This window comes from Leptopilina heterotoma, unplaced genomic scaffold (assembly GCF_015476425.1).
Source record: "Leptopilina heterotoma isolate Lh14 unplaced genomic scaffold, ASM1547642v1 Lhet_44, whole genome shotgun sequence".
In the NCBI taxonomy this organism is placed as follows: Eukaryota; Metazoa; Arthropoda; class Insecta; order Hymenoptera; family Figitidae; genus Leptopilina; species Leptopilina heterotoma.
The window spans coordinates 1,138,594-1,557,977 of record NW_025111084.1 but is presented as its reverse complement, the minus strand read 5'-3'; the positions used below and the strand labels follow the sequence as shown (position 1 = coordinate 1,557,977).

Sequence of the window (419,384 nt, the reverse complement as noted above, 5' to 3'; positions counted from 1 at the left end):
AAAAAAGACGCCCGGAAGCTATTTAACTTTTCTTTTTTTTTTGAAAATTTTTGCATATTTTCAATTTAATTTTTTTTTGTCGTTTTTTTTTTGTTGGCATTGTATTTGGTACCATTTAAAAAAAGAAAAAAAACTACGTAGGTACCTCAAAGGTATACTTTACTATACCACTGGCTGTTGAACATAGAAACTATTAAATAGGATTAATTATTGTACACAGAAAAAAATAGAGCACTATCATGTTTTCCCTTAATTTAACATCTTTTTGACTATATTATATTATGAATAATATATTTGTGATTGTAAGAATCTGCAACCAAAATGTGACAAAGAATACTTGTTGTTGTTAATATGATTATAATAACGATTATTACTATTATTTTATTGACATCATCATTATCATTATTATTACCAATATTATTGTTACAACTACAATATTATTATAATAGTAAGGTTTATTATTTTATTATTATTATTATATTATTATTATTATATTATTATTATATTATTATTATTATATTATATTATTATATTATATTATATTAATTATTATATTACTATTAATATTGTGAAACACTTGGCGTATGCATATTTCTATTCGATAGTAAGGGTACCAGGGTAGTTTAAAAAATTTGCGTAATTTTTTCTCCTTTTTCATTAAAAAAAAAAAAAAGAAACAAAGCGGCATAATTCTTAGGGAGCAAAACGGACAAAGAAAGAAAAATATTTCAATTGGCCGCCTTTTTACGGAAAAAATTTCTTTACGTCGGTTTACGGTTTTGCATGTGGCTGTGTTTCGATGGTCGAAAAAGCTTTTAAAGATAGTGTTTGCGTTCGTAAGGATAGATTTTTTTTTGTAGACATATCGACCATCGTTCTTCTTTCTTTTTTTACCATTTTTTTTTTTTTTTTTGAAGAAGCCCCAAGGGCTCCGATTGTCTCGGATTTTCATGAGAGAGCCGACGCTCGCTAAAAAGTTTATTATCTTTCCTAAAAAGAAAAGAAAAGAAAAATTGAGGGGAAAAAGTAGTAAAACGTCTATTTTTTGGACAACCCTGAGCAAAAAAAAAAAAACAAAACAAAATGTATATATTCGTGTATGGAAGAAAAAGAAATCGACCTTCTATTTTGCATAGCTCGGTAATTCTCTTTTTCAGATCTTAGATGCACACTAAATTACTTCTAAACGACAAAAGTTGTTAAACACAAATGATAAAAAAAAGAAAAGAAAAAATTGAAATTTTTAATTATAGAGATGTTCATAATTATAATAATTATTAAAAAAAAGGTGTTTTGGATTCACCTAGAAACAGAAAAATTTATAGAGAAATAGTGGATTAGTTTTTTTAATCTTTTTTTTTAAATGACATTGGCTTTTATCCGAGATTGGATGAAAATGCACATCGGTTTACTGAGAGTTTTGTGTTTTTGTATAAGACAAAAGGAATCGTGTTCCTCGAAGCACTGTAAATTTATTTTTTCCGAAAAAAAGAGAAGAATTAGTTTGAAATTGTAATTTTTCTCTTCAAACGTTTCTAATTTATTTGAATTGTTTTTTTTTGTAATTTATTCAAAAATCGGACAAATTTCTATTTTTATTTTTTGTCAGAATGTTAGGTATTTTAATTTAGTAACAAAAATTTAATGTTTCTATTTCTTTACAAAAGAAATTTATTTTTTTTTCTATTCAAATTCTCTAGTAGTATTTTTCTATATTTCTTTTTATTAAAATTTACTTTATTAGAATTTTTTCTTTAAATTTTCTATTAAAATTCTCATTACAATTTTTACTCTAATTTTTTTTATTTCATAAACTTTTTTTTCCAACTTTGATATAAAAATTCTTTTTCTGGAAATTTTTTTCTAATTTTTCTATTAACAATTTGTTAACTTTCTTTATTAAATTTTTTTCATTCAAAATTCTCGTTGTTAAAATTTTTTTTGTAATTTTTTTATTAAAATTCTCTTTATTATAATTTTATCTGTAATTTATCTCTATTTTTTTATTGAAATTCTCTTTGTTAAAATTTTTTTAATTTTTTTAATAAAATTTTCTTTATTATAACTTTATCTCTAATTTATCTCTAATTTTTTTATTAAAATTTTTTCTTCAAATTTTTCGATTAAATTTCTCTTTATTAATATTCTCTCTTTACTTTTTTTAATCAAAATTCTCATTATTAAATTTCTTTATTTTTTCTATCAAAATTTTCATTATTAACATTATTTCTCTAATTTTTTCGATTAAAATTCTCTTCATTAATTTTTTCTCTCTAATTTTTGTATTAAATCTATTTTTTTAATTTTCTTTGTCAAAAACATATTTCAACTTTCTTTAATTATTTCTTTATAAAAATTTGTATAAAAATTTGTTTAGAAATTTGTTTAGAAATTTGTTCAAAAATTTGTTTAAAAATTTGTTCAAAAATTGGTTTAGAAATTTGTTTAGAAATTTGTTTAAAAATTGGTTTAGAAATTTTAGAAATTTGTTTAAAAATTTGTTTATAAAAATTTCTTTCCTTAAAATATAATTTCACTAGAAAAAAAATTTATTCTAATCTCAATTTCGCTGAATATTTCAAAAATATTTGCCAGATTGTTAAAAATTATGTTTACTCGCTTATCGAGAATTTAACTTTCTTTTTTTCTAAATATAATATTAATGTAACTACTCTTTATTTCTACTGTTTATGAAAAAAAAAATTATTATTAATCAAAGAAAACTATTATTATCTTTGTGATAAATGTAAATTACGTCTTTAATTATTCTTCTAAGTTTTGTTGTTAATATGGCAGTAGAAATTGTCTTTAATTGAAAAAAAGAATATTTTTGCAATAACGTAATTATGTGTTTTTTTTTCTTTTTTTTTTTGTTTTTTGTTGTAAATCTTTGTAAAACTATTTAAGGTGCTTTGAATATTGCTTTCGTTAATCCAAGCAATTAAAAATTTCATGTTATGCAAAATTTGTGCAATACAAATTTTTTTTAAGAATCTAATTTAAATATTTGGACTATATAATAATTATTATAATGAATTGAAAATTTTTTAAATTTAATTATGTTTGGAATTTTTTTATTTGATAAGAATTGATTAATGATTAATTATTGAAATTGTTGGATTAGTTAATGATTCCGATTTTTAATCAATTAATTAAACACGATTACTTGAATACATTATATTTTTTTATATGATAATTACGAATTAATTACGAAAAATTTCGAGACGAAGGAATAATTGTAAAAGAAAAATTCCTAGACGAATAATTGTAAAAGAAATTAAACAAAAAAGGTAAAAAAATTCCCATAAGAAGAAATAGTTGTAAACAAAATTTTGATGTAAAAAAAGGGAAGAAGATAAAAAATAATTACAAAAAATTATCTGTCGGAAAGTATGATTACTAATATTACTATATAAAAGTATAATAAAATGGGTAATAATTATTTATTAATAATATTTATTACAAATTGAAATCACGATAAATTGTGTTTAATTAATTGATGGAAATGTTTACAATCTGTGTTGTCATTCTTCGTGTAATATTTCGAAATTTTTTTTCTAAAATTGTAGATGAACCTAGAAATTAGAGAATTGAAAAAGAAAACTGTTCTTCGCCTTAAAGATACGAATTTTTGAAACTTGAAACACAATATTATGTAATAAGTAAAGCTTTGCACAATAAAATAGAGTATTGTTAAAAAGAAAAAAAGTTCTCGAGGCTTCGAATTTTAGAATTTAGAATTTGTGACAATTTTAAAATAAAGCAGAGAAATAAATAATAACGACATAAAAAAAAGAAAATTTGGAATATTAAACGAAGAAAAAGAGAGAAAGGAGAAAAAAAGAAGTTTTCGAGTGAACACGAAACGCTAGTAGTTTTGATCTCTTGTCTGTGATTTTCAAAGTGTAGGAAGAGCACCGAAGACTACTTTCAAGTTACGTTTTTAAAACTTAAAAAAAAATGTATATAGTTTTTTTCTCGCCTGTTTTTACCGCTCAGCTGCATTTTCCTCCACTTATAAAAAAAATAGAGAATTTTGTCTCTATTTAAAAAGTGAGAGTTGGGACAAAAGAAAATGAAAATTTAAGGAAATAAAAACAATTCCTTTGAGAGATGTACGTGTACATACAAACATATGTACATTTGCATACATTATTGCGTATAATTTGATACGTAGATATGTGTGTGTGTGTGTGTGTGTGTGTGTAAGTAGATTAATAGGAGTCGGAAGTGTGTGTGTGTTTGTATGCGCGTGCGTGTATATATTAGTGAGTTATGTCATATAGATAGATGATATGTGCTTTCTAATGATGAATAATTTTATAAATATAAATATAATACCGATGTTTCAAGTGTATGTTCAATTCTTTTTTTTTCTCTTTCTCTCTATCTCTCTCTATCTCTCTTTCTCATTCTCTGTCTCTATCTCTATAATCTCTGTCTGTCTTTTTCTCTTAATCTCTTAATCTCTCATTAATAAATAATGTGCATCCGACGAAGATATATATATAATAATATATATATTATTATATTCGACGTTTATCGGGCCGAAAAAATTATTCCTAGTTGTGAGAAGTAATTTATTGGTCGTGCATCGATTTGCGTTGATCGCTGTTAATATATATATATGAAAATATATACATATATTTTTTAGCTGGGCGATCGAATAAAAGTGTAATAAAATGTGAAAAAACGTTTATATGCAATTTTTTGGTGATTTTTTTTTTAAATTCCATTTCTCCCCCAATTATTTGGTTTTTAGTTTAGGTGAAAGAAGAAAAATTTGTGAAATGAAATTAAATTAAAATTTCATTTTAAGAGAAACGGAAAATTTCATTTTTTTAGATTTTGTGGAAGAAAAATTTTTAATTAAAGAAATTAAATAAAATGAAAATTTCCTTTCAAGAGAAACTGAAAATTTAATTATATTTCATTTTTCCTTGTATTTTCTTAGATTTATATTTTTATTAGAGAAGAAAAATTTTTAATGAAAGAAAATTAAATAAGAATTTCATTTAAAAAGAAAATGAAAAAAAATGAAATTTGCACTCGATTAATTTAAAAAAAATCGGGCAAGTGCGAGTTGCACTCGCATTAAGATCGAGGGTTCCGTACACCAAAATAAAACTCATTTTTTATAAAAAAAAATATATATAAGAAATATAATTGATTAATATTAACATATAAAAACCTATTGAGCTGAAATTCGGTACACATATGTATTTTTATTACATATAGATTAAGATTCTTAAAAGTTCAAAAGGGGGAGAGAAAAGTGTCATTTTTTGCAATTTTTTCGTAAAAATTAAATTTCTTTCCCTCCTAGTTCGCAAATATGTCCGTCAATCGAGTTCGCTATATTTTTCCTGTAATCTGCATTTGAAACTGAAGATCTCTACCGAATTTCAGCTCACTAGGTTGAGATTTGTAAAAGTTAACCGCAGGAACAGGGTCATTTTTTGCAATTTTTTCGAAAAAATTGAATTTCTTTCCCTCCTAGTTCGCAAATATGTCCGTCAATCGAGTTCGCTATATTTTTCCTGTAATCTACACTTAAAACTGAAGATCCCTACCGAATTTCAACTCATAAGGTTAAGATTTGTAAAAGTTAAGGGGGGGGGACAGGGTCATTTTTTGCAATTTTTTCGAAAAAATTCAATTTCTTTCCCTTCTAGTTTCCAAATATCTCCACCAATCAGGTTCGCTATATTTTTCCTGTAATCTACACTTGAAACTTAATATCCCTACCGAATTTCAGCTCACTAGGTTGAGATTTGTAAAAGTTAAGGGGGGGGGACAGGGTCATTTTTTGCAATTTTTTCAAAAAAATTCAATTTCTTTCCCTTCTAGTTCCCAAATATCTCCACCAATCAGGTTCGCTATATTTTTCCTGTAATCTACACTTGAAACTTAATATCCCTACCGAATTTCAGCTCACTAGGTTGAGATTTGTAAAAGTTAAGGGGGGGGACAGGGTCATTTTTTGCAATTTTTTCGAAAAAATTCAATTTCTTTCCCTTCTAGTTCCCAAATATCTCCACCAATCAGGTTCGCTATATTTTTCCTGTAATCTGCACTTAAAACTGATGATCCTTACCGAATTTCAGCTCACCAGGTTGAGATTTGTAAAAGTTAAAGGGGGGGGACAGGGTCATTTTTTGTAATTTTTTCTGAAAAATTCAATTTCTTTCCCTCCTAGTTCGCAAATATGTCCGCCAATTGGGTTCGCTATATTTTTCCTGTAATCTGCATTTAAAACTGAAGATCCCTACCGAATTTCAGCTCACTAGGTTGAGATTTGTAAAAGTTAAGGGGGGGGGGACAGCCCATTTTGCGTAGCTGGGACGGACACACGAGTGATTTCATAAGGGTTCCGTCAGTACACCTATGGTGTACGGAACCCTAAAAAGCAGCAGAAATTAAAATTATACGAAAGAAAGGAATTAAATTAACATTTAATTTCAAGAGAAACTGAAAATTTCATATTTTTTTTTAGATTTGTGAAAGAAAAATTATTAATGAAAGAAATTAAATAAAATGAAAAGTTGACTTCAAGAGATACTGGAAATTTCATTAATTTTCATTTCTTCTTGTATTTTCTTAGATTTATGTATTTTTATTATAGAAGAAAAATTGTAATGAAAGAAATGAAATGAGAAATTCATTTGAAAAGAAAATGAAAAGAAAAATGAATTTTGCACTTGCACTCGATTAATTTTTAAAAAAGCAGCAGAAATTCAATTAATTATCAAAATTTCACTTAGAATATTCTTCCAAAAATACGATTATATTTAAAAATTATTTTTAAAAGTAAAAAAATTAAATTTTGTAAAACATAAAATTTAATTTAATGAAATTAGTCAAAATTTTCAATTGTTTCAATTTTTTTAAAACTGTTTTCGGAAATTCAAACTAAATTCAAAAAAAGTTTAATTACAATTTTTCAAAAACTTCATTTTTTTTAAAATTTCCAAATTTAAATTACTCAAAAATTTAGTAATTTTTGTTAGATGAATATTTAAATACTTTTCTATATTCATTTTTTTTGTCAGGAATTAAAATTTTTGATAATTTTAATATTTTTTACATTATTAAAATGAAATTTATTGAATATAAAAAATTGAAATTTTAATTTCTTTGGAAATGTATGTAATTATTTCTAAAAAATACAATTGAAATTCTTCCAAAATTAAATTATTTTTTAGAATTTTTTAGTAAAATTTTCTAAAACTAAAATTATAAATTAAACTAAACGATAATTTTTTAATAAAATAATTAAATTAATAATGTTTAAATAGAAATATTTAAGAATTGAGAACATGAAAAATAATTGAATTATTGACGAATTTCAGTTCTGATTTTTAGAAATAATTAAATTTCAAATGATTTTTAAATCCAAATCTTTTGAAATTAAATTATTTTTAAAAATTACAAGTGGAATTTTTCAAAAATTTTTACTATAACTCTTTAAATATTCAATTAATTTCCAAATTTTTTCCTAAAATTCTTTTCTGAATCAATTATTAATTATTTTTAAAAATAATTTTAAATTGAAAATATTTGCATTTGAATTTAATTTAAATGTAAATTAAATTTTAAAAAATAATAATTGAAATTTAAAAAATTACGATAAAAAATTCTATTGAATTAGGTTATTAAAATTTTTTTGAAGAATTTTTATAAAAAATTTATAAATGATGGTTTAAATTCAAAAAATTTAATTTAAAACTTTTTGAAATTTAATTCTTTTCAATAATTAAATTATTTTAATTTAAAAATTTTAATTCTAAGGGGAAAGTATCCAAATAATAACAAATTGAAAAAAAAGTAATAAATTGATTTTAGTAGATGAGTCCGAAGCCAAAATAAATGAAATAAAAATTAGTTTAAAATAAAAGTAAAGAATATTTATTTTTTGTGAAAAACGTTTTTTTTAAATAATTTTGTAATGATAAATAATTTTAATTTTATAATAATTTCTAATTATTAAAAAATAAAATATAGTTTAAATCATTAAGATATTGAATTGAAATATAAAAATATTGAAGAGTTTGTAGATTTAAAAAAAATGTTAATTACAGATTATATAAAAGTAATTTATTTGACTTTGCCTTATAATTAGGATTAGCGTTACAATATATAAAGTTAATTTAAATATTTTCTCTTGTTTTATATAAATGATAAATTGTAAAATCGCACAAGGCACTATATTATTTATATCGAAGTAATATTTGGCAGTCGTAGATGTTAATATAAGATAATTCATTTATGGCACAGCGCGATATTGCTCTTCCATTGTAATTTCTTTCTTTGTTTTAATAACAATTATATATTACGAAGTATGAAACACGCAAGATGAAAGATATTTTTGACACAATCTGACATCAGTAGATATAACTTAATTACTTTCAAGTAAATTTCTAAATTATTTTATATACATACTTGTGACTATCACGAAAATTATTCGAAAATGTTTGAATCCTTTTTTATTTTTGATTTTATAGTAGAAAAAATATTTTTAACTTAGTTTAGCAAAAAAAATGTCTAGCTCTATTTCTTACATTTGTAACTTTTTTAATAATAAGAAGAAGCAAAATTTTTTTTATCAACAATTCTCTTTTTGCTATAAGAGAATTGTTCTCAAAGAATCTTTTTGCTAAAAGAAAATTCTTCCTTCGAAGAATGAGACGAAAGAAAAAGAAAATTTTAGTTACCTTTCTTCGATTTGATTCATAACACTTGGATAAAAAACGTGATTATCTAGTAAAAATTTCTCATGTAGATTGTGAATCATTTTCAGAATAAACGCGATTTCTCCTTGGATTTTGATGATGAACACGTCTATAAGGATGTCTTTGCTGTTGTGCTGGTCTTTGATTTCGTTGCCACTCGTAGGGACGATTTTGATTGCGTGGCGAGACAAATGTTCGATCTTGTTCCTCGCGACTCTCTGGATGATAACTACTGTGATGATAACGATTATCCCTTAGTGAATTCAAAGGATATGTGTTTGTATTGTCCTCGTTGACGAGTCGTCGTCGACAAACAGAGCAACGACTAACTCTCGATGTGTGATCAGCTTTGAGTGTTTGCTGTAGAGGTTTTCTAAATTGCTCGTAATCCTTCACTGTTGCCAGCCAATAGGAAATTGCAGTTCCAAAGTAATTGCAAGTACCAAGACCACGACACTCAATGAATGGCCGTGTTCGGAATTCCTCGAGACAAGAACCCGGTGAGACTAACGATTGTCCTCCGCCCGCTGCTCCAGAATCTCGATGCTGAAAGAAAAGGAAAATTATTTTACGGTTCTTTTTTTAATTTAGAAGTCCTAAATTATCAGGGCTCGGAAAAGTGAAAGTATTTTTCAAAATACGGACTTTAGGGATCAAAAATGAAGAATTACGGACCATTTACAGAATAATTATTACTGACAAAAATTAAAAAATATAATCAGTCCGAGTCAAAGTAAAAAAACATTTTACTTAAATTTAGTTTGGGGAAATTTTAGTTTACCATTAGGAAACTGTAGCCGACCCAGGCCTCTTCCCAACCGCCGGGACATTGAGGAATGTCCATGGTTTGACTGTGAATGGCAATTAATCTTGTTGGAGCTTCGCAGACGGAGCATCTTGAAATATATCGACCGACTTCAGTCGCGGGAATCGGTGTCATCATCATTGGCATCGGCTCCGTTGAACTCAGCCAATAACTGTAATCGTTTCTTTGGGCGTAATCACAAACGTCGTTCAAATTGCAAACCGAGAACGGCATCGTGGAGAACTTTCGGAGGCAACTTCCGGCTTGACCTGCACGAAAATTAAATCTCATTCCAAATTCATCAACAAAAGCAATTTAGTAATTTCTAATTAGTATAAAAATCAACTACTACAGAATTTAATTAATCAATCATTTCTTCGATTAACAATGAACTGAAAAGAAAAAGCCTTACCTAAGTCCTGAGCCCATGGATGACCATTGCCCATGATGTGCAAAAGAGAGAATCCGTCCCACAATTTGACAGTGTTTCTCGGACAAGTGGGAATCATTTCGGACTGCGAATGCCTGGCGAAGAAAAATCCTCGATTTGGAGGACCTCGAGACCTTGGCGCCGGTTCTCCAACCTGACCAGGATGTCCTTTTTTCATAGACAGAAAATTCCAAATGAGAATTGGCAAAAACAGAATTTTTTTCGAGAGAGAGAAAAGGTAAAAATTACCAGGAACTCCAGGACGTCCGTTCGTTCCAGGTGGACCTTGGAAACCATTGGGTCCATCTCTTCCTGACAAACCAGGTGGACCAACTGGACCATCCATTCCCCTATCTCCGAAGCGACCCGGCAAACCGTCCTCACCCGGTTCTCCTGACTCTCCCTTTCTTCCTGGTAAACCTGCAGAATCAATGAAAATTTCCCTTAATTTTATCATTCGATTCTTCAGTAACATTTGAGAAATTCTTCCAAAGATAAATTTTGTACCTGGTAATCCGGGTGGTCCATCATCTCCAGGTAATCCTGGTCTAGGTACTGAAGGGAATGGAATCACACCACGATGTCCTTTCGGTCCCTAAAACATCGAAAAAAATTTAGTTTCAAGCTAAAACTGAAAATTACGAAAAACTGATTAGGAAAAAATTTACTGATGAAGAAAATTCAGAAACAATTTTATACCTGAGGACCAGGAGGTCCAGGTGCTCCATGAACGCCAGCATATCCATCAATTCCCCTTTCGCCCTTAGCGCCAGGAATTCCCGGTCTTCCTTGAGTTCCACTGTCACCTCTCGCGCCCTTTGGACCATGCAGACCATCGAGTCCTAATAAACCAGCATCTCCCCTCTCTCCTTTGTGACTGAACTCGGAAGTTCCTGGCTCACCTCTATAGCCCTTTGGACCAACCGGTCCCGGGAAACCCGGTTGACCTGGAAGACCTGGTTCCCCAGGATATCCGACATATCCTCTATGACCTATTCAAAGTTATAAAATACTTAATCACTCCGTTTCTGATTTTATTTTTTAAATTAAAACCAATTATCTTCACTAACCAATGTCGCCTTTCATTCCCTTAGGACCGGGAATAATTTCACCTTCATCGCCATGAATTCCCTTAGGTCCATTAGGACCATACTCTCCAGGTGCTCCCTTTTGTCCCGGCCGTCCTGGTATTCCCACTCGTCCGTCCAATCCATCGCGACCAGATTCTCCAGGTTCGGCAAATTGACCGGGTAGACCTGATAGAAATTCATTTTTAAACTTATGAAACAATCCGAAAAAAACCCTATTCTCTAATTATTAATCTATTTCTCTTTTTTGTATTTTCTAGTTAAAATATTCGTTTAATTATTTTTATTACTAGTAACAATAAAGTTTATAGCTAATTGTATTTTACCTGGCATTCCAGGCATTCCTCGATCTCCGGGAAGACCTGGAAGTCCTTCGAGTCCAGGAAAACCGTCTGCTCCTCTGAATCCAATATCTCCCTCCATTCCCTAAAGAGAGAAGATAATTAAACATTTCTTTTAAATACAAATATAAAATTTAGTCCTGGTTTTATTTTTTTTATTTTAAATGAAATGAATTTTATCAAAATGAAATGAAGACTTTTGGAAATTCTCAATTACCTTTAGTCCAGCGAAACCAGGGTATCCAGCTTCTCCTCTTTCTCCCTTCCTTCCGGGAAATCCGTGCATTCCAGGAATGCCAAAGTCGCCCTTGGTGCCTATCAAATATGGAGAGTGTCCTGGTTCACCAACTTGACCTTTTCGGCCCCGAGAACCTAGAGCGCCGGGATATCCCACGAAACCTACATCTCCGGGCATTCCTACAAAATTCGGAAAGTTAAATCCACTTCTTCTGATTAATGAATTATTTAAGTTGTGATTATAGCCATGAAATTAGAATTTAATTTAGTAGTTAATTTAAAATTATTCAATCTCTCAATTTTAATTATTTTTTATTTTAGGCATAAAGTAATAGGAATAAAGTTTATAGGTATTTAGAAACTTACCAGGTCGTCCCATTTGACCTGGATCTCCTTCCATGCCGTGTTGACCTTTTAGACCTTCGAAACCAGCAGGTCCCATTGGTCCCCGTTTACCTTTCTCGCCATGCCTTCCATGCAATCCAGGCTTTCCGGGCCAACCTTTGTATCCTTCTTCACCTCTTTCTCCCTTCTCACCATCCAAACCCATGTCTCCAATTTCCCCCTAAAAATTAACCCGAATATTAATTGTTCGATTCTGCAAAATTAATTCTGCAAATTTTGCACCTACCTTGAGACCTCTAAGTCCATCGATGCCGTCAAAACCGGCGTCTCCTTGCTCACCTTTCAAGCCGTCGAAGCCATCTTTCGCCATTCCAGGCTCTCCTGGAAGACCAGGTCGACCGTCAATTCCCGGCCTACCTGGAGATCCCACTTCACCCATGAATCCTGGTTCACCCTTAACACCCTGAGGGCCGCTGAATGAATTTTCTCCTCGTGGTCCGTCTGGTCCGTCAGGTCCAATGTCACCAATAACACCTGAAATTTCCAAATTTTTTCTTTTATTTCTCCTTTCTCCCTCCTTTCACACTTCGCGCTCCATAATTAATTTTAAAAAAGTAGCTTTTAAACTTATCCTTAGGGGAAAATATATTTAACAATTGTTACTATTTTTCTTCTTTTTGTAAAATAGACAAAAAAGAGGAACGAACCCTTAAATCCGGGTGGACCATCCGGTCCCATAAGTCCTTCGGCTCCAATGTCACCACGTTCCCCTTTGAGTCCCACTTCCCCATCGGTGCCGTCTAAACCTGGTCTTCCTTCTGTTCCAGGTTCACCGCGCATTCCAACATCGCCCTCCATTCCCGGAAGACCCGGTAGACCTGGAGCACCATTCATTCCTCTAAATCCAATAATTCCCGTTGCTCCATCCTCGCCACGACGTCCCGGAAAGCCCGTATCTCCCTTCAATCCTTTCATTCCACCAAATCCAGGAGCTCCATCAGGTCCTAAATAAGAAAATTTCGGAAGTAACATTTAATTACTCACGTCTTTTAAATTATTTTTCTATTTATTATTTTTTCCAATTATTTCCAATTCTTCCAATTAATTATTTTGCTGATAACAAAAATCAGCAGAAATGAGTAAAATTAAAATAAAAATGTTTACACTTGCCTTTAAAACCCATGTCACCGGGAACTCCTCTAAATCCAGGTGAACCTGGAATTCCAGGCATTCCTCTTGATCCTTGGATACTGTCACCTCGTGAGCCTTTCGATCCCTAAAAAATCGCAAATTAAAATTTTATTTTATAAAGACATGGGGTATAATTTTTTTTCTGTATTTTTCTAAGTACTTGTAAACCGCTGAGTCCAGTGAAACCTGGAGCTCCTTTGGCACCTTTCATTCCCTTCGGTCCGTCATAACCACCTCTTCCTGGATATCCTCGTGGACCAGCTTCACCATATTCTCCCTTTTCTCCATGAAGACCCATCTCTCCAGTATCACCATATATTAAATTAGTTCCTGGATCACCACGTTCTCCCTTCTGTGCCGGGAAACCCTAAAAACAAATCCCAATCTCGCTACAGTTTATTTGTAATAATTAATTAATTATTTATTTATAAATTATTTTTATTTATTTATTATTTTTTTAATTAATTAATTAGTGGGAAAAATCCATAATAATTAAATTGAAACTATCAACAATTTGTGCGGCAAACTTCATACTGCCTTTTTTAAATAAAATTATCAATTTTAAAAATAATAGAATTTAAAAATTTTCTAATTTAAATTTTTGTTGAAAACACTAAAAAAAATTCAATTTTGGAGAATATTTAATTTTCAATTATCAACAAAAACGATTATTTTAAAAACTTAAAAGAAATTCTTTATAAAATTCAATTACTTTCAAACTTTATTTTCAATTAAAATTATTGAAAAAAAACTCCATTATTTAAAAAGAAATTCATAGAAACTCTTCAAAAGAATAGGAAATTAAATAAAATCGAAAATGGATCTTTATAATAATTTTTCAGAGAGAAAAAAAATCAAAAAGAGAAAAAATTTTGAAAAAATAAATATGAGAGCTAAAAAATAATATTGTACGTACTGGGAAACCTTCAGGACCCATAAGACCCGGTTGTCCCGGAGTTCCTCGAGGTCCTTCTTCACCTGGCATTCCCGGATAGCCTTTAAGACCAGGCGGTCCTTGGAATGAACGACCTGGTGGTCCTGCAGGTCCTGGCAATCCTATAAATCCTACGTCGCCCATTCGTCCCTTAAAACCTTTGTAGCCATCGAATCCTGAAAAAATTTCTCTATTATAAGTATAGATTTTCTTCTTTCAAAAATATTTGCAAAAAATTGAAAATTGTTTTCAATTTTTTTTTTTTCAATATATAAATATGAAAAACGTACCGGCTTCTCCATCTTCTCCTTTATAACCTCTCAAGCCTTTAATATTTTCGAAATACGCCGACGCTGAATTTCCCCGTTCACCTTTAACGCCAACAATACCGCGTTCACCTTTTGGACCAGGTAAACCAGGAATACCTGCCTCACCACGCAGGAGATAAATTTCAACTGAAGCATCGTCTCCTTTTTCACCAATGCGACCATATTTTCCGGGCACTCCGTCTCTGCCGGACAGTCCGGGCAATCCATGTTCACCCTAGAAATTAATTATAATTATTGAACCAATATTAAACCATAATAAACTGACTAGCAACAATTCTGACTTCTCACTCACTTTTTAAAATAAAATTAGCAATTTTAAAAATAATAGAATGTAAAAATTTTTATTAAAAGTACTAAAAAAATTAAATTTTTAGAATTGATTAATTTAAAAAAGGTTTTTTTCAATAAAATTTTTGATCCTCTATTTTTGAAAAGAAAAACAAATCAATTTACCTTGGCGCCTTTGGGTCCTTGCATACCTTCGTCGCCGGGTAAACCGGGACGACCTCTGGGACCAATTAATCCCTCCGGGCCAGGAAGACCCTTATCACCTTTTTCACCGATTGCGTCAAGAAATTCTGTTTGATTTTGCGGAGGCCAAACAATTCTTCCCGGCTCTCCTTTGGGACCGGTAACACCAGCGATTCCAGTTCGCCCACTGGTACCTTCCAAACCCGGTGGACCAACGACTCCAGCTTTTCCTCGAATACCTTTCTGTCCCCTTGGTCCCGGAAATCCTGGATAACCTGGAGTTCCCGCAAATCCTTGCCTTCCACTTTCTCCCCGCTCACCCTTGAGTCCCGGTAATCCTGAAATTCAAAAATTTCAATAAAATTCTATCAAAAAATTCAATTATTTACAAAAATTCAAATAAATTCTCCAAAACAATTTAATTATTTTTAATGAATTTTTATAAAATTCTTCTCCTACGAATTACATTATTTTTTAAATAAGAGAAATCTTTTTTTTAAATACCTGGTGTACAAACGCCGCAGTCGTCACCATGAATTCCTTTGTCGCCCTTAAATCCTGGAAGTCCTGAAAATCCGGGTACTCCTGCAGTACCTGGAATTCCTGGAAGACCATTTTCTCCAGGCGGTCCTCGAATTCTCACACCTTTCCCTGGGAAACCCTTCTCACCTATTTTTCAATTTTTAAATAATTAATTTCCAATTCTCAATTATTATCAGAAAAAAAATTATTTAGTAGAAAATCAAATTTAACCAATAAATATTTTTTCAATTTAAATATTTATTAAAAATCCACGCTTTTTGTCAATTAAGTTTATTATTAATTAATTATTTAATTACGAATTTAATTACTTTAATAATTAATTAATTAAAATAAATAAATTAAAAATAAATTAAATTACCAGGTGGTCCAGGATCACCGCGATCTCCATGGAGTCCAGGATAGCCATCAAAACCTCTTTTTCCTTCTTGTCCCGGTGGACCAACGATCGCCAGACCAGGAAAACCTTTATCTCCAACAATACCAGGAAGACCTGGAAAACCTGGAGGACCGATCGGACCCCTTGGTCCCGCTGGAGCTAATTTTTGGGAAAGAAGAAAAAGAATTTAATATTGAAAAATTTGGAAGTGAAGAAAGAAACGAAGAATTTCAATGAGTGGAAAAAATTATTTACCATCGTCTCCTCGTTCTCCTTTTTCGGATGTTCCTTTTTTGCCAGATAATCCGGGAATTCCTGGAGGACCCGGAGGACCTGCTGGTCCAATATATCCCACATTTCCCGCAAGTCCTGGCGTTCCGGATTCTCCTTGATCGCCAGGTGGTCCTGTTAAAAAAAATTTAGTTTTTAAATTTTAATTTAAATTATCTTTTTAAATTTTGTTTTTAAATTTTAGTTTAAATTTAGTTTTTAAATTTTAGCTAAGAAAAATTTTTGAATCACGTTTCTTAATGTTATTTTTATTTACCTAAATCTCCTTGAGGTCCAATGCTTCCAGGCACCATTTCATCGAGTTCCGGAATATAACTGCCCTTCTCACCCTCAGCACCTTGTCTTCCAGGTGGTCCAGCATTGCCATCTTCTCCCGGTTCTCCCTGTCAGTGGAAAATAATTTTTTACTCCACAAAAATTATTTTTTTCCTTTCTTCAAAAATTAATACTAATTAATTTATTTTTGTTTCATGACACTAAGCGCGCGCCTTACGTCAAAACCGTCGGATCCTGGTCGTCCTTCAAAACCCGGAGCTCCTTTCTCGCCCTTTTCACCAGCCGGACCATCTGGACCTGTAACTCCTTGTTTGCCTCTCGGTCCATCGTCTCCTTGCTCACCCTTTACTCCTTTGAAACCCGGTAGACCCAAACGACCCTGATCAAATTTAAAGCCAGAAAAATTAACATAATAATAAAAGACAAATGAAAATGTGTCAAATATTTATAACGAATAAAAAAACTAAATTAAAAAAAATATTTTCTTTTTCAAATTAAAAAACTTGTAATAATAAAATATTATCCAAATTATTGTTCTTCGATTTAATTTCGATTCATTTCACTTAAAAAAAATATTTATCAATTTACTTTTTAATTAGTTATAGAAAAATTGTGTTATTATTTTCGATTCAGTTCGCATCAAAATGAGAATGTAAAAAATTATTTTTATCAATTTAGTTTTTTATATTTGTTATAAAAAAAATAATTGTAAAATTATTTTCACCTGCGGTCCTTTGACACCAGGTACACCAGGTCGACCATAACTTCCGGTGTCACCTTTTGGTCCCGGTGGTCCTCGTTTACCTTGCAATACTGTTTGGTTAATAATTGTCCAAGGCAAAAAATCTTGTCCAGGCTCTCCGATATCTCCCATGTCACCCGGAAATCCCTGTATTCCAATTCCTGGTTCACCAGGTTCACCGATCGGTCCCTGTTGACCCGGAAATCCATCGACACCCTACAAAATTAAATTAACAAGAGTTAATTATCTAAATATTAAAAAAAAGGTTAAAAAAATAAATAAAATAAAATTTGACTCATATTATTTAAAAAAAAAATATTTATCAATTTACTTTATATTTATTTATTTACATTTTATTTAGTAGAATAATATAACGATTTATAATAAATATAAATAACAATATAAATATAATAATAACGAAAAAGCTTTTTTTGTAAGCCCGTTAATAATAAATAAATAAATAAATAGTGATAATAAAAATAATGTAATTAAATAACTGTATTGTCTCGTAATTTTAATTTCCAATTCCAACACGTGTATTTTTTAAACTCCAGAGAAATAATTTAAGATATTAATTAATCAGTAATAAATCAGCAATAAATTAGTAAAAAAAATTAGTAATAATTTAGAAATTAACTAGTAATAAATTTTAATAAATTAGTAAAAAAATTAGCAATAAATTAGTAATGAACTAGTAATAAATTTTAATAAATTAATAATAAAAATAATAAAAGTAATAAAAATAAAAAAAAAGAAATTAATTTTTAATAACAATTTATTCCAAGCGGGACATAATAAATAGTATTCTCCTTTATTTTTGTGCACGTGTGTCAGCGAATAGCACAGTGTGAGTGTATAAAAATAAAAAATAATGTTCAGTGTTGTCTTTTGGGTTCAGATTTCAGCAAGGTTTTTTTTCGTCACCACGAGATGATCAAGTGACCATCAAGGATCTGACGCTGCTAATCTTTTATCCACAAGAAGCGTGAAACTAATCACACACTAGACTAATTGTTGGAAAATTCTTCACCCACTTAATCATCAAACTGCATTTTTTTCATTTTTAGCAAAATAAAATTTTAATATTCTCTTCATTCATTTTTTTTTTACTTTTTTTATTTAAATATTATTTTTCAATTTTTATTTCCAGGATTAAATTTTTATTTTTATTCACAGGAATTCAATTATTTATAACAGAATTTTCCTAATATTTTTCGAAAAAAAATCAATTATTTAAATTTAAATAGATTTTCATAAAATTCTTCACAAGAATTCAATTATTTTTAGAAATAATAAAAAATAAGTAATAAAAATTGATTTAGAATTGAATAAAATAAAATGATTAAAGTTTTGAATAATTTTATTTATAAATTTTAAACAGAAAAATGATTGAATTTTGAAAGAATTACTTTTGTAATTTTTAAAAATAGTTGAATTTCCAAAATGCGTTACATTGAAATCATTTGAAATATTTTAATTCCTGTAGATAAAATAAATAGGTATTTAATTATTTATTTAAAAAAATTATTCTATTTTTGAATGTAATTAAAAAATTATAAGAAAATTGAATCGTCAAGTTTAATTTTTCGATAGAGTAATTATATACAATTCTAATAGAAATTCTTCTCATGAAAAATAAATAATTAAAAATCAATTCAAAGATGAGATAAAATTTTCAAATAAAAGATAAAATTATGTAAAAAAAAAAAAATAAAATGTAAAAAATTGTAAAAGAAAGAATGACGAAAGAATATTAAATTTAAGGAGAATAAAATTTGCTTAGAATAAGACAATGGTTATCTGAAATCGTCTCTAATTGCAGTATCAGATTGATCATTTCAAATTTCGTCAAGAATTGCTTTACAAAGTAGTTCACGACTATTTCAAACGAGACATTTATATATCTTTCTCTCTCTCTTACTATATATATTAGGTCATTTTTACAATTAGACTGGAATTTCGAATCTGTTTTTCTAAATTGAAAAAGTGGCTATTAAGCGAAAAATTATCATTATATAATTGTGAAATTGTAAAATGTAAAGTGTGTTGAAATTATTTTCAAAATTATTTTCTTTAGAGAAAAAAAAATTCTTTTTTCTATTTTTTGCAAATAATTTAACGTAGTTTATAAATTTCACTGAATTTTTGAAGACAATATTTATGATTATTGTAAAGATTCACTTCCTCTAGGAACACTTACCGGATCTCCTCTGTCTCCTGGAAGTCCCATATCACCGGTATAACCCACTTGTCCCGGAAAACCCTGGAAAATTACATTTCGAAAATTAGTTGTCATTCGAATTTTATTTATTCACAAGAGTAGAAAAATAAATGAAAATTATTTTTTATTTTTTCATTCTTAATTTGGTATTACGAGTGAAAATATTGGATTAAATTTATATTATCTAATTTCGTTGGCAAATTAATTATTTAATTCTTCATTCATTCCTTTATTACTAAAATTAAATATAGAGTAGAAAAATTGCAAGAAATTATTTATATATTGCAATAATTGTGTTGCAAATAAAAATTAGAAAATTATCAAAATAAAAAGAAAAAAATTAAATAAGAAAAGTTTTTTATTTAATTTTTTTCTTTTCATTTTGATAATTTTCTAATTAAAAGTAAAAAGGTAATAAAAAAAAATAAAAAAAGATAGTGAATAACAAAAAAATTAATAAGTTATAAAAATAAAATGTGTGATAAAATAAATAACAAAAATGAATTAATATTGAAAGTAAGAAACAAAGAATTAATAAAGTACTAAAATCGAAATAAATAACAAAAGAATTAATTAGGATTTTTTAAATAAAATTGGAATTATTATTTATAAAATAAATTTAGAAAATAAATAATAAATAAAAAAATAGTAAATTATTTAATAGTAAAAAAATTACCTCAAGACCATCAATTCCAAATTCTCCTCTGATTCCCTTGCTCCCCTTTGAATTGACACCGCCTTCTCCGGGTTCACCACGTGGTCCATAACTTCCTGGCCCACCAGGAAGACCTCGTTCACCATAATGACCCGATCTTCCGGGTCCACCCATTGTTCCATCGGTTCCATTACAACCTTCCAAACCATCTGGACCTCTCAAACCAGCAGTGCCCATCATTCCCTAGAAAAAAAATTATTTCTCACAATTTTTGATTCCTTAAATAATAAAAATAATTAAAAGAATAATTCAAAAATAATAAAAAATAAAAAAAATAGTTGCAAAACAAAATTTTTTGTTTTCATAATTAATAAAAATAATTAAAAGAATAATTAAAAGATAATTAAAAAGTAAAAAAAATAGTTGCAAAAATATGAAAATAATAAAATACTCAAAAATAGAAAAAATAAAAAACAACTCTAAAATAGAAAAATAAAGAACAACTCAAAAATACAGAAAATAAAAAATAACTCAAAAATGGAAAAAATAAAAAAAAAACTCAAAAATAGAAAAAATAAAAACAACTCAAAAAAAAAGAAAAAATAGTAAAACTCAAAAATAGGAGAAATAGAAAAATAATTGAAAAGTAGAAAAAATGTAAAATTAATAAAAAAAATACGAATATAATAAGTAAAAAAAATAAGTAAAATAAAAAATAAAATGGTAGGTGGTCACTTTTTTCTAAAAAAATATTTTCTAATCCTTTTTTAAAAAAAATCGATTTCTAATAAAGTCTGATTTCTTAAAAAATAAAATAAGAGAAGAATAATAATAAAAATATAAAAGTAAAAAATAATGAAAAGTTTATTTTAAATAAATAAATAAATGTATATTAAATAAATAAATAAATAAATAATATAATAATATAATTATGTACTAAAATGTGTAAATAAATAAATGACAAACAAATAAAAAAGAGTTATATAATTAAATAAATAATTAAAAAAACATATTCCAAAATTAATTTAAATTACAAGAAGTAGCAAATTATTTTACTTACAGGTCTTCCGGCATCACCGACAAATCCTCTTGCCCCGGCATCTCCCTAAAAGAAAAAAACAATTTTTTTAAAATACATTTTTTACACAATATTTAATTTCTGATCGGGTGTAAAAAAGAGTTTTTTTCGAGGAGCAAAATTTTTATTTCCCAGTCCAGCGGTTATTTTTTGGAGCAAGAGTTTTTTTCTCAATTCAAAAGTTTTTTTGTGGCGCAAAATATTTATTTCAGAGTCTAAGGGTTTTTTTTTTGGTGGATTAAGAGTTTTTTTTCGCAGTCCAAGGTTTTTAATGGCGCAACAGTTTTTTCTCAGTCCCAGGTTTTTTTTGGTACAAGAAATTTTCTTTGTAGTCAAAAGGGTTTTTTTTGTGATGCAAGATATTTTTTTCGCACTTCAAGAGTTTCTTTGGTGGCGCAAAATATTTATTTCTGAGTCTAAGGGTTTTTTTTGTGGAACAAGAGTTTTTTTTCGCAGTACAAGTTTCTTTTGTGGCGCAAGAAGTTTTTTTTTTGCAGTCAAAAAGGTTTTTTTTGTTGCGCAAAATTGTTATTTCGTTGTCCAAGAGTTTTTTTCTTGTGGCGCAAGAGTTTTTTCAGGAAGAAAGAATTTTTCTTTGCAGTTCAAGTATTCTCTTGTGGTGCAAGATTTTTTTTCTGAGTTCAAGAGTTTTTTTGTGGCGCAAAATATTTATTTCGGAGTCTAAGGGTTTTTTTGAGGACCAAGTTTTTTTTTTGCAGTCCAAGATTTTTATTTGTGTCGTAAGAGTTTTCTTTGCATTCGAAAAGGGTTTTTTTGTTGCGCAAAATTTTTATTTCTTTGTCCAAGAGTTTTTTTTTTGTGGCGCAAGAGTTTTTTCAAGAAGAAAGACTTTTTTCGCAGTCCAAGGGTTTTTTTCATGGCCCAAAATATTTATTTCACATTCCAAGGTTTTTCTTTTTATGGCGCAAGAGTTTTTTTTCGCAGTCCGTCAGTTTTTGTGTCGCAAGAATTTTTCTTTGCAGTCAAAAGGGTTTTTTTTGTTGCGCAAAATTTTTATTTCGTTGTCTAAGGTTTTTTTTTGTGGCGCAAGAGTTTTTTTTCTGAACGGAAGGGTTTTTTTTCAAGATTCTAGAGTTATATTATTATATTGCTTATTGATTAATAATTAATAAAAAAATATATTAAAGAATTCTAATATTTACAACGAAAATATAATTACAATAATATAATATAATAAATAATAATATAATTACAATCGCAAATAATTAAATTACGAAAATATTTAAATTAAAAAGAAAATAAATTGTAAAATTATGCATTCGGAAGCATTAGCAATTGAATAAGATATCAGACGAAAAAAATGATAAAATGAACTCAAAGTGAAAAGAAATGAAGCGAAAAAAAAGAAATTATTCCCTACAATCATCAATCGCGATTTAATTAAGAAATTTGATAAATTAACGATAACTTTCACGAAACAGACATTATTATTTTTAATCAATATTCTTTTTTTTAATCAAGATAAAAATTCTTCTTCTTTTTTTTTAAATTAATTTCAACCAAGGCAAAAATTCATCGGCAAAAGGTTTTTTTTCCTTTTTTTAAACTTCGTTTACCTTCCTTTGCAAGTGAACACATTTAATTACGCATGTAAGGTGGAGATGATGATTCACGGGTGGAAAAAAATATCGAAAAAAAAAATTGTTGGAACCGGACTATCAGGTGAACCCAAAAAATGGCCCTGACACGCTGCCTGGATGCAGAGAAACTCTCTCTCCGTAAATGGCATGTCCTGTTAATAATTTCGCGTCATTTTTTTTTCATTTTCTTTTTTTTTGCTTCTTCCTTTTTTTTAAATATAATTTCTCTCACCATTTGAAGTCGCACAAGGAGCAAAATTGTTTATTACATTTTTTTGCAGACCCGAAAAAATGAATTTACATCTTTGAAAAAATTGCAAAAAAAAACAAATGTATACACAGAGGCCACTTGATAATTTGGAATGGTGTGTGCTTATTCGACACGACTGAAGGGAAAATAAATAGGCGGACATTGAACCTTCGACACAGAAACTCTAACTCGCCAATAAGATATATACATATAAATCTATTGGAAAAAAAATTTATTGCTATTAGAAATGAAGCATACAAATTTATGCCGAAGATTCCCGATCAAAATATTTATAAACTTTTTTTAAAAGAAATTTTATAAAAGTTACAACACTGGGAAAATGATTTGCAATTCAATATAAATTCCCAAGTATGTAAACTTGTGTATGAGAATAGAAAAAGGGAATTTTATTCGATTTACTTCAATTTCGATTGTAGAATAAAAATTATTTTTTTATTTATGTCAAAAAGTTTGACACTTTAGAAAATAGTAAAAGAAAAAGTGACTTGAAGAAGGACTCTTTTGCCCTAAAAAAATCTTGCTCCACAATAATTAATTAATTAAATTAATTAAATAAATTAAATAAATAAAATTAAATTTATAATTCAATAATTATTTTAAATTTAAAAAAAATGGTAAATTCTTACTATTTCAATGAAAAAATAAATTCACCTCTAAACGATTTTCGAACATTTTACAAATGTCTCTTTCATTTTAAATTTAAAATTAGACGAATAGATTTGTATAAAAGATATTTTCTTTTTCAACATCTGGCAGATTGTTATGATTCATGAAACTATTGGAATAGAAAAAAAATTTTAAAATGTCAAGTAATTAATTTTAAATATATTTTCAATTATAAATTTTTAATTGAAATTGAAATTAAATTTTTGAATTTATAAATCTAAAATTCTTCTAAACAAATTAATTATTTTAAAAATTTTTAATAAAATTCATCGGAGGAATTCAAATATTTTCAATACAATTTAAATAAAATTACTTGAAGTAATTCAATTATTTTTTAAACTCTTAGTAAATTTTTTTGAAAATATTTTCAATTATTTTCAAAATTTTTTTAAAAATTTGTCGCGAAAATTGAATTTCAATTATTTTCATTTTTCAAATAAAATTTTAATAAAATTTCTTGATCGAATTGAATTATTTTTAAAACTTTTAGTAAATTTTCCTAAAAGCGTTTTTAATTATTTTGAAAAATTTTAATAAAATTCGTCGCAAAAATTAAATTGTTTTCAAAAGATATAAAAATTTTTCACAAGAATTCAATTATGTATTTTCATTTTTCAAATACAATTTTAATCAAATTTCTTAATCAAATTCAATTATTTTTAAAACTTTTAGTAAATTTTTTTGAAAACATTTTCAATTATTTTCAAAATTTTTTTAAAAATTTGTCGCGAAAATTGAATTTTAATTATTTTTATTTTTCAAATACAATTTTAATCAAATTTCTTAATCAAATTCAATTATTTTTAAAACTTTTAATAAATATTCTTGAAAGCATTCAATTATATTTTTAAAACTTTTACTAAAATTCGACGCAAAAATTAAATTGATTTCACGAGTTATAAAATTCTTTACAAGAATTCAATTATTTTTTATTTATTTTAAAAATTTTAATAAATTTTCTTGAAAGCATTCAATTATATTTTCGAAACTTTTACTAAAATTCGACTTAAAAATTAAATTGTTTTCACTAGTTATAAAATTCTTCACAGGAATTCAATTATTTATAATTTTAATAAAATTTCTTGATGGAATTCAATTATTTTCAAAACTTTTAGTAAATTTTCTTGAAAGCATTTTCAATTATTTTCGAAAATTTTAATAAAATTCTTCACAAAAATTAAATTGTTTCTAAAATGATATAAAATGATTCGCAGGAATTCAATTATTTTAAATTTTCAAATACAATTTTAATAAAATTTCTCGAAGGAATTCAAGTACATTAAAATTTTTTTAATAAAATTCCTTGATAGAATTCAATTATTATTTGAAAAATTTAAATAAAATTCTTTAGTAAATTTAATAAATAAATAATAGTAAATTTAATAAATTTCAGTAACAATCTCAATTAAATTCCTGGAAAGAATTTAATTATTTTCACAAGTTTTAAATAAAATTCCTCGAAAATCCACATTTTGTCTATCAAATATTTATTATGCCTAGAATTTTTTTTTCTTTTTCTCCATATAAAAAAGAAATCTAGATAATCAAATATAAAACAGACTTTGAATTGAAAACAAATGTCCAAAAATGTTGAGTGAAAATTTTCGTAACGTTTATACAAAACTATTTCCTCATGTGTGTTCTTTATGGGATTTTGTTATAGAATAAACAAATAAATGAGAAAATTCTTGCTTTTAGGGTCTAAACTTTTTCCTGTATTTATTTTTCATTCTCTTCCCTCCCTCTTTCTCTCGCTTTGCCTATCTACAAAAAAAAGAGGAGCAAAAAAGAAAAAAAAAAAAAATTTCTAAATCCCCGCGGAAATAGTATTTCAAGATCGTCTTACAAAGATATTTTCCGAGTAAACGAACATTTATAAACAGGCAGCAACGCGATAGAAGTCTTAAAAAAATATGAAGCGAATCAGTGAGGATTACTTCGTTTCGTTTCAAAAAGAAGAAAAAAAAAATCCCCGCATACACAATCCATGAGAACTTATATGTATATATGATGTAAACGACCTAATTTTAACTTAGATTTAATAGCCTCGTAAAAACTGGTACAAATCGTTTTATTTCTTTCCTTTTTTTTTTTGATTTTTTAAACGAAAATTTTGTCTTCATGAATTTTACAGTAAAAAAGTTATTTTTAATTGAATTTTTATACGTGTATATTTTTATTATTAATTTGATCATCAATCAGAAATTTTGTTTACAGAAAAAAGCACAACGAAAATTAATAGAAATTAACAAATAACGAAAATTAATAAAAATATAAAAATATTTTAATTTAAATATAAATATAATAAAAATTACAAATTAATTAAAATTAAATTTTTCTTTATTAAAAAGGAAGAATTATCAAGTTTCAATACTTCTCTAATTCATAATATTTAATAAAATTTAAAATCAATAATTTAATTTTTCCTTGAACATAATTTTCCATTTTCTTTTTTTGCAAATACAATTTAATTGAATGAAATTAAAATTTTGATTCATTGTAACTTAAATTGAATAAAATTTAAATTAAAATTGAATTTTCGATTCAAATTAGGATAATTTTTATTTGCTGTCGATTCAAATTTCGATAAATGATAATTTGAATAGAATTGAATCACTTATAAAATCAATTATTTTTGAGAAAAATTCTAGAATTGAATAAATTATTTTTTTAAATAGATAAAAATGTACATTATATAATTGAAGTTTGGATAGAAATGAATTTGGGATAAATTGTAATTTGGATAGAATTAAAATTTGGATAAATTATATTTTTTTAATTTTAACTTTCAATTTTTAAATTATATAGACTGCATTAAAATTAAATCATTCAAATTTTAATTCTATTCAATTTCAAATATAATTTATAGAAATTTTTTTATATAATTAATTTTATTTATTAAATTTCAATTTTTAATTTCCAAACAATTTTAATCTTTTAAAAATAAAATTCCTCTAAATTGCAATTCTATCCAAATAAAATTTTCCATATTTCAATTATTCTATTGCAAATATAATTTATAAAAATTTTAATTTACTAAAAATAGATTTCATCATAATTTCCATTCCATAAAAATTTCATTTTAATTGAAATTTTGTTCATTTTTTTTTATTTTTCTTTAAATTTCTTTTCATTCAATTTAAAATTTTGAAATATCAATCTATTGAAAATAAATTCTTTTTAAATTTCATTTCTATCTAAATATTTAATCTATCTAAATTTCATTTTAATTGAAATTTTATTAGGTTAATTTTTTCTTTCAATTTCAAATTTTCAAATTTCAATAATTCTCCATTTTTTTAAAACATTTAATTTTTCTATATAGTTTTTTAAAATTGTAGTATAGATTGAAATTATTGATTCAAATAAAATTTATTTGATATAAATAAAAATTATTTGATTCAAGTAAATAATTGTTTGATTATAGACAAGTAATTGGTTATTTCAATAAAAAAAATTTTTTTTTGTGTATTATTAGTGACTATTGTTAAAAATTAATTATTTATTATTATTAATAGGATAATTAATATTTACTAGTTATAATAATTTATCTATTTAATATTATCCATTATTCTTCTTAGTATTTAAATTGCAAATTCTGTCAATTTATTATTTTAGTTATTTTAATACACAATTATTTATTATTTCATTATTTTTTAAAATTATTTTATTATTTATTTATTGTTTTTTTATTATTTTATTATTTATTTATTCTTTTTTTGTTATTTTATTATTTCTAATTATTATTTTATTCATATCATTCAATTTATTGAATATAATTGTTAATTAAACTTATTGCTTAATTATTGTTTTTATGTTTTATAAAAAAATAGAATCAATAAACTTTTATCTGAAATTTCTCGCTGATTTTCTTTCCGTTTTCAATTAAAAAAAACACTTTTTCTTTCTTTCGTTTTATTAATTCTTTTACTGTTTCTTTTTTTCTTTCAATTTCTAATTCTTTTTCATTTTCTTTTTTTGGGGGGGGGGGGAGAAGAGATGAAAATTTTTTTGTATTTTGACATGTGAACCAGTCAGAGAAGGCAGGAAATGCGTCGCATGAATCGCCTACTCTTCCTCGCAACGATAACAGAATTCTGGAATTTAGATCGGTGTTCGGAATACAGCTTAACACGTTTAGTTACGATTTTTCACTTTCGATTTACTTTCAATTATTTACTTACCTAATATTTTTCGTTTAAAGAAGTTAATTTTTTCCTTTTATTTATTTTATTCATTCAATTTAATTATTTAATTTAATCCTATTATAAATCTAGATTTTTTATACGGATTAGGAAAAAAATTTTAGTCATAATAAATATTTGAAACACAATAAGATTAGGGTATCCAATAATCCTAATTTATTAACAATTTTCCACAATTTTTTAATAGAAGAAAAGAAAATAAACCTGAAGAATTTAAATTTTTTTGTAGAAAAGAAAAATTAAAAATAAATTCTTTCAGAAATTATTATGAAGATTATTATTCTGTTTCGAATAAAAAATCTAGATTGAATTAGATTAAATCAGATTAGTTTTGATTAAATTAAATGATTAAATATTAAATGAAAGAAAAAAAATAAATTTATTTATTTGTCGAAAAAAAATAATAATAACATTATTATTGTTATTATTATTATTTTTTTTTATTATTATTGCTATTATTATATATTATTATAAAAATCACCATTAAGAAAAATCAAAAACATTGACTTCTATTTTTCTGATAAAATATAGTAAATGGCTTAAAAGTTTTGTGACTCTTGGCCGGAAATGCAGTTATAACTTCCGGAGAATGAGATACACAGAATGAGAGAGAAAATGTTCGAAAGCTCACTCGTATCCGTTTAGATTCACATTCTTATCAGTCGTAAAATGGTGAATGTCCAAATATATATTAAGAATTTTCGTTGATTCAGGATCATCCTCTGCTTTTGAGTTAAAGATCTATCTCACACTCTCTTCGGAGAATTTTATTTATTATTGTTAAATCACGAATATAAAATCCGCGATGTATGTGCGTCGACGAAAATCAATATAAATTCAGTGTACATATAGATATATCGAATTTCATAAGATCAAAGAGAAAGTTTCTTAAAAGGAACCTGTATTATTTATAATTCTTATCAGAAAATACAAATTTTTTTTTCCACTCAAACACAATTTTTAGTATAGAATTTATTTTAATTTATAAATTTTAAATTCATTTCAAATATATAAAAACAAAATTAATTTAAATACATTTCAATTCTATCCAAATAAAATTTTCCATATTTCAATTCTATTGCAAATATAATTTATAAAAATTTTAATTTACTAAAAATTAATTTTATGACAATTTCAATTCCATCCAAATTTCATTTTAATTGAAATTTTATTCAATTTTTTAAATTTTCCTTTCAATTTCTTTTCTTTTAATTTCAAATTTTCGAATTTCAATCTATTGAGAATTAAATCTATAAATGACTTCAAAAATTTTCACTAGAGTTTTTATTGAATAATTAAATTCTTTTGACGAGTTTCTTTAAATTTTTTGAAAACAATGCTTTTTTAATAATTTTAATTAAAAAGTTGGAAAATAATTGAATTCAACAAAGAATTTTTTTTCAATTTTTTAAAATAATCTTGTCTGCTCATAATTATAATTGAAAATTTAATTAATTCAATTTTATTAAAATGTATTTATACTAATTGAATTTATGCAAAGAATTTTACTATTTATAAAAGTAACTGAATTCTTCCAAAGAATGTTATTATTTATGAAAATAATTGAATGGTTGTGTAGAATTTTATTAAAATTTTTGAAAATAATTGAATTGTGAAGAACAATTTAATTATTTATAAAAATAATTGAAATTTTGGGGAGAATTTAAAAAATTTTTTAAACATAATTAAATTTCTCCGAAGAATTTTATTACTTTTGAATATAGTTGAATTGTTATTTTAGAATTTTATGAAAATTTTAAACATAATTGAATATTTGTGAAGAATTTTTTTTAAAAATAATATTCAAAAAAAATTTAGGAAATCTGAAAAATTGTGCTATTTATGGAAATAATTGAATTCTTTCGACGAATTTTAATAAAATTTTCAAGAATAATTACATTTTTCGAGGAATTTGATTAAAATATTGTATTAAAAATAATTGAAATTCTGCAATGAGTTTTACTATTTATGAAAATAATTGAATATATTGCGAAGAAAATTTTAAAAATAAAATTATAATTACGGTGACTAACTTCCTTTGACTATTTTCAAAAAATTTAAATAAAATTCTTTAAAAGAATTCAATTATTTTTAATAGAATGTAAAAAAATTTCAATTATTTCAAAAACTTTCAATTATTTGTTTATAAAAATTCAATTATCTCGAAACAATAGAATAGAAAAATTTCAAAAATCTTATTTTTTAGAATTTTCAAAAAGACTTTGAGAAAATTCAATTTTATTAAAAAATTTTAAGTGTGGTATTTTTTTTAAATTAATTAATAAAAATTATAATTATTAATCTTCGCACTAAGAAACATGAATACAATAGAATGTGACTCTTTATAAAATTCAATTAATTATCAATTATTAAATTAAAATACTTTGAAAATTCGATTTGTTAAAAAGTTTTTAATGAAATTTTACTTAAAGTAAAGTCCGAGTCGAAGACTCAGAGTTATCGATATCTTCATGTTTTATAATAATTATAAAAAATTATATCATTTTACTGAAATTTATTATATTAAAAAATTTTATAACAATTTTTGAAAATAATTGAAAACTCTTTGAAGAATTTTATTAATTATTAATTATTATTAATAATAATTATTATTATTTTTATTAAAATACTTGAATTCCTGAGAAGAATTTAAATAATAATTTATGAAAATAATTGAATTCATGTGAAGAATTTTATTAAATAATTGAAATTTTGCCAAGAATTTTATTAAAATTTTTGACAATAATTTAATTCTTGAGAAGAATTTCGCTATCTATTTATAAAGATAATTTAATTCTTGGGAATTTTTAAAAAATTTTGAAAATTGTTTAATTTCTGCAAAGTATTTTATTATTTTTCTAAAGAATTGAATTCTTCCGATGAATATAAATATTTATCAAAAAAATTGAATTTAGAAAAATTTTTTATTATAATTCCTTAAAATAATTGATTTTGTGGGAAGAATTTGGTTGTTTATCAAAATAATTGAATATAAAGATTTTTGAAAATAATTAATTTTCTGCGACGAATTAAAAATTATTTATGAAAATAATTGAATTATTGCAACTAATTTCATTATTTTATAGAATAATTAAATATTTCTTAAAATTAAATTCTTTCATCAATTATTTTTAATAAAATTTTTAAGATTAATTGCATTTTTCGAGGAATTTATTTGAAATTGTATTAAAAATATTTAAAATTCTGCCGTAAAAATAATTGAATTAAATGAAATTTTAATATTTATGAAAATAATTGAATTTTTTTTCAATATTAAATTTTTTGATAAATTTTATGAAAATAGTAGATATTGAAAATGATTGAATTCAGGAAAATCTTTGAAAATAATTGAAATTTTGCAAAGAATTTCATTTAAATTTTTGAAAATAATTGAATTTTTGTCAAAAAATTATTATTATTATTTTAAAAAATAATAATTCACCTTTCTCCTATTTCAAAACAAAAAAAAAGTACCGTGCAAAAAGTTGTTCTTTTTTCTCTTAGAAAAGGAGCAAAAAAAAAAAAAAAAAAAAAAAAAAAAAAAAAAAAATTCCAAGAGAAAAACCGGCGAGTTTCCTCTGAAAATGCACGATTAGAATCGACCCAGTTTATATATAAGAGACGCGTCATCTAACCCTCATCAACCTTCCGGTCAGATACTTAGGTCATATATATACTCACACACAAGTAGAAAAATCGTCTCTCAGATAGAGATCAATGCCAAATGCAAGATAGCGCAATTTATCATCACCGCCCACAATAAATTGTTAACCCAAAGAGCCTAGAAATTGTGCCATTCTCACATGTGCACTCCTACGGCAATTTGCGCACATACACACAAGTCCCATAATATAATTATTATGCACCGGTTTTATATTTAATATTTAGTGCATTGTCTGCCCTTTGCACTTCAAGAGATTATATTTTGTTTTGTGTGTACAAAGTTTCAATTTTTCAGGCTCGCATATCATTCAGAAAGGATAAATGACGTCATTTCAGTGTACAGACTTTATAAAGTTTAAACATGAGGCGAAACGGGAGAAACGGTAGTCGTAAACTTGTTTGCCACCCGCGCGAACTGATGAACGTTAATTAAGGGACTTTGCGCATACGATTCGTCATAATGTTGCTTATTGTTAATTTGCATTATTTTCGATAGAGTCAAAGCAATTTTTTCCCATTTCTCGGATTACTTTATTTTTTTACTCATTCTTTTATGCTTCGTGTCTTATAGTTTTCATTTTTTTCTGTTTCCGCATAGGCTAAAATTTAATTTAAATTAAATTTGTCATAAATACAATTTTTATTTACAAAAAAAAAAGAAAATTTTTTTCGGCTCTAAAATTTTTCTTTAAACCAATCAAATTTTTATTCGAAACAAATAAAAATTCTAGTATAGATTCTGGGAAAAATAATTACTAAAGAGTAAAAATAGTAAATAATAAAAACACTAAAGAGTAAAAATAGTATATTTAATAAAAATAATAAAGAGTAAAAATAGTGAAGAGTAAAAATACTAAAGAGCAAAAATATAGTGAAGAGTCAAAATTGTGAAGAGTAGTAATACAAAGAAGTAAAAATACTAAAGAGTGAAATTACTAAAAATTTTAAAAATACTGAAGAGTAAAAATAGTAAAGAGTAAAAATAGTAAAGAGTAAAAATAGTAAAGAGTAAAAATATTAAAAAGAAAAAAATACTAGAGTAAAAATAGTAAGAAGTGAAAATATTAAAGAGTAAAAATACTAAACTGGAATTACTAAAAATAAAAAAATACTAAAGTACTAAATAGTATTTTAGAATTTAGTACTAAAGTACTAAATTCTAAATAGTAAAAATAGTGATAAGTAAAAATACTAAAAAGAAAAAAATACTAAAGTGTAAAAATAGTAAAGGGTAAAAAATAGTAAAGAGTAAAAATACTAAAGAGTAAAAATAGTAAGAAGTGAAAATACTAAAAATACTAAAAAAATTCTAAAGAGTAAAAATACTAAACTAGAATTACTAAAAATAAAAATACTAAAGAGTAAAAATAATAAAGAGTAAAAATACTAATTAGTAAAAATACTAAAAAAAGCTAAAAAGTAAAAATACTAAACTAGAAATACTATAAATAAAAAAATACCAAGGTGTAGAAAGACTAAAGTGTAAAAATAATAAAGAGTAAAAATACTAAACTGGAATTAATAAAAATAAAAAAATACTAAAGTCTAAATAAAAAAATAGTGAAAAGTAAAAATACTGAGAATTGAAAATACTAAAAAGAAAAAAATACTAAAGTGTAAAAATAGTAAAAAATAGTAAGGAGTAAAAATACTAATTAGTGAAAATACTAAAGAGTGAAAATAGTAAAGAATAAAAATACTATTTTGTCCAAATATTAAAAATAATCAAAATACTAAGGAGTAAAATAATAAAGATTACAAATAGTGAAAATACTAAAAAATTCTAAAGAGTAAAAATACTAAAATAGAAATACTTCAAATAAAAAAATACTACGGAGTACGAAGACTAAAGAGTAAAAATACTAAAGAATTGAAAATACTAAAGAGAAAAAAAATACTAAAGAGTAAAAATAATAAAGAGTAAAAATAGTAAGGAGTAGAAATACTAAAAAATACAAATAATAAAGAATAAAAATACTAAACTGTAATTACTAAAAATAAAAAAATACTAAAGTCTATAAAGTCTAAATAGTAAAAATAGTGGAAACTAAAAATACTAAGAATTGAAAATGCTAAAAAGAAAAAAATACTAAAGAGTAAAAATAGTAAAAATATTAAAGAGTAAAAATAATAAAGAATCCAAATCCGATTTAGTGAAAATACTAAAAAGAAAAAATACTAAGAGTAAATATACTAAAAAGTAAAAATGCTAGAGTGTAAAAATAGTAAAGAATAAAAGGAAAAAATATTTTTGAAAACTGAAATAAGTCACATGATGAACTATATCCGAAAAATAAATTAAGATAAAGTTTTTTTTTTATGGAGAGGATTTCCTCTAAAATAAAGAATCCTTTTATTTCCATATTGTTTTCGGTGAAGATTCAGTTGAAACAGGGGGAAAAACCTAGTTTTTATCTAGCGCGTTGACAATCTTAAATTATACATTTCACTTCCGTTTTTCTCCTACGCGTTTTTCCTAGCAAGTAGGGTATCGAAAAATGTAATTCGATAAAGGAATTTCTAGAGTGAAGAACAACGCATTTGTTCATGATTAGAATTATGAATCTCAACGGTGCCAATGACCTGGTTTTTTCTAATCTAACAAGAAATCGTATTATTATTTTTTCCCATTTATTAATTTTATTCATTTTTATTTATTACTTATTTATTTTTGATATTTTTTATTTTTATTCTTTTTTTTATATTTATTCTTTATTAATTTTTATTTATTTTTATATTTATTTTTTATTAATTTTTATTAATTTTTATTTATTTTTATTTATTTTTATATTTATTCTTTATTATCGAACATAATAAAGATTGTAAAAACAAAATGTCAAGCATAAATGTAGTCAAAAAAAAATAAATCCAGAAAGTAGAAAAAAAATCAGTCGCCGGAAAGTATAACCACACATAAAATTCTAACCGCCGCACAAGTAAGAATTTTGTATGTGGTTATACTTTCCGGCAGTTACGCTTGCATAGTGTTTGGAGTAAAAATTAAAAACCGAGTATTAACAAAGATAATAAAAAAAAATTTATATTTATTTTCTATTAATAAAATATTAATAAAATTAATAATAATTTTTATTGAAAAATTAACTTATTTATTATTGTATAGTTAAAATATTATTACGCCCAAAAAAAATATACATTTGACTCAGAGCCAACTAGACTTTTTATTTGTTTCAAAATAAATTTTATTTGGTTGAAATAAAAATTTATTTGAAATTTTTTTTGAATTTTTTATTCAAAACAAATAAATAGTTGTAACAAATAAATAAAGTTGGCTCTGAGTCAAATATACTTTTATTTAACTCAAATAAATTATATTTGGTATAAATAAAATTTTTCTCTGAGTGCAAGTAATAAATTTATTAAACATTTATTAATAATAAATAAATAAATAATAAATTTATTAAAAATTTATTAATAATAAAGTTATTAAAAATTCATTAATTTTTTTTTTATTGTAATTACTATTTATTGAAATAAATAATAATAATATTGATGTCAACAGAAAGCAATTAAGAAACAAAAATCTTGAAACACGAAAAGAACAAGTTTCTATAAAAAAAAAGTCCATTATCTGACTAATTGACCAGTGAAAAAGTAATTTCACTCTGTTTGCGAGCGCAGTAAATAGTGATTCAATTTTATTAACAGCTGGGTCATCCTCATGCACTTTCTTTGCGGTGACGCAATTGTAATGTCTCACACAATTCTTTTTTTGGTCTCCCTCAAACGCATCTTCATCATCAATAAAAAAAGAAGAAAAAAAAAAATTTTTAATTTTACGTTCGACATAACTCGACACATTAATTATATAATCATAATTTTATATTCTATTTTTTCGAATTGAAAAATTCACGTTACTAAAAAAGAAAAATAGTCTACAACACATGTGGGCAGTTTTTCATTGAATCTTTGACTTTCATATATATCTCATTTGGAATTCATACGATGCGACATTTACGATTGTGCATTTTTTTTTCTCTATTCTATTCTTTACATGCGATTCCTGGAAGTCAGCAATGACAATATTCTTAATGACTTTTTACCAACTCGGTCTTTTATTGAGGCATCAGTGTCAGTTAATAAATATTAAAATGAAAAAGAAAAATGAAAAAAAAAATGATGTATGCAGGCCACTCGAGACTTAAACTTTACATAAGTATCACTTTCAATTTTCTCATCATGAGGATCTTAATATTGATTCGAATCAATTTAAAACACATCGATTTAAATTTTTCATTGTTTCAAAGTGTTGATAAAATAATTGTTTTTCTCTATTTAATTTTTTTTTATTTGGTTTTAGTTTTGAATTTATTAATATAATAACAATAAATAATATTAAAGAAATAATAAATATTTATTACAAATAAAATTTATTCAAATTTCAATTCTATTGCAAATATAATTTATGCAAATTTTAATTTATTAAAAATTAATTTTATCGCAATTTCAATTCTATTTCAGTTTAATTTTTATTAAAATTTGATTGAATTTATTTTATTTTTTTTCGATTTCAATTTTTAATTTTCAAATTTCAATCTATTGAGAATTAAATTTTTAATTTCTTTATACTATTGTTCTTCTATATTAGTTTATCCTTAAGTTTTTTATATTCTCAAAAAATTAGCATTCAAAAATTATTGATTCGAAATAATTATGAATTTATTTTCTAGTGAGTGACACATATGTAAATTAAGTTTTACTAATTTACACGGAAGCAATAAAGTCACTTTTTGATTTTTTTTATCCAACTAACTGTTTAACTCTATAAATATAATTTTCATTTTGTTTATAAACAATTTTTTTCTAAACGAATGGAAATTTTCTCACCGAATTACAAATTAAGAAAAATTATAAAAAATTATAAGAAATTCTAAGGGTAAAAATTGAAAATGTGTAAAGTTTGCTTTTTTGTTTCTTAACTTTTTTAATAATTTTTCTTTTTAAATATTTTCAATTTTAAAATTAATTTATTGAAAATCATCGAATTGTTGCAGAGAATTTTATCAAAAAATTTGATAATAATAGAATTACTTCGAAGAATTTTATTATTTAGGAAAATAATTGAATTCATTCGAAGAATTTCGATAAAATGTTTGAAAATTTTAATTAATTTTTTTTTTTGAAGAATTTCTATGAATTTTTTAAAAATAATCGAGTTTTTTTTAATAATTTGAAATGAAAATTTGGAATGTAATTGAATTTTATAGACAATTTTCTACAATTTTTTTAAAACAATCGTTTTTGTTATAATTGAAATTAAACATTTAATTATTGAATTTTACTAAAATTTTGGAAAATAATTGAATTCTTTTAAAAAATATCCTAACTAGACTAATTTTTAAATAATTGAATTTTTGCAAAGAATTTTACTATTTTTAAACATAATTGAATTGTTTTGAAGAATTTATCAAACTTTTAAAAAATAATTTGAATTTTTTCGAAAAATATGATTAAAAATTGAATTCTTTCATGAAATGTTATTAAAATTGTATTAAAAATAATTAAATTTTTGCAAAAAATTTTACTATATAAATAATATTGAATTGTTGCGAAGAAATTTATTAAAATTTAAAAAAATAACTGAATTCTTTTGAAATATTTTATAACAAATTAAAAAAAAAAATTGAATTTTTTCATGAAATTTTTTTTTGAAAATACATTGAATTTTTGCAAAGATTTTATAACAAATTAAGAAAAAAAAATTGAAATCTTTCGTGAAATTTTTGTTTGAAAATAATTGAATTTTTGCAAATATTTCACTATTTAAAAAAATAATTCAATTGTTTTGAAGGATTTATTAAAATTTTAGAAAAAAATTGTATTCGTTCGTGAAATTTTATTAAAATTTTGTTTAAAAGTAATTGAATTTTTGCAAAAAATTTTACTATTTAATATTGAATTCTTCAGAAGAATATTATTATTATTTAGAAAAATAATTGCATTCTTGTGAAGAATTTAATTAAAATATTTCAAATTAATTTAAATTTTTTCGAAAAATATTATTAAAATTTTTTGAAAAATTGAATTTTTGCAAAGAATTTTACTATAAAAATAAAATTGAATTATTGCGAAGAAATTTATTAGAATTTAAAAAAATAATTGAATTCTTTTGAAATATTTTAGTACAAATTAAAAAAAAATTGAATTCTTTCATGAAATTTTTTTTTGAAAATACATTGAATTTTTGCAAAGATCTTATAACAAATTAAGAAAAAAAATGGAAATCATTCATGAATTTTTTTTTGAAAATAATTGAATTTTTGCAAATATTTCACTATTTAAAAAAATAATTAAATTGTTTCGAAGGATTTACTAAAAGTAAAAAAAAATTGTATTCGTTCGTGCAATTTAATTAAAATTTTGTTTAAAAGTAATTGAATTTTTGCAAAAAATTTTACTATTTAATATTTAATTCTTCAGAAGAATGTTATTATTTATGAAAATAATTGAATTCCTGCGAAGAATTTTATTAAAAATTTTTAAATTAATAAACAAGAATAATTAATTAGTAAATTAGTAAATAATTGAATTTTTTTAAAGTTTGAATCTGAAATTAGTCAAAAATTCATATTTCAAAATAGAAAATTTTTTAATTTTGCATAATAATGACAAATTGAACATCACGTTGCTGGTAAATAATAAAATAATAACAATAAATAAATAAAAATTCTGTGTATAAAATTTACGAAGTCAATAAATATTGCCAAAAATTATTTTTTTCTTTCTCAACAACTTTATTTATTAATTTATTTTTATTAATTAGTTTATTTATTAATTTATTAATTAATTTATTAATTCATTAATTCTAAATTTATTAATATTATTAATATTGTCAAAAATTATTTTTTTCTTTCTCAAAAAATTTATTTATTAATTTATTAATTAATTTTTTAATTAATTCATTAATTCTAAATTTATTAATTAATTTAATTTTATCGAAATTTTCCGAAATTCAAGATTAACAATAATGTTTTTGTCATCATCATCATCATCATCGTCTCGTAGACAAATGGCTTTTTCTAATCAAATCAGGAAATTAATGGTTTATTTGTAATAATGTGTGTTAACTGTAGATAATTAAATTTCTATTAAATTCGAAAAAAAATTATAATATTTGAGATAAAGTATTCTTGAAATTAGAGCATTTTGTTTTGAAGGTCATGGGTGTGTAGAAATACTGAAGAGGTCAGTAGGGGAATCACGTGATTCTTTTTTAAAGGGTCATCATAAATGTCTTCGAGGTTGAGAAAGAAAAGAACAAACAAGTTCAGATATAGAAAAAAAAAGAAAAAGAAAAAATGATTCTACTTACTCGGTAACCCTTTTCTCCTGTGCTGCCATGTTCTCCAGCAGCTCCTTTTTCGCCTTTCGGTCCCACTGGTCCATCTGGACCAACTTCTCCCGGTATTCCTTGGGCTCCACTTCCTCCTGGAATTCCAAGATGTCCAGGCTCTCCTTTTATACCCGTGCAGTTACATTTCTCACTGTCGTTGCATATCTAACGAAAAACAAACAGAAAGAGAAAAATAATTAAAATTATTAAATTAAATAATTAAATTAAATAATTAAATTAAATATTAAATTAAATATTAAATTAAATATTAAATTAAATATTAAATTAAATATTAAATTAAATATTAAATTAAATATTAAATTAATTATTAAATTAAAAAACTAAATATTAAATTAAATTAAAAATAAAATTTAATTATTAAATTATTAAAATTATAATTTTGTCTATTTTATCAAAAAAAAAATATTTGCTTGAATAAAATAATTTGTATTTAAATGAAATAAATTTTAATCAATAAATATTTAAATTTTAAACCAATAATTTCAGTATTTAAAGCAAATACAATTTAACTGACTTCAATAAAAATTATTTGTTTCAAGTAAATATTTATTTGAATCAAATTTTCCTTCAGTGTAGTTAGTTTTTACTTTTTTAGTTTTTTATTTTTCCATTTTAGTTTAGTGAAGAATAAAAAAGAATTTTTTAAATTCTTCACCGAAAAATCATTTCTTTTGTATAATATATAAATACTCATATAATAAATACCGAAATTCAACAAAGTTTCCGAAAAAGCAGTAGTTGGGAATTTTATTTAAGTTGGTTTCGTTTTTTGTTTTTTTTGTTCTTTTTTTTTTGTTTAAAACAGATAATCGACAGTACCCTCGAGAGCGTGGGATGCAAAGATGTTCCGAAGGACGGGTGCTTTGTTTAGATAAAGCAAGAAGAAGAAGAATAAAAAAAAAGAAGAAATATTCTGAGCCAACCATTTGCTGTCGACGCAGAAATTTCTTATGGTATTATACTATACAAACTCGAGAGTCGGCACTTTGCTTCTAACTCTTCCAGGAACACCAGATTCATAGACTTTCGCATCATTTATTTACAATTTATCAATCTAATTGACGTTTTATTTACTTCTCCTCGATTCAAATTGTCTCTTAATCCAGATTCATCAGTGGTTCTTCTTCTTTTTGAATACAATTTTTATTTTTTTGTTCATTTAATTTTTTTTTTTTTTTTTTTTGAAAATGTATTTAACAATTCAATTATCTTCAATTAATTTTTTGCTCATTAATGAAAATTATCAATTAATTTATTTAAAAATTACCGTCAATAGAAACTACAAATAATAAAAATCACCGCCAATGGAAACTACAATTAAAAAAATTACCGTCAATGGAAACTAATAATAATAAAATCTACCGTCAGAGAAAACTATTACCAAAAAAAAAAAAAATACTTTCCATTGAAAATACAAATAATAAAAACTACCTTCCATTAAAAATACAAAAAATAATCATAAAATAATAAAATAATACATAAAATAATAAAAAATACAAACAATAAAAAACTACCGCCAATAAAACTAATAACTACCTACTTAACGATAGTTTTTTTATTAATTGTATTTTCAATTTTGGTGGTTAAAATAAAATAAATAAAAATAAAATAAAACTGACGGTAATTTTTATTATTTGTAGTTTCCAAGTTTCCAAAAATGAAAAAAATTTGCTAAAAAAAACGAAATTATTTTTTCTTTGATAAACATTTTTCTGTAAAAATAATATTCTTATGTGACTTTTGCGAGAAAGTGATACAGATTATTTTTTTTGAGTCACGCTCGAATAAAGTCACGTGCCATGGGGAATAAGTTATTTGATATTCCTTTAACTCTTTTCCTTTCATTCATCTCTAGTTTCTTTATGTACCGTCAATTAGATCTCTGTTTTGCGGGTCTGGATCTTTGTGACCACATCCTCTTTTATAAAACATACATGAATTTAAAAGAAAAAAAAATAAAGTTAAATTTTTCCTGTTTTTTTTTCTCTATTTAAAATTTTTATTTTTATTTTTTATTTTTTTGTCTTTTGGACAGTGAGAGATTTTTCACATGAATTAAAAGCGATGACGCGAGATAAATGTGTAATTAGATAATATTGTTTCATGTATAAATGACATAATTTCGCGGTTAAATTCTGTACACATGAAAGACTTTGAATTCCATTGACTTACGCGTCTCTATAATTAGAATTGTCTACAGTCGTCAATTAATTGTTATTTCTTTTAAATTTTATGTCTATTCTAAAGTTGGCCTAATTTTTTTTTACGTTTATTATTAGAAAATTAATTTTTTTACTAAAAAAATTATCATGACATTTTGTAATTAAAATTTTAATATTATTTTAACATTTCTATTATGATTAGAATCTAATAATAAGCTTTGTTGCAATTTTTTTTGCAAAACTTGAATGAAATATGCGTTTTGCAAAAAAATACTTCAAAGCTTATTATTAAATTCTAAAAATAATTAGACACTCAAAAAACTGTTGTATTATATTTAATTACGAATTTTTTTAATTGTAAAATTATTCCAAAACACTAAAAAATTCTTTTTTAAATAAATATTTAATCATTATTATTATTCCATAGGAATTAAGATTTTCAAAAAATTTCAAATTCAAATCTTTATGAAATTCAACAAATTATAAGAATATAATTACAAAACATAAAGATATCGATCACTCCGAGTCGAAGACTCGGAGTTATTGATGTTTTCATGTTTTGTATAAATTCCCATAAAATTTTTCAAAAATATATTAAACTATTTACAAAATTTTTAATAAAATCCTTCCCAACAATTCAATTATTTTTACAAGTAATAAGATTTTTCACATGAATTCAATTATTTTCATAAATAATAAAATTTTTGACAGGATTTCAATTATTTTTAATACAATTTTAAATAAATTCCCCAAAAAAATTAATTATTATCAAAAATTTTTTGCAAAAATTTAATTACATTTTACAAATAATGAAATTCTTCGATGAAATTTAAATATTTTCAAAATCTACTATTTTAATAAAATTTCTTAAATGAATTCAATTATTTTAAAAAAGTGTAATAAAATGCATTGCAAGAATTCAATTATTTTCATAAATAATAAAATTCTTCACAAGACTTCAATTATTTAAAAAAAATGTAATAAAAATTCTCTACAAGAATTTAATTATTTTCGATAAATTTTAAATATTTATACAAATAATTTAATTTTTGAGAAGAATTTTATTAAAATTTTGAAAGTAATTGAATTTCTCAGAGGAATTTTATTTATTTATACAAATAATTGAATTTCTGAAAAGAATTTTTTTATTTATAAAAATAAATAAATTATTAAGAAGAATTTTATTAAAATTTTGAAGATAATTGAATTGTTTTTAAGAATTTTAATATTTATACAAATAATTGAATTTTTATCAAGAATTCTATTTAAATTTTGAAAATAATTCAATTCTTGCTATTATTTTTTGAATTCATCAAAATAATAATTGTATTTTTGCGAAGGATTTTGTTAAAATTTCGAAAATAATTTAATTTTTCTCGAAGAATTTTATTGTTTATACAAATAATAAAATTTTTGTGAAGAATTCTATTAAAATTTTGAAAATAATTTGGAATCTTTTTAAAATTCAATTATTTCTATTAATTCATTCTATAATGCTGTTAATTTTCAATTATTATTTAAAATTTTAACTGAAATTCATTTTTAAATCAATTTTTATTCAAAAATTCTACTAGATTTCAATTATTTAAATAAAAAAAAAAACAATTTATTTAATTTTCTTAAAGTTTCTTAAATTTGAATTCTCATAAAGAATTTTATCAACAAATTTTTAAATAATTGGATTCAAAATTTTTTTGCAAAAATTCAATTACGTTTCACAAATAATGAAATTCTTTAATGAAATTCAAATATTTTCAAAATCTACTATTTTAATAAAATTTCTTAAATGAATTCAATTATTTTTAAAAAAAAGTGTAATAAAATGCATTGCAAGAATTCAATTATTTTTATAAATAATACAATTCTTGGCAGGATTTCAATTATTTTTATAAAGAATACAATTTTTGACAGGATTTCAATTATTTTCATAAAGAATACAATTTTTGACAGGATTTCAATTATTTTCATAAAGAATAGGGGAACATAGTCTAGGTCGGCCACCTTTTTGACTTTTGTTTATAACTTTTTTTTAAAAATGAATTTGGACAATTGAAGTATATGGTTGGAAAGTCCTGTTTAATAGGAACATTTTTTCTGTACAAAGTAAATTGACAGGTTTAAAAATGAAAAAGTTATAAAGATTTAAAAAAAAAAAAATTTGTAGTCCAGGTTGGCCATTACAGTCAAGGTCGGCCATGTTTAAAATTCAAAGGGCATTAATCGTTAAAAAATAAAATGACATGTTTAGAGTTACGGAAAATTGATTCTTTATTGTTTACAGTTTGTAACTTAATGAAATAACAAAATAATAACAATAAACAATATAAAAAAATAAATATAAATAAAAAAAATTTTTGCACTAAAATATTAATAAAATTAAATAAAAATATTAATAAGATGATCAATTATATTATGAGTTATACAGAATTGCAGTTTTTGCAAATGAAGTAGCTCGTCCTCAACTTTGCGCATTTTAAACACATAGTGGCCGACCTTGACAGTAAGTAACATTACCGAATTGTTGTAACCATAAAGAAATACGTTTCGGGATTCGATTTTTTACTTTGTTTTCCTTTCAACCATGAGTCCCACAAATTTTCTGCATACTTGCCTTGACGATTCAATTTGTTTTTTATCTTTTATTAATGGTTTTTCACATTATGCACAAAACTTTTTTTGAGCTTTTTTTGTACCGACGTCACAGAAAACACAATTTTCGATTTTCCGAAAATGTAATTGAACAAAAAGTTAGGTTTCACTAAGACAAGCTTCGACAAAAATGCGCGTAGGTGGCGCTAGTGAACTTGACAAAAAAACGCGAGTGGCCTACCTAGACAGTAGGCCAACCTTGACTACATTCCCCTACAATTCTTGACAGGATTTCAATTATTTAAAAAAATGTAATAAAAATTCTTTACAAGATTTCAATTATTTTCAATACAATTTTAAATAAATTCCTCAAAAAATTTATTTATTTTCAAAAATAATACAATTCTTGACAGGATTTCAATTATTTAAAAAAAATTTAATAAAAATTCGTTTGCAAGAATTCAATTATTTTCATAAATAATAAAATTCTTCACAAGACTTCAATTATTTAAAAAAAATGAAATAAAAATTCTTTACTATAATTCAATTATTTTCCTAAATAATAAAATTCTTCATAGAATTTCAATTATTTTTAATACAATTTTAAGTAAATTCTTTGAAAAATGTAATTATTTTCAAAAATATTCAAAATTCAATTATTTTTGAAAATTCATGCTTTAATGCTTTTAATATTTAATTATTATCTAAAATTTCGAATGAACTTCATTTTTAAATAAATTTTTATTTGATAAATCTACAAGAATTCAATTATTTAAATTAAAAAAAACAATTTATTGAGTAATTTGAATGTTTCTGAAAATTGAATCCTCATAAAGAATTTTATCAACAAATTTTTAAATAATTCAATTATTTTTCGACAAATAATAAAATCTTTAAGAATAACTACATTTTTCGGTGGAATTCGATTAAAATCATATTAAAAATAATTGAAATTCTATGATAAGTTTTATTATTCATGAAAATAATTGAAAAAAATTTTATTATTTTCGAAAATAATGTATCTAATGTTTGCTTTAAATTTTATCAACACTTTTTTTAAATAATTGAAATCTTTTGAAAAATTTTACTATAAAATAATAGACATTGAAAATGATTGAATTGAGGAAAATTTTGGACAAAATAATTGAAATTTTGTCAAGAATTTTATTAAAATTTTTGTAAATTCAATTTTTTTCAGTACTTTAATAAAAATCCCTGACTTTTCCTGACCTATGACAAAACCTGGAAATGTTAAAATATTTTTAAAATAAAAAACTTAAAACTTTTTTAATTAATTAATTTTCCATGGAAACTCAACGGAAATTCAATGGAATTTTTCCACGTGGGGTATGAAAATAGTGAAAATTAAAATGTAAATTTTGAAATGACGGAAAAAATAAGACAATTGCCAGTATTTCTGCGTGTGTGTATGGAGGTAAAAAAGAAGAAATTTTTCTGCAAGCTTTATCAGAGAAACAGTAACTGTGCGACCAGCAATGCGGAATTGAGTTATTGTATTAAAGCAGGACCACTTGAAAAGGCGCCATATTATTCTTATCGCTTCAGCATTGTGAGGAGGTCGATATGGGTGAATGCCAATTGTTCTCAAAGGGTTACACACGAGAGAGTGCGTTTATTGTTTCGTAAAGTCAAGGAACACATATATTATTTCAATAATCTAAGATAAAATTAAAAAAAGAAGTAATTTATCATAAAATTTTATTAAATTTCCACCATAGTTTCTCCTTTTCTCCATATCTTCTCTTATCGTTTCATATTTCCTTCTTTTTTTTTTAATTTTTAACCCTTTTAAACGACTAATTAAAAAAAAGTCAAAGTCAAATTATCAAAATAATTTTTCAAACTTTTTGTAATTTTTTTTTAATTCCTTTTTGAATTGTAGATTTTTTTTATATTTTCTTCTTTGCTATTTGAATTATCGAGAAGAAATTGATAAAAAAAAAATAATTCCTTTTATACCGTTATGTTAGTGGAGAAAAAAAAATTTATAATCTTATAAATACATTTCATTTTTTATTTAATTCTATATGAATAAGCAAAATGAAAATGATCAATGCGCTCGTTGAATGAAAGAATTCCTAAAGGAAGGGGTGTGAGGCGGTTTGCCTTTGCTCTTCGGTAACTGCATAATGTGCCGTAATATTAAGCGTCCTCGAGCGAATGACGCAAGCTAAACGGAACTGTGGGTAGGCTGTAGGTAGATAATTCGCGAGAGATCATCTCAAACATTTTACCTGATATTTGGAGCAAAGAGCAAACGACATTTACCAATTTTACCCAATTTCAGTTATTTAAAAACATTTTCCATTCCATTTCCTCTTTTATTTTCCATTTTTTTTTAAAAAATTGTTATCAAAGAAAAAAAAATACGGCGAAGAATTTTATTACTTTTGAAAATAATTGAATTGTTTTTTTAGAATGTTATGTAAATTTATAAAAATAATTGAATTCTTGTGAAGAATTTTTTTTAAATCTATTTACACACTTTTTTGAATCAGTGACTGATTTTTTACTATCAAATTAATTATTTTTAATTTTAACTAATTGAAATTTAGAGGACAGTATAAATAAATATCTATAAAAATTGAAATAAAAAGAGATTTTTTAAAAACAAATTAAAATAATAAAAAATTTTTTAATTTGGTGAAAAAATTTCTGACAAAATAATTTGAGACAATCGCCACATGACACAAAAGTGAAGATGAAGAGAAGAAGAAGAAGAAGAAGAGCAAACATCGAAAAGTAACGAGTTTTTATTAAATGGTGAATTTTTGCAAAGTGTTTGTTAAAAATGAAGGAAAAAAGTGTGTTTTCAGTGTGTTTCTATACATTTGAGCAGTTGTGGAATGAGAGAAAAAGTAGACAGCACGTAGACAGAAACTTGTAGACACGTGTAATCATGCGTTTCACTCTGCACATGCGGCGAAACCATTGACACCCACGGACAGCTGCAGTTTACGTGCTTTTAACCAACACTATCTTGATTTGTCAACAAGGAAATGAAAATAATTTCCAATCGTTTAGCGATGAGAAAAAAGGACATTCAAAAGAAAATAAATGTTTCTAATTATTTTCTATTTTGTTTATTATTAGAAAATTTAGTAATTTTTTTTCTAATTAAATTAAATTATTCATTTAATTATACAATTAAAGAAAAATCTTTTGTATTATTTATTCAAAAAAATCTTTTGTATTTATAATTACAACTATTCTTAAAAAAAAAAAAAATTAATAAAAAAAGAAAAAATTCTCAAAATTGAAATTTACAAAAGTTTTTATTTGAACCCTTTGTGAATTATTTTCAAGAAATTTCTACTAATAACACTATTACAATTCAATTATTTCCTTAAATTTTTAATTAAAATTCTTTTCTAAATCATTTTTTAAAAAATAATTTTGAGAGAATTCTTTGAAAATTATCAATTATTCAATTTATTTATTATTTCATTTGAAAAAAGAACATTTATTTTAAACTGTTCAAAACTTTATTTGTTTTCAATCCAATTTATCAAATTATTTTATTTACAAAAAGAAAATTTATTTTAAAATATCCAAGACTTTAAACTGTTTTCTATTACATTTTTTTTTATAATTTAACTAATTTAAAAAAAAATGAATAAAATTTTTTAAAAAAGCTAACCTTATGAAAATTAATTATTTATAAAAAGTGTAAATCCAATTTTTCAAAATTTAATTATTTTTCGGACATTTTAAGCAAATATTGTTAGCTATTGAATTAGAAAATTTTACTAACCGACTTTTTGCTTCTGAATTCGTAAATTTTACTAATAAATTAGTAGAGATTAATATTTAGTAGTAAAATATTATATAATTATATTATTTTTCGCATTTGATTTAGTAAATTTTACTAATAAATTAGTAGAGATTAATATTTATTAGTAAAATATTATATAATTATATTATTTTTCGCATTTGATTTAGTAAATTTTACTAATAAATTAGTAGAGATTAATATTTATTAGTAAAATATTATATAATTATATTATTTTTCGCATTTGATTTAGTAAATTTTACTAATAAATTAGTAGAGATTAATATTTATTAGTAAAATATTATATAATTATATTATTTTTCGCATTTGATTTAGTAAATTTTACTAATAAATTAGTAGAGATTAATATTTATTAGTAAAATATTATATAATTATATTATTTTTTGCATTTGATTTAGCAAATTTTACTGATAAATTAGTAGAAATTATTATTTATTAGTAAAATTTACTAATTCAAAAGAAAAGAAGTCAGACACTTATATCAGTGCTGCCAGACGATTAAAACGACAAATCTTCAAATTTTTCTTGTTTATCTTCAGAAATCTTTAAACTAATCAAAAAAAATTTTTTCAGATTTTGGTTATAATTTTTTCTAAAATATGACAAATGAAATTAAATTTCACAAACAATTTCAGAGAAATAAATTAATATCCTTGTGTTTGAATCTGTTCGCAGTTTGAAGTTACTTTTTGTTTGCTTCTCAACTTTTTTTAATAAATTTTATTTTTCAATGTTTTAAATTTTAAAAATTAATGCACTGAAAATTACTAAATTCTTGCAAAGTTTTTATCCAAAAATTTTGAAAATAATTAGTCATTTCACGAATTTTATTAAAATTTTTTTCTAATAATTTTCTTTCGAGAAAATTTAATTAAAATTGTATTGAATTCTCGCAAAAAATATTATTTGTTTATAAAAAAGAATCGAATTCTTCCAAAGAATGTTATTAAAATTATTGATAATAATTTAATTCTTAACAAGAATTTTATTAAAATTTTTTTTTAAAATAATTGAATCTTTTCGTGAAATTTTATTAAAATTGTATTGAAAATAATATTGAATTCTAGCAAAAAATATTATTTGTTTCTAAAAAGAATCGAATTCTTCCAAAGAATGTTATTAAAATTATTGAAAATACATAATTTAATTCTTAACAAGAATTTTAATAAAAATTTTTTTTAAATAATTGAATCTTTTCGTGAAATTTTATTAAAATTGTTTTGAAAATAATTGAATCCCTGCGATGAATTTTACTGTTTATAAAAATAATTGAATTCTTCCAAAGAAAGTTTTATTAAAATTTTTAAAAATAACCTAATTCTTATAATTAAAAATTCTTTTAACTAATTTAATTCTTGCGAAAAATGTTATTAACATTTTTGAAAATAATAAACATGAATTATTATGTAGTTAATAGGTGAATTTTTTAAATTTTCAATCTGAAATTATTCAAAAATTAATGTTTATATTTGAAAATATAAAATTTTTTAATTTACAAAATAATAAATGGAACAGTAACATTTACTATAGTAATTAATAATTATTACATTTATTATTATAATCATAAGAATGTAAGGAACAAAAATTAAAAATTGTTTATTAATATTATTTAATTATAAATATTTTCCTAATTGATCAATAATGTGACTATTATTGCCCTAGGGTAATAATGAGTACTGTGAGTAAAGTGCTCATTATTACTCTAGAGTAATAATGGATGTTTTATTGTCCTAGGGCAATAATTGATACTTTATTACCCTAGGTCAATAATGGGCATTTTATTGTCCTTGTTAAGGTCAATAAACTACTTATTATTTCCCTAGGGCATTAATAGTCACTTTATTGACTTTATTTATTTATTATTGAATTATTTATTTATTTTTATTTATTTTTATTTTTTTACTATTGAAAATTGTTCTAATAAAAGCTAGAATAATAATATTGACACTTTATGTAAATGCGGCGCTACTAACACAAAACAATGTTTATATCTTGAGAAAAAAATATAATACGCGTGGGAGCTTTTTCTTTATTTTTTCGATTGAAAAATAGTGTATAAAATATATTATTTAAAAGGGGAACGACGTCTTTAATATTGTCTATACGTATATTTGATTGATAATAAATACAATCACATGTCTTGTAAGCAGTATAAATTGTATTTTTAGCGCTTTGCTATCATTTCAAAGAAATGAGTCGTTGACAAGATATTATTTAACAAGAATATTGTTCATATCAGAAATTGAAATCGTCAATAATAATTCATTAATGTATTATAAACATTTGTTTTCCTGTAAAGAATGAATATTAATTTTTCTCTTCATATCTTTTTACCTTTTTTCTCAATTTTCCTTATTTCACTCTCTAAATTTGAATTTGTAAAAATATTTACTAATTCGAATTAGTGACTGATTTTTTTCTTTTGAATTAGTAAATTTTACTAATAAATTAGTAGAAATTACTGTTTATTAGTAAAACTCACTAATTCTATAATTTCTTTTGAATTGGTAAAATTTTCCTAAAATAAATTATAAATTTTACCAAATGAATAGTAAATTTTACCAAATGAATAGTAAATTTTACTAAATGAATAGTAATTTCTACTAAATAAATAATAATTCCTACTAATTTATTAGTAAAATTTACTAATTCATAAGCAAAAAATCAGTTACTAATTCAAATTAATAAACATTTTTCCTATTTCGAAATTAGAGAGTAGTTTCATTTTTTTAAATTTCTCTGTACAATTTAATTTTAATTTTTTTTTTGGTGAAAGAAAGAAGAAGAAAAATATATCATGTCCCAGAGAATAACGATAATTGTGTAAATATGTAACGTGCTTTTTTTCACGATTCTTATGTCAATGTGCAGAAGATGATTTGAATGTGCAAGATGACGCTTGGATTAAGGGTAAACGCAATCTCTTACGAAATAAACTGCTTGATATTAAAATTATCGACTTTGAACATTTGACATTAAAATTACAACGAATCGAAATCCTTTTTTTTCTCTCTTAGACAATGATTGCGAAATGTAGAATATGATATATTTTATGTGTGAGTTAAATAAATTTTCAGATATTTTTAAAAAACAAAAATTGCTGAGAAATGGTTTTATTGGTTCTATATAATAAACAAACTTGGTTTTTTTTTCTTTTACAAATCAATGCTTTGATTATGCGTTACTATTTTTGCTTTTTTCAAGGACAATCTATTGAGTTGCATTGAAATAATTGACAGATATACTTGTGCAAATGAAGAACAAAAATTTATTAATGTTAGAATTGAACTTGTCAGCTTTGGTTCGTTACGTAAGGAAAAAAAATTGAAACTATTTCCTTTGATTTATTAAAATAAATTACATTTTTCTATTTTTTGTTATTTATATTTTAATTAAAAATTTTATTTTTATTTTTTTGTTTTTAAAAAATATATTTTGAATATAAATTAAATAAATTATATTTTATATACACCATTTTTCAGTTGAAAGAATAAAGAAAAAACTCCCACGCGTATTATATTTTTTCTAAAGATATAAACTTCTGTATTTTTTGTAGAATTTCCACTACTTTAAATTCGCTAATACTAGAAATCAAAAAACTATTTTCAAAAATTATAATCAAATTCTTTAAAACGATTAAATTATTTTCAAAAATATTTGAAATTCAATTATTTTCAATATTTGCACAAAATTTTGTAAAAGAATTCAATTATTTTCATAAATAATAAAATTTCCACATGAATCTTCATATTTTATAACAATCCTTTTATAAGTTCTTTTCTTCTTTTTCTAAAACAAAATAATAATTTTGTTAAAAAAATTGTGATTCATAAAGAAAAATAATGCAAAATAAATAAATTTTCTATTTCTTAATCACAGTTGTTTAACAATTTTCTAATTTTCTTTAGCAGTAAAGAACAAAAATAATTTCAATTTGACAAAACACAATATTTAACAAAATTTTAGTCTTTCAATGAAAAGAAGTGAAAAAAATTCTTATAATTTTTATTTGTCATTACAATTTTGAATTAATTAATGTTATAATTATTGTTATTTTATAATTAAAATAAAAATAATTATAATAACATTAATTAATAATAATAAAGTACATGTTCCGGTAATCTGTTCGCAGTTTTAAGTTAGTTGCTGTTTACTTTTTTGTTTCTTAACTTTTTTATAATTTTTCTTTTCAAATATTTTCAATTTTAAAATTAACGTATTGAAAATCATCAAATTGTTGCAAAGAATTTTATCAAAAAATGTGATAATAATAGAATTCCTTCAAAGAATTTTATTATTTAGTAAAATAACTGAATTCTCGCAAAGAATTTTATTAATTTTTAAAAATCCTAATTAAATTCTTTTGCAGAATTTCTTTGAATTCTTTTTTTAAACTAATGAAGTTTCTTTAATAATTTTAATTGACAATTTTGAAAGAAATTGAATTTTATGATGAAGAACTTTATTAAAAGTGAATTGAAAATAATTCAATTCTTGTAAAGAATTTTACTATTTTTAAAAATAGTTGAATTGTTTCGAAGAATTTATTAAAATTTTCGGACATAATTGAAATTTGTGGAAATATTTCAAAATATTTGAATTCATCCGAGGAATTCAATTAAAATTGTTTTGAAAATAATTGAATTCCTCCAAAGGATTTTACTATATATAAAAATAATTGAATTTTTTCCTAGGATTTATTAAAATTTTAGAAAAAAATTGAATTTTTTCGAAATGTGTTAAAATTTTTTTCAAAATATTAAATTCTTCCGAGGAATTCAATTAAAATTGTTTTGAAAATCATTGAATTTTCGTAAAGATTTTACTATTTAAAGAAATAATTGAATTGTTTAAAAGGATTTATTAAAATTTTAGAAAATAATTGAATTTTTTCGTGAAATTTTTAAAAATACGAACAGTAATAATTAATTTTTTTACTTAATAAGTGAATTTTTAAAATTTTGATTATGAAATTAATTAAAAAATTTATATTTGAAAATAAAAAATTTTGTAATTTGCATAACAATAATAAATTGAATGAAGAAATTGTTAATAATAATATAATATACAATCTATCTAAAGATAACAAAAAAGAAAAGTATAAACAAAAGACGACTTCAGAGGGTGAGGGACAGAAAAAGTGAATAAATGAAAGAATGAAAGAACATTCAAATTATTATAGTTAATTAAAATTTTTCTAAATTTTCCCCCTCATATTTCATTATTTATATCAAGATGGAGATATTTCTTTTTTAAAAAATATACCATCTAATTGGATAGATGAAAGAAAAATTGTCAAAAAAAAAGGAGAAATTTCTCATATAACCAAGCTGTCAGTTTTTCCTCGTTAATAGAAAAAAAAAGAAGTGACAGTTTACAAGTGGCAAAAAAAGAGAAGAAAAAGAGGAAAAAAAAAATTAGTTAACAAAATATGCAGGCACACTGCGGTTTCCATGATGCTTCTCTCTTCAATTCTCCAGTGGCTAATTATAGATTATAACACAATTTCACGAGAATGTTCGAAGCGATCCCTTTTTCCCTCCCTATTCTTGGACAAGTTATATAGTTCCTATTTTTGAGCGGCGAAACCGATTGTAAATGTGTTGCACTGTAAAATATTTTCTCGAACATGTGTATTTTTTTTTTGTCTTTGTATGTGTTTTTGTGTGTGAGTGTAAAAACCATGAGACACACTGGGAACGTGCCTCCACCAATCTTCAAGTCTCTCATTCGTTTTCGAATCGATTGTGGCTCGCGGCCAAGCAATTAGGCAAGGGGGGAAGGGGGGGGGGAGGTGGTTGAATTGCAGCACCATTTTCACGTTTTACCTCCGAACTTAACCCAACGTTAAAATTTCAGTTCTTCACGGCTATATAATGTCAAAATAACAGAGTTTATTGTTTATTAGGGTTAAGTATATAATTTTAGTGCTAGCCAGATTCTTTAATAGTTCTATTCAGAATTTGTATTTTTGGTTAAAGGAAAACTTCTTCCCCCTTCACCTATTTAGGTTTATGAATTCGGTTTTGGAGTGAGGAAGAGAAAAAACTAAATTGAATTATAATTATACAAGTTATTATCTGAACGTTACACATTTATTTTTCCTTCAATTGATGATAGTTGCAATTAAATAAAAGAATAGTAGTTAAATAATCCACTTCCTAGGGGAATAATGAGTTAAAAATGCAATAAAAAGCAAAAAAAGCCAAATTAATGAGACTATTATTGCCCTAGGTCAATAATGAGTTAAAAATGCAATAAAAAGCAAAAAATGCAAAATAATGTGACTATTATTGCCCTAGGGTAATAATGTGAGTACTGTGAGGAAAGTGACCATTATTACCCTAGAGCAATAATCGATGTTTTATTGTCTTAGGTCAATAATGAATACTTTATTACCCTAGAGAAATAATGGGCACTTTATTGTCCTTGTTAAGGTCAATAAACTACTTATTGTTTCCCTAGGGCAATAATAGTCACTTTACTGATCAACCAAGTTTTTTTTTTTTTCTTTTTTTAATATTGCAGACTTCGCACTCGATAATTAATTTTAAAAAAGTAGCAAAAAGTAGCTTTCAAACTAAAAAAGTAGTAAAGAAAAGTAGTTATCGAAAAATTAAACTTGACATTAAAAAAAATTTGTTTTAGACACTTTACAAAACTGACAAAAATTCCCTTTAATATATTTTATTTTCCTGACTATTTCCTAATTTTCATAAAAAATATTTAGTTCTTTCTTATTCTGCTAATAAATTGAATTCTTGCAACGAATTTTATTATTCATAAAAGAATTTAAATATTTACAAAAATAATTTTTCTATAAATAATTGATTTAATTATTGTCAATTTCGACTAATTTTATGCAAATTCTAATTTAAATAATTTAATTCCTGAGAAATTTTTATTATTCATGGAAACAATTAAATTATTACGAAGATTTTTATAAAAAAAATTTTTAAATTCTTTTGACGAAATCAAATTAAATTTTTAAGAATAATTACATTTTTCGAAGAAATTGGATTAAAATTTTATTAAAAAGTAATTGAAATTCTGTGATGAGTTTTATTTATGGAAATAATTAAATTCCTAAAAAGCATTTTATTATTTATGAAAATAATTGAATACTTGTCAACGATTTTATTAGAATTTTGTAAAATAATTGAATTTCCAAGAAAAAATTTATTACTTTTAATAATAATCGAATTTTTGTGATGAATATTATTATTTATGAAATTAATTGATTTTCGCGAAGAATTTTATTAAAATGCCTCAAAATAATTGAATTTTTGGGAATAATTTTGTTATTTATCGACATAATTGAATTCTTTCGAAGAATTATTTATGTAAATAATTGAATTATTGTGAAGAATTTTATTAAACTCTACAAGAATAATTGAATTATTTCAAAAAAATTTAATAAAAATTATATTTAAAATAATTGAATTTTTTCGAAAAATTTTATAAAAATATTTGAAAATAATTGAATTCTTGTGAAAAATTCTAATATTATTGTAATTCCTGTAAAATTGTATTCAAAATAATTGAAATTCTGTGATTAATTTTATAAATTAAGAAAATAATTGAAAAGTTACTTAAGAATTTTATTCAAATTTTCAAAAACTATTTTGTTAATTATTTGAAACTATAAATTAAAAATAATTTTTTATCAATAATTGGAAATTTGTAGTAAATAATAATTATTAATAAATATTTTTTAATTAATAATTAAGAATAATTTTCAACGAATAATTGAAAATCATTAATAAAAAATATTTAGTTAGTGAATAAAAGACTATTTAGTTTATTATTCTTTATTATTTAGTTAATAAAATTATTGAAAAGTATTAATAAAAATAGCATTTAACAAATAATTGAAAATTTATAATTAAAAATTATTATTAATTTAGTTATCAATTTAGTTATTAATTTATTTAATAATAAGAATAATATCTAATGAATAATTGAAAATTTTTAATTAAAATTTTTAGTTAATTATTAAAAAATATTAATTAAAAATAATATTTAACGAATAAATGAAAATTTATAATTGAAAATAATTATTAATGAATATTTGAAAATGAATAATTAAGAATACTATTTAATGAATAATTGAAAATATTTAGTTTATTCATTAACTAAATATTAGTTCATAATAATTCAGTTATTAATTAAAAATTATTTTTAATTTATAGTTTAAAATTAACAAATAAATAGTTTTCCATCATTTTCAATTATTAACTAAATATTAACTATATATTTTAAATAATAATTTTTCAGTACTTAATAGTTCAATATTAATAGTTTTCAATTACTGCGACTATAAAAATGAATTTTAATGAGAAATTAGTTGTGATTCAATTTCTATATATATATAATTATAATATTAAAATTCTCTAAAGTGCGTGTAATGAATTTATAATATACATATACATATATATGAGTTATCGAATTGAGTTGTATGTGCGATAAACTCTGCGAGGTTCAATAAATTTATTACACTCATTTTTTTCTCCTTCAAGATTCCAAGAAACTGGAATGAGATCAAACGGGATGGGTTATCATCGAATGAGCCTATAAACGAACTTCCTAACCCAATAGCATTTTCAAAAAAAGGTCTTATCATTTATTACAGGGACACTGAAAAGCTTCATTCATGTTCAAGTTGACAATAATTATTATTATTCTTATTCAGAAAACACATTCCCTTCTTGATCGAGATTTATATTTTATGAAATTAGTCAACTTCAATTGTTCACCACATTATTATTTTTATTATTATTATTATTATTTTTTTAAAATTATTTTATTATTATTATTATTATTATTTACAGTCCATAGAATTAGGAATTGATTGTACCTACTGTTGACTTGAAGTATTTTTTTATCCTTTATTGTACTACCGTCGATTGAAGAAATAATTAATTGTAACTACCGTCTAGTGACTATAAATACCGTCAATTGAAGATATAATTTAATATAAATACCGTCGATTGAAGAAATAATTAATTGTAACTACCGTCGAGTGACTATAAATACCGTCAATTGAAGATATAATTTAATATAAATACCGTCGATTGAAGAAATAATTAATTGTAACTACCGTCGAGTGACTATAAATACCGTCAATTGAAGATATAATTAATTGTAACTACCGTCGATTGAAGCTATAATTTATTGTAACTACCGTCGAGTGACTATAAATACCGTCAATTGAAGATATAATTTAATATAAATACCGTCGATTGAAGAAATAATTAATTGTAACTACCGTCGAGTGACTATAAATACCGTCAATTGAAGATATAATTAATTGTAACTACCGTCGATTGAAGATATAATTAATTGTAACTACCGTCAATTGAAGATATAATTTTAAATAAATACCGTCGATTGAAGCTATAATTTATTGTAACTACCGTCGGTTATGACTGATTATAAATACCGTCGATTGATGTTATGAGTGATTATATAAATTCTAACTACCATCGACAGAAAACGGTACCGTCGATAATAGACGAGATCTCTCAAAGTTTCAAAATTCTGAAATAGTATTCAAAATTCTAAAAATACCGTCAATAAAATTTTTTTTAATTGTTAACAAATTATTATTAAATTTATAAATTTACTTTTTAATTAACTACCGTCGATTCAAGCTTTAATCCGGACTGATGTGCGTATATCTTCTGTCGATTCACCCCAGAACTATGGAGTAAATTAAACTGAAATTTTCTTAGAATAATTCAATACTTCAATCTGTGTAAAATTTATTGTCGAATTACCATCGACAATGCATTTACCCCCTATTCCTATAAATATATTATTAAACGTGAACGAACTTTGGTTCAAGTTTTAATACTCAAAATAGATTTTCGCCTGTAGTGAATTATCGCACGATTCTACTTTTCCCGTCAAAGCAATGTTTGCAACTATTTCTCAAATGTGAATTTATTATTAGAAATGACAAAATTACAAAATTCTATTTTTATCAGCTACACAAAAATAGAATCGTAATCTTGTATTAAAAAAAAAAAAAAGATAAAAATTGAGACAATATTTTTGTCATTTTTTTTTCAACATTTCGATTTTAATAGGAAAATTTGTATCTTTTCTTTGAAATAATTTTTTACTGTATTTTTTAGTCTTTTTCTTTCTACTTCTATACTTCTGGTCTATTTTCTTAATTTCCTCTTTTTTTCTATTATTTTTCATTCACAAAAAAAAATAATTTCATCGGAACCTAATAAAAAGTCGCGTTTTTATTCCGGGACGAAATTTTTAATTTCTTCATTATTTCCTTTATATTGTTTTATTTTTTAATGATAAAATAAATAATAGGTAAATTAATAAATTTTTATAATAAAAAAAATATTTTCGAAATCTAAGAAAAATCGTGTCTCCTTTTTCAAGTAGGTACGAAATTTTTAAATTTCTTCTTTTCCTTTTATCTTTTATTAATAAAATAAATAATAAGTAAATAAATAAATTTTTATAATTAAAAAAAATATCTTCGAAACCTAAGAAAAATCATGTTTCTTTTTTCAAGCACGAAATTTTTAATTTCTTCTTTTCTTTTTATTTTTATTGATAAAATTTAGAAAAAAGACAATTCCTTAGAATCTTGAACAAAATCGGTTTTCTTTTTTCCAGTACGAAATTTTTAATTTCTTCTTTTCGTTTTATTTTTTACTGATAAAATTTACATAGAAAAAAAATTTATTTGATTCAAATAACCAATTACTCGACTATTATTAAATAAATATTTACTTGAATCAAATAATTGTTAATTGAATCAGTTAAATGATATTTACTTCAAATACTGAAATAATTTATTCAAATAGAATTTATTTGATTCAAGCAAAAATTATTAAACCACAACCAATAATAATGTTCAAATAAATAAATAAATAAATAATTTTTGACAATGGTCAAGTAATCGGTTATTTGAATCAAATAAATTTTTTTTTCCCAGTGTATAAAAAAGATAATTCCTTCGAAACCCAGTAAAAATCGCGTTTCTTTTTTCCAAAACAAAAAATAAATCTTTTTCTTTTACTTTTTTGTTTTTTAAATTTAGAAAAAAAATCCCTTCTCAACTTAATAAAAATTGCGTTTTTTTCCAGAAATGAAAAATGAAATTTTTAATTTCCTCTTTTCCTTTTTATTCTTCTTATTTTTTATTGATAAAAAATTCCTTCGAAATTTAATAAAAATCTTGTCTTTCAAGAACATAAATTTTTAATTTCTTCTTTTTCTTTTTCTGTAAATTAAGAAAAAAAATTTCTTCGAAACTTAATAAAAATCGCGTTTCTTTTTTCCAGAACAAAAAAAATTAATTATTTAATTTCTTCTTTTTTTATGCTTTAAATTTAGAAAAAAGAATTCCTTCGAAACAATAAAAATCTCGTTTTTTTCCAGAAATGAAAAATGAAATTTTTAATTTCCTCTTTTCCTTTTTATTCTTCTTTTTTTTTATTGATAAAATTTAGGGAAAAAAAATTCCTTCGGAACTTAATATAAGTCGTGTTTTTTTTCAAGAACGTAAATTTTTAATTTCTTCTTTTCCTTTTTTTATTTTTTTATGATAAAATTTAATTTATCCATCGAAATTTAATAAAAATCACGTTTGCTTCTTTTTTTCCAGTACGAAATTTAAAAATTTCTTTTTTCATCTTATTTTGCAAAAAAAGAGAAAATGGGGGACAAAAATGAATTCCATCAAAGCTTAATGATAATGATAATAATAATAATAATAATAATAATAATGAGAGTGAATATAATGTCATTTAGTATTCCAGTATCGCGTGCCATGGATTTATTCGAGGAATTTGAGCCGGCCTTTTAATTCTTGATTCGAGTTCATGAAATCACGTGAGTGTTAGTTGTGAGTTGCTATAAAAGGGCCGATACATCGTATATATAAGTTGTTCGCTTCTGCTTTAAGTGTATCATCGTTGAAGCAGCAGCAGTCTCCCAATCGGGCGTCGAAGTCGCCCACCGGAACAACCTGCCGGGTGACTTCAACGAGCCGTCATGCGAAAAATCCCAGGAACAGATTTATTTTCATTAAAAAATTTCATTAAAACACACATTCAACATTTATTTTTCGTCAACATTTATACATTTGTTTTTGCTTTTTTTTCTCTTTTTGAATCCCGCGATTGTTTTCTTTTTATTAAACAAAAAAAAAAAAATTCAAAACGTTCTGATTTAAAAAAAATAATACATAATTTATTTATTTTATTTATTAATAAATAAATAAAATAAATAAAAAAAAATAAATAAATAATAATTTATTTCATAGAAACGAATATTTAAATTAAAAAATAATAAATAAAATACAATTTATTTAATAAAAAAAAAAAAGAATTTTGTTCAATTTTGAAAATAGCAAAAATAAAATAATAACGAATTTATTTATTTTATTTTTTAATGAAGACGAATATTTAATATATTATAAAATAAATATTGTTTAGTATTATGAAACAATAAAAATAAATAATATATTTAATATTTATTTAATAATAATAATTTAAATTAAATTTAAATAATTAAAAAATTTCATGTTAATTTATTAATAATAAATTAGCATAAAACTAATTATTATTTAAATATTATTATTATTATTATTACTTTCTTTTTTTTTATTTATTTATTCCTGTAAGTAAAATAAAATTCACGAGTCGAAAAAAAAGAAAAATGCGCAGGAAAATTGAAATTTTCCTCCAAAAAAACAAAAAATTGAAAACGAAGGACTGATGTTTCGCAAATTATTCGTTAATTTAAAAGAATCATTACAACTGTACCAATGATGATTGATGAAAATTATCATTGTGAAATGTACCTAAATAATTGTCAATTTAATCCCGACATATATAAGTATAGGGTAGTGATGAGCGATAATAATTTTCATCTGCTGATTATCATTATGTCGAATATAAATTTAAAGTACTATTCGCGAAGTGACAATAAGCAGCATCCACATCTTGCTCTTAATAAGCAATATATGTAGCATATACATATATGTATGACAAAGAACAAAAAGCGAGACATACTTATTAAAATTTGTCTTATCACATAATACCATATAGGCATAAAGTACTTCACTAATTATTAGATTCTATAACGAGAAAAATGACCCACTATTAAAATTTTTATATATAAATTAATTAATTACTCGAAAAGAATGAATAGGAGTAATTAAATTTTTTTTATTAAATATTTTCTATTGTAATAATGATAACATTATAATTTTATAAATAAGTGTAATAAAATACTGAAAAAATGTATTAATTCAAATACTGAAATTTTTGGCTCAAATAATTATTGATTTAAATTTATTTCATTTAAATAAATATTGTTTGTTTCAAGTAAATATTATTTGTTTCAAGTAAATATTATTTGTTTCAAGTAAATATTTATTAATTAATAGAAAAGTAATCATTTATTTCAATCAAATAGAAAATAATTGAATTCCATCGAAAAATTTTATTATTTATAAAAATAATTACATTTTTTCTGAAGAATTTTATTAAAATTTTAATTTAATTATTTAATTATTTAATTTAACAATGGAGTTTCCTTAATAATTTTAATTACATATTTTTGAAGTAATTGAATTTTGTGAAGAATTTCTTTCAAGTATTCTTTAGAAATTTTTAATTATTATAATTAAAATTTTAATTAAAAATTGTATTTCATTGATTATTGAATTTTATTAAAATTGTATTTGAAAATAATTGAATTCTTCCGAAGAATGTTATTATTCATGAAAATAATTTAATTCTCCCAAAGAATTTTATTAAAATTTTTGAAAATCCTAATTAAATTCTTTTGAAGAATTTCTTTGAAATTTTTTATGAAATAGCAGAGTTTTTTTTTAAATATTTTTGAATGAAAATTTTGAAAGTAATAATAATTAAAAAAATTGATTATTGAATTTTATTAAAATATTGTATTAATAATAATTGAATTCGATCGAAAAATTTTATAAAAAACTTTAAAAGCAATTGAATCCTTTCGCGAAATTAAATACAATTATATTAAAATTGTATTGAAAATAATTGAATTTCCGCAATAAATTTTACTATTTATAAAAATAATTGAATTCTTCCGAAGAATGTTATTATTTACATATGAAAATGATTGAATTCTTGCGAAGAATTTTATAAAAATTGTTGAAAACAATAAACAAGTACAATTAATTATCTAAGAACATAAGAAGTAAATTTTTAAAATTTTGAATTTGAAATTAATCGCAACAATTGAAATTTATATTCGAAAATAAAAAATATTGTTAATTTGGAAAAAAATAATAAATTTCAATATCATGTTTCGCGCGCTATAATATTGTATTAATTATATTTTAATTTTAATAATTTTTTTTTATTTTATTATTTATTTTCATTTTATTTATTAATTTATTTTATTATTTATTTTTCTTTTATTCATTAATTTATTTTTTAATTAATTTATTTATTACTTGATAAATAATAAAAATCTTCATATTACATAATAAAATATTCATTAAAAAAAAAAAACAAAAAGAAAAACAGAAGTTACTTGTTTCTTTTTCATTTTCTCCTTTTTCTCACTAGAAGAATCTGTGATGCAAATAAACGATTCTGAAAATCTTTTCATTTAAATGTATATATTATATTATATACGAAACATATGTAAAATATTATTTATCTCCATCAAAGTTGATGATATGCAATTTTTCAATCTTGGTGGTGCGTGTAACTCGACTCGAGCATAATATTATAAATTTATAATATAGCAAAGATAGTTTTTGTATACATATTTTGCATTTGATTCTTAGCTGCAAGCATCACATCCGGGGTAAATGTATGTATATTCATTTGCAGAGTGCTCTTATGAATTGTCCGATTATCACCAATTATAATTTTCAAAGAAAAACCAACAAGAACTTCTTATACAGATTCCTTAAATGCTCATTCCCTCCCTCCCACTCTTCGAAAACCTTTTTCACTCGCCTTGCTTCATTAGCAATTCAATTAACTGTTTAATGTATTTTACAAGAGTCGCTTGAAAATTAACGTGCTTTTTTAACTAACATTGTTTGCGGTTTTACTAATTTTTTTCAAACTGCCAAGTTTTGTAATTGCCAATTTTTGTAAATACTAGTATTTTCATTTTTCATTGTTTGCAATTAGTGTTTTTTGGAACTACTAGTGTTTGAAATTACAACTACTAGAGACTACTAGTAAATGCAACTATTATTATTTGCAACTACTATTATTTAAAACTACTAGTGTTTTGCAACGACTAGTAAATGCAACTATTATTTTTGCAAATACTAGTAAACACAACTATTATTATTTGTAACTACTAGTGTTTGCAACTACCAATATTTGCAATTACTATTATTTAAAACTACTAGTGTTTACTATTACCTACTATATTTTTATACAACTATTATTATTTTTAACTACTAGTGAATGTAGCTATTATTTTTGCAACTACCAGTAAATACAACTATTACTTGCAACGACTAGTAAATTCAACAATTATTTTTAGCAACTACTAGTAAATACAACTATTATTATTTGCAACTACAAATTAATTGTCCCAATGATAATTTGTAAAATATTTTTAAATTTTATGTTCGAAAATAACAAGAAATTTGTTCTTAAATTAAAAAAAAAGCCACAAAATATTAAATTTAATTTACGAAATTGACAAAAATGTATAAAAATTATTTTTAATTATTACATCACATAATATAGACTTTACAGTTATGAAAAGTGACCGGCAAATAATGTTTAAACGCAAATCCTCAATTCCTGCTGCATAACCAATCAAGGTTCCTTTATCCAGATGACATCTGAAGATAAAGTACCATAAAATTTATAATAACCATCCGGTGTGCCTTTAATCTTTTCTTTATCAATAATAAATCAATTCAGTGAAAAAAGAAAATATGAATTTTTAAAAATTGATTCAAATGGATTCGACAAATTTAATTTGTATTGTAATAAGTTTGTTTCTTTACCAACAACAAACTAGGATTAATTAAAATATTCAATTATTAAAAGTGTACTAAAAATGCAACGGTTTGAATAAATAGAGAAATTGCAAAATAAATAAATAAATAAATAACTATAAATAAAATAAACGGTGAAATTTCGAAATAAATAATTTTAATGATAAATAAATAAATGATTTTAATAATAAATAAATAAAACAAGATTTTTTACCAGCAAAAATGAATTGAAAAATTATAAAATAGAACAAAACTGGACCAAAAATTCAAATGAAAATTAACCAAAATTGCAAAAAATTAAATAATAAAAAAGTTGTAAAATAAAAATAAAAATTAATTTAACAAAAGTAGAAACATTTAATAGTAGGTAAATAATTGTAGTAAATAGTAAATAAATAATTGTAATATTTAATAGATGAATAATTTTAATAATTTTTAAATGAATAATTTTAATAACAAATAAATAAATAATTTTAATAACAAATAAATGAATTAATTAATAAACTACAAATACATGTAGTTTGTATAAATTCGTAGAATTCTAAAACAAAATAAATCTACAAGATAGCAAATAAATAGAAAAATTGAAAAATAGAATAAAAATGAACCAAAAATCAAAAAAATAAATTAAGTAGAACATTTTTTAAATAAAAGGAAATTTAACAAAAAATGCAACAAATTAAATAAATAGAAAAGTTGTAAAATAAAAATTATTACAACAAATATAAAAACATTTGTAATCAAATAATTTTAATAATTATAGTAAACAGATAATTCTAATAGTTAATAAATGAATAATTTAAATAATAAGTAATTTTAATAATAAATAAATTAAGATAATAAATAAAAAATACAAGAAACCAAAAAAAAAAAAAAAAATACAAGAAAACAATAGGAAATTTGTAAAATAAATATAAACAAAAAATTTAAACAATGTAAATATATAAAAAGAAATTAAACATTTATTATTAAAATTATTTATAAATAAAAATTATTAAAATCATTTATAAATAAAAATTATTAAAATCATTTATAAATAAAAATTATTAAAATTATTAATAAATAAAAATTATTAAAATCATTTATAAATAAAAATTAATAAAATAAAATAATAAATAATAACATTAAAATAACAATAATAATAAAAATAATAAATGAATAATTTAACAGGATTTAAATAAACAAAAACTAAAACAAAGAAAATAAATATAAAAACTGTATTAAAAAAAATTGGTTCAAGAAAAATAAATCCGTCATGAAACAGAAGTCGCGAAGCGAAATAATACCTAATAAGAATATAAAATTAATCGACAATTGATCAACGCACAAACACCCAATAAATCTAAAAGCAAAATCTCCCATTCAAATTCACAGCATCCTCTTCACGCAAATTATTACACATCTCTATACATACATATATATATATACAATAATCTAATCTCGAACACTCATTTCAAATCATTTTTCCCTCTCAAAAAAAAAAATCTTGCGACACATCATACAGTGGTTCTCATTCATTTCCCACCCCAAAAAATAATTTTTACTATTCCGACTCAAAAATCATAACAAGAAAAAGGAAAAAAATACTACTCACCACACTCTCAACACCTGTAATCCATCCAGTGAAAAGAAAGACAATCCATAAAAGTTCCGCAACTTTGAATATTAAGATGCGACCCTTCGGCCGCATCTTGTCTCTTCTTTCGCGGTCAAAAAATTAAAGAAGAAAAAAATCCCGATTGGAAAAAATTTTGGAGGGGGGTAGGGACAAGTGATGAAGAGAGAGAGAGAGGGGTGGGGGGAGGGATGATACTACCGCGATTCTCGACCAAAACTACACGTCATGTCGTTTTCTTTCTTTTTAAAGGTGGAAAAAAAATCACGAGGGAGAAAAAGAAATTTTTTTTTGTTTTTTGTTTTTAAAGTTTGGTCCACCACCGCGTCGAGAGTCTCGGAGGATATCGTCTCGCCGTGCCTTGTTTCGTTCTGTCGTGTCGGGAGTTTCTAGTCTCCCCTATCTCTTCCTTCTCTCTCTCGCTCTCTTTTTTTCTTTCTCTCTCTCTCTCTCTCTGAACAAGATGAAGAAGAAGAAGATGATGATGATGATGATGACGATTTTTCACCAGTGTCCCTTCGCTCTCCTCAACACACACTCCACGTCTCACGCTTCATTCGAGTGAGTGGTGGAATCTTTTTTCCTCAAAAGCCAAACGCTTTCGTCGCTCTTCTTCCGCCCTTTTATTTTTCTTTTGTATCCTTGCGCGTTTCGCTGCTGTCGCGCGGTCCGATATTCGTACAACTATAACACATTTCAACCGATCACACACTCGCCTTGCCCGCGAGTCGAGGAGCGAGCGAGTGAGTGAGAGAGAGAGAAAGAGAGGGGAAACAAGAGAGTAAAAGAGAGAGAAAACGAGAGAGGAAAAGAGAGAGAAAGAGAGAGAAAACGAGAGAGGAAAAGAGAGAGGAAACAGGGGGGTAAAAGAGAGATAAGGAGAGAGAGTGTGTGTCCACCAAGAGTTGGAGGAGTAGAGAGCCAATCAAAGAGAGAAAGAGAGAGAGGGAGTTGGAACCGCGCAACAGTCACGGGGAGATGCGCGATCTGTTCTCTCAGCCTCTTGGGTTCATTGGTGAACTGTTCGCGGTTGCTAGTCTGGACCGAGAGCGCTGAGTCTGGAGTCTGTTTAGTCACGAGAATAAGAAGCTTATAATCACTCAGGAGAACGAGGGAAGCGCCGAGAGGCGAAACGAAACGAACAGGAAAAGCCGAAAGAAGGATAAAAAAGCCAAAAGAGGAGGGAAAACCCAGGAAAAAGGATAAAAAAAATCCAAAAGAGAGAGGAAACCCCAAGAAAAGGATAAAAAACCCAAAAGAGAAGAGGAAACCCCAAAGAAGGGGAAAAACCTCAAAAAGAGGTGGAAAACACAAAAAAGAGGAGGAAAACCCCAAAAATAAGTGGAAAACTACAAAAAGAAGAGGAAAACTCCAAAGAGAGGTGGAAAACTCCAAAGAGAAAAGGAAAAACCCCCAAGAAGGAGAGGAAAATAAAAAAAAGGAGGAGAACAAGAGAGGAAAATGGAGACGAGAAGAAGAGATTTCCCATTTCCTTCATAAAAGAAAAAAGCAAAAATTAGCCGAAGAGGAAGGAAGGGGAATCCCCCACCCCCACCCCCTGGGGTGTGAAAGGAGAGGAAACTAATAATCGAAAAAGGAGGAGAAGTGACGAAGGAGAGGAAAATTAATTTCGAATAATAAGAGAAAACGAGGCAAAGAAGAGGAAAATAAATTCTGAAAAGAAGGCAAAGAGACGAAGAAAAAGAAAATAAATTTCGAAAAGAAGTCAAAGAACACACGACTAAATTAATAAGAAGGAAAAAGAAAGAAGAAGAACAAGAGAAAGACTAAAGAAAGAAGGCGATGCTTGAGAAGCAAACGAAGTAAAAAGAGAATAAAGGAAATAGAGAAAAGAAGAAAAAAAGAAGAAGAGAATTAAAAGAGAAGCAAAAGAAAAAAGGGTACCAAAGAAGCAAGAGAAGAAAAAGAAGAAAAAAGAAAAGTGAAGCAAAGAAAGAGTGCTAAAGAAGAAGCATAAGAATAAAAAGAGAAAAGAAGCAAAACAGGAGAAGAAAGAAGCGAAAGAGGAAAAAAGGACAGAAGAAGCAAAAAACGGAGAGTGATAAAGAAGCGAAAGAAGAAAAAAGCAGAAGGTGCTAAAGAAGAGAAAGAAGAAAAAAAGAAAGAAGAAGAAAAAACAGAGAGTGTTAAAGAAGAGAAAGAAGAAAAAAAGAAAGAAGAAGAAAAAACAAAGGGTGCTAAAAAGGAGAAAGAAGAAAACAGAGGGAAAAAGAGAAAGAAGAAATAAAGAAAAAAGAAGAGTAAGAGAAAATAAAGAAAAAAGCAGAGGGTGCTAAAGAAGGAAAAAAGGGGTTGGAAAAAAGAAAAAGAAGAAGAAGAAGTTGCACCACCACCACCGGCGGCAGCAACCTCCTCGCCGCGGAGGAATCCTAGCTGGCGTGGCTCGTGTCCACCGCCTCCACCTTCCTTCCCTCCTCAGTTCATTCAGAGTCCTCCCTGGATGGGACGACTCCGCACACGTCTCCTCACCACGGTGCCACTGCTGCCCGAGATTATTTGCCCGACAGTCCATCCGTAAACGGACTTAATAAGGCTCCTGCCAAAGTCGACTCCCTAGACCTCACAGGAATAGGGGGGTCGAGATGATCCGGCCGGGATTGCGGTGAGTTCTCATTTCTCAACCCTTATTTTTAACACATCTCTTCAATATTGTTATCAATTTTCATCAATTCCATTTTCTTCAATGTTAATTTACATCTATCCGAACGATTCATTAGACATTCATTCAAATTCTTTTTTCCTGTTTTCGTATCTTTTCGATATTTTTTATTTTTTTTTTTTAATCTTCTTTTTTCATAATTTTTTTTTTGTCTACTAGCTTTTTACTAGTGTTTATTTTCCGCCCTAGTGTTTTTCTTCTCTATTATACTGTTTCTTAAATTTTCCTTTTCTTTTCATAAAATTTTGAACGTTCAAAATGAAGGAAATATTTTTTTCTCGATATTTTAAAAAATTACTTTCGTTTAATTTGCCTTAATTTAAAAATTACTAAACTGAAATAAATGAATATTGCAAATGAATATTTAGTTCAAAATTATTTTTTAATTATTAAACAAAATTTTCTAAATAAAATTCAAGTTCAAAGAATGAATAAAAATATTAACTTTTGAAACTTTTGGGGAAATTCTTTTTTTTTTAAATTGTTCACTATTTTTACACACATCAATTTACGATTATTCGGGGAAATTTAATATTTCTTAATTTACTTATTTATTTAACTATTTTAATGATGAACAATTTTAATGATTAATTTAATTTTTATGATAATAATTAGTTTAACCCTCAACTATTTTAATGATTAATTTAATTCTAAACTTATTTAATAATTAATTAATTTCTTGGTTTAATAATTAATTGTTTTAATTTTTTATACATTATTTCCATTCTATAATATTAAAAAAAAATTTTTCCGTTTCTTATATTATTCGAGTATTTGTATACAATATTCTCATTTTCTTTATTCTTTTATCATTCTTGATATTCGTATTCTTTAACATTTGTCATTTTTTAATATTCTTCATTAATTTTATTTCTCTATTTTTCTCTTCTTTCTTTATCTTCGTTGAATTTTTTCTATATTAAACTTGTTTTATTTTATTTTCTTTTATTCTAAATTAAAATTTTTTTATTCTTATTATTTATTTATTTAAGATTATTATTATTATCATCATCATCATCATCATCATCATCATTATTATTATAATTATTATTATTTTTAATATTATTTTTATTATTATTAATTTCATTTTTTCTTCTTCTTCTTTTTGTTCTTTATCTTATTATTATTAAAAATAATCTTCTTTTATTATTTCTTTTATTCTTATCCACATTTCGCGTCTTCTTTAATGTTTCTTCTATTAATATTGAATCACTCTTTTCTGTGATTGAGAATCTTTGATTCTATTCATTTTCCTCAATTTTTTTTGTTTCTCTTCTTTTTCTCTAATTCGAAATCTTTTCTCAAGTTTCTTTTATTTACATTTCGATTCTTTTCAATTTTGCTTCCTCACATGGAAAACTTTGTTATTTTATGGTTCTTTTGGTCATCCTCAATTTTCATCATTTTTCTTTATTCTCTTTATTTTCCTCAATTTTCTTTAATTTTCATTTATTCAAATTCTTTAATTCTTTATTTTTTAAAATTTTCTTTAATTCTTTTTATTTCTTTAATTTCTTTAATTTAATTTAATTAATTTCTTTAATTCGACATTTTTCAATTTTCTTTTATTTACTTTCGTTTCTTTTCATTTGTTTTAAATGATTCTCTTGATTTTCCTCAATTTTCATCATTTTTCTTCGCTTTCTTCATTTTAATAAATTTTCTAAATTTGTTATTTATTGATTTTTATTTCTTTTAATTTCCTTTCAAATTTACTCTTCTTGTTTCTCTTCGTTTTCTTCGATATTTATTCTTCTCGTTTCTATTCATTTTCTTCTATATTTATTCTTCTCGTTTTTCCTCATTTTCTCTTATATTATTTCTTCTCGTTTCCCTTCATTTTCTGTGATATTAATTCATCTTTTTTCTGCATTTTTTCTTACTTTCTATTTTTCTCCATTTTCTCCATATTTTTCGTTTTTAATTTTTCCTCCTTTTCATTTTCTTTGAAATTAAATTTTTCTGTTTTTCTTCATTTTCTTCTCATTTATCTTCATTTTCTTCTTCACCTTTTTTTTCTCAGCGAAAGGAAATACGGAAGAAAAAAATCATCAGTTCAAAAAATTAATCGCGATTGTTAATTTCTAATATGTTCCGATTTCAAAAAAAAAAAAATAATTTTTTCTTTCGTAATTATTTCATTTCTTCTCTTTCCATTCGACAAACTTAAATTTCCATCGGTTGATCACCACTGACATACTCTCACTTTCATCTACTTCCTCTTCCTCTCTCATTCTTCATATCTCTCAATGCTGAAGAATCATCTCTTTTTTCTCTTATCACTTCATTTTCATTCATTAAAATTTTTTCTCACAATTGTTTAATCTTTTTTTTCGTTTTTTCTTATTTTCTTTAATACCAAATAATCCCTTTATTTTATTCCGTTTTCCATAATTTGTTCCGTCAGAATTTGCATCTAAGTCTTCTTCTTCTTCTGCTTAACAAGAAAATATTCAAAACTTTTCATTTATGATAAAAATAATAAATTCTTTTTTCTCTAATTTAAGACTTTTTTTTTAATTTCTCAAGAAAATACCAAAAAGAAAACACAGAAAAAATTTTATCAGTCTAAATGTGAATCATTTTGACCCACTTTTTTCCGGACTAAATTTATTTAAAACACATGTTGAACATGTGTTTTGAATGTATTCAAAAATAATTAAAATACTTTTCAAGAATTATACATTTAAAGAAAGAAAAAGAAAATAATTATATTTTAATTTAATTAGTTTAATTTTAATTATTTATCAGTGAATATTTACGAAAAGAAAAATTTTTTTTCCTCACTTTAATAATCAATTCCGTTTGAAGACAATATGTTATTTGTATTTGCTTCATTTCTGGTTATCTCATTAAACACTTTTTTTCTATTTCTTCTTATATTTTCGATTATTAATTTTTTTCTTTCTCTTCATAATTCGGAATTATCAGTTCAATTCCTAGTATAATTCATTCTCATGTAATCATTTTGTATTTTCTCTTATTTTTTTTCTTGCTATTTAATTATTAATTTAATTAATTATTAAAACTAATAAATTAATTTTTCTTTTTATATTTTTTCTATTTATTTATTACACTTGTAATTCCTTTTTTATATTATTCATTTATAATTATTATATTTATCAAATTTCTATTATTTATTTCTTATTATTTATAATATTTATAGAAATAAATAAAAATTTGTTTATTTTTTTTATTTTTCATTTACAATTATTATATTTTACACCTTTTATTAATTAATTATTAATTAATTATTTATTATTATTTATTATTATTTATTATTATTAGTATTATTTTTGTTATTATTATTATTTTTGTTGTTTCTATTATTCACAATATTTAGTTAATTTAATTACTTAATTATAATTAATTACTTTCATACTTATTAATTATTATTAAATTTAATTATCTAATTGTTTAATTATTTAATTAATTAACAATTTCAGTTTTATTATTTATTTGCTACGATTATTTATTAATTTATATTTATTTATTACATTAACTTTTTTCGCTTTATAATTTTCCGTTTCTTTCTCTGTAATTGGTTGATGTTTTTTTTTAAAAAAGAATCAAAAGAGAAAAAAAAATTTTTTTCTTGCAAATTCAGACATTTTTAAAATTCTCCCGACATTATGTCTTCAGCATTTTCTCACACTTCTCAACTTCTAAAAATTGTAAGTTTATATCTGTAATTTTCTCATCTCTATATTACAAGGATCTTTGCTTTCAATAATTTCAACGATGATCTTCATTTGTTTCCTTCAAATTTTACAACATCCCTTACAGTCTTCATTTCTTTTTTCAAAAATTTTTTTTCCATTTCTTCAATTTTTTCACTTCTATTCCTCTTTTTCCTTAAAAATTTTTCTTTTAATTTACTGTTTAATGTAAAACAGATTTCTTTCCAAAGTAAATTTTTTTCCAAAGTAAAATTTGTTTCCCAAGGAAACGAAAACATTTTTTCGAGTAAAAAAGATTTCCTTCAAAAGTAAATTTTTTCTCTAAAGTAAAAATTTTTTTTCAAAGTAAACAAATAATTTTTTTTCGAGAAAAACAAATAATTTTTTTTCGAGAAAAACAGATTTTTATTCAAAAGTAAATTTTTCTTCGAGTAAAAAATATTTTTTTCAAAAGTTAATTTCTTTTCCAAATAAAAATTTGTTTCCCAAAGAAAAAAAAACATTTTCTTCGAGTAAAAATGACTTTTTTCAATAGTAAATTTTTATTCCAAAGTAAAATTTATTTCGTAAGTAAACAAAGGGATTTTTTTTTTTGAGTAAAAAATATTTTTTTCAGTGAAAAATATTTTTTACAAAAGTAAATTTTTTTTCTGAAATAAAAATTTTGTTTCCAAGTAAACAAAACGATTTTTGACCAGCAAAAAATTTTTTTTTCATAAGTAAATTTTTGTTCAAAGTAAACAAAAGATTTTTTCGTACAAAAAAGATTTTTATTCAAAAGTAAATTTTTCTTCAAGAGAAAAACATTTTTTTCAGAAGTAATTTTTTTCCAAAGTAAAATTTGTTTCCCAAAGAAACAAAAACCTTTTTTTTTCGAGAAAAAAAGACTTTTTTTAAAAGTAAATTTTTATTCGAAAGTAAAATTTGTTTCTTAAGTAAACAAAGGGACTTTTTTCGAGTAAAATAGATTTTTTTTAGTATATAACATTTTTTTAAAAGTAAATTTTCTTTATGAAATAAAAATTTTGTTTCCGAGTAAACAAAACGATTTTTGCCCAGTAAACAATTTTTTTCTCTTAAGTAAATTTTTTTTCCAAGTAAAATTTGTTTCCCATGTAAATAAAGGGATTTTTTTCGAGTAAGAAAGATTTTTTCAAAAGAGAATATTTTTTTTTTAGTATAAACGATTTTTTTCAAAAGTAAAAAGATTTTCTTCTAAAGTCAAAAAAAAGGATTACCACCAAAAAAAGAGCAACGAATTGATCTACATTTTTTTGTCTCACGATCAGTTCATAAATTCAAAAAAGAAAAAAGAAAGAAAAGAAAAAAAATTCCGATAACGGTCCGATTGGCAAAGTATACTCATCATATACTCTTCATCATCATTATCGTTATTATCCGTCTTTTTCTTCGTCTCATTCTTTTTTCCTCTTCCTCGATCGATGTCTGATCTCGTGAATACAGTGTGCTTCCGAGACACCGAAAATTCCTTTTTTGATCATCGCATAAACATTGCGGGGATGGAAGACGAGCCTTCTTGTTATCCTGGAATCTTTCTCTTCTGCTACATGATATGTTTCTTCACCCACATGCTCATCCACCTGATCCTTGTTCCTTTCACGTGCGATCCCCCCACTATTCTCAGCAACCTTTCCACCCTTTGACTCTCGACTATAAACTCGTGAAACAGACTCTCTCAGGCCAGACTTTACATATACACCATTTGCCTCACGATCATCCGCCATTATCCAACGGGATATTTTTGTACCCCTGCGTTTAGTTGGCCCCCATACCGGAAATATTCCAATCGAGTTAACAAGTTGAGGCGTTTTATTTAGAACACCCACTGTTTACATACTAACACATATATAAATATCCACAATTCTATTACGATTCTCATTCCAATTTCAATTTTTTTTCTCTCATTTAGAGACTCAGGAGATGAAATTTATTTCAAGTAATTTCAATTTCAATTTTTTTTCTTATTTATAGACTCAGGAAGAGAAATTTATTTGAAATAACCAAACTTTGGTTGAATCGAGCAACTAAATTTTTATTTGAACCAATAATTTTATCTGAACCAAGGAAAATTTATTTAGTTCAACTAAATATTTTATTCGCATGTGGAGAGAAATTTTTAATTAATTTATTTAATTTTTAATTTTAACGAAATATTATTTATTTGAGGTAAATAAAAGTATTTTTTTCATGGAGACTAATAAATCATTTGGGTATTTGTTTAAAAGCAAAATTTTATTTAGTGCAATTAAAATTTTTATTTGGACCAACAAAAAATTATTTAAATCAAAGAAAATCTATTTGAATCAAAGAAAATCTATTTAAATCAAAGAAAATCCATTTGAATCAAACAAAATTTATTTGAACAAACAAAAAATTTATTTGTATAAATAAAAAAAATATTTAAATCAAAGAAAATCTATTTGAATTAAACAAAATTTATTTCAACCAACGTAAATTTTATTTATCACAAATAAAATTTTCATTTGAACAAAATGAAATTTAATTAGAACCAAATAAACTAGAATTTATTTAAATCAAGCAAAATATTAATCAACACGAATAAAATTGTTATTTTTGAACCAACAAAAATTTATTTAAACTTTTAAAATTAAAAAAAAATCCACTTGATTTAAACAAAATTTATTTGAATCAAGGAAAATTCTATTTAACACAAATAAATTTTTATTTGAAACAAAGAAAAGTTATCTAAACAAAGGAATATTTTCTACAACAGAAATAAAATTTTTATTTGAACCTACAGAAATTTTTATTTGAACCAAACAGAATTTATTAAAACCCACAAAAATTTATTTAAATCAAATAGAATTTACTTAAACCAACAAAAATTTATCTGAATCAAAATTTTTTTCAGCAACAAAAATTTTAAACGAAAAAAAATTTATTTGAAACAACCAAAATTTAATTGAACCAAAGAAAATTCTATTCAACACAAATAAAATTTTTATTTTAACCAAGATAAAATTATTTAAACAACAGAAAATTTATTTAAACAAAGAAAAAATTTATTTAAACCAAAAAACAATCTATTTGAATCAAATAAAATTTAGTTGAACCAAGAAAAATTCCATTCAACACAAATAAAACTTTTACTTCAATGAAATGAAATTTAAATTGAATCAAATACATTAGAATTTATTTAAATCAAGCAAACTTTTATTTATCAGGAATAAAATGTTTATTTGAACCAGTAACAAAAATCTATTTAAACTTATAAACTAAAAAAATTTATTTGATTCAAACAAAATTTATTTAAACCAAGGAAAATTTATTTAAACCAATAAAAATTTTATTCAACACAAATAAAATTTGTATTTGAACCACAAAAATGGCTTCGAATCAAATAAAATTTTTTTGAACCAAACAGAATTTATTGAAAACTATAAAAATTTATTTAAATCAAATAGAATTTATTTAAACCACCAAAAATTTATCTGAACCAACATTTTTTTTCAAGATTTTTAACCAAAAATTTTAAACGAAAAAAAATGTATTTGAAACAACAAAAATTGAACCAAAGAAAATTCTATTAAACACTAATCAAATTTTTATTTCAACCAAGATAAAATTATTTTAATTAAAAGAAGATTTATTTGAACCAAAGAAAATTTATTTAAACCAAGGAAAATTTTATTCAATGAAAATAAAATTTGTCTTTGAAGCATAAAAATGTTTTTGAATCAAATAAAATTTCTTCGAACCTAATAGAATTTATTTAAAACAAGTTTTATTCGACACAAATAAAATTTGCATTTGAACCAACAAAATTTATTTGAATCAAATAAAATTTTCGTGAACCAAGAAAATTTCTTTGAACCGATAATTTATTTAAATCAAATAAAAATTATTTAAAGCAATGATTCGATTCCGGTTCTGATTTGATTTAAATACATTTTATTTTCTTCAAATTAAATTTTCTTTTTTGATCAAACTAAATTTTATTTGATTCAAATAAAAAAATTCTTTCTTTGTCGAATAAATGTTATATACAGAAGAAATAATAAATTTTCTGAGTTCTGACAAAAATACTCTTTTATTTAACAGAACTAAATTATATTTGATTCACATAAAATATTTCTCTGTGTGTATCAATATTTAATATAAAGAAAATTTTATCATTAATCAGTAAAAATTGAGAGAATCTTTTTTTTCATCCAATTAATTATGAATATAGAGGAATAAAATAAAAGTGTTGATAATAAAAATACTATTTTTATGTAATCTATTTTAAAATAAAAATCTATACTGAATGCTTCTAAATCATTCTGATTTACTGCTTTGGATTTGTGGCTTTTTATAGAAAACGATTCTTTTTTTTTTAGATAAACTCTGTGCTTGCTAAGAGTGTAAATAATTTAAATCTAATAATAATAATTGTCACTACTGTAACAGTAAACAAAAAAAATACTTAAAATTAGTAAAAGTACTAAAAAAATTTTCCTATCTATATTTCAATATATAAAAAATTTTTGTAGCAAACAAAAGTAATAAAAATACAAAAAAGTACTATAGTATTTTCGTAGTACTTTTTCGTATTGTTTTAGTATTTTTTCTGTATATAATAGTATTTTAGTAGCACTTTTTTGTATAGTGCTTTTTGTATTGTAAACAATACAAAAAGTACTACAAAAATACTGTTATGTACAGAAAAAATACTAAAACAATACAAAAAAGTACTACGAAAATACTATAGTATACAAATAAATACTAAAACTATACAAAAAAATACCATAGTATTTTTGTAGTACTTTTTTGTATTGTTTTAGTATTTTGTCTGTATATAATAGTATTTTTGTAGTACTTTATTGTATTGTTTTTTTGTATTGTAAACAATACAAAAAAATACTATCATATACAGAAAAAATACCAAAACAATATAAAAAATACTATCGTATACAAAAAAATACTATAGTATTTTTATAGTACTTTTTTGTATTGTTTATAATACTAAAAAGTACTACAAAATACTATCGTATACAAAAATACTAAAATAATACAAAAAAGTACTACAAAAGTATTATCATATACAAAAAAAAATACCAAAAAAATACAAAAAACTACTACAAAAATTATTATTAATAATATACTAAAAAATACCAAAATAAATACTTTAATAAAAGTTCTCTATTTTTACAGATGGCTCGCGACCCTGGCTTGCCTCGCCACTTTAGTAAAAGGGGTAAGTTTATTTTCAATATTTTTCACGAAAAATAAATTTCGAGAATGTTTTTCACGTTTTAAATACAATATTTATAGTTGGAAAATATAATACCAAATAACTATAAGGACAATAATATTTTTTATCATATTTATACTCATTCATTCATCACGAATATTGTGAGTCACACGCATGTCTGTTGAGATTATATGTATGCGCGTAATTATATGCGGCATAATATATAAATTTGCACTTTATCCCTATGCATGAATTCGAAACTGTTTTAGTATTAAACAAATACTACACTTCTCAATAGTTCCCTTGATAAATATTCAAGCTGTTTATCCATCGAGAGCATTTCATTTCCGCTTCTCTGCGATTAATAAATTAATTTACATATTTTACATATATTTCAATTGTAACAGTTATAAATTTTTTTCTCAATTTTCATTAACAATCAATCATCGTATTATTTTCCCGAATTAGAATGGAATTAATTTTCAAAATTTTGTTTAGGAAATTTTTTTGTTTTTTTCACATTATATACGTTTTCTGTTCACTAAAAATTTTCTCTAGTACTTTCCTCATTTTTTAAAAAATTGTTTTGTTAATTTAATTTATTATAATTTAATTTATTATAATTTAATTATTATTTCAATTAAAATTATTAATTAACTATAAAATGTTCGGAGCGTTTGTGCGCTGAACACTTTATTTAATTTATTAATATAAGGCAAATTTCAAAAAATTTTTCAAATTAATTAATTAATAATTTTTAAATATCAAGTTCAATTTTTAACTAATTTAAGATTCAGAATTTTAAAAAATTAAATTTTTAACTAATTATTATTGTTATTATTATTATTATTATTATTTTTGAAATATTAATAAAATTCTTTGCAAATATTCAATTATTTTCTTAAATAATAAAATTCTTTGGGGGAATTAAATTATTTTTAATATAAGTAGAATTTTTAATAAAAGTAGAATTCAATTTATCAAAAACTTTGATACAATTCTTTATAAAAATTCAATTATTTCCAATACAATTTTAATTAAATTCCTTAAAAAGAATTTTAATTTTCTTCGACACAATTCAATTATTTTACAAACTTTTAATGAAATTCATCCAAACAATTAAATTATTTTCGAAAATTTTAATAAAATTCGTCACAAGAATAATTGAATGTTTTTTTCATTAATTTTTCAAATTATTCAGACGAATTCAATTATTTTTAATACAATTTTAACTAAATTCCTTAAAAAAAAATTTTAATTTTCTTCGACACAAATCAATTATTTTCCAAACGTTTAATGAAATTCTTTAAAACAATTCAATTATTTTCAAACATTTTAATAAAATTCATCTCAAGAATTGAATTTTTTTCATAAATTAAAAAATTATTCAGACAAATTCAATTACTTTCCAAACAATAATTTTAACTAAATTTCCGAAAAAAGAATATTAACTTTCATCCAAAACAATTCAATTATTTTCGAAAATTTTAATTAAATTCATCGCAAGAATTGAAATGTTCTCATAAATTATAAAATTAATCAGAAGAATTCAATTATTTTCAATAAAATTCTAACTAAATTGCTTAAAAAAAATTTTATTTTCTTCGACACAAATAAATTATTTTCCGAACTTTTAATGAAATTCTTTAAAACAATTCAATTATTTTCAAAAAATTTAATAAAATTCGTCACAAGAATTGAATTTTTTCCATTAATTTTTAAAATTATGCAGACTAATTTAATTATTTTAAATGCAATTTTTAAATAATTCATTTGAGAGAATTCAATTATTTTCAAAAGTTTTAATGAAATTCTTTCAAAACAATTCAATTATTTTCGAAAATTTTTAAAAAATTCGTCTCAAGAATTGAATTGTTTTCATAAATTATAAAATGATTCAGACGAATTCAACTATTTTTAATCCAATTTTAATAAAATTCCATTTGAGAGAATTCAATCATTTTCAAAATTTTTAATGAAATTCTTCCAAACAATTCAATTATTTCCGAAAATTTTAATAAAATTTGTCTTAAGAATTAAATTGTTTTCATAAATTAGAAAATTATTCAGACGAATTCAATTACTTTCAATATAATTTTAACTGAATTTCCCAAAAAAGAATTTCAATTTTCTTCCAAACAATTCAATTATTTTCGAAAATTTTAATAAAATTCATCGCAACAATTTTAATTGTTTTTATAAAGTATAAAATTATTCTGACAAATTTAATTATTTTCAATACAATTTCAATAAAATTTCTTTTCCCAAAATTCAATTATTTCCTAAACGTTTAATAAAATTCCTTGAAAATGAATTAAATTAAATTCAAAAAATTTAATCAAATTCTTTGGAAGAATTCAATTAATTTCAGAACAATTTTAATTCCATATTCCTGAAAAGAATTTAATTATTTTCAAAAGTTTTAAATAAATTTCCTCGAAATAATTGAATTGTTTTCAAAAACTTTAATAAAATTCTATACAAGAAATAAATTATTTCAAATTCAAAATTATGAAAGTAAAAAAAAATTTAGGATAACATTTTTTTAACAAAAATATCGTCTTTTATTATTGTTATTAATATGATAATAATTATGGTAATATTATTATGCTAATAATAATGGCAATAATAGTAAAGAATTACTAATTACAAAATACGAAATAAAAATCGTTTCACTAATATTAAAATTGATTATAAAAATTCCTCGAACTTATAATGGGATATTCTTATACCTTTTTCGTATGGGGGGAAAAAATGCTAAGGTGTCTTTAACCGACGGGAAGATTTATGCCAAGTACTTTTTACCTTATCTGCATATACGGTTCTGAAGCCATAAACAATGCTAGTGCCTTTTTTGTGCGTTGCTAAAAAATATATATTATGTATATAAACAGAGGGTATGAAAATACACATTCCCATAAACTATTTTCTTCCTCCCAGTTGTTCTATTCCTACTTTTCGAATTTTAATGTTTAAAAAACTTGGCAAAAATTGAAAAATCAAATTAATTTTACGCCTTTATCCAACTCAGTCAAATTTTTTACCTTTTCTATACCCTTTCTATTTTTTCAAAAAAAAAAATTTTAAAGTTAAAGAAGAAATTCAAATTTACTAATAATTAACAAAAATAAATAATAATAATAAATAATAATAATATAAATAATATTATATTATTTATAATATTTTATATTACTAATATTGTATATTATTAATATTAATAATAAATTTTACAAATAATAATAATATAAATAATTCTATTATTATATAAGATAAAATAATAATACGATTATAATACAATGATACAATTAAAATAATTATATTTTGACAGCGACAAAAAGTTTTATACTTAGAGAATTTTTTTTTTACTTATTTTAATCTAGTTTTCTCCTGAATGATGACAACCGTTCTTACCCCACTGTCAGAGAGAGAATCCGTATCAAATAAAAAATAAAAATTACCAATTTATAAAAAATTAATTTTTCCAATAGCCGAAAAAATTGTAAATTTTACAATATTTACAAATTATTTCAATTAGAATAATAAAAATAAAAAATAGTAATAAATAATAATTTATTTATTCGTATGAGCAATTATAATATTATTGTATTACTTGTTTCTAATGCTAATATTATTAATAAATAATCTACTACAAATTTTTTTGTATAACAATAATTAATGGCTAATAATTTATTGTTATTGTTATTACTACATTGTTATTATTAGGTTATTATTATTTATTTTTTCGAAAAATATTTTGTTTTTTATAGAAAAATAGGGCGTCTTTGTAAATGAGAAAATAAATTCGTTCAGAAACTATAGAAATTGAAATAGGTAATTCGTGTATATAAAGACATTTAGTAACAAGAAGTGGACCTAGATTTGTGATATTTAAAGAGTTAGGGTGCAGTTGGTGAAAATCCTGTTCGCCTACGATTGGTCTCCCTCAATAAATTCTCATTTCTGGATGTATAATAATCATCGTACTCGTGTATATTTCACTTACTCATTTACTTAAAATAGTTTCACTTATTTCAATATTATTCGTTAATAAACATAATATAGGATTATACAACTACAAACACTATTGTTTTACATCTGAGGCAAAGGCCACCAATGGAGGTCATGAAATTATTTTTCTCTCTACGCAAATAACAATTCAATCACTATTTTTTTACTTACAATTTCATTTCGTATTTTTTTGATAATTTTACTTCAAAAAAAAAAAAAAGAAAAATAAATTTTTTATATTAGAATTTTATTTCAATAAAAATAAATGATTGTTTATTAATTTTACTATTATTTATTGCTATCAGTATTAATTTTATTATTATTTAATGCTATCAGTATTATTTATTATTATTTATTACTATTATTATTATTATTATTATTATTATTTATTACTATTATTATTATTCATTGATTATTTCGTTATTGAATATTCAAGAAAACCTATAGCAAGTAAGTAGGTAATTGTTATTAATTTTATTATGATTTATTACTATTGTTTATCATTATTATTATATTTGGTTATGGAATTTTTTAAAAATAGATAACAAAAAAGTATAATTTGTTAATTAATTATATTATTATTTATTGGTAAAAGATTTCAACTAGCAATAAGTATAAATTGTTTACTAATTAGTAACTAATTATTACTTTCTTATTATTTATTTTTTGAAAGTTCATTACCTTTATAAATAAAAATAAAATTATTAAATTAATTATTTAATACTATAGTTATAATTATAATTATAACTAATTAATTATTAAGTAAATTAAATTTAATTAATAATACCATTAAATAATTACTATTTTATTACTTTTTTGGTTATTTATTTAAGCAGTTGATTTAAAAAATGAATAACAAGTATTAACTGTTCACTAATTAGTTAACAATTAATTAATAAACAAATAAGAAGCAAATATTAATTGTTTACTAATTAGAAAATAATTAATACTTGCTTGTTATTCATTTTTGGAAAATTGAATAACTGTTTAAATTATAAAATTAATAAACAATTTAGACTTGTTTGTTACTTATTTTTGGACAATTAATTAACTGTTCAAATAATAAAATTAATAAACAATTTAGACTTATTTGTTATTTATTTTTGGAAAATTGAGTAACTCTTCAAATAATAAAATTAATAAATAATTTCGACTTGTTTGTTATTTATTTGTTAAAAATTCAAAAACAAAATAAATTATGAATAATAATAATAATAATAATAAAAAAATAATAATAATAATAATAATAATAATAATAAAAGAAATTATTTATTTATTTATATTAATTATTTATAATAAATAATTACAAACGTATATAAATAAATTACAAATTGTTAATTTACTTTCAATTCTCTTTTCTTTTTTTTTTGTGTAAAAAAATAAAATTAATCTGTCGTTGATTCTGCAATGACGTTGGAATATTACGGTTTATAAATGTATTAATATTCATTACGTGTGCTTAATGGGCATCACATAAGTGATAGGAAAAAGTAGAAAAAGTCAAAGATTGGTGAGACTTGAGAAAGGGATAAAGAGAGAGTGAGAGAGTGAGAGAGAGGATGGGAGAAGAGAGAAAAGTGACTTTGAGATGAAGATGCAAAGGAAGCTGGAGAATAATACAAGAGTGTGTGAGTATCATGCGAGAAGAAGGTATGTAGTGGAGAACGTCTTGTCACAATACACTTGTCTCGACGCATATATTGCATTGCGTAATCTTGGTTTCATGAAGGCGGTCAGAAAAACGATAAAAAGGAACAATTGTTGAACCGGCACGACGAGATATCTTCTATCTGAGAAAATTGGGTTATAGCTTCGTTGCACGAATTGTCGCTTGCTAATCTAGTTTATGAATTTTTACACACCAAAAAATGGAAAAAAAATTTTTAATAATGATATTTCAAATTTTTTTTTTTGCAAAATGATTCTTTTTCTTGGGGTTTCTTTTTTCGTTTTTGATTGAGATCTTGGGTAATTTTTCCCGAAACTGGTCAATGTTTTTGTAACAACCATTGTTTGTGACTATAACTATTTGTAATAATTGTTATTTGTAACAATTGTTATTTGTAACAATTGCTATTTGTAACAATTGCTATTTGTAACAATTATTATTTGTAACAATTGTTATTTGTAACCATTTTTATTTGTAACCATTTTTATTTGTAAGAATTGTTATTATTTGTAAGAATTGTTAATATTTGTAACAATTGTTATTATTTGTAACAATTGTTATTATTTGTAATAATGGTTATTAGTTACAATGGTTATTTGCAACAATTGTTATTATTTGTAACAATGGTTATTTATAACAATTAATATTTGCAACAATTGTTATTGTTTGTAACAATCGTTATTTATAACAATTGTTATTTGCAACAATTATTATTTGGAACAATCGTTATTTATAACAATTGTTATTTGCAACAATTGTTATTATTTGTAACAATCGTTATTTATAACAATCGTTATTTATAACAACTGTTATTTGCAACAATTTATTGTTATTATTTGCAACAATTGTTATTGTTTGTAACAATCGTTATTTATAACAATTGTTATTTGTAACAATTGTTATGTATTATAATCGTTATTTATAACAATTGTTATTTTTAACAATTGTTATTTATAACAATTGTAACAAGTAAAAATTGTTACAAATAATAAGAATAAATTGTTGCAAATAACAGTTATTATAAATAACGATTGTTACAAATAATAACAATTGTTGCAAATAACAATTGTAACAAATGAAAATTGTTACAAATAACAATTGTAACAAATGAAAATTGTTACAAATAACAATTATTACAAATAACAATTGTTACAAATTACAATTATTACAAATATTCATTGTTACAAATAACAATTGTTGCAAATAATAACAATTGTCTTGTCACAAAAGTTACAAGTAACGGTAGAAATTAGAAACAGTATTCAAATAGCAATAAATTATTACTAGGAACCAAAAAACAACCAGAATCCAAAATACGACCAAAATCAAAGAAAAAAAATGAAAATAACACCAAAAAAACTCAAGGCAAAAGTATAAAACATAAATTTTTTTGAAAAAACGGAAAGGAATAACTGAACGAAATTTTGCAATATAAGATTCTGGGAATTGAATCCAATTATTTTCAATCTCGTTGTCGCACAGAGCACGAGGTCATCGGTGAGTTGAGAATAATTGGGCTTAGCTTGATTAGGGATTAGAAGTGAACATTCGCAAATGAATGAAATCCTGTCAAATAAGGAACGTGACAAAAAAAAAATAATAATTTCATTCAATAGCATATTTTTCTCCATCTTAAGTTGTTATTGAAAACAAAAATTGTCAAAAAAAGACGCGTTGAGTGTGTAAGTTATCAAAAAAAAAAGAAAGAAATTTTTTTTTCTCTTTTTTGATTTTAAATTCTCATAATTTTAATATCACAGACAATATTTTTCTTACGTCATTTGATATTCATGTTGCGTAATAAGTTTGCGATGATTTTCAATGTTAAATACTAACCTCATTTCCCAACGTCATTGCCAAAGGAGTATTTGAATAAATCGATTTTTAAAAATTACGAAATAACGAAATTAAAGTAATTTTTCTTTTGTTTTCTTTTTTATTATTCATTTGATTCTGCCACGAGAAATAGTAGAAAAAAATATTTGGATATTGTTAATTTTTTTATTGTTTTCTTTTTTTTAGTCGATTTTATTTTTGTTTATCAGGTGAATTTTATACTTTTTGTTTGCTTTTAATTATTTTGATGAATTTTTTTTCTATTGTCTTCGACTTTTTCACATTCATGTAAAATTTAATTTTTAATTACAATTCGGTTTATATTTACAATTATTATATCATAATTGTATTATATTATATTATAATTTTATTTTTATTATATTCACAACATTTTACACAGAAATAATTAAATTATAATTATTTTTATTTCTTTTTTTTATTTTATTTTTGTTTATTTATTTAATTTTATTTTTTAACGTATTAATTATAAATTACACTGAAAAAAATTTATTTAATTCAAATAAATTATTACTTGTCCGTTATTAAATAAATATTTATTTGTATTAAGAATAGTTTATTTAATTAGAATATATTATTATTATTATTTATTATTATTTATATATTTTACAAATTTTTCTTTAAACTGTATTTTAATCTTAATTTAGATTACGATCGATAATTTTCCCATATTTATAGAATTTTTTATTTTATTTATTTAAACAAACTTTTATATTCTTATAAATAGGAGCGATAAACAATTATTAAATTGTAGTTATTAAATAATGCCGAGTACATCATTTCATTGTGTGTATGACATCATTTTTCAATGTATATATATATTTACATGTTTATATAAATATATATTTAAAGAAACGAACTCGTTTTGTACTGAGATTATTTATACGCAGGGTCGATCAAGTTCATAGGTCATCGTTTTAGATTTGTCATTTACATTTTATCTACAACATGTGCTTGAAATTTGTTCTTTTTATTCCTCGTTTCCATTATACAAATAAGTGTAGATTAATTTCTAGAAAAAATTTTCCCCTCTTTAGTATAGAAGAACAAAAAAAAAAAAAAATGAATAAAAAAATTTCCGTTATCACTAATATAATTTCTTTGTGTATTTTTATTTATTTTGTATTCTATTTTCTCTTAACTTAAGAAGAAAAAAAAAATATTAACAGAAAAAAATTATTTTTCAGCAAAATTTATCGGATCGACAAAGGTTTCAACACAGAGGTGACATTGAGAAACTTCCGAATGCGGATGAAGATGATACATATCGGCCTTATGAAGAAGAACAACCCGACGATTATGATGGTTATTATTTATCATTATAAATAAATAAACAATAATTTTTTTTATAGCTATTAGGAAAATTATCAATGGAAATTTGTTTGACAGTAATAAATATAAATTACATTGATCGGAAATTCCAAATAATTAGTCAAAAAATAATTATTAATGACAACCTTAAATTATTAAGGTTAATTAATTAATTTCACAATTGTTTAATAAAAAAAAAATTAAAAATAAAGAAATAAAAAAAGATAAAAAATTAAGTAATAGAAAATTATAAACATAAATTTAATTGGCCAGAAATTTCAAACAATTAGTCAAATAATAATTATTAATGACAATTGCTATTAATTATAATTATAATAATTTCATAATTTGTAATTAAATAAAAAAATTAATAAAAAATTAAAAAAAAGGATTAAAAATTCAGTAATAAACAATTGGAAATATAAATTTAATTTAATAATAATTTTTAAAATACTTGAAAATATTAATTATTTAAATAAATACTGAAAAATTAAATTGCCTACAGATGGAAACGACAGGAACTACGAAACATCATACAATAGCGGTTCCTCATGGAATCAAACGTACTACAATAACAATAGAGAAGGATATGGAGACTCGAGAAATTATGGCGAAACTTATGACCGAAATTTTCATCGAGGTCAACAAGGCTCTTCGCAATATGATCGAGATCGTTACTCACCATCGGGAGCGGAAAGAGAAGACGGCGGCGGAAGATACGCGGTCTATCCGCATCCCGGAGGTGCAAAAAATTGTACAGGAGGTGGAAATTGCGCTCCGAAATGCTACGCCGAAAAGGGATCACGAGTAAGATGACAGAAATTATTTAGAAAAAAAAGAAAATAAAAAAAAATTTTTTTCAATAATTTTAGATAATTGTGTAAACAATTAATAATTAAAATAATCGTTGAATAATTGTTAAATAATAATTAATTACATTTTAATTAATATTTAATTACAATATAATTATTAATTAATTACAATATAATTAATATTTCATTACATTAGAATTAATAATTAATTAAATTATAATTAATTATTAATTACAATATAATTAATATTCAATTAAATTAGAATTTCTAATTAATTATAACTAACTATTAATTATTAATTACAATGTAATTAATAATTAATTACACTACAATTAATTATAAATAAATAATTGCATTATAATTAAAAATAATTAATTTTAGGGTCCTCCTGGTACCTCTGGAATTCAAGGACCTCGGGGTCAAACCGGATTTCCTGGAATAGAAGGTCTCGTTGGTCAGAAAGGTGATAAAGGTGATCCCGGCCCTCAAGGACCAAGAGGATATAAGGGTGATCGAGTAAGGCACAGAATTACGAAGTCCTTTAATAAATTGAGAAAATTTTTTCTCTCTTTGAAAAGTCGGAAACGGTTTTTTAGAGTTAGGAAAAATTTTTTTCAGTCATCAACAATTTTTTTTAACCGAAAAATATATTTTTCAGTAGATAAATGATAATTTTGGTCGGAAAATATAATCTTCAGCAGACAGATGATTATTTCGGTCGGAAAATATATTTTACATGAGGGAAATTATTATTTCAATGAGACCAATTTTTTTCAGTAAAGTAATATTAATTTTATCGGAAAATTATTTTTTACAGTAAACAAATTTTTTTTTTGGTCGGAAAATTTATTTACTAGATAAAAGAAATATTTTATAAGTAAAAAAAAATAATTGTTCGTTGAAAAATTTATTTATTAGTTAAAAAAAACTATTTTTAGACTGAAAAATAAATTTTCTGTTGTCAAATATTTCCATTAAGTCAGAAAATGTATTTTTCGGTCGTAAAATATTTTCTTTAAGTCAGAAAATGTATTTTTCAGTCGTAAAATATTTTCTTTAAGTCAGAAAATATATCATTTAACTTAAATAAATATTGTCCGACTGGAAAATAATTATTTTCTAAACGGAATAAATATTTGTTGACGGAAAAATTTATGAACAGGTTGGAAAAAAATTTTTTCAGTCGTGAAATATTGTCTTTAAGTTAGAAAATAGATTTTCCAATCAATAATTTTTTTTCCGTTGAAAAAATAATTAAATAAACCAGATAATATCCAAGTTTTAAAAAATTGCTAAAAAGTTTACAAAGAGTGATTAATAACAAAAATAATTAATCCTTAGGGTATGACTGGAGTTCCTGGATACCCTGGAATCGACGGTGTTCCAGGAGTTCAAGGACCACCAGGAAATTCAGGTTTACCTGGTCGCGATGGTTGCAATGGAACTGATGTAAGATTTTATTATTTTTCTAAAATTTAAATTTCTTACTACTTAATTTATTTAATTAAAAAATTAACCTCTCCATTTTGTGTTTTAATTGGAATTTTTAGGGACTACCGGGTATTGATGGTCGTCATGGAGAACCGGGTCCGCGAGGTTTACCCGGAATTTCAGGACCAAAAGGAGAAAAGGGAACGCCAGCTTACGTAGGACCATTTCCGGTGGGAGAAAAGGGTGAACCAGGTCTCGACGGGGTCCGCGGTCCACCTGGAAATCCAGGACCAGAAGGACTCCGTGGTCCTTCTGGACCGAAAGGAGAACGTGGACAATACGTGCGTACATTATAATTCCTAAATTAATTAATTAATTTCAAATTAATTAATTACTTAATTTCAAATTAATAAAAATTAAATTAGAAATTGAAAAAAAAAATTAATTTCAAATTAATTAATTACTTAATCTCAAATTAATAAAAATTAAATTCGAAATTGAAAAAAAAATTAATTTCAAATTAACAGTTGCTATATAAACTTCAGCAACGATTCCAAAAAATAAAGATTAACAGCAAATATTTGTAAAAAAAAATATTGAGTTCCTATTTTGATAATTTATTGATAATAAAATGTTATACAGGGTTTACCAGGAAGTCTTGGGCAAAAAGGTGAAAAAGGTCACATGGGTCTTGGCTTCGAGGGACCAAAGGGAGATAAAGGTCTAAGAGGACCGCCGGGACCTCCAGGAAAATTGGAGACATCAACCGGAACGAAAACAACAGTCGGATCACCAGGCGAACCGGGACCAAAAGGAGACCGAGTAATTAAACCTTTTTCGTAATTAAAATCATTCCATTCATTACAATCATGCTCCATAAATTTCTCCATATAGTCCAGCTTGTCAATAAAGTACCCATTATTGCCCTAGGGTAATAATGAGTACTTTATTGACCCACAAGCAAGGTAAATTTCGCCCATTATTACCTTAGGGTAATAATGCGTACTGTATTGCCCTAGGGCAATAATTGCCACTTTATCAGGGTTGCCACAAAAATTTAACTTTGTTTTTCTCTGACTTTTTCCTGAATTCACTGATTTCCGGAATGTAAAGCAAACATTTATTATTTACAGGGTGATAGAGGTACAGAGGGACCAAGAGGAGAAGCAGGTCCTCCAGGTGATTACGGTCTTTCAGGAGCTGCCGGAATGAAGGGTGAAAAAGGTCTACCTGGAGTTCCAGGAGTTCGGGTGAGTTTCCCCTTGAAAATCAAATTTTTTCCTTCCTTTAAATTTTAATTTTACCAACTAATCAATTTTTATTTATTCACCAGGGCAGAGATGGATTTTCGGGTCCTCCAGGACCCCTTGGCTTAAAGGGTGACAGAGGTTACGATGGTCTTCCAGGTCTTGATGGACGTCCGGGAGCTAAAGGTCATCCCGGAAATGATGGTCCAATGGGTATTTCCGGTATTCGCGGACCTCCAGGACCACCTGGAGTGAGTACTATCATCACTAATTTTCAAAAAATCTTACGAAAGAAATAATAGTTTCACTGTAAAGAATCAAGAATTTCGAAGAGGAGTCAAAGAATCATGGAAAGGGCTGATCGAAAAATAAAAAATCGAAGAAAATGTAAAAAGTAAAGTGTATAAATTATTTTTTAGGGTGGCAAAGGACGACCCGGTCCCCCGGGAGAAAAGGGACCAAGAGGTTTCCCTGGTCCAGTGGGACCCAGAGGATCCGATGGTTTCCCTGGCGAACCTGGAGTGAGAGGACCAATTGGTTTACAAGGCGGACCTGGGCTCTCTGGAATTCCGGGACCCGAAGGACTCCCAGGTGAAAAGGGACACAAAGGAGAGTCTGGTCTACCTGGATTTCCAGGTGAAATCGGATCACGTGGATTTGACGGAGCTCCTGGTCCAGCCGGACTCCGAGGTCCTCCAGGAGAAAAAGGACTATCAATCATAGTAAGTTTCCTCGCCCCCTAAACTTGTTCAATAAAAAGGAAGCAAAAATTGAGTGAGTCAAAAATTTTTAATTGATTCTTCACCCAATTTTCGTTTTCTTTTGATTAACCCACCTAAGAATCAACAAAACATTTCCAAACAAGAAATATTTATTTAATCACTTCCTCCTAATGGAACAAATAATTAGGGACCCAAAGGATTGGACGGTCTACCCGGCAACGACGGTGGAAAGGGCCAAAAGGGAGAGAGGGGTTATCAGGGTGTAAGAGGTCGTCCAGGCGATTCATTGGAAGGAATTCCAGGTTCGCCAGGAGCGCCTGGACAGCCCGGCGAAGTTGGAACATCGGGAAAAGACGGTATGCCCGGATTTCCGGGACTTCCTGGCGAGAAGGGTGACATTGGCGGAAGATGCATAGACTGTACACCTGGACATCCGGGTCTCAAGGGAGAGAGAGGATTTGATGGAGCGCCAGGTATTCCGGGACTTCGAGGACCACCTGGTGAACTTGGACCATTTGGTGAACCCGGAATAGACGGAAATCCTGGACTTCAAGGACCACCTGGTTTTCCCGTGAGTTTCATTGGAATAGATGTCCTCCATTATCAAATGACATTTTTTTGCAATGATAGAATTGATTTTAGGGAAAAGATGGCTTGCCTGGAGCACCTGGAGGACAAGGACAGCCTGGAACACCTGCATTTATTTCCAGAGATGCATTGAAACCAATTAAGGGCGACAAGGGCGTTCGAGGAGATGCGGGACGTGTGGGACCCTTTGGTCCCGAAGGACCTATTGGCGAGAAAGGAAGACAAGGATACGAAGGATTCCCTGGTCTTAAGGGAGAACCTGTACGTATTCGAATGAAGTCTTCTTCTAGACTAATTTAGTCCACTCTAGACTACTCGACTACTCTGGACTAATCTAGACTAATCTAGTCTACTCCAGACTAATCTAGACTACTCTAGACTAATCTGGACTACTTTTAGTATTTCTAATGTAATCCGTCTTCCAATTTCACTATAAAAGAGAATTTGATCCATTTAGGGAGATCGCGGTTTTCCTGGTCAGGATGGAGTCGCTGGAAGACCAGGTGCTCCTGGGTGGAAGGGAGAGAGAGGTTTGAGCATAAAGGGAGAACCTGGAGAACCAGGTCGGGATGGCTATTTCGGAATGAAAGGTGACCCAGGTTTTCCTGGCGACAAAGGACAAGCTGGTACGTTACGGCGGCAATTGAGCGCTCCAATGCAACAATTCGTTCAACGCTTGGAAAATTTTCGAGCGTCGAACGAGTTGTTGCATTGAAGCGTAGGGGTTTGGCTGGACGGACGATTAATTATAATTTATTTTCAAGGTGAGTGTGCACCGTGCAACATTACGGAAGGTCTGAAAGGTGATCGAGGAGAGCAAGGTACGAAAGGTGAACCCGGACCACCGGGAAGAGATGGACCATCGGGAGATAAGGGAGATATGGGTCTCGAAGGACTTATCGGTGCTACCGGATCAATTGGACCACCAGGACCACCTGGTCCCAGAGGAGAACCAGGACCCAGGGGAGACAAGGGTAACATGGGACCCTTTGGTTTCCCTGGTGAACCAGGAAAAGAGGGAGCTAGAGGATTTCCTGGTCAGGCTGCACCCAAAGGTGTTAAAGGAGAACCCGGAGTGTCTGTCAAGGGAAGCATTGGATTCCCAGGACCGCAGGGAATAAAGGGCGAGAGAGGACTTCCAGGACCACCTGGAAAAGAAGGGCCGGATGGACCACCCGGTTTGCCAGGTTTCACTGGCGAGAAGGGGGATGGCGGCGTACCCGGATTGGACGGTCTACCAGGAGCACCTGGAGACAAGGGCGATACTGGGCCGGTTGGAGCTGTTGGACCACCTGGAGTACCGGGAATGCCCGGCAGTGATGGAGTTAAAGGTAATATAGTCGTTTTAGCTTTAGCTCGCAATCACGGTGGTTAAGCATCGTACTTTGGGTGACCCCCGTGGAATGCTGTAGCCTAGGATGGTCTCTAGACATTTTATTCAAATAAATTCATTTTTCTTCCAGGTGAACCTGGTCTCACTGGAGAATCGGGTAGAGAAGGTTTACCCGGATTCCCCGGAGCGAAGGGCGAAAGAGGCGAACTCGGTAGTGACGGACTGAAGGGCTATCCAGGACGAAGAGGATCTCCTGGTCTTCCAGGAACTCCAGGCGAAGAGGGTCGTCCAGGTTTGAAGGGTGAGACCGGACCGAAAGGAGATTACGGATTTCCTGGACTGCCAGGAATTGAGGGAAAAGTCGGAAGACCTGGACTGCCTGGACTAAAAGGAGATGTTGGATATCCAGGACCTCCGGGTCCACACGGTCCTCACGGATTCGAAGGAATGAAAGGAGATCATGGTCCTCCTGGTTTCCCTGTAAGTATTTTGCTCTAAAAACTGATATCATTCTCAACAATGAAGGTATTTAAATTATATCGGAAAATAATAAAAAATTCTGTAAATAGGGAAGAAAAGGAGAACCAGGTCAAGTTTCTGAGAAGGGCCAAAAGGGAGAAGTTGGTATGCCTGGAATTCGTGGTCCTATGGGTCCACCTGGTAGAGATGGACTAGATGGAGTGAAGGGCGAAAGGGGATTGGTGATATTTGGACGAGATGGCGTGCCGGGTGTGAAAGGTGATGCCGGATTACCTGGTCGTCCAGGATTAATTGGACTTCAGGGAGAGAAGGGCGATGCTGGCGTTCGTGGTTTCGTTGGTCAAAAGGGAGACACTGTCAGTAATAGAATTCCTAATTTACTAATTTTCATTGTTGGAACGTTTTAGTAAAAATGTTTCGATTTAGGGATATGGGGGTCTTCCTGGAGAACCTGGAACACCTGGAATTGATGGTTTGCCTGGCGATAATGGAGAGATTGGACCGATGGGTCCACCTGGTTTCCCGGGACTGGTGGGAGATGTTGGTCTTCCTGGAGAACCTGGTTTAGATGGCATCAAAGGAGACAGAGGACCATTAGGTAGTTTCAAGAGACAGCATATATGCACTTGACTGTATATACAGTCAAACGCATATATGTCCTTTTGGTTTGACGGCATTTTCAAAAGTAAATTCATGACGTAAGAGTAAGTCACGAATTTTGAAAGATTCCGTCGTCAAAGCGGAAGGACAGCATATATGCATTTGCCTGTACAGTAAAAAATACAGAGTACATCGTTTCCTTATTTTCGGGAAGGTAATTTTTAATTGGTAATATTAAGGTCCACCTGGAGCATTTGGAGATATGGGACCAGAGGGAGAGAAGGGTGATCGAGGACCACCGGGACTGACACTAAACACCAAGGGAATGAAAGGCGAACCCGGTCTTCCGGGTCTTCCGGGTGACTTTGGACAGAAGGGTGACAGAGGTTTTGACGGAGTTGCCGGATTCGTGGGCGAAAAGGGAGACAGAGGAGAAGTCGGTCTTATAGGAAATCCAGGACCTCCGGGTCCGTTGGGACCGAAAGGAGATCACGGTCCAGAGGGACTTCCTGGTCTTACAGGTGTCACCGTAAAGGGAGAAAAGGGTCTTCCTGGTCGTTTGGGCAAGCACGGAAAGGACGGTTTCCCGGGAATCCCTGGCGAGAAGGGAGAGTCAGGTTTGCCTGGATTGCCCGGTCATAAGGGAGATCGTGGATCATACGGTCCAGTGGGTCCTCAGGGTGAGAAGGGTGATTTGGGATTATCCGGTGCGCCTGGTTTACCCGGTCGGGATGGTGCTCCTGGAATTGAGGGAATGCCTGGACTTTCTGGCGATAGGGGACCTAAGGGAGATCAAGGACCACCGGGACCTTTCGGTGTTCCTGGCCAAAAGGGTGATCAAGGAGTGGCTGGTGAGTTTAGAACTCCAATTGAGATTTTACAGTGGTATTTCAGAATTGAATAAATGGAATTTCTGTTTTCCAGGATTGAACGGTTTGGACGGTTTACCCGGCGAGAAGGGAGATCGAGGCTGGAATGGTCCTGACGGAATTCCAGGCTTCCCGGGTGAAAAGGGTGATGCTGGATATCCGGGTTCACCTGGACTGATGGGAGCTGTCGGTTTCGCTGGTATCAAGGGAGATAAGGGAGACGACTGCGAAACAATGCCACCTGGACCAAAGGGAGATCGAGGCTATCCGGGTAAAAACAATAATAAAAAAATTGACAATCACTATCAGTAATTAATAGGTAAAATAAATCGAACATTACTAATTAATAATAAAAAATCAGGATCCCCTGGAATGCCCGGACTGGCAGGTGAGAAGGGAATGTCTGGACCACCAGGTTTCCCTGGCAGAGATGGGGCGAAGGGAGACACTGGATTTGTTGGTCCGCCAGGATCGCCTGGTTTGCCCGGACAACCCGGATTAGATGGACCCCCTGGACAAGCTGGACTTTCGGGTTCGCCTGGATTCCCCGGTTCTAAGGGCGAAGCAGGAGCACCTTGTGAAATTACTCCAGATTATTTGACTGGAATTTTATTAGTCAAACACAGTCAGAGTCAAACTGTTCCAACTTGCGAACGTGAACATATCAAATTATGGGATGGATACAGTCTCTTATTTACTGATGGGGACGAAAGGGCGCATTCTCAAGATTTAGGCAAGTCTTCTTTAATTTTTTTTATATTATTCTCAATTCGTTTTTAAAGTTTGTCTTTTCTTTAATTGGAATAGTGAAGGGAAATCTTTCTAAAAAATCAAATTGAAAATTATTCCTTCTAAATGAAACTTGTCGATATACTTTTTGTTTTTTTTTCAAAACAAATTACTTTTGAAAATCTATCATTTCAAAAACGAGTTTCACCATCGGGTGGTGGAGAATTCTCAGAATCCTGATAAATTATTTATTGAATATATTATATTCTCTCGTAAAATGAAAAGATCACTTTGCGGAAATTTGCATTCCTGAATATTTTTCTATTTTCAATTTCAATGGTTTCTTTTTGTTTGTTGGCAAAAATTAACATTCAACTAATTTTAGTTCAATTTAATTATTTCTTAAATTTTCCACTAAAATTTTAAAAAGGAACCAGAATTTTCAAGATTGAAAATATTTTGATAACAAAAATGAATCAAAAAAAGAGAAAAAAATAAAAATAAATCAAGGATTATTAGTTTCGATTTTTTTGCTGAAAGGATTTCCATTGCACGCGCTTTAAAGAGACGATAGAGAGTGATACTGGTATTAGTGGAGAGAATCACGGGGTCTTTGGTTCCTATATAAAACTAACTTGTCCTATAAATTTCTTTGGAACAGGTTATGCTGGCTCGTGTGTGAGAAAGTTCTCGACGATGCCGTTCTTGTTCTGCGACGTCAATGACGTCTGTCACTATGCAAGTCGAAATGATCGTTCTTATTGGCTCTCCACCAATAGTCCAATACCAATGATGCCTGTTGAAGAATCAGGCATTGAAGAATATATTTCCAGGTATGTAAACAACATTCTTGTTATTGAGACCTGATTGTCAAGTATTTCACATGATGAAAAATGACAGAATTGCATTTTTTTTCTTTTTCTTTAATTCTTATCATCATATTAAATTGCACATTCAATAATTAAATAATTATTCATTGTTTATTTCTACTTTTAAGAGTTTTTTCAAGATCCTGCTATGCTGATGAATCAATTATCAATTACAGGAATTAATGAATTAATTATGATTTTAATTATCATTCACATAATAATATTAACAATAATAGTTAACTTTTGGTTCATGAAGAATTGTTTTCTTCAATTTAAAAATAATGGAAATAATAAATTATTATTACTATTAATAAAAATAATAATAATAATAATTAAAAAAAATAATAAATTATTGTTACTATTATTCTTATTATTTTTTATTATTATTTCTATGTTTTGCAGTATTATCGAGAAAAAATGACAATAATTGAAAAAACTACTTCAGCTGAATTTCATAACAGTAAATTTTTTTGTTTTTTACAGATGTGTCGTATGTGAAGTGCCAGCAAGTGTCTTAGCGGTCCACAGTCAATCAACTGCCATTCCAGATTGTCCAAATGGCTGGTCCAATCTCTGGATTGGATACAGTTTCATAATGGCAAGTGTCAAAATTTTTTTAAACCAATCATACACTTTTTTTCGAAATAAAATAAAAAAATATAATAAAAAATAAGCGAAGAATTCAAATAACAAATAATTCAAATATTAAAGAAGAAAAAATATATAATAAAAATACTAAAGATAACAAAAATAAATATTAAAATAAAAAAATAATAAATAAATAAACAAAAGGATTAAACTAGCAAAAAATTAATAAAAAAATCAAAAATAAAAATATTAGGAGTATCTACGAAATAAATAATAAAATAATTCAAATATTGAAGAAACCAAAAATTATTAATATAATATTTTAAATATTGAATTAACAAAAAAAAAATTGTTTGAGGAATGAAAAAATAAATAAAATATTAAAAAGGATAAAAACTATAAAAAAAAAATAATAGAACATTAAAGAAATAAACAAGAAAATAATTCAAATATTAAAATAACAAAAAAATAAATAAAATAATAAAAATATTAAAAAAGATAAAAAGTAACAAAAAAATTAAAGAACCTAAGAAACGAACAATAAAATAAAAAATTACAGTTCTACCAAAAAATGAACATTGAGATAGTATAAAAATATTAAAATAGAAAAAAAAACAAAAAAAGTCTGCAAATATAAAGAAAAATACAAAAATATTGAAAGAACAAAAAAAGTAATGATTGATTTATTTTCAGCACACGGGCGCTGGAGCGCAGGGTGGAGGACAATCTTTATCTAGTCCTGGATCCTGTCTAGAGGACTTCCGAGCAGTTCCATTTATCGAATGTAACGGTGCCAAAGGACACTGCCATTATTATACCAACGAGTACAGTTTTTGGATGGCAACAATCCAAGACAATCAACAATTCCAGAAGCCTCAAAAGGAGACAATAAAAGCTGGAAATCTACGAAATCGAATAAGTCGATGTGCCGTGTGTATAAGAAACACATGAGAAATTGTAAACAATTTTTTTTTATTCTAATTAATTCATTAAAAAAAAGAAATTTATAATTAATTAAATTCAGAGAAAAAAAAACATTTATTAAGAAAAATAATAATTTGCCCGCCAAAATGGAGGGCAAAGGGAAATGAGAATTTTTAAGGAGAGAAATAATAAAGCAGATTCTAATTAGTCATTTGTAATTTATAATTTCAGTTGATATTGATAATAATAAAAATTTGTATTATAAATATAAATCAAATGATTAAATTTTCTTGAAATAGTAAAAAAAAGTATAAATAGTAAAAAAAGTATAAATAGTAAAAAAAAGTATAAATAGTAAAAAAAGTATAAATAGTAAAAAAAAAGTATAAATAGTAAAAAAAAGTATAAATGGTAAAAAAATATAAATAGTAAAACGTTCAGTAAACGAAATAATTTTTCTCTTAATATCGGAAATAATATACAAGTCCTTAAAAAAAATTGACTCATTCTCTTTTCCCTCCCAAATTCGCTGCCATTTTTCCTCGATTCTCATTCTATTTTTTAATTAATAATTTGTACCAATAAGTGCCTAGAATATTACTTAACATGTAAAATAATATATATATATATATACATATTTATATCATAAAAAAAAGTCGTATTAAGAGATCAAAGATCATTTATATCGTACTACCACAGACACTGCCCATATTCAATATGGCACATTTACATATTGTATATTAATGTAAACGATCTTAGTCTGGTAATTGCGTGACGCCAAATATTTAAATAAATAGGTATTTTGCTACATAGTCAATAAAATTATATTTTGACATTTTAGCAATTCGAAATTCTTTATTCGTCCCTTTCTTGTTTTTTTTTCAATTTTCAATCATTCTAAATATTTTATTTCCAAAAATTAATTTTTATTAGGAAATTAATTTGAATTCCAAAATCTGTTATTTGAGAAAATTTATTCTTTATATTATATCAAAATTTAATTCAATTGAATAAAATTTATTTAAATCAGATAAAAGTTTCCTCGCATTTTATTTGAAAAATATTTATTCGAAATTTATTTTGATTAAAATAAAACAAATTTTGTTTCAATTTTATTTTTTAAACAAACTTTATTTTGATTAAAATTTATTTCAATTAAAAAAATTTTAATTCAATAAAGTGGCATTTTAATATAAATTAACAATTAATTTCCTTGATAACTTTGCTTAGAATTTAATTTTATTAAATAAAAAAAATCTGTTTACTTTATTATAATAATTTTATATAGCAAAACGAATTTCTTTGTTTGTCCCTTTCTTGTTTTTGCAATTTTAAATAATAAATATTTTCATACAAAAATCTTTTATTTCAAAATAAAATTGTTTACAATTTTATTCTTTATTTTAAATCGAAATTTATTTTAATTAAATAAAACTTATTTGCATCTGACAAAAATTTCTTTGATTAATCAAAATTAATTTTAATTTCAAAACAAGTCTTTTTAATTAAACAAACTTCATTTTAATTAAAATTTATTTCAATTAAAAAAATTTTATTTCATTTAAATAACATTTTAATTTAAATTGACAATATTATTTTTTAACGTTTTTCTAATAACTTTTGTTTAATATTTAAATTAGTTTTATTAAATTAAAGAAAAATATCTGCTTGATTGAAATTAATGTTATTTAATAAAAATAAATTTTACTTGATATACAAACAATTTTATTGTATTTAAATAAATGTTATTTGAATAAAATAAAGATTTATTTTTTGATTTAATAAAATTAATTTAAATTAAACAAAAGTTAACAAGAAATTGAAAATTAATTAAAATATATTTGAAATTGAATCAAGAAAAATTTATTTCAATTACATAAAATTGTTTTAATTAAATTGAAATTTCTTCGGAACAAAATGATATTTATTTGAATCGAGTTTGTATTTAACAGTGAATTTTTCGATAATAAAATCAAAAATTGAAATAAAGTTTCATTGAGTCAAATAAAATTAAACTTATGCATTTGAATAAAATATTTATTTTCACTTAAATAATATTTAGTCGAATTAAATTTATTAAATGAATTTAATCGAATTAAATTAATTAAATTAATTTCTTAATAAATTTTTTGATAAACCAAAAATTTGAATAATATTTGAGTCAAATAAAATATTTTTAATTGAAATAATATTCATTTGAATCAAATAAAAATATTTCAATAACGTACAAATTAATTGAATTAAATTTTAATTAAAAATGTTATTAAATAATACAATTGATTTAAATTAATTTAACATGATTAATAAAATTTATTTGATTGAAACTTATTTAAATAAAATTTATTGTACAATTAAAATAAAATTGATTCAAGTACAATTTATATAAAATTTATTTAAACAAAATTTGAATAAAGTTTTGGTAAATAAAATTTAAAATAAATTTAAATAAAATTCAGATCAAATGAAATTTGTAATTATTAATAAAAATATATTTTCTCTAGAGGATAAAAATAATATTTATCTCACCAAGAGAATGGAATATTAAATTGTAATGTTTTTGTTTTCCTAAACTCGTAAATTTTTTTTATTCAATATTTGCACATGTAAAATGAGAAATAATTAATTTCTCCATTTTTCATTAAAAAACACTATATTGTTTTTTGAAAAAGAAAAAAATATTGTTTGTTATTTTACAAGGAAACATTGTTTGCATCTATTTGTGATGCTGGTATTGCCTGGACGACGCCAGTCAGTTTGTCACTGCTGGTATGCAAATGTGAATTGTCAATGAGAGAACACGACTAGAAATTCGAGTGAATTCAATGTTTACGTCGTGTCCATTGGTGACGCTACCACTCATCAATCAAGATTGAATTTTTTTAATTAGCGCATTTCTATGGTGTATTCAAAATATTTTTTTCGCATAAAAATTTAAAATTGAAAGCGGTGACAAAAAAAATTTTGTAAACTTATTTGCTATAAATTATTTATATATTAATATTATTGGCCTAAGGAAATAAAATTTACTTTAGTTTTTATTTTTTATACAACTAAATAAATTATTGACATTTCCACGATTGTTCTGAATTAAAAAAATATTTTTTATATCAAACAAAAAATTAATTTTCGAAATTAAATTTTAAAAAAGTTTATTTAGTTTCACGAATTCTAATTCAAAATTAGATGCAATAAATTAAAAATCAGTAAAACCAGTTTTATTTGCGTCTCATCAGCAGAAACTGTTTATGTTAAATTTTTTTTTTTTGCGAAACAGTTGAAAATACTTTAAAATTTAAATTCCCAAATATTATTCCTTCTTTACAATAATCTTACTATTATATTACATATTTTTATTCACATCTAATACTCTGAAAAAAACAAAAACTCGTTTATTATATTGTTTTCAAAATTCCTGTCAATAAATGGAAATCTTGCCTCATACCTACTTATTTATTCTTTTTATCAGAGAGAAAAATATTTCTCCAATCACGATTTTCATGAGTGCACTTACATCATTGATTCCTATTTTAAAAAGGTACGAATAAAAAAAATTTTACAAATTAAAAAAACATTTAATGTGTCATTTAATGTAAAATGACAAAGGAAATATTACAAATAGCATAATAAAAAGTGATGGTAATAAAATTCTAATTAAAAAAATATATTAAGAAACCATTAAATTACTTTAGAGAAAACACAAGAAAAAAAACTAAAAGTTTTCAAAAAAAAAAAAAAAAAAAAAAAAGGAAAAACCGCTCTGTAACTTTTATTTGTTATCATAAAAATATTTATTAGTTATTGCATTAATACAATTCATGAAAATTTCAATTAAATAATTCTTTCATCTGGAAATTCCAATAGAGCGGAAATTAAATTTTCATTTTCACATTTATTTTAAAAATAATTAAACAAAAATTAAAATGCGTTTGACATCATGAAATCAAGAATAAATAAATGTTTATAAAGTTGTAATTATTTTTTTGCATTGAGATTTATATTTATAGTTATTTATTATTTATATTATATAACAAGAACAACAATAACAATAAAAATAATAATTAATAAAAAAATGAAATAATAATAATAATAGAAACAAATTTTAGTAAAAAAATATTTCTTTACAGAGCTTTTTTTTTTTTTTTTTTTTATTTATTAACTTTTCTGTTTTTATTTTCAAAAAAATTTACCATTAATTAAAACTACTTTTATTATTTATTTTTAAATGAACATTTAGATAAATATAATCAATAAAAAAAATACCTATAATTAAAAAGTTAATTCAATAAACAGCAAAATAAAAATAAGAAAAGTTCAATGACCGCATATTTTGAAATAAATAAATAATAACAAATAAACGTAATAAACAAATGAATAGAAATTAAATAAATATACAATTAATTAGATTATTAACAATGATTGTTATTATTATTATTTGTGTTATTTATTTGTTAATAAACGAGACTAGTAATTTATTTATTAATTATTTATTTTGAAAGAAATATGAATATAAAAACAAAGTAAATATGTTAATAACAAAATATAATAAATAAAAATTAAAAATAATATAATAAACAAATAAATAAAAATAAAATAAAGAAATAACAATAAAATAAATCTGATTACGAATAGCTGATGAATTGCATATTTTCAAATAAATATATATATATAGTAAACAAATAAATAAATATTAATAGAGAAATAAAAAATTATTTATTTACTAAATTTTGAAAAAATATTCCAAGATTCAATTTATTGCAATTTTAATAATTTCATTCTCTTGGTTCGAAGGGGGGAAAGGGGGGGAAGAGGGTAATTACAAGAAAATGAGGGAGGAAAGGACATCAAAGAAATACAAAATAACAGGTAAATTATGACATCTGAAAAAATTACTAGTCATCCATGGACGATAAGTGTAAAAAAAAAGAAAGGCAAGAGACAATGGGTGGGGGATTCAACATTCCAAAGAAATTTTTGATTTTTATTACAAGGAATCTGATTGGTTGAAACTGGAGGCTTGAACCTACTTAACATTATCACACCTCTTTTCTGCGTCATGCGTAATGTTTGTTTTTTTCCTTTATACCAGAACACAGAATTTATCGTTTAAAATTCAGTATGTAATTAATTATTAAGAGAAAAAAAAGCGAAGGTGTGGAACCCACCGACCAATCAAAATCTTCCCCTCATTCTTTCCTTCTAGCATCCAGTATTTCAAGATCTCGCTCATCTAGACTTTTAGTTTAGTATTCAGAAAGCAACCTTCCTATATATATTTACACTAATTTTTTTTCGATTGTGTTTATTTGTTTTTTTAATATTAAAATTCACAAAATATTTTTTGAATTTCGATTATCAACAATTTATTTTTGTGACAATTTTTTTTTCTCTTCGATTTTTTAATAGAGAAAAAAAAATTTTTTTGAACAAGTTTATTTTGTATTGCAAACGGGGGCTTCTATTACAAAAAATTGTAAAAAGTGCGAAAGCAAAAAAGAGAAAAGGTTTTTAAATTCTTCTATTTAAGAGAATTGGAATAAATATTTCAAAATTAGGAATAATTTTGAAAATTTCATTTTTATTCCAAGATGTCTAATAATTTTGGTAGTTCGCGAGAAAAATGGCGCGTACTGGCGTCGAATATTGCAAAGAGAACTCACAATCCAATAAGATCTATTGTGGAAAATATTGTTGTCGATCCTAATCCCAATAAAAAAATGATTGCACTTTCTATTGGTAAGCTACAAGAAAATTACTATTCTTTAAATGATTTATTTAATAATTGCATTATTTTTACTATAATTATTTTTATTTTTCTTAATTTTATTTTTATTCCTATAATTATTTTCATTATTAATTTTTATTATTTTCATTATCATATACATTGAAAAAGAAATTTATTTTATTCAAAAAACGATTAGTTTATTATTAAATAAATATTTCTTTGCAGTGAATAATATTTATTTAAATTACTTAAAATGTACTTGCTTCAAATACTGAAATTATTGGTTCAAATATATAATTTATTTGATTTAAACAAAAATTATTTGATGCGAGCAAAAATTTATTGATTCAAGTAAAAATTACTTAATTCAAGTAAAATCTATTATTTATTTTAGGTAAAAATTATTTGTTTAAAGAAAAAAAATTTTTGATTCAAATATTGAAATTATTTAATGCAAATATTTATTTACGAAATTCCTTATTCATTGTAAAATTATTCAAAAACACGAATAACTTCTTTTTCAAATAAATATTTAATTAGGTTATTATTTTTCCATAGGAATTATGATTATTACTTTCTACAATTTTTAAATAAAATTCTTCTTTAAATCAATTATTTTTATAACTTTTTAATAAAGTTCTGATGAGAATTTTCAAATCATTTGTTTACAATTCAATTTTACGTGAAATTTTAATTCTTTGGAAATTCTTCAATTAAATGTACATTAGAAAATAAAAAGTGGAAATAATTTTAAAAAATTTCGATTAAGCTTTTTGAAAAAAATTAGTTTTATAGAATTTTTAATTAAATGTATGAAAAATTCAAATTTTTAAAGATTTTAATTTGAAACTTTTATAAAATTCAATTATTTCTCAAAAATGAAATCATTAGTAACTTCTCTCAAATGCAATTATTATCTAAAACTTTTACTGAAATTAATTTTTAAATCAATTTTTATTAAAAAATTCTACGAGAATTAAATTATTTAAATAAAAACAGATAATTTATTGCTTTTAAATAATTGAATTCTTTTAGGAAATTTTATTAAAATAATAGATATATACAAATTATTGAATTAAGAAAATTTTTTGAAAATAATTGTTGCAATGAATTTTATTACTTTTGAAAATAATTGAATTCTTGTAATGAATATTGTTGTGTATGATAAATAAATCCCTGAAAAGAATTTAAAAATTTTATTAAAATAGTAGAACATTGAAAATCATTGAATTAATAAATGTTTTTGAAATTAATTGAATTTTGCAATGAATTTTATTAAAATTCCTAAAAATAATTGAATTTTGTCGAAAAATTTTGCTACTCATTTATAAAGATAATTGAAATATTGACGACAATTTTTTATGATTTTTTGAAAGTAATTAAATTTCTGCGATGAATTTTATTAATTTTGAAAATAATTGAATTCTTGTGATGAATATTGTTATTTATGAAAATAATTGAATTTTATAATGAATTTTATTAAAATTCCTGAATAAAATTCAAGATTGGCGAAGAATTTTGATATTTATAAAGATAATTGAAATGCTGACGAGAACTTTTTAAAAATTTTTGAAAATAATTGAATTTCTGGGAAGAATTTTAAAATTATTGTCAGAGATGGAAAAAATTTAATGTTTTGTGAAATTTATTTGATTTAATTAAGACTTATTTGATTCAAGTAAAAATTATTATTCGATTCAAGTAAATATTATTATTCCATTCAAGTAAATATTTATTTGACAACAAACAAGTAATCTACTTTAATTAAATAAATTTTGTTTCAGTGTATTTTTATTTTAATTATTTTTATTAATTGTAAAAACAAATTTCAAGTTGAGAGCACACGTTATTTAAAGAGTGAATATTTTTCTTTTATTTGTTCGAATGCGAATAAAATTAAAAATAAAACAAAAACAATATTGTTAAATTTGGAAGAAATCGATTTATAAAGCGCTTTAGGGGGATTTTCGAATTAAACTTTGAACTTTGAGAGCTTTCATTAGCATCAGGCTTTCTCGATGCAAGAAAATGAGAAATGAATTTTCGATTAGCCGTTGGATGGATTTGAGAGGAAAATCTAGGTTTGGATTAGTGGCTGATAGACCTTCTTGAATTCAATTTCAGAACATATATTCTTCAAAATTTGGTGCATGTTAACTCGATGTTTGTGAATAGAAACTAGCACTCAATTCGTTTTAAAACTTAATTCAATTTTATAATGAAAAATCAATCATTCATTCTTATGATTGCACTAAAAGTTCAAAGTTTTCTATTTTTCCTTTACAATTCATATTTTTATTTCTCTTATTTTTTTTTCATATAAACTTTTATTATTTACTTTATCAAATTTATTATTCTAATTATTATTATTGTTGCAAATATTTTTATTCCTATTATTATTAATATTTTTGTAAATATTATTATTATTATTACTTAGTAAATATTTTTATTATTATTAATAAAACTCTCAAAAAATTCACTAGCTAATTAAATTTGGCAAAACTTTCTACTAACTTTAGTCATTTTTTTCTGAAACTATAGAAAGAAAAAGAAAAAAAAACTACAAAACGAAAAAATTCTACTACAAACTTTAGAAGAAAAAAATTTTAAACAACGAATAAAATAGTAAAATTTCAATACTAAAAATTAGTAAAAATTCCCACTTATTCGAATTAGTCCAAATAATTATTAATTAGTAAATTAAAAAGTTGTCCACTAATTAAAACCTAATTTACAAAAACTGTTTAAACTATTATTTAAATTATATTCTCTAATGAAACAAATTTCACACAAATTGATTTTTCTTAAGTTACTAATTAGAAATACGCTAACAGGTGATCCAACGACGTTTGGGAATTTAAAACCCGCAAAAGAGGTCATTGAGGCAGTTCAAGAAAGTGTTAGCTCGCAATTATATAATGGATATGCGCCCTGTACAGGTAATTTTATTTTTAAATTCAATAAAATTTTAACGATAAAAGATAACCAACAAACAAAAAACAAAAACACTAATTTCCTGGAATTTTCCACTTTTGAAAAATATAAAAAAAAAACTGTAAACATTACACGTTGTTTATATGTAAAATTGTTGTTTTCCAAGGCTATCAAGAAGCTCGAGAGGCGGTTGCTCATTACAGTTCAAATGAATTTTTAAAAGTGGATCCTCAGGTATGTTAAAACTAATTTTACGTAATAAATTTGATAATTGTTTCTCTAATTCAATTTTTTCCATAAACTGTTTACGTACAACAAAAACAGAAAAAACCACTTTTTTTGTTTTTGTATTTTATATTAGGAAAAATAATTTACTATTAATAATAGTAATAGTAAATATTATTAATTAATAAAATTTTATTATTAATTAATAATATTTTATTATTAATAATTTATTAGTTAATAAATATTATATTATTAGAATAAAAGTAAATAATAAAAATGTCCAAACATTGAAATTAAATGTCGATTACAAACTAAAAAAAAATTTGATTCAAATAAAAAATAGTTGAAAAAAAAATTATTTGATTCAAGTAAATATTTAGTTGATTCAAGCAAAATTATTTGATTCAGGTAAAAACTATTTGATTCAAATAAAAAATAATTGATTCAAGCAAAAATTATTTGATTCAAGTAAATATTTAGTTGGTTTAAGCAAAAACAATTTTTTTAAAGTAAAAAAATAATTGATTCAAGCAAAATTATTTGAATCAAGTAAATAAAATTTGATTTAAACAAAAATTATTTGATTTAAGTAAATATTTTTTGCATTCAAGCAAAAATTAATTAATTTTAGTAAAATTATTTGATTCAAGGAAATAATAGTTGATTCAAGCAAAAATTATTTGATTTAAATAAAAAAGTTCAAATAAAATAGTTCAAACAAAAATTAACTGATTCAAGTAAATATTTAGTTGATTCAAACAAAATCTATTTTATTAAAGTAAAAAACAGTTGATTCAGGCAAAACTTTTTTATTCAAGCAAAAATTATTTGATTGCAGTAAAAACTATTAGATTCCAGTAAAAAATAGTTGATTCAAGCAAAAATTATTTGATTCAAGAAAATACTATTTTATTAAAGTACAAAATAATTGAATCAATCAACATTTATTTGATTCAAGCAAAATTTTTTTATTTAAGCAAAAATCGTTTGATTCAAGTAAAAACTATTTGATTCAAATAAAAATTAGTTGAATCAAGCAAAAATTATTTTATTAAAGTAAAAAAATAGTTGAATCATGCAAAAATTATTTGATTCAAGAAGAATTATTGGTTTCAAGTAAAAACTATTTGATTCAAGTAAAAATTATTTGATTCAAGTAAATATTTATTTGATGCAAGACAATTAGTCGTTTATTCGACTCAAATAAATTTTTTCTCGCTGTTTTTATAGGATGACAATAAATTCAGTCAAATTTTCTCAAGCTAGTTCTAAAATTAACAGAACTACTGAAAAAATACAATAAATAAATTAATCATCATACGATAAATTAATTAGTGACTTAATAAAGTGTAATTTCTAAAGAGAATAGTCTCTCACTAAAGGAAAGGTGATTTTTTCCCTTTCTTCAGTTTTTTCTACTCTTTTCCTTTCTTTTTATTTTTTTTTTTTTTGTAGATTTTAAGGAGATTTATTCTACTTACAGTGGAAGTATATAGTTTGTGAGCTTATCTCAAGTCCTCATTTTCGACTCTCCCTGAATTATAACTACTCTATAACGTCTCATTCTCTCTTTCTTTATTCCCTTTTCTCTCTCTCTCATCTATACGTTTACATTGGTGTGAATAGAAAGTCGGTTAAGCTATTAATCCTTTGAAAATGAAATTTGATGAGAAAATCGTTTTCTGCCGCGAACCTTGTTACTTTCAGTGACACAAACCGAAACGTGCTTTTTCATTTTATAAAATCTGAATCGAGTTGAAATTTTAATTAAACTTCCGAATTTCATTTTCTGATTTTTAATTAAGATTAAACGCATACAACTCGCAATTATGTAATTATAACAACAACCACTATTATTAACATCATTATTATTACTATTATTATTATTACTATTATTTTTATTATTATTAATTATTTTTATTATTATTATTTATTTTTATTTATTTTTTTAACAATTTATACGGGCTCACAAAAAAGAAAAACACCCTTTTATTAAATCTAAATTAAATTTAGAATTAGAATTAGAATTCTTTTATTTGTTCAAAGAAACCATGAGAACAATTCTTACAAAATTTAATAATAATAAGAAGAAAAATCTAAAGATTAATAATAATAATAATTCAGTCATCTCTTAACAATTAAACATTCGATAAATTAAAGTTGATTTTGGATCCTTAGAAAAAATTTGCATACTAAAAATATTCGATAAATAAAATCTTCGCTAATTAACTAATCAAACTATTTTATTTCCCTTGAGATTCTTGAGAGTCTTTTTTTTTTGCTTACTGTTTACAATAACAATAATAGATATTTTTTGTTTTTGTTTTTGAACAGTTGAAATTTTGTAAAATTTAATTGAAACCAATTAATTTATTTCAAGTATTTTGTTACAATTTTTGAAAATCAACTTTTGAAGAATTTCAATTGCAAATTTTGAAAATAATTGAATTATCAAAAATTTTAATGAAAAATCTTTAAAGGTAAATTTAAAAATGAAAATTAGCTACTAATTTTTTAAAATTCAATATTTTTCATATTTTCAATTACATATTTCCAAAAATAATAACATTTTATAATTATTTTTAACATTTTGGGAGAAAACAATAATGTTCGAAATTTTTAATTAAAATTCATTAGTTTTTTTTAAATTATATAAAAATTCTTTGGACTTATTAAAATTTTTAAGAAATCATGGTCCTGTTTATAATTAAAATTCTTCAAAAATTTCATCATTTTTATTTATACTTTTCAAAAATTCAATTATTTTTAAAAGATTTTACCAAATTTTAATAATTTGGAAATTCTTCAAAATTGAAATACTATTATCGTTCAAAAATTATTTTTAAATATTTAAAAAAAATTAATTTGTAGAAACCCTGTTTATTAATTAGTTTAATAAACTAATTATGTAGGGTAGGGTGGGGCATTACTATTCGCGGGGCGTAACTATTCTTTGTCCTGGAGAGAAAACTATTCATCCGATTAAAGTTTTTTTTACACTGTATACTTGTCATGTGAAATGAACATTGTACGCCACATTTGAGCTTCTGGCGCCATCTATCATTGGAGTTCGGTACCCAAATGTGATTTTGATATACTCGCTTACTTGTTTTCACTCATTTAGTCTGCCATTGTAAATAGTGATAAACGGTCGGAAAAATTATCGGAAAAATTATTTCTAAAGTCAAATTTAGTGCTGAACACGAATATCATAATGGATTTTTGATATTCTATTGTTCAAAAATTTTACAAGTGTTTTTTCAAAAAATGGGCGGATGGGGCGTAACTATTCTTCCACTGATGACAGCAAAAACTACAAAACAGTGTATTTTTTTGTGTGTGCTTGTTTCTAGGTTAGAATTGTAAGAAATTGGAAGAAAAAAACCAGAAAAAATCCTCCAATTAACAAATTAATTTATATATTTTTTTAGTATTATATCATTAATAGCTGCAAGAATAGTTACGCCCCTCGTTTTTTTCGACATCAAAAAAATTTTTTTTTCGTAAAATCGCTGTAGTTCGGAACAGAATCGAGTTACAGCAAAATGATACATGGCAAAATTGTAGCTAAGAAGTCAAGCTTTCAAACGGTTCTACTCATTTTTTTATTTTTTTTTATATACATTTTATAGACTCAAAAATCCAAACAAGAATAGTAATGCCCCACCCTACCCTACTTAATTAATTTTTTTTAAATTTTGATAAAAAAAATTTCTTTTTCTGAATAATAATTTTTTAAAAAAAACTAGAATTATTATTATAATAAGAATAAAAAAGAATGAAGTGAAATTAAAATAGGAAAATGTTTATAGGATGTAATCCTTTGTAGTGGATGTTCGTGCGCTCTGGATCTCTGTATTACAGCAGTGGCACGTGAAGGACAAAATATACTAATTCCAAAACCGGGTTTCTCGATATATCGAACACTCGCCGAGGGTCTTGGAATTACAGTGAGATCCTATAATCTAAGGGTGAGCATTTCTATATATACATATATATATGTATGTCGTCAAATTACTACATTCACTATTATTCTCGCACAATATATATGTATATCTGAACGGGAAATCTCATTACATTAACAATTGATGCTAGAACCATTTTGGGGTATTGTATTTTTCTTTTCAAACATTATACATGTAAATGACCAAAATTTAATTGTCAATAGCCTTCTGTTGCTAATTAAATTGATAATTAAATTAAACTAGCAAGCGTGCGGCTGAGTTCTCACTCGGTTTTTTTAAATAAAATTAGCAATTTTAAAAATAATAGAACATAAAAATTTTATATTTTAAATTATAATTAATTAATTAATTTTAAATTATAATTTTTAATTTTTAATTCAAATTTTTTTTCTATAAAAATAAAATATGAATTCGAATATATTTAATATTATTATAATTATAATAATCACATATTCTGACATTGGGAATTCAGGGAAAAGTCAAGAATATTTATTAAAAGTAGTGAAAAAATTTAATTTTTAGAATTCATAAGAAAATTCTAAATTTTTGTCTTTTTTGTTTGACTCAAAGTATAAAATTACCACGAATTCTAATCGAAAACCTTCAATTTTTTCAAATTTCTGACAAAATTTCTTTATAAATAACTTAATTCTTGAACAACTATCTAAAAATAAATAAATTTTAATGAATAATTTTACTCAAATTTTTCAAAATAAATTCAATTCTAAAAGAGTTGCGTTTACAATTTTTATAAATAAATCAACTTCAAATGGTTTCAATTTGAAATTTTATAAAATTTCAATGTTGAATGAATTTAATTAGAAATTTTAATGAACTTAGATTTTTGAAAAATTTTAATAATTCAAAATCTTCTAAAATTGGTTAAATTTGTCAATATTTAATTAATTATTAAAAATAATGGATTTACAGAAGAATTTTAGTTAATAACACTAAAAAAAAGTTGAATTTTGAAGAAGTAACAAATGATTGGAGAAATTCAATTATATTCAATTATATTCAAAAGTGATAAAATTCTTATCACAAAATTCAATTATGTTCAAAATTTACAAAAAAATCTCGACAAAATTTCAATTATTTTCTTTATAAATAAAAAATTCTTCAAAATTCAATTATTTTCATAAACAATTATTCTTAATATTATAATATATTAATATTATTCTTAATATTAAATTCTATAATTATTATACTTCATGACATAATTATTATCATTATTAATTTTTTTATTATTATTTTTATTATTATTATTATTATTTTTATCATTTATTATTATTCTAATTTTAGCCCGATCGTGCCTGGGAAATTGATCTCGACGATTTAGAATCGCAAATCGATGAATCGACTGCTGCAATTATTGTAAATAATCCCTCGAATCCCTGTGGCTCAGTTTTTAGTAAAAATCATCTTCTCGATATTCTTGACATTGCTGCCAAATATTATGTGCCAATTATTGCCGATGAAATATACGAACACATGGTACTATTTCTTTCTTACTTTATTTTTAATTAATTAATTAATTAATTAATTAATTAATTAATTATAATTATTACTCTACTTAAATTCATTTTCTTAAAAGAGAAATAAAATTATCATTTAAAGCAATTCGATAATTGACCAATGTTAATTAAATAATTCAATAAATAAATAATTTATTATTCAATTAATCAAATAATTAATTAATTGATAATTAGGTAATTAATAAATGACAATTTTTCAAATTAGTTAATGCCAATTTTTATTTATTTGTATTTATAAATAGAAATAAATTTATAAATAAATAAAATAATACCATTTGAAGCAATTTAGGAATTCAAATTAGATAATCAATTAAAGCCAATTAGACAAATAACGAATTTTAATTAGACAGTTATACATTAACAGATATTATTTTGCTTGAATCAACTGTTTTTCACTTGAATAAAATAATTTTCCTTAAATCAAATAATTTTTGTTTGAATCGAAAAAATATTTACTTAAATCAAATAATTAATTCCACTCTGATTAATAATTAGCGACAATTAGAAAATGATTTAATAACAAGAATTTATCAGTAATTGGCAATTAGACAACTAATTACTCATAATTAGACAACCAATTATGTCACTAAGTTTTTAGTTAATTATTGACACTTATTTAAGTGTCAAAAAATTATTTCATTTACATTAACTTTATTTACACTCTCCGCTTTTTAATTATTGACACTAAATAATTATTTAAATAGAATTCATTATTTAAATGTCATTATTTAATTATATTATTTGTCATAAATAACATTTTAATTAATTAATTATAATTTGTTGTCTAATTAACTTTTTGTTATTATTATTTGTTAATTGTCAACTAATAAGTGTCAATTATTTATTTATTTAATTAGATAATTAAATAATGTTAATTAAATAATCATTTAATGACAACTGAATAAATAATTATTTAAAATTATATTTATTTCAATTTAAATTATTTATTTAAAATGGGACATAAATTTCTTAATGGCAAGTAACTAATTAATCAATAATAATTTATTAATAAATGAAAAGGCAATTACTGGTAAATTAATAATTGCTGAATAATGAATAAATTAACAACTACATAATTATTAATTAATTAATAAATAGTTAACTACTAGTAAATAAATAATTACTGAATAGTTAATAAATTATCAATTACTCAATTATTTATTAATCAATAAATAATTAACTACTAAAAATTAACAATTGCTGAGTAATTAATAATTACTAAATTATTAACAATTTAGTAATTGATGAATAATTAATAATTACTAAATTATTAACAATTTAGTAATTGATGAGTAATTAATAATTACTAAATTATTGACAATTTAGTAATTGCTGAATAACTGTTAAATAAATGTTAACTCAATTATTTATTAATTAATAAATACTTAACGACAAATAAATTAATAATTTATTCTTCATTAATTATTTAAGAACGAATAACTAAAAATGCTTAATAATTTCTTAATCCTTGACATTAATATTTTTCTTTTAAAAAATTTGTCAATTTTTAATCTATAAGTCGCTGTTTATAAAACTAAGAAAATGTATTGAGAAAAATACAACAAAAAACTCTTATTTAATTAACTTCGTTTCCCGGCAGGTTTTTCCCGGACGAAAATACTATTCTTTGGCATCGTTATCAACGGAAGTTCCGATATTATCCTGCAGTGGCTTGACCAAAAGGTAATTAAAGTTCTATCGATTAAAAAAAAAGGTAAAATCCAAACGAAAATAATTAATTTTTATGAATTTGAAGAATACACATAACAATAATAAAAATAAAAAATTGCAATATTTCAAAAAAGAGAATTGTAGACAAGTTTTTTTTTTTAATTACTTTCTCTTTGGCCCCAGAGACTATGGGGTCAACGTAGGCAATAACATAAATTTTTCTCGCATATTTACAATTTTTCTTTTTATTTCCCTCTTTTTTTCTGTGTAGGTTTCTCGTACCTGGCTGGCGAATGGGTTGGATTATTATCAACGACCGGCAGAATATTTTAGGAAAAGAGGTGTGTACATTTGTTTTTTAATGAAACATGGGGCAAAAGTTACAAACTTTCATACTGTATATACAAACTATTACTATAAATTGGGAGGAAAGGGAGAAAAGAAATAAATTTTTGATAATAAAGTCTAAACGAGCATGTTTTTTGTCGAGTAAAGACGAAGGGGATTTTTCTTTTCTTTTTTTAAAAGAAAAAAAAAGCTTCCGCGATTATAGAGTTCAGTTGCGCTTAAAGATTAATTTCACGATTAAAATTCACCTCCGGCCAAGACTCAGACGCTTTCAATGTAATTCACTTTCCACAATGTGGATTAAAAGAAATTGGCGAGAATTAAATGGAACTTTTACTCCTGACGAATTGTTCGACTCTCTTATAACCTTCGCGGAGAATTTTAATCCTGAGAGGATTTTTTTTCAATTCTCCTCCTTCAATTGGGTTTTCCCCACATTTATAATTTTCCAGCTTTTTTCTCGATTTTAAATATTATTTCTATCAATTACAATAATATTGCTACTGAAAAGTAAAACGAGAGCCAAATAACATAATTTTCTTTTCTTTTTTTCAAAAAGAGAAATAAAAATTTAAACTTGATGAATGTTTCAAAAATTGTTCATATATGCATACGAATAATTATTGAACAAAATGTGATAATTTTTTAATCTAAAAATTTTTTGGAAAATTTATTAGTTCTGAAATCACAATAAAAAAATTATTTTTAATATAATAAAAGTAATTTTTAATACAAAAAATAAAAATAATTTGTCATAAAAAAATAATAAAAATATATTTTTAACAAAAAAAAAATACTACAAATAATTTCTAATAAAAAATACAAAATTTTTTAACAAAAACATTTTGAAAGCAGAATTATTTTTTGTGAACTTTCGGTAATGATATCAAAACTATTATCAAAACTCATAGAGAAATATTTGAATTTCTAGATTCGAAAAGGACTGAATTGCTTAAGTCAGCGAATAATTGGCAGTAATACGTTAATTCAAGGAGCGCTTCCACGAATTTTGAGCGAAACGCCGCAGAATTATTTCGAGGAGATTATACAAACTTTATATGTAAGTAAATAAGTTCAAAGCAATCGACAATAATTATCATGTAATGGAAATAAATTCCCTAGAAACTAAAACAGAAGAAATTATTTTTCTTTTCTCCAAAAAGAATAGAATTCTTAATTTACATGATAGAAAAATTATTATTTGTAATTGATTTTTTATTTTGAATTTAGTTATTAGTTACTTAGTGTATGAAGTAAAAAAAAAGTAACTAAATAAATATTATTTCTCCATTCAGTAATTAAATTAATATTCAATAACGAAATTTAAATTTAGTTATATTTACTATTTAAAACAGAATTATTATTTAAAAACTAAAATAATATTTAGTTACGTAATTACGTAATTTAATTACTCACGTATAATATCTATAAAAATTGAAATAAAAAGCGACCAACAAATATTTTTTTTAACTAATAAATAGTAAAATGCAGAATTTTTTTGTCAACGTTATAATAAAAAAAATTTTTTATTTCGTTTTTTGCTATTTTTCTAATTAATAAATAAGCGATATCAATAATCATAAAAAGTAGTTTGCATGGGGAATGAATAGGAAAAACTGTGTCGAGTTTGTTTTCAAGAATATCATGATTCGAATCCATAAAAATTTTCATTGTGTGGTGGTGTATCTATAACAGTAGAAAGCAATTCCGGGATATCCGCTTTAGACACAAGAACTTGTTATTACACACGTAGAACCACGATCGAGCAGCCAGACGTGCTACAATAGTTTCAAAGTAACTAAGCATCAAATAACTACATCCACTTGATAGAATGGACAATTGCAACAAGTTAATGGAACTTGTCTGTCTCATTCGATAATAGTAATAATAATATAATAATAATTATTACTACATTTCTAAATATATAATCAATTTTCGAAATAATAATTCAGACCAATCGAGACAAAAACCTTTAAAGAGGAAAATTTACCATTTTTCTTCTCAGTATATATAATAATTAATTATTATTAACTAATTATTAATTTTTCATTTCCGTTCTATTTTGCAACACTAAAAAAAATTTGTTTGATTCAAATAAACGATTACTTGACTATTATCAATTAAATATTCACTAAATAATTTTTATTTGAGTCAATATTTTGGTTCAAATACTGAAATTATTGATTTAAATAGGTACAATTTAATTGATTCAAATAAAAATGATTTCATTCAAGTAAATATTTAATTTATAATAGTCAAGTATGTGGTTATTCTTATTTGAATCAAATAAATTCTTTTCCAGTGTATATTTTTATTGTTAAAAAAACAATTTAAAAAATTAAAAAAGAAAAAGAAAAAGAAAAGCAATTAAAAAAATAAAAAATTAAAAAACAATTTTTAAAAGAAAAATGAAAAAAAGGAACAAGAAAATAAAAAAACAATATGAAAATGAAAAAAAGTAATTAAACAGAAAAAGAAAGAAAAGCAATTTCTAAATAAAAAATCAGAAATATGTTAAACACAACATGTTTAATATGAACACAAATTAGAACAGCGAATATGAAAATCAGGACAATTGCTCGTACTTGTTTATTGATTTTTGTTATAGTTGTGATGCAATGGAAATGAGAGGTGTTTCATGAATAAACACAAATCATGATAATTGAAGTTAAAACATAACTATAGAAATACGCACAAAAACGTCATAACTAAAACGAACACTAAATTTACATTTTAATTTTCTACATTTTTTTCTTTTTTACTTTGCAGAATCACTCCAAGTTGATGTTTAATTACATCGTAAATATTCCCGGACTTAAACCAATCATGCCAGACGGCGCAATGTACATGATGGTAAAAATCTTTTACTCTTCTCTTTATTTTTTTTTTACATTAATAATTAAAACCCACAAATTTTTCTTTTTGCTCATTAATTAATTAAATTTTAAATAAATTTGTTTCAAATATAAACTTATACCAAAAATACTAAAATAGTGAATGTATAATATAATTAACTTGTTCTAGTTGCTTTCAACCTAATTAAAAGTGAACTAATTAGTTAGCTACAATAAAATTTTAATTTTAATTAAGAATTAATTATTACTAATATTTATATTATACATAATAGTATCATAATACAATAATAATGTATAATTATTATTATATATAATTGTAATAATAGTAATATTTATTTTTCATCATATCCATTATTAAAATTATAATTATTATCAATAAATAAATAATACTTTTTCTTGACAATTCATTTTTTTTGTCGCTTTTGTACCTTAATCAATATTCTAATATTATCATAGTAATAATATAATAGTAATAAATTACTATCAATGAATTTTTAATATTTCACTTTAATTAAAACTAGTGTACTTTGAAAACTCACTAATTTTGTAAATGAATATTTCAGGTACAAATAGATCTGGATTCATTTCCGGAATTTCAATCAGATCTTGAATTCGTGCAACGATTGTTAGCAGAGGAATCAGTGTTTTGCCTTCCTGGAAAGGTGAGAATCAATCATTTTCCTTTCTTTACTCAAAAAGTTTTATGAAATAAAAATCTATATCTGATTTTCACATTGCTATTGAATTAAAATAATTAATTCAGTTAATCAATAACTAAAAAATTAATAATAAAAGAATTAAAATAATAATAATTAAAAGTAAATCTTAATAATAAAAAGCAAATCTTAATAATAAAAAAAAAATAATCTAATCAACTAACTCTTATTAATACAGTTAATTAATTATTTTTTTTAATGTTTCAGTGTTTCGATTATCCTTCGTACATAAGACTGGTAATATCTCCACCTATAGACATGTTGGAAGAGGCATGCAACAGAATTGAACAATTTTGCGTGAGGCATCACATCAAAACTTCTCACTCGACAAATTCTCTAGACGAAATTGTTATTCCATATTAAGACTCAAAATTAAGCTATTTTCATCGAACTAAATAAATTCTATTATTTAAGTTTGTAAATAGTTTGTAAACAATTTTAAATAGTCGTACGATTAAAGATAAGACTGTTTTATTCTACATAAAATATGTTCTACCATTTTTTCATTCTCTCCACCAAACAAAAACTATTTTCAAGAACAATATAATTTATCATTTTTAACAGAAAGCGTGAGAATATTCTCAAAAGATAAATTATTATTCTCCGACTCTAAAGACAGAAAGAATGAAAACGAACCCACAAAAAGAAAAAATACAAATTCAAAGAGATGCAAAAACGCAAAAAAAAGTAATTTAAACAAAATAAATTCGAATAAGAATAAATTATTAAATTTATTCTTAAAATTTCGGATTTTAATTATAATTTTAATTAATTAATTAATTAAACTTAATTTTTTATTTATAAAATAAAATAAAAAAAAATTTTATAATCATTTATAATTATAATTTTTTTTAATTTTAATAAAATAAAACATAATAATTATATAAATATAATTGAATAAAATTATAAATAATCATTAGTATAAAATTTCTACAAAAAAAATCAAATTAATCATTGTGAAATAATTTTCGTGTTAAAAAGGAAGATAAATTGTGAAAATCTATTGCTTTTTTTGTGTGTATACAGGGGAGGTAAAAAATGAATAGAGGATCGTCTAACTTTTCAAGAGAGACAGATACACGGAAGTGCACATTATACACGGTGAATAATGTACACAAAACTACGTTGCAGTGCAAGCTCATTTGTGCACGCAAAATGATGAGTTCAGTCCATAAGCCAATTATAAAGTACACGAACATAATAATAAGCCACAGCGCAGTGTATCTATGAAACTTTCGCAGACCACAATGCCTCTATAAGGTGGTAGTATACCACAAATAATATATTCTAGACATAATTTAAATCCTACAACTTTTTCAACCATTCAATTTCGAATTTAACTTTATCATCAATTTATACAAATTATCATTAAAACAAATCCATTCTATTCACATCTAATCATAACTATTCGAATATCTATAACGAGAGTGCACCTAATTAATTAAACAGAAAATATTAATTCAACTTTATTTAAGTTGTATTAATTTATCTGGAAACTTTTTCATGTATTTAATAAAGAAAAAAAACTTTTGTATTATAAATATATATAATTATAATAAATTTAAAATGCAAAAAATATAAATAAATTGATTAAATCGAAGAAATATATAAGTAGAAGAAAAAAATTAAAATAGGGTGACCACCAAATATTTTGAAAATTAAATTCAAGCCTATTTTGCGATTTTCTTAAAGATTTTAATAAAAAGTCAAAGCTTTAAAAATAACTATTCTATTACAAAAAAAAGTCCTAACTACAATAATCAAGCATGTGATCTAAATGATTGAACACCCAAAGATCCTAATTAAAAAAAAAAATACAAGCATATTGACCAGTGGGATTAAACACCCAAAGATCCTAACTAAAAAGCAAGCATATTGACCAGTGGGATTAAACACCCAAAGATCCTAACTAAGAAAAAAATACAAGCATATTGACCAGTGGGATTAAACACCCAAAGATCCTAACTAAGAAAAAAATACAAGCATATTGACCAGTGGGATTAAACACCCAAAGATCCTAACTAATAAAAAAAGCAAGCAAGCATTGACCAGTGGGATTAAACACCCAAAGATCCTAACTAAAAAGCAAGCATATTGACCAGTGGGATTAAACACCCAAAGATCCTAACTAATAAAAAAAGCAAGCATATTGACCAGTGGGATTAAACACCCAAAGATCCTAACTAAAAAGCAAGCATATTGACCAGTGGGATTAAACACCCAAAGATCCTAACTAATAAAAAAAGCAAGCAAGCATTGACCAGTGGGATTAAACACTCAAAGATCCTAACTAAGAAAAAAGCAAGCAAGCATTGACCAGTGGGATTAAACACCCAAAGGCCCTGATTACAATAACAAAGCATTGAATAATAAGTTAATTCTTAAAGTTTTTAATTACTAAAATAATAATACTTGGACTGTGTTGACGTAAACTTGTTATCAGTTGTGATATGGCCATTTTTGAGAAAAAAATTATGTCTAGTTTTTAACAAAAAAGTTGAGAACTACTTATTAAATTATTGCGAGTGATCATAAACTTTTTCTTTTTTTTTAATTGTTGTAAAAATGTAATTGTCGATAATGTATAAAACTTTTTTAGTTATTCTTTATAGTTTATATCTTTCTAAAAATGATTATTTTGCGCAAGTGATTGTAAATATATTTACATAATGGTTTATCTAAGGCTTAGCAGAATTTGCATTTCTTCCCCGATTTTTAAAGTTTCAAAGTTTGATGGTCACCCTTAGTGGATCTGTATGTATAATTAAGTTTAAATATTTATGAATAAAAAAGAAGTAATTGCATTAAAATAGTAGCATAAATAAATTAATTTTAACCAAGTCGTACTTTTAGTTTTAACTTGAAGTACTTGAATACTTCAGTACTTACTATGATCCATAAAAATTCACTGGTACTGGTAATTTTTACCAGATATTGTGACTCTAATTATGAGCCGAAGAATCCATTTTGTACTGGTAACTCCAGTACTTTGTGACTCAAATTATTATGAGCCGTAAATATTCCTGATTTTTTCTGCCTACCCGATTTCTACCTTCCCGAATATTTTATTGCGATTAGAAGCGTCTATTTAATGCAAAACTATTTATAAATCACGATAGACATGTAAAAAAAGCTAGCCTACTTTCCCGATTATTTTCCACTTGTTCAAATCGTCTATTTAATTTCAAACCTATGTTTAATTCAACTAACGGCGCACACAAAAAGCTAGCCTACCTGACCGATTTTTTTTTTATCTAATCGATTATTTAATGCAAAAACCCCAGATTAGGGATATAAGCAAAACCACACAACTTTAGCATGTGGAATCACGAGAACGTCAAGAAAATAATACAATACAAGAAAAACAATACAAATAAGACACAAATTTGTAAATTGGAACCTCGATCGAGTCCAATTTCTCGAGACAAATGTCTTCTTGAACGAAAACTAAACAGTTGCATAAAACTTGAATAACATTTTTTACCTCTAATTATTTTTTAAGTTTCTAATTATTTATATTTCTTGTTTTCAATAAGTAGAGAAATTATAAAAAATTAGAATTAGAAAGGGATACAAAAACTTTAATGCACTCGCTTTGAGAGAGCCTTTCCTTTTTTTAAAGCAACACTGAAGAAAACAGAAATGACACTCGATCAAGGTACCAATGTTGTTAAAATACCTTCCCTGTTTCAACAAAATTTCTAAATAATTAAATTAAATTTATTTTAATTTAATTCAATTTATTTTAATGCAATGTAGTTAAATGCTTAAAATCCATCAATATCAAATTTTAATTCACTTTTTAAAAAGAAAAGAAAACATTTGAAAAGTATACAACTTAAAAACGATATATTATAACAATTTTCAATTCTCAAATTGTATAAAAATAAATTAAAAATAAAAAAATATAAAAATAAATTGTATAATATAAAATAAAATTAATAATTTTAAATCAAGAAAAAAGCTCAAAAATTGCGTTAAACAGAGAAGGATAAATAACAAATGTGAAATTTCTAAATATTTATCCGATTATTTAATCGACTCACTTAGTGGCTTCACAGTTTGTGATAGTCCACATTGTGTATCCAACGGTGGATGATCCCACGTTGTGGCAATGGGATCCTTCACAGGGTGGTTGCAAAAAATCTCATTTTCAAAAACTCCCTAATTTCTACTTTCCCTGATATAATCAGCTAAACTAAAAGCTAAAAATAACTAAATTTTGACAAAATATTATTATTATAGCAAAGTTTTTTAATTTATGGTTCCCTTCAATTAAAATTCCTTGACTTTTGAATAACTTTTATACAAATTCCCTGAATTTCTCCTAAATTGAAACCACCCTGCCTGCAGCATCACCTCTTCTTGGGCCACCCTCGAAGATCCCTGGTTCTTGAATTGCACTTCTGCACCAGATCGAGAGCCACACGGAACCGTGAAATTAAAATAAAAAAAAATTAAAAAACAGACTAAATAAACTACTAAAAAAACAAAAAAAAAAAAAAAATACGGCAGTGTGCAGGGGCCACTTTTCTTCTCCACATTATTGCTGTCCTTCAGATTGTCCAATTAGTCCAGCCTGAAAAATAAATTTCATTAGAAGATTAAATTATACAATTATTATTATTCAAAAGGTTTTTAATATTGTTCAAATATTAAAATTTATAAATAATATTTAGAACAATTCCAATAATTTATTCTTTTTTAAATAAATATTTAGTCATTATAATTTTTCCATAAGAATTAAGATTTTCAAAAATGTCGAATTCAAAACTTTTTTGAAATTAAAAAACTTATAAAAAATTGTTATAAAACATGAAGAAATCGATCACTCCGATTGCTTCGACTCGAAGCAATCGATGTCTTCACGTTTTATAATAATTATAAAAATGACCAACCGATAAAATCATTATTTTATATTATAAGAATATTTTTACTGTAACTTTATAAAAATTTTCATTTCAATTCAATTATTTTCTAAAATTTCTAACTGAAATTCTTCTTTAAATTAATTATTTTTAATAATTTTTGAAAAATTTCTTTGAAAATTTTCAAATTCATTTGCTTACAATTCAATTTTATGAAATTTCATCGATTATTCGCAAATTTTTCCATCAAACATATATTAGAAAATAAAAACTTCAAATAATTTCAAAAAATAAACGAAAAAATATAATTTTTCAAAAAACTTAAATCTACACAGTTTTCAATTAAAACTATAAAAAATTCAAACATTCAAAGATTATAATTTGAAACCTTTTCATCAAAGTTCAATTATTTCTAAAAATTCAAATTTAAATCAATATTTATTAGAAAATTCTACGAGAATTCAATTATGTAAATACAAAAATAAATAATTTATTGAATCTTTTTTAAAATTGAATTCTCATTTAAAGAATTTTATTAAAAAATTTTTAAATAGGTAATTAAAATTCTTTTGACAAATTTCAATAAATTTTTTAAGAATAATTTCATTTTTCGAGTAATTAGATTAAAATTGTATTAAAAATAATTGAATCTCTCTGTAAAAAAATTTGATTGAATTGCGAAGAGTTTTTGAAAATAATTGAAATTTTTCCAAGAATTTTAATAAAATTTTTGAAAATAATTGAATTTTGGAGAAAAATTCTATTATTTATAAAGAAAATTGATATTTTGACTATAATTTTTTTAAATAAAATTTTTAAGAATAATTTCATTTTTCGAGAAATTAGATTAAAATTGTATTAAAAATATTTAAATCTCTGTAAAAAATTTGATTGAATTGCGAAAAGTTTTTGAAATTAATTGAAATTTTGCCAATAATTTTATGAAAAATTTTGAAAAGAATTGAATTTTAAAGATGAATTTTACTACTTTTACTAAAAACTAACTAACTTTTTAATAAAATTTTTAAAAATAATTGAATTTTGGAGAAAAATTCTATTATTTATAAAGAAAATTAAAATTTTGACTACAATTCTTTTAAATATAATTTTCAAGAATTATTTCAATTTTTCCAGAAATTAGATTAAAATTGTATTAAAAATAATTAAATCTCTGTAAAAAATTTCATTAAATTGCGAAAAGTTTTTGAAAATAATTAAAATTTTGCCAAGAATTTTATTAAAAATTTTGAAAAGAATTGAATTTTAAAGAAGAATTTTACAACTTTGAAAATAATTGAAATTTTGACAAGAATTTTTTAAAATTTATAACCAGAATTGAATTTCTACGAAGAATTTTATTACTTTTGAAAATAATTGCATTCTTGAGACGAATTTTATTAAAATTTCTTTTTAAATAATTGAATTCTTTTGTGAAATTTTATTGAAATAGTAGATATTAAAAATAATTGAATTTTGATAAATTATTGAAATTAATTAAATTTGTACGAAGAATTTTATTCGAATCATTTTGAAAAAAAAATTGAATTTTTCAAAAGAATTTCATTAAAATTGTTGAAAATAATTAAATTCTTTTAAGGAATGTGATTAAAAATGTATTGACAATAATACTTAAATTCTAATCAATAAATTAAAGGAAGGCTTTTTAAAATATAATTGAATTTCTTTGATGAATTTTAATAAAATTATCAGCAATGGCGAAATTATTTAGATTATAAAAATAGATAATATAATAATTAATTATTATAATTATAATATTTTTCATATTACAAGGCAATGTTGCTTCAAATATTGTCAGGTAATATCAGAAATATTGCCACAATATTAATCTCAAAAGTTTTTCCAGTTAAGTCATTATGAAACAGAAAACACCGAGATTGAGTGACACACACTAGTGTTTATATGAAAAATATTATTTTTATAATACGTGTATGCACTTTTGTTCTCACGTAAAGAACACCTGTTCAACTCAACTCGTGTCAGTTAAAATGAGCGATAGAGGCGTGGTAAAATGCAATTTTTCTTGTTTTAATACATTTTTATTGTTTCTGTTAAACTCTCCAAGACACTGTAAGTGAGTTAAATTGTAGTTTGCGCTTTATGACCCATATATAAATTCTTTTCACTTTGACCTACGATTTAAATGCGAGATATCCCTTAATGAAAAAAGATTACATTTTTTTAATCCTCAGTTCAATCATTTTTCACATCATATAATATTCTCATACTCATTTAAAAAAATGTTTATTTATACTTACAAAAAAAAAAAAATAATTATGTGAAAGGAAAATATTTATTATCCTGTATTTTTTCCTTTAAATATTTTTTTTCAATTGCAAAAAAATTACTCTTTTTGCATTGCAAAAGGAAAAATTATTTTTTTTTCAATGCAATGAAAAAAAAATCCATTCAAAGGATGTATATTGTCACATGTATATAGCCTGTGAAAGAGAATATTTCAATTTATCTTCATCTGTACCCGAGAGTTGATAACCTATTGTTTAATTTTTTTTACCAGAGAATTTCTTTTTTTATATATAACAATTTTCACGTTTTTATAGAATTAAATTTTTAGCATTCACTTTAAAGAATTGATATTCACAAATTGAGGAATTGTGTTTGCATTTGTTTAAAATATATCAATCAAATGAATTTTTTTCTCTCAAATTTTTACCAAATTTTTCCTCAACTACTCCAATTAATTTCTTTTCAATCGTATTATTAATTTTTTAAAAATATTGTTTATTAGATAATTTATACTATTTTTAGGTTTATTGAAACATCAGAATTTTCGCAAAACATATTATTTAAATTTAGAATTTTATCATTCAACGTTATCAATTAATAAATTATTATTATTATTTTTTTTGTTATTAACGTTATTAATATTAATAAATTATTAGGTATATAGTCTAAAATTTATTGACTGAATAAATATTATTTAATTATTAACAGACCTAAGAGCTTGCGGTGATAAAATTATTCTTCGAAGATGAGCTCAACGTAAACCCTGAATTTTAGAGTGAAAACGGACTTTGCAACTTATGAATTATTAATTTTCTTAGAGTGTGTTTCTTCAATAAACAATACTCTTAAAATTCAGAATACATTTACAAAAATGTAAATAAAATCTGACGAACTATTATTATAACAATTATTATTCTTTCATTAAGGCAAAAAATACAAAAAAGATAAAAATGCATGAAAATCCTGCAAAAGAAAAATTAATTTCAACGAAATTGTTTATCTAATTGAATTTTTATTTAACTAGATTTCAATTAAATTAATTAATTTTAGAGAAGAAAAATTTTTGTTTCATCGAATTTTCTTTAACATAAAAATATCCAACTGAATTATCATGTAACTGTAACCAAACTGACAAAAATTTCATTCTATATTTTATTTTACTGACTTTTCCATAATTTTCATAAAAAAATATTTACATCTTTCTTATCCTGCTAAAAAAATTGAATTCCTGCAACGAATTTTATTATTCATGAAAGAATTTAAATAGTTATAAAAATAATTTAATTATTGCGAAGAATTTTATAAAAAAAATTTTAAATAATTCATTTCTTTCGACTAATTTTATGCAATTTCTAATTTAAATAATTGAATTCCTAATAAATTTTTATTATTCATGAAAAGAATTGAATTCTTACAAAGATTTTTACAAAAATTTTTTTTTTAAATAATTAAATTTTGCAAAGAATTTTAATATAAAATTTTTGAGAATAATTGAATGTCTGTGTCATTTTATTTAATTTTTTTTTTAAATAATTGGATTCCTAAAAAGCATTTTATTATTTATGAAAATATTGAAATTTTCCAAGAATAAATTTATTACTTTTAAAAATAATTGAATTTTCGGGAATAATTTTGTTATTTATTTTTAATAATTGAATTCTTTCAAAGAATTATTTATGTAAATAATTGAATTCTTGGAAAGAATTTTATTAAAATCGAAAAGAATAATTGAATTATTTCAAACAAATTTAATTAGAATTGTATTTAAAATAAATGATTTCTTTTGAACAATTTTATTTAAATATTTGAAAATAATTGAATTCCTGTAAAAAATTTTAATATTTTTTGTAAATAATTCAATTCTTCCAAAGAATTTTGAAAGACATTTTTTTAAATAATTGATTTTTTCGAAGAATTGAAATTAAATTTTTTTAAAATAATTACATTTTTTGAGAATTTTGGAGAAGAATTTTATTATTTATAAAGATACTCGAAATTTTGAGAAGAACTTTTTTTTAATTTTTGAACATAATTGAATTTCTGTGAAGAATTTTATTATTTATGTAAATAATTGAATTCTTGCAACGAATTTTATTCAAGTTTACAAAAATAATTGAATTCTTGAAACGAACTTTGTTAAATTTTTTTAAATAATTGAATTCTTGCGACGAATTTTAAAAAAAAATCTTTTTAAATAATTGATATTTTTGTAAAAATTTTATGAAATTTTGTATTTTAAATAATTGAATTCCTGTAAAAATTTTATTACTTATGAAAATAATTGAATTATTTCGAAGAAATTTATTAAAAATTTTGTAAATAAATGAATTCCTGTGAAATTTTGCCAAGAATTTTATTAAAATTTTTCTAAAATAATTGAATTTCGATGAAAAATTTTATTATTTATAAAGATACTTGAAATTTTGACAAGAATTTTTTATAAAATTTCTGAACATAATTGAAATTCTGCGAAGAAGTTTTATAACTTTTCAAAATAACTGAATTTCTGGAATCATTTGTAACTTTTTCAAAATTCAATTTTTTTTTAGTATTTTTATCCAAAATCCTTCTATCAATCTAGTATTCACGAAAATTGTAAAAATTAGTCATTAAATAATTTATAAGTAATAATTTTATGATAGTTCTTCAAGAATTAAGTTATTTAAAAAGAAATTATTGACAGAAATAGAAAAATTGAAGGTTTTGCATTAAAATTCGTGGTAATTTCATAGTTTACGAGGAAAACAAAAAAAAACATCAAAATTCAATTTTTTACAGTACTTTTACTAAAAATCCCTGACTTTTCCCTGACTTCCCTGACATGTGGCAACCCTGCACTGAAAAAAAAATTTATTTGATTCAAATAACCGATTAATTGACTATTATCAACTAAATATTTACTTGAATCAAATAATATTAATTCCAGTCAATTAAATGGTATTTGAACCAATAATTTCAGTATTTGAAGCAAATATGAATTGAACCATTTAATTGACTCCAATAAATATTATTTGATTCAATTAAATATTTAATTGATGATAGTTTAATTGATGAATATCAATTAATCGGCTATTTGAATCAAATAAATTTTTTTTCAGTGTAAAATAGTCGGTTTTAGTAGATGAGTGCGAAGGCTGCATAACCTTAACAGAGATGATATTTTAATTTTAATTTTTGAAAATCGTCGGTATTGAGAAACTTTTTTTCATTAAAACTATAAATATTTTGAACAATAGTATATCAAAAATTACTTTTATTTAATTTAAAAAAAAGTGCTAAACGCTCATCGTAAATTTTCCCTGAAAGAAAAAATGTTCCTTAAAATAATTCACGTGAGGAATTTCACGTTTCGATATATACTATATATTTAGCCGCACGTAAATGTAAATTCGCACGTGTGTACCGAAGCACCCATGTTCAGAAATGCTAAACAGTTACTCCCTGAGATGTGACGTATGTTGTATATAAAACTTATTATTATTATTATTATTATTTATTTTTTTTTCTGAGTGACTGGCACAAAGTGGTCGTTTCCTGTTTCGTAGGTGTACAAATGCCACCCCCTTACTCACAGAAGGGGTGTGGGGGGGGGGGTGTGAAACTAAAAGGCTATATTGGGGGTTGGTGAAACGCTCTCTAGGCGTTGAATTACGCCAGAAAATAAGGGCACAGCTCTCTCATATAATGACGCCAATTTTGTCGAGTTTCAACTGATCGCGCGACACGTAACCGTGAACTCTCAAGTTTAAGGAAGCTTTATACCCGACGGGAGAATTTCACTCCCCCATTCCTCTAAATGGGGTGGAAAATAGCAGTTTGACATCGTTCATATAGTATAAGGCGTCGCGACGCTTACATAAGGATTTATCTAAGTGGCAATAGATCGTGTCATTTTTCAAAAAAAAAAAAAAAAAAAAAAATTACAAGTATTAAAAAAAAGGTTCAAAATTTAAGAAAAAAAAAAAACACTAAATTTTATTTTTCCCCAAGTACAATTTTTCTTTTAACGGAAAATTTATTGCGTCAAGAAAGACAAATTTAAGTAAGAGAATCGATCGTGACATTTTTATTTAAGGTAGCTGGAGTTTAAGAGGCTTCTCGAAAAAGCACCGCGAGAAATAAAAGGAAGATAAAACGTGTAATTTATATTACTCTTTTTTTTATGTTACATTTGATTTATAGGCTCAACAATTTATTTAATATTTTGATGATAAAAAATTTAATTCATTCTCTCTTTTTCTCTAAAGGTCAAGGAGTTTTTTTTAGTTTCTAAATTTTCATGTTTTGCATTATAATTATTTTTTATTTATTTTATTTATTATTTATCATTTATTAATTAATTTATTTTGTTTTTAATTATAATAAATAAATATACTATTTTATTCAAATTCATAGTTTTTCAAAGAATATCAAAATTGAGACAAAAAATGTATCAAAAGCGTTGCTCTTAATAATTTTAATAGAATAAAAATATACTTTTCTATTCGAATTGATATTACGTTACTATTCCTTAACAATATTATTACTCTCGTTAGCTGTAATTTATACAGTTACTATTCCTTCGACAGAATTCATTCGATATTTACGGATTGAATATTATTTTTGTTTTTAAATAGATGAAAGGAAATATTGTTCATAAAATGAGGTCGAAGAGATTGAATATAGTCCGGCGGAAAGAAAAAGTATATTTCAGGAATCAGTGGCATGCAGAATTGAAATCGAAGGGAAAAACTATTTTAAAAACATGAAATTACCTTAAATGGAAAATTATTATAAAACTCACCCATTTTTTTTCTTTTCTTTTTTTTTTTTTTTTTTTTTTTTGATTGAATGAACCAAGAAGTAAAGAAAGTTCTTCTACTCTCCCCATCGTTCAGTGGTTTCCTTTTTTTATTCACTTTCCTGCAAAAAGAAAAACAGAAAAAACTAGATCAGCAAATGAAAAAGTCACTTTCAATTAATTAACAATTCTATCGAATAAAAAATTTTAATTACTAAAAATTAACTTTCAATTGAGTAAAATATATATTAAAGAAGGGATTTTTTAATTAGAATATGTATTCCTGGGGTAAGTTAATTTTTCTCGTTATTCAATAAATGAAAAAAAAATTAAAGTTTCAATTCAGTAAATTTTTGGTTGGTACTAATTATTAGTACACTTTTGTAGTATTTTTGACTATTTTTCCTACAAATTAATCCTACTTTACTATCAAAAAATAATATTCCACTAATAGTAAATTCTTTTGACGACTTTCTTTAAATTTTTTGAAAATAATGTTCGTTTAATAATTTTAAATTAAAATTTGGAAAATAATTGACCTAAACAAAGAATTTTTTCAATTCTTAAAAATAATCTTGTCTGTTTATAATTATAATTGAAAATTTGATTAATTCAATTTTATTAAAAATTTTTGATATTAATTGGATTTCTGCAAAGAATTTTACTATTTATAAAAGTAATTGAATCCTTCAAAAGAATGTTCTTATTTATGGAAATAATTAAATGTTTGCGTAGAATATTATTAAAATTTTTGAAAATAATTGAATTGCGAAGAACAATTTAATTATTTATAAAAATAATTGAAATTTTGAGGAAAATTTAAAAAAATTTTTAAACATAATTGAATTTCTGCGAAGAATTTTATTGCTTTTGAAAATAATTAAATTGTTTTTTTAGAATTTTATGGAAATTTATGAAAATAATTGAATTCTTGAGAAGAATTTTTTTCACAGTTTCTAGAAATAATTGAATTCTTTCTTTCGACAAATTATAATAAATTTTTTAAGAATAATTACATTTTTCGAGGAATTCGATTAAAATTGGATTAAAAATAATTGAAATTCTACAATGAGTTTTACTATTTAATATTTATGAAAATAATTGAATATATTACGAAGAAATTATTAAAAAGAAAATCATAATTACGGTGACTAACTTCGATTGATTATTTTCGAATAATTTAAATAAAATTCTTTAAAAGAATTTAATTATTTCTAATAGAATGTAAAGAAATTTCAGTTATTTCAAAAATTTTCAATTATTTGTTTATAAAAATTGAATTATCTTGAAACAATAGAATTGAAAAATTTCAAAAATCTTATTTTTCAGAATTTTCAAGAAAAACGTTTGCGAAAATTCAATTTTATTAAAAAATTTTAAGTGTGTATCTTTTTTTAAATTAATTAATAAAAATTTTAATTAATCTTCGCACTAAGAAACATGAATACATTAAAATGTGACTGTTTATAAAATTCAATTATTTATCAATTATTAAATTAAAATACTTTGAAAATTCGATTTGTTAAAAAGTTTCTAATGAAATTCTTTAACTACTATTAATACTGGTAAACTAAAGACCTTAAATTCCGAGTATTCACCAAGTTCAGTTCGGAATTTTCAACTACTGAGGGTAATTTCCACTACCAATTAGTACTTTTCTACTAGCAGTTAGTAATTTTCCACTATTAACTGTAATCTTTCACTTTTAATAGTAATTTTCTACTTTTAATAGTAACTTCTTACTTCTAATAATAATTTCTTTTATCATTTAGTTGTTTTCTACTATTAATATAGTAATTTTTCCACAGTAATAGTAATTTCTATTACCATTTAGCAGTTTTCTACTATTAATAGTAATTTTCCACTTTTAATAGTAATTTTCTACTTATAATGGTAATTTTTTACTTCTAATAGTAATTTCTTTTACCAGTTAGTAGTTTTCTACTATTAATAGTATAATTTTTCCACAGTAATAGTAATTTCTATTACCATTTAGCAGTTTTTTACTATTAATATAGTAATTTTCCACTGTAATAGGAATTTTCTACTTTTAGTAGTAACCATAATAATAGTTTTACCATTTAGTAGTTTTCTATTATTAAAATAGTAATTTTTCCACTGTAATAGTAATTTATATTACCATTTAGGAGTTTTCTACTGTTAATAGTAATTTTCCACTGTAATAGGAATTTTCTACATCTAATAGTAATTTCTTTTACCATTTAGCAGTTTTCCACTATTAATAGGAATTTTCTACTTCTAATAGTAATTTCTTACTTCTAATAGTAATTTCTTTTACCAGTTAGTAGTTTTCTACTATTAATAGTATAATTTTTCCACAGTAATAGTTATTTCTATTACCATTTAGCAGTTTTTTACTATTAATATAATAATTTTCCACTGTAATAGGAATTTTCTACTTTAGAAGTAACCATAATAATAGTTTTACCATTTAGTAGTTTTCTATTATTAAAAAAGTAATTTTTCCACTGTAATAGGAATTTTCTACATCTAATAGTAATTTCTTTTACCATTTAGCAGTTTTCCACTATTAATAGGAATTTTCTACTTCTAATAGTAATTTCTTACTTCTAATAGGAATTTTTATTATCATTGACTATATAGTTTTCTACATCCAATAGTAATTTTTACTATATACTATTAGTACCGCTAACTTAAAAGTTAAATTCAGAACATCCACAAGTTAATTACACTATTCTAACGAGAAAATTGTACAGTAAACTACCTCCAAGTTAATTCCCCTTCGAACCTATATTATTAAAATTTCACAAATCGCATAAGCGAAATACCCTAAAATTCAAATTTACATAGACGCATATCCAAGACGCTTTGAAATTAGCATTTAAACTCAAAAATTCAAACTCAAAAACACATGATTAAACACCAATGCACATTGGTGTAATCATAACAAGTGTTACACACTTTTTGAGCACAATTTAAAAGCGTACTCGTAAATTTTCTCTCTCTCTCTCTCTTTCTACACAGACACAAGGATAAAAATCCCCTTAGGCAGACAAAACCCTCATTACTTACATTTACATGGGGGGAGAAATTGCATACTCCCGCATGTCTCTACACTTGCATAGTACACATTTTTGCAAGGAAGAAGACTCTTTCTCTCTCTGTCTCACATTGTAAGCCTCAACCCCTCACGTGTGCACGAGCCAACAAGGGAAGAGAGTGAGAGAGAGTGAGGGGGGGGGGCCGTCGACTCGGGCACGGGTCGCGCTAACAGAGGGTGAGGGGTGACGACGCGACGGGTATCGGCTTTGCTGTCGGGTTGGGCTGAGGGGGGAGGAAGGGGGGAACGATAGATTGGGGGGCCGACTACCTCAGGAGGGGGTCGTTGGGCTAAAATCTACCATAGCAAGGTGGGGTAGGTAGAGGGGTGGGGGGAGAAAGACACAAAGAGCGTCGTACGCGCAGCCAGCGCAGAGGGGTGAACCCATAGAGAGAGGGAGCTGGCACGCTCGACGGAACAGCTCTTCACTACGAGTTTTATACAACGATCTGGGATGCCCGTTTAGGTAGTGGTCCGCGCCCCACAGCCGCGACAACTTGGACCGTCGTAAAGTGTGTGTCCGCGAGAGAACATAGCGAGAGAAAATCATAAGAGAACGACGACGCCCCCTATATCTCTCCCTCCCTTATCGACCCTCTCTCGCCAAAAAAAAAAAATTTTTTTTTTTTTTTTAAATACACACCTGTACATACATATATTTATAAAAGTCGAAAAGACTCAAAGTCACTAGAAAGTTATTGAATTAAAAAAAAAAGTGCAAAAACCCTGTGTGCGGTCAACCACGCGTACAAGCGAGTGTCAAGTGTTTTAACCCCCAAAAAGAGCAGAAAAAAAAACCAAAAAGGATTTTTATCATCACAAGGGTGTCTTATCATCGGATAACCGGCGTGAGCTTCAGGTATGCCCTCAAAATTATATTCCCAAAAATGTCTCTTCAAAAATATCTCTATTTTTATAAATTGAAATTTTTTATCTTATTTTTTATCCAAAAATTAGTGATTTTTCGCGGCCATTGAAACGCAAAGGCAAAGCGCGCTATTTTCGTGGTGAAAATGATGAATAGCGCGCCGGTAACCCGGCGCACAAATCCAGGGACGGATATTGTCTCTTCTCATGACGTGAAAATTGAATTCCTTTTCGGGGGTGGAAAGAGAAAAAAAAAAAATGTGTAGGGAATTGTGCTCAAAAAGCACACGTGTGCGAAAAAAAAACATGCCATTTATTTTCGCTTCGAATATAACCAAATGCTATGGGGTTTGACAATATAATTAGTGACGAAGGGGAAAAACCCATGCTTTGTTGGTCTATTTGAATCCCAGTGTCAGTGACTCGTTACAAACATTTTTTTTCTTCTTCACATTTTACCTTCTGCACACATAAATGGGACAACAGAATCAATACGGAAATTATAGTGAGAGAGGTATTCCTCGAATAGTGATAAGAAAACTGAAAATCGAGAATACTAATGGGAAATACGAATATATTGACAGGAACGTCGATAGGAATAGAAATACGAATATTGACAGGAACGTCTACACGAATATTTACAAGAATACTAATAATTCGAATATTGAAAAGAATACTAATAATAATTCGAATATTGACAAGAATACTAATCATATTTCGAATATTGACAAGAATGCTAACAATAATTCGAATATTGACAAGAATACTGCAAATAGGAATACTAATCCGAATAATTAAAGAGATTGTGACACGAATACTAATACAAATAGAAATTCTAATGCAAATAGGAATACTAATCCGAATTGTGACACTGGGAATTCAATTTTTCGTCTCAATTTGACATCCTTTGAAAAACTATGGAATACTAATGCTAATATTGACCGAAATTTCGATAGAAACACGAATTTTGACAGAAATACCAACAAGAATACTAAATACGGAATAAAAATACGAAATACTAATAAGAATACTAAAAGGGGAATGATAATACAAAATGCGGAATACTAATGTCAAATTTCAGAAACGGATTCAAAGTGAAATCGATACAGAATGGAATTGACTTTAATTACTCGATTCTAAAGGGTTAATGCTTCCGAGAGTGTAAAGACCTACCCGCCTTGTGATAGAATCTATATTTTCAAGAGTATTATCCTCTGAAGGTTCGCTACATAGACAACAATGGCATATATCTCTATGTATATGACGCAACTCTTAGTGGATGAGAAATCTGCATAGTACACAATATGTATTCAAAGATCAAGGTGCATTTGAAGAAGAAATATTTTCTAGAAAATAAAGAACTAGCATCAAAGAACTATGTAAATTTTGCTAAAAGTGAAGAATTGTATACATGTAAAAGGTATATAAATTTATGAAGATGAACTTTTCAGATATAATGCTCCATATACAAAAGATGCCTTATCAATTTTCAAATAATAATTTTCGAGATATTTCAAGAAAAAAGCTGTATTATTTGTTGCTTGTAATTCACAATTCAATTTTTGTTGCAATTTAATCTTTATTGCAATTCAATTTTTATTACAATTCAATTTTTATTGCAATTCAATTTTTATTGCAATTCAATTGTTATTTCAATTCAACTAAATTGTTATTGTGATTCAATTTTAAATTGTTAGTGCATTTCAATTGGATTTTAATAAAATAGATAAAAAAAAAGTAAATGAAAAATAATAAATAAAAGAAAAAAAAGTAAACGAAAAAATAATAAATAAAAGAAAAAAAAGTAAATAAAAATATAAATAATAGAATAAAAAAGTAAATGAAAGAATAAATAATTAATAAAATGGAAAAAATAGGTAGAAGTAAATAAAAAGCAATACATATAAAATACGAAAAGTAATTGAAAATATAACAAATAAGTAAAATACAGAAGTATATGAAAAAATAAATAATAAATAAAACAAAAAAGGTAAATGAAAAAAATAATTAATAAAATAAAAGAAGTAATTAAAATAGAAATAATAAAATAAAAAATAAATAAAATACAAAAGTAAACATAAAAATAAAATAATAAATTAAATACAAAATTAAATGAAAAAATAAATAAAATAAAAAATAAATAAAATACAAAATTAAATAAAAATCAAAAAATTACAAAATAAAAGAAGAAAATAAATAATAATAGAAATAATAAAATAAAAAATAAAATAAAGAACCAAATGAAAATTTAAAAATTATAAAAATACAAAAGAAAACAAAATAAAAAATAAATTAAATGAAAAAATAAAAAATAAATAAAATAAAAAACTAAATAAAAAAATAAAAAATGAAGTTACAAATGATAAACGAAACAATAAATAATAAAATCAAAAAAGTAAATAAAAAAATAATACCTACATAAAGTACAAAAAGTAAATGAAAAAAACAAATAATAAACAGAATAAACAAATAAAAATGAATAAAACAAAATAAAAAATAAGGCATAATGCAAATAATGTTCCACTAATGTTGAACATTAGTTCTATCGCATGTCGTACAAATGGTACATGTTAATGCACGATGATGATAACAGTCGAGAAAAATATCCTGACAAATCAATAATTCAGCGAAAAGCAAAAGAGAAAAAAACTACCGCATCCTTGGGAAAATATTGCAAAATTTTAAAAATACCATAAAAATAGTATTTAAAATTTATTATAAATTCCGCTACACTTTAAAATCAATAAATTCTTTATCGATTTCTGTTAAAAATGTATAGTATTGATTCAATATTTTGTCCTAAAATTATTTCTATCTTACTATGAAAAAAGAATTTAAATTTAACAACTATTTGAAGTTCAATAATACTGAATAATTATTTTTTCTTATTCTTCTATTTTTTTATAAAACAATAAGGAAAAATAATACTATAATAAAAATAGTACAAAATACTACTAAAACAATTCTTTAAAAAAGAAAATAAAACAAAACATAAACAAATAAAAACAAAAAAAAAACAATTACAACAATAATACTATAGTGGAGAAAAAATTAACTTGATTCTAATAACCGATTACTTGTTTGTTATAAAATAAATATTTATTTGAATCAAATATAGTTTTTATTCAGATCAATTAAACGGTACTTGCCCTTCAAATATTAAAATTGTAGTTTCGAATAAAGTTTAAGTAATTCTAGTAAATATTTATTTGATTTAAGCTAAAATTATTTGATTTAATTGAGAATTATTTAATTCATACAGAAATTATTTGGTTCAAACAAAAATTATTTGGTTCAAACAAAAATTATTTGATTCAACAAAAATTATTTGATTCAAACAAAAATTATTTGATTCAAACAAAAATTATTTGATTCAAACAAAATTATTTCTTTCAAGAAACATTATTTGATTCAAGCAAAATTATTATTTAATTTAGGTAAAAACTATTTGTTTCTATTATAAAAATATTTGATTCAAGCAAAAAATATTTGATACAAACAAAGAATACTTGATTCAAACAAAATTATCATTTCTAATAAAAACCATATAATTTGATTCAAGCAAAAATTAATTGATTCAAACAAAAATTATTTGATTCAAGAAACATTATTTTATTCAAGCAAAATTATTCAATTTTGCTAAAAACTATTTGCTTCTATTATAAAAATATTTAATTCAAGCAAAAAATATTTGATACAAACAAAATTATCTTTTCTAATATAAAAACAATTTAATTTGATTCAAGCAAAAAATAATTTATTCAAACAAAAATTATGTGTTTCAAGAAACATTATTATTGATTCAATCAAAAATTATTTGATACAACCAAAAAATACTTGATACAAACAAAATTATCTTTTCTAATATAAAAACAATTTAATTTGATTCAAGCAAAAATTAATTTATTCAAACAAAAATTATGTGTTTCAAGAAACATTATTATTGATTCAAACAAAAATTATTTGATTCAAACAAAAATATTTGTTTCAAGAAACATTATTATACTGATTCAAAGAAGAATTATTTGTTTCAAATAAAAATATTTGTTTCAAGAAAAAATCTTTTCTAATAAAAACAATTTAATTTAAGCAAGAACTATTTGGAGTCTATTAAAAAATAGTTGGTTTAAGCAAAAATAATTTGATTCAAGAAAATATTTACTTGATAATAGACAAGCAATCGGTTTTTTTTAAATCAAATACATTTTTTCAGTGTAATACTAATAATACTAATAATAACAAAAAATAATAATATAATTTCAATACTACTGAAATTTTACTACTAAAAATCAGAGTAGAATGGAAAAACTGCAGAAAATAATTGAAAATAAATAAATAACAAGTAGAACATTGTCGACAAGGAGCCAAAATTTTAAAAGTTCAAGTGAGAAGCAGTTAAAATCTAAAAACATTTTTAAATTCTAATTGTTAATTCACTATTGCTAATAATAATTAACAACCAATTAATAATTAACTACCAACAACTAAGACTTTTATTAATAGATCAAATGGATTGAAAAATCAGAACTAAAAAAGTGAAAAAAAAAGAAAAAGTATTGTCCCACTCTTGTCAGTGATGATAAAACAAAAAAAATTATTTAAACGAGACAACATTGATAGTGTGTCAAGTGTCAAGCGTTCATTTTGATGAATTTGATAACGAGGGTGCTTTTGTTGGTTAAAGTTTTACAACCAGTTTTAGTTGAAGGGGGTTTATGGGGTTGACAGGAGGCGCCGCCAGGGTGTAGTGACTTTACCTCTCTATCTCTCTCAGGTAACGACAGGTGCAGCACGTAGAGCCATTTGGAAAGTCGTGATGCATTAAACCGCAAATTCAACAGAGAGAGATACAAATATAGAATAGAAATTGTCTATATGTACATAGAGAAGAGAGGAAGCTGTGAGATATATATAGTGTTTCTACAATTTTGTTTCATTTTCTTTTCACCTGTGCGTTATTCCACCTGCGCCAATGGCGGTGTCGCAGAACCTTCTTAGGTTCTCTTACACACCCCCTCAAACAGGATTATTGATTTTACCGAAGGAGCAACGAATTCAACATAGCACGCCCTTCGGGACACTCTTTCTTTCTTGTCCTTGATCCACTGGGGGAAAAAGGGATTCGCTTTCTATAATTTCCCGATGAGGTGGGGGGAAGGGGTGAAAACACTAATATTTTTACTATCGATCGATGAAAAAAAAAATTACGCCTAGTACCAAATTTGCTATTTTTACTTTTAAAGCCTCTTTTCGACGATTTTTACGTCCGGCCTGAATTTTGCTGTTTTCGAACTAAATTTTAGTACAAAAGTTAGTCAAATTTACTCTGTAAAACTGAATCTGTCTACTATTTTCGTTCAACAAAATTCCCGGCTTTGTCCTAATTTTTCCGGGGTTTTTTTTTCATCAAATTTAAATTCATTTGATTTCAAACATAAATAAATCTACAAATGGCTTCAAAAATTTCTCTTAGATTTTTTATGAATAATTAAATTCTTTTGACGAGTTTCTTCAAATTTTTTGAAAATAATATTTTTTAAAATAATTTTAATTAAAAATTTGAAAAATAATTGAATTAAACAAAGAATTTTGTCAATTTTTTAAAATAATCTTGTCTGTTCATAATTATAATTGAAAATTTGATTGATTCAATTTTATTAAAATGTATTGATATGAATTGAATTTCTGTAAAGAATTTTACTATTTATAAAAGTAATATGAAAATAATTAAATGATTGCGTAGAATTTTATTAAAATTTTTTAAAATAATTGAATTCTGGAGAACAATTTAATTATTTATAAAAATAATTGAAAATTTGAGGAGAATTTAAAAAAATTTTTAAACATAATTGACAGGCTTCCTACAGAATCTGGAAATCATGAAAATCATGGTAATTATGGAAATGGCCTGAAATTTTTAAAAGTTTCTAAATTTTTCCGGTTTTCCATTTTTTCGCTAGAATAGAAATTCAAATAATAAAAAAGCTAAATGGCATTAAAGAGAAGAAAAAATGTTGAATTTTAAGAAATTCGGTTTTTTGAATTTTTGATAATTTTCGATAATTTTAGATTTTTTACCAAAGAGTCGAGACTATTAAATAAGTAAAGTATTTTCCAAAAGCACAAAAATAATAAAGCTAAATCCCATAAAAGAGAGGAAAAAATGTTGAATTTTAAGAAATTCGGATTTTTGAATTTTTTATAATTTTCTCTAATTCTAGATTTTTTACCAAAGAGTCGAGACTATTAAATGAGTAAAGTATTTTCCAAAAGCACAAAAATAATAAAGCTAAATCCCATAAAAGAGAGGAAAAAATGTTGAATTTTAAGAAATTCGGATTTTTGAATTTTTTATAATTTTCTCTAATTCTAGATTTTTTACCAAAGAGTCGAGACTATTAAATAAGTAAAGCATTTTCCAAAAGCACAAAAATAATAAAGCTAAATCCCATAAAAGAGAGGAAAAAATGTTGAATTTTAAGAAATTCGGATTTTTGAATTTTTGATAATTTTCTCTAATTTTAGATTTTTTACCAAAGAGTCGAGACTATTAAATAAGTAAAGTATTTTCCAAAAGCACAAAAATAATAAAGCTAAATCTTATAAAAAAGAAGAAAAAATGTTGAATTTTAAGAAATTCGGTTTTTCGAATTTTTGATAATTTTTGATAATTTCAAATTTTTTTCCAAAGAGTGGAGACTATTAAATAAGTAAAGTATTTTCTAAAAGCACAAAAATAATGAAGCTAAATCTTATAAAAAAGAAGAAAAAATGTTGAATTTTAAGAAATTCGGATTTTCGAATTTTTGGTAATTTTCTCTAATTCTAGATTTTTTACCAAAGAGTCGAGACTATTAAATAAGTAAAGTGTTTTTAAAGAGCCCAAAAATAATGAAATTAGATTTAAAATTCGACTGGAATTTCGTATTTTTTTTAAATTAACTAATAAAAATCTTTATAAAACTCAATTATTTATCAATTATTAAATTAAAATACTTTGAAAATTCTATTTGTTAAAAAGTTTCTAATGAAATTCTTTAACTTTAATTATTTTCAGTTGAATTTTATTAATTATTAAATTTTTTTACTGAAAAGTGTTTAGTGAAAAATTAATTGGAATTTGTAGAAATTTTTATTAATCTAAATTAGTGGAGGTTTTTAATAATTTAAATTAGTAGAAAGTAAATTAATATTTATTGAAAATTCACAATTTTTAGTCTCTGTGTCGATTTTTACTAATTCCGGGGTGAATTTTACTATTTCCGAAATCAATTTTAGTACAAAAGTTAAAATAAAGTGAAATTTACCGTGTAAATTGAGAAAACAATTCTCAAAAGAATAAAAGTTAACTTGTTAGTAGTAAAATGTTCACTATAATTTTTAGTAAATTCTATAATTTTGTAATTTTTACACCAATTTTTACTCTTTTTGAAAAAATTTGACTATTTTTAAAGTAAAGTTTGGTATGCAAATTAGAAAAATTTAGTTTAGTAAAATTTAATTAAATTTACTTTTAAATTTTACTACTTTTAAAGTAGTCAAAATTGCTCTGGAAAAATTTCAAAATAGTCAAAGTTTCTTTGAAAATGGTAAAATTTTTACTATAATTGTAAATTCTAAAATTTTTGAAGTCTCTCTCTTGATTTTTACTATTTCTAAAGTAAAGTTCAGTATAAAAATTAGTAAAGTTTACCTCAGACGTATAGTAAAAATTACTCACAAAATAGTCAAAGTTACTCTGGAAATAGTCAAAATTGTACTATTTTCTTAGTAAATTATATTCTATTTGTAGTTCCCCCATCAATTTTTACTATATTATCTGAAGTAAATTTTAATATAAAAATTAGTAAAATTTACTTCAGACACAATATAGTAAAACTTACTGTCTAAGTAAGTAAAAGTTACTCTTGAAATAGTAGAAATTTACTTCAATATAGTAAAAATTACTCACAAAAATTTTATTATTAAAATCAGTAAAAATTACTTCTCACTTGCGAGTAAATTTTCCTTCGTAAATTAAAATGTAAAATCAATGTTAAATTAAAAGTTTTCCTGGAATTTTTTTTTCGCTGAAGCGAAAAGTCAATATAAATACAAGTTTTAAAATTGTCTTTGATGAATTTCATTATTTATAAACGAGAATTCGCAAGGAATATATATGAGAGAAAGAAATAATGGATTTTATGGAAGTCTATACACAGCGCAATCCATTTCGCGAGTGTATTTCCATTTCGAGAAATCAATTATTGCTTTTATTTTAATAGCACAGGTCAAAATTCGCGGTAATAACTGACAATCGATCTCTAAAATCTGAACTGTGCAGTAGTTCATTCCCCGAATATATAAAAATACACAGATGCTCCAAATTATTTTTTATTTCTTCCATTCTCAATTTTCCTTTTAAATCTCAAATTGATAAAATATATTTTATTTCAATACATAGAAATTCTATCAAAAAAATACAATTCTCAATTTTTTAATTGAAAATTTAATTTATAAAAATTGTTTCTTTTTTTTCCAATCAATTCGTAAAATTGATATCTATTTGGAAAAAAATTCTCGCAGTCAAAAATAATTATTTTCTTCAGATCGATCTATTTTTTTTTTTTTTTTTTGAGTTTGTAGAAAAGGAGAATGAGGGGAAAAAATAAATATTAGTAAACTATTGAGTGTATATTGCTAACGATGATTTTAATTCGATTCGAGGATGGATGAAAATTGTGGCTGGAGATATTGCACACACATGTCAGTTTCGATTCATAACTCTCTCGATTCTCTAACTCTAACCGCACATATATGCAGTAGTAAAATTACATTTCCTTGTGAATTTGAAATCGATCTAAAGTTACATCATCAAATTTGTAATTGGAAACGTACACACATGTCAAAAGTCAAATGTCATATCATGTCAAAATAAAATTGACGAGGGTTCTACTTTCAAGAATAGAATAGTTTTGAATTTCCCAACACAGAATTATGCATTTTCAAATATTTTCCCAAATCTTTATTTAAAGATTACTTTAAATCTGTATTTTACTTGAGTGCCATGTATTATTTATCATTTACTAATCAAAATTAGTAAATTCCACTAATTTTTAGTCAAATTTAACTTTGGAAAATAATAATATGTAGAAATATTTCACTATTTACAGATTAACTTTGATTATTTCTGTAACTACATTTCCAAAGTAATTTTTACTACATTTCGTGTGTAACTTTTACTAAATGTCTCAAAAAAATTTATACTAATTTTTATAATATAAAATATCAAAGAATTTTAAAAAAAATTTCAATAACCGGAAGGGGAAATTTATTGTCTTTTTGCGCAAGGCAATCGAATTTTTGCTTGATTGATTTGCATTATATTGAACTCCATTGGGAGTCGCTTGCACCTGTCTGACTAAATTACTCATCTTCTACTGCGGTGCGTTTGAGCCAACTGGCCCTGAACGTGAAATAAACCGGTTATTTGTCCCTACCGGACTTCCGCTTTGTATCCGTTGACACGCTATTTTAAATACTGGAACGAGATTCATGTCTATATTTACCTTAGTGATTCTAACAAAGTCACGAGTTCAATAATCTACATCACACAAAAAGATCTCTCAATTTAACTTTCTCATTTCGCACACTTGTCACTTCAACTAATTTCTAATCAATTGCAAAAAAATTCTCACTTAAGTAAATAAAGAAAACAATTTTTCGACTTCTTAAATCAAGAACAAATTTTTTGAGTAAATAAATAATCCTCATTATCATCATCATCTTCTGTTTAAAAATTTTCAAAAAATTAAAAATCGACTTTAAATTTTAAAAAAATATTTGCATAAAGATTTACAACCTTTCTCGGCATTTTCGTATTCATGGTGGAAATTTTCTCTCTATTGGGAAAAAAAACAGGCAGTGAAAAGGCGAATATGTTGCTGGTATATGTTGCATATACTCGAATCTTCATAAAAAATAGAGTAAGAGCGTGAAAAATTTGAGAGGGTGGATCGATATAGGAAAAAGGAGGTTAATAGATTTTGACTTTGAGATACTCTTTCCTCTTGCATTTCCGACTTTTAGTGGACGACCATATGCATTATAGATGAAGCTTGTGAAAATGGGGCATGAAATTGAAAAGAATTAATAATTATCATTTCGTTTTACAAGATGAACAAGAAATATGTTATTCTCTTTTTCGCATTTCCAAATAACTCAAATAAATCACTAATTATTCCCCAATGATTCTTTCTCTTTCATAATTTCGAGTTTAAATTTATAGTCACCCATGTGGAAAAATTACTTGAAAGTACTCCTGAAAATTCAATGGAATTTCCGTGGAGTTTCCATGGAAATTCTGCAAGTTTTTTATTTTAAAAATATTTCAACATTTCCAGGTTTGTCATAGGTCAGGAAAATCAGGGAAAAGTTAGAGATTTTTATTAAAGTACTGGAAAAAATTGAATTTTCAAAAATTTTAATAAAGTTCTTGGCAAAATTCCAATTATTTTCAAAAATTTTCCTCAATTCAATCATTTTCAATATCTACTATTTTATAATAAAATTTTTCAAAAGATTTCAATTATTTAAAAAAAGTGTTGATCAAAATTTAAAGCAAACATTACATTATTTTCAAAAATAATAAAAAATTTTACCGTGATTCAATTATTTTCATGAATAATAAAACTAATCATAGAATTTCAATTATTCTTAATACGATTTTAATCGAATTCCTTGAAAAATGTAATTATTCTTGAAGATTTTATTAAAATTCGTCGAAAAATAATTAAATTACTTAAAAATTTATTAATAAAATTCTTTATGAGGATTCAATTTTGAAAAACAATCATTTATTCAATAAATTATTTATTTGCATTTTATTTCTATTTAAATAATTGAATTCTCGTTGAATTTTCTAATAAAAATTGATTTAAAAATGAATTTCAGTTACAATTTTACATAATAATTGAATATTAAAAGCATTATAGCATGAATTTTCAAAAATAATCGAATTTTGAATATTTTTGAAAATAATTACATTTTTTGAAGAATTTACTTAAAATTGTATTAAAAATAATTAAAATCCTGTGAAGAATTTTTTTATTTAGGAAAATAATTGAATTATTGTAAAGAATTTTTATTACATTTTTTGTTAAATAATTGAAGTCTTGTGAAGAATTTTATTATTTATGAAAATAGTTCAATTCTTGCAACGAATTTATATTAATTTTTTTACAATAATTGAAATCCTGTCAAGAAATGTATTATTTATGAAAATAATTGAATTCTTGCAATGCATTTTATTACATTTTTTTGTAAATAATTGAATTCATTTAAGAAATTTTATTAAAATAGTAGATTTTGAAAATATTTGAATTTCATCGAAGAATTTCATTATTTGTGAAATGTAATTGAATTCTTGTAAAAAAATTTTGAATTTAATTATTTAAAAATTTGTTGATTTAATTCTTTATAAGAATTCAAATTTAAGAAACTTTAAGAAAATTCAACAAATTGTTTTTTTTGTATTTAAATAATTGAAATCTAGTAGAATTTTTGAACAAAAATTGATTTAAAAATGAATTTCAGTTAAAATTTTAAATAATAATTGAAAATTAACAGCATTATAGAATGAATTAATAGAAATAATTGAATTTTTAAAAGATTCCAAATTATTTTCAAAATTTTAATAGAATTCTTCACAAAAATTTAATTATTTGCATAAATAATAAAATTCTTCGAGAAAAATTGAATTATTTTCGAAATTTTAACAAAATTCTTCGCAAAAATACAATTATTTTGATGAATTAAAAAAATATTAGCAAGAATTGAATTATTTTTAAAATTTATATAGAATTCTTGACAAAAATTAAATTATTTGTATAAATATTAACATTCATAAAAACAATTCAATTATTTTCAAAATTTCAGTAAAATTCTTCTTAAAAATTTATTTATTTTTATAAATAAAAAAATTCTTTTCAGAAATTCAATTATTTGTATAAATAATAAAATTCCTCTCAGATATTCAATTACTTTCAAAATTTTAATAAAATTCTTCTCAAAAATTAAATTATTTGTATAAATATTAAAATTCATCGAAAATAATTGAATTCTTGTAAAGAATTTTTAAAACATTTTTTTTAAATAATTGAAGCCTTGTGAAGAATTTTATTATTTATGAAAATAATTGAATTCTTGCAATGCATTTTATTCCATTTTTTTGAAATAATTGAATTCATTTAAGAAATTTTATTAAAATAGTAGATTTTGAAAATATTTGAATTTCATCGAAGAATTTCATTATTTGTGAAATGTAATTGAATTCTTGCAAAAAATTTTTGATAATAATTAATTTTTTTGAGGAATTTATTTAAAATTGTATTAAAAATAATTAAAATCCTTACGAAAAATTTTATTATTTATTTATGAAAATAATTGAATTCATTTGAAAAATTTTATTTTACTTGTAAAAATGATTGAATTCTTAGGAAGGATTTTATTAAAATTTTTGTAAATAGTTTAATATTTTTTTGAAAAATTTTATGAAAATTTAAATTATTACAAAACATGAAGACATCAATAACTCCGAGTCTTCGACTCGGAGTGATTGATATCTTCATGTTTTGTGATGATATTCTTATAATTTGTTGAATTTCATAATGGTTTACATTTTAAATTTTTTGAAAATCTTAATTCCTATGGAAGAACAATAATGATTAAATATTTATTTAAAAAAGAATTTTCTGGTGTTTTGGAATAATTTTACAATTAAAAAAATTCGTAATTAAATGTAATAGAACACTTTTTTGAGTGTCTAATCATTTTTAGAATCTAATAATAAGCTTTTTTGGAATTTTTCTGCAAAATGCGTATTTTATTCAAGTTTTGCAAAAAAATTGCAACAAAGCTTATTATTAGACTCTTATAATAGAAATGTTAAAAATAATATTAAAATATAAAACTAATTTCCAACTATCTATTCTCTACAAAACAAAAACATCTAAATTGAAAAGAAACACGAATCTGTAAAATTTAGATAAAATCATGCATTACAATTTTTGTAATAAAACATTTTTATAAACTTTCCAAACCAAATTCTACAACGAATTTTTCTCACAGATAGAGAAAACAGTCACGTTATTTTTCCCCATAAATAAATAAAAATTTCTTTCAAAAACAGTAAATTCGATTAATAACAAGAGAAACCTTTATTCAAAAAAATGCAGCATCTCTTCAAGTGCAGACTACACAATCAAGCCAAATATATGTATAGAAAAATATATCTCTATATAAATATATATATATACACGGTGATGAAAAATTTTCCAATGACAAAGTTCGAGACAAACAAGAAATAAAAAATAAAATGCAAAACATACCGCGCTAAAGGTAGCAAATCATGCATACCAAATCAAGGAATATTGAAGCAAACTAGAGGAAATTGTTGTGCTCGGAAAATCAGCAACCTCATACTACAAAACACGAGTTCATATATATATACACCTACTGTATTCCATGGAGTACAATGCAATTGCACTACTATAGCTTACTTCGTGGTTCGTCGAACGTTGTGTCATACAGAAGTCGACCTACTGTGGCTTCTTTTTGATCGAAAAAGACTTTTTGATTTCAACAATCACAATTCAGATATATACATCTGTTTGGAAAAAGCTGCAGTGAAGAACGTATTTCAAGTTTTAAAAAACCCCCTTTTGACCGAAATCGTTTTATATGCTCATACCTATTTTTCATCCAAAACAAATAAATTGTTGTTTCAAAATTTCGGAACCCCTCTGAAAATTAGTTGATTAAATTTCAAAAGATTTCAGTTAATTCCGTACCAACCGTTCAAGTACTCGTACGGTTTATATAATTTGTATACAAAAATATTTATATGATTTTAAACTAGTTAAAAATTTTACTATTACCAGGATAACTTTATAGTTATATTCTCAGAGTGACTTTTACTATTAAAATGTTAAAAATTGTTCCAATTTTCAACTCTCCAAAGAAACACTTTTTGAACTAATTTAAATAATAAATTCCCACAAATGGCAAAAATTCGATGTAATGCATAAATAATAAATTTTTAATTAATCCACAAAACGAATGTATACATTTCATGTTAAATTGCGTGTATTCTTCTTTTTTTTTGCTTCTTTCCAATGAATGTTTAAAAGAAAAAGTGGCTTCGAGCGCAAAGAAAAGTAAGGAAAATGCACCTGGACGTAAAATAAGGTCAAATTATTAGGTCAAAGTTCACGCTTGGTTTATACTTGAATAATAAAAGATGAGAATTCAGCCTCAGGTGAAATTTTAATTAAAAATTCAAAACGCCATTATATATATATAGAGATATAGCCCCCGCCATCCGCCACATAATGTAAAATGTTCAATTTTTGAGATAAGCGATTTCACGGTTAAAACATCAACTCTAATCACGTTTCTTTATTCTTCTCTTTCTCTCTCTTTTTTTTAAGGTCGACACGGTAAGGAATAACTTTTAACTACCACTCGTGCGCGGCAAAAGTAACTCGCGATAAGTGCGTTTTAAGTATTTTTCACCTTCTCAAAGCTTTGCGTGCTTCTAAGTGGCTAAACGCTTTTTTCCTGAGCTTGACTTGCAAATTTCTTCATATTCAAAATAAGAAATTCTATCTTTCATTTCAAAAAAATGTGTTTAAATTTTAGGTTGACCACTAAATTTCTAAAATGAAATTCAACTTTTTTTCACAATTTATTTTTCATGGTTTGAAATTAAATTTAATTTCAAATTAAAATTCTAATGCTATTCTTAATTAAGATTTACTTTTTGAATTCGGAAATTCAAATTCAATTTGGAAATGTCGTTAAATTAAAATTTAAATTATAAAAATTTCAAGGTTTTTTTAAAATAAAATTTATTTTTACAATTTCAAATTTCAAATTCAATTTGAAAATATCGTGTTCAAAAAATATCACTGAATTTAAAAAAAAGAAAACTAATTCCAAGTTGCAGAAGAGTGAAATTTTTTTTTTTATGTCCTCAACCTACTTTTCTAAAATCAACATACTTTTCGGAGCGTAAGAAAAATCTTGAAAAAAAATTAAGGCAGTTTTCGAGTTGAAGGTCGTTTTTACAAAGTAATAAAAGCGAGTGAAGTGAAGACGTTCTACAGTTGAATAACGTGCTCGTACAGAGAAGTTAAATTTAATATAGAAAAAAAATTATTTTTCAAAAATATTTAATTCATCTTGAATCTTATTGCTTTTTATTTGAATGCTTTTAGGGTTGCCACAAATAATTAATAATTGAAATTTTTACTAGAATTTTTTTTTAATATTTGAACATAATTGAAATTTTGCGAAGAATTTTTATTTATTTATTTTTATTTTATTTTAATTTCCTGGCCAATTTTACTTTCCCTGACTTTTCCCTGAATTCCCTGACTTCCCTAACCTGTGGCAACCCTGGCTTTGCAATTTTCTTTAAAACGCATTAGAATTATAATTAGGAAAATATAATAAGAATTTAAGTTAGAAATTGAATTAAAATTAGAAAAAGAATTCGACTTATAGAAAAAGAATCAGAATTATAAGAGAAATTGAAAATATATTTAAGAAAAATATAGGAATTAGGAAAGGAATTAGAATTAGAAAAATAAATTAGAATTACATTTAGGAAAAGTATTTGAAAGAATAAAAGAATTATAATTAGGAAAAGGATTAGAAATAGGAGTGGAGTTAGAACTTTTATAATTATAATAATAATTATAATTGAAAGGGTAAAAAATTAGAATTGAAATTAGGAAAAGAAGTAGAATTAGAATTAGGAAAAAAATTAGAATCAGAATTAGGAAAAAAAAGGAAATTAGAATTAAAATTAGAAGTAAAATTAGAATGTGAAAATAATAATAATAATAAAAATAATAATAATAAATAAAAATAAACATTTTTTATTTATAATTAGATAAATTGCATTAAATATTTGAGAACCATAAATTTTCTCCGTTTCATTGTGTACTGCTTTCTTTCTGATATTCATAAAAAATAAAACAAAAAATAAAGACACGAAAGAAATTTAAAAAAAAAAAAAAAAAATTGGAACGGATTCAAAATTGAAAGACACTTGGAAAATAAAAGAAAATTCAAACTTGGAAGGAATTCCGAATTGGAAGAAATCCAACAATGGGAAACAAAAGTTACAGTCGGTTTACGGTATTTGTTTTCCCAAGAACTTTCTGTTAGGGAATTGCTATTTTTAATACCAATGAAATTTATTGTTTAAAACGTTTTTTTGCATTTCATATTTTACATTAAAAAAATTTTCAATCAAAAATCAGAAATCTAAATTCTAATTCCAATTCTTTTTCCCAATTCCAATTCTAATTATTCTCCTAATTGTAATTTTCATTCTTTTTCTAATTCTATTTTTCCAATTCTCTAATTCTTTTAATAAATTCTTAAATTTAGAATAAAATCTGCAATTAAAAATATTTTTATATAAAAAAATAAGAATCTTGCATTTACAAAAAATTGATTAATTAATGGTTCGAAAGATGCCAAAGTTGTTTCGATAATTCTATTGAGCTTAAAAATGGAAAATCCGTAACGACTTTGACTCGTTAAGAAAATTCTAAACTTGGAACTATACTTCCTTGTTTTGATAAAAAGATAAAAATATATTAATTTTTAAATATGGAAATAAAAAAAAAAGGGAAAAAAGTGTTACGCAAGTTTCAAGCAATTAAAATATTAATAAACAATTTTAAATTTAGACAAGATTAATGATTGCAACTATATAAGTAATCGCGAGAACGAGAAAATAAATTGTAAATGCGTATACATCGAAAATGTTTGTTTAGAAAGGAATGTAAAATTAATAACGTGGAAAAAGAGGGAGCGAAAATTAATTACGGTATGATGATAAATTATTCAAAATTATCCGTGACCTTTATCATTTTGTATACATATATATGTGTATACAGAGAGCTTATAAGATTTTAATGTTGTGGGAGCTCGTGCCACCGACTATAATCCATAATAATAGGCGGTTCAGAATACCAAGGCTCCTTGGGTCTCAGGTAATATAATGGTGGGATGATTATGTGTTACTAACTACCTGATGATAAGTTACGAGATGAGAAATTTCCGGGAGACGTATCCATTTCGATCATAAAGAAACCCGGGGATTTTTTTTTCTCTTCTTTCTTTTTATTTGTGGTTTGTGTCCACAAACGTTGAAAAGGTTTCAACTTTATGTCTTCTTTTCTTCTTTTCAATATAAATATATACATGTTTATTATACCGCATTCCATTTTTGATGGAAGAAAATGTCCCCTGACACTTGAAAACTTGGCGGTTTTTTTTTTCTATTTTCTGGGAAAAATAAATTCTCTCTCTAAATTATTAGGATTTTTAATCTCGTTACGCCTTTTGCGGTTTTCTTTCTTTTTGAAATTAAATTTTTTATTATTTTGTATTTTTTTGTTTTTCTTTCGTTGAATTTCTCTTCTTTTTCAGAATTCTTTGGAAAATAGTTTTCGAGAATTTTTCAGTTATTGAAAATTATAATATTTTTGAATATTACGCAGGCCTTGGTCTAACGCAACTGTTGATACTTTTTAACAAATTTTCACCTCGTAACTATTTAGCCACTATTTTTATTTATGGTACTTATTTCGTTAAAAAAGCCCTTAATTTTTTAAACCAAGATTTTAAATATAAATTTTAAGGTGAAGAAATTAATTCAGACTCTAAAAAAATTGAAGGGGAAGAAGAACTAAAATTATACAATTAGGAAAATAATTAGAATTCGAATTAAGAAGAAGAATTGGAATTAGAAACAGAATTTATAATTAGAAATAGAGAATTACAATTATAATTCTAATTCCGATTCTATTTCTAAAAAAAAATTGCAATTAGGGAAAGAATGAGCATTGGAATTCGGGAGAAGAATTGGAATTTGAAACAGAATTATAAATAGAATCGGAATTGAAATTATATTTACAAAAAAAATTGGAATTAGAATAATAATAGAAATTAGAATTAAAATTCTGAAGAAATAGAAACAGAATTAGAAATAGAGGCAGAATTAAAATTATAATTACGAAAAAAATTAGAATTAGAAAAAGAATCGAAATTTGAATTACAATTAAAAAAATTAGGAAAAGAATGTAAATTCGAATTAGAGAATTGGAATTAGAGAATTGGAATTAGAATTATAAAAAAAAATTAAAATTGGAAAAAGAATCAAAAGTAGAATTACAATATTAGAAACAAAGATTGAAATTAAAAACAGAATAAGAATAGAATATAAGAAAAAAGAATTAGAATTAGGAAAAGAAACGAAATGTATACTACATTTAAATGAAAATTCGAATTAGAAAAATTATTCGAATTAGAATTAGGAAAAGAATGAGAATTCGAATTAGAGAGAATAATTGGAACTATAGAAACAGATTTAGAAGTAGAATCAGAATTAGAATTACGAAAAAAATAGAATTGGAAGAAAAATCAAAAGTAGAATTAGAAAAAGAGTTAAAACTTTAATTAAAAAAGAATTAAAATAAATTAAGATTAGTTTAGAGAATAATTGGAATTTGAACAATTAGGAAAATGATTAGAATTCGAATTGGAAGAATTTGGAAGATGGATTTTGAATTAGAAATACACTTCGAAATAGATTTGGAATTATAAACAGAATTAGAAATAGAATCGGAAATATAATTACCTAAAAAATTAGAATTAGAATAAGAATAGAAATTAAAATTAAAAATCGGAAAAAGATTAGAATTAGAAATATAATTAGAATTCAAATAAGGCAGACGAATTGGAATTAGAAACAGAATAAAAAATAAAGTCAGAATTAGATTTATAATTACGAAAAAAATTAGAATTAGAAAAATAATCGAAATTTAAATTAAATTAAAAAAAAAAAATAAAATTTGAATTAGAAAAATAATTCGAATTGGAATTAGGAAAAGAATAAGAATTTAAAATTAGTGAAAAAAATTGAAATTAGAAACAGATTTAGAAATAGAATCAGAATTGTAATTATAATTACCAAAAAAACTTAGAATTGGAAAAAGAATCGAAAGTAGTATTACAATTAGAATTAAAATCACAATTAGGAAAATGATTAAAATTAGAAATGGATGGATTTGGAAGAAGAATTTGAATTAGAAACACAATTAGAAATAGAATTGGAATTAGAATTATAATCGGAAAGAAAAATTAGAATTAGCCTAAGAATTGGAATTAGAAACAGAATTAGAAATAGAATCGGAATTATAATTACGAAAAAAATTAGAATTCGAATAAAAATCGAAATTCGGAAAAAAATGAGAATTAGGAAGAATAAGAGTTTGAATTACAATTAGGAAAAGAATTAGAATTAGAAAAATAATTCAAGTTTGAATTAGGAAAAGAATTAGTATTAGAAAAATAATTCGATTTAGAATAAGGAAAAGAATTAGAATTAGAAAAATAATTGGATTTAGAATTAGGAAAAGAATTAAAGTTAGTATAAATAAGAATTGAATAAGAAAAAATTTTCGAAACCTCCTCGTGAAAAACCCCCTCATTGACCAGTTTCTAATTCCTCGAAAATGATCGAGATAATTTCGCGAGCTTTCTTTTTTATGTTCTCGACCGATAAAATTCACACAGTAATTTCGCCTCGTAAGTTTATATTCATTAAAAAATAATTTATCCTCATCCAAGCGATTTCAATGAAAGATTCGTTTTAATAAAGTATAAAACTCCCGACACAAGATAGAAAGAGTGAGAGAGAGAGAAGGAAAAAAAATTTTTTTTTTTCACATCTTGTTTGATGTTCCCGGAACATTGGCCTTGGCTCATCTCGCTCTCTCGCATGAACTCACGCTTGTAATTAGGGTTCTCTCGTCAGTTTCCCTTGCAGATTCTTTTCTCTCCTTCACTCGCACTCTTTCATTTCAATAAACTTTTGAAGAAAAGACTCGAAAAAGGACTCGAAAAAGGACTCGAAAAAAGACTCGTAAAAAGACTCGCTTTTTAAAGCGATTTGCGGTAGAAGATTAGATGAAGAATTATACGACCTAATATATTATATAGAAGAGCATAATATTATTTGAATGGAAGCCGATAGGATTGAAGCATAAATCGTTAATCGTATCATCTGGAGGCACTTGAGATGAAGGACCATGTAAATCTCGCTCTCTCGCTCTCAAGAGAATTTAGAGTGTGGTCGTGTAAAGTACAAGTGATGGTACAAGCGCAAATAATAATGATGGTGGTGGTGGTGTGGATGCTGCTGCTTTGGAAATTTCGAGAAGCAACGAAAAGAGATCGACCGACCCTTTACGCCCTGGCGATGCCATATGGCATTAGGGCCTCTCAACAATACACGCCCGGGAATGTAAAAATGGTTAAATGCTAAATTGCTCATGAGTGTGCGCCATTAAAAAAAAGAGGCAAGTTTCTTTATGAAAAATCATTTTCAAATAGCACAATTGTCATTCCACTCGACATTGGCATTGTTCCTCGTTCAACTATTCTATAGATATATACCTTCCAATTGTTGGTGCACGATTTCTCTATATGCTCCAACAAGAAATGGTACTCGAGTAGCGGAAATTAAAAGACTCGGGAAAATTCGAGAGAAAGAGAGAGACGAATAAAGAAGACATTTTTCATTCGCATTATTATAATATTCTATATGTTAATTACAATTTCCTACTTTTTTTTCTTTTCTATTCAAAATTAATTTAATCTGTATGTATAAAAATCTTTGGAAACCAGCACCTGGAGATCGATACATTTGAATTTGTTTATTGTTTTTGAATTTGTTTATTGAATTTGTTTATCGTGTTTGGAAACTTGTTTATTTCAATTTGAATTTGTTTATTGTGTTTGGAATTTGTTTATATCATTTTGAATTTGCTTATTTCAATTTAAATTTGTCTATCGCTTTTGGAATTTGTTTATTGAATTTGTTTATTTCATTTGGAATTTGCTTATTTGAATCAGAATTTGTTTATTTCAATTTAAATTAGCTTTTATTTCAATTTAAATTTATTTCACTTTCGATTTTTTCTTGCATTCTTCAAAAAGAAAGTCAATTTAAAATAAAATTTATAAATGTTGATTATAAATTGATAAAATATTGATCAAAAATTAATCAAATAGATAGAAAACAATTTGAATCGTATATTAATTATTTCAAAAATTATAAATTAATAAAAATTATTAATACCTAAATTTATTAATAAATAAAAAAAAATAATAAAAATTAATAAATTTTCAAAAATTTTCAAAAATTTAAACATTTTTAATATCTACTATTTTATAATAAAATTTTCAAACGATTTCAATTATTTAAAAAAAGTGTTGATAAAATTTAAAGCAATCGTTAAATTATTTTCAAAAATAATACATTTTTTACCGTGATTCAATTATATTCATGAATAGTAAAACTTATCATAGAATTTCAATTATTTTTAATATAATTTTAATCGAATTCCTCGAAAAATGTACTTATTTTTGAAGATTTTATTAAAATTCGTCAAAAAATAATTGAATTATTTAAAAATTTGTTGATAAAATTCTTTATGAGGATTCAATTTTGAAAAACATTCATTTATTCAATAAATTATTTATTTGCATTTTATTTATATTTAAATAATTGAATTCTCGTTGAATTTTCTAATAAAAATTGATTTAAAAATGAATTTTGAATATTTTTGAAAATAATTACATTTTTCGAAGAATTTACTTAAAATTGTATTAAAAATAATTGAAATCCTGTGAAGAATTTTATTATTTAGGAAAATAATTGAATTCTTGTAAAGAATTTTTATTACATTTTTTTCAAATAATTGAAGTCTTGTGAAGAATTTTATTATTTATGAAAATAGTCCAATTCTTGCAAAAAATTTTTATTAATTTTTTTTTAAATAATAATTGAAATCCTGTCAAGAATTGTCTTATTTATGAAAATAATTGAATTCTTGCAATGCATTTTATTTCATTTTTTTCAAATAATTAAATTTATTTAAGAAATTTTATTAAAATATTATATTTTGAAGATACTTGAATCTCACCGAAGAATTTCACTATTTGTGAAATTTAATTAAATTCTTGTAAAAAATTTTTGATAATAATTAAATTTTTTGAGGAATTTATTTAAAATTGTATTAAAAATAATTGAAATCCTATGAAAAATTTTATTATTTATGAAATTAATTTAATTCATGTGAAAAATTTTATTAATTGTAAAAATAATTGAATTCTTGGTATAAGGATTTTATTAAAATTTTTGTAAATAGTTTAATATTTTTTTGAAAAATTTTATGTAAATTTAAATTATTACAAAACATGAAGACATCAATAACTCCGAGTCTTCGACTATTATATTCTTATAATATATAATATTATATTTATAAGATTATAAATATAATATAATTATAATATTATTATAATATATAATATAATTATTTATAAGACTATTATATTCTTATAATTTGTTGAATTTCATAATGGTTTACATTTTAAATTTTTTGAAAATCTTAATTCCTATGGAAGAACAATAATGATTAAATATTTATTTAAAAAAGAATTTTCTGGTGTTTTGGAATAATTTTACTATTAAAAAAATTCGTAATTAAATGTAATAGAACAGCTTTTTGAGTGTCTAATCATTTTTAGAATCTAATAATAAGCTTTTTTGGAATTTTTTTGCAAAATGCGTATTTCATTCAAGTTTTGCAAAAAAAAAAATGTAACAAAGCTTATTATTAGACTCTTATCATAATAGAAATGTTAAAATAATATTAAAATATAAATCTTGCAGAATTTCCACGGAGTCTCCACGGAAATTCCATGGAATTTTTGGACGTGGGATTATTAAAAAAGAATGTAATTTCCAAGCGTTGACATTTTGAAAATGTGAAATTTTTATACAAGTACATTTTGGAACTTGTACAAGTTTTTTTTACGATTTGAGAGAGATATATATGTATAATAAACTCAGAAACGTGAAGAGTTATATCTTTTATTGCATGTCACACATATATATATCTCATTCATAAAAAACAAAATTTGAAATACGAATTCAGTGTATCGATGAAAAATATACTAAATAACAAATATATAAAAAAATGTTTGAAGACATAAATAAAGAATAATAAATATCCGATTTTTTGATCTTTTTTTTATTCAAAAATTTATAAATAATGTTACATTTCGTAGTATTTTTTTTTTTATTTATAAGGAAATAGTCAGTTGTTGCATATTAGTTTAATCGAGACAGATGAGAGCAGAGTTAGGGCAGATGTGTCCAAAATTAGATGAGTCGACACTACTCTAATTATTCGGGTGTTGAGCCTCTTCGGCATTTATACTCTCTGTAAAGTGGAACATTCGAATTGGAGAACACTCAGAGTCAATTTCCAATTAAAACAAACTTTTTATCATGATTCATCATAGGAATTTCAATCATCCATTTTATGCTTTCATAGAAAGGTTTTTTTTATTTTATCATTTTCCTTTTTTTACCGTTTTCTTTTTTAAAAACCAATCCGCAATTTTTTATTTGCTTCTTCTATTAAAAATTTTACATGGTCACTTTTAACGATATTTTTATTTTTAAACTGCGCTTGATTTCTTTAGAAAGCAAAAAGTATTTTATAAAATTGTAGACAATTTTTTCAACTGTTTTATAGTTTTTAAACAAATTCCAAAAAACGATAAACAAATTCAAATTGAAATAAACAAATTCAAAATGAAATAAACAAATTCGAACTGAAATGAACAATTCCAAAAATATTGAAAATTTGAATGAATAAATAACAAAAAATCAACTACGCATGCGGATAATTTCTTTTTAAGTACACGTTTTTTAATTAGCGATGTTTTGAGAATGATTGATTTGCACATGACTTGAAAATACAGTATTTAAGTTGGCGTGCTATTCGTGCGTTTGTACGTGTACGAAGTGTGGTATTTCTGTTGTTATAATAGCATAGAAGCCACGCTCGCAATTATGAAATGGTATGAAAATTTTGTTAATTTTCCCCACGTCTACACTCAACAGACTGTTTCAAATTCCACTGCGAATCACGGAATTTATTAAAAGTGTCTTACACGATAATTTAATATAATCATTCAACAAACTTCATTTTAAACGAAAAAAATATTTCTCCACACTGTCTTATACAAAAAAAAAAAAAAATCAATAAAAAATTTATCCAGTTTTTAATTGACAACTATTTTTATTTATATAAAATATTGTTTATTTGAATCAAAGCGTTTTCACTTAAGCAAAAAATAAAAGAAAAAAGAAAAAGAAGGAAGAAAAGAAAAGAAAATGTAGAAAAAATAGAAATAAAAAATAAAAAGAAAAAGGAGAAATATTGGAGAAAAAAGTGAGACCTGAAAAAAAAGAGGGAAATCGTAAAAGAATTTAGTAAAGTAGAAAAAAAACCGAAATATAAACAAATGGGGGAGCGTAATGAAAAATAAATAGGGGATTATAAAAAGTTTATTCATTTTTAGAAGAGGCCACTTTCTAATTAGCCTAATAAAAATGCTATGGAAACCCCTATTTCCTAATAAAATTTGTTTTGGCTAGTCGAGTTTCTCTAATTAAGCCCGCATGAGGGTTAACCGGAAACCCATAGGAATTTCAAATTGACTTCCTAGGAATTTCCAATATGGCTAATAGCGTCAAAGAAATATCGTCTCATTGAACAGAGAAACAACTTTTTTTAAAAGCGGAAGTTGTTTGTTAAATTATTTCTTTTAAAAACTATTAGACTTGAAAAACAATTATTTGGTTCAAATAATCAATTACTTTAGTAAATATTATAATAATATAATAACATAAATAATTAAATAATTACTTATCAAATTTTTTTTACTCGAAATAGTTTTTATTTAAATCGCAAATAAAACTCTTCGAACCAATAACGTTATCTCGAATAATTTTTAATAAATAATATAAAAAGATAATAAAATATTAATAAAAATATGAATAAACAATTACCAATTTCGCCAATTTAGTGAAATTTGTGGCTGCGCCAGGAAAATATTTTTTTTAAATTAAAAAAGGTTTTATATTTAAACAAAAATTATTCGATTTTAATAAAAAGTATTTTCTATAAATAAAAATTGTTTGTCAAAAATAAAAATTGATTTCTGTAAATAAAATTATTAAGTACATTTTTCATTCCTTTTTCTCAAAATCGCCTGACGTTTATTAAACAAAGCATAAGAATATTTAATTTTCCTTCCTAATTATTTCTATTATTTATTTTTCACTTAAGAGTAAAACAAACTTTCATCAAAATTATTCAATTAAATTCAATTGTTTTCATAATGTTTGCGATTATTTTACAATTCAGTGCTTTATGGACATTTAATTAGAGTTCTTTTGTGCAATGAATGTCACAGTTTACTCAATATGTATATATAAATGATTGGAAAGTACACGAGAGTGTTGTAAAACGAGAAAAAAAAATTCTTGCTTTCTCGAGCTAAAATGTTAACAACTCTATTGACAAAACGAATAAATATTTTTTTCAATTTTACCTTTAAATTCTTGCGTCAACATTTCAGATATTTATATACACCAAATACTTCAAAACGAAATTGATAGAGATTGCAGCTAAACCGAAAACAACAACAACAACAACAACAACAACAAAATACCTAAATTCGAATATAATGCGATTTGTATATATACACACGAAGAATAAATTTTTTATCGCCTATAACAATTTTTAAAAATACAGAAAATTATATTTTTAACAGCTCTCAAGGGGTAAAAATATAATTCTATATTCAGTTTATTATTCTAAATATGCTGATTACAATCATTAAGTTACGATTCTAAAAAAAAATAAAAGAATAATTATAATGAATGAATAATTTGAATCAATAATTTGAATGAAATAATAAAAACTAAAAAAAAAATAATTAAACAGTTGTAGAATTTATCACTCGGTAAAAGATAATAGAAAATGTCAAGAAAATAATTTTAAAAAATATAAAAAAACTCAAAAATAGAAAACAGAAAAATAAAAAGCTGAAAAAGTCAAAAATAATTAAAAAGCAGAAAAAATGGAAAATAGTAAAAAATAGAAAAAAAAAATAATAAAAATATAATAAATAAAAAAATGACAGCATTTCACTCTGCTCAAATATTTAATATCCCTTATAAATTCAATAATAAATTAATATTAACATTTTTGTTACCAAATTAAATAATAATAATAATAAATTATAAAAATAAATTTATAATAATAAATTAAATTAATAATTAATAAATAATAATTCGGATTTAATATTATTCTCTTACAAAAGAACATTAATAAATATTAACCAAATTAATTATATAATGAAACTGAATACAGAATTAAGTAAAAATCGAATCCTAACGAAAATTTGTCCCCTTATGTATAAAGTCTCAAGTCTTTTTTTTCGAATTTCATAAGGATTAGAAGTGAAGAAAATTTCCATAAATGTATCGTCGTCATTATTGGATTTTTAATTATAGCGTAAAAAGGATTTAGAAAGGGGAGGTCAGTGAACCCTTAGAAAGGTTCTCGACATTGGGTAAACATCCCTTGTGTCTCTCTTTCTCACTCTCTCTCTCTCTCTCTCTCTCTCTCTCTCTCTCTCTCTCTCTCTCTCTCTCTCTCTCTCTCTCTCTCTCTCTCTCTCTCTCTCTCTCTCTCTCTCTCTCTCTCTCTCTCTCTCTCTCTCTCTCTCTCTCTCTCTCTCTGCCCTTGTGAGCATTAATAAAAGAAATATCATTCTCAACGAGAGATGTACTTGTTTCACAGAGAGAAAAGATAAAATTGTATGAAATTGAGTGAAAATTTGTAACTGAGAAATTCGAGTATTACTGCGAAGAAAAAAAAAGGAGAAAAAAAGGGAAAAAAAAGAAAAAGCAATAGTAGTAACGTAATGGTAAGAGTTGATGGTAGTGAGGGTGGTTTTTCGGCGCATGCAACCGCTATCGATTGACGACCCCGTAGCAGGCAGGGCCGCCAACTCTGCCGCCTCTTGGCTTTTCTCTCAATCAATCCAAACTAGTCTCCTTTCCTTTTTTTTTATTTACAGGGACGGGAATATCAAAAAATTTCCATCTACTGACAAATTTTGATTTTTTTCAAAAAGAAAAAAGAAATTAAGAAAAAATCAAACTTCACTGAATTTTTTTTTAATTTTATAGACTTTTTTGCTTCCATTCCTTTTTTTTGTCAATTTTTGCGTTTATTTCGAAATTTCAGAACTTTTTTCCCCTTCTTTTCCTTTTTTTTAAACTTTATTTCCAAAGTTTAAATTTCTAAAAATTTCGTAATTCTTTTCCTCTTGATAAAATTATTTTCTATGATATCTGGGCGTTGGGGATCGAACCACTAACCCTACGTGCCATTCACTAATTCATGTGCCTTAACAACCACGGCCATCACCCATTTCCAAAATTTTTTTCTGTTTCTCTTTTTTGTCGAGTTTATTTCCTAATTTTAGAATTTTCGAAACTATTTCTGAATTTCTTTTGCTTCCCTACTTCGAAATTTAACACTTTTTTGGAATTTTTGCCCTTTTTTCTAAAATGAATATTTAAGTTGTCCGATTTTTTTTTTCTTTCAGTTTTGCTTCACAACTCCTTTACTTTTTTTCCATTCCTCTCGACTTACTCTTACCGTCCTCTTCAGTTTTCTCTCCCTCTCTTGCTTCTATTTCCTCCCTTTGAGAGATTCCTTTTTTCTCTCTACTCGCACCCTTAATTCTCCCTCTCTCTCTCGTTAAATATTTTTCTCACTCTCTCGCATTAGCGCCTTCTCTCCATTTCCTTTTTTCTCTCGCTTCTCTTGTAGGATTTCGTTCCCTCTCTCGTGAAAGATTCCGCTTCTCTCCCTCTATCCTCTCAAGATTTCGTTTCGTTCTTTCATCTCCCTCATGAGATTTCCTGTCTCTCTCGTTTCGTACTCGTAGAAATTCATTCTCCCTCTCTCTTCCTCTGCTCCCGCTCCTAGAATTTCTTTTTTCCTTTTTTATAGGATTTCCCGTCTCTGCTTCTTCCCTTTGCTCCTGCGTTTCTCTTGTAAGATTTCACATCTCTGTTTCTCGAATTTCTGTCTGTCGCCCACTCTCTCTCTCTTTCTCCCCATTTAGTTTCCTGTCCTTCTCCCTTCCACTCGAGTTTTCACTTCGTCTATCTCTGTTTGGAACCTTCTCTGCGGGGGTTTCATGTGGAACCCCAAGTCTCGCAGCCCAAGCTGGATTTCCCCCCTTACATATCAAAAGACACGGCGTGAATGTAGCCCGACGTTCGAACGAAATATTTTACGAGCTAAACTGTCATTGCCAGAATGCCACACTATAAAACTCAATACCGAGTGTCGCTCTAAAGTTTATTAAGTCGAGTACCTCTTTATTTAAATGAGACTCAAAAGTTAGTAACGCTTGAGAAACGAAAAATTTACATTATTTCCCCACTACCATCACTTTTTACTATTATTGTCTTTCTTTTCAAAGCAAAACAAAAATTCACGCCCTTATTTCAATTTCTCTTAATTACAAATAATTTATGGTCAGTTCAATTTACTATCGGGATGTGTCAAAGAAATTTAAATTTTTGTCAACTAATTTAGTTACCGACGTCGAAAAATGCCATAGAATTTCCGTGGAGATTCCGTGAAAATTCTGCAAGTTTTATATTTTAATATAAATATTTTAACATTTCTATTATGATTAGAATCTAATAATAAGCTTTGTTGCAATTTTTTTTGCAAAACTTGAATGAAATACGCATTTTGCAAAAAAATTCCAACAAAGCTTATTATTATAAAAATGATTAGATACTCAAAAAACTGTTCTATTACATTTAATTACGAATTTTTTTTAATTGTAAAATTATTCTACACCCAGAGAAAAAAGTTATTTATTTTAACTAAAAGTGTATATTTAAGAAAAATTTATTTGTTGCAAATAAATATTTTATTTAAAATAAATAAACTAATATTTATTTCAAATAAATGCACTAATTAATCTAAAATAAAGAAATATATTTGCAATTTATGAAATAGTATATTTGTAGCAAATAAAAAATATATTTGATTCAAATAAATGTTTGTTTGACTTATAAGTAGACGCCTGCGCATATTGCATTGCTATAGTAAAACAATAAGATGTTTTGCTTTTAACAGTTTAACGCGTACAATTATAAGAGGTTTATTCATCATGAATAGTTAACAAATTTAATTGATTTAAGTACAGAATTTTTCTTTTTAAGTGAAAATTTTAATTAGTACAAAGTAACAGATTTGTATGTGATTTCATTTACATTTTAGTGTCTTATTTGAGATTTTGTGAGAAAAATGTGACAGTGGACTTTTACATATGAAGTGAAAAAGTAAAGTAAAATGACTAACAATAAAAAAACCTGACTTTATTTAACAAATATTCTTATAAAAATAAACATTTATTTTAATGAATATTAAAAGTTCCATTAGTGATTGTGATTGTTAAATTTATTTGAAGGTTATAAGTGAATTTTAATATTTTAGAATGCTTACAGGATTTATTAAAATGAAAAGTGTTTTTTATTTGTTCTAAATATAAAATATATTTAAAGAAAATATAAAATTTTTTTCATTTAAATAAAAATGGATATTTAAACGAAATATATTAATTCAAATAAAAAATATTATTTGAGCTAAATAAAAGTTTAGTTGGTTCTGTGACAAATATCCTTTTTTATTTGTTTGAAATAAATTTTATTTAATTCAAATAAATCATTTCTCTAGGTGTAAAACACCAAAAAATTCTTTTTTAAATAAATTTATGAAATTCAACAAATTATAAGAATATTATTACAAAACATGAAGATATCGATCACTCCGAGTCGAAGACTCGGAGTTATTGATGTCTTCATGTTTTGTAATAATTTAAATTTCCATAAAATTTTTCAAAAAAATATTAAACTATTTTCAAAAATTTGAATAAAATCCTTATACCAAGAATTTAATTATTTTTACGAATAATAAAATTTTTCACATGAATTCAATTATTTTCATAAATAAAATAATAATAAAATTTTTTAATAGGATTACAATTATTATTTTTAATACAATTTAAAATAAATTCCTCAAAAAGTTTAATTATTTTCAAAAACTTTTGCAAGAATTCAATAACATTTCAAAAATAATGAAAAATCATCGATGAAATTTAAATATTTTCAAAATCAACTATTTTAATAAAATTTCTCAAAAGAATTCAATTATTTTAAAAAAATGTAATAATATTCATTGCAAGAATTCAATTATTTTCATAAATAATACAATTCTTGACAGGATTTCAATTATTTAAAAAAAAAATTAATAAAAATTCTTTGCAAGAATTGAACTATTATCATAAATAATAAAATTCTTCACAAGACTCCAATTATTTAAAAAAAAATGTAATAAAAATTCTTTACAAGAATTCAATTATTTTCCTAAATAATAAAATTCTTCACAGGATTTCAATTATTTTTAATACAATTTTAAGTAAATTCTTCGAAAAATGTAATTATTTTCAAAAATATTCAAAGTTCATTTTTAAATCAATTTTTATTAGAAAATTCTACGAGAATTCAATGATTTAAATATACAAATAAAATGCAAATAAATAATTTATTGAATAAATGAATGTTTTTCAAAATTGAATCCTCACAAAGAATTTTATCAACAAATTTTTAAATAATTCAATTATTTTTCGACGAATTTTAATAAAATCTTCAAGAATAATTACATTTTTCGAGGAATTCGATTAAAAATTGTATGAAAAATAATTTAAATTTTATGATAAGTTTTATTATTCATGAAAATAATTGAATCACGGTAAAAAAATTTATTATTTTTGAAAATAATGTAATGCTTGCTTTAAATTTTAATCAACACTTTTTTTAAATAATTAAAATCTATTGAAAAATTTTATTACAAATTAGTAGATATTGAAAATGATTAAATTAAGGAATATTTTTGAAAATAATTGGAATTTTGACAAGAATTTTATTAAAAATTTTTGAAAATTCAATTTTTTACAGTACTGTAATAAAAAATCCCTTTAAATTTTGAATTCATTTGTCAATAATAATTACAATCATATTATTAAAAAATAATTGACTTTTTAACAAAGAATTTTTGAACAATTTAAAAAACTTACGAATTTTTTTTTGATAATTTTAATGAAAAGTTTGGAAAATAATTATTTTCTTTGAAATTTTAACAATAATTCAAAAAATTTAGATTTTTAAGAAAGTTATTCAATTATTTTTTGAAGATACTTGAATTTTCGGAGATATGTAATTATTGACAATATTAAAAATAAAATCTCTCGAAATTTGATTTTCAAAAATTTTAATGAAATACTGAAAATAAATTAATTATTTTCAAATCAAAAATAAATTTTGAAATTTTTTTATTATCTGTTACAGTATAAAAATCAAAGTAAATTAAATTTTATACCAAAAAAAGTAGTATTGTTGCAATATTTTGAAAAAAAGTAGAAAAAATCGTATTTTTACATTTTTACAAACTTAGATTAAGAGATGACAAAATAAAATTTATTCTGATCTAGAAACTATTAATTAAAAAACTAAATCGAATTCGCCAATATTTATTCCAACTCCACTTTGAGAAAAAAAAAATTGCAAAAACAGAAAAAAATGTTTAAATATACGCTTGTTTTTTTTATCCCAGGGATTTAAGAATCTTTTCATCTGACATGACACAAGTTTAGTTTAACAGCCATTTAAACTTTTAAAGCCGCACTTTGAAAATTTCCAAGTTTCATCTTTTAAGATAAAATGTCAACTTTATTCTTGATAAGCGAGAGAGGGTCGTTGAGTTTCGAATCATTCAGAATTTTCGGGAAAAAGACATGAAAACGCGCATTAAAAACTTTTGCTATTATCTTTTTTCTTTTTTTGAAAGTATGGAATAAAAACAAAAAAAAAAAATTGCTACTTCAAAAGGCGCTAAGCATGAAAAAAAAGAAGAAAAAATGAATTAAAAACTAGCTTTTCACAATTTTACTATTTTAAAAACTTATTCCATAATTAAAGCACAACATTCGCAATTTAATGAACTTTTTTTTCCTAAATTGGTTAAATGAAAAAATTTTTATGTATTTTAATAATTAAATTAGTAAACTTTTACTATCAATCAGTAATATTTTACTAATTACCAGATTTTTTTACCATTTTTACTATTTTTGATAAAAAATAAAAAATATTTTATTCTTATTTTACTATTTTTACTATTTTCGATAAAAAATAAAAAATATTTTATTCTTATTTTACTATGTTTAAAACTAATTCAGATTTAGAGAGTTGAGAAAATTTTTTTCTCTGCATTTTCCAGTTGTTTCAATTTTTTACTGCAGTTTCTTTTATTTTTGTTTCTTTCTTTTCTCGTATTTGAAAAAAAGAGTATTTTCTTTTAGTGATATTTTATGTTTTCCACAATCGAACATTATTTTGTTTCTTCCCAATACAACACCTGAGAAATGGATGAAAATCGGCTTAAAATTTTCAAATATTTATATCCATAGGGTATGATTAATTTTTTTTGTTATATATTTTTGAGAAAGACGAAAAATAGAATCGATTTCAAGAGGATTTCTTCTTCTATTTCGATTGATGTGGAACTTTTGTATAAAAGTCTTTCGATATATCGCATGATATTGAATGGGTATATATTTAAGCGGGTATTATGTGCAGGTCAGATCTATTGAATCGCGGCGTGAAAATCGGCTGAACCACAGATTGTATGGGAAGTATGGATCGTTCTTTTTTTTTATTATACATATATATAATAAGAACCTCACGCCAAAGTATCTGCTGAGGGAGAGGACAGAAGGTCGATGAACACGGGGCTAGAATAGACAGTTTAAAGAAGGGGGATATAAGCGATTTTTTTTGGATATGGCACAAACAGACGTTCTTCTATATATTATAGCATCTGGAAGTGTTTTTCCTTTGGAATCTTCTTTTCTTCCCCCCCTCCCCATAATATAAGCGGTGCTCTCATTTTCAGAATCCAGAATGTTTGTTATCTGTGGATTTACGCACACTTTTCGATAAAAAAAAAAAAAAATTGGTGTAGATAGAATCTTTTTTTGGATCATTACAATAATCGTGGCTTTTGAAATGTGAGTCAGGGCGGAAATGGTTAGAATGACTTATCCTTTCTATCAAATTTGGGATTTCTTCCTGTTTAGGAATATTTAAAAAAATTCATTTAAATTTAGAGAGTAATAATAGAATAATAATGTCAAATAGTTTAGACAAAAACAAAATTTAAGTGTTTCTAAATGTTATAGGAGCTCTCTCATAGAAAATTGTTCCGACATAAGTGTCAATTTGTCTCTTACTTTAAGTTCCGAATTCTCGGCTTTTGAAACTTTCGAGATTTTCTAGACGGAAGTGTAAAGTTTGCTGCTTATGAAATTCCAAGTTAGATGCTCTTAAACTACTCAATGAAATGTCTCCAACTAGAATTCTTAAAAATACAAAATGGAGATGATGAATTTTTCAAGCACTATAATTAATTTAAAAACTTTTTAAAAAATTTTCTAAACTTCGAAATTCTTCAATTGAAAGTCTTCTAAATATGAAAATTTAATTTAGACCAAAAAAAAAATCTTGCAAAAATCTTAAACATTCAAATGTATTCAAAATTTGGAAATATCTCTTCAATTTGCAAAAATATCATCAACTTTAAAATAACTTTAATGCAAAAATATCCTTTAATTTAGAATTGATAAAATTTGCTTCCAGCAAAAATATATTTTTGCATTAAACTTATTTTCAAGTTGAAAGTATTTTCTAAATTTAATTTAATTTAAGCTAATTTAATTTAATTTACTAGTTTAATTTAATTTACTAATTTAATTTAATTTACTAATTTAATTTAATTTTCTAATTTATGAATATATTCATAAACTTTGAAATATTTTAATCTAGGAAATGTCTTCAACTTGAAAATAACTTCGAATTTAAAATAAGTTTTAAGCAAAAATATTCTAAACTTCGAAATATTTTTAACTTGAAAATAACTCCAACATTAAAATAACTTTATTGCAAAAATATTCCTAATCTAAAAATGTCCCAAAATTGGAAGTGCCCCAAACTTAGAAACTTTCTTTACTTTAATAATTCTTAACTTGATTTCTTTTAAATAAAAATTTTATTCGACAAAAATAAAATCTTTGTTTGAATCAAATAAAATTAATTTAAACAAAAAAAATTTATTTGAATAAAATAGAATTTCTTCGAACCAAATAAAATTGAATCGAATAAAATAAAATCTATTATTTTGAATCAAATGAAATTAATTTGAACCAAATAGAAATTTAAATGTAGACTAAGTGAAACGCTTTTTCCTGGGTGTAGGAAAATTAATTTCCCAATTTTTCCTAAACATTTGCTTTGAAGAGACATCTCATGGATATATATGGTAAAGGGCAAAATTGAGGGACGACGTAAACTTATGACGAGTTCATTCTCGAGGTAATCGATCGGACTCTCCTCTTTGACTGTCGGTTGTCACGACTCATGGAAACGTGCTCATCCAAGTAACCCCTCATTAACCCCTTTCAAACGCAGACAATGTCCGGCTTCTCGCCTTTCTGAACTGCATCCTTATATCAAAAAGTTACAATTCACAATTTCACCCCAACTCATATATTTTGTATACTATAACTCTTTTCAGACAAATTCACCCTCTATTGTCTCAAAAAAAAAAAAAAAAAAAAATTATTTCAGCCAAAAACTATTTTACTTGAACCAAAAAAAAAATTTGTCTCAAAATATTTTTCGGCTTAAATACCGAATAGTTTTAGTCATAAAAATATATTTTATTTCAGCCAAAATAAAATATTTTGAGTCAAACTACAATATTTTTAAATCAAAAAAATATTTAAATAAAATATTTTCAGACAAACTACAATATTTTATTTCAGCCAAAATATTTTATTTGAACAAAAATATTTTTTATTTCAGCAAAAATATTTTTTATTTGAACAAAAATATTTTTTATTTGAGCCAAAATATTTTATTTGAGCCAGAATATATTTTATTTAAGCCAAAATATATTTTAAGCAAAAATACACTTTACTTGTGTCAAAAAATATTTTATTTCAGCCCAGAAAAAACATTTCGCTTGAGCTAAAAAAATGTAATTCGAATAAATAAAAAAGCTTCTACTTAAGCCAAGTAAAATTTAACTTCTGCCAAATAAATTTTCCCCTTAAAACAATTAAAAAGATTACAGTATTCTCTCAGAGAAATATCCATTTACTTAACTCAAATGAAACACTTCCTTGGTTGTATTTTAAAAAAAGAAAAGAAAAACATAACCGAATATTCAAAAATTGAAAAAAAATTTTTAGTTTCACAATTATTCTATTTATTTTACTCGTTGGAAATTAAATTCTTTGCGGATATATCGTCCAACTAAAAAAAAGTCTATTTACAAATGTAAATCTTGTAAAGCTCGGCTCCGCTTAAAAGCAGATGTGAAATAAGAGTATTTGCAAGGGGCCACAGAGGAAAATGGATTTTAAACTTTGGATTATAAAAGTCTAGATTATACAAGAAAGTATAAAATGTAAATATTAAATAAACGGGCACAGAATTTTATACTTTTCCTTTAATATAATAAAATAAAACTTTTAAGCAAAAATAAGAAAACTTTCATTTAAATACATCCAGAGTATTTTATTTGAACCGAATAAACGTTATTTGAACCAATTAATTTTTATTTTTTCAACATAAAAACTTTAATTGAACAAGCTAAAATTTATTTGAGGCTGGGTGAAACTAGCGACCCGCCGGCCGCCAGCCATCAGAAAAATCCATAGGCGCCGACACACATAGTAGCGCGGTGGCCCTACACGGTTCAATCAACGCAAAAACAACATACTCTAGCTATTACAGTTTATAGAAAAAAATGCAATAGTCACATTTTAAAGAGCAATAATCCCCCTTTAATTTGTGACAAAGAAATAAAAATTTGGTCGAAAATTGATCGAATTTTTGATAGCCAACATCCCCACCCGCCCGTATCAGAAAAACAAAAATTGGGAAAAAATCGGAAAAAATTCATAACTCGAATAATTTAAGACCAAATGCTTATTTCTTGGTCAAAAATTAAAGGAGGATTATTGCTCTTCAAAATGTGACAAATGAAAATATTTTTAATAAACTTTTGATAGCCAGCGTCCCCACCCGCCCGTATCAGAAAAACGAAAATTGGGAAAAAAATCGGAAAAAATTCATAACTCGAATAATTTTTGACCAATTCTTTGTTTCTTGGTCGCAAATTAAAGGGGGATTATTGCTCTTCAAAATGTGACAATTGAAAATATTTTTAATAATCTTTTGATAGCCAGCGTCCCCACCCGCCCGTATCAGAAAAACGAAAATTGGAAAAAAAATCGGAAAAAAATTCATAACTCGAATAATTTTTGACCAATTCTTTGTTTCTTGGTCGCAAATTAAAGGGGGATTATTGCTCTTCAAAATGTAACAATTGAAAATATTTTTAATAATCTTTTGATAGCCAGCGTCCCCACCCGCCCGTATCAGAAAAACGAAAATTGGAAAAAAAATCGGAAAAAATTCATAACTCGAATAATTTTAGACCAAATGCTTATTTCTTGGTCGCAAATTAAAGGGGGATTATTGCTCTTCAATATGTGACAATTGAAAATATTTTTAATAAACTTTTGATAGCCAGCGTCCCCACCCGCCCGTATCAGAAAAACGAAAATTGGGAAAAAAATCGGAAAAAATTCATAACTCGAATAATTTTAGACCAAATGCTTATTTCTTGGTCAGAAATTAAAGGAGGATTATTGCTCTTCAAAATGTGACAATTGAAAATATTTTTAATAAACTTTTGATAGCCAGCGTCCCCACCCGCCCGTATCAGAAAAACGAAAATTGGGAAAAAAATCGGAAAAAAATTCATAACTCGAATAATTTTTGACCAATTCTTTGTTTCTTGGTCGCAAATTAAAGGGGGATTATTGCTCTTCAAAATGTGACAATTGAAAATATTTTTAATAAACTTTTGATAGCCAGCGTCCCCACCCGCCCGTATCAGAAAAACGAAAATTGGGAAAAAAATCGGAAAAAATTCATAACTCGAATAATTTAAGACCAAATGCTTATTTCTTGGTCAAAAATTAAAGGAGGATTATTGCTCTTCAAAATGTGACAATTGAAAATATTTTTAATAAACTTTTGATAGCCAGCGTCCCCACCCGCCCGTATCAGAAAAACGAAAATTGGAAAAAAAATCGGAAAAAATTCATAACTCGAATAATTTTAGACCAAATGCTTATTTCTTGGTCAGAAATTAAAGGAGGATTATTGCTCTTCAAAATGTGACAATTGAAAATATTTTTAATAATCTTTTGATAGCCAGCGTCCCCACCCGCCCGTATCAGAAAAACGAAAATTGGGAAAAAAATCGGAAAAAAATTCATAACTCGAATAATTTTTGACCAATTCTTTGTTTCTTGGTCGCAAATTAAAGGGGGATTATTGCTCTTCAAAATGTAACAATTGAAAATATTTTTAATAATCTTTTGATAGCCAGCGTCCCCACCCGCCCGTATCAGAAAAACGAAAATTGGAAAAAAAATCGGAAAAAATTCATAACTCGAATAATTTTAGACCAAATGCTTATTTCTTGGTCGCAAATTAAAGGGGGATTATTGCTCTTCAATATGTGACAATTGAAAATATTTTTAATAAACTTTTGATAGCCAGCGTCCCCACCCGCCCGTATCAGAAAAACGAAAATTGGGAAAAAAATCGGAAAAAAATTCATAACTCGAATAATTTTTGACCAATTCTTTGTTTCTTGGTCGCAAATTAAAGGGGGATTATTGCTCTTCAAAATGTAACAATTGAAAATATTTTTAATAATCTTTTGATAGCCAGCGTCCCCACCCGCCCGTATCAGAAAAACGAAAATTGGAAAAAAAATCGGAAAAAATTCATAACTCGAATAATTTTTGACCAATTCTTTGTTTCTTGGTCGCAAATTAAAGGGGGATTATTGCTCTTCAAAATGTGACAATTGAAAATATTTTTAATAAACTTTTGATAGCCAGCGTCCCCACCCGCCCGTATCAGAAAAACGAAAATTGGAAAAAAAATCGGAAAAAATTCATAACTCGAATAATTTTTGACCAATTCTTTGTTTCTTGGTCGCAAATTAAAGGGGGATTATTGCTTTTCAAAATGTGACAATTGAAAATATTTTTAATAAACTTTTGATAGCCAGCGTCCCCACCCGCCCGTATCAGAAAAACGAAAATTGGGAAAAAAATCGGAAAAAAATTCATAACTCGAATAATTTTTGACCAATTCTTTGTTTCTTGGTCGCAAATTAAAGGGGGATTATTGCTCTTCAAAATGTAACAATTGAAAATATTTTTAATAATCTTTTGATAGCCAGCGTCCCCACCCGCCCGTATCAGAAAAACGAAAATTGGAAAAAAAATCGGAAAAAATTCATAACTCGAATAATTTTAGACCAAATGCTTATTTCTTGGTCAAAAATTAAAGGAGGATTATTGCTCTTCAAAATGTGACAATTGAAAATATTTTTAATAAACTTTTGATAGCCAGCGTCCCCACCCGCCCGTATCAGAAAAACGAAAATTGGGAAAAAAATCGGAAAAAAATTCATAACTCGAATAATTTTTGACCAATTCTTTGTTTCTTGGTCGCAAATTAAAGGGGGATTATTGCTCTTCAAAATGTGACAATTGAAAATATTTTTAATAAACTTTTGATAGCCAGCGTCCCCACCCGCCCGTATCAGAAAAACGAAAATTGGGAAAAAAATCGGAAAAAATTCATAACTCGAATAATTTTAGACCAAATGCTTATTTCTTGGTCAGAAATTAAAGGAGGATTATTGCTCTTCAAAATGTGACAATTGAAAATATTTTTAATAAACTTTTGATAGCCAGCGTCCCCACCCGCCCGTATCAGAAAAACGAAAATTGGGGAAAAAATCGGAAAAAAATTCATAACTCGAATAATTTTTGACCAATTCTTTGTTTCTTGGTCGCAAATTAAAGGGGGATTATTGCTCTTCAAAATGTGACAATTGAAAATATTTTTAATAAACTTTTGATAGCCAGCGTCCCCACCCGCCCGTATCAGAAAAACGAAAATTGGGAAAAAAATCGGAAAAAATTCATAACTCGAATAATTTTAGACCAAATGCTTATTTCTTGGTCAGAAATTAAAGGAGGATTATTGCTCTTCAAAATGTGACAATTGAAAATATTTTTAATAAACTTTTGATAGCCAGCGTCCCCACCCGCCCGTATCAGAAAAACGAAAATTGGGAAAAAAATCGGAAAAAAATTCATAACTCGAATAATTTTTGACCAATTCTTTGTTTCTTGGTCGCAAATTAAAGGGGGATTATTGCTCTTCAAAATGTGACAATTGAAAATATTTTTAATAAACTTTTGATAGCCAGCGTCCCTACCCGCCCGTATCAGAAAAACGAAAATTGGGAAAAAAATCGGAAAAAATTCATAACTCGAATAATTTAAGACCAAATGCTTATTTCTTGGTCAAAAATTAAAGGAGGATTATTGCTCTTCAAAATGTGACAATTGAAAATATTTTTAATAAACTTTTGATAGCCAGCGTCCCCACCCGCCCGTATCAGAAAAACGAAAATTGGGAAAAAAATCGGAAAAAATTCATAACTCGAATAATTTTAGACCAAATGCTTATTTCTTGGTCAGAAATTAAAGGAGGATTATTGCTCTTCAAAATGTGACAATTGAAAATATTTTTAATAAACTTTTGATAGCCAGCGTCCCCACCCGCCCGTATCAGAAAAACGAAAATTGGGAAAAAAATCGGAAAAAAATTCATAACTCGAATAATTTTTGACCAATTCTTTGTTTCTTGGTCGCAAATTAAAGGGGGATTATTGCTCTTCAAAATGTGACAATTGAAAATATTTTTAATAAACTTTTGATAGCCAGCGTCCCCACCCGCCCGTATCAGAAAAACGAAAATTGGGAAAAAAATCGGAAAAAATTCATAACTCGAATAATTTTAGACCAAATGCTTATTTCTTGGTCAGAAATTAAAGGGGGATTATTGCTCTTCAAAATGTGACAATTGAAAATATTTTTAATAAACTGTAATAGCTAGCGTACGTTTTTTTTGCGTTAATTGAACCGTATAGGGCCACCGCGCTACTATGTGTGTCGGCGCCTATGGATTCTTCTGATGGGTGGCGGCCGGCAGGTCGCTAGTTTAACGGAGCCTTTATTTGAACCAACGAAAATTTACTTCAACCAACTAAAATTTATTTGAACCAAACAAAGTTCAGTTGAACCAAATAAACTTTATTTGAATCAACTAAACTTTATTTAAACTACAATTTATTCGAACCCAATCAACTTTATATAAAACAAATAAACTTTATTTAAACCAATTATACTTTATTTTATTTTACTTTTAAACCTTTATTTGAACCAAATAAACTTTAATGAAACCGACTAATCTTTATTTGAACCAATTAAACTAAATTTGAACGACAAATAAACTTTATCTGAACCAATTAAACTTTATTTAAACCAAAAAAACTTTATTTGTGCCAACTACATTTTATTTGAATTAAATAAACTTTATTTGAACCAAACACAATTTAGTTGAACCAAATAAACTTTATTCGAACTAACTAAACTGTATTTGAATCAATAAAAATTTATTTGAATCAAATAAACTTTATCTGAACCAATTAAACTTAAATTGAACCAAAAAAAGGTTTATTTGAACCAAATAAAATTTATTTGAACCAAATAAAATTTATTTAAACGAAATAAAATTTATTTAAACTGAATAAACCTTATTTGGATCAACTACAATTTAGTTGTACCAAATAAACTTTATTTGAACCAACTACAATTTAGTTGAACCAAACAAACTTTATTAAAACAAACTAAACCTTAATAGAACCAACTAAACTTTATTTGAACCAAACACAATTCGGTTGAACCAAATAAACTTTATCTGAATCAACTACATTTTATTTGAACCAAATAAACTATATTTGAACCAAATAAATAATTTTCTAGTCGCTGAGTCAAATAAAAAATTTTTAGTGTTGGTAATACTTTCTAATCTTTCTAAAATATTCTAAACTTAAAAAACGTTTTCAATTTTAAAGAATTATTAGCAATGCATCTTGTTATCTTCCACAATAAGAAAAACTAAAAAATTTAAAAATACCAAAGATGAAAAGAAATGTAATTAAATTTTTTATTTTTAACCCGATAGCATTGGCAACGTTAATCAAGATTCGCTCTTTAACCTTTTCGACTTGACCTTAAGGCCACAAAATCGTTTGACGTTTATATTACCCATTAAAATTATAAAACGAGCGTAGGTGTTTGTTTCAACGAGATGTCATTTTTCAAGAGCATTATGCACGTTAAGTCTGATTGTGACAATTGGCATTCGCACTCCTTCATTTATCTCTTCCACCTTGTTTCTTTTCCGGGGCTAAAAAAATTTCTCCTCCTCTCTCTCTCACTTTCGCAAACCATTTCTTAAGTAGACAATAAAAAACAAAAAGACGCACACACATACACATAGAAAAACTTTGACATTATTAAATGTGTTGAAATGGAAAGATAAAAATTCACTGTGGCATAATAGCTGGGCCAGCACTTTTCACGAGAAAACACGACTTAAATTGATGATTCTGTTAAAATTGCTCATCCCATTTGCCGCACCAGCAATTCCATTTTCACCACGAGATGAACTTTTTACAGTTTTCAGAGACGTTGCCCGGCACTGTACATATATAGGTTCACTCTAGAAAGAAACCTTGGCATCGAGACACGTGTGATATGAAACTTTTTTCTACAATCTTTTCCTTTTCTTTATTATTAAATTCTATAAGTCTTTTTGCCTTTAATTGTTGGGACACGAATTTCATAAGCAATGAGTGTCAATGACTCATCCTTAATTAGCCTCTTTGTATGTTTTCACAAACTATTAAGTAGTCAAAAATATTTTTTTACCTTCCCTCAACTTAAATTTTAAAAAAATTTTATTTATTCTAAACTGAAACTTATTTAATTCAAACTAAATTTTTATTTATTCTCAACTGAAACTTATTTAATTCAAACTAAATTTTTATTTATTCTAAACCGAAACTTATTTATTTCAAAATAAATTATCAATTATCAAAATAAATTATAAATAAATAATCCTTTGAAAAATGCATAAAAAACGTCACTTCAAATGAATAAAAAAATTACCTACATAAATATCGTGTGGAGTAAATTTTTCTTCAGCCGTTATTTTATAAATGAATTTTTCTGTTTCGCGAAAATTAAATTAGCATTAAAAAAATGCTTTCGCTGGTGGATCTTTAAATTACGCAAATTGTTGTGCTACAATTTGATTAACCATGGAAATGCGACACTACAATTAGAAATTTCTCATCCTGTTTTCTGTTGAATTCCCCATTGCTTATTTCATATATCCACACGTAAATTCTAGTTTATTTTAACGAATATTAACTTCGTGTGAATGTCGCTCGAATGTCCATTTATTCAACTTAACATCCGGATTAAATTCATTGTACGGAAAATAATTCTACAACTATTTATATTTATTTCAAAAGGGACATACTATTTTTCAAGAAACTTCCAATTATTTTTTCCCCACATACAAACAACTGTAAATCTCAATTCTAAACTTTATCAATATCCCATACGATTCAAATTCTTATTCATTTTCTTATTTATTTTTTTACATTTTATTTAATTAATTATGGTTATTAATAAAATAAAATTAATAATTGTACTATTTCTAATTTTATTTCTGGGACAGCAATTTTTTTTTACATAAAAAGAGAATTATAATTATTATTTATTATTTTTATAAATTATTAAATAATAAATAAACAAATAATAAACAATAAAATATATTTTTGGTTCAAGTAAATTATTTATTGTTCAAATAATTTATTTTTAGTTCAAATAAATTATTTCTGGTTCAAATAAATTGTATTAGCTTTCAAAAAAAGATTTTTGGTTCAAATGTTTAAATAATTTATTTTTAGTTCAAATAAATTACTTTTGGTTTAAATAATTCATTTTGGGCTCAAATAAATTATTTTTGGTTCAATTAAACTATTTTTGTTTCAAATAAATTATTTTTAATTCAAATAAACTTATTTTGTTTTAAATAAACTATTTTTGTTTCAAATGAACTGTTTTTGTTTCAAATAAATTATTTTTGTAATTTAAATAAATTTAGTAATTTAAATAAATTACTTTCGTTCCAAATAAATTGTTTTCCTTCAAATATCAATTTTATTTGTAGTAAATAAAATTTTTATTCAAATCAAACAAATAATTTAATAAATTAAAGAAACATACATATAATTTGTTTCTTTCTGAGAAAAGTATACTTTCATTTTATTTAATTCAAATAAAATTTTTACTCGAAACAAATTTTTATTTAAATCACAAAAACTATTTAGTAAATCAAATAAAAAAATAAATAATTTATTTGCCTCTGAGACAAATATTACTTTTATTCAAACTCAAATTTTATTTGGTTCAATTTAAATTATTCCCTGGATGAAAAGAAAAAAAATGTTTAACAATTTTTCATCCTTATTTCTTTCCCAGAAGAATTTAATTATTTACCAGAGCATATTTAATTCAATTACAAATAGACAAACATAAATTTCACAAATAATTGAAAATCTGAAGAAGCATTTCTAATTTATAATTCTACTGTATAAAAGTAAAAATTTATTCACATTTTTTATATTTATCTGTTTTTATCCCAGATGACATTAAAATTTAACGAATGATAAAAAGAGAGTCTTTTCTCTCAGTTATTTCTTTTTCAAAATTTAATTTCATAAAATGCAAAGTTCGTAAACCTTTGCTTTCTCTCTCTCTCTCAGAAGAATACAATTGCAATATATTTGAATACTAAGCCATTTTCTTGCAAATGTAATGACCGTAGTGCACGATGTTTCTTTTTGTTTTCAATTTTTTTTTTCCCTCCTTTTTTTCTCAAAAGCCAATATTTTTTCTCAAAGAAATATTTATAAGAGTGAGATGTGAAAAAAAATCTAATTATAGAAATCTATAATTATATTATAGAATTATATTTGAATAATAAAAAAAAGAAATCGAGCATCTTGTTGGGAAAAACATAGAATTAGGATAAAAAAATTGTTAAAAATTATTTTTTTTTTCTTTTTTCTTAAAAATGTTCATAATTTTCAAATAATAAGAGAATTTAACTAATATAAATAACGTTTATATATTATGATATGATATTTTCTTTTCGTGTTGATGTATCACTTTGTTAAGGGAAAATAACGAGGGTGGTTTGAAATATCGATTTATCCCCTTCTATGTCTGAGAACCAGACACAGTGATCCCATTTACTTAATGCATGATTCGCATGCTTTAACAAATTCCTAGTCGACAATTCCATTCTTCAAATAATCATTATTCTTTCTTACATATAAGAAAAAATATTTTTCCCCTTCTCTCAATTTTACTATTATTATTATAACTCTTGGAATTGTTCCCGTTCTCGCCAAGATTATTATAATAAAAAACGTTTCTATTTATATTTATAATAAATACGAAAAAAATAAATTATTATAATAATTATTATAATTATAATAATAATAATTTTAATTATAATAATAATAATGATAATAATATAAAAACATTTTTATATAATCAGGGTTGCCACAAAAATTTGATTTTATCTTTCCCTCATTTCCAGATAGAATTTTTAATTTTTTCCTAATTCTTATAAACAGAACATTCAAGTGGAGTTCAATTATTAAAAAAACAGATAATTTTTCGAAGCGAAAATTTAATTAAAAACTTTGAGTGCCTACCTATTCTAAAAATAGAATTAATTTTATTAACTTCCATCGACTATTTTCAAAAGTTTGAATAAAATTCTTTAAAAAAAAAGTACATTTATTTTTTTAATACAATTTTATAAAATTTCCCAACTTCAAAAATTTTTATTTTTCACTTCATAAAATTTATTTATAAAAATTTAATTATCAAAATAGAATGAAAATAATTTTAAAACCTAATTTTTCATAATTTTAAACAAAACTGTTCGATATTTCAATTTTGAAAAAAGTATTTTAATTTAAATCTTTTTAAAATTAACTAATTAATAAAAATTGTTATTGTAGCTCTTGCGATTCTTTGTAAAATTCAATCATTTAATAATTTTTAGATTTAAAATTGATGAAAAATCGATTTTTACTCAATCTCTAATGAAATTCTTTAACTTTAATTCCATTCGATTCAATCAAAATATTAATTATAAATTAAAAAATCATATTTTAATTCAATTTCGCAAAAATTTCTCTTGTATTAATTCTATAAGTATTTTAAACAAATTTTTAGAAACTTTAATTAGCTTCAAAAAAAACTTAATTAAAATTTATCAGAAACATAATTTTTCAGAATTGTAAATAAAATATTTAAATAAGTTAAATAATTTTATAGATAAATATTTAGTTATTATAATAATTCCTGACAACAATTAATTTTTTTTTAAATTTTAGTTTAAATTCTAGTGAAATTTGATATTTTTCAGTTTCTTTTAATAAATTCCCTGACATTTTCCTAATTTTTAAAACGTGTAGCAACCCTGATAATGTTTTTATAAAATAATAAATAAATAATATATTTTCTAACCTTAAAATGACCAACCTGTTTCCAATATTTTCATCTTGAAGGTACTGAATATATCCTGGACTTATTCTTGACAAATGACGTCTGATGACGTCTGTACCATTCGTGGCATCTGTAAAAGTAAAAAAAAATAAATTCAATTAGAAATTTTTCAAGATATTCGAAAAAAAATTTTGTTTTTTGACTTAAAATAATCTAAAGGAAAAATTATTTCAAATAAATAAACAATGGCACGTGCGACTTATATTTTTGCTTTAAATAAATTTTATTTGGTCCAAATACAATATTTTTGTTTCAAATGCATTTTATTTAGTTCAAATATAAACTACTTTTTTTTAATATTTTGTTTTATAATAAATTATAGTTCTGAAGAGGACAGCTGTACTGTCGAAACGTAAAAAGAATTGAATTTCTTTTATTTTTATTTTCCTTGACTCGGAGTAATCGTTAAATTTCACTATTTAATAAACTACTTTTGTTTAAAATAATGTTATTGGTTCAAATAAATGTTACTTGTTTCAAATTAACTATTTTTGTTTCAAATAAATTGTTTTTGGTTGAAATAATTTATTTTTGGTTCAAATAAATTAGTTTTATTCCAAATAAATTATTTTTGCTTCAAATAAAGTATTTTTGTTTCAAAAAATTTATATTTCTTTCAAATAAATAATTTAGTACACTCTAAGACAGTTAAACTTTTATTTGAATTAAGTAAATAATTTTTTATTTACGCATAAAACATTTTATTCTGGGAGCAAAAAAAAACTTTTCAATAGTATTATCCATAAAATAACCGTTTGCTAATTTCGACAAATTAAACGTAAAATTTTAGATTCTGCTTAATTGTCTAGAATTGAAATTAACAGCGTGGAAAAAGTCGATTTTAAGCTGAGCTAATATTAAAAGTCACTGCTTGAACGACATCTCGTTAAGATCTCAAGTTCCCTCAAAAGAAGAAGAAGGAGAAGAAGAAAAAGAAGAAGAATGAAGAAAACTAAATTGAAGATTATCGTGAAAAATTGTCACACTTGTGATTAATAAAAAGAAGGCAAATCTAGAATCAAGTGTTCTCGATTTTATTACAATTTTATTATGATTACAAATTTTTGTTTTAGTGAAATAAATTTTCAAGAAATTCTTAAATTAAAAATACATTCATATAAAAAATATTATATTTAACTCAGAGCCAACTAAACTTTTTATTTGTTGCAATTAAATTATAAATTATTTAAATTAAATTATTTTTAATACAATTTTAAATAAATTCCACAAAAAATTTAATTATTTTCAAAAATCAATTTTCACAATCAAAAAACAGTATTTGACAAAAATTAAGGTCCTAAAAAAATACCAATTATTAAAATTTTTGAAAATTCAATTTTTTCCAGTACTTTTATAAAAATCCCTGACTTTTCCCTGATTTTCCTGACCTATGACAAATCTGGAAATGTTAAAATATTTTTAAAATAAAAAACTTGCAGAATTTCCATGGAAACTCCACAGAAATTCCATGGAATTTCCAGGGGGTACTTCCAAGAAATTTTTTGACTAAAGAAAAATTAATTAATCAATTTGAATTAATAATAAAAATTTCACAGTTATAACAATTTTTATCAATCGCCAGGTAAAATTCTACAGAAGTAAAAATTATGACTTTGTACAATAGGGACTTTAAAAAAAAAGTAAGTGTATAAATTCAGTTTACCCTTTTTTTTGCTCGTCTAGGGGCTTTTCAAAGATATTGTCAGTCATTTGATAGTAGGGGATTTTTTTTTTGTGATCATGGGTGCACGTTTGGGCAGCATAAAAGCCCTGACATAAGCCTATTAACGCGCAAGATTTATTTTCATCCTGCATCGCGGTAGATTTGCACCTGTATGTGCATAGTCACCATTTGTCGCTGACGCAAGCATCACATTTTTTGATGAATATATATAGTAAATTTATATACATACATATATTATATTCATAAAATGTATAAATTGATAAGCTTATAAATTGGATAATAGGTTAATCTTCGAGACAAAACATTTGTTGACATGTCACTATTAATGATGGATATTGACAAACGTGTCAAACGTCAACAGAAATTCGCTCGAATAGCAAAAGAAATAAAATTGGGGGAGAAATTCAGAAACAAACAAAAGTTTGTTAGAGAAAAAACCATAAAAAGTTCTTGTCGATAAATTGAAACCGCCCTATTGATTCTAAACTAACTACACACAGAAAAGTTTTTGTCGATTTAAAGAAATCATTTGCTCTGACTTGCGTTTTTTCGATTCAAATTAATTTTTCTCTGATTCAAAGAAAATTACTTTGATTAAAAAAATAAAATTTAATTCAAAAAAAAAAAAAAATTTATTTGAAACAAAATAATTTATTAAATTCTAAGTCAAATACACCCAGAGAAAAATTTTATTCATACCAAATGTATATTTTTTATTTCAGTTAAAAAATATATCTCAGAGACTACTAAATTATTTACTTGTTTTAAATATTTACTTGTTTATTATTTGGCATAAATAAAATTTCTTTGAAGCAAATAAACTGTCTACTTGGCTCTCAGTGAAATATATCTTTTCTCTGGGTGTACATCTGGGTGCACCTAGCAAAAATGTCTCTTCTGCTTGTGTTACTATAAATATACCCGGGGAAAAATTTCTTTAAACCAAATATAATTTAAGTCAAATAAAAATAGGTTTAGAACACACAGGAAAAAATGTTATTTAAACCAAATAAAATAATTTAATAAAAAATAATTTGAGTTACATAAAAGTATATTAAAATATTTCAATATTGAAATAGAAGTCTATTAAATTATTTACATTGGTTTTAAATTACAATTTTATCCAACACAAATAAAATTTTCATTTTGAACCAAACAAAATTTATTATCAAATAAATAAAAAGTTTAGTAGCCTTAGAGTCAAATATACATTTTCCTTGGGTGTAGGCTCTATGTCAAATTTACCATTTTTCTGGTTGTTAACTTCAGCAACAATAGATATGAAAACAAACATATAAATAAAAAGTGAAAAATTCACCACACATCATAAAGATAAAATGATTTTTCTTTCCAAGAGTGAATTTATTTTTTCTCTGACAAAGACGATTTCTCTCTAAAAGAAGAGGATGTGCTCGCCGAAATGGCGTAAAAGAAACAGGAATGGACGTAATGCAGATGTTTTCGTTTAAATTTTTGCCCGTCGAAAAGATGTGAGCTTATGGCTTACAGTCCATGACGTTAAGTTCTAAAAACATTCGTAGAGAAAAATCCCAAAAAGATTTTTGGAAAATGTTTTCATTCTTTCAGTTTAGTTTCTAGTTTTCAACTTTCTTTCACTTCAGATTTTATTTTCAACTTTTAAATTTAAAAAAAAAACCATTCGCTCCTAATTAACTTCTTTAATTTAAGATTAAAACTATCAAAATTTTTGCAATTATTGTTTTTTACAAATTTTTTTACCGAATATTAAGTTAAGTTAAGTTGTTAAATTGTTGTTAAATTTAATTGTCAGCTGTTCAATTCAAATTACTGTCAGAAAAATTCAATAAATAAAAATAAAACCGTAGCAATAAAAATTACCTCAATAACTAAACGATTACTAAACAATGACTAAAATTAGTCTTTATTGCTTCTCGTAATTATTATCCCCTAAAATTTTTCCACCCAATTCAGAATTTAAAAGCTGGATCAAAATCACGAATTTCTTTCCATTATAAAAATAACAACGACTTTTATACTATACACCTTTAATATATTGAGGCGTGATCACGTGACCGAATGTAAAATTGACAAATGATTGAAAAAATAAGAGAAGAAAAAAAAACTTTACGTGAATGAATGTAACCATGGTAATGATGTGTGTGGTTAGGGACACGAGGACTACTGTACATACCGGAACCATGTGTGAAATATCCCTGAAATGTCAAGAGATTAAAGAAAGGGAGTGACGAATGAAAACTATATGGTAGGGCACGAGAGGATGTGGAGAAAAAAAAATTTTTTTCGAGCATCTGCTTCAAAGGTCTGGGGGTCCAACATTAAGTCCTGAAATGCGACACCTAATCCTCCGCTTTTGAAACGTATTAAATGACTTCTTTCTGTGTCGGCGTTATAAACCAGTGACTTGTAACGAGCAAGTAACTAGAGAAAGTATCGTAGGTACACCATACACGTCATATCCGATGAAAATAAAGAAAAGCAAATAAAAAATGGAAAAAACGAATGAAAAACAAAGCAAAATGTTAAAAGAACGTAAAAAAAAGAACAAAATAATCGAAAAAAACAGAAAAACAAAGTTAACAGGGTTGACACAAAAATTTAATTTTGTTTTTCCCTGAATATCATTTAAATTTATATAAATTTCTTTTTTTTTAAACTTAACTTATTTGCTAAAATTTTAATAAAATCCTTCGCAAGAATCCAATTATTTTTATATGTATATTACAATTTTTCACATCAAATCAATTATTTAAAAATTTTAATAAAATTCTTTGAAAAGATTCAATTATTATCATAAATATCATAAAATTTTTCCTAGGATTTAAATTATTTTTAATACAATTTAAATAAAAATTCTTCTTTAAATCAATTATTTTTAAACATTTTTAATAAAGTTCCGTTGAGAATTTTCAAATTCATTCGTTTACAATATTCAATTTTACATGAAATTTTAATTATTTGGAAATTCTTCAATTAACTGTACATTAGAAAATAGAAAGTGGAAATAATTTAAAAAAATTTCGATTGAGCTTTTGAAAAAAATTAGTTCCATAGAATTTTTAATTAAGAAAAATTCAAATTTTCAAAGATTTCAATTTAAAACTTTTACAAAATTCAATTACTACTAAAAATTGCACAATTATTAGCAACTTCTCTCAAATTCAATTATTATCTAAAACTTTTACTGAAATCAATTTTTAAATCAATTTTTAATAGAAAATTCTACGAGAATTCAATTATTTAAATAAAAACAGATAAATTATTGAATAATTGAATATTTCTTGAAATTGAAATTTTATACATTAGTTTATCAACAAATTTTTAAAAAATTAAATTCTTTCGACGAATTTTAATAACACTTTTAACAATAATTACATTTTTCGAGGAATTCGATAAAAATTGTTTTTCGAATTTTTGATAATTTTTGATAATTTCAAATTTTTTTCCAAAGGGTGGAGACTATTAAATAAGTAAAGTGTTTTTGAAGAGCAAAAAAATAATGAAGCTAAATCCCATAAAAGAGAGGAAAAAATGTTGAATTTTAAGAAATTCGGATTTTTGAATTTTTGATAATTTTCTATAATTTTTTATTTTTTACCAAAGAGTCGAGACTATTAAATAAGTAAAGTATTTTCCAAAAGCACAAAAATAATGAAGCTAAATCCCATAAAAGAGAAGAAAAAATGTTGAATTTTAAGAAATTCGGATTTTTGAATTTTTGATAATTTTCTCTAATTTTAGATTTTTTACCAAAGAGTCGAGACTATTAAATAAGTAAAGTATTTTCCAAAAGCACAAAAATAATGAAGCTAAATCCCATAAAAGAGAAGAAAAAATGTTGAATTTTAAGAAATTCGGATTTTTGAATTTTTGATAATTTTAGATTTTTTACCAAAGCGTCGAGACTATTTAATAAGTAAAGTATTTTCCAAGAGCACAAAAATAATGAAGCTAAATCCCATAAAAGAGAAAAAAAAATGTTGAATTTTAAGAAATTCGGATTTTTGAATTTTTGATAATTTTCGAAAATTTTAGATTTTTTACCAAAGAGTCGAGACTATTAAATAAGTAAAGTATTTTCCAAAAGCACAAAAATAATGAAGCTAAATCCCATAAAAGAGAAGAAAAAATGTTGAATTTTAAGAAATTCGGATTTTTGAATTTTTGATAATTTTCTCTAATTTTAGATTTTTTACCAAAGAGTCGAGACTATTAAATAAGTAAAGTATTTTCCAAAAGCACAAAAATAATAAAGCTAAATCCCATAAAAGAGAAGAAAAAATGTTGAATTTTAAGAAATTCGGATTTTTGAATTTTTGATAATTTTCGAAAATTTTTGATTTTTTACCAAAGAGTCGAGACTATTAAATAAGTAAAGTATTTTCTAAAAGCACAAAAATAATAAAGCTAAATCCCATAAAAGAGAGGAAAAAATGTTGAATTTTAAGAAATTCGGATTTTTGAATTTTTGATAATTTTAGATTTTTTACCAAAGCGTCGAGACTATTTAATAAGTAAAGTATTTTCCAAGAGCACAAAAATAATGAAGCTAAATCCCATAAAAGAGAAGAAAAAATGTTGAATTTTAAGAAATTCGGATTTTTGAATTTTTGATAATTTTCGAAAATTTTAGATTTTTTACCAAAGAGTCGAGACTATTAAATAAGTAAAGTATTTTCCAAAAGCACAAAAATAATGAAGCTAAATCCCATAAAAGAGTAGAAAAAATGTTGAATTTTAAGAAATTCGGATTTTTGAATTTTTGATAATTTTCTCTAATTTTAGATTTTTTACCAAAGAGTCGAGACTATTAAATAAGTAAAGTATTTTCCAAAAGCACAAAAATAATGAAGCTAAATCCCATAAAAGAGAAGAAAAAATGTTGAATTTTAAGAAATTCGGATTTTTGAATTTTTGATAATTTTCGATAATTTTAGATTTTTTACCAAAGAGTCGAGACTATTAAATAAGTAAAGTATTTTCCAAAAGCACAAAAATAATGAAGCTAAATCCCATAAAAGAGAAGAAAAAATGTTGAATTTTAAGAAATTCGGATTTTTGAATTTTTGATAATTTTCTCTAATTTTAGATTTTTTACCAAAGAGTCGAGACTATTAAATAAGTAAAGCATTTTCCAAAAGCACAAAAATAATAAAGCTAAATCCCATAAAAGATAAGAAAAAATGTTGAATTTTAAGAAATTCGGATTTTTGAATTTTTGATAATTTTCGATAATTTTAGATTTTTTACCAAAGAGTCGAGACTATTAAATAAGTAAAGTATTTTCCAAAAGCACAAAAATAATAAAGCTAAATCCCATAAAAGAGAGGAAAAAATGTTGAATTTTAAGAAATTCGGATTTTTGAATTTTTGATAATTTTCTATAATTTTTTATTTTTTACCAAAGAGTCGAGACTATTAAATAAGTAAAGTATTTTCCAAAAGCACAAAAATAATGAAGCTAAATCCCATAAAAGAGAAGAAAAAATGTTGAATTTTAAGAAATTCGGATTTTTGAATTTTTGATAATTTTAGATTTTTTACCAAAGCGTCGAGACTATTTAATAAGTAAAGTATTTTCCAAGAGCACAAAAATAATGAAGCTAAATCCCATAAAAGAGAAAAAAAAATGTTGAATTTTAAGAAATTCGGATTTTTGAATTTTTGATAATTTTCGAAAATTTTAGATTTTTTACCAAAGAGTCGAGACTATTAAATAAGTAAAGTATTTTCCAAAAGCACAAAAATAATGAAGCTAAATCCCATAAAAGAGAAGAAAAAATGTTGAATTTTAAGAAATTCGGATTTTTGAATTTTTGATAATTTTCGAAAATTTTAGATTTTTTACCAAAGAGTCGAGACTATTAAATAAGTAAAGTATTTTCCAAAAGCACAAAAATAATGAAGCTAAATCCCATAAAAGAGAAGAAAAAATGTTGAATTTTAAGAAATTCGGATTTTTGAATTTTTGATAATTTTCTCTAATTTTAGATTTTTTACCAAAGAGTCGAGACTATTAAATAAGTAAAGTATTTTCCAAAAGCACAAAAATAATGAAGCTAAATCCCATAAAAGAGAAGAAAAAATGTTGAATTTTAAGAAATTCGGTTTTTTAAATTTTTGATAATTTTTGATAATTTCAAATTTTTTTCCAAAGGTTGGAGACTATTAAATAAGTAAAGTTTTTTTGAAGAGCACAAAAATAATGAAGCTAAATGCCATAAAAAAGAAGAAAAAATGTTGAATTTTAAGAAATTCGGTTTTTCAAATTTTTGATAATTTTCAACAATTTTTGATTTTTTACCTTTTTTACCAAAGGGAGGAGACTGTCAAATAAGTAAAGTGTTTTTGAAGAGCCCAAAAATAATGAAGCTATAAATGCCATAGAAAAGAATAAATGTTTAACTAAATGTTTAATTTACATTATTTTCCATTTGAGTATAATAATTGTTGAAAATTATTTCTTGTAATAAAAAGCCTAAAAATTCGATTTGAAAATATTCATAAATAAAAAACATGTCATTTTTTTGATCGTTCGAAACTTTAGGGAAATAATTTTCAATATTTTTAACTTCGCAATTAAAAAAAATCCAAGACTTTCTCACTTTTGATGAGAATGTAATTAAAAATAAAACTTAATTTTAATAAGTAACAAACATTACTTTTTAATGTGTTATTTTTTTAATTATATAAATTAATTAATTAATTCTAAATATATACTTTTTTCAAAATAAAGAATATTTTTTTTCTTTTCAAAATTCTAGATCAAAAACGTGAATATAATTTGTTCACAAACATTATATAAAATGTAATAACAGAAAGCGGATATTGTATTTGGAAGAAAAATTAAAAAGGAAACAATTAACATAATTGAAATTGCGACATTAATAAGGTTGTAAAATTGAAAAAAAAGTGTAGGGAAATCATAAAAATGAATAGTCGCATAAAAATGTAAAGTAATGTAAAATTGAAGAGGAGCGGTTATAAAAGTAATAGCCGACATATAAGAGAACCATAAACTAAGAAAATAGAAAGCAAATTTCCCGAGGAAAGAGCAGAAGAAAGAATAATATCCAAATAAATAAATAAACAAACATTATAATTACAAAAAAATTACAAAAGTAATTCTTCATTAAAGAAAAGAAATTCATAATTCTTTCTTCTTTCTTTTGTTTAATAAATAAATTCTTTCGAGAAATTTTATTAAAATAATAGAATATTGAAAACCATCGAAGTAAGAAAAATTTTTGGAAATAATTGAAATTTTGCAATGAATTTTATAAAAATTCCTTAAAATAATTGAACTTTGTCGAAGATTATTGTTTGTTTATTTATAAAGATGATTGAATTCTTGACCACAATTTTTAAACATTTTTTGAAAACATGTAATTGAATTTTTGCGAAAAATTTAATTAATTTTGAAAATAATTAAATTCTTGTGGTGAATATTGTTATTTATGAAAATAATTATATTTTGCATTGAATTTTATAAAAGTTCCTCAATATAATTGAATTTCGGCGAAGAATTTTTATATTTATAAAGACAATTGAAATATTGCCGAAAATTCAACTTAAAACGTCAAGGAAAAATTCTCATTTTTAAGAATTTTAATTTTTTCAAGGTTTTGTCATAAAATTCAAGGTGTTTTCAAGGAGAAAAAAAATTCAAGTACTTTTCAAGGTTTTTAAGATTTTCAAGGTAGCTGGACCCCCCAGCATGACTTGTAGAAATTAAAATTAGCAACATTAAAATTGTAGGATTAAAATTAGCAAAAAAAGACAAAAATTAATAAAAAAAAGAAAGACGAAAACAGCGCTCGAGCATTGTTCGATAAAAACAAGGAGGGAAAATTTGATATGAAAAGTTTTTGTGTCTTCAATAAATTTAATCGTGAAATGTAACACTCGAGCCTTTCATACATAAGAAACAAGAGACTAGTTGAAGCCTCATTGCTCGGTTTATAAGCCGTGTGTGTTTTTTAACTCGTGTCTAAGTGGCAATGCGCCCAAGGCGTCAGTAATTAATAAAGTATCCATTTTCCTTCCGCTCCCCCCTTTCGTCGTAGTTGGGTTCTCGCTCAATTCCCTTCCCGTCTGATAATTCTCAAGTTCGCTCCCTCCCTCTTTTCTCTTTTTTTTCTCTCTTTCCCTCGTCTGCAATCTTCAAGTCACATATATAGTCGCAGACTCCGTGTTTTCTCCCCTCAAAAACCAATGATGAGATTCTTTTATGAGTTGTATTATTATTATTATTATTGTCAGTTTGTTTTGCCATCTCTCTCTCTTTGCTATATATTCTCCCCCTTGGCACGGTTCTCGCTCGAGGCTCAGGACTTAAACGAGCCGCGGCTGACCTCACGTCCGGTCTCTCGACTGACGAGAATGGAATAAAACGGAACGAAGGGTTACTAAATAACAATAGTAAATTCGTACGCGCTGGTTCTTATTTCCGGTGCGTTCGTGTACCGATATAAAACCATTGTAAACGTCACACTGGGAGCGCAACTATTCGACACTTGATTGCAATGCGTCTATATTTATATATATATTGCTGAATAAGCTCGTGCGGAGGTAGCAATTTGTAATTTTGTATAATTATGTACACGCTCGCAATAATTCGTTCATGTGGTTTTACATACCCCGTTTATATACATCTATAGTTCCTGTATGTGAAATTTGAATAAAATCATTTTCATTGTCATTTGAATACTTCCATTACATTTCAAAATTATCAACAAAATTCTAATTGCAATGAAAAAAAAAGTTAAATCTACAAAAAAATTAAGTAATTATTTTTTAGGAACTAACAATTATTTCTTTAAATAATCATTTTATTCATTATTTTTATAAACTATTTATTTCTTTGCTTATTATTCTTTTATTCACCTTTTTTTTATTTAATTCTTTTACAAGCATAACCTAGTAAAATGATTTGCTCCATCTCTATTACATTATAATAAACTGAACCGAATTGAATTATTTTTTTAAACTAATAACCTTTTTTAAAAACAGTTATTTAATTCTTTTCTTTAAACTTCTATTTTTTAAATTAATAATAATTTTTTTTACATTTTTTTCACTAGTAATTATTTTTTTAATTAGTAATTATTTTCTTAATCAATCAATTATTTATTCAGGGTGGTCACAAGTTTCAGTAATGTAATTTTTCGAAAATAATTGAATTTCTTAAAGGAATTTTTGTATAATTTAAAAATACAAATTAATTTTCTGATGAATTTTAATTAAATATTTTGAACAATATTATTTTGAAAAATTAGAAACTAATTTTCATTAATTTTCATTTTTAAATTTACCTTTAAAGATTTTTCATCAAAATTTTTAATATTTCAATTATTTTCAAAATTTACAATTCAAATTTTTCAAAAATTGATTTTCAAAAATTGTAAATAAATACTTGAAATATATTAATGATTTTCAATTAAATTTTACAAAATTTCAACTATTCAAAAAGGTTTTAATTATAGATATATTTGAAAAGTTTGTTTATTTTCTTAATTACCCTGAAAAAAATTTTTTTTCCTGACATTTCCCTGACTTTACTGACAAAAAATTGGTTTCCCTAATTTTTATCTGACCAAACTGTGATCCTTAATTATTTTTTAATAATTATTTAATTATTTTTCTGAACTAATAATTATTCTTTTAACAATTATAATTTATAATCAATCATTATTTAAACTAACAATTATTATTTAAAATGAATAAAAGAATTTTTTTTAAACCAATAATACAGCTTCAGCATAAAGTTAAAATATTTCCATTAATTTAAATTTAGAGAGCAAAAGAGTAGAGAATTAACGAAAAAAGGTTTTCACTGTATACTTGTTTACCGCGAATGAAAACTTCATCAACACGCGTTTAATTGGACTTTTTATCAAATCCATTGTCCACCGAAAATTGACTTATTGCACCCTGATGGTTTTTTATTTATCTTGAAAAACAGTGAATAAATTATAAATCAACATTTTATTTCCCAAGTGAAATGAATTTCAAACAAAATGAAAATAATTAAATCCATTATTTATGTGTATGCGAGAGTGTGAGAAAGAGAAAAAAAGAGTGAGAGAGAGAGATATCTGCGTGTGTAAATGACACAATTAATATATTATGTAAATTTAGCACTTTTTTTGTCAATTATTTACATTGCAATGCTTTTTGAAATTACGACTGAAATTATACCATCAATCTTTCTCTGTGAGAGAAAAATTAAACAAAATAGACAAAAAATTATTGTGAGAATAACAAGAAAATTTTCACATGTATCATAATTGTGATAACATTCAAGTTGTCTATTTTGCAAGAGAAAGAGAAAAAGGGGGGAGTCATTTAAAGCCGATTATGTTGTACGTTATGTAATATTCATGTGTAAACATTCTACCAACATTATATGTTTATGAATCTTATAGCTTATGTTCTATTCATGATACCCGCATCGTTTACATTATATGAGATGATCTTTCTACACACATATTTGAATAGTCAAGTTTGGAAAAAATTTTCCAAAATAAAAATTTATGAAATATAAATATTTATTATTTTTTTTATATTATTATTCGATTTATTTTACTATTATTCATTATATAACTTAATTTTTTATTAAAATTTCAAAATACTGTTAGTTATAATTAAAAATAATAATTGTTATTAATAATAATTATTAATAATAATTGTTTTTAATAATTATTGTTAACAATAATTAATATCAGCAAATACTATTTTCAATAATTATAATCAATTACCAAGAACTATTTATAACAATTGTTAACAATAAATGTTGTAAACAATAATTATTATTAATCCAACAAATTTTTAAAGAATACATTAAAAAAAATTTTTTAACAAGTCAAAAATATTAAATGAATTGATTTTACCTCTAACTTTTCAACGATGTTGTTCGTAAACAATGATTCCAACTCCAAAATGCAACAATGAAAAAACGCTTTGCTCGCGACATTGACATTTTGAGGTTAGGTTGCAAAATGAGTATTAAAATAAAAACTTTTCTTCCAAAAACACAAATACAGTTAGATGCATTCGTATTTATCACTAAATAATCAACAAATAGATAAATAACTGCCGGATTTCTTTGTAAACTGCAGATTTAGTTGGATTTTCAATTTTCACTAACATTGCAGTTTCCCACAAAAAATTTCACGAATTTTGGATTAAACTGATTATTATTCATTGAAATTCACAAAAAGATGACAAAACTAGCAAACTGATTGCATTTTTAAAGGGAAAATAGAACAAAATCACTAGGAAATGGATTGTGAGCAGCAACTTTGCTGGCAAAATGCGTGCATGACGGGAAATGTCAGCCATTTTGTCTACTAGTCACGTGATATCTAGGAGAGCGCTCTCATTGGTTGCTCAAATAGAGCGCAAAAAGCATTCAAATTCAAATAATAATGTTGCATAAAACTTATTTAACACAATAAAATCATAAAATATAATTAATATTAATAAATAATATTTATAATGAAACAATAATTAAATTATTAGCTATTTTTTTAATAGTTGTTATTAATTTAAAATAAAATAGCTAATATTTTCAACAATTATTGTTGTCAGTTTTATAATAAACTAGAGAAATAAATAAAAAGTTATTATTGTAAATTATTATTAACAATTATTATCAATAATTATCAACAATTATTTTCAATAATTATCAACAATTATTTTCAATAATTATTGACGGTAAACAATGATTTACACTCCAAAATGCAACAATGAAAAAATGCTTTTCTGGCGACAATGACATTTTGAGGTTAGGTTGCAAAATGAATATTAAATTAATTACTTTTCTTTCAAAAACACAAATACAGTTAAATGTATTCGTATTTATCACTAAATAATCAACAAATAGAGAAATAATTGCCGGATTTCTTTGTAAAATGCTGATTTAGTTGGATTTTTAATTTTTACATACCTTACAATTTTTCACAAAAAATTTCACTTATTTTATATTAAACTGATTATTATTCATTGAAATTCACAAAAAGATGACAAAACTAGCAAACTGATTGCATTTTTAAAGGGAAAATAGAACAAAATCACTTGGAAATGGATTGTGAGCAGCAACTTTGCTGGCAAAATGCTTGCATGACGGGAAATGTCGGCCATTTTGTCTACTAGTCACGTGATATCTTGGAGTGCGCTCTCATTGGTTGCTCAAAAAGAGCGGAAAAAGCATTCAAATTCAAATAATAATATTGTGTTGAATAAGTTTTAACTTATTTAAAACAGAAAAATTATAAAATATAATTAATAAATATTAATAATGTAACAATACTGAAATTATTAGCAATTTTTTTTAATAGTTGTTATTAATTTAAAAGAAAATAATTTATATTTGCAATAATTATTGTTGTCAGTTTTGGAATAAAAATAATAAACAAGGGAAATAAATAATTATTATTATAAATAATTATTTATTACTGAAAATTATTGTACAACTATTATTTTAATTAACTTTGATTAACTGAATAATTCAATTAAGGTATTTGTCGCGTAAATTCGTTTTCGACAGAATTTTTTTAAATTTCACATAATTATTCTTTGGATATTTATCTACAAAATAAGGCCTATTAAAATAAAATTGACCGTCTGTAAGTCTCAAAAAATGAAATCAAAGTTTCGATTTTTAACATGTACGGTATAGGAAAACCATATGAAAACCACAGATTTTTAATTTTTGCACTTATACTAATCGACAGATTTTTTAGAAAAACTAAAGTTTTATTTATTGAACCAAAATGAACTTTTATAAAAAAAAATGAAAATTTTTCACCGTCTTAATTAAAAGATATTTAACATCAAACTTGAAAAATTATTTTAACATTTACTGTAAATGACAGGTGAATTTGTAAACGTGGCAATAGCGCTTGTTAAATACTACAGCTTGTCTGCTACTTTTGGAGCGAAATTTTAAAGACGGCCATATGCCAAACTTGCGACGTTGCCACGATCGTTTTTCATGCGAGAGGTTATGAATATACATTTAGAACATCTGTGTGTCAAACTGTACGTCCGCAAAAGTTTTTCGGAAACTCGCATTCATAATCGTTTCATAAGTACAGTCAACGGATACAAACTTTTGACAGTGACCAGTCGCGCGACAAATACCTTAACAACTACTATTTTCAATAATTATTTACAATTATTAACAATAAACAATAATTAGCATTATCGACAATTATTATTGTCAGTTTTGTAATAAACAAGTAAATATTATTGTTAATTAATATTATCAATAATTATTATTGTCAATTATTATTACTATTAAAAATGAACAATAATTATTATCAATAATTATTTACAATAATTATTAACAATAATTATTTACAATAATGTTTAACAATAATTATTTACAATAATTATTAACAATAATTAATGTAAATAATTATTAACAATAATTATTTACAATAATTATTAACAATAATTATTTACATTAATTATTAACAATAAACATTAACAATAATATTATCGACAATTATTATTATTAGCTTTGTAATAAACAAGTGAAATAAAGAAATAATTATTTCTGTCAATTATTATTATTAATGATTATTAACAATAATAATAATTATTATTATTATTATTATTATTTACAATAATTATTATTATTAAAGATTATTAACAATAATAATAATTATTATTATTATTATTATTATTTACAATAATTATTATTATTAAAGATTATTAACAACAATTATTATTGTCAATTATTATTGTCAATTATTATTATCAATAATTATTATTAACAATTATTATTGAAAATTATTATACAACTATTGTTTTAATTAACAACTATTATTTTCATTAATAATTTAAAATTAAGACAATTATTATTTACAATAAACAATAACAAGAATTAATATATGGACAATTATTATTGTCAGTTTTGTAATAAATAAGTGTAATAAACAAGTAAATATTATTGTTAATAAACAAGTAAATAATATTGTTAATAAACAAGTAAATATTATTGTTAATTATTATTGATTATTAACAATAATTATTGTCAATTATTATTAATAATACTAATTAACAGTAATTGTTATCAATAATTATTAACAATTAATATTATCGACAATTATTATTGTCAGTTTTCTAATAAATAAATGTAATCAATAAATAATTATTTTTGTTAATTTGTATTATCAAAAATTAATTATTATTAGTATTATCAATAATTACTTATAATAATTATTAACAATAACTAGACTCAAGTTATCGCAGACTGAATTTTCCATAAATTATCGACGACCTTAATTACTGAAAACCTTCGACCTAATCACGAGAGACTAAAGTTATCAACGATTTAAGTTACTAAAATCCAAAAGTTAACAAAGACTAAATTTACTAAACTATAAAATTAACAGTGACAAAGTTACCAATTACTAAAGATAACAAAAGACTGAAATTAACAAAAACTGAAATCAACAAAGACTAAAGTTAAGGAAAATGAAAATTATCAAAGACTAAAGTTAGCAAAGATGAAAATTAACAAAGACTGAAGTTATCAAAGTCTAGAGTTAACAAAGACTAAAGCCAACAAAGACTGAATTAAAAAAATAATTAATCATCCAACGAGTGATATTGAATTGAAAAGAATAAAAAAGAATGAAATTCGAAAACTTGACTAAACTCGATTTCTATTTTCTTTTTTTTCAGAAGAGGTCATCACTCATGATCTAGTAAAGGCTCCTGAACCCAGGATGTGGTGCATAGCTGTCACCGTAGTTCTACTGGCGTCCCTCGCCAGTGCCAAGGTGGCCGTCCTGCCCCACGATGTCTACCCTGGATTCGAGGTGACACATTTTCAGAATGGCAAACACAATTCCAATTATCGATTACTGGAGACTGGATTCTCCAAATATTTCACCGTCCTTGACAATGGAATTGTCATGACAACATCCGATCTCAGTCCACTAGTCAATAGGCCCGTGAATCTTGTTGTACTCGAGGAACTCGCCAATAAAACAGAAACGCACGATCTTCATCTTTACGTGATAAATCGAAGAAATATGCTCACCTTCACTCACGATCAACTTGGCGATGGTGAAATACTCGAAAATTCCCTCCCCGGAATGATGGTCGAGGGTTTTCCCGTTTTAAGAGCACGTGGCAAATTTCCGGTTCACTATACAATTCTCCCCGAGGACGATGGCGATCGACCATTTGTTCTCAGCGACACAATTACCAAAGAAGTTGGCTACAATCTCACACTCAGAAGTCATAAACAAGGCGTTAGAGTTGTCTCGACACGACCTCTGGATCGTGAGAGGAAGAAATTTCACAAAATTGTCATTCACGCGTCAGACAATGATTTCATAAGTTCATCAAAGATCAGTGGAATTGTTCAGGTACTCGATGAGAATGACAATAATCCTATTTTTGAAAATGTCCTTTACACATTTGAAATTTCGCCGACAAATTTGAAAACATTAACCAAAGATATTGTGCCACAATGGAAGAGATTTTCAACAATTGGAAAAGTTGTTGCTACTGACGCTGATGGTGATAAGTTGGCTTACAAGTTGCTCACGCCAAATAATATGGTTATCATTGTTCCGCAAACTGGTGAATTGCTATTGGCTGGCGAACCGGAAATTGCCGCTGATGAAGATGAGGAATGGCAACTATTGGTTGAGGCGCACGATCTTCGACTTCCAAGTCGAGTATCCGAGGCACCTGCCAGAGTTGTTGTTAGATTGTTGACTTCGCCGCCAATTGAGCCTGAGGTACACAAGATTCAAAAGAGGCGTGTCACGAGGGCTGTTAGGCCAACCAAGAAGATTGAATTTACCGAGGCCGATGGCGATATTGAGGGAAAAATTGCATTTTACCTCGAAAAAGAAACGGAACGAGAGACATACAAAATTCGTGATGAAAATAAATGGGTGACCGTTGGATCAAATGGTTCCGTTCGAGTTCAACAAAAATGGGACTACGAGGAACTTGGTCCCGAGAAAACAATTGATTTTTGGGTCACAATTCACAATGCAGGTAAATTTTACAAAAATTATTTAGTCAACAATTTTTTCCCTTTAGAATTATTCCCCCTAAAGTTTCGAAAGTTCAAACGAACGAAAAAAAAATGTTTGTCTTCCAATTTAAAAATAAAACAAAAAACATTAATTTATTCAATTGAACGTTAATTATAAATACAATATTTTGAAATAAGATTCGAATTCAAAAGGAAAATATAAGATTTGAAAAAAATAAGTAATAAAATTCGAATAAAAAAAATAAATAAAATTCCAATTACAGGGTTGCCATAAAAAATTAATTTTGTTTTTCCCTGATTTCCAGCCAAAATTTTCCAAAAAATATCGTCGATTACTTGAACTTTCGAAACTTTAAAATTATTTAAAATCCTGCAAAAAAAATTTTCCCTGTCCATTTTTTTTTTTTTTTTTGAAGTAATAAATCGCAACTTTAATAAATTTTCCTCAAAACTAATAATTTTTTCAATTTGAAAAAAAAAATTCAATTTTATATTCTAAGGGAGTGGGAATGGTGGATGCCATAAAAACCTTGTAAAACACCACTTTTAAAATGAAAGCAATAAAATATAAATTTCAATTATAACAGTCAATAAATAAAACAATCAAAATTCACTCACCACTTTATCGATGAAGTCAAAAAATCCATTAGTTTTCTATTTCCATATTTTTGAATTTGACAATCAGAAAGACAGGCGGGCTTTGAAAATAATGTTTCTCCAGAGAAGTAAAAATTTATCCACTATTTGTATATTTCCATCATTTTTCATTTCTAACTGATTGACACACTGGCTTTAAAAATTTTCTCTCCGGAAAGAACCTGAAAAGTATTGATAAAAAAATTAGAATCCGCAATAATTATAAAGTAAATATAATAATTATTTAATATGAAGCAAATTAAATTTTGTAAACAAAGTTAAAAATTCCCTATAATGAAAACATTCGTAAATGAAAACATTTTATTTTACTATTTATAAATTTATAAATAAAAAGTAAATAATTTCAAAGAATGTATAAAAATAAATATAAGAATACAAAATTTAAATTTTTATTTAGAAATTAGTATCTTTATTATTATTATTCATGAAAATTTTAATCATAGTCAATAGATAATTTATGCCACTTATATATTTAAGTAAGAAAATTAAATTTTATAAGTGTTCCAAAATTAATAATAATATTAATAATAAATATAGAACAAAATCGGCAAAAAATAAAATTGATGAATTATTTTACTGCGATTACTAATTTTTGTGTAGGGTAGATAATAAATATAATTGTTTAATAAATAAAGGTTCAAAATTAACTGCAATAACAGTTAATTACTACTGTTTTTCTGTAGGAAAATTATGTGCGACAAAAAAAAACAAATTAGGTACATATTTCGCAAGGCGAAAGACGGTCACAATGTAAACCGATACATTTTTCAACAAAATAGGAAAATATTTTTTTTACTAGACAAAACTATTAAAAGAATTAATTTTTACCTCCAACTTTTCATTGATAGTGACGGTAAACAATGATTACAACTCCAAAATGCAACAACGAAAATACGTTTTGCTCGCGACATTGACATTTTGAGGTTAGGTTGCAAAATGAGTAATTAAAATTTAAAATAAAGACTTTTCTTCCAAAAACACAAATACAGTTAAATGTATTCGTATTTATCAATAAATAATCAACAAATAGAGACAAAACTGCCGAATTTCTTAGTAAACAGCAGATTTAATTGGATTTTCAATTTTCACAAACATTGCAGTTTTCCACAAAAAATTTCACGAATTTTACATTAAACTGATTATTATTCATCGAAATTATCAAAAAATTGACAAAACTTGATAACTGATTGCATTTTTAAAGGGAAAATAGAACAAAATCACTTGTAAATAGACTGTGAGCAGCAACAATGCTGGCAAAGTGCGTGCATGACGGGAAATGTCGGCCATTTTGTCTACTAATCACGTGATATCTAGGAAGGCGCTCTCATTGGTTGCTCAAAAAAAAGCGGAAAAAGCTTTGAAATTCAAATAATAATGATAATTAAAACTTAACTTACTAAAATTATAAATTATTAATAATTACTATAAATTTATAAATATTAATAATAATTATAAATAGTAAAATAATTATTAAAGAACAATTCAGTAAATAAATTATAAAAATTGATATTTTATTTTACTATTATTATTTATTATAAAAACAAATAAAAATATATATATACTAATAATATTAATAAACAATATTAATAATACAATAATTGCTAAATGCCTAAATGTAAAAAATAATAGGAATGTAATAAACTAAAAAATAATTTCACAATTGCGGGAGAAAATCGGAAAAACTTTTTCAAATTTTTCATTAAATACGAAAAAAATTTGTTTTAAATTAACAAAACTGCAAAACCTTTTTTTTACCTGAAATTTGTTCACTGAGCACGTCAACATTGATTCCATTCCCATTTAACAGCAATAAAATAATCGTTTTGCTCGTGGATTGACATTTTGAGGTTAGGTTACAAAGATGAATATTGATCATTATTTTATCGACTTTATCTCTTCAAAATCGATATTATAGTTAAATTTCTCTATGTCTATCAATTAATTCACAAATAATATTAGAAAAAGCATCGGATATCTTTAGAATCTTTACAGAATGTGTATTTTCTCCGATTATTAATTTTCTCAATCACTATTTTAGAAACGTCAGATTTACATAAAAAATTTCGCGTATTTTACATTAAATTGATAATTATTGTCTTTGTAATTTAAATCTTAGCGAAATTTGTAAAAAGATTATATTTTTAATGCGACAATTGAATAAAAATCAGTGAAAAACAATAACAATACGCAGTGACATCTGGCCGGTTTGCGTAATTGACGGCCATTTTGTCTTCTAATCACGTGATACCGAATATTGCGCTCCTATTGGTTGCTCGAAACGAGCGGTAAAAACTTTTGAATTCAAAACTAAAAACTTATTGAGCACCAAAAACAAAATGTTATTGTTAAAAATGTTATTTATTATTAATGTTAATAGTAGTAAATGTTATACTGTATTTAATTACAATAAAAACTATATTATAATTAATTATAACAAATATTAATTATAATATGGTAATAAATACTATATTAAAATTAACAATAATATAATTAATAATAATAATAATTAATAATAATATTGTAATTTATAATAAATATATCACTGTTAATAATAAAATAACCATAAAAAGCATAAAATTACATTATCGAAAATTAAATTAGGACCGAAATAAATAAATTTAATTAACTTTTAACCGATAATAATCAGTTTAAATAAAAATCGTGTAAATAAATACAAAATATCAAAGAAAATAAAAAATTCATTAATATAATTTGAAACCGCAGTCTACTGAGGATATTACATTATAGATTAATTACAATTATCCAAAATTTTGACAAATATATTTTTCCCTACGTAATGAAAATATTAATTTAATTAAACGTTTTATTCGTTTTTCTCATTATAATTATCTATATTGGCATGCAATTAAAATTGGAAAATTTAATTACAAAATATTGCTATGAGAAAATCAATGTATCACTGATTATATAGAGATTGAAATATTAACTGCAAACAAAATTTACGATTAATATAATAATTAATTTACTGTCAGGATTTGTTGTAAATTTTCCATTTTCTCTTTTTCTACTTTACTGCGATGGACATTTTGTAAATATATATTTTCTTTCTCTTCAAAAGAGACGAATTTTTTTTAATTTCAATCGATTTTTGATCATTATATTATAATAATAATAAAAATAATAATTAATAATATTTTTGTATTCTTGTTTATTGTTTATTATATTAATTATATGAATAATGAAAATAATAATTAATTATCTAAATTTTAATTAGGAAAAATCTTTAATTTTTGATTTTTTGTTTGTTAATTATTATTATTATTTGTTTATATGAAGTGATTATTATTTGAATTTTATTTTCCCTCATATTTTTATTTTCCGATTTTATTGGACGATTTAACAATTGGCAGCCCGCTGTTCTATTTACCCGGGCGATGTCCCGTGTCAATTTCACGACAGTACAACTTTGATTTAAGAATTAAAAAACTCTTTATTATTCTTTACCTCAAAAGCCACGGATATAAAATGATTTTTTCCCCTCAAAGGTGGTCGGCTATTTTTTAAATGCACAGACGTCAATTTTTTTTCTATATCTCTCTTTTCACATTCCCTTATAGGTATATAGACACTTTTGAAAATATTGTCATTCACTATTTTTTTTTTTTTTTAATATAAAGCCGTTTGTTACTTTTACACAATCGGTTTATATAGTTTTTTTTGGGAAAGGTATATTATCCTTTGCACCCTCATACATTATTTATCAATGCAAAAAAGTAGAATATTCATTCGAAACAATTTTGCCAAATATAGCAAAGCACATTTTATATACGCTAACAATCACTAATATTGATTTTTTTCCCTGCTTTTTCCATTCATGGCTTTCAAAAGGACTACAATGTAAGTAAATCTGTTTTCTTCATTATAATATGGTTGCATGTTATTCATAAAAAATAATATTTTCACATTGTTAACAATTTGCAATTTTTTATTTACATTAACAAAAAAATTTAATCCTTCATTTGTATTTCTATTTTATTTCTTTGCTTTTGCGGATCATTGGAGGTTTTGCAATATTTTATACCTTAAATATTTAAATATCAATTACAATAATATTACAATAAATTAATTTATTAAAAAATTTATTGTTATCGTGTAAACTTATAATATTTCCTTTAAATTTAATTTAATTAATTTGATTAAAATGTCCTTTAAAAATTCTTAAATCAGAATTCAAAATTCGCTACAAATGTGGTATATTCATAATTAAAGAACAATAATGTCGAGAGAGAAAAAAAATCTTCATAAAAATGTATTTTTCGAGGATTCAAATTAAAAAAAAAAAATTTTTTTTTTGTTAATTAATTCTATAGACACTGACAATCAACGAGTGATCATCAATGTGAAAGATGTCAACGATGAGCCTCCATACTTCATTAACAGGCCATTGCCCATGCAAGCAGTCGTGCAATTGAACGCACCACCCAACACGCACGTGTTTACACTCCAGGCTCGAGATCCTGACACCGATCACAATATTCATTATTTTATTGTCAGAGATCGCAGTAAGTAAAATATATCAAAAATAATTCAATAATAATAACAATAAAAATTTATCAATAAAAAAAATGAAAAATGATAACAGAAAAAAATTTCCTAAAATTACCGCTTTCAGTAATATTAGCGATCAATACCCCAGCACCATTTACCACTGGGCGTGCGCGACTAACACTCGCGGGAATTGAAAATAAGGGTATTTTTTTGATTCTGAGAGTAATATTAGAGAAATACGAAAAAAAAAATTTTTTATTTCCCACGTCGAAAAATTCCATGGATATTCCATGGAATTTCCGTGGAGATTCCGTGTAAATTCTGCAAGTTTTATATTTTAATATTTCAACATTTCTATTATAAGAGTCTAATAATAATCTTTGTTGGAATTTTTTTGCAAAACTTGAATGAAATACGCATTTTGCAAAAAAATTCCAACAAAGCTTATTATTAGATTCTAAAAATGATTAGATACTCAAAAAACTGTTCTATTACATTAATTTTAAAAAATAAAATATTTCCCATGAATTCAATTATTATTTTCATAAATAATAAAATTTCCCATGAATTCAATTATTATTTTCATAAATAATAAAATTTTTCATAGGATTTCAATTATTTTTAATACAATTTTAAATAAATTCCACAATAAATTTAATTATTGTGACAAAATTTTTTATTTATAAAGTCAAATAAATTTTTAAGAAGAATTTTATTAAAATTTTGAAAATAATTCAATTCTTGCTAATATTTTTTTAATTCATTAAAATAATTGTATTTTTTCGAAGGATTTTGTTAATATTTCGAGAGTAATTCAATTTTTCTCGAAGAATTTAATTATTTATACAAATAACTTAATTTTTGTAAAGAATTCTATTAAAATTTTGAAAATAATTTGTAATCTTTTCAAAATTCAATTATTTCTATTAATTAATTCTTTAATGGTGTTAATTTTCAATTATTATTTAAAGTTTTAACTGAACTTCATTTTTAAATCAATTTTTATTCAAAAATTTTACTAGATTTCAATTATTTAAATACAAAAAAAAACAATTTATTGAATTTTCTTAAAGTTTCTTAAATTTGAATTATCATAAAGATTTTTATCAACAAATTTTTAAATAATTGAATTCACAAATTTTTTTACAAGAATTTAATTACATTTTACAAATAATAAAATTCTTCGATGAAATTTAAATATTTTCAAAATTACTATTTTAATAAAATTTCTTAAATAAATTCAATTATTTAAAAAAAATTTATTAAAAATTCGTTGCAAGAATTGAACTATTTTCATAAATAATAAAATTCTTCACAAGACTTCAATTATTTATTTAAAAAATAATGTAATAAAAATTCTTTACAATAATTCAATTATTTTCCTAAATAATAAAATTCTTCACAGGATTTCAATTATTTTTAATACAATTTTATGTAAATTCTTCGAAAAATGTAATTGTTTTCAAAAATATTCAAAATTCAAATATTTTTGAAAATTATGCTATAATGCTTCTAATATTCAATTATTATGTAAAATTTTAACTGAAATTCATTTTTAAATAAATTTTTATTAGAAAATTCAACGAGAATTCAATTATTTAAATATAAATAAAATGCAAATAAATAATTTATTGAATAAATGATTGTTTTTCAAAATTGAATCCTCATAAAGAATTTTATCAACAAACTTTTAAATAATTCAATTTTTCTACGAATTTTAATAAAATCTTCAAAAATAATTACATTTTTCAAGGAATTCGATGAAAATCGTATTAAGAATAATTGAAATTCTATGATTAGTTTTATTATTCATGAAAATAATTGAATCTCGGTAAAAATTTTTATTATTTTTGAAAATAATGTAATGTTTGCTTTAAATTTTATCAACACTTTTTTAAAATAATTAAAATCTTTTGAAAAATTTTATTATAAATTTGTAGATATTAGAAATGATTGAATTGAGGAAAATTTTTGAAAATAATTGAAATTTTGTCAAGAATTTTATTAAAAATTTTGAATATTCAATTTTTTTCAGTACTTTAATAAAAATCCCTGACTTTTCCCTGATTTTCCTGACCAATGACAAACCTGGAAATGTTAAAATATTTTGAAAATAAAAAATTTGCAGAATTACAACATTGCTTTTTTAATTTTTAAAAAATTTTTAATTTAATTTTAAATTTTATAATTAGACAATATATATGAATTACTAAAATTTTATAATAATTACTAATACTTTTTATTTCAATCAAAAATTGTTATTACATCACTGCTTATTATTTTTAATTTAATTTTACTGTTCGAGAGGAAAATTTCACCACAATTTTCAATTGAATTTCAAATTTTGTAGTTAGTTAATTTATAAATTAATTCATATTTTAATTGTAATCAGAATTTAATTTAATTCTCTGAAACTTTTCCCAACCAAGCGAAAACATTTTTTTCAAATTATATTTGAGGAAAAAAGGGACATAACTGTAATCCCTGGTATTTATGTTATAAAATTAAACACTACAATTGTTAAACAGAATTTATTTAGTTTTTAGAATTTTTTAGAGAAAAATCTAAATAAAAGAGCAATTTTTCTATTTTAAACTACTAAACAGAATTTACGTTGTTTTAGAATTTTTAGAGAAAAATCGAAATAAAAGAACAATTTTTCTATTTTAAACTATTAAACAGAATTTATTTTGTTTCTAGAATTTTTTAGAGAAAAATCGAAATAAAAGAACAATTTTTCTATTTTAAACTGTTAAACAGAATTTATTTTGTTTTTAGAATTTTTTTTAGATAAAAATCGAGATAAAAAAACAATTTCTCTATTTTCTAGCTGGTGGTCGCTTTGAGGTTGACGAAAGATCGGGTGTCGTAAGAACAAGAGGCACGGATATGTTTCAATTGGATATGGAGTATGTGCTCTATGTGAAAGCCGAGGATCAAAATGGTCGCATTGATGAAAGAAAATTTCAATCTACACCTGAAGAAAGATTGTCAATTGTCGGTGGTAAACGAGCACCACAGTTTTATATGACTGCCTATGATGCTGAGATTCCAGAGAATCAGAAAAAGGACTCTGAGTATGTTAATTATAATTATATTTTTATTTCCTTACTTATTATATTTATAACTTCTAATTTGTACATTGAAAAATAATTTATTTCATCCAAATAAAATTTGTTTGAACCAACTGCAATTTATTTGGACCAAATAAAATTAATTTAAACCAAAAAAAAAAATTATTTGAACTAACTAAACTTTATTTGAACCAACTATAAAATTTGTTTAAACCAAATAATCTTTATTTAAAATAAATATACTTTATTTGAATCAACTAAAATTTGTTGAAACCAAATAATCTTTATTTAAACCAAATAAATTTTATTTGAACCAAAAAAAAGTTTGTTTGAACCAAATAAACTTTATTTTTACCAGCGAAAATTTATTTGCTGCAAATAAACTTTATTTGAGCCAACTAAACTTTTTTTGGTTCAAACAAATTTTATTTGAACCAACTAAAATTTATTTGAACCAAATAAAATTTTTTTTAAAACAAGTAAAATTTATTCAAAACAAATAAAATTTATTTGAAACAAATAAAGAATTCAGTCGACTCTTTTTGAATATTTCTTCCTCTTCGAGATGCTTATGCATTTTGTTTCTAAGTATAAAATTTTGTGTTGTAAATTTTTCAGCATAATATCGGTGAAGGCAAAATCGTTTGCCGATCGTGAGATAAGATATACGTTAAAAGCTCAAGGACAGGGTGCGGCAGGAACATTTAATATTGGACCAACTTCGGGAGTTGTGAAACTAGCAAAGGATCTGGATTTTGAAGATCTTCGACAACCGCATATTTATACTCTTGTTATCACAGCGACCGAAGATTCTGGTGGCTTTTCCACTTCAGTTGAGGTGAATTCAAATAAAAATTGTTTTCCAATTTTCCATTCTCTTCTTCTTCTTCTTTTTCTTCTTCGTCTTCAAATAATAAATTTATTGTCCTGGAGTAATGCTCCAAAAAACTCTTTTTATTCTATTTATTTTATTTTTTTACAAATCTATTTTTCATCTTTTCTAGCGTAAGTAATGCTTTTCAGATAATAATAGTAGGGAAATTTGTTTAGATAAATATTTTTCGAGTGCGTCGTTCAATTGGTTAAATTCTGAGAATTGTATTTAACTAGGTACTAATAGTTTGAATAAATATTGCAATTATTTTTTTTTTGGATGATAATTACTTAATTGTATTATACAATTAGAAAAATGAAGTAATCAATAATTTGTTTACTGATACGGAATCTATACCAACAGCTTACGATAAGAGTATCGGATGTCAACGATAATGCGCCAAAGTTCGAATTACCGGATTATCAAGCCCATAATGTGGATGAAGATATTGCACTAGGAACCAATATACTCAAAGTTAAAGCAACAGATGCTGATTCTGGAGAAAATGCTGAAATCGAGTATTTAGTTTCTGACGATCATTTCAGCGTGGATTCGAATGGTATCATTGTCAACAATAAGCAGTTGGATGCTGACAACAATAATGCCTATTATGAATTTATCGTCACTGCCAAGGATAAAGGTGAGAAGGATAGAAATTTATACAATTCCTTATTTTTAAATGTATGTTTTCCTTAAAACAAAATTTTCGTATTTTCATCCACGTCGAAAAATTCCATGGAAATACCCCCTGGAAATTCCGTGGAAATTCTGCAAGTTTTCTATTTTAATATTATTTTAACATTTCTATTATGATTAGAGTCTGATAATAAGCTTCGTTGCAATTTTTTTGCAAAACTTGAATGAAAAACGCATTTTGCAAAAAAATTGCAACAAAGTTTATTATTAGATTCTAAAAATGATTAGACACTCAAAAAACTGTTCTATTACATTTAATTACGAATTTTTTTAATTGTAAAATTATTCCAAAACACCAAAAAATTATTTTTTTAAATAAATACTTAATCATTATTATTATTCCTTAGGAATTAAAATTTTCAAAAAATTACAAATTCCAACCTTTATGAAATTCAACAAATTATAAGAATATCATTACAAAACGTGAAGATATCGATCACTCCGAGTCGAAGACTCGGAGTTATTGATGTCTTCATGTTTTGTAATACTTTAAATTTCCATAAAATTTTTCAAAAAAATATTAAACTATTTACAAAAATTTTAATAAAATCCTTCCCAAGAATTCAATTATTTTTACGAATAATAAAATTTTTCACATGAATTCAATTATTTTCATAAATAAAATAATAATAAAATTTTTCATAGGATTTCAATTATTTTTAATACAATTTCAAATAAATTCGTCAAAAAATTTAATTATTTTGACAACATTTTTTTGCAAAAATTCAATTACGTTTCACAAATAATGAAATTCTTTAATGAAATTCAAATATTTTCAAAATCTACTGTTTTAATAAAATTTTTTAAATGAATTCAATTATTTAAATAAAATGTAATAAAATGCATTGCAAGAATTCAATTATTTTCATAAATAATACAATTCTTGACAGGATTTCAATTATTTATAGAAAATTAAAGAAGAAGTTGCAAGAATTGAACTATTTTTATAAATAATAAAATTCTTCACAAGACTTCAATTATTTAAAAAAAATTTTTTAAAAATTCTTTACAAAAATTCAATTAATTTCCTAAATAATAAAATTCTTCACAGGATTTCAATTATTTTTAATAAAATTTTAAGTAAATTCTTCGAATAATGTAATTATTTTCAAAAATATTCAAAATTCAATTATTTTAAAAAATTAATGCTATAATGCTTTTAATATTTAATTATTATCTAAAATTTCGAATGAACTTCATTTTTAAATAAATTTTTATTTGATAAATCTACAAGAATTCAATTATTTAAATTAAAAAAAACAATTTATTTAGTAATTTGAATGTTTCTGAAAATTGAATTTTCATAAAGAATTTTATCAAGTAATTTTTAAATAATTGAATTCTTTCGACGATCTTTAATAAAATTTTAAGAATAATTATACATTATTCGAGAAAATTAATTAAAATTAAATCAACAGTAATTTAAATACTGAGATGAGTTTTATTATTTTTGAAAATAATTGAATCCCTGTAAAAAATTTTATTATTTATGTAAATAATTGAATTATTGCGAAGAAGTTTATAAAAAATTTGTACATTTTTTTCAGTAATTGAATTCATTTGGAAAACTTTATTTAAATTATTATTTTGGAAAATAGTTGAAGGTTTGACAAGAATTTTATTATTTATATAAAATATTGAATTTTTGACAAGAATTTTATTCAAATTTTAGAAAATAATTTAATTTCAGAGAAGAATTTTATTATTTGTATAAAATATTGAACTTTTGACAAGAATTTTATTACAATTTTTGAAAATAATTGTATTTTAGAGAATGATTTTATTATTTATAAAAAAAAATTGAATTTTTGACGAGAATTTTTAAAAATTGTTTAACATAATTGAATTTCTGCGAAGAATCTTATTACGTTTGAAAATAATTGAATCCCTGTAAAAAATTTTATTATATTTATGAAAATAATTGAAGTATTGCGAAGAAAATAAAAAATTTGTAAATTTTTTAAAGTACAAATTGAATTAATTTGAAAAAGTTTATTTAAATAGTAGATATTATTTTCATAAATAATACAATTCTTGACAGGATTTTAATTATTTAAAAAAAATGTAATAAATATTCGTTGCAAGAATTGAACTATTTTCATAAATAATAAAATTCTTCACAAGACTTCAATTATTTAAAAAAATGTAATAAAAATTCTTTACAAAAATTCAATTAATTTCCTAAATAATAAAATTCTTCACAGGATTTTAATTATTTTTAATGCAATTTTAAGTAAATTCTTCGAAAAATGTAATTATTTTGACCAAAATATTCAAAATTCAATTATTTTTGAAAATTCATGCTATAATGCTTTTAATATTATATTATTATGTAAAATTTTAACTAAAATTAATTTTTAAATCAATTTTTATTAGAAAATTCAATGAGAATTCAATTATTTAAATACAAATAAAATGCAAATGAATAATTTACTAAATAAATGAATGTTTTTCAAAATTGTATCCTCATAAAGAATTTTATCAACAAATTTTTAAATAATTCAATTATTTTTCGACGAATTTTAATAAAATCTTTAAGAATAATTACATTTTTCGATGAATTCGATTAAAATTGTATTAAAAATAATTGAAATTCTATGATAAGTTTTATTATTTATGAAAATAATTTAATTAAATTTTATTATTTTTGAAAATCATGTAGGTAATGTTTGCTTTAAATTTTATCAACACTTTTTTAAAATAATTGAAATCTTTTGAAAGATTTTATTATAAATTAGTAGATATTAGAAATGATTGAATTGAGGAAAATTTTTGAAAATAATTGAAATTTTGTCAAGAATTTTATTAAAATTTTTGTAAATTCAATTTTTTCCAGTACTTTAATAAAAATCCCTGACTTTTCCTCGATTTTCCTGACCTATGACAAACCTGGAAATGTTAAAATATTTTGAAAATAAAAAATTTGCAGAATTTCCATGGAATTTTTCGACGTGAGCAGATTGAATTTTTATTTGAAAAATTTAGTGGATTATAGGTTTTATATTCTCCCCTGCAATTCAGTTTTCTTATGCTTCGAAAAGAAAAATATATTGAGGGAAAAACTAATTTTCCCGGCAATTGATAATTTAGAAATAAACTTCCCGTGTAACGTTTATGTGTATACATTTTATTTCTCTCAAGGGACTTTAAATACCGCAGGAGTTAGTTCCCTCTCGTTACTCGATTAATGTTGCAAGACATTTTTATTTACCTCGTAAATCAATGGAAAGGCAATATTTCCCACCACAATTCATGCCTTATTTAATACCCCCAACAATTGATTTTTATAAACACTAGTTTCTATTATAACAAATCAGGGTTGACACAAGTTAGGGAATTTAGAGAAAAATTCAGGGGAAGTGGAATTGGTCAGGGAAATCAGGGAAAAGTCAGTGAAAGTAGAATTGGCCAGGGAAATCAGGCATTTTTATATTAAAAGTACTGAAAGAAATTAAATTTTTAGAATTCATGGGAAAATTCTAAATTTTTGTGTCTTTTTTGTTTGTTAAGAGTGACTTTTTCACATCCTTTATTTTTGTTACCCAAATTTTCTATGTACTTTATATTTTAATTTCTATATTTTTTACTTCCTTAATTTTTTACATACTCATATTTTTTACTCACTTTTTTTATTTTTACATTTTATATTTTTTCCTTCTTGTATTATTTACTTCCTATATTTTACTTTCTGTATTTTTGACTTCCTGTATTTTTAGTTTCTGTATTTTGGTGTCTTCTTTGTTTGTTCAGAGTTTGAGGGACAGAAAAAGTGAATGAATGAAAGAATGAAAGAACACTCAAATTATTATAGTCAATTATAGTTAATTTTTCAATTCTGAAAACAGAAATAAATAAGTAATAAAAATTTGCCATCCCAATGAGAAAATTACTAAAAAAAAATCCTCGATTCCAAACAAAGTGATAATATTTTTTTGATGGGACAAAATGAATATTTCTCACTACAAAATTTTGAATTTCAGGCGAACTGTCGAAAACCGGTACGGCAACAGTGCGAATTTACACAAAAAATAAAAACGACGAGGAGCCAAAATTTTCGCAGCAAGTTTACACGCCGAATGTGGATGAGAACGCTGGACCAAATACACTTGTGACAACGGTGGTTGCGTCCGATAAGGACGGTGATAATGTGCGTTTTGGTTTTGTTGGCGGAGGAACGAGTTCGGGACAATTTGTCATTGAAGAAATAACAGGCGTTATTCGTCTTCATTCAAAGGAGATAACATTGGATCGCGATAAGTATGAATTAAATGTGACGGCAATGGACGATGGGGCGTGTTGCCTCGATGGCGATAAAGTTATACACACGAGTACTGCCGTTGTCGTTGTATTCATTACCGATGTCAACGATAATAAACCAGTGTTTAAAGATTGCGGCACTTATAATCCAAAAGTCGAAGAGGGAGCACCTAATGGAAGTCCAGTTATCAAGGTGCAGGCAACAGATGAGGACAAAGGTGTCAATGGTCAAGTGAAATACTCCATTGTTCAACAGCCAAATCAAAAGGGGACCAAGTTCACTGTTGATGAGGAAACTGGTCAGGTTTCAACGAACAAGGTAACTAATAAATTCAGTTTTTTGGGAATTGAAAAAAAACAAGAAAAATAAAAATTATTTCACTGATTAATAAAATGTATAGTCTGTAAATTTGAATGAGTTAAAAATTAGATTTAGAAGCAAAAAGTCAGTCACTACACCCAGAGAAAAGATATATTTGTCTCAGAACCAACCAGACTTTTTATTTGTTTCAAATAAATTTTATTTGGTTTTAATAAAATTTTATTTGACTGAAATAAAATTTTTTTTGACTCAAATATATGTTTTATTTATGTCGAATAAAATTTTTATTTAAAACAAATAAAAAGTCTAGTTGGTTCTGAGACAAATATACGTTTATTTAACTTAAATAAAATATATTTGGTTTAAATATCATTTTTCTCTGGGTGTAAAATTTAGAATTTATTTATTTAGAACTTATTATTCTGGAAATTATTAAATTTTTTATTTTCAAATATAAACTTTCAAATATCAAAATACATAAACTTCAAATTTTTGGAAAGATTTCAATATTATTTTCTAAACTTTTAATAAATTCTTCAAAACAGTTTAATTATTTTTATAAATAGTAAAATTCTTCACAAGAATTAAGTTATTTTTATAAATAATAAAATTCTTCTCAGGAATTTCATTATTTTCAATGCAATTTTAATAAAATTTCACTAAAAGGTTCAATTATTTTTAAAAATTTTTAATATAATTTTTCAAAAAGAATTCAATTATTTTCTTCCCAAGAATTAAATTATTTTTATAAACAATAAAATTCTTCTTAGGAATTTAATTATTTTCAATACAATTTTAATAGAATTTCACTAAAAGATTCCATTATTTTTGAAAATTTTTAATATAATTCTTGGAAAGAATTCAATTATTTTCTTCCCAAGAATTAAATTATTTTTATAAATAATAAAATTCTTCTGAGAAAATCAATTATTGAAAGAAATATTTTTCTGAAGAATTTAATTTGGATTTTTGTTAAATAAAAATTCTTCACATAATAATAATTCACAAAAAGGATTTAAAAAAAAGGATTAAAAAAAGGATTTAATTACGAATTATTTCGAAAAAGTTCATTTTTTTCTAACATTTGTAATATTTTTCTCAAAAATTAAATTATTTTTATAAATAATACAATTTTTCTCAGGAATTCAATTATTTTTTCTCAGAAATTCAATTATGTTTAATAAATACAAGTTTAATAAAACTCAATAATCAAATTTTTAATTACATTTATCAACAGGAATGATTATTTTAAAAAGTTAAACAAAATTCTTTGTGTAATTCAATTATTTTCAAATGTTCCAATTAAAATTATTAAAAAAAACATTATTTAAAAAAAAAAAAACCTAAAAAAATTCTTCAAAACAATTTAATTATTTACCAAAAAAATTCAATAATCAAATGTTTAATTTCAATTATTAACAAAGACGATTATTTCGAAAATTTAAAAAAAATTCTTTATAAAATTCAATTACTTTCAAGATTTTTAATTAAAATTATTAAAGAAACTCCACAAAAAAAATTATTTGATTAAAGTAACCAAATAATTTACTACTTTCAATTAAATATTTACTTGAATCAAATAATATTTATTTGTGTAAATTAAATGGTGTTTGCTTTTAATACTGAAATTATTGATTCAAATAAAATTTATTTGATTCAAATAATTTTCCTTTAAGTCAATTAAATTGTATTTATTTCAAATATTGAAATTTTTTATTAAAATAAAATCTATTTGATTGAAATAATTATTTATTTATAATATTTTTAGGGGCATTCAAATATTTATTTGATGCAAGTAAATATTTATTTAATTCCAGTAAATGTTTATTTGATTCAAGTTAATATTTATTGATAATAGACAAGTAATCGATTATTTGAATCAAAAAAATTTTTTTCAGTGCATTATTTTAGAAAAAATTCAAAGAAATTCTTCAAAAGAATTTAATTAATTTTCAAAAATTTGAATTAATTCTTCCAAAGAATTCAATTATTTTCAATATAAAATATTTAATTATTTTATAGCAGAAAAAATTAAAAATTTTGAATTAATTTTTCCAAAGAATTCAGTTATTTTCAAGATAATAATTTTAAAACAGAAAAAATAAAAAATAAAAAATAAAATTAAAATTATTCTTTTATAAAGAAAAATTAGTCAAATTCCTTCCAAGGATCAAAATTTTTTTACTTATTTCAATAAACATTCATTATATATTTAAAGTGTTTTCTGGGATTAATTAAGTGCTTTCGAATCAATTTTTCGATAACTGCTAATGAATAAAAAAAATTGTTTCAACGAAAATTTAAAAAAAACCATAAAAATAGACAAAAATCCAACAAAGCTTTCTCTGAACTACAATTTGACCCAATTGCAGAGTTTAACTAATTATCTGCGAATTAGTCGCTCGGCAAATTTAGATGATTAGTGCATAGAAGAAATTTCTCTCCTGTCCCAATTCGATTCGATATTATTTTACCACAGTAGTTTTTTTTTAGCAGGAAAAGAAACATTTATTGTTTCTGGAAAAACTGAAAAAATTCTAAGAGTAAAGAAAAAAAATTGTCAAAATTAAAAAAAAAAATTCCAAATAATTTGCCAAACGAGTGAATTGGATTGATGACAAAAAATTACTTTTTTTTAGGTATTCGACAGAGAAGGGGATGATGGAAAATTCGTGTCTGTCACTGTGAAAGCAACAGATCAAGGAGAACCGTCTTTGGAAGGTGTTTGTTCCTTCACTGTGGAAATTACAGACGTCAATGACAATCCACCTTTATTCGATCGTCAGGTGAGTGAAAAACGCCAAAAAAACGCGAATAAATAAATAAATCAAATATTCAATTTCAATATTAGAGAAAACAAGATATTATTTTTCTTTTTTTCTCCTATATTACCATATATATTTAATACATATTTACTTCAATAAATCGCTAACTTTATCAGAATATTTATTTCACAATTTATTTGTAAAAAAGAAATCGACAGCTTTTTAAAACCAGATTGACCCACTTTTCACTAACAGATTCTTTTTCCTTTTTACTTCCAACCTTGTCTTTTCAGTGAAAGCAAAAAAAAGAGGTAGAATTAATTCCAAACGAAATTTTAACTTTGGACCAGGGTAGGAAGGAAGTAATTTTTTTTTTAACTTCTTTTTATTTTCATTCAAAATATTCTATAGGAAGACGTTGTCAAAAGATTTTTTTTTCTTTTTATCAATTTTAAAATGAATATTCACTTGTTTTTATTGATTTTTATAGTATAGATGATAAATATGCAATTTGGATATTGCTCTCAAATTATAGACGTTTTCAACTGCAAATTTTTGAAAATCGTTTAGCTGTAAAGCGAAAAAATTTGCATTTTGAAAACATTCCCTTTAGGATGATAAAAAAGAAAAAAAATTTTTATTTCTTTTTTTTAAATTTCAATTCACTTTTACAAATTAATTATTCATTTACTAAATTAATTCATTTTTTTTTCAAATTTTGTAACTTTTAATTTTTATTATTTTTCTAGTTATTCTAATTTTCGTAAGTTTCTAATTAATTTAATTAATTGATTAGCAATTAAGTAGCATAACTACAAATAATTCAAATTTCCGTTGTCATTGTTACTTTAAAAGATTTTCTTTTTAAAATTTAATAAAAATTCTTTATTTTATTAAAAAATATAATTTTTCTAACAGTTTTTCTTCAAATTTAAAAAAAAAATTAAGAATTATTTTCACAAATCGTGTAGAAATCGACAATTATTTTTCAAATTTTAAATTAGAATTCTTCAAAAGTATGATTATAGTTTAAAATAATTTTTAAAAGTAAACAAATAAAATTCATTAAAATATAAAATTTTTTTTCTTCGCAGAAATTCAATTATGTTAAAAAATTTTTAAAAAACTCTCGTCAAAATTTTAATTATCTTTAGAAATAATTAAATTCTTCTCCAAAATTCAATTATTTTCAAAAATTTCAATAAAATTCTTAGCAAAATTTCAATTATTTTCAAAAATTTTCCTTAATACAATAATTTTTAATATTTACTATTTTAATAAAATTTTCCAAGAATTCAATTATTTAAAAAAATAAAATTTTACGCAAACCTTTAATTATTTTCATAAAATAATAAAAATTTCACAGAAATTCAATTATTTACAAATTATTTATAAATTTCTTCGCCATAATTCAATTATTTTCATAAATAATAAAATTTTTACAGGGATTCAATTATTTTCATAAATAATAAAACTTATTATAGAATTTCAATTATTTTTAATATAATTTTGATCGAATTCCTCGAAAAATGTAATTATTATTAAAAATTTTATTAAATTTCGACAAAAAAATTCAATTATTCAATAAATTATTTATTTACATATTTTAATACTTAAATTCTCGTAGAATTTTCTATAAATAAATTTCATTAAAAATGAATTTTAGTTAAATTTTTAGAAAATAATTCAATTAGTTTTATAAATAATAGAATTTTTCAAAGAAATTCAATTATTTTTAATGAAACTTTTCAAAAGAATACAATTATTTTGAAAAATATTAATTAAATTTGATTATTTTCAAGAATTTTAATAAAAATTCGTTGCAAGTAATGAACTATTTTCATAAATAAGAAAATTCTTTACAAGACTTCAATTATTTTAAAATAATGTAATAAAAATTCTTTACAAGAATTTAATAATTTTCCTAAATAATAAAATTCTTCACAGGATTTCAATTATTTTTAATACAATTTAAATAAATTCTTCGAAAAATGTAATTATTTTCGCAAAAATATTCAAAATTTAATTATTTTTTAAAATTCATGCTATAATGCTTTCAATATTCAATTATTGTGTAAAATTTTAACTGAAATTCATTTTTAAACCAATTTTTATTAGAAAATTCTACGAGAATTCAATTATTTAAATACAAATAAAATGTAAATAAATAATTTATTGAATAAATGAATGTTTTTCAAAATTGAATCCTCATAAAGAATTTTATCAACAAATTTTTAAATAATTCAATTATTTTTCGACGAATTTTAATAAAATCTTCAAAAATAATTACATTTTTCGATGAATTCGATTAAAATTGTATCAAAAATAATTGAAATTCCATGATAAGTTTTATTATTCATGCAAAAATAATTGAATCTAGGTAAAAAAATTTATTATTTTTGAAAATAATGTAATGTTTGCTTTAAATTTTATCAACACTTTGTTAAAATAATTGAAATCTTTTGAAAAATTTTATTATAAAATAATAGATAATGAAAATGATTGAATTTGAGGAAAATTTTGGAAAATAATTGAAATATTGCCAAGAATTTTATTAAAATTTTTGAAAATTCAATTTTTTCCAGTACTTTAATAAAAATCTCTGACTATTCTCTAATTTTCCTGACCTATGAGAAACCTGGAAATGTTAAAATATTTTTAATATAAAAAACTTGCAGAATTTTCATGGAAAACTCCACGGAAATTCCATGGAGAAGTTTCATGGAATTTCCAGGGGTTACTTCCAAGGAATATTTCGTCGTGGGTAATAAAAATAATTAGTAAATTTTAATCCATATTTTTGTGACAATAATGTAAATTTTTTCGCAGAGATACGTTGAAAATGTAAAACAAGACGCAAGCATTGGAACAAATATTCTAAGAGTCTCAGCCTCTGACGAGGATGCTGACAACAATGGAGCAATAATGTATTCACTGAGCGCACCATACAACGATCATGGCCTTGATTATTTTGAGATTCAACCAGAATCTGGTTGGATCGTTTTAAAGAAGCCACTGGACGTAAGTTTCAATTTTTCAAAAACATTCATATTTTACTTTTAAAAAACAAAAAAAAAATCTATTAATAATAATATTTAATATTAAGATAACAAATCTCACTAATTTATCTCGCTATATAGAAATATATATTTAAAAAAAAACAGTACATACATATAAATATATATATAATAATATATACATATGCAATTTCTTTAAAAATCGATACCTGAAATACGTCCTTATGAACGAGTCAATCTAACAATTGGTAAAACAATGCAAATTTGTCATTGTAATACACGCTTGTAATATATATTCGCTGGTCTCAGGACACCGCCAAGAGTTAGATGTTGCTATTTCAGGGATCGAGTAGATTTTATATTTTTATTTACAACTTTTTTTTTTTTCTTTTTTCTGGTAGAAGATATTTTATCATATTATAAGTGTACACTTTCTGGCGATATTATAGATATACATTTGTGTTTATTTACATGTTTCAACACAATATATTATATGTATATACATACATATTTATATGTATATATTATTATATAAATATCCGTTTAGTTGCCTAATCGGAAAAAAAATAATACTTGTACTAATACGTTTGACCGATATGATTATTTCCTAATCACTAATATTTGCAACGAAATGAGTTTCTTTTGTACGGCACTTGTATAGAATTTTATTCCCATTGATATGCACAATGTGTTCACTATGGTAATATACTTAGCTATGCCTGATTTCCTCAAACGCTTCAACGTACCTGAATCGATCGACCATTCGGGCCAATAATTTTTTTTTTTTTTATTTAATTATGTCAAAGAAAACAGAAAAAATTGAAAAATTATTTATATATATATATATACAAACAACAGACAACTCATCTCGAGTAAAAAAAGCAGACAGACTCACTCGATGAAGCTGTGTGTCCAAATTCCCAAAAAATGTGCTAATTTCCTATCACTAAAATAAACGGCGGTTTTTTTTAAATTCTTTTTTCTTTGTTTACATTTTAAAAAATTCCTTGTTTTTTGAAATTTGTCAAATTCTGTTTGAAATTGTCAAGTGAAGACTTTTTGAATGTGGACATTTTTTTTTGGGAAAAGTTTTTCGATTTTTTATTTTGGAACAGAAGTTTTTGACATTTTTGAAAATTTTGTTTTGGACTATTTTTTATTTTTAGATGAACTAGTACTATTTACAATTTTAAAAAAAGACGTGAATTCAAAAAACCTTTTTTTAACCAAATAATAATTGTTAATAAAAATTTTTAAATTGAAGTAATCACTAATAAAAATTAACAATAATAATTATTAATAATTATTAATAATTATTAATAATTTTACTAATAATATTAAAATCGTTTCTAATTTTTATCCGTCCTAGTTAAAAAAAAATACATAAACAATTTTTTGATAAAAACCTAATTAAAAAAACAATTAACAATTATTTTTTACACCAAAATGAAAAATCGAACAACTCATTCTTTTAAAACAAAAAAATCTCTCTACAATATTCAAAAAAAAAATTTCTACCACCAATTCTCATTCGAATTTGACAAAAAAAAATCACAATTTCCACAAATGAAGAGAAAAATTAAGGAAAACTCCCAAAAACAACCAAAATTCAACATTATGGTACGTGTACGGTTCGAATATAGGATCGTCGATCTAAAAAAAAAACATGTGCACACTAATTTTTTTTTCCTCTCTCTAATATAATCAGTAATTTTTTTTTCCCTATTCTTCAGCATAATCATAATTAATAATAAAATCTTTCTTGTGCCCAAAAGTCCCTAATAGCTATTTTAAAAATAATAATTAACAAAAGAAAAAAGCAAACACAGTCGATTATTAATGAAATTCTTAATCAAGACTTAATAGCTTCGTAAGCAGAACTAATTGTGAATTTTTGCAAAATGGAAGTGATGTTTTTTTTTGAACTTCCAGGAGCAGGTGGGAACGACTATTTTTGAGCCCCATTACGGTGTACACCGACTTCTACGCATTTTGTGGTGCATCAGACATAAACAATTTTTTGAACATGCTTGCATAATTTTTATATTGAATGTATTTTTCAAGTCTTTACAGGAACGGATTCTAGCTCGCGCTCTCCTTTTTTTCCTCTTTAATTCTTTATTACTTTACTTTTTTTCCTCTTTTTCTTATTTTATTAATAAAACAAAAATTTCTCTTTTCATTCAAATACTTTTCTCTTTGTTTCTGATTTCATCTTTCGTTTTTGTAAAATGTTTTCTTTTGTCACGAAATACCTTTTCAGTTTTCTTCTCATTTTTTTTTCTTTTCTATAAAATATATATTTTTTGCTATCCCTCGAGTCCATTTGAAAGTATTACACGAAAAATTTATACAATATTTCGATAATCTTTTTTCTAAAAAAATTTAACTGTTTATAAATTAATGAATAACATTACTACTATTATTAAATAATAATAATAATAAAAAACAAGACAAAAATAAATAAGTAAAACAAAAATAAATAGATAATAAATTTAAAGCAATTTGCTCATCAATTTTATTAATTAAAATTAAATTTAATTAAATATTAAAAACAAATTAATGAAACACCAACTTTTTAATAATTTGATATTTAAAAAAAAAGTTTAAAGTTTAAATTAAAAAATTTTAAATAGAAACTTGAAATAATTGAAATAAGAAAATAAACTGTCAATCTAAACAAATTTTTCTTATATATTCTTTGTATTTCAAATTTATTTTATTTCAAGTTTAAAAGAAAAATTCGTAAATGTCCTTATTTTGAAAGCAATATTTTTTAAAAAAGTATTTTTACAGAAAATATTGAATAAAATAAAAAAAATTTCTTTTTATTTCTATAAAAAATATTTTTAATACAAAAGAGATCAAAAATACAAAGTAAAGAAAAATTTAGTCAAAAATTTCTTTTTCAAATTAAAAATTTTATTTTGACAATAATACGTGGTGAAAAAATAATTTACGAAATTTTAGAATGTTTAAATTACGTTTTTAATTTTTATTACAGTCAGAGTAATTTTTAGGAAAAGATTTATAATAAAAAAATATTTCCTTCATTCGAACGTTTCGAATTTTTAAAGTTTTATTTTTAATGTAAAATATTTTTTTTAACTTGTCGATTAAATTTCAACATAAAAGAAATTTTACATTAAAAAGAGTCTCAATATAAAAAAAAATTTAAATTAAAAAAATGAATATTTTAAATAAAAATTTGAATATAAAAAATTAATGTTTCAAATGAAAATTTCAATACAAAAAATCAATGATTGAGACTCAAAGTTCAAAATTAAATATTTATTCATTTGCAAAGTAAATAAAAATAAAATACAATAAATTGACTATTAAAAAATGAAATATTTAGAATTTCGACTAATTTTTTTAAAAAGAGCATTAAAAAATTAAAATAACACGAAGCAAAAAAAATTGCCAAGGAAATGAAAATTAGTCCCATGTTTATTTACAAAATAAATAAATATCTCATAATAATTAAATTTTGAATTAAAAAATGAAAAAATATAAAAACAAAAAAAGAATTGAAAATCCGAACAAAATAATTTAGAAATTTTTTAAATTGTTTCTGTTAAATTGTTAAATAATTTAAAATTTATTGTTAAGTACTTTGTACGAAAAAGCTTTGTTAAACAAATTTTAAAAATATACAAAGAAAATTTTTGAAACATATAAAATTGTTAAGAAAATTTTCAAAATAGGAAAAAAATTTTAAAATTTATAAAATTGTTAAAATAATTTAGAAAATAGGAACAAAGTTTTAAAATTTATAAAATTGTTAAAAAAAATTTTCAAAAAGGAGCAAATTTTTAAAATTTATAAAATTATTAAGAAACAAAGAAACAATTTTATTTTTGTAAATAAACAATTTAAAAACTACGAAGAAAATTTTAAAAATATATAAAATTGTAAAGAAAATCATAAACAATTTAAAAAAATTCAAAGAAAATTTTCGAAATAAATAAAATTGTTAAAAAAATTGTATTAATTTTGAGTGTAATATTTTATAACAGTTTTTTCTTCAGAAAACTGCCAATTGGACTCTTATCCCTTTCTTTTTCAATTAAATATTATTTCCAAATTTAAAAAAAAAACAAATTTTAATTTTCTAACGAGAGCAAGTGCGCATAGCCCGTAAGAAACTGTCCGTTTTGTGACATTTTTTCTTCTGTGATTGGGGCAGCATACACTGTCAAAAATTTTAAAAAGAAAACAACCAAAAACAAATTACGTAACGTCCACCGGGTATTTCCTGTTTTTATTCATCATTTTTTTTCCTCAAATTTCGTTATACAAAAACGAATTTCAACAAACAACAACAACAGAAAAAAATGGGGTCGTCAGAATTACTTTTTTTTTTTGCCCATAACAACAGAAAAAAGATTCTTTTTATTCTTAAAAAAATTTAGCCTCCCCCCTTCTCCTCGATTTCTCTATATTTCAAAGAAAAAAAAAGAAAAAAAATTTAAAAAGAAAACAAAAAAAAAACAAAAACCATTCTCTCTCTTCCTAAAATAACTTTCCTTAAAACCGCCTATATATTCTTTAACGCATTCTGCTTGCATGCAAATGCCTGCCATTGGTTGATTTCGTAAAAAGACTAATTTTTGATCTTCTTTATATTGTTTATGTTTGTGTTTATTGCACCATTTACTTTCTTCGGATTTGATGAAACAAAAAAGGGCTTTTTTACAGTAAGTAGGAACCTTTTTGTGTTTCACCTCTGCTCAAGGCGATATTTCAAATTGTATACAAAATATTCACAAAAAAAAGAAAGAGAAAATTCTTTACATAACGCTCATTACTAATTTCATGAGCGTCTTCTTTCAGTTTCACGCCCAAAAAAAGAATTTTTTTTGTTTTATACTCTACTTGCTTTTCATTTCTGTAATTCCTTTATTTTTATTTTATTTTTTTTTCATTTTCTTTTTTCTCGCTGTGAAATGTACAATTTTTTTTATTTATTCTTCAAGTTTCATAAACATTTAAAAAAATATTCTTTCTACTCAAAATACTTATTAGAAAGTTCAAAATTAATTTTTCGAATTGAAAATAATTTTCAATTCAAAAATATTTTTATTCATTCTTTTCATTTACTTATTTTTTATGTACAAATAGTTTTTAATTTTATTTTTTACTTTTCTTGTTTTTCATTTTTTTATTTCTTTATTTTATTACTTTTTATAATTACTATATTATTATATCTATTTATTTGTTTGCTACCAAAATTATTATTATTATTATTATTATTATTATTATTATTATTATTATTATTATTATTATTATTATTATTATTTTCATTTTTATTTTTATTTTTATTATTATAGTTGTTCTTATTATAATTTCTATTTTTATTATTAATATAATTATTACTCTTATATATATTAAAAATTTCACATCTAAATTGAATAAATAAATAAATAAAAAATTTAAAGTGCAATAAATGTTACTATTTCATATTTATTTAATTAATTCGTTAATGAATTCAAGAAAATTCTATATTGCAAAAAAAAATAAATAAATAGAAATTTCGAAAGATGAGTAAATTATTATAAAATAATGATAATGAGAAAAATAAAATATAGAGAAATAAAATAATTAACGAAATAAAAATGTTTGAAAATATTTTTCAAAAAGATTTATTATTTATAAAAATTGTTTATTTATGAAATAAAAAATTAATTTATAATATTTTTTCAAAAATGCCCTTAAAAATTTTTATCTGGATAACTATCAATTTTTTGAAAAAATTTAGTAAAGAAAAATTTAAAGTGTAAATAATAATTTTCAAATTTTAAAAATTCTTCCCTTTGAAAATTAAAGTAAAATATAAATAAAAATGTCAATAAAAAATCAAAAAAATATCAAAAAAGAATATTAACAAAAATATCCAAAAAAAAAAATGTCAAAAAGAATATAAAAAGAAAATTTCCAAAAATATTAAAATCAATATCAATAATAACAATATCAATCAAAATAAAAATCAAATAAGAATAATATAAAAGTAGAAATAAAAATTGAAATAGAAGTAGTTATAAAAGTAGAATGAAAATGAAATGAAAATGAAAATAAAATTAAAATAAAAATTAAATTAAATTAAATTAAATTAAATTAAAATTAAATTAAAGTAAAATTAAAGTAAAATTAAAATAAAATTATCATAAAATTAAATTAGAAATAAAACTAGAAATAGAAATAAAACAGACATAAAATAAAAATGAAAAAGGAATAAAAGAAGAATAAAATAAACTGAAATAGAAATAAATTAAAAATGAAGTAAAAAATAAAATAAAAGTAAAAAAAAATCAAAATGAAAGTAGAATAAAAATAAAAATGGAATTTTGTCAAAATTGTACATTACACAGACCTCTTTTACTTTGTACTATTTCCCCCCCCTCCACTACTTTTGTAAAGCTTTTGTGTTCTCTTTGTTTGTGAGTTTGTTTTTTGAATTATCATTTGAATTCCTAATTATCTAACAATTATTTTTTTTTTTTGGTTGATTTTTCTTGACTTTTCCTTAATTTTATAAAAAAAAAAATAACTTGTTGTACATATTATTATACACATGAGTTTTTAAGTTATTTTTATTATGTTCTGAGTCGGGTTTGGGTACTGGACGATAAACAAATGACATTTATCACAATATTACAAGCAAAAAATAAATAAAAAAAACACAAAGTTTTTTCTCACAAGTAGTAATTTTTTAAAATTTTGCTTTAATAATTTTTCTCTTTAAATTATTGTCTGATAACACACAGATTTGAGTGTTTCAGAACCAACTAGGTCCGCAGTTTCGTCGTCCAGGTACCTAATCGGACTCTTGTACTCCTTGCGATAAAAAAAATTATTGGGAGTAGTATATATGAGGATTCAGAGCTGCCAATCAACTGTCGTCTCAATCAAACTGTCATTTTAGATATTTTTTTTATTTTTTTTTTTTTTGAAATTTATTTTTAATCTTCAATTCACACTTGAGAGTACTTCTACTTTTTATTTAACATTTTTATTAAAAAATGAGAATGTAAAAATTGTATAAAAAAAAAATTTAATTATAAAAAAATCAAAATTCTTTAATTCTAATCTAAATTTTCATATTTCTAAACGAAAAAAAATTCTTTTGCTTTTAAACTAAATTATTTGGAGGTAAAACTAAAATTAATACAAATAAAATAGAATAACTAAAATATTTAAATATGTACAAAAATTGCAAATTTTGAAATATTAATTTAATTTCCAAATTTTTTGAGATTGATTGAAGCTTTGTTGTTGAAAAAAAATATTTTTTTGCCCAATAAGTTTTTTTCCGCAAGGATATCTCTCCAATCTTTTATTATTTTTCTGTACAATTTGAGTTCGAAATCAGTTTGTAAAAAAAGAAAGAAAAGAGCAAAATTATGTTGTACAAAATGTATCAAACAAAATTGTAAAATTCAGTTGTAAAGATAGAGTTAATTATTTGAGTTCTTAAAGTTTAATTTGAGTTTGGAAAGTTTAAATTGAGTTTATGAACAGAGCTGCCAGAACGCCGTGAGCTTAAGTTTGCGTCATGCGTTTTTTTCTATTTTCCCGAGACTAATATAAGTTTTAACGAGACTTAAATTGCAAAATAGACTATTTGATAATATCAGTTTTTCGAGAAAAAGAAACTTTTTTGGTTTCGTTTTCTTTTGTTTATCTTCAATTTTCCTCATTTGTTTATTGCTTCCAATAAAAATTAAATAAAAAAAGTTTAAAAATTATATTCACTGTTCCATATTTTCTATTTTTTGTATCTTTTTAATATTACAATTAAAATAGAACTTTTATTATTAAATTAGTACAAAAAATTATGCAAAAAAAAAATAAAAAAATATTAAAGAACTTCATTTACTTGTTTATTTCTTTATTTATTAATTAATTATTAGTAAATAATAATTAAGAAAATTTACAAAATATTTAATATTTAATTTTATATACTCAACAACAAAAATTACTTTATTATTAAATAATTAAGTTTTAATTAATAAACTTAAAAAATAAATTTTTAATTTGAATTACAATTAAAACACAGTTATAATTATATTCAAAATTTTATTAATAAATAATAATATTAGTTAATAAAATATCAAATCAAACTCCTTTGTATGAATTCTATTAAATATCCATAAACGAACATAAAAAATACTTTAAAAACTTCTGAATTCAAAAAAAATTTTATAAAGCCATGTTATTAAAAAACAATATCTTAATTATTAATAATAACAAATATTAATAAATATTAATAAATAAATAAGTAAATATTAATTAATAAATAATAAATAACAAATAAATTACCTTAAATTATGAAAAATAGTCATTTAAATTTTATTAAATAGAAATTAATGTTTCTAACTAAATAATTAATCAATTAAATAATTCATTAATTAGTAATTTCATTAATTTGTAAAAACTAATTAGTTGGAAAAAAAACTTGACGCAAACTCAAAATTTGGCTGCTCCGATTGTTAGAAAGTTATTTCTTTTTTTTTTTTAAAAAATTTATTATTTTGAATCGTATTTAATTTACACGAAATAATTTTACAATTTTTTTAATTATAATTTTAATTATAAAGTTTGTAATATAAATTTTTAATTTTTTTCTTTAAATTTAAGTTTTTCAATTTATAATTTGTTTTTCAAAAATCAAACTTGAGTAGGTGACATCAAAATTTAATTTCGAATGATAAATTCTATTTTAAAATCATAAAAAAAAGATTTAATAACAAAAAGTTTGAATTTTTCAATTTGAAATTAAAATAAGGAGACTACAAAAATTTTTTTGTTTATAATTATAAAATTAAAGCAATTTACTAATGACATTTTGAGCCATTAAAGAGCAGTTTGATCAAGTAACGTATAATATTACTCATTAAAATTCATTTTGAGCTAATGAGGAAATTCAAAAAATTATTTATAACATTTTGAGTGAAATTTATTTTCTCTACTTGTCATTTTGAGCTTAAAAAGAATAAAAATTGAGTCTACAGGTCATTTTGAGCCAATAGAGTAAAAATTGAGTCTTTTAATGTTTCTTTGAGTTTATAAAGATAATTTTGAGTCATAAAATACGAAAAATGTTTTTGAGCCAATAAATAAGTGTCAATTTGAATCAATAAAGAGCAATTATAATTCGTAAGGTAACATTTTACTTTTTAGACTCCGTTTTGAGCTAATGAACTTAATTTAAAGTCTCTAAAGATTATTTTGAATATTTAAATTTAAATTTAATTTAAATTCTTTTAATGGACATTTTGAGTCTATTATGGGCAATTTGAGTTCGTAACGTAAATTTTTATTGTCTAAAGTTTATTTTGAGCTAACAAAGTTTATTTGGTAATTAATGATTATTTTGAGCATTCAGAATAAAACTTTTTTTTTCTTACGGTTATTTTGAACCAAGAAATTAAAAAAATTTGACTCTATTAGATCATTTTGAGTCTTAATTTGGAAAATTATTCTTCAAAATCAAAAATAAACATTTTGAGTCTATCACAAAGCAATTTAAATTCCTAGCTAAAATTTCTAAAATTAATTTCGTGGTTATTTACCTAAATTTACAATCTTCGAAAATTATTTTGAACATTTACAGCAAAAAATATTTTCCCAAATGTCATTTTGAGCTAATAATAATTGAAAAAATTTGAGTTAATTTGAGTCTGAAGATAAAAAAATAATTATTTTTTCAAGTCTTCTTGAGTTTATAAAATAAATTTTGAGTCTTAAATAAAAAAATTGTTTTCTTCTAATGTTTATTTTGAGTCTCTAAGAGTCAATTTGAGTAAAAATTAATCTCTCAATTTGAGCCTTAAATTCTAAATCAAACTTTTGATTATAATTTTTATATAAAAAAAAATAAAATACGAAAAATTCTAAATATTCAAAGTAATCTTTAGAGACTTTAAATTTACTTTCTTAGCTCAAAACGAAATTTAAAAAGTAAAATGTTACCTTACGAGGTTTAATTGCCCTTTATTGACTCAAGAACGTTTTTTCTTTTTGTAATTATTCATTATATTTTTGATATTATAATTTTTTTTAGTAAAAAATAAAAAACTAGTTTCCAGATTACTATTTATTACATTTTTGACATAATAATTTTTAAAAGTTATTTTTTTCGTAAAAAGTAAAAAAATAATCTCCATATTACTATTTATTATATTTTCGAGATTATAATTTTTAAAAAGTATTTTTTTTGTAAAAAGTAAAAATAAGACTAGAGTCTCCATATTTCAAATTGCATTATTCAAACCTATAAAGTAAATTTCAAAGAAAGTAAAAAAAAAAATAAATATAAATTAAAATCATATTTTCTCCATGTAAAATTCTCAACTAGTCAAAATTTAAAAATCAAAATTTTCAATTAACCAAAAAATTCAAAATTCAAAATTATTTCCATATCGGAAGTAAATAGATTTTGTCTAGCATCGCGGATCTGTCACTATCTCATGAACTCTTGTCATATATATATTTTAATTTCTTTCTTAAAAAACAAAAAAAAAAAAAAAAAATTTGATTTTGATCGTAAACGATTGTACAGTGTCCCAAAGTGTCCTGTAACTTGACGGCCCATATTTTGCCAATAGCAAGACAGGTATCACCTGAGAGTACGTGCCTCCGACAGAGGGAAACCACCCTCGCACGCTGACGTGGACGTTGAGTTAATCGTCGTAGACAGAAACAGTAACCCTCCTAAGTGGGATATGAACGTATACGGCCCCATTCACATCAAAGAAAATGTCACAGTGGGTACTAAGGTGACGTCGGTGAAAGCCAGGTTTGTATGTCACGACATCACCAAAAAAAAAAAGAAAAAAAAAAAGACATGTCGTGCCAAGCCATGCTCTGTTGATCTTCAACACACCATTTTTTAATCACCCCCCTCCCCCACTCTCTTTTTTCGCATTTATAAATATTTACATTTTTAAATATGTATTATAAACTAGTCGTAAAATAATTTTTAATACATTTTTTTCGCCTATCATTACAACATTGAACTCACATGTATACATTGTTCACAGATATTGCAATTATGAGTTCTAAAAATGCGTAAAACTTAAACTATTTTTTAAAGAATTTTAACAATTTTCTTAGAAAAGAAATATTCAAGAAATATTCTAGAATTCTGGAAAATATTCTAGAGAATTCTAAACAATTTCTTTCTTTTTTCAGTAGCGTTCGGAATAGCGTCACTTATTCATACAAAGCGCCTGAGTTGATTGGTTCCGCAGCGTAAGAGTGGGAGGTGGCGTCATTCCCCCACTCCGACGTTGCGCGCGCAGCCAAAAGAAAGGCGCACCAATCAACGGCTCTACTTGTCAACTAACTGAAGTTATCAATTGAGTTTTAAATTTTCGTGTATTAAACTTGACAAGTGCAATTTTTGTGTTCAATGCAATTTTTCATTTTTAAATATTAATGGAAATTTTCGCCATTAATATTTAAATAATATTTAAATCTTGATTTGAAATTTTTTTACAAAAAATATTTAATGAAAAGAAAATCTTATTAATATTTAACGAAAAAAAATTCTGATTAAGATTTAAGTAATATTTTAAATTCAAAATAATTATAAATATTATAAATATTATTAATATTATTAATAAAATTTAATAATGAAAAATGTACTTAATATTAACAGATTCAGAAATTGAGATGTCCTATATATTTTATAATATATATATATGTGTATGAAACGAACATCATGATTTGCAGGAATGTGTCAATGCATGATATCAACTGGGTGGATACACTTAGCGACATCTACACAACAAAAAAAACCGTTTCATTCTATAGCTTTGTATCTTTTTTCTTGTTGTGTTTGGGATAATTTAATTGGCTATTCAACTTCAACATAGTGACGAAACAAATTTTTTTGTCTGGGAAAATTCAAATGAAATTCAAAATATTCTGACATCTGATTAATTATTCTTATTCATTATTTTATTACTATATATTTTATAGATTTTTTAATATGATCCAAATAGTTGTCAAATAGGATATCCGCAAAATTCTATTTTCAAAGTTTCCCGATTTTTTACCGAAACTTAAATTTTTCTTTTTTATTCCAAGTATTTTTATCACTAATCAATATTATTTTTTGTTATTTATTTGTTTATTTTTATATTATTTTTTATTTATGAATATTTATTTTTTACTATTTGTTAGTTGTTCATTATTATTTATTGTTCATCGTAATTTAATTAATGGTTCATTATTATTTATATTTACTATTTATTTATTGTTATTTGTAATTCTTCAAATTAATTAAATTTTAATAATTATTTTGTAGATGTTCAAGAACAAAATTTCTAGTAATAAAAATAGAGGGAAACGATCACTCAAAACAAAAATAATTTTCTTTTTCGATTCACATGTTTTTAGAAAACACGTGAATTGATTGGTTCCGTAGCGTTAGAGTGGGGGATGGCGTCATTCCCCCACTCCAACGTTGCGCGCGCAGTCAGAGAGTAAACTTGGCGCCTTTTTCAAATATTTTTTCAAACACTAGCCTATTTTTCTGTTTCGTATAAATAATTCTTTGTAAATAATTACTTTCCCATAAAATTTTGCCTAAAAACATATTTTTGATAAATAGAAAAAAAATAAGTATTAAATTTTATCATTAAATTTCAAATAAATACATACATAGTTCGTGCCTTTCGGCTATGAACAAGATTCCGGCTTTTCTCTTTAATTTCAAATAAATTTTCAAATGATAATTTTAATAAATATAAATTATTAAAATATTACATTGTAAATACTAATTTTGCCGAAGTAAAGTAGAAAATGAATGTAATTATTATGTTTTATTAGGCATTTATTATTAAATTTCAAATATATTGTCAAATAATAATTTAAATGAATTTGAATAAATGAATTTTAAGTAGCAATTTTTCCAAAGAAATGTATTCTTCATAAATAGAAAATGAATATAATATTATGTTTTATTATTAAATTTTTAATTATTCTTTTTGGATATTATTAATGTATATTATTATTATTTTTTATAATATATTTTTTAATTAGATATTTATTTTTATATTTATTTATATTTTCAAATATATTTTAAAATACAAATACATTTTAAATAAATAGAAAATGAATATAATTCGTCCTTTTTATTGTTTATCATAAAAGTTACACAAAATAATAAATTATTTTTAATAATAAAAACTATTTTTCGGATCTTTGAAAGCAAAAAGATATTTTATTTTCCCCTCACTTTCTAATTACCCAAATTTTTCTATGATTTCAAATTTTTCTCTAAGGGAAAATCGAAAATTTTCTTTGCGGATATCCTGTAATAAAAAAACACTGAGATCGAGTGATTTTTTTTATCTTGTTTTTGAGTAAGAACGAAATCGATTCGGTAATTACTGTTCTAATTTCCTTTTTAATAGCTTTCGGAGTAACTTAACTTGCTTTTGCGAAGCGCGAAAGTTGATTGGTCAACGTAGCGTTAGAGTGGGGGATGGCGTCATTCTCCCACTCTAATGTTGCGCACGCAGTCAAAGAGTAAAGAATTCTTGGCGCCTTTTTCAAATATAATTTCTAATGAAAATCGATTTTCTCTGTTTCATGTAAATAATATTTTCTGAAATAATTTCTTCTCCATAGATTTTTGTCAAAGAAACATATTTTCAATAAATAGATTTTCTATTTCTTTCTATCTATTTCAATGAATAGATTTTCTATTTATTTCTTTGAATTTCAATAAATAGATTTTCTATTTATTTCTATCTGTTTTAATAAATAAATTTTCTATTTATTAAAAATGTATTTCTTCCAAAATTTTAATTTGTTTGGGGAGATTTAATTTCCAGTTAAGACTTAATAAATATTAGAAACTATTTTTTAAAATATATAGGGCTAACAGCCCTAGGAACTTGATTTCTTTAAATAAATAAATAAAATAATTTGATTACCAAAAAAAAAGTGAGAATAGCCGATGCAATTACCTTGAGCGAAGAATTACTGAAGAAACCGTAGAAGGAAAATAAAGTTCCTTGGTAGGACCCCTTGTTTTATCTCCCAGTATTTTGGTAAAATTCCTTTTTTGCCTTTTATTATTTCTTTATTTATTTATTTTCTCTCACTAACATCCTTTTTCAGACCCTTTGAAGAGCAGGCATGGTTAAGCGCGGCGTGTGCGTGCGTGGTAGATCGCTCAGCATACTCCTTTATATTACATATTATATATATATTATTATTCCTTCGTATATTAATTATATCATATATATACTTAATACTATATATATTAATTATAATACTATGCTATAAGTCATATATATTTCTAGTTATACAATACTCTACTATATACAAAAATCACCTAACAAAAAAAAAGTCATCGTACACACGTGCTGTACGAACCACTCTCACAACTACCACCTAAGGAATCCACATCCAACATCGACTAAAAACGAACGACTCGTGCACTGGTCAAGAGTGACGTGCAGGTCGTCAAAAAAAAAAAAAAACTCTCTCTTGAGTCAAAAAAGAAAAAGCGTCTTTACTATAAAAAAAAAAAGATTGTAAAAAGAGTCAAACGGTAAAAAGTAAAAAAATAGGTACTACGGGATCACGAGACTACGATTGTTGATCAGGACCCGGATCGATTTTAGGGACCCTCTCCTCCAGCCTCCAGCTCAGCTGACCCCGGACTTTTTTTTCGCCTAATTTTCTTCTTCTCTCAAGTCAAGAAAAAACCCAAAAAAAAAAAAAAAAAAAAATTTGAAAGTTTGTTAAAAAAAATGTGTTCTAACTAACGATGTTGTTTTTGTTTTTTTTCCATTTGTTGTATACCGCGTCTGGTGTAGCGCGAGACATACAAGCTGGAGGCGATGGCCCAAGACAAGGGCTTCCCGTCCTTGTCAAGAACGGTGGAGGTTCAGATTGACGTTGTGGATCGTGCGAATAATCCACCCGTATGGGACCACGTTGCGTATGGTCCAATCTACTGTAAAGAGAACATGGCCGTTGGGGCTAAAGTTATATCTATTAAAGCCAGGTCTGTCACACTGTTAATGCTCCGTGCGGCTGCACGAAAAAACCCGCCCTGCACGCAAATCTCGTGGCAGTATATTGTTCTTGTGCACGTTAATTGATATTGTGTACGAAACCCACATTACACATCGTTACACAGACAATTTTTTAATTATTATTATTATTATTATTATCATTATCATTATCATTATCATTATTCTCATATTTTTATTATCATTATTATTATTATATTCTATTATATTCTATAATATATATATATATATATATACCTTACATCAACGGTGATTATTTAATACTTCTTGTCGGTAATCGATCATTGTTTGGTAGAGTTCTTTGGAATTTTAAAAAAATTTTAATATCGTTTTATCGAGGAAAAGGCGAAATTTTCTAATTTTTATACTTTTAATTAGAGTTGTAAACTTTTAACTTTAATTAAATATTTTTAATTTTAATTTAAAAGTTTTAATACTAATTTAGAACATTGAACCTTTAGAGTGCCCACCATTTATTTTGACGACTCTTCTTATCGAATTGACTTCTTATTTATAAATTTTTTTTAAATAAAAAACTACTAAAATCTGTGCAAATTTACCGGCCCTCTAAAGATTAATCTTGATTACCATTTACATTAAATTAAAATTTTTCATTTTAAAAATTCCATTATGAAACTTTTAATTTAAATGTTTTAATATTATTTTAGAATTTTTAATTTTATTTAACTATTAATTACACATTGCATCTATGATTCTTGAATCAGTTTCTATAAGAAAATAAGAGAAAAGAAAAATTAATAAAACAGGTTTGCCACAAAAATTTGATTTCGTTTTTCCCCGACTTCCAGACTTTTTTCTGACTGATTTTGACTTTCTCCCTGACCCTAAAGAATATTCTGCTTCACTCTAAAAATTAATAGATTCAAAAAAAAATGTTCCATTTAATTTACGAATTTCCTTAATTGTAAAATTATTCAAACACCAATAACTTGTTCTTTAAATAAATATTTAATTATTATTATTTTTTCAAAGGAATTAAAATTCTTCAAAATATTCAAATTTAAACCTTTTTGAAATTCAATAACTGATAAAAATAAAGTTATAAAAAATAACTGATAAAAGTATTATTGTAAAACACGAAGAAATGGATCACTCCGGAATAATCGATTTCTTTATATTTTATAATAATTAAAAATGACCGAGTGATAAAATAATTATTTTTTATTATAATATAAGAATATTGTTACTCTAACTCCTTTAAAATTATTTTCATCATTTCAATTCAATTATTATTTTCTACAATTTAAAAAAAATTCTTCTTTAAATCAATTATTTTTATAAATTTTTACTAAAGTTCTGTTGAGAATTGTCAAATTAATTTGTTTAGATTTCAATTTTACGTGAAATTTTAATTACTTGGAAATTCTTCAATTCAAATGTACATTAGAAAATAAAAACTGGAAATAATTTTAAAAAATTTCGATTAATCTTTTTGAAAAAAATTAGTTCTATAGAATTTTATGGAAAAAATTTTTTTTTTTATTTTTTATGTATGAAAAATTTAAATTTTCAAAGATTTTAATTTGAAACTTTTACAAAATTTAATTTATTTCTAAAAATTGCAATTATTAGTAACTTCTCTCAAATTCAATTATTATCTAAAACTTTTACTAATATTAATTTTTAAATCAATTTTTATTAGAAATTTTTACAAGAATTCAATTATTTAAATAAAAACAGATAATTTAATGAATAATTGAATATTTCTTAAAATTTAAATCTTATACATAATTTTATCTACAAATTTTTAAAAAATGGAATTCTTTCGACGAATTACATTTTTTTAATCTTAATAACATTTTTAAGAATAATTACATTTTTCGAGGAATTCGATTAAAATTGTATTAAAAAGTAATTGAAATTCTATCAAAATTCTTGTGATGAATATTGTTATTTATGATAAATAAATCCCAGAAAATAATTTTAAAATTTTATTCAAATAGTAGAATATTAAAAATTATTGAATTGAGAAAAGTTATTGAAATTAATTGAATTTTGCAATGAATTTTATTAAAATTCCTATAAATAAATTGAATTTTGTCGAAAAATTTTGCTTTTCATTTATAAAGATAATTGAAATGTTGACGACAATTTTTTATGATTTTTTGAAAGTATTTAAATTTCTGCGAAGAATTTTATTAATTTTGAAAATAATTGAATTTTTGTGATGAATATTGTTATTTATGAAAATAATTGAATTTTATAATGAATTTTATTAAAATTCCTGAATAAAATTCAAGTTTGTCGAAGAATTTTGATATTTATAAAGATAATTGAAATGCTGACGAGAACTTTTTCAAAATTTTTGAAAATAATTGAATTTCTGGGAAGCATTTTAATATTTATTAAGATTGTACTTTTAATAAAATTCCCTGACCTTTTCCCTGATTTCCCTGACTTGTGGCAACCCTGTAAATAAAATTAAAATTGATTGGTTCCGTAGCGTTAGAGTGGGGGATGGCGTCATTCCCCCACTCCAACGTTGCGCACGCAGTCAGAAAATGAAGAATGCTTGGCGCCTTTTTTAAATATTTTTTAAATCTAATTAAAAATTATATAATTTAAAGGCTTTATAAAAAAAATTCCACAACTTTTGAGTCTATTTTCTTAAAAAAATCAATAAATTACTTAATTTACTTAATAAAATTTTTTTTTCGCTTATTCCTCGATATAAGATATTGGCAATTGGTTTGAGAACGTATTTTTTCTATAATTATTTTTAAAAAATTTAGTACGATTAAAAGAAATATTTTCTTGATACAATAAAGTATTTTGAGGTAATTTTTATTAATTTTGAGAGTTAATGTTGAATTTGTAGATATTTTTGTAAAGATAAAAAATGTTGTGCTTGTCCGTGTTATGATAATAAAGGATTTTTTTATTTTCTGACATTTTAGCAGTTTAGCAAAATTTGTTTTTTAAATTTAATTAATAATTTTTAATCCAGCAAATAATTTTTAAATTCATTTCAATATCAATTTTTTCAGTTTTATATTTTGTTTGTTTATGTTCACAAGAGAATATAATTAAATTGTATTTTATAATTTTCTATTAAAATTAGTCTAATTTTTTTTTTTAACCTGGAGGCGGAGGTTAAAAAATATTTATAATAATTACAACTTCATTTTTATAATTCTTATTAATATAACCATTTTTTCTTCTTTATTATTATTTTCATCATTTTTTAATTTTTTAATTTTTTATTAATTTTGTATTAAACTTGTAATACAAAATATCTAATAGTAGAAGCAATACGATTTTTAAAAAAAGAATATTTATTTATTTGCCATATATTCATTAATCCATCGAGTAATTAAAATAGACCGAAATATGTTTCATTATGTTTATTAATTACAAAATTTACTTTTTTTATTATTCTTCAAATCTGCTGTCGAAACATATTTAGTTCAATTTTCGAATAATTAATACATTGAAATATTTTAATAAATCTTGAATTTCCATTTGTGAGTTGAAAAAATTTTTTTATTTAAAAATAATAAAAAAAGAACCCGTACGAAATTCGAATACTAATACTCGTTAATTATTTTTATCAATTAAAATGTTACATTATTTGATAATTTAATTGGATGCTATATAGCTTCATTCATCGGACTATTGATTTAATATTTATATTTCATTGGTTATTTTTTTCAATATTACTTGTTTCAAGAAATTCGTTAAATGAACAAAAACATTTTAATTGAACGACTTTCAATCATTACAAACTTTTAATTGAAAAAAATGAAAGAAAACATTTTCAAAATATTCTACCAATGGAAAATAAAATTTGAAAAATATGTTCTTTAATTGTTTTACGTAATCATTCAATGATAAATTAAAAATTAAAGTAAAATTAAAAAGAAAAATTTAAGAAAAATTTATTTAAAATGAAAATTAAGTGTAAAATTAAAAGTGAAATTAAAAGTGAAATTAAGAGAAAAATTAAGAGTAAGATGTCAAATGTGAAATTAAAAGTATAATTAAAAGTGAAATTTTAATTAAATGCAGTAATTATTAAATTGTATCAGTTTGACTAAATATTTCGACGCAGAGATTTATTTTTTCTAGTGCTTTTACTCTCAGAATTTCGAGTGACTAAAAATTTTCCTTGAAATTTAATTTTATCATTTTTGTTCTCTGTAGTGAAATTATTATTTTGTATTAATTAGAAAAAAACGATCGATTACCGATAAAGTAAAAAATGTTCTTCAAAAATAATTTCGAGTACCGTTGACGTGTTAGGTGCATCGACATAATAAAAAAATGTTTTTGGAAAAATAAAAAAAAAAACATTCCGGACACTTCTTTTTTCACGCGTCATACACTCGATGCACTTCTTTTTTTTCGGTGTGTGGCTATTCACGATGACCCGCCTCGTTGTCTCTCTGTTCATCCCTTAGAGCGATGAATCTTTAATCTCACAGAGCACTCTTTCTCGCAGAAAAAAATGTAAAGTCATTTTTATTGTTAAGCAAATTTTTTATTCAAAATAAAGAAAAATATTTTTTTTTTAGAAAAAATAATTTTTTTTAAAGAAAAGAAACTAAATTAAAAACTAAACAAGTAACAATTAAAATTAATAGAAATTTAATGAAACTAAAGTATTGTAAATTTAATAAAAATGATGTAAATTTATATAAATTGAAGTAAATTTAGTTAAATTGAAATAAACTTAATTAAATTGAAAAATTTTAAAATAGACTTTTATTTGTTTCAAAATTATTTTGAAACAAAAATTTCTACATTTCAAAATTAAAAATAAAACAAATGGAAATTGTAAAGTTTTTATTATTTGCTTTTATAAAATATAATAATCCTTAAAATGATTTTACATTTTTCTCTGTGTCTTGCACTCTTTGCTCGTTGTATTCTTTATAATTAAAAAAATTAATCAACTAAACTTTTAATAAAAAATTCCCTTTAATTATTTAATTAATTTTATTTGCTTCTTAAAAAAATTATATTAATTTCATTTAATTATTTAATTACCATGATTCTATTTAAGTATTTAAATAAGTACCATAATTTTATTTAATTATTTAAATAAATATCATTTTCACTTTTTCATGAATTTGATTTTCACACTTAATTATTTAATTAATTAATTTAACGGTTAATTAAAAACATTTAGTTTTTTTAAATAATTAAGTTTCGTTAAATGCTAAATATTGAATTTCTAGAATTTTTCACCGTTTTAAAAAAAATATTTCAATAAACAGAAAGTTAATTAAAAAGGCAAAAGTATTTTCAAAAATGATTTTAAATGTGAAAAATGCTTTCGAAATTTCCATACAGAAACAATAAAGAATGTTTACAATTTATAAAACGAAGAATGAAATTTAATCAATTAAAAAATATCCCACGAATTTTTCCCTCGTACATAAAAAAATCAAATTATTTCCAAATTTATTAAAATCTTTTTGAAAATATTTTTACAGAATTTAAATAAAATATTCTTTCGTTCAATTTTTTTTTTAAATATTTTTTCGTTCAATTTTTTTTTTAAATATTTTTTCGTTCAATTTTTTTTTAAATATTTTTTCGTTCAATTTTTTTTAAAATATTTTTTCGTTTAAGATTTTTTAAAAATATTTTTATTGAAATAATTTTTTTTTATTGTACCTACAACGAGCAAACAATGCACCAAGTGCCGAAGAAGCAAAGGAAATTTTTTTTTTTAAATCGAATCCTAAACAAATTTTTGTGCTACTTTTTCTTTAATACGTGCGCATTTACAAAATTCGCACATTATACTTTTCAATCAAAAACAACGAGGACCAACAGGGTACAAATTACGTGACAAAAAAAATTTTTTTTTATCATTTTTTTTCTATTCTCAATATACATAAAAATACAGACATTTTACTTGAAAACTTTTGATTAAAAAATCGTTTCAATAAAATAATTCAACTATCGTCAAAAATAATTTTAAAAAAATCTATTTTCAAAAAAAAAAATTTTGAAAAATTAATTTTTTGCATTTTATCAAAAAAAAAAAAAAAAAAAAAATGAAAGAAAGAAAGAAAAAGAGAGAGGAGAAGAAAGAGAGAGAATCGCTTAATTTTCATTTACTGACGAATCTCAACAAGAGCGTAAGGTATTTATATAGAAAATCATTGTTAGATGTTCCGAGAGAATATTTATGGGCATGTTTCGACTAGATGCTTTCTGGAAACCCAGTTTTTTGCTTTTTTTGGTGGTTTTTTGTGACAATTGGCATTTTTTTCAAAATTCCCCCTTTTTTAAAAACCCTAAATAAAAAAAAAAAAAAACTCAACGCGTTAATTTTCTCTAGGCAAAAAAAAAAAAGAAGATAAGAATAGAGTAGAAAAAAAAATTTTCTTTAATCGAATATAAAATTCCAATTTATCATAAATAATTGTTTTTTTATTTCATTTTTTTTATTGGTCCATAGCCCATTTTTATTTCTCATTCGCAGATAATCTTGCATACGTAATTTTATTATTGAGATAAATAGAAGAGTCGATTCGGAATGCCAGAGAAATGACTTTTTGGGCATGTTTCGTCAGTTGCTTTTTTCATGTTCTTGAAGAGCGTAGTTACCTTTTTTTGGTTTTTATTTTTCTACTAGTGCTATTTCGTTTTAAAACGAAATAAAAGTATATTATTTTTTTTTATTTTTCCTTTTTTTTTGGAATTTTTTTTTTCTCAAATAAAAATAGTCGGAACTTTCTAGAGAGAATGTAGATGCAAGTTAATTATAGATAGAGTAATAACGACTTGGAAATTTAATCAAAAAAGCAACCATAAAATCGTGATTTCGTAGACGCAATAACGCTGTTTTTACCCAATTGGCTTTTTTCAAAATTGCGAACAAGAAGAGAAAAATTTCTTTTCAACAAAAAATTTTTTATTTACCAACAAAGAAAACGGTATTTTTATAAATTGACATTGATAGATAAAAAAAAATATAAAAAAGCAGACAAAAAAAATCAAGAGTAAAATAAAAATTTACAAAAAGAGAAATTTTTATTTATTTTACGTTTTTCAATTATTTTTTTTTTTGCAAAAAATCAATAGATCGCAATTCTTTTTCAAAGGGAATATTTTTCACGAATATAATTTATCGATAAATTTTTGCCAAAGTCAGTATGTCAAAAAGAGAAAAAAAAAAATAATAATCTTGTTTAAATGAAATAAATTGGATGCTATTCGACACGCACAACACTATATTTTCCACCGCGCACAACTGAATTTCTTTTTTATTTTTTTTTTTAATCTATATCAAAAATCACTGAAAATAAAACCCAAGTGGAATTTACTCAGGGCAAAATAACAATTAACGTGACAGATATAAATAAAAATAAATAAAAAATAAATAAAAAAAGAAAAAAAGTGACAGATATTACTCTTGAAAAATTAATACTTCACGTATAATAAAAACAAAAATAAGGGCGAATATTCAAAAAGAAAATCTCTTTCATTTTCATAATGGCCACAAAACTATTTATTAAAAAAAAAAAAATTATTTGTGGAGATATTCATTTTAGATGATGTTTTTTCTATTTTTTTTTTGTTTATTAAAAAGAAGCAAGCAAGCAAACAAACAAACAAAAAAATATGAATATGAAAAGTTCCACGTGGGTTAGGGAGCATAAAAAAAAGTTTTTTAATCTCCACTTTGTCTTCTTCAGCCTGATATTCTCCGGCAATATATAAAAGGGCGGGGGTTCTTGTTTTCACGCAAAATTGCTTTGAGCTATCATATTTAATCATTATAGACGTAAAACACTAATACATGCACACTTTTGCAAATTTTATTCAAAGAAAAAAAAAGAACATTCACCGCTTAAGCGACTAACAAATCGACTCGTGTGCAAAACTCTCTGAACATATATAATTTATTTAGCAAAAAAAAATACAATAACAAAATATACAATTTTTACACGACAATAAAAATATACTCTCGTCTTGCATTTTCATAACCGACAATAAAATGAAATTTTAATTCATTATGATATTTTAATATTAATAAATAATATTAACGAAATAATGTATAATATTAAATAATATTTACGAACATTACTTTAAAAGTGAATATTATTTATTGTTTATTATTATTATTATTTGTTTATTATTCTAAATATTATTTTCTATATAATAATAATTATTATAAATTATTAATTATTGTTAAACTTAATTTTTTTAATTAAATTTTTTGTCTTAAATTTTGTTAAATAATAAAATTCTTTAATATTTATGACTAAATTCAGTTTGAAAATTTTGAATGTTATTTTTCTTTTTTTAAATATTTAATGAACTTTAATAATATTTTAATATTAAGTTTTAATAAATTTAAATAATTATAAATATTATTTTGCATATTATAATTATTAATATATTGTTAATATTATTATTAAACTTTCAAAATTGTTTGAATATAAATATTCCACCGAAAGAAAAATTTATTTGATTCAAGATTCAAATAACTGATTACTTGATTAAAATTGTTTTTTTTCAATGTTTCTTCTAGTTTTTTTCATCCAAATTTTCAGATTCTATTAAATAAAATTTGTTCAACCGAAATAAATATTTATTTGACGGAAAAAAAATTTCGCTAATATAATAAAATTATGTATAGTTATTCCAGATAAAATTGTTTTTTAAAATACTTTTTAAATATTGAATAATTATTGTATTACTTCTTCGTCTTTAATTATTAGAAAATGTGAAGCTAACGATTCCGAGTCAAAGACTCGGAGTGATCGTTACCTTTATATTTTCTAATAATTTTTTAAATATTGTTTAAATACTTTTTATCAGGGAATATTTGCAAAAAAATTTTGCAAACAATGTTTGTAAAATTTTTTTGCAAAAGTACATTATTATGTTAGTAACTATAAAAAGACGAATTATCGAAATATAATATCAGACTAAAAAAAGTGATGAAGTCATAGTAGAAAAAAAAATTTTAAAAAAGAAGCAGTTAAAGAAGAAGAAGGAGAATAAGAAGAGAATGCATAACAAATCTCGAAGTGGATTATTTGAATGAGATTGCAATTTGAAACTCTCTCTCTCTCTCTGTCTAATAGATGAAAGCGCAGGTCATTCGTAACAATTCACGAGTGCATCAACGCGAAACTGAAATACCTAAACAGTTTCTCCTCAACAAAGGGACATGAAATGCAATACAGAGTGCACATTCCGAGAATAACACATGATTAATTACAGTATACACCCTGCAACACACTCCTTGGTTAAAGGGGGTAAACATGTAAATTCGTGTCGTGTAAATTTCGTGATACAAGGCGAAACACTATATATACATATACATATATATACAAGAGGGGAACCAACATCTAACGATTGATATGTTCAGCAGTAGATATGCAGACGAGTTTGATACAAACACATATTGTAATTGTATACACAATGAGAAACAAATACTAACATTCAATAAACAAGGGTCTCTCTGATGTTTCAACATATATACTCACAAATATAAATATATCTATATATTTATAAATATCTGTTCAAATAGCGCAACATTTGGGTGCAATATTGTGTGGAGGCAACATTGCCAATATTGCCCCGCGATATTGGGGTAATATTGCCGTAATTTTCAATTTTGTTCGCCTTTACGAAATATTCCCTCGGAATTTTTCAAATTATTGAAATATAATTCAATTGATTATAATATTTTAACTGAGGGGCCGGATCGAAGAACCGACTCTTCGCTATCTTTTATGTATTGTCAAGTGTCGGTTCTTCTATCCGGTCCCTTAATTATTCCCACGTCGAAAAATTCCATGGAAGTATCCCCCTAGAAATTCCATGGAATTTATTATTAATTATTATTATTTTAAATTTAATTAATTATTTAATTATTCCGTGGAAATTCTGCAAGTTTTATATTTTAATATTTTAACATTTCTATTATAAGAGTCTAATAATAAGCTTTGTTGCAATTTTTAGCAAAACTTGAATGAAATACGAATTTTGCAAAAAAATTCCAAAAAAACGTATTATTAGATTCTAAAAATGATTGGAAACTCAAAAAACTGTTCTATTACATTTAATTACGAATTATTTTTAATTGTGAAATTATTCCAAAACACCAAAAAATTCTTTTTTAAAATAAATACTTAATCATTATTATTATTCCATAGGAATTAAGATTTTCAAAAAATTACAAATTCCAACCTTTATGAAATTCAACAAATTATAAGAATATCATCACAAAACATGAAGATATCAATCACTCCGAGTCGAAGACTCGGAGTTATTGATGTCTTCATGTTTTGTAATAATTTAAATTTCCATAAAATTTTTCAAAAATATATTAAACTATTTACAAAAATTTTAATAAAATCCTTCCTAAGAATTCAATTATTTTTACAAGTATGTAATACATTTTTTCCCATGAATTCAATTATTTTCCTAAATAATAAAATTCTTCATAGGATTTCAATTATTCTTAATAGAATTTTAAATAAATTCCTCAAAAAATTTAATTATTTTGACAAAAATTTTTTGCAAGATTTCAATTACATTTGACAAATAATAAAAATCTTTGCTGAAATGCAAATATTTTCAAAATCTACTATTTTCAGAAAATTTCTCAAAACAATTCAATTATTTAAAAAAATATAATAAAATTCGATATAAAAATTCAATTATTTTCATAAATAAAAATATTATTCACGATTTCAATTATTTATAGAAAATTTAATAAAAATTCTTTATAAGAATTCAATTATTTTTCTAAGTAATAAAATTCTTCACAGGATATCAATTCTTTTTAATACAATTTTAAAAAAATTTCTCAAAAAATTTAATTATTTTCAAAAACTTTTGCAAGAATTCAATAATATTTCAAAAATAATGAAAAATCATCGATGAAATTTAAATATTTTCAAAATCAACTATTTTAATAAAATTTCTCATAAGAATTCAATTATTTTAAAAAAATGTAATAATATTCATTGCAAGAATTCAATTTTTTTTCATAAATAATACAATTCTTGACAGGATTTCAATAATTTAAAAAAAATTTAATAAAAATTCGTTGCCAGAATTGAACTATTTTCATAAATAATAAAATTCTTTACAAGATTTTAATTATTTAAAAAAAATATAATAAAAATTCTTTACAAGAATTCAATTATTTTCCTAAATAATAAAATTCTTCACAGCATTTCAATTCTTTTTAATACAATTTTAAGTAAATTCTTCGAAAAATGTAATTATTTTGACAAAAATATTCAAAATTCAATTATTTTTCAAAATTCATGCTATAATGCTTTTAATATTCAATTGTTATGTAAAATTTTAACTGAAATTTATTTTTAAATCAATTTTTATTAGAAAATTCTACGAGAATTCAATTATTTAAATACAAAAAAAAAAATGCAAATAAATAATTTATTGAATAAATGAATGTTTTTCAAAATTGAATCCTCATAAAGAATTTTATCAACAAATTTTTAAATAATTCAATTTTTCGACGAATTTTACTTAAATCTTGAAGAATAATTACATTTTTCGATGAATTCGATTAAAATTGTATTTAAAATAATTGAAATTCCATGATAAGTTTTATTATTCATGCAAAAATAATTGAATCTCAGTAGAAAATTTTATTATTTTTGAAAATAATGTAATGTTTGCTTTAAATTTTGATCAACACTTTTTTTAAATAATTGAAATCTTTTGAAAAATTTTATTATAAAATAGTAGATAATGAAAATGATTGAGTTGAGGAAAATTTTTGAAAATAATTGAAATTTTGTCAAGAATTTTATTAAAATTTTGGAAAATTCAATTTTTTTCCAGTGCTTTAATAAAAATCCCTGACTATTCTCTGATTTTCCTGACCTATGAGAAACCTGGAATTGTTAAAATATTTTAAAAATAAAAAACTTGCAGAATTTTCATGGAAAACTCCATATTATACTAAAATGTTGTGCTATTTAGTGAAATATAATCACAAATATTTATATATTTAAATATATATTTATATCCTTATCTATATATTTATAAATATCCAAATAACAACAATGCAAGTGAATTGCCTAAAAAGCTAAACAATAGCGAACGCGTGGCCAGTAGATATACATTTTAAATGCCTAATTACACATAAATATAGGAAACTAGAAAAAAGTACACTAGGTTCATAAAACAATAAGAAAAATAAACGAGAGTAATTTAAAAAAAAAAAAAAAAAAATACAGAAGCAAAACAAAAAAAAAAGGAAAGCCTATTTTGACGTTCTGAAACGGAAATAAAGAAAAGACGGCGAAGACGTGAAAGTGGCGCGTTGGGTAAACTCACAATTATCCGTAAATATATTTAGATGTGTTTTTCTTAGAAGGTTTTTTGACCATTTTTTTCAACACGTATCGCATGCGACCTTTCGTTCAGAGTCGTTCTATTGTCATTGAATCCATTATTTCCAATGAAAAAAAAAGAAGAAAAAAAAATGCACTCCATGTGTACACACATATGTTCTGCATTTTTTTTTTGCATTTTATTTTCCATTTTTTTTGTTACAAAAAAAGAAATATTTACAGTTTCAATTGTTTATTTGAAAAAATTTGTTCTCTGTAAATAAAAATATTTTTTTTTCCTTTTCTTTCTAGCAGATAAAAATTTATTTTTTACATTTTACAATTGTTTTGCAAATAAAAAATTGCTTTATTTTTGCGATTAATTTTTTCATCTTTTCCAAAAACAAAATCTTCGTTTTTCTAAATTTCCTGTATGGAACTTTTATTGGAAAATAAATTAAACTAAAGTTTAATAAAAATTTATTTTCTATGAAAATTTCTCCTAATGAGAATTTATTTAAATTCAGAAATTATTTCTTAAAATTTGCCTAAATAATTTGCGCCTGCAAAGTTTGGAAAAAGTTAAGGAAATTACGGGGCGAAGATAAATTTTTCCCACAATATTTTCAAAGGCTCGGAAAAATAAAATTTCAAGGATTATTTTAAATTAAATTTTCAACTATAAAATAAAAATTCGCCTTATAGAAAATTTGTTTAGACCAAAAATTTATAAAATTAATCGCAAATTCTTATTTCCCAGAGAATCAAAATGTCAAACTTAAAAAATAATATATTAAAAAAAAATAAAAACGAACGATTTAAAAAAGGAATTAAAAAAATAGGTTTAAAACAAAATAAGAAAAACAATAGATTTAAAAACGAGAAAAGTTTAAAAGTAATAAAATATTTAAGAAAATTCAAGAAAAAAAATCAAAACTGCAAACAATTGTAAAATATAAAAAAAAAGTTCAAGAAAAAATTAATTTCTTTACTAAAATTACTTTCATGACTAAAGAAAAAATTTTTTTTTTCTTTTTTTTAATGTCATATACAAACATTATATATTCATTACACAAAATCTAACAAGAAAAAAAAATATATAATTTTAGGAAAGTTTCCGTTCTCATTTCTGTTTCCGTTTCGTATTGTCTCGCTTGCACGCTTTTTCAATTTTCTCTATCCACTTCTAATCGATTTCTTTGTGTGTGTATGTCAACAGCTCTGGCATTATAAATAATCCAGTGGTTTTTTACCGCTTAATGCCGGGATCAACAGCGCAAACCAACAAGTTGCACACATTTTATCTTCAACAACGATCGGATAACTCGGTCACATGGGCCGACATAAAGGTCAATCAGCCCTTGGACTACGAGAGCATAAAGGAATATAATCTCACTATACGTGTCGAGGTATGAGAGAAAAAAAAAGAAAATTAATAATTTTATATCACTTCACAATTATTACCCCACTCATGTTATATTTTTATCGTAATTCTATAAATAGAAATTGAAAAAAAAATTACCTCATTATTTCAAATTATACGGATAAATATATTCTGAAATATGTTAATTAACAAAAAAATCAATAAATCAAAGGAAAAAATGAAAAAAATTGAAAATTAAAATTTAAGAAAAAAATTACCATTATTAATTAGTAAATAATTAATAATTAATTAATAAATATATTCACTAATACACTGAATAGCAATCTGATTTTGTTATTAATGTATTTATTAATACATATTTTTGCTAATTAAAAAATTGCTGATTAAAATTAAAATTATTTTGTTTTTAATTAATTTTTATTTTTTAATTAATTACTTTTTTTTAATACTAATTACTATTTTTTAATAATAAAATTATTTTGTTTTTAATTAATTTTTAATTTTTAATTAATTACAAAAGTAATCAAATTATTATTATTAATACTAGCGAATGTTACACTCTAAACATGATATTCATAATTTATTATAAGTATGCAAATTACAAAAATTTTTTACTACAATTTTCGAATAATTTCAGATTAAAAATTTTTTAAATTCACTTAATAAGTATATAATAAATTATTATTGTTTATTATTTTCCAAACTTTTAATAACAAATTCAATTATTTTCATAAATAATAAAACTCATTGCAGAATTTTAATTATTTTTAATCCAATTTTAATAAAATTCAATAATAAAATTTTTAATTGAAATTATTAATAGACCCAATTATTTTAAGAAGTTGAAAAAAATTTTTTGTTTAAGGGCATTTGAACCTTGATGACGTTACAGATTGTGCAAAGAATGTGTGACGTCATCAAGGTTCAAATGCCCTTAATTGAATTATTTTCAGTTTCCAATCAAAATTTAAAAAAAAAACATTATTTTCTAAAAAATGAAAGAAATTTTTCAAAATAATTCAATTATTGTCAAAAACTTAATAGTATCTACTTTTTAAAAGAATTCAATCATTTTCAATATTTTAATAAAATTCCTTGAATGAATTAAATTATTTAAAAAAATTAAAATACAATTCTTAGAAGAATAATATAATTATATTCCAAAAATTTTAATGAAATTCAATAAGCAAATGTCTAATTTCAATTATTAACAAACTTGATTATTTTAAAAACTTGAAAGAAATTGTTCATAACATTTAATTACTTTCAAATTTTTAATTAAAATATTGAAATAAAATTAAATAAACTTCATTATTTAAAAAAAAAAATTCAAAGAAATTCTGCAAAAGAATTTAATTAAGATTTTCAAAAATTTTAATAAAATTTTTCATAAGAATTCAATTATTTTCAATACAATTTTAATAACATTTCAGAAAAGGATTCAATTATTTTCTCAAATTTTAATAAATTCTTCGATTCAATTCAAATTTTTTTTTATAAATAGGTAGTAAAATTCTTTGCAAGAATTAAATTATTTTTATAAATAATTAAATTCTTCTCAGGAATTCAATTATTTTCAATAAAATTTGAATAAATGTTAAAAATCAAAATTTTTAATAATAATTATTGACAGACGCGATTATTTTAAAAAATTAAAAAAATTCTTTGTTTAATTCAATTATTTTTCAAACTTTCAATTAAAATTATTAAAAAAACATTATTTTCAAAAAACTTAAAGAAATACTTCAAAAGAATTTAATTATTTACAAAAACTCTAATAAAATTGTTTAAAAGATTTTAACTTTCAATCAACAATTTTAATGAAATTTAGGTAATAGTAAAATTATTAATTACAATTATTAACAAAAAAAAAAAATTATATTCAAAAAAATTCTTCAAAAGAATTTAATGAACATTTTCCAAAATTGTAATAAAATTCTTCGCAAGAATTTTAATTAATAATTTTCATAAATAATAAAATTCTTCGAAGGAATTCAATTATTCTCAAACTTTTTGATAAAATCCCTTGCAAGAATTGAATGATTTTAAAGACATTAATTTAAAAATTGAAAATATTTGGAAAGAAAAATGATTAAAAAATGTTAATAATATAATAAAATTTTAAATAAATAAATTTTTATAAGTAAATAATACAAAAAAATTTTAAATAAATAAATTTTTATAAGTAAATAATATAATAAAATCACAATTTAAAAAAAAGGCAAACAACAATAGTCACAAATTAAATCCTACAGTACTTAACAACCTTAATTTTTTTCATTAATAAAGCTCTCAAGTCTAATATTCTTAACTTATTAAAAATAATTTCACCTCAATCTTTTAAATATTTTATACAAATCCGAGAAAGAAGATTAATTTTTTCCATGATGTGAATTTTCTTTTAGAGACGTAATGCTATAAAGCAAAAAATATTCTCTTTGTTAAAAATGCATTAGAAAGAAAATTGATAATTTTTTTTCTTCTTTCTTTTTCTTGAAAAATTAATTTATGTATGTAAAAATTAAAACAAAAAAGAGTTCATTATGTACAAGGGAATTTATGTGGTTATTTTTCCGTCAATATTAGAACAATGGAGCTCAACAGCTGGCCTCTGAGGCGACTGTTCACATTATGCTTGAGGATGTGAATGACGAGATTCCTCTCTTTACGGAACGAGAACAGGAAACTGTTTTGGAAGGTGAACCCATTGGCAGTAAAGTCACTCAGGTCAACGCAATTGACAAGGATGGTACTTTCCCCAATAATCAGGTAATTACTTTCATTTAAAATTCACAAAATGGAAAAATGAAGCTAAAAATTGAATAAAAAATGATCGAAAAAATGTTTTGTAGATTTCGTAAAATTTATTCAGTTTTAAAATAGAATTTTAGTGTAAATAAACAAATTAGTAAATCTATTTAATTATAATTACTCTCTAAATTTATATTAGAAATTTTTTTACTAATTTGAATTAGTAACTAACTTTTTGCTTTTGAATTAGTAAATTTTATTAATAAATTAGTAGAAATTAATTTCTAATTAATAAAATTTTCTAATTCAAAAACAGAAATTCAGTCATTATTTCAGAATAGTTAACATTTTTACTAATTTGAATTTAGAGAGTAATTATAATAATTATAATATTTATTATTTTTTACTAATATGTAAAAAATAATAATAATAAAAATAGTAATAATAATAATAATAATAGTAATAGTAATAATAGTAATAAAATAATTTAATAAAATATTTGAGATTAAAAGTAATTTCAAATTTTCTAAAATTGAACTGCATTTCTATTATGAAATATGTTCAAGGAGCGCAAAATATAATTTTATTAATATTATAGAGATGTGGATAACTTTTCGAAACTCCAACAATTTCCTCTAGCTTTCATATTTTACCTACTTAAAAAATTCTCTATGAAAAATGTTTCAAAAATTTATGAAAACATTAAAGAATTTTCCTCTAGACTATTACAGAATATTCTCGACATCTATATAACATTTTTTTTTCCTTTTTGAAATATATTTCGAAAACTTTTCTATATAGGAAAATTGTTAAATTTTAAATCTAACACAATGGAAAAAAACCCAATCTTATCAAGTTCTTCTTTTTCTCTACTTTAAAAACATATAATTAAATTTTTTCTCTTCGAAAATTTTAAAAATTTAAGTAAAAAAAAAATTGAAAATTTTATTTTTTGACTCCTCTATTTAGCAGTAAATTCAGATTATTAATATTTAATTTTTTCGTTCGAATAAGGACAATATATTTTCCAAAGTGATTAATTTGTACTTATTTTCAAACTAAAATATGATGTGAAATGTCGTCAAATTTTATTCGAGGTGAATGTCATCATTTAATAAAATGGAGATAAAAGAAGCAAAAAAAAAAAAAGTGAAAAAAGAAAATAATTCTATTCCAACGATTGCTGTATTGATGAAAAGCACTTTCAGTATAATATAAAGCTTTTAATTTTTTTTTATCGATAATTCATCATATTTTATATATATATTAGAAATCGGTTCACGAATTTCAAGAGTAAAGTATATTCGTTCATAATCCCTATTCAACGTTTCACATTATTATGCGTGAAACTTTACTTTTATCGAAAAACGATAAAATTCATTGCAAAATTCTCTTTTCATATGATGATGATGTGCGCGAATTGTATTAAACATATATAAATGAGCCAGATTTTTTTCTTTTAGAAAATTTTCTTCGCAAAAAATGCTTTATAAAAATATTCATAATTATTACTTTATTTCTTTTTAAAAATATAAAAAAAAAACAATTAACTTTTGTTGACCGTTCGTAAATTCATTTTTTATCATAATAAACGCTCATTCTCTTATCTTTCACAATTTCCCGATTTTTATATTAATTTTCTCTATTTTCTTTTTATATAATATGAGAAATTTAATAATTTTTAAAGAGAAATAAATACTGATAAAAAAATCACAATGGTTTTAAGTAGAAAAATTCATATTAGTCAGACATTTATCAATCTAACAAAATATTTACAATATATTTTTTTAGAAGTTTTTAGTTAGTTGAAAAAGAATTTTTGGCTTTCCTACGTTTTTAGTAATTTTAAAGCAGAAAAGATTTTTAAGTAGTAAGAAACCATTATAGTCAGACATGTTCACATTTTTACTATTTAAAACATTTTTCAGTAGAATAAACAAATTTAGGTCAGAGAGAAAGAAATATGATTACTAATTTTTAACAAGTAGAAAACAAAACATTGATAAGTAGAAAAATCCAGACTGGTCAGACATTTTTTAGAAATCTAAAAAAATATTTACAATATTTTTTTGTAAAAAAAAGCTTTTAGTCAGATAAAAAAGAATTTTTGATTGCAATACCTTTTTAGTAATTATAAAAGAAAAAAGATTTTTAAGTAGTAGAGACTTTTTATGGTCAGACATTTATAAATTTTTACTATTTAAAACAGTTTCCAGTGGAATAAACTTGTTTAGGTCAGACAAAAAGAAAAGATAATATTTCCAACTTTCAACAAGTGAAGAAAGAAAAATTTAAGTAGAAAAATATAGTTTGGTCAGACATTTATCATTCAAATATATTTACAATAAATTATCAGTAGAAAAATGTCTGTTTAGTCAGACAGGAAAAAACTTTTGGTTTCCTAACATTTTATGAATTATCAAGCAAAAAATATTTTTTAAGTAGTAAAGAACCGTTATAGTCAGACAATAAAAATAATTTTAAAAAAATCCAGTGGAATAAACATGTTTAAGTCAGCCATAAAGTAAGATGAATATTTCCAATTATTAAAAAGTAGAGAACAAAATACAATGAATTTTCAAATTTGTGAATTGGAAAAATTCAGAAAAATTTATATAAATGTTTAGACATTTTCATGAATCTAAAAAAAATTTCCAAAATATTTTTTATTAGAAAAGAAGTTTGTTCGATTAGAGAAAATAGAATTTTTGTTTTTCCTGCTCTTTTTTAGTAATTATAAAACAAAAAAGAATTTTAAGTAGTAAAGAACCTTTATAGTCAGACATTTACCGGTTTTCTGTATATTTAAAATTTTAAAACAATGTTCAGTGAAATAAACTTGTTTAGGTCAGACAAAAAGAAAGGTGAATATTTCCAATTTTCAACCATTGGAAATAAAAAACATAATTAAGTAGAGAAACATAATTTAGTCAGCCATTTTTCAATCTAATATACTAACAATAAATTTGCAGTAGAAAAAGTCTGCTTAGTCAGACAGAGAAAAAATTTAGTTTCCACCCTTTTTAGCAAATATAAAACAAAAAGAATTTCAAGTAGTAAAATTCCTGACGGTCAGACATTTACTGATGTTTATTATTATTAAAAATACTTTTCTGTGGAATAAACCTGTTCTGTATTAAGTCAGACCGAAAGAAAGGCGAATATTTCCAATTTTCAACAAGTGAAGAACATAATTCTATTGAAAAGCCATTAAATTAAATTCAAATAAAATAAATGAAAAAATAAATAAACTAAATAAAAAAATAAAAAAAACTAAATAAAAAAAATTAAAAAACATAGATTTATTATTACTATTATTATTATTAAAAAATAAACGACATTACTTTTGACAAATCGTCCAAATTGAAACATGTGATTTTTATCTTTCAGGTCACTTATTATGTCGTGAACAGTGACAGAAATGAGGGAAAAGATTATTTCGAGATCAATAGAGAATCGGGTGAAGTGTTTACTAAAGTCGTGTTCGATCGTGAAAAGCAAGGAGCTTATGCTTTGGAAGTTGAAGCCAGAGATGGTTCAGCATCAGCAAGACCCAACAGCAATAATCAACCAAACTCCGGTAAGTGTTCCTTTTAATTTTTTTTTTTTTCTTTCATTTTTCCCTTTTTGACATCTTTCAATTTTCAAATCCATTTCACTAAAAATATCAACGAAATCGATTTTCTCCTATTTCACCTTTTATATATAATACATATATACTTATAATCTCTCAATACCAAAAGAAAAGGAAGAAAATTAAAACTTGAAAATTCTCAAGTATTATTTGCGTCGCAGTAGAATCTGTCGTTACTTGGTCAGACTTAAAATGTTTGATATTAAATTGTCTGACATAAAATCTATATATATTAATATAATACGAACAAAATGAAACTTTTCGATTTTTCGGTTGAAATAAAATTTTGAGGAAAAATTTTTTTCTCTTTTTTCGAGAATAAAAATAAATTTATTTTAGTGGAAAAAATATAAAATATTTTCAGTAGAGAAATTCATTTTTGGTCAGACACAAAACAATCTTAAAAGCCGATTACCATTTCAGTGGAACTATCCCTTTTTGGTCAGACAAAAAGAAGTGAAATTTTAAATACGAAAAAAACAAATTAATTTTACAGTAGAACATACCGTTTTTTGTCAGACAAATAATGGAGGAAGATTTAATTGCTTTCTGCCAATGTAAAACAAAACGTTGTGAGTTCGAAAAAAACCAATTTAGTCCGACACTAATAAAACAAAATTTCGAAATAAAAATCTCACAGTAGAAAAACAATTGTTTAGTCAGACCAAAAAATTTTTCAGAAGAATCTAAAATTTATTATCAAATAGTTTTAATTTTTAAAATTTCAAATAGTTTTAATTTTAAAAACTTTAAATTTTTAAAGTTTAAATAGTTTCAAATTCTACAAAAAATATATTACTTTTCTCTAGAATATATACAAAACGTTTTTGTCAAAATAACAATACAAAAAAACATTCAGTGCCGAAAAAAACTATTTTCGAGTGAAACACAAATAAATCCTATTTGTCAAAGTAAAACATTCCCCAGAAAAAAATTTAACTCGGAAAAAACTATTTTCTAGTAAAAAAAAGCAGAAAAATCGTATTTGTCAAAATATCAAGAAAAAATTTCAGGGAAAAATTATTTTCGAATGAAACAATAGAAGAAAAATTCTATTTGTCAAAATACAATATCTAAAAAAAACACTAAAAAAAATATTTTTTCGAGTGAAACAAGCAAAAAAAATCGTATTTGTCAAAACATCGAAAAAAAATCTTAATGGAAAAAAGCTATTTTTGAGTGAAACAATAGAAGAAAAATTTTTTAAAAATATTTTTGATCCTCAAGTAAAATTTCCATTTACAAAAAAACAAAAAGAAAAATAACTTGAATTAAAAACTAATTATAAAATTAAATTACAAAATTTATACTCCATAAATCATGGAGAAGAACATAAAAAAAAAGAAAAATATCGAATAAAAACGTGGCTTTTCAATAGTGACAGCAAAGTTTATGGTCAGCAATAAATCCATAGAAATTTTCACTCATCTCGAGTAAAGTTTCTACAGGCAATGAAAAAAAAAAAATTTTTATACCAATTTTCCAATGGATTTACGACTTTATTCCATTAAATAGTCTCGCGCTAAAATTCAAATCGACCAATTTACCCGAGATGAGAAAGAGAGACAGAGAAAGAGAAAGAGTATAAGTGACTAACTTTCTTTTAAGCAGAGAAAACTTTTTTTACATGCAAAAAATAGATTAAAAAAAGAAAAAAAATAATAAAGTTCTCTCACGAGCCTTGGCTCCTTTTCCTATATATTGATTAAAAGACAATTTTTTTTTTTTTTTTTTTTGCTCGGCGTGCAATAAACTAAAAATGCTTTTAATGGAAACCTATTTTCAGAACGGTGCTCGTTGTTCCTATATAGTTTCAATATCGTGGGATTTAATATTCATGAAAAGATGGCAAAGAACTTTCTCTTAAGAATAATTGAAATACTTAAAATTGCACGATTTTAAAAAAAATGCAATTTCCGAATGATAAGTTCCAAGTATTATGTATTTTATTTTCAAATATTGAAAAACTTTTCTGAATAATACACAAAGTTAAGTACTTTCATTTTGAGAAAACGATAAATATTTATTTAATTTAATTTTTAATTTATTTAAATCAAAAAATTTCGTTAATAATAATATATTTAATAATATTTTATTTGATAAATAAAATTTTAATCAGACCCGATTTTAATAACATATTTTAAAAAAGTCAACTATTTATTTTCATACATAAAAAAATGAAAGCAAATTTTATGAACTATTAAAGAAAATTTCACGGCAATGAAAAGATTTTACGAACATTAAAAAAAAAATGTTTTGTAGTCAAGAAAAAATGTTATGCGTAAAAAAATATTTATAGTTGAACAAATTTTTATGGCTAAAAACCAGTTTATAATTAAAAATAATATTTGAGGCTAAAAGATAAATAGCTAACAAAAATGTTTATAGTTAATAAAAATGTTTATAGTAAAGAAAATTTATAGTTTGGAAAAATTAATTTTTTATTTATAGTTGAAAATATTTATAGTAATTTTTGTATCTATAGTTAAAATTTACAGGGGACAAATATCGAGAGTTGGAAAATTTTGTTTCTACAGCTAAAAAATGTTTATAGTCAGAAAAGAAAGAATTTATAAAAAAATATTTCTAGTTAAAAAATGTTGTTTATAACTAAAAAAATGTGTAGTTAAAAAAATTTATATTCACCTAAATATAAATTGAATATTTTTACTTCATAAATAATTATTTTTAATATTTTATTTTATTTTATTTAATAAATAATTATTTTTAATAATATTTTATTTAATTTTATTTAATAAATAATTATTTTTAATAATATTTTATTTAATTTTATTTAATAAATTCCCTTCTCAGTAAAAAATGAAAATAAATTAAAAACTAAATATAAAAACCTTTTTTTAATAAAAGAAAGTAAATTCGAAATAATTCAATAAACTCTTTTTCATTCTATATCCACATATTTTCAGGAGAAGTAAATCTAGAGGTAAATATGAAAATAACTGTAATTAAATTGTCACTCATTGTTGGGCACTCTTTTTTAAAATTTTAAACTTTTTTATATTTAACACTCATCAGAGGGACTTTCCAATCCCATAAATGCAATTATTTTTCTGTAAAATATATTTTTCTTTTAATTAATTCTTCTATACGTAAATATACATATATATATTTTTTTTTTTTGCTGTTTCGTTTTATTCTTTTTTTTAGATTCTGACATTTTCCATTCACTTTTAACGGCACTTTTCAATGGATCGTATTAAAATAACAATTCTCTCTCTATTCTTTTGCTTGCACTTTTAACGAAACTTTTTTTTCAATCATTTAAAAAGTTTCCTTTCGAATAATACGAAAAGTTTTTTTTTTCATTCATTCATTCATTCATTTGAAAAGTTCCTTTTTAACTGTAAAACTTTTTTCAATTGTAAATTTCTTCTTTCAACTATAAAATATTTTTTTTTGTAAACATTTTTTTTAAACTACAAATTTTCCAACTGTGAATAATTGATTTAGAAATTTATTTTATGCACATTTTTTTAATTGTTTATATTTTTTAATAACCATTTTTTATAAAGTTGTCCCGTTATTAAAGAAATAAATAAACATTATTTTAACTACAAATATTTTAGTTAAAAACATTTTTTCAACTGTAAATTTTTTGAACATGACAAATTTTTTAACGCATATTTTTTAACTATAAATATTTTACTAATAAACCTTTATTTAATTAAATTTAATAATAATAATAATTTTCTTTCAGAAGCTCTTTTTTGTATTTAATTATTTTTTAATCGTTTTATTTATGAATAAAGGAAATAAAAAAATACTGTCAAGTAGATAAAGGAACGTTTAGTCAGACAGAAAAGAAACTTTGATTTCCAACGCAAATACTGAAATTCAAAATAATGTTAGTAGTAAAGAAAAACTACAGTCAGACGTTCGGGGATGTTTATTTAAACCTTTTTTTAGTGGAATAAACCTGTTCAGGCCAAACAAACAAACAAACAAACAGTTGGCTTTTTAAATTTTCAAAAGAGAAAAAGAAAAGAAGAGAAATGATTTTCTCTTTACTATTAAGTAGAAAAATCCAGTTTGGTCAGACATTTATCAACAAAAAATATGTTTACAAAATTTTTCATTAAGTATTATGTATTTAGTGGAAAAAACTCAGTTCAGTCAGACAGAAGAAATATTTTCGTTTTCTATCTTTTTGTCAGTTGAAAGAAAAAGAATTTTAAGTGCAGAAAAACCTTTGAAGTTAAAAATTTGCTGATTTCTAATATTCAAAATACTTTCCAGTGGAATAAACCTGTATGATCAGCCAGAAAGAGAAGGCAATATTCCCAAACAAAAATATTTTTTAATTGTAAAGAATAATTATAATGTCAAAAATTTATTGATTTTTATAACTTAAAACAATATTTTCAGTGAAATAAATTTGTTTAGTCAGACTCAAAGAAACGTGAATATTACTATTTGTCGTCCATCAGGGAAAAAATATTATTAAGTAGACAAAATACTGTTTGGTCAGACAAATGGAAAAGAGCATGAACTCGATTTTCAACAAGCAGAAAATAAAAAACTATTAATTAGAAAAAACAAGTTTAGACAGACATTGATTTATTTTAAATATTAACAATACTTTTTAGTAGAAAAATCGAGTTTAGTCAGACAACCAGTTTTAATCAGACAAGAAGACTAGTAAATTCTAAAAAGAAATTTTGTAATAATTTAAATTACCATAAAATTTTTCAAAAAATATTTAATTATTTACAAAAATCCTAATAAAATCCTTCGCAAGAATTCAATTATTTTCACAAGTAGTAAAATTTCTCAAAAGAATTCAATTATTTAAAAAAAAATTTAATAAAATTCGTGGGAAGAATTCAATTATTTTCATAAATAATAAATCGATTATTCGGTAATTCATTTTTAAATTAATTTTTATTAGAAATTTCTAGAAGAATTCAATATTATTTAAATTATAAAATAAATAATTTATTAAATAATTGAATTTTTGTTAAAATTGAGATCTCATAAAGAATTTTATCAACAAATTTTTAAATAATTGAATTCTTTTGACAAATTTTAATAAAACTTTTAAGAATAATTACATTTTTCGAGGAATTCGATTAAAATTGTATGAAAAATAATTAAAATCTCGCGATAAGTTTTATTACTTATTAAAACAATTCAAATTTTCCCAAAAATTTTATTAAAATTTTGCTAAAATTATTGAATTTCAGATAAGAATTTTATTATTTATAAAGATACTTGAAATTTTGACAAGAATTTTTTTTTAACTTTTCAACATAATTGAATTTTTGCAAAGAATTTTATAACTATTGAAAATAATTTAATTCTTCCAACGAATTTTATTCAAGTTTATAAAAATAACTGAATTTCTGTGAGGAATTTTATTATTTATATGAAAAATTGAATTCTTGCAACGAATTTTATTCAAGTTTATAAAAATAATTGACTTTCGGTGAAGAATTTTATTATTTATAAAAATAATTGAAGAATTTTTAAAAAGAACTTTGTTAAATGTTTTTTTAAATAATTGAATTCTTGCGATGAATTTTATAAAAATCTTTTTAAATAATTAATATTTTTCTAAAAATTTTATGAAATTTTGTATTTTAAATAATTGAATTCCTGTGAAATTTTGCCAAGAATTTTATTAAAATTTTTAAAAATAATTGAATTTCGATAAAAAATTTTATTATTTATAAAGATAATTGAAATTTTGACGAGAATTTTTTAAAAAATTTTTGAACATAATTGAAATTTTGGGAAGAATTCCTACAACTTTTGAAAATAATTGAATTTCTGGAATCATTTCTAACCTTTCCAAAATTCAATTTTTTTTAGTACTTTTAACTAAAATTCTTCTATCAAACTATTATTTATGAAAATTGTAAAAATTATTCATTCAATAATTTATAAGTCATAATTTCATGATAGTTCTTGAAAAATTAAGTTACTTGAAAAGAAATTATTGTATGTTATAGAAAAAATTGAAGGTTTTGCATTAAAATTCGTGGCAATTTTATAGTTTACGAGGAAAACAAAAAAACATATAAATTCAGAGTTTTCTCATGAATTTTAAAAATTCAATTTTTTCCAGTACTTTTACTAATAATCCCTCACTTTTTCCTGATTTCCCTGACTGTTTCCTGAATTCCCTGACTTTTCTGACCTGTGGCAATCCTGTCTTTAAGTAGTAAATACCTTGTAATGTCAGACATTTACAAAGGTTTAGTTTACAAAAAAATACTTCTAAATAGAAATTTCCGTTTTCGTCAGACATTTATCGTGGTAATTACTAAACCCATTTTCTACTCAGTAGAATAAGACTGCTTTTGTCAGACAGTAAGAAAAGTTAATTTCCTTCATTCTCAACGCATAGAAAACAAAAAAAAATTAAGTGGAAAAATTCTTTTACGATCAGTTTTTTAAAATTTACCAAAATATCTTTCCTAAAAAACGTGTTCTGTACATAAATTTTTAATCTGTTTTTCATTTAAAGCTCTCAATTCAGAGTTGTAAATAATTCAATAATTAGTTTTCTAATTAACTTATTTTCATCATTAATTGGAAAATAAAAACTCTGATACTATTTATTGAGGGAAAAAATTTATTGAGAAAATGATGAGAAAAGTATAGATGGGAGGGGGGGGGAAGAGAAGAAACCTTGTTTAATTTCAAAACCGTGGTCACAGTTCATCGTCCTCTCTCTCTCTCTCTCTCTCTCATTTAAAAACTCTAAACCAATTATAGTCCCTGACTTTTCAGCTTTCTCTTATTTTCTATCTTTTCCAATCATTTCTGCTTTATTTCTATACTGCGTTTCCAATTCTACAATATCACTTCTCCTAGAAAATTGAAGTTGCATAGCGAGATATCGATTCTCAGTGCGCGATTCCGGTTATATTTCATTCGCAACCGGAAATGTGTGATGAATCCGAATGTGTACAAAGTACACTTGCTCTTATGTACTTTTTTTTATTTATTATTTTGTTTTCAAAATAGTAAAAAGCATATCTTTATATGAATTTTGGTCAATAATGCGGGGAAAAATTAACTAATACTAAAAAGTATTCTCTGCATATTGAAAATGTTGTTTATTTTTTAAATAAAAAAATAAATAAAAACAGAAATATTTTCAAAAATATGAGAAATGAAAATAAATAAATAAATATTTAACAAATCAACAAATGTTTCAAATAGGATTTTTATTGTAAATAAAAAATACAAAAATTTTTTTATTGTAAATAAAAATAAAGATATTTTTATTGTAAATAAAAATAAAGATCTCTAAAATAAATAAATGTCTGACTAAAATCGGTTTTTCTACTGCAAAGTGTTGTTAATATTTCATATTAATATATGTCTGACTAAACTTGATTTTTCTACTGAAAAGTATTACCGACTTTTTGCTTTTTTTCTCATTTTATTTTCCTTGTTTGAATATTAAAAAAAGGAGATTGTCAATAAAAATTATATGTCAATTTTCAATATTAAAAATGAAGTAAGTAGTAATAATTATTTTATTTTTATAATTTATGTAATATAAAAGTTAGTTAATTTCTAAAAAATTAAAGAAAGTTTGATATTTGTTTTTTGTTCTCATTTCACATTTTTCCCTTGTTTGAATATTAAAAAAAAAAAAAAAGAAAAAGTATATTGTCAATAAAAATTGAATGGAAATTTCCAATATTGAAAATCAAGTAAACTTCCGTAACCTAATTATTTTTACACAACTTTATTGTATAATAAAATAATTAAAAATCAATTTTATCAGCAAGCAAATAACTAATTAATTTTGCTTTCAAAATAAAGTAATTTAAAAGAAAATATTTATTCTCCTTTCTTTCTTTTTCACATAATGATGAAGGAAGAATGGATTGTTTGAAAAATTTGATAACTTGAGAATTACAGCCCCTTTGATATCGTAAAAAAGAATATTACGAAAGAAATACGATCCCATAAAAAAAAAGTTTTTCTCCCTTTTTCTTCTTTTTTTTCATTTTCTTTTTTTTCGAGGGTAAAAAACATTTTGAAAACATTGAATGGTATTTTACAACCCTTATGGATTTTACACCAAGTTTGAACAGAGATATGACAAATTGATGAGGAAAAAGAGATTTTCAAGTTTTCGAACCTTTTTCTTGAAAAGAGAACTGTGCGGTAGTCCTTGAAGATTAAAGCCGTATAAACGTGAAATGGGGATAAAACTTTCTTTTTTTCCCTCTCACTCTCTCCCTTCCCTGCATCTTAGAAAACTTTATAATTTTTCAACTACATGTTTTTTTCAGTTTATAAATAGTTGTTAAACTGCATTTCGCATTATTGTTATACACTCTTTTTTTATTGTTGCCATGAAGTTACATAAACTGCCTAGGGGAATAAGCATTTTTTTCCATTATGGGGAACGTGATTTTTTTAAAATCACTTTTTTTCTCTGGTATTTCAATATAAAGTGAGGAAAATTATATTTACAAGATGTTACATAAATTTTAATAAATAAATAGCGAATATTACCATACTTAGCAAATGAATAAGATTTAATTCTTTTTTTCAATAATTGTATTTACATTCTGAGAATATTTTATTATTTCCAATTCATAAATAACATTAAAGCGATATAAATATAATAATTAATAATAGTATTATTAATTATATTTATAGTTTTTTCAATAATTTTTATTTATTATTAAAATTTAATGTTTTATTACATTTTTTTATTATTATTATTTTAAATTTTATTTAAAATTTTTTTTTATAGATAACTTTTTTGAAATGTTTCAAAATAATAAAATTTTTGCGAAGAATTTCACTCCAATTTTTTAAAATAATTAAATTCCCGAAAAGAATTTGATCAATTATAAAAATAAATCAATGCAAATAAATTTTATCAAAATTTTTCAAAGTAATTAAGTCTCTTTGAACAATTTTATAAATATTTATCCAAATAATTAAATTCCTGAGGAAAATTTTATTAAAGTTTTTGAAAACAATAAATAATTATAATTAATTAGTAAATTAGTTAATAATTGCATTACTTTTAACTGTTAATCTCAAATTACTCCAAAATTGAAATTAATAAATATTTTTAATAAATTTTATTTTTTCTATTTTTGGAAGACGTATAAAAAAATGAAAGAAAAAACACTATCTTTCACTTTTTTATAAAATAGAAAATTTAAAAATTATTTAAAAAATTGAAAAAATAAAGTAAAAAATTTTATTTTTTCAATTAAAATTTGAAATATTTCCGGCAAAAATTAAAACTGAAAAAAAACGTGTGTCTTAATTTTTTAAAGTGAAAAATCCAACAAAACGATGCAAAAAAAATATATATAGCAATATTGAAAGAAGTCGATTTGTTTCGGCTGGTTGAACTATCGCTTTGTTCCAGTATAAAGCAAGAATCTCACTTTTTTTTGTTATCTGTTGCAATGCGCTAAAGGTATTACTTCGACAGTGCAGCTTTCGAAAAGTAACGTTTTTGAAAAAAAAATTAAATTCTTTTTCCACTGAGACAGAACGATATATCAACCTTTCAAGCAACGAACGGGGGATTTTTTTTTTTTTTGAAAATTTTCATTTCTCTCAATTTTTTTTCACTCCCTCACGAACCACCAATCGTTTTCCTTGTCGCCAGTAAGATTTTCCATTAGCGAAAGAAATGGAGGAATGACTTTTGATAAATATATATATAAAGTTCTTTCAAGTGACAAATTGTAAGTTTATCAAAATAAAATGATGGCAAATTGTATGAATAAATTTATTCAATAAATTATTTATTTGCATTTTATTTGTATTTAAATAATTAAATTCTCATAGAATTTTCTAATAAAAATTGATTAAAAAATGAATTTATTAATTTTTTTAAAAATAATTGAACTCCTGTCAAGAATTTTATTATTTATGAAAATAATTTAATTCTTGTGAAGAATATTATTATTTATGAAATTAATTCAATTCTTGCAACAAATTTCAATTAAATTTTTTTAAATAATTAAAATCCTGTGAAGAATTGTATTATTTATGAAAATAATTGAATTCTTACAATGCATTTTTTAAAATTCTTTTAAAATAATTAAATTCATTTATGAAATTTTATTAAAATACTAGATTTTGAAAATATTTGAATTTCAGCGAAGAATTTCATTATTTGTGAAATGTAATTGAATTCTTGACAAAAATTTTTGTAAATAATTAAATTTTTTGAGAAAATTTAAAATTGTATTAAAAATAATTGAAATACTGTGAAAAATTTTATTATTTAGGAAAATAATTGAATTCTTGTAAAGAATTTTTATTACATTTTTTAAAATAAATTGAAGTCATGTGAAGAATTTTTTTTATATGAAAATAATTCTATTCTTGCAACGAATTTTTATTAAATTTTTTTTAATTAATTGAAATCCTGTCAAGTATTTTATTATATTTAGAAAAATAATTGAATTCTTGTGAAAAATTTTTTTAAAAATAATTGAATTCTTGGGAAGGATTTTATTAAAATTTTTGTAAATTGTTTAATTTTTTTTTTAAATTTTAAGGAAATTTAAATTATTACAAAACATAAAGACATCAATAACTCCGAGTCTTCGACTCGGAGTGATCGATATCTTCACGTTTTGTAATGATATTCTTATAATCTGTTGAATTTTATAAAGTTTTGAATTTGAAATTTTGTGAAAATCTTACTTCCTATGAAATAATAATAATGATTAAATATTTATTTAAATAAGAATTTTTTGGTGTTTTGGAATAATTAAAAATTTTTTAATTGTAAAATTATTACAATTGAAAAAATTCGTAATTAAATGTAATAGAACAGTTAATTATTTGATTCGAATGAATATTAAAATTGATAATAGACAAGTATTCGGTTATTTGAATCAAATAATTTTTTTTTTTGAGTGTATAATAAATATTTAACAATTAGTAATTATACTACGACCATTATTAATAATGAAAAAAATGTAGTAACATTTAAAAAAACAAAAGTTAATAATGTTTCTAATTAACGAGACTTCCTTTGGGTTTTTTTTTCTCCTTTTTTGACAGCCTTGCCATATTATATGTTTATATCGTAAAAAGAAATTAAACGTCGGAAATAAAATGTCGTTATAGAAGCACGATCGTTAAACTTGGTTAAAAGATTATTTACAAAGTAGCAAAAAAAAATTATACAGTAAACAAAATTCCTCTTTGAAGGAAAAGATTTAAATTCTAGATATTCAAGGTGTGTTTTCGTGTTTTTTTTTCTATAACCAAAAAAAAAGTTTGTACGCGTCTGTAAAGGAGAAATTTAATAGGAATGCATTTTTTTACAATGTTTCTTTTTATCCCTCCCTCTCTCCCCCTCATCACTAAACATAAAAGAGGAAGTTGACTCTTTTTGAGAATTTTTATCCTTTTCTTCTATTTAATCTTTTATTATTTTTTTTCGTTTGCTCTCTCCTTTTTTGAAAAACGAACCAAAAAGGATATAAAATGGACTCGAGTAGAAATTCTCTAAATAAAGAAAAAACCGAACATTACGTTGATAAATAAAATGTAAAGCTACCGAAAATCAAGAGAAATGTTCTTATATATATATTTGAAATGGTTAGGACAACGTTTTGCAAGCCAGTGATGAAACTTCCTTTCTATCTTGAATGCGACAAGATTTAGAGGTAAAATAGGACTTATTTCGCGAGTCCATTTTCAAAAAGAAAAGTCATTCCTTTCTCTCTCTCTTTCTATCTCGATAGGGTAGTTGGCAAGACTGTCACGTCTGCTCAAATCCCATCCCTGAAGTAGCAATACCGGATCAGTTTGCAACCGTGTCATTTGATATCCCGAGCAATATAATGAAATGTAAGAAAGAGCAGAAAAGAACCAGTGAGATGAGAGAAAAAGAGACTCCTGAGAGGATTTTCAAAACTATTTTTATTGCACGTAATATTTGCATTTACATTCAGAACGATTTGTCCCGACTTTTTTTCCTTCTTTTCTTCTTTTTGCTCTTTATTTCTCATTTTTTCCCTTGTTTGAATATTAAAAATATAAAGATGATGAACCAGAAGAAGATTGTCAATATAAATTGAATGGCAATTTTCAATATTAAAAATTAAGTAAACAATACTTTGAAAATAAACATTACAAAAGTAATTCATAAATTATTTTTCAAATAATTAATATTTTACTAATAAAATAGTTAAATATTAAATAAAAATATTTTTCTTTTTTCAAAAAAAAAAAAAAAAAAATATTTCCCTTATTTTTATTTATTGCAAATAAAAAAAAGTAAATGTGGAATTTTCCCTCCATTGTCGATAATATATATTTTGCTGACTGTCTAAGAAAGGCGCGGAAAATAAAAAAAATGCGAATAAATAAGTAAATAAGTCCTATGCCCAGGGGATTGCCACAAAATGCACAAGAGACATTTCCCATTGTCACTGAATGAGAAAACCGAAACGCTAATGGGATGCTTTGCATTTCTTCGTATTTGCGCACACCACAAAGCGATGCTTTTCGCCTTTCTGTCTCGACAATAATTTGTCCCTCTAAGATATTTTCTTGAAAATATTGCTTTATATACTCTTAATACGTTCGTAATTAACTTTTGATGTTGCAAAATATTATTGCTCCACAAAATGAATATTTATGAAGAGCAGGCATTTTAATTACGTTTATGTTAAATTTTCTTTCTTTCTTCTATTTCAAAGTGTAATTCATTTTTCTAAAATTCTTAAATAATAGTATAATAATTTTTAGAGTAAATTAACAATTAATTCACAATTTTTCTAAAGATTTCAAATTGAAACAAAAAACGTATCAAAATTGTTGCAATGCAACGTTTTTTTCTTTGTTTTAATTTGATATCCTTAGAAAAATTTTTCTATTAAATATTCTCTTCTCCAAACTTGAATTATTTGAATATAACTAATTATTAATAAAATTTTGCATGACTTTTTGCTTCAGCAATTAGTACAAAAATTATCTAATTATAAGTAGAATGCAAAAATAAAGAGGTCAGACAGAAAAGACAGTTTGATTACCTTCATTTTGAAAACAGAAAATAGAAAGAATTTTAAGTAGAAAAAGTCCGTTTAGTCAGACGGGGGAAAAGTTTGAAATTTTTTATTTAAAAAAATACACAAAACGAGAGAAAGAAATTTAAGTAGTAAAAGACCTTTACCGTCATAGATTTAACGTCAGACAATTACCCATCTAACTTAGAAAAATATACTCCAGGAGATAAAGCAACGTTTAGTCAGACAGAAAAGAGACTTTGATTTCCTCTCTTTTTAGCAAATATAAAATCCAAAATATTTTTAGCAGTACCGAAAAATTACTGTCAGATATGTTAATTATTAAAAAAATTCCTTTCGCAGTGGAATAAACAAGTTTAGTCAAACACAAAAAGTGGTGAATTTTCTTATTTAATTATAATTATTTGATCAAAATAAAAGTTATTTTAATAAATAATAAAATAAAAATTATTTCGTCCTCCAAATAAAAATTATTCAAATAAAATAAATTATCAGTGGAAAAAAGTCTATTTAGTCAGACAGAAAAGAAAATTTTGTTTTCTACGTTTTTAGTGAATATAAAACAAAAATATTTTCAAGTAGTAAAAACCTCAACGGTCAGACATACACCCATGTTTATTATTATTAAAAATACTTTTCAGTGAAATAAACCTGGTTTAGGTCAGACAGAAAGAAAGGTGAATATTTCCAATTATCAACCAGTAGTGAAAAAAGTCCGTTTAGTCAGACAGCAATTCTTTATTTATTTTTGAAAATAAATAAATATATACCAATAATAAAAAAAAAATTTTAATAATAATAATAAACATAATTATAATTCTAATGAGAAAAAAATATTTTTACACTAGAAAAGAATAATTAAAGTTAGACATTTTTTATAGATTTTTATTAATATAAACAATTTTCAGTGGAAAAAATCGGTTTGGTCAGACAGAAAGAAACGTGAATGTTATTAATTTTCGACAAGTAGAGAAAAGAAAAATAATTAAAAAAATACTGTTTTTTCAGACAAAGTCTAAAAAGTATGAACTCAATTTTCAACTAGCAGAAAATAAAAAAACTATTAAGTAGAAAAATCAAATTTAGTCAGACATTTTAATTAATTTTTACTAATTAATTAAAATTGTAAAATGATAATTAATTATCAATTTAAAATATCAATAATACGTTTCAGTAGAAAAATCAAGTTTAGTCAGCCATTTATCATCAAGATTATTAAATACATTTATTATGCAGTAGAATAATTCTCGTTTCTGTCAGAAAGACAAAATTTTTTCATACCCTACCTTTTTAGCAACAATAGAACAAAAACGAATTTTAAGTACTAAAAAAAATATTATTAATATTTTTAATATTAATATTTATTATATTAATATTTAATAACAATAATAACAATAATGATAATAATAATAATTTTTATTATTATTATTATTAGGTATTATTATTATTATTATTAGGTATTATTATTATTATTATTATTATTATTATTATTATTATTATTATTATCATTATCATTATCATTATCATTATCATTATCATTATCATTATCATTATCATTATCATTATCATTATCATTATTATTATTATTATTATTATTATTATTATTATTATTATTATTATTATTATTATTATTATTATTATTATTATTATTATTATTATTATTATTATTATTATTATTATTATTATTATTATTATTATTATTATTATTATTATTATTATTATTATTATTATTATTATTATTATTATTATTATTATTATTATTATTATTATTATTATTATTATTATTATTATTTTTTTTTTTTTTTTTGCTTAGGGAATTTTGGGAAATCTGTTTACAGATACCTTGGATTCCGCACTCCAAGGTTATGTGGGGTTGGTAAAATAAAAAAAAGGGAATTTAAAAAAAAGGATAAATAAATAAATGTTATAATAAATTTAATAAACTGGCGACCTACTACCAGCCCGACCCACTAAAACCCGTAACCCTTCTTTTGGAGCCCTTTACCCTCCCTCGGAACTGTCGTAAGACTTTAGCCTTCGAGGGAGGCGCTCCAACTCTATCGCTGCTGCGACTTTGTTCTGTGTCTGCGGTTCTCCTGCGTCAATAGTTAAAAAATTTAAAACTATTTCAATATAAAAGCGGAATTAACAGCACAACAACAATAAAAAACAAAAATTTTAAGAAGTTTAAAAAGTCAAAAGATAAAATTATAAACGGATATATAAAAAAAAAAATAAAAATAAACGCGTATAAAATATTGAAAACATAAAATTGTACAAAGATGAATAAAAAAAAACAAAACAAATTAAAAAAAATGTATAGGGACAAATAAATCACAAAATAAATTAATAAAAAACAAACAAACAAATTAAAAGCTGTTTAAATTACGCTTTTTGGCGGCCGTCGAGATCCTTCCTCGACATAACCGAGATTATGAAGTTCTCGACTTGCCGCCAATTCTCTTCCGACTGGGTCATCAGCGATACCATATTCTCCGGTGTAACTTGACTGTTTACACCTTCGAACATGGCCCGCCTCTCCAAGTCCCATTTTTTGCATGAGAAGAGGGTGTGCTCCGCGTTGTCCTCAGGGAACTGGCAATATGCACACACCTCGTTCTCGCGTAATTTAAAGCGACACAGGTACGAGTTAAAACACCCGTGACCTGTGAGCGCCTGAGTCAAATAATAGGAAACCTGACCGTGTTTCCTATTTATCCAGGTGGCGAGTGCCGGGATAAGGCGATAGGTCCATCGACCTTTTCCCTCACCATCCCATCTTTCCTGCCATCTTTCTATGAGCCTGTGCCTCGCTTCTTTGCGGATCAGGCCCTTGCTTGGTCTTAATTCCTGATCCCAGGAACTGCTTTCTTTAGAAAAGAGAAACATTTCTTCCCTTTCCCTCGCCAAGAGATCTGCTGGCGGGACACTTGCAAGGACCTGCACAGCACTCGTAGATACCGTCTTATATGCTGAGATGATACGCGTTGTTATCGATCTCTGCGCCGACAGTATCTTTTCACAGATGGTAACACATCTTTTACTCCTCAGGGATGGGGCCCACGCTGGTGCTGCATAGAGCATTTTAGCGTGGGCGACACTCGCCACCAGTCTTCTTTTTTGTTCACGGGGTCCGCCAACATTTGGCATTAACCGTGAAAGATTAGCCGCACACTCGATCGCCTTATTCGACGCCGTAGCCATGTGGTGGTGGAAGTTTAACCTTCCATCCAACTCCACACCAAGGTATTTAATTTGTTTACTCCACTTGACCTCGAATCCGTCTATCACGATTCGTGGGAGCTCATAACCACGTCTGTCTGTGACTAGCAGTGCCTCGGTCTTTTCCAGGGCCATTTCAAGACCTCTGGTATCCAGCCAGCTTTTTGCTAGTCGCAGACATTCGTTCACCAATGTCCCAAGAGCCTCCTCACTCTCGGCAGTGCACACGAACAACGCGTCGTCCGCAAAGCCGATGATCATCGCACCTTCGGGCAAATCCATTCGCAGAAAATCATCGTAAGATACATTCCATACAAATGGACCCACCCTCGAGCCTTGAGGAGCCCCACGCTGCATCTCTTCCCTGAGAGTGCAGGTGTCTCCCTCATATATAACCCACCTGTCGCTAAGATAATTATCCATTATCCGCAACAAGTAGGGCGGCATGTTTTTCTTTTCCATCGACTCGATGAGATCTTTCCATCTTGCGGAATTAAACGCGTTGCGTATGTCAATTGCTACCAACGCGCAGAAGCTCTTCTTTTTCCCAGGTCCCAATTTGTTTTTTCCTGCTTTGGCTATGTCCACAACTGCCTGGATGGCATCAACTGTGGACTTGCCTTTACGGAAACCAAATTGGTAATCGGATAGACGATTCTCTTCGGTCAAGTGGCCCTGCATTCTCTGGAGAACCATATCCTCTAGAAGTTTACCCATCGTATCTAGCAGGCATATAGGCCTGTACGATGAAACCTTATCTAGAGGTTTTTCACCTTTCCTTAGGAGGACTAACCTCTGTCGCTTCCAGTCGCGGAAGAACTCTCCTCTCTCAAGGCAAAGATTGAAGCATCGAAGCAGAATCTGGGGTGAAGTGTCGATTACCAACTTTAGGATCTCGTTACTTATCCCATCGATTCCAGGCGCCTTGCCTGTTTTCAATCTTTTGCCTGCTTTTTGCAGTTCACTAAGTGTGAAGAGTTCTTCCTCTTTGACTTTGCAATAACTCCAGTCCCTTCTAAGGTATGGCTCTGCAGGAGGAAACAAAGAATTTATTATCTTTCTGACCCAATCGGGATTGTCCAGGCCGGGGGATTATTATTATTATTATTATTATTATTATTATTATTATTATTATTATTATTATTATTATTATTATTATTATTATTATTATTATTATTATTATATTATTATTATTATTATTATTATTATTATTATTATTATTATTATTATTATTATTATTATTATTATTATATTATTATTATTATTATTATTATTATTATTATTATTATTATTATTATTATTATTATTATTATTATTATATTATTATTATTATTATTATTATTATTATTATTATTATTATTATTATTATTATTATTATTATTATTATTATTATTATTATTATTATTATTATTATTATTATTATTATTATTATTATTATTATTATTATTATTATTATTATTATTATTATTATTATTATTATTAGTATTATTATTATTATTATTATTATTATTATTATTATTATTATTATATTATTATTATTATTATTATTATTATTATTATTATTATTATTATTATTATTATTATTATTATTATTATTATTATTATTATTATTATTATTATTATTATTATTATTATTATTATTATTATTATTATTATTATTATTATTATTATTATTATTATTATTATTATTATTATTATTATTATTATTATTATTATTATTATTATTATTATATTATTATTATTATTATTATTATTATTATTATTATTATTATTATTATTATTATTATTATTTTTTCTTTTTTTTTTTTTTTGCTTAGGGAATTTTGGGAAATCTGTTTACAGATACCTTGGATTCCGCACTCCAAGGTTATGTGGGGTTGGTAAAATAAAAAAAAAGGGAATTTAAAAAAAAGGATAAATAAATAAATGTTATAATAAATTTAATAAACTGGCGACCTACTACCAGCCCGACCCACTAAAACCCGTAACCCTTCTTTTGGAGCCCTTTACCCTCCCTCGGAACTGTCGTAAGACTTTAGCCTTCGAGGGAGGCGCTCCAACTCTATCGCTGCTGCGACTTTGTTCTGTGTCTGCGGTTCTCCTGCGTCAATAGTTAAAAAATTTAAAACTATTTCAATATAAAAGCGGAATTAACAGCACAACAACAATAAAAAACAAAAATTTTAAGAAGTTTAAAAAGTCAAAAGATAAAATTATAAACGGATATATAAAAAAAAAATAAAAATAAACGCGTATAAAATATTGAAAACATAAAATTGTACAAAGATGAATAAAAAAAACAAAACAAATTAAAAAAAATGTATAGGGACAAATAAATCACAAAATAAATTAATAAAAAACAAACAAACAAATTAAAAGCTGTTTAAATTACGCTTTTTGGCGGCCGTCGAGATCCTTCCTCGACATAACCGAGATTATGAAGTTCTCGACTTGCCGCCAATTCTCTTCCGACTGGGTCATCAGCGATACCATATTCTCCGGTGTAACTTGACTGTTTACACCTTCGAACATGGCCCGCCTCTCCAAGTCCCATTTTTTGCATGAGAAGAGGGTGTGCTCCGCGTTGTCCTCAGGGAACTGGCAATATGCACACACCTCGTTCTCGCGTAATTTAAAGCGACACAGGTACGAGTTAAAACACCCGTGACCTGTGAGCGCCTGAGTCAAATAATAGGAAACCTGACCGTGTTTCCTATTTATCCAGGTGGCGAGTGCCGGGATAAGGCGATAGGTCCATCGACCTTTTCCCTCACCATCCCATCTTTCCTGCCATCTTTCTATGAGCCTGTGCCTCGCTTCTTTGCGGATCAGGCCCTTGCTTGGTCTTAATTCCTCATCCCAGGAACTGCTTTCTTTAGAAAAGAGAAACATTTCTTCCCTTTCCCTCGCCAAGAGATCTGCTGGCGGGACACTTGCAAGGACCTGCACAGCACTCGTAGATACCGTCTTATATGCAGAGATGATACGCGTTGTTATCGATCTCTGCGCCGACAGTATCTTTTCACAGATGGTAACACATCTTTTACTCCTCAGGGATGGGGCCCACGCTGGTGCTGCATAGAGCATTTTAGCGTGGGCGACACTCGCCACCAGTCTTCTTTTTTGTTCACGGGGTCCGCCAACATTTGGCATTAACCGTGAAAGATTAGCCGCACACTCGATCGCCTTATTCGACGCCGTAGCCATGTGGTGGTGGAAGTTTAACCTTCCATCCAACTCCACACCAAGGTATTTAATTTGTTTACTCCACTTGACCTCGAATCCGTCTATCACGATTCGTGGGAGCTCATAACCACGTCTGTCTGTGACTAGCAGTGCCTCGGTCTTTTCCAGGGCCATTTCAAGACCTCTGGTATCCAGCCAGCTTTTTGCTAGTCGCAGACATTCGTTCACCAATGTCCCAAGAGCCTCCTCACTCTCGGCAGTGCACACGAACAACGCGTCGTCCGCAAAGCCGATGATCATCGCACCTTCGGGCAGATCCATTCGCAGAAAATCATCGTAAGATACATTCCATACAAATGGACCCACCCTCGAGCCTTGAGGAGCCCCACGCTGCATCTCTTCCCTGAGAGTGCAGGTGTCTCCCTCATATATAACCCACCTGTCGCTAAGATAATTATCCATTATCCGCAACAAGTAGGGCGGCATGTTTTTCTTTTTCATCGACTCGATGAGATCTTTCCATCTTGCGGAATTAAACGCGTTGCGTATGTCAATTGCTACCAACGCGCAGAAGCTCTTCTTTTTCCCAGGTCCCAATTTGTTTTTTCCTGCTTTGGCTATGTCCACAACTGCCTGGATGGCATCAACTGTGGACTTGCCTTTACGGAAACCAAATTGGTAATCGGATAGACGATTCTCTTCGGTCAAGTGGCCCTGCATTCTCTGGAGAACCATATCCTCTAGAAGTTTACCCATCGTATCTAGCAGGCATATAGGCCTGTACGATGAAACCTTATCTAGAGGTTTTTCACCTTTCCTTAGGAGGACTAACCTCTGTCGCTTCCAGTCGCGGAAGAACTCTCCTCTCTCAAGGCAAAGATTGAAGCATCGAAGCAGAATCTGGGGTGAAGTGTCGATTACTAACTTTAGGATCTCGTCACTTATCCCATCGATTCCAGGCGCCTTGCCTGTTTTTAATCTTTTGCCTGCTTTTTTCAGTTCACTAAGTGTGAAGAGTTCTTCCTCTTCGACTTTGCAAAAACTCCAGTCCCTTCTAAGGTATGGTTCTGCAGGAGGAAACAAAGAACTTATTATCTTTCTGACCCAATCGGGATTGTCCAGGCCGGGGGTCTTTTGCCTCGTCACTAATTTCTTAGTTACGATTTTAAAAGCCAGACCCCATGGGTCCTTATCGACCTCCTCGATTAGGTCCTTCCAGCTACGGCGTCGCGACTTGCGGATCTCTTTCTTGAGGTCCTTTTTCGCCTCCTTGAAAGCCTCTTTCAGCAAGGGATCTCCCTTAGAACGGGTATATGTCCTTCTTGCTTTGAGGCATTCCTTTCTCAAGGAGGACAGTTTTTCTGACCACCAGTGCAAGGATTTTTTCCTTGGAAAGGCGCCTTTGCGACGTGGCATCGACGCATTGCAAGCGGTGACGATTATATTTCGCACCGCTCGCACCTCTCCATTTAGACTTTTCGGCCTCCTCACCCAACCAGAATCCTCAATTAAGATAGATTCTTTTAGGGACCGGCTGAACTTCTCCTTGTCGAGTTTCTTAATGTTCCACGAGAAGGTTTTGCGACTAGGAGCTTCCTGTCTCTTTCCTCCTCGTGTGTCTCCCATTGAGACTGAGAACTCAATGTACTGGTGGTCACTTGCTGTATATTATTATTATTATTATTATCATTATCATTATCATTATCATTATCATTATCATTATCATTATCATTATCATTATCATTATCATTATCATTATCATTATCATTATCATTATCATTATCATTATCATTATTATTATTATTATTATTATTATTATTATTATTATTATTATTATTATTATTATTATTATTATTATTATTATTATTATTATTATTATTATTATTATTATTATTATTATATTATTATTATTATTATTATTATTATTATATTATTATTATTATTATTATTATTATTATTATTATTATTATTATTATTATTATTATTATTATTATTATTATTATTATTATTATTATTATTATTATTATTATTATTATTATTATTATTATTATTATTATTATTATTATTATTATTATTATTATTATTATTATTATTATTATTATTATTATTATTATTATTATTATTATTATTATTATTATTATTATTATTATTATTATTATTATTATTATTATTATTATTATTATTATTATTATTATTATTATTATTATTATTATTATTATTATATTATTATTATTATTATTATTATTATATTATTATTATTATTATTATTATTATTATTATTATTATTATTATTATTATTATTATTATTATTATTATTATTATTATTATTATTATTATTATTATTATTATTATTATTATTATTATTATTATTATTATTATTATTATTATTATTATTATTATTATTATTATTATTATTATTATTATTATTATTATTATTATTATTATTATTATTATTATTATTATTATTATTATTATTATTATTATTATTATTATTATTATTATTATTATATTATTATTATTATTATTATTATTATTATTATTATTATTATTATTATTATTATTATTATTATTATTATTATTATTATTATTATTATCATTATTAGTTAAAATTAGATAAATTAAAATTAAATTTCTATCTGGACCATTAAAATTTAAAATCACCAGAAGAAAAATTGAATTTGAATAGTGGAAAAAAAATTAAAGACTATATTATTCGGCAATGAGGTGGAAAGATGTGACGTGATCATCTGATACGTTTTTGCGGCAGATAGCAATAAATTTTATAACTTCCTTTTAGTCAGAAAAAATCATAAAATTTCGACATGCAATGCTAGTTGGAGTGTTCGAAATGTGCGACGGAAATCGACATAAAAAAAAATACCGCAATAATCTTTCCCCCTCTCTTCTTCATCACTCTCTCTCTCTTTTTATAATAATTTTCAAACGCAGGATATTATATTTTCAAAAGCTCATCTCCCTTAATAAAATTTGATATCCTTCTCTATACATATATATAACATTTTTCTTCTCTCTCTATAGTAATTTAAATTGATATTAAATTTTTTAACAGTATATTTTATACGTTAATCGTTTCTTTTATATTTTAAGGGAAATTTTCCCACGAAAACATTTTTCATTAAAATCTAGTTCAAAAGTCTGTTTATAAATTTTATCAACTTTTGACAGACATATTTTTTTTGTAATAATATTGAATTTAAAAAAAAATAAGTTTTTAAATATTCATTTTGGTTACTTTTTTAGTTTTTTTTTTTATATTTTACCCTTTTAGTTATTTTTTAAAAGTTATCTTATAAATATTTGAAAATTAAAAATTTTAAACTATGAAAATATTGAGTACTAACTCTGCTGGCGATTGAATTTTAAATATTTATTTTCTGAAAGTTAATTATTTTAAATATTTGAAAAATAAAAATTTTAAACTATGAAAAAATTAACAACTAACTTCACCGAGGATCGAACTTTAAATATTTATTTTTAAAAAGTTAATTATTAAGTATTTATTTTCCAAAAATTAATTTTTAAATATTTATTGTTTAAAAATTAATTTCTAAAAATTTATTTCTAAACTTTTATTTTTCTATTTCCTTGATATTCCATTTATATAGTGGATATTTTATTAAAAAGAATTTTCTTTCATTATATTCTTTTACGAGTTTTTATTTTTATACGCTTTCGTCTCATCTTTCAATTTTTATTATACGTCCTATATTTTTTATTTATTATTTATTTTATTGTACCGTATTTTTTATTTCCTTTTTTTCACCCCATCCTCTTTTCGTGTACTATTTATTTTTCATTTTGTCAAAAATTTCTCCTATTTTTTTATTTAGCAAATATTATTTATTGCTTTTATTCCAACAATGCAGTTTTTCTTCTCTATTTTTATCTAAAATTATTATTTAAATAAATTTAGATTTTATTTCTATTTTTTCTATTTATTTTATTCATTAGATAATTTATTTGTTTTTATATTTATTTATTTACTGGTTTATATATTTATCTATCTACTTGTTTCGATATTTATTTATTTGTTTCTGATATTTATTTATTCACTTGTATATATATTTATTTGTTTTAATATTTATTTGCCTTAATATTTATTTGCCTTTCAACTTCCATTTTGATTCTAACTATTTTATTCTAAACCAGATTTTCTCGAATATTTATTTTATCAAAAGCAAAGAATGAAAAATGTTTACAAATTGTTAACATTAAAAAAATGGACAGAAATGCATGACACAATGTAACATTCTGTTTTTTGTTTTTTTTTTGTTTTTTTTTTTTTTTGAAAGTGAACAAAAATAAGGATTTCTATTTTTAAGAAAAATGATGAAACATTTGCCTCTCATATTTTCACATTGGCACAGAGTGTGTCTCGTGTGTTGTTTGAAATGGAGTAAAACTTTTGCATCGGATGTCGTTCCATAACGTCCGGTAACAAAAGTTTTATACAGACAAAAGTGCACATACAATTCATGGCGATTGTAAATACAGCACACACAAGGAGAGAAGAGAGGGGGGATTTTTATTTTAAGTGAAATTTATTAGGAAATCCCGAATGATGCATATTTTAAGTGTATAAATCCGATTTTGATAACAGAGAAAGAGTCGAGAGAGACAATATTCATGACTCTTAAAAAAAGAGACAAAAAAAAATTTACATTGGATAAAAATCTTTCAATTTTTCACAATTTTCTTCTTTTTAGCAAAAAAAAAGAAGAAGAAAATAACATTTATATTCACACTCGAAAAATTATTTTATAGATAAATTTTTTTAAATGTAATACAAGCTGACAATTTTTCTGAGAATATCAAAATGAGACAAAAAAAAAAATCAAAACTGTTGCGAAGTATTTGAGCTTTATAGAAATAAAAAATATTTCATACAAATAAATATTTAGTAGATGCAAATTAGTATTTATTTGCTAAAAATAAATATTTACTTGATAACAAATAAATTAACTGTTTATTTGAATCAAATACTTTTTCCAATGAGCTTTAATAAATAAAAAAAAATATTAGTATTATTATTATTGTGTATGTTATAGTAGCAAGAAATAAATAAATTAAAAACTCCGAATGAAGAATTAACTGAGACGAGAATTTTTTTTCCCCTTTTTTTTATACAAAGTGAAATTTGTGAAGTGAAAATTAAGAAATTAAAGTCGTAAAGTCCGGGAAATTACTATCGGATGAAATTTCTTGTCTCGTGAAATGTCGCGAGAACAAGAAAATATAATTTGTATCTTTGTGAGTGCGAAGAGAGGAGGGAAGCGTAATTTGGAAAATTGTTTCTGCACTTTGCTTATAATTTAGAAAGTTCAATGATCGTTCCACGCTTGTCGGGAAAAGCAGCCAATTATACGAAATACCAGAATCGAATTTTTACAAATATATAATTTTTTTTTTTTTTAATTTACAAAAAAGAAAAACAAACAATAACTGTATGTACATATAAAACAACTCGTAAATATCATTTATGTTCTCTGTGTCGTTTTGAGCGCGCAACATCCTCATGATTCTTTCATCTCACTATCGAAAGCTTTTTGTGCATCGCGTTGTACAACCTATACTACGGTATTCAATAAAAAAAAAAGAGGGGGAATAATAAAAATAAAAGCATCTAAAGCTTATTTTACATAGAAAATATTCTGTTAACGTTTCACTTCGAATATCGAATTTTACGTCGTAAAAGCTATTTTTATCTCCGCATCTTTTTTTTTTAACTGTAAATTCCAAATATTACCTTCGTTCGAGATTTTTCGACCAAAAAATGCCAGCTTTTCAAATTTTTCTTTTTTTTTACTATTTTTTTTTAATCCAATTTGATCCGATTATCTCCTATAGACAGATAATAATCTGTTTTCTTTTTTAGCTTACAAGAAACTGAACTAAATTAGGGTTTATTTCACTAAAAATTTATTTAAAAAAGATAAATTTCAGTAAATGTCTGACTATAAAGGTTCTTTACTACTTAAAATTATTGTAAGTAGTAAAACTTGTAAATTAATACTTTTAAGTAGTTCTTTATTTTTTTTTTGTAATAGTAGGTACTAAATTTGTTTAAAAAAAGAAAAAACTCTTTTTATGTCTGATTAAATTTGTTTATTCCACTGAAAATTATTTTAAACAATAATAAATATTAGTAACGGCCTGTCTGTAAAAGTTATTTACTACTTAAAATTGTTTTAAGTAGAAAAAACTTTTAAAGTTAGTATGTTTAAATTATAAATTCAAGGAGAAAATCCTTTCTATGTCTGACTAAATTTGTTCATTCCCCTGAAAATTATTTTAAACAATAATAAATATCAGTAACTGTCTGACTATAAACGTTCTTTATACTACTTAAAATTCTTTGAAGTACTTAAACTTTTAAAGCAGTACTTTTAAGTACAGACTTTCTTTCTTTGAAAATACTATCCATTTTTTAAAAATAAATAAATTGCAAATAAATTTAAAAATATGAAAATTTAAAAAAAATTTAAATTATACTTAAATAAATAAAATGACAATTTTTTAAAATACCAAAAATTGAAAAATCAAGGGAATAATTCTTCTCCGTCTGACTGAATTTATTTACTCCACTGAGAATTATTTTAAATTACGAGAATATCCTGAAATGTCTGACTATAAAACTTCTTTACTACTTAAAATTATTTTGTCTAAAAATCGCTGTGAGAAAGTTAGAAAATCAAAAGTTTTCTATACTGTCTTACTAAACGAGACGTTTTGCACTGAAAAGTATTGACAATACTCTACAAAACAACAAACAAAAATAAATTATTTACAAAATTTGTTTTTGTTTTCTAAACAGTAGTTTATTTTCGTACTTGTTGCAAACTAGATGGGAAAATTCGTATATATTTGATGCGCGCGCAACAACTTGACTAATGTTTCTTCTCGTGAAATCGACCGTGTTTAATATATCTTCGTCCTTTTTGGTGTGCAATGAGGCCACGCAACACCCTACTAAAAGGTTTTTGAATTATCTATACTTCCATTCTGATAAAATTTCGCCACTCCCACTCTCCTTGGAAAAGTTTTCACGTTGAATTTTAACTTTCTAAGCTCCTCTAAAGGACAAAGTTGTTATCTTCTATAATTATCTTCATTTCTATTTCTTCAAACTCTCTCTAAGCTTCATGCAATATTAGTCACGACAGTCGCAAAATTACTGCTTCACATTTATAAACAGATTGTTTATTTTCAACAGAATAATGAATTTTGTCCGTTGGAAAATTATTTTTTCAACGTTCTTGTTATTTTCAAACTTTAAAATTCAATTTCAAAAATTTGTATCAATTAAATATATTAGAAATTAAAAAGCTCAAATAATAATTAAAAAAAAGATTCCATTAAACTTTTTGAACAAAATTAATTCTACAGAATTCATAATTAAAAGTATGAAAAGTTCAAATTTTCAAAGATTTTAATTTGAAATTCATTTTTAAATCAATATTTCTTAGAAAATTCTACGAGAATTCAATTATATTTAACTGCAAAAATAAATATTTTATTAAACAATTAAATGTTTCTTAAAATTGAATTTTCATAAAGAATTTCATCAACAAATTTTTAAATGACTGAATTCTCTTGACTAATTTTAATAAAAATTTTAAGAATAATTTCATTTTTCGAAAAATTGTATGAAAATTGTTTTAAAAATAATTAAAATTCTGCCAAGAATTTTATTAAAAGTTTTGAAAATAATTGAATTTCGGAGAAAAATTTTATTTATAAAGATAATTTAAATTTTTAAATTTAAAATTTAATTATTAATTAAATTTAATTATTTAATTATTTAATTAATTAATGTTTGTTAATTTTTAAACATAATTGAATTTCTGCGAAGAATTTTATTAAAATTATTTTGAAAAAATTGAATTATTAATTTCATTAAAATTTTTGAAAATAATTTTATTCTTTAAAGAAATTTAATTAAAAATGTATTGAAAATAATACCTACTTAAATTCTAATAAATAAATTGTAGCAAAGGTTATCAAAATAATTGAATTTCTTTGATAAATTTAAATAAATTTTTAAAGAATAATTACGTTTTCCAAGAAATTCTATTAAAATTGTATTAAAAATAATTGGAATTCAGCATTGAGATTTATTATTTATGAAAATAATTGAATCCCTGTAAAAAATATTATTATTTATGAAATTTATTAAATGATATATGAAAATAATTTGTAAGTAATTGATTTCCTTTGAAATTTTTATTATTTCTAAAAATAATGAAATGTTTCCGTAGAATTTTATTAAAATTTTTTTTAACTAATTGGATTCTTTTAGGAATTTTTATTAAAGTTGTAGATATTAAAAATCATTGAATTGAGGACAGTTTTCATAAATAATTAAAATTTTGCTAAGAATTTTATGAAAGTTTTTGAAAATAATTGAATTTTTGAAAAGAATTTTAATGCTTTTGAAAATAATTGGATTTCTGCAATCATTTGTAATTGCTTCAAAATTCAATTTGATTTAGTGGTTTTAACCAAAATCCTTCTATAAATCCATTATTTTTAATAATCAATTAAATATTTAAAAATTTAACTAATTTCAGAAGAACTTTAGTTTAAATTTTTTTTTAAATATAAATTTTTTAATATTTCTAATTAAATTTATTTAAAATTGAAATTTTACAAAATTTCAAATTAAAACCTTTTGAAGTTCAGCTACTTATGAAAATTGTAAACGCAACTATTTTAAAATTGAATTAATTTTATAATATTTTAGAAAAATTATATTTCAAGAATAAACACAATAACTTTAGAAAACAACAATTTTCCAGGATTTCGTTAAAAATTCCCTGAATTTTCCAGGTTTCTTCAAGGTTTATAAAATTTCCTGACATTTCCAGGTTGCATGTCAACCCAGTAGTAAATATTTAATAATCATTTTGCCATCATAGAAATTAAAATTTTCAAAAATGTTAATTTGAAATCAGTTTTAATTATTTCTAGAAATTTCTACCAAAAAAAAACTCTTCTAACGTTTAATTATTTTTTATAATTTATAATTTTTTATAAAATTTTTTATAATTTATAATTTTTGAAAAATATTTGTTTGAAGTATTTATTTATTTATTTAAAGTTAACAAGTCATCGATTATTTGAAACAAATAAATTTTTTTAGTGTAAATATACTGCATATGTGGCGTAATTTAGTTAAAAAAATGTAGTTGCACTCTTTTTTCACTGGTCCTTTGTAAAATAATGGTGAATACCCGCAGCAAAAAAAAAAAAAAATTAAAATCTAAGAGCAATTTGAGAAATGAGATCGAATTCGATAGTGTGAAATTCAGTTTCCGAAGTAGTGGCTTTGGTTAGTAAGAAAAGCCCAGTAGAACGGAAACCCCGAGGCGACTGATTTCCGTGCAAAATGCGGGGACTGTGCCGGGATTAAGGGTCGACTCGATGACTCTTGGCTGCCGCTTGGGCAAATTAATTCCCATTTACGTGAACACGCTCAAATTCTCGGGAGAAATGGTCTCGAAACTAAAAAGAGGGCAAAAGATTTATTTCATCTACACGCGAGTTGCATTTAGTTTCGCTAACTTTTATATATATATGTAATTACATGTGCCACCACTACTGATAAAAATACTACTTTTTTACCCTCCGGTTTCTTAATTCCTTAAATATTTTCCTATTTCTATTTTTTCCCCTTTCACCGTTTTACTAAAAATAATTTTTTCAGGAAAAAAAAATGTCCTTTATGTTAAATTACATTTTTCTATTATTCTTACTCTCCTCGTCACCCCCTAAATCGTTAAATATTATTCTCAAGAGAAAAAATTTATAATCTAACATTAAATTACTTCTTTTTTAAATAATTAAAAAAATATTAAAGTGACAAAAGTTTTTATTCTCGTGAAAAAAAAACAAAATTAAATTAATCTTCATTTTTCTTAATTTTCGAAATAGATAACGTTTGACAAACGATCAAAACGCAAAGGATATTAAAGCGTAAAAGTCGAGTGTTTTTCAATATATACAATCGGGTCAACAACATTCGTTTTTGATGAAAAACAAAAAAAAAAAAATAATTTCACTCACCGAAACTATCTATACACGTATTTTTAAAACTTATTTTCGATATTTACAATTTTATATTTGATTTATAACTGAATATAAAATAATAAATATTTAATATAAAATTAAATATTAAATTAAATATGAAATCATAAATATTTACTTTATAATTAATTATAAGATTTTTTAATTGTTTAAATTTAAAAATTTTAATTAAAATTTTAAATTGTGAAAAAAATGTGCACTCTTTATAATTATATGTTAAATTTAGTCCAGTGTAGATTAATTAACAAACTTAAAGAGGAATATATATAAAATTGTATAAAAGTATTTTACAATTTGGAGAAAAAGTGCAACAAAGCAAAATTTTCATATAAAAAATACTAAATTTAAATAAAGTGTAGGTAAAAATTTAAATTTAGTAAAGTTATATTAAAATTTAATTAATATTTTTGACATTTGATATAATTATACTAAATTTCACAAAAAGTTTGTTTTTTATTTAGTATTTTTAATAGCAAAATTTTGCTTTGTTGCACTTTTTCCACAAATTGTAAAATACTTTTAAAAAATAAATATATATTCTCTCTCCGTGGTAATTAAATAAATAAAATTAAAATTATCTTCTCAAATAATAAAAAAAATTTTTTTTCCAAATATTAACTTTTCGTTACAATTTTCCTTATTTACGAAATGTAAACTGCTTTATAAGTAATTAAAAAAAAAATTAAATAAATTTACAATACATTAAAAAATTATATAAATTATCAGTGGAACATAATAATGTATTAAAATTTAATATTATCATTATTTTGCAACAAAATTAAAATTTGACAATGCAAAAGTCTCATTTAGGTATGATATTAAGTGTAACTAAATTTATTAAATAAACATTATTAAATTATTAAAATTATTAAATATCTCATTATAAAAGTTTTCGTTGGCAATTATTAACAAGCAAGCTTTGTTTTGCAGCTTTGTTACACTTCGCTTGACTGCTAGGAGGCAAAAGCATGTTTTGAACGTAACTGTAGTCCTTATAAACTACTAAATAATATTCCCACGCACTCCCTCTAAAAATATTCACATGGAACATAAACAAATACTTGTCTGTTATCAAAGAATTATTTTTTATCAAATAACTTTTATTTATTAATTTTTTTTTTATTTATTAAATTAAATATTTTCTTCGAATACTTAAACTATTGGTTTCAAGTACAATTGATTTAATTTAAACAAAAATCATTTGATTTAAAGGAAAAGTATTTGATTTAAATGAAAATTATTTTATTGAAGTGAAAATTATTTGATTTATGAGAAAACTATTTGATTTAATTGAAAATAAAAAATTCTTTTACTTTGAGAAAAAAAAGAAGAAACAGAAGAGAAAATAAAAAAAAAAGAAGAAGAGAAGAAGAAGAAGGGGAGAAAAATAAAAAAAGAAAGCATACAAATTTTCGATAGAATACGTAAATAAATGATGTAGATTTTGTAATATCGACGCTGGAAAATTCAACAAGCTTATATGTATATATGAGAACGTATACTCGTCTACAATTTTCTCAAGATCAAACTGATATTGACTTCAATTTCATTCTCAAACCGTCCCTTACAACTTTACTCCATCTAAAAATGTCAAGTACTTTTGTATAAAACCTTCCCTTTTCACTTTCTCGACAATTTCCCGTCTGATACAATTTTTCTCATTCACTATTTTCTCCATATCAATAAAAAAAAATAAGAAAAATGTCACTGATTTAATTCCAGAGAAATAAAAAACCAGTCATTACAATATTAACGAATATTAATTATATTCTATCGCAACTCTTACAAATTCCAAACAGAAAATTTAGATTTCATTCAGAAAAACTTTTTTCGCACTCAGAAAACATGAAAATAATTCAAAGACAAAAAGAAATAATTTAATATAATTCGATAATTATAGAAAATTGAATTTTCTTCACTGTCTAACTAAAGGGACCTTTTTCTACTGAGAAATGTTGTTACTATTTTAGATTGATAAATGTCTGACTAAACTTGATTTTTCTACTTAATCGTTTGTTTCTCTTTGGTAGGAAAAAAAAATAGGTTCATTCTATCTTTCTGCTGCTTGACGCAACTGTATTTTTTCTACTGAAAAATATTGTTAATTGAAATTAACAGTGTTGCCACAAATATTTAATTTTATTTTTCCCTGACTTTTCCCAGATTTCCAGACAAAGTTTTCACTTTTTTCTCGGACCCTAAAGAATATTTTGATTCAATACTCTAAAAATTATTAGATACTCAAAAAAAATATTCTTAATACATTTATTTGCGAATTTCTTTAATTGTAAAATTATTCGAAAACATCAATAACTTCTTTTCTAAATAAATATTTAATCATTATTATTTTTCCGTAGGAATTAAAATTTTTCAAAACATTTGAATTTAAACCTTTTTGAAATTCAACAACTTTTAAGAATATTATTACAAAACATAATTTAAATTACCATAAAATTTTTCAAAAAAAAGTCAATTATTTACAAAAATCCTAATAAAATCCTTCGCAAGAATTCAATTATTTTTACAAGTAATAAAATTCTTAAAAAAAAATGTAATAAAATTCGTTGCAAGAATTCAATTATTTTTATAAATTAAATTTTTTTTAAATAATTAAATTCTTGCGATGAATTTTATAAAAATCTTTTTAAATAATTGTTATTCTTGAAAAATTTTATGAAATTTTGTATTTTAAATAATTTAATTCCTGTGAAAATTTTATTACTTATGAAAATAATTAAATTATTTTGAAAAAATTTGTTAAAAATTTTATAAATAATTGAATTCCTGTGAAATTTTGCAAAGAATTTTATTAAAATTTTTAATAATAATTGAATTTTGAAGAAGAATTTTATTACTTATCAAGATAATTCAAGTTTTGACGAGAATTTTTTTTTTAATTTTTGAACATAATTGAAATTCTGCGAAGAATTTTTATAACTTTTGAAAATAATTGAATTTCTGGAATAATTTTGTAACTTTTCCAAAATTCAATTTCTTTTAGTATTTTTAACTATAAGATTCTTCTATCAATCTAGTATTTATGAAAATTGTAAAAATTATGCATTAAATAATTTATAAGTCATAATTTTATGATAGTTCTTGAAAAATTAAGTTATTTGAAAATAAATTAAAGGTTTTGTATTAAAATTCGTTGTAATTTCATAGTTTACGAGGCAAAAAAAAAAACATTAAAATTCAGAGTTTTTTCATAAATTTTAAAAATTCAATTTTTTCCAGTACTTTTACTAAAAAATCCCTGACTTTTTCCTGAATTCCCTGACCTGTGGCAATCCTGATTAATTTCTACAAAAAAAATTGTTGATAATTGTCTGACCGAACGGGATTTTACTACTTGAAATATCCACTGGTATTATTCATGCTTAAAGTTTAGAAAAATAAAATTTCTTCCCTGTCTGACGAAAATTGATTTTTCTACTTAATATTCTGTTTTTCTTTAGTAGACAAAAACTAGATTCATTGTCTCTTTCTTCTGTCTGACCCAACCGTATTTTTCTACTGAAAAATATTTTTAGTTGAAATAACTTTCAGCAAAAAAATATTGATAGTTGTCTGACCGAACGAGGTTTTACTACTTCACAAGTAATTACTTGAATGAAATACATTTTATTCCAGTGTAGAAAATATCTACCGCTTTCATTTGAAAATATTAAAATATCGAACATATTTATACGTTAAATTTAAAAATATATTCTGTTTTGCTTTTAATTAAAAATATGTTTAAAAAAAATTCTAAGTTTCTTTTACAAAAATTATCAAATCAACAAATTGCGAAATCGAATCTCCTTATTTGTTATATACAAATGAGAAAAATACGTTTGGTTTTTTTTTTCTTTTTTTTAAATTTACACGAGGGAAATGTGAACATGGACACATGTGGGTAAACGATTGCAACCGATAGTTCTGTGAAATGGATAGAGTTCAGGAAATAGGATTCGAGAAATAGCTCCTGGGGAATGTACAAAGAAAACTGGTGCCCAATGAAACTTTCTGCGAATCTTCTCTTTCTCTCTCTCTCTCTTGCTCTCTCAATACTTCTAAAAAGTTTCATGAAAATGTAAACAAACGCTAAATTATGGATTTCATTCCGCATCATGTAACTCTCTCTCTCTCTCTCTCTCTTCTTTTTATACTTATTGTATTTTCAAACAATGTGAAAGAGGATGAGAGAAAGAGCTTTGTTTTCATATAAAATAGAAAAATCCTATTTTACAAGTCATTTCTCTGTGACTTTTTGAAAATTTTTCAATTTTAAAGAAACAATATTTATTTCGAATCGAAGTCAAGGAAATTTTTTTTTTTCAGAAAATAATACTTTTGAAATAACCAAACTCAAAAGGAGTTAATTTTTAATAATATATATTTAATTCGAGTAAAAAATATAATTTATTTGGTTTAAACAATAAACAATTACTATTTAAATATATATCTAAATAAATATAAATAAACAGTTATTATTTTAAATAAATATTTGTGTGTAAAAAATCATTTTTCTGTTAATTAAAGAGCATTTTTATTATTTAAGGCTTTTTTCAGTAGAGTAAACCAGTTTAGGTCAGACAGAACGAATTTTAGAAAATCTGATTTTCTAGATTTAGAAATAGAGATAAAAGACTATTAAGTAGAAAAATCCAGATTTGATCAGACCTATATGGATGTTAAATTATTATCTGTACTTTTCAGTAGAAAAATGTACGTCTAGTCAGACAGGAATAAAAATTTTATTTACCACTTTTTTCAACAATTATGAGAAGAAAAAGAATTTTAAGTAGTATAAAACCTTTGTGGTCAGACATTTGCGGACGTTTATTATTATTTGAAATACTTTTCAGTGAAACAAACAAGTTTAGTCAAACAGAACGAAAAGTGTATTTTCCTACTTCAATAACAATTATTATTCTATTAAAATAAAAGTTATTTCAATGAAATAAAAATTATTTTATTACATTAAAAACTATTTTATTAAAATAAACATTATTTTAATAATTTAAAAAATATTTTACTAAATTAAAAACTATTTTATTAAATTAACAATTATTAAATTCAAGTAGGTACAAACATTTATTTGAATAAAATTTTTTCCAGTGCATTTCGTTATTTAAAAAAAAATATCTTAAATAAATAAAAATTCAAACTGTTAATAATTTAATACAATACGGTATAGTTGTGAAAAAAAAGAAAAATTGCTGAAACATGAAATCACTGGCTTCATAAAATGACAAACGATTTTTTTTCATAAAATCCCCTTCTTACCTTACGTTGAAAATTTATGTTACAAATTTATCTTGCAACTTCAAAATGCGAAATTATACTTTCTTCCGACGGAATAAAATTATGCGTACACAATGAGACCTAAAATGCATTATTAAATTCTGCAATATACATTTTTCAAGACTTTTCTTGTATATTTCAATTTCTCCACTCCAGTGTATAATACACCATTTTTTTCCATTCAACAAATAAAATAAATGTTTTTCTCTCTCTCCCTTCACAAATTACACAATCTATTCAGAATATTAAAGTACTTTAAATAAGTCCACTTCACCTGCTTTCAATTACAAGGGCGTAATAATAATTAAAACTGAAAAAAATAAATAAAATCTCATTATGAGCCTGATACTCTTTTTTGCTTTTTTAAATAATTGGTTCCATTAAAACGAGACTCTATTGGAAAATTTATTTAACATGGTACCGTAATTATGTTAAATTTTATGTAACATTCTTCAAATTGGAAAAAAAGAGGAGAAAAAAAATTCCCTTTGTAATTTTGTTAGTTCACGGTAATGTTCAAAATATTCTCTTTTGAAAATCGAGCTTATAATGCAGTTGCACTAGAATGGATTGAATCGTTTTATTTTAATTCATTATCATGGCTTTGCCTTTTTTGCAGAATATTTATTACAATACTTTACTGTATTTTATGATAAAGGCACATTTTTAGTTTTTAATAGGTATTTCAGAAAAAAAATGTCATTAACATTTTTTTTAAATTGGTCAACAAAAATTTTAAAACTGAAAATTTGAAAATTAATTTGAATTACCAAAAAAAACAAACAATAACGTTTAACTATTTCAATTTTTAAAGTTAACCTGGTAAGACTACCAAAAATTAGTATAAAAATCACTAAAAATTAATTACAATTATTAATTATATTTAATTGTTCATAATGAATTATTTAGTCGAAAGTAATAATTAATAATTAATGTTTTTAGTCGAAATTAATTATTAACAATTAATAATTTAGCCAAAAGTAATTATTATCAATAATTATTATAAATATAATTAGTCATTGTTAAAAATATCAAATTCAAAAAAATTTAATTTTTCAAAATATTAATGTTTAGCAATACCAATTGTTTAAACTACCAACTTTTGATTCAATCGATTCTACCAATTATTACAACTGTTTTTACTGAAATCAAAAATACAAAAAAAAAAAAAAATTAATCGCCGATAATTTCAATTGTAAGAACTATTGAATTTTAAAAACAATTGTTAAAACTAAAACCAACTGGAGCTACCATTAATTAAAATTACACTTTATCATTGAAACTACCAACTGTCGAATATTTCAGAAAATAAAATTGGTAATAAACAATTAACTTTAATCTCGATATAAATTTAAAACTAACAGTTGGAAATTCCAGTTAAAAATGTAATGTATCAAAACCACAATTGTTGAAACTACCAATTATTAAAACAGCTGAAACTGTCAACTACTAAGCAGGAGTTGAAATATTTTTTAAATAAAAGTATTAACAGTTTATAAAACCATTTGTAAAAAATATCGGATATTTAAACTACCAATTGTGGAAATACTACTATTAAATTTACCAGTTATGAAGAGTACAAAAAATTTTTTCTAAAACTACCAACTTTTGAAAATTTTTTAAAGAAAATATTACTTCAAACTACCAAATTCCATATCGACATAAAATTGAAACTAACTGTTAAAAATTCCAATTGTAATAAAATTTAAAATATTAAAACTATTATTATCGGAACTACCAATTATTAAAACAACAGTAACTATTAAATGTTATAAAAATATTAATTTCTGAAAATTCGATTTGTTAAAACTGTCGAATATTTAAAATTCAACTTGTGGAAAAACTACTATTGATTATTGAAGTTATAAGTTATTAAAACTACAGAAAGTAGTTTTTAAAACTACCAACTTTCTAAGCTTTTACAACACAACTTTTTAATTTAAACCACCAAACTTTAAAATCTATAAAAAATTATAACTACCAACTGTTTTAAGGTTCCAGTTGTAGAATTTTGAAACTGTCAAATATTTAAACTACAAATTGTGGAAAAACTACTAGAGTTATCAGTTAATAAAAAGTTAATAAAATTGAATTTCATAATTACCCATTGTAAAAACTGTCGAACTCGAAAATAACCAATTGTTAAAACTATCGAGTTTGAAAATTACCAATTGTACAAATCTGTCGAGTTTCAAAGTTATCAATTGTTAAATTAAAAGTCCACCATTTTAAAACTACCAACTATTGAATTCACTAATATTAGCCTTACCAATTATTAAATTACTAGTAATTTCTAAATGCCTACAAAAACAATTTGACGTCTATTCTAAAAATTGTTAAAAAAAACTACCAACTACTAAAAATTACATTCTCTCAAAAAATCCCTAAAAAAAATATTGATAATAAATTTTTTTTCACTTCCTGTAACAGTAAATTTGTCAAAAATAATTGGACGTCTATTCTAAAAATTGTCAAAAAAAACTACCAACTACTAAAAATTACAATCTCTCTAAAAAAAAAGAAAAATTGATAATAAATTTTTTCTCACTCTCTGTAACTGTAAATTTGTCAAAAATTTAAATCACGATTTCTGAGATTTACCAGCTTGTTTTGATAAAAATAAATGAAGCGATAGAAGGAGAGGGGGGTGAGGGACGGAAGGATATAAATTTGATACGGGGTCAAAGATATATATTTCTAAGAAAGTAATTGTAGCCACACTTGGTGTGACCACTTTTCCGTTTCTCGTATGTCACATGTGGTTGCATCCGGCACAGAACAACTCTCATCTGGAAATGCGTGACTAGTACGTACATATATATATATATATATAAATGTATATAAATTTGTTGTATGTATTATATAATGAAAATTATTCAAGTGTACAAAATACTACGTACTTAACGTAATTTACGACTACACGTTATTTCAGTTTTAATGGATTTCCCCCTTTTAGCCGAATCAAAATGACATTGTCCTTTAAATTTAACACATTGTCAGTTAAAACATTGTTGTACCATTTTTTTCCCCTATACAGTTTTATCCTCGAGAAGATAAAAAAAAAATACCGACAAAAAGGAATTTCTGTTAATGAAATTGTTTTTCTTTTTTAAAAAAAAAAGTATTAAAAACAATTTTTTTTAATAATAAAATCTTCTATTATTATTTTCCATGTGAGAAATTTTTTTGTCCGTTTCACCATTCAATAAATAATCATATTTATAAAAAAAAAATCTTTTTCTATTTCAAACTATATTTTTTTACAGTCATACACAATATAAAATTTTCAAAAAAAAAAGAAAGCAGAGAAATATAAACATCAAAATATTTCAATACGCTCTTTTGAAATAACAATTATTAAAAAAAAATATATTTTATCGGAAAAAATAAATGAAAAATTTCCATCAATGAAATTGATTCAATATGAAAAGTAAGGGAAAAAAAAGGAATATATATGAAATTCCCTGAAAAATAAATATTTTGCTACTGCTCATCAATGCTTAAAGAATGATATATTAATTGATGTATATGAGTACAGATATATATATATATATATTCAATATTTATTTATCAAGAGCTGAAATGCAAATTTATTGAATCACTGCAATAAAATGTGTCGTTGTGTTAATTGAATAATTCAATTACTTAAATTGAGTAACTGATCGATTCCATGTATACGCAGTGAGTGTAAGCAACTGACCCGATGGACAAACAATTTATTAATAGCATTTACATTCGGACAAAATATAAATTTAATTTTCAAAGTGAGAAAAACAAAACAAAATAATAATAATTAATTTATTTATTAATAATAATTTATTAAAATAAATAAAATTATATTAGAACAAAAATAATTGTATTAGAACATAAATAATTGTATTAAATAAATTATTATTATTATATTAAAACAATTACAATTATATCAAAACAATTATAATTGTATAAAAATAATAGCATATAATTATTCTAGTTGAAATCAGAATTAAAATTTTATTTATATTATCATTAAAAATTAATTAAAACAAATATAATTTTAATTAATTGTAAATGTATAAAAATAATTCTTTATAATTATTTTAGTTAAATAGTACCCAAATTTTTAATTTCACATAATTTAAATTGAAATTAAAATATTTTACTTCGGAATATAATAATTTCAAATAAGAAGAATTTTCTTAATTCTCATTCGCAAATTTGAAATTAGTTTTTAAAACATTGAGTAAATTTATTTTTCCAAATCCTTTAGAATTAAGCATCCTACTTTAAATTTGTTTAATAACTCTTCAAACAGTAAATTTCCGTGTGTACTATTAAATTTTCATTATATAACGAAATGAATTTAAACAGAAAATTTAACTCACACTTTTATCTTTTTAATATCTCTCCAAATAAGGTTATTTCATTCGCTCTAAATCGAAAATCCTCCTTCTTACAAACAACAATAATCCTCTAAAATTCCTTGCCTTTTCATTTCTTCTTGTTTTTTTTTTGTATACGAATATATATATAGACAAAAATCCCTTGAAACTTTCCCCAGGAGTAAAAGAAAGCTTATTACCTATTTTCCACGAGGCTCAGGAAAAACACCAATTTCCACTTAATTAATCGCATCATTTTCCAAGTGATTAAATAATTTTCTATTTTATTCGTCTCTTTAAATTTAGTTCTCAAAACTCTTTCTCTTTCTCCTTATTTCTCTTTCGCTTTTATTTAATTCTATGAAAGTAAATATAATTTTATTTAACAATAAAATACGAATTATAAAATTATCATTAATTGTTATTTAAACTACCAACTGGTAAATTTACGGTTGTAAAAATATTTATGAAGCAGACTAACAACTATTGAATTTAATACCTTATCAAAATTTAATATAAACTACCAACTATAAAATCAATTATTGAATAAAAACTACCAACGTTTGAATTTATCAAAATTAGGCTTATTCTCTAAACTACCAAATGTAGAATCTAGGAGTAAATAGAAGCTACCATTTTTTTTATTTGAGATAATAGAGAATTGAAATTTATGCTACCAACTGTAACATTTAGAAAGAAATGCCAATTTGATTGAAACTACCAACTGTTAAATTTGTTACTAAGCACAAATTTTATAAAAGATACTACCAACTGTTGAATTTATCAAAATATAAAATTGTCATCTAAACTACCAACTGTAATATCTATCGCCCAAGTGAAAACTACCAATTATTTAATTTCAAACAACACAGGAATGTGATTTAAGCTACCAACTGTTAAATTTATTACAAAAAATTCCATTGAAACTACAAACTGATGAATTTATCACGATACAAAAATTTTATGAAAGATACTGACAACTGGTTTTATTAAAATTTTAAATTTTTATCTGAACTACCAACTGTTAAATTAATAAAATAGAACTTTCCAACTATTAATCCAACTATATATTAAATTGAAATTAAATATCTGCTACGGAACAAAAAATCATTTGCAACAACGGTTCAATTACAACAACAAAAAACATTTGCATTTTGCACAATATACAATTTGGATTTAAACTACCAACTGTTTAATAAATCACAGAAGGAAAACTTGACATCAAACTACCAATTTTTCAATCCGTCATGAAAGAAAAATACTCATTAAAATCACCAACTTTTGAATTTGTTTAGAGAATAAAAACTATCATTAAAACTACCAACTGTTAAAATTACAACCATAAATTGTTATTCAAAACAGCTTCTATTAATTTAATCGCAAAATAGAAATTTTCAACTACTAAACCAACTAAAAAGTTTTTCTTTTTCAACCAATTAAAACTATTCTAAATTTTTACTATACTTTGTAACAAAAAATCATCTAAGATTTGCACAACATACAATTAGGTTTTAAACTACCAACTGTTTAATTAATCTCAAAAATAAAAATTTGCTTCAAACTACCAATTTTTGAATGCGTCATGGAACAAAAACAGTCATTCAAATTTTTAACTGTTGGATTTGTTGAGCGAACAATAACCGAAAAAAAACCATCATTAAAACTACCAATTGTTAAAATTACAACCTTCAACTCTTAATAATATAAGATATATTCTTAATATATTCTTAATATATTATATATATTCTTAATATATTCTTAATAATATACAGTAATATATATGTTGCATATATATTACTTTAATTTCAAAATAGAACCTTCAACTATTGAATTAACTGCAAAACTAAACCCAATTTTTAATCTTCTTCGTTACAAAACATCATCTAAATTTTGCACAACCTACAATTGGATTTTAAACTACCAAATGTTTAATTAACAATTTTTAATCAATTAAAAAAAATCATCTAGATTCTACACAACATACAATTGGGTTTTAAACCACCAACTGTTTAATTAACAATTTTTAATCAATTTAAACAAAAAATCATCTAAGATTCGCACAACATACAATTGGGTTTTAAACCACCAACTGTTTAATTAACAATTTTTAATCAATTTTAACCAAAAATCATCTAAGATTCTCACAACATACAATTGGGTTTTAAACTACCAACTGTTTAATTAATCCCAAAAGCAAACGTTGCTTCAAACTACCAATTTTTAAATCCGTCAGGGAAAAAAACAGCCATTAAAATTATCATTTGTTGAGTGTAACAAAACCGAGACAAAATGTATCATTAAAACTACCAATTGTTAAAATTACAATCTCCACCTATTACCTAAGGTTGAATCTATTAATTTTATCGCAAAATAGAACTTTTCTACTATTGAACCAACTACAATACTAGACCAAATTTTTAATCTACGTCATCTAAGATTCGCACAACATACAATTGGGTTTTAAACTATCAACTGTTTAGTTAATCACAAAAGAAAACGTTGCTTCAAACTACCAATTTTTTAATCCGTCATGGAACAAAAACAACCATTATAACATTATCAACTGTTGGTCTTATTGAGTGTACAAAAAAACAGAGACAAAAACATCATTAAAACTACCAATTGTTAACTTTAATTCCAACAAAAAAAAAAAGACTTGTCCAAAAATTTTCGAAGTACATACTTCAAAAATTTCTCTAATTCAACATAAAAACAATTCCAAGTTCAGCTAAGCAAAAAATTAATTTTTCAGAGAAACAAAAACAAATGCAGTTAAATCAGAATGTCCATAAAAGTGTTTTTTTAAAGAGAGAGAGAGAGAGAGGAAGGGAGGAAGAAAAAAGAGCAAAGAAACTGGAACGTGAAATGGAATTCGCAGCTATTTACAAAGCAACCTAACGAGTCACTTTTTAAAAAAGTAACTTGCCCAACAGAGTACTTGTATTCTCGACAACCTAAAGTGACTATATTGAGAGAGAGAGAGTAGCAGCAGTAGCAGCATAGTGGAACGGCCGGGACATCAAGTGACTACCAAAAGTTGGAAAGTGTGGAGGGTTACATGTACAGTTTGGATATGGTGGGGTTGGCACACTGTATAGGGCATTTCACGTTCTCTCTTGTACGTGGTGACACAGTATATTGACTGAAAGGGGTGGATTTTGCGCTCCCCGTACAATTTGACGCGACTGCGCAAATCAGAGCTCTTGGCTCGCGCGTGTTACATTCCCACCCCTGGAAAACGCATTCACTACGTAGATTTCTCTTGCCGGTATTACCCGCTTCTCTCATTGCATCCTTCTCAATCCTTCTCGTCTCTCAACGTGGCCCGGGCTCACTATAACTTTCCTTCTGCCTCTGGCACTTTCTCACCAACACCATGCTTTCCTCTCTCTCTCTCTCTCTCTCTCTACTTTTCTCTTTCACTCTCTCTATGCTTCTCTCTTTCTCTCACTCTCTCTCTCTCTCTCTTTCTCTCTCCTGTCTATACGCTTTTCCCGAGAAACCCAGCAACCCTTTAACTATGTTATTTTCTCCCCCTTTCTCTCTCTCTCTTTTCTAAAACGAATTTCCTCTCTTATGAATTCAAGTACCTCTCTCTTGGTTGCTACTTCCTCTCTGTATCAAGTTTTTCGCAAAAATTCCTCTCTCCCTCTCTCTAGTGTTTTTCGTTCCTCGACTACAAATATATTTTTTTTAAATACAATTTTTTATACACTGAAAAAAAATGTGTTTGATTCAAATAACAGATTACTTGATTATTATCAATTAAATGAAGTTGTTTAATATATTAATAGACCTTTATATAAATAATTTCTTGACCAAAGGCGACAACAAAAAAACTCCAACTATTATCAATTAAATATTTAATTGAATCAAATAATATTTATTGGAGTCAATTAAATATTATTTATTTATAAATATCCACAATACATGAAACAAAAATTTAATTCAAATAACCAATTAATTGACTATTATCAATAAAATATTTATTTGAATCTAATAATATTGATTAGAGTCAATTAAATATTATTAGATTCAAGTAAATATTTAATTGTTAATAGTCAATTAATCGGTTATTTGAATCAAATTTTTTTTTCATAAGTATTTTTTAATATTTCTATACGAAATGCTATAGTTACACTGAGAAAAAAATTTATTTGAATCAAACATAATTATCCTCGTTATACAGTCAACAAAAAATTATTTTTGAATTAAACGCACAGCAATTTCGAATCAACACACAATAAGTTTGATTTAATAAAAATTAGGTTCGTTTACAATTATAAAATGTGTTTACTTCAAACATATTTTTTTTTTTTTTGGCTACTTATTTTTTGAATTAAAAAAAGTTTTACTCAAAGTAGGACAATATATTTCCTGAATCTGAATAAGTGAAAATTCAATTACAATACATCAAAAGTCTTCCATGTAAAAAAATAACTGTATTTTAGTTTGTTCATATATACTTATTTTCGTGGCAAAAATTATTAAGTTAAATTAAATTTATTTTAATTTCCATTAGATTTAATTAAATTTTATTGAATTTAAGTTTAATTAAATTTATTTAAATTTTGATAAAGTTATTTGAATTTAATTTAAATTTCATTTCAGAACTCATTTTTCCTTTTTTTGAAAAATAGCAACATCAGCTACTATCATATACAGTAAAAAAAGAAAAAATATAAATAAAAAAAAATTGTAAATTTATCATAATTCATAAAAGAGTGCATTATTTATAAAACATCTTTCATTTCCTTTTTAATTACAATTATATTTTTTTTAATAAAAAGTAATTTAGTTACTATTTATTAGTAAACTTTACTAATTCAAAATCAAAAAGTCAATCAATAATCAAAATTAGTAAACATTTTTAATAATTCAAAATTAAGAGAGTGAAAATATAGTAAAATTTATAATTTACTGCCTTACTTTTACCGTTTTATATTTTCTCTATATACATTTATTTCTCTTTCCATGCGGAAGCCTTTTTAACTTATTCTAATTGTAAGCAAATTTCCACTTATTCAAATTTTCAAAAGTAGTCTTTTGGATGAGAGGTCAATTTTTTTTCCATCCAGATTTTCTTGGATTAAAATTTTCTCTTTTTGAGAGCAATTTTATTTTATTTTTTTGCATTTTTGCTATAAAACCCTCGTGCACTCTCGTTTAGATATGAAAATCACTTCCCTTTGGATAAAAATTTACTCTCATAGTTATATTTCTCTCTTCCTCTTTCACTTTCTCTCTGACTCTTTTTCTCAATATTAGATGAGAATTTTCTCTTTCTATTTAATATAAAATTGGATACAAGTACCTTTCGTTTAGTACAAAGAAAAATTTCCTCATTCTCTCCAAGATGTGGATAAAAATTCTTTAAGGAAAAACATTCTCTCCTCCCCTTTTCCTAGTCAACAATAAAAAAAAAATTTTTTCCTTTCTCAACCATAATTTTTCGATTTCTGATTTACGAAAATTGGTGAATTTCTTTCTTTGTGCTTTTCTTAAAAATGAAACCAATTTTTCCGTTTGCTTTTTGAAACCTATTTTCCAATTAAAGAGAATTTTCTCCGAGTGGAAAATTTTTTGACACCAGGTGCGAAGGGGGGGGGGGGGTGAAAAACGAAAGACGAGGAGATTACCCTCTTCCCACGTCAGGAAAATCAGGGAAAAGTCAGGGATTTTTATTAAAGTACTGGGAAAAATTGAATTTTCAAAAATTTTAATAAAATTCTTGGCAAAATTTCAGTTATTTTCAAAAATTTTCCTCAATTCAATCATTTTCAATATCTACTATTTTATAATAAAATTTTTCAAAAGATTTCAATTATTTAAAAAAAATTGTTGATAAAATTTAAAGCAAACATTACATTATTTTCAAAAATAATAAAAATTTTTACCGGGATTCAATTATTTTCATAAATAATAAAACTTATCATAGAATTTTAATTATTCTAAATACAATTTTAATCGAATTCCTCGAAAAATGTAATTATTCCTGAAGATTTTATTAAAATTCGTCGAAAAATAATTGAATTATTTAAAAATTTGTTGGTAAAATTCTTTATGAGGATTCAATTTCAAGAAACACTCAATTATTTAATAAATTATTTATTTGCATTTCATTTGTATTTAAATAATTGAATCCTCCTAGAATTTCCTAATAAAAAATGGTTTTAAAAATGAATTTCAGTTAAAATTTTACATAATAATTGAATATTAAAAGCATTATAGCATGAAATTTCAAAAATAATTGAATTTTGAAGGTATTTTTGAAAATAATTACATTTTTCGAAGAATTTACTTAAAATTGAATTAAAAATAATTAAAATCCTGTGAAGAATTTTATTATTTAGGAAAATAATTGAAGTCTTGTAAAGAATTTTATTACTTAGGAAAATAGTTCAATTCTTGCAACGAATTTTTATTAATTTTTTTTTAAATAATTTAAATCCTGTCAAGAATTGTATTATTTATGAAAATAATAAAAATCTTGCAATGCATTTTATTACATTTTATCTAAATAATTGAATTCATTTAAAAAATTTTATTAAAACAGTAGATTTTGAAAATATTTGAATTTCATCAAAGAATTTCATTATTATTTGTGAAATGTAATTGAATTCTTGCAAAAAATTTTTGAAAATAATTAAATTTTTTGAGGAATTTATTTTAAAATTTATTAAAAATAATTGAAATTCTATGAAGAATTTTATTATTTAGGAAAATAATTGAATTCATGGGAAAAAAATGTATTACATACTTGTAAAAATAATTAAATTCTTAGGGAGGATTTTATTAAAATTTTTGTAAATAGTTTAAAATATTTTTGAAAAATTTTATGGAAATTTAAATTATTAAAAAACATGAAGACATCAATAACTCCGAGTCTTCAACTCGGAGTGATTGATATCTTCATGTTTTGTGATGATATTCTTATAATTTGTTGAATTTCATAAAGGTTTAAATTTAAAATTTTTTGAAAATCTTAATTCCTATGGAATAATAATAATAATGATTAAATATTTATTTGAAAAAGAATTTGTTGGTGTTTTGGAATAATTTTACAATTAAAAAAATTCGTAATTAAATGTAATAGAACAGTTTTTTGAGTGTCTAATCATTTTTAGAATCTAATAATTTTGTTGCAATTTTTTTTGCAAAATGCGTATTTCATTGAAGGTTTGCAAAAAAAATTGCAACAAAGCTTATTATTAGACTCTAATCATAATAGAAATGTCAAAATAATATTAAAATATAAAACTTGCAGAATTTCCACGGAATCTCCACGGAAATTCCATGAAATTTCCAGGGGGTACTTCCATGAAATTTTTCGACGTGGGTTGTGCACAAAAATCTCTTTTCTCGCTTATTTTTCACCTCGGACTTTCTCCTTTTTTCTATTTCTTTTTTTTCTCTCTCTCTCTTTCTCTCTTTCCTCCTCGAGTATTCACTCTGTAATTTCCTGTTCACTTTCTGTCTCTCCTGGCACTCATTCCGTCTCGATCTTCTCTCTGGGGGAAAATAGCGCGTTAAAGGCATGCCTCGATGACAGGTGCGGATCACGGGACTTGCCTCGAGTGCCGGTGCTGTCCGCGATAGCGCGCTATTTCAACCACAAAAGGGATTCTCTCTCCCTCCCACACAACCACCCTCTTTCTCTCTCTCTCTCTCTCTCTAACACCCCCCTCTCCTCGACCAAAAATCGCCTCGCCAGTCCCTATGGATGGTGTGCTCCTCGAATGAGTTCCGCACCAGTCCAGAACGGGATTCTCGCGCGGAATCTAGTGTTTATACACGGTTTTTGATAGTGTCAAAGGAATTGTCGTCACCCCCTCACTTCTCTTTCCCTATTATTGAAACGTGTTGTTTATGTGATGAATGTGATTTAATGGTTGATCCGCTCAAACTTTTTTGGGTTATAACCAACAGCACATACCTCGGTACGTTCTTCTCCAAAGGATCATCATCATCATTATTAATATTAATCCCTTTATAGAATAAAAAAAATTTAGATTTTATCACCCTAATCAAAGTTGTATAATTAAACCACCAATCACGGTGCTTTAAAAATGAAACACACTGTAATGCCAATGATAAACGGAATAGGAAATTTGGAGGGAGTGAAAGGGGCAATAGTGGTCAGAATACTAATGATAGGGACAATAATTGATATGGGAATAATGGTACTATTAATGGTGATAATACCACTATTGATGATTATAATGGTACTATGTTCCCAACAATACAATATAATGGCCATAATAATCCGATTCTAATTATTTCCTTCCAATGCAAATTATTACTTTAATTCCTATCACCCAGAGAAAAATATTATTTAAACTATTATTTATTTAATAAAATAAATATATATTTTATTTGACTTAAATAAACGTATATTTGTCTCAGAACCAACTAGACTTTTTATTTGTTTTAAATAACATTTTTATTCGACAAAATAAAACATATATTTGAGCCAAATAAAATTTTATTTCAGCCAAATAAAATTTTATTTAAACCAAATAAAATGTATTTCAAACAAATAAAAAGTCCAGTTGGTTCTGAGCCAAATATACCATTTCTCTGGGTGTAATAATCGAAATCAAGAAAAAAATAAATATAAAGTAATATACGAATCAACTATAAAATATTCACACAAAAAAAAATACGTATTTAAATTTCCAATTCCCTAGAGATACGAATCTCATGGTTTGGAAATTTACTAAATTATTAACCATAAATACAGAATCATAGATTCGATCAGGTTAGTGGATACTATACCGTAAGTGATAAAAGCATTATTGAAATTAGAGTAACAGATTATTCTATTAATAATATTAATATTAATAATAATAATAATAATGATAATAATAATAATGATAATAATAATAACAATACCTAACAATAATATTAATAAGAATAATAATAACAATAGTAATAAAAATAATAATAACATAATAAATAATAATTGAATTCTATTTGGGAAATTTTATTAAAATAGTAGACATTGAAAATAATTGAAATTAGGACAAGAATTTTTTTGACATTTATGAAAATAATTGAACACTGTAGAAGAATTTTATTATTTATAAAGATAATTGGGATTTTTACGAGAATTTTTTTCAAAATTTGAACATAGTTGAATTTTATATAAAGAATTTTATTTTTTTTAAATAATTGAATTTCTGCAATTATAAAAGATAAAAAGATAAATAATATTTTAAAAAATTATTTATATTTAATATTATTATTATTATCATTATTATTGTTAATAAATAGTTGTAGAATTTATCACTCGGTAAAAGATAATATAAAATATCAAGAAAATTATTACTATTTTTATTTTTGTAGATATTTTTATTATTATTGTTATTCAGTTTAAAAAAGAACATTTTTTGTTAACAATAATAAGTAACAAAATTAATATAATCAATTTACATGATTTATTGCGAGACCAAAATTTTCTCAATTGTCGTGATCACATGAAACACCGATAAATAATCACAGTAATCTTGATTTTCCCCCTAAATCAGAGTTATTCCCGTTTCGCTGATAATCAGAAAATTTATTGGTTGACTATATTTCATGTGACAATTAGCGAACATAATCAATTATCAGTGTTGAACCATACGCTCATTTCACTACGTTAAATTTAATTTCAAAACGCGATGGGAAACTTTGAATAAATTGTGGCATTTATTCAATATAATGAAAATCATTTACGTTTTTTGTTTCTAAAGTAAAATCATAATAATAAAAGTGGAAATAAATGAATTTTGTCATTTGTTCAATGAAGAAAATCATTAACATTTTTTTTTCCTGTAACAATAAATAAAAAATACAAATAATAATGAAAATAACAATGAAAATAATAATAAAAATAATAATAAAAATAATAATAAAAATAATAATGAAAATAAAAATGAATAAATTATGTTATTTATTTAAGAGAGAAAATCATTAACATTTTTTGTTCCAGTAGAATAATAAGAAGAGTAATAATAATGGTAGAAAAAAAGAGTAATATAATTCTAATAATAAAAAAAATATAATTATAACAACAACAATAATAATGATAATAAAATACATTATCATTGTAATAATACGCACATAACGATCATAAATATGATAATGTTCTTTGCGATGTTCATACTCATAATTGAGAGCGTAACCATAATTATAATCACAGAACAAGGCCATATTCTCTTGCATATAACCAACTTCCAGTTTTATAATTTGAATTTTAAACAATTTTTAATTATAGTGAAAAAGAGAAATCACTTTTTATTAACTAAACGTGAAACACAACAACAAAAACAAGTGACAGATAAAAATAATTTAAAACCATTAAAATAACTCCGGTTCGGAAAAAAAAATTTTTAGACTTTAATAAAACATTTTTTAAACAAACACTGAAAAAAAATTTATTTGACTCAAATAATCGACTATTTGAAATAAACAGTTTTTTTTGTCTCCTGTAAAATTTCAAGAAACCGAGTTGAGCCCTTTTCGAAATTCACAATTCAATTACAATTCAAACTTTTCCAAATAAATGAAAAAAAAATGTGAAAAAGTAGAAATAAATTGTCAATAAAATGAATAAACTAAAATAGTATTCTTTTTGAAGTAAAACAGAGCGTATATTCGGATTAATCTCAAAACATAAAGAAAATGAAATTCCAAACAGTTACGTTTTGTTAAAATTTATTGATACAAAAATTCCACTGATATATTTTAGATTTTACAACCAATTATCTAGAATAAGAATAAATAGATATACAAAAGCTTACAAACTAATATACTAAGGATTTACAAAAAGAAAAATAAATAATCTCAATCCTCTCTATGTTACTGATCTGATTCAATTTCTGGGGATTCAACGAAGCAAGAAAAACTTTTTATAAAGAACTTTCATTATTTTTCCGTTATTACATTTTCTATTGTGTTCAACAATTTTACGAACTACAAAATAAAGTGAAATTTTTTTTTATCTTCCAATTGTTATAATATACAGAGAGTATTTTTCAATAACTATACCAACGTTAAATAAATATAGTTAAAATATATATTTCAAAAAAAAAAAAAAAAAAAAGAATTAATTAAATCTTTTGATTTAGTTGGTTATAATGGATTTTGATAGAGTTTTGTTATTGAATATCAAATGTATCAAATCACAATTTCCAAAATACCGAAATAACAAGTATCGAATATCGACAATAACAAGGAAACCGTAATTAAAAAAAACAAAAGAAAAAACAATTAAAAGTCAGGGAAAAAGAAAAAAAAATTAACAAATATATATTTTTTGTTTTGTTTTTCAAATAACTATCGTTTTCAGTGGGTAAAAATTTTTTACATTATTCACGAATAGAAGAAAAATAATGATATTCTTTTGTAGTTGATAATGACTTCCGACTGGAATTTTTTTAATATTTCGCGCAATTTCCTTTGAAAAGAACGTTTTATATCACTTTTCGCTTGTTTATTTCTCCTCTTTTGTCGATATTTTAACGAGCGTCAATGATACCCAATTACAAACATAATTATCAAATTTCCCTCTTGAGAAAATAAAGTAATCTCTCATTCAGTAAATACTACTCTCTTCTTCTTTTCACAAAAAATAAAAGAATTAAAAATATTTTTCCTATAAGAGTAGATTCATTTTATTTTCTGAAAAAAAACATTCGTAAAAAGAATAAAAATATTTTTCTTTTCTTCCTACATTTAGTAAAAGAAATTCTTTGAATATTATGATGAATTACATCACAGAAAAAAGTCAGAAATAAATAAAAATTTAATACAAGTTTAAAATTAATGTTCTAATTATAGAAAAGTGATACAAACTGATTTTTTTGACCAAATTTTTTCAATATAATAATAAATAAATATAATAAATTTAATATTTCATTTAACTACCAGATTTTTTCAACTACCGACTGTGAAAATATTACAATTTAAAAACTACCGATTGAATAAACTACCAGTTATTAAAACAGCGAACTACCAATTGACAATTTTGGAAAAAATATTTAATTCTTAAAATGCTATCAAACTACCAATTTTTTGCACCAAAAATAATTTACACTGTGAAAAAATAATTGACAAAACTACCAATTTTTAGTTCTAATAATATTTAAAACTATTAAATAAAAAAAATAACTATTAGCTAATTGAAACTACCAACTATAATTGTAATAATTTCCCAAACAACTGAAAATATAATTTAAAAACTATAAATTAATGAAAGTACTATCAATTAAAATTACTACCAATTTCCAACTGATTGAATTATTATTCAAACGAAAAATACCAACTGTCACCTATTTCATTTGGCAAAAATTACACAATATTTTCAGCTACAAATAAAAATGGTAAAGGAATTTTTAATCGAAATAAACCATTTTTGTTTCAATTAAAATATTCCTAATTGAACTAAAATATTTTTGTTTTAATCAAAACATTTTTAATTGAATAAAATATTTTCATATGTATTAAATATTTTTATTCGAATGAAAGAATTTTCACAATCAAAATATTTTTTATTTTCATTCAAATCAAACTATTTTTAATGCAATCAAAATATTTGTAAGTAAATAAATAAATGAATAAAGTGAATGAATTGATATATAATTCAAATTTAATTAATGAACTTAGTAGACAAAACAAAAAGACTAACAAAAAAAAAAAAAAAACGAGAGCAAAGAGAATTATTTACTTGTTTTAACTTTTTATCGATAATTATTTGTGAGAATTATTTGAAAACTCTTTAACACGTGAATAATTTTTAAAAAACTAAGTTGAACGATAATAACTTTATTCTCAATAACACACAGATTGAATTTTTTTTTTTGAAATCCCCTATTGAAAAATCATAAAGAATGCCTTTACTGATCCCTCTCACACTTTATTCTTTCATTCGATAAAGCTTTCGCTGATACTTGATGCATGCCTATGGTGCTTTCAACATGAATTGATCATAAATGTTATTATCTGTACTTTTATTGATACTTAAAGTCTTGAAAAGTTATTGAAATTATTGAAAATTGACGATATCCATAAATTTCAAAATCAATATTTCTATCAATATAAAACAGTTTCACAATTACTTTTAAAAAATCTGTGTTTTTTATAAAAAGAAAAGAAAAATCGATACTGAAGTAAATGTATTATTTTTATAATAAAATATTTTTTTTACAATAAAGTATATTTATAATAAAAATATTTATATCAAAATAACATTTTCATAAAATATAAATTTATCATAAAATATATTTATAATAAAAATATTCATAATAGAATATATTCATAACAAAAAAAATATTTAGAATAAAATATATTTCTCCATTCATTTATTGATTTAAAAAAAAGTCACTCGGTTTAAAAAAAGTAGAATTTTTTACCATTTTTTTATTTGTTAATTAGTTAAAATATTAAGATATTATTAATATATTATTAATATTATTATATAATTAATAATAATTAATATTCTAAAATTTTTTCATATGCTAATTAGTTATTTATTTAAAGCAGAGTAAAATCAGCGTCTAAGATTAACAACTATCCAAAAAATAAAAAACCAATTGAAAAATGTTTCATTTAAATTTTGTCATGTAAATTGGAAATATTATTTGAAACTTGGTTAAAAAACTGAAATGTCAAAATTCAATCAAAGTCTATCCGTTAAAAATCGATGAAAACAGATTGGGGGTGTGAATCGGTAATCCTTAATCCTCCTAGACATAACTTTATTAGAAACTTTAATCCTGGCATTGAATCGACAATTTCCAATTTAATCCAACGTGAATTTCTATTCGATTCAGGAATTACTCATCGTGACAATATTGCTCGAAGAAGTGATTTGAAAACCGCAAGTTCTTGAATTCATATTAATCCCCGCGAATTCAACAATATAGAATTTCAAACAATATCGAAAGATTGCTATCGAATTAATATAACTTTTTATTTACAAAAAGATTTTCACACTTTTTCCATTATCCATTATCCATTATCCATTCCATTATCGCAAATTCAATTTAACTCACCTATAAATTAAATTTTTATCCTCCTATCACTAATTGTTCACAACTACCAATTATTGACCCTAAAAAGAGTTAAAACTACCAATTGATTAAAATTGGCTTGAAAATAAAATTTTTTGATCGCATAATTACTGCTTTTTTAAAAATACCAGTTTTTGACACAAAAAAGAATGAAAACTACCAATTATTGAAATTGCCAACTGAAAAAATTTAAATCAAAAATAATTTTCCAATTCAAACACTAATTAATTGTTTAAACTACAATCGATATTCGTTGTAACTACCAATTTTTGACCCTAAAAAGAGTTAAAACTACCAATTGATACAATTTGCTTGTAAATTAACTTTTCGATTCTACAAATTCTGCTTTTTCCAAACCACCAGTTTTTGACGCCAAAAAGAATTAAAACTACCAATTATTGAAACTTCCAACTGAGAAACTTTAAATCAAAAATAATTTTCCAATTTAAACACTAATTTTTGACCGTAAAAAGAGTTAAAACTACCAGTTGATAAAAATTTACTTTGTAAATAAAAATTTGTTATCCTACGAATTACTGATTTTTCAAAACTAACAGTTTTTGACACAAAAAAGAATTAAAACTACCAATTATTAAAACTTCCAACTAAGGAAAAGTTAAAACTACCAACTTTGACACCTTCAACTACTAAAATTTAATTCACTCATAATTATTTTTTACTAATCATTGAAACAATTATTTCTTGGAATCAGAATTTTTGACAAACAAAAATTTAAAAACTACCAACTGATGAATAATTCTAACAGACAAAACGTCGTCAAAAAAATAATTGAAACTACAAATTGTCAAAACTTGTAATAAAAATAAAAAGCTTCTTTTTTTTAGTAAAATAGAAAATATCAGAACTACCAATTATAAAAATTAATTTCTTCAAACTACCAACTGTTGAAGCTAACAAAATAAAATGAAAAATTATAGTTTCACTAAATTTTCGAATAACGATGAAATTAGTGAAAAATACATTTTCGTAATGCAGTAATATCAAATTTCAATTTTTGATTGTCGAAATTCAAAGTTTCGAAATGTTCAGAAATTCCCTGTATTCATAAATATATGTAATATATATATATATATATATATATATATATATATATATATATATATATTTAAAGTGTATTCATTATAAGAGTAACTTTGAAAATTAGTAAATTTATAATCGCGTATATATTTGAATCACGATTCACTCAACCTTTCATAATATCTATGTAAATCGGACGCATCTGAAAGTAGTTACACGTAATGAACAAAGTACTTGGATCTAAATGAGATTCCTTGCATTCTCGAGGACTTGTTTCCGGCAATTTAAGCACCACTGGCGCATTAAATTGCACTGATTAAAATTTTCCTGCTGAAAGAAAAACGCCCCATTGGAAAACTCTAATTTAATTATTTTATAAATGTGTGTATATAAATATAAATATATATCAATACATTTAAGTACACAAAGTTTAAATAAAACAATTATTGTCATTTTAATCTTTACTCTGCTTTTAAATCTTACATTAAGTTGAATTTTTTTTATTTTGGTATTTATTAACAAAAGAGTCAATAAAAAATTAAATTATTTCTTTAATATATTAATAAATAATTTAATAGTAAATTAATAATATTATATAATACTATTTACTAATTAATAGTAAATAAATTTGTTGGCAAATGAATATTTCTTTTTTACAAATGAATATTTCTTTTTTACAAATGAATATTTCTTTGTTCCAAATAAATATTCCTTTGTTCCAAATAAATATATAATTGCTTCAAATAAATAATTCTTTCAAATAAGTTTTTATTTTTATTATTTTTTTATGGTCCCAAATGAATATTTGTCACATAACTTTTATTTAATTCAACTAATTTTTATTTAAATTAATTCAAACAGTATTTACCACTTCAAGTATTCAGAAACTTTTTGATTCGAATAAAATATTTTTCATTCAAAATAGAAATGATTTGTTGCAAGTTAATATTTGTTAGAGAAAATAGTGAACTAATTGCAATATTTGATTCAATTAAATTATTTTTTATGCCTACTTCAATTAAAAAAATTGTTAATTTTAAAAAATAATATTTATAACTTTAATACATAATAGATTGAGTTTTAATAACTAATAGGTAAAGATTAATAAATAAGTGGTGTAAGTTTCATAAGTGGAACTCAAATAAACAATGAATTTTAAATTTGTCATTCAATTCACCAGTAAAATTGTGATAAATTACTGCATAATAATCGATGATACTTTAATTAAACATACGTACATACAATATATAGTTATTCAATACAGTGGTTTCAATCCATTTCAATATTGATTGCTACTTTATTCAACTAGAAGTTCAAATGCTTTGATAATTTCAATCAATCTTAATTTCATAATTTGTGAATATTGTCAATAATTTGAAATAATCATTTTTAAAAATCAATTTTAAATAACAATTTCGACTAATTCTTTTTTAAAAGTATAATTCCAATTAATAATTCAAAATAACTCTTTTAAAAAATAATTCCAAATTGTAATTTAAATTAATTATTTTTTAAAAGTAATTCCAAATAATAATTTTAAATAATTTTTTTAAAAAATAATTTCAACTTGTTATTCAAAATAATTCTCTGTGGAAAAAAAAATCTCTGAAAATTTTATTATTTATGAAAATAATTAAATGATTGCGAAGAAATTTATAAAAAATTTGTAAATAATTCAATTCCTGTGAAATTTTTTTTATTTTATAAAAATAATTAAAGGTTTGCGTAGAATGTTATTAAATTTCTTTTAAATAATTGAATTCTTTTGGAAAATTGGATTAAAATAGTAGATATTGAATAATTGCATGTTTCTTAAAATTAAATTCTCATAAAGAATTTTATCTCCAAATTTTTAAATAATCGAATTCCTTTGAAAATTTCAAAAACAATTTGTAAGAATAATATTACATTTGTCGATTCTTTTAAAAAATAATTTCAAACTGTTATTTAAAATGATTCTTTTTTAAAAATAATTCCAAATAGTTATTTATAATAACTATTTTTTTTAAATAATTCCAAACAGTAAATCAAATAATTAACGTTATTGCAAATTTAAATTTTTTTCCCGCAGTGATTCAATAAAAAAAAAATGTTTCTTTCTTTAATTTAATAATAATAATTCAGTAGAATTTCATCTCGATACATCAAGTATTGTCAATAATAATTCCCCTCCCCGAAAAAAAAGAAAATTGGAACACTAATTAAACAACAAAAAATTGAAGATAAATTCAAACGTATTTCCCCATCTATATTTTTATATTGATATTTTTACACATCACCGAATGTTGACCATTATCGTGCTCTCTCGTAAAACAAACAGACTTTTTTTTCCTCTCCCAAATAAAAAAGCAGTTTTACGACTAAATATTTGATCCTATTTCAATTCGAGCAAAAATGTAAAATCAATAAACGCATATACAGCAATGTTGTTTTTTTTCAAAGTACTTGTTTCAATTTGTATAAAGAATTCTTTTTTTTAACCTGCTGCATTATTGTACACAATGCTAGAGGGGGAGGTAAAAAAAAATGCCAGGAGCATATTATTTATACCTTGAGGGAAAATTCATCCAACGAACTGGGAAAATCCATTTACCACACCGACAATTACAATTTATGAGAAGCACTATATATACATTTCGGTATGGGGGTTGGAAAAGAGGGATGGTGGTGGGTAGTGGTTTAGTGGTGAGGAAGACATTGTGAATTCGATATTCTACAGCAGATACAATGTTGAAATCTACGCATTTCTGTTTGTTTTGCGTGAATATCAATACAGAGGAGATGCTTTTGCCGCGAGGCAAAATGTGATGTGTCCAATTGACGTGTGCATATGTAATGACATGATTGCGTTGAAAGCGAATGGAAAAGCAGGTGCTAAATTCACTTTATGGAAGAATGATATATATTCAATCAGTTTCAAGACTGATATTCAATTCAGAAATACCAGAGACATTTGATACAATTTTTTTATGCGATTTCAATAAAAGTCAAAAAAGAAATAAAATGATTGAGAGAGAGTGAGATCGAGAGGGACTTTTTCATGTAAGAAACGAAATAAAATAAATTTTACCAAGGAAACAATTTCAAAAAATTTACTCTTAAAGTTCAAAAAAATAAAATAAATAAATAAATTATCTACAAATAAATTATAAATAAATAAATTATCAATAAATTAATTTTATTAATAAATCGAAACGAAATAAAATAAACTTTCCCAAGGAAAAAATTTCAAAAAATTACTCTTAAAGTTCAAAAAAATAAAAAAAATAAATAAATTATCTACAAATAAATTATAAATAAATAAATTATCAATAAATTAATTATTAATAAATCAGTAACTAAAAGAATACAAAAAAATGGTTAAGAAAATAATTTCAGAAAATTACCCTAAAGTGAAAAATAAAAAATAAATAAAAAAAACTATTACAGGGTTTTTTTTATCGAATAATTAAGAATAATTAAGAATTTTACTAAAATTTTTGAAAATAATTTAATTTCGTCGAAAAATTTTGCAATATTTATAAAAAAAATTAAATTTTGACAAGAATTTTATTAAACATTCCCTGACTTTTCCAGGTTAAAAAATGGAATTTTTCCAGGTTTTTAACACTAAATTTATTGCCAACAAAAATTTAATTTTGTTTTTCCCTGACTTTCCCCTAAATTCCAGACAAAATTCTTACTTTTCTTTGACCCTAAAAAATATTCTGATTCAGTTCAAAAATTATTAATCAGAAAAATGTTCTATTACTTCTTTTTTAAATAAATGTTTAATCATTATTATGTTTCTATTAAAATTAAAATTTTACATAACATTCAAATTCTAAACCTTTTTGAAATTAAAGAATTTTAAAAAAATTGTTATAAAACAAGTGATAAAATAATTATTTTATATTATAAAAATAATAAAATTTTACAATAAAATAAAAATAATTAAATTTTGATAAATAATTGAAATTAATAAAATTTCTACGAAGAATTTTATTAAAATTATGTTGAAAAAAGTTGAATTGTTAAAAAAAAATTCATCAAAATTTTTGAAAATAATTTAAATCTTTGAAGAAATCTAATTAAAAATGTATTGACAATATTTAAATTCTAAATAAATAAATAAATAATCTCATGTAAAAAAGATCCTGGAAATTTCCCGGGAGTAAAGAAAAATGAATACCAAAAATTCTTGGAGTCACTCTAGTGGAATTTCGGGAATTTCTCGATCTCATTCCCGGGAATTTTTTCACGTTGAATTAAATGCAAGAATACAAAAAAATCTGCAACGATACAATTTCAAAAAAATTATTCTAAAGAGAAAGAGCAGACAATAAAAAATAAATTATTAAAAAACATTAACAATAAATAAAATTTATTATTTAGAACAAATTTTCTAATACAATTTCAAAACAATACTTTCATAAGGAGGTAAATTTATCCCAAAAAGTCAAAAAATAAATAATTTTAAAAAAACAATTTAAAAAAATTACTCTGAAGTTAAAAATTACTAATTAATAATATTTTATTTGTAATTTCTAACTTCAGAGTAAAAATAAATAAAAGAATCATAAAAACTTTTCGAAGAAAACAATTTCAAAAAATTACTTGAATTTTTTCCCTCAAATGAACGAAATTTTGTTTCCATTTTCAATATTTACAAAAATTACTGCACTTTGATATAAGAATAAAATAAATATTAATTTAGTAAACGATTCATTTTTGAATGTACACAAAACTATTTTACAATAAAATTCAAATTGAACAAAGTAACGTAAAATTCTCCTTTTAAAACAAATATTCCTCGTTCAATTTCAACGTTTAAATCTTCAGGGACATTTAAAGCAGAATTTTTAAAATAAATTCTCCCTTTTTTAATAAAAAATTCTTGTGAAAAAATGTTCATTCTCTTGTTAACAAAAATTAATTTCATTTTATTTCACTTTTAATATAATAAAAATTTTAATTTATTATAATTTCTTTATTATATTTATTTATTCAATTTAATTAAATATAATAATAATTCAATAAACATAGAATAATAAATTGTATATTATAAATATAATATAATAAAATAAATAAATTAAATAAACTAAATAAATTAAATAAAACAAATAAAATAACTATATAATAAGTAAAAAAATTAAATAAAATAGCCAATTTAATTTACTTTATTTTATATTTATCTATTTTTCTTTTTTTAAATAAAATATATATTTAACTTGATAGAAATTTAACACGCAACTCGGGAAAAGATAAAAATCCCCTTTTTTTCACGAGTTTACGAGAGTTCTTTTTTACGTTAACGGCACCTTGAAGAGCGGCGAAAAACAGAACCAAAGGAAAACTTGTGATTTCATTTATTTAACAGTCAGGTAACACATTTCATTGTAAATTTACAACATCGTTTTTTCCTCTTCTTCAACATCCATAAAATGGATGTAATTTATTTTCGATGAAACTTGTTGAATTTTTTTTACAACTCTTTCTCCTCAATTTTATTATTCTCTTTCAAAATAACTATTTAATGTTTTTCTTTTAATTATTATATAATAAACACAAATTTACACACGCATATTGTTTCATTTCACATTATTGCATGTATAAATTGCAAATATTTGTCTTGTTGATTAAAATTTAATTGTGGACGAAAATTGCAAATTAAATCAATTAATAAATAATTTTTTTAAAAAATAAATATTTTTCAAACCAACACTGTTAATATCTACAAGATTTAATTAATTTTTCACTATTTTAAAACAAATGTGCGAAAGAGAAGAAATAAAAAAGAAAGCAATGCTCCGCAAAAAAATTCCACGGAAATTCATTATTATTTACTCTAAAGCTTTTATGTTATAATTAAATTCTTGTGAAATTTCTTCTTCATGTAACTCAAATCTCAAGTTAAAGTCAACCAAACAAAGATGGGGAAGCATAAAAAATTTTACATTTCCTTCATAAGAATTTCATATTATAATAAAAGAATTGAGGAATTAAAATTGTTTCATGAAAAACTAAAATTACTTCAAAATTCTAAATTGTAAATTAAAAAATTTTGCATTCACATCATAATATAATTTTTTATATTTTAATATTATTTTCACATTTCTATTATGTTTAGAGTCTAATAATAAGCTTTGTTGCAATTTTTTTGCAAACCTTGAATGAAATACGCATTTTGCAAAAAAATTCCAACAAAGCTTATTATTAGATTCTAAAAATGATTAGACACTCAAAAAACTGTTCTATTACATTTAATTACGAATTTTTTTAATTGTAAAATTATTCCAAAACACCAACAAATTCTTTTTTAATTACATTTTTAATCATTATTATTATTCCACAGGAATTAAGATTTTCAAAAAATTTCAAATTCAAACATTTATATGATACTTGAGTAAAAATAAAAATTTTCTTTATGAATTAATTATTAAATTTTTCGTTAATCTAAAATATAAACAAAAAATATTTACCACTAAAAAAAATCGGTGTATTAAATATAAAAACGAAATTTTCAAAGTGCTAAAAATTTATCGGTTAATTAAACTCTCCCATAGAATGTAATACCGATAAAAAAGTTTTGTAAAACGATGCTTATATTGTCAGTGTCAACATTTTCTCAAGGGCTTTTTTTCAAAAAAAAATAAAAAAAAAAGTTGAGTGAAAATATTTTGAAACGGAATTGTGGCTTTCAGTGAGTAATCCGGGTGCAGTAAAGGTAGACTAGAGGGCAGTTCAATTAATTAAACGACCCTTTTGCCAGGGCACTAAAACCAAAGAGTGGAACGTGGCATATACAGAGAAAGTTTTATCAAGGCTTTTACCGAAGCTTGGCGCTTGTATTATAAGCCGGCTTGTTTGCTTACGTAATGAGCATATCTTATCGTTTCAAGTTGACAACATATATCCCCAAAAACCAACTTTTCCTGCAAAATTTATCTTCTTTCGAGTACATAAATTTAATTCTAAATTATATGGAAAGCACTGTCTAATTAAATTTTCTCCAATCCTCATTTGAATGCAATTAAAGTATTCCTCGATATTCACCGCACTCGGAGAAAAAAAAGTTACTGATTTTAAACGAAAATTTATGTGTGAGACTATTCTATTTGTTACAAATAAATTTTTTATTTAACTTCAATAAAATTGTAATTAAACTAAATAAAATTCTAGTTAAATTAAATACAATTTTAGTTAAATTAAATACAATTTTAATTAAATTCAATTCAATTTTAGTTAAATTCAAATAAAATTTATTTATTAACTCAAAGAAATCTTGTTTACTTCAAAGAAGTTTTATTTCATTGAAATAAATTTTGTTTACTTAAAAAAAATTTTATTTAATTCAAAGAAATTTTATTTCATTGAAATACATTTTACTTAATTCAAATAAATTTTGTTTACTTCAAAGAAGTTTTATTTCATTGAAATAAATTTTGTTTACTTCAAAAAAATTTTATTTAATTCAAAGAAATTTTATTTCATTGAAATACATTTTACTTAATTCAAATAAATTTTGTTTAATTCAAAGAAATGTTGTTTAAATTCAAAGAAATTTCATTTCATTGAAATACATTTTACTTAATGTAAATAAATTTTCTTTAATTCAAATAAATTACTTCTCTTGATGCATAATGTATATAAATACCAAAGGAGAGAATATTTCTTTACACAAATAATTTTCCCCTTTGTCCCACATTTGCCCTCTTACATATTATACAATTTTACTTAAAGATCTCAAAGCTTGATAATGAAAAAGATCTCCTACTGCTTTTAATTAATTCCAACAAACGTGAAATAAGATTATTACACAGCAAATGAGTCAAGGAGATAAAATATTTTTTTTACAAAACGAAATGAAATGAAATAATCTTAATTTGATGTTAATAAAATAAATTTATAGACAAAAATTCTATAAACAATTGACAAACAAAAATTCTATAAAAAAATTATAAACATAAATTCTATAAACAATTTACAAACAAAAATTCTATAAAAAATTTAGAAACAAAAATTCTATGAAAAATTTACAAACAAAAATTCTATAAAAAATTTACAAACAAAAATTCTATAAAAAAAATTATAAAACATTCGGTTTATTAAATAATGATAATTAAATTTTGCATACCCAATTATAGCAGAAAAATATCCAATTGAACACAAAGCAAAGGATATAAAATTTTATTGTTCTTTAATAACAATTGAAAATATTGTTGTATTTTGACTGGATACAAATAATTTACAATTCAAAGTTTGATAATTGACTTTTGAACTGAAACATTTTGTTGAGGAACAGCAGGTAACTTTGAAACTGAAACTGCTGAATAAGAGCTTCCAATTTGTGCTCATCAAAGCCTTTAAGTTTTCAACTCAAGGGCTTTGGGTCTCTAACTACAAAGCCGTACACAGAAGCTAAAATTAAACCAATTTTTCCCAAAAAATTAAATCTCCTTAACTATATATTATTCCACTAGCATTTACTGTGTAATAAACCAATTTTCTTTTTAAAATTCCAAGGAAATTACACAATTAGATAAATTAATAATTTTCTTTTTTGAATTCCAAACAAATTCCACAATGAGATAAATTAAAAGTAGATAAATAATATATTTCTTTTTTTTATCCTTAACTTTTTTTAAATAAATAAATAATAAAATACTAAACTATTTACAAAAATTTTAATAAAATCCTTACCAAGAATTCAATTATTTTTACAAGTAATAACATTTTTCACATGAATTCAATTATTTTCAAAAATAATAAAATTTTTCATAGGATTTCAATTATTTTTAATACAATTTCAAATAAATTCCTCAAAAAATTTAATTATTTTCAAAAATGTTTTGCAAAAATTCAATAACATTTTACAAATAATGAAATTCTTCGATGAAATTCAAATATTTTCAAAATCTACTATTTTAATAAAATTTCTTAAATGAATTCAATTATTTACAAAAAAATGTAATAAAATGCATTGCAAGAATTCAATTATTTTCATAAATAATACAATTCTTGACAGAATTTCAATTATTTATAGAAACTTTAATAAAAATTCGTTGCAAGAATTGAACTATTTTCCTAAGTAATAAAATTCTTTACAAGACTTCAATTATTTAAAAAAAATATAATAAAAATTCTTTACAAGAATTCAATTATTTTCCCAAATAATAAAATTCTTCACAGGATTTCAATTATTTAAAATACAATTTTAAGTAAATTCTTTGAAAAATGTAATTATTTTCAAAAATATTCAAAATTCAATTATTTTTGAAAATTCATGCTATAATGCTTTTAATATTCAAATATTATGTAAAATTTTTATCTGAAATTTATTTTTAAATCAATTTTTAGTAGAAAATTCTACGAGAATTCAATTATTTAAATACAAATAAATTGCAAAAAAAACATGTAATCAAAATTCTTTACAAGAATTCAATTATTTTCATATAATACAATCCTTGACAGGATTTCAATTATTTGAAAAAAATTTAATAAAAATTCGTTGCAAGAATTGAACTATTTTCATAAATAATAAAGTTCTTTATAAGTCTTCAATTATTTTAAAAAAATGTAATAAAAATTCTTTACAAGAATTCAATTATTTTCCTAAATAATAAAATTCTTCACAGGATTTCAATTATTTTTAATACAATTTTAAGTAAATTCTTCGAAAAATGTAATTATTTTTAAAAATATTCAAAATTCAAAAATTCTTGCTGCAATACTTTTAATATTCAATTATTTATGTCAAATTTTAACTGAAATTCATTTTTAAATCAATTTTTATTACAAATTTCAACGAGAATTCAATTATTTAAATACAAATAAAATGCAAATAAATAATTTATTGAATAAATGAATGTTTTTCAAAATTGAATCCTCATAAAGAATTTTATCAACAAATTTTTAAATAATTCAATTATTTTTCGACGAATTTTAATAAAATCTTTAATAATAATTACATTTTTAGAGGAATTAGATTAAAATTGTATTAAAAATAATTGAAATTCTATGATTTTTGAAAATAATGTAATGTTTGCTTTAAATTTTATCAACAGTTTTTTTAAATACTTGAAATCTTTTGAAAAATTTTATTATTAAACAGTAGATATTGAAAATGATTAAATTGAGGAAATTTTTTGAAAATAATTGAAATTTTGCCAAGAATTTTATTAAAATTTTTGAAAATTCAATTTTTTCCAGTACTTTAATAAAAATCCCTGACTTTTCCCTGATTTTCCTGACCTATGACAAACCTGGAAATTTTACAATATTTTTAAAATAAAAAACTTGCAGAATTTCCATGGAAACTCCACGGAAATTCCATGGAATTTCCAGGGGGTACTTTCAAGGAATTTTTTGACGTGGGTAGACACAAATAATACAATAATAATAATAAAATAAAAATGAAAGTATTAATTGCAATAACTAAAAATTTCGCTAATATAATGAAATTTTTAGTTGCTGCAAATGAAGCAACATTATAATAATATTATAAAGTCATATAACAGTAAAAAAAAATCGCATAAAATTGTAACAATCGATTCACTAAAATGTCAATACGTTGAATTGAAAATTCATAAACAATTCAATTTTTTTTTCTCTTTTCGACTGAAATATAACTGGAATTTTATATATAAGTTATGCACTAGTCTGTATATGGAGAAAACTTTCATGGAGCTTCATAAAGAAGCTTTATTACATTTTGAAATTGAGAACATAAAATGCATATAGATAATGTCTTTGACAGGAGTTATAAATTACTCTTTACTTTGGTTCGAGAATGATATTAATGACCGGCATTTATTTTTGCTTTTATGCATCTTCGGCACCCGGGGGTTACACAAAAACCTTCTCCTGAAAGCTCACTTTGTGTTTCATATAATAAAATCCAACTTCGCAAGCTTCAACTCACTCGCACCTGAAAAGTAGATGCTTTCGAGTAAAAGGAGCTTGCAACTTCTAAAACTTGAAAATCCATTCAGTTGGAATGCGAGAAACATTATATCGTTATAAAATGTTTATATTACTTTTCAAAAAGTCTCTCTTTCTCTCTTTCTCTCTCTCTCTCTTTTTTTTAAATATTTATATGTAAATAAATTAACCCACCAAGTGATTCTAAATCCACTTGAACCGACTAGAATGTCATACTTTCTATGGGTTTTGTTTTATTCGACTTGTTACTTTGCCTTTTAAATTATTCAACTTTTAAAACATTATATCTCTCTCTCTCTCTCTCTGACTTGAAAGTACTTGAAATAATATTCTTGAATCGTTTATGGGAGATTTTACATAGTTTCTTGTATATATTATTATTGCATTCAGTTTTTGTTCGAAAAATGCGAAAGTAATACATGAATAATGTATGAAATGAGTATTAGCGAGAGAGACAGCGAGAGTCAGATACTTTGTTATAAAAATTCGAGTTCTCTGTAGATAATCAGAATAAAAAAAAAATCCCATATCGAACGGAATTTAGTAACTGAAAGAAGAAAAATTTTGCTTCAAGTCTTTCGTAATTCCCACAAATATATTTTATGGAGAATGAAATTTTATTTTTTACACGATTCAACTTTTCTTTACCAATTGCCAAAAAAGAAAAAAATGAAAAAAGGTAAAAAAGGAAAAATAGGACAAAAGAAAATAGTAGATAAAAGAAAAATGTTTAGAAAAAAGAAAAATATACACTGTAAAAAAAGGGAGTTAAATTTTAACTCCCCCGGGGAGTCCATAAAAGTCGCACCCATTGTAGAGTTAATGCCAGGGGAGTTAAATAAAGAGAGTTAAAATTTCACACCCAAATGCTAACTCCCCATGGAAAAAATAACTCGCGCGGGTGTTGAATGAAGGGAGTTAGAAATTAACTCTCTTTTGGAGTTGATTTTTAACTCAAAAAATTTAACTCCCAACTCCCGAGTCCGTTAACTCCCTAAATTTTTTACAGTGTATAGAAAAAAGAGAAAACAGAAAAAATAGAAAAAGAAAAAAGTAGAAAATGTAAAAAGTAGAAAAAGAGAAAAATAGAAACAGAGAAAAGAAAAAAACAGAAAAAAGTAGAAAAATGGAAAAAACTATAAAAAAGAAAACAAAGGCAATAAAAATAAAGACTAACATTCATGTTGCAAGTAGAAAAATTCCAAAATACGCCAGACAATTCAAGAATTCAGAGGAAAAGGTCATCAAGTCAGACAAAGGTCATTTGTTTAATAAGTAGATCAGTTCTTTCGGGTCAGACCGTAATTATTAGCTTCTGAGACTTCAATTTAAAAAAATATCCGACAATTAATATTTCAATTTAACTAAAAATTACAAGACAATTATTATTTCAAAGAAAAATCATGTTAGGCACAATTCTCTTTTTTCCAAAGATAAAAAAACAAAGCAAAAAAAAAATAAAAATGGTGTAAGAAAATTCTATCTAATAAAATAACCAAAAATTAACTTAAAACTTAACTACAGGAAAAAAAGAAAAATAAATACAAATTTGATTTTTCAAAGTACAAAAAAGAAACTCAAAAATAATTAGATACAAAGTTGATTTTCGAAAATTGGAAAATACGAATACAAAATTTTACACCTTGAACGACTTCTAACATATATCCGCAGAGAAAGAATTCAGCGTTCTAAGTAGAAAAATCTGAAATGGTCAGACACTGAAACAAATTTTTATTTTCAAATAAGCAAAAAATAATCCTTATCGTAATTAGAGATAAAAATTTATTACCACGAATTTAGAAATAAGAATATTTTAGAAAGTCTACTTTTCACCTAAATTGAAGTTTTTTCAACTTATGCAGGGAAAAAATTCAGAATTCTAAGTAGAAATATCGAAAATAGTCAGGCAGTCACAAATTTTTTGTTTCAAACTCCAAAAAAGACTTTAAAAATATTTATAATAAAAATTAATTTCTGGAAATGATCTCCAATAAATTCAAAGTATAAATTCAGTGTTCTAAGTAGAAAAATTGAAAATAGTCAGACGGTCAGACAAATTCTGGTTTTTAAATAAATAAAAAAAGATGTTTAAAATAATTAGAGAAACAATTTATTTACACAAAATGAGAAATACTTTTAAATAGAACATTTTTTATCTAAAATAACAAAGAAAGAATTCAGTTAGCTAAGTAGAAAAAACGAAAATAGTCAGACAGTGTGTCAAACTTTATTTTTTAAAAACCCAAAAAAAAAAAAAAAAAAAAATGGTTAACATAATTAGAGACAAACTTAATTTCTACAGATTTAAAATAAGAATTTTAGAATGTCACCTTTTGACCTAAAACGTTCTTCAACATATCCAGAGAAAGAATTCCGTAATCTAAGTAGAACAATCGAAAATAGTCAGCCGATCAGACAAGTCAGACAAATGTTATTCCTTCATGAAAGGAAAATCTCTCGAGTCAGACACAAATTTAAAGAGTTTAAATTATTTTTAAATTATAATTTTATTTTGGTCGTTTACGTTTGGTAGTTTAATTACATATTTCCAAAAATGATAAAATTTTAGAATTATTTTTAACATTTTAGAAAAAACAATAATGTTCAAAAATTTTACCTAAAATTAATCAACAAATTCTTTGGTTTTTTTAAATTATACAAAAATTCTTTTAAGAAATACATTTTCAAAAAATTATATTAATAAAATATTTTTATAAACTAATGTTTAGAATTCTTTTACAATAATTTTTTAAGATTGAAAATTTACTTTTTGGACTCATTAAAATTGTTGAGAAATCATGGTCCTGTTTATAATTAAAATTCTTCAAACATTTGATCAATTTTATTTACATTTTTCAAAAATTCAATTATTTTTAAAAGTTTTTACCGAATTTTAATTGTTTGGAAACTTTTCAAAATTAAAAAACTATTATCGTTCAAAAATTATTTAAAAATATTTTTAAAAAATTAATTGTAAGAATTTCTTTATTTTAATCTTTTGAAAATATTACACCTTAATATTTAATAACTTATTCAAAAACTATGGAGAGTTATAATTATTATAAAAAGTTGAGTTTATATATTTAAATAATTGAATTCTAGAAGAACTTTAGGAAAATTAAATTAATTGATTCTGAGATGAAGTTCAGTTCAAAATTGTAGAAAATAATTAAATTCAGGAAAAGTATTAAAATTAATTTAAATTTAAGGAAAAAATTAAATTAAAATATTATTAAAATTCATAAAGTTTACTTATTTTCTGTAAACATTCATATTTTCCTAACTGTAAAAAGAATTTTGTCAGGGAAAATAATTTTAATATCAGTAAATTGTCAGGAAAATTGATGAATTGAAACTTGTGACCATCCTGAGTAATAAAGGAGTGCGAATTTCAATCACACGGGTTTACAACATAAACTAAAAAAAATTCCATAATCCGATTAGAAATTCCATGAGATTTCCATTATTCCATGAATCAAAATGAAATCCCATGACAATTCCATGATTTTCAGGTTTTCCATGACTTTTAGAAATCCTGTAGTAAGCAATTATTTAATTTAGAATTTAAATTTAGAAAGTAATTCAAATTAGTAAACATTTTCACTAATTCAAATTTAGAGAGTAAATATATTCACTGTCAAAGTATATTGAACAACAATATTACAAATACAACTATAAAATATTAAAAAATTGTACTTGATGAAATGTTATTACAGAGGCATGTGTAATTACATTAAACAATTAAACACCCGGGAACAAGTGTCGTTCAAAGCCCTTGAGGAGTTTGAAATTCATTTCCACCTTGAGAGAGTGAGGGAGTTAGAGAAAGAGAGAGAGAGAGAGAGAGTGAGAGTGAGCAAATGAGGGGGGAGTGGGAGACAAGGGGAACGTATAAATATTCATTCGTGTGCAAAGAGGTCAAGTCCTTAGGGCGGCAACACTTTGCTTGAAGAAGTCATGATCCTTAACTTTCGGTAGGATGAGATTGACTCGTGTTTATAACGATGTTTACAAACACAAACTCGTGTCCACTTTCAAAATATATACACACACACATACACACAAACACAAAGATATTTATATATATACTCAAATATATATGTAAATTCAACCAACAAGATGCAAGGCAATTATACTAAATCTACTTATTTCAGAAAGCTTTTACCTCTAATGCTAAAGGGGGAAAAAAAGAGAACATAAAATAAATTTTGAATCGCTTCGAGGCGAACAATTTATCTCTTAAGTTGATAAATATTTAATGAATTTACACAGTGCAATCACTTTAAGAGATTTTACACTCTGAAATTCATTTTCTCAAAGTGTATAATATTTAAGTTAAGACGATTTCATCTATAAATGTAAAAATATAAACATAAAGTATATATAAATATACAAACAGCATAATGTCTAGAAAAAAGATATTTCATTCAAAGCCTACTTGTTTTACTTGTTTCAAATAAATTTTATGTGATATTTGATTTTTTTTTAATTTAGTAAATTTTACTAATAAATTTGTAAAAATGAATATATTGGTAAAAGAGAATATTAGTAAAAATAAGCAAAATATTACTTATTAGTAAAATTTAACTAATTCTTTAGTAGATTTATTTATTTCTTGAAAATTTTTCCTTTCCCGTAAAATGTTTGCTTTCAAAAAATATTTCATCCAGAATGTAAAATTAAGAAACACTTTGGTCTTAATTTAAACTCCCCGACTTTAAATTCAGCATAAAGCCACATAATGTTTCTAGATTTTATAGGCAAAAACGACTTCGCACATTAAATATTCCAAGAGCATTAAAAATTTTCTCCTAGAAATAAATATATCCTAAGAGCATTAAAAATTGTCTCCTGGAAAATTATTTTTCCCTAAAAAATTGTCACCTTTTATTTGTAACTTTAATAATATAAAATAATAGAGTCAAAATAATATTCCCCCCCCCCCTATAAATTGGTGGGGGGTAAACAATAAAATTTCATTTAAAATACATTTTTACTTTCAAATGCTCTCTAAAATACGCATAAAAGAAAAACATTACAAAGAAAACAGACAACAATCAAACAATAAATGTCCCAAAAAAATTGCTTGAAAAAGAAGAAGAAGAAGAAGTCAGAAGAAAAAAAAAGAAGAAGAGTAGAGAAAACTTTCGAACATGAAGGAAAATTAGGTTCACTGTGTAGTGAATCCTTGGAACTATATATGGTTGAGTTTCAAGGTTCATGGTTGCTTTAATCTTGATAGTGAGGAAATGTTAGTGATCTCTCTCTCTCGTTCTCTATTTTTTTTTTTTTTTGCCTTTTATGGCAAGAGTAGTCAAGTGCTAGTTTCCCTTAGTGCCATTCGGGGGAATCTAGGTTTCCCAGTTTCTCCGCATTGCTGCATCAAAACCACTCCTTGAAGCTCAGTTTCTCTTTCCCCAGCGGCTCGAGGTAATGCTCTGACGCCATTACATCTAATGGGGTTTATATACGCTTGCATTGTGAGCTTCCTATTGCCTTCTAAATATACCGACTTTGTCACCATTTCCAAATATTATAATACATTAAAATTAAATTTATTATTTCACCAATTAAATTGCAAATAATACTGTCGCAATATATGTTTATTGCTCAAGTTTGAATTTATTAATAATCTCACTTTTATTACCTATTAATATTATTATTATTACTATTATAATTATAATAATATAATAATTATTATTATTCTTATTAGTAACAACAAATAGGCTAAATTTTTACTGACTCTTTTAAAATAAAATTAACAATTTTAAAAATAATAGAATTTAAAAAATTTCTAATTTAAATTATTGTTGAAAACACGAAAAAAATTCAATTTTGGAGAAATTACAAATAATTGCACAAATTCAATTATTTTCAAAGAAAAAAATAAATAAAATTCAACTATTTTCAAAATTTTAAAAAAATTTTATTACTATTTATTTAAATTTATTCTAGAATAATCTTTATTAAAAGTAATAGAATTGAGAAAATTTCTAATTTAAATTTTTGTTGAAAACACTAAAAAAATTCAATTTTGGAGAAATTACAAATAATTGCACAAATTCAATTATTTATTATTTTCAAAAGACAAAAAAAATTCAACTATGTTCAAAATTTGAAAAACAAAAAATTCTCATAAATATCCCAATTATCTTTATAAATAACAAAATTCTTCTCCAAAGTTCAATTATTTTCATAAATGTCAAAAAAATTCTTGTCCTAAATTTCAATTATTTTTAATATCAGCTATTTTAATAAAATTTTCCAAAAAGAATTCAATTATTTAAAAAAAATTTTAATAAAATTGAATGCAAACATTTAATTATTTTCATAAATAATAAAAATTTCACAGGAATTCAATTATTTTTATAAATAGATAATAAATTTTTTTTAAGTAAAATTCTAGAAAATAATAATTAAATTAAAATGATAAAAATAATTTTGATGAAGTTACAGTAACAATATTCTTATCATATAAAATAATGTTTTTATCTCTCGGTCATCTTTAATTATTAGAAAACATGAAGAAATCGATCATCGATATCTTCATGTTTTCTAACAATACTTTTATAAGTTGTTTAATTTAAGAAAGGTTTGAATTTGAAATTTTTGAATGTCTTAATTCCTGTGAAAATCCTGTTCCAAAAATAAGATTAAAAATATGAATTGTGCAAATATTTTTCTTCTTTTTCTGAAAGAAAATAATAATTTTGTTTTAATTTCCATTTTACTTTCAAAAAAGTAATTAAAATTATTTAAAAAATTGTTCTCTATATATGAGAAAAATTAATTTCTAACTAAGTAAAAATTTTAATTTTTAGTGTTTTTAATTACATTTAATAAATTTTCGAATATATTTAAGAAGAATAGTATCATTCATTTGAACATTGAAATCTTCTGGGAAATTATTTATTTACTTGTATATTTTTCTCATACTTTAGCCAGAAAAGAAATTATTATTAAAAAAATTATTATTATGTTCTATTTAATATAATAATTTTATTTATTTAATTATTTATTTACTCGATTATTGTCGATTTACTCGATTATTTATCTAAAAAAGACTATAAAAAGTTTTGAACGACGTTCGAAAATTTCTTTTCCTTTCTGTAATTAAAAGAAATTTACCAAATGAAAAAAGAAAATAATAAAAATCAAAATTTTTAAACTCATTGTAAGGATAAATAAAACAATCTGTTTTTATGTTTTGAATAACAAATAATTTTTCTAATATGTAAAAATATTATTTTTAATAAAATAAAAATTGAATGAAGTAAGAGAAATGTAATAATTATAACAATATAAACAAATAAATAAAAATATATCATTATTCAATTAACGATCGAAATTTTATAGGAAAATAAACAGAACCGTATTTAAAACATATTTTTTCCCCAAATGATTTTTTATTTTTATCATCATAGTTACTTCGAGAGTGGTGTTTTATTATTTGATATACATATATATGAAATAATAAATAAATTGAAACATTTGTATCGAATCATTAAATGTTCATTTTAAATTCCCATTTTAGTGCGAGGGGATTATCATTTATTTACGCTACCTGTTTTTACTGGTTCAATTAATTTTGCTTTTAGTTATAAAATTTGCCAATTGAAAATCGTCAAAATTTTTTCCATACGCTATATGTCATATAGAGTTATTAATTCATCATCGAAATTCACATTTTGTATTTTGTGTCCTCCTTTTAACAGTACAATATTGAATAATACAACGAATTCACTTTAAAAAAAACAAATTTTTTTTAAATATATATTGACAAATTACAACCAAAATACTTGAATTTATATCTGTATAAAAGTAGTCAAAAATTCATGTTAATAATTCTGACAATTGCGTATCAATTGCATAAATTCAATTTATAAATATATTTTACATCTTCTCTTGAAATAATAATCGAGTAAAGTAAGAACGCTTTTAAAAATTTTCAATTTTTTATTCAAAAAAAAATATATGCACATAAATGTCTAATTAAATATTATAATCTTACGCAATATTTTCCAGAACGAAAAAAAAAACTACCTTTCTCTAAATAAATTTTCCAATAATATCGTTTTTCACCCAAAGAATCCGGATTTACATTTGCACGACACATATTTTTCTCTTCTAAATTAAATTAAAAAACGCATCTTTCATTAAATTTTCTTACTAATTTAGTTTCATTCTTCTAACTAATGCGAAAAAGGAGCATGAAAAAATTAGGTAAATTATATTTTCCGCAGAATTAATATTATATATATATATATTAGTTTTCATATTTTTAATGAATTTTGTTTTAAAAGAGAAGAAAATGCGAAACTCAAAATTGTGAGGTTTATAAACCAAAAGCCAAAACCCACTAACCAATAGCAATTTCCCTTGCCGCTAAACTTTCTCAAAAGTAAATATTAACTGACGTTACAGACGCAAATTATAACTTTATCAATTTAGTCCGAATTAGTATGGAATTTAATTTTTCACTAAACATAATTTTTATTTATTAATTATTATTTACCCATCATAATTATTCATTTTTATTTATTATAATTATTTATCTTTATTTATAATTATTTATTTTTATTTTCTTTTTTCTATTCCCAGAAAAATTAGGTATATTTCACTCAGAGCTAACTAGACATTTCATTTGTTTCAAATAAATTTTATTTGGACTAAATATAAATTTATTTTCTTCAAATAAATCAACATTATTTATCAATATTTTTCAATCAATCAATATTTATTAGAAAATTCTACGAGAATTCAATTATTTAAATACAAAAATAAATATTTTATTAAATAATTTAATGTTTCTCAAAATTGAATTGTTATAAAGAATTTAATTAACAAATTTTTTAATAATTGAAGTCTCTTAATAAATTTTAATAAAATAAAATAAAATTTTAAGAATAATTTCATTTTTCGAGAAATTTCATGAAAATTGTATTAAAAATAATTGAAATTCTACGATGAGTTTCATTTTTTATGAAAATAATTGAATCTCTGTAAAAAATGTTATTATTTATGAAAATAATTTGTAAATAATTGAATTCCTGGCAAATTTTTATTATTTATGAAAATAATGAAATGTTTGCGTAGAATTTTATTAAAATATTTTTTAACAGAATTGAATTCTTTTGCGAATTTTCATTTAAGTAGTAGATATTAAAAATCGTTGAATTGAGGAAAGTTTTTGAAAATAATTAAAATTTAACCAAGAATTTTATTAAAATTTTTGAATTGGTTTAGATTTGGTCTAGATAAAAATTAATTTGGTTCAAATAAAAGTTTTATTTATGTCAAATAAAATTTTTATCTAAAAAGAAAAAATAACCTAGTTGTCTCTGGAACAAATATACAAAGATACAAATATATTTAACTCAAATAAATTTTATTTAGTTTAAATAAAATTTTTCCTTGGGTCCAGTAGTAGTAAACTGGCTTATAAAGGACAACATAGAGAAATGTTTTATTTAAACCAAATTTATTTGAGTCAACTAAAAGTATATTTGTCACAGAACCTACTAAATTATTTATTTGTTCCAAATAAAAATTTTATTCCAGACAAATAAAATTTTTATCTCAACCAAATAAAATTTATTTCAAACAAATAAATAATTCAGTGGATTTTATGTCAATTTATTTCTGGGTGAAAAGTGATAATAAAAAATAAAATTGTTGACAATTTTTATTATTATTGTAATTAAAATAATTAAAACAATAAAAGAAATAAAAAAAATTATTATTTTTCTATTTTTTAAAAATATTTTTAAATTCACATTTTAGTGAGGGGGAAATTATTTATTTACGTAATCTGTTTTTACTGCTTCAATTAATTTTGCTTTTAGTTAGAAAATTTGTCAATTTTGAAAATCGTCAAAATAATAATAATAATAATAAAATAATAAAAATAAAGTAATAAATTTAATAAAATTGCGTGGTTATTTACTGCAAGAAAAAGTTTATTTTAATTACTTTACTTTTACACAAAGAAATTTTAATAATGAACAGTGATACACTTTTATTAAAGAAAACTAATGCATTTCTCAGAAAAGAATTATTTTTTTTTCTCTCTTATATTTTCTTTTCGGAAAAAAATAGAATAAAATAAATAAAAAGAACATTCAGCATTTTAATTTCAACTGTAATTGAAAAATTTCCATTATCTATTCTCGCAAGCATGTATAATATAACAGAGAAAAAGAAGAATAATAACGATAATAATAAAAATAATAATAGAGCATCTTTAACAAATATGCCGGGATCTATTTGGCTTTTGCAGCATATTTTTTTCGATCTTTTGTTCCTTTATATTCAGACATTTTTCCGTTTTCTGCATTCAGAGGATTTTTTCGCGAACCACAGGTCGTTATATCCATCGAATGGTTCTCCCTCTCCCTCCCCTCTCTCTTTCTCTCTCTCTCTCACTATAGTTCGATTCGTGCTGATTTTACTATCAGAGAATTTATCGTTTATCAATAAACCTACGTGACCTACCGATTAGCACGCTATTCCGTTAATATATTCGCAAATGGTCCAAAGGACTTAAGGCCGTTCTCTTCTGTACGTGTGAAATTTACATTTCTTATTTCATTTTTCCCTTTCTTTTATTTTCACTTGCTCTTCTTTTTTCTCCTTGTCGAGTTTAATTTTTTCCTCTCCTATATTTCTTCCCCTTTACTCTCATTATCTTTTTTTTTAATTATTATTATTTTACCTCATTTTTTTCTCTTCTCTTAATCCCTCCTCTTTTATCACATATTTTTCCCAGACATTGTTTTGTTATCTATGCAATTTATATTTAATTTTAAAAAATTATTTATTTTCATTTCGGGATTAAATTACAATAACATATTTTTCACAGCTATTGTTAAGTTCTCTATACAATTTATATTTAATTAAAAAAATTATTATTTATTTTCATTTCGTTGTTAAATTAGGTATTACATTTTATCCTTTTATATTATTCTCTCATTGTTTTTATCAGATTTTTCGTTTTTGCTTTTTTTTCTTTTTTGGGGGTAAATATGTATGAATGAGAATAAGAGATGGAGAAAATTGTGAATACTTTTAGAAACAAACAAAAATGTTATATGCAAGAGGGAAGAATAAAAACAGAAGAAAACGAACAAAAAAAGAAAGAGGAGCAGAAGGGGTTTCGCTGAGCTGAGAATTTTTATGCTTTTCTCTGAAACTTTTATTGCACTAGCAACGCATAAAGTGTCGCTGTCCTTACCCCCCGGTCCAATGTCAAATGCTCTCCCTTATTTTAGTGTATCACAAGCGCTTTTTTATGACATGAGTCAAGGATCATTACAGAAATGAAGAAAATTATGTTTCTCCAGAACATTTTCCCACAATACACTCTTTTTTTCCTCCTTTTCTTTTTGCGAAATGCCTTTTTTAGAATCAACTATTTTCAGTAAATAACTTTTTTATACAACCCAATAAATTTCAACCAAGAAGAAAATTTATTGTAACAATAATAATAACTATTATTATTTTTATATTATTATATCAAAAACTTTATATTGCATTTAAATATTTATTATTTTTTTGTTATATTCTTAATAAAATGAATGTATTTTATTTAAAAAATATAACAAAAATCTCAACTGATATTATATACCACGTCAACTCTATTTCTAATGTGAGTAAAAATGTTCCTCGCCATCTGTCGGATAAAATATTGGCGCGAAATTCCAATTAATTTTAATGATTTTAATAATTATAATAATAATAATAACAATTAAATACTTAATTTTTATTAATTTTAAATTCATTTTTATTTTAATACTTTATATTTAATACTTTAAATTATTTAATAATTAATTTTAATCATGAAATCGCTAAACTTTATTAATTAATTACAAACTTTACATAAATTTTGAACAATACTGAAATTTTCTTATTCTATTAATTAAAGTTTAAATTAAATTCTTAAGAGTTTCCCTCACCTTGATTTCTATGAAAATTTTCTATTATTAAATTACAATTATTTCAGCACTTAATTATGAAGAATCTTGTAAGAACTATAAAAGTGACAAAAAAAAATTGTCTCTCACCATTTTGAAAAAAAATTGAACTTTACATTATAACGAACCGAACAAATTTTATAATTCTATTACAAAATAACTAAAACTTCGAACAAAAACGGAATTATAATTAAATACTGAATTTTCCTCTTCCTCAAATTAAACATAAAATTCTGTAATCTGCTTCACAATTATTTTATATTTTACTGCGAATATTGTATAATTATAATACAAGATTTGAATTCAAAATAACTGATATGTAGTTGATAAATGAAAAAAATTAATTAAAATATTAAAAAAATACATTTCAAAAAGTTAATTAAAAACATCAAAAAGTTAATTTAAATATTAAAAATGTAATTCATTGAAATTTCTTACAAAATTTAAAAAAATATTAATTAAAAATTTTCTTTCTAAACTATGTATCAAAATGAAATGAATTAAAAATATCAGACAAAATTATAATACTTTCCACACAAAAAATTTCATATTCCCGAAGGTTTTGTGCATTAAAAAGAAAAAAAAAAGTAAAAAAAAATTCAAGAATCCGTTACGAGGGGATTTTTTCAAAAATAAAAACTCTATCCCTCATTTTCTTCGCTGAAATCATTTTGGCATAGTTTCAAGTTTTTTCGAGCGAAATCTCGACACATACACACTCACACTCATCAAACAATTCTTGGTCATTTGAAAAAATAATTAACACGACAATGGGCGACGAAAACAGCACCAATGACCTGCTTTTCAAGCGACGCTAATAAATTATTTTCACAAAATTGTCTGCCTTTAATTATAATCAATTTTATTTAATTATATGCGTGCAGATATAAATAAATATGGGACAAACTATAAATTGAGACAAATAAGGAACAAATATCCTTTGAGAATATTATTCTAGTTCAATCGATTTCACTCCATTATTTATCGCATATCATCGACATTATAATTAATAGCGTAGAAATTTATAGGCACAGTTTAATTGTATTTTGTGACTTTAATCTCATTTTCTAAACATTAATTATAACTTACAACGATGGACGATATTACTAATACATCAAAATTAGTTTGTCACATTTTCAAATTAATCGACAATATATTTATTGGCATAATTTATACTTAAGCCCAAGCAATATATCTTTCAAAGATATTTCATCATCATCATCATATAGCGTTATCTTCTCTAAACCTGAATTAAATATTCAATTAAATAAATCTTATATACCAAAAATTGGTATAAAAATTTTTATTTGTAATTTTCATTCATTTTCTATTGAAAAAAATTTTTATTTCATTCAAATATCCGATTACTTGACTATTATTAAATAAATAAATATTTACTTTAACCAAATAATTTTTATTTGAATCAATTACTCTCTAAATTTGTATTAGTAAAAACATTTACTGATTTAAATTAATTTAGTGACTGACTTTCTGCTTTTGAATTAGTAAATTTTAGTAATAAATAGTAATTTCTACTAATTTATTAGTAAACTTTAAATTTTACTAATAAATAATAATTTTTACTAATTTATTAGTAAAATTTAAATTTTACTAACAAATAGTAATTTCTTTTCTATACTAATAAATAGTAATTTCTTTTCTACTAATTCAATGGTAAAATTTAAATTTTACTAACAAATAGTAATTTATTTTCTTTACTAATAAATAGTAATTTCTTTTTTACTAATTCATTAGTAAAATGTAAATTTTACTAATAAATAGTAATTTCTTTTCTACTAATTCATTAGTAAAATTTAAAGTTTACTAATAAATTAGTAGAAATTACTATTTATTAATAAAATTTACTAATTCAAAAACAAAAAGTCAGTCACTAAATTAACTACATTTTTTAAATAAAATTAGCAATTTTATAACTAATAGAATTTAAAAATTTTCTAATTATAATTGTTATTGAAAACACTAAAAAAATTCAATTTTGGAGAAATTGCAAATAATTGGAGAAATTCAATTATTTTCAAAAAATATAATATTCTTCTTATAAAATTCAACTATGTTCCAAATTTGAAAAAAATTCTCGTAAAAATTCAAATTATCTTTATAAAATAACAAAATTCTTCTCCAAAGTTCAATTATTTTCATAAATGTCAAAAAAATTCTTGTCCTAATTTCAATTATTATTATTTATTTTAATTATTTTAATTATTTTCAAAAATAAAATGCATTTTTCTAATTTCAATGATTTTCATTATCTACTATTTTAATAAAATTTCCCAAAAAGAATTCAATTATTTAAACAAAATTTTAATAAAATTGTATGCAAACATTTAATTATTTTCATAAATAATAAAAATATTACCAGGCATTCAATTATTTTTATAAATAGATAATAAATACTTTTAAGGAATTCAATTATTATTTTCATAAAAAATAATACAACATTCTAGAAAATAATAATTGAATTAAAATGATGAAAATAATTTTACTGAAGTTACAGTAACAATATTGTTATAATATAAAATAATGATTTTATCTCTCAGTCATTTTTAATTAATAGAAAACATGAAGAAATCGATCACTCCGGAGTAATCGATATCTTCATGTTTTATAACAAATACTTTTATAAGTTGATAATTTAAAAAAGGTTTGAATTTGAAATTTTTGAATGTCTTAATTACTGTGGAAAATCCTGTTCCAAAAATAAAATTAAAAATAAGAATTGTGCAAATATATTTTTCTTCTTTTTCTAAAACAAAATAATAATTTTGTTTAAAAAATTGTGATTCATAAACAAAAATAATGCAAAATAAATAAATTTTCTATTTCTAAATCACAGTTGTTTAACAATTTTCTAACTTTTTTTAGAAGTAAAGAACAAAAATCTGCATAATTTCAATTTAACAAAACATAATATTTCACAAAATTTTAGTCTTTGAATGAAAAGAAGTGAAAAAAATTCTGATGATTTCTATTTGTCATTAAAATTTTGAATTAAGTATAAAATAAAAATAATTATAACATAATTAAAATATACAATATCTATCAAAAGTTAACAAAAAACAAAAGTATACACAAAAGTCAACTTCAGAATGCGAGGAACAGAAAAAATGAAAGAATGAATACGAAGATTATTATAGTTAATCAGTAAAATTTACTAATTCAAAAGCAAAAAGTCAGTCACTAAATTAATTCAAATTAGTAAACATTTTTCTAATTCCAATTTAGAGTGTAAATTGTTTTTGAAATTTTGAACCAATAAATTTTACAAATAAATTAGTAGAAATACTATTTTTTAGTAAAATTTACAAATTCAAAAGCAAAAATTCAGTCACGAGATAAATTCAAATAAGCAAACATTTTTACTAATTAAAATTTAGAGAGTAAATTGTATTTAAACCAATAATTTCATTTTTTGAAGTGACTCGAATAAAAATCATTTGATTCAAGTAAATATTTATTTGACAATAAACAAGTGATCGATTATTTGAATCAAATAATTTTTATTTACAGTGCAAAGAATAAAATTTAAAACAACGACGTTACTTTTTATTTGTTTCTTCTTCTACTTATTATTATCATCATTATTCTTATTATTATTATTTTTTTACCAATATTATTACTATATTTTTATTACATATTATTTTTCTCTTTATTATTATTATTTATTATTTCATTTTATTATTTTATTATTATTTATTTATACATTTATTTATTTTATTATTATTATTATTATTATTACCATTTGTATTATTTTAAAATTTTAAATACAACTTTTCCTATATTATATTTTTTCCATCATTTTTATGATTTATTTTTCAGCTAATATTTATTTTCGCCTTGTTTTTATAATCGTGCGATTTATTTAACGTGTGAAAAGATTTATTTGTTTATTAGTGGAAATTTGCTGGCAAGTGTTTGGCGAAGTGTCATAAAGGGATTTTATTGTGTTTACTCATGTTTGCATGGTGGCGGGCATCATGATTACATGAAATGAAATTTTCGCCTTGCTCGGAACACAACCATGAAATCAAAATCATTAAGTTAACGTTAAATTAATTGGCATTTGGACTTGAATTTCAGTAATAGCGTCACTGGGGCAATACGTGTCTGTGCCTGTGTCTGTGTCTGTGTATATGAGCGTTATTTACATGCGGTCATTGAAAGTAATACAGCTTTAGTTTGATAAATCATCTAAACCAGAAATGTCAAACATGCAACTGAAGGCTGATGATTAATGACAATATGACAGTGAACGATAAGCACGATAAACATGTCAATTTTCACATCAAAAACCAAACGCACGAAAATTGATCCATATTATAACGATTCTCAAATTTCACAGTTAATTTACATTTTGATCATGTTTTTTCTTCTTCGCTTTTTATTAGATTTTTTTCCCTTTATAAAATCAATAATGAATTATTCAAATTATTCAAAAAAATTTTATTATACTTTTAGTATTTCATTATTAATTTTCAACCGCTTTTTTTTAAGGTTTCAATGTTTTAAATCTAGTTTTAAAGATTCTAAACGTTTAAATAAACGAAATCTTTTTTTTATATAATAAAAAATTATGATTTCGAAAAATTACTGAGTGAACTAAAAATGAAAAACATTACTATTACTATTATTTTCTTATTTTTATTATTATATTTTTTTTGAGGAAAATTAGTGGCTAAACTGGTCTAGAATTGTCGAAATGGTATCAAATTACGTGGTTTAATGTGAGTGTACTTTCAAACACAAGTGAAATGGGAATAATGTGGAAGAAGGAGAAAAGTTGAAAATGGTGCCAGTGGTGGGACAAAGTCGCCACTTTTTCATCACATAAAACTGAAAGAATAAACCTTTATGGCACCTAAATTTTTTTAAATAAAAAAATTATGAGGTACTTTTTTTCGAAAGTAACAATATAACCTTTAGCTGTAAAAAGCTATAATGCACTTAAGGTTTATTGTTTCCATTTTTAGAATATATTTAAATTCCTCTTCTCTAAAATCCTTCAATTTAGAAAATCTATTAAATGAAATTTAGATATAAAGGAAACAAAAATCCCACTAATTTAATTTTTATGGCATGTAATTTTTTTGATATTTTATGTAATATATCATTTAACATTTTATACAATGTATAATTTTAAAATTTATAATTTTAAAATTTATATTTTTAAAATTTATATTTTTAAAATTTATAATTTTAAAACTTATAATTTTAAAATTAAAAAATTATTTATTTTACAGTAAATAAAAAAAAATTAATTTTTATCAAATAATCGATTTCTTGACTATTATGAAATAAATATTTAATTGAATGAAATAATTTTTATTTGAACCGAATAAATTCTATTTGAACCAATAATGTCAGTATTTGGAGCAAATACCACTTAATTGACTTAAGAGGATGTCAAAGGCACCGCGATTTTTACACAGAGCTTCAATGGAAGAATCGCATCGATTTTGACATCTTCTTTAATAAAAATTACTTAATTCAAATAAATATTTATTTGACAATACAAAAGTACTCGTTTATTTGAATCAAATAAATATTTTTTCCAGTTGATTTACTCTCTAAATTTGAATTAGTAAAAATGTTTAATAATTTGAATTAGTAAATGAATTTTTGCTCTTGAATTAGTAAATTTTACTTATAAATTAGTTGAAATTAGTAGAAATTACTATTTATTACATTATTAATAATTAACAATAAAAAAAATTAATATTTACTATTAATTTTACTAATAAATTAGTAAAAATTACTATTTATTACATTATTAATAATTAACAGTAACAAAAATTTATATTTAATATTAATTTTACTAATAAATAAAATAAATTAGTAAAAATTACTATTTATTTCATTATTAATTGGTAATAACAAGAAATAATAATTACTATTAATTTTACTAATAAATTAGCAGAAATAACTATTTATTGGTAAAGTTTACTGATTCAAAAGCAAAGTTTAAGTCTCTGATTCAAATTAATAAACATTTTTACTAATTCAAATTTAGATTTACCTGTTTTTTAAATTTACATATTTTAATATTTGATACAATATTATTTCTCTTCCCCAAAAATAAAAGTAATTGCTCTGCAATATTTTAATACGAATTTTATTTTTCTACGTGTTTGTAGTTCCAATTTTTGTTTCCAAGTATTGTAAAAATTTCTAAATTTTCCACTAATATTAAAATTTGTTAACTATTCACTAATTCTAATTAAGACAGTAATTATTCATGAGGTAAAATGAAGTTATAGCCACACACTATACATAATAAATTAATTAACTTTATACACTATGTAAACTCGTCTTAATTGATTTTTAAATAATAAAAAATTTAGAAATTTAAAAAACAATTTTTTAACAAAAATTACCAAATACATAATTATTATTAGATTATTATAATATAATAATTAATACAGTGAATATTATTCACGCAGTATTAATTAATCCGCGGTTGTTGGTAACATGAAATCCGCAAAATATCCGCAAAATAATGTACATTATTTAAAAAAAGGAAAAAATTAAAAACACGAGAGGAAAGTTCCAAAAAAATTCCACATTATGTAATATGAATAATAAATTCATTGTTAACTTTATTTTAAACCTTATCCATTTTCAATAGAAATGCATAGCTGAAAAATTTTTTTCATAAAATTAAAAAAAAAAATAATAATAATTCGACGAACAAGTTAAAATAAATGAAATCAATTTTTTACTTAGTTTATTATATAAAAAAAAAAAGAAATGAACTCTTTCACACGCAACTCTAACGAGAGAATTGGCTTCTAAAGGTTAAAAGCATCAGTTTTGTCGCCAGTGAGTCTGGTCGATATTGGAGTTGAATTATCCCGTTGTATCTCATTGTCGGTGGATAATAAAGAAAGTCGAGGAAAAGTGCCTGAAGAAAAACCAATTAAGTGTTGCAGGGCGCGGCTAAGAAGCGAGTGCTTCGCGCTGTTGGAAAATGACTAGTGGCGTTCAGTTTGGGGATGAGTCTGGAAAATGGGACAGACGGGGTGTGGGTTAAAGGGACGCTAGAGAGGAGAGAAATAGAAGGGGGAATGGTTGGGCAATGTGGGTGGGAGGGAGGGGGGGCTTCATCGATTTCTTACCCCGTGCCCCAGTAACGCGCACTTCCACCACCATAGGGTGTAACCACCTCTTGGGGAATTCAGATTTGAAATTTCTACCCCTTTTTAACGTCAATCATAATTATTATATTTCTCTCCCTCCCTCCCTCTCTCTCTCTCTCTCTCTTTTTCTCTATTTTCTTTTTCTTTTTCAAACGCCACAAAATTAACAGTAACTCTATAATAAAACAATAATAATCCCTCTACCTTTCTTTACTTTTCATGAAAAAATAAATTTAATTTTGTTTTCTGTAATTGTTAAATTATTCGAAAATAGTAATAACTTTTTCAAAATTATTTCCATCATTAAAATTCAATTATTATTTTCTAGAATTTTTAACTAAAATACTTCTTTAAATCAATTATTTTTAATAATTTATGACAAAGTTCTTTAAGAATTTTCAAATCAAAATCCATCAATTTTACGAAATTTTGATTATTTGGAAATTCTTTAAAATATTTATTTATATACTTATTTATTTATTTACTTATTTATTTATTACTTTAAATAGTTAACGGGCTTACAAATAATAAATAAAAATAAATTCTAATATTATAAAATAAATATGAAAAAATAAAAACTTTCAATCAAAAAAATTTAAATTAAACTTTCTCCAAAAAAATAGAAATTCTAAGAGAATTCAATTATATATATACAAAATAATAAATAATTTATTGAATAATTGAATGTTTCTTAAAATTGAATTCTTATAAAAAAATTTATCAACCAATTTTTAAATAATTGAATTTATTCGTCGAATTTTAATAAAATTATAAAGAATAATAATTGTGTTTTGGGGAAGAATTTTATTGTTTGTAAAAATAATTGAAATCTTGACGAAAATTTTATTAAAATTTTTAAAAATAATTGAATTTCTCAGAAAAATTTTATTATTTATAAACAAGTATTGAATTATTTTGAAAAAGTTCAATTACAATTTTTAAAAATAATTGAATTTCTGCGAAGTATTTTATAATTTATGAAAATAATTGAATTATTGGGAAGAATTTTATTAAACTTTTTTTTAAATTATTGAATTTTCATAAAAAATTGTCTGATTTGTAAGAAAATAATTGAATTTTGCGATGGATTTTTTAAAAAAATTTTGTTTCATTTTTTTCGGAAAACCTTATGAAAATTGTATTTTAAATAATTCAATTCCTGTGAGAATTTTGTTATTTATGAAAATAATTGAATTATTTCAAGGAAGTTTATTAAAATTTTTGAAAATAATTGAATTTCCGTGAAGAATTTTATTTTTTTTTAAATTGAAGGATAATTGAATTTTTGTCAAAAATTTTATTAAAATTTTTGAAAATAATTGAGTTTTGGAGAAGAATTTCTTTCAAGTTTTTAAAATAATCGTGTTTGTTAAGGGTATTTGAACCATTATGACGTCACAGCTTTAAAATACATGCTTTGCACAAACTGTGACGTCATAATGGTTCAAATGCCCTTAATAATCATAATTAAAAATTTGATTATTGCGAATTTTTTTTAAATAATTAGGAAATAATTGAATTCTTCTCAGAATTTTGTTACAATTTTTTTAAATAATTATAATTAAATTAATACAAGAAAGTTTATTAAAATTTTTGAAAATAATTGAATTTCCGTGAAGAATTTTATTTTTTTTTAAATTGAAGGATAATTGAATTTTTGTCAAAAATTTTATTAAAATTTTTGAAAATAATTGAGTTTTGGAGAAGAATTTTACTGTTTGTAAAAATAATTGAAATCTTGACGAGAATTTTATTAAAATTTTTGAAAATAATTGAGTTTTGGAGAAGAATTTTATTGTTTATAAAAATAATTAAAATCTTGACAAGAATTTTATTAAAATTTTTGAAAATAATTAAATTTCTGCGAAGAATTTTATTCCTTTTGAAAATAATTGAATTTCTGCGAAGAATTTTATTACTTTTAAAAATAATTGAATTTCTGTGAAAAATTTTGATATTTATCGAGATAATTGAATTCTTTCGAAGAATTGAATTAAAATTTTTGAAATAATATTAAATATCTATTATTAAAAAATTCAACTAATTTCAATAGAATTGAAATAAAAATTTTTCAAAAAAATCAGTTGTACAGAACTGTTATTAAAAGTATTGAAAATACAAATTTTCAAAAATTTTAATTTAAAACCTTTTGAAATTCAATTATTGATGAAAATAGTAAATGCAACTCTTAAAAAATTCAATTATTTTTGAAATTTGTATGTAAAATTATTCAATAAATAATTTATAAGCAATAATTTTACAATAGATTTTCAAGAATTAATTTGTTTTAAATAAATTCTTTACTTTAAATAAATTATTATTAAATAAATTTTTTAAATAAATTATTATTTTACTTTTTAATTTTGTTAGTTTTCGTTTTTATTTTACTTCTAATTTTTATTACTTTTATTTTCTCGTTTAATACCTGATTAAAATTTTATTTTCGTTTAGTTTTAGTCTAGTTTTTTTATAGTTTTATTCAGCATTTAATTTATTAATCTATTAATAACAATAAGTAAACCTCTTATATAAAGTAAAAAATAAAATCTAAAAAGCAATTTGAAAAAAAAATCGAAACGGAACATTTCACGTTTGAGGGTAAGAGGAAAAAGAAAAAAAAAAATTTTTCCTGACAGTTCTCCTATAATCCGTATAATAAATTATTTGTCGGATTTTATATTTTTTGACATATTCTTGAGAATCTACTGAAAGAAAGAAGAAAAGATTTTTTTTAAATTTTCACTCTAGCGACATCTATATATAAGACACTTGACAATGTGTCCCATAAACACCTACCCCTCTTGTTATTTCTCTTGAAGAGAAATATTCAAGCTTTTTCTATTGCCCGGAGAATGCAAGTTTCTTTTGAATGTACATAGTAATTTTTATGATAGATAACAGTAAAATATCCTCTTCTCTAATCTTAGAAAAAATTTTTTTATAAATCACTGAGCTTTTCTTATTTTTTATTTTACACAAACTTATTTGTATACACAGTTTGTAGAAACGTTCAATCACGCAAAAATTTTTTCAGAGAAAAAAAATCAACAAAAAAAATTATAAATTACATAATTGTAATTAAAGTGAAAAAATTATAAGTTACGTAATTATCATTTGAAAACTGATATTGAAAATCGGAAGAAATTCTATTATATTTGAAAATCAATAAATTATTCCACAATATTTTTTCTAATTATCTAATTATAAATTATGTAAGTATAATTATTTTTTTTAAATTGTAAATTATGTAACTATAATTCATATTTTTAAAATTGTAAATTATGTAATTTTAATGAATTTTTCTTTAATTATAAATTATGTAATTACAATTACATTTTAATAGAAATTTATTAATAAATAATTTAACAGAAATTCCATTTAAAAATCAGTCAATTATTTCACATTATTTTTCGAAAAACAGGAAAATTATACATTAAATTTTTTTAAAAATTATAAATCATCCAATTATAATTTGAAAATATCGAAAGAAATTCCATTACAGGAAAAAGACGAGAATTTCCTTTCAATCTTAAAATGTAAAAGTTCCCTCGACATATTTCAACAAATAAATAAAAAATAAGAGTTGGAAAAGTTGAAGAGAATCTAATAGGGTAAAAAACGCCCTTTGGGGGTTTTGCATAATTCAACAACTCTTATATTATAGAGGCTTGGACAAGTTTTCTTGTTGATTTTTCGTTTGACTGCTTGAATTTTAAGCTTCGGACTCTGGACAATGTAATTTCAATGCGAAATATAAAGTTGACTTTAAAAATTTTTTTTAACTCATATTTATGAAAAAGATTAAGCAATTTACTTGATATTAAAAAATCCTTTTTAATTACATTTCACGAGGAAACAAAAAATAATTATTTACGCAAAAAAATATTCTTTCCAATTTTAATTCATATAAATCACGATGTTTTATTTCTTACAGAAAAAAAAAATTACTAATTGAGAGTATATGCATAGGAAATTTTCTTTCGTATAATTTCGCGAAAATTCTTAAATCTGAAAAGAGCAATTATCCACGAGGCGACTTTGGCTTTAATTAATATTCCTTTAATCAAAGTTTATTTCAATGATGGGACACCCTCAACTCCTTGCGTTTGTCAAGACTTTTAGTTAATAGTCTTCTTTTTCATTCCAAGAAAATTTTCATACATCCTATATATACGATTTAATATAAAGAAAAGTGCTTTCCTTTTTACAAAAATATATTTTTCCCCCGTTTTCAATTTAAAAACTTTTTCATAAGCGGATACCTCTCCTTCAATTTCTCTCAGTATAGAGAGACATAAATTGAAGACTGTGAAAATTGACAGAAAAAAAGGAAGTCATAAAGCAAAACCTCCAGATCTTGAAAACAGAAAATGTAGAGTAAAAAAAAAATTGACGAAAACATAATTCGAAAATTTTTTTATTCCACAAAAGTTATAAAAAAAGTGCGATAAAGTTCATCTATATAAAAGTAAAAAAAAAAGAAGAAAAAGAGGAAAAGAAAGAGAAAAAGAGAATTCAAAAGAGCAATCTCTATGAAACTATGGGGAAAAAAAACTTTGGCAAATAAGATTCATATATTTGAATAGTATTATCATGCAAATGGAACATATGTTTTGCATGTTGCATTATTTGATATTTGCATGATAATCTAATAACTTCTATGAGCAACGAAACTAATGCTAATTGTTCCACAGTGAAACTTTTTTAAAATGTTCAAGAACCTAGATTGTTTTAGAGGGAAATAAGAAACTTTATTTCCAAAGTTTCTTTCTTTCAGAATGAATTTATTATTACGTTAAAAATATGTCCAGGAAGAGGATATTTTTTCTTTCTGAATTAAAGAAAATTTTGGTAAACTATTCATTGCTAAAAACTAACAGCAATTAAAATAAACAATGGTTGAAATAAACAAACAGTAAATTAAGAATTACACTAACAAGAATTATTTTGAAATAATTGAATTTATTCGACGAATTTTAATAAAATTATTAAGAATAATAATATTGTATAATAATATTATATAATAATAATAATAATTAATCATTCGGAATAATAATATTGAATTAATGTAATTACATTATTCTAGGAATACAATTAAAATTGTATTAAAAATAATTGAAATCTGGACGAGAATTTTATTAAAATTTTTGAAAATAATTGAATTCTTTAAAGGATTTCTTTAATTTTTTGAATCAAGAATTATATTAGAGTTTAGGAAAATTATTAAACTCTTTCGAAGAATTGCTTTAAATTTTTTTTAAAGCTTTTTAATAATTCTAATTTGAAATTTGTACAGTAATTGAATTTTACGAATAATTTATTTCAAGTTTTTAAAATAATCGTGTTTGTTAATAAACATAAATAAAAATTTTATTATTGCGAATTTTATTAAATAATTAGGAAATAATTGAATTTTTGTCAGAATTTTGTTACAATTTTTTAAATAATTAAATTAATACAAGGAATTTTATTAAAATTTTTGAAAATAATTGAGTTTTGGAGAAAAATTTTATTGTTTATAAAAATAATTGAAATCTGAACGAGAATTTTATTAAAATTTTTGAAAATAATTGAGTTTTGGAGAAGAATTTTATTGTTTATAAAAATAATTGAAATCTTGACGAGAATTTTATTAAAATTTTTGAAAATAATTGAGTTTTGGAGAAGAATTTTATTGTTTATAAAAATAATTGAAATCTTGACGAGAATTTTTTAGAATTTTTGTAAATAGTTGAATTTTTGCGAAGAATTTTATTCCTTTTGAAAATAATTGAATTTCTGCGAAGAATTTTATTACTTTTGAAAATAATAGAATTTCTGGAAAGAATTTTATTAAACTTTTTTTTAAATAATTTTTTTAAAAAAAATTTTGTTTAATTTTTTTCGGAAAACTTTATGAAAATTGTATTTGAAATAATTGTAATTCCTGTGAGAATTTTGTTATTTATGATAATAATTGAATTATTTCAAAGAAGTTTATTACAATTTTTGAAAATAATTGAATTGTTTTTTTAGAATTTTATGGAAATTTATGAAAATAATTGAATTTTTGTGAAGAATTTTTTTTAAAAATATTCAAAAGAATTTAGTAAATCTGAAAAATTTTGCTATTTATGTACCTAAATAATTGAACTTTTGAGAAGAATTTTTTTTTCCAGTTTCTAGAAATAATTGAATTCTTTCGACGAATTTTAATGAAATTTTTAAGAATAATTACATTTTTCGAAGAATTTTAATATAAAATGTTAAAATTACCAAAAAGTAAATTTGCAATTTTGCACAAAAAAAACTTTAATTTTCAATAAAAATAAACAAATAAAACGAAACCAAATATGTAAAATAAAAATAAAACTGAAACTAAACTTTTTAAATTTTCAAAAAGAAATACCTTCTTTAAAAGTCGAATTTCCTTATTCTTAAAATTGCAAATTTTACCTATTGCTTCGTTCTCTCTCCGGCCACGATGAATTTTTGTGTCATTTCATTAAACTTTATCAGATTGAATCAAAGTCAAAAGTTCCTTCTTTCTTCCTTTCCTTTTTTTCTATTAAATGAAATTCAAGCGAATCAAAGATTATATATGCTGTTTTTTTTTCTTTTATTCTTTCTTAAAAAAAAGAAAGAAAGAAAGAAAGAATACGCTAGGCGACAAGAAAAGAAATTTTTCTGACTTGCGGAGTGGAGAATCTATTTAATCTTGAAAATCCTTTTCTCTGTTACAGTAACGAAATTCATCCGTATTGGAATTGCTGATAAGAACGACAATCCACCCTATTTCGACAAGGGCCTCTACGAGGCTGAGGTAGACGAAAATGAAGATATTCAGCACACAGTGCTCACTGTTACCGCCAAGGATCACGACGAGTGTAAGCTTCAAAAAAAAAAAATTTTTTTTTTCCTTCTTTCGAATGGAAATCTCATTATTCAATTTCGTATATATGTATTTTTTTTATTTTCAAACTTTGAATATTTATAAAAACTCGAGTAGTATTTTTTTCCTTATCACTGCTGTCTAATTATTTAATTATTTATTTTATTTAATAGAATTTTGAATCCAATGTTTCTTTATTTATTTTTCTATTTTTTCCTCTTCAATAAATACTGAATAAATAATTAATTAATTAAACTAATATTAATGCAAATTCAATTAATATAATGAATACAATTATATATTATTTAATTATTAATATTATTATATTTTCAGAATTTATTGGTAAATATTTTTTTTTTAAATAATTTGGAAAGAATTTATTCACCGTTTATATTTCTTTATTTTTGTATTGATAATTATATTGAATTACCTAAAAAGTAATGTAATTAATTAACAAATTAATTTCTTGATTACAAATTTTATTCCAATTTTTATTTTCGATTTTTGTTACTTTTATTATCTATTATTATATTTAATCAAATTTGCAAATTAATATATATATACACTGAACAAAAATTTCTTGGATTCACATAACTGATTACTTGTCTATTATCGAATAAACATTTACTTAAATTAAAAAATTTCCTTTAATTAATTAAATGTTATTTGCTACAAATACTTAAATTATTGATCCAAAATACAATTTATTCGATTTAAATATAATTATTTGACTCAAGTAAATATTCATTTGATAATTTTACAAAAAAGAATATAATTTTATCGAAAAAATGAAAAGAATTTGGAAATTGAATTAAAATTTATGAAATAAAATTCTAGGTATTAAAAATAATTTTTTGTATATTACAAAAAACTTTATCTAGGAAGTGAGTAAAAAAATCACTAAAGTAACTTGTTAAAATGTCATTATAATTTAATACCAGTATATTACTCTCTTTAGATAGGTAGCTATGATTTTATATTTAAATTTCAAATTTCTCCAGGATTATTAATTTGAATTGCTGATTGCAGACTTTGCTCTTTCTTAAACTTACTCAAACTTCACAAGTTACTATTGTTTTAATTTTCAAGTCCAGTTATTAAAGAAAGAAGACATTTGCAAAATTTTCTCTGTTTTTTAAAACACATTTTTAACTATTTTTTTAAAAACTTTTCCTCAAATTTTCTCTTTTATTTTCTTTCCAAAAGAAAAACAAATTAGAAACAAACACAATAAAAAGAAAATCTTATTTTAAGGCACGAAAGCTGCCTTAAATTAAGATGCAACATTTTTAAGACAGTCAATGTTGAATTTACGCACGTTTTTCGTATCCTTTAACATTATAGCAGACAGTGTTGAATTTAAGGCAGCTCTTAAATTAAGATTTACTTTTTACTGTGAAAGAAAACACAGAAAAAAACGAAAAAATAAAAAAAAACAAAAAGAACAGGAAAAATAAAAAAAATTTTAATATTTTATTTGTAGAAACCTAGAAACTATTGGAAATTTCAATAAAGACTTTTATTAAATAATTTATTATTTAATAATTAAAAATTTTAATAAAAACTTTTAATAAACAATTATAATATGAATTGAGTAATTTATTATTTAATAATTGAGTCTTTATTAAAATTTCCAATTAGTTTCTCAATTCAAAAATAAACAAATATAAACAGTGAATAAATTCTTTCCGCACTTTTTTCAGAAACAAAAATATTAAACAAATTATGAAAATATAATTAAGTTGTAATTAAACTGCAATCAAGTTTTTGTAATTAAATTGTCATTAAAATGTTGGTTGTAATTAAAATCCAAGCTTTGTAATTAAGTAACAATTAATTTGAATATCTCTTTTACTATTCTCTTTTTTATGAGAGACAGAGAGAATTTTTTTTAGATAATTTGTTTGTCTGAAAAACAGTACTTAGTGAAGTTTAAAATTATACAAATTTAACAATTTCACTAAATTATTAACATTATTAAATTAAATATTACTAAATTAATTATGGAATTATGGAATTATGGAATTATTAATTATTAATTATTAATTATTAATTATTAATATTAATAACTTAGTTATGGAATTATATTATGTTTGATTATTAATAAATATTTATAATTTTTGTTAAAAATTTATTATTATATATTATTAATTATTAATATTATTCATTTTTCAAGAGGAAAAAAAAAATTAATATTTTTTTTTTTACAGCATCGCGTATTCGATACGAGATCACAAGCGGTAACATAGGTGGAGCATTCGCTGTCAAAAATATGACCGGAGCCATTTACGTCGCTGGTGCTTTGGATTACGAGACGAGAAAAAGAGTTAGTATCATTTCTTCACAATCTAATCGTAAAAATTTTCTCCTCAGTGTCGAGTTGAAGAAAAATGACTTTATTCAGTGCCAACTTTAAAACATTCTTTTCCCATCGTCTTATTCACTTTAATAATATATTTAATAGTGATCCAGTTACTTTCCTCTACAAATGTAATATATCCATTTAATATCATTTTTTACTCTCGAAATGAAAAATTCTCACTTCACGACAAGTGTGAGAAACATTTTTATATTTAGAATAAAAAGAAAAAAAAGGATTTTATTTTCCTCGCATCAGCAATTTTCAATTTTGAAATATTCTCCTCCCCTATTTTTATATAATTAATTTTTAGAAATAATTTTTATAATTCATATAATAAATTTATATATATTATATTTATATAATAAATAATTATATATTTATATACTTTAATTGTAACTTGATAAAACATTTTTCTAAAACATTTCCTTTTTAAAGTTTTTATTGCTGAAAATTTCTTAGCTTCTTTCAAGCGAGAGTATCTTTACTCAGTGTCAAGTTAAAAAAAATTCTTCTCACCTTTTTCTTTACTCTTCGTTTTAGTTTTGCAAACTTCCTCGATGGTGACCTAGATACCCTCTCTCATCAATATCAAATATCCACCTCATTTATTTTCATGTAAAAATCTTAAAATTATTATATATATAAATATCTTTAAAACTGTTGTCGTTTTTCCAAACCCGAAATATTATCGAATCTCTCCTAAATCAACAGAAAGTGAAAAATCTTTGCTGAATTAATTTTAGAATTTTCTTTACAATATAGATAAAAGGATAAAATATATAAAATATTTTTACATTTTATATATTTTATATATTTTATATTTTTTTAAATTTTTTATATATTTTATATAGGTAATTAAGAAAAAAATATTAACATAAGAATAAAATGAAAAAGAAATTATTGAAATAACTAAATTAATTTAAACTAATAATTATTTAGTTATATATTTCTATTACGAGCTTTGAATAAATTTTCCTTCCTCTTTTCAAAATAATTATTGAAAAATATTTTTAAAAACTTGGAAATAAATTTCAGTGTTAAATAAAAAAAATAGTTCATGTCCTGCGGTGTAAGGAACTTCTCTTTTGAAAAAGTAACTTAAAAATTCTGCTCCACTCTTTTCTATCAGCTCCCGGCACAAAAGAAAATTTACTCCCTAAGAATATTTCCAGCTCCACTTTTCATCAATTTTGCACAAGTTCGTAACTTTAAGGAAGAAAATTGAAAACCTTTTTCAAGCAAATTCCTAAATTTTCCCCTAATAGAAAATGCGAGTATTATGGTAAATTTATCAGAAATATCATAAAACTACCATAAGAATAAGAATATCATAAAATACTATAAAAAAACACAGATAAAATAACAAGAGGGAAAAAATATCACTATCGACAATACAGAAAATTAGAAAAATCCTTTCTTCGGAAAAATATAAAAAAAAACCCTTTTTACCCTTTTTTTTTTTTTTTTTTTTTTTTTTTTTTAGAGGAAAAATAGAAGAAAAATCTTTTTTTTACAAAAAGACAAATATAGAAAAGAAGAATTAAAACAATTAATTATAGAATATTAAATTAATCGTATAATAATTTTATCATTTTGCAGTACGAGCTAAAATTGACAGCCTCGGATAATTTAAAGGAAAATTATACAACTGTCGTTATTCATGTGAAAGATGTGAATGACAATCCACCAGTATTCGAACGTCCCACCTATAGAACTCAAATCACGGAAGAAGATGACAGAAATTTGCCAAAGCGTGTTCTTCAGGTATATAAACTGTGACTTGATAACAATTGTTCTTTTGCGCAAAAACTTTCTCTATAAACCCGTCGGAAATAACGTTCGTATCGTTCGTTTTCGTTTTCAGGTCACTGCAACCGATGGTGATAAAGACAGACCTCAGAACATTGTCTACTTTCTGACTGGTCAGGGTATCGATCCGGACAATCCAGCCAATAGCAAATTCGATATCAATCGTACGACTGGTGAAATTTTCGTTCTCAAGGTACAGATTTATAAATTATTTTTACTTAATTTTTTTTATTTCAAATTCTTTTCTTTTACACCCTTTTTCTAAGGATATCAAAATTGAGACAAAAAATGTATCAAAAATAGTTGCGAAGCAACTGTTTTGATACATTTTTTGTCTTAATTTTGATATCCTTATTATAAATAAGGCAAAGTGTCAATATAAATATGTAAATAAAATTTCTAATTATAATTAATTTATTTCTTTCCAATTGAAATGGAAACTTATAATTTAATAATTTAATTTAATTTGAATTTAATAAGTAAATTATTAATATTAATAAATATTATTACCAATAAATATTGGCAACAAATATTAATAATAAATATTACCAATAAATATTAATAATAGATATTAATATTAAATAAATAATAGTTAATGTAAGTCGAAATATAAAAAAATATTGTTTAAATTTGCCCTACCTACAGTTAATCCTGCCTACCCGATTTCTAAACCTGCCTGATTTTTTTTCGTTCATCTATAAGCGACTATATAATGCAAAACTACTTCTAAATTATGAATCGCAAAGAAAAAATTATCTAATAAGTAAACGGTAGTTTAAATGTAAAGTAAATTAAAAATTTTAATTGTATTTTTGAATCCAGTAATTGTGGCTCAAATTATGAGCCTAAAGGATCCATTCGTACTGGTAACTTCCAGTAACTGTGACTCAAATAATGAGCCGAAAAAATTCACTGGTACTGGTAATTTTTACCAGATTGTGACTCAAATTATGAGCCGAAGAATCCATTTTGTACTGGTAACTCCAGTACTTTGTGACTCAAATTATTATGAGCCGCAAATATTCCCGATTTTCTCTGTCTATAAATACTCCTGCCTACCCGATTTCTACCTTCCCGAATATTATATTTCGATTATTAGCGTCTAGTTAATGCAAAAATATTTCTAAATCACGATCGGCCTGTAAAAAAAGCTATCCTACCTGCCCGATTATTTTTACTTTCATCAAATCGACTATTTAATTGCAAATCTATTTTTAATTTAACTAATGTTCCAATTGACGCTTAAATTCGCCAACGTCGGGCAAATAGAGTCCAGGTCCAAAGATCCGAACTAGGGATAAGCGAGACCACACAACTTTAGCATGTGGAATCGCCAAACAACAGTTTGTTGCTTATTTGTGTACCCTTTACAAATTTTCTTATACAATAAATAATTTATAAAAATAAAAAAATTCATTAGAGTTTGAAGATTTAACAGTTGGATGTAGACAATAAAAAAATTAATAAATTGCGGTAGTATGGAAGGGTATGAAACCGAAATTGTAGTACTAGAGAAATTAAATAAAAAGAAAAAAAATTATTTAAATTAATTATTCAAAGTGTAAATATTAAAAAACAAAAAAAAATTCGTACAAATAAAAAAATAATGCCAACTACATTTGTAAAGAAATCTGTAAAGAGTACACGCAGTAAAAACGAAATCTTATTTTAAGGTAAAGCTGAAATTAATCTGAAAATAAAATTTAGTCTTGACTTAAAATTAGACTCAAGTGAAAATAAAACGTCTATTCACTTAATTTTACAAAGAGCGTTAAATTTATTTTAGTCAGATCATAATTTAACAGTGTTTAAAATCAGCACGAGACTAATTTTGTAGACATTTGAATTTTTCGAAATTGAAAAAAATTCGAAACTATTTTTGATAATTGTCTTAATCTGATTACATTAAAGAGCAAAAATTAGCAAAAATCTATTCTAAAAATCAAAACACCACGTCTTAAAAATAAATTAAAATAAGATTCCTTTCTTCCCTTAAAATAAGATTTCCCTTTTACAGTTATCAAACAAGTACAAAATATAATTCACAATACACAAAATTATCATAAAGAAACATAAACAACATAGTGACAAAGAAATGAATAGTAAAATGAATGGTAAAATAAATGATACTGGTAAATCCAGTAACTGTGACTCAAATTATGAGCCGAAAGTATCCATTGGTACTGGTGACTTCCAGTAACTGTGACTCTAATAATGAGTCGAAAATATTCCCGATTTTCCCTGTCTACCTGCCCGATTATTTTTTCCTTTATCTAATCGACTATTTAATTGCGAACCTATACTTTTAATTAAACTAGACGTTTAAATTGACGCTTAAATTCGTAAACGTCGGACAAATAGTGTCCGGGTGCAAAAGACCCGAACTAGGGATAAGCGAAACCACACAACTTTAGTATGTGGAATCGCCAAAACGTGCCAGGACGTATCTGACACACGAGCTGAAAAAATGATACAATACAAGAAAGACAATACAAATAAGACACAAAGTACATTGGAACCTCGATCGAGTCCAATTTCTCGACGCAAATGTCTACTTGATCGAAAACTAAACAATCTGAGTTGTATAAAAACTTGAATAACAATTTTAATATCTAATTATCAATATTTTTCATTATTTAATTAATTGTAATTTAAACGTCCTTTAAATAAATAAAAAAATTATGTAAATAAGAATTAGAAAATGATACAAAAACTTGATTGTACTCGCATTGAGAGGGCCGGCCCTTTTTTCATGCAACACTAAAGAAAAAATAGAAATGTCACTCGATCAAGGTACCAATATTATAAAGACAATGACAAAACAATGAAAATAACATTCACAAAACTATTAATTTATGTAATAATAAAAATATCACAAAATTAATATATTTTGTCAATGGTGTCACTATGTTGTTAAAATCCTTCCCTGTTTTAAGATTTTGAAATTCAATTTAGTTTAATTTAATTTACTCTAATTCAATGTAATTTAATTTACTTTAATTTAATGTCCCTTAGTTTAAATTTCAAATCCATCAATGTAAAATTTTACTTTACTTTTAAAAATAAAGAGAGAAAATATTTGCAAAATTTATAACTTAAAAGATACTAAACAATTTGACTTTCAATTTTCAAAATTAATTTACTCTAATAATTTTAAATCGAGTTTTAAATGAAGAAAACAAATTCCAAAAATGCCTCAAACAGGGAAGGATAAATAATAAAATTGAAATTTTTAATACTGAGTCGATTGTTTAATCGACTCACATTTTTTAGTTGTGGCATCACAGTTTGTGATGGTCCATATTATGATATCCCTCGGTGGAAGATCCCGCGTTGTGGCGATGGGATCCTTAACAGGGTGGTCACAAAATCTCATTTTTAAACATCCCTAATTTTTCCCCAACTAATTTTTAGTTTCCTTGATAACTAACAAATTATTTAATTACAAAAAGCAATAAATTTTGAATTTATGCGTTCTTTCGATTTAAATTCTTTGACTTTTCCCTAACTTGCGGCCACCCTGATTACAACATCACCTTTTCTTGGGCCACCCTCGAAGATCCCTGGTTCTTCTTTGCACTTCTGCACCAGGTCAAGGGCCACACGGAACCGTGAAATTAAAATTAAAAAAAATTAAGAAACAGACTAAATAAACTAATAAAAAACAAAAAAAAAAAATACGGCAGTGTGCAGGGACCACTTTTCTTCTCCATATTCTTGCTGTCCTTCAGATTGTCCAATTGGCCCACCCTGTAACAAAAAATTTCAGAAGATTAAATTATTAAGTTAATTATTAATTTTAGTTTAATTATTAAATATGAAGTCAATCTTTACCTAAATAAAAATTGTATATTGTCAAATGTTACATCCTTAAAATTGTTTAGCAAAATTTATTTATCAACACAAATTTATCAAACGAAAGCAAAGTAAAAATTTTGTCTATTTCCAAAGCCTTTGGATAGAGATCAACCTAATGGAAGACCCCAATGGAGATTCACTGTTTTTGCTCAAGACGAAGGTGGAGAAGGTCTTGTGGGTTATGCCGATGTTCAAGTAAATCTCAAAGACATCAATGACAATGCTCCCACATTCCCTCAGGGTGTTTATTTTGGAAATGTCACGGAAAATGGCACCGCAGGTTTGTTCTGATACTTTCAAACTGAGAATTTCGATTTATAATTTACCATTTCAATCACTATTATTATTTTTCTTTTCTCGATATTAGGAATGGTAGTAATGACCATGACAGCAGTGGATTATGACGATCCAACCGAAGGCACCAATGCTAAACTAATGTACTCAATCGAGAAGAACGTAATTGAGGAAGAAACTGGTTCTCCAATTTTCGAAATCGAACAGGAAACTGGAGTAATTAAAACTAACGTTTGCTGTTTGGATCGTGAACGAACACCTGATTATTCGATACAAGTGGTTGCAATGGATGGAGGGGGGTTAAAAGGTAAATAGAACAAAATCCATTAAAATTATTATACCAAAAAGGGACAACCCAATAATACAAACAAAAACAAAAAATAGGATTTAAAATACCTAACATTTTCTCACAATCAAAATATTAATCTTATGAAAAGAACAAAATGGAATGGAAAAAAACAATTTCAATTTTCCAGACCTTAAATAACAGTAAATAAAATTTCTCACGAAAATAGAAAACCGAGGGAGGCAAGAGAAGAAAAAAAATAAATAAAAACGAAAATTTCTTTTCAGGGACTGGGACGGCGTCGATAAGAGTGAAAGATATAAACGACATGCCGCCCCAATTCACAAAAGACGAATGGTTCACAGAAGTGGATGAAACTGATGGTCCCGATTTGCCAGATGTACCAATTCTAACAGTTACAGTTCACGATGAAGATGAAACCAACAAATTCCAATACAAGGTAGAAATTTTAACAAAACAAAAAAAAGAGAATAGAAATTCTCGCACATTCAACTTTCAATTAAATTTCATCGACGTTGAAATATTTTTCATCTTCTAAAAACACAAAATTCCATCTCTACTATAGAGTTTATATACAACTATCTTTAACACAAAATTCAATATCGATTTTCGTATTTGAAACCCCTGTAATTGCTTGACTTCATTAATATTGTGCAATTATACTGTGAATTCATGTAAATTTAGCTAAAAATAAATCAATTAGAGATGGAGAGCAAATAATGTTAGACAAATAAAAAACAAATAATACTACATGAAAGCAAGTAATATTACCTAAAAAAAGTAACACTACCTAAAAATAGCAGCCAAACATCCAATTCTATCCAAAGATCATTAATCCCATCCTAATTATCAAAAAACCCAAACTAAAAATCAAGCACAACTATCAAAGAAATTAAAATTAATGATGTACAGTTAAATAACTCCAAACTAAAATAGAAGTAATCCCAAACTTTCCAATCAAATACACAAATTAATTCAACTACCAACAAACAAAAACTATCATCAAAACAATTTCATCCAAACAATAAAAATTCCAGGTGATTGAAAACAGTGGCTATGGAGCTGATAAATTCACAATGGTACGAAATAACGATGGCACTGGATCATTAAAGATTGTTCAACAACTCGACTACGAGGATCAACTACAAAGCAATGGTTTCAGATTTCGAATTCAGGTCAATGATAAGGTGAGAAGAAAATAATACCAATTATTAGCTTAAAAAGGTGAAATTCAAGATCAGAATGAAACAAATAGTATCATTCTCTAATTACACTGTAATTAATTTTGATAGGGTGAGGATAATGATAACGATAAGTATCATGTCGCTTATTCCTGGGTTGTTGTTAAACTCCGAGACATAAATGACAATAAACCTCAGTTCGATAAGGCGAATATCGAAACGACTGTTGCTGAGAATGCCGTTATTGGAAATCATCTCGAAACATTTAAGGCTATTGATCCTGATCAAGGGGGAAAGAGTAAAGTCTCATATTCCATTGATCGTAGTTCTGATCGAAAACGACAATTTCATATCAATGACAATGGAACTGTTTCTATTCAAAGGAGTCTTGATCGTGAGGAAACTCCCAGACATCAGGTAAATTTTTCCTCCTCTTTATGTTCCATTTAATGTACATTAAAAAGAAGTTTAGAAGTAAGTGAAAAAACAATTTTCAAGAAATAGTTTCCAAAAAGAAAAAAAGTACTACTACTACAAGTATAAAAATTAAAAAAGTATAGAAAAGAAGTCTAAAAATATTTGTTCCCTAGGTGAAAATTCTAGCGATTGATGATGGCATTCCGCCAAAGACTGCGACGGCAACTTTGACAGTCATTGTTCAGGATATTAATGACAATCCTCCAACTTTTCTCAAGGACTATCGACCAGTACTTACAGAGTATGCACTACCAAAAAGAGTTGTTGAAATTCTAGCAACCGATGACGATGACAGATCAAAGAGCAACGGTCCTCCTTTCACCTTCAAAATGGATCCAGAGGCTGATGACATTATTCGCGCCAGCTTCAAAGTCGAAAGTGACAACAGTGAGTCACAGAATCCACTATTTTTAATACCAAAACGTATTTTTAAACCAAGTCTTCTCTAATCGAAACACATTATTTGCAGAGGGTGCAAACGGAGACGGAATGGCAATTGTCTCATCACTTAGATCTTTTGACAGAGAGCAGCAAAAGGAATATTTAATTCCAATTATTATCAAAGATTCCGGAGATCCTCTCATGTCGGGTACCAGTACATTGACAGTCATCATTGGAGATATTAACGACAATAAAATGCAACCCGGCTCAAAAGACATTTTTGTATATAATTACGCGGTAAGTTGTCCCTTTTAGAATTTTTAATTTCTAGAAGAAAAAACTTCATCTCTCCTACATAAATGACACAATATCTCTCTACCTAACTTACAATTTTACTCGTTTTCACCATTACTTATCCATCATTAGGGACAATCGCCGGATACTGAAATCGGAAGAGTGTACGTCTACGATTTAGACGACTGGGATTTGCCAGATAAGAAATTCTACTGGGAGAATTTGGAGCATGCACAATTTAAACTCGATGAGAATACAGGAATGATATCCATGAGAGCTGGCACTCTCGATGGAAGGTATAATTTACGTTTCAAGGTCTACGATAGAACGCATACACAAACTGATGTACCTGCTAATGTAACAGTTACTGTTAAAACAATTCCACACGAGGCTGTGTTAAATTCCGGTTCAATGCGAGTATCAGGAATTACTGACGAGGATTTTATACGTGTATGGGACTACAAGGTGACTATATCAAGAGAAACTTTTTTTTCTTGATGCACTAAACGAAAGAAAATTACATTGTCTTCTTCTTCTTTTTCTTTTCAGACTCAAACACTATCTCGAAGTAAAGCTGATCTATTTAAAGATAAACTCGCCAATTTACTGAAAATAGATAAGGAAAAGGTTGATGTCTTCAGTGTGCAGCTGAGAAGAAAACATCCTCCTTTAACGGATATCAGATTTGCCGCTCACGGTTCATCCTACTATAAACCCGTTAGACTCAATGGAATTGTGCTGATGCATCGAGAAGAGGTAACCCAAATAAACACAATTTTTGGATGAAATAAAATGGAATATAGAAAATTTAATTCTAATTGAAAATTTCATTTCAGATCGAAAGGGATGTTGGGATTAATATTACGATGGTTGGTATTGATGAATGTTTGTACGAAAATGAAATGTGCGAGGGAAGTTGTACAAGTACTTTAGATATTAGTAATTTACCATACATGGTGAATGCAAATAAAACAGCTCTCGTTGGAGTTCGAGTTGATGTAATAGCCGAGTGTACTTGTGGTGCAAGGAACTTTAGTAAAAGTGAATCCTGTAGGACAAGTCCCTGTTATAATGGAGGTCGATGCGTTGAAGGTCGATTCGGTCTATCGTAAGTAGACGGATTTTTTTTTGTTGAAGCTTGTGTTTATTTATTGCTATTGCTATTACTATTATTAATACTCCATTTACTAGATGCCAATGTCCGGCGGGATACAACGGACCGAGATGTCAACAGACCGCGAGAAGTTTCAAAGGAAATGGTTGGGCTTGGTATCCTCCTTTAGAGATGTGTGACAACAGTCATCTTAGCTTTGAATTCATCACTCGAAAACCAGACGGATTGTTACTTTACAATGGACCCATTGTTCCTCCAGAGTCTGATGAATCTCTTATTTCCGGTACGAAAAATACTTTATAATCTTTCACAAAACTTTTCAGAACTTTTCGCTAATTTCTCCTAAATTTTCAGACTTTATATCAGTTGAAATTCACAAAGGGGTTCCGAGAATGTTAATAGACTTTGGATCCGGAACATTGGAACTGAAAGTTAAGACCAAAAAATCTCTAGACGATGGAGAATGGCACAGAATCGATATATTCTGGAATACGGAGGTAAAAAGCCTTCGGACTTCACTTACTTGAATATTAAATCAAACTTTCTTCTTTGTATAATTAGTATTTTTGTTTGTACTCCTATTCGTATTATTTATGCTATTTTACTTTTATTGCAGACGGTAAAAATGGTAGTCGATTTTTGTAAATCAGCGGAAATATCCGAATTGGAAGACGGAAGTCCACCTGAATTTAATGATACAAGTTGCCAAGCAACTGGAATAGTACCACCGTTCAATGAATATCTGAACGTAAATTCCCCACTCCAACTCGGTGGTCTCTATTACGAAACTTTCGATCCCGATCAATTCAAATGGAAGCACATTTGGGCGGGCACGAACTTTGATGGTTGCATCAAGAATTTGTTTCACAACAGTAAACTTTATGATCTTGCACATCCGGGATTATCGAGAAACAGTGAGGCTGGTTGTCCGCAGACTGATGAAATTTGTCACAATCAAGAATCAACTTTCCGTTGTTGGGAGCATGGTACATGCGTTGGAAGTTTTGTTGAAGCAAGATGCCAATGTAATCCCGGATGGACTGGTCCAGGTTGCATGACACCAACAATTCCAACTACCTTCAAACCACAAAGTTATGTGAAATATGCACTTTCCTTTGAGCCAGACAGATTCTCCACTCAGATGCAATTGAGATTCCGAACGAGGGAAGAGCATGGTGAACTTTTCAGGGTCAGCGATCAACATAATAGGGAATACGCTATCCTGGAGGTTTGTTTCAAAATTTATTCACTTTGGTGGTGTTGGAGAAATCTGGTAAAAAGTATTCAAAAAATCAATTTCTTTATGTTTGTAGATTAAGGACAGTAGACTGCACTTCAGATATAATTTAAATAGTTTGCGAACGGAGGAGAGGGACATTTGGTTGACAGCAATATCTGTTAATGATGGTCAGTGGCACACTGTTCGTGTTTCGCGATACGGATCGGCAGCAACTTTGGAACTTGACGGAGGCGAAGGTCGTAGGTTCAATGAAACCTTCTCCTTTGAGGGACATCAGTGGCTTCTTGTCGACAAGCAAGAGGGTGTCTTTGCAGGTGGAAAAGCCGAATACACCGGTGTCAGGACTTTCGAGGTTTATGCTGATTATCAAAAAGGTACGAACCACTTTAGCTAAACACCAAAAAGTTAAAGATAAGTTTAGCTTAAGATAAAAAGTACTCACAATTAACCCACACTAAAGATCATCTAATATTCAAAATTTGGACAATTCTAGCCAAAAATCAAGAGAACCAAACAATATCAAGTAATTTCAGTTAACTCAAATTCTAATTAAAACTGAAACTAAACTTTCCATCTACAGGTTGTTTGGACGATATTAGATTGGAAGGAAAACATCTTCCATTGCCGCCGGCAATGAATGGAACTCAATGGGGACAGGCGACAATGGCCAGAAATTTAGACAGGCATTGTCCTTCCAATAAACCCTGCGCTAATGTAATTTGTCCCGATCCTTTCGAGTGCATTGACCTTTGGAACGAATACGATTGCACGTAAGTGGAATAAATAGAAGTAAACCTTTCAAATTAAAGATTACAATAAAAATTACAATCAGAATTTTACATTTTACTTAAAACTATAAATTAAATTTTTTTATAACTTTCTGCAATCATTTGTAATTTCTCTAAAACTCTCTAAATTATATTGTACAATTTACGAACTTTTTGTCTTTTCTCAATCAAATTACAGACTTTACGGACTTTTTTTCAAAAAAACTTACTTTTACGGACTTTGAACAAATTTACGGACCTATTTCGAGCCCTGAAACTATCAATTAAATTTAATTTAAAAAGAGTAATGACAATTCAAGTTTCTGAAAAAGAAAAAACAAAATCAAATTTTCGATTGTCTCAGGTGTGGAGAAGGCAGAATACCATCACCGGACAATAAGGGTTGCATGGACAAGAACGAATGTATCGATTACCCGTGTTTAAATGGAGGACGATGCATCAATCAGGATCCGAGATTCAGATACAGGTGCATCTGCCCCGCTGGATTCTGGGGCGAAAATTGCGAATTAGTCCAAGAGGGACAAACACTAAAATTGGGAATGGGCGCTCTTGCTGCAATTCTAGTTTGTCTTCTAATGATTCTTGGTGAGAAAATAAATTCTACCTCTCTTTCTAATTAATAATCGACAAGCTAATTAATCTAAATATTAATTTCAGTTCTAGTATTGGTCTTTGTTGTCTACAATAGAAGAAGAGAGTCCCTCATTAAATATCCAGGTCCAGATGACGATGTCAGGGAGAATATCATAAATTATGACGATGAAGGAGGCGGAGAAGACGACATGACTGCCTTTGACATCACACCCCTACAAATACCAATCGGTGGACCGATTCCGGAAATGGGTGGCAAATTGCCACCTTGCAAAATAGCATGTACGTGATTCTTTTCTTTTTCTAATACACCAATATTTTCTCTCTATACCCATAGGGGATTTTTTCTGAAGAATTTGTGCTTTTTTTACAGACCCCTTGGGACCAGAACCAAACGTGGGTATTTTTATCGAGGATCATAAAAAGAGAGCTGACAGCGATCCAAATGCTCCTCCTTTCGATGATCTTCGAAATTACGCTTACGAAGGTGGCGGAAGTACGGCTGGTTCCCTTTCATCACTAGCCTCTGGTAAAAATTAAATAGAAATTATCAAAAATTATTATTTACCCTGCAATTATTAATAATTGAAACAAATTTTTAATTTATATTTTTTATCCCAAAGGCACAGACGACGAGCAACACGAATACGAATATTTGGGTGCTTGGGGTCCCAGATTCGATAAACTGGCCGACATGTACGGTCCAGTTGAAGAAAGTGAAGAGGAGGAATAAATTTTCACCAAAGAAGAGAAGAAGAAGAAACTGAAAAATCTGTTTTGTGCTCTAGGTAAAATCTCAAAAGGACGTTCCGAACAGAACGCAAAAAAAGCTCATAAAGTGTTAGGTATACCAGTTATTTCAAGAACTCTAATTACTCGAGACAAATAAATGGAAAAACGAAACAAATTCACAAAAAAAAATCGAATCACAACGGGCATAAAAACTAAAATTTCCCATGTCGCCTGATTGTAAGAAAAATTGACTAGATTTTCAAAACTGCAAATTAATCTAGTCAATCGTGAGTGAAAAATATTGCCAACAAGAAAGAAATTAAGAAAATTACCAAAGAAAGCGAAACGATAATATCCGGTAAAAATCGAATCTTCAACATTTCCTAACAAGTTATTCAACGAATTCTTTTCCTAAATGCTGAAGAATAAATTTTTACTGTTAAACTCAATTCTTGTAGATATACTAAAAAAAAAATAGTTTCGCTTTCCATGTAAAAGGAGATAATTTTTCCAAATATAAATGAAAATTTAGAAATAACTTTTAAATGTATAACGATGAAGAATTAGTAAATCACATATAAAGATGAAATATAAATCTTAAATGTGAAGAATAGGAAAAATATCTTTGAAAATACATTCAAATGAAGAGGAATAACTTCTCAATTCAAGAGAAATGTCTCTTCAAATTTGTATATTTAAATTGTCGAGATACAACTCTTTAATTGAGAAGAAAAAAAATCTTTAAATAAAATTTTTAAAAAATATCTTCCAACTAGAAGATAATAAAAATTTTCAATTTGAAAATAAGAGTAAAAGTAAATTGTCAAAGTGAAAATTAACTAATTTTCAAAGTGAAAATTAATTAATTTTCAAAGTGAAAAAGAATTTTCAAATTGAAAATTTTGCCCCTCAATTTAAGAATTTAAGAAAACAAAAAATCTTCAAAACCAAGAAGATAAAGGGAATAAATTCCTAATTTTAGATTTATCCTCGGAGAATTGCAATATTTTTCACACAGTGTAAAAGAAAAGACGAACTCAGAAACACTTTGAAATATTTAGAAGAAGAAAAAAAAAGGAAAAAGACACCTCATCATACACTTAATCATACATTATAATCATATACACTCATTCATAAAACACTATCGCACACATTCATAATTGTCGAAAGAAAGTAATTATAAACAAGTTAGAAAAACGATCTGGAATGATTGTCCTGAGCGAGTACATTCTAAGATTATTTATTAAAAAAAACGAAAGACACCGGAAAATTTATAGGTTCCCAAAAAGAAAACCTTTTTAAAAACCGGCGCAAAAATCGAACTCTGCAATAATTTTCAAACTCATTAATTAAAAGAAAAATATACCTAAAGGAAAAGAAAAAAAAACAAAAAAAAAAAAAAAAGATTCATAAACTATTTGTATAGTTCGTTACACGTATACGTAGTCATCCCTCGCATTGTGTACGTAACGTGAGGTTTTTCTATGAATTTGTTTTTTATTTATTAAAAATTTTAAAAAAAGAACAAAAAAAAGTACATGTAGTATATCCGGACCATTAAAAAAAAACGATCGTTATGCGTTCGTTATCCATAGACTATGTTACCATTTAAGACAATTATTATTAATTATTAATGAATTTATAAATTATTATTAATTAATAATTATTATTATTAATTATTATTATTAAACGACCATCGTCGTTCTTCAACTCTTATCAAATCTGATCGTGCCACAAACAAAAAAAAAACAACAAGATCTCACAAAGTTGACGAATTTCGAGTTCTTTTATAAAAAAAAATACAACCCCCTCCCCCTACCCTCACTGCCCTCACTTTTTTCATTACTTTTGTATAAAAAAAGTGATATTTGTAAAACAGATTCTTACACAGTCAGTTTTTTAAATCGGTCATTATTATTCATATAAGTAACGCAATATCTCTTCATGACTGAAATTCCAATTGTCATTTTTCCCCTTTTAATAACATCCGAAGAATATCAATTTTATTATATAATTATATAAATAATATACTCCTTTTGTACGCATTTTTTATTCAAACGAATGTTTCATTAATTTCGACCGACATCGAATGTTCTGAGAATTTTCAATTTTCTCCAACTTTAAAAATTCTTTCCGAATTTTAGTATTTATTTATCTATTAGTATTATTTATTTATTTATATTTATAAATAAATAAATTATTATTTATTTATATATTATTATCCATATATAGTAATAAATAAATAAATAATTTATATATATATTTTTTTAATTATTCAGAAGAAGGCGAGCCACTGATAATATTAATTGAAAAAAAAGTGGTGCAAACGTGAAATATTCTAATAGTGATAGTAATAAATAAAAACAATTTCTAAACAATTTAAAATCAGTAATAAAACGAAATAAACAGATACTATCATTAATATTAATATATTAATAATAATATTATTATTAATTATATTAATATTAACGATATTAGTTTACGTTAAAATTCAACTTTTAAAAACTAAATATATTAATTTCAAATTACCTTAATTTAAAAAAATACTAAAATTCAATAGAATTTTTCTTATTCAGAGAAAATTTTCAATAAAAGAAATTTATTTTTTCGGAACATCTATAATTAATTTATTATATAGAAAAAAATAAACGAAATTTGTGACTGAGGATAATTCTACGTGACTGTGTACGTATAATATTGTTACGTTCGATTTAACAGTTTTCCTCACGTCGCATTTTGAATCTTAAACAAACAAAAAAAAAAAAAGAAAAAAAAACACTACTGTTTTTTCCACTCGAATCGACTGATTTGTAAAATTCTCAACGGGATATTAATAGTCAATTTACCTGTTAGGTCACTTATCCATTAAGGGGTACGTAAAGAATAAGTACTGTACGAAATATGTAATTACGTGTATGACACCGTTTGTCAATTGACAAAAAAAAAGAAGAAAAATCATACACGATCAAGTAATTGTATAATTGTCCTAATTATCATCGTAATTACGTATCGTTTTGCGATTTGTGATATTAAGTTTCATATAAAATGCTCGCGCTCGTCCCAAGGGTTTTACTAGTCTATTTTTTAGTCTAAGTTTAGAAATATATTTAAAAAAAACAAACTAGAATTATTAGATTTCTCATTTCCAGGGTATCGATTCAATCTAGTTTTCACTTTTTTTTAGAATTAAAAAATTTTCATTTTACTATTTCGAATATTTTTTTAATTAATTGCAAATTGCTTAATTTAATTATCAACAAAAAATATTCTAATTTAATAGAAATTATCTTTCAAAAAATTTTTAATTATAGCAAAAAAGAATATTTAATTAAAAACCTTTTTATTTATTTACAAAAATATTTAACTTCTCAAAAAACAAATTTTTGAGAATTAATTTTTTAAATAATTTAGTAATTTTTTGCCAAAATTTTCTTTGTAAATATAAATATAGAAACTTTATATTAATTTAATATTATTTAAATATCCAAAAAGAAGTATATCTTTTTCAGAAAAAATTTTGTAAAATATAACTTTTGTTTGTAAAAAATGATTTTAAGATTAAACGGAGAGAGAGAGAGAGAAGGTAATAAATATATTTTCTTTTTGTCTCTAAGTTGCAAATATTTTTAATGCGAAATGAAATCATTCCCAATCGATACCCTGATTATTTTAGAATTAAATAAATTTCTAAAAACTCTTTAATGTATCAATAGGCTTTTATAAATTTCTGCTTATTTTTTTTATTTCCTACAAACTTCCCCCTTAGTTTTTAAATTAATTTTTTTCTTTTAAATTATGTTTCCCCCCAAAAAAGAAAGAATTTCTGTGTATATTAAAAATTCTCCCTTTCTTTTTTATTTATGTAAATTAAAAATTTTTTTTACCCTCTTATTTCTGGCTCTTTCTATTATTAATTTTAAAAAATATATATTTTCTCCTAATCCCTCCCCAATCGATTGTAGTATAAACAGTATTTCCACAGACTGGCATTAGGAAACGAGAGTTTATCGTTAAATCTGAGTTGCGTCGGTGCGTGTGTGCAGTGGCATGAAAGAAATGATGAATTTATAGTTAGGACTCAGCCGTTATGTATGTAAATTAACGAATAATTAAAATTAATTCTTCGATTACTCGAGCCAGGCACCTCAAAAAAAAAAGAGTATACACGCGAATTTTCAACAATTTTAAATGTCCAATCATTATGTAAATATCAAAACGAGGGCACCTATGAAAATCAGAAAAAAAACAAGATTTTATACTCTGAAAAAGATTTTTCCCAATTTTCATTAATCACAACTTCTGTAAATTTTAGAAAAAACAAATGACAAAAAATAATAATTCAATAAAATAATTCAAATAAATAAACCACTATTTTTAATTAAATACCAAAATTTTATGAATTGAAAGTAGAGGAAATGATTAATTAATATTAACATTAATTAATAATAAATAATATTAATTAATATTACTGTTATTATAATTTTTATTATTATTGTTAAAAAGTATTATTATTATTATTATTAAATTTGTATTTTATTGGATTATTTTACTCACAAGTAATTTATTTTCATGAAAGAAAAAAAATATTATACATTTCAATATTTGAAATATTGCTAATTATTTCTCAAAAAAGAAACTTATTTATTTATTGTCAGAAAAATCTTTTTCCCTGTATTGTATCTTAACACTGATCTCTTCCACAATTTTCTGTCCCTAAATCGAATTTTTTTTTATAAATATGTTCAATAAAGTTCAGAACAATCGTTAGTGAAAAAAACTCATTAATCGTAATCTAAAATAAGAAAAGACGCTCAAAGATTTTTTTTAACGATTTAAGGGACAAAAGTAAAAAAAGTGCAATAAAGCCTCGTAATTAAATTCGCGATAACTCAGGGTGGTTATAATATGACAAAGTGCAAATGTTATTTTAACATTTTTAATACAATTTTTGCAGAACTATTTTTTCATTAATTAAAGAAAACAATTTAATTGTCCAATTGCACAAAATACACAATATCACTTTGAGTCAATTGGAAATTATATTTTATCATTTTTCTCTCTTTCTTTACAAGAATATTAACTAACTTTTTTCCTTCTTTCTCTTAGAATGTTTTCTTAACTTTTTTTTTACTTTTATAATTATTTTGTTATTTTTATATAATTATTACTTTTACTTAATTCAGTCTTTAAAAAGTACTTTAAATATTACATTATAATTATATTATACGATTTAATTACTACATAAAAATATATCATAATATATAATATAATAAACAATTATAAAATGATATAAATATAATTACAATATAATTGTATTATATTATATATTATAATATACCAGACTGTTTATTATAATAATTCTAATAATAATAATAATAATGATAAAAATAATAATAATAATTACTATAATACAAATGAATCTTAAATGCGATTCATTCTATTATTTATATTTTAAATAATTTATTCGCTGTGGTGTCAATGCTCGTGAATAACAAAACAGTTCAATTGCCATTAGAATGTCAATAAAAAAAATATATAAATCTACTTTAATTATTCTCTAAATCTGACTAATTCTGACGCTAAATAGAAAACTTATTAAAATTAGCTAATTTACCAATTTTTTTATAATCTTCTTCTATTTTAATTTAGAAATTTTTTTTTATTTTTATAAATTATTTATTTATTTATTAAATTATCAAATAACACAAAATTACCAAAATTTAAATAAATTATTATTAATTTTTCAAAAATTAAAAAAATAAATTATTTATTAGTAAAAATAATTAAGAATTAAATTATTAAACTATATTATCAAATTAGTAAATTATTAAATTTTCTCAACAAAAAATTGTTATATGTAACAAATGAGAAAAATAAAATATAAATTAGGAAATTATTAAATTGTCAAACAATCAAAATTATTAACTAATGAAATTATTAAATATTATTAAATAAAAAAGTTATTTCATTACTGAAATAATAAAATGAACGAATTTATTATTTATTAGGTAATTATTAAATAAAATTTATAATATATTAAAAAAAAACATTTTTTTTCCTATTTCGTCAATATAATTCAGATTTAGAGATCGTGTTAAGAATATCAAGCAGTTTATAGTAGAAATCATGGTTAAATCATCGTTAGAGAACAAGAATTTGTTAATTGCTCATAGAATTAACGAAGTTAAATTTTTCAGATCGTGATAGAATTTACGTAGTTTTTTAAGGAAAATTTTTGAAGTAAATAAGAGAACGTAAGTTATAAACGAGCACGCTCACCAGCTACATATCCTTCAAGTTCTCTAAATACACAAGCACTGCCTAACTAAAAAAAAGAAGAAAAAAATGAAGAATTATTAAATAAAAATGAAATAACGTTCAAGAAAAAAAAATGAGGTGCCATTGGGTCGAGTGAATTAATTAAACAGGTGTAGTAAGTAGGATGTAAAGCCGATGTTTTACCATAGCAGTCGTTAAAAACTGTAATATATAAATATATGAAAAAAAAATTATATATATATATGTATAATGTATATGTGAGCTGCCACTGAACACATCTCATTAGTACAATTACCATACGATATAATCTATACGTACAATATAATCGACACACATGTATTATTAATTGATATTATTAATAATTGATTATGATACATCATTGCCACTACATTATGAATACCATTTGTACTTTAACATTTCAGTTCCGAAAGAAAATAAATGCCTTCTTTTTAATATAAAAAAAATATATATTATTTCTCTCACCTATCATATAATTCTTTTTACCAAATTTATGTTTTTGTTATTAAATTATTTCACTTTTATAAAAAATTACACCTTTTTGTAATTTTCAACGTTAATTTAAAAAGAAATCTAAAGTTTATGACAATTAATAAATTTGGGAAAATCGTCAATTGCACTGAAAAGAAATGTATTTGATTACAACAACCGATTACTTATCTATTATTAAATAAATATTCACTTGAATCAAATAATTTTTATTCAAATCAAATGAATTGTATTTTAAACAATAATTTCTTTACCCGAATCAAATAACATTTATTTAATTCAAATAACAATTATTTGATTCAATATTTATTTGATAATAAATAAGTAATCGATTACTTGAATGAAATAATTTTTTTTCCAGTTTTTTTCCACAGCCGATAATCAGCAGAAGATGAAAAAATATTTTTTGAGCAAACTTTATCTGCTCTTTACTAACAATTAATGGTCAATAAATTTTTTACTGGTCCCAAACTATGATAAGAACAATTCCAATAATTATTCGAGTCATGACAATTATTTTTGAAGAGCCCAAAAATAATGAAGTTATAAATGCAGTAAATGAGAAGAAAAAATGTTGAATTTTAAGAAATTCGGTTTTTCGAATTTTTGACAATTGTTAATAATTTTAAATTTTTTACCAAAGGACTAAGATAAAAAATTGGGTGAAGTGTTTTTGAAGATCCCAAAAATAATGAAGCTAAATGCAATAAAAAAGGAGAAAAAATGTCGAATTTTAAGAAATTCGGTTTTTCGAATTTTTGACAATTTTTAATAATTTTTGATTTTTTACCAAAGGGTGGACACTATTAAATAAGTAAAGTATTTTTAAAAAGCACAAAAATAATGAAGCTAAATGCCATAAAAAAAAGGAGAAAAAATGTTGAATTTTAAGAAATTCAGTTTTTCGAATTTTTGATAATTTTTAATAACTTTAAATTCTTTACCAAAGGACTAAGATAAAAAATTGGGTAAAGTGTTTTTGAAGAGCACAAAAATAATGAAGCTGAATCCAATAGAAGAGAAGAAAAACTATTGAATTTTAAGAAATTCGGTTTTTCGAATTTTTTATAATTTTTAATAATTTTTGATTTTTTACCAAAGAGTGGAGACTATTAAATAAGTAAAGTATTTTCCAAAAGCACAAAAATAATAAAGCTAAATGCCATAAAAAAGGAGAAAAAATGTTGAATTTTAAGAAATTCAGTTTTTCGAATTTTTGATAATTTTTAATAATTTTTGATTTTTTACCAAAGAGTGGACACTATTAAATAAGTTAAATATTTTTAAAAAGCACAAAAATAATGAAGCTCAATCCCATAAAAAAGAGGAAAAAATGTTGAATTTTAAGAAATTCGGATTTTTGAATTTTCGGTAATTTTCGATAATTTTAGATTTTTTACCAAAGGACTAAGATAAAAAATTGGGTAAAGTGTTTTTGAAGAGCACAAAAATAATGAAGCTGAATCCAATAGAAGAGAAGAAAAACTATTGAATTTTAAGAAATTCGGTTTTTCGAATTTTTTATAATTTTTAATAATTTTTGATTTTTTACCAAAGAGTGGAGACTATTAAATAAGTAAAGTATTTTCCAAAAGCACAAAAATAATAAAGCTAAATGCCATAAAAAAGGAGAAAAAATGTTGAATTTTAAGAAATTCAGTTTTTCGAATTTTTGATAATTTTTAATAATTTTTGATTTTTTACCAAAGAGTGGACACTATTAAATAAGTTAAATATTTTTAAAAAGCACAAAAATAATGAAGCTCAATCCCATAAAACAGAAGAAAAAATGTTAAATTTTAAGGAATTCGGTTTTTCGAATTTTTGATTTTTTTTAATAATTTTTGATTTTTTACCAAAGGGTGGACACTATTAAATAAGTTAAATATTTTTAAAAAGCACAAAAATAATGAAGCTAAATGCCATAAAACAGAAGAAAAAATGTTGAATTTTAAGGAATTCGGTTTTTCGAATTTTTGATTTTTTTTAATAATTTTTGATTTTTTACCAAAGAGTGGACACTATTAAATAAGTTAAATATTTTTAAAAAGCACAAAAATAATGAAGCTCAATGCCATAAAACAGAAGAAAAAATGTTGAATTTTAAGAAATTCGGTTTTTCGAATTTTTGATAATTTTTAATAATTTTAAATTTTTTACCAAAGTGTGGAGACTATTAAATAAGTAAAGTGTTTTTGAAGAGCCCAAAAATAATGAACACTGTTAAATGTATTGGTAGAAACTAAAACCTGTCGAAGACGGGTACGACAGCTACTTAAAAATATATACAGTAGAACCTCGATTATCCGAGGTAATGTGGGGAAGAGGTACCTCGGATAATCGAAAACTCGGATAACACGGAACCAATGAAAATTTCAAAATTTTTAAATTATTTTTCATGTGTTTAAAGTGTTAGAATAATATTAAATGACAAAAATGGACGAAATTTTAAATGCAATTATCACAAATAGTGGTTTTGTAAAATTTATTTTCCAAATTTAGTCGCTCGATCCGTTTTATCCGAGTTATTCCGCATTATCCGAGCATGTTTTGTGCCTCGGATAATCCGGAATCTCGGATAATCGAGGCTCGCATAACCGAGGTTCTACTGTATTCTAATTTTTCTTCAAATACCCGAAGTTTAAAAATTAAAATTGAAATTTCCTTCCATTTTCCCCTACATTCCATCAATTAAAGTCAAAGATTATTTTAATTAGCAAAAATAATTTTAGTCTTTAATTTTTTGTGTAAAATATATCTTATTTTAATTAATTATTTTTAATTGGTAGACCCTGTGTAAGTCAAGAATTTTTTTTAGGGGCAAAAAAAAGTGGGGGTTATAAGAAAAAAACTAAACTGAGATTTATGTTAGCAAGCGATTGCTTACTAAAGAATTTTTTCCGAGGTAAATTATTCTAATTTGTCGAATAATATATTATATGTAAGTTAAATTTTGGGTGTCAATATTTTATGTAAATAATTCTATAAAATGTAAATAATAAAAAGCACTAACCAATTATAAAATACCAATTGAAAATGACAACAAACATCAGCTTCCTTCTAATCCTTTTTTTGTCCATATTAATTCAGCGTTGACAGGATATTTTTTAGTCAATCCACTCTATCCAGAAATAATGTTGATCGTAAGTATTTGGCTAGTTATAACCAAATGTTAGTCAAAGGGGAACAAGAGAAGTATTTTGAACCGTTCGTTTGTGGGCATCAAATCTGAAAAAAAATATTAATAAAAATCTTGTAGCAATTTTTTAACCTATATTACTAAGTAACCATACAAAATAAACAATAAAAACATAGTAAATATTATTATATAAACAATGCAGTGATACAATTTGGGAAAGATTATGAAAATTGAAAATTTCACTTTCCTTGAAAATGGAAACTAAACAAACTTTTAATGATGGATGATTTCAATTTTCGAAACGAAAATATTTTCTCATATTTGTTATATTTTCAATTTTATTTGTAATTTTTCATTTGTTGATATTGTAATAAAGGCGCGAATAGTATTTATATCACGGACAAATATTCTTTTTCTTGATACATTTGTCATGAAACTAGCAGCGAACATCAACTTTGAGGTTAGTTTCTTGGTGATATCCAATTTCATAAAACCACGCAAAATTCTCATTTTTAATTTCAAAAATTATTCATCACAACTTATATTTTGACATTATTAAACATAATTATTGCAAAATATTCATAATTTGCGTTAAGATGTATAAAACATTACTTGATTTACTTTCAGAATTATCTAGAGACTTTGCTCCTGTCAACAAGCAGATAGCACTACTGAATATAGGTCTAAAGTGCTGCCAACCCAAGATAATGAAATATTTAAGCTCTACCAACATAACTTGTAAATAAACGAAATATTTAATTTTCATTAAAAATATTTAAATTTCCTTTAGATTCTTTTCTGTTTTTTCTTTAACATATTATTGTATTTATTGTTCACACTTCTTTTTTATGAAAATAAATTTTTTTTTATTTATTTTACCTGTTTTATAAAGCAATTTCTAATTTTGCGCCAGGCTGATATCGCCAAACATATGGAACGTCTGGAAGAGTCCACTTCGTTGTGGCGCAGCCATTTTGTTCTACTACCCTCCCCCCTCCCTATGTCGCCTGACTAATTACTTTGTTGAAAATATTTCCGATATTTCAACAATTGTGTTACGTATATGTATAATATATTATAGAACGAATAATTAAATAGCGTAAACTATTATAGAAGCCCTGACGGAATAGTCCACTTCGCTGTGGCAGCCATTTTGTTTTACTTCGTCTTCCCTCTCCGCGCCACCCTACCCATTAAATTGTTGCAAATATTTCTAATTTTTCAACAATTTTGTTACGTTCATTTATTGTCGATTGAATTTGGCTGAAAAAACTACAACGATTTGTCAAATTATACTACGATTGATAGTAAATTATGCGTAAAAACTGCAAATGTAGAATCGGGCATATCAATGACGCCATGATCTTTGGCATGAGATTTACAGTAATAAAATTAGGAATCATAGCGAATAATTGGATAAATACTAATAAAAACCGATAAGAAAACAATAATCAATAATGTGGTTGCAGTAAAAGCAACTTCTTAGCGAAATTTGCACAACTTACCTCGACAAGGGATAGCATCGGAATGAACATGTCTGCAGTGTGAAGCCAACCACTGCCACCAGACGTCGATACTGCGCATGCGTGAGAAATGCTCGAATAAGAGGCGCGCTTATTTAAAACACAGTAATGAGAAAAAGTAATCTAATTACTATAAAAACAATTTTCTAATGTAAAATTAATTATATTTATATCGAACGTTTAATAATTTAATGTTTTTAAAATGAATAATTGCCGACAATTAGTAGAAAGTTAATATTTGGGACTTAATTAAATAAATTATAATTTATTTAATTGAGAGTTAGTAAATTAATTATAATTAAATTATAATTATTAATTAATAATAATAAAAATAATAATAATAATTATTAATAATTATAATTTATTAATTGTAATTTATTTAACTATAATTTATTTAACTAAGAGTTATTAGAATATAATTATTAATTAATAATAATAATAATAATAATTAATAATTATTATTAATTTATTTATTATAATTTATTTAACTTTAATTTATTTAATTGACAGTTAGTAAATTAATTATAATTAAATTATAATTATTAAATTATAATAATAATTAATAATACTAATTTTAATTAATTTATTAATTATAATTTATTTAACTATAATTTATTTAATTAAGAGTTAGTAAATAAATAATTAATTGAAAATGCATAATTTAAATAAATAAATTGTAATAAATATTTACTTTCTGTGTAATAACAGTAAAAAAAAATTATTTTTCCCAAATATTAACTTTCTACTAATTGTCGGCAATTATTCATTTTAAAAACATTAAATTATTAAACGTTCGATATAAATATAATTAATTTTACATTAGAAAATTGTTTTTATAGTAATTAGATTACTTTTTCTCATTACTGTGTTTTAAATAAGCGCGCCTCTTATTCGAGCATTTCTCACGCATGCGCAGTATCGACGTCTGGTGGCAGTGGTTGGCTTCACACTGCAGACATGTTCATTCCGATGCTATCCCTTGTCGAGGTAAGTTGTGCAAATTTCGCTAAGAAGTTGCTTTTACTGCAACCACATTATTGATTATTGTTTTCTTATCGGTTTTTATTAGTATTTATCCAATTATTCGCTATGATTCCTAATTTTATTACTGTAAATCTCATGCCAAAGATCATGGCGTCATTGATATGCCCGATTCTACATTTGCAGTTTTTACGCATAATTTACTATCAATCGTAGTATAATTTGACAAATCGTTGTAGTTTTTTCAGCCAAATTCAATCGACAATAAATGAACGTAACAAAATTGTTGAAAAATTAGAAATATTTGCAACAATTTAATGGGTAGGGTGGCGCGGAGAGGGAAGACGAAGTAAAACAAAATGGCTGCCACAGCGAAGTGGACTATTCCGTCAGGGCTTCTATAATAGTTTACGCTATTTAATTATTCGTTCTATAATATATTATACATATACGTAACACAATTGTTGAAATATCGGAAATATTTTCAACAAAGTAATTAGTCAGGCGACATAGGGAGGGGGGAGGGTAGTAGAACAAAATGGCTGCGCCACAACGAAGTGGACTCTTCCAGACGTTCCATCAGTGTTTGCATAATACTTAACGCGTTTTAATTAGTGATTCTATAATATAGGGTACAAAATTGTTGAAATATTAGAAATATTTGCAACAATGTAATGGGTTAGTCAACTATAGGTATAGGGGGGGAAGGAAGGAGTAGAACAAAATGTCTGCAACAACGAAGTGGACTCTTCCAAACTGTTTCATTGTAAAAAATATATTATGTGAGTAAATATGTACATAAATATTTCTAAGTTCTCTCTATATATTTACATTTACCAAATATTTAATATCTGATTGCAATTATTACAAATCATTTTTAATTTCTCGCGTGAAAATATTTTTTGGCATTTGGCAACCTTGATTAGGGCAATGAGGACTCGCCTTATTACTTTTTGTTGTTGTTGTTAGTTCTCATCCTTGGTCACTTCAAATGTTGTCAATATTCAAGAAATCAGAAGTTATTTAGTGAATATAATAGTTTTTTTCTTAGTATAATAGATAATAACAGTGCAATTTAACTCGGTGATTTTTTATTAATATTTTAGAAAAAGGAAAACTTGTTTGCAAGTAAATTTTCTTTTTAATTATTTTCATCTGTCATTTTTCAGGAGGATACAGGAGATAATAACCTGTATATTTTTAACTGCATCAAGAATATTATTAAAATGATTAAAATATTCCATACAATTATTTTTAAGTTATTTTTTTGTGAGGAATTCAATGGTCACAAAATAATTTGACAGTTTTTAAAATTTGTATTTTTCTTAAAAATTGATATGATTTTGAAATTCATGTGTAATTTTCTAGAAAATATGTTTTTGTATTTACAAAAAAATTGCTAAATGGAAAAATCGATTTTTACAATTTTTGAAGCATTGTCTTGGAAATAGAACTTTGTATTTAGGCTGAAAATGCAAAAAATTCTATTATTATTATTCAATTTATTATTCGAAAATTCATTTGTTTATTTTTCTTACTAATTTTAGATAATTTATCATAATTTTTTTATTTATAAAAATTATGATCTGAAATTAGTTAGAAAAATAATCAAATGAATTTTCAAATAAAAAAATTTAATAATAATGGTTATAGTATAATATTATTTTTCTACAGAAACTATTTTATGGAATATTAAATTATTTTCTTGATAAAATTAAAAATATCTGTATCCTCTTAAAGTTTATTAATTTTCTAATCAGTTTCCTCTTTTTCAGGGTATAGCAATCGGAAAATAGAACATGAAGATGGAGAAGAAAAGTGGTCCCTGCACACTGCCGTGTTTTTTTTTTACTTTTTTTTGTAGTTTACTTAGACTATTTTTTTTATTTTTTTAGTAGTTTATTTAGTCTATTTTTTTATTTATTTTTTTAAATTTTAGTTTCACGGTTCCGTGTAGCCCTCGACCTGGCGCAGAAGTGCGTTCAAAAACCAGGGATCTTCGAGGGTGGCCCAAGAAAAGGCGATGTTGCAGGATCCCATTGCCACAACGTGGGATCATCCACCGTGGGATACACATAATGTGGACTGTCACAAATTGTGAAGCCACTAAGTGAGTCGATTAAATAATCGACTCAAAATTTAAAATTGCACCAGGGTGTTCAGCTGTTAAGAAAAATTCAGGGAATTTTTATTTACTTAGTTTTTATTTTTTTAGTCGGGGAAAAGTAATAGAATTTCATTATGTTGACTCCAAATTCAGGGAAAATTTCTTTAAAATTATAATTAAAAATCTTTTTGAATTTAAGTACATTTTTGAATCTATTTGTAAAGACATAAATTTTTTTCATTAACATTATCATTAGATAATAATTTATTGTTAAATAATTTTTTAATTTTTTCCACATAAATTCAAAAATTTGTAAATTAACGATATTTTTTCTTAAAAGATCAGAAATAAGGTTAGCAAAATGTAAGAGAAAAGTCAGGGAATTTTTTTCTTAATCCTTGCTGGACACCCTATCAACTTTTAATTATCCTTCCCTGTTTAAAGTACTTTTAAATAATTTTTTCCGTTTAAAATAATTTAGGGTAAATTAATTGCGAATATTGACTAATATCAATTTTTTAAATATCACTTAAGTTATAAACTTTGCTTTTCTTTTTAAAGTGACATAAAAATATCGGTGACATAAAATTTTATATTGATGAATTTGAAAATTGAATTGAATTAAATTACCTACATTAAATTGAATTAAATTATATTAAACTAAATTGAATTTCAAAATCTTAAAACAGGGAAGGATTTTAACAACATAGTGACACCATTGACAAAATATATTAATTTTGTGATATTTTTATTATTACATAAATTAATAGTTTTGTCAATGTTATTTTCATTGTTTTGTCATTGTCTTTATAATATTGGTACCTTGATCGAGTGACATTTCTATTTTTTCTTTAGTGTTGCATGAAAAAAGGGCCGGCCCTCTCAATGCGAGTACAATCAAGTTTTTGTATCATTTTCTAATTCTTATTTACATAATTTTTTTATTTATTTAAAGGACGTTTAAATTACAATTAATTAAATAATGAAAAATATTGATAATTAGATATTAAAATTGTAATTCAAGTTTTTATACAACTCAGATTGTTTAGTTTTCGATCAAGTAGACATTTGCGTCGAGAAATTGGACTCGATCGAGGTTCCAATGTACTTTGTGTCTTATTTGTATTGTCTTTCTTGTATTGTATCATTTTTTCAGCTCGTGTGTCAGATACGTCCTGGCACGTTTTGGCGATTCCACATACTAAAGTTGTGTGGTTTCGCTTATCCCTAGTTCGGGTCTTTTGCACCCGGACACTATTTGTCCGACGTTTAAGAATTTAAGCGTCAATTTAAACGTCTAGTTTAATTAAAAGTATAGGTTCGCAATTAAATAGTCGATTAGATAAAGGAAAAAATAATCGGGCAGGTAGACAGGGAAAATCGGGAATATTTTCGACTCATTATTAGAGTCACAGTTACTGGAAGTCACCAGTACCAATGGATACTTTCGGCTCATAATTTGATTGAGTCACAGTTACTGGATTTACCAGTATCATTTATTTTACCATTCATTTTACTATTTATTTCTTTGTCACTATGTTGTTTATGTTTCTTTATGATAATTTTGTGTATTGTGAATTATATTTTGTACTTGTTTGATAACTGTAAAAAGGAAATCTTATTTTAAGGGAAGAAAGGAATCTTATTTTAATTTATTTTTAAGACGTGGTGTTTTGATTTTTAGAATAGATTTTTGCTAATTTTTGCTCTTTAATGTAATCAGATTATAAGACAATTATCAAAAATAGTTTCGAATTTTTTTCAATTTCGAAAAATTCAAATGTCTACAAAATTAGTCTCGTGCTGATTTTAAACACTGTTAAATTATGATCTAAATAAAATAAATTTAACGCTCTTTGTAAAATTAAGTGAATAGACGTTTTATTTTCACTTGAGTCTAATTTTAAATCAAGACTAAATTTTATTTTCAGATTAATTTCAGCTTTACCTTAAAATAAGATTTCGTTTTTACTACGTGTACTCTTTACAGATTTCTTTACAAATGTAGTTGGCATTATTTTTTTATTTGTACGAATTTTTTTTTGTTTTTTAATATTTACACTTTGAATAATTAATTTAAATAATTTTTTTTCTTTTTATTTAATTTCTCTAGTACTACAATTTCGGTTTCATACCCTTCCATACTACCGCAATTTATTAATTTTTTTATTGTCTACATCCAACTGTTAAATCTTCAAACTCTAATGAATTTTTTTATTTTTATAAATTGTTTATTGTATAAGAAAATTTGTAAAGGGTACACAAATAAGCAACAAACTGTTGTTTGGCGATTCCACATGCTAAAGTTGTGTGGTCTCGCTTATTCCTAGTTCGGATCATTGGACCTGGACTCTATTTGCCCGACGTTGGCGAATTTAAGCGTCAATTGGAACATTAGTTAAATTAAAAATAGATTTGCAATTAAATAGTCGATTTGATGAAAGTAAAAATAATCGGGCAGGTAGGATAGCTTTTTTTACAGGCCGATCGTGATTTAGAAATATTTTTGCATTAACTAGACGCTAATAATCGAAATATAATATTCGGGAAGGTAGAAATCGGGTAGGCAGGAGTATTTATAGACAGAGAAAATCGGGAATATTTGCGGCTCATAATAATTTGAGTCACAAAGTACTGCAGTTAACAGTACAAAATGGATTCTTCGGCTCATAATTTGAGTCACAATCTGGTAAAAATTACCAGTACCAGTGAATTTTTTCGGCTCATTATTTGAGTCACAGTTACTGGAAGTTACCAGTACGAATGGATCCTTTAGGCTCATAATTTGAGCCACAATTACTGGATTCAAAAATACAATTAAAATTTTTAATTTACTTTACATTTAAACTACCGTTTACTTATTAGATAATTTTTTCTTTGCGATTAATAATTTAGAAGTAGTTTTGCATTATATAGTCGCTTATAGATGAACAAAAAAAATCAGGCAGGTACAGAAATCGGGTAGGCAGGATTAACTATAGGTAGGGCAAACTTAAACAATATTTTTTTTATCTTTTGACTTACATTAACTATTATTTATTTAATATTAATATCTATTATTAATATTTATTGGTAATATTTATTATTAATATTTGTTGCCAATATTTATTGGTAATAATATTTATTAATATTAATAATTTACTTATTAAATTCAAATTAAATTAAAAATTTCCATTTCAATTGAAAATAAATTATATTATATATTATATTAAATAATATATAAATTACATTATATTCAATAAAATTGGAAATTTTATTTACACATTTAAATTGACACCTTAAACGTTTACGTTTACCCCTTGAAAGCCCCCGACCCTCGTAAAACCTAAACAATCTGAATTTTTTTTCCATTTCTGTCAATTTTTATATTTTTTTAAAGAATAAAAATAGTCATAAATATTAAGAAATTTTAGATTGTTTAAGTTTTAGTTTGCACATAGCAATAATTTACTTTATATTTTCTCTAAATTTGAATTAGTAAAAATGTTTATTAATTTGAATTAGAGACTGACTTATTTTTGAATTAACAAATTTTACTAATTGATTAGTAGAAATTACGATTAATTACTAAAATTTACTAATTTAAAAGCAAAAGGTCAGTTTTTAATTAAAAATAGTAAACATTTTTATTAATTTAAATTTAGAGAATTGTTTTTTCTCGTGTAAATCAGAGAGTATTAGGGAGAGTGGAAGGTCCCATAAGAGAGCAATGTAAATAATCGTACACGATTTTCAGCGCCCTCAACAGGTTCGTTCCGACACGAATTTCCCCCACCAAGAGCATTAGCGGGAAAATTCAAATTTCCGGATTATATTTAATTACATATTTTTATTAAATTAAATAAATTTTTGTTCAAACATTTTTTTATAAATAATAAGTGTGATGCAAAATTAATTTAAAAAATATTTTTATTTGTCGTAATTAAAAAAATACATGTGAATATAAAAAAACGTTTGAAATATAACGAAAAAATACTATTTTAATGTTGTTTTCATATAAATATAATTTATACGTATAAATATTTATTTTTGAAAACGTGAACACATACGCATTAAATATATAAATTTCATTTAATATATAAACGAGATCTCATACAAACTGCTGTTTGTTATCAAGGCTTATAATTAAAACATTTTTTACATAAATCTTTTCGTAGTTTTAACATGTTTTAAAATATAGTAATATTATAAAATTTCGTTATTTTAACCGATTACAGCACGTTTTTTATGACAGAGTATGATTTAATAAATTTTTCCTATAAATCGTGACATCTTTTTAAAATCTTTATCTATTAAATTACCTTCAGGACACGACTTTCTTTTTTTTATTAAACTTAAAGCGCGTCTTATAAACCGAGCTTCCCAATGGCATCTTACCCGAAGAAATATTTTTAAAAAAGTTTCAGAAGTTTCAGTTGTGCAAAGGTTTATAGAAGAACAACTGTGTTTTAGAATACATGACAGAATTAGAGAAATGTTTTTCAAATGATAATTAGCTTTAATTATACTCTTAAATTTTTCCTCCCACTCGAGAAAACATTGAAAAATGCTTTCCTTGACAAAAATTAAGCCTTGTGTATCACTGTACGACTTTAAATGTGTAAAAACTTGATAATCTTTATAAATATCATTATCTGATTGTTTTATAATGTTTATGCATAAATCACAAGAGTGTTGAGAAAAAAACAGTTTAGCAACATATCCCGAACAGTAATACGCTGCACTGGACTGTGTAAATTCCTGTGATTCAGTGAATATTTTTTCATAGTTTGAAATATTAACTTCTACTTGAGGAATTTTTGATGGCACTTGCATTTCAATGTTTTTAATGTTTCGCAACTGAAGAATCATTTTACTATCATCGTCTTCGCAATTAGATAGTTTTGACAATTTACCCAAATAAGTAATTAATTGTTGACGAAAAGCATTTTCAAATTGCTTTGGTGAAGGATCTGTTGAACAACCGTGTGCTTGTCTTATAGTTGAAAAGAAATTTTCTAATGGATCTTGATTCATCCTACGGGTTAAAAGAGAAGAAATATTGTATGATTTACGCAAATCATCCGACAATTGAAGAACAGAATGAATCGTAAGCACCAAACCTTTTAAACAAGCTGGTTGACGCCCTTCAAATCGAGCAGTTTGCAATTTTTGGGACATTTCTTTTAAAAAAAGAATGTGCTCTGAATTTTCAGTAATGGCATATCTTAATTTTTTAGAAGCTGGTTGGCTTATTAAAGAAGAGTTTAAAGAATCGAATAATCGATCGATGTCTAAAACGAAAGGTAAAGTGGCATCAAATGTTTCGTTAAAGCGGTCGGGCAAGAAATTTCTATAAACTTTATAAGCAGTGTGCATAGATTCTGAGAATATTTGTGAAGCTAAGGAAACTCTCATTTTACTAAAATTACCTAAATCAAAATGTTTCTCTGTAATTCTCGGAAGTAAATTTAAATCTGTTTCTTTGCTTAATTTAAAAACTGCTTCCAATTCTTTCCACGATATTTTACCACCATTGTAATTCAAAATTTTTGTTAATAAATTATTTCTAAGAGATTTCAATAGATGTGGAGGATCAAAAATTATAAATATTTTATGTTGATTGCGTACAAAATAAGGTTTCTTAGAAGTGATGTCCCATTTTGTTACAATACCCTGATTTCTTGGCCCTTGATCGCAAATAATAGCTTTTACAATTAAACCTGTTTCTTTGAAAACTTCGTCTATTGTTAACAACATAATATCATGCGTTTTTTCTGAATTACCTTCACTGCCAAGAAACCAATAACCTATTGGTTGCTTAGCTTTCATATGAATCCAGGAAATCATTGCAACTAAAGCAGATTTAGCTGCTTTCGGTTGTCGATGCACCCCATCGTCAGCAACGCCGACGAATTTGTCAGTATTGGGATCGTAGTGTATTTCCGAAACTAAATTAATTTCGTCGAACAATAAAGTGACTACCTTATTTTCAATGGGCTGATTTTTAAATTGATTTTTTAATTCTGACATAATGGTTTTATTGAAGCCAGGGGAAACAGGAACTCTACGTTGGTACTCTCGCAGAGTTCGTTCAGATGGTAAACTACAAATGTTTCTCAACAATTTATAATTTCTAGGTGATAAATATAGCATAGACAAACAGAGATCTTTTAATTCATCACTGTATCGTCTGCCAGATTTTTTGCATTGAGACAGTCGTAATTGGGTTTCAAATAAAATTTGAGCCTCCTTTCGAAGATACGAAGAAGTTTCTTTTATGAGTTTTTCAAGATGTACTTTCGTTTTTTGCTTATCATTTATTCGACTATTTTTTGTTTGTTTTAATCTATTAATTCTACTTCGCAATAAAGCTATCGTTCGCTTATAACTGTTTAATTTTAAAGTCTTTGGTGAAATATTCGTAACTTTATCAACTGAGGCTTTTAATGTTGATTCATTATTATTTTCGGAATAATTTAGAGTTAAATTTGATATACCTTTATTTGAAGTCTCTCCAGCGTTCATAACTTCACATGACCCACTTTGTGTATTAAAAACATCTCTAACTGAATTTTGTCTTGAAGGAGTAAAAAAACCATTAGAAATTGAACTTTGTCCAGAAGGTGTATTAACAACTTTCGCGACGTTATTTTCTCTGGAAGGTGTGGTGACGGATTCATTCACGTTGCAACGACCTGACGGTGTAGTAACTGTTGTGACATTAGGATGTGTTGTGGTTGAAGTTACTGGAGACAATGAACTTGTATCTTCCATTAAATTATGTGTCATTTCACTTTGTCTGGAATGTGATTGAGGACTGCTTGTGTAAAAAAGAGGTAATAAATTTTTGCTAGTACTGCATTTCTTTAATGACAAACATGTTTCCGCGCATTTATCTTTTGATGAAATTGGTGATCCGAAGTAGATTGAAGGATGGGTAGAAGGAGAAATTAACCCTACGGCGTTGGTCTCTATAATAAAAAAGAAACAATTTTTAAAACTTGATATTTATTTCATATACAATTTATTTTACAATATTTTTAACGTGATCTATCGAAAAATTTATGTACAATTAAATTTTTCATATTATAATGAATTAAAAAATTGATTTTTTATAATAATGAAAAATTATAATTTAATTACAATAAGCATTTAACATATTTGTAGTTCATGTTGAGTTTATGTTCAATTTTAATTATTATTAAAATATTATGCAAAAATACATGCACATTCAGTAAGTAATTTCAAATAAACAAAACTTTGAGTAATTTGTGGATTAAAAATTATTTATTAATATAAATTAACGAGATGATTTACACGAGTTTTAATTTATCTTTATAAATAAATTTTAATCCAGAAATTCCTGAAAAACTTTTGTTTATTTTAAATATTATTGTCATTCATATTTTATTTACTTTATATAATTATATTATGTACTCAATAAAACCAAAAATGACACACATGTACAATATAAAGATATTAACTAATTTCTATCGTTCAAATTGTATTTTTAGAGTACAATCTCCTAAATTATATAGAGTAAACGTTTTAAAAGTCTTACCAGTTATTGTTATATTTCGAACTTTACTACAAGCAAGTTCAACTTGTGACACCATATTTTCTCCATTCATCGTTGAGGCTGGCGTTTTCGAAATATTTAACTGCTCACTGGTGCAGTCACTTTTATTTTCCTCAGTTTGAGTGCCAATAGTTGTAGCAATATTGACAATTTCTTTCTCGCTGCTTACCTTGCTACCTGTAATATCAATTGTTTAAATTTATATTAATGTGATTTTAAAATTATAAATTATGTGCATATCATTATTTATTATTACGTAAAAAATACTTACTTCGCCCTGCGGTGCACTTCTTTCCCTTGTGCAAAGTTGGAATTGCATCTGGCTTCAATAAGGGCCTGGGATGAAATGTTTTAAAACATTTTTTGTCGAAATGTTCCGCGCAGATTCGAAACTTTGTAGTTTCTTTAACCCCAGCGAATTTGAGCCATTTTCTTCGACTGCGAAATGTTATAATTTTTTATTTTTAATTCAAGGATAAAAAATTATATTTTCATGACAAAAATAATATAATAATAATATAAATAATATAATAATAAATATTTCCAACAACTTTTTAATATAAAAATTTAGAATTCTGTGTATACTTAAGTAATAATATGACAGTATTTCAAAAGTTTATATTTCATCGTGTAAAAAAGTGAGGTTACGTTTACTAAAAATCAAATATATACTTACGTTGAATTAGATTTTGGTAACCTAAACGATGAAAATCCTTGGCACATTTTCGTATATGTCCCATTTTTGCAATTTTCTACACTACAATATAACATTTTTGCATAAAATTTGTAAATCACGCTTCTCCAACTGTTTGCAAACAAGCACAACAAAGCACAAACAGTTGAGCACAAATACATACAGTACATTCAAAACATTATACATATATATTTTAAAAAGGGAACGACCCACCAGAGTGCGCTACTAGTAGCGTGTACGGTCACCTTCCACTCTCCCTAATACTCTCTGGTGTAAATATCTCGCGATATGGATTTCGTTTCGATTAAAACAAAAATTATTGATTTTATAATCGAACCGTTCTTCGTGACAAAAATTTCGTTCGGGTTTTCTTTTTAAAGTGAATTGTTTAAAAAAAATTTCAGTAAATGTTAATAGTGCTAAAAGTTTATTAATTAGTGGAAAATTTTCGTGAAAGATAAGTTTTTTTAAATATAACTAAAAATATTTTCTTTTTATATTTTTATAATTAGTAAAATAATTTAGTTTTTGTTGAAAAGAAATTAATTTTTCTATATTTTCTTTATTAGCGCTCGATAACGATGGTCGTTTCCTGAAACAAAATTTACCTCAATGTGCGAGACGTCATTCCCACTGTAGGACTTTACGTTACTGTATCACGGTCGTATTTAAACATGTAAGAATTATTTTTTTCTAGTTTACTTATGTAAATTTTAAGGGGTTTAGAAAAAATTGCCTTTAAAAACGAAAAATAGAATTTCACAAAATTTATGAACGAAAGTAAGAAAATTGAAATAAACAAATTAAAAAATTTAAATAAACGATGTAAATAATTACAATAAACAATTTAAATAGATTAAAACAATTAAAATAATAGTTACTTAAAATTAAAATGGAAAATAAAATTCTAATAAATATATGTAAAATACATTTTATTGTAAATGTTATTTTTTTAATATTTACAGTCAAAAAGTATTGCAAAGAATCAATTTTAACATAAAAGAACTTTTAAAGGAAAATTGAAATTTGATTAATCCATAGAATTTCTAACAAATTCTTCAGTAATTGAATTCAAATAAGAAGTAAATTTCTTAATAATTTTGTTAAACAATCCAAGAAGTTGAGAACTTTGTAAATCTAATTCCTTTTCTAATTGCTCAATACTTTTATGTTGAAGTCCAAGACCAAGTAAAATAGCAGCTTGAACTGCTGAAATATGTAAACTTGAATTTTTCTGTCCTGGAGCTAAATTAATATTTCCAAGTTGTCTTAGAAAGTACATTTTTGCCAATGATGGAATTTGATCTCTAATTAAATGATAATCACTCATATTTTTACTGTAAATATCCAATTGTTCTAAATCGTGTAGATCCAAATAAATTTCCAATGCATCTTTGGTCAATGTTTTTGCTTTTACTTCAATTGAATTATTTTCCAAAAGACTGAGAGAAAATGATGATTTGTAATCACGAAAAGCGCTTGCCAACAGATTTGTGAATCGTTGTCGAAATTTCATTGAATATGATTGTAGCCAACTCTCATCTGTTTGATTATTTTCGTAATTTAATTTGTGAATCATAATGCATGTGTTCTCTCCGGTTATATCATTCGCTGTTTGCCTCAAATAGACGGGGACAAATTTTGCTTTCTTCCAAAATTTCAATAGTTGCTCGGTGACGCCAAACGAAACTCCAATATAGTCCAGGGCTTCGGCAGGTCGTTCTGATAGTTTCAAGAATAGAGGCGGAAGTGATGGTCGAGGTTGAATAATTTCCGTTAATAAATCCGTCTCTTCTTCGTCTTCATTGTCCTCTTCTCTTTTCCTTTTTGACGCTTCAATTTTTGTCGATTTCGATTTCGCTGGTGTTTTCACTTCCTCTGGATCCTCCATATCTGAAAATAGTTTTTTTCAATTAAATTAAATTTAGTAATTTTATTAAATTTTATTTGAATTTTTTGAGAAGAATTATTTTACCGATTCTTTATTTAATAGAATTATTATTTGGTTAAGTAAAAATTCTGTTAAATAAAAATTTGATAAAATAATTATTAAGAATTTTTGTTTCCTAACTTTTTAAATAATTTTTCTTTTTAATTTTTTATATTAATGTACTGAAAATCATTGAATTCTTGCAAAGTATTTATAAAAAAATTTAAAAATAATTGAATTCACTTCAAGAATTTTATTTTATCAACATTTTTTTCAATAATTGAATTGTTTTCAAGAATTTATTTCAATATTCTTGAAAATAGTGGAGTTTTTTTAAATAATTTTTACTGAAAATTTTGAAAGCAATTGAATTTTATCAAGAATTCAATTATTTTCAATAATTGTAATTAAATTCGTCTCTAGAATTCAATTATTCAAGTAAATAATAATAAAAATCTTCGTAAAAAAATTCAATTATTTTTGTATAAATAATAAAATTCTTATCAGGATTTCACTTATTTCCAATACAATTTTAATTGATTTCTTCGAAAATTTCAATTATTTTTACAAATCTTGTAAAAATTCAATTATTTAAAAAACTTTTAATAAAATTCATTTCGAAAATTCAATTTTTTTTATAAATAATAAAATTTTCTCTGGAATTCAATTTTAATTGAATTTCAGGGAAAATTATATTATTTTTAAACATTTTTTTAAAATTCTTCAACAGAATTCAATTATATCAATAAATAGTAAATTTTTCCCAGGTATTCAATTATATTAAATACAATTTTCATAAAATGCTTTTCAAAAATTCACTTATTTTTTAAAATTTTGCAAAAATTCGATTATTTGAAGAAATAATAAATTTTTTCGCAAGGATTCAGTTTATATAAAAAAGTTTTAATAAAATTCTATTCAAGAATTCAATTTTTTTTAGAAATAATTAAATTTTCAATGTACTAATAATCATAGAATTCTTGAATTTTTATCAAAATTTTTTTAATAATTGAATTCTTTTGAGAAAAAGTAATTAAAATTGTATTGAAAATAATTTAATTCTTGGAATAAGATTTTTATTAAAATTCTTTGAAATAATTTAATTGTTTTGAAAAATTTCTTTCAATATTCTTGAAAATAATAAAGTTTTTGTTAATAATTTTTACTGAAAATTTTGAAAATAATTGAATTTTATCAAGAATTTCTTCAATTTTTTTCTTAATCGTGTTTATTATTAATTGTAATTAACAATTTTCCTATTAAATTATATTAAAATTATTCATAGAAAATTAAAATTCTTTTAAACAATTTGATTAGAGTCTTTGTGAATAATTACATTTTTTTAAGAATTTCATTAAATTTCGTAAAAATAATGTAATTTTTTAAAATAATTTTAATTGAATATTTTAAAAATAATTTAATTCCTCCGAAACATTTTATTATTTATGAAAATACCTAATTGAATTCCTTTGTAAAATTTTCTTATTTATGAAAATATTTTCATTCTTGCCAAGAATTTTCTTATTTATGAAAATAATTAAATTCTTGCGGAGGATTTTACAATTCATAAAAATAATTGAATTGTTTCGAAGAATTTTATCTGAATTTTTGAAAATAATTGAATTTTTGTAAAGAATTTTATTAAAAGTTTTGAAAATAATGATGTTTTTAAAAGAATTTCATTAAAATTGTTGAAAATAATTGTATTTAATGAATATTTTTAAAAATAATTGAATTCTTTCGAGAAATTTTATTAAAATTGTATTGAAAATAATTGAATTGCTCTAAAGAATTTTATTATTTATGAGAATAATGAAATTCTTGCGACAAATTTTATTAAAATTTTTGAATAATAATAATCAAGAATATTTAATATTACTTATGTACTTAATAAGTGAATTCTTTAAATTTCAAATCTGTAATCATTTAAAAATTAATGTTTATTCTTGAAAATATAAAAATTTTTAATTTTGAAAATAATAATAAATGGTATTGTAATATTTACCAATATCTTCATTAGCTTGTGAATAATATTCCTTGAGAAGATCCAAAGCCTTGGCTCCATATCCCATTCCCTGATATTCAGGATGTGTGGCAATCCGTACAATTCTCGCTCCACTTAACATTGGAAAATTTTGATCATTGAATTGCTGTGAAATTGTCCATGGTATTAAATCGCCAGCTGCCTTTTGTCCTCGTCCCAATTTAATTTCAATGGAATTTTTGCTCAATTTACCCTCCATACAAATTTGGATGAAAACTAAAACTTCTGGTAATTTATTTTCAACTAGTGGTCCAACTAGACAAAATAAATGATGAGCTGGTGCATCGGACATCATTTGCAAATCGTTTGGTGTATTTTTATAATGCGATGCAACGTAGAGTGAGACTAATTTTTGTAGAAATTTCTCCGATGCTTTGTGAAATGAAAATAGTGTGTCACGATTTATGTAGAGTAATTGACATGTGTCGGGTGGTGGACATCCGAGTAATGGTGGTAGAAAACTTCCAGCGTCAAGGCAAAGTAATTTTGAGAGCCACGCCTCGACATCGTCACCAGGTTTATAACGAATTGATTCGTCGAGTGTTAATTCCTCCAAAGTACGTTCATTTATTACTTTGTCCGCTTTACTCTTCTCCTGGGAATTGGAATCTTTTGATTGAACTCGCAATTGTTGGAGGAGTTTTAAAGATAATGATCTTCCTGTACCCTCGTAGCCATTTATCGTTGAGGCGAGAAAAATTAAATACGGTCCAAACATTGCTTTGACGAATGGTAGAGGAATCGCTGCTGCTTCATCGATGACTAATAATTCAGCTTGTTGGAGTTTGTGTGCATCTGCAGGATGAATGAATTGTATTGTTTGTCTATGATTACGAAAAACATTTACCCGAATTGTTGCTTTGTTGAATTCTGGATTTGTCGACTGCATGAGAGTGTAGTCCAAATGCTCCTTGTACTCCAGTGCTTCGAGACCCTTGAAAACAAATTCAAAAAGTGTATTTAAATTTTCGGGACTTGGACTTGAGACGTAAATATTTGAGTAACCGAAGGCAATTGCACCGGCAATTGCAAGTCCCATTGTTGCTGATTTTCCTCGACCTCTCGCTGCCGTCAATGAGACTGTTGATCGTAAAGTTTTCTCTGATATTGCCTCAATAAACTTGAGCAAAGCCTTTCCTTGATCCAAAGTTTTACAACACTCTAATAAAGTCGAGACCGGTTGTGTGTCACGGAGATTCTCCTTTAATGTCTGCAATTCGGATGTATTGTCACTTGTTGACATTTTCACTGCTGGTTGAATTTTGAGATTATGCATTGAGATTGGAAGCACGTGGAATTGATCGTCAATAACTAAACAACGAGCACACGATGCTAGGGAGAGGAGAAATCTTTCATTAAATCGACAAGTGACATCCTGATGAACTTCAGTGCGAAAACGTTTATGAACATCCATATTCATCTCGTATAATTGCTTCAGAGAATTAACACTTTGAAGGAGAATTGTAATGATACCACCACCTTCAACAGTTTCCATTGTTCTTGCCAATAAATTTGGTGTTAAAGCCTCAAAATCTTGAAGAACACACATACCGAAGGTATTTCCTAAAATTTTATGTGTCTCCTTGTAATAACAATAGCGTATTTTTGTTGATACTATAAACAATTCAAAAGGATCGTCCTCATTGACATCAAGTTTGCCTGACTTGACTTTTTTCTGTAGTGATTTCATTTTTTTCTTACGATGCGATGTAAATCCAAGTTCTTTTTTATAACACCATAATACTGTGGGACGAGCTTTTACAACTGTTTTTGATAACATATGATGAAGATAAACAACTTGATCCTTTGCTTTTTCCCCGACCACGAGGAACATTGTCCGATGACCCGTTTCCACTCCATTTTCAATAAGTGTACGAATACGATTATCAATTTTCTTTCGTGGCATCTTTCATAAAACAAAAATGAACACTTATTTATATTTTTCTTTTTATTAAAACAATCATAAAACAATCGGGAGACAACAATCACTTACAATGCTTACAATAACACGTGGTGTTCATAAACTGTGTTTTCTAACCTCAATTTCTGTTTTTATTCACTGCGCACGCGTTTAGCAAAGTAGCCAACTCAAGTAGCGGGAATTTTCAAAATTTGTATTTTTTAATAATGTTATTAGATATTATCGATGTTATTAATAATTAAATTATTAGACTTGAGAAAATTTATTAGAAAAGAATTTTTAGAATTTATATTATGTTTTGTTGGATTTAAATTTTTTATCTTATAAAGTAACGAAAGGAATCTTTTTTATCAAATTTTGAATGCATGTGGCGCATGTCATAAAGGCGAAAGCACAATAACAATAGGTTCGTAAAAGTTTGTAAGAGTACCATATTTCGCAGTAAAGTAAACGTGATAAACGTCATTACTCCAAATTAATCTTGTTTGTTAAATAGTTTTTTATTTATCCTTTCTGACTAAAAGTGAACAAAAATATTCAAGTTTTATCAATAATTTATCGTCGGTAAGAAAAAGGTATGTCAACGACTTTTCTACAAATAATATTCTTTGTTGAAATGACTGCGTCAAAAAAAAACAGAAAAATCGTTAAACGTCTAAATAAATTTATTTTTTATAAAATTTTATTTTTTGAAGAATTTTAATTATGATATTTACTGATTAATTTACATGGTAATTAAAAATAATAGTATTTCATTTGAAACAATCATTGAAAGCAGTAAATTATAAAAAGAGACTAATTGAGGTTAAAACATTCTCCACGTCGTCCACGTTTTATTATAATACGTTTGCGTCAAGAGTAATCAATATTTCGAAGACCTTGATCTCCCTTTTATGTCCTCAAATATATTATAATGGAACTGATATTTTTCGAGTATAATTTATTCGCACATCATTCTCAACGTTTCATTGATCCCAACAAACTTGAATTCTTTTTTTTTTGTTTCTTTTTATTAGAATTTTTTTTAATATAAAAATGATTTGTTTGAGTAAAATACGAATTTTAATGTAAATAAAAATTTTAATATTTGAGATAAATTTAATAAATATAAATATAAATTTATAAATATAAAATACGTAAATAAACGAAACTTGTTTTCAAGACGACATAAACAATAATAAACATAAACAACAATTTAGTAAATAAACAAAAAACAACTGATTTACTATAAATAAACAGACGAAAATTTATTTTTAAATAAATACAAAATTTTAAATAAATAAAACTTTAAATAAAGGATAAAAAGGAAAAATAAAAGTTTGTGAAAAATTTAAGAAAATAAACAATGGCACAAGAGTTATAAAAATTAAGTTTTGTTTTTAAAATTATGATTGTTTTATAATTTTCAATTATTGTTATTTGGCTTCTAAATGAGAAATTCATTAATTAATATTAAAAGATTTATTTATTTTATTAATTAATAGTATTTTAATTCTGTCATTCTTGGTGATTTAAATTTTAAAGGATAAATAGTTTTATAATAATGATGTGTAGTTGCTTTAATTTTTAGTTTTATCCGATGGCCTGTTGTATTTGTCTTTTAGAAGAATTTTAACCGTACATCTTTTTGAGGATGATGAGATTTAGAATGTTCTCGATAGGTATGAAAGTATTTGTTTGTGATTTTATTTTCAAGACCAAGAAAGGACAAGATTAATAATAAAGCAGAAGAGTTGTACAATACAATAATAAGAGTAATAAATTATAATTTTGTTAATATTAATTTCAATCAAGTGCTATTATAGTTTACTTAAATTAATTTCAGGAAATAATTGTGAAACAAAAGAAAATAGTTAAATACAATTAAATTATTAAATAATAAACAATATGAATATTTGATGAAATTAAATTAAATAGTCATATTAATCATAATAACGTGAAATTTTCACAAAAATTTAAAAAATTCTTTAAAATTAGAAAAAGTCGTGTTTATATTATTTATTTAAAAAAACTATTTTAAAATCGATTTAATTGTCGAATTAATTACCGAAAATATGGGTATTGCACAACTCTAAAAATAATCGTAAAAAAAACAATATGTGAAATTATTTTTCGTTTTTGAAGGGGATAATATTTTACTATATTAATAATTTATTCTTACAACTTAATTATTATTTTTTTCTAAATTTCTTTTATTAGTTAATTTGTTTTATTATTAATATTTTATTATTACAACTGAATTATCATTTTTTTCTATATTTATTTTATTAGTTCATTTATTTTATTATTAATAATTTATTATTACAAATGAATTATTATTTTTTTTTTCTAAATTTATTGTTGATTTATTTTCACAATTATTATAGTTGAAAAAAATTTGTTTGACAATTAAAAATTTTGTTTTCAGGTACTTTGAATATGGTTCAAAAGAAATATCGTCCGCTGGTTTTGTGCGGTCCTTCTGGGAGCGGAAAAAGTACATTGATAAAAAGAATATTTAATGAATTTTCTGATTTATTTGGATTTTCGATAAGTCACACAACGAGAAAACCTCGAGCGAATGAGCAAGATGGAAGGGAATATTACTTTATCAGTAGAGAAGAAATGCAAAGTCAAATTGATGATGGAAATTTTCTTGAAATTGCATATTATGGAGGAAATATTTATGGAAGCAGGTAATTGTGTATTTATATGTTTTTAAAAATGTAGATATTATTTTTGGAAATTAATTAATTTTTTTTGATAATTGAACTTTTATTTCTTATTTCTCTTTTCTTTTATTTCTTTTTTGTCTTATTTTTCATTTCTCTTTTCTTTTATTTAGTAGTAATGTTTATTTTTTTGATTTTCAGTAAAAAAGCTGTTCAGGATGTGCAACTTGAGGGAAAAGTTTGCGTGCTAGATATTGACACGCAAGGTGTTAAGCAAATAAAAAAGTCTTCCTTGGATCCGATATTTGTCTTTATTAAGCCACCATCGATCGCAGAACTAGAACGTCGATTACGAGATCGAAATACAGAAACTGAAGAATCTCTTAGTTTGCGATTAACAGCAGCCAAAGAAGAAATTGAATATGGTGAGAAAATTTACTGTGTTTTACATTATTTTTGTGTTGAAAAAATTTTTAACTGCTTTAAAATGTATTTTTTTTCCTCGCTTTATTGCCAGTTCGTTGTTTTGTTTTGTTATTTATACAATTTTCGATTTGATTGTATTTCTATTTTATATTTCTATTTCTTTTATTAATTTCTGCTGTATTTATTTATGTGAAATTTTTTTGAAATCTAAATTGAAATTAGCTTTAGTAAAAATTTTCCTTAATGAAAAAGTTTAAAAAATATAGAAATTTATAAAAGAGAAATTCTTAATTGAAAATTATGTAAATTATTTAATAGTTAATAAAATAATTACATAGAAAATTAATAATTAAATAAATAAAAATTCTCTAACACTTCGAGAAATATTCATAGGTTTTATTTTACTTCTATTTATTTCGGTCGACTTTTTTGTAATTTTGCACTATTACGCTTCTTATCCCCGTTTATTTTACTGGTACTTTTATATCAGCACTGGGAATATTTTTTTTACATTACTACGATAGTAATAATGTGTTACGCTTAATTGTGAAATCCTTATTCATGGAATATCAAGCATGTTAAATGTTTCTGGATCATTTGCTAAATACGAAAGAAAAAGTCCCATCAATTCCCTTCAATCCTGGTTTTTATTTTGCTCTCCACTTTTTCAGTTAAGTAATTTTGTTTAATTCTTTATTGTATTTGAATTTTGCAAATCCATTAAATTATATTAATTTTTATTTCTTTTTCACAAATAGGTGAACAATCAGGAAATTTCCACTTGATTATCGTGAACAATAAAGTTGAGAAGGCGTACGAAACATTGCGAGAATTTATTCTAGCGGAAATTAAAAAGCAAAATGATGCAGGTATTTTTTGATTTAAAAAAATAAATAACATTTTTTTTTTTCATTTTATTACTAAGTGTAAAATTTTTGTATTATTTCAGAAAATGATTCAAGTACCTGAGAAAAAGAATCTTCAGAAAACAGAACTAGTTAATTAGTAGGCGAATTTCTCGTGCTTAAAAAAACAGCAGATCGAGAATTAAATTAAAATTCACCTAGTGAATAAATGCCAGAAATTTAACTAAAATTAACGCGAACTGTAAATTTGCATTTAATGTTAAATAATTGCCAAATAGTTTTTTTTTTTTATTCTTTTTTTATTTCCGTTTTATTCATTTAATGAACATAAATAGAAAAGATATTGTAAATATTTTTTAAAGAATAGTGCTTTGTAAAGTTTATATAACTTGACAGTATTTTATTTTTATACATTTTAAATGTTTTATGCAAAATAGGTATTATCAATCAATGAGTAATTTTCAACGTGTAATGTTCACAAACGTATGAAAGAGAAAGAGAGCGAAGGGGGGAAAAGAGATATATTTTATGGGTATAGCAATTTTTAAAAAAATCGTTTGTGTGAATCTCTATTGAGGTGCTTATTTTCAACTCATCTTGTGTTTTTTTTTAGAAAAGTTTTTATTATTTTTACATTTTCTCTTTTGTTTTTATAAAAACGAAGTTATTATTTAAAGAACAATGTTTTTTTTGTATTTTTTCTACATATTTATAAATGTGCGAATGCAATGTATTAGTTTTGTTTAAATTTTGCATTTTATGGAAGATGATGCAATCTGAGTATTGTAAAAGTTATTTTCATTTTGGTAACGCAGTACATTTTAGCAAATATTTAATTCAAATACATCAGCAATCGAATAAAGAAGACTCAATTTGTTTTTAGTTAAAAAAATATATTTGTGAGAAATAATTTTTTTTTTAAGATGATAAAATTTCGAGGTGATTACAATCTTTTGATTATAGTTGTATTTCTATGAATTAACATATTTAGTAATATAATTGATTAGTTATAAATTTTAAAAACTTATTGTTAGTTTTTTCTTTTTTTTAAATTAATTTTTAAAAAAGAAATTTTCTTTTTAAATATCGCGGATTTTATTCATCTCAAAAAATTTTGTTATCTTTTAGAAAAAATTGTACGTAAAATGGATATGTTTATAAAGAAAAATTGTTTTTTCTCAACGATGTAATTAATTTTAATATTGAATTTAAATATTTGATTTGAATATTTAAATTTATTCTTTATACGTAATTATATTTTAAATGTAAGCGAAGTCGTATCGAATGCAATTTGGATCTCAGCGATTAATTAGAATGTTTTTGTAGAAGATAAATTTTGTCTTTAAAGTGTTTACCATTAAATTAATGTAGTGTAGATTAAAAAGTTAAAAATTAAAAAAAAACTGAGACCATCCACCAATTGAAAAGGTTGTGTTCCAATAGTGTAGGTTACTTATAAAATACAAGAGGCATTCTTTTCAACAATCTGAAAAAATATTTTATTTTTTTTTATTTCTGTACAAGAGAAGGAGAAAAAATGTGTTTGATTATGGATTGTCGAAAAGTATTGCCTGTTTGTTATTCATGCATTCGTTACGTTAATATCATGCGACTTTCCATCGTATTTTTTTTTCTTTTTTTTTATTCAAAATCTCATTAAAAAAAAAAAATTCATACTCGCTCGCCAAATCGATTTCACCAGTGAATGTAGTTAATAATTTTGTAATCTTTTAATTTTTTATCATTCTTTTGTTCTGAAAATTTTTCAAATAACAAACATTTTAACTTTAAAAACACCAAACAATGAAGAAGATTTATTATTAAAAATTATTTTTTTTTAATACTAAAATTCATTCCTGATATTTTTCAGTAACGTGTCAATTATAAAGTTCAAAATTTCTATAAAATTAAAATAAATATTTAAATAAGTTGAAAGTAAATTTTTGTTCAATAAAAGTAAATTTTAGTTCCAGAAAGTAAATTTTCATACCAGAGAAATCTATAGAAAAATTTTCAGAACGATTCAAAAAGAAGGGAAAAATTATTAGAAATAAAGTTTATTGTATCCGGTTATGAAACCATTGCATACTATTGTTATAAAGTGGCCAAAATTATATTTAAAAAAATAGAGATTAATTTTTTTTTTCGAATTAATACTATGCTGACAAAAAAGGTCTGTAGTTTTTTTATTTTTATTGTAATTGCAATTTTTCAATTTATAACTTGTTTGCATTTTATCAATTTTTCTTTAATTAACTTTTATTATTTACAATAGGTATTTACAATTTATTTACAATAAGTATTTTGAAGAATAATTAAATTCCTTTTTTTTTAATTATATTTTTAATATTTTTAATAATATTGTAATTAATACAAATTTTTTAATTTCTGTTTTTTTAATAGTTTTGGTCACCTGTAGAAATTAATAATACTTTAATTGTAAATTGTAAAAATATTGTAATTTACTGTTGCGGCGAAAGCTAATAAAATTTAGTTATGTAAAAATATTTTTGTAATTTTCTCTCTAATTAAATTAATTAATTCAGATGGAAGTTTATAAACATCATTTTTTTTTTCAAGTGCAGATAAATGGAATTGCTGAATAGCAAAATATTATTTATTTTACTCTTCATAAAAGTTTATTGAGTTGAGTTGTTGAAATATAATTTTTTATTTGTGAATTTGATTTATTTATTATATTGAAAAATGATGTTTAATAATTATTTATTGAAAATATATTCGTGAATTAATTTTATTTCAATATATAATACAACTTATAAATATAAAAACATATTTTGTATTTTCTCTTAATTTAGTTGAGAAGACAATTAAGTTTATATGGAGAAAAAAAAATTGGAAAACCATTTATAAATTATTTAATATTCAATCAACGTTGTTCTTTGAATAAACGTTTTAAATTTATAATAATTTAAAAAATTTTAATTAATATGTTTTTATAATTAATTACAATTTTTATAATTAATTATAATAAATTAAAATATTATTACAATTATAATATATTAATTAATAATAGAAAAAAGATAGTTTGATTAATATTAATATTATTTCATATTCATAAATTAATTACTTTGATTATTAAATATATTTAAAAAAATTAAGTTTATGTGGAGAGAAGTAATTGAAAAAGCATATTAAAATTATCTAATATTTAATCAGAATTATTCTTTGAATAAATGTTTTTAATTAATATTAATTTTTGAAATATTAATTAATATGTAATTGCAGTAAATTAAAATATTATAATAGTTTTAATATATTAATTAATAATAGGTAAAAGATGGTTTGATTAATATTATTTAATGTTAATTAATACTAATTAAATTAATTAAAATAAAATAAAATTTTTATGGAAAAAAATAATTGAAAACCCATTTTTAAATTATCTGATATTAACCTTTTTAATATTAATTAATATATAATTATAATAGATTAAAATTAAAATATAATAATTATAATATATTAATTAATGGTAGATAAAAGATGGTTTGATTAATATTATTTATTAATTATTAAATTATTGATTTACATAAAAATATTAATAATATTAATGAATATTCCGTGTTTATTATATAATTTTTTGAAAATTTTATATCGTTATTTTCTAATAATATAAATGAGTGTATTAAAAATAAATGTGGAAAATTTGATGAAACGTTTCGTATCGGGAAAAAAAAGTGACCCGCAGCTTTTGAGCTTTATTGTGAAAGTATTGTGTGTATTGGAAAAATTTTTCTCTCTCTCTCTCTCTCTCCCACTCGGGATTTTTTTTCTCTTCCTTTTTTTGCAGATAAATTATTGTCGAGAGTAATTGCGCCTCAATCTCTCTCCATGATGGTGTCGAATTTTGTGCCGAGGTTCTTCACTCACTTCGATTGATGCAATTTCAGGTTCTTTAATAACACCATCTATTCGAGCATCGTCATTGATGAAATTACTTTTCTTTGTTCCATACCCATTTTCTCTTGGCGTTGAAAATAGATATTTAATTATCTGTGGTCGTGGCTCAAAAATATTTTCCTGCAGAGATTCGGAAAAATCTTGTGAACTCTTTGAATCATCGAATTTTTTTCTATTTACTAAATTTTCATTTTCATAATATTGATTAATATTTTGTTTATTACTATTGTCGAATTTGGGATTTTCATTTTCATTAATGTCGTGTTGGAAATTTGCAATTTTTGAATTATAATTCATTGGATATTGATTTGAAATTGAATTTCCATGAAAATTTTTATTTAGTGGGAACTTATTTTGTGATGGAAAATTTAAATTCTCATTTCTTTGATATAATGGATATTGTACTGTTCTTTGATATTGTAATGTTGGGGGAAATTTGTCGCGATTATTTTTTAATTTTTCCACACTCATTATATTATCATTATTATTATTATTATTGATTTGTATTTGTTTTAGTCGTTTTTCATGAATTTTTCTCATTGAATCTTGATTGATTCGTTCGTTCGTTCGTTCTTTATACCAATTATTAATATCATTTTGCACATCAAGCATTGGAATTCGTTTTAATTTATTGCCAATGATAATAACTTCATTATTTCCATCAATTGAAATCATGACATTTGGTGTATTTGAAATTTGTGATATTTTCTCCAATGAATTTTCATCTTTTTCTTCAATACTACGTCTTTTGTGCAAATTCTGCTTTTCTGGATAATAATAGGCTTCGTAGAAAACTGGACCTTTATGGAGATCGTATCTGTGAAAGAGATTTATGAAAATAATTTTTATTTGAGGTCAAATGTAGGTGGGGAAGTAAAATTGATTTTTATTGTAACTGTAAAAAGACGTGTTTTGAATTTTTAGAGGGAAAAATTATTTTTTAGCTTTTTTTTAATCGAAGGTTATTTACTTTTTTTTACATGGAATAGAAATGTGGAAAAAAATTGATATTAAAATTAAAAAGATGATATGAATTTTGTATTTAATTAAATAAAGAATAATTTCTATTTAAAAATTGGAATTATGAGATAAAAATTAAAAATTGAAAATTTAGTACGAACCCAGGTTGATTGAAGCCTTGTGCAGATATCAATTGAACTGAAAAGGGATATCAATTTTATGTAATTTATAATTTTTCTTTTTTCTTCTATCGTATAATTCTCTCTTTTATGATAAAATATTATTCATAAAAGTCTGAAAAGTAGCGTGTTGGGGAAAATTTTAGTATCTTTTAAATATACAATATATTGACGTTTATTGAGTTTTTAAAGGAACTTTTGTGCAGTAAAAAAATATTATATGTGTTTTTTAGAAAAAAGGAAAGAAAACTTACCGGTAAAAATGGTGGATAAAATTGATAAAAAGAGTATATTGTTTTTCTTCAGTTCCATTGTCTTCGTCACGTTAAGAATGAAAGTGTACGACTGATTTTCATCTTACTACTTTAGCCCGTGGATATTTTCAGAGAATCCCAAAATAAATTCCATTTCCGTTGTCACTTGTATACAAAATTTCGCATAGATTTATCATTTCAAATGAAAATTATGTTTGACAAGCGGTTTTTTAACAATTAAGTGTACTTAATAATTTGTTAACTTTAAGTTTTTAAAGAAAAAAATTTTAATTCAAATTAATTAAAATTTTAATTAATTTTTTTTAATTTTTTTTTAATTTTAATTTTTTTTTATTTCTTTTAAAAAAAAAAATACAATTTTTATTTTAAATATTTACATACCATCTATTCTGACAATTTTAATTAAATTAATTAAATGTTATATACATTTTCTTGTCCTAAAGAAAATGCCAAAAATTAAACAATATCAAATTTATTATTATCAGACAAAACATCAATAAAAATTTTTTTTTTTTAATTATGATTAACAAATACATTTTGTTTATTATATGCTTTTTTCTATAACAGATTTAATTTGACTGATATAAAGTATAAAAATTTTTCTCCTTTTTATTTATAGAAAATATTAGAAAATTGTTAATAATTGTTAAAAAATTATGATTAAGAAATAGAAAATATAATAATTTTATGCACAATTATTATTTCTGAAGAACATTATTGTTCACAAACTCATTATTTTCCTTTGAAAAAGAAACATTACATATTCCCGTTTCTTAATATTTTTTTATAAAAAATTCTCAATTTTCATAAGAAAATAATTTGCATCATTTCTTTTTATTAATTACAATTGCTTTAATAAAATTTAATTTTTTTCTGAAATAAAGGAAAAAAATCATTAAAAATTCTATTTGTCAATTACAAAAAGCAATAATTGAAAATGAAATTGCAACTTTTAAAATTTTTAGAAAATGAAAAAAATGAAGGAAAAAATTTTATTTAAAAAAATGTTCTGTTACATTTATTTACGAATTTCTCAAATTGCAAAATTATTCGAAAACATCAATAACTTCTTTTTTTTTAAATAAATATTTAATTATTATTATTTTTCCATAGGAATTAAGATGTTAAAAAATTTCAAATTCAAACCTTTTTGAAATTAAACAACTTATAAAAGTATTGTTATAAAACAAGTCTTCGACTCGGAGCAATCGATATCTTCATGTTTTATAATAATTTATAATTAACGAGTGATAAAATCATTATTTTATATTATAATAATATTGTTACTGGAAATTCTTCAAAATTATTTTCATCATTTTAATTCAAATATTATTTTCCAGAATTTTTAATTATTTTTTATGAAAATAATTGAATTTCTTAAAAAAAATTTGTTAGTTAAGAAAATAATTGAATTACTTAAAAAAAAGTTTGTTACTTATGAAAATAATTGAATTTGTAAAAAATTTTTGTAAATAATTGAATTCTTGTTAATTTTTTATTATTTATGAAAATAATTAAATTAGGACAAGAATTTTATTTATATTTTTGAAAATAATTAAATAAATAATAAATAATAAAAATAAATAATAAATAAATAAATAAATATAAATAAATAACAGCAATAATAACAGCAATGATAATATTTATGATAATGAGAACAACAATAGCAGTAGTAATAAATAATAATCACAATAATAAATATATTAATAGTTAATTTAATTTTTTTACTATACTTTGAGTTTTAATAATAATAAAATTGATGATAATGAAAAATTATGGGAATAAAAATTATGATAATTAGATAATTTTTAGATAATAATTAGATTAATTTTCGTTTGCTTTAGGAGCAGATTGATTAATTAAGTAAAAAAAATTGAAAGGGACTTTGGAATATTATACTTAGTGGAAAATTATTATTTATATATCAATGGTAACAATTTTCAGAACAGAAGCAAAACGGGCCAATTGCCAGAGAATAAGGTTTTGCAAACTTGCAAAACTTGTCGTCCATAATGAAATTTCCAATTTATTTAACACACCCGAATCGATTATGAAATTACCTTCATATACTTCAAAATTAAATGAAACTCTGACCGTAAATTATCCTAAAAGTTGAATCTGTTAGCCAAGGAATTTTACCCTTTACACTTTCTAATTTTCCCTCCTTGATATTCATCTTTTGATAAATTATTAGCTAAATTTTGTTATGAAAAAAAAACCATTATTACTATAGTAGAAAATAATTTTAATTTATTAAAGTAAAAGTTATTAATATTAAATGTTAATTAATAATAATAGTAATGATAAAAATAGTAATAATGAATAATAATAATAATAATAATAATAATAATAATAATAATGAATATTAATAATTATTTATTAATATCCAAATATTCATTTATTAAATTAGATTTATGTTCTTGTAGCCGCATAAGTAAATAATTAACTAAATTAATAATTTCCAAATTAATAATTCCAAATTAGTAATTTCGGGAAAAGTCAATAATTATTAAATTATTAAATTTTTGATTAAAAAAAATTAAAAATGCAGTATAAACTTGATAATAATAATTAACATACCCATTATTATCAAGTTTGTACTGCATTTTTTAATTTTCTATAATTATATATCCAACAAACAATATTAAATAAACTCTAAATTATATTTAGACTTATTTGCTTATTAAATTCTTGTTGAGAACATAAATTTTTTATTTTTTATTGACAGAAAAATAAAATTGAAAAAAAAAATTATACCTTGTTTATTAAATTTCTGTTGGGAACATAAAATTTTTATTTATTTATTTTACTTATAAACGGACTGTATGCTCGTTATTGAGAGAGAAATAACAAAAAATATTAAATGTAAAAAATAGAGAAATTATCTTTTTATCGAAAATTATTTACCCAACTAGATAAAAATAGTAATAAGGCAGATGTTGAATGCCATAATGTTAGCAGAATAATTTTGTGTTTAAAAAAGACCCCTGTGAAAATAACCCTTAAAATCCCCCTTAATTTTTGTCAATGATATGATGACATAATTTATCACGAATTTTATCTCCCATTAAATCAATTTGTTTTATTGTCCTTCTGAAATGTTGAATTACTGAACAAATATTTTCCTCTCTTTTGAATAAATATTTTTCGAATGAAGAGAAATCATTATCCATAAAAAAAAAAAAAAAAATAGAAGAATTAAGAAGGAAATGTTGATAGTTTTGAAAATAGTTCATTTTCTCGTATTACTGGAATTTAATGAATTATTTATTACACTGTAAAAAAAATTGATCACTCAAAATAGAGTAAATACTGTAATTTTTATTTATTGCTCCTCGTTTTTTTTTCCTTTTTTTTAATCGTCTTACTTTTCAACTGAAACCTTTGTTTTTCCACAATTAGTCGTTAAAAGACAAGGGAAATACAGCACGACAGTTTTTCTTGACTTGAAATTTCTTTAATAGAATTTCTTTTCTAGCTCATCTTCATTTACCTTCTCGTTCCTTCGTTTCTTTCTTTTTCTTTTTTGTTTTTTTTTTTGCTTCCTTTTTCTCTACGATTGTCAATTTCCGGTATTAACAAATATTATTCGTTTTCAACGTCCTCGGAATCAGACGAGTAAATAATTGTACTATACGTATTATATTGCGGAGAAATTTAATCAAATTTATAGTGAACCAAACAAGTTTTCAAGATTGTGAAAATCAGTGAGAACTATACGAAATCAAAATAATCCTTCGGGGAATGTCTCGACAACAAAGGTAATTTTTCTTTGAAATAAAAAATTTTAATTAAATGCTGTTCTTTTTTTTCTTTTTTTTTTTTTGCTTTGAACTATAAAAACTTTTTCTCGTATTATTTTCCTTCGAACAAAATAATGTTGTCTGTCGAGGAGAATTTTTGGAGTTTTATTATTTATTGTTATTATTCTTACGAGGAAAAAATTTGATTATTGGGAAAATAAGTATTTTCAGAAAATAAAATGACTTAAAATAAAAATAAAATAACTTAACATAAAAATAAAATAAATTAAGTTTCTTTAATTAAATGAATCTTAAAAAATCTTCATTAATTGAATAATTGATTTTTGTAGATTCTTTTATAGAAATATTATGTTACAAAAATTTTTGAACGTTCAAATAAAAAAAATATTTTATTGATATTTCGGAAAATTTCTGAGTGATTTAATTATATAATAAACTAAATTAAATTAAATATTTAAAAACTATTTAAATAATTAAGTTACATTATTAAAAATTATCTTCAAGAATATTTAATAATCATATTATCATATTATCAATATTTAATATCATCTTTTAGATGATATTTAGGATTATAAAATAGGAAAAAAATTGTTTGATTTTTCGGAAAAACCCACAATTTTTATTTTTTTTCAAAAAAACGGCCCAAAACTCTAAAATTGGTTCTTTCTTTTGAGTTGATCATTTCGATGACTGCGAATCGAAAGTAGGTAAATTTAATATTTTAAATTTCTGAAAATAATTAAATTAATCGAGTAATTTAATTGGAATTGTATCGAAAAAACTAATTGAATTTTTGTAAATAATTTTATCAAAATTGTTAAAAATAATTGTATTTCTTGGAATTGTTTTAAAAGTTTTATAGAATGATTGAAATTCTTCTAGAAATTTTTTTATTTATGAAAATAATTGAATTTTTGTTAAGAATTTTTTTATATTTGAAAATAATTGATTTTTTAAAAAGAATTTTATCAAAATTGTTGAAAATAATTGTATTTCTTGGAATAATTTTAATTATATATAATAGTTTTTTTATTACACAAAAAAATAGGAAAATTTAAAGAAATTATTATACTTTTAAGGAGAGAATAGAATTACTGTAAAAATAGATTTTATTATCAATTATCAGTATTCAATAAACGAATTTAAATTATTAATTATTTTTTAAATTTTCTTATTGATGGGAAAATTATGTTTTAAAAATTCTAAGTATTTCAAAGATCAAAATATTTTTTCAATGTTCCTAGTTTTAAAAATTATTAGTAATTATTATTAACTGTTTATTTCAGAAAAAAATTTTTAAATACGAAAATTAAATGAAATATTTTTAAAATTGTGGAATTTTTCTAATACATGTCGTTGATATTGAAATAAAATTGAATATTAAAAAGAAATTTATAAATTTTGTTTGAAATTTAAAATTTTAGATAGCATAAATATTTGAAAGTTTTTCGTGAAGAAAAAATAAATATTCTTTTGGAAGATAATTTTTAATGGTGTAATGATTTTTTTATGATGTAAAAAAGAGAAAAAATGTTCCGAACTATTGTCTTTTTTTACGACAAAAATTGGATTATTGGGAAAAATGAAAATTATAGAATAAATTAAAATAAAAATTGTCGCGTCATGAAACATTGAATTATTATTTATTTATTACCATTTATCCTTTAAATTTGTTTATTGACTGAAAATTGAATTTTTTTCTTGAATAAATATTTTTTTTGAAAAAGAATCCAAAAGTTCTTCTTTAACCCATTAATGCCCATGGGCACAGGAACGCAGATATAAAAAAAACAACAATTGGCATCCTGGCATGGGGTCTAATAATAATTTTTGACGTTAAAAATTTTGTTTAAAAAATTTTTTTTAAACAATTTGTTATAAACAAATTAAGAAAAATTAATTTTCATAAAAAACTGATAGCGCCATTTGATTTGTTTTGGTGGAAAAGAGAAGAATTTAATTTCGAACATTTAAAACGATTGAAAGTTGCATTTGAATAAAAATTACAATTTTCTGTCATTAAGAAACATTTGTTAAATTTTAATTTTGAATTTAATTTTAATTTTTTACTTAAATCATTTATTATTGACAAAAAACTATAATTTGTATTCAAATATAACTTTAAATTATTAAAAATGTAGAAAATTAAATTCCTTACGCTTCTATAAGAAATTTAAAATTTAATTTTCTTTTAAAATACGAAATTATGACATTGGACTAACTTTTGTTGCGATTGTTTGTCGGATTCTTCTTTAAGATGTTGATTTTTAAAAATTTTTATTATTCTTTTGTTTCCTTGTGAAGGAATATTTTTTTTTTAATATTTTCTTTCTTGTAATATTAATGATTCCTCCACGAGAAAGTATAAATTCTTTGCTGATGGCAAAGAGAAAGCAAAATGTTTATGGATTTACAAGTTGTTTTTTTATTATTTTCCCTGAATTTATTTTTTTTTCAATTATTCGTTTTGTTTTTCAGTAAATGAAATGAAATTTTTCGTGATTTTTTGTTTTTTTTTGTTTTAGAATTTCTGGATGCTTTTATAGTAATACGATGTTTGGTGTGATCTGCACCATTGCGTGCCTGGCATCCGCGACGAGTGCCCAACTCAAGTACAATCAATCAGGAAGAGACTCCTGGGACAATGTTGAGAATTACTTAACCCGAGGTGATTTCTCTGATATCGATCTTGAGAATCTGATGCAAGTTCTCGATTTAGTTTTAAACTCGAAGGAGTTTCAACCACTCACGATATCAGTTGCAACATTCGATATCAATTCCTATCTAACCGGACAAATCTCAAAGTTCTTTGAACGTAAATTAATCACTTGCTACCAAATTGATTTCAAAAATAATTTATCTTCGTTTAAATTTACCAATTTGCACTATACAACTTGGATTATAATTGTCGATAATCTACAAATGTTGGATTTCAATTGCAACACTTTGAATTTACTTTGGAATTCAAGAAATAAATTTGTCATCATTTCCCTTAGTAATGATAAATCTGCATTGAATTTTGAGAAATTATTTTCCAATTTTTGGAAACGGTATGGAATATCGAAAATTTTGATTAGCACAAAAAGGGAAAAATTTAAATATGTTTATCGCTATCTTCCGTTTGAGAGGAATTTGAAAAAATTTGGATTAGTTCAAAAGGTGTTTGTCGATGGGGAGAATATTGAAGTCTTTCGCAAAAATCAGATGAGGAGATTTAATTCAGTCGAAGTGAATAAGAAGAAAATTTGTGATTTAAAAGAGTTGGGAAATATTTTCGAGAATTTTGAAAATTTGAATAATTATCCAATTAAGGTGACGATATTTAAATCACAAATGGTGCAGATATCGAAAATTGGAAATAGGACAAATTTATCTGGACTTGATGTTAATGCCATGTTTCTATTAAGAAGTGTTTTAAATGCTGATTTTCGTATTAATGTTCTAAAACACGATTATAAATCCGATCCGTTTGAGACAGCATTAATAAACATTGAAAACAACAAAGCTGATATTGTAATGACAACATATTTTGTTAAACCCTACGATGATTTTAAATCCTTTGAATTTACCGTCGGTGTTCATATGGATAAAGTTTGCCTTTTTGGCAAAGCCGCTGGGAAAGTACCCAAATCTTTTATGCCATTTTTACCAATTGCTCTCGATTTCTGGCCACTATTTATCATCTACAATATTCTTATCAGTGCATTTTGGATTAAATTTAAATCATATAGTGAAAAAATTCATGAAGAATCATTGAAAAAGAATATTTTAGGAATAAATATTTTAAGGAAGAAACATTTGGAAGAGAAAAAAAATCTATCTCAATATCCACCGGAAATTGATTCACGTTTAGAATTTTGTGGTGAAGTTGCTGTTTTGAGTTGTTCGCCACTTGAGGGTGATAGTGAATTGACGGCACAACGGATTTTTCTCGCGGGAACATTAATTTTTACTTTAATAATATTTGGTTTGTATGAAAGTACATTATTGTCGGCAATGAGTAAACCGTTTGAATATCAAGAACTTGAGACATTAAATGATGTTCTTGATACTGATTATTCAATTTTGACGAAATATGAAAATTTGAGAGAAAATACGTTCTATAATGTTGAATTAAAAAATCGAGTTATTCTTTTGCAAGGTGTTGAGGAATCATTGAGAAAAATTGTTGTTAATAATAAAAGTGTTTTGGGAATAATGCGATTATCAACGGCAGAATTGGAGGATCGTTCGAAATATTATGATGAGAATGGAGAATATTTGTTGCATGTAATTGAAGAATGTCCTTGTGCTTATTGTTTATCGTATGTCGTTAAAGAATATTCGCCCTATTTAGAGAGAATTAATAAAATATTGTCGAAAATTAGTGAGGGGGGATTGTTTCTTAAATGGTATAATGATATGCGATATGCAATTTATAAAGAAGAGCAAAAAAAAATTGCAAGCAGACCTTTAGTATCAGACTTGACACTTGAACATTATTCGCTTATTTTTCTCATTCTTCTAGGAGCGTTTCTTTGTTCCACTTTTGTTTTTATTGCGGAAATACAATTCGCGAGTAGTGCACGACATATAGGAGAATGAAATAATAAAAGAGGTAGAAAAATCAAAAGGAAGCGTGAAAAGTTTCTTAAAAGTATTTTTTTTTTGTTTTACTTCTTCGTTTCAGAAAATATTTGAAAAATTGTACTTTATGCAAATAATTAATAAAAGTATTGTGAAAGTATTCAATATACAATTGTAATGAAAGGTGTTTATTAATTAATTAAGTCTGAGAAAACTGTATACAGTCAACCAAAAATTATTTTTTAATTAAACATAATGATTTTGAGTCAATAAAAATTTAATTCAATTCAATTATAAAATATGTTTAATTCAAACATATTTTTTTGGTTGGCTACTTATTTTTGAAATAAAAAAAAATTTTATCAGCGAATGTATATAATTTAATGAATTTATATTTATATTTGTAATTACTCCAAAATTGCATTTTTTTAGTGTTTTCAACAAAAATTTTAATTAAAAAATTTTTAAATTCTATTGTTTCTAAAATTGCTGATTTTATTTTAAAAAAGTAGTAAGAAGTTAGTTAGAAGTTAATTGTTGCTAGTTAAAAAATATTTTTTTGAAAAGGAATATTCAATAAAAATTAAATTTAATTCAAACATATTTTTTTGGTTGGCTTCTTATTTTTTAAATAAAGAAAAAAAGTTTCTCAGTAAATGTATTTAATTTAATGTGTTTAGTGTAATTTAATGTAATTAATTAATTAATTAATTAATTAAATGTACTTAACCTAATGTATTAAGATTGAAAAAATATTTTTAGAAAAGGAATATTTGACAAGGAAAATTTTAAAATTTTAATTTAAAAAAATTTTATAGTTGGTTTTTAATTTTTATTTATTCATTTTATATGTTAAATACAGAATTTTTTTCTTCACATATTGTTAGATAAAATTATTGAGAATACAATTTTTGTGAAAGTCATTTTTTTAAAATGTACAATTAAGTACAACTACATTTTCCGTCCTTGCAGTATTTTCCTCCTACAACTCCTGGAAGAGATTTAGTTGCTCTTTCGCAAGCTTTTTTGCACTCATCTTCAGAACATGCTGGAAAAATAATTATTTTATAATTAAATTAACCGAATTTAAATTTTATCAATTTATTTGTCGTATCATTAAAACTTTAAATAATTTTTTTGAAATAACAAAATTTTAAGAAAAAGAAACAGTGAAGTTAACAAAATTTAACATATAATATTTAAATTAGAATTAATTTTCATAATTTAATGAAAAATTTGATAATAAATAAATTAATTTTAATTTTTTGCCGCAAATTTTGAAATTGAACATAATTTAGAGGTAATTTTTGGTAAAATAATTAAAAAAAGAAAATAAATGTGTATTTTTCGATGAATTTATTTTCGTGTTTCCTATGAATAATATGAAAAGAAAAATAAAAAACAGTAAAGATCTCTTCAACTCAACTCAAGAGACTTTTATGAATTTTCTTTCATCTCTAGATGAAAAATAAGTGGGTGGAAATATTTTTAAATTAGGAATAATTTTTTTTCGAAATGAGAATTTTTTTTAATGGAAGAATTCATAATATATAAACAGCGTGGAATGAAAAAAACGTACAACAACACTTTTTTCTGATAAAATCATAAAAGTTAATTTAAAAAATATTTTTCTGTTGTAAAAATTAAAAAGTACTATAATTAAAATTTATTTTTTAAAATTCTTTTTATTATTATTAATTATTATTATAAACTGTCCTCTAGCCCTGCTTAAAATTGATTAAATAAATAATTAAAATTAACAAATTTTAAATAAATTAAATAAAAAATAATAATTAAAAGAATTATTATTGTCTATTATTATTTCAATAACATTTTTTTATAATAATAAATTATAAGAACCTCAATAATTTAGATATGAATAATGATAGAAATAAAAATAAATAAATAATAAAACAGTTTTGAATTATTATTAAATAATTTTATTTATTTATAATCTAATAAATTATAAATATTATACTTTTACTATAATTTATATATTATAAAAATAAAAAACGGGAAAAATAATAAAAATTGAAAAACTTACCTTGAGCATGAACTAATGACGTGCCAATTAGTGCAGCAAAAAGGACGAAAAGAATATAGAAAATCTTCATTTTCAAATAATTGATGATAGAATTAACTGTGTGCGAATTTGTAAGCGTTTTCTTTAGAAATGCATTAAAATATCGAGAAATCACGTTATATATATAAGAAAAAGTTTATGACAGTGGCTCTCGCTTATTGGCAGATTGTGCATTATTGGCAGTTCAGAAATATTAGATTATAGAAGTAATTTCTCCTTCCTACATAGATGATAAAATAGAAGAAAATTGTTTTTTTTTACTTTATTATTTTTCTTTTCCTTTTCATTTTATGCGGGATTACAATATTAATGGAGTGGAGAAATGTATAGAATTTGACCACGATCTAGAACCTCTGACCGTTCGGATCACTATTTTATATGGTCATAGGGGTCATTGCTGTATCAAATAAAACGCATTATTAATCAAAATTACTTTTATGGAATTGTTAATCAATGTAAATTTAAATTAGTAATTAGTCGTCCACTATTTAAAATTAGTAAATATTTTTATTAACTTTTAGTAGAATTTAAATTAATAAACTATTTTATTTATAGGCAGTAACAATTTTTCTTCTCTAATTTTAGTTAAAATGACTAAAATGGACTAAAAATAGAAGAAATTTTTACTAAATGAATTTGTGGATAATTTTTTTTTTTTTTACTATTTTAAGTTTAAAAAGAGATTGGAATATTATTTTATTTGCAACTCTCTAATTCTGAATCAGTCAAAATTTTAATTGATTTTAATCTGAAGTTGTCTTTAGTTTATACTTTTGTTTTTTGTTAACTTTAGATAGATTTATATTATATTATTATGTTATAATTATTTTTATTTTATAATTATAATTCAAAATTGTAATGAAAAATAGAAATCATCAGAATTTTTTTTACTTCTTTTCATCAAAAGACTAAAATTTTGTTAAATATTATGTTTTGTCAAATTAAAATTATACAGATTTTTATTCTTTACTTCTAAGCAAAATTAGAAAATTGTTAAACAACTGTGATTAAGAAATAGAAAATTTATTTATTTTGCATTATTTTTTTTTATGAATCACAATTTTTTTAACAAAATTATTATTTTGTTTTAGAAAAAGAAGAAAAATATTTGCGCAATTCCTATTTTTAATCTTATTTTTGGAACAGAATTTTCCACAGGAATTAAGAAATTAAAAAATTTCGAATTCAAACTTTTTTAAAATTAAACAACTTATAAAAGTATTGTTATAAAACATGAAAACATCGATTGCTCCGAGTCGAAGACTCGGAGTGATCGATTTCTTTATGTTTTCTAATAAATAATTAAAGATGACCGAGAGATAAAATCATTATTTTATATTATAAGAATATTGTTACTGTAACTTCATCAAAATTATTTCCATCATTTTAATTCAATTATTATTTTCTAGAATTTTAAACTATTTTTTATGAAAATAATAATTGGATTTCTTAAAAAAAATTTATGAAAATAATTAAACTTTGGAGAATAATTTTGTTATTTATAAAGATAATTGTAATTTTTACCAGCATTTTTTTCAAATTTTGAACATAGTTGAATTTTATAAGAATTTTTTTTTTTTTTTTAAATAATTGAATTTTTGCAATTATTTGTAATTTCTCCAAAATAGAATTTTTTTAGTGTTTTCAACAAAAATTTAAATTAGAAAATTTTTAAATTCTATTATTTTTAAAATTGCTAATTTTACTTTTAAAAAAAGGTAGTAAGAAGTTAACCGCGCGCGAATTGTTGTTAGTTACAAAATATTTTTTGAAAAGGAATATTCAATAAAAATTAAAATTTAATTCAATTATAAAATATATTCAATTCAAACATATTTTTTTGGTTGACTTCTTATTTTTGAAATAAAGAAAAATTTTTGTCAGTGAATGTATTTAATTTAATGTTTTAAGAATTAAAAAATATTTTTAGAAAATTAATATTTGACAAGGAAAATTTTAAAATTTTAATTTAAAAAAATTTTATAGTTGGTTTTTAATTTTTATTTATTTATTTTATATGTTGAATACAGAATTTTTTTCTTCACAAGTTGTTAGATGAAATTATTGAGAATACAATTTTTGTCAAAGTTATTTTTTTAAAATGTACAATTAAGTACAACTACATTTTCCGTCCTTGCAGTATTTTCCTCCTAAAACTCCTGGAAGAGGTTTACTTGCTCTTTCGCAAGCTTTTTTGCACTCACTTTCAGAACATGCTGAAAAAATTTTTATTTTATAATTAAATTAACCGAATTTAAATTTTATCAATTTATTTGTCGGTTCATTAAAACTTTAAATAATTTTTTTGAAATAACAAAATTTTAAGAAAAAGAAACAGTGAAGTAAACAAAATTTACCGTATAATATTTAAATTAGAATTAATTTTCATAATTTAATGAAAAATTTGATAATAAATAAATTAATTTTAATTTTTTGCCGCAAATTTTGAAATTAAACATAATTTAGAGGTAATTTTTGGTAAAATAATTAAAAAAAGAAAATAAATGTGTATTTTTCGATGAATTTATTTTCGTGTTTCCTATGAATAATATGAAAAGAAAAATAAAAAACAGTAAAGATCTCTTCAACTCAACTCAAGAGACTTTTATGAATTTTCTTTCATCTCTAGATGAAAAATAAGTGAGTGGAAATATTTTTAAATTAAGAATTATTTTTTTTCGAAATGATATTTTTTTTAATGGGAGAATTCATAAACAGACTGGAATGAAAAAATGTACAACAACACTTTTTTCTAAAATCATAAAAGTTAATTTGAAAAATATTTTTCTGTTTTAAAATTAAAAAGTATTTTCTACAGTTAAAATTTATTTTTAGAAACAGTTTTTTTTAAAATTCTTTTTATTATTATTAATTATGTTATTAATTATTATTATAAACTGTCCTCTATCAAAAATTAAATAAATAATTAAAATTATAAATTCTTAAATTAAATGAAAAATAATTTAAATAAATTAAATAAAAAAAATAATTAAAAGAATTATTATTGTCTATTATTATTTCAATAACATTTTTTTATAATAATAAATTATAAGAACCGCAATAATTTAGATATTAATAATGATAGAAATAAAAATAAATAAATAATAAAATAGTTTTGAATTATTATTAAATAATTTTATTTATTTATAATCTAGTAAATTATAAATATACTTTTACTATAATTTATATATTATAAAAATAAAAAACGGGAAAAATAATAAAAATTGAAAAACTTACTTTGAGCATGAACTAATGACGTGCCAATTAGTGCAGCAAAAAGGACGAAAAGAATATAGAAAATCTTCATTTTCAAATAATTGATGATAGAATTAACTGTGTGCGAATTTGTAAGCTTTCTCTTTAGAAATGTATTAAAATATCGAGAAATCACGTTATATTATATTAAATTATCGAAGTAATTTCTCCTTCCTAGATGATAAAATAAGAGAAAATTGTTTTTTTTCTTTTTCATTTCATCTTATGAGCGATTACAATATTAATGGAGGGGAGAAATGTATAGAATTTGACCACGATCTAGAACCTCTGACCGCTCGGATCATTATTTTATATGGTCATTGGGGTCATTGCTGTATCAAATAAAGCGGATTATTAATTATCGTTGAATGAATTAATTAGTTTTGATTTCTATTTTTTACGGTCTTACATTACGTAATAATATCAATATAATGGTTTTACTTATTATTTGCATTATTATTTTCTTGCAGTATATGTGTAAAATCTGCAAACATTATTGTTTTTATTATTATTTATTTATTTATTTATTTATTCCCCACAAACAGGATAAAAACAGTATACATATTTAATATTTATTATGAAATATTCAAATTGAAATCAAAGTTAAAATGAAATTTTAACTAATTCAGATTTAGAGAGCAGGAAAAAATTTTAAAGAGCAAAAAAATTTCTTCAAATAAATAAAGTAGGTAATTTTTGAACGAAAAAAAAATATTGAGTCGAAAATTTTGCTTTTGAATAATTAGTTAATTATTTAATTTAATTTATTCAAATTATTGTTTCCTAATAAAGAAAGTACTGCGATTTTAGATGGAAAATTATTATTTAGAAAAGAATGGAAAGAATAGAAAAAAATTTCTTAAAAGTTAAGTCTCTATTTTAGTTGAACATATTTGTCAGCAATGAATTTTTCGGTTCTAAAGCTAATCTTGTAGATTGTTGACCATAAACTCCAGGGCCGGTCTCTTTTTTTTTTGCCAGCTCGACAGAATCACATTCATGCAAACATTATGTAAATTGGTGACCTAGTTATAACCTTTGAAGTCTTACTCGTCTTTTTTTTCCACTATTCTTTTCAAATATTGTCATGATAATATGTATTCAATAGAAAATTTATCAGTTTTCATATTGTTACCAATTTTATTTAAAAAAATTTTTTTTTACTTTGTTTCATTGTCATACACTTTGATCTCTCTTTATTTTATATTTCCAATAAAAAGACTCGCATGGATGTAATTTTGAACATTATTTTATTAAATAAATAAATAAAAAAAATTTTTAATTTTTAATAAATAAATAATATATTTAATAAGTAGAATTAAAATAAAAGTAAAATAGAATAAAAATATTTATTGTTTAGAATTTTCTTTTTCTTTTAATTTTTTCTTTTATTTTGAATTTTATTCAACAATTTCTTTTTTTTATTATAAATTTATGGACTTTATGGGTTAAAATATTCAACACTTTTACAAATACGCTTCTCATTTCCTTTCTTATGAATAATCCTGTTCAATGTTGAATGAGCTCCATTTTTCACTTTAATAAAAGTAAGATTGCTCTCTGACAATTTGATCCATGAGATTGTCAAATATTTTTTAGATTGAGTCATAGAAGTTGTGAATAAAAAATTTTTAAATACTTTTTCAATAATAATGTCAATAATTGTTAAAGAAAAAATTAAATATTTTTTAGGAAATTTTAAAGAATTTAATTTAATTATTAAAAAATAAAGTTAAATATTTTTTTAGGAATTTTCAATAATTTAATTTAATTATTAAAAAAATACCCCTTTGTTCGTTTATCAAGAGAAATATTTATATTAATTTTTATTGAAAACATATTATTAAATGAAACAAATGCAAAAATGTATTTTTATATTTAAATTTTAAATATTATAATGATTGAAGTAAAACTAATTTTTGCAGACTTTTATTTTGTAATATTTTGCTTTCGTGTTTTTATATTTATTAATTAATCAATCGCAGAGTGTATTAAAATTTATTGATTGAAAGCTAAAAAGTTTATTCAGCAAATTTATTATAAATGACTGGGTGATAAAATGTGTTCTTTTTTATTAACACGTTGCATATTGAATATAATTTATTATTTAAAGTTTCTAATTGTGACTGAAAGTTTGTAAATTTTTATCGTTTTGAAAAATTAAAAGGTTGAGTTGAAAATTTTTGTCACTTTAAAGTAATGCTTTTAGTGGATAAATAATTTATTTATTATAATTTTAAAATTATTTTCAAATATATTTTGTATAATTTAATTTTCAAAATATTAAACATTTTTTTTTAAACAAAAATCGAATTATGAGAATAGATAATATTATCTTACCTTGAGTTTTAGTTGACTTTTTTCAATATTTCATTTTGGCTTTTAACGAAAAAATAGAAAAAGAGATAAAAAAATATAAAAAAGTGATAAAAGACATGAAATAAAATATTTACAGTCTAAATGTAATAACTTTTTTATGAAAATATTCGGAAAACCATTTCTTTTGTTCGATGTTGATAAATATTTTTGAAAATTAAAAATTTTGTGGGAAAACTTTTTTAAAAGTCGTGAAGAGATTTCTGTTATTGCTTTTTTACTTCGATTTTTTAATACTGAAAAAAAATATTATTTATAGAAATTATTGGAATTTTTTTTATTTCAATTAAATTTTTATCATTTCATAAATCAAACAAACAATCAAGTATCAATAAAAAGAATTAATCGAGAAAGAAATTTCTACTTTGTAACAAAGACTATAATGTTTCCCTTGAGAAATAAGTGAGTGCGAATTCTATTTTACTTTAGTTTCTCCCTTTTGACTTGAGGAAAATATTTAAAATCACTGAATTTACTTTTCCTTCGTCTTTTTTTTTTTTTTTTTTTTTTTTTTTTTTTTTGTGGTGAAAAAATTAGACAAGAAAATGGGTATTTCATTAAAATCGTAAATCGAAAAGAGATTTCGAATAATATTCATTTGAAGTTGGAAATTTTTTTTTTTTATCTGAAATAAATGGAACGAGAAAGATAAAGGAAATCGATTATCATCGAAAGAGTAAAAGGGCTTTGGGAAGTAAATAAATGACCGGAGTTGATGTAAAAAAGATTTCGAACATCTGCTACATTTACAGAAAATCAGCAATTTCAGCATTCCAATCACGTAGTTAATTTCTTAGTTCTCTCTCATCCCCCAAAGACAATTAAGTAATGTCCACCAGACTTAGTCGCTCCATTTACGTTTCTTCGTCCTTTTAATGCTCTCTGTTAAAGACATATATATATATAATAATGCATGAATATATTTTCACTAAATCTCCACCCAGTTTGGCTGAAATTCCGTAGAAAAATTTTTTTTCTTTGAGATAAAAAAAAATTTCTCGTAAATTAAAATTTTTCATGAATATTTTTCAAATTTTACTTGAAGAATTTTTTTCACATTTTATTCATATTTATTTATTAAAATAATAATACAAAAATAATAGTTAAAATAATAATATAAAATAATATTACAATAAAAATAATATTATAATAAATGAATCTTATATAAAATTAAATCAAATGAATTAAATAACATTTAAAGTAAAATTGTTAATTATATAAAATTGTACTTGATTAATTAAATATTTTATTGGAAGACAACTTATAAAAAAAAAAAAAATTCGAATATTAATATTTATGATTTTAAAATATGTTTACTTTAATAGAAGAAAATTAAAAGTTTTAAATTTAATTTAGCTTTTAATTAAAAACGGACGTATAAAAGTACTGAATGACGTCTATACACGCCAAAGTCACGCTCAAGGGGTTAATCTATATTTAATTTGAATTTAAGATAAAATTAATTATTGATTTTATTTTTTATTTCGAGAAATATTGTTGCAAAAATATTTTCTAATATAAATGTTACTCTTCGAATATATTTTTAGAATATTTTGTCATCATAGTAAATTTTATTTTATTATTGTGCATTTATTTTCTTTAAAATATTTAAAAGAATTAGTATAATAATAATAATAATAATAATATGTTATTAATTAAATTCATTTTATTAATTAAAATTGATAGTACAAGAATTATATCACCATAGAATACTTTACAAATCGTAAGTTTTTACAATTTTTGTTTCCCTTTTAAATAATGTTTTGTAATAAATAAATTGTTAATATAGTAGTATAATATTTATCAATTTAATTAAATTATTATAAGACAATAATTAATATATCAAATTAAGGTTTTTTCATCAAATTGGAGCTTTTTTTTATAAAAAAGAGCTTTTTTTCGAAACACGGAGGTACTCAGAACTTTTTAGAATTTATTTCCGATTCAGAAAAAAATTGTGTCTTGAAAAACGACGCTGGTCTTGATAATTTTTTTTTAATTTTAGGAGTCAAATATCACATTTATAGATTTTTTTTTCATCAAATTGGAGATAAGTAAATAAATAAATAAATAAATAAACAAATAATAATAATAACACAGTTTTTATAAGGATATCAAATTGAGACAAGAAACGAATCAAAGGAGTTGCTTTGCAACACTTTTGATTTGCTTTTTGTCTCAATTTGATATCCATAGAAAAACTGTGAATGAAAGAAAACATAATAAGTTTTAAGTCTTTGAGCTCTGAGCGTTGATTGTGGATATACTGCCTTTCAGTTTGTTTTAATGTATGATTATATTGTTAATTAGAAACATCTATTTTGTGTATAAAAATAACTCTTAGGGAATTTTATCTTATCCACGTTTCAATAAAATAAGAAACGTAGTAATATTTATTTATTTTTTTTAATTACTTCGCATTGAATTTTAAGAAGTTGTTTAATATTTTTTTCATGATACTAGAAAATATTGCGCACCTGGAAAATAATAATTAAGAGATGAAGTCAATTGTTACGTAACTTTTTTTCTTCATCATCTATCATCCCCTTTATAATTCTCTCAAGAAATATTTTACTCGATATAGTACTTAAATTTATTTTCAAAGTTTATTTTTATCATCATTATTATTTTCATTTAAAATTTTAATATATAAATTTCATTTTCTTTTCGATCTAATTAAATTTATTTTCGATTCTTAACGTTCGATATATTAAAATATGTATTTTAAGGGGATGTCAAAGTCGATTGGACTTTTCCATTGAAGCTTCTGTGGAACAGTTGATTCATCGACTTGGGCACCCTATTAATTAGATAATGTAAATATAATTTACTAATTTTTAAATTAATTTTGTTTTATTATAACTATAAATAAAATTATAATTAATTATAGGTATATTTTAATTAGTTATATAATATATTGGGTAAATGGTAATAACAAATTATTAATTATTAGTTTGTTATTATTTATTTATTTATAATATTAACGGGACAGGCCTTTTCGTACATGAAGTACATAATCATACTTATTATAATATTTGTATAATTTTATTTATATTATTATTTTATTTATTTTAATAAATTTTTATTTTATTTTTATATTTATTTTAATATATATTACTATATTATTAAAATTATAGTAACAAGTTTTTAATTTAATTACATTTTATACTTTCAATAATTTTTAGTACTTGTCTATATTTTTTATAATTTGAAAAAATCTACTATCGATATGTTGATAACAATTAATATTGATTAATTACGTTTTCACTGTGCCTCGTGTAGTTTATTATTTTGTAGACATGTACATTCTCGTGATGGAAATTATATGTATAATAGAGGAGCTATGATCTAATTATAGTAATTTCGTACGGTCCTATGTATTCATGTGACGAATCAGTTTTCCGACAAAATTAATCGTTGCTTCATATAAATATAAAAATCTAAAAATGGTAATAATAATAATATTACTAAAAATTTTACATAGTATTTATAATAATCGTAATAATAATAAAAATAATAATACTGAAAATAATCGATAATAATAATTTTATATTATTTTTATATTATATATTATTAATTAATAGTTATTAATAATTATTATTATAGTAATATTACAATATAATAATTATAATAATAACAAATAACAATAATTAAAATAGAAAAATGTGCAATATATGCATTTTGCAAATTCATTATTTCTCATATAATACGAATCCTTCGAAAATTCACATTTTATGAGGAAATGTTTAATTATTATAGAGATGATATTTTAAAAATTGAATTTTATTGTAGAATTTTTCATTTAATTAAAATGGAAAAGTTTCTGTCTCGCTTATTTATTTTTTATCATAAAATTCACTTTGAATTAAAATTTTTTCAAATTTTATATGTATCGGTGTAATTTTGATTTCGAATTTTACGACGTTTTAAGCCATATGCTAATTAATTGATGGTGAATTTTTTCCAGTTTTATTCTGCTACCTATTTTTTGGAAGAAAGAATACTTGATTTTTAATTTGTAGAATTTATTTTAAAACTATATGTTATATAAGAATTTAATTGCTAATTTGGAAAAAGCGATTGATATACTTTTTTGAAAATAAAAATAGTTTTGTTATTTTTGTTGTTAGATTAAATTAAATTTTTGTTCCTGGTAATTAGTATTATTATTATTGATGAATCAGGGCTGCCACAGGTCTGGGAAATCAGGGAAAAGTCAGGGAAAGTAAAATTGGTCAGGGAAATAAGGGAAAATTCAGGAATTTTTAATACTGGAAAAAATTGAATTTTTGAGAAGTTAAAAATGATTGCAGAAATTCAATTATTTTCAAAAGTAATAAAATTCTTAGCAGAAATTCAATTATGCTCCAAAATTTTTAAAAATTCTCGTCAAAATTCAATTATGTTTAAAAATAATAAAATTTTTCACTGAATTTCAATTATATTCAAAAATTTTAATTAAATTCTTTACAAAATTTCAATTATTTAAAAACAATATTCCTTAATTCAATGATTTTCAATATCTACTATTTTAATAAAAATTTTCAAAAGAATTCAATTATTAAAAAAAAAATGTACTGATAAAATTCTAAGCAAACATTAAATTATTTATTTTTGTATTTAAATAATTGAATTCTCGGAACATTTTGCAATAAAAATTGATTTAAAAATGAATATTAATGATTATATTAAAACCATTATAGAATGAGTTTTTTAAAATAATTGACAATTCAATTATTGAATTGAATTCTTTCGAAGAATTTTAATAAAATTTTTGAAAATAATTACATTTTTCAAAGAATTTACTTAAAATTGTATTAAAAATAATTGAAATCCTGTAAAGAATTTTATTAATTTATGAAATTATTGCAACAAATTTTATCAAGTTTTTTTTAAATAATTGAAATAATATGTAAAGAATCTTATTATTTATGAAAATAATTGAATTCCTGCAACGAATTTCTTTACATTTTTTTAAATAATTGAATTCTCTTGAGAACTTTTATTAAAATAGTAGCTTTTGAAAATATTTGAATTTCAACGAAGAATTTCATTATATTCGTGAAATGTAATTAAATTCTTGCAAAAAATTTAAGAAAATAATTCCATTTTTCTAGGATTTTATTTTAAATTGTATTAAAAATAATTGAAATCCTCAGAAAAAATTTCATAATTTATGAAAATAATGGAATTCTTATAACGAATTTTATTAGATTTTTTTTAAATAATTGAATTCATGTGAAAAATTGTATTATTTGTAAAAATAATTGAATTCTTGCAACGAATTTTATTATAATAATTTTTGTAAATAATTTTAGTTTTTTTTTAAAATTTTATGGGAATATAAATTTTTATAATAATATTCTTATAAGTTGTTGCATTTTAAAAATTTTTGAATTTGAATGTTTTGAAAAATTTTAATTCCTACAGAAAAATAATAATGATTAAATATTTATTTAAAAAAGAAGTTATTGATTTTTTTGAATAATTTTACAATTAATTAAATTTGTAAATAAATGTAATGGAACATTTTTTTTAATATCTAATAATTTTTCTTAATTAGAATATTTTTTAGGGTCAGGAAAAAAGTCAAAATTTTGTCTGGAAATCAGGGAAAAACAAAATTAATATTTTTTTGGCAACCCTGTGAATGTAATATGTGTCAAAGTTTAATGAATGAAAATGAGATGGTATTATGTGTTAGTGTAATAAATAATTTTTATTAATTAATTAAATTAATCAATCAAGTAAATAATTTAATGTTAAAAGAAATTTTTGCTCTAATTTGTATTTATATATTTGTTTTCTTTTCTTTTTGAGAAAGTTTTTTTTTATTGTCAAGTTTATAGCAAAACAGACACACACAACATATTAATGTTTGTTTGTAATGTAAAAGCTTGTAAAGCTGTAAAAAGCTTTTGAGAGATTTGTTCATTGAGATATGATATCTGTGTCGGAACAGCAATAAAATCCTGATACAGAACTACTATAATTAACGGAGGAAACACAAACTCACGTATAGAATAGTTTTCATTGATTTTGTAATATTATCTCGTGGTTATTGTCCGTGATAACAATTTTTAAGATACAGGGTAATAAGGGAAGAACATTTTTGTAAAATATTTTCTCAAAATGAAAAATTATGTACAGTAGGTAAAAATCTCATTAATTCTTTCGTAAATTAATTTTTATTGAATTAAATTTTTATTCAATATTATAATTTATTTAAATGTTACAAGCTTTGACTAAAGATAGCTTATAATTAATACTATATAATATTATTATTTTAATAACAGTAAATTGTTAAATTATTATATTGTGTTATTACATTATTATATTGTTAAAAGTTACATTACTAATTAGCTATTATAAAATTAACAAGCACCAAGAGGTATATTGCTCTAAAGGAAATATAATTATACAAATTCTACGTTTTCTGCGACAGAGAACTTTAAGAACAAATCTAAATGATAAAGTATTTTCACCATCCAAGATTTCTTGTTAACTTTGTCATTACAATTCAACAGTGCAGAAAGAGAAAACTTGAAATTGAATAATTTAAAAAGTTGAAAATTATATATATACATACGTATAATATTTGAATAGAAAAACTATTATGTTTATTATCAGAGCTAAATATCTTTTAAGTATAGCTATTTATAAAAAAAAAGTAATTTTCTTACATTCTTGTATTTTTTATTATATTACATTCTAATTGTAAAAAATTTAATTATTGTCGAAATTTAATTAAAAATAATAAAAACAAGTAAAAATAATTTTTTTAATGTAAAAAATGTGATGAACTAGTTTTAATAAACTTATTCTATATATAAAATACTTGGTATATATTTGTGTATATTATATGCTGGTTAATGAATAATGGTTTATAGACAAAATCGATTCATCGTCAAATAAGTGAATTTTCAGGTTCAATTGACAACCTGTATGTGATATCATTGAAATTCACAAAGTGGCGTGCAATTAAACCTTCTCTATTCATATTACTCGATACGATTAATTTCCTATAGAGACACAGAGATAATTGAAGTGCATTATAATTTAGAAATTTCCTGTCTTAGATTGATATTATTTTTGTGGAGCAACAATATTTCTTCATTTCGATTTTTAATTAAATTGCAATTTTTGTAATTGTGTAACAAGTTTTATTTAATTATTATTATAAATTTTATTATTATTGTTATTATTAATTAATTAATTAATTAATTTTCGTGGGAAAACAATATTTTTTTTCTTTCTATAATTGGATTTGCAATTTTTGTAATTCTAATAAATATTTTTACATTCTCATAAAAAATGAGAAGGTTTGCTTGTTTATTTCTATTATTCTTGTTATATATATATATATTTTTGTTTAGTTATAATTATAATTATTATTATTACAAAATTGAAATCATTAT

General features: G+C 23.9%; 10 protein-coding genes and 1 long non-coding RNA gene across 20 annotated transcripts; 6 read left to right on the top strand and 5 right to left on the bottom strand.

Annotated features, from left to right (window-relative positions):
• Window positions 1-8,075: 8,075 nt before the first annotated feature.
• LOC122506850 (collagen alpha-1(IV) chain) lies at window positions 8,076-65,844 on the bottom strand. Its single transcript, XM_043619217.1, has 28 exons — window positions 65,026-65,844; window positions 38,822-39,007; window positions 21,068-21,112; window positions 20,029-20,250; window positions 19,332-19,394; window positions 17,114-17,347; window positions 16,607-16,768; window positions 16,370-16,496; window positions 16,078-16,227; window positions 15,805-15,981; window positions 15,408-15,572; window positions 14,886-15,241; window positions 14,394-14,646; window positions 14,086-14,279; window positions 13,330-13,536; window positions 13,149-13,254; window positions 12,686-12,982; window positions 12,265-12,512; window positions 12,000-12,198; window positions 11,614-11,813; window positions 11,382-11,481; window positions 11,038-11,223; window positions 10,667-10,959; window positions 10,475-10,562; window positions 10,217-10,387; window positions 9,950-10,135; window positions 9,514-9,806; window positions 8,076-9,278 (listed from the first exon to the last, which is right to left on the bottom strand). Exons 1-28 carry the CDS (start codon window positions 65,119-65,121, stop codon window positions 8,775-8,777), a joined length of 5,508 nt encoding a protein of 1,835 aa, XP_043475152.1. The 5' UTR covers window positions 65,122-65,844; the 3' UTR covers window positions 8,076-8,774.
• On the top strand, window positions 65,525-67,585 carry LOC122506947 (female-specific protein transformer-like). The gene is made up of 3 exons (XM_043619394.1): window positions 65,525-65,607; window positions 66,151-66,427; window positions 67,334-67,585. Exons 1-3 carry the CDS (start codon window positions 65,525-65,527, stop codon window positions 67,583-67,585), a joined length of 612 nt encoding a protein of 203 aa, XP_043475329.1.
• LOC122506849 (collagen alpha-1(IV) chain) lies at window positions 67,265-96,750 on the top strand. 2 transcript variants are annotated; one of them, XM_043619215.1, is made up of 25 exons: window positions 67,265-67,669; window positions 76,582-76,624; window positions 85,340-85,457; window positions 85,969-86,270; window positions 86,657-86,791; window positions 87,617-87,724; window positions 87,826-88,047; window positions 88,349-88,528; window positions 88,840-88,956; window positions 89,040-89,204; window positions 89,373-89,675; window positions 89,863-90,246; window positions 90,318-90,524; window positions 90,721-90,793; window positions 90,863-90,889; window positions 91,028-91,594; window positions 91,727-92,076; window positions 92,166-92,432; window positions 92,503-92,674; window positions 92,916-93,527; window positions 93,601-93,816; window positions 93,907-94,278; window positions 94,936-95,107; window positions 95,627-95,741; window positions 96,425-96,750. In XM_043619215.1, exons 1-25 carry the CDS (start codon window positions 67,650-67,652, stop codon window positions 96,680-96,682), a joined length of 5,505 nt encoding a protein of 1,834 aa, XP_043475150.1. In that variant the 5' UTR covers window positions 67,265-67,649; the 3' UTR covers window positions 96,683-96,750. The 2 variants fall into 2 exon arrangements, with proteins under 2 accessions (XP_043475150.1, XP_043475149.1); XM_043619214.1 differs by having other exon boundaries at window positions 90,721-90,889.
• Window positions 96,751-101,890: 5,140 nt separating this feature from the next.
• LOC122506853 (tyrosine aminotransferase) lies at window positions 101,891-117,156 on the top strand. Its single transcript, XM_043619221.1, has 11 exons — window positions 101,891-102,388; window positions 105,212-105,316; window positions 105,478-105,545; window positions 109,349-109,507; window positions 110,804-110,995; window positions 112,637-112,719; window positions 112,979-113,048; window positions 113,987-114,115; window positions 115,825-115,908; window positions 116,474-116,572; window positions 116,834-117,156. Exons 1-11 carry the CDS (start codon window positions 102,241-102,243, stop codon window positions 116,987-116,989), a joined length of 1,293 nt encoding a protein of 430 aa, XP_043475156.1. The 5' UTR covers window positions 101,891-102,240; the 3' UTR covers window positions 116,990-117,156.
• A 14,818-nt stretch (window positions 117,157-131,974) lies between these two features.
• On the top strand, window positions 131,975-359,398 carry LOC122506848 (neural-cadherin). 5 transcript variants are annotated; one of them, XM_043619209.1, is made up of 38 exons: window positions 131,975-132,480; window positions 194,692-196,026; window positions 200,534-200,542; window positions 201,016-201,207; window positions 204,024-204,270; window positions 204,886-205,105; window positions 205,505-205,781; window positions 209,818-210,413; window positions 213,056-213,202; window positions 216,011-216,202; window positions 218,131-218,136; window positions 226,809-226,999; window positions 244,791-244,980; window positions 247,542-247,724; window positions 251,097-251,286; window positions 342,385-342,528; window positions 344,744-344,859; window positions 346,495-346,659; window positions 346,760-346,897; window positions 350,656-350,842; window positions 350,930-351,163; window positions 351,430-351,602; window positions 352,201-352,350; window positions 352,456-352,761; window positions 352,935-353,208; window positions 353,291-353,499; window positions 353,629-353,961; window positions 354,046-354,252; window positions 354,333-354,604; window positions 354,688-354,893; window positions 354,965-355,107; window positions 355,227-355,838; window positions 355,924-356,224; window positions 356,431-356,620; window positions 356,982-357,223; window positions 357,296-357,511; window positions 357,603-357,758; window positions 357,853-359,398. In XM_043619209.1, the coding sequence occupies exons 2-38, from the start codon at window positions 194,736-194,738 to the stop codon at window positions 357,960-357,962; spliced, it is 9,015 nt and encodes a 3,004-aa protein (XP_043475144.1). In that variant the 5' UTR covers window positions 131,975-132,480; window positions 194,692-194,735; the 3' UTR covers window positions 357,963-359,398. The 5 variants fall into 5 exon arrangements, with proteins under 5 accessions (XP_043475144.1, XP_043475147.1, XP_043475146.1 ...); XM_043619212.1 differs by lacking the exon at window positions 200,534-200,542; XM_043619211.1 differs by lacking the exons at window positions 218,131-218,136; window positions 226,809-226,999 and adding an exon at window positions 231,042-231,232.
• Window positions 359,399-376,549: 17,151 nt separating this feature from the next.
• Window positions 376,550-381,198, bottom strand: LOC122506851. 2 transcript variants are annotated; one of them, XM_043619219.1, is made up of 5 exons: window positions 380,735-381,198; window positions 380,330-380,496; window positions 380,041-380,235; window positions 377,600-379,450; window positions 377,374-377,514 (listed from the first exon to the last, which is right to left on the bottom strand). In XM_043619219.1, exons 1-5 carry the CDS (start codon window positions 380,920-380,922, stop codon window positions 377,510-377,512), a joined length of 2,406 nt encoding a protein of 801 aa, XP_043475154.1. In that variant the 5' UTR covers window positions 380,923-381,198; the 3' UTR covers window positions 377,374-377,509. The 2 variants fall into 2 exon arrangements, with proteins under 2 accessions (XP_043475153.1, XP_043475154.1); XM_043619218.1 differs by having other exon boundaries at window positions 376,550-379,450.
• Window positions 381,199-381,296: 98 nt separating this feature from the next.
• LOC122506854 (guanylate kinase) lies at window positions 381,297-390,795 on the top strand. Of its 4 annotated transcripts, none has more exons than XM_043619226.1 (5): window positions 381,297-381,428; window positions 389,055-389,322; window positions 389,500-389,723; window positions 390,483-390,589; window positions 390,674-390,795. In XM_043619226.1, the coding sequence occupies exons 2-5, from the start codon at window positions 389,066-389,068 to the stop codon at window positions 390,728-390,730; spliced, it is 645 nt and encodes a 214-aa protein (XP_043475161.1). In that variant the 5' UTR covers window positions 381,297-381,428; window positions 389,055-389,065; the 3' UTR covers window positions 390,731-390,795. The 4 variants fall into 4 exon arrangements, with proteins under 4 accessions (XP_043475161.1, XP_043475159.1, XP_043475157.1 ...); XM_043619224.1 differs by lacking the exon at window positions 381,297-381,428 and adding an exon at window positions 387,052-387,222; XM_043619222.1 differs by lacking the exon at window positions 381,297-381,428 and adding an exon at window positions 388,176-388,308.
• Window positions 381,668-386,773, bottom strand: LOC122506852 (RNA cytidine acetyltransferase). Its single transcript, XM_043619220.1, has 2 exons — window positions 384,688-386,773; window positions 381,668-382,645 (listed from the first exon to the last, which is right to left on the bottom strand). The coding sequence occupies exons 1-2, from the start codon at window positions 386,630-386,632 to the stop codon at window positions 381,783-381,785; spliced, it is 2,808 nt and encodes a 935-aa protein (XP_043475155.1). The 5' UTR covers window positions 386,633-386,773; the 3' UTR covers window positions 381,668-381,782.
• Window positions 390,796-394,170: 3,375 nt separating the features above from the next.
• On the bottom strand, window positions 394,171-395,996 carry LOC122506847 (GATA zinc finger domain-containing protein 14-like). Its single transcript, XM_043619208.1, has 3 exons — window positions 395,902-395,996; window positions 395,630-395,666; window positions 394,171-395,325 (listed from the first exon to the last, which is right to left on the bottom strand). The coding sequence occupies exons 1-3, from the start codon at window positions 395,957-395,959 to the stop codon at window positions 394,404-394,406; spliced, it is 1,017 nt and encodes a 338-aa protein (XP_043475143.1). The 5' UTR covers window positions 395,960-395,996; the 3' UTR covers window positions 394,171-394,403.
• Window positions 395,997-399,291: 3,295 nt separating this feature from the next.
• On the top strand, window positions 399,292-404,475 carry LOC122506846. The gene is made up of 2 exons (XM_043619206.1): window positions 399,292-399,683; window positions 402,212-404,475. Exons 1-2 carry the CDS (start codon window positions 399,667-399,669, stop codon window positions 404,268-404,270), a joined length of 2,076 nt encoding a protein of 691 aa, XP_043475141.1. The 5' UTR covers window positions 399,292-399,666; the 3' UTR covers window positions 404,271-404,475.
• Window positions 404,476-405,070: 595 nt separating this feature from the next.
• LOC122506955 lies at window positions 405,071-406,455 on the bottom strand. The gene is made up of 2 exons (XR_006302055.1): window positions 406,297-406,455; window positions 405,071-405,300 (listed from the first exon to the last, which is right to left on the bottom strand). It is a non-coding gene; the product is annotated as an uncharacterized LOC122506955 (long non-coding RNA).
• Between the last annotated feature and the right edge of the window lie 12,929 nt (window positions 406,456-419,384).

Excerpts from the sequence above, each read along its gene's own strand:
- LOC122506850 (XM_043619217.1), bottom strand. The coding sequence starts at position 65,121 with ATGCGGCCGAAGGGTCGCATCTTAATATTCAAAGTTGCGGAACTTTTA. Across the intron at positions 11,224-11,381 it reads AGGAATGCCTGGAATGCCAG|GTCTACCCGGTCAATTTGCC; the intron begins GTAAAATACAAT and ends AATTTCTATCAG. Across the intron at positions 9,807-9,949 it reads TCCATGGGCTCAGGACTTAG|GTCAAGCCGGAAGTTGCCTC; the intron begins GTAAGGCTTTTT and ends ATTTTCGTGCAG.
- LOC122506947 (XM_043619394.1), top strand. The coding sequence starts at position 65,525 with ATGATGATGATGATGATGACGATTTTTCACCAGTGTCCCTTCGCTCTC. Across the intron at positions 65,608-66,150 it reads ACGTCTCACGCTTCATTCGA|GAGAACGAGGGAAGCGCCGA; the intron begins GTGAGTGGTGGA and ends ATAATCACTCAG. Across the intron at positions 66,428-67,333 it reads GAGGAAAACTCCAAAGAGAG|AGGGTGCTAAAGAAGGAAAA; the intron begins GTGGAAAACTCC and ends AGAAAAAAGCAG.
- LOC122506849 (XM_043619214.1), top strand. The coding sequence starts at position 67,650 with ATGATCCGGCCGGGATTGCG. Across the intron at positions 86,271-86,656 it reads ACGCCGAAAAGGGATCACGA|GGTCCTCCTGGTACCTCTGG; the intron begins GTAAGATGACAG and ends AATTAATTTTAG. Across the intron at positions 93,817-93,906 it reads GGGAGATCGAGGCTATCCGG|GATCCCCTGGAATGCCCGGA; the intron begins GTAAAAACAATA and ends ATAAAAAATCAG.
- LOC122506853 (XM_043619221.1), top strand. The coding sequence starts at position 102,241 with ATGTCTAATAATTTTGGTAGTTCGCGAGAAAAATGGCGCGTACTGGCG. Across the intron at positions 105,317-105,477 it reads TGGATATGCGCCCTGTACAG|GCTATCAAGAAGCTCGAGAG; the intron begins GTAATTTTATTT and ends TTGTTTTCCAAG. Across the intron at positions 105,546-109,348 it reads TTTTAAAAGTGGATCCTCAG|GATGTAATCCTTTGTAGTGG; the intron begins GTATGTTAAAAC and ends AAATGTTTATAG.
- LOC122506848 (XM_043619209.1), top strand. The coding sequence starts at position 194,736 with ATGTGGTGCATAGCTGTCACCGTAGTTCTACTGGCGTCCCTCGCCAGT. Across the intron at positions 351,603-352,200 it reads CCAACAAATTCCAATACAAG|GTGATTGAAAACAGTGGCTA; the intron begins GTAGAAATTTTA and ends TAAAAATTCCAG. Across the intron at positions 357,759-357,852 it reads CCTTTCATCACTAGCCTCTG|GCACAGACGACGAGCAACAC; the intron begins GTAAAAATTAAA and ends TTTATCCCAAAG.
- LOC122506851 (XM_043619218.1), bottom strand. The coding sequence starts at position 380,922 with ATGTACTGTATGTATTTGTGCTCAACTGTTTGTGCTTTGTTGTGCTTG. Across the intron at positions 380,236-380,329 it reads GAAGTGCACCGCAGGGCGAA|GTAGCAAGGTAAGCAGCGAG; the intron begins GTAAGTATTTTT and ends TTGATATTACAG. Across the intron at positions 379,451-380,040 it reads TCGAAATATAACAATAACTG|AGACCAACGCCGTAGGGTTA; the intron begins GTAAGACTTTTA and ends TTTTTATTATAG.
- LOC122506852 (XM_043619220.1), bottom strand. The coding sequence starts at position 386,632 with ATGCCACGAAAGAAAATTGATAATCGTATTCGTACACTTATTGAAAAT. Across the intron at positions 382,646-384,687 it reads ACAAGCTAATGAAGATATTG|ATATGGAGGATCCAGAGGAA; the intron begins GTAAATATTACA and ends AACTATTTTCAG.
- LOC122506854 (XM_043619222.1), top strand. The coding sequence starts at position 388,281 with ATGATGAGATTTAGAATGTTCTCGATAG. Across the intron at positions 388,309-389,054 it reads ATTTAGAATGTTCTCGATAG|GTACTTTGAATATGGTTCAA; the intron begins GTATGAAAGTAT and ends TTTTGTTTTCAG. Across the intron at positions 389,323-389,499 it reads GGAAATATTTATGGAAGCAG|TAAAAAAGCTGTTCAGGATG; the intron begins GTAATTGTGTAT and ends TTTGATTTTCAG.
- LOC122506847 (XM_043619208.1), bottom strand. The coding sequence starts at position 395,959 with ATGGAACTGAAGAAAAACAATATACTCTTTTTATCAATTTTATCCACC. Across the intron at positions 395,667-395,901 it reads TTTATCCACCATTTTTACCG|TTCAATTGATATCTGCACAA; the intron begins GTAAGTTTTCTT and ends ATCCCTTTTCAG. Across the intron at positions 395,326-395,629 it reads CAAGGCTTCAATCAACCTGG|ATACGATCTCCATAAAGGTC; the intron begins GTTCGTACTAAA and ends TCTCTTTCACAG.